General features: G+C 35.8%; 3 protein-coding genes across 10 annotated transcripts; 1 reads left to right on the top strand and 2 right to left on the bottom strand.

Moving 5' to 3' along the window:
* Positions 1–203,410: 203,410 nt before the first annotated feature.
* LOC149566689 (uncharacterized) lies at positions 203,411–211,126 on the bottom strand. 2 transcript variants are annotated; one of them, XR_016362288.1, is made up of 4 exons: positions 211,013–211,126; positions 204,750–204,810; positions 203,836–203,924; positions 203,411–203,696 (listed from the first exon to the last, which is right to left on the bottom strand). XR_016362288.1 is itself a non-coding variant. In XM_089820001.1 (2 exons), the coding sequence occupies exon 2, from the start codon at positions 210,779–210,781 to the stop codon at positions 209,153–209,155; it is 1,629 nt and encodes a 542-aa protein (XP_089676127.1). In that variant the 5' UTR covers positions 210,782–210,806; positions 211,013–211,114; the 3' UTR covers positions 208,572–209,152. The 2 variants fall into 2 exon arrangements, 1 of the variants encoding a protein (XP_089676127.1); XM_089820001.1 differs by lacking the exons at positions 203,411–203,696; positions 203,836–203,924; positions 204,750–204,810 and adding an exon at positions 208,572–210,806 and having other exon boundaries at positions 211,013–211,114.
* Positions 211,127–281,797: 70,671 nt separating this feature from the next.
* LOC149566687 (uncharacterized) lies at positions 281,798–571,168 on the top strand. Of its 6 annotated transcripts, XM_089819995.1 has the most exons (11): positions 281,798–281,899; positions 281,986–282,044; positions 282,111–282,151; positions 299,291–299,322; positions 356,756–356,784; positions 408,600–408,636; positions 456,951–457,007; positions 500,834–500,910; positions 502,204–502,251; positions 570,633–570,706; positions 570,819–571,168. In XM_089819995.1, the coding sequence occupies exons 1-11, from the start codon at positions 281,813–281,815 to the stop codon at positions 570,836–570,838; spliced, it is 561 nt and encodes a 186-aa protein (XP_089676121.1). In that variant the 5' UTR covers positions 281,798–281,812; the 3' UTR covers positions 570,839–571,168. The 6 variants fall into 6 exon arrangements, with proteins under 6 accessions (XP_089676121.1, XP_089676123.1, XP_089676124.1 ...); XM_089819997.1 differs by lacking the exon at positions 502,204–502,251; XM_089819998.1 differs by lacking the exon at positions 456,951–457,007 and having other exon boundaries at positions 570,819–571,050.
* LOC149566688 (uncharacterized) lies at positions 368,953–371,443 on the bottom strand. 2 transcript variants are annotated; one of them, XM_089817424.1, is made up of 2 exons: positions 369,288–371,443; positions 368,953–369,169 (listed from the first exon to the last, which is right to left on the bottom strand). In XM_089817424.1, the coding sequence occupies exon 1, from the start codon at positions 370,999–371,001 to the stop codon at positions 370,258–370,260; it is 744 nt and encodes a 247-aa protein (XP_089673550.1). In that variant the 5' UTR covers positions 371,002–371,443; the 3' UTR covers positions 368,953–369,169; positions 369,288–370,257. The 2 variants fall into 2 exon arrangements, with proteins under 2 accessions (XP_089673550.1, XP_089673552.1); XM_089817426.1 differs by having other exon boundaries at positions 369,463–371,443.
* Positions 571,169–576,716: the final 5,548 nt, after the last annotated feature.

The raw sequence follows: 576,716 nt of genomic DNA, 5'->3' as shown, positions 1-576,716 counted from the left end.
AAAGGAAATGAATATGGGTAATATGGAAGAGAATTCAATAATAGAGGCTCTTAACTTTAGTTACAGTCATGATATGGGTGATGCACAACTGCCTCCTAGATTCACATTCCATCCCACTGATGAAGAGCTCATAACACATTATCTCATTAGAAAGGTTTTAGACTAAAATTTCACCAAAAGGGCCATTGCTGAAGTGGACCTCAACAAGTGTGAGCCTCAAAAAAATTTTGACAAAATTTTGACCAATTATTCTACAACTTTGGCCAAAATTTTGACCAAAGCTGTAGAAGCATTGGTCAAAACTTTGACCAAAGCTATAGAAGCATTGGTCAAAAATTTGACCAATTCTTGGCACAAATTGTGCCATCAACTGTCAAAGTTTTCAATAAATGCTTCCACAAGAGATGGTTAAAATTTTGACCAATGCAGGTAGAAACGTTAGTCAAAATTTTGACCAACGCTTCTTCCTGAATTGGTCAAAATTTTGACCATTTCTTGGCAAAAATTACACCATTAGTTGTGAAATATTTTGACTAACATATTGGTCAAAATTTTGACCAACCAAAAGGTTGGTCAAAATTTTGACGAGGAAAATTGCGACTAATGGTTTGGTCAAATTTGGTCAAAATATGGGTCAAATTTTTGACCAATATTGGTCAAAAAATGACCTCAAATGTACTAGTGTTTATTTTTTAAGGCACAAAAAACTATGTAAACTATTTTTTTAGCTAACTTAAAGATGAATGAAGACATTTTTTGAGGTAAGGAAAAATCTTAAGTTGGATTCCCAATGCAATTACATGCAACCAATCAGAAAAAGGTAAGGTTTAAGTAGAAAAATAGATGAACCATAGCCGTGGATTCATACCTAACCCTAAGTCACCAAAATATTTATTTAGGAGGACAAACCCTAAACTATCTATGTTGTGAAGAGAGTAGTTTGCATGCGCAAATAGAGCATTCATGGTGCCTAAGGAATTATGAAGTGAGATTGCATTGTTGAATTGGTTAGAGCATAATAGAGGAAAGGGAAAGAATACAAAAAAGAGACATTTGATCAAGGATGGTTGAGAATACAACAGTTAAAGGTGATCTATCATCAAGAAACAAAGTGTTGACTGTAGGATCAATGTTAAGACATTATAACAAGTGAGTTCAGTCAAAATCTCTTAATAGAGTAGTCCTAACAGGCTGTATTGAAATCCTTTAATAGGGTACTTAATTGTGAGTTAAAGTCCTTTAACCAGGCACACTTCTAACAAGGTATTGAAATGCTCTAACAAGGTAAGATCTAACAATCTTTGTAAGCCTCTAACAAGGCAGACCTTTCATAGGGTAGATCATGTGTAATGGTCAAAACATTGTAACCTTCATTGGATACACTTTATTACTATAGTAGTGAAGATTTGTGGGTGTCATCCCCACCCTAGTTTTACCTTCTCATTGGAGGGTTTTTGGGTGATCATATATGGTGTCATATGTGTGTGAATGCTTATATGTTTACATGTTATAGATGTGCATTCTTTACATGTTATTTTAGTTTACTCATTGAATGCATGAGATGGATGTGTGTTGAAAGTTTTATGGGTCCAAGTTTAAACTACTAATTCACCCCTGCACCCCCCTCCCCCTCTTAGAAGTTTACCTTTCCTATTGTAATTTCAACAATTGGTATCAGAGCCTTGTCCTCTAAAAGAGAAGCTTTGTAGCTTTGAGGAAATATTTGAAATGGAAGTCTACAAGTTGGGAAAGATTAGTGAGAATCATGGAATTGAAATACAACTCATTCTACATCAATTGGATGAAGCAAGAGAAGAACTAAATAAATCTTTGAAGAGAAGGAAAGAAATTGCTATTGCAGAGAATGATACACAATACAAAGAGATATACACTATTAAGATATTTGCTAATGAAGACTCCAATGAATTTGATGTAGTAGTTGTAGATCTACTGGAAAAGAATAGAGTCCAAGCTAAGGAAATCACAAGCCATACTACTATGTGAGGTGACTAAACAGAAGAAGAAAGCTATGTAAGATAAAGCCATGATTGAGGAAGACAAAAGAGTTTTGAGCAATAGACTAGAAGAGAAGTCAACAGAGCTAACCAAGATTTTCAACATGAAATTGGATACTCTAAGTCAAATGATGAATGCCGACTATGAATTGAATGTCAAGGACATTGAGATAACAACATTGAAACTATAGAATAAGCAATTGCAAAATAATATAAAAAGGGAAAAGGAATCTGCTGAAATTTCAACAAACCAAATGAAGCCATCAAATACTTTGAGCAATTATTGAGATCTCCTAGATCCAATAATGATACATCTGGACTGGGATACACAAGTACTGAAGAAGGAGAGTCATCCAAAAATGCTGAAGAAAGGAACAAAAAAGGTAAGAACTCTAAACCTACTTGTCATAATAGTGGTAAGAAAGGGCATACTGCTAATGTGTGTAGGAGCAAGACTATAAATTAGAATGTCAAATAAAAAAACATGGTTCAGTGCCAAAAGTGCAACAAACAAGGTCATTAGGCACATGAATGTAGAACCAGGACCATGTAGACACATAAATTTGAAGGATATTGCTATAACTATCAAAATTATGGACATAGAGCTTTTGAATCCAGATCCAAACTCATGTGGTCATGAATTAGCTAAGAAAAGGTAAGGAACAATGACAACTCTTATAGCTAGGATTATAATACAAGATATAACTGTCATTATTGTCAAGAATATGGACATGTTCCTGAGAATTGTATTAGGAAATACTTCAGAGGTGACTACAAAAGGTGGTTGAGTTAAACCACATGTTTTAACCACTTGGAGACTAGTCACATCAATTGATATTGTCCAATAAGGTCAAAGGCACCAAGTTGTGAGTTTGATAAAGGCAAAGGCAAGGCAGATGTTGAACACATTAGAGATGAGATGAACAAGACATAGAAGAAAAATGATGGTTGAAACACATCAAATGGAGAAGAGATAACTTCACCCAATGGGTCAGGTGATCACACCTCATCAAACTAAGCAATCAAGAGGTATGTGGGACTGATATTTAGAAGTTATATTATACATCAATTTCAAATGAATTTAGTACTAAAAAGACCATATAAACATGAACAAAGATGCAAAATTTTCAAGAAAATTCTTTAACTTTTCATGTCTTTGTCGAGTTTGAAACACTTCCTGTGTGTGCCGAGTAAAGTACTAGAAGATGAAAAGCTAACAGACTGGCTAGTTAATGTCAAGCTCATAGTGGTTGCCAAGCAAATAAAATGTTAATGGATGTTGGGTAATCCTAAAACTAGTTTATGTTGAGCTTACACTTGTGTAAGCACTAAAGATTTATTGCAGGTTTTCAAAGGGTATTCAATCAAATTTTTATTTATTTTTCATCATTTTGAAATCAAGAAAGAGCAAGGAGAGTAGAAGGAGACCTAGAAATCCATTCAAAGAAGTTGCAGAAGGTTTCAGCAGTGATTCTACATCATTTTGATAAATCTTACAAGGTATTTATCAAGAGCCAAGCTTCGTAGTTTAAATTTTTGTAAACCCTAGTTTCACAAAATGACATCTAGTTCAAAGAATTTAGAGGGTAAAGAGGTTTTAAATGTTCAACTGGTTAGTAATGAAGTTAAGCAACCCATTTTCAAGGCTATTCCTGACATCTCTTATAAGAAAGACCCCTCTGGTGCGTTATCCATGATACCACCAAATGTTTTAATGGTACAATATGTTAGAAAATGCTATAATTGCAAAATTGGTAGCATTGGTGATATGAAGATCAAGGAAGCATACAAGAAACTCTATGATAATAGTGTTTTGAAAGAAAAATTCAAAATTATCAAGAAGAAAGGGTTAACATGAGCCCTAGATTTTCCAAATATGTTCAAAATTGAATGGATTAGGATAGTCCTGAGCAGAATACATGATAGTTCATTATGGCTAGATAATGGACCTATAAAAATAACCAAGAGGATAATTCATAAGGTTACTAGTTATCTAAGCCTTGATCAGCCTAAGAAATTGAGAAGTGATTTGAAGGAGTTGATTGAGAAGAACATTGGAGCTGTATGGAACAAGAGAGGCATCACTATTGATATAATTACCGATCCATTGATAAGAGTTTGTTGTCATAGTCATTTCACACAAGGCTTACCAATATAGTAGATTAAATAATGTGCCCTGTATAGCAGTAGATGTAGGATATAAAATTGTCAAGAAAGATCATACATATGATCTAGTAGAGCTACAACTACAACAACTAGTTAAAAACCTCAGAGCAATCAAAAAGACAAAGAGTGCACAATGTAAATTTGGTTCTATATTGATATGCATATTCTTTTATGTGCAAAACATTTTTCCTACTTTTGGAACAGTTGCATGGAAAACAAATAGATCACTAGTAGTACAAATTGGTGAATACAGTGAGTAATTAGGAGAGAATTTTGAATCTATGATGACAAGCTATTTTGAGGATTTCAAACAATCAATGAAGAAGAGAATGAGAATACTAGTATCTCTAGTAGAAAAGCATTATGATAATGCCTATTTTCTAGTAGATGTTGACTATACATATGTCCAAGCTACTACACCAAGGGTGAGATGGTTGAGACCCTTAGGATATGAAATCAATGTTGATGAAGCTTCTATAGCTATAACAACTTTAATGGTAGAACAATTTGACAAAAATGCAAAGGCATTTGGAAACTATGAGATGGAAAAGTCTAAAATCTCAATGGAACTAAAAACTACTTCTATAATTAAGAAGAAAGATAAATTGGTGAAGAAGTTGAAAGAAAAATTTGGAGAGGGTGTTGAGTAGGAAGAAGAAGAAGAAGAAGAAGAAGATTCTCAAACCCAAGCAAAACTTGTACTTACACAAGGTATGGGAGAAGACCAAGAAGAAGAAGAGATTGAAGTTACTCAAGGTGCCGAGGAAGAAGAAGCCAAATAAGCACCTACACCCACTGAACAAAAGAAGAGGAAGGTCAAGGCCCAACCTATGGCAAGAGCTATGAAAACTGTCAAACCAAGCCAAGCCAAGCCTACTGCACCTACTACAAGAGCTACTACATGTGCAACTACACAAAAGGCTAAGGAAAAGACCAAACTAGCAGAACAAGGAGGTCAAGTGCAAAAAAAAGGCTAAGAAGGAAATATGTGGCACAAGCAGATCCTAATGAGGAGAAAATAGAGTCAGATGAAAAAAATGAATTCAAAGTGGTGAGTCACAATCCTCTATCAAATTTGGAGAATCTTGGTGAAAATGTTAAGAATAGTGTAGATCTATCAAGATTTTCTCATTTCGATTTTGACAATCTTGGTAAAGTGGAGAAGAATCAAGTAGAGGAGGCTATATATGCCATGATGGAAAAATTTAAAACTACCCCACTAGAGATTGCCAACTCAATGCCTAAGAGTCTGTATGATAGAGTTGAGTAGAAATGGCACTATTGTTTGAATATGGAGAGACAAATTAGAGAGACATCTCTTGCACACAGGATTCCTAAACTAAGTAAGGGTCAAATTGATAAGGCTATGAAGAAATATGCAATTAGGTTTGTACCTAAATACAAAGCCTTTAGCATTTTGCAAAATAACATTGAGGATGTAAGGAAACTCAGGTGCTAAAATAGCTTCCTACACTAATCTCTTAAGAGAAGTATGGTGCAAATCCTATTAAAATCTTTTGCACTTACAAATTCAATATCATGTAAACAACAATATTGCAGCCAACCATGCATAAAGAAAATAGACAGAGAAAAGAACACATAACACAAGGATTTTTCGGTGGGGAAAAACCTTTCGGTAAAACAACCCCACCCCTTCAGAACCTGCACAATGTATTATCTTCAACACAAGGTTACAATACACTTTCAATGCAAGTTCAACATCAACAACCGAAGACACCAGTAGCTACTCGCAGTACCAACAATACACCTTTTTTGCATCATCTCTCTTTGCAACCCTAAAAACTCTTATAACATGCGCTTCACTTTAGGGCTACTCCCAAAGGTAAACCATATTAGGTTTTTACCATTCTCCGAGAAATAGGAACCCCAAAAAAAATTTCGGGCCGGTGCCCCGAACCCCACTATTGGGGTAGAGTGTATAGTACTCAAATATCTTAGTTGCCACATGTCTTCACCTGTCATTAAATCTTCCTAACATAGCTCTTACATTTCATAGGAATCTGTCATAGCTGTTTTAGCCATGATCTCCTTACACGCAATTCAAGATGTCGACACATCAACATTATTTGCAAGAAATACATTTTACAAAACAAATAATAAGAATAGGAATTATACAAGGTTGAGACACCTTATTCCTAACAGAGGATGTAGTTAAGAAGACCGCTTAGATGTGGAAGCTTACATACGGGTTAACTACAATAAAGGAAGGTGAGGAAGAGCCCATAAAGGTAAAGGATGATGATGAAGAAGATGATCATGATGACACTGTTAAGGGAGGAACTAAAATACATATAGATGACAAGACAACAGCTGAGCCAGAGCAGCAAGAAGAACAAAATGTGCAATACACACAATTTCCTAGTGTCAGCCCCCAACATAAAAAAAAATGAGAATAATGAAACAATTAAGGATTTTTTTGATGTCATGGCTCAAAACATCAATCCCCTTTTAGAGGAAGATCTCAAAAAGATACTAGATCAATCCACACTATAGGCAAAACTATGTGATAATCCTGTATTGGTGAGTGTAGAAGAATTGTAGAAGATAGTGATTGATACAACAAGGGAAAAGGTGAATACACAAGAACCACCTACAATGCCCCCTCAAGTTGCTCATGTATAACCTTTGGACAAAGTACCTAAAGCTACATCAGAGAAGGTTGATACACTTGAAAAAAATACAATGGAAACACAACTCACTACTGAAGAACAACAAGAAATAGGTCAAATAGACTTATCTTCACCTACAACACAAGATCAAGGTGCATCACAAGTCATTACAAAAGTTAAGGCAAAGCCTAAAGATATAGAGTAGCCACCTAGAATGAAGGAGTAAGAAGCTATACAAGCCCTAGTAACGTTACCAACATCTAGCACTCCTTCTACTCAAACTCTTCAAAAGCTGAGTGTAGATGCAACTCCATTGCAGATCTTAGTGCCAAACCTGAGTACATCAAAGGAAGAGGAAGTAATCCAATATGGAGATGAGAGCTTTGATGAAGAAATTGTACTACCAAAGTATGATTATGATACAATGACTATAAAACAAATGACATACTCAAACAAGCCCTAGCAAGGAAAAAGCATCAAGAAATGCTTAGAATGGAGCACAGATAGAAGTAGGCACTATAGGATATTAAAGACATTTTTTTAGATGCATTTAGTCTGTAGACTCTAGATGAGACCAAGCCACTCATTGAACAACTGAAAAACATAGTGGAAAAGATTAGTGATGTTGATCTAGATACAAATGCAAAATTGTCAAAATGGTCATAAAAGAAATTTCAAAGCAAAGTGAATGAAAAGATATCAGGTGACATAGCACTAACACAAGTTAAATTGGAAACTAAGGTTGATGATGTAAATAAGGTACATGAGAACATTTTCTCATTATAAACTAAATTGTGCAATCAACACTCTTCACCCAAGAAACTAGAAGTCACATTTTGAGCTTGGAAAGTCAAATTACTTCATCAGGTGCAAAACTACCAATGACACTAGCTCAGAGAGAAAAGCATTTTAGAACACTGCTACAAATCCAAAGTCAATTAGCTACATTGAAAAATAGATGAGGCCAACATAAGGGCCAAATTTATTAGCATTAAGACAACTTTGACCCCCCATATGAATATTTTGCACAAGGAACTAGGTTATGCTGAAAATCTATTGAAGAAAGATCCCAATCTTTGAGCATTAGATGGCCTAGGCCACCTTGCTACCAAGCTTTCTATCCAAATCAAGTCTTTGGATTTAGCATGTGAAAACATTGATGCAACTCTCAAGGTAATCTTAGATGTCCATAAATCTTTTATGGAAAAACACACTATAAGTGTATAGCCCATTGACATAAGTGTCAAAAAGGGGGAGAGATAGAATAAAGGGGGAGAACAAGAAAAAAGGGGGAGAGAAAAATGAGAGAATTTTGGCAGAGATATAAGGAGAGTAAGAAATAAAGGAGCAAGAAAATGGCCAAAGAAAAGATAGAATAAGCTAAGCAAGCATTAGAGGCATCCAAATACAAGAAGTATCAGATGAAAGACTATTAGTTAAGACACATTTACTCAATAGGAGTACAAAATTTTGGATACAGAACAGACCTATCAACTGAAGGGGAATTATCAAATTTTTGAGGTATCTAAGTTGTTACAAAATTTTAAAATTTTGAATTTTTCTACATAAGCCAAGTTAGAAATATGTTATGCTCATGAGATTAAGGATATTAATGTAAACTCAAGTGTTTTTGACACTCATGTCAAAGGGGGAGATCGTTGATCTTAGATTGGTTTTGACAAGTGAATGTCAACACACTTAAGTTATTTACTTAGTTCATGTTGAACAAGTAGTACATGCCAAGCACAACATGTATATCTTATAGAGCATGTCGAGTCAACAGTGAGTGCCAAGCCTTTTATGTGTTGAGTCACTCAAAGTGCTGAGTAGACATTGTATGCCGAGTAACATAGGAGCCGAGTAAATAGTGGATGTTGAGTGATATAGATGCTAAGTCATAGCATAGAGAAAAATATATGTTGAGCATCAAAGAGTTCAGATGCTAAGTGACAAAGTTTTGACATATTTGTTTATTAAGGCACAAACAACTAGGAAAACCATTTTTGAGATGACTTAAAGATGAATTATGACATTTTTGAAGATAAGGGTGAATCCTAAGTTGGATTCCCAATGCAATCACATGCAGCCAATCAGAAAAAGGAAAGGTTTAAGGGGAAAATGAATAAATCATAGCCATGGATTCATACCTAACCCTAAGTCACCAAAGTCTTTTTAAGGAGGAAAAATCCTAAACTATCTATGTTGCAAAGAGAGTAGTTTGCATGCACAAATAGAGCACTCATGTTGGCTAAGGAATTATGAAGTGAGATTGCATTATTGAATTAGTTGACATCTAATCAAGGAGGATCAAGAATACAATAGTTTAGAGGTGATCTGTCATCAAGAGACCAAGTGTTGACTGCAAGATCAATGCTGAGACATTCTAACAGGTGATTTTGGTCAAAATCTCTTAATAGAGTAGTCCTAACAGGCTGTATTGAAATCCTTTAACAAGGTACTTCCTTAATTTTGAGTTATAAGTCCTTTAACCAAGCACACTTTTAATAGGGTGTTGAAATCCTCTAACAAGGTAAGACCTAACAGTCTTTGTAAGCCTCTAACAGGGCAAACCTTTCACAGAGTAGATCATGTTTAATGGTTAAACCATTGTAACCTTCATTGGATACACTTTATTACTATAGTAGTGAAGATTTGTGGGTGTCATCCCCACCCCATTTTTACCTTCTCATTGGAGGGTTTCTGGGTAATCATATCTGGTGTCATATGTGTGTGAATGCTTATATGTTTACATGTTATAGATGTACATACTTTACATTTTATTTCAATTTACTCATTAAATGCATGTGATGGATGTGTGGTGAAAGTTTTATGGGTCCAAGTTTAAACTACTGATTCAGCCCCCCCCAAAAGTTTACCTTTCCTATTGTAATTCCAACACACAAAGGGTGGATCAATGTTATAGGGAACACACAAACCTAGCACATAGTAGATTATGAAGGCTTGATAACTCCTTTAAAAATAACATGAAGGATTACACTTTTCCAATGGCCATGAATATGATATGTCATGATTGAATTGACCTTTACTCGATAAAGGGTACTCAAAACATCAATCTGCATCTTCTGAAGTGCAAAAGAGTGCCTATGGTTCCCTCAGAAACATTCTATATTAGCACACTCTCATGTGAGGTTTCTCACAAAACTAGGAAAAATAATACAATGAACCAGGCAAGTAAATACATGACCACCAGTTTCTCGCACAAAAATTCAAAATAGTACAAAAATTGCCCTTACTTTAGAGGCCATAAATTTCACGTCCATACTCTGATTGATTCCATTCAAAAAGCATAAAAAAGATATCGATGAGGACTACATAATGATAGAGCTTAGAGAGTCCTAAGACCTAAGAGTTTGAATTGCCACTTAGGATAAAACATCATAGGCAAACTCAAACTGTCTTGATTACCAAGACAAGCAACAAATAGAACGTCCAAAACAACTCAAGAGCACACATGCCCAAAATGACATAAGACATGAAATGAAAGGTAATTCGCACACTGAAACGATAGTTACTTCTCTTTCATAATTTCATTACTTAAACATAACACAAGAATTAATGCACAATGAAACTAAAAGGTTTTCAAAGCAAGGGTTTAAGAGTCACTTACCAAAAAAAACAAGTACATATCTTTTCAAATCTCTTTCCAAAATAACATTACATTTAAGCATCATTTAAAAAATCCAAACATACTAAAAAACTTACATATATTACAAGAACACTAGTATGTTCTCTATGATATTATCCCTTGTAAATACTACTAGAGGTTCAAGATGAACGTGATAAAGTCACAACACACAACCGGGTAGTAGTAAAACAAATTTAGAATAGTCATCATGAACCAAAATACAAAAACCCCAAATAGGGGACTTGTCAAATCCAACAGTAAATCACAAAAGATATCATTTTAATAATAAGTCAAGTGTGACAAAAACCACAAAGAGCACAATAGGGAAATTTTATGACTAGTCCAAGAAAGGAAAATATTGATAACCAATGCTAGCCCAACAAAATTAGGAAAGTACCTCCAGCCAAATAAAATAAGGCATCAATAAAATCACATTACATGTGATGACTGAGAACAGTCACACAAGAGGGATAAATCACCACAATGCTTAGGACTACATCATCCCAACAATGTTAGAGAACACACTCACACACATCAAGCAATATACCATCAATAACCTCATGCATATGCAAATTACAATTATTTTCTAGGCAATGAAACATTTAGATAACCATCAATTTTAATACAATTTCTATAAGCTCAAGAAGAAATCATTTTGGGAACTTAATTCATTTACCCAAAAGATATAAAGCAAAACCTACTTGTAATGATTCACAATAAACACTCATTTCTCAATGAAAGAAACTATTTCATTAGTATATTAACATAACATAGAATCACAAATAAGATTCATTTATTTACTTACAAATAGGGAAAATTAGGGAAACATTGCACCTTACTTCACAAGAAGAAACAAAAAGAGCCACTCAAAGCCAACACACAAACACCAATCAATGGTTCCATCCAAAAGGGCCACACAAGTAACCAATCATACTAAGGCACATTGATTCTATTAACAACAACTAGGAAGACTCACTTCCTTTTCCTCGCACTACTCTAGTCTCATCCACTAGACAAGCAAGTTCATCACAAGTAGAACCAAAGCAACAAAACTCATGAGCTCTCATCAAGATACTTGCACTCACACAAATGCAACATTAACCATAAGGGCAACATATACACAAAGATCCCAATGTTTGAATATGGGCCCTGATACTAGATGTAATGCCTTGCCTGGAGATCTATTGAACAAGGATAAATATAAGCCAAGCTATATATATATATATATATATATATATATATATATATATATATATATATATATATATATATATATAAGTATGGATGTACATGAAAATCAACATACGAGGATCACAAAGATCACAATGAAAGACTAACCAAACATCCAAACACCAATGGATCTCCAATCACCACTACTAAACTAACCCAACCAAACCGAAAGATGAAAACCAAAGACGACATTAGAAAATGAAAACTCTAATCTATCAAAGCAAGGAAATACCAACATTCCTAAAGCGTACTCAAAATTCTAAATTACATTCTCTGAAAAACAATGTAGATGCCCCCTATTTTTTACACAAGAGAATTTGCAACTCACAGTCTCGCGCAAGGAAGTACCACTTTGCACAAGAAAGTACACCAAGACACATGAGGAAATGCCCATTCACATGAGGAAGTAGAAGTTCTAGTAGCTAAAAGGCATTGTACTAGTGTTGAGGTTCGTGAGAGGAAGTGCAATAGGCCATGTGAGGAAATGCAAAGAGTCACACAAAACTTTCACATTCTCACATGAGGAAGTAAAATCTTGCACGAGAAACCATAACAACATACCAAAGGAAATAAGAAATAAAAATAAAGAATAGACTGTTCCTCCACACCATGGAATGTTGGATTGACAAATCAAGGCATAGACACTTGAACATAATAAAAGAAAGAAAGAAACTACATCTAACCATCTAAACATAGCAGAGAAGGGAATGAACTGAAAGCAACATTGTAACGTATTGAAATAAAAAACTAAGTGCACAGTTCCTCCCAACCATAATAACATCATGAGACCTCGAAGGCCCTAGCAATCCCCCATGCCTAACATCCCAAAATTCCAACTAGATAGTCAGAGCTATCTTATAAGGATGTCACTACTAAAGTTTAATAACATCATAAGAATAGGAAATCTAACATGCTAATTTAGAAGCAATAGATACTCCAACTAAGAAAATCACATCAACTAATCATATGCTAAACATCATAATAAGGGAATCCATTGAATAAACTAGCATCATCTAAACATGATATCCAAGCATTCCAATGAAAGCATAAATCACAAGAAAGCATACTCCAAAACCCAAAGTATCAACTGAAAAAATCCAACAACAATCACACTAGGACAATAGACAATCTTAGTACACTGGTCCCTAGTAGTGGTATAGGCAGCTATGTCTCTCAACCACATAAAATCCATAGGTCCACTCCCACTGTGCTGATGGAGATAATGATTGAACCACAAACACACATAAAGAAAACATCCATGGCTAACACTCACGCCAAATAGTAATGATGATTGGAACCAAGATCATGAGATAATGCAAGTACAATAGGTCTTGGTCAGAGACTCAATTGGAAACTATGCAAGGACTAACAACATGGAGAGATTCTTGGCATCAAATAGCCCAATCTTGGATCATATGGACTCAACTTCCCAATAGAAGGCTCACACATTGTGCCCTCAAACTTAATTGGGTGCTCACACATTTTATTATCTTAAGTTTTATTACCACTCAACACATTTTATTTAGTTATCACTTATTTAAAAACTTCTTCTGCCAATCCACTGGCTAATGGTCACTAGGCTGTAAGATAGAAGCCCCCTCCATGTGCTACCCTACCCTACCCATGCTCATCCAATGATGAGTGCCCATATGAATGCATATTTCCAACCCAATCCCAAATGATCATAGCTCCATTGAAATACAAATGGGAGATCGGGCCTCGCAAGTCACCCAATAATGTATGAGCACATACTCATGTGTTGTGCACCACCATCATGAAGATCATAACATAAGGACCGGATGAGAACACAAGTAAAATATCACTCAACCAAAAACAAGCTCAGGAGGATGGATTCTACATGAATCCCAATAAACAACAAAACCATACATCATGAACTCATTCAACGGCCTCAATCTAGGATTATCGATTCTACACAAATCCTAGTGTCCATGAAATACCAACAAGGGTTTGATAAGAACCAAAAACACCATATATAAAATCGCTCAACCGAACACAAAGTTGGGAGTAAGGATGTGACACACATCCCAATGAAAACATAAAACTACAATAATGGCCTGACTGACATCCTACAAATAATCCAAGTCCATGACCAACATCATGCCAAGAAAATCAAAAAAATTGGGCAATAAGCAAATTGAGGTAAAAACCTTAAAACTCAAAACTTCAAAATTAAAACCCATTTGGTCATAGGGAAAAATAGCCACAAAAATCCAATAAAAATTGGGTTTGGAGTCCGTATGAAAAAATGACAAGCATAATAGTGCAGAATCCCAAACCCTCATCTCAGAAAATAGGAAAATGCTCATACTTGCCCAACTGGGTAGAGCTAGCATATAGAAATAGAGGGGAACTCTAGTTCTTAGCCTCCTAAAAAATGGTTACCAAACACAAAAGTAGAAACAAAGCTGAAATAATAAAATAGGAGAGCCCTACCTTGCAGCCAAAAGGGCAAAAATTGGAATCTGAACCATAAAATAAAAAATCTTGCTTAAGTTGTAAAAACTCATGGCAACTCAAGGTCTCCCCAAGTAGGATCCAACAAGACTGATCTCATGATGATCCCACGCCCGTAGCTCCCACAATGAATAAAATACTAATTCCTCATGAAAAGGATTTTGGGTTTTACTCTCAATCTTTCTGATTCAAAAGTGAGAAGTGAGGAATTATATTCCTCTTTGGACACTTATTCTCTTTTTGAGTGAATAATCAATTAGGGTAAATAACCAACCATCATAGTTAAATCTCGAATCAACCTAAATGAAAATAGGCTATTCCAAGTAATTGGAATTCATCTATGGAAAAGCTTCCAAAAATTTAAAATCAATTCAATAAAGCTCGAAAACCCTTAAACCAAAATCATAAAAAGCCTTAACAACTTCATGACAATGCAAAACTCTAAATATACAGACACTCTCAATGGTCTAATCATATAATGCAAATGAGTTTGGATTTATCAAATCACTGGAAGGTTTGATTTAAATATTTAAATGAGATATGTTGACAATATCAGGATGACATTGGTAAATATGAATAACTAAATTAGTAACTCCATGTGTCACTGATAGGGATATAAATCATGCACACTAAAACACATGATCAAGTGAAATTGCATATAATAACTTAGCCAAAGCAATAAATGCATTAAATCACCTAATTTAACCATTTTTAAAATTATACTGAAATAATCTATTTACATCACTCATAATCACATATAGCATAATGAAGCAAGAATGAATTTAATAACCATAGCATTAAATCCATCACATAACATAATCAGAGATATGTCTAATATTGGATAATCAAATATCATCATAAAACATATTGTTATCTCAAAATGGCATCATCATGCAAATATGATCAATTGAAAAACATAGTATTCTAACATCTATGATACTAGAATCAAAGTATAATATCTGACCCTTAGGTCATCTCAAATGTAAGACATAACATGAGTAAGAAGTATCTCTCAGATCAAAATTTAACAAGGTAAATATCTGCAACACATCTCTAGGTTATCACGAAACATCATAATAACATATCAATCCTAGTAACCACTAGCACAAACCTCAATGAACCATCTAACACATCATAATCTCATAAATCAATCATAAGCATAATCAAAGCATTTGATATAGTAACATAAATCCAATCACCTCAAGGGTATAAACCACTCATGGTCCCAATCATGATCCCTTCTCAAGGAGTGGTCAACAAGGTTTCATCCATCAGGATGACTTATAGAAGTCAAATGGGAGAGGCACTATAGATTTTCATGTGTTAACCAAGTGAACTCGGTTAATAGTGCATATCCACAAAGTTCCTTTGGTAACCAAGTGAATTTGGTTAACACTATTTCCATCCAATATTTCCTTCCTTAACTAAGTGAGCTCACTTAACACTCAACTTCTACGATCTTTTCTTTATCACCTGAGTGAACTTGGTAGACATTGTCTTTTGAACTAGGAAAACTCTGGAATGCTCGACAGACATAGGAAACTGCCTTCATTACCCGAGTGAGCTAATATACACTAATTGACAATGATATGACACTTTGTGTAACATCAAATTCAATACACAATTAACCAATTGTTTTCAATAGATATCATATTTGGAGGTAATGATGACACTAGTGAGAAATTTTCTAAAGAAATAGAGAAAGATTTTGAAATGTATATGATTGGTGAAATAAAATATTTCTTGGGATTAAAAATAACTCAAAATAAGGATGGAGTTTTCATATCATAAACCTAGTATCTTAAAGATCATTTGAGAAGAAATTGGAGAACTATGAGCCACTTGGAACCCCTATGGTTATAGGATGTATATTATCAAGTAAGGAAAATTCTTCTAGTACTTGCAAATAAGGTACATATTAATGATAGGAGGATTGAAAAATCTAACTCACACTAGGCTAGACATATAAAATGTAGTTTGTATTGTTACAAAATTTCAAGAAAACTCTAAAGAGACACATTTAGCAGTAGTTAAAAAGATATTCAAATATTTAAAATGAATATCATATTTTGGGTTATGCTATGAAAGATCATGTGATTTTAATCTATGTGCATACACTAATGTTGATTGTGAAAGCAATGTTGATGATAGGAAGAGCACAAGTGGTGGTGCACTCTTTCCAAGAGGAAGTTTGGTTTCTTGGCTAAGCAAGAAACAAGATTACATCTCATAATCTACAATAGAAGAATAGTATGTAGCAGAAACAAATAATTATAATTAGATAATATGGATGAAGAAATTGCTAAATGATATAGGTATTAATTTTTTCATAACCTATTATTGTTCATTTTGATAACACAAGTACAGTAAGCATGTTAAAGAATCTAGTTTTACACTCAAAGACAAAACACATTGTTATAAAATATCATTTTCTAAAAGAGAAGGTAGTAAAAAAGGGAATCAAATTTGAATATGTCTATACAAAGAATCAAATAGAAGTCAGCTAAGGATACATTTGAGTACCTTAGAGGTATTCTTGGGCTAATGTCCCCACCTGATTCAGAGTAATTAATGTATAATTATATCGATCCAGTATAATTAGAGCACTATTTATACATTAGAACTAGATGCTTGATGCTTCTCCTATGGAGGAGTAGTTACTTTAGGCAGAGTTAATTCGAGAAATCTTGAGTAATATTTTTACTTTAACAACATTTTTTGGCACTTGGTTTGATTGGCTTTATCTAATGCAAGGAAAATAATGAGAGCACTTGATATTCTTAGATTGGCATATTGACACATTTTTTATTTATGTTAGTGGGGGAGAGTAACACATGAAAAAATCATGTTTATAAGAGAGAGAGAAATTCTTATGGGGGAGAGCATCTATATGTTTTATATATTAGGTATATTTAGAAAATTGTATTCAGATGATGATTAACTCTTAAGGAGATTGTTAGCAGTTGACATTCATGGTTTTTTATCATATGTTGCCATCAATGCCAAAGCAGTAGATTATTAGGATTATAGAAGTCATTGGCACTTGGATATTTTGTTTACATGCTATAGTAATGACATGTTTTTCATTGATGTCAACTTGTGTGTGTGTCTGTGTGTGTGTGTTAATGACAGATAGAGATTTTGTACATTTCAAAGGTTAGATTGGTTAGAAACATTAGGATATGATAGGTTAAGATATATGAGATTAGAATCATGTTCAATAATGTGCTCAAATCTACATCTATATTTTTGTATGTTTATATGAAGAATTGGTTAATTTACAAATTGTTTGGTGAAGACTAATAGCAAGCTAATATACAGGAAATAGGTTGTTGATATTTTGATCACATCTAAAAAGAGAGATGGAATTAAGGTAAGAGATCTTAGATTGTGGTTAAAGGAATGTGTGTGAGGATATGTTCATGTTAGCACATCTTGAAGATCATTTTGGTGTCATTTTGTGGTGACTAATTAGGGAAGTACTATACATACTCCATAATTCTATGAGAAATTTTTTTTAGGCTGACATGTTGTACCTAATTTTAACCCTAAAGTGGAAAAATACTTGTATAAAAGGGATTAGGGTTAGGGATTTTCATAATGTGTGATGCAAAAATTGCTTCTTGTTGTGGTATTGAGTTTAAGGGATTATAGATTATAATTAGGTTGTAATCACTAGATCATAATAATATTGGACTTGTTGTTTGGTGGATGTAGCCTAGGGATTGGGTGAACCATGTTAAATCTTGGTGTCTTATGTTCTCTTCTGTGTGCTTTATTACTTTATGATATTGTTTATATTTGCATCAAATTGTTATTTTTGTCCGTGGTTAATCCTAACAAGCGGTATCAGAGCAAGGTTTCAACGTAGTAGCAAAAGCTGTGAAAGTAGGCACCTTATATCTTTGTATAGGTTATAGTATTCCTTCTACTTTGATTGTTTTAGAGAAAAATGAATGTTCAAGAAAAGTTGTTACAGTTGAGTAGTGGAAGAACAAACAGTTGTTGTAGATTCAGATAAAACACTATGGAACAATAGACTTGGGAACATGAGTGAGAAAGGTATGAAATTACTTCATTCAAATAAAGTTTTAGTAGGTCTAAAATGTGTCAATATGTATTTCTATAAAAGTTGTGTATGGAAAACAAAAGAGAGTGATTTTTGTGAAGAGTGAGAAGGAAACGAAAAGTGAGAGATTAGAGCTTGTACATATAGATGTATGGGGACTAGCTCAGGTATCTTCCCTTGGTGGATCTCATTATTATGCTACATTTATTGTTGATGCAACTAGAAAAGTATGGGTTTATTTCTTTAGATAGAAATCTGATGTATTTCAAATTTTTAAGAAATGGAAATGCTTGGTTGAGAATGAGACTAGTAAAAAGCTAAAATGTCTCAAATCTAATAATGGTGGTGAGCATTGCAGTCATGAATTTGAAGATTATTACTCCACTAATGGTATTCATATATAGAAAACTATTCCAAGGACTCCATGGGAAAATGAAGTGGCTGAATGCATGAACAAGGCAATAATGGAGCATGCAAGGAGCATGTGTTTGCATGTTGGGCTGCCCTTAAACATGTGGGTGAATGCTATTTATACTATTGTATATTTGGTTAATAGAGGCCACTCTACTCCTTTGAGTCATGGTATTCTAGAGGAAACATGGACTAGTAAGAAGGTGAGTTAATCTTTTCTCAAAACCTTTGGTTGTGAAGCATTTGCACATATAGATTCTAAAAATAGAACCAAGATGGAAGTTAAGTCAAAGAAATATGTATTTTTTGGATATGAGATTGATGAATTTGGTTATAGGCTTTGGGATTTTGAAATTTTTAAAATTATAAGAAGCAAGGATGTCATATTCAATGAGAAAGTGTTGTACAAAGATTTGTTGCAGCAACATGTTAGTTTGTGGTGACTAATCAGGGAAGTACTATACATACTTCATAATTCTTTGGGGTTCAAGAATTTTGGGCCCTATTTTATAAAGAATTTTGAGCTTACATGTTATAATTAATTATAACACTAAAGTGGAAAAAATATTGTATAAGAAGGGCTTAGGGCTAGGGATTTCATAATGTGTGATGCAAAAATTGCTTCTTGTGGAGGTATTGAGCTATAAGGGATTATAGACTATAATCAAGTTGTAATCACTAGACCGTAATAATATTGGACTTGCTATTTGGTAGACGTAGCCTAGGGATTGGGTGAACCACGTTAAATCTTGGTGTCTTGTGTTCTCTTCTATGTGATTCAATATTTTTTGATATTATTTATATTTGCATGTAATTATTATTTCTATCTATGATTTAATCCTAACACAACAGGAGAAGAAAGAAGATTATTATGTAATGCTAGATGATACTCCAAAGATTATATTTCAATAATTCATCATAATTTGCAACAACCAAAACAATAAATACCACACACCCTAGTGAATGTTAGACGATCAACAAGTCTAAGTAGACTTCCAGAAATATTTTCTCCTTCTTTGTATTCTATTTTACTTATCCTTCTTTGTATTCTATTTTACTTACTGATTCTAGTGAACCTAAATGTTATGATGAATCTATGTAGGTGGAAACTAAGATTCATTGAGAATCTACAATTGTAGACAAAATGGACTCCTTGCTGAAAAATAAGACTTGGGATTTATGCAAGTTGCTTGCAGGTAAACAAGATTTATAGAATAAATAGGTTTATAGGTTAAAATAAGAGGATGAAGATAAGAAATGATTTAAATCTAGACTAGTTGTAAAAGGATTTTCACAGAAAAAGGGCATCAATTTTGATGAGATATTCTCTCCTATTGTTAAATTGACTTATATTTGCATTGTTTTAAGTATTGTGGCTACTGAAGATTTTCATTTAGAGTAGCTTGATGTTAAAACAAAATTTCTCCATGGTGATTTGGATGAAGAGATATTTATGGCACAACCACAAGGATTTGAGGTCAACAGTAAGGAGAACTTAGTGTGCAAATTGCAGAAAAGTTTATATGGCTTCAAGCAAGCACCTCGACAATGGTATCTAAGATTTGATAGTTTTACACATGAGCATGGATACAATAGGTGTCATTCAAATAATTTTGTTTATTTTAAGGGGTTTGATGATGACAACTACATTATTCTATTTTTATATTTTGATGATATGCTTGTAGCTGGGTCTAACATAGATCACATTAAGGGGTTAAAGGAATAGTTAGCACATTCATTTGCTATGAAGGATTTTGACGCAGGAGTATTGAGCTTGGATTTTGGTGAAGTTATGGTTTGTGTTATTGGGGATGTGTTCAAGGAATGTTTATAAACCTTATCCTATGTGGGCATAGAGATTGGAGTTATCATGTTGAAGTTAGAGTTGTTTTACCTTGCGGCTAGAGCTATATTTTTTGGTTTCTGTAAGCTTATTGTGGGTGGTATAACTAATTATCCTTAATGAAAGATAGGATTCATCTTTCAAAAATTTAAGAGGGTCTAAATTAATACCTTTACATAAATTCACAAGTCCTAATTCATCATGAGTTGGGAGATATGACCATTCTCCTGGGGTATCAATTTTATGTCAGTTTACACGTCTAATTTTTGCACATGACTTTCAGGATGTGTAGAAAATCATCCTTAAGGAATTAAATTTTTTTAACTTGGGGTCTTAAAGAGGACATAAAACACTATATTTGGTTAATATCATAGGTCTTAATTCAATCAAAGTTAGGAGATATCATAACTTTTCTTGGGTATCAGTTTTCGGCCAGTTTTTGCTGAAATGGGTGGAGTTTTTCATCCTGCGTGGTTTTGTAGGATGAAATGGGATCTTTTTCATATAGGGACATGTTATAGATCATGTCTAAATATAAATATAAGGTTTCATTGAGTTTTTTTCAAATTTTTTATAGTTTTGGTAGTTTTTGGTTTACTCTTCCAAGGTGAACCTATAATGTAATTAAATGCTTGACTACCCAACTTGTGGCTTAGCTAGCTATTTAAGGAGGGCTTGAATAGTGTCTTAAGAATAAGGAGAAAGAAATTAAATTAAATTTGGGAGCTGGAGAAAAAATATTTGAGTTGAAATTTTTAATGGGAGTTTGTGAGAAGAGCTAGTGGCTACGGTTTAGAAATAAGGAGGTTGCTTGGTAGCTTGCAAGCACAAGTTGAGATCTTCGAGGTTTCTAGCAGATTTTTGTTGTGTTACAGATCTAGGTTAGCTAGGAATTGAGTTGGATCTTGAGGGATCTTTTAGAACTATTGTAATTTCTTTGTATTTGGCCATAACCAAAAAGGCCTTATAGCCTGACACATTGACTATAATAAGTTGTTTTATTAATAAAGAGTTGTGAATTGGTATAAGATCTTGTGTAATTATTTATATTCCATTATGTGGTTAATTTTTGGGAGCTAGGAAATCTCCTTTGGGGATTCTCCTACCTTTCCCTTCATTAGGTGGTATCAAAGTGAGATTGATCTGGTTGGTTGAACTTTTTAGAGTATAGTTGTTCCTGATTGTGTAGACTAATCTTCAAAGTTGAGGCAATTTGCACTAGGACCTTGGGTTAAGAGGAGTTGATCAGAGAAGATATTGATCTTGTAGTGGATTATTATTTCTAGAGTCCTAGGTTGTGATGTGGCATATTGTAGTTCTGACTTACAATTGTAGAGGACTTGTAGATGGATTGATGGATGCAAAAATGGAAGGTTGATCTTATTGGAGCATGATCACAGAGAGTTTGTGGATTGCATATTCGTGTTCCTAGACTTGTGATTTGTTCTTGGTTATTTGTGCAATGTGGAAGGTTGTGATCTAACTTTCAAAAAATTTGAGGTTGTCAAAAGGTATGTGGGAAAGATTTGTAGCATAGGGTTTGCGAAAATCTTGGAAGATGGCTCTAAGACGATTGGACCCTGGGATGATTGCAAATCTTTGTGATATAGTAGAAAGGAGGGTTAATGAGACAATAGCTCAGTTGGATGTTATTGTGGATGCTAATTTTTCTAAAAGAGTCAAGATATAGAAGGAAGTTGTATTCTACTAGAGCTAGAGTCTACTGATCTAGAAGAGAGTTGTCTGGTTAGTTAGAAGATTTGTTTGAGAGAGAAGATGACATAGCAATATCGAGGTGGAAGTTGGTTTTGTTGATCGGTTTGTGGAGTCTAATATAGGACTTGTAGAGAAAATGGATGTTATTGCCAAGGATATTCCTATCCTTGTTGATGCTAGGATGGAGATTTTTTTTCATGATTAGTTGGTTGAGTCTGACGTGGATATTGTAGAGCACTCGGTTGTGGATGATCTGGTTGCTGTTGGTGGTGACCAATATGTTGCAAAGCATCTTGTTATGAGTATTGAGTTTGTTGATTATAAGGATTTTATTATGGTTTTTGATATGGATCTAAATTTATATGTTGTTTATAAGAAGATTGAGGGTATGTATGTTAATTCTAATGTGGAGTTTGATGTTGTAAATGTGGATTCACTAGTTGTCGATTTTGTTTTGGATGCACATGATACTGTGGATCTGTATGTTCATGATTTTCCTATGGTTGATATCGCTTAGGGTTTATACATTGTTCTCATTGGGGATTTGAGCTTACATATCTCTAAATTTTTTTTTGGAGTTACATGATGTTGCTAACATGGAGTACGTGTTTGAGGATATTATTGTTGCTACTTATGATCACTTGCAGAGATTCTTGGTGAAGCATTATGTTTAGTTTGTTCGTAGGAGTGAGCATGTTGATTGGGTTGCTAATATTTATTTGATTCTAATGTTTTAGTGGATGAATAATATATGGTTGATTTTTATATTTTTTCTATTGATTTTGATGCAGTGGAAGCCTTTGGTAAAGATGAAGTTGGTTGCAGATCTTTCTTTGGGAATCAAAATATGGGACACAATTTTCTATTTACCTAGGGAGTTTGATGCAAGAGTATCGAGCTTGGATTTTGGTGGAGTTATGGATTTTTTTATTTGGGATGTGTTCAAGGCATATTGGGGAACATTTTCCTATGTGTTTATAGAGATTGGAGTTATCATGTTGAAGTTAGAGTTGTTTTGCCTCATGGTTCGAGTTGTAATTTCTAGTTTTTGTAGGCTTCTTGTAGGTAGTGTAACTAATTATTAATAATTAATGAGAGGATTTCTATTTTAGGGATTGAAGAGGACTTAGAGTACTATCTTCAACTAAAGGTTAAAGTTCTAATTCATCATGAGTTGGGAGATATGACCATTCTCCTGGGGTATCAATTTTATGTTAGTCTATACATCTAATTTTTGCACATGACTTTCGAGATGTGTACAAAATTATCCTTAAGGGATCAGAATTTTCTCACTTGGGGTATTAAAAGAGGACCTAAAATAATATTTAAGGAGGTATTGGGTAGTGTCTTAAGCATAAGGAGAAGGAAATTTAGTTTAGTGTGGGAGATAGAGAGAAAATATCTAAGTAGGAATTTGGAATGGGAGTTTGTGAGAAAAGATAGTGGTTGTGGTTTAGAAACAAGGAGGCTTCTTGGTGGCTTGTGAGCACAAGTTGAGATTTTGGAGGTTTCTACCATATTTTTGTTGTGTTACAAATATGGGATAGCTAGGAATTGAGTAGGATCTTGAGGGATCTTGGTATGAACCATTGCACCAAAACCTCAAGGTGTTAGTGAAGGTTTCCCACCAGGATCATAACATCCCACTACGCTGTACAGTGCAGACTTTGGGCTAGATGTGTGCCAATACAGTGGACCCTCCCTTAGCCGTATGAGCCCTAAATGAACACTACAATGCCAACATTGCCACCTGCTCTGAGACTTGAACTTGGGTGGAGGCTCTGATACCATATGATAAGAACCATTACACCAAAACCTCGAGGTGTTAGTGAAGGCCTCCCACCAAGATCATAACAGATCTTGTACAACTATTATAATTACTTTGTATTTGGCCATAACTGGGAAGGCCTTACAACCTGATATGTTCACTGTAATCAATTGTTTTATGAATAAAGAGTTGTGAATTGGTATCAAATCTTATCTTATTTTTATATTCTGTTGTGTGGTTAATTTTTGGGGGCTAAGACATCTCCTTTTGGGATTCTCCTACCTTGCACTGCATCAAATTTGGGGGTAGCAAAACAAATCCTTGGTATGAAGATTTGGTGAGATAGGAAAAATAAAAAATTGACATTATCTTAGGTTTATTATATTGTGGAGGTGTTGTAGTGTTTCTCTATAAAGAATGCTAAAGCTGTCAACAAACCTTTACCTGGTCATTTGAAGTTGAATAAGGAGATATGTCCAAAGACACAAGAAGAGGAGGATAAGATGTCCAAGGTACCTTATGCTTCAGCTGTAGGAAGATTGATGTATGTTATGGTATGTACAAAGTTAGATATTTCACATGTAGTGGGAGTCATTAGCAGGTATATGATTCATCCAGGGCTTGAGCATTGGCATACAGTTAAATGGATTCTCAAATATTTGAGAGGAACATATAATAAGTGTTTACATTTTGGGGTCTCTACTACTAATTTATAGGGCTATTTTGAATTAGATTTGGCGGGGGATATTGATATTGGGTGGAGTACCACAGGTTATGTATTTATTGTTGGTGGGGCAACAGTGAGCTAGGTTTCTAGGTTACCAAAGTTGAATGCTTATTCTACTATAGAGGCAAAGTATATTTTTTCTGTAGAGGCAACCAAGGAGATGATATGGCTTTAGTTCTTCTTGGAAGAATTGAGATACCCTCAGAAGGATAATTATTTGTTTATACATAGTCAGAGTTCCATTCATCTTGTGAAGATTTTTGTTCTGCATTCAAAGACAAAACACATACAGTTGCAGTACATTTCATTCTATTAGTTTTGGATGATGGATAGTTAAAGTTGGACAAGACACATACGTATGATAATCCAATGGATATGTTTACAAAGGTCGTGACAAGGGAGAATTTGAACCCATCTTCAAATTTGTCTAGTCTTCTAGATTGAACATAATAAAAGAATAGTAGAGTCTAGGGTGATTTCATCCAGTGGGAGCCTCATGGAGTAGCGACATCGCTACATGATTAGTCTCTAAGTGGGAGATTGTTAGTTAATGGTGACTGATCGGGGAAGTGCTATATATATGCCATAAAAACATTTTGGGGCTATTTTTTCATCATTTTTAGGTTGACATGTTGTAACTAATTTTAACTTGAAAGATGAAAATACTTGTATAAAAGGGTTTAGGGTTAGGGATTTTCATAATGAGTGATGCAAAATTGCTTCTTGCAGTGGTATTAAGTTGCAAGGGATTACAGATTGTAGTCACTTGATCGTAATAATATTGGACTTTATATTTGGTGGACATAGTCCAGGGATTGGGTGAACTACGTTAAATCTTGGGTGTCTTGTGTTCTCTTCTATGTGATTTATTATTTTCTAAATATTGTTTTATTTGCATGTAATTTTTATTTCTATTTGTGGTTAATCCTAACATATGGGAAGATCGTTAAAGTGTAATGTGTGATATGTTCATTGGCAGATGATTCTTGTATTGGGAATTATTTTGGAAGTTGTAATTGTAATGTAACATATAAAACTTAATATCTGAATGAGGTCCTATATAATTGATTATACACTAGGGAAGCTCAAAAAACTAACCAAATTGCTTGTTAGAACAAGGTATAAAGGAAATATGTTTTTCCTTGTTGTATGTATCACATTGTATTGTATTGATGTAGGTGTGGTTAGAGAATGCAAATTTGAAAAAAATAGAGAAAATAGTTGAGTTGATGTTGGTTGGGAACTTCAAAGAAATTGTATTAGCAATTGAGTTGCAAATTTGGTCAATTCACTACTTGGATTTATTATCCTAAAGATCTATTGTATAGAAATTGCTGAAGAAATTTGGACAATGGGTTTAGTTTTCTTCCTTCGTGATAGTAACAAAGCTAGAACCTTCTAACAAAGGTTCAAAGTCTCCTAATAAGGACTAATGTATTGATTATATTGTAACTATCTCCCAATAGGGTTACATCCTTTCACAATGAACTTTAATATCAGACATACATCATATTGTGGGTTCCATCCCCACCAAGATTTTCTCTATGATCAATGGTTTCCCTAGTTAGAAAATTATTGTGTTATGGTGTATGTCTTATCTCTTAGCATTGACCATTATTTAGGTATTTAAATTTGGATTACATTTATATTTGACACACAACTGATTCATTGTTGAAGTTGATGAAAGATCAACCCCACAACTCCAAGAATCATCTCCATTAAAACACCTATCACAGAAAGAGAGAAGCAAAAGCTATGGAGGACAGAATTCCTAGATCCATAGAGGAGACATTCTTGATGAGAAAAAAAGATAAATTACTATTAATCAAAAGTCAAATGAATTTAGAAAGAGAGATCAATCCTTATAAAAGGAGATCAAAACCCTAAAAGGTAAACCTAGGTTATATTATAATAATTAATAAAAGAATTAATTATTACATGCCTAAAGTTTAGCTTACATAAAATAGAAGATTTGGGTAATTCCTAAAGTTTCATCTAGTTAAAAATTAGCATCTAATTAACTCTAGGAAATTTTTTACATAAGCTAAAGTTTAAAAATTGCCTAAAGTTTAGCTTATCTAGAAACTACTACTGAAAGTAGATTTAGGTCCCGACTGACGAGGTACCCAAGCACAACCAAACCTATATAAAGATGAGAAATAGAGAAAACCACATGGGAAAAACTCTACTACAAAATGACATTGAAAGAATGTTGAAAAAACTAGCGAAGGTTGACTAAAGAAGCCTCCAAACTAGAGAATGTTCTAGAAGATAAGAACAAAAGAATGATCATGAAAAACACCATTGAAGCATGTACAAATTTCAAATCTCTATCAAAAAGTAACTATTGATCTGAATAACCTCCACTAAAATAGAACCCGACTAGGTAGAGAAGACTACAATATGCATGAGTTCTCTCAAAAGATACTACAAAAATAAAGAGGCAAACAAGGAAAACAATTGACCAAAGACTAAAGAGTTGATCAATCAAACATTGAAGGATATAAGCAAAGTAGGAACAAAAAGAAGAATGTCTAGATAATAAAAGATCCATCTCATTGAAATGCATAGGTACCCAACCACTACATCCACCTACTACATAGGAAAAAATGTTGAATACATAGTTTACTCTATCAAACCAAGGAAGTATAAGAAACAAAAAAAGAAGCCCCCCTCATGCAAACAAGGGTAAGGTGACAGGCAACTAGAAAAGTGGACCGAAATAATTGCATGTCAAGGAATCATGATCAAGATGCACAAAAGAATACATGTGTGTACTGAGGTGATCAATCTTAGACATGTCGTGATGCTAATGTCACAGAAGGAAAATTTACTGGACAAAGGAAGATGTAAAAAAAGCAAAAATATCAACCACTCATTGAACTTTAATCAAAGTAGTTCATGTAAAATAAGGCACAAGATATGTTGAATCCCAAATATACAATAAGCTACATGAGTGCCCTCAGATGATAGTGCTTGAATCAAAAAGAAAAATAAGGTAAAATAATAGAAATAAAAGAATGGATGTAATATGACACTTTATCTTAGTGCATTTGAAAAAAATGCATACAAATGATGTCTTCAAAGACCATAAGAGGCATAAGGATAATAAAATAGATAGTACAAACCATGATGAATCAATTTGAAGAAACAAAATTGATTCCTAGGCCTAAAATAACCAAGATATCCACCAGAATGCAAAAATGCAAAAACTAAATAGATTGTGCCTAGAGAACAATCTAGGAAAATAACCAAAATCAAATGAAAGAGCTTTGAAAGAACTTTCCAATGATAAAAATAATTCCCAAGTCAAAGATCAGATACTCAAGATATGTCTCTTAGAGTGTAAATTAGAACTCCTGACTTTGATAGAAAAAACCATAAAAAATAATCAAACTAGAAAATAACTTGCACCAATATAATGGGCTTGGAACTAGCTTTCTAATGATAACTTTTTTTTGGAAAATAGAGTCCATATGCCCAAGATATGAACAAAAAACCATCAGTAGGTTCAAATAGAGCTAGGAGGGCTTACAGGGCACACTGATGCAGTGCTAATGTCAAAAAGTGACGAGTCCAAATTTGATGGTCAAATGGTCGTCAAGGTAAAAAAATAAAAGAAAAATGACTTGGTAGCTAGAAAAAATATCCAATTTGCTGAAAAATCATTGTCATCAGAAAAAAAACAAACTACCAAAAAAGATATGATCATTGAAAAAGGGTACCAAAAAAATGTGCTAATATCCAAGAAAAATAAGTTGGTGCTAATAAAAATAACTAGTGGCCAATAAAAAAATGTATGCTTAGGGTAAGTTGACATAGGAATGCATGGAAAAAGTACTTTCCAAATGCAAGTGGTAGGAGATTAGCATGGGCCCAAAACCAAAATGGGAATCCAAAAAATGTTGCCCCAAAAAATCATCCATTTTTCTCCAAACAAGGCAAAGTTACAAGAAATTGTGTTGATAACCAAGCCACATGTAGTGACATTGTCAAAAGAAAGAGGGATCTAAATTGCCACGTGTTGGGAGGAGCTACACCCAAAATGCTAAAATCTCCTTGCACCCAAAAAACCTGTGATCTTTAAAAAATAGGTATCCCATATATCCTCATAGAACCCAAGGTGAAATGAGCACACAAAGAAGGACAATGTAGAAAACATAACTTATAGGGGCTAATTAAAAATTGTGCCAAGATAATCACAAAAATGCAAGTCATCAAAAAAGGTCCATGCATAGGGGTTGGATAGGCCCAAAAAATGGCATGGATTGGGTCTCCAGGCACAAGTACTTGTAGTACCATCCAATCACAACCTAAAAGTTACCTCCTCAAACTTCTCTTCAAAAAAAAAAGCTCCTCCAAATATATTTTAAATTATTCATGCACTCTTGGCTTTATATTTTTTTGAACAAAATTTTTTTTTTGATAAAGAAAATATTTTTATATCACTGCCTTAATATCTATGCTTTGGTCATATGGCCTAGGTGCAAAAAATAGTTTCCTCAAAAGCAAACAATATCAAAACTAGACGTATTTTATATGGAAAAAGGGGTTTTCTAATGCTTTAAGATCAACGGCGATCCCCCCCCCCCCCCCACAAATCCAATACAAAATACTTCTAAAAATTGGAACCCTCTGATAGAGAAAAAATATATATCTAAAAACTAAGCCAAACTTCTCATAAATAGAAGAAGGGCATGAAGATCTGGAGCTCTGATACTATGTTGAAGTTGATGAAAGATCAACCTCACAACTCCCAAGAATAACTTGCATGCAAACACTTGTCACAAAAAGAGATAATTTAAAGCTATGGAGACTAGAATTCTCAGATCCATAGAGGATTGATTCTTGATGAGAAAAAAGATAAATTGTTATTAATCAAAAATAAAAATGAATTTACAAAGAGAGATCAATCCTTATAAAATGAGATAAAAATGCTAGAAGGTAAAACTTAGGTTGCATGATATAATAATTAATAAACTTTTAATTATTAGATGCCTAAAGTTAAGCTTTAGTAAAATAGAGTTAATTATAAAATATCTCTTACTCTAACATTCATCATCCCCTCTCTTAAATGTATTGGTGGACTTTACTTTATAACACTATTTAGGTCGAAGTAGAGGGTTCAGTGTTAGGCACTATATATGCTTTATTCTTTGTGCATACCTATCCCTTTTCTTTCCAAACTCTTGTGTTTGCAATACTTCCTTCTCTCACAAATGTCTTTTCAATGCTTTCATATTGTGTCCTATTAATATTTGTATTTATTTTTCCATAATAATTGTTTCTTCCAACATTAGGTGTTCTCATTGTGTTCACAAATATAGTGAATCTAGAAAATCTAGTTGTGTGTCCTAAATTATTGCAAATATGACATCTAGTAATTGAATTTCCATACCTTTGGTCCAAACTGATATACTTGCAATCTAAAAACATTTGGAGATATGTCTAAAATTGTTTCATTTGAAGTACATGACATTGTTTTGGATAACATTGTATGTTTCCAAAGGTCTTCTAACAATCATATTAGGTCTTTGATTTGTTCTCACAATAGTTCTTTGACTAAGTTTCTCATATTCATTTATGTTATGTCTATAAATAAGGAAATTAATTTTTTTTATCCATGTTACTGTTGTACTCTTCTTTATGTATCTATACTTTATGCATGCATAACATCTTCCTTTAAATAATTTCTTCTATTCTTTAGGTTGCACAATATAAAATCATGTCTAATTAGGTTCTTGTTCAGGTCCATTCTCAATCAATTTCTTTGATTCTTTAGAAGTGTTGGTGTAAATATTTATTTACTATTTACACTTACTTAAGTTTACTTAGGTTAATGCATTATTTTATTATTTATTTTGTCAGACACTTAGGAGTTTTCATACTTTCATGAGTTGTCATGTTGACAACATAGAAGTAAGCAACTCTAATTCATCACATGGTCTCTACAACACTGGAGTTTGCATTATTCACTGAGTTGTCTTCTAGACAACACAATTATTCACACTCCTAATTTAGCACATGGTCTCTACAACATAAATTTGCATGCTACACCATTTTAGGCTTATCCTCTCATCATCGAACTTACTTCAATGCTTAATGGAGGATAACCCATATCTGGTGGACATGTGCCTAGTTGTATGACTTATCATGATGTTGATTCCTAAGCATTCTAGAAGCATCTCAGAGGCCTTTATATACAAGCACTCCTAGTGTACTTTCATGATATTGAATCAAATACATATCAAAGATATTTTGATCATACTCTTTCTGGTCTACTGTTGTGCTTGTGTTTGAGTTCTTTGATCTTGGGTGAATTTTCCCTAAGACAAATTCTTACATGGTATCAGAGCTCTTGGAGAATTTCTCTTCACATAGCCATTCGAGACCATTGTTGCTTCAGCACCTCAACCCAAATCTAGAGAATCACAAAAATTGGGAGCGTCTAGAGCTAGAATGAATCTCACCATTGTGTCTGGAATGTTGATTCAGTGCAAATCAACTATAAATTTTCCTACCTTAGGCCAAAGTCGATTGTGAGGCAAAAAAAATTTGCAAATCGGCACTCGAAGGCCTCAATTTGCAAGTTTGGGTATGATCTTTTAGATTTGAAATTTTAATTTTTAGATCTATTATTTTATTTCCTCTTTGCATTTTCAGAGTATTTTTTCAAAAAAAAATTAGCCCAATTGGGCGTGTAGAGAAAATATTTTTACACAGGCACCAGGTAGTCACACCCCAGCCTTGTGCAGAATATTCTACAAAAATATTCCATCTATATTTGGTGGGCACACTATACAATTTTGGTGGGCACATTATACAAATTCCAACGAATATTTTGCAAATCCCAACAATCACTTCCGCAGATTGGCCTACACACAAAGTCTGACCACCTACCAAACTGCAATCTGGTGAGTACACAACACTCCCACCAATAGTCACCATGGTTTTATTTTACAAACCATGGCTTGGTGTTTAAAAACACCATGGCCTTCCTTCATAGGGTGCATGTGGGATTAAATCCCACTACCCCCGCTGGCATTTGTAACTCTAGCCCACAAAAGAAATTTTTGGCACCCATGGTTGATTCTATGGCACTGAACATAGGATCTCACCCACCATGAAATGTCTCTAAAAATATGAAAGGAATTTCTCATTTTCAACAGTTATCCCTCCTGCCCGACCATATTTTTTGGCAACTGTAGGTTTTTTCAATGATACAAAGGGTTTTTGGTGACTAACTCTGACTACCTCCCACACCACGCAACAAACACTACCCTCAAACACGTGGTGCTAGTACATGATCTGCAATGTCCATGCAAAGTCCTTTCCCACCATGTGAGCCATGGTCCACATCACCCTGCAAGCCACATGGCAAGTGAATCACCTTCGCCATGTCAGCACTAGAAGTCATTGACTCAATGACACATGGATTGTCCTACTCATTGACTCAATAGCCATAATTCTGCCACCTCACCCACCCATACATTGACACATAGGATACATGTCAGCACTATACAGTGCCACATGTCATTTGTACAACTATGATGTCAGCAATCCAGTCACCCGCCACATCAGCAAGGGAGGCTAATTTTTTTCCTACGTCAACATTTTACTATATTAAATATGATGTTTGTGAGGCCTTGCCCTGACCCATCATAGCATAGTTGACACATTATTTAACTAAAAATTATTATGTTATTTTATGTTGTGTGATGTTTTACTTTCAGATGTTTAAATATGCTATTTAATGTTTTATGAACATGTATACATATGAAGTAGTGTAGAAAGTGAATGCAGAATTAACACTTTGATTATGCAATTTTAATGATTTTTTTGAGCTACTAATGTGTGCAATGAGTGTGCAGGATATTTTAGCAAGGAAATCTAATGGAGAATCAAAATTGAACCCTATGTACCATTTGTGGAAACCAGGGTTGAGTCTAACAAAAGATACAAACCTCATTTTTCATATTTTATTTGTATCTTGAGTTGAATGAATGGATCATTTTGTAATCAATAAGTGCTAATGTTTGTAACAGTGATTTTATAGTGTCGCTTGACACTTGTGAGTTGTATATGCATTCTAGCATGATAGTTAGGGTTAATCGAGTAGATCTAAGTTAGACTAGGTTAGTGACCTTTTTATTAATCAATTAGTAATCAAGATTAATTACACTAATCAAGATTAGTGAGTAATCTACATTTTTGAAGGTTGTTAGAAAGTCCAAAAATTTCCAAGCTTTTTGTTAGCTCTCTTATTAGTCATAAAACTCACAAATCATGAAAACTAAGTACCTAAGGGGTATGGGTATTGGTTGGTGAAATTTTCCACCCCCTAGCCCCTTTTTTTGCCTTTATGGTCCCCCAAATATTCTATTTTTTCTTTATTGCGAAAATCGAATGCTTTCACTATGAGTCAGATAAGTTAAACTCCACCTTGAGGTTAGCCTTATGACAAGCTAAGTTAGAAGTATCTAGAACCTTAGGCAAGTGGGGGAGTTATTACATTTTTGAAGGTGGTTGAGTTAGTATCTTATTTAGAAGAAAATTTGAGAGAAAATGAGTGTTCACCCAACCTCTAGTTTTAGAGAGCAATTTAGGATTGAAGGAGAAGGAGAAGGAAGGGAAACTCATCTCAAATTTTCCAATTGTCATAACCTTATTATGAAGGTAGGAACCTCTCAAGCTCTTTTGGGTCATGTTGTGTTTCATGCTTAAGTCATTTTGTTTGCATATTTATGTTCGTTTGTTTGTTGAATATGTTTGGGAGGGATTGAAATGGGTTTTTCTTAAATGTTTTTCCTTTGTATTTTGTTTTAATTTTTAAATGGATTGCATGGGTTGTATTGGCATTACTCACTCTTAGATAGGGCAGAAGTGGCCATGTATAGGAGGAGGTCTTTAGTTGGACTCTGATAGTGTAGAGTCTCTTCTTAGGATTAGGAGAGGGAGAGAGAGTAGGGTGTTATGGGCCCCTACTCATCAGCACAAACCATGTTTTGAATTTTGGAATTTAAAAAATGGAAGAACAAAAGTTGTTAAGTTTATAGCTCCAAAAGGAAACCTATTATGGCGTTGTGTCTGATATCTCCTGTTGGGAAAATCCACCTTCTCCCTAGTTTGGTTCAATATCGAACCTGTTGTGCAAACCTAGATGGGAGTGAATGTTTGAATTTGGCTTCATGTTAAGTTTGGTTGTCTCCTAGTTAGTCATAGGGTGAGAGGCGATAGAATAGAACAGGAGGATGGGCCACCACCTCCACCACCACCACCACGAAACTCGAAATAGGATATTTTGGATGCCCTTCAAAAATTTATTGGAGTAGTTCAGAAAAGGCTACCACCTATAGTACAACCAAGGTAGCAAATTCTTGAAGAGGAACTGGTGGTAGAGAGAGGAGTAGGAGTCCCCCACTGAGGCAGGTAGAGGGATAGGGTGAGCATGAGGGTTAGTCAATACACCAGAGAGGACCACCACTTGATAGACCTCCTAGACATGTAGGAGATGATATCAAGGAGTTGATACAACTCCAACCACCATACTATACCAGTTCCACTGACAGAATAGTAGCAGAGGCCTAGTTACAGAGTCTATAGTGGTACTTTAGATTATGTCCTTATGGGAGTAATCTAAAGACACGTCTAGCAATCCATCAGCTAAGGGGAGATGCCTCCATTAGTGGCATTAGGAGAAGATTATAGGAGTGAGGATGGATACTCTTACATGGGATTCATTCTTGGTGAGATTTCAAGAGAGGTACTTGTCTGAGCACTTCAAATAGAAACAAATAGAGGAATTTCATTCTTTATATTAGAGGGGTCTCATAGTAGCTTAGTATGAGTTCTCGAGCTCCTTCCATATGTTGAATACATGAAGGATGAGAAACTATGAGTACATCGCTTCATCATGGGACTAAATTTCTCACTCCAGGGTGCAGTCCATTTGGCCTTCCCTACCACCTTCAGACAGGTAGTTGAGATAGCACTAGTTGCTGAGGATACTTGGGCTAGATAAGAGTCATGGGATTAGTCTTAGAACCAAAACTCTACCCAGCAAAAATTGCCTTGGAAAGGGAATCAGAACTATACAACAGGGTCCTCTAAGGGCCAACAGTCTTAGCAGTAGAAACCATAGTAGTAGTAGTAGCAAAAACCCTCACAGGGTTATCAAGGCTCCAAGCCCAAGTAGTGGCAGTCACAGGGTCCCAAACAGGATTAGAAGGTACAGGCCCCATAGTCACAGTCAGTGAAGACTTAACAATCTTTCAAAGGTGGAGATAGTGGATCTAGCAGGTCAAGAGGCCCACAATAGTTTGGATCACAGGGTGTTCAGTCTTATACCCGAGGACCATACTACACTTGTGGTGGCATGGGTTATATAGCTAGAGAGTATCCATAGGGACAGTCATCCAATGGTCAGAGAGGGGCTATTTCAAAGTTGATAGCTGGTGATATGGGTAGATCCCATCGAGTTTTTACAGTGGTTGACAACTGTTAGGCTAAGCATCAGGCCACAATTATCGAGGCCACAAGTATAATATAGGGTTGTATGGTTGTTGTTTAATTTGATTCTAGAACTACTAACTCTTTTATATCTCCATATGTAGTGAAGCATTGTGGGCTAGTGGTAGTTAGACAGGATGTTAGTTGGGAAGTAGAGTTAGCCTATGGATCTAGAGTGTTAGTTCCATGGTGCATAATTGCCAAATTTAGATTGGAGACATGACCACAATATCTAATCTATGCATTACCCCTCTAGGTTCTTATGATTTTTTCCTTAGCATGGATTGACTTTATTCCCATAGCACCAAGATGGATTGTCAACAGAAGAGGGTGGAATGTGTGGACGAGTATGGGATCTCTAGAGTGATCTTCAAGGTAAAGAGACTAGTGTCCCTTCATATGATTTTTGCTATACAGCTTAGATGGTGCATGCAAAATAAATTTTAGTTGTTCGCAATCCCATGATGATTTTCCAATCTTGCAGGAGTTTGCAGATGTGTTTCCTTCAGAGCTCCCTAGTATGCCTCCACCTAGAGCAATGGACTTTCATATAGATCTTGTGCCAAGAGTCAAACTAGTATTGAGAGCACCATATAGGATGACTACTCATGAGCTCAGTGAGCTAAAGAATTAGTTGGAGGAACTCTTAAACAAAGGGAATATTCAACCTAGTGTGTCACCTTGGGGTGCACCAATGATCTTCATAAAGAAGGACGAATCACTTAGGTTGTGTATTGATTATCGACAGTTGAAAAAAGTAACCATCAAGAACTAATACCCACTTCCTAGGATTGATGACCTCTTCGATTAGTTATAGGGTGCTTGAGTATTTTCAAAAATTGATCTAAAGTCAGGTTATCATTAGTTGAGGATTGTGGATAGTGATATCCCCAAGACTGCATTCTGTACAATGTATGGTCACTACAAGTTCACCGTGGTACCATTTGGCCTCATGAATGCTCTAGCTGTATTCATGAGCCTCATGAATGGAGTATTTTGTATCTTTTTGGATAAGTTTGTGGTCATTTTCCTTGATGACATTTTGATATATTATCATGATGAAAAGGAGCATGAAGAGCACCTGAGACAAGTATTGCAGAAGTTGAGAGAGAATCAATTGTATGGTAGCTTGTCAAAGTGTGCATTCTATAGACCTGAGATACATTATTTGGCTCATGTCATATTAGGTGATGAAGTCTTAGTAGACCCATCAAAGATTAGGGCCATCATGGATTGGCCAACACCCACCATTGTCAATGAAGTGAGGAGCTTTATGGGACTAGCAAGATATTACTGACACTTCATTGCGGGATTCTCTAGATTGGCACACCCAATCACCTCTCTTTAGAAGAAGGGAAAGAAATATGAGTGGACAAAAAATTGTGATAGAGCTTTTCAAGAGCTCAAGAGAGCCCTAATGAGTGCACCAATCCTAATAGTACCAAATCCTTCTGCAGATTTTGTGGTGTGCATCGATGCATCTTTAGATGGTATAGAGGTAGTCCTTATGTAGGATGGATGACCCATTTCCTTCAAGTCTAGGAAGTTGAAGACTCATGAACTCAATTACCCTACTCATGACCTAGAGCTTGCAGCAGTTGTTCATGCCTTGGTAAGGTGGTGACACTTCCATCTAAGTCATAGATTTGAGTTTCATTTCGACCACCAAAGCTTGCAGTACATATTTACTCAACAAAACCTTAATGCTAGTCAAAGAAGGTGGATGGAGTTCCTTTGTGAGTATGATTTTGATGTTCATTACATCAAGGGAAAGGAGAATATGGTTGCAGATGCCTTAAGTAGAAGGCACCATGAGCTTTCATCTATGACTACTTGCACTAACTTGAGAGAGCAGATCCTACAACACTTGCCAGTAGATGAGCTTTATGCAGAAGTTAGTCAGATGGTGCATTCTTAAAGACCCTTAGAAGGGAAGTATTCAGAGTATTCCTTGGAGTTCAATGGACTTTTGCATCATAGAGGACATATGTATGTACCTTTCATTGGGGGTTTGCACAAGCTCATTGTACTTGAGGCTCACAGAGCACCATATGCAGTGCACTTTGATCTTAAGAAGTTACATGCAGATCTAAGATAGTTATTTCACTGCCCAAGCATGAGAGTGTAGATTTCTAGCATTTTTGTGAGATTCCTCGAGTGTTAGAGGGTGAAGTCAGAGCACTGTCATCCCGGTGGGCTTCTTCAGCCTCATGAGATTGCAGAGTAGAAGTGGGATGCTATATCTATGGATTTTATTGTTGGTCTCCCCATGTCATCTCACCGCCATGATGCCATTTTGGTGATAGTTGACACATTGACCAAGGTTTCCCACTTCTCACCCATGCATACTACATACACAACATGAGACATAGCTCAGGTGTTTTTTGTGGGACATTGTCAGACTTTACGACATTCCCTATAAGATCATCTCTAATAGAGACTCACTGTTCAATTCATCCTTTTGGAGACAGTTGCAGGAAACATTAGGCACTAGGCTCAATTTTAGTACAATGTACCATCCTTAGATCGACGATCAGATCGAGTGAGTAAATCAGGTTTTGGAGGACATGTTATGTATGTACGTGATGGACCATCAGGTCAAATGGGAGGAATACTTGCATTCTATCAAATTTTTCTATAACAATGGGCACCATTCCTCCATAGGTATGCCACCTTATGAAGCCTTGTATGGAAGACCTTGCAAAATGCCCTTGAGTTGGGATAGGATCAAGGATTGAGTATCCATTGGCCCTTAGTTAGTCAAGGAGATAGAATAATAGGTGACCCTCATTAGACAACGCCTGAGAGAGGCACAAGATAGGCAAAAGAAGTATGCTAATGTAAAGAGGATAGATCGAGAGTATAAGGTTGGAGATAGAGTCTTCTTGAGGGTGCGACTGCACAAGAGTTTAATTCGATTCAGAAAGGGCTCTAAGTTGGCATCTCTATTTGTTGGACCGTTCAAGATCCTAGAGAGGATAAGACCAATTGCATATCATCTAGCATTTCCACCTAGCCTGTCACACATCCACGATGTGTTTCACATTTTAGTACTTAGAGGATACATTTATGATGAGTCTCATATTATAGATTGGAATGCCTTGTAGGTGGAGTCAGATGGGCAGCTAGTGCTGGAGCCTATTCGCATTATTGCCCAACAGACCCTAGCTCTTTGAGGTTGAGAGCTAGACCAGGTTAGGGTCCAGTGGAATTGTTATGATGAGGTCACAGCTTCATGGGAGGATGCAACATGGATGTGATCTTAGTACCCATATATTTTTTATGAAATCTAGGAGAAAGTTCATGCCTAGTGGGCGAGGATGTGAGGCCTCGCCCCAACCCATCATAGCATAGTTGATACATTGCTATTTTGATACTTATGACTCGAGATGTCGAGACACTATCGGATACACTAAACGTTATTATGTTATTTTATATTGTGTGATGTTTTGCTTTCATATGTTTAAATATGCTATTTAATGTTTTATGAACATGTATATTGATGAAGTAGTATAGAAAGTGAATGCAGAATTAACACTTTGATTATGCAATTTTAATGGTTAAGAATATGAGTAGAAACAAGATAAACAACTAGTTATTTGAAAGGTAATGTTCCAATTTATGTGAATATCCTGATGAGTTATGTGTGTGTGTGTGTGTGTGTGTGTGTGTGTGTGTGTGTGATTTTCTTGAGTTACTGATGTGTGCAATGAGAAATCTAATGGAGAATCAAAATTGAATCTTACGTATTGTTTGTGAAAACCAGGGTTGAATCTAACAAAAGATGCAAACCCTATTATTCGTATTTTATTTGTATCATGAGTTGAATGAATGTATCATTCTATAATCAATAAGTTTTAATATTTTTAATAGTGATTTTATAGTGTCACTTGACACTTGTGAGTTGTATATGCATTCCAGCATGATAGTTAGGGTTAACCGAGTAACCTAAAGATCTAAGTTGGACTAGGCTAGTGACATTTTTACTAATCAATTAATAATTGAGATTAATTACCCTAATCAGGATTAGTGAGTAATCTTCATTTTTTAAGGTTGTTAGAAAGTACAAAAATTTCCAAGCTTTTTGTTAGGTCCCTTATTAGTCTTAGAAGCCACAAATCATGAAAACTAAGTACCTAAGGGGTATGGGTATGGGTTGGGGGTATTTTCCACCCCCCTAGCCCCTTTTGTTGACTTTTATGGTCCCCCAAATATCCCATTTTTTCTTTATTACAAAATTGAATGCTTTCACCATGAGTTGGATAAGTTAAACTCCACCTTGAGGTTAGTCTTATGACAAGTTGAGTTAGAAGTCTCTAGAACCTTAGGCAAGTGGGGGACTTATTACATTTTTTAGGGTGGTTGAGTTAGTATCTTATTTAGAGGCAAATTTGAGAGAGAGTGAGTGTTCACCCAACCTCTAGTATTAGAAAGCAACTCAAGATTGAAAGAGAAGGAGAAGGAAGAGAAGATCATCTTAAATTTTTTAATTGCCATAACCTTATTGTGAAGGCAGGAACCCATCAAGATCTTTTGATTTAAGTTGTGTTTCATTCTCAAGTCATTTTGTTTGCATATGTATGTTCATGTGTTTGTTGAATATGTTTGGGAGGGATTGAAATGGGTTTTTCTTAAATATTTTTCCTTTGTATTTTGCTTTGATTTTCAAAGGGATTGTATGGGTTGTATTGGCATTACTCACCCTTAGATAGGGTAGAAGTGGCCATGTACGAGAGGAGATCTTTAGTTGGACTTTGACAGTGCAGAGTCTCTTCTCAAGACAAGGAGAGGGAGAGAGAGTAGGGTGTTTTGGACCCCTGCTCATCAGCACAAACCATGTTTTGAGTTTTAAAATTTAATAAATGAAAGAACAAAATTTCTTGAGTTTATAGCCCTGAAAGGGCACCTATTATGGTGTTGTGTCTGACATCTCTTGTTGGAAAAATCAACATTCTCCATAGTCTGCTTCAATGTCAAACCTGTTGTGCAAACCTAGATGGGAGTGAATGTTTGAATTTGTCTGCATGTTAAGTTTTGTTGTCTCTTGGTTAGTTAAAGTTCTCTCCATGATCACCTTGATGTGTTTCAAACTTCATAATGGTTTCCCTATTGTGGAGCCAAGAAGGAAATTTAGAATTGTTATTGAACTCCAAATATGTTGGGAGATTTCTGCTCGGGATAGTAATCCTGTGTAAAAATGTTATTTTTAACTTATTGTTGAAATGGCTACGATGTCATGTTTTCTTCTTGGTTCTTTCCCAGTGGATCCTTTGAATCAAGTGGTTCAATAGAAAAAAATTGAGTAATATTCTTGCATATGAGATTCTCGTATTTCAGTTTTGCATATGTTTACTTGAACTTTGACGTAATGATATTTTATCTTACTATGGCATTTATATACTTTGACATTGCATTCATTTGATTAATGTTCATTGCACACTTTGGTGAAATATATAAATTTATGAAATTTCAAAACCAAACCATGCTAAAGAAATTCGTATTTGATTGGTACTTCAATTTCGTAATTATTCATGAGTATGAGAAAGTTAAAATATTTCTATTCAAATTCTAAGACATTACATGTAACACTATGATATAAATCCAATTACAAAAAAATAATATACCTGCCTTGTCAAAAAAATAATTTGCATTCAAAATCAACACTTAGAAAAAAATATAAGACTTGAAAAAAATTTGGTCATCCTTGGGACAAATTAGTTCTGTCTTTTGTATGAGAAAGAAAATAAATCACCATTTTGGAACAGAGCATAATATAAAAGATTCCTTTAATATTCTTTTTGTACTTATTTAATATTATATATTAAAAATGAAAATAAAATAAAATTTATTAATGTATATAGTAAATATCCTAAGCCTATCCTAAGTTTCTACCTAACAAACTTTAAACACTTACTACCCCCTTCTCCTATGTCTGCACCTACCCGCTTCCACTTGCAAACATGTCTTCATGCACATGGGAAATCCCCACATATCCTTGTTCATAAATACACCTCCCTGGATGCCAAGTTGTACTTTGGAGGGAAGGGGAGTAATGGCTTCAAAAAGTTAATGATGTCAAAAAGAAAATGTTTTTAAATTTTAAACTTTGGCCACCCTTGATTTGACCAACACCCCTACCTTTATTATCTCCTTGGTAGACAGCCATGACAAAAGGTAGGTCAGTGCTTGGGCTGTTTAGGTCAACGAGCCTCATCCTTGGAAAAGCACTTGGGTAGTATGGGGTTAGGTAGATAGGTTAGTAATGTTAGATGTTAGTAATTTTTATTATTATTTTATTTAGTTAGTATTGTTTGGAATATGTTTTGTTTAATTAGTTTGATTTTAAATATTTTTATATTAGTATAGTTAAGTGTTATATTTAATTTATCAGATTTAATAAGTTAAGTTAGTAGATAATGTTAGGTTAGTGGATGTTAGGGGTAAATGGTGATGTGGTTAGTATTTTTTATTTTAGATTTTTGTTAATTAAGTGTAGTTAGATTTATTTTTCTTAAGTAATGAAAATTAGTATATTTTAAAGTTAGATAGTTAGTGTACTTTATTTTAAGCAATTTTAAATTATTAATAGAATATGATAGTAATAAGTGTAAAGTTTGATATTAAGTTGTTGTGAAAGGTTATAAAGTTGTGTTAGATTTACTCTTGTATAAATATGTAGGTTTAAGTTGTGTTAGTCAGTTTATTTAATTTTAAAGTAATTATATTATTAGATTACACTTTAGGTGTACGAATAAATAACTAGATTTAATTAGTATGTTTAATGTAGACAATGTTGTGTTAAAATATGATAGACGTTAGATAATGTAATTGGTTTAAATAGTTGTTTAGTATTATGTGTTTGGGTCTGGTATACTATTATTTTGTGAGTGTAATATTTTAAAAGTATATAAAAGTAATAATGTGTTAGATCTTTTAATTAATTGAATTTGGATTGTTTAAATTAATCAATCAATTTAACAATGAAAGTTTAAATTTAACGATCTATCCTACATGTTGTTTTTAAACTGAGTTGTAGTCTCAAGGTACTGATAGGAGAACCTATTCTGTCATACAATGTACCTATGCTTTAACTTGTGAAACAAACATATGAAACTTAGTGATGTTGTTAATCTTTTAAAAAAATAACAAATTATGTGTGTTTTTTCTCTTGTATTTTGGGCATGACAATGGCCATTTGACCGTCATTCCAAGGCATTTTCTAACTGCAGCAATGGTCGTTTGACCATCAAATGCTCCGTACGGGCTCATCTAGACACATTTTTAGGTATTATTTTTTTTGAAAGTGCATTATTTTTTGTCTACTTTCCATATCTGTAGTCAAATTCTAGGATTGTGTAGACAGAAATCTCACGTTCAAAATTAGGGCCTTTTCTACATTGTATTGCCTTGATTACTTTGCAGAATTGTTGTACATCTGAGTTGCAGTGCTTAGTGACATATTTGGGCCTCAAAAGGTAGTTTTAAACAACAAAAATTAGAAGTCCACTTTGTACTTTTTGATAAGTGGCCTATTCTACACACACTACATATAAAGTTCCAAAAACATCTTTTTGGGGGGGGGTCTTTTGATTGAGTGAAAATGGCAGGGTGTGTATTGTGTTTTTGTGTCTCTCTTGTGTGCTCTTTTACCTTTCTACATCATGGGTTCACCTAAAGCTCCACTTCTAACTACACACAATTATTCTACATGGAAAGATATTGTGTGGAGTAGATTAATGGAAAAAGGTCTAAATATTTATGTTGATGGTACAATTCCAAAACCCAGTAATGCTAAAGAACTTATTGATTGAAAAATTATAGATAATTAGGCTTTAGGAATTATCAAGAGTTGTGTACATAGGGATCTCTTCTTCCACATTTCTAGTTTCATGCAAGCCAAACCAAACTTGAATCATTGAATGGTAAGTTGGATGAGGAAAAGGGTTTTTAGATTAAGGATGATCTACTTCTATTGGATCCAAAGAACTTTGACACAATTCAAGATTACATCAACAAAGCCAACAAGTATAGGGCACTACTTAAAGATTGTGGAAATCCCATGAAGGATGAAAAGTTGATTTATCACATCCTGAAGAGGCTACCTTCAAAGTATGCTTTCTTTTTTTTGAGTTATAATACTCACAAGTTGACCATGGGAAGTGCTTTCCAAAAGCCTACTTTTGATGCATTTGTAGAGATGTTGATTCTTGAAAAATCTCACTTGATAGATTTGGGAATTCTCACATCATCAAAGACCAAAGCATTAGTGGCTAGTGATGAGCACCAATCAAGTCAAGGAGGAAGAAGTTCTAACAACAACAAGAAGAAGAAGTGGAAGAAAAAATCACAATCTAAGAAACAACAATCCTCCTCACAACAAGGCAATTCTTCTTCCAACAAGAAGGGAAACAATGAAAAGAAGGACAAACCTTTTTGTGCATATTGCAAGAATCAGAATCATGATGAGCATCATTGCAAGACTAAGAGAATTGATGAGTTGGAAAACTTACTCAAGAAGAAAAAAATTCAAGTGCTAGGTACTTCTAGGGATTCAAATCCAACCTCTTCAAAGGGAAAAGGGCAAGTACTTATGGAAAATACAAATTCTTCTATGGAATAGATTCTTGACTTAGGTGCCTCCTATCATATGGGTTCTTCAAAGGGAGACTTTTCTTCATTGAAGCAGTCACAGGTATCGTACATCTTTATGGGAGATGATACAAAAATGGAAGTTGAAGGGAAAGGACACATGGAGATGGAAAATGGAGAATTCAAAGACATTCTCTATGTTCCAAACCTAAGTTCTAATCACCTCCCAGTTTACCAAATCACTCACTTTGGAGATGGCAACAAAGTTGAGTTCCTTCTAGATTTAGTGATGGTGCGCAGTCTTAGAGATGATTCATTGGTTGTAGTGGGGAAAGTCAATCATGAGAAGAGGCTTTATTCCTTATCCCACTTTGTACCAAAGTATCCTTCACATACCTTGTTAATTCAATCTAATTCACAAATCAAACTATGGCATGAGTGGTTTGGTTATCTTGCCTTCCGCTATCTTAAGCAACTTTGCTCCAAAAACATGGTCAAAGGTCTACCTAACATCAAATTTTCTAAGGGTGAGTGTTCATCATGTTTAGTGGATATGAATATTGAGGAGAAGTATGATAAAGGGAAGTCTTCAAGAGCTCTAGTTGTTCTTTAGTTGGTTTACATGGTTTTAGTAGAACCTTTTGTAGTGACATTAGTTAGTCAAGGCTACTACATCCTTACTTTTGTTGATGACTTTTCCCACTTCACATGGATCTACTTCCTTCATCACAAGAATGAAGTGTTGGACAAGCTTCAAGCCTTCAAGAGTCATGTTGAACAGAAACCAAGGAAAGCCATCAAGGTTCTTCAGATGGATAATGAAAGCGGATATGTGGACAAAATACTTAAATACTATTGCAAACTTGAGGGAATTGGTCTTCAAAACTCACCAACATTCAGTTTGCACAAGATAGATGTTGAACCTATGAGGATTAGAACTCTTAAGTCCATGGCAAGTTGCATGATTAAAGCCAAGTCTCTTGATCCTACACTTGAAGTCAAAGTTATAAGTAGTGCCACTAACGTACTTAATAGGTCTCCTCATAATGCGGTAGAAAACTAGTTGTGTGTCACTTCAGAATCTTTGGTTGTCCAACATGGGAGAACATATCTTCTAGGGGATGCAAGGCACCAACACCTAGGCCTTGTACTTTCATTGGATATGAAGATACTGTAAAGGCATATAGACTTATGGGTCTTGAGACTCATGAGATTTGTTTGGAAAAGGATGTTCACTTTGAGAAAAGCTCACCTAGCTTATCCTCTAATCCTCTCTGCACTTCATACATTGTGGAAACTGATAGTGACACCAGTGATAGTGCTTTAACAAATTCAAATACATGGGGTTCTATTGATAGTTGCAGTGAGAGGTCACGACATCAATATAGTCCACATGCATATATTGCCACAGTGATAGGTCTAGCACAGTAGGGTACACCTTGTCTTCCAGCTTCAACAATAGGTGATGACTACATAGTAGACATTTTAGGTTTGTTCGTGGAGTCACACATAGAAAACTTGGGAGACATCCTTTATGATTTACATCTTCTCTTTGATGAAGATGATCCTTCTACAGTTGTTGCAAGGGATCACTTTGACCAACATGTCCATTCTCTACATGATCAATCTTTACAGGTTGATGTGATTGTGGATCCTTATGAATAGCAATTGTTGGAGGTCTCTTTATTAGTTGAGGAGATAGATGGTTCCTTGGAACAGGTTCTTCCTACATCCTTGCCATATCTGTATTCATTATTTTCATCAACGTTGGAAGGGGTGACCATCAGCATCGAAACAGGGACACTTGAGTAGGTTTTAGGGCCACCATAAATCTTCAAGATTGTACATTTTCCATTGTTTCTTCCAAAGGGGAGGAACATCATTCTACACTCATGGACTAGCTTCTTCCTTGGAGCAGTAATCACTAGTTGGCATTCTTCATTTTCGGGGGGGAACTACCTTGTCTCTCTTCCTCTTCTTTCTTATGGGAGGGACTTTTTCCTCTTATGAGGTCTTGCTCTTCTCATTATTCACTTTTGTATATACTTGATTTATGTCATAATGGGGGGGTCTTGATTACTCCATCCATCCATGCATCTTGTCTTTTCATCTCTTTTTTGGGGGGAGGGTTTTTCCCATGAGGTTTTGCCTCTTTCTCTACTTTATGAGAGATTGCATTTCATTATGTACATGGGTACCTAACATGGCTAGTAGCCAGGACCCATTATGGATTTCATCCTAGTTTTTGTAAGCTTAAGGGCATTCCCCTAAGTTGCACTTAAGGGGGGGTGTTGGTGTAAATACATATTTACTATTTATACTTACTTAAGTTTACTTAGGTCAATGCATTGTTTTATTGGTTATTTTATCAGACACTTAGGAGTTTGCATCATTCACTGAGTTATCATGTAGACAACATAGTTATTCACACTCTTAATTTAGCACATGGTGTCTACAACATAAATTTGTATGCTACACCATTGTAGGCTTATCCCCTCATCATCACACTTACATCTATGCTTAATGGAGGAAATAACCCATATTTGGTGGACATGTGCCTAGTTGTATGACTTATCATGATGTTGATTCCTAGGAATTCTAGATGCATCTCAAAAGCCTTTATATATAGGCACTCCTAGTGTACTTTTATGATATTGAATCAAATACAAATCGATATTCTGATCATACTCTTTATGGTCTACTATTGTGCTTGTGTTTGAGTTCTTTGATCTTGGGTGAATTTTTCCCTAAGACAAATTATTACAAGAAGATTCATTTTCCATGTATCCAATTCTTTTCATATCCCCTTTTGGGATTTTGTATCATTAACTTCTCATCAAGATTATCAGTACTTGAATATAACTTATCAAGATGTATCTTTGTTTGAACACTTCTCAAGTTTCTTGTATTTAATCTTTGAATCATCAAGTTCTGATTTCACCTTGGTAAGATGAGTGTTTAATTCAATAATCTTATCTTTTATATATGCTTCTAGTTTTTTCTCATTTTTCATCTTCATTAATTTCAGTGATGTGACTACAAGTTCATTCTTAAGAGTTTGATTATCCTTCTTCAATTTGGTAACCAAGTCTGATTCCTTGAACTGATCAACTAGCTCTTTCCTTATATCCCTTGATGTATCAATATGTTCTTTCAAATTTTTGATATAATTTTGTGCATCCTTAAGTTTTATTTTCAATCTTTCCTTATCATCATTCATTTGATCTAATTTTGCAATTATAGCTTCATAGTTTCTTTATAAATTTGATGAATCAATAGTGATCTCCCTCAAGTTGTTAGACTTCTTTTGAGTAACTAAACTCTGATATTAATTGTTATAAATAGGAAATACTGAGAGGGGGGAGGAGTGAATCAATATTCCAACACTTTTTACCCAAATTTGGATTTAATCTACTAGCCATAAACATGCATAACAAGTAAATTGAATAAAAATCAAGAGCATGCCACAAAGAAACTCACAACACCATATTTTTCTAATTAGGGAAACCCTGGCCAAGGGAAAACCCTAGTGGGGATGGTACCCACAAAATGATGCACTAATAAAAAATACCTTGTAAGGAGTTTTGACTCTATTAGGAGTCTATTATATACATTTAGTTCATATGTCCTTGTTAGAGAAATTTTCCTTGTTAGAGGCCTCAACCCTATTAGAATTTGTATTGCAAAAGGATCTCACTACTTGTACAGTAATATACAACCTAGACAACATATATAGACATGGTATCAAAATTAACTATACTAATATCTTCAATATCTAAATTGTCCTTATGTGTTCCTCGCATCTAATCATACCCATATAATCTCTAATCTTCTCTAGCCATCAAAACATAAAAAGTCTCACATAACATAATCATATCATAGCATAATCATGCATATCTTTGCATAACAAAAAGTTCTTCTTTTTTATACCCCTTTCCTTATCTATGTCCAGTCAAGATGAATAGAAAAATGTTTTACAAATTTAAAAATATTTTTATCATAATCTGTCGAAGATAAACATCTAGGATGTCATCCTTATATTACTAAGTTCTTGAATTGTCGAGACAATTCAATTCCTTAGTCTAATTATCTATTCTTTGCCATTAATTCAGGTTATACAATAGCATATTGGCTTCATGTTATACAATTGAAACTCACTCCAACTAATACATTAACATTATCAAACATAAACATATCATGTACACTCACTCTTGTATCCTTTATCAAAATTGTGGCCTCCTATCTACTTCAAGTGAAGCTTGTTGAATAAACTGTGTGACTGCTTACAATTTTTCCTAGTGATACTTAGATAATTTCTTCATCAAAACATACCAAAATTTTATTCGTATTATAAGAAACCTTAACTAATTATAATGTTTCCATAAATGGAAAAATATAATCATTTACATTAGCTAACTTTTGAATATCCTTCTCTTCAAACTTTAGGATAACCTCCTATGTCTAAATGGAATTTTCTACAATATACTTGACAAGAATCTCAAACAAATTGCTAAAAATCATCCCAATAGAGGAGGTAATAAACCTTTGAAAAATCATAACATACAATATTAGTAGCATCCAAAACTAAAAGGATCCCCCATCCATCCCTTCCTTATGCCTAATAGTACTAATCCACCATATATTCCAACAAATCTTCTCAACTTATAGATCAACTTACACGTAAACCTAATAATTAACCTAGTTAGTAGGCATATTTTTCTAACATAACACAATTTCTTACTTGTAATCAAGATATCAATAATGTGAACCTAAGGTCTAGAAAGAAATTACCTACCCCAACATATCCTCTTATAGAAGAGATTCAAGATGAATATGTTTCAATAGTTGTTTGTTCTCTACCGAATTGAAAAAATTATTCTTGATAGGCAATAGCATACTAAGAAAACAACATTACCTAAAGAGAAACATGATCCCCCATTTCCTACAACTAAATGAGAAGAAATATGGTCTTGCACCTTAATATAATTTTTTGTAACAATTGGAGATTGTGAGCATCCGAATTCATTTATTCCAAGCAATTGAATTGGTTATGCTTTAAAACAAAACCATGAAGGACCTATGCATTAAAAGTACAAGATGGAAAATGAAGGCTCATATAACAATTCATGTTGTATAAAATTAACATCTATATGTTAGGAAAGATAGTCATTCCAAAAATAATGATCCAAGTAGTCTGATAGTTCATTTTACTATAAATGGTATATTAATTCCTAATACTCTAGTTGACTTAGGAGTTTCCCTCAATATTATGACAATAGAAATAATAAAGACTCTACAGATTAAAAAAACTAAGACCAACACCCTCAATCCTATAGATGGTTGACAACTCTATAATCGAGTAAAAAGGAATAGATGAGGATCTTATTATAACACTTGACTTAAGATAATATCCAATTAACTTTATTATACTCTTTCCTAAAGATAATCTAGGTTGTTATCCACTCATTCATGGAAAATTAAGGCTTGCAATAATAGATAACTTTATATGTTTCACTTAGGGGAAATGATAATTTAAAATGAGAATGTCACAAACAAGTGAGTTTAATATCCTCTAATCTAGTTTTATATCTATTGCATCAACCTAATTAAGAGGCTAATCAATCAATTAGGCCTAATATAGGATATAGAGAGGAATATTTTCTACAAACACTAATGATGATAGACAAAATTCATATCCTTAATTTTCAAGATGATATAAAATTCTTGATTGTATAATTTGAAGTTATTATCATGAAGTCCTAGATGTTTTCATGTTTGGCATGATTTCCTATCCATTACATACTCTACTTTTTATAGCAACAACTAATTGATATCACTCCCCTTTTGCATTGCTTCATACACTCATTCCTCATATAGTAGAAGAAAAGGTCACATGCATGAATATCTCATCCATGAATCTTCTGACTATACAAGTAGATATAACACAAGGAAATTACATAAATATTAACAACAAATTTACTGAAGAACAACAACAATAATTGACTTCTTTACTACGAGAACATCATTCAACATTTACATGGTATTACTAGAACAAGAAATTCTTTGATTTAATTCTTCATACACATATAATATATTAAAAAGTATATTGCTAACAAATTAATATCCTTAAAGGAGGATATACCCAATAGTGATAGTAGAATTTTTTTTAATGCAACATTCATATATCCAATCTCATATAGTTGATGAGTTTATCCACTAGTCATTTCTTTAAGAAATGGAAGAAAAATGGGAAAGTCTACATGGATTATAAGAAAATTATATACAAACCAATAACTATCACTTTCGCCTAGAATTTCATTAATCAAGTATTGGACTCTTTGGATGATAAAAAATATGTTTCTTTCTTAGAGGGTTTAGTAGTTATAATTAAATCAATATAAGTCCAAAAGATAAAATATTGATAATATTTAATATCCCATAAGGGACATACACCTATTTAATACTTCATTTTGGTCTTTGAAATGCTCCTGCAATGTTTCAAAGAGAAATGATCAACACCATTTTCAATCTTATACATGACTTTATGAATGTAAATATGCATGATTTCATTCCTTATAATGACACTCATGAGGAAGCATTAGAAAATTTGAAGAAGATCCTCCAAATATGTCAAGGGATAATTTATTTATGCAATGAAAGATTCTAGATGATGATGAAAGGAATGACTTTGAGGAAACTACATGTCTAAGTATGGTCTATAGTCATATACAATGAAAATTGAAGTGATAAGAACCTATCTCTTCCATTAAATTTATAAGTTGTGAGAAGTATCATAGGTCATATTAATTATTATGAATTATTTATCAAGGACTTCAATAAACTTATGTAACTTTGTATACATTCTTAAAAATTTTAGTGTAGTTTTTTATTTTTCCTATTTTGATAAGTTTTTCCTACACTTTTAATAATCTCGCTTAGGTTAATAAAGCATGTCTTATTAGGTGAATGGTTGTGAGGTGTCACCTTCCTACATGTGAGCATCCATTAGCTATCTTGGGAAGATACTTTGCTATCTTTAGTCTAATAGATGGTTGCTCCTCATTGGTTGGTGTTGCCACCTCCTCTCTCTTCCTAGCCTATATAAGCATGCTACCTGGCTTGTATTTGCATCTCTTGTTTTTGCATCCTCTTAATGCTAGTTTGCTTCCAGCATTTGCATTACTCTCTTGGAGACTAACTCTATGATGCTATTTTGATTTTGTATCATTTGCATTCATAGTTTAGATATGTACTCTTTGCACTAGTTTTCTGAGTTATTAATCTTTTCAGATTCTAACATGGTATCAGAGCTTTTCTATGTGCAAGAGTAGATTTTAGTTTCCTTATTTGAGAGATTCGAGGGGGGGGGGGGGGGGGGGGGGGCAAATAAACTTTATTGTAGTTTTTTGAAAAACGAAGTATGCTCTTCTCTTGCATCTTTGGATGATCCTGAGAATCAGAAAAGTTTTGTCAAAAACAATTTTTCTGTGGGGTTTCAATCTCAAATCTGACAACCAACTTGCATATTTGGAGTTTTCAATCAGTTTTGCAGGTTCCAGCATGCCATTGATGGACTTAAGAAGCTGATCTAGCATTTGCATGTCATATTTTGGTTGCTGGGGTCGTTTTTTTATTTTTGGAGCCATTTTTTACTATTAAAGGTGTCTGATTTACACTACAACAACATCTTTTGTACATCAGCAAGAAAAATGCTTTCTGGGTTTTGTTTGCAGCCCCAAAAAACCATCTGGGTATCTTTTAGATTTTGAATGTAAGCTGTATATTTTTTAGAATCGAGCATACAAAGCTACAGCGATACCCCTCTCCATTGGCAGTCGCAGATTTCAATGCAGTTTTCAAATGTCTCGTTCTTGCTCATACGGACTCCAATTTTGATGATTCTTGTTATGAACTTGTCTATTTTTTTGTGCTCTATCCACTAGTGGAGTTGTTTTTTTTATTTTCATGCATGAATTCTTCAGAAATTGCAGATTCTCAGTCGTGACTGTGCACAGTTCTCATTTTGGAAACTTCGGAGGATCATAACTTTCTCATACGACCTCGTATCGAGGCGATTCTTTTTTTGAAAGTGCATAATTTTTTGAGTAGATCGCAGTGGTGCTATTTGTTTCCTTGATTATTGTGCCCAAGTTTCACTTTTAGCATATGCTCTTCATGAGGGTTTGTAATGCATTGAAATCAAGACCACTAAGTATCTCTTTCTAGTGGTAGTTGTAAATGCACTAAAATAAAGTTCCAAATCATATTTCTTTGGGGGGGGGTTCTTTGATTGAGTAAAAAGGGGGGGGGGGCATTGTCGTGGCTGGGTTCTCTTCTTTTTAGCATTTCTTTGCATTCCTTCATCATGGAACAAACAACTATGCCCATCCTAACTCCATACAATTACTTTGAGTGGAAATCATGCATGATAATTCACTTAAGGAAAGCTGGATTAAACAAGATAACTATGGGACTTGAAACTGAACCTGCTAAAGATGAAGATAAGCCTAAGTGGTTTAACAAATGTGATGAGGCATTTGGAACATTGTGTTTTTCTGTTTCTCCTGACTTGCTATTTCACATTGAGTCTTTGGATACACCAAATGAAGTATGGACAAAGCTAGAAACACTATTTGGCACACAAGATTCAATGAGGGGTCATATGTTGGAAAATGAATTAATTAGTTTGAGTCCAAGCAATTTCAACACAATCCAAGATTTTTTCACCAAATTGAAATCACTAAGGCTGTAGTTAAAACAATGTGGAATTGAAAAGAAAGATGAACAACTGATTCTTAGTATTCTCTCTAAGCTAAGTTCAGAATATTCTGTGTTTGTCTCTACCTTCTATGCTACTAAGGGTGCACTTGGTACTCAATTCACCATGCCATCTTTAGATGATTTTGTTGTCAATATCACTCGAGAATAGGACAAGCTAATCTAGATGGGCACTCTTACGTCCTCTAAGTCACATGCCTTGGCTGCCAACCAAGGCACAAAAGAACAACAAGGAAAAAGTAGTAACAATAATAGTAAGGATAAGAAACAAAAGAATAGCGAGGAGAAGAAGGATCAGATATCAATTTCTTCAAAAGAAACTATTGATACACCATCTTCCAAGGGCGATAAGCCTAAGAAAGAAAAGGTCAAATGTGCCTATTGTGAAAGACCTAGTCATGATGAACATAAATGTTTGCAGAAACAACTTGATCACTTGAAATACATTCTTGAGAAGAATAATATCAGTGTTCCTGAGTCTATCAAACAAAGTTCTACTGAAGGGTCTAACAAAGAAAAAGAAAATAGCAAGGGGAAAGGAAAGGGCAAGGCTCTTTTTGCAGTTGCTTCCTCACCATCCACTTGGGTTCTTGATTTGGGTACTTGACACCACATGGCTTCATCTAAGGAAGAACTTGCATCCTTGGAGCCGTGTACTATGCCTTCTATTTTGATGGGTGATAACACTCTTGTTGAGCTGTGTGGGAGAGGGTCTATTGATGTGGAGGATGGTACATTCCATGATGTTCCTTATGTACCCTCATTGTCAACTAATCTCCAATCGGTACACCAGATCACTCACACAGGTTTAGGCAAGCGAGTTGAGTTCACTCCTAGTTCAGTGGAGATATGTGAGTTGCACAATGATTCTACAGTTGCAGTTGGGAGAGCAGATCATCAGTCACAACTCTATATGTTTTCTAACTTTGTTCTTGATCCTCCTTTGACTGTTTCACTCACTCACTTTAATGATGTGAGTAGATTATGGCATGAGCGGTTTGGCCATCTTAAATTCCACTACTTGCATCAGCTTAACCAGCAGAGCATGGTCACAGGGGTGCCTTCTACTTTGACATTGGAGTCACTTGGAATACATGATAGATCTTTGAATGGGTCAGATTCACTTGACCAGTCTTCTACCTCCACTTCTGATGCAGAGAGTGATTCAGAGGACTCACCTCCTTCCTCTCCTAGTCATCATTTACAGGTTGATGATTCTCCTCTAGATTTTCCATCTTCTGGTCCACTTTGGGCTAGACAGACCTTGTAGTTTGCAGGTGATTGGGTTGGGGATCCATCAGACACCAAGCAGACTCGTTCACAATTCCAGGATGCTCTACATATCTTCATTGCTACTGCCTCAAATCCACAGTCCTTTCATGAGGCTTCTCGTATTTCTAAGTGGGATATAGCTATGTAGGAAGAGTATAGTTCCTTGATGAGGAACCACACTTGGGATCTTGTCCCTTTTCCTAAGGGAAGAAAACTTGTTCGATGTAAGTGGATCAACTGGACAAAATTTGCAAGCTTTGCTGGAGGTGCGGGATGCTTCATCTTTTGGGGGGGCCTCTTCCTCTCACTTGGAGTCCTAATTTTCTTTGGGGAGTCTCTTTTCTCTCTCTTTTGGGGGAATTTTATGTACATGGGTACCTCATCAGGCTTGACTTGTCGGGATCCATTTCTACATCCACCTAAGCTTCGCTTATGGGGGGGTGTTAGTGTAGTTTTTTATTTTTCCTATTTTGATAGGTTTTTCCTACACTTTTAATAATCTCGCTTAGGTTAATAAAGCATGTCTTATTAGGTGAATGGTTGTGAGGTGTCACCTTCCTACATGTGAGCATCCATTAGCTATCTTGGGAAGATACTTTGCTATCTTTAGTCTAATAGATGGTTGCTCCTCATTGGTTGGTGTTGCCACCTCCTCTCTCTTCCTAGCCTATATAAGCATGCTACCTGGCTTGTATGTGCATCTCTTGTTTTTGCATCCTCTTAATGCTATTTTGCTTCCAGCATTTGCATTACTCTCTTGGAGACTAACTCTATGATGCTATTTTGATTTTGTATCATTTGCATTCATAGTTTAGATATTTACTCTTTGCACTAGTTTTCTAGGTTATTAATCGTTTCAGATTCTAACAAAAAAAAAATGTAAAATTTGACTGCATTTTTTTATTGTCAAACAACATTTTAGTTTACTCAAGGATCTGCTAACTAATGCAACTGCCTTTAGGGGATTAAACTAGACACTGCTTTTCACATCCACACTGATGTCTTTTATTGGTATTTGATGAAGATGATGGAATATTATTATGGTTGGTGTTTTTATTTCTAGCCACAAGGTTATGAAACTAGGATACACAATATATGTTAACAATGTCAAAGAGAAGGATGATGATCAAGCTAACTTGTACTCTTAATTGACTCAGTCCTTAGGACACTAAGTCATGAAAGAACAAGATATTTACATGCTCTATTGTAAATTATGGTACACACTCATAATAAATATGATTATATGTTTCTTGTATCCTAACTTTATGATCGTACAACCTACTTATAACAAAAGTACATTGTAGGGCCCATTTGTCGTTGCACCAAAAGCCATGACTGTTAGTGAACATGGAACACCACATATTTAACCACCTGTGGGTAGGGGAGCACATTGCATCACCCAAAAATCTCCCCCTTGATGTGCATACCAAGTGCTTACACGGGTCGGGAAGGCACCAGGGAGATTTGAACCCATGACCAGGCCAAAATTAGGCTCTAATACCAATTGTAGGGCCCATTTGTCGTTGTGCCAAAAGCCATGACTGTTAGTGAACATGGAACACCACATAATTAACCACCTATGGGTAGGGGAGCGTGTCGTATCACCCAACATACATGTTATGAGTAATTTGATAAACATATATAGGTAGAAGGTTCATAGTGTAGGAATAAGAGCATGAATAAAGAATTGAATTGAATTTGTGTACTCTACTTGGATATGATCAAGTTGTGTGATTATAGATGTGGAATCCAAAGGATGATTTTGAGTAAATATTGCAACCACACACTTCTAGGAAATTGATAAAGATGTTAATGGATCCTGATGATTACAGAGGAAGCAATGAAGACCAATGGAAAACAATCAGTAAGATTTTTTATCGATTATATGAAACTTATTTGTGTAATTGACTAGTATTGAAATGATACACTATGATGTCTCAATAATGATGAGGAATGTTAGGAATCAATTGTATTGGTCAAGTTGATCAAAGATTTACAAAGGCATGCATGTACCCAAGGAAGTGTAATATATTTTGAATTTCTTGTCAAAGAATTGTATAATCAAACTATATTATCAATGCAATATGGAGATCATTTCCAACATGTTTAGAGGACTTGTAAGGATGGAAAATTGAATTTTTAAGGTGATGGAAAACCCTAATTAAGGGGAATATATCAACAAGAGTTTATGCATGAAAATGTGAGTTGAGAGAGGAAGAAGAACACAAAGAAATCTTGTGTGTGGTAGTGATAGATTGTGAATCAAGAAGTGTGATTTAGGATAAGAGCTAGTTTTAATGAGAAGAGGAATTATGATCCTAATTGGATCTATTCAATCAAAGTATTAGTATTATTTTTTAGGTCAATCTATTTGGTGTACCCTAAAAGTTTCAAAAGATCAAATCCCTTAATAGGGTCATACTTAACAGTATGAGAAGGATCTTTTACATGAGCTAAAGGTCAAATCCTTTAATAGGGTGGACTTCTTACTTGTGTTATAAATCTCTTAGTAGATTAGTCTTTAATAGGATTATCTAGCTCCTAACATGGTAAGATACTCCTAGCAAGTATGTCTTTAATGAGGTAATTTTAATCGGTCCTGAGAAGTCATATTTCATAGATCTCTATAAAATATTGTGGTTTTCATCCCCACCATGGATTCTTCCTCTAACAGTGGTTTCCATAATATCAAAATATTGGTATCTTGTGTGGATGTTGGATGTTGTAGTGTTCTACATTAGTTTCATTTTTGTATGTTGGTTATTTTGGAAGATCTTAAGTTTGGTTATAAGTTTTGTTGTTGCACTGATTCATAACCCCATCACCAATTTGTGTTCAACCTAACAATTGGTATTAGAGCCAAGTTTCCTTAAAGAGTCCTAACAACTTGGGTAAGATCCTTTGGATAGGCATGAAATTTTACATGTACAATTTTTTTTGTGTGAAAGTAGATGGGGTGATTAATGAACTAAAGAATCAATCGAAGATCTCCATTGTCAAAAGAAAAAATTTGTGTGAATAATTAGATGATAATTAAGATTAGATAGAAAAAATATCAAATAGAGTGGATCAAGAGGATATAAGGAGGCAATTGCAAATTTGATAGGGGAGAATGAGAAATTGATCAAATGACAAAGAGAACCTAAAGAAAAATTTGGATGCCCTAGATATCAGATTAGGTGAAGATTCTAAACCTGGGAGATCTATAAAATCTACACACAAAAGGACAAATGCATACTGCTAAAAGAAAAAGAGAAAGAACTACTTATCATGCAAAAGATTCTACATGAAAAGATTAAAGAAGTTGAAATGTTGAAAAGATAAAATGGGAAATTGAAGAGTGATCTAAAAACAACTAGTAAATCAAACACTTTATTGAAGAACAATAGTGAAAACTCTACAAATATCAATGAACAAATCAAAGGCCAAAGGATGAATAGGGAGACATAAGGACCGGGGTTTGTTGAAAAACTTGAAGTTGGTGAATCATCCAAGAATACTAAAAATGAGGAAGCCTCATTGATAGGAAAACAAAGAAGTAAGAAATCTTACAAACCTATATTCTTTAATTGTCATAAAGTGGGTTAGACTAAAAATGTATGTAGAAGCATGTTGGTTAGTAGGAAAAATACTTTCAATGGGTGTTGTTTCAACTGAAATAAGTTTGGACATGTTGCAAAGGAATGTAGATCTAAAAATTTTAAGGGACATTTTTTTATTGCACCAAGTATGGTCATAAGCTTGAAGAATGTAAATCAAGGACTACTAATCCAAGGTTACCTATAAACCAATCAAAGTCTTATCATATGCTAAGATGATAAGAAGTTACATACTTTGTTTGTGGGAAATACTATCACTTGGCTAATAACTGCAAATTAAGGATTACATGGGACATGTGATGTTCTTGGAAAGATACTGATACAACATGCTACCATTTCCATAAACTAGGGCACCTGGAAAAAATTATAGGATAAGGAACCATTTAGTGAGCCAACCAAAAAATGAATAATGAAAGAAGATGAAGGAGGAAATAAAGAAGGAAAGACATCATATGGTAGCACATCAATAAGTGATTTGTGTTCTTTTTTATCAAACTAAACAAATATTTGACTTTGAGGAATCAAAATGAGAAATCCATTGTGCAAAAACCCCTATGAATGAAAGGAAATATTAATTTATGTAACTAGATGCAAGATGAAGCTAAAATCTATTTGTAATAGTCTAGTTGAATTGGAACCTTGTACTAACATATTGAGTGATTAGTTGAAGCTCTATCAGTGATGAATTTATAAATTTTGAAAAAGTTGGCACAAAAGTACAATTTTATAGCTTTTCCTATAGCTTTCTTAATAAGAAACCACTTCTAAAAACTAAAATAGAAAGGTGTGAATATTTTCTTCGATCATGATGAGAGAACCAACTGGAATTTGAGCCAAACAAGAGGTTAAATTTTTTTTGGGGTATCCAAGCTACAAAAGGTAAAGGTATTTATCATAAAAAATTCTATTATGTTTACAAATTCTTGAAAATTAGTGAATTTAGAATGAAGGTGCCTAGGTCATCTAAATCTTCTAAAAAACATAGTCAAAGGTCTAGGAAACATGTTATAAAATTAGATGTGAAAGATTCTATGGGAGCCCTAACTTATTTACCTTCTAGTGTGTTGCACATAAGATATATATAAGTGCATCCATACATTGGAAATATTAGCTCAACTGTGATTCATGAACAATTAAGAGATGCATACATAAAAAATTAAGAGATGCATTGGTGATTTAGGAAGTAATTTTTAAGGTATTCTATGGGGCCACTTAAATAATTTCTAGAAGAACATACAAAAACCATGGAGACTTCAGTTGATGTAGTGACCAGATCTCTGGACAAAACATGTTTCATGGTGGATACAAACAATTGTATAGTAGGAGTAGAACCAAGGATCACATAGTCATAACCAATTAGTTATGATGTTGGGAATGAGGAATTAGATCTTTACATTAAAAAAAATTTGTTTGTGCCAAAAGAAACCATGTAACCTAGATTTGGGATATCCACCAAATGGAGAGTCATGAAATAAATGCAAGATAGAAAGGGGAAGGAGAGAGAGAAACTATAAGTATCTTCAACCTGTTGGTGTTTCAAACTACTGAACAACAAAATATTCAATACCAGAATGATAACACTCATATAACCTAAGGATCAGCAATTCATATTATCAATTACATAAGTAAACCATTTGGACCCAACTTCAACAAAACCAAAGGATGGCTTCCTACTCTTTCGGCTCTGCTAAACCAAGGCGGGTATACCTAGGGATGATTCTAATGCAAACTGTTGTGTAGAGATTCTTTTAGTTTCATTATGATTCTCATCTATTACCCATTAACACATGAGCAGTTTACTTCAATTCTTTTAATGTTCTCAAACTTGTATGCATCCCTTATCAGTAGATATGGTCATCATTCTCCTTGAATTTATAAATATTCCTGATAATAGCATCTACCTAAGACTCATAGAGTAGATATAAATGAGTATTGACCAGCATTTATAACTTTGAACAAAATTGAACGAAAAATGATTTTGATTTTATAATTGGTTTGATATGTAGCAGCAGAATTTATCCATGTTCACTTTTGACTTATATGACCAGTGCCTTATCCATTGGGAAAAAAATTGACTATTGGTGGGAGATCTAATTCAATTAACTTGTAAATGAATTAATCAATTGTAATCACCCATTTCCATTCTTATGAAGTATCCTTTCTATAAACTCATAAACCCTACTTATTCATTGAAGCATTTCTATAATTCCTTGAATTAAAAGCAACAATGATATCAGCATACAACCCATCCAAATTGCATTAAGCCAAGTTAAACCTTATTTAAAATGACTTCAAAGTAGACAAACCCATAAAAAGGAGACAGAAATTGATGACACAAATATAGTGTAAATACCCCTTTGTATTATCCTTTCAAATGACTGATACAATGACCAATAGAATTCAAAGGAAAGCCCAGAACAACTTGTTGGTTCTGTCATTTCAATATATCACTAGAAAGTACAACTAGAAAATAAACTTAGAATAGCTACACACTATTGGACTGACTGTATTCTCTCAAAGACTTAAAATTGTACAAAATTCAGACCCTCACATTGCCTTGAAAACTCATTTATATAGGCATGAGTTGCAACAAGTAAAGGGTAGAAGTGAATGACAGGTGTCCTTCAAAAAGATTTTTTACACACACCTGTAACAAAAGACAAAATGCAAATAACAAAAAGGCTAATACATCGAACATTCCTTTGTGGGCCCACTTCTATTAATTCCTTTGGAAAGGCAAGAATAATTTGATTGGATTCCTTTAGTGCTCAGGTTCCTCAGGATAGGTGGCCATCAAATGTGACAATGATGAGTCATCTCATGCTACCTGAGGATCCTCTTTGTTTTTATCATCAGTAGCAGAGGTGGCTTCTACTTTTGTACTCTCTTCTTCATCATCATCCTCCACCTCATCACCTTCTTCTATTTGTTCTGTAGACATAAACTCTTCCTTCCACTTATTGTAGATAGTGTCCTCCAACCAGTTTTAGAACTTCTCTTTGTACAGTTACTAAAGAATTTGCATTTGCCTCTATATCAACAAAATATTTTCTAATGGAGTTATAGAATATTTGTACTTTTACCAACTCCTCATTTGTCATTGCCCACAATAAATGGCCCTTTTCATTTATAACCTTATTTATTCTCTCACAGAAGGCTTCATCTAGCTCCCTCTTCCATTCTTCCTTTTCTTTTATTTTATCAACTGTCTTTAGAGCACAAGGGAATAAATCAAGTTTTTTTGCAAAATACTTGGAAAAAAAATTAGTTAGTCTTCTATAGAAAGAATCTTTCTTATCATCAAAACCTTGCAGCTTATTTAGTAAATCAAAAATTCCTTCTATCCGATGGTATGTTAGCTGAATAATAGATATACACATAGCAGTGATATCTGAACTTCTCTCTGTCCACTTTTGTACAATGGGTTTGAATATAGCTTCATTTTGCTTCAATTCATCATTGATTGTTGAGATCCTTTCTAATTGATCAAAAAATGTGGGCCATTCTAATTTATCTATTAAATACATGATACCTTGCCTCAATTTTTCCTCATATTGATTATTAAGTTCTACATGCATTACATATAACTTATTCTTCTCCTCTTCAAAATCATCTGCAGTATAGAACTGAGGCCTTTTTGGAGTATCAAGTATCTCAATAATTGGTGTTGATTTAAAAGGCTCAACAAGTGGCCTTGGGGGGTATGCAATCCTGGGTTTACTAGTCTCTCCTAATTTTCTTTTCCCAAGAATCTTTTCCATTTGAGTTACTTTATTTTCTAATGATTGTATTTGCATACCCCTCTCTTCATATGCTTTATAAACTTCCTCAAACCTAGTATTGAGTTGGGAAAATTTATCTTCCTCTTGGCCAAACACCATGCTACCAAATTTTAGCATTTCTAATGCCATCCCAATTATCTATTTACTACCTATTTCACCAGCCCTAAACACTGTCAATGCACCAGTATGCTCTATAGTAGGAATCTCATGCATTATGGTATTTTCTCTTTTTTCCATGGATCATATAACAAGGGCTTGGTGGTCATCACTAAATTTGACTCCTCTATGAGCCTGTATTATTTCTTTAGCAATCCTCAATTGAACATCCCTCTATTTTCTTACTGAATCAAAAACAATGGCATTTTCTATATCCCATTCCCGTAGAAGGAGGACTCCTGACTATCTAACTATTTTCCTCCCAACTTTAGGATTAAACTGGGCAAAATCATTCAAAAATTTAGATTTCACCTCTTCCTTAATATCTGAATCAGGTTTGTTTGGTTTTTCTACTTTTATCTTCTCACAAGTTCTCTCAAAATTGCCCATGTTTAACCTCCACAAAAACTGAGCAAAATCCCTAGACTTTACAAAATTCTCATCATTAATAAACCTTTCAAAAGCTTGGACAACTATTGGATCAATTTCCTTACCTTGGTAATCAGCAATGAGTAGGTCCAAGGAAGGTGTAGGAGGTTCTTGTGGCTCTCCAACATCCAAATCTGTAGAAGCAACAATCACATTCCTTTCTCTACCCATTTTTCTAAGTTGCTCCCTTAGAGATGCTTAATCATCTATCTAGATTGGGGACTGGCTTGGGGAGTATTGCTCTTTTTGAGAAGAAGAAGACCCCTGCTCTAATTTTTTCCTTTTTGGAGAGCTGGCTACAGATGGACTTCTTGACCTTGGCTTCTGATGAAGGGGTGCCTATTGCACATTTTGAATCATGACATAACTTGCCCTTCTCTGCAATGTATACTGACCAGGAGCCACTATATTTTTACTGCTTATTTTCCTTTGTACTTCTGTAGCCTTGTCTGGATAGGTCTATATATACATGGCTTTCTTTTCATTCATAGTTTGGATTATCACAGCAAAATTATTCATCAACGCTTGCATTTTGGATCCCCAATATTTCTTGTCTTTCAATGGGTCATACTGGGGGTCAAAAGCATTAATAAATTCTAGGGTCTTGCTAAATACTATCAATTCCTATTCTTGCAAAGTGAAAATATTTCTGATTATATCCTCTAGATAGTAAACTTGTTGTACCATGTGAGAAGCTTTCACCCTCTCTCTTAAGAAGTCATAGAATCCCTCAGGATCAATAAATCTAGCATGAGATTTTTCCATATTATATTTATCTAGAAACAAATTAAGGTGCTTCCACCCTTTCCTGACAAAGACAAAATCATGTACCACAGTAACAATTGGAAAAAAGGTACCCTTCTTAGACAATTCCCTCTCATCTATTGTGCCTATCTACCATAAGAGCTCAGCTATCCCTATCTTCAAAGGCACATGAAAGGGCAACACATGTGGCTTTCCCACAAAACCATATACTCTTATTACACTTGAAACACTATAAGGGATTATATCCCCCCAATTATGACTAACCAATAGTCCTTGTGCATGGTCCTTAGGTCTAACCAATTCCAATAATGCTTGTGGAATTCTGGGGCTATCACCTTTCAAGAGAAACCTAAGCTTTGAAGAAAAGTATCTATCAAATCTCACATAGCTGGCATCTATAGCTTCTAAAGTCATATCTACACTCCACAGTTGCACTGGATTCCTCTTTCCATCCCTAGTTTTTTCTAGCTCCATACCCTTGGAGAAAAAGGTGAATCCCTTATACAAGCATACATGCATAAGCAATGAATACCAACAAAATGGTTTGTCCACTTTTCCCCTTGCTATCCCTATTAGACCATTGTGAATTTCTTTTGCAAGAAAAGTAGAAAAATCCAGAATAGTGCTCATCCCAAATTGAAGAGTTTGAGCCATGATAAGGACAATAGAGCCTGGGATTTGATTAGCTTCATCCATCCCAAAAATCTTGCAAAGAGAAAAATATAATGCTTGAGCTCTAAGGTTGAAATGACTACTTAGCAATGGCTCTGGGGTACTAGCTATAATCACAGGTAAAGTGCCAATTTTAGCAGCATGCTCTTGCACTGGCCCTATTCTCATGTAAATTCTTTGTGCATTATACCTTGCTTGAAGGTCATCTATGTCAATAGTTTAATGTATAGCATGGTTAGGATTGAGGTTGAAAACCTCACTAATTGATTCAGGGCAAACCCTAAAGAGAATCACTCTAGCATGGTTTTTTACCCACCCTGTAATTGGATCATATTTCTTTGCTAGATCCATCAATAAATCACTATCAAATAAAACTGTGGGGACTATTAATTTACCAATATCAAACTCCCATATATTGCTCAAAGGAGTATCCAATTTTCACTCTGAAAACCACTTCTTAAACAACTCCAGACCCCCCATGGAAACCTAGGCATCTCTTACCCAATTTGCTTTGTCATAAAAACCTTCTGCTACAACCACTCTCAAGTTTTTTGGAATGAGTTCCCTCCCCTTAGTTATTTCATTTACCCGCTAGAATTTGCACTTCTGCACTATGTGATTTCTTCTAAAAATTTATTGGATTGCTAGCTAAAATTTTTGTGCCCTAGCTCTGAGAATTTTGTATGCCTTGATATTCTTTCTGTGCCTTGGTAATTCATTAATGGTGAGATCATGAGTTCTTTTCATACAATGAAATCGCACAAACAAAATTTGCACCATATTTACTCTCAGTAATCATTACCTCCAAATTGCAACTAAATTTGAATCCTATCTATAGATTTTCACCAGATCAGATGGCTTTGATTTAAAAGGCAACAAGCTTTATGGCTTTGAAAATAAGGCTACGTTTCGCAATACTGCTTGCCCACATTTCTTAAATTTCTTACACCTTAGAATTGTGGGGAAGCATTGCTCATTGATCAAGACAAGATGAACGATAAGATCAATTCACATTTGAACAAAATCCAGTCAGCTATACTGACCAATAGGAAACCTTCATATGATTTTGCACCTTTAGATAACTTCCATGCCAGTGGGTCCCATATCTTCTTCTGAGCGAGCAGGTACTTGACATCATTTATTCCACGTGTCATGCTGGCATATTCCCACTTTTCTTAACTGACAAGCATCTTCAAATTATGGGCTTGCACTAGTCGTCGATCTCCAAAAGATCAACTATGGTAGTGCTTATACCCTACAGAACTTCTAAGTTAAAATTTTAGATGTCACCATGGACATGTGTCCACATGGTGCATTCCCACTTTGTTTAAACTTCACTCAAGTTCTTCATGTGGGCAAGCGCCTCTCATTGATTAGGATAGGATCAACGGTGCAAAACAATTATGCATTTTATGCTCACATCATCCACTTGGGCCAATGAAGTGACTGCTTTCAATCCACGTATTATGACTCATCTGACCATTGTATTAATTTCTGAAACTTTTCGCGCCCACATCATAAGTGTTTCCAGCTAAGCACAAGTGGTAGACCAGATGGCATGACTCAGTGCTTTTCTATAATTTGGCCCCATTGTGACACATGTCACAAAGGCACATACCCGCATTCCTTAAATCTCTAGCACCTTCATAATGCGGGACTGTGCTAACCCTCAATCTTTGAAAGCTCTATGACTGATGAGTCTTCACTTCCATTTTTCAAACAAACTTCTTCAATGGCACATCTGGCAATACATGTCAGCAATCATTTTACAGTGTGGCACACCACAGCATACAGTTAAAATTTCTCAACCCCACCTTGCCACACGTCCAAAAATTGCTTGCTCACATTATTATCTCTCATGTAGCTTCAAAATGCGGGCATGCATTGGCCCTTGATCCTTGATAGATCAACAGTTATAAAATCATGTGTTTCAAATACCACACTAGCTAAAGTGATGAATAAAATATCTCCATTCATTCCAACTCGTCTGACACTTGCCACGGAAGACATCTCAACATCATTCTTGAGAACGGCAAGCCCATCTTGTTAGACTGTGCCACTTGTCCAATTTTTGCTTCCTCGCATTAGTTATCTGACGAGCATCTCCTTCTTGCAGGAAAGCACTAGAGCTTGATTCAAATGAAATCAATGGTTGATGCTCCTTGGTGATAAAGGCATATCTCTGTTAGTAACTCAACCAATGACATCGCAAGAAATCTAGAACGTGCATGAAAAGAACTAAAAAACCTACAAAAGTTTCTGACAACTTATGACTCCTTTTACGGTTCACTAGAAATTTAGAGAGGCAAGGGCTACATGTCACCAAGTCACATGCCCGCATTATTTAAAAACCTTGTATCTCGAAATTGTGAGCATGCAATACTCGTTGATCTGAACAAGATCAATGATTATAAAAACTTTTTGTCATTAGAGGTATTTCTTATTAGAATGATTAAGCAATTTGCAATCCAAGCATGGCCACGTAAGTTTTAAACAAGATTATAATGAATTCATGCTTGCGCAAGCCCTTTCTTAGGTGAAAAGATATACCATTAAAAACATTTTTCTGAAAATACGTTGAGGGTTTTAAAAACTAGGGCAATCTAAGAATTTGAAAAATACAAGGAACAAAACCCTAATTTGCAAGACTTAAAGACTCAAATGATTTTTCACTAAATTTTCCCATAATTTTTGCAAATGTGAAAAATCAGACCAACACAAGCATTATAGTAAATTAAAAGTGAAGGAAAAGGTGAAAGTAGAGTCTTAGATGAAAGAAATAGGATTAGCAAAAAAAGGTAAGAGGAGTAAGATATTATGCTCTTACTTAGTAGAGTTTGGTGTCAGTTAGCTTGTTCAAGAGAAAATAGAATTTTTTCAAAAAGAAGAAAGTTGGAAAATTGATGATGTGGTCATACTTGAAAGATTGATAACTATTCACCAACAAAGACAATGACTAGGAACTATATGTGAGAAAGATAAGAAATGTTAGAAATAGGGAATATCAGAGAGGGGGGTGAATTATTGTTCCACAAACTCTTTTCCAACTATGGATATCATTAACAAACATTAAACTTTCATATATGATCAAATTAACAATAAAACATAACCATAAAACTATGCAACTCATGACACTTTTATTTGTTAACTAAAAAACCCTAGCCAAGAAGAATCCCCAATGGTGATGGTACACACAAAATGATCCACTAATGAAAAGTATCTTGTGAAAGATATTAACCATGTTACAAGTCTATTACACATGTATAGTGTATAGGTCCTTGTTAGAGGACTAAGCCTTGTTAGAATCCTCAACCATGTTAGGATTTTTTCCAACCCTATTAGGATTTGTAGTTACAATACAAATAGAAAGCTAAGCCCACTATTCAAATATACATAGACAACAACACCATATTTATACAAAAGGTATAGATACAAAAACCATTGTGACAATGTTGATATCTTCAATATTTGATTTTTCTTTGAGTCCTTTGCAAAAATGTACATATAATGCCTCTACTCTTCTCTATTAGTAAATTCACATCATACACATAAGTATAGAGTGCCAATACAAACATTATTACAATGCTACTACATTGACAAATGAATTCCAATTCAAAACCTTGTCTTTATACCAAAATGCTTGTCCAAACAACCTTCAAATGCTCACATGTATCAAAAAATACAAAATAACCTTTTTCTTATTTAGGGTTAACATATAGGATGTCATCCCATTATTTCCAAGTAATTATTTTGGTCAACCAAAATAATTCCTTAACCTAGATTACATTTTTCTTGCATTTCCTATATTATGTCTAAATAGCCATATACTTGGTAATTCTACCATAACTCTATTGGTACATCTCATAACCTTATTCTCTCTTGTAGACATGTTTTTGACTAACCATTTGTTAGAAATAGATAATACTAAGAGGGGGGGTGTGAATTAGTATTTTCAATTTTTTCTCCCACAACTGGGTATTATTAATTACTTTACCACATCAATAAGAAAGTAAATGAATAATGTTGAACAATATAAACAACCATACACAAAGAGAGATCATAACACCACATTTATTAACTAGGGAAACCCTAGCCAAGGGAAAACCCTGGTGGGGATGAAACCCACTAGATGATTCACTATATAAAGAATCTGGTTAAGGATATTGACCCTATTAGGAGTCTTATGAAGAATGTATAGTGTCTTGAGTCCCTGTTAGGAGACTAGGCTTTGTTAGAAGCCTCAATCCTATTATGAGTTCGTGGATCATATACAAATTTGTGCAAGAAGATCCCACTACCCTAACATGCAACTATACAATAAAATCTTTAGGAATAAGTATACATGCAATTCTAAGATACTTGTTGTACTTCGCAAATCTTCTAATTGAAAATTCTTCATACAAGAGTTACTATGCACAACTTAATCTACATCATATCTAGCATAACAATGCTTCACATCATATATCACAAAGTCCCATTCACTTGTTGCTCACATTTCACAAGATCATATCAACTTTGCAATCACTGATCACACATCATTATCATCATGTTCTTTTTCTATACTAACTTCACAAATGAATTTCTTTACTTGTACCAATAATATTGGTAAATTATTCCTTAGTCAGCCCATATAACATCATTATATTTGGATTATTAAGAAATAGTAATTAAAACAATAAATCAAGTTGTTTAACACAATTTTCTGGCACGCTCTGTTCTACGCTAAATCATCACTACATTACTAATTCCTTCATAACTTGAACTCAATTTATTGTATAGACATGCACATTGGTATACATCATCATTATGATGTCCTACATCTTTGGTTAATTTTGCAAGAGAATATTCCAACGAAATACTATGTTATCATCAAAACTATTATGTTGTTGTAACATTGTCTGACACTTGGACAATTTTCTTTACATATGAGCAAGACTAATCTGCAAAACAAATATGTTACCATAAATGACAACCATAACTTACCTTATCTGATTGATTGGACATATTTCCAACACCATGTACATTCTGAAATGCTTCTAGGGAACTACACCAAATAAAATACTCTCTACTCACAGTTTGCCTTTGTGACACTTAGACACTTTTCTAAGTCTAAATATGCAAAACTTGTCTTCTTAATTTTCTCACTTAATATATCAAAATTCAAAAATGTGGATCATTTATATATTCATTATCATCTTCTAAATATTTTACTCCCACTTAGATCATATTATAACTTATATCTCCTTTTACATCAATACATTACTTTCCACACAATTATTCTTTGCCTCATTTGACATCAATGATAAAGGTGAGTCAAAAACTATATACGAGTCAAAATTTTGGGTCTACCTTTAATTATGCATGCCAATAAGATGGGTAGGAGTGAAATGTGATAAAAAAAATTGGTTTTCAAGTTGGAAAATCATTTATTCTATGCATCCTTGACTGAATCAAATACACTTATCAATGCACATAGTCCATATGATGCATATTGTACCACTCAAATATTTGAGTATGAAAATTTAGCATGTGATTCTTTTTCCTTTAAGAATTCCTCAATTTTTTGTTACACTAGATCAATCTTTAGTGATAAATTCTCTCTAAGTAGTGAGAACCTCTTAGGACCCTTTCTCTATTTTTCTCACGCAATCTCATCTCATCATGAAGCCTTGGTGATTCTCTACTCCAAGTCTATGACTAGTCTGTCGGGATTATGCAATTCATTTACCATGTTGGCCAACTCATTTTCTTTGCTCTTAATCTCAGTAAATATGGCTTGGATGAAGTTGTGTGACAATGCACACTTCCCCTAAAATTCCTTTCCTTCACTCACACATCTCCTTAACTCTAAAATGCAAATATCCAAGTTTGATAAGCTATGCTTGATATCATTGTAAATAGTTCTAAATATCTTAGCATCATGTGTAGTTTGTGCCTTTGTTGTTGCAACCTCTACAAGTGTGTTGAATTAATTATCAAATGCTTCTATTACCTCCATTGCCTTCTTTTCTAGATTGGCCTTTGAGGTTTTCACTTGCATAGTGCTTTGCAACTTGTTTGTTACCTTTTCAAGAGTATTTTGTGTACTCTTGATCACGTTTTTATTCTCAATGATCTTTTTTATAACAAATGAGAAAATATGAACAAGTTTCTCAATATTAGTGTCCTCTAATGTTGTTGTAGGTGTGCTTCCAATCATGCCGGACAAGAATGCATCCAATGGTGATCTAGAAGAACTTGAGATGTCCTTGCTACATTCCTTCAATTATAGCTACAAATTTTGGCTTACTTCTTTATCTTCTAGCTACTCTAATTGTGTTGGCACACTTGCCTCTTCAATGAAATGTGGTGCTCCTCCTCCTTATTCTTTGGCCTCTTGATCATCATGTTGGGGTCCTTCAACCTCCTCTATTTTCTCCTCTTTATTCTCCTCTAACTTTTCTTCTTCCTTGTCTCCTTCCTCTGCTTTAGGGCTTGAACTTGAGTAATCCAAAATGTTCTCTACAACCACATTGCTAAGGCTAAAGTTTTGCTAACTTCCAAAGGGATCTATTGTAGCACTAGAAAAGGGATCCTCATTGGTATCAAAATTGATAGTTCCCCCCTCTATCATCATATTTTCATATCCTTTTTTCTCAAGTGCATCCAAAATGGTATCAAATATTTGAGCCTCAATTGTCATTTCAATGGTATCTTGTGGCTTTTACAATCTTGTTAATTTAGTGTGATCTCCGATTTTGCCTCGACCTTTAATGTGAGTGTTGCTACTTATGTAGATGTAACCATTTCAAATTTTTCCTCATCAACATAAGATTTATTTATTGGTTCATTAAGCATCTAATTAACTAGTTCATGTGTTCCTCTCCTTACTTCTTCATTCAATACTACCATAAGCCTTATGGCTCTCATTTTTTTTTCTACAAAAGGATACAACCTCTTCATTAATTGTGTAAGCACACATGCTCCAAAATAGTTTTTCCTTTACCAATGACCTTGTTTTCATTTGTGTTCTCACATATGACCTCAAAATTATATGTGCTCTTAACTATAGCTTGTTCACATCCTCCAAATGCTACCTTCAACTGTGAAAACTCTAATTCAATAATTATGAGGTTTGATGATTATATTATGCAATATTCCCCTTAATTCTTGATAGGTTTGATGATTTAGATTGATAAGTGAGTTTCAACTACTACAAATGATTTCAACCTTTTATTAGATATGTCATTTGTCTTCTCAACCCATATTTGAGTGTTTGCAAGTGTTCTTTCTCTGACAAAGATTTTGTCAAGACTTTCAAATTTCTTTTCTTTAGCATTCTCATTTATTCTTACATTGTTGTTCACATTCCTTCTTAAGTTCATATTATGTGATCTCATATTAGGATTTTTATGTTGTTTATTCTAAAAAAAACTTGTTGAATATCGCAAATTGTTGCAAATATGACATGATATAACATTGCTTCCATATCTAGGTTCAAATTAATTAGCCTATAATCTATAATCTATAATCTCTAGCAATATGTCTAAAATTGTTGCACTTATAAAGCATTATTCCATTTCTTATGATATTTGTTTCTCCCATTGGTTGACCAGCTACAAGGTTAGTATTTCCACACATTTCATTATAACTATTGTATCTAGGCTTTCTAAATTCATTATATTTATGTCCATAAGAAAATAAATTATAACAATAACTAGAAAAGGGTTTAATGTAGTTCCTTGCATAGTTTGTCTTCATGTGTCCAAGTTTATCACATGTAAATCATCTTCCATTAGATTATTTCTTTACTTCTTTAGATTTCTTGGGTTGGTTAGACACATCTTTGTTCAAATATTATTGCTAGTTAGGTTGTTGGTTCATTAGATTTTTTTCCTCGGTAACTTCAAATCCTTTAGATGATTCTCCTTTAGCATATCCAATTCTTTTTTTGTCTCCAAGAGGTCATTGTACCATAATCTACTCATCGAGCTTCTCAGTGCTTGGATATAACTTCTAAAGACATTGCTTTTTTTGTGTAAGTTCACCTTTCACAATAGTTTTGTGCTTCTCAAGTTCTATATAATATAAATTTATATTCTTGAGCTCAGATGTCACATTGATAAGTTTATATTTCAAATCTGCATTATCAAATCTCAAATTTGATTGACTTTTCTTTTCATCTTCCATTATGCCCATCTTCAAGTTTTTAATCTCAATATCATCCTTCCAAATTTCATTCTCCTTCTTAGTTTAGAAACTACTTCACACTCATTGATCTGATTATGTGGCTCTTTCTTCTTACATTTAGATGATTCAATAAGCTCTTCTGATTTCTAAATGAAGTCTTGTGTATCTCTAAGTTTGATCTCCATTTTGTTTCTTTCCTTTTTAATTGTATCAATTTCCTCAAGAGTTTCCTCAAGATTATTTTGTAATTGATCCATATCTATAGAGATATTACTCAAGATATTAGGCCTCCTCTAAGGAATTGGGCTCTAATGCCAATTGTTAGAAATAGGGAATACTGAGAGGGGTGGGGGGTTGAATAAATGTTAAAAAAAAAAAATTCCAAACTATTAATATCATTAAAAAACTTTAAACTTGCATATATGATCAAATTGAAAAGTAAACATAACCATAACACAATGCAACTCATACCATTGTTGTTTGTTAACTAGGGAAACCCTAGCCAAGGGAAAACCTTGGTGGGGATGGTACCTAAAAATTATCCACTAATCAAATGTATCTTGTAAAAGATATTAAGCCTGTTAGGAATCTATTACATCTCTATAGTGTATATTTCCTTGTTAGAGGACTAGACCTTGATAAAAGCCTCAACCATGTTAGCATTTTTTCCAACCCTATTAGGAGTTGTAGTTACAATACAAATAGCTATTGAAGTTGATGAAAGATCAACCCCACAGCTCCCAAGAATCACCTACATGCAAATACTTGTCACAAAAAGAGAGAAGAAAAAGCTATGGAGGCTAGAATTTCTAGATTGATAGAGGAGACATTCTTGATGAGAAAAAAGATAAATTGATATTATCAAAAGTGAATTAATAAATTAAAAAGAGATCAATCCTTATAAAAGGAGATCAAAAAACTAACAGGTAAAACCTAGGTTGCATGATAATATTTAATAAAAGAATTATTTATTATATGCCCAAAGTTTAGCTTAAGTAAACTAGAGATAATAAGTGACTTAATAATTAAATCAATATGATTTAATTAATAAGAAAATACTTTATTAATCTAATACCCCCCTTAAAATAAACTTAGGGAGTAGCTAAAAATATGGAAACTACTGCTAAAATGGAATTTGGGTCCCGACAATGAAGCCTGATGAGGTACCCAAGCACAACCAACTCTCTAAAAAGGGAGAAATGGAGAAAACCACATGGGAAAACCTTACTCCAAAAAGATATGGAAATAATGGTGAAAGAACTAATGAAGGACTAAAGAATCCTCCAAACTAAGGAATTTCCTAGAAGATAGGAACAAAAAATGATCATGAAGAACACCATTGAAGCATGAAGATGCAAACACTTCCAAATTGATTTGAATGAACCTCCACTATATAGAACGTGACCAGGTAGAGAATACAAAGTTTGAAGAGATGATCAATCAAAGATGGAAGGTATCTTCATGGCTTCCAAAAATAGGAATGAAAGAATGTCTATATGGTAAATGATCCATCCCATGAAAATGCATAGGTACCCAACCACTACAATCATCTAGATACTAAATGCACAGCTCACTCCATCAAGCCAAGAAAGTAATAGAACCAACATAACCCCCCACCCCATAATGCTGAGAGGTAAGACATGAAAAGTAAAATTGAATGCAATATCTCTTGTAGAAAGGAGAACCATGAACATCGAGAGTACAAAAGAAGTACAAATACTTATAATGGCACATGTCATAGACACATCATGAGGCTAATTTCATGGAAGGAACAATTACTTGACAATGGAAGATAGAAAATATGGGCAACTTGAACACACCCCCCCCCCCCAAAGCAGTTTATAATATAGTGTGAATACAACAAAACACAATGATATGCAAGATCCCAAAATGCAATGAAGTGACACTTTATCTTAGTGTATTTGCAAAAATACTACAAAAGGATGTCAACGAAGATCAAAAGAGACATAAGACTGATACAAGAGATAGCACAACCCATGAAAACTCATCTGAAGAAAAAAAATTGATCCCTGGACCTAAAATAACCAAGATATCCACCAGAATGCAAAAAAGCCAAAAACTAAATGGGATGTGCCTGGAGTAGAATCTAGAAAATAAAATGTCTCAAGATATGTCTCCTGGAGTGAAAAATAGAACCTATGACTTTGACTACATAAATTGAAAATCAAACAACATCAAAAGTCCAAATAAATTGCACCATCATGACAAGCTCGAATTAGCTTTTTGATGATATCTTATTTGCGAAAAATGGAGTCCAAATGAGCAAGTTACGACAAAAAAAAAATGTAGGTCAAAAAAAAGTTGGAAGGTCAAAATAAACATATATACCACCTTAGGATCCATGCCAAATGCCTTGGGAAATTGCGCCCACTAGTACAAAATTACCTCATGAAGCGTGTCAATTCTGTACCAAAATTGTCTTGATTTGCATGCCAAAAAGCTTGGTTTTTGTGCAAAAAATCTCAATTTTTGTGCCAAAAATTCTGGATTTGCTTGCCAAAAATATTGATTTGCATTCAAAAAATCTTGATGTGCATACCAAAAAATATCAATTTGTGTGCTGAAAATTCTCATTTTTTAAGTCAAAATATCATCAAATCCCTGCCTTGGGAAACATGCCAAATCTGGGAGCAATTTTTCTTTCTCGTAGATTCCAACTTCTCTAAATTGGATAAATTTTATATGAAAATATGGGTTTTTGGGTGCTCTGAGATCAACGGTGATGTCCATTTTGGCTCAAAGAGCACCAAAAATTAGTGACCCCCCATATCCAATACAAAAATCCTTTGAAAAATGACATTCTCTAATAGAAAAAGCATAGATCTAAAAGTAAAAAAAAAAATTGGGGCATGAATATTTGGAGCTCTAATACCATGTTGAAGTTGATGAAATATCAACCCCAAAACTCCCAAGAATCACCTGCATGCAAAAACTTGTCACAAAAAGAGAGAAGGAAAAGTTGTGGAGGCTAGAATTTCCAAATCTAGAGAGGAGACATTCTTGATGAGAAAAAAGATAGATTTCTATTATCAAAAGTGGATTAATAAATTACAAAGAGATTAATCCTTATAAAAGGGGATCAAAACCCTAAGTGCCCAAAGTTTAGCTTAAGTAAACTAGAGATAATAAGTGACTTAATAATTAAATCAATATGATTTAATTAATAAGAAAATACTGTATTAATCTAACAATAGCAAACTAAGCCCACTACCCAAACATGCATATACAATAGTACAATATGTATTCAAAGGCTATAGATACAAAAACAAGTGTGACAATGTTGATATCTTCAATACTTGATTTGTCGTAAGTCCTTCTTCACAAAACTATACATATAGTACCTCTTCTCTACTCTATCAATAAATTATCACCATACATATCATTATAGATTGCCAATACAAACATTATTACAATATCACTATATTGACAAACAAATTCCAATTCAAAACCTTGTCTTTATAATAAACTTCATATCCAATTGGCCTTCAAATGTTCACACATGTCACAAAATACAAAATAACCTTTTTTCTCAACTAGGGTTAACACCTAGGATATCATCCCCTAAGTGTAAATTAATTATTTTGATCAACCAAAATAATTCCTTAACCCAAATTACATTTTTCTTGTCTTTCCTCTATTCTATCTAAACAGACCTATACTTGGTAATTCTTCCATAACTCTATTGGTATAACTCGTAAGTTATCTGCTCTTGTAAACATGTTCTTGTCCATTCTACCTTCAGTTAACTATGCACACACTGAAATACTTCCAAGAAACCATGCCAAACAAAATACTATCTTTATTCATAGTGTACCTTTGTGACACTTAGATAAATTTCTAAGGCCACCCATGAAAACTTTTCTTCATACTTTTCTCACTCAATATGGAGTATATGTTTCTATAAAAGAAAAACCCAAGTCATCCCCTTAGCCAAATTTCTAGCAAGGAACACATGACAATACAAGAAGGACAACCATGGATAGAAGGTAAACAATAGGTGAATGATGAAGATGATATCTAATTAAAAGGTTAAAGGAAAAAACATTCATGAGTCCAAGTGAGATTATTCAAATTATAAAAGATTTGAAGAGAAAGGCCAATGAGGGGATGATAAAATAAGATAATATAGTCATCTTGCAAGGAAGGGACATGTTTGTCAAGTTACTACCTGAAGTAAAAAATGATAATATTTCTAGACCAATTGATCAATTGGATGTACTAGTTAAAGAAACAAATTCTAAGCTAGAAGATTTATCAATGTTCTTCTCCTCTACTTTAAAATAATTGTAATCTAGACATGATATCAATAAATTACACTCTTTTTGTCATGCCTTTTTCATTATTGTCAAAGGGGGATTAGTTGTAAATTTATTTACTTTACATGATGAAGTGGTTAAGGGAGTAATATCCTAGGGGGTCATGTATTTTCATGCATTATACATTATACTTGGAATTTATCATTTTTAAATTTAATGTACAATTTTTTATTTGAGTATTATCATTAGTGCCAAATAGGGAGATTGTTGGAATTTGATGAAGATGATGGAACACTGGTATGGATCTGGTGTTGTCATTGTTGGAAAGAAGGTTCTAAAACTAGGATACATAACATGTGTTAGATTATAAGAAGGCCAAAGGGAAGGATGATGATCAAGGTAACTTCTACTCTTAATTGACTTAGTCCTTAGGAGATCAAGTTATGGTAGAACAAGATCTTTACATACTCTATTGTGAATTATGGTACACAGTCATAGTAATGATGATTAAAAGTGTTATATATTCCAACTTTATGATCACACATCCTACTTATAACAATGTTATGTGTTATGTGTAATTTGGTAAAAATATGTAGAAGGTTCATAGCGCAAGAATATGAGCACAAATTTGTTAGATTGTTGGCCAGTGGTATTAATGCAAGAGCATCTTGGGTTTTCTTAGTGGCTAGTTTGGAGTTGATTGGAGGATACTTGGTAGTTGCTTTAGAGGGTGCTTAGACTAATACTTGGTTGAAGAAGAGGTGTATGGTAGAGTTTACTCAATAATCTCTTGGAAATTCTTGGTTGAGAACTTAGTGGATGGATGGACTTGGTGATCTTGGAGGTGCTCGGTTGTCAAAGGAGCTCAACATAGCTCGGGGGTACTCAATCATCGAAGGCACTTGGAATTTCCTATGGGAACTTAGCACACATTGGGATCTCGATGAAGCTTGGTTGTAGTGTTTCCCAAGTTGCCCAATGAAGGGACTTAGTTAATGAAGGCATTTGACAATGATTGGCATACTTAGTGTATATTGTGGCTTAGTTTATACTGGGAACTCGGCAGCAGTGTTTCCCAAGTTAGCTCGTTTAATGGAGGAAGCTCAATTATTCTTGGTTAATTATTGATACTCGATGGAGGTTTCTGACACTCGATCATGTTTTGCTGTCTGTGTTTCCTAAGTTGTCTGTGAATTGACCTTTTGGCATTTAAGTTGGGTTGTAGGTATTTAATGAGTGTTCTTGTCGACTTGTGGCTTATGCATATATTTAATATAAGGGTTTATTTTAATTTTTAATGGGATATGATGACCTATGGCTTAGTTTATAAGTAGGGATTTCTTGTGGATTCTTGGGGAGATTCATCTAGCTTGAGAAGAGGATGTGGTAGAAGAGTGAATTTTGAGAAGGGCTAGTAGCTGAGACTTGGGAAACAAGAAGATTTCTTGGTCGGATTGCGAGTAGAAGTTTAGATCTTCCTTGGAATTTTCTACCAAAGCATGGATCTAGACTATCTAGTGTTGGGATTGAATCTTGATGGATCTTGCAGTACCATTTTTGTAATTGCTATTGTATTTGGTCAAAACCTAGAAGGCCTTACAGTTGGGCACATTGCATGTAAATAGTTATTTTATGAATAAAGAGTTGCATTTGGTATTAGATTGTGTATCCTATTATTGTGTTTCTATTGTGTGGTTATTTTTAGGGATCCAAATTACCTCCAATAGGGGTACCCTCAGATTCTCACTACATCAGATGGTATTAGAGCCTAGGTTTTCCTGAGTGTGTAGACTAAGCACCAAACTAGAGGTAGTTTGCACCAAGACCTTGGCTTGAGAGAAGTTGATCTAGTGGTGGATTTTTCTTTCTAGAGTCTTATATATCTTGGTTTTGAGGTGGAAGATCATGGTTCTAACTTGAAATTGTAGAGGGCTTGCAAATGGATTGATGAATGCGAAGATGGAACGTTGATCTTGTTGGGGGAGATTAATTCATTAGTGATATGTTTTAGAGGGTTTGCAAAGATCTTGGAAGATGCCTCCCAGAAGATTAGACCCTTGGATGATTGTGAATCTCTTTAATATAGTGGAGAGGATGATTAATGAGATGATTTCTCAAGTGGACAATGTTGTAGATGTTTCTTTTTCTAAAAGAATTGAGAAACAAAAGAATGAAATCATATGCTATGGGGGTTGGAGTATACCAATCCATAAGAGAGTTGTCTAGATGGTTAGAAGACTTCTCCATGAGAGAAGATGGCATAACAAGGTTGTAGAGGAGGCAACAAAGGTATGTGAGGTTGGTTTTGTTGATTTGTTTGTAGAGTCTAATATGAAACCTGTAGAATAATTGGTGCTTGTTTCTAAAATACCTGAGCTTAACTGGAGATTCCTAACCTTGTTGATGTTGAGGTTGAGGTTGGTTTTCATGATTAGTTGGTTGTGTTTGACATGGAGATTACAGAGCACTTGTTCATGGATGATTTGGTTGTTGTTGGTGATGAGTTATGTGTTGCAGAGCATCCTATTGTGAGAAATGAGATTATTGGTGTTGAGATTTTGGCATATGTTGCTGAGGGGTTACATATGGTTGTTAATATGGAGTTAGTTACTGCTAGTGTGGATTCACTAGTTGTTGATGTAAATGAGGTTTTACTAATGAAACATTATGTTCAGTTTGTTCCTAGGAGTGAGCATGTTGATTGGATGGTTGAGATTCTAGTTTTTGATAGATTGATATAGATGTGGGTGATTTTTATGTTGATTTTTTGTCTTTGATGGAGTGGAATTCTTTGGTGAGGATGAAGATTGGATCAAGACTTTCTTTGGGCACCAAATTTTGGAACACACTTTTCTATTTACCTAGGGAGAATGATGTGGGATCATCTTGGGTTTTCTCGATGGCTACTTTGGAGTTCATGGGAGGAGACTCAATTGTTTCTTTGGAGGGTGCTTGGACTAATACTCAGTTGAAGAAGAGGTGCTTGGTAGAGGTTACTCAATCATCTCTTGGTAGTTCTTGGTTGAGAACTCAGTGGATGGATGGACTCGGTAACCTCGGAGGTACTCGATTGTCAAAGAAGCTCAGCATAGCTTGGAGACACTCAGTTGTTGAAGGCACTTAGCATTTCTTGTGGGAACTTGACACATTTTGGGATCTAGTGAAGCTTGGTTATAGTGTTTCCCAATTTGCGTAGTCAGTGAAGGGGCTTTGCTAATGAAGGCATTTGGTGATGCTTAGGGTACTCAATGTATATTGTGGCTTAGTTTATACTGGGAACTAGATATTAATGGTGCCCGAGTTAGCTTAGTTAATGAAGGGAGCTCAGTTATGCTTGATGAGCTACTGATACTCGATGGAGGTTTTTGACACTTGGTCATGTCTTGGCATGTATGTTTCTTGAGTTGTCTATGAGCCAACCTTTTGGAATTTAATTTGGTTTGTAGATATTTAATGAGTGTTGTAGCTAACTTGTGTCTTATGCATATATTTAATGTAAGGGTTTATTTTAATTTGTAATGGGTTAGAAAGACATTTATCTTAGTTGGATATAGGTAGGGGTGTCTTATGGAGTCTTAGGGAGATTCATTCAGCTTGGCAAAGAGGATGTGGCAGAAGAGTGAATTTTAAGAAGGGCTAGTAGTTGAGGCTTGGGAAACAAGGAGATTGCTTGGTGGGCTTATGAGCACAAGTTTAGATCTTCCTTGGAGGTTTTTACTAGATCATGGATCTAGACTAGCTAGTGTTGGATTAGATATTAAGGGATCTTGCAAAACTATTTTTGTAATTGCTATTGTATTTTGCTAAAACCCAAAAGGCCTTATAGTTGGGCACATTGCATGTAAACAATTATTTTATGAATAAAGAGTTGCATTTGGTATCAGGTTATGTATCTTGTTTTTGTGTTTTCATTGTGTGGCTACTTGCAGGGATCTAGATTACCTCTAGTAGGGGTACCCTCAGATTCTCACTACATCAGATATACAACTTATTTTTGGAATTTATTTTTATTGAAAGAGTAAATGATGATGTGGAAATTTAGGTATCACTTGTATTTTTCAATTTGATGGAACCTTCACAAAAGTGTGCATGTACCAAGGAAAGTATAATATATTTTGACTTTCTTGTCAAATAATTATATGATCAAATTATATTGTATGTGCAAATTGGAGACCATCCCCAACATGTTTGGAGGACTTGTAAGGAAGAAAATTTCAATTGTTAAGGTGGTGGAAAACTCTAACTAAGGGGAATATATGAATGATAGTTTGCACATGAAAAGTATTGGTTTTATTTTTCAAATCATTCTACTTACTATATCTTAACAATTGCAATAGATCAAATCCCTTGACATGGTAATACTTAACAATATGAGAAAGATATTTAACATGATATATAGGTAAAATCCTTTAACATGGTGATATATTTATTTGTGTTATAAATCTCTTAGAAGAGTAATTTTCAATAGGAATTTATAGATCCTAACATGGATAAAATACTCCTAATAGTGTATGCCTTTAATGAGGTGAATGAAATTGGTTATAATAGGTCATATTTCATAGAGATCTATGAAATATTGTGGGTTCCATCCCCATCATGCTTTTCCCCTTTAACCAAGGTTTCCACGATACAAAAATCTTGGTGTCTTCTATCAAAATTATGTGGATATTGGATGTTGTAGTGGTCTACATTACTTTCATCTTTTTATGTTGGTTATTTTTGAAGAGCTTAAGTTTGGTTACAAGATTTTTTGTTTCATTCATCTCCCACCCTCCCCTCCCCTCCCCCCCCCCCCCCCCCCCCCCCCATGCTTATTTATCTTAGCATATTTGACCAGATGGTGCAATTTTAGGCTAGAAAGAAAGTAAAATTCAATATACAATTTATTACATTACTAAAAATCTTCAAGAACAAGAACTCAACTATACAATTAGTAATAAATAAATTTTAGTAGTCATCTATGCTATCAAAAATTTCATCCACAAATACTTGATTAATAATAAGGTTGTTACTAGTAAACTAGTTAGATCATTATAACTTTTACAATTTGATATACCAATAAAATGCTTGATAAATAAGGTATCATAGATACCTTTAATAAGATACATGACAAAAAATATACAATGGTTAATACTATTTATAGCATAAATTATTGCTGGCAAATTTTTTGATGTGTATGTGAAAAGGAAGTATTGAATTCAGTACCCTAAGTGTAGGTGCTTCAGTTAGAAAATCCTTGAGTACCTAAATGTCATTTGGAAATCACTATTTGAGTCAAAATTTTCATCTTTTGTTAAGAATGCATGCAATGGTACAATAATTTTATGAACTCCTTGATGAAAAATTTATAATAAACAACATGACCTAACAAATTTTACACATATTTTGGCTTTAGTGGAAGAGCTAGGTGCTTTATCACTTTAGTTTTCATTAGATCCTCTTGTAGACCATGTTTATATATGCAGTGTCCCAAAATAATTGCGTACATCATCATGTAGCATTTTTCACTACATAAAGATAAATTATTCTCTTGACATCTTTGAAGGGCCTTCTTCAAATTTTCTAATGCTTCCTCATAAGTATCACTATAAGTAGTGAAATCATCCATATATACTTTTATTAAATCATATGTAAGATGTGTACAGATGTTAAGTATTACTCTTTGAAATATTGCAAAATCATTTCAAAGACCAAAAAGATTCATTGAATAGGAATATTCCCCCATGGGAAATTAAAATTTATCTTTCCTTTATCTTTTGGGGCTATCTTGATTTGATTATAACCACTAAACCCATCTAAGAAAGAAAATTATTGTTTGCCAAATACAATTTCCAATACATGATTAATGAATTTGTGGAGGAAATTAGTCTTTCTTGGTTGCTAAATTGAGATCTATATAAACCATGTAGGCTCACAAATTGTCTCGCTTTTCAAGAAAAATGACCAATGAGGAAATCTATTGACTATCTATGATAGGATATATGTATCCTACATTCAAAATTTTCTACAATTTTTCTTTAAGAATTCCTCTCATTGTTGTGTTTATTCTCCTTTGAGGCTAGTAGATTGGTTATAAATATGCTTTTAATTGTATTACATGGATACAAAGAATTTTATCAAAACCTTTCATGTTTTGATAATCCTCTGCAAAGGTTAAATAGTATTCTTGAAGTAAAGAAGTTAATTGTTTTTGTTGTTGTTGTTCTTCTTCTTCTTGAGTAAGATTTTTGTTAATGTGCATGTATTTAAACAATTTGATCTCTAGTAGTATAGTCATTAGGCTCATTGATGAAACATTTATGAATGTGACCCTTTCTTTTATTGCATAATAAAGTAGTATATGTAGCAATGCAAAAGGGAAAATATACTACTCAATTATTGTTGTAGAAAGTAATGTATGTAAAAGACATGACAAACATGTCAAACAAAAAGAGACCATCTAGACCTCAACGATAATCAATTTTTATTATGTAGGTGAGAATCTTATACTGGCCTTACAAGTTGACCATAGGACTTATGTCTATCATTAGTAAAATTTATAGAAAATATTCCTCTCCATCTCCTAGATTAGGCCAAATTAATTGATTAGCCCCTTCATTAGGTTGAATTGGGGGACATAAATTATTTTTTTAATGATATTCTCATTTAAAATTTACATTTTCCCTAAGAGACACCGTATAAAGGCATTTATGGTTACAATCCTTGGTCTTTCATGAATGAGTGAATAACTACCTAGATTAGTTTTAAGCTAGAGTATCATAAACTTTGTTGGTTATTCCCACAAGTCACATTCTATTATAGGATCCTCAACTATTTCTTTTAGATTGACTATGGATTTCTCCACTATCTATAGGACTATGGATGTTGGCCTTGGGTTAGTTAGCTATAGAATTATTCACTATCTTGTGAAGATTTACTCACAAAGAAATTCAATCACCTTGTATTCTATAGAATGTTTCATTTGGATTGGACTTTAACCCACTTGGTTAGATAATCAGTACATACTCAGATGTAATCATTTTAATATAATGATGTATCTATGGGTCTAATAAATTTTATTTACCATTTTTCAAGAGGTAAAAGTACTAATTATGGTTGCAGTGACATCTTATCTAATTAATTTGGTGATTAATTTATTAGCATCTATTTCACTACCTTGTATATTTTGCAAAAAAAAAAATTGCAAGGAAGACTAATATTAACCCATACCATGAACTTCCATAGTTTTCCAATTCACTAAAGATTGTCCCCAATAAGGCTCTCCATGCTAGGCATGAAAAATATCATAAATACCATCCTCCTTCATGAGTCTTCTCACTGTAGGACCAAAAAATGGGCTAATGTCTAACATACTATGAGAAAATCACAAACCCAATAAACATATGTTAACACCCTCTAGTCTACCATGAAAGCCAAATGAATAAAGAAAGCAAAACAATGTTAAAACTCCCTCTTTCACTTGTAGCTCCCATGTCTTTCTTTATTCTCCATGTGATGTAGCTCCAAATTGCCTATAATGCACACAATTATGAAGCAAAAGCCTATAGTGATGATAATGCTATGACAATACTTGAAGTTGTAATTTTTAGTGTGAGAGATGGAGTGAAAATACTAAAGAGCCAAGGACCGAAAATGAGAGAAATAATTCTCATTTTATAATCAACACACAAGGTGAAAGTAATGGATTTTTCACCTTGGATATGCAACATGGCAAGAGATTCCTTTGAGAATCTATGACACATATGACACAAGATGCCAAGTGTAGGATTCTATGAAGTTTAGAAGTCAAACAAGGCTAAATATGGTTGAGAATCTATGATGCATCATATGACACCTCAAGCCCACTTAAAGCCAAGAATATATGACAAAGGAAGCTAAATAATACATGTCTAAGAGAATAAGAATATTGGATTATGACATATCTTAGCCAAGTGTCAAAGGCGAATCCACGAGGTGTCACACCCATGTGTCATGATGATGTTAATATATTATGGAATATTTGAATTAAAAATCCTTTATTCCACAAAATAGAAATTAGTGAAAATGGAATTAATGATGGAAAATATGACTTAAGAAATTGTGAATTTCCATGGTTTGTGAATGATAAATCAATTAATTAATAAAATATCAATTAATTAAGAAGGTTAGTTAAGAAGAATAATTAGTAATTACATAGGATTAAATTATGGGTTATTTAATCCTATAGAGAAAATTAGTAGGTGACTGGCCAATTTGGTTAAATAAGTTCGACAGTATCCTCTGATGAAGTGCAATGATAACATGGATTGAATAGGATGATGATAGGTAGACCAAAGCCATGGTCAAATTGATTTATGGATTGAAATTGATAACATGCCAAGGACACATGACATGAATTAAAGATACGTAACATTTAACTGATATCATAAATGCTACAAGATCAAGATTGATTGATAAGGTTGATCATAATAACATTAACGGACACTGTCAATGTTATTAAAATGGTTGATAATGCCATGATCTGACATTGAAAGACTCAACAATGTTAAATATTGGATGACGCAAATGATAGTTTGACCTAGCACTAAGAGCCATGATAGTACTAAGGTCAGATTGATAATATTTGATAGATTGATAGGTTTCCAAGGCACTGAAAGCCACAAAAATGCCTAGGATTGGATAGATGATGATTGATTTTGGATTTTTAATATGTTTTTTGATGATTATTGTTGATTTTGGGTGATTCTGAGTTGATTTGAAATGGTTTTGAGTTGATATGAAATGATTTTGAAATTATATGAAATTGATGTGAAAGAGGCTGCGAATGATGACGGACACTACTGAGATATGATCAAGTTGGTCAAAAGATCAAAATTAGTGGATTGAGAAAATGGGATGAATTAGTATGAAGAAGTGATGAAACCATAGATGCGAACCATTTTGGAGCATCTACATTTTGCCCCTCTTTGATACAATGTGATTTGGAGTGTTGTGTCAAAGAATGCTAACGAAAAAGCCATAAAAGCATGCCCCAATAATGCTGGTATATATTTATGCCCCCTTGATAAATTGACCAACATAGGCATATGATAGGTCAATTTCATCAATAATGAGAAAACAAAACCATAGCAACTGACAGATCAAAAATTAAAGCTAAAACATGAAAGTTGTGGGCTTTGGAGTGTAAAATGGCATCGCGACCAACATAGAAAAGGCCTCTTGCACATCCATCTAGGAAAAAAAACACTATAAAAGGGCTTGGAGAGGGTTTTTTAATTCATTTTCACTCTCTCATTTGGAAGAAAAGAGCTTTGGAGCAAGGAGAATGGACCGGCTACCTAGGGAGCAACACCGCGGTGAATGAATGTGTACCTTTCAATGGCAGGCAGATGTTGGACCTCTGGTGAGTACATTGAGGCCATCCTTGTAATTTTTATGAATTTTTATGTTTTTCCATGTTTTTTCCTACTTTTCCTTTCTTTTTAGGCACCTAGGAGTCTATCAAGGTCAAATGGGGTCAAATGAGGGTCTCGAGGCCAAGTTAGGGCATCCAAACGCCCCAACTACACTCAAAATGCATCCAACTACACCATGGGTTCACTTGGCATGCCCAAGTGCACACTGAGTGCACTTGGTATTACCAAGTGTGCCCTAGCCATAGTTGGGAACCCCAACTGCCCCCTAGGATGCTCCGAGAGTCTGAACGGGGTCTAGATGGTCCCAAATCAACCCAAAACTTGGGATTGACTAGCATAACCCTAGAGGGATGTCAGAAACATGTTAAGATGTAGTCAAATCTGGTAAAAGTGGTCAAATTTTGGTCAAGCTTAGGAAAAATATAGGTCAAACTTGGGTAAATGCTGACAGAGAACAGGGCAAAGGGCCCAAAAGGGTGCAAACAAACTCAGAATGACCCAAAACTTGGACACATGTTCAAAACTCTAGGAAGAGTTGAAAACATAGACTAAGTAAGGATAGGATGGTTAGATAAAATTCAAACCTAGTCAACCTTAGCTTAGATGGAGGAAAAAGGTTGATAGATAGATAGGGATAAGGTCAAAATGATGCGAATGAGCTCAAAATGACTCGAAACTTGGTAAACATGTTCAAAACCCTCAAAAGAGTTCAAAACATAAGTAAACTTAGTCAAACATGCTTATAAAAAGTCAAAATTAGTTAAACTAGAGTCAAAATAAGTCAAACTTGGGTTAAAATTAGGGTAAACTAGATGAAAAACCATAGGAGGTTGGCATAGGCCATATGATTATGCAAGAGGAGTTGCCCCTATTATGGATGAGGGGACATAGGCCGCAGAGTCTTGTGTTATGTCACCAGATGATAGTTGGTGAGTGGGGGATCTTGGTTGGTCTTGGCTTATATCATGTTACATTCATGCTAGAGGTGAGGGGAAACAAGGCTTTACTGATAGCTTTGATAGAGAGATGGAACTCAGAGACTGGTTCATTCCATCTATCGATAAGGGAGGTGACTATGACTTTAGAGGATGTATGGAACATCCTTAGGATCCTTATTCATGGAGAGTTAGTGGTGTATGACCTAGCTATAGGATGAGTAGAACTACATCACTTATTTGGATGTGAAGATGAGGAGCTACGGATCCAAGATTATGAGATTGGATGGGGCCTATTAGTGGCACGCAACAAGCGACTGATAGCTATGATATGTTGGGTGATTGGTAGATTATTGATACTTGATAGGTGAGGACATGGATTCCCTGTTGGATGGGGCTAAGTTCTAGAGTGAATGATCATGGAGGGCACTATGTTTGCATGGGGCCCATGCATGTTGGTGATGTTGTATTACTATTTGCATCAGGTGGCATACAGAGGTGGGCTATCATTTAGCACTGGTAGTACATTGTTACAGATCTGGGCCTATGAGCACATTGTAGTATTTAGGCCTCTTGTAGAGAAAAAGTTGGTAGAGGACATGCAATACGCATATAGCTATAGAGCCATACTAGCATGGGGACCACTAGGATATGTGAGGTACTTCTGACATTAGATAGACACTATGACACAGTCTATCTAGAGACCTTATAGAGATTTCCCTAGATGGTATGATGATGATATTCACCTACCATACTATAGGCAAGAGTGTTATGTCATAGGGTGCATAGTGATTGGGCATTTGGTGATAGAGATGTACTTGCTAGAGTGGGTACGGAGATAGTTTGGGGAGATATAGGATGTACCGATAGGTCTAGCATGATTTTCCTAATCTACAGTAGAGGACTGAGAGTGGGGAGCACCTATTAGGGCATAGGTGGCATATGCATAGTTAGAGGAGTTATAGCCGAGGATATGGGGAGTAGCCACAGATGTAGTGGATGTAGGTACAATGGCAACATATGATAAATGGTTTGCACAGTATCATCCTAGGCCTTTGATAGATCTAGCAATACCAGTACCATGAGGGAGGTCTCAGGTAGAGCAAGATGAGGAGGAGGATGGGGAAGAGGATGAGGAGGGAGGAGAGGAGGAGGAGGAGGGTGGGGTAAAGGATGATACTAAGGAGGAGGATGGGGATGATGATGATGAGGAGGAGGACAATGGGGGTGATGATGATGAGGATGAGGATGAGGATGCTAAGGAGGAGGGTAAGGATGATGATGATGATTATGATGAGGATGAGGAGGAAGATGAGGATGCAAAGGATGATGTAGGGGTGATGATGAGGATGGTGAGGGGGAGGATGAGGGAGATGATGATGAGGAGGGTAGAGATAGTGGGGTTGGGGACAGTGTTGGAGGTGGTGATGAGGGAGAGGATGAGGATGAATATTGGGAGGCTAGGGATGTATCTATGATGGATGTGGAGGGGGATCTAGTGGACTATGCTGACAAGGCACTAGTACTAGCATAGGTAGGGCCTAGTTAGTTAGAGCTGATGGAGGTGATTAGAGGTCTACAAAATTAGTTGGATCAGGTTGTGGCAGAGAGGGATGTCATGATAGGAGAGAGGGATGTAGTTGTAGTAGAGAGAGATTAGGCTAACACTATGAGAGCTATCATGGTGCACCAGGCAAAAAAAGCAGTGTAGGAGTCTTAGGAGTTTATCAGCAGCATTCTGGGAGATGGCAACAATGATGAGCAGGGCACACATGGAAGCATAGTACTAGAGAGATAAATATGAGAGAGTGGTGCCACTAGGGTAGAGAGTAGAGAGTTTCTATGCATTGATATCTCACTCCCATCGAACACATAGGACCCAGAGTAGTGCAAGGGAGATGGAGCCTATGAGGCCACCATAGAGAGCAGAGGGGTCATCCTTGAGGCTGGATAGAGGTTACAAAGTGAGGGATAGCATAGGGTGACACTAACATACTCATGTATAGAGGGGCTTCTCTATTTTTCTTTTTTGGTTTCTATTATGCTCTTTCATGGTTCATGCCTACGAATAGTTAGTATTGATGTAAACCATGGTCATGTACTCTGATACTTTTGTGAGACATTTATAAGATGTACTTGTGTTATGTTGACTATATGAGATGGATTATGCATATGCTTTAGATGTTTTATATGGATGCATTTATGCTTTTTTATGTGGACTTTTATATGATGACATCATGTGTTGATTTATCACATATTATGCATAGGAAATGCCATGTTTTATTTTTGCCACATGTTTTTCTCATGAATGAATGCCTAAAGCAATGTAAGGGATATGGAATGAAATGTAAAATAATATGGAATGAATACTAATGAAACGTAAAATGATATGCAAATGACATGTAAAATGAATGCAAATGAAATGTGAAGATAATATAAGTGCCATGTTTATGCAAAGATGTATTGCTTTGGATCATTTTGGACTTTTGATATATGCAAGAATGCAGGACAACAATGTTTTTGATGTATTAGAGTATGAGACCAAGGTAGCAGATAAAGAAGACACAAAAGATGGAGGAGATGAGATGAGGACTTGTTAATATGATGAGAAGACTTTTTCTTTTGTAAAGTGCACTATATGTCAAATGGAGGTTTATTTTGATATGGAAAATGGAATGCAACGCATCATGGCATAAAGGGCCAAAGTGCAAAATGCAAACCTTTTGGGTAAACAAGCATGATGCAAATAAAAAATGACCTTGTCCTTCCTAAGGCATATATACATACCTTAGACTCTCAAAGGTACATTTTAAAAGACAAAAAATAAAAGATGACCATGAACTATCTCGACCACTCTCATAGATCAGTTTATATCATCAAGTGGCATAGGAACATGATCGAAGAAAAACAAAGCCAAAAATAAATCACTCACTAAACAGCATGAGCCAAAAACTATTCTTATCCATTATTACTTTCTTTTAGTGTTTGAGGTCTTCAAATAGTGTTTGATAGGTTGATCATGTGATGGTTGTGATTGTGGATTTAGTTGATAGGTTCATAGTGACATGTTGGATTGATTGTTGGTTCATGTTGCTCATATAGGTGTGATTGTCATGGAAGTGTAGTGCTTTGGGTTTCAATCTAAAAAAAGTGCAAGTGTTTATGCAAAAGGAGTGATTATCCATAGTGACTATTGACAAGGTTTAGTAAAAATTTTTGATGGGTTTTGTGGTTTTTAGGGTTTTTGAGGTTATTTGATGTTTTTGGTGTGAATAGTTTCTTTAGGACATTTTATGATTTTTAGGATTTACTTCAAGACATTTTATTATTTTTAGTGATTTTTTCAAGACATTTTACGATTTTTAATGATTATTTTAGGACATGTTATGATTTTTAGTGATTTGTTCAGGACATTTTATGATTTTTAGTGATTTTGTTAGGATTGTATTTGAATTTTTAGGATTCTTTCAGGATCATTTTTTAATTTTTAGGATTTTTTTAGGATAGTATTTGAATTTTTAGGATTTTTTTAAGATTGTATAAGCATATACAAGTGTTAGCTCCAATTCATTATGCGATAAGTCCAATGGATAAAAAGTGCCTAGGGCTATGCCCCCAGTTCAAATTCAAACTCATGCAACATGTAGGTAATATACCCTGGGACAAGACACAAATTATGTACAAAGGCCAATGATAGAGTATGTACAGACTAGTGATGTGTTCGGTAAGATAACAATGGATATTAACTAGTTCATAAGCCATGATAAGGGACTAGGGATGTCTTGCAATACAAAGGATATGATCAAGGAATGATAAAAGGGGGAAAAAATAGATGGGATCCTGATAGATGGAGGAGCAACAACTGATTACACATGGCACCTATTTGCCAGGTTTTCACCATGGTACTTGCCCAAAGTGCCTATTTGACAGGTTTTCACTTTTGGACAAAAAATTTGTATTGGCAACTGATTACACATGGCACCTATTTGCTAGGTTTTCACCATGGTACTTTCCCAAAGCACCTATTTGACAGGTTTTCACTTTTGGACAAAAAATTTTCATGCCAAGACACTTTTTTTCTATGTTTTCATCAAGGCATCCATTTTTTATGACTTTTTTCACTTTTTTCTTTTCTTTTTTCATGACTTTTTGCTATTTTTTGATATTTATTGAGGACCTTTTTCTTTTTTTTAAATTTTTTTTTAGGACTTTTAGATAGAATCAAGTGTAGTACTTACGAAGATGCATGTTGTTGATCGACATGGGTAGTGGTTCCTCCTTTGGAGTCACAAGAAAATATACTCCAGACCCAAATGGTGCAGTAACTACATAAGGTCCTTCCCAATTTGGTTCAAATTTGCCTTGTTTTTTTCTATGCTCTTGAGTCTTGTAATTCATCTTTAGTACTAGATCATCGATCTCTAAATGATGACCTCAAACTTTCTTGTTATAGCTCTATTTGAGTTAATTTTGGTAAGCTTGCAAATGTGTTAAGGCAGCTTATCTCTGTTCATCGAGAATTTCTAGCTCATGGAGTCTAGATATTTGGTAGTTTTCATCATCAACAACATCTTGTAGGGACACTCTTAATGATGGAATTTCAACTTCAATGTGAAGTATGGCCTTAGTGCCATAGACAAGAGAGTATGGTGTTATGCTAGTAGGAGCACACAAGCTTATTTGGTAGGCCCAAAGAGCCAGATTTAGTTGTAGGTGCCAGTCTTGACCAGAATCATTGACAGTCTTTTGGAGAATCTTAACAATGGTGTTGTTAGATGCTTCTACTTGGCCATTGCCCTATGGATGGTAAATACTAGAATATCCATGGTATATGTTGTACTTCTCATAGAGCTTGTCTACATCTTTTTTTTGAAATGAACTACCATGATCAGTAATAATAGCCAAGGGGACTCCATACTGACATATGATGTAGCTTAGAATAAACCTTGAAATCTGCTTTCCAGTAGTGAAGTTCAAAGGGACAACTTCAACCCACTTGGTAAAATATTCTGTTGCTATGATAATGAACTTATGACCATCATAGGATGGAGGAGAAATAGCTCCAATAAGATCAAATGCCCATTGTGAAAAGGGCCATGGCCTATGACTGGCTGTAATTTTTATGCTGGTGCATGGATCATATTGCTATGTATTTGACACTTATGACATTTTTTGGCAAAATCATGGGCATCGTGTTCCATGGTTGGCCAATAGTATCTAACTCTGACAAGTTTCTTACCTAGACTTAGACCATTGAAATGACCTCCACATATACCTTCATGAACCTCATGTAAGGCAATTTCAACTTCTTGTGAGTCAAGGCATCTAAGAAGGGTTTGGTCAAAGGATCTCTTGTAAAAGGTGTCACCGATCATGACATATCTAGTAGCTTGATAGATAAAGGATCAATGGTCATTTTTGGATAAGTTGGGTGGTAGGATTTGGGCATGTAGGTAATTGTAAATGTCTTGATACCGAGGAGAATTGGGACCAACAAGTTTGCAGACAAACTCGGATTGAGGGAGCTTGAATGTTGGAATCAAAAGTTTCTCCATAAGGAATTCACAGCATTCCACATTTTGAGGCATATCAATCATAGAAGTGATGGTAGCCATAGCATCAGCTTGCTTGTTGTGTATTCTTGCTAGCTAACGGAAAGAGATAGTGACAAATTTAGACTTAAGGAAGTCTACCATCTATGTGTAAGGCATTAGCTTATCATCTTTGGTTTCATAGTCATCATTGACTTGGTGGATGACCAATAGAGAATCACCAAAGACTTGTAAATGTTGAATGTTCCACCATTGGATAGCTATCTTGAGTCATGTGATTAGTGCTTCATATTCTGCTATGTTGTTTGTACAATGGAATGCTATCCTATATGACTTGGGGATTATGTCTCCCTAGGGAGTGATAAACATAATGCCAACTCTTGAACCATTTCATGTATGTGATCCATCAAAGTAAAGCTTCCATTCAGTAGCTATATCCATGATAAATATGGCTTCATCTGGGAAGTCTATCAACATAGGATGATCATCTATCATAGATGCATTTGCTAATTGATGTACTATCACTTGCCCTTTGATTGACTTTCTGTCTACATATTCTATGTCAAATTCCCAGGATCATGACCCATTTGGCTAACCATCCTATGAGAGCAGCCCTACATAGGAGATACTTCAGTGGGTCAATCTTAGAGACGAGCATTGTTTTTTGACGGAGTATGTAATTTCTCAATTTTTGGACTGCAAAGACAATAGCAAGACAAGCTCGTTCAATGAGTGAATAATTTAGTTCATAGCCCACAAGCATTCTACTGATGTAATATATGGCTCGCTCTCATCGTTGTTGATCATTTTGTGCTGAGAGAGCTCCTAATGTTGTATCAGTAGTGGATATGTATAGAATGAATGATTTTCTTGGAATAGGAGCCATTAAAACTAGTGGATGTAGAAGATAATCCTTGAGCTATTGGAAAGATTCTTGGCACTTCTTGTTCCATTTAAAGGATACTCCTTTATGTAAGAGGTTTTGAAAGGAGTGACACTTATCTTCCAATTGTGCAATGAATTTGTGGATAGACTATAATCTTCCTTGTAGTCCTCTTAAGCTTTTTAGATTTGTTAAAGGAGGCATGTCAAGTATTGCTTTTACTTTATTGGGATCCACCTCAATGTCTTAGTGAGAAATAATATATCCTACGAGCTTTCTAGAAACAACCCCAAATACACACTTTTTTGGAATTATACAAAGCTTATAGCTTTCCATTCTATTGAATATCTAATCTAGGATGCCCAAATGATCTTTTCTTTTATAGGAGTTTCAAAGTAAGTCATCAACATAGTATTCCATTAGGATATGCATGAAATCATGGAAGATTGTATTCATTGCTCTTTGATATGTTGCTCCATCATTTTTAAGATCAAATGGCATAACATTTCAGCAGTATGTTCCCCAAGAGCATGTAAAAGCTATCTTATGTTGATCTTCAGGGGCTAAATTCTTATTTAATTGTAGCCATAAAAGTCATCCATCAGTGATAACATCTCATACCCAGTTGTCATGTCTATAATGATATCTATATTTGGTAAAGGAAAATCATCCTTGGGACATGCCTTGTTAAGATCATAGAAGTCAGTGCATACCTGGATGCCCCTAGAGTGTTTTCTTACTGGTACTAGATTGGATATCCACTCTACATAATCAATCGGTCTTATGAAGCCATCATCCAATAATTTCTTCAATTAAACTTTGACAAGGAGGGCAACTTGAGGATGCATTCTTCTCAACTTTTGCTTTACTAATTTCACTCTTGGCTTTAGTGGTAAGTGATGAAGGACTAGTTTAGGATCTAATCCAGGCATGACTGTATAAGACCGGGAAAAGTTGATCTACCTCTCTAGAAAGAATCTAACAAATTCATCCTTTTCCTCTGGTGATAATGAGGCTACAAAATGTATGACCTTGGGGTTGTTAGGAGTTCCCATATTAATCTCTTCTATCATTTCCACAAGCAATGTTGATCTTTCCTTCAATGGGGGTGTGTCCAATCTTCCATCCTTAGGTGCCTCAAAAGGGTTTTCACCCTTGGATACGTCCTTTATTTTTACTTTTTCATGGTCTAATGGAACCTTTTGGTTTTCACCAAGATACCTAATCGTGTATTTTTTTGTTATTTTCTCAATTTTGTGACTGGAAGATGGACTTGACTCCCCGAAATATGCCATGATGTTTAGATTAATGTAAAATCCAGACTTGTGATTGCCTTGTGGTAAATCTTCATGAAGCTCAAAAAATTTTGCGATGGCATCATCATTTTCAAATTGGTCAAATGTTGGTGGTCCTTTTTGGTCCCAATCAATAAGTTCAAGGAAAACTAGGGAAATGCCATCATTGATGTTGAATAAGCTTAGGTCAAAGGCATATATATGGATATCCTCTTCAATGATATCATCGAGATCATGTTCAGAAGCAGGAGGGCTTGGGTCCCAAAATTTTTTGATCCAAGGTAAAGAATTGGTGTGAGAGCTAGGTGGATTTACATGTTTATCTTCCATAGGTAGGCTATTGGGGTTAGCAAACATATGATCAAGACCAAGGGAGGTATCAGGATCATCAATGTTGGATACAGATTAGGTGGGTTTGGGTTGGGTGTTCTTAGATGCCTTGTTATTTTTTGAAGCATTCACATCCTTAGATGAGGATGACTTAGTATTAGGAAGACCCAAAATAGATGGTTTAAATCTAAGTGCCAAGCTTCGAGGTCATCCTAATGCAATGATGGGTTGAACAATGCCTTGCTCTTGAAGTCTCAAGCCACTACATCTATCATATCCCTTTTTTTGCATGATACTGAATCCAGGTCCATACTTGTCGGGGGATATAGGTGTATATGAGCAATGTTAGTATGCTAATAGAAACTAAATTTAAATAAAGCTTCTACAAACTAAACAAAATTCATAAACTTCAAGATAGACTAAGATGAGCTCTCAATTAAGAATATGAGCCATTAATGGGCTCTCTCAATAAGAAGCTCTCTTGTTGAGTGGCTTTGTCTAAATAGATAGGATGTATGCTCAAGCTTATGCTTCAAAAAGGGCTTCAAATGGAGTTGGAATTTGGGTGTGAGTGTATGGTTTTGATGTAAAATGGCTTCTTAAAATGGCATTATGAATTTACTTCATGGATTGTGTTGTTTTACAAAGGGAAAGGATCCAATTTATAGGCAAGAGGCTTGAGGGTTTGAGGGCTAAGATTCGAGGATGGGGAAAAGCTCATGGAGGGCTCAGATTGCATGAGAGGAGAGCACATGGATTGTGCTTTCTTACAACCAATCAAGGAGTGACACATTTCATAGGGTGAGAGGATGGAGGAAAGGGGAAGGATGAGTCAACAAAGGAGGCTCAAGGGATAAAATCTTCATAAAGACCCTCATAATGGCTTGTAAGAGCAATAAAAGGGCTTGGAAGAGTCATTTATGGCCTAGTGGGCTTCATAAAGTTTTATGGTTGAGATATTTTGAGGGAGATGAGAGAAATTTCGACTTGGGCTTGATTAGGAGGGTTTTAAGCTTGCTTAGGATTGTGCAAATGATTAGAGGATGGATTAGGATGGTTTAGGATTAGCTTAGGGATAGGCAAGTGGATGGCATTTAATGAGGGTGGGTGAAGGAGGAGATATTTGTTAACTTTGGCTTGGGTTAGTAAGTCTTAACCCATTTTTAGGGAATGTGACAAGGTTAGGAGGGGATTAGGATTAGGTTTAAAGACATCTTCTAGAAGAGTCTAGACTTTGGATGAGGATAAAGACTTTCTAGAATAGTCTAGAATTTCCTAGGATGAGGATGAAGACTTTCTAGAAGAGTCTAGAACTTCTTAGGATGAGGATAAATTAGATTTTTAGGAAATAAATAAAGTTTTATTTATTTCAATGGTTTGGGTTGAGGAGATATTTATTAAAACTTTTTTAATAAACATGAGGATTAATATTTAATCTTAATTAAATATTTTGAGTTGGGATTAGGGGTAGGAAATGATGGGATTAGCCTTTAATCAAAATTAAAGAAGGATTAGAAGATTTTGGAAGAGGTTAGTGGTCTTAAGGAAATTGGCCAATTTTTGGGCAAAAAATAAAAAAATTTATTTATTTTGGAATTTTTGGTCAATTTATTAATTAAATAATTAATAAATAAGGAAATAATGTTTAAATAAGATTTAAACATTTTTGGGAGGGATTCCTTAATTAAATATTTTTAATTAAGATAAAGGGATTTAATGGCATAAAAATAAATTAATTAATTAAATAATTAATTAATTAATAAATGATGATGTCATCAGGAATTTTTCAAAAAATAAAAATACTTTATTTTCTAAAGATTTTTAGGTGTCTACAATAGGAGTAAGTTCTTGTTCTTCTTTAGCCTTTTCAATCCATGTATAGGTATTTTCATAGACATGTTCTTCATGTAGTCTACCTCCACTAGTGAAAGCCACTGAAGGTTTCTTTTGAAATACAAACTTAGGCTTGTTCTGTATAAGCTGTGGTTTACCATATGACTTGAGGGATAAAGGAAGTTTCCCAATGTGAAAGGCATGTGACATGGAGTACTCACTACAACCTTGGTCTTGGATTTTAAGCTTTCCTTTGAATGTGGGTGTGGGTGTGGAAGGATCAACATATTTGGAGGACTCAAGTGGATTTTCTACATGGTTTGTCAAAACCTGGTATGCAGTGGTTCCTCTAAGATTGGCATAGAATTGGAAGGCATCAAGATCACTTGGAATGGTGACTTCTACATTATTATAAGAGAAATTTAAGCACTGGTGCTATGTAGAAGGCATTGCTTTCATAGCATGGATCCATGGGTGGCCTAGTATCATGTTGCAGTTCATTTCTATATCTAGGACCTGGAATAAAGTGTTCTTAGTAGCTGGACCAACTCTGATAGACAAGATGATGACTCCCATAGAGACGTGTTCACCATCATCATAGGCTTTGATTGTGATCCTTCAAGAGGGATCCACATCATTTTTAGAATAACCCAAACCTTTGACTACTTTAAGTGTATAGATATTCAGCCTTGCTCCCCCATCTATCAAGACACATCTAACTTTAACATTGTGGACAAAGACTTCAAGGTGAAGGGGATCGTTGTGGTTTGGTCTATCTTTAGGAATATCCTAAGGGGAAAAGGTGATATGTTGTGATGCAGATAGGTTCCCAACCATGGCTTGGAACTAAGAAACATCAATATTATCTAGCACTACTGACTCTTTAAGGGCTTGATCCAAGATCTTCTGATGTTGGGGAGATGCATGTAGTAGGTTGAAGATGGATATTTATATGAGGGTCTTATCAAGTTGTTCAACAAGGCTATAATTATATGAAGTAGGAGCAATAGGTCTACTAGGGGGTGTAGGTCTAGTAGAGGTAGTAGGTCTAGATGGGGCTCCAAGCATAATGATCTTGGTACGACATGTAGTGATAGTGTAATGAGGGTCTTTAGCCTTTAAGGTGAATGTGGATATGTGAGAATCTGACTCATTGAAATAGTTGATAGTGTCATCATATCCAGTGTGCATGTAATTCACATTACCTTTTGAGTTTGAGTTTGAACTGGAGAGTTTCTCTTTGTCATGACTACCCAAAGGATCTTTGAAGATAGTATGATCAGAGTTGGATGCTAGTAGTGACGAATCAACTATGATTACACCATCATCAATAAGGTCTTGTATTGCATGCTTTAGTTAGAAACATGATGAGGTTTTATGTCCTTTGGTGCGTTGGTAATCAAAAAACTTTTTGTCATCCTACATATATACTTTAGTTAATGGTTCATCTTTGATTGGGGGTAACTATAGGAAGTTATTATTGAGTAACTTTTGTAGTGCAATCTCAAGAGGTATCCCCAATGGTGTGAATTTTATGTCCTTGGTTCTAGGGTTTCTTTGGGGTTTGTCCTACGTGGAAGTCTCGATCTTATATTGTGGGGTTAATGTTTGATTGGGAGTTTGTGAATTCATAGGGTTTGCACCTTTCAAAGTCAGTTCAATTTCTACTATGCTAATCATGTGAGCATCCACAATGCCATCGTTAGTCACATTCTTGTTTTTGGAGAAAAATTTCACCTTTTCATTAGATGAATTGGTGTTTGTGTTTTCCTTGTTTGTCTTAAGGGTACCTTTATGGATAAGAGCATCATCAATACTAGCCCCTTTTTTCATTAGTTTAGAGATGGTGCTTAGACTCTTGATTTTGAGTTCATACATTAAATCTGGGACTAACTTTTCAATGCACAAGTTAACTTGTTATTCTTTAGGAATGTCTAGTGAGCATTGACTAACTAAGCTTCTCCAGCAAAGTAAGAATGTGATGAATGGTTCTCCCATATTTTGTTTAGTTGAGCACAAATTGGAAACTGTCACCTCATTTTTAATGTTAAAGGAAAAGTGGGAGATGAACTTGTCTACTAGCTCTGACCAAGATTTGATAGTACAAGAAAGTTTGGAGTACCATTCGAGTGTGGGCCCACCTAGAGAACGAGGGAATAATCTCATGAGGTAAGTGGGCTCATCACTAACTTTGGTACAAGAGGCACAAAATTCTTGGATGTGATCAATGGGGTTTCCTTTTCCTCAATATTTTTCAAACCTTGGAGCCTCAAAGTGTTTTGGGAATGGAGGCATATATAGACTTTTGTCAAATGGATTAGCATGTAGGTCCATTTCTATAAATAAGGCCTATTTCTTTTGGACTCCCAATGCCTCCACTTTTTTGGAAAGTTGTTTGAATTGTTGCAATAGTTCTTCATTAGGGTTTTACATGAAAACTTTCCCTTCAAGTCTTTTGTGCCTATGAGTTGACCATTTGTTGAGGCGGGAACTATGTCTACTCGGTTCTGACATTTTTGTGTCTTATGAGTCTGATGATGTTTCACTAGGTGGTGGAGGTATGTTAGTACCTCAAAGAAAAAGGGGTCCCTATTGTGACACATGTTGGGGTACCTGTTTTGGTATTTGATGTAGCACTTGTTGTGGTATCGACTGTGACTGATGTACCATGTGTTGTTGTTGTGCCATTTGTTGTGGTTGTTTTTGGGATACCTCTATTGGTTGCATGTGAGACCATGTATGTGATTTTTGTTGTAGAGGTATCTGTTGGGGTTGTTGTGTTACATGTTGTTGTTGTAATAGATGTTGCATCTTTGGTATTCTAACTATTTTTTGAGTTTCTCTTGTTTTTTGGAAAACATGGCTTGTTGTTGTTGGAATTTTTGTTGATACATTTGATGTAATTCAAGTGGGTTTACATTGGATTGTGTGTTAGGGATGTTGGGTGCTTGCACCACTTGAGGTTGTTGTTGTTGTGGTTGATGTTGTTGTTGATATGTTGAATGTGTGTTAGAACCATTAAGTCCTTGGATTATTGTAGGTTGATGTTGTTGGGGTGGTTGGTTATGTCCTTGAGAATTGATCACCATGTTTGTATTGTTGCTTTGGCACCTTTGTGTGTTGGAGGTTTCTCCTTGGGACATCATATTGACTTGACAATGAGGTGCATTCCTTTTGGGAATAGGTGTAATGTAAATAAGAATTTTCCTTTGTGCATCAATAGGGATTGTTGTAGTTGATATTTCACATGGTGTACTTGTAGGAGGCTCCATAACAATTGATGTCATAACACTTGGTAGAGTTAGGAGAAAAGGTGTGCTTTGTTGATTTTCCTCCAAAGGAGGTATGTTTGGCATCCCTAGAGCACAAGTCCCTTTAGACATTTCTTTTTGTTGCATCATGTGATTGAGGTCAAGCCTTAACATCCTCTTGGGGTACTTAGGAAGAGTCTTATTTCCCTTCACTAGTTGTTGTTCATCAAACAAGGGATTAATGTTGATGTGTTCAAATGTACTTTGAAGGATTTATATGGTTGATTCTTGATGGGACCTTATAGGTGCCATTATTGTATTTGAAAACTTGAAATGTTTTTTTCCCTTATCTAAGTCCAAATTGATCATGGTTTGTATGTTTTCAATTTTTGTGTTGGTTTGATGTTTGGACTTAGGTCCCTCCAAGTTTGGGTTGAGTTTGACAATTTCTTGAGCTGCCAAAATTTTGAAGTTCTTGCAAAAAAATTTGTCTTGACATTCCCTAGCCATTTCTTCATTAGTGATTCCATAGTCAGTTTCAGATTCATCACTTAGGTGCATGATACCTTTTTGTGTGTTTGACATATTATAGTTGAAGGTATTTCCATTGGGTTTGCTAAATTCAAAGGAGTGTGTTTGTTCATCCTCAAGTGTGGTTGGTACACTTCCACCTCTAGTTGGTATTAGCACAAATATAGGTTCAAATTTAGGACTCCATTAAACCATCCCATGTGTAGGGGAAGTTTTTGAAGCAAACCTCATGGTAAGTGCATTGTTTAGGGTTTGTTACATCATCTCCTTGTTATGGTGATCCTGTGGATACATGTTCAAGGGGTTTGCAAGTAACGGTTTTCATGCCTCAATTTGGTCTTCGTCAAAGTTTTTTTGGGTTTTCCTAATCTTCTTCTATCTTGGATGAGCTTTTGGTTGTGTTAGCACCTTAGAAAACAAAGGTTGATAAAGTTCTTTAGGTCTTTGAGCTGATTGTGTCCTAGTGAGTGTTGGCATGATACCTAAGGATGCAGATGAAGTGGAGGAAAACTTGAATGGACCCCCTACATCCCAAGTGTGCACCTAAACTACCAACTACACTCAGATAGTGCCAAGTGCACCCTTGGTTCACTTGGGGCCCTAAAGGTAAGTAGTTGGTAAGTAGGAGGTATGCAATGGGTAAACAGAGGTGTTAGGGTGCCTAAAATGCAAAATGTGAATGATTTAAGTGTTTTAGAGTGTTTTGCAAGGTTTTGGGATGCAATGAAGCCTATAGAAATGTATATTAGGGCTATAGAAGCTAGAATGAAACCCATAATTTCCAAGTGTGCTCTAAAACTACCAAGTGCACTCTGAAACTACGGGTGCAGTTGGTAAAACAGGTCAAAACTTGATAATTAGGATGTGGGTATGCAACATGTGAGTGTTTTTTGGATTTTTAGGTGTTTAAGGATGTTATGAAACCTAAGAAATTTCCAAATGAAGTAGGGTTTTGATATGAAAGGTGCAAATGTGCTAGGGAAACTATGCAAATGCAAAGTGACATTTTGGAGGTTGATTAAAGGAGATGAAAATGACCCTATATTATGAAAAATGAAGGTTAGGGTTAGATTTTGGACTTGATAATGATGCTAGGGGTTGATGTATGCAAGGTAGACTATGAAAGAGATTGTGTTCTAGGGTTGATAATGACATTTGGGATATGTAAAATGAGGATTAGTGATCAAGAAGGAAATTTGGTTAATAGACAAGTTGATATGGTCTGATAGTGGAAATGATGCTAAGGTTTTGAACAATGCAAGATGAGGGGGATGTACCACTAGGGTAAGTCAAAATGATGTTTAGGGACACTAGGAATATGATTATGCTAATGAAAAAGGTATATGCAAGGTTTTGAACTTAGGTGAAATCTTTAGAAAGCATTTTGTCTAGGAGTTTAACCTTGTGATAATGGACTTTGGATCTTGACCAAAAAGTGATAAAAGACAAAATTGATCAAATTTATAAAGATTATAGGGTCAAATCTATCAAGACATAGATAGATTTTGACAAAATAAAATGATAAGAAAATACAAAAAGACTAGTCAACATGCATCATCCATCAACACTAGGAGATACTCTAGGACTCATACTTTGTTTAGATTTTTGACTAAATTCAAAGGTTTTGGGGTTCAAAATGACATTTAGGGGGCTCAAAATGATGCTAATGCTGAGTAGATATGAAATAAGGAAAGTTCCTAAGATGCAAAATGAAATTTTTGGAGCTAGATGTCATTTTGGGTCAAATACAGAATGAGGATGTATACATGCTTCTGAATGCAGTTTTAGGGTCCTAAAATGCAGTTTGGAGGCCCAAATTAGTCATACAGGTGCCCAACTATGTTCTGATAGCACCAAGTGTATTCCAATAGTACCAAATATGCCTATGGTGTAGTTGGAGCTTAGAAGGGCACAGTTAGTAGTTTTAGAGCGCAGTTGTGAGGCTGGGTTCAAAGGTTGTTGATTCTAAGGGGGGTGGTTGTCAAGTTGTTATGCCAGGAAGATAGGATGTTGGGGTTGATGTTATGATGGGTTAGGAGATGTATAATGAAGGTTACACTATACAAAATGGTGTTCTAAGTGAAGACAATGAAGGTCAGGAGATGTAGAATGCAAATAAGGGCATGTTGAGACTGGGGGGCCTATCCAGGTACCTAAGGACACTGTTGAAGCCTCAAAATGTTGTTTGGAAGCCCAAAATGGGTTCTTAGACTACCAAGTGCACTGATATAGCACCAACTATTCCTATGGTGTATTTGGGGCTAGGTTGGGTGCGGTTGGTAGTTTTTGGGCACAGTTGGGATGCTGGGCTGAAACTAAGGCAATTTCAAGTGCTATAGTTTCCAGATTGATGTCACAATGAGTTAGATAGCAGAGGAAAATGCTAAGACTAGAATGAAGGTTCAAAATGATGTGTATGAAACTCATAATGATGGTTAAAGTGTGCTAGATTATGGTTGGGTATGTAAGGATGCAAAATGCAAGTTTTGAGGTTGAAATGCAAAGACTAAAGGATGCAAACTAAACCCTAATGAATGCAATGTGAAGGATGAGGGATGCACAATGAGGACTAGAAGATGTAAGATGAATCCTATATGATGCAAATATGAGGCCTAAACTAGGGTGAATTCAAGTGGGTTCTATGCAAGGATGAAACCTATGTTATGCCAAGCACATTTAAGATCACAAGTTGCCATGTTTTCTAAGCCTTGAATGTATTGGACAAAGTTCACAAAGGCTTGACAATAGTTGCAATGTTTTGATAGTGTTTTATGTTATCCAAGTTGTAAATTTGAATATTGCCTTTATCACATAAGACACATTAAGACAAGAATAGTTGTTGTTAAAAGTGATCAAACACACCACACTAAATTCCTACTTGAACTGAAGTTTAGCCACACTTATCTAGAGTGGAAAACCTAGGATCCTAGCACTACAGGCTTCCCCTTATAGCGCACTCACTTCTTAGGGCTACCAAGATCCACTTCCCAAGGGACATGTAATGCCCCGCCCAGAGATCCTTGGAAACAAGGATGAAAAATAAGTCAGAACAATTTTTTTTTTTTTTTTTTTTTTAAAGTGTAAGTGCACAAGATACAACCTACACAAACCAAAAGATCGCAACGGAAGACTGAAAGACAACGAAGCACCAACGGATCTCCAAATGCCACTACCAACTAGAACACAACCATGGAAACCACAAAGACCTACCAAGCTGAAAGACATAAGCTGACTCTTGGAAACTGGCTAAGTCTGAAATCCTGAAGTCCTGAAATTTCCTAGAATCTACACCTTAGCTCGTAGAGGTTTGAAACCCATCTCAAATGAATCGTCGCATATATTAAAATATATCTTAAGTATAATTTGATGTAAATATACATCAACTTATACTTAAACGATATATTTTAAACCCTGAAGGACAACAACAGAAACCCATAAACTAAATTTCAAAAGAAACCTCTTGAATTCAAAATGCAACAGCATAGGCTTGAAGAACACCCAAAAGGGTATCTAGATCAACTCTCAAAATGATTGGAACACTACAAAAAGTGCCCGCTATTGGCACACGCAGGTTTTAACCAAAAGGCATGCGACACTTTTTACCAAGGGAGGGCGACACTTCTCCCTTACTGCGTGCAACACTTCTCAAGAAGGCGTGCGATACTGGAAAAGTATCACGCGACATTTCTCATGAAGCCGTGTGACACTCTTCCAGTGTCGTACGACACTTCTCCAGTAATGCATGTGAAAATTTATAGTATCATATGACATTATTTCTATGGGCGTGCAATACTTTATCAATGTCACACAATGCTGAAAAAATGTCGCCCATAGAAAATAAAAACACTTAAGGAAACTCAAAAATGGGAAAAAAATGACAAAAGAACCTCCACACTGGGGAGTACTGGATCCACATCTTGAGGCCAGAACACTTGAACCAGAATTGAGTAAATGAAATACAGAAAACAAAATCTAACCATCTATCAAAACAAGGAAGGGAAAGAATAGAAAGGGAACATCACAGTCAACTGAAATAAACATCGCAATAACATAGATAACATTGCAATGAGCAAAAATAACCAACTAAGTACGTGGTTCCTCCCAACCGTCAATGGCATCATAGGACCATTGTGGGCCCTAGCCATCCCCTGTGCATAACATCCCAAGCCACCGATCAAATCATTGGTGTTGTCGTAATAGGGACGTCGCTACTAAACATGCTACAATGTAAGTAAATAAAATCTAACATGCTAGTAGTAGGCATAAGATAAAACTGTAATCAGATAACATCATCTACTACATGTTAATCATCATAATGAGGAATGCGTTAAAACTAACATCATCTAAACATGATAACATCATAATGAGAGCATAAATCACAAGAAGCATACTCTGTATACCGAAGTACCAAGTGACACATCCAGCTACAGTCATACTAGGACAATAGATCGTATCTGTACACCGATCCCTAGCAATGTTGAGTGTAGCTATGCCTCCCAACCATGTGGCACCCATAGGTCCACACCCACCATGCTGATGGAGATAGTGATCCAACCGCAACCACACAAAAACACAACAACCATGGCTAACACTCACGCCAAGCAGTATGATGACTGAAACCAAGACATAGACAATGCATAAACTACAGGTCCTGGTCAGACACCTCAATGGGCTTACTATGTAGGGGCTAACATCATGGAGAGTTGCTTGGCATCGACAAGCCTAAGCTCAGATCGTGTGTCCTCAAACTTAATTGGGTTCTCACACATTGTGTCCTCGAACTTAATGGGTGCTCACACATTTTATTATCTTAAAATTTATTACCTCCTAGTGTTTTCTTTAATTATCACTTATATAAAACTTCCTTTGCCAACCCATGATGTCATGATCATCAGGCTGCAAAATAGAAGCCCCCTCCATATGCTACCCTACCCTACCCATGCTCATCCAATGATGAGTGCCCGTAGGCATGCAAATTCCCAACCCAACCCCAATGATCATAACTTTCAAAAGTGCTACGAAAGGTCAAGGCTCGCAAGACATTCGACTATGTACGCGCACGTACTCGTGTGTGGCACACCACCATCACGAAGATCAAATAAAAGGACTGGAAGAGAACACAAAGCAACAAGTCCCTCAATTGTAAACAAAATTGAGAGGATGAATGCAACACGCATACCAATGCAACAAAAGATGCAAAAGTGGTCTAACTGGTATCCAAACAGATCACCCAGGTCCACGAACCACAATGTGCCAAGAAAACTTGATAAAACAGGTCGACACGCAAAATAAGGGCAAAACCCCAAATTTTGGAAAAATTCCAAAATTAAAATCCATTTGGCCCTTGGGTTCAAAAACCCCAAAAATCCAAAAATAAATAAAAATGAACACTGTATGCAAAAACGGCCAGCATAACGGCCCAAAAACCCAAAACCCCATTTCAAAAATAGGGATAAACGTTCATACCCGACCAACCAGGCAGAACTAGCAACCAAAAACGGAGGGGAACACTAGTTCTCAGCGTCTTAACATATTTCTACAAGAAACAGAAGCTGAGATGGAGCAAAAACTATAAAACAGGAAGGCCCTACCTGAAGGAAAAAGAGGCAAAAATTGAAACCTGCACAATAAAATAAACCACCTGCCAAAATAATTGAAAACAACGGCAAGGCATAAACTCCTCGAGCTGAATCCAATGAGACCAACCTCGCACAGATCCCATGCTCATAGCTCCCAGAATGAGCAAAACAAGAATCCTTCAGAAGAGGATTTCCAAATTTGTTCTACCATTCTATTTTCAAATTGTGAAAAGTGATTTATGAAATCACTTTTCCAATACTTATTCACTTTTTGGGTGAATAGTCAATTCTGGAAAATAGCTAGCTGGAGTAGTTAAACTCCGAATTGACCCAAACAAAAATAGGTTATTATCCACAATGGGATTTCACCTAAGGTAAAGCTACCAGAAATTAAATTTGAAAAGATTAAAATTTGAAAACCCCAAAAACATAGAAAAACACTTAACACTTTCGCGACAAATGCGAACTTCTAAATGCACAGACATGCTCACTAGTCTAATCACATAATACAAATGAGTTCGGATTTACTAATCATCGAAAGGTTTTGATCTAAATAATAACAATAAGGGTATGTCGACCATATAGGAATGACATGGGTAAATATGAATAGCTGAATCACTAACTCCATGTGCCACTGCCAAGGATATAATTCCTGTACACTAAAACACATGATCAAGTGTAATGGAAAATAATATCATAGCTGAAGCAACATGTATTAAAATACCTATTTAATCCATTTACATCACTCACATTCGCAGAAAGCGTGAAGATACAAGAATGAAGTAAATAACCAAAGCATAGAATCCATCTCATAACATAATCAACAAATAGGTCCAATACATCATATAACTAAATATCATCATAGATCTACTGTCATCTCAAAATGGCATCCACATGCAAATGTGAGAAACTGAATAGTATAGCAGTAAAGCATCTATGGTACTGAATCCAAGCATAACATTTGACCCTTGGGTCATCATAAGGTACAAAATAATAAGAGTATCAAGTATCTCTCGAATCAAAATAGATAAGACATAGACTTCCCAAGGGATTGTTGTCTCTACTAAGGATTGTGAGAATGTAGGATGTCTTCTCGAGCATGGGTGACCCCTTGAGCTAGTGGATAGAAAGGATTTTGGCCACTAAAACATAGTTTTTAGTAAGGGCATTATGTTCGACAAGTGAATGATAAACTTCCACAGAAGATCTCACAGCCTCGAGAACTGGGGTTTAACACACCACAAGGGTACTGGAGGAGAGCTATCAAGTAGCAATGCCACCGACATGGATTTCACCGTAATCAAGTTTTATATAGCGGTTGCAATTTTGACCTAGATTTGGCCTATTACTACTCTAAAGTTGTCCTTTGTCATACCCAATATTGGATATCTTGGTCCAAGGTAGCCTTCACTATAGAAGTTACACAGATTTCTCTTACACCCAAGATCCACAAATGGTGAGGGGAGAGGATACATCCATGCAACTCCTAGCAATTTAAACACTGAAGACATGCCAAGAAAAAAAGAAAAAGTTCATTTTAAGCACCAAACAAAGTGTTATCTAACCTGAGAAATCCACACACATGGTTTTGACAAACACATAAGGTCTTCAACAACGTCTTGCAAACAAGCATTAGTAGTTTGTTATGATCATATCTTCATCCAACGATTACCACATGCTACAAATAGACCATAATTAACACAAAATCATCTAACCTATGTCCTGGAAGCAAATGGAAACCTTAGATGAAAATTCTGATTGAAACAGGTGCTTTCTGTGAACCAAGTGTGCTCTAACAGAGCGAACTAAGCCCTAGAAGGCCAAAATGGCTCAAAATGCCCCCAAGTGTGCTTAGACAGTGTTAAATACACCCATGGTGTAGTTGGGGCTAGTTTGGGTGTGGTTGGTAGTTTTTTGGCATAATTGGGAGGTTAGTGGCAAGTTGTGGGGAAGTGGTGCATAAGCAAGACCAAGAAACTGGAAAATTTGAAGCCTATACACCCAAGGGCATCTAGATAGTGAAGACTACACCCATGGTGTAGTTGGGGCTTAGAAGGGTGCAGTTGGTAGTTTCTAGGCATAGTTGGTAAGTTAGGAACAGAAAACAGGGGTTATGGTGTCTCCTAGGCCCCTAAAATTGCCTCCTAGGGGTCCCAAGTGTGCCCTCACAGAGTAGAGTGCACCCAAGGATAGAAAGCTAAAAAAATCTATAGAATGAAAGCATATAACCATATTACTGGACCCCCTAATTAATCTAGGTGTGATAAGGAAGTGCAAATAGTTGTTATACCCTTCCAAGTGAGCTCCTTCGTTGCACCTACAAGCACAAAACAAGAAAACCCAAGTTAGATAAGCATGTTCAAGTTGGGTTCACAAAATGTAGGACTAGAAAATGGGCTAATGTCTAACATGCTATGAGAAAATAACAAACCCAATAAACATATGTTAACAGCCTCTAGTCTACCATGAAAGCCAAATGAATAAAGAAAGAAAAAAAATGTTAAAACTCCCTCTTTCACTTGTAGCTCCCATGTCCTTCTTTCTTCTCCATGTGATGTAGCTCCAAATTGCCTATAATGCACACAATTATGAAGCAAAATCCTATAGTGATGATAATGCTATGAGAATACTTGAAGTTGTGATTTTTAGTGTGAGAGATGGAGTGAAAATACTAAAGAGCCAAGGACCAAAAATGAGAGAAAGAATGCTCATTTTATAATCAACACACAAGGTGAGAGCATCAGATTTGTCACCTTGGATATGCAACATGGAAAGAGATTCCTTTGAGAATCTATGACACATATGAGACAAGATTCTAAGTGTAGGATTCTATAATGCTTGTAAGTCAAACAAGGCTAAATATGGTTGAGAATGTGTGACGCGTCATATGACACCTCAAGCCCACTTAAAGCCAAGTATCTATGATGAAGGAAACTAAAGGTAGACATGTGTAAGAGAATAGGAATATTGGATTATGATATATCTTAGCCAAGTGTCCTAGGAGAATCCACAAGGTGTCACACCCATGTGTCATGATGATGTTAATATTTTATGGAACATTTGAATTAAAAATCCTTTATTCCACAAAATAGAAATTAGTGAAAATGGAATTAATGATGAAAAATATGACTTAAGAAATTGTGAATTTCCATGGTTTTTGAATGATAAATCAATTAATTGAGAAGGTTAGTTAAGAATAATAATTAGTAATGACATAGGATTAAATTATGGGTTATCTAATCCTATAGAGAAAATTAGTAGATGACTAGCCAATTTGGTTAAATAAGTGTGATAGTATCCTTTGATGAAGTGTGATGATAACATGGATTGAATAGGATTATGATAGGTAGACCAAAGCCATGGTCAAATTGATTGAAATTGATAACATGCCAAGGACACATAACATGAATTAAAGATACGTAACATTTAACCAATATCATAAATGCTACAAGATCGGGATTGATTGATAAGGTTGATCATAATAACATCAACGGACACTGTCAACATTATTAAAATGGTTGATAATGCCATGATTTGACATTGAAAGACTCAATGATGTCAAAGATCGGATGACGTGAATGATAGTTTGACCTAGCACTAAGAGCCATGATAGTACTAAGGTCAGATTGATAAGATTTGATAGATTGATAGGTTTCCAAGGCACTGAAAGCCACAACAATGCCTAGGATAGGATAGAAGATGATTGATTTTGGATGTTTGATATGTTTTGTGATGATTATGGTTGATTTTGGGTGATTCTGAGTTGATTTGAAATGGTTTTGAGTTGATATGAAATGATTTTGAAATGATATGAAATTAATGTGAAAGAGGATGTGAATGATGACGAACACTACTGAGATATGATCAAGTTGGCCAAAAGATCAAAATTAGTGGATTGATAAAATGGGATGAATTAGTATGAAGAAGTGATGAAACTGTAGATGTAAACCATTTTTGAGCATCTACACTCACAATATTATTAGACCCTATATACAACAAATATCCTAATGTTCATGAGTATGGAAGAATCTTCTTTGCTAATTTTTTTTCTAGAGACAATTATGTTGGAGTCTTCCCTAAAACTAAGTAGTTGATAATGTCTGCATACATAGGGCACAAAAAGGTAGTTTAAATAAGAATTAATCTTATTAATAAACCACTAAAAATATGCTTATTAATTAGATTTCTTATTGGCTTTCTCTATGAATAAATCTTCACAAGCTAGGGTGTTCTTAACGAAATATTATTAAATTTGGGACTCCAATTCACATATACCCTAATTTAAGAACTCGTGAATTAATACAATTTCATGAATACAAAGTATACACCTTATTATCCTTAGGTTAATGGTTACATAGAGGTAAATAATGAGGACTTAAAGACAATCCTTATAAATATGTTAGCCTTACATAAAAAGAATCAGACATCATAGTTGTTAGAAGAAATGTGGGTATATAGTACAACTTGGAAAATAATAACCATATTCACACCTTTTGAGTTAGTATATGGATAAGACTATTTTATGCCTATTTAATTTGAATATAAAATATTGAAGACTTCTCTAGATATTGGTATACATATGATTGAGGCACAAAATTAGCAAATATTGTAGTTGAATGAATTAAATTATCTTTAAAAAGAAACACCTCACCACACTAAAGTTATTCACTAAAAAAGGATGAAATTTTATGATAGATATATAAAAATAAAGTAGTTTAAAATTGGATATTAGACTCCTATATGATTCAAGATTCTAAATCCATAAAGGTAAATTCTAAACACATTGGTTAGGACCCTAAGAGATTGCATAAGTCCTCTCCAATGGATTTATGCATCTAAAAGCAATTGATTAATTAATATATTGATTCAAGGTGGGATGAAGACTAGATCCAAAGGCACACCTAGTAATCAACCAACCCTATAGAGCAAATACAATAGAATAAAATCATGAAGAGACAATGCTAGAAAGGAGAGAGAATAAAAAATATTTCATTGATTCATCAAATTTTCATCATACATGCTAGACTATGAGGCCTTTTGGGTTACAACCAATATAATGATTCAAATACATAGGAAAATATCCTCCATCATGTGAGATCTATGATCTCCTTTTATAGATTCTAACTCTCTTAATTGATTAATTGATCCCCCAAAGACCTAGACATCAAAACTCTATTTATACTATCCAAAATGGATTATAAAAGATTCTAGATACTCATATGGAGAAGGCTGACCACATAACAATTTACACACATCCTAAAAATCAATCCAAAATAATTATAGGCTCAAATTAAATACACAACTCATCTCACATATGAGAACCAAATAGACAACACAGTGAAATACATCACCAAACAATAGCAACAAAGGTCATCTAGGCACACAGTAAATACAAAAATAGAAGATTCTAGATACTCATATGGAGAAGGCCAACCACATAAAAATTTACATGTATCCTAATGATCAATCCAATACATTAAGTTATAGCCTCAAATTAAATACATAAGTCATCTCACAAATGAGAACCAAACAGACAACATAGTGAAATACATCACCAAACAATAGCAACAAAGGTCATCAACGTACATCGTAAATACAAAATAAAAACACTCGATGCAAGAAGAACCTGAGCCACTCAATAAATGAAGGCATAACCACCTCCATCAAGTCAATCAAAAATAAAGCCATTGAATAGGTCCACAAGTATAACCAAGCACACATCTACCATGAAAGTTAGCAATGCGACCTAGGATGCTCCTGCATCAGACAGCTACGGTTGAAAATAAATGGTTCTCCTAAATCATGTGTGTCACAATCTAAGATGAATCTAACAAATATTGAGAAATCCACACAACATTTTCAACTGAGTTGTCCTTCCACTTTACAAAAAACTCAAAGTAATCATTTCCCCTTGTACTCTTACCAACTCTCTGATCCAAAATCTATTCTACCTCATTAGTCTCCTTCTTAGTATAATCTCTCAACATAGTCATCTCATCATTAGATTCATGATACTTGTACAAATCAAAAACATTGAATATAGGAGATACATCTGTGTCATTAGGTAACTCAACTTCATGAAATTTATCCTAATTCAAATGAGCTGTCACTTCAAGAAATATATCCTTATTCAAATGACCCATCACCTCATCACCAACTTCAAAAGTCAAATGTTTCCTTGACTTATCTACATTCTCCTTGTATTTCCAAAGAACTTTGTTCCAACTTATGTTTCACTTCCTCAATTAAAGACTTCATGAACTCAGAAAATTCATTGCCTTCAACATTTCTCTTCTCTTCTCCATCAATATCCCTCAAATATGACATACCTCTCATCTAGATTTGAATAAAAATGTCAAATGGTGTCTTTCTAGTACTCATGTTCATAGAAATATTGTATGCAAACTCTTATGTCAACACTAAATCCTAGTTACTCGGTTTATCCCCAACTAAGCATCTCAACAAATTACCCAAGCTTCTGTTCACAACCTCTATTTGTCCATCAGTCTATGGATGAAATGTAGAATTTAACTTCAAATTGCTATCCAACTTCTTCCACAAAGTCTTCTATAAATAACCAACAAACTTATTGTCTCTATCAAATACAATGATCCTCAATAATGCATGCAATCTAACAAGCTCTTTAAAGAAAGGATCAATAACATGCACTACATCAGATGTCTTCTTAAATGGTATTAAATGTTCCATCTTATAAAATCTATCAAAAACAAAAAATATAAAATTATTTCCTCTTGTAGTCCTCAGTAAGCCAAGCAAAATATCCATACTTATATCATTCTAAGGTTTCTCAGGTATTGAAATAGGTGTATAATATCCAGTATTGTGACTTCTTTTCAACTAGACAAATTCCACAACTCCTTACAAAATTTTGAACATTTTTATAAATTATGACCAGTAACACTTCTCCTTTAGAAAACTCAATGTCTTATCAATACCAAAATGTCTAGCTAATCCACAACTATGTTTCTCCATAATAAAATTAAATCTTATAGATCCTCTTGGTATACATAACTAAACTCATTTTTTAAAAATATCTTCCTAAATAAAATAATCTTCATACTTACTCAATTAATCTAATAGATTTTGTGCTCTACACTCTCTCCATACCTCATAAAAATTAGGGTTAGTGTCATAAAAATAATTCATCTTATCAAAGCTAATAACTTCAACCTTCATCTCAGTTAATAATGATCTTCTTTTTCTCAATGCATCCACAACTCAATTAGATACTCCACTCTTATGGTTAATCACAATGTTGAATTCCACAAGTACTTAACTCACTTCATATGTCTCTGATTCAACTTATGATGACTTCCCAAATACTATAAAGTCATAGTATACAACACATACTCCTTAGGAATCAAATAATATCTCCACTTATTCAAAGCTTAAAAAATAACATAGAACTCTTGATCATACACATAATACTTCCTTTTAGCATCATTCAATTTCTCACTAAAGAAAGCAATAGGTTTATCATCCTAACTCAACACAGATCCAATCACACTACCACTTGCATTACATTCAACTTGAAATACTTTATTAAAATTAGGTAAAGTCAACACACACAATTCAACAAACTTTTGTTTCAAAGTCTCAAAAATCTTATCAGCACCATGTGTCCACCTAAAATCATTTTTATCTCCTCTCATTTTTTTAAACATAGCATTACAAACCATAATAAAATTCTTGATGAACTTTATGTAGAAACTAGATAAACAATGAAATGATGTTAGATCACTCACATTCTCAGGTGTAGGCCATTCAAGAATTGCTTGAACCTTCTCAGGATCCATCCTCAAACCATTAGCTGAAATTACAAATCCCAAATATGCAATCTCCTCCTTCATGAATGCACACTTTTTCAAGTTAATCAACAACTTCTCCTCTTTCAATCTCTATAACACTTGCAAAATATGCTCAAGATTATCTCCCTTAGTCTTATTGAATATCAATATATCATTCAAATAAACAATCATAAACTTACCCAAGAATTTCTTCAAGAATTCATTCATCAACCTCATTAAAGTACTCAATTCATTAGAAATAACCAAAAGACATAAGCAATCATTCACACAAACCTTCTTTTTTCTTGAAAGAATTCTTCCACTCATCACCTTCTTTGATTCTAATATGATGATACCTGTATGCATGAATTTGTGGGCCTCTGAACCTCACACACACTTCAATGTAGTCATTACATGCAGAATCATCTTGGAATAAACATGGAGTCATTTATCCAAGACACCTGACAGTGCAACCCGTTGCCTTCTATCTAGAAGAATTTTGCCTATGAACTCTTAAAACAAGATGCAGGCAACTAGACCTTTCTAGAATGAAGGATTTATGCAAAATATGAGCGTGCAAGTAATCTATATGAAATGTAATCTATTCTATTGAACAATAAAATAAACTAAACTAGATGTATGCATTCTTTAATCTAAATGACAATTTAAAGTGATAGCAATGTAAAAGCCTAGAAAGTGAGTACTCAATTCGACAACAATTCAATAGCATAAAAATCCAACCTCTGTAATGAGGAATTGGGAGTCTCTTAAATAGAATTCCTAGAATCCATCAATAGTTGAGATCAACTCAGATCGATGGTCAAGATTGAAGCCAAGATTAAGTCAAAGTGGAAGATTCCCAATATAAATGTAGTTAACTGACTCAAATCCTGAGTGCATGAAACAGTTAACTCATATTCACTTTAGTGTGAGAGTAAGTGAATTAAGTCACTTCTAATTCGAGAAGTAGTTAACTAAGAATTTCCATTTTGAACTAAGAAATAGAATTTGGGAAAGATATTCAATTTAATAAAATGAGATATGACCTCATAAATTCCTTTTCTATTTAATTGAATAATTACATTCAATTAATTAAAATAAGCATAGTTATTAAATTAAATATATTTAATTCCTTAGTACATTAGCCTTAGGAGATAATTTAATTTAATTAAAGTATAAATACTTTAAATTAAATTAAATCTTAATCAATAAGTTTAAAGTGACTAATATGAGTCAATACTTTAGGAATTAAATAAATAGCATGATTAATGCAGATTAGGGTTCTTTTGTATTTGACAATTAAGCCAAGTAGCGAATATCAGAGTAAGAATTGCCTAATAAAATAGGACTTTAAAATTGATCAAAATAGACCAGAATTGGTAATCATGGAAATGAGCCAATTTTGGGGTATTACAATACCCACTCTTCAAATCATTCTTGCTAAAATATTTTACTCCTCTCAAACAATCCACTATATCATCTATCCTCGACATAGTAAATCTATACTTCACTTTTATTTTGTTAATAGCTCTGGAATCATAACACATTATCCACTCACCATTCTTCTTAGGTTCTAATAAAATAGTTACAACACATGGACTCAAATTTATCTCATCAAACATTTCTACATCAATTCTTGTACTTTCTTGTTATGTTCTTCATTCTCTATAGGTGTCAATCTAAAAGGTTCTTTATTTGGAAATCTGGCTCCAAGGATCATAACCATACAATGAATCATACACCTTACTAGTGGTAAACCATCATGTACATTCTCTAAAATAATATCTAGATACTTTGTGAGAAACCTTTCAACTTCTACTCAAGCTCGGTCAATACTAGCATTACTAGATGTACGAGGAATCATAACAAAACAAACCTTCTCTTTTCTCATATTCTTCATCAACTAATTTCCATTAACCATATAGACTTGCATTATGGTATATCATTTTCATCAGGTTCCTCTATCAATGGTAACAAGAATTATATCTTTCCATTTTCCCAAATAGTATATTGATTCAACCTTCCATCATGCAATGCTTGTCTACCATAGTACTAGGGTCTACCCAAAAGTATATGAAAACAACCCATATGTATAATATCACACTAAATTTCATCGTAGTAGTTCCTGCTCTTGAATTTCACAAGGCATTATTCACATACCAATAATTTTCACTCATCCTTGATCCAATCAACTAGATAGGGTTTAGGGTGTCTCATCCTTTGTGACTGCAACTTATTAACCATCTCCTTTGATGCCAATTTTTCTGAACTACTACTGTCAATGATCACCTTACAAAATGTTCTTACACTATTGCATCTAGTCTTGAAAAGAATTATCCTTAGGAGGGATTCTTCATCAATTCTCTCATTCACTTTAAGTTATTATCACCATAAAAATTTCTCGCTTTTCAGGTCCATTTGATGGACTCATAGATTCTCCTTGGATTACAATGTTTCTACTACTACATTTAGTTTTCTTACACTCAAAGGCTCTATGTCCTTCTTCACCACATTTGAAATAGGTTCCATGAAATCATCCTCTTCCATAATTACCTTGGTAAGAACCACCTCTATCTCACTAAGAACTGCCACCTTTCCACTTGGTCTTTCCTTTCTCATCACTTTACCGCTCGGTTTTTCCTTTCTCATGTGCAATATTCTTAGATATTTTATTTTCTCCATAATATCCAACTCTACCTCTTTTAAATATTCCTCCTCTACATCACTGACTTTGTTCATGCTTCTTTGTTAAGATATCCTTAGCTTTCAAGGCATATTGATCTGCTTCTTCCACACTATCCAATTTCACAAAACTGATCTCATCTTGAACTAGAGTTCTCAAACCATTCAAATATCTAGCCACTTTCTCTATCACTCATCAACATGTCCAATCTTTAGAATTCCTCTATATACTCTTTCACACTCATATCCTTTTGCCTCAATTTTTTTATCTTCCTCGATAAATTGACTTGATAATCAATAGGAAGGAACTTGTTCTTCAATTTATTCACAATCTTCAGTCACTTTTTAATCCTCTCTTTTCCATTCCTTTGTCTATCAATTTGCAAATGCTTCCACCAAAGTGAAGTGTTGACCTTCAACTTGGTGACTGCTATATTTACCTTTCTATTATCAGGGGTGCCCTTAAATTTTAAAAAACTTATACATATCATAGATCTAATTGAGCAAAGTGTTGGTGTCCAACCATCCATCATAGCTTGTAAACTCAACAATAGGCTTAGAATGTGCCCTGGAAAAAATTCTCAATAGTATTTCCTCATCAGATTCCACCTTAGGTTTAGGGTTTGGGTTTGGTGCTCTAGTTGCTCCTTCATCATCACTCATATCATCAAGATGTACTCCTCTCCTTTACTCTATCTAAAGAACATCAAGTATGGCTACAATTTGTCTCCAAAATGTCCATAATGAAATTATCACCATTTCCTCTTCCATGAACCATATTGACAATAGGTTCCTCCATGATAGTAATCCTCTACAAGTTATAGGTTAAATCTTAGATCTATCACCCTATTACCAAATCCACTTAGGATTCTACATGATCCAATCTCCACAAGGATGAAACTAAGATTTGATACCACCCAACATAAGGTGATATGAAGAATAGGGCCAAAGGCATGCCTAACAATCAATGAACCCTACAAAGTTAACACAATGAAAAAAATCACAAAGAGACAACACTAGAAAGAAGAGAGAACCAAAAATATTTCATTATTTCATCAAATTTTCATCATACATGCCCAGTTGTAAGGCCTTATGGGTTACAACCAATACAAATATTTAAATACACAAAAAAATATCCTCTAGCATGCAAGATCTATGATCTCCTTTTACAAATTCCAACTCTCCTAACTGGTTGATTGACCACCCAAGACCTAGACCATGACCCTCTATTTATACTTTCCAAAATAATTTATATAGTATCCTACATACTCATATGGAGAAGGTAAACCACATAACAATCTACACACATCCTAATGATTAATCCAATACATTAAATTATGGCCTAAAAATAAATACATAAGTTCGCTCACAAATGAGAACCAAACTAACAACTTGGTGAAAGACATCATTTAACAAAAAAAAAAAAGGTCACCAAGGCACTTGGTGAATACAAAATAGAAACACTCAAAAAAATAAGAACCCAATCCAGTTGATAAATGAAGGCAAAATCACGTCCACTGAACCAATCAACAATGAAGTCACCGAGCAATTCCACAAGTATAGCCAAAAATACATCTATCAAGAAAGTTAGTAATGAAATACATGATGCTCCCACATCATAATTTTTTTACTTTAAAATAGTCATGATCTATGGTTGTTAAAACAGCCAAAGGTTTTTTTAGACTTCATTCAAAAAGTCAAATAAAAAATCAAAGAAGACAAGTTTCCATATTTCCCTATAGGAATCTATCTAACGTGTTGATGTAGGTAGATATAGATGAATATGTTATAATATATATAATCTAAAAAAGTCTCATCTTATTGGGAATGATAGTTACTCTAAATAAAACCCAATTCTACTTTAGATTTTAAATTGTAAAGGTAGCAGGCCTTGTTGCTCTAGAAAAAAATGACATTTTCTAAAAATGAAAGAAGCAGTCAACTATATTCAAAATGTTGCACCATGGTAACTAATGGGACCACAAAATCTAATTGCTTCATCAAACTCACTTCATAAGGATTTGTTAATGTCAAAGTGCCACTTTTTGTCAACTTCTCATCACATAAGATCGCCAATTTTGATCCACATGGTCACTCACGTCACACATGCCTATCATCATTCTTATTCAAATTCATTAATGGAAAATATGCAAGGTGGACAATATTCACATTCTAACATCTCTTTTTTTTTTTTTTTTTATCTTAATAATAACCATAATTATTTTTAAATTTGGGTTACCATTAAAACAATAAGCATTGACAATTTATTTAATTACTTTTATGATTTTTAAACCAATTCTCAAGTGAGGACACTTGTCCAAATGATTTTGGGGAATATAAGTTTTTGTTGTCATCAAAATTTCTATTTATGATGCTTGTGCATGTAAAAAATTTGAATTTGTTTTAGTATGATTTTTTGTTAATATAGTCTTTCCAAAATTTAAGGCATTTTTTGCATGTAATGTTGTGACATGACCAATTAATAAGTGATCATACTTTTCAATTGTCTATTAGTGTCAAACACTTAGTCATTCACCCAAAAAGATTATTCAGTCATCGTTACAATTGAGTCATCCTATATAGGCCAAGAAAAGGAATGAAGACTTGTAAATATTCTAAGAGAAGTGCCAAGAAGGAGCATGATAATGATCATTGAGTACTCACATGATTACCAAGATAATCAAAGATCACAATGGAAGTCAAGTTAGTTAGAGTTTAGTATAAGTTGAGTGATACATAGAATGAGTTATTCAGTATATGCTAAGCATAATGGAGGCTGAGGGATAGCATGAAGAAACAATTTATGTCAAGCACTAGTATGTTGTAAGTGTCAAGTAACACATTTTATGTCTTTGTTTGGAATGGCACTAAAATATTTGAATATCAAGGAGTTAATCAAGGAGGTGATTATGTTTTTTTTTGAAGATCATTGATCCCTAGGAAAGGGACTCCATCAATCATAAAATTAGAAGGTCTAAGTGGAAAATTTATTGATTGTAGATCATTTAGATATAGAAGGTTCACCCAATCATCTAATTAAGGAGGGTCTATAACCTAACTCATAAGATTGTTGTGTTTGTGTGAAGTGTGAAGGATTGGATGCATGCAGGGTGAAGGTGGATCAGGTAGAGTGTGAGATCAAGCAAAGTGGTAAAGTACAAAGTTAAAGACATATCATATCAAAGAGGTGATTAGTTAATGTATAGAGGAGATCTTTTATCCACATATTAGTGCAAACCAAAGGATCAGGTACTGATATATTTTAATAGGTGTAATAAGGGTTTAAATCTCTTAATAGAGTGGTCCTAAAAAACTTTTGTAAATATCTTAATAGAGTACTTATTTGTAAGGTTAAATCCTTTAATCAAGGTAGACTCTATAAGTCTTGTAAGCTCTTAATAGGGCAGACCCCATATAAGGTAGATCATTAGAAGTGATCAAACTTTTATCCCTAACAAGAAAACTTTATTGCTAGAGTAGTGAAGAGTTATGGGTGTCATCCCCACCATAGTTTTACCTTTACATTAGAAGGTTTTTGTGTATCCAAATATTTGTGTTTATGTTCTATGAGTTACTTTACATGTTTTTGAGTTATTCCTACTATTAGATACTAGATGTGATTATGCATTATAGTATATGTTCATCTAATTTATTATATTTTTAAGATAAGGGTTTATGGTGAAGCTATCAGATTTGATACTTGTTTGAAGTGCTAAAGTTTTAAAGATCTTGATTCACCCCCCACCCACCCACCCCACCCCCCCCCCCCCCCCCCCCCCCCCCCCCCTAATATCTCACTTTCCATATTAGATTTGCAACAATTTCTATCAAAGCATTAGTTCTCTTATCAAATGTTTAACCACTTGGAGACAAGATCTTAGAGAAGGAAGCCTATGAGCTAGGAAAGAATATTAAGAACAAAAAGATTGATTTACAGATTACCTTGGAACAAGTCAAGGTTTCTAAAGAGGAATTGATGAAGTTCTTGAACCAAAGGAAGGAGATTACTCGAGTAGAATGACATACAATACAAGGAAGAAAGCATTGAGGACATATGAAATGAAGGTAGATGTAGTGATATTGATGGAACAATAGCAAATTTATTGGAGAGAAACAACCATCTAAATTAAGAAGTAAAAGAATTGAAGAGTGAACATGAAGATATATCAATAAGGCTATGTGAAGTCTTGGAGCATATGGAAAAGGTTGAGGCTGAAAAAGTTTTGGTAGAAGAAAATAACACAGAGTTGACTACAAGATTGGACAAAAATATCATTGAGGTATAAACCCTAACACATAATCAATTTGATATGGTAAATTAGTTATTGAGTGTTAACCATGAGTTGGCTAGAAAGGATCTTGAGAATATAAGTATCAAATATAAAATGAAAGATTGAAGAATGAACTGAAAGCCAAAAAATATTTCATGGATAGGATAAAAAAACCTAAGGAGGCTTTGAAATTACTAAATGAACTAATGACTACACCTAGGAGACCTAATGACACCTTCAAACTAGGCTATGTTAACTTCCTATCAGGTGTCGACAAATGAGAATCATCAAAGAAAATAGAACAAAGGAATATGAATACAAAGCCAAAGAACAAGAAGCCCACATGTTATCAATGTGGAAAACTAGGCCATGAAAAAAACATATGTAGGAGCAAGATTGGTAAGTCAAATCCTAAACCAAAATTCAATGTTTATTACTTTAAGTGCAACAAACAAGGTCATAAAGAACATGAATGTAGATCAAAGGCTAATAAAGTACCAACCACTTCTATATTTAAAGGTTTACGTTATACATGTCAAAAGTATGATCATAAGTCACAAGATTGTAGATCTAAGGAAAAGAACAATTGGACACCTAAAGGACAAGGAAAAGCACCTAAGAAAGCTAATACAATCAATTGGGATTAAAATACATGGTACAACTATCAACTATGTGGTAGGTATGGACATATTGAAGCTAATTGTGTTAGAACACATTTCAAAGGTAAATCCTAAAGTTGGATCAATGGTAGTATAGTATGTTATCAATGTCATATGATTGGTCATTTGAGTAGAAACTATAGGAACCGAGTAATAGAGTCCAACATTAAGAAGAAAAAAGATAGGACAACACTTAGAATTGAACAAATGAGAAACCAAATGAACCAAACTTGGAGAAAGAAGGAAGAAGGAAGCAACAATGCAACCAATGATGTTGAGGTTTCCCAATCCAATTATGGATTAGGTGATTAGAATACCACAAACTAAGCAAGAAGGATATGTATGGAATTGAGTTTCAATTTGTTAAATCCTACACCAATTCCTAGCACAAGAAGTATTGAAGTCCATATCAAAATAAGTGGAGATGCATAAGGATAGATGTTAATGTTTGAATTGAAGATGAATTAAAGTACTGAATTGAAAATGTGGTAATGATCGAGTGTTAGTTTTTGTATATCAGTATGAGCTGAGTCATGATACAAACTAGGTGTAGTTGTAGGTGTGTAGACCAAATTTTATAGGAGTAAGTCAATACAATTATCATACACTTTGTGTTCAGTTACTAAAAGTATAGAGCATTAAATGAAAGATCAATTTGACGATTTTAAGGTATATAGTCAATTTTGATGTTCATTTCAACTTACCAGGCTATCAAATTTACAAAGTGAAGAAATAAGGTGATTTGAAGGAGAAATTTGTACAAAGCTTAAGAGAGATTCCAATGCGTGCCATTGGAAAAAAGTGTAATTTTGCAAAGTTGTTTGAATAGAGTTGTGAATTTGTGAAGTTGTTTAAGTTTTAAACCGCAGTTTACAAGAATGAAATCATCTGTGCCTACAAGTGAGAAGAGGGAAGTATTAAAGAATAGCAATGTGCAAATTGTTCACAATGATGCATGCCCTCCACAAAAATTCAAGGCATATGAAAAAATTGCATTTAAATGAGACTCATTAGGAGCATTATCCATAATTTCTCTCATGTGATCATGGTTCATGATGCAAGATCATTCTATATGTGAAAGATTGGTGAGATAGGCAATTTTAAGATGAGGAATGCCTATGACAAGATATGTAGAAATGGGATACAAAAGGATGAGAACAAGGTCATGGTTGAGAAAGTGTTAACTTGTGCCCTAGCATTCCCCAAAGTGTTTAAAGTTGAATGGATCAAGATTCTGTTGAGCATGATACATGATATGAAGTTATGGTTGGATAACAAGCTAGTTAAAATCACAAAATCTATTACACATCATGTGGTTGGTTACCTTGTTCTAGAGTGAGTACAAAATTTTCATTGTGAGACACATGATGTGATAAATGACCTCACAAAGGAAAAGTGGAATGGATGAGATATGTCAATAAATTTGATTGAGGACTTTGTGATTTAGTTTGTAGTTCATGTGATTGCACACAATCTCTATCAAGACTGAATAGTGTGACACATGTAGCTATTGACATGGGTTATAAATTGGTCTATAAGGACCATATCTATGACTTTATTGAGATACAATTGATACAACCTGCAGAGAACCTTGGAGAAATAAGGAAGGCCAAGAATGCATCTTAGAAGTTTAGTTCTATTATCATTTGTATATTTTTCTATGTGCATAATTCTTTTCCCATAGTTGGAGATGTAGTTTGGGATAAGACCAGGCTTGTGACCAAGATGATAAATGAGTATATTGAACATATAGGTGAGCATTTTGAAACCATTGTGGATGGTTATTTTGAATATGTAAAGAGGAATGTGAAGAACATGTAAGGAATACCTAATTTAGTTGTTGATCATTATTATGATCACTTATGTTCTATAGTTGATACAGATTACACATATGTACATGTAATAATATCAAGAGTGGCATGGATAAGGCTTATGCACTATGAATTTAATGTTGGTGAAGTATCAACTACTATTACAATGTTGTTAGAAGAAGAGATTGATAAGAATGTGTAGCCATTAGACACATATAAAAATATTAATATAAAGATGATGATGCATACTAAAGTTCCTAAGTTTCACAAAAAGAGAAAGAAAATGATCCAAGACTTGGAAGGTAAGCATGGAGATAAACCACTGAAAATTACCAAGGGTAAAGGTGAAGATCTTAGCAATGATGAAGATGATGGTGAAGATGAAGAAGGAAAAGGAAAATGACCTTTTTTTGTTGATCCCAAGGCACCTTAAGGAAAATAAGTTGTAGTAGTTGAGCCTAAGGTGAAGAAGATCTTAAAGAAAGTGGAAACCCTAGCCACTACCACATCATAGGGAGTCACTAGGAAAAGATCTAAGGCAACAAGTCCTACAACTATCAATCTTGTAAGGAAACAAATAGTGAAGATTATAAGTCAAGTTATGGGTGAAAGTCCTCAGAAGAGGACACCAGAAGATAAAGATGTTGACCAAGACCAATAAAAGAAGTCTAGAAGAAAGCTATATGTCAAACCAAATGATAAAGATGATGAGGCTGAAAGGACCAAGTCAGATGACTTGAGTCAGTTTCAAATTATACCAAGGAGAGTGCCTCAAGACATTGGTAAGGTATGTGAAAATATAAGGAGTTCAACAAGATTAGCTAGTTTTAAGAATATTAAGTATGAAACATTAGAGAAAGTTGATAAAGAGAAAGTTGAACAAGTTGTTATAGATATGATAGTAAATTTTCAATATACACCAATTGAGGTAGGTAAAGAATTACCTGAAGAATTGTATAATATAATATATAGAAAATAGAAATAGGCATTGACCACAAAAAGAAAAATGAGAGAAACTAAATTATCAAAAGTTATGCCTGGTTTAGGCACCCATCATATGATAATAACTATGAGAGACTATACAAATAAATTTGTGTTAAAGACAAGGGGATACAAAATTTTGAGAAAAAAAATTGAGGATGTTATACAAGAGAGTAAAATAGTTTGGAAGAAAGTTTTTGGATTAATGCCTACAACTATAGAGGAAGGAGAAAAAGATGAAGAAAGAGATAGATATAGTCGCTATTGAGGATGAAACCCATGATACTACATTGCTTAATGTGACTACAATTGTACAAGAGCCAGAGAAGATAGTGTCTACCAAGCCAAAGAAAGAGGAACAAGTTCCTAGATCTATCTAAATAGAAGAAAATATGTGTAATAAATGAAATGATATGTGTAGGGGAAAATATGATATGAGGGGAGATATAGGATCTATCCTTAACCCAAATTCTTAAAAGGAATGATCTAAATTGATTAATCATAAAGAAGTGATCAACACACAAATCAATCAAACAATGGAGAATATGAAGAAAGGAGGAAATCCTATAATCTACTATAGAAAGTATGTACATTAAACCTTGAATAAATGAGAGACAAATACTAACCTCAAAGTAGGGTGAATCTAGAAAATGCTAATTATCTGCCAAAAGTGCCCTCATACCAAGGATTGAATTCAAAATATTTAAACCCACGCAATGGTCACAGGATTCAATTTAATATTATATTTCAAGTCCCAAAGCCATTAAAGAATGATATGGTCCTAATCTTACAATAGCTCATGTATTAGAAGATTTTGGGGTGAATCAAGCAATGATAAGATGCTATGAGGTTCTTGTTAGTTGAGAGATCATAAGCCAAAGAAGGGTCTTGCCCAATGTTATGAATGTAAGCAATCATGAGATTGTAGGTGCTGCAAGGATGTCTTCTAAGGACATAAAGTAGAGGATTAGCATAGCATCAGGTTGTCATGATATCAAAGACTTCATAGGATCATGAGCCAAAAGGATATGTGTTTTGATGCTGTGAAAGTCAATGATCATAGGATCATGGGGTTGACTTCCCAGGTAGTTGATGCTATGAAGGGGAAGGTTGATCATATAATCTTAGAGTTTTAAGGTTGCAAGCACGAGCAAGGATGCCTCTCAAGGTCACGATAAGATATAGTTAAACTACAATCGTAGGATCACAAGGGTCATTGCCATGACTACCAATATTATGATGGATTGCAATTGTAAGATCATAAAGGTCAAATCAACCATGTTCATGACATTTCAAGGGGAGAATAATGGCACTGCCACCTTACACCAGGAGTGTTATCATGTCATCATTCTATTGTAAGATCATAGGACTTGTTGCTATCAAAGGATCATAAAGAGAATGAAGGATGGGCTCGATGCTATGACGTATAGGTGGTCATATGATCATAGAAGTTAGGGTTATGAACAAAAGGTGACATGAAGGGTTTTCAAAATAGTTGATACTCATATGACTGTGAGTTCTAGTGTTGACCAAAAACATATAAAGAGCTCCACTCGCCAAGTTGGACAAAGAGGAACTCCTGACCAATTAGGTAGCAAGAAAGGTACAAAGTGATAATTGAATACGGTTGACCTATGATTTTCTATTTGATTTGGAAAGTTGATGACAGAGGAAGCATCTCTTTGATGATAGATCTCATCTTTTCAATCTCCTACAACCACTTTCATTATTCCCCAAGCCTGATAAATGAAAAAGAATACTCCATCACCACCTGTTGATCCATCTACTTAGTCAAAAGATTAATGGCAACCATTCCTATCCTCTCATAGATTTTTTTGTGGATAAGTGATCTTCTCACATCTAGATTTGCACTATGATTAGATCTTTTCTAGTTTTATGTAGTAATTATTCTCTACAAATTTGAATGTAGTTGTTGATTTTATCTTAGGGTGGAAGCTATCTAAGTTATGCTTACACTATAAAAGTAGATTTTGTAATATTTCTTAGGCTTGGATCTTCTTTGTTTCTTTGGTATTGCCTTGGAATACTATTATAAATTCCCTCTTTACCTCTGAGTTATATGACATCCTGTCTTATCTCCTTTAGCCACTGATGTACTATGCAATCTTTTTCTACCTCTCTTTGATGTATTGTGGATATCTATAACCTACATTTATGTATCTCTTTTTGCCTATGAATGATAAGATCTGAAGCTCTTTTTCCTCATGTCACTTAATTGGTTGTTTGATATATATATGGCTAGTAGATTAAAACAAGTTTGAATTTGTATATCTTAGGATTGTCATGATAATTTTACTATGCATGTATTGCAAGAGATTAGTATGAACACCCTATTTTGGTGCATCACCTCCTTAGAATAGATTAGATAGTTATTTTCATGAATTCCTTCTCCCTTTTCTCTTCAAGAGTAGTTTAAGTGCATCTTGATAGTAGAAGAAGCCGGCCTTCTCCAAAAACTCAACCTCATAGTTCAAGTCCCACAACTTGGAGGTTGTTTCCATATTTCACAAGGTTGTCCTTAAGTAAAAAAATTGTACAAGGGTGCAAGCTTTTGTAACCAAAATTTTTGGCACGCCCAGTGGGACCATATATTAAATATTTAACATTTACTAGTGTCAAGGAGAGATTTCATGTTCATGCTGAGGAGATAGTACTACCTTCAATATTAAAGCCTTCAAGAGGCTCATTTGTTCAAAGTACTTGGTGACTCCAAGCTTCAAGCATAATCTAGTTCCTTGACTAAAGTTTTTGTGATTCATGCCCAAGACACACACAAGGGCATCTTCTAGAGGTAATTTCCAATACCAAGAGCTTTATTTTTCTAATCCAAGAAGAAAGACTAGGGTATCTCTATCACCAATTAGGAGTGCAGCAATAACACACACCCCTGTAAGATCCATGTCCACTCCTCTCTTTTTTAGATCTCGGCCTAGAATACCATTTTCTCATATTAATAGATCACTTGCTTACATGGCTAGAGCTCATGCTTTCACCACCTTTAATGGTGGAAGTCCCCTCTGATTATCCCAAAGACATGACATACCAGTATCAGCTCTTAAAAGTATACATGGGCTTACTAGTAAAACCTCCATTTCCTATGTTGAGCATATTCAAGAGGTGTCTAACATCTGCAATATTCATAGAATCACCAAAGATGATGTTGTTGTTAGACTACTAGCCTCATCCTTGAAAGGGAAAGTGCTACAATGGTATATAGGTTTACCTCATAACTCTATTGCTGATTGGGATGGGTTAGGAGCATCCCTATGCAAGCATTTTGAGGACAAAAGTGATCACCTATTACTTTTAGAATAGCTAACAAATATCAAGAGGATACCCCATGAATGTATGGCTAATTTTAATTATAGATTTCATAAGACATGGGACAGAATATCTACTACTATGAAGCCTTCTCCTAGTAATGAATTCTTGTATTACCTCAGAGCCTTAAACAAAAATATTGCTACCAATCTACAATCTATGGGAGGGGACACTCTACCAAATTCTTGTGAGGTTTCCATAAGAGTGGAAAATATTTTGATATAGGGAGGGAAGTTAGCTCCAAGGCCCCCAATGTTGTTCTTGCCTAACATGCCCAATCATCTGCCTGTTGTAGCCCCTATTCATATTTCCTCTGTAAGTGAGCCTCTTGTTGTGGTCCCAATAACCTCCACATTATCTAATGGAGTTGATAGGATTGAGTCCATGATGTAGACACTAATGCAAAATGTGGATAGGAGGATGCAAGATCAAGAAAAGAAGACGGAGGACAATAGTGCAGTAGTGCAAAAAATGGGCAATAAGTTGCTGACTATGAAGAGGTAGCAAGCTCAAAATAATAGGCCTCTCCAAGTCTAGAGTCAAGGTCTCATCAATGGTAGATCCCCAAACTAGAGTCATGTCCCCTACAATCATAATAGACCTATCGACCACCCCTAGAATACAAACACCAACCTAAATAGGGCTTTAGTCCTTGAGAACAATCTTGCCCAATATCAAGATTTATGCCCTTCTTGTAACTACTCCTATTGATATTGCATGTGTTAGAAGGTAGAATCTTACTTTGCATTAACTATACTAGAGTGATTAGTTGCCTAGTAACACAATGCTAATCAACCTACTGATACTTTTTAGTAGGATGATTATTCTTTCATGAATCGTCTGGTGAAAGAGCATTGTAATGTAAACTAGGATTCATATTCTTACAATACAAAGAGAAAGAAAAGAGTTGTGGAAGAGGTTACTCCTCCTCCTCCTAATCAGGCTTCAACATCAAGTGCAATGCCTCATGTACAAATAGTTTCCTAGTAACACAATTCTATTCAACCTGCTAATGTCCCTCGAAAACAAGGCAAAATGAAAGCATAAGAGATGTGAATGACCCTCAAGTTGTTCCATCTCAACCTTCTAAATCTAGGGTTTCTACTAAGGCATCTAATGCATATTTTAGTGCAATAGATAAAATGAGGAAGACCAATGTAAACATTTCTATGTAGGATGTTGTGCCTACTATACCATCACAAAAGAGGTTGTTGTAGCAGGAGTTGAAAAGCATTGAACTCAGCGATCCGCTACCTAGCATGGAGAATGTTGTGAGTTTGGTACAACCATCAAAAGAGGTAGAAACAAGTAAAAAGGTTAGACCTCCTCCATTTTATGTTTCTCTAATTATAGGAGATAAACTAGTCTACAATTGCATGATCAATTTAGGAGCTAGTAGTTCAGTAATGCCCAAATGTGTTGTTGATATCTTAGAAATGAAATATGAGCCCATTTTTTAAGGATGTATTGTACTTAGATGTTAGTACTATAAAAACTATAGGAATTCTTAGGAATTTTGAAATGGCCCTATATGCCCTAGTTATACTATAGTTCTAGATATATCAATTGTTGAGGTTAAACTGCAATTTTCTATTTGTCTTTCAAGAGATTTCACTTCCCAAATAGGCAGTAACATATCCTCTGATTGGTCATATATGTTTTTTAGAACAAGATATGGAACCAAAGCTTCAATTAGAGTGGAACCATTAGCCCTCCATCATATTGAGCCCTACACTCCTAATCTCATCAATATAAACTGCACCATCCTAGAGATAGATGAGGATGACATAGAAAATGAGCCTACAACTTCTCTGGTAGAGATACCTAATTTCCTCTTAGATGAATGGGATAATGCATATCAGTTTGATCCTATGTCAAAAACCTTAGAGATAAGCCTTGGCACTTAATGCATATCAGAAAAGGATGCTCTTGTTCCCAACTTAATGAAAATCAAAGAAGACACAAGTGGGATATGGATTATGTATTTTGATGGATCAACAAATAAAAATGGATCAGGGGATGGTGTGATTTTTGTTTCTCCTATGCTAGAAAGGTATTATTTCTCATTTAGGCTTCAATTTAGTTGTACCAATAATGTGGTTGAGTATGAGGCATTGATTCAGGGTCTCCTACTTGCTCAAAAAAGAGGAATTCATGCATTATGTGTATATAGATATAGCAAGCTAGTGGTTAGTAAAGAAAGAAATCAAAATATGACCAAAATGGTTTTCTCAAGTCTTATAAACATAGAGTATGGGATTTTCTTGAAAGTTTCAATGCATTTAATATTCAAAGCATCCCTTGAAGAGGAAATAGATATGTTGATAGAGTTGTAGCAATGGGTGCATCTTATAATGTCCCAAGGAGCCTTGAAGATGACAAGAAGTAGAAGATTAAAGTGGTGGTTAGACCTATTGTCCCTGATAATAGTATCAATTGGAAGATCTTTGAATTTGATGCACAAAATGTGAGTTTCTTGCAGAATGAATTAGAGTTCTCAGATAGAAATCAGTCAAGATTGCATGACCAATATGGTGATCAAATCATCAACCTCAGCTCCAATAAGTTTCCTAAGGGTCTTAATACTTTAGAGAGTGTCTTCAATCCTGATGACCAAGTGAGGGATAGAGGCATGAACCTTTCTATGAAAAAATATGATCATATGCCAGTAGTAGTTGCTGATGGAAGGACACTAAACATGGGGAAGGTATGTTCTGAAACTGAGAAAGAAAGCTTTTTTCATCTATGTCAATAATTTAATGATGTATTTTCTTGGACATATGATGATTTAAAGGGTTTTAACCCCAGTCTGTTTCCAAATACTATAGATTTAGTTGATAATGTCAAGCCTTATCCCATGGGGTTGCAAGCTTTGGGTTTAACCATGGAGGAAACTCTGTAGTTTAAGTGCACTCAAGCTGGAATAGTACTAGGATGGGTGAACTCGTGAGAAGTCCTAGTGCTTCACCGCTATGAGCATCACCTAGATTCAATGAGTGCTAAGTGTTCCATTTATTCTCATGAGAGATGGATTCATTTTGAATCACTACTCATGAAACATGGGTCAATGAGTTTGACTCAAAATCACATAGTTAAATCTTGATAGCAATATCACAATGTCAAGCCTATTAGGCAAAAGCAGAGACCAGTAAATCCCAAGATTAATCCATTAATGAGAAAATAACTATCCAAATTAATTGAGGCCAATATCATTTTCCCTGTTAAGCATTCCTCTTGGGTGGCAAACCTTGTCCCTCTTAGGAAAAAGAATGGAGAAATTAGACTATGTGTAGATTTTAGGGATCTTAACCAAGCCTCCCTTAAAGATCATCATCCTCTCCCTTCCATTGAACAAATATTTTCTTAGGTTAGTGGTTCAAAGAGATTCTCTTTCTTGGATGGATTCTTGGGTTATAACCAAGTGTTGGTCAAAGAGGCTGATAGATATAAGACTGCTTTCACCACCAAATGGGGCACCTATGCCTATAGTAAAATGTCTTTTGGACTAACAAATTTGGGTGCCACATTTCAAAAGGTGATGGATATGGCATTCAAAAATATGATTGAAAGGTTTGTGTTAGTCTACCTTGATGATATCATAGTGTATTCAAAGAATGTAGCAGATCATTTTGGTCATCTCAAGAAAGTGTTTATAAGATGTAGAGAGTATGGAGTATCTTTGAATCCAAGCAAGTGTGTCTTTGTCACTAATAAAGGGAAATTATTAGCACACATTGTATCTAAGAATGGTCTGACCATTGATCTAGAAAGAACAAAAGTAGTACTTGCTCCTTCCCTTCCTAGTCACAAGAAAGGTCTGCAAAGTTTTCTTGGTAGAAAAAATTTTGTGAGGAGATTTATTCCTAACTTAGCTACTATGGTGAAACCTCTTATATCTATGCTTAAAAATAATATGGACTTTTCATGGACCAAGGAAGGGAAAGCAATTTTTGAAGAGATCAAAGCAGCCATAGCCTCAGCCCCTACTCTCATTAATCTAAATTTTGATAAGGATTTCATTCTTTAAACCTTAGGAGGCGAGTCAAATATTTTTTTTTTTTGACTGAACTAAATGATAAGAATTAAGAACAACCTATTGCTTTCTTTAGTGAAGGGCTAAAGGAGTATGAAAATGAATATAGCTATGTAGAGAAGAAAGCTCTTGCAATCATAAGATCTTTGTAGAAATTCAGGCACCTTCTATCACACAACAAGATACATTTGCTAGTGGCCCATGCCAGTGTGGAATATTTCATGTTGACTAGAGATATTAGTGAGAAAAGAGTAGGTTGGATCACTAAGGTGATGGAGTATGATGTGGACATCTAGATCACCAAGCTAGTAAGAGGGAAAGGGTTGTGCAAGTAGACAATCTCATCTCAAGAAGCAACAAATGAAGAAGTTGCATTGGTGTTGATAGAACAGTAGCAAGTGAGAGATGACAATCCAAGGAGTTGGAGATGATATGATGACCTTCATATTAAAAAATGGATATCTTAAAGGATTGGATAGGGCAAAAAAAAATATAGTTCAGATTGCAGTCCATCCCCTATGCTATAGTTGATGGTATTCTATTTTGGAAGGACTTCAATGGAGCCTTGTTAAGATGTATTGGAGCAAATCAAGTGGAGAGAATGATTGAAGAGCTTCATGATGGTCTTGATGGTGACCACTTTTCAATAAGAACCACTATAATGAAGATCATGAGAGCTAGTTACTACTAGCCATCATTGTTCCATGATTACCAAAGACATGTAAGGAAGTGTGAAAAGTGTGCTTTCTTCTCAGATAAATAGATACTTGTAGCTCTTCCACTTCATCACATCTAGGTCGATCATCCCTTTTCTCAATGGGGATTAAATTTTAGTGGTCCTATTAAACTACCTTCTAGCTCTGGTCACAAGTGGATTTTTGCTACAACAAATTATTTTACAAGTTGGATAGAGGTAGTAGCCTTGAAATATTTACAAAGGCTTCAATAGTGGAATTCCTTAATGGAATTGCTACCAGATTTGGTGCTCCTTCCACCATAATATCAGATAATGCCAAGTCCTTTATAGGAGCTTAGATTTGTGCATGGGTAATTGATCATGGTATTTACTTGAGCACATCTTCCAATTACTACCCTCAAGGTAATGGTTTGGCTAAGTCCTCCAAAAAAAAATTTATCAAAATCATTAAGAGAACTATTGAGGATAATCAAAAGTGTTGGCAGCAAAAATTGAGAACTACCCTGTGGGCTAACAGAATAATGCCAAAGAGGGCTATTGGAAACTCTCCTTTTGTGTTGGTATATGGTAGAGAAGAAAGGCTTCCTATCTCACTAGAGTTTCCTACTCTTGAGCTACCTCATCAGTCAGAACTAATTGAAAATGATGATATGTCTATAAGAATGGAAAAGTTGATAGAGCTAGAGGAGAAAATAAATCAGGTCGTGTAGACCTTGGAGACACATCAACAATAGATAAAGAATAACTTTGATAACAAAGCTAAGGTCAAAAATTTCAAAGAGGGTGATCTTGTTCTCAAAAGGGATGCATATAGAGTGAAGGTAGAAAGACATTCAAAATTTGATGCCTTAAAGAGTGGTCCCTATGTAATTATCAGTTGTAAACAGGCCAATGCTTTCTAGTTAAGTAGACTTGATGGTGAAATTCTACCTATTCCAGTAAATGGAATATATCTTAAACCATGTTTCTGAGAAAAGATGATGTTTCCTATACATAGTTAGAATAATTGCTTTATGTCTTTTCCTATTTTCCAAGAAGTGTCAGGCATATGTTTTGTTCCAGTTTTTTAGAGTTTTAGAGGTAGAAGAGAAATTTTTATGGCTCAAAATGTGAAAGAAGTGATGAATTTGATGATTCTTTTATGATTTCAAAGACTCCATAGCCCAATAGATCTTTTAATGGTCACTGGTCATATGCCAAGCAGGCTAGCATCCCCCTCAAATCACTAGAAATGTTGGCTAAAAGTGCTCTCCCACCAAGGATTGAATTTAAAATATTTAAACCCACCCAATGGTCAGAGGATTCAATTTCATATAATATTTCAAGTCCCAGAGCCACAACATAATGGTATGGTCCCCATCTTATTATAGCTCATGTATCAGAAGATCATTGAGTGAATCAAGCAGTGATAAGATTCTATGAGGCTCCTATTAGTCAAGGGATCATAAGACGAAGAAGGGTCTTGCCTAATGTTATGACAATAAAAAATCATAAGATCATAGGTTCCACAAGGATGTCTTCCAAGGACATGAAGAAGAGGATTGGTGTAGTGTCGAATTGTCATGATATCACAAACCTCATAGGATTGCAAGCCAAAAGGATATGTGTTCAAATGCCATGAAAGTTAATGATCATAGGATTGTGGGGTTCACTTCCTAGGTTTCTGATGCTACGAAGAGGAAGTTGGGTCATATAATCTTAGAGTAATAAGGTCACAAGAACAAGCAAGGATATCTCTCAAGGTCATGACAAAAGATAGTTAAACTACGATTTTAGGATCAAAGGGGTCATTTCCATAGCTATCGATATCATGATGGATTGTAATTGTATGATCGTAAAGTTCAAATCAACTGTGTCTGTAAGATCATAAGGGGAGAATAATGGCACCACAACCTTACGCTAGGGGTTTTATCATGCCATCATTCTGTCATAAGATCATAGGACTTTTTTTTGTTGAAGGATTGTAAAGAGAATGAAGGATGGGCTTGATGCTACAAGGTATAGGAAAACATAAGATCATAAAAGTCAAGGTTATGAACAAAAGGTGACATGAAGAGTTTTCAAAATAGTTGACACTTGTACAGCTATGAGTTCTAGTGTTGACCAAAAACATATAAAGAGTTCCACCCACCAAGTTGGACAAAGAGGAACTCCCAACCAATTAGGTAGCAAGATAGGCACAGAGGGATAGTTGAATACGGTTGACCTATGATTTTCTATTTGATATGGAAAGTTGATGACAGAGGAAGCATCTCTTTGATGATAGATCCAACCTTTTCGATCTCCTGTGACCACTTTCATTGTTCCCCAAGCTTGATAACTATAAAAGAATACTCCATCACTTCCTATTGATCCATCTACTTAGTAAGAAGATTAATGGCCACCATTCCTATCCTCTCAGAGATTTTTTGGTTGATAAGTGATCTTCTCACATCTAGATTTGCACTATGATTAGATATTTTCTAATTTTTTGTAGTAATTATTCTCTACAAATTTGAATGTAGATGTTGAGTTTATCTTAGGGTGGAAGCTATCTAAGTTATGCTTACACTATAAAAGTAGATTTTTTAATCTTTCTTAGGGTCAGATCTTCTCTGTTTCTCTAGTATTACCTTGGCATACTACTATAAATTCCCTCTTTGCCTCTGAGTTATATGACATTCTATCTTATCCCCTTCAACCACTGATGTAGTGTACAAGATTTGTTTGCCTCTCTTCAATTTACTATGGATATCTATAACCTACATTTATGTATCTCTTTTGGCCTATGAATGATAAGAATTGAAACTCTTTTTCCTCATGTCACTCATTTGGTTGTCTGATATGTATGTGGCTAATAGATTAAAGCAAGTTTCAATCCATATATCTTTAGATTGTCATGATAATTGTACTATGCATTTATGGGAAGAGATTGGTCTAAACACCCTATTTTGGTCCATCACCTCCTTAGAATAGATTATTTTTAGTTATTTTCATATATTCCTTCTTCATTTTCTCTTCAAGAGTAGTTTAAGTGCATCCTGATAGTAGAGGAAGTTAGCCTTCTCTAGAGACTCAACCTCGTAGTTCAAGTCCCACAATTTGGAGGTTGTTTCCATGTTTCACAAGGTTTTCCTTAGGTAAAAAATTTGGACAAGGGTGCAAGACTTTGTGACAACACTAATTTCTAATGTCAGTGCACAATTTTGGGGAATTCTGTAACTTGCTCCAAACTAGAAATGTCAAGATGGAGAAACTCAGAAAAAATGTGTCCTTCAGAGGGTAGGTCAATCTTGACCTAGATAGAAGGGGCACAATTTTACCCTAGGGGACAATTGTACCCCAATAGATTGACCTTGACCTATACTACTCTGATGAAAATTTTGTTCACAAATCGTGCAAGTTTAGCAAAAAGAGTATCCAAATCTGCACTTCAATTCATTGTCCTATACCTGTACCTTCAAGAAAAATGGTTTTTTTGTTTGGATGGGAGATTTTCCTTGGTCAAACCCTAGTTTGAAAACAACCTTGAAATGTAATTGAAATTGAAATATGTATAAACAAAGTAAATGGAACTATTCACCTTTCTTATGTTGAAATCCTTGTGGAGGATTCAAATCCTTGAATCCAAAGTATGGATGCTCCAAATGAATTTAAGAATATATGTAGGATGTCTCAAATCAATGGCATTAGATCTTCAACACCAATCTTGAATGGATCTTTGCATAGGAAGAGGCTTGGATGAAAGTGGATGTGGATGGAGAAATCTTCAACAAGAGGGCTCCACAGAGATTAAATCCTTCAATGGCTAACAATGGATCTCCTTGATGAATTGGATGCTTGAATGCTTGAATTATTGGATCACCCAATGTAAATTCTTGTCTCCTTCAAGTTTCATGGTTAGATAAAATGAGAGGAGGAGGCTTCCTTATATACAGATCTAGGGCACAAACTTCTAGAGAAGGCTGACATGGGAGCATTAAATTCTAATTAACCTTGACCCCTAGAAATGGACCTAGTTTAAATGCAATTTAAAATTTTACCATTTTGAAACCTAAAATAGATGACTTGGAAGTGGAAAAATGAAACTTTTCAAAGCCTGATATCTCAAAACTCCTAGAGCTTGAAAATTGGACCTAGGGTCAGGGACAAGGTCGACCCTTTCCTAGGTTAGGGTCAAGGTCATCATTGACCTAGGTCAAGGTTGAGGTTGTCCTTGACCCTTTAGGTCATCCTTGACCCAGAAAGTAAAAGTCTTCATTTTCATAGAGAAATTTATCAAAAAGAGGCTAGAAATAGGGAGAGAGAAGCAGAATTGGGGGGAAACAGCCAGATCCATGCAAATACCTATTCAAGGCACTTGACATGACCCCAGACCACTTACTTAGAGGGCTAAACACTCTTAACATGGAATTGCTTCTACTTTTAGATGACATATTAAGCCCCCACTGTAGTAAGAGTATGGACACAATGCAAAATCTTGGTAAATTTGATCATAATGAAAAGATAATCTTATTAAAATCTAAGGGACTAAGAGATCCTTAAGCCCTTAGAGACTCCAGTCTTCATAAATTCCAAGATCAAAATAAGAGAGACATCTCCAGAAAAAGAGAAAAAGAGAAAGAGTGCGATTATCTCACCCAATGAGAACTTATGTCCCATTGTGAACCACACAAGGAAACAACGCAACTAGAAAGATGGAATTGAACTGCCTAGTGAATTTGGCTACTCACTAGTTAACCCATCAAGGATTCACCCTCAAGAATATTCTATTCCATAAGAGTAAAACCAAAAAGAAATCCAATCTTAAGGGAACCTTTGATCTTAAGGGATCGATAATTTTGAAACTAGAGAAATCAAGAGATCCTAAAATATAAATCCATGCTTTAAGGATTAGTCACTAATCCAAAAAGGGAGAAAACGTATCTTGAAAAATAATATATATGTATCAAAATGTGTGTGTGTGCAATAGGTGAGCAGAGTGTATGCCCCCACATTAAATTCATTTCTAACACTTTAACAGGAGCAATGGCTTTAATGAAAACATAAACAACTCCACTAATTATGGTTCCACTACGAGATACCCCTAGATGAAGACAAAACAAGGGAAATGCCGCATAAACATAAAGAGAACATGGAAGGGATCTACCTATTGTGGGGTCAGTATGATCATAAGATTATATATATATGATAGTATTGCAAATGAATTGACATCATTCCCTAAAGAAAGTGGAACAACAATCACAAAAGAGGAAAGATCACATAAGAGATATGAAGAAGAAACTTTTTGGACCAGGACTTGGAGACCAAAAAGAATCAGTGCTACCAAGTCACAGATCCAAGAAGATTACACAAGGAAACATGTACGAGCAATAGCATAGGTAAAACATAACATGAAACAATATATGGAAGAATAATGATACATATAGAGGAATAGTACAATAGGTTTGATTCCTTTGTCACCTTGCACCAATAGAGAAACAAATACCATATAAAAAAATCTAAAAACATATAGTAAACACATCATAGGAGAAACACAATAGAATAGGCAAACACACACAAAAAGGCTACCATGAAGGACTGGCAAATCAAGCACACCATCTACTCTCCCTGTCTCATTCTATATCATTTAGGGAAGGAGGGTAACTCACAAGAGGTACTATATCCAACATACTAGGAATGATAGCCAGTTCCAAACAAGGATCCTCTTGACAATCACAATTTTTGATACTAGGTGTAATTGTCAATTGTGAGGAAAGCATATTAGGTAAATTAATGTCAATGTCAATAGTCTTATATTCATCTTTAACATCATTAGTATCATCAACGGTATCTTCTTCATCTAGATTAATCAAAATAGGTTCTAAGATATGAATGGAATCATCATAATCATACATCTTCACATCATTATTAGCAAAAACTTCTTCTAACACATCATGCATAGGTTTATCTAAAGAAGTTAAAGATTTTTGAAGAAAAGAATTAAGAGCTTTATCTTGAGCATAATGTTTCTTATGACATTCATCAGCAAATCAATTATGTTTTGTCTTGCTTGAAATTTGTTGAGAACTAGGAGGAGAGATTATTGGATCCTTCATATATTCTATAGGAGGATTAATAGGATTATTAGCATACTGACAAGCAATAGAAGGAGCTTGATTAATAGATGTAGAAGCCATAGATAAAATAGATATGGAAGGTGTAGGAAAAATACCATGATTAAGATCGATAGGAGGTAAATTTAACTCGAGAATCTTATGATGCTTATAAGCTTGATATGAACATAAAAGATGATTAGATCGAGAAGGACATGAATTAGGTAATGAATGTCAAAAGAATTCAAGTGTAGCACAATCCTTGGGCCTAGAAGTGTGATATAAAGTATGATTAACTATTTTCACTTCTTCATCATGAAAAAATTTAAGACATTTATGGATAGGTGAAGCAACAACATGCATGGTGTTTAACCATAGCAAACTAATCTTAACTTGAAACTTATCAGAAGTAGGAACAACAGCAAAGATAGTGTTCACAATTTTTCCACAAAGTCCAACTAATAAATCAATAGAACCAAATGATGGATAAAGAAAACCATTACAAGTTTGAATCCACACATCATATGTATCATAAGAATCACATTGCAATCTTTTCATAAAAAAAATTTTCTTCAATAATAATGTTGACTAAGGATGTAGGATCAATAAGACAACCACGAGTAGGTATGTGAGAAATCCAATCATAAATATAAAGGGTACCATCATGAGCTTTAATAGTCTCAAAATCATCAAAGGTAATCAAAAATTCTTGAGGTCTTTTATTCTTAGGTTGTTGTTGAGATTTAGGTTGAGGATTCAATTTAGGCTTAGGTTTTAGTTGAGATTGAAGATGAGGTTGAGGTTGAGGTGGAGATACAAATTGAACAACATGCTCAATTGATTAACAATGTGATTAAGATCATCCATCTTTGAATCATACACAATATCCATAGAAGATGGTTGAGCAATGGTATTAGTATCATGTATAGGTAAAGGATAGATATATATTTGAAGATTTTAATTTAGAAGATAAACAAATTTATTCCCACTACCATCAAAATTATCAATAGATAAAGCATTAGAGTTAATTAAATCCTGAATCTTATGTTTTAAAGAATAACATTTCTTAGTATCATGACCATTCTGACGATGATATTGACTAAAATCCTTAGGATCAAAACACTTAGATGTAATCATAGTAGGTAAAAGATGTCAAATAGTAGGTAAATTAATCATATTATCAGTTAACAACATATTCATAATAGAATGTAAAGATTCAAAAAGATGAGTAAATGTATGATTTAATCGAAAAGAAGTGGATGCAGAAGTGGCATGGTGAGATGCAACAACAACTTGATCAACAACTTCACTTTGTTGTTTATTTATCTTGACATAGTTGATAAATTTTGGAAATTTATTTGGATTAAGAGAACCATCACTTTTATCAACGAGAATAAGAGTCATTGGAGTGTTGCACTCAAATTGACTCACTTGTAATTGATAATGATGAAGCATTGCACAAAGTTATTGAAAAGAAGTAAATTAAATAAGAAAAATCTTATCAATATTATCCTTTTGAAAATTTGAAAGAAACATACGTTTAATATCAATATCAGGAATAGGATAGGAAATCTGAACATGTAAATGCTTAAATCCACCAATAAAGTTAGTCATTTTTTCCTTATACTTTTGTTTACAATGCATCAAATCAATCAAAGACACTTGTGTGCTAATGTTGTTTTGAAATTTTTGAATAAAATCATTGTCAATTTGTGGAAAGGAATCAATAGAATAAGGAGGCAAAAAACAAAACCATCATAAAGCCTTGTCATGAAAGGTTCTAACAAACAAATTACCTAAAATCTTATGGTCATGAGTATAATCACTACAAAGGATTTGAAATGTTTTAACATGATGAACAAGGTCTCCCTTACCATTGTAATTTTCAAGATGAGGCATATTGGCTTGTTGAGGAATGAGAGTAGGAATGATATCTCAAGACAAAGGACTTCCCATGTCACAAGTAGGAATACTAAATGTGTTTTGAGTCAAGGATGCACGTTTTTGTTGTAAAGATGACATAGTTTGAACCAAATTAATAATTGTTGAATCATGAGAAGAAATAAGAGGAATAAAAACATTAGAAACAGTAGGTAAAGTGTAGGAAGCTACATGAATGGAAGACATGACTAGAGAAACACTTGGAACCACAATTGGTAGAGGATTAGAAAAAGTAAAAGAAACATTATGATAAGAAGGTTGGGATGTAGGAAGGGACATAGGAGGAACACTCATAGGAATAGAGGGAACTGTCATAGTCACCAAAGAAGGAGTATAGGTAGGAACAATACATTAATGAATAGAGGAAAGTTCTACACTAGTGATAGGAGGAATCAACCCTAAATCTTGATCTTCTTGAGCTAAAGGTTTAACATTTGAATTCACAAGGTGAGTAATACCACACAAGAGGTTAACATCTTGATCACTAACATGAAGAACTTTCTTAAGAGCCTCTATATCTTGAATAGAATATTGATTATGGTTTTCTTGAATAAGCCAATTACCCATTTTATTAAGTTTAGTTGAAAGTTTTTGGACTTGTTTAGGAGGAACTCTTAAAGCATCATCCTCATCATGAGATGAGTGAGAAGAGTTTTGCTCCATAATAGGATTGAAATCATGATTAATCAAATTATCATCTAGAATCCTAAGGAAAGGAGAAGAAGATTAGGGATCAAAGGAACCCATAAGTCTACGACTTCGTCTAACCAAAATACCAAAAGTATGACTAGAAGTAATAAAGCTCATAAACCAATACAATGCAAATGAACTAAAGTAAGAGATCATAAAGCATGAATATTTTTGTATTTTGAAAGAATTTTTGCAATTTTTTTGTATTATTGAAATATAGATACAAGAAATCTAATTAGCATGTAAGTTTTAACATAAAAGAAAAATCTAATACCAAAAAGATAATATATAAAAGGAAATCTAACACCACAAAACACAATAGGGTATCTAATTCCAAAAAAGAAAAGAGAGCAAGCATTTTAGGTTCACCTAAATGAATAGAAGAAAATATGTACAATGAATTAAATGATGTGTGTTGAGGGGGAAATATGATATGAGGGGGAATATAGGATCTATCCTTAACAAAAATTCCCAAAAGGAATTATCCAAATTGATTAATCAAAAAGAAGTGATCAATGCACAAATGAATCAAACAATGGAGAATATGAAGAAAGGAGAAAATCCTATAATCTATTATAGAAAGTATGTACTTGAAACCTTGAATAAATGAAAGACAAATACTAACCTCAAAGTAGGGTGAATCTAGAAAATGTTGATTTTTGATGTCTATGTACAATTTTGCAGAATTCTATAACCTGTTTTGGAACTAGAAATGTCAAGATGGAGAAAACCCAAAAAAAATTTGTCCTTCCAAGGGTAGGTCGACCTTGACCTAGATAGCAGGGCACAATCTTACCCTAGGGCACAATTGTACCCCAAAAAGTTGACCTTAACCTGTATTGCTCCAAAAAAAATTATGTTCATAGATCCCACAAGTTTTGCAAAAATGGTATCCAAATCTATACTTCAATTCATTGTCTTGTACCTATACCTGCAAGAAAATTCATTTTTTGTTTGGATGGGGGGTTTGCCTTGGTCAAAACCCAGTTTGGAATCAACCTTGAAATGTACTAAAATTGAAATATGTATAAACAAAGTAAATAGAACTGTTTACCTTGCTTATGTTGAAATCCTTGTGGAGGATTCAAATCCTTGAATCCATAAGTACGGATGCTCCAAATGAATGTAAGAATACATGTAGGATGTCTCAAATCAATGGCATTAGATCTTCAACACCAATCTTGAATGGATCTTTGCATACAAAGAGGCTTGGATGAAAGTGGATTTGGATGGAGAAATCTTCAACAAGAGGGGTCCATAGAGATTTAATCCTTCAATGGCTAACAATGGATCTCCTTGATGAATTGGATGCTTGAATGCTTGAATTCTTGGATCATGTGGTATAAAGCGTTGTCTCCTTTAAGTTTTGTGCTATCTTTTGTTCATGGTTAGAGAAAATGAGAGGAGGAGGCTTCCTTATATAGAGATCTAGGGCACAAACTTCTAGAGAAGGTCGGCATGGGAGCATTAAATCCCAATTAACCTTAACCCCTAGAAATGGACTAACATTAAATACAATTTAAGAGTTTACCATTCTGAAACCCGAAACAGTTGACCTAGAAGTGGGAAAATGAAAGTTTTTGAAGCCTGATATCCCAAAACTCCCAGAACTTGAAAATTGGACTTGGGGTCAGACACAAGGTCAACCCTACCCTAGGTCAAGGTCAATTTTTTCCTTGACCTAGGTTAGTATTAAGCACAACCTTGACCTAGGTCAAGTTCAAGCTCATCCTTGACCCTTCAAGTTGTCCTTGACCCAGAAAGTCAAAATCTTCAGTTTTGCATAGAAATTTGTCAGAAAGAGGCTAAAAATAGGGAGTGAGAAGCAGAATAGGGGGAAACAGCTAGATCCATGCAAAGACCTATTCAAGGTGCTTGACATGACCCTAGACCACTTACTCAAAGGGCTAAACACTCTTAACATGGAAGTTCTTCCATTTTAAGACAATACACTATAAAAGACATATTAATGGATACCAATCCAGTAATTGTACAAATAAAGTAATATCCAAAGATTGGTGATCAAAAACCATCTCAATAGGTAACAATAATTTTAATTGATAAATCTAATGTAACTATTGAAACAAATGTGTGAATTTCATATGAGGCATAGGTTGTAGTTGCAGAGAAATAGAGTAGGCTGGCACAAGAAGAGAACACAGTCAGAAAGCCAGAATGCACAAGTAAAGAAATCTACTATGGGTAATGAAAGGCCAATCATCTCAAGACCTCTAAACAAGAAAGATAAGGAGATAGTACAACAAAGTTCCACTAGTGAACTTGTAGGGACCAAAGAATAGAGACAAGTTAAGGAACCAAAAGGTGGTGAATGAAGAACGGATTTTGTTCAAAGACTAAGTCTAGAACTACAAACTCAAAGTGTGCAATTGTTATTGTCGAGCTCTAGCACTCCAAAATCTAAAGAAAAGAGGATCAAGAAGAAGAAGAGTCAGTCACCTGGGAAGTCAGTGACATTGGATGAAGTTATTGTGATTCTAAATTGGGACACTAATAACTTGACTTACGAGAAGATGAAAACCTTGCAAGACCTATTAACAAGGAAAATGAGACAAGAAGAGTTGAGAAGGGAGCAACCACATAAGCTAGTGTTGCATGAGATCAAGGAGATTTTCATACAAGTGTTTGATGTAAAAAACCTTAATGAGAATGCCCCTATTATTGCTTAGCTAGTTCAAATTATGGAGAAGGTAAATGATACAGATGTTGAATTGAATGATAAGTTGATGTAGTGGAAAACCAAGAAATTTGAGTAGAAATTTATAGAAAAAGTCTCCACTAAAATTGCAATTAGGCAAGTTCATTATCAACCCTTCTAAATAATGTGGAAGAATTTTTCAAGAATATTCATTCTTTGTGCAAGAGGTTATGTGATGTTACATTATTTACTAAGTAAAATCAAGAGCTCATAGATAGACATCAAGTAGATTTAATGTTCATGGGACATTCTTTGAACATGGATGCAAGTTGAAGTTCATTTCATTTTAACAAATTGACATTTGCCCAAGCTAGATTGGCTAATTTGATGGCTAATGATGGAAGAATAAGGGCTAAGATTATCTCTATTCAAACAATGTTGATACCTTACTTGGAAGTTATGTAGAAAGAGCTTTAATCAGTAAAGGAGGTAGTACAAAGAGATCCAAATCTCTCTACTATTGATAGTTTGGTGGATCTAGCTACTATGCTAGAAATAAAGAAGGACAAGTTAGGATCATGCTCTAGCCATGATATTATAGGTCCACAAACCATTTTTAGTCAAGTATGGAATTACTATTACTCCACCCTAGCAACCATGAGTGACAAAAATAAAGGGGATAATGGTGCAGATGAATAAGATATAAAAAGTGATTAGATTAATAAAGGGAATTTTGTAGAGAAAGAGAAAATAGTCCTAAAATTTTGAAGTTTTGCATGTATATACCAAGTGGTAGAGTTAGTGCATGTACAGTGTATATTAAGCAAGGTATGGATTATATTCTAAGGCGGAGTACTTGTATTTCAAATTTTGATCGTGACAAAGTTTTTTTTCCACTAATGTCAAAGAGGGAGATTGTTAATCCCTAAGTCATGTTGTCTATTAGTGTCAAATACTTAGTTATTCACCAAGCATGATTATTCAGTCATCACTATGACCAAGTCATCCTATATAGGTTGAGAAAATGAATGAAGAGTTTTAAATATTCTAAGACAAGTGTCGAGTAGTAGTTACTACCGAGTGTGCTAATGGTTGTCGAGTACTCACATGATTGACAAGCTAATTAGAGATCATAATGGATACCAAGTTAGTTATATTTTACTATAAGTTGGGTGATATATAAACCAAGTTATTCAGTATATGCTGAGAAAACTAAAGGCCAAGGAACAACATGAAGAAACAATTTATGTCAAGCGCCAATATGTTGTAAGTGTCAAGTAACACAATTTTACATCCTTGTTTAGAATGGCACTAAAATATATGATTACTATTTTTATCAACCTGGAAGCATTTTTTGAAGATCGAGGAGTTAATCAAGGAGATGATTACACATTTTGTTGAAGATCATTGACCCCAAGGCAAGGGATTCCACCAATCAAAAAAATAGAATGTCTAAGTGGTAAAATGAATGATTGTAGATCATTAATATGGATCTAGAAGGTCCACTCAATCATCTATTTAAGGAGGATATATGACCTAATTCATAAGGTTTTTGTGTGTGTGAAGTGTGAAGTGTGAAGGATTGGGTGCATGTATGGGTAAAGGTAGATCAAACAGAGTGTAGAGACCGAGAAAAGCAGTGAAGTGTAAAGATAAAAACATATCAGATCAAAACTTTGGAGATCAAAGAGGAAGAAGTAGAGGACATGGACAAGGTTCAGGAAGAGGAGGTTTTTGTGGTACTTTTTTCCATTGCAATAAAAAAGGTCATCATGCCTTTGAATGCCCTCAACAACAAGAAAGAATAGATAGGAGAGCTAAGGGCCAAGCTAGGGTTGCTCATGTGGATGAGGATGCATAGTCATCACATTTAGAGGATGCAAAAAGAGGAGAGACTTTAGTAAATGAAAGGGTTCTACTAAGTGGGGAGATTGAACCAGGACAAAGAAGGAGTCTATTTCATACCAAGTGCAAATGTGAGAATTAATGTTGTGATGTGATCATTGATGCTGGTAGAACTGACAACTTGGTGTCAGAAGAGATGGTCTCTAAGCTAAAGCTCAAGAGGGAGAAACACCCCTAGCCCTATCAGATCACTTGGTGAAGGATGATCATAAGGTCCTAGTAAGTGAACAATGTTTAGTGAAGTTCAAAATTGGGAGTTACCATGATGAAGTTCTCTGTGATATTATTCCAATGGATGTCAGCCATCTATTTTTGGGAAGACCGTGGCAGTTTGACAAGAATGCAGTACATGATGGTCATGCAAACACATACTCTCTAACAAAGGATGGAGTTCACCACAAACTGAAGCCCATGGTAAAGGAAGGTGAAAAGGCATGCAACAATGCTAGGATTTGTCTTGTTGATGGAAGAAAATTTTTAGATGGCATGAAACATCAGCGTATGTGCTATGTTTTGATTCCTAGAAAAGATAAGGAAGGTAGTAGTGAAATACCACTTGAAGTTTCAGATTTATTAAGTGAGTTTGGAGGTATCATTTGTAAAAATGTTCCAGAAGGATTGCCACTAGTAAGGCAAATCAGTCATCAGATAGATTTAATCCCTAGAGCTAGTTTGCCTAATAAGGCAGCTCATAGGATGACTCCTACTAAAACTGAGGAGCTAAATAGACAAGTTCAGGGGCTATTGAAGAAAGGTTTAATTTGAGAGAGCCTGAGTCCATGTGCAATACCTACAGTACTAGCACCAAAGAAGGATGGAGAGTGGACAATGTGTACGGACTCTCGAGCTATAAATAGGATAACCATCAAGTATCAGTTTCCTTTGCCAAGAATGGATCATCTTATGGACTACTTGAGTGGAGCTCAATACTTCACAAAGATAGATCTCAAGAGTGGCTATCACCAGATATGGATTCGAGAAGGAGATGAGTGGAAAATTTCCTTCAAGACTAAGGAAGGTCTTTATTAGTGGCTAGTCATGCCCTTCGGATTGACGAATGCCCCAAGCACCTTCATGCAGCTTATGAATGAGGTACTTAAGAAGTTCTTGGAAAAAAATTTATTGTCTATTTGGATGATATTTTAATTTTTAGAAAGACTTTGGAAGAACATTTAATGCATATTCATAGTGTCCTTGAAAGGTTAAGGGAAGAGAAACTGTTAATTAAATTGAAGAAGTGTAGCTTTTCCAAAAAAGAGTTAGTCTACCTGGGGTTTCTTGTATCACCTAAAGGTCTCAAAATAGATCCAGAGAAGGTAAAAGCCATCTTGGAATAGCCTACTCCAAGGTCTACTACTGAGGTGAGATCATTCCATGGTCTAGTTAGTTTTTACAGGAACTTCATTAAGAATTTCAGTGGCATATGTGCACCCCTAACTAACAGAATAAGAGGGGATAGAAAAGAGTTCAAACAGACTGTGGTAGCTGCGAGAACTTTTGAATTGCTGAAGAAGAAGGTGATAGAACAACCTATGTTGGCACTTCTAGATTTTAGAAAGGTGTTCTAGGTGGATTGTGATCCTAGTGGCAGCACTATTGGGTTGTATTAAGCCAAGAAGGTAAGCCTATTGCATATTTTAGTGAAAAATTGAATGATGCGAAAAAGAAGTATTTTGTTTATGATCAAGAGTTCTATGCTCAGGCCTTAAAGAAATGGAGGCATTATTTATTGTCAAAGGAATTTGTTTTATATACTGATCACCAAGCATTACAGTATCTAAATAGCCAAGGTAAATTGAATCAAAGGCATATGAAGTGGGTAGAGTTCTTGCAGAGCTATACATTTGTGTTGAAGCATAGAAGTGGAAAATCTAACAGGGTTGCAGATGCATTAAGTAGGAGACAATTGTTGCTTATAGTAATGCAGGTTGAAGTAGTTGGGTTTGTGGAACTCAAGAATCTATACCCTGAGGATCCTAATTTTGCTAAAGCATGGAAAGCTTGTAAAGAACCTATTGCTGTAGATAGAACTAAGTGGTTAGACTATCTGATTCAAGATGGTATGTTGTTCAAGGGTAGTCAATTGTGTATTCCAAGGAGTTCCATGAGGGAAAATCTAATTATGGAGAAACACAGTAGAGGCATGGCAGGACATTTTGGTCGAGATAGGACCATTGCCATTCTTAGAGAACATTATTTTTGGCCTTAGATTTCACAAGATGTGAAGAAGTTTGTATAGAGTTGTTAGATTTGTCAAGTGGCCAAGGGATTTAGTCACAATACTAGACTTTATCAGCCATTCCCTATTCCATCAAAGCTATGGGAGGACATAAGTATGGATTTTGTTCTTGGATTGCCAAGGACACAAAGGGGTAATAACTCAATATTTTTGGTGGTTGATAGGTTCTCCAAAATGGCACATTTTAATTCCATGCCATAAAATTCATGATGTTGTCCATATTGCAGACTTGTTTTTCAGAGAGGTGGTAAGACTACATGGCCTCCAAAAGAGTATAGTTTCTAATAGACACACTAAATTTGTGGGGTATTTCTGGAGAACATTGTGGAAGAAGTTGAGAATGGACTTGAAATTTAGTTCCACACATCATCCACAGACTGACAGCCAGACAGAAGTGGTAAACAGAAATATGGGCAATTTGCTAAGATTTTTAGTTGGAGATAAGCCCAAAGGATGGGATTTGATTCTACCACAAGCGAAATTTGCTTACAATAACTCTATAAATAGGAGTACTGGTAAATCACCATTCCAAATTGTATATGGAAGTAGCCCAAGGATTGTACTAGAATTGAGGAAGATGGAGCAAGGGGAGAGGACAAGTGCTAAAGAAGAAGAGTTTTTTGAACATATCAAGCGCCAACATGAGGAGGTCCAGGCACACATTATCAAGATGAATCAACAGTATAAAACTAGGGCTGGTCAAAGGAGAAGACATAAGGAGTTCCAAGTAGGGGATCTAGTCATGGTACACTTAAGAAAGGAGAGATTTCTAGTAGATACTTACAACAAACTGAAGATGAAGAAATTCGGCCCCTACAAAATTTTGAAGAAACATGACTCAGGAAATGCATATGAGGTGGAGTTGCCAAATGGAATTCACATTTCTCCTATCTTCAACATTGCAGACTTGACAGAGTATCATGATGATGGTGCAGATGAGGAGCTGATGTTAGAGCCATGTCCAATTCCTGCATCTAAGAAGGAGGAGATAGAAAACATTCTGGATCATCGTGTGGGCAGGAGTACCAAAAATAGGCAGTATGAAGAGTATCTGGTTAAGTAGAAAGATCGACCGATCGAGGACTCAACTTGCCTATCAGCAGCTAAGGTTTCCCATTTGGGATTTCCTCTACCATCCATAAAGTGAGAGGGTCACTTTTCAATCTACCCTAGTTGTCTGATGTAGGAGCATCCAAAGGTATAAGGGCAATCCTGTGTCAGCCAAAAAAATGTACTTAGACTTAGTTTTTGTTTCATGTGTTTTCATTTTTGGATATTCATTTGGGTCAAATAAAGGTTCCAACTCTCACAATTCCACTATCAGTGTTCTAAGTTAGAGTATTTGAGCAACTTGGGATACGTGTAAATGTCAGAAAAATAGGACTATGTAATTGAGCCATAATTATGGTGGATTAGAAGGTGTAAATTGGAGGGAGCATTAAAATTGTAATTTAGAATATTCCAAAAAAAGAATTAGGTCAAAAAGCTACACGGTTTGAAAGTTATCACAATTTTTCTATTTCTGGAGACCTCCTAAGAATGCTTCAAAGTTAGGTTCAGGCATTAAATGACCTTGTATACGGTCAAAAATGGAGGACAAGCTAATCTTGTCTGTAGGGCTATAGAGCACTTTGAGAGCTTTCTGAAAATGTAAACGGTTCGTCAATCAGAGCTACGGTTCAAAAGTTATGCCTCTCGAAAGTTTGATTACCATTTCTAGATTCTTCTAGTTTTATGCCAACTTCCGACGCGACTTTTGGAGCCTTCTATTTGGTTGGTGGATGCCAGCTAGCACTTTCTAGAATGTATTCCTAATCCTTAACCCTTTGGGGATCTATTTAAGGACATTTATGGCATTGTAAAAGGCAGTTCGGGGTGGAGTTTGAGAGAAGGTACTGGGAGAAGAAATTATCTCCAGATTTATGCTATATTAAGCCCATAGGGCATGTTTTGGAGTCTGTTTCTCTGCACTAAGTGTACTAGCTTATTTTCATAGTTAATAAATTTTTCCTTTTCCTATTGTGTCCATTCTATGCTTAGGTCTTGTCCCCATCAAGACTTAAAGTACATATGAATTTAGTTCAAAATAGAAAACATGGATATGTTGTGTTCACACATTTTGTGAGGGAAACTAGAATAAGTGTGATAGTTCACATAACACAATGTTGACAAGAGCTTACAAATTAACTAAAATTCAAGAAACCACATTCATGTGTAAAAGTCTATTGGCAACCTAGACTGGACAAATTGATGTAATGGCTTGATCAAGAATTGCATGTACAAGACTTAGGTGAGTTTTTAATTTCAACACATTTTTTTATCATTTTAGTGTTTAGAGGGACCTATGTCACCTAATAGTATCTAACACTCATATTAACATTCTTAAAGTACACATTAATCTAAATTTTCATTAACACCTCCTAGATGTGCTAATGTGTGACTAATTAATTATTATCCTTTAGAAAATTAAATTAGAAAAATATTAAAATATAGTGTAGTAGGGAAACAATATTTTACTCTAGGGCCCACTTAAAAAGTGAAGCTAATCTAGAGATATGATGCTTCAATTGTTGCAAAGTTGTATCAAGGTTGTTACATATGATAGGATCACACTACTATGTTGAGTGGACAACTATCTTTCATATAGGATTTATGGTTTCATGCTCATAACATTGAAAGAGAGATGGCATTTAGAGAGCGTAGCTTTTTATCTTTTCATAGAGGAGATGCCAATAAATAGAGAATTTATATCAAATCCTCAAATCTAGATAATATCAATCATCAAGAAATAATTTTAGGCCCATGTAGGAGGGTCAATAGTATATGACCAAACAAATAATTTTTAAATACATGACATGTTTTTGAGATGGCTTGAGAAATTAGTAGCACCTGTCTTATTTGTTATCTAGGTGATGATAATCACCATCGCTATGTGTAGTAAATAGGGTGGGTGAGGTAGTTATTGCAAGGTAGATACTCTATTAAATCAATGAATAATGATTAAACTACATTTGCATGGGGATAAAGTATTCTTTCTCATTTATATGATTGGGCCACTACATTTACCAAAAGAGTTAGAGTTTGAGGACATGCACATTGATATAAGGATACAATTTTTCAAGCATTATCTACATGACAAATTTATTTCCCAATGGTGATAAAGATTCAAGGGCATGTGTTTTCTTGTTGAGATGGAAATAATGATTTAGAGAGATTGATTCATAACAACAAAACTTTGATAGGATGTTGTATCATTGTAAAATGTATACCTTGGCTTTGGTGTCTAATTCCATTTAGTTCTCATTTTAGCACTTGTTTGTTCTTCCATGCATCATAGGACTTCATCATGTATTTAACTAATAATTATGAGTTCTCACTTAATATATTTGATATGTAAGCCCTTAATTATAGGTGTGACCCTTTGATTATTTAATCCATTTAATCACCAATTATCATAAGTCCATTTTTATCATGTGTATCTTTTTGTTTTTTTTTGATATCACACCTTGATTTTGCACATATTTTGGGCATCCCCATATTCAATTAGATGTCAAAACCAATTTTGAGCTCATATTGGATGGTATAAGATGTTGGGGTAGGTATGGGATGATTCCACTTCCCCAACTTAGGAATCGTCCCATACCCCAATAATTTTGAGTTTAGTAGGATCTCAAGATCCAAATTGGCCTCCTCAACAATTTCATCCCTAAATGGATATGTGAGGTATATAAGAAATGATACCTACCTCATTTTGGCCTATCATATCAATTACAAGATATCCATATACACACCTTTATTTCAAGTTCAATAATTTAAGGAGCAATCAAGCATTCAAATATATCATGCATTCAAGGAACTTTATTTCACCATATCATTCATCGTGTAAAGACTCAACTACCTTCATGAAAGCATGTCTTTTTTTATCCCCTTTTAGGTCTTTGTGGAGTCATGTTATTGCATCAACACTTGTGATCTCATTTCAAGAAGCATTTCATCATCAAAGTATAAGTGATGCAGAGAACCCTAAAACTAAACCAATCAATGGGATTAGGGTGTTTTTTAGTGGTGAATATTCGTAATTTTGTGAATTTTACAATTTTTTTGCTAGTAATTTGGAAAATAATTTAAGATTGAGTGCAACCTAAATTGCCACATTTTCATTAAATTTAGTTCTAAAATATTTAAAATCACTCAATAATTTATTTTAGTAAAAAAATTAAACTCAAAGATTTGCCACAATATTCTATACATGATTAGATTTGATTCACCTAAATATTATATATTATTGAAATGAAATTAATTCACTAGTATTTATCATAATTATTATCTCTTTTAGGGAAATATTACCAATATTTAGTTTTCACAATTGATTTAAAATATAATGTAATTATTCTCATAATTTCCATGAGATAAAACATGTTCAATTTTGATTTGTAATATTCCATAACGATTAGTGAACTTCCTATTATTATTGAGATTCACCAATATTTTCTACTCAAAAATTATGATTCCAAAATAATCACCAACGTAAATAATATTTAAAATAAAAAAATTGAGATTCGCCAATAAAAATAATATGGTTTTTCAAAATAATGAAAGATTCGCCAATAATTTATATCTTTTTTTGCATGGGGGTTTCTTAAAGTTTACCCTGAATGAGATACATGTTTATCCCTTCAAAATCCATTAATAAACTCCATAATTATAGGCATCTCATGAGGCAAAACTAAATATATTTCAGCCCAAGTTAATCAATACTTCACCATTCACATGGTCTAACTTCTATTCGAGGGTATATTATTCATAACTTTTGTTCCTAATAGTTTCTTGCCAAACCCTTTGGACTTCTTGTTCAACACTAGTCTTTCTAAATCATATCCAAATCAGATACCAATCCAATAAATCTATTACAGGTCATAGCTTCTGTACCGATACACAATTTCATTGTCATAAACCAGAAATAATACCTGTAATCCTGCATAGGGCATCTAATAACTTTCTCAAGACAAATCCAAATGATTCCAAACCAATTTCATAGCAACAATATATTAATATGCTTTTGTCATATGTAATTTATTTATTTTTTATAATGCATAAATCATATGTGAGAACAAATCATTTCCTGCAACTCCATTGAAGGTATTTAAAAACCAATTTTCACTAAGAGATGTATAACTTTCACATATCTGAATGAAAATGACTCAAACAAAAAGAGAATGAAGGATGATTAACCTATATTTCCAATGAATCTATTTATAGATATGACTATTGCCAATGATTCGCAAATCTACAAACAACCATTTTCACCAAAATGCTCATAACTTCTTCAAAATTTAATGAAATTACTCCAAAACAAAAAGAGAAGGAATCTATTCATATTTATATCCAAATATGTAGATTATACATGGTTTTTAGGACATAAATGGTTGTACAAGGCCTAGAAACAACACAAAAACTAAGAAAGCCAACCAAAACAACAATATAGAAAATCTCCAAAATATATCCAAATGTTTCCTTCTTCTCCTATTGATTTTGAGCGACCAATAAAATTATTTTATAGTGGTTTGGGTGGTTTATAACTTACCAACCACCCTATTACATGCTTTTAACCCCTTTTTCACTTTTTGCAATATTACAACTTTATAGTTTTGCACTTTCTTAACAACTTTACATTTATTGCCTTTAGGCATTACCATTAATTTCATTGCATGGACTATCACATACAAACATATGGAATTACATTAAATAACTAAAATATTTCTTGATATCATCTACAATATCTTTATGACTAGTTTCTTATGCACCATACTTCTGACCTTGAAATATTTCCATGTCCCATGGAAATGCTCTAGTGAGAATCTGTAAACAAAGTTGTTGTCTTATTGTCTTCATCACTTGATTTATGCCTCTATTGCTTCCTCTTTATCCTTTAAACTATGACTCCTATCTATGGACTTTATGTTAGTTGCCATGCATCTCTTATTTGAAATCCTCTCCTTCGTGTTGCTACAAACACCAACTTTTGTCCCTCACCTGGGAGTCCTCTCTTTCCTCTCTCCCTAGTCTCTTGGAAACACACATGTTGAAATCTGATTGAAAAGATCATTAACTAGAAAGATTGTTAAGAAGGAGATTGTTGAAGAATATTATGTGTTTCAATCATTGTTTTGTCACTGATGTCAAACCTACTATTTGTTGGTAAGACAAATACTTATAAGATTCAAGTACTATCACTTAGTTGATTGATGGAGAGGATTTGATCAATAAGATGTAACAATAGCATCTAGAGGAAAGGTTGAGTTAAGATTATGTAATTTTTTTGGTGTCCCCAACACACGCCCCATTTTTCACTAGGAATGGGGACCCCCTACCTTTTTTTTTACTCCCGAACTCACAATTCAAGAGTCAGGAGAAGAAAATTTGTTTAGGAGTTTGCGTCATAGAGTCAAAAAAACACAAAACAAAAAATGAGAAAATAAAAATAAATAAATAAATAAAAGTCAAAAACCAAAAAATATTAGAAAACTCAAAAATGGAGATGAAAGTTTCAAAAAAAAATTCCCTCCACTTACCCGTGCACGTGCATTAAGGCACGACGCATATGGTTTTTCATGCGCAAGGGGAGAAGGGTTATAAAACCCTCCCTCCCCTCCTTCTTCTTCATTTTTTTTGAAGTGTTTGAGGAGGGAGAGGTAAGCCTCCCTACCCCCCCCCCCCTCTCTCTTTTTCTACAGCACCCTCATGGGCGCAAGCGCGCAGCGTGCTTTTGGGCATGTGTGCGGTGCTTGTGTGGCATCGGTACAGCGTGCATGCCCACACCCTCACAGAGCTAGGTGCAGTGCCTGTGTTGTGCCCTTTGGGGTGCCGATGCGACAACCATGCCTGTGCCCTAGCAATGCCTACTACAGTGCCCAGGGCCACACCTCGGCACTTGCACCCATGCCTTGGCACCCGCAGCCTCCTTTTTTTTTTATTTTTTTTAAATTTATTGCGAAAGGTGTTAGTTTTAAATTTAAAAAATTATAAATTTATTATAAATTTTTTTTTTTTAAATGTAAAAAATAAAATTAAGAATTAAAAATTAAAAATTAAAAATAATAATAATAAATTTTCAAACACAAAAAGAATAAATAAGCCCCAAGGGGGACTTTTTTTTTCCTTCTTACAGTGCTTTTTCTTGTCCGTTATCTGGTGATTGATGATATTTTCTTCTCTCGTAATGCACAAGTAACATGATCAAATGGTATCTACATCTAGAGCAGTAGTGAAACTAGTTGTTTTCAAGTTTCAAGGCATACCCCCAAAGTTGAGATTACATGATGAGTACGTTGAGATCAAAGTTACTAACCTCAAAAACACAGACTTGGGAGAATTCTTGAGAGTTTGCAACAATCTGACACAAAGGTCAACATTGGTGTCCACATTGATTCGATCCAAATTAATGAATGTAACGTCACATCCTGTGTCGGTACAATTAGCTAAATTGGTCATGACCTTTTCTCGACACTTCATTCCTGATGAAAGGGTAGTTAGCAATGTCACCAAAGAAGTGGTCTTAGATCTACGTCCTGACAACATTGAGAGGGTCTTCCATCTTCCCAAAGTCGATCAATTCATCTGACTCTCCTATGAAGTAGCTAAAAGATGATATAAAGATCATCACCAAGAAGCCATCGATATTATACATTCCTTATACTTCATTGAGAAGCCACCTCGGGGAAAGACAATCAACAAAGTGGATATGACTCAGGGATACATGAAGGATGACATCGGATACTCTATCATTCTCTTGAGCAGAGTCATGGGCTTACCTGCAGCGTGTCATCTTGCTCCATTCATGGTCAACTTCATTGAGACCATCAACATGCAAAGATACCACTAGATTGGGCCACCACACTTAGTGAAAACTTGTGTGAGTAGCTAAGGATGGTAAAGGACAAGAAGAAGTTCTATATGACTTCTTATGTGGTGTACCTACTTATAGCAAGGGCAACAAACTATCTCAGGTTATACAAGAAAGGCAGTATGTAGGACCCCAATGCTTGGCCATACATAGTCTATCCTCAGTTGGTGAAGAAGAAGCTCTCACCACAGAGCAAAGATATAGAATCGTAAATGATGCTTTCATCTTCACGATCATTCAATTCATTGAAGGGGACTATGGGAAGAGATTTTCCAAGGAAGCCAAGGCATAGATCACAACTCTCGAAGCATATTTCATCCAGTTTAGGACATTTACATATATTCAAGTAGGTGGTGCATCTATCAATTCTAAGAAACTCCTGAGGTACCCAAGTGACAAGTTGGTCCTAATGGAAATATCCTGGCAGATTGAGTTAGCTTATGAGAGGATCAAAAGACAACGAAGACCTTGTTGGGATTGGCCTTTTTTTGTAGGAGAATATCATGTGAAAAGAAAATAGGATATTCTAACATTTGAGTGGAAATGCGAGAACTATCCACTTGAAGAGTACAACTCTCCTCGACCATATTTTGACAATGTGGGCAAAGTGGAAAACTTGGCTAGGAAGGATTTCTATCACGAGGATGCCATTGAAGATCATTGGATGAACGCCACACATGACTACGATGTCCAAATTAGAGACTATTGTAGGATGACTTCTTATCTAGCAAAAAAGGCTCTCCATTTGACCATCCCTGACGAGATAAGGCTACAGGACTCCAAGCAACTACTAGATCCCCTATTCAATACAGATAAAGATGGTGAGAGACCTATTCTGAATGCAGAAGTTGATAGAGAGGAAGGAGATGATATTAATCATCGAGCAAGAAATGTCATTCAAATGACAAAGAGTTGGATTAAGAAACCCTTTCCACTTGATCCAATTCTTGATACTGTAAGGAAACTTGGCAAGAAAGAATATAATCACCGTTTCCACATAACCCATCATAGATCTAAAATAAACACGGAATTAAAATCCACATGCAAGAGAATAGACAACATACCCAGAAAAATTGTGACACAAGATATACCCTGGGAAACCCTCATTGAGGGAAAAAACCCAGCCTCCAGAAGCATCCATCATCATGTATTATTCAGCAAAAATACCATTGCCATACAACCATGGAAGCCTTCATGGCCATAGCCACAACTGAGCAAACTATGTGAACAAGCATGAATCCACACATCCCATGCCATGCTTCCAACTTCACAAATGCTCCCTTGGCTAACCTGTCAAGCCTTGTCCCGCTCGACTCTTGCCTTTTGTCTTCTCCTTGTCACTCTTTCTCTATACAACAACTACCCTTGTGGCTGCTTATATAGTAGCAAGTCCCACAAAACCACCAAGTGGTATTACATAAACCATGTGCTAAAACCATGTGCTACCTAACCCACTGACCCCACATTTAATATTGGGCATTTAATTCTTTTCCCCCAATATTAAATAATTACATAAAATATTATCACAATGTTACAATACAACTCATCAAGAATATTCCATGGGAATCTTTACATGTTGCACGTCCATCTAGGTACAACATTACATAATAAAAATAAAATAATAAAATAACAATATTATGCAATGTCTGCAACACCCATTATCTCAACAATCTCCCACTTGTTGTATACATTGCATAGGGTCAATCCGTAGCCACATAAATGAACAAGGGAACAATCCCTCCTAGCACATCCACCATTATGGATCAAAATACACCAAGTGCTCCATCCTGGTACCCGCAACAAAATCAAAGTATCCAGCATCTCAAACATGAATGATCTCACCTCTTATTATGCCACTCCCACTCGCCATACATAGAAGCCATCCAAAGAGAAAGCCACCCAACCTGTCGCATTAGAAGATCATAAAATCCTGTACCAACTGAAATTCCAAGCACAAATAACCTGATCCAAAGGTAATCACATGTATCCGTAGTTGTCAAAATATCCATAGCTGAAATAGCACCCACAGCAAAGTGCCAAACCCATCCAACTATCCATACCTCAAAGGTATAACAAGTGAATCTCATATCACCGACATATCCAATCTATAACCTGCAATCACAAGCCTCAAGAGCAATACCTGCCACATATATACCAAGAAGCTCCCACTGCAAAAGATAATGTCAAATCTATAACCAATCCACTCAACACATCTCAAAGAAGTGAATCCATGTAGTATCAAGGACATCCACAATACATAAACTGATATCCTGCAAGAAAAAATCTCATAACAAGTCTCCAATGCTCTCCCAAGTTCACCACAACCAACAGAGGAAAGAGAAAGAAATAACCATGTCATCTCTCACATGACATACATGAACACAAACTAGTGATCACAATATCCAACCAATCTCAAATCCAATGTAGGCAAAACTAAACATCCAGGAAGATAACCAAGACCAGAGAAACCATGCAAATCATAACCCGTATCATGTCCTTCTACACACACCTCTAGATGTAAACTGTGCAAGTATGATCTCCTCCATAAAACCCCAACAAGAAGCCTCAACAAAACCCAAACCATACCATATAACTCATCATGGATGTAAGCCTCTCACAAGAAGATCAAACTCAATAAAACCATTCCTAAATCAAGGAATAACCATTCCTAATCCAAGGAAAATGCCCAATATAAAACCATCTCCCAAACTCAACCAGCATAACAATATATGCACATGGAGATAACCAATGCTAAACCATCTCTCAAATGAACCCTCCAGAACTAACTCATGTACCATAGCTCTAGATCCATATCCATGAAAGACAAGCATAAATATAATGTACTTGAGAAAAACAATGGGCTATACCTCTCAAGTAGCAAACCGCCGAGTAGACCAAGAGTGGGGAATGAGAATGCTCATCAAGATACCCAAGTCTCCAACCAAGACTCATCTAAGAACAATCTCCTCTCAAGTCCATATCAGGTGACTGCCCCTCGGACTTCCTGCTGAAACCATCAACTGTCCCAACAAATACTTCTCTAATCCAAGAGAAATCAGCGTCACCACCATCTCTAAGTATCTGTGAGCACCTGTAACCAATCAATCCATGCCAACTCCAAATGCAACATAGCAATATCATGAAGTATCCAGCTTATGATTAGTGTACTCAATACCAAGAAACTAAACCAAGATCAATGTCAAAGTTCCAACCATGGCCTCAGGAACATAAACATGACAACATGATCTAACCATCTCAACTAAAGAGATAACATGCTCCATATTGAACACACCATAACATATCACAACTCTAAACGCGTATCAAGAGTATACCATGACATAATAATGAAACCATCCTCACACCAAGGATAACATGTCAAATAAAAGCATAAACCACACCTTTGCCAAGAACCCTGTGAGTCCTCAAGATGCAACCTTCTCCACACACCATGAAGAAAACCATCTCCATACACCATGAAGATAAACAAGAACTCCATGAGTCCTCAAGATCTAACCATCTTCACACACCATGAAGATAACAAGTGCACCATGCAAATGTCAAAGACGCTTCTGCAGCAACAGGATCTAAGACAAACCTCCAACATCTGCAAACACTCAATAAATATATCAATGCCAACAACTCCCACTCAACCGTGGTACCAAGTCACCTATGGCATCATAAAATCCATCCTCTCCAAACCAAGAAGATATAAACCAAACCAGGAACTAATCCTGCACTGTCACCCCATCATTGTCACAAGCTCCCACTAAACTATGTATCCAAGCTATCCATGACATCATGATGAAAAACCATCCTCTAACCATGAGAATCAACCAAGGCATCAAACCATCAAAGAACTCAAAGTGCACATCATGAGCTCCTCAAAAGAAACTAAATAACCATGATCCTCAACCAAGAAGATATACCACCATAACTGAATCAGAAAATCCAAGCTAATGAACATCAAGGATGCACCTGTATATCCAATCATGTCATGCCAAAATCCATGACACCATGATCACATCCATGAACCGAGCATCTGGCTCTCAATATGTCCAACCTGTCAGCATAGTCAACCACAATCCTCTGCCATGACTGTACCTGGTAACAAAATCTCATCCCTTCTACATGAAGATAAAATCAGCAAATCATGTGACTTAGGGCATAGACAACCCAAATCCAAGCCACCAATCTGAATATGCATCAATAATGAAAGATCAATGGGCAAAGACAACCCATAACCAAGCTATAAATGCAACCTGTAAGTATAGACCGCTTACAACACTGCACAACTTGTAGATCCAACAAGTCATCATGCATATCCAAACCAAACACTGATAACCATATCATCATGAGACCAAACTTGAGTATACAATGACATCAAAACTTAAATCTCCAATGCCATAAACTCACAATGTTACCATAGTCAAAATATACCATAAACAGTTCAGATAAATATATCAACAAATAAATCATGCCAAACCTGCACCAAATCTGAACCAATGTGTAGAGCTCTCCAAGAGCTTTCCGTTGACTACTCGAAGTCCAAAATCTGACTCCGTATGCCCAAGTTATGCCCTAATCCGTGCTCAAAATAAATAACATCTGACTTTAGGGCTCTTAAAACCTGACAAAATTTTAAAATCATAGAACCAAACCTACACCATCTTGTAGTGCTCTGAATTAGCTTTCCAACGCCTGTAAGAACTCTGAAATCCGATATTCTGAGAGAAAGTTATGGCCATTTTACTAAGACAGTCTTTTTACCATTTTCAGTACGATTTTTTCATTTTTTATTTTTTCAGTGACGAAAATTCCGACGGGATTAAATTTGACGGCCATCATGGGCTGAAACCAAAAAACTCTTTCATTTCCTCTAAACATGGCCAAACTAGGGCATATTATATATCAAAATTTATGGAAATGTCGACCCGGATCCAATGGTGAGGTCTATTTTTACCTAGGAGGTCATTTTTGCAAGCTACCCCCCAAAACCCTCATTTAAATGAAACATCCGAAAAAATCTTTTTGTCCAACAATTTCCCATGCCCAAATCTTTTAACATCCCATCATAACAGCAAATCCAAAACCCTCAGATCTGCAATAAATATTCATATATCTTGCCCTTTCTTTTATCCTCTCATGCATTCCCATGGATTCAATCTAGGGTTACAAATAATAAAACCATAGCTCTGATACCACTTGTAAGGAAACTTGGCAAGAAAGAATATAATCACCGTTTCCACATAACCCATCATAGATCTAAAATAAACACGGAATTAAAATCCACATGCAAGAGAATAGACAACATACCCAGAAAAATTGTGACACAAGATATACCCTGGGAAACCCTCATTGAGGGAAAAAACCCAGCCTCCAGAAGCATCCATCATCATGTATTATTCAGCAAAAATACCATTGCCATACAACCATGGAAGCCTTCATGGCCATAGCCACAACTGAGCAAACTATGTGAACAAGCATGAATGCACACATCCCATGCCATGCTTCCAACTTCACAAATGCTCCCTTGGCTAACCTGTCAAGCCTTGTCCCGCTCGACTCTTGCCTTTTGTCTTCTCCTTGTCACTCTTTCTCTATACAACAACTACCCTTGTGGCTGCTTATATAGTAGCAAGTCCCACAAAACCACCAAGTGGTATTACATAAACCATGTGCTAAAACCATGTGCTACCTAACCCACTGACCCCACATTTAATATTGGGCATTTAATTCTTTTCCCCCAATATTAAATAATTACATAAAATATTATCACAATGTTACAATACAACTCATCAAGAATATTCCATGGGAATCTTTACATGTTGCACGTCCATCTAGGTACAACATTACATAATAAAAATAAAATAATAAAATAACAATATTATGCAATGTCTGCAACACCCATTATCTCAACAGATATTGTAATCTTTCATGCACATGCTCACCCAGAAAGGGGTAAGGGAAGAAAAGTCATAGTTCTTATCTTTGTGCTCCAATCTCCTATTAGGCCATAGATAGTCTACCAACTTGATCACCCAATGGGATATTATCACCCTCCTAAAAGGAAGGGAAAGAGGAAGAGAACCTCTCCTTAGAGGATTCAGATAGAATAGGTTATAGAACATGTGTCTTCTTGGTAACGTGAATAGAGCTCACGAGAATCCCAAGGTATTGGAGCCTCTCAAATCCAGGATGAACCTTAGTTGCCTCCTATTTTTCCAAGCCAACCTAAAGAGGGAGAAATTCCAAAGACCTTTATTCCTCTTGTGCAAGAAGAGTTTGCTTCTCCTACAGTTTCGAAGAGACAAAAGAAGATCAAGGTTAGGATGAACAAGAGGCAAAGAGTCAGTAAAAGATTAGTGCCTAATCCATTAGCTCCTGAAACCATTCCAGAGAAAGAAATAGAATCAGATGAGGAGGAGGAACAAGTGCCTGTACAAAGGAGAACCCAGTTAGCAAAAGCCACAGAGTTGGAAAGAAGAAAGAGTGCCATGAGTACTCCACCACCCAACCAAGTAGAACCTATAGAATTCTCTTCTTCAAAAGATTAAGTGTAGCAGTGGGTGAATGAGCAAAGGGAGAAAAGTGAAGATGTTCTCTCCATCCTAGATTTTGATTTCATTCCTGTGGGTATAGATTTGGTTGGAGATAAGATCATGGACACCCCTACAGGTGAACTCCAACAAAAAGACTAGACGTAGATGCCACCAGAGACACAAGGTCTTGATCTCACTCCTCCATCTCCACCATAGGTCACGGTGGTAGATAAGGGTTCAGTAACTCCTCCACCTCCAAGTTTAGAAGAGGAACACGTTCAAAAGGAACCATCATCACAAGAGCAACAAGAACTTGTAGACACTTAAATTTTTCCAAAACCCATTTCGTGACCAATTAAATAAATATTTATTATTTATTTAATTCCCCTACCTTAATTAAATAAATTTTACATTTATTTAATTATGTTTGCCTTACCTTAATTTAAATAAACTAAGGTTTATTTAAATCCTAACCTATTCCCACTTGCATCTAACCCCTTTCACTTTAATTAAGTATGTCATTTACTTAATTAATTCCTTTCCTAATCCCACTAGGAATTAAATATTGCATTTAATCCTATTTGAGCACATGGCTCCTACATTTAACCCTCACCTAACCTCACTAGCCTACCTAACCCATCTTGCTAAACCTACCCACTTCCTTAATCATGCTTTCTTTTCCTAATCATCCTTGCTAATCACCTCTTGATCCTAAGTGTGTTCTCACACATGTGTGAGGAATCCTCACACATGTGTGAGAGATGTTCACACTTTCCTCATCCCTCATATCTTGCATGCCTCTTGCGCACTTGTCCTCTTGCATGAAAATCAAGTTGTCTCACACATGTGTGAGAAGCCATGCTTCTCACACCTCATTGATCATGTCACTTTCTAAGGTGTCTCACACATGTGTGAGGAAACATGATCTTACACACCTCTTACACCTGTCATGGAAATGTCACCATCAAAGGTTGCTCACACATGTGTGAGCATATTGCCCCCTTTGAATGGTCAAAACCCTAATCCATGTGGAGTCTACTTGTGCTCCACCTCATTGACACCTCATTGATCCTGAGAGATCCTAGCCATCCATCTTGCATTCAATCTCAACCATCCATTTTCCTATAAATTGAGAGCCCTCTCCTCATTTTCATGAAGCACTATCTACCTTATTGTTATGCTGCTGGACTTGTGAGCAACCACATCCCACAACAATGTGAAATCATCAATCACTTGATGGTTTCATGAGGTTTGCATAGTGCTATTTTGTTGTTCATTTACATGTCTTCTTTCATATTTTGAGGTTTTGCATGATAATGTAGGAATGTGCATTAGTTGCTTAATGTGTTTTCCTTAGTTACATTTTTATGCAACACAGAACTAAGGGTTACTTATGAGGCATCAAAAGAGGCATAGATAGTAGAATATGTGCAACAACCTTCTTGGGATGTTCAGGATCAAACTACAAGATCTACAAAGATTGAGACTATAGAAGAAGAGTACTCCGAGCAAGAGCAATAAAGGGAAGGAGGTAGTTGAACACACCCTTTCATCATCAAGAGCTAGATCCGCAGGAAAACATATCCCAAGATGGTTCTGAAAGGAGATAATGAGGAGTGCTAAGCCTTAGTTCCATGCTTCAAAGGATGACATTTGTGATATTGCAGAGATCTTGAATAAGCCTTAGCCTCCATTACATGATGCAACACCATTTGCATTCATCATTACCATACAGAACCAAGACTTATTTGCAAAAGTAGCTCACCCTCCTGAAGGTACAGATGCAAAATTTGTTAGTCTTGAGGACTATGAAGTGAAAGATATTATGTTGGGAAAGCCTACACAGGATACATCTTGAAAGATTATGACTATGAGAGTCAAAGAGGTTCTCAGGCATATGGAATAGGATGAGATTGAAATCAGAACACTTCGAAGGCAAGTTGAGATCCTAAAGGGATATCTAGCCAAAGTTGTTGGTCCTCTTGATCCTAAATGCCCTGAGGAAACTCTAAATACCATTCTTAGAGAAGAGGAAAGTGCACGGCTTAATCCATTTTCGAAACCTTGTCAGGAATGGCGAGATAGCCTTGAGGATAAAGGTGTCACTATAATCACAGGAAGTTTGAAGTTTTTGCATGCTATGCAAGAGAACATTGATAAGATCATGGCAATTTTGAGGCAAGAATTTAGTATCATGGATGAGGTACAGGCATGGGGCAAAGATTTGCAAACTCTACAAGACATAAAAGGGCAAAGGTACCGCATTCTGATTGATGTATATACAAAAGAAGAGTTAGACATGATAGATAATTGGATAGAGAAGATTGAAAATGGGAATAAAGTGATGGAAACATTGCATGATGAGATACATAGGCTCAAGGACCAAGCCCGAGAGAAAATTTTGAAAGTAGAAAAGTTGTATAGTGATGCATGCTTAGACATCTTTGAAGATGAAGAACAAGAGAAGTTTGTTTCAGTTGATGTAGTAGTGGATAATTTCAAGAAGACTTTAGAGGAAGCTTCTAGTGATGAACACATCAGACAAGCCTTCAGGATAGAGGAAGCATGGTTAGAGTTTCTTTGTGGATATTTTAACTTTCCTCTGAATTGGTAAGTATGGCTCCCTAAAATAAATTTGCAATGAATTTTGTTTTCTTCCTAAACTACTTTGGGGTATGTTCTTAACTTGAGAATAGTAGAGGGATAACCAAGCTAGACCTAAATAAAATCCAACTCAGGCAGATAAAAACTTCTCAACACTAGAATAGATTCATGTATCCACACATCTTATGAAGGTCAGAAAATTTTTGGTGTGGAGTACTTTTTGTTGCAGAGACAATTGAATGGTATTTTATGTCAATAATTTTCTTTTCCAGAAGGATTGTATTTAGTTCATGTTTTCTTTTCATTTTACTGGGAATCAAGGAAGAACAAAAGTTCACCTCCCCTGTTTCAAGGCCACGGATGAATGTGATAAGTATTGTTATAGTTCGTTAGACGAAAAGATTTTGTTAGTATTTTTAATTTATCAATTATAGTTTAGATTTGAATTTACTTGATTTAACATCAATTGATCATGCGGATCGAATTTATGGATTCATAAGATGTGTGGATACATGAATATATTCCAGTGTTGAGAAGTTTTTATCTGCCTGAGTTGGATTTTATTTAGGTCTAGCTTGGTTATCCCTCTACTGTTCTTGGGTTAAGAACATAACCCAAAGTAGTTTAGGAAGAAAACAAAATTCATTGCAAATTTATTTTAGGGAGCTGTACCTACCAATTCAGAGGAAAGCTAAAATATCAACAAAGAGCTTTCCAACTTTTTGTGATTAGATATTTTTTTGAATTGGGCATTAAAGAGTAATAATTAGAAAGGACAATCTATTTACCAACAGATTTGGACACCAAACTCAGAGATTTTGTAGAAACTTGAATTGAGGTGGACAACTCCAGACAGAAGGTCAAAGACAAGTATGAGGCTTTAAATCTTCTAGATGCTGCTAAAATTATTGCGATGATAGAGAAATTCAAGGGCAAACATCCAAACATAGCTTTAGGATGACGGAGAACAAAACCCAGATGCCAAAATTTCAATTTTGACACAGTAAATTTTTGAGATTTTGACCCTGTCGAGGTCCGCAGCTCTGCATTTCCATGCAGCTCCACAAGTCTGTAGCTCCACAATTTAGAGGTGTGCCAAAAGTTGACTGCCAATTCTAAAAATAGCACATTCCATGCATTAGGAGTGTGTTTTGAGGGCAAGTTAACTCCGACACACACCTAGTGAAGGGCCAACTTCTATTTTTGGTGTCTCCATGCACTTCCACTTTGACTGATGGCTTCCTCCTACTTTCTTTCTTATGCTTTCTTTGTTTTTGACATGTAAAAGGCTCATGCATCCAATTAATGAATAAAATATGGATGGAATCCCTCTAAGCACCAGTTAGATTATTAGTGTGTATATGTTTAGTTTATTTTTATTGTTAAAAGCATTTTATTGCATGAAAGATATCTCTCACTCTCAGCTCAAATTGATGAGACAATTTCTTATAAATACCCCATTATAAAATGTAACAAAGGCTGCTATTATTATGCAATAAAATTATACTTTTGGTGCTTGCATTTGGAGTGTAGTGATTCTTGCCTAAATGTGTCATTATTTTGTAAATTTTATTCATGAGATTGTGATTGAGCCAAAGGTTTATTGCGTTGTTTCTAGTTGTGCGATCTTTTAGTTCTGGTGTTTTCTATAGATATATCAATTCCACTGATGTAACAAGCTTGAGAAGAGATCACCTGATTGTATCTACATAGCTTTTCGTCTCGCATGAGTGCACTTTCTGTGGCCTTGCAATTTGATGAAGAGTGAAATAAGTGCACTCATGCGAGATGAAAAGATATGTAGATACAATCTGGTGATCTCTTCTCGAGCTCATTACATCAATAAAATTTTTATATCTATAGCAAACACCAAAACTAAAAGATCACACAACCAAAAATAATGCAATAAACCTTTGGCTCAATCACAATCTCATGAATAAAATCCACAAAATAATAAAACATTCAGGCAAGAATCACTACACTCCAAATGCAAGCACCAAAAGTATAATTTTATTGCATAATAACAATAACCTTTGTTACATTTTACAATGGGGTATTTATAAGAAATTGTCCCCTCAATTTGTGTTGAGAGTGAGAGATATCTTTCATGCAATAAAATACTTTTAACAATAAAAATAAACTAAACATATACACACTAACAATCTAACTAGTGCTTAGAGGGACTTCATCCATATTTTATTCATTAATTGGATGCATTTGTTAAAGTTTCTTACCGACGATTGCATCAGTGGATTCTAGGAAGTGTTGCTCCTATTTTCATTGGTTTCCTATCAATTTCTTCGAAGGTTTAACTCACAGTGTGTTGTGTTCTGTAGCTTATGTCCATTTAGGATTTCAACTTCATGGTATTTGCTTTCAGTTTTGTTATTTTCTTTACTAACCCCTTGATAGAATAGGACCTCAGAGTAGCTGCATTGTTAGAGTTGCATTCATTGAAAAATAGAAAATACAAAAATATTGTTCTTTTAGTGTGATGTTTTGAGATAGCAAACAGATTTACTTCGATTCAAAGATTTAAGATTTTTTTGAAACTAGAAAAGGCCTCCTTGTGAACACTCACATTTATCTTCTACTAAGTTGATTTTGGTATGTCGCAAGACAAACACTGAACCTTGGAGTGGATCCTTAAAAAGATTTTCTTTTCAAGAGAAGAATTACGCAATTGATTCTTGTTGTTGACCTTGTGCAAAATAAACGCCCAACAGTAATGAAGTACAAAGATTAGTTAAGACAGTAATGACATGATGTATTGATAATCTACTTAAGGTTACAAAGGTTGGCTACACTTAGAAACTTTAGAAGAACAAGTTACACAAAGACTATCTACCAAGCTTGATCAAGTGAATAGTAGGTGCCGAGCAAAGTTAGTGCAAGCTTAGCGGAAAATTAGTTGGAGCTAAGTAAAAGAAAATTCTAGTGTATCCTGAGTAAAATAGTTGAAGATGAGTGAAGTCATAGTTGATGTTGAGCAACACAGTATGTGTCGAGCATCAGTAAACTTTAGTTGATGCCAAGTGATTTCACAGTTGATGTCAAGCAACGCAGTATGTGTTGAGCATCAGAAGGTTGATAATGTCAAGTTGTTGCATTATGATAAAGATCAAAGATTCACCAAATCTAAGCTAACAAGTTTGTTTTCTTGAAACTTGTGAACTGGGAGGAGGATAAGGATGATGAGCTGGTGGCATAGAGATTGATATAAACCATTTCTAGGTGAATTCAAATGGATTTTAGAAGTTTCTAGAAGAGAAAGATACAAGATATGTGATAAATACATTGTATCCTACCTAATCCATCGAAACCTTAAAATGGACAATGGAAAATAGAAAAGTATCTTGGTTTCCTATTTATAGGAATGTTTGGTCATGAAGCAAAGAGTTAGAGGTCAGAAAGTAGAGATTTGGATGCAAGAACCTAAGAGAGAAAAGGTTTTGCTTCATCAAGTGACCTAAAAGGGAACTACATTGGCATACTGAGCAAGAAGGCTTAAGAAGATATATGCTTGAAGGGTTAACAAGCTATCAAAACTGCAAAGTACAAAGTTGTAAATTGTATCAGATCAAATCTCTACTGTTACTCTCTAACAATTGTATTAATCTAGGGTAAATCCTTTGGATTAAGGTTGACCTAACAGTCATTAGTAAATCCTTTAACAAGGTGGAATTCCAAGTGAATGGCCTAAAGTCCTCTAACAAAGCACACTTTTAACAGGGTAATTGAAATCTCTTAACCACGTCACATTTAAAAATGTGTATTGTAACTTTTAACAGGGTTGGCCTTTCATAGGGCATCACTTCAGAAGAGTGAAAAAGGAGTAGCATGTTACTGGTGGTTTTTCCCAAACTGATTTTCCATGTTAAATCATTTTGTTAAGTGCGTTGATGGATTTTTTATGTTTCATATTTTACATTTATGCAAGTTGATTTGACAGTAACCTACAAGTTTTGAGAAATTGCATATTCATATGGATGCATGCATGAATATGAATGTTTTATGGGTTCACTAATCTGAAAAAAGTTTTATTTGTACATTTGGACCTTGAATAACTAATTCACCCTCTCCCCCCCCCCCCCAATTATTCTAAATAATTCCAACAATTGGTATCAGAGCCATTTCTTAAGAGGACTATTTTGAAGTTACTAGAAGCACAAAGATCAAGATGTCAAAAAGAGATGTACCCAAGCTTAACAGAGATAAATTTCCTGCATGACAAAGTTTGATGAAGCTACACCTTGGAGGACTTGGAGACCATGCAAAATCTACCATTACAATGGAACATGTTGATCCAACAAGAGCCCTAACTGATTAAGATATGAAGAAAAAGAAAGAACATAATTAGGCAATGTTGGAGATTGCCTCTACCCTAAGCTATGCTGAATTTTATGATATCAAAGGATGTGACACTGCAAAGAAAATGTGGGATGCCCTAAACACCATCTATGGAGGAGATAAAAATGTTCAAAGAGCCAAATCTAAGAGTCTCAGAGGTAAGTTTAATGATATAAGAATGGAAGAAGGTGATAATATTGCTCAATATGTTGCTAGGATAAAAGAAGAAGTTAGTGCAATAAAAGGTGCTACTAGTCATATAGATGATGATACTGTGTTAAGAAAAGTCTTAAGAACACTACTACCTATTTATGCTATAGAGTATCTGCAATCCAAGAATTGAGATGTATTCCAAGAAATAATCTAACTCTTGAAGGTTTGGTAGGTAGACTCACTGCTTTTGAGCTATCTAATTTTGACAATTACAAACCAAAGAGTCTCGAATCTGCTTTCAAAGCTAAGTTGTTATTGAACGATTTTGATGAGGTAAAGCAGAAGAAGAAGAAGAAAAGAAAGATAAAATATGCATCTAGTGATAGTGGTACAGATGAAGAAGATGTTGAATAATTGGAAGCACTACTGGAAAGAAGATATCGCAAAGGTAAAAGCAAGTTTAAAGGTATGTTACCCATCATTTGTTTCAATTGCAATGAAGTTGGTCATATTGTTGCAAGATGTACACAAAAGAAGAACTATAGAGAAGGAAACAAGTACAAAAATGTAAGAGAAGATGACAAAAGAGATTACAAAAACAAAGACAAGAAATCATGCTACATTGCTGATGAACATGATTCTAATAAACATGATGATGAAGTGGTATATGTTGCATTGAAGGATGAATCTGATGAAGATGAGGCAATTGCACTTGTGACTTGTTTGAACAAGAATGACAGATGGATCATTGACAGTCGATGTTCACATCACATAACTGGAGACAAAAGTAAGTTCATTACCTTGACCTATTATGATAGAAATAGTGTAAGATTTGGTAATGATGCACCATGTTTGATAAAAGGAAAAGGTTCTATCAAACTTACAGACAAGATTTCATGTGACAATGCTTACTATGTTGAAGGACTGAATTACAACTTGTTAAGTGTGTCACAATTGAATAATTTGGGATGCAAGATTGAATTCGAAAACAAGCTTGCTAAGATATATGATATTGATGGAAAGCTAATTGGAAAAGGTAATCAAACTAGAAGTAATCTATTTTATCTAGATATAGAGGATGCTACTTGTCTTATTGTAAAATTTGATGATGTATGGCTTTGGCACAAAAGGTTATGTCATGTTAACTTTGATAACTTGGTTAGTATTAGTAACATGAAGAAAGTTAGAGGATTGCCTAAGTTGAAGAAGCTTGATAATGTAGTATGCAAACAATGTCAGCTAGGAAAAAGGACAAAGTCATGTTTTAAGAGAAAAACTTATACCTCTAAAGAAATACTAGAGATTGTTCATACTAACTTGTGTGGACCAATTGATGTGCAAAGTTACAAAGGAGATAAGTACATAATGCTATTTTTTGATGATTATTCTAGAATGATGGCAGTTGTGTTTCTAAAACAGAAATCTGATGCTTTTCAAATGTTTAAGTGGTACTCAGCAAGAGTTAAGAAAGAAACAGGTAAAAGTCTGAAATGCTTGAGATCAGATAGAGGAAGAGAATTCACATCAAATGATTTTGAGATGTTCTATAATGACAGAGGAATCAAAAGATAGACATCTGCACCTAGAACCCCTCCAAAAAATGGAATTGTTGAAAGGAGAAATAGGTATATAATAGATTGTGTTAGAACACTCATGATGGAAAAGAATGTTACTCTAAAATACTGGAGAGAAGTTGTAAGTACAGCTGTCTATACCTTGAACCATGTGCAAGTCAATAAAGGTACTCATTCAACACCTTTTGAGCTATGGTATGGATATCCACCTAATGTAAAATACTTTACAGTATTTGGAAGTAAATTTTACATTCTTAAAGATGTTAGGAATGGAAAGCTCAATGCAAAAAGTGAAGAAGGTATATTTCTTGTATATTCCACAAGAAGCAAAGCTTATAAGTGTTTAAATACTAACATTGACAAAATTGTGGAAAGTGCAAATGTGAATTTTGATGAATATACAGAAGTACATGAGGCTGAACCTATGAAAGAACCAAAAGAGCACAAATCATTTGTATACTTCTATGAAAGAATGTTTGCTAAAGAAGATGTTGCGAATCAAGTTGGAAATCAACAACAAGTTTCAGTGACTGTCAAGTCACACCCTGTGAATGTCGAGTTGCATTCAGAAACTAAGCTACATTCAGATGCCAAGTTGAAAAATGAAGAAAATGCACATTATGATTCTAAGGTCATTGTACATGAAAGAAATGTTGAAATAGCTAACATAAATTAACATAGAAATTCTAAAGCTAAAGGACAAAATGAAGAAACAAAACCTGAGCCAAGATTGTTTTGATCAAATTATTGGAAACAAAGATGCTAGGCCAATGAAAAGAAATAGATTGAGAAGTGAATCATGTTTTTTAAGCATGAAGGAGGCAAAATCAGTAAAAGAATCAATAGAATATGATGACTAGTACAAGGCCATGGAAGAAGAGATTGAACAAATAGATAAGAGCAATACATGGAGTCTAGTTCCTAGACTAGAAGACAAGAATGTGATTGGTACTAAGTTGACGCAATGCAAGGTAGGAGAATCCCCAAAGGATATTTCCTAGCCCCCATCTATACAACAACACAGTGGAAACACAACACCAAGAAACAACAATGCAAGATCTAATACCAAATTACAATTCTTGATTCATAGATATATAATTGATTACATGCAATATGCCTATCTATAAGGCCTTTTGGGTTAGGGCCAAATACAAATAGAAAATTACAAAATAATTTCTTCAAGATCCAACATGATCCAAATTACAACCAATCTCAGTTAGTCTAGATACACAACTAGATAAGAACACCAAGAAGAATCCACACTTGTACCTGTAGGTCCACCAAGAGATCCTCTAGTTCCTAAGTTGCAGCTCTAGCTCTGCTCCAAATTTTCATCTATCCTTCCTTCCATCCCAACTCCTTAATGACTAAAAGACTCCCCAAGACCCCTAATTATACTAATATAAGCTACAAGTCAGCCCAGAACACAAATTAAATACAAATACATAAATTAAATGCCACAAGTTGTCCTCCAACAGCAATTAAATGTCTAGAAATTGATATCTAAGTAAAATTGAGATATATCCTAGCTCCAACTAAATTATAACTAGTTCTTTAAACCATAGGTAGAAATCTAGGTCCTCTAAAACCCCTTAAATTTTTAAGGGCTGATTCCCTAAGAAAAAGTGCACATCCACTCCAAAAGTCAGGTACAGAAAACTATTGTGCAGTCTTCCAGAAATTGATACTGTAAGAGAATTGTCATATCTCCCAACCTATAAAGAGTTAGAATTTTTGCACTTGAAAAAAGGAATTAATCTAGGCTCTCTTCAATCCTTGAAATTTTCAGCCTCTCATTCATTAAGGATAATTAGTTACACTCTCTGCAATAGGAACCTAGAAACTAGAAAAATGTAGTTCTAGCAGCAAGGTTCAAATAGTTCAAACTTCAACTCAATCCATCCAATCTCTATGAAATCATGAGGAAAAGTTTCCCAATGTGTCTCAAACACATCCCTAACCATTAAAACATAGATCCACCAAAACCCTAGCTCAATTCTCCTCAACATTCAACCAAAATTCCTCTAAACATGCAGGATTGCAGGGAAAGCCTAGGATGCTCATGCATCACAAGTGGGTATTTAGAAACAAACTAGATGAGAATAGTGAAGTCACAAGGAACAAAGAAAGATTAGTTTGCAACGGATATGCATAGGAAGAAGAAATTGACTATGGAGATACATTTTCCCTTATTGCAAGATTAGGAGTAAGAACTTTGCTTGATTATGTTGCATACACAGGATTCAAAATTTATCAGATGGATGTTAAATTTGCATTCCTGAATGGCATACTAGAAGAGGAAGTTTACATTGAATAGCTAGAAGGATTTTTTGATAAATACAATAAGAATATGGTATGTAGACTACACAAAGTACTATATGGATTGAAGCAAGCACCAAGAGCTTGGTATGAATGACTTCATACTTATCTTGTGAAGATTGGATTTGAAAGGACTGATGATAACAGAAATCTGTAAATGAAGATAGAGAAAGGCAAAGATATTTTGTTATTTGAAATATTTGTTGATGATATCATATTTGGAGGACAAGATGCTTTATGTAAAAATTTTGCAAATCAGATGAAGCAAGAATTTGAAATGTCTATGTTTGGGGAGATCAAATTTTTTGTAGGATTGCAAGTATATTAGATGAAGTATGGTATATACATTACTCAGTCAAAGTATGTCAAGGAGATATTGAAGACATTTGGACTAGAGGATTCCAAACCAGTAAGTACACCTATGGTGACAAGACACAAGCTGTCAAAGAATGATGATTTAGTTGAGGTAAATCAAATATTATACAGATCCATGATTGGCAAATTGCAATATGTAGTACATGTGTTGAAGTTGATAAATGATCAACCCCACAACTCCCAAGAATCACCTACATGCAAAAAACTATTATAGAAGAGAGAAGCAAAAGGCTATGGAGGCTTGAATAGCCAGATCCATAGATGAGACATTCTTGATGAGCAAAAAAGAAGATTGCTATGTAAAATAAATTATCTCAAGTTCATGTTACAATGAGAGATAGTCCTTATAAAGGAGATCAGTACCCAAAAAGGTAAGATAAAACTCTTTAGGGAATTTAATAATTACAAGATAATTATTAAATACAGGAAGAGTATTTGATCTAGGTATTTAATAATTACAAGATAATTATTAAATACAGGAAGAGAATTTGATCTAGGTATTTAATAATTACAAGATAATTATTAAATATAGGAAGAGTAAATAATCTAGGTATTTAATAATTACAAGATAATTATTAAATGTAGGAAAAGTATTTAATCTAAGTTGTATCATAATAATTAATAAAAGATATTAATTATTAGATACCTAAAGTTTAGCTTAAGTGAACTAGAGTTAATTAGAAAATATCTAATTACTCTAATACCCCTCCTTAAGATAAACTTAGGGAGTAGCTAAAAACCTAAAAACTACTACTAAAAGTAGATTTGGATCCCAGAAAATAAGGCCTAATGAGGTACCCAAGCACAACCAAATCTTTGAAAAGAGGAGAGATAGAGAAAACCACATGGGAGAAACCCTACTCCAAAAAGAGATAGTTGAAAACCTAGTGAAGGACTGTAGAAGCCTCCAACTAGAGGAGTGTTCTAGAAAAAGGAACAAAGAGCGATCATGAAAAAAACCACTGAAGCATGAAGAAGCTGCAAACTCTGTCAAAAGAAAATTGCTGATCTGTAGAACCTCTTCTAAAATAGAAGGCTGCAACCAAAGTAGGAATGAACAGAAGAGTGTCCATATGGTAGATGATCCATCTCACTGAAATGATTAAAGTATTTAACCACTATAATCACCGAGTACAAAGGATCAAATACTAAATACATAGCTTACTCCAATGAACCAAGGAAGCATCATAAACAATAGAAGAACCCCACTAATGTAGACAAGGTGAGGTGACAGGCAACTGATCAATTGGGCCAAAATTCTTCTGCAAAAAGAACCAAGAACATCGAGTGTGAGGAAGAGGTACAAACACCTATAAAGGAATGTTTTATTGACACATCATGGGGCTAATTTCATGAAAGGTACACTCACTTCACAAAGAAAGAGGGCACTAAAATGCAAACAACTATCCCATGGCACTTTACAATGTAGTGTGAGTACAATAAGTCACAATGATGAAAAAGATCCTGAAAAGCAAGGAGTGGCACTTTATCTTAGTGTGTTTGCATTAAAAATACTTACAAAGGATATCAACAATGATCAAAAAGAGAAAAGAGCTGATACAACAGATAGTACAGCCCAAAAAAAGAGATCCCATGCCATGAAAATGATCCCCAGACCTGAAACACCCAAGATATCCACCATAGTGCAAAAAAGCAAAAAATATGATAGAAAGAGTATGGAGTAGAATCTAGAAGAAATTATAGCATTTCTCAGAAGTAGATGGAACCATCTTTCCAAAAACATAACGTTTTTGAAAAATAAAAATGCAACACTCAAGATATGCCCTCCAAAGTGAAAAATAGAACATCCAGCTTTGACTACCAAAATAGGCAACCAAACTGCATCAAAACCAAAAAGCTCCTACACCAATGTCTCCATCTCGAAACTAACTTTCTGACGCTTCTTTCATATCGAAAAAATACGTCTATATGCTCAACTTACTGCCAAAAACCAATAGTAGGTCAAAAAAGGACCTAAAGGCTTGCAGGAGGGTTGATGCAACACTGAAAGCTTAGATCTAAAAACCAGTGTCAGATCCAATGCCAAATCTCTCACGAACAAAATAGGAGCATGAAGATTTGAAGCTCTGATACCATGTTGAAGTTGATAAACGATCAACCCACAGCTCCCAAGAATCACCTACATGCAAACACCTGTTACAGAAGAGAGAAGCAAAAGGCTATGGAGGCTTGAATAGCCAGATCCATAGATAAGACATTCTTGATGAGCAAAAAAGAAGATTGCTATGTAAAATAAATTATCTCAAGTTCATGTTACAATGAGAGATTGTCCTTATAAAGGGGATCAATACCCAAAATGGTAATGTAAAACTCTTTAGGGTATTTAATAATTACAAGATAATTATTAAATACATGAAGAGTATTTAATCTAGGTATTTAATAATTACAAGATAATTATTAAATGCAGGAAGAGAATTTAATCTAGGTGTTTAATAATTACAAGATAATTATTAAATGCAGGAAGAGTAAATAATCTAGGTATTTAATAATTACAAGATAATTATTAAATACATGAAAAGTATTTAATCTAGGTTGTATCATAATAATTAATAAAAGATATTAATTATTAGATACTTAAAGTTTAGCTTAATTAATTAGAAAATATCTAATTACTCTAACACATAGTAGACCTAATATTGCATTATCTATAGGGATATTTGGAAGACTCTCTACAAATCCCAAGGAGAATCACTTAATGGCAGTGAAAAGGATAGTGAGAAATCTGAAAGGAACAAAAGAGTTTGGTATATACTACAAGAAGAATGAGAAGTTTGACTTGAGAGCCTACATTGATGTTGACTGGGCTGGAAACATTGATGACAGAAAGAGCACTAGTGGAGGAGCATTCTTCCTAGGCAAAAGACTAGTTACATGGACTAGTAAGAAACAAAGTTGTACCTCACAATCTACTGCTGAAGTTGAATATGTTGTTGTTGCTATAAATTGCACAAACATTGTATGGATCAAATAGCTACTCAAAGGGATGAAGGAAGAAATCACAAAACTAGTGATACTTTATTGTGATAATACAAGTGTTGTCAATATATCAAGGAATCTAGTGATGCACACAAAGACAAAGCACATTGCAATCAAGTATCATTATGTAAGAGAATTAGTTCAAGACAAAGAGGTGAAGATGGAATATGTTAACACAAAGGAGAAAATTGTTGATATCTTCACAAAAGTATTACCTAAGGATTTTTATGAGTATCTAAGAGGTAAATTAGGGGTGATACCCCTATCAAAGGCTATCTAAGAAATAAGAGGATTACCCTGCATCAAACAAGCTGATTGCCAAATGTTACAAATTGATGCAAAAGGTTTTACTTTTGAAACTACCTAAAGTAATCACACAATTGAAACTATAAATTAGTCACAAGCTAGGTGACAGAGGTAGAAATTGAAAAACCTGCAAAAACCTATATCTACATGTATCAAACATGCCAAGTGTTTGGTATATGTCTTTGGCATTGTTGTCAAAGAGGGAGAAATAGCAGAAACTAATCAAAAGCTAAGAGGGAGAAATGTGCATGATGGAGAGAAAGCATTAGACTGATCATCATCAGAGGAAGATTCCAAAGAAAATAAGGGAGAAAGTATATCAGAGAAAGATATCAAGAATCGAGGCAGAACATAGAGGGAGACATTAATCAGAGAGCCAAGTTGATCATGTTGATCAATCCAATATGAAAGGAAAGAGGGAGAAATCTTAATCTACCTAGTAAGAGGGAGTAACAAGAAACAAACTTAGAGGGACTTTTAAGAAGATGTTTTCTAACCTAATCAGAATATGGAAGTTGTTGATAGGGGGAGAAGAAATTTTACTAACAAGTTTTCTTTTTGGTATTGTCTTACTATTTTAATCTAGTCAGTTTGGTTAAACGAAGTGTTTACCGTTTAGGTAACTTTGTTGATTAGTTTGGTTTGCCATTAATGCCAAAGAGGGAGATTGTTGAAATCTAATTGAAAAGATCATTAACTAGAAAGATTATTAAGAAGTAGATTGTTGAAAAAGATTATGTGTTTCAATCATTGTTTTGTCACTGATGTCATACCTATTTTTTGGTAAGATAATTGCTTATAAGATTCAAGTACTATCACTTAGTTGATTGATGGAGAGGATTTGATCAATAAGATGTAAGGATAGCACCTAGAGGAAAGGTTGAGTTATGATTATGTAATGAAGTACAAGAATTAGTTAAGATAGTGATGACATGGTGTATTGATAATCTACTTAAGGTTACAAAGGTTGGCTACATTAGAAAATTTAGAAGAACAAGTTACACAAAGACTATCTACCAAGCTTGACCGAGTAAATAGTAGGTGTCGAGCAAAGTTAGTGCAAGCCGAGAAGAAAATCAATTGGAGCTGAGTAAAATAAAATTCTAGTGTATGCCAAGTAAAATAGTTGAAGCCCAGTGAAGTCATAGTTGATGTTGAGCATCAGTAAACTTTAGTTGATGCCGAGTGATTTCACAGTTGATGTCGAGCAACACAGTATGTGTCTAGCACCAGAAGGTTGATAATGTTGAGCTGCTACATTATGATAAAGATCAAAGATTCTCTGAATCTAAGCTAACAAGTTCATTTTCTTGAAATTTGTGAACCAGGAGGAAGATAAGGATAATGAGCTGGTGGCACAGAAATTGATATAAACCATTTCTAGGAAAATTCAAATGGATTCTAGGAGAAATTTCTAGAAGAAAAAGATACAAGATATGGGGTAGATACATTGTATCCTACCTAATCCGTCTAAACCCTAAAATGGATGATGGAAAATGGAAAAGTATCTTAATTTCCTATTTATAGGAATGTTTGGTCGTGAAGCAAAGAGCTAGAGGTCAAAAAGTAGAGATTTGGATGTGAGAACCTAAGAGAGAAAAGGTTTTGCTTCATCAAGTGACCTAAAAGGGAACTACATTGGCATATTGAGCAAGAAGCTTAAGAAGATATATGCTTGAAGGGTGAACAAGCTATCAAAACTACAATGTGCAAAGGCCAAGCAAATTGAGGACTCATCAAAGATCTATAATATGTAAGAAAATTTGTAATTTGTATCAGATCAAAGCTCTACTATTACTCTCTAACAATTGTATCAGTCTAGGGTAAATCCTTTGGATTAAGGTTGACCTAACAATCATTAGTAAATCCTTGTATAGGGTGGCATTCTAAGTGAATGGCCTAAAGCCCTCCAATAGGGCTCACTTTTACCAAGGTGATTGAAATCCCTTAACCAGATCACATTTAACAGTGTGTATTGTAATCTTTAACAGGGTTGGCCTTTCACGGGGCATCACTTCAAAAGAGTGAAAAAGGAGTAACATGTTACTAGTGGTTTTCCCAAATTGGGTTTCCACGTTAAATCATTGTGTCAAGTGTGTTGATGAATCTGTTATGTTTAATACTTTACATTTCTGCAAGTTGATTTGACAGTAACCTACAAGTTTTGAGAAATTTCATATTCATATGCATGCATTCATTAATATGAATGTTTTATGGGTTCACTAATATGAGAAAAGTTTTATTTGTACATCTAGACCTTGAATAACTATTTCACCCCCCCTCTCAGTTATTCTAAAGAATTCCAACAACATAATGGACCATCTTTTCTGGCCCTAGACCATCTCCTATGGCCCTTTCGTAGACCTCCATGTCCACCTATCTATAATGAGTGAACCTACATCTACAACCAAGTAACTTCACAACAAGAATCAAAATACCCAACACTTCTTGGCGTAGATTATCTTATATCTACACACTCAGAATCTTCTGAAATCTAATACCAATCTGATGTAGAGAATCCTAAAACTAAACCAATCAATGGGATACATGTTGATCCCTTCAAAATCCATTAATAAATTCATAGATAGATGCATCTCATGAGGTAAAACTAAATATATTTCAACCCAAGTTAATCAATACTTCACCATTCACATGGTCTAACTTCTATTTGAGAGTAGATTACTCATAAATTTTGGTCCTGATAGTTTCTTGCCAAACCCTTTGGATTTATTGTTCAGCACTAATCTTACTAAATCATATCCAAATCAGAGATCGATTCAATAAATTTATTACAAGTTATGGTCTTTGTACTGATATACATTTTCACTATCATAAACCAGAAACAATACTTGTAACCTTACCTAGGGCATCCAATAACTTTCTCAAGACAAATCCAAATGATTCCAAAAAAAATTCATAGTAACCATATATTAATATAGTTTCTTCATATATAATTAATTAATTATTTTAATGCAAATTTCATTATGTGAGAACAAATCATTGCCTGCAACTCCATTGAAGGTATTTAATAACCAGTTTTCACTAAGAGATGTATAAATTTCACAAATCTGAATGAAGATGACTCAAACCAAAAGAGAATGGAGGATGATTCACCTATATTTCCAATGAATCTATTTATAAGTTGTGATTATTCAAAATTTGTTTGTACCAAACCCTACAATATGACTATTGCCAAGGATTCTCAAATCTGCAAACAACCACTTTCACCAAAATGCTCATAGCTTCTTCAAAACTTAATGAAATTACTCCAAACAAAAAAGAGAAGGAATCTCATTCATATTTATATCCAAATATATATATTATACATGGTTTTTAGGACATACATGACTGTGCAAGGCCTATAAATAACATAGAAACTAAAAAACCCAATCAAAACAGCAATATAGAAAATCTCCAAAATAGATCCAAAATGTTTCCTTCTTCTCCTATTGATTTGGAATGACCAATACAATAAATTTATCATTTTTTTGGTGGTTTATAACTTCCCAACCACCCGATTACATGTTTTTAACCCTTTTTGCACTTTTTGCAATATTCAACTTTATAGTTTTGGACTTTCTTGACAACTTCACATTTATTGCCTTTAGACATTACCATTTATTCCATTACATGGAATATCACATACAAACATATGGAATTATATTAAATAATTGCAATATTTCTTGAGAACATCTACAATATATTTATGACTAGGTGCTCTTGCACCAATAAGACATATTTTTCTCTAGTATAGTGTGTTCTTTATATTAGTATTCTTTCACTTAAAGTATTTTTTACATAAATTTCATAGTTGATTCTAAAATTGAGGTTTCGTCTAGTAAAACCCCTTTTCTACAATCAATTTCCCATTTTGTTTCTCTAGGTGATAAGTGGCACAACTACAGAAGATATTAAAGGTCTAATAGAGAGTTATAGTTTGAGAGTATTCTCATTATATTTTTCTAGCTTAAAGGTGATTCAACTCACCCTTGACCTCTTGGTTTCTCCTAACCCTCATTTTCAATATGAAACTTAAATAATAAGTCAATCATTATCTTAGCTTCCTAGTTTTGGTCTTAGAATTGGATTTATAGTTTGATACTACCTGCATACTTATTATGTCATCTCTACTTCCATTCTTTCTCTAGATCTTACATTTCCATTTCCATTTTGCACACTCATCTTTCATAACAGTGAAGGAATCCCTACATCCACTCGGGGTTAAAGTCTTGTTGACTCTAGTGGATAATCTTCATTTCAACGAGTGAGAGAACATAAGGATGAGATTTATAGTTTTTTCATTCATCCTAGCAAAAATATCATCTATATTTTTCTTCGATTACATTTTCATAAACCCAACTCCTTCTCACATACTTTTTATTTTCATTCCTAGGTTTGATCGAATTCTCTAAAGTAAATTGGTTTTCTATTTCCGATGTGATTAAATTACTTCTTACTTCCATTCATCAAAATCATGTGGTAGATAATAAATCCTTTCATTTGATGTTTCTTATTTTCCTTTATAATACTCTTGAATATTAAATCATGAGAATTTCAAATGCTTTTCCTTCTTGCAAATGATTTATTGTAATGTCCCCATCTTTTTAGCAACTAAGTGGAGTTCTTAGCCTTCACATTCTCCAAAGGCTAAGTGGAGCATAAGAGGAAGTTAAATTAATTTCCTATAAAGTCATTAAATAAATTAAAACTAAAAGGTGACTTTATATTTAATTAATTTAATTAATTATTGTATTACAAGGAAGAAGCTTCTAGAGTGTGTATTAATTATTGGAAAGGGGGAAGCCTCTAGTAATTTAATTTTCTAGAAGCACAATTAATTATTGTATTGCAAGGGAGGAATTTCTAGAGAGTGCATTAATTATTGGAAAGGGGAAGCTTCTAGTGCTTGCAATTAATTAATATTTGATTTCCTTCTAGAAGGGTGTAGGGAAAGTATAAATAGAGGTGGAAGCCTCATTATTTATCATCAGATGATTGTGAATTGCATTTGATAAAAGCTTGGAGGTGTGAGTTAGAGATTTGGTCTTAGCATTAGAGGACGTTCATCCTCTCTTATAACATTCTAGATGTCATTCCCTTGGGGTTTGGCCTTTGGAATACATTACTGTGTATTTGATTTTATCATTTTGAGAACTAATATTATTACAACAATGGTTCAATCTTCAATTTGCATAAATTCCTTCTCGCTCATGTTATGTGGATTGAAACCTACGCAAAGACATTAAAATCACTTTCAGAAATTGGTTTAGTTCTTGGGCATTTCCAGGGTGCCCATTACAGTGGTATCAGAGCTATAAGTCCTGCCATCCTACGGAGATCTTAAGCATTTATGTTTGAGCATGTGACAAGGGCTTTATAATTTTTGCAATACCAGAGCAAGACAAAGTAGGAGTTCAAATTTGTAGAACGAACAAGGTAGTTCATCAATGTAGAGGGACATATAATCCAGTCATACAAACATAGAGGAGATATTCTTTAAATAAGACAATAGTATGGGTGACCGAGATGATAGGAGTACCGGTCTAGATGAGGAAAATGTAATGTTCAGGTTACTCGGTACATTAGAGGATGGGTAGTAGATGCAAAAGAAGTAGAATAGGCGAATAGATATGATGCAACAAGAGTAGAATAGGAAAATGGCTATGATGCAATAGGAGCAGAATAGGTGAATGGATATGATGTTGTAGCTAATGGCTAGACAAATGGGCATTGATATTAATCCAAGTGATGCCAATAATGGAAACAACAATAATAGGGGCAATGATAATGAAGGTCAAAGCAATATTAATGGTAATAATGGACATGAAAAAAATGGGAATGAGGCTGATAACTTTAGACATGTTGCACACCTAGCTTGAATAGCTAGCTCGAGACCTCTTCTACCCACCTTCCCACCCAGAGATCTAGTTCAACCAATTAATGAACCACAGATTACGAAGTTACAGGATCAATTCAGGAGGGACTGGGAGGCTAGTGGACCAGAGTTTCAGGTGGATATTTCTCTCAAAGATTACTTGGACTTGAGGATGAGACACATGCCCAGATCAGGAGGATGAAGTCAAAACCTTGAGCTAATAAAGAAAGTTGGGAAACTTTCTTTACCTTATTATGATGCTCCAGGAAAGATGACCGCACGAGCTTGGGTGCAGAAGATGGATACATACTTGCAGTTGAATCCTATGCTTGAAGAGGAGGCTATAAAGTATGTGGCTATTCACTTGGATGGATCGGAACATGAGTGGTGGTACCATGGTATGGTAACCTTGGGACATAATCAGATCACATCTTATGAGGAGATTACTGAGAAGCTCATAGTGAGATTTGATACCAGGGATCTCAAATTATAGTTTAAGGAGTTGGCACAACTCAAGCAGTGGGGATCAGTTGAGATGTATATCAGTGAGTTTCAAAGCTTAGTTGTGTTGGTCATAGATATTTTAGAGAGGAGGTTAGTACTATTGTTTATGGATGGACTCTTAGAACCCTTGCGAGGTTGGGTCAAGGGGCATGACCCAACTATGTTGTAGGAGGCCACTAAAAAGGCTCCTGACTTAATGCCTTCTTCATTTAGGAAAAGATTTCAGCACAAGGATTCTTATATGAAAAAGGACAAGGAGAAGGACAAAAAAACTTTTCACAAGGATGCTCAGCCAAAAAGAGATAAGTTGGATAATGAAACCTTGAATGATTTAAGAAAGAAGAAGTTATGTTTTCATTGCGGAGAGCCTTGGGATTTATCTCATAAGTGTCCTCTCAAGGATAAGGCAAATCAAATGGAGTATTTCTTAGTAGAGGAGTCACAGTTAGAGAGGGAGGATCAGAACTCTGATTCAAATGAGGATAGCACTACGAAGGAGAGCAGCATTCCTAAGGATGAGAAGTCATTAGCATGATTAACGAGGCCTCAGAAGGCAATCACATTTAAGGTCAGGGGTACTATCGAAGGGTAGAAAGTGATCTCACTCATTGACACTGGGGCTACACATAATTTTATAGATGCACAATTGGTAGCCAAGAGAGGTCTACAGACCAAGGAGAATGCCAGGTTTAGAGTCATGGTAGCTAATTGTGTCAAACTATTATGCACTCAAAAGATATCTAATCTTTAAATTAGGTTTGGAGATGGCTATGAGTTGGAAGATGAGTTCTATGTGGTAGACATGGGAGACTATGATGTCATCCTCAGCATGACATGGATAGCCTCACTAGTAGAGTTCACACTTAACCTAGCAAAATTGGAGATGAGGTTTTAGCATGAGGGAAGAACTATTGTACTTAGAGGACTTTCAGATGGGATTTGCAAAATAGTTTCCCTGAGGAGAATACAGAGACTTTTTTAGCATAATAACATAGAGTGGGCAGCAGAATGTTTCACTATGCCAACTTCACAAGAGCTATAGGTGAAGAGTCATCCACCAGATATCCAAGAGATACTTGATAGGCACACTAAGATATTTGGCAAGATTCTGCATGGGGTTCCTCTTGACAGAGGGATAGAGCATGTTATTGAGCTTGAGGAGGGAGCCAAACTAGTTATGATTACTCCTTATCATCATCCTAAGAAACACAAGGATGAGATAGAGAGGGAAATTAAGGAGTTATTGGAGATGGGGCATATCAAGCCTAGTAAGAGCCCCTTTTCTTTAGTAGTAGTGTTGGTAAAGAAGAAGGATGGGAAGATGTGGATGTGCATCAATTATAAGGCATTAAATAAGAAGACCATTAAGAACAGATATCTCATCCCACGAATAGATGAGTTGATTGATGAAGTTACATGGTGAATGCTTTTTTACAAAAATTGATCTATGATCAGGGTATCATCAGATCAAGATGAGGGAGGAGGAAATTGAGAAGATAGCTTTTTGGTGTCACTATGGCCACTTTGAGTTTTTGGTTATGCCATTTGGGCTAACCAATGCCCCTACTATGTTTCAAAGTTGCATGAATAAGGTATTCAGGGAGCAGCTTAGGAGATTTGTCTTGATTTTCTTTGACGACATTTTAGTCTTCAGTAAGACTTGGGAGGAGCATTTACAACATCTTGAGATGGTGTTGTCCACTTTGGAGAAAGAGTCACTGTATGCAAAGGAATTTAAGTGCGAGTTTGGGATGATTGAGCTACTATGCCTTGGGCATATCATCAACACAGATGGAGTTTGGGTAGATCTTGAAAAGATTAGGGTTATTGTTGACTGGACTACTCCTACGAATCTTACACAGCTTAAAGGATTTCTTGGTCTCTGGGGGTTTTACAGGAGATTTGATAAGAGATTTTCAAAGATCGTTGCACCCTTGACAGACCTTACCAAGAAAGGGGCCTTCACATGGATAGAGGCAGCTCAGAGAAGCTTTGATCATTTCAAGAATGTGATGTCATCATGTCTAGTACTAGCTCTACCAGATTTCACAAAGTCATTTGAGCTTCATTGTGATGCATTAGGAGATGGCATTGGGGCAATCTTGATGTAGGAGAAGCATCCCATAGTTTTTGAGAGTAGGAAGCTCCATGGAGTGGAGAGGAGCTATTCCATCTATGATCAAGAGATGTTGGCTATTATGCATGTATTGGCTAAGTTTTAGCCCTACCTAGTTGGTGGGAAGTTTGTTATCAAAATTGATCACAACAGCATCAAATACTTCATGAGCCAATGTGATTTGAATGATAGACAACAGAAGTGGATTACGAAGTTACAGGCATATGACTTTGACATTGATTTTGTCAAAGGTAAGAAGAATGTGGTGGTAGATGCTTTATCCAGGAGACCTCATATTTGTGCTCTAGCTGAGATTACAGGAGATTGGGGAAATAAGATCATAGAAGAGTATGCGAGGGACACTTGGGCTTTTGGAGTAATTGCAAGCACCATACATGGTGATCGTTACATGGTGATGGAAGGATTGATTAAGTTCCAAGGTAGGATATATTTGATTCCTTCATCATAGTTTAGGGAAGTAATACTAAAGGCATTTCATGATGCACCTACAGCTAGACATCCAGGGGTATTTAAGACCTATGGGCAGATTCGTGAGCGGTTCACATGGAAAGGGCTCAAGGATGATGTTTAGAAGCATGTTAGGAAGTGTGTAGTTTGTTAGCAGAATAAGGGAGAACACACATATCCTGCAGGGTTATTACAACCTTTTCCCATTCTGGATAGGAAATGGAAAATTCTTTCTATGGACTTCATCACTGGATTACCACGAGTACATGGGAAAGATTACATCTATGTGATTGTTGATCGGTTGACAAAATATGCTCACTTCTTTGCTATTCCATCCACTTACATAGCAAAACAGGTGATTGATCTTTTCTTCAAAGAGATATTTAGGTTACATGGGCTACCTAGTTTTATTGTTAGTGATCAAGATAGTAAATTTGGAGTACTTTTTGGCAAGAATTGTTTAGGTTGTGTGGTACAGATCTTACACCTAGCACTAGTTATCATCCACAGACAGATGGGTAGACAAAGATTGTGAATAAATGGGTGGAAGGATATCTAAGCAGCTATGTGATCGCACAACAGAGGGCTTGGGTCAAATGGATACATATGGGAGAGTATTGTTATAACACCACTTATCATATGTCCATCAAGATGACTCCATTCATGGCACTGTACGATTATGAAGCACCTAGTTTCATGGATCTGGTTTTGGGGGATAGTAGAGTGCCCAAAGAAAAACACTTCTTGTAGGATAGTTAGGATATTTTGAAGGTGCTCAAGGAGAATATACAGCAAGCCCAAAATCAGAAAAAATTATATTTTGTCCAGCACCAGATAGAGCGCAGCTTCAAGGTTGGGGATATGGTTTGCCTAAGGCTACAACCATACAGACAGTCATCACTCAAGAAGAGCGAAGCAGAGAAGTTGAAGCCTAGGTTTTATGGCCCCTATAGAGTGATTTGCAAGGTGGGCGAGGTTGCTTACAAGATTGAGCTTCCAGAGGGCAGTCGAGTGCATAATGTGTTTCATGTGTCAAGGCTTAAGAAAGCCATCAGTCAGAGAGTTGTGCCTTCTACAGAATTGCCACCATTAGATGAGGAGGGAAAGCTTGTATTGATTCTTGAGGCTATTCTGGATACTAGGGAAAGGACTCTGCGAAACAGGTTGATTAAAAAATATTTAGTCAAATGGAGATATCTGCCAGAGGAAGATGCTACTTGGGAGAGTGAGCAAGTGCTACAGCAAACAGGATTGAGATTGCTTGAGGACAACCAATTTCAAGGAGGATGAACTAAATGTCTCCATCTTTTTAGCAACTAAGTGGAGTTCTTAGCCTTCACGTTCTCCAAAGGCTAAGTGGAGCATAAGAGGAAATTAAATTAATTTCCTATTAAGTCATTAAATAAATTTAAATTAAAAGGTGACTTTATATTTAATTTATTTAATTAATTATATTATTACAAGGGAGAAGCTTCTAGAGTGTGTATTATATATTGGAAAGGGGGAAGCCTCTAGTAATTTAATTTTCTAGAAGCACAATTAATTATTGTATTGCAAGGGAGGAGTTTCTAAAGAGTGCATTAATTATTGGAAAGGGGAAGCTTCTAGTACTTGCAATTAATTAATATTTGATTTCCTTCTAGAAGGGTGTAGGGAAAGTATAAATAGAGGTGGAAGCCTCATTGTTTATCATCAGATGATTGTGAATTGCATTTGATAAAAGCTTGGAGGTGTGAGTTAGAGATTTGGTCTTGGCATTAGAGGGCATTCGTCCTCTCTTGTAACATTCTAGACATCATTGGTTTGGCCTTTGGAATACATTACTATGTATTTGATTTTATCATTTTAAGAACTAATATTATTACAACAGCGGTTCAATCTTCAATTTGCATAAATTCCTTCTTGCTCATGTTATGTGGATTGAAACCTATGCAAAGACATTAAAATCACTTTCAACAATTGGTTTAGTTCTTGGGCATTTCCAGGGTGCCCATTACATTTATCAAGACTTGTACTCATGTTGCATATGATTATATGATAATTTTCTTAATGAAATGTGTGGACCATTTAGATTTTATAAGAATATTTGTAGAAACTGATAAATTTAAAGATGACATTAATATGAACAACATTAGTACCTCTCCTAAGTTATATTTTTATAATGAGAATAGAGTTCATACTCCTAATAAAATCACATTAGAGACTCATAGATCATATCCTCCTTAAGTTACCTCAGTGCAAGAGGCTAGGAATGCTAGTTTATACACTTCTTTAAATCCTCTTCATTCTCTTAGATCTTCTTATTTTTACTTAGTTATTTTCAATAATGATCATGCATGGATTTCCTTTGTAATTTATCTCCTAAAATAACATTAGGGATGAAGATCTTGATAAGCCTTCTTCTTCTTCCCAAATTCAATATGATGGGACTAATGATGATAGGATTAAATATTTATCTAAAGATGGAAAACCTCCCACTACCCACCCTTATACAACATTTTTTTAACCCTCAAGAAGAAATTATTCTCCTCTTGCAACTAAAGACTTATTATAACGTAGGCTATGACATTACTTTTCAACAAGGCTATAATGGACAAGGTCTTGGAATTCACAACTAAGGTGTAAAGGTTCCTATAGATCCCCTTAAATAGTGCACTAGAAAAAGTATAAGATGTATACCTCAAGCCAAAACTGCTTCTTCCTCAAATCCTATTGATGTATCTTTATTAAGACCAAAACCTACTTCTATATAAACTATTTAGCCAACTATCAAAACCAAAACCTCCTATATAAACTATTTATCCAACTCTATCAAAGCACAACATGCCTTTAGATTATTGTTTGGCCTTGGTTAAAATAGTCTTTTTGAGACTTAATTATGATACAAAAATTAGGTTTATTTTATCTTATTTTCCAAAAAAATAAATGATTATATAATGATAAATTGATTGCCTTTTTCATCATAGAAATGCACATTCTCTTGTTGATTCTATTGAATCTTCATAATTTGTTCAAGATTTAGTAGATAAAATTTTGAGTTATTTAACAATAGACCTTGATTTTTTCTTGATATTAAAAATATGCACTAGAATTCATTTTGTCTATTAAGTCTCTTTGTATCATGTGATCTTAGTGGCCTACCTTATTGATGACTCTTTCATTTATGTGGTGTTTTTCTTTCATGTTCAATCTTTCTTTTTGGGCAACATCATAGGTCCCTTTTCCTTTTTTTCATAATTGAACAAGGGTTATCTCATCAATTCCCTATTTTTCCAATGGATTCATTATTTCTTTGTTGACATGTATTTTTATATCAAAATGTCATTCCTTGCATGGACCTATTTATTCTACATGAAGATCTTTCTCTTTTTTAGGGATTTGCATCTTCTTTCCAACCTCTTCAATTCTTGGAAGTGTATATCTTTTTATAAATGATCTCTCATGTAGGGTACATAATATCTTATCATTTGTCTTCCCCTTATTCTTTGGAGGCAAGGTTTCCTTTTCTCAATATCTTATCCTTTCTAAGGATCCATTTTCTATGGTGCAGTGATGTTTATTTATTATGTGACATCATTTCTTACATGTACTTGTTTGTTAAATTAGAGATTTTCTCTTATGCAAGAGATATGTATCCTTGATCACAACCTTTTGCTTATTTAAAATTGCATGTTCATTATAAAAAATCTCTTACTTGGAGGCTTCAAGTGTATCATCCTCACTAGGGGAAAATGGAAAATTATTGTTTTCCTTCCCCTCTTTTAGTCAAAGGCAATATGCTTTAAATGTTTTTGGATTTGACTGTCTTACTATTTTCTGCATCAACGTTTTGGATCACACTCTATGATCCATCCATCATTCATGTTCTATTTCTTCATCCTAATGATGGATCACAAAGTGTGATCTGAAACATTGATGCAAAAAATAGTAACACAATCAAATCCAAAAACATTGAAAGCATTCTATGGATTGTGGAAATCTTCTCTCTACTACAATGACAATAATTTTGTTCAGGAACTCCTCTTAGAGGTAGATGTGTTGGAGAAAATATATCTTCCTCCTAAGAATCACTTTACACTTGTTGCAAGATATCCTTTTACAACTATCTCTCTCTTGGCTTGTAAAGAGTTATGCCTCTTTGGCTAAGTTTGAATGGACATTGTTGGTTCAAGAAAATCTTGTAGGCACTGAAAGTTGGTATCCTCATTCTTATTTTCCTTAAGATGGCATCATAGCTTCAGGTTTCAAACTTGGGGGAGGGGGGGAGAGAGATAAATGTGGCCTCCTTGCATATTATATAATGTATTCCTTTGAAAATGGTGGTTTCCTTGGGATAGTCCTTTTGCGTCATCTTATAAAAGATTCCTTTAAAAATAATGTCTTTCTTGGTTCAATCCTTTTGCACTATTTTTTAGTTGATTACTTTGAAAATTATGCTTTCCTTGGGGTAGTCCTTTTGCACTATTTTTAATAGATTTCTTTATTAACAATGTTTTCCTTGGGGCAATCCTTGTGTATTATATAGTGGATTCCTTTGGAAATACCAACTTCCTTGGGGATATACTTATGATGAATTTCCTTCGATAATCCTTTTTGGTAGATTTCATTGCATAATTGTTTTTCTCAGTTATCATTGGCATGGGTTGACTAGAATAGCATAGCTTGCTAGACCAATAACTTCATCTTTATATTGATCCCCCTATCTCTTAGAAACTAGAATAACAAAACTTAATTAGTATGTGTCTTCCCACTCTTCCTTGTATTTTTACTTCATGAATCAAATAGCATAATACAAATTATTGTCCAATAGAATATTTCATCTCTCTTGAATCACCTAGCATGACCCACTTTTATAGCTTGTGTAGTTCATGATTTATTTTGTCTCTTACCGTTTTTATTGTTTAAGCATAATTCACTTGCTAGTTGGTTGGATCATTGAGTCTTGTCTTATCTTTGTTGTGTTGTCTTTATCTTCATATGGGATCACTTGTGCTCTTGCAATAACTTTTGAAGAATGATGCTAGCAGTTAAGACATCTTGTTCATCAAGATCTCTTCAACTAGTTGGTTTAAAACCTTTATTTTTAGAAATAACCGATTTTTTGTGTGTCTTTTATTTTGTATATATTTGTCTTTCCCTTTATCTTTTTCTTTTTGGTTTTGTGCTCCCTTGTACATGGTTATATGAGTTAAGATACTTAGTTTGGGGCATGATCCCTTGAACTTATTAATTTCTTACCTAGTAGATTACTAAAGTGGGGAATAAACGTAGCATTGTAGATTATATACCTTGGGTAAGGTGTTCAATTCTATTATTACTTAACACACATTTTAGTGTGTGTTCATTCTTTTATGCATCATAGGACTTCATTATGTATTTGAGTATTAAATTAGTAAATATGAGTCCTCTCTTAATTTAATTTTTATGTGGGCCCTTGATTACAGGTGTACCCCTTTGATTATTTCATTCATTAAATGATCACTTGCATACATAGGCACAATTTTATCACCTTTTTTTCTTTAGTATTTATCTCAATATCACACCTTGATTTTTCACAAAGTTTGGGCATCCTCATATCCATGTTAACATCCTTTGAATTTTAAGCCCCAAAATAGATAGGTAAAGTATGTAAGAAAGGTCACCTCCCCTATTTTGGCATATCATCTCAATTACAAGCTATCCACACACACACACACATTTTCAAGTTCAAGCATTCAAATATCTCAAATATTCAAGGCATTTCATCCCATCATATCCTTCAAGTATGATGGGGACACAACCCAAGCACAGAATGGACACAACAGGAAAGGGAAAATTTTATTAACTGTGAGAAAATGCTAATACATTCAGTACAGAGAAAATAGACTTCAAAACATGCCCTAAGGGCTTACAATATCATAAATCTGGGGATAAATTCTTCTCCCAGTACCTTCTCTCAAACTCCACTTCGAACTGCCTTTTACAATGCCAAAAATGTTCTTAAATAGACCCTAGCGGGTTAAGGATTAGGAATACATTCTAGAAAGTGCTAGTTGGCATCCACCGACCAAATAGAAGGCTCTAGAAGTCACATTAGAAGTGGGCGCAAAATTAGAAGAATTCAAAAACGATAACCAAACTTCTGAGCAGCATAACTTTTGAACCATAGCTCTGATTGACGAACCGTTTACATTTTCGGAAAGCTCTTGAAGCGCTCTATAGCCCTATGGATGAGCTTTTCTCCTCCCCCATTTTTCGGCCCTGTTCGAGGTCATTTAATGCCCCTAACCTGACTTTGAAGCATTCTTAGGAGGTCTCCAAAAATTGAAAAATTGCAATAACTTTCAAACCATGGGGCCTTTTGACCTTATTCTTTTTTTGGAATGCTCTAAATTACAATTACAATCTTCTAGCCAATTTACACCTTCTAGTTCACCAAAATGATGGCTCAATTACATACTCCTATTTTTTCGGCATTTACATGTATCCCAAGGTGTTCAAATACTCTATCCTAGAACACTGATAGTGGAACTGTGAGAGTTGGAACCTTTATTTGACCCAAATGGGTATCTAAAAATGAAAACACATGAAACTGAAACTAAGTCTAAGTACATTTTTTTGGTTGACACAGGATTGCCCTTATACCTTTGGATGCTCCTGCATCAAACACCCAGGGTAAATTGAAAAGTGACCCTATCACTTTATGAATGGTAGAGGAAATCCCAAATGGGAAACCTCAGCTGCTGAAATCCAAGTTGAGTCCTCTATCGGCCGTCCTTTCCACTTGACCAAATACTCTTCATACTACCTATTTCTGGTACTCCTACCCACACGACTATCCAAAATCTCCTCTATCTCCTCCTTCTTAGAAGTAGGAAATGGACATGGCTCTAACATCAGCTCCTCATCTGCACCATCATCATGATACTCTGTTAAGTCTGCAATGTTGAAAATAGGAGAAATGTGAATTCCATCTGGCAAATCCACCTCATATGCATTTCCTGAGTCATGTTTCTTCATAATTTTGCAGGGACCAAATTTCTTCATTTTCAGCTTGTTGTAAGTACTGGATGGAAATCTTTCTTTTCGTAAGTGTACCATGACTAGATCCCCTACTTGGAATTCCTTATGTCTTCTCCTTTGATCAGCCCTAGCTTTATACTCTTGATTCATCTTGGTAATGTGTGCCTGAACCTCCTCATGTAGACGCTTGATATGTTCAGCAAATTCTTCAGCTTTAGCACTTGTCCTCTCCCCTTGCTCTATCTACCTCAACTCTGGTGCAGTCCTTGGGCTACTTCCATATACAATTTGGAATGGTGATCTACCAGTACTCCTATTTATAGAGTTATTGTAAGAAAACTCTGCTTGTGGTAGAATCAAATCCCACCCCTTGGGTTTATCCCCAACTAAACATCTCAGCAAATTGCTCAGACTTCTATTTACCACTTCTGTTTGGCTGTCAGTCTACGGGTGATGTGTGGAACTGAATTTCAAGTCTGTTCTCAACTTCTTCCACAATGTTCTCCAGAAATACCCTACAAATTTAGTATTTCTGTCAGAAACTATACTCCTTGGAAGACCATGTAGTCTTACCACCTCTTTGAAAAATAAGTCTGCAATATGGACAGCATCATGAGTTTTGTGGCATAGAATGAAATGTGCCATTTTGGAGAACATATCAACCACCACAAATACTGAGTCATTACCCCTTTGTGTCGTTGGTAATCCAAGAACAAAATCCATACTTAAGTCCTCCCATGGCTTTGATGGAACAGGCAATGGCTGATATAGTCCAATATTGTGACTAAATCCCTTGGCAACTTGACAAATCTGACAACTCTGTACAAACTTCTTCACATCCTGTGAAATTTGAGGCCAAAAATAATGTTCTCTAAGAATGGCAATTGTCTTATCTTGACCAAAATGTCCTGCCATCCCTCCACTGTGTTTCTCCTTAATCAGATTTTCTCTCATTGAACTCCTTGGAATGCATAATTGACTGCCCTTGAATAACATACCATCCTGAATCAGATAGTCTAACCACTTAGTTCTATCTACAGCAACAAGCTCCTTACAAGCTTTCCACACTTCAGCAAAACCAGGATCCTCGGGGCACATATTCTTGAGTTCATCAAACCCAACTACTTCAACCTGCATTATTGTAAGCAACAACTGTCTCCTACTTAGTGCATCTACAACCCTGTTAGATTTTCCACTTCTATGCTTCAACACAAATGTATAGCTCTGCAAGAACTCTACCCACTTCATATGCCTCTGATTCAATTTACGTTGGCTATTTAAGTACTGTAATGCCTGATGATCAGTATACAAAACAAATTCCTTTGGCAATAAATAATGTCTCCATTTTTTTAAGGCCTGAACTATTGCATAGAACTCTTGATCATAAACAGAATACTTCCTTTTCGCATTATTCAATTTTTCACTAAAATATGCAATAGGCTTACCTTCTTGGCTTAATACAGCCCCAATAGCACTCCCACTAGCATCACAATCCACCTGGAACACCTTTCTAAAATCTGGAAGTACCAATACAGGTTGTTTTGTCACCTTCTTCTTCAGCAATTCAAAACTTCTCATAGCTGTCGCAGTCCATTTGAACTCTTTTCTATCCCCTCTTATTGCGTCAGTCAGGGGTGCACATATGCCACTGAAATTCTTAATGAACTTCCTGTAAAAACTAACCAGACCATGAAATGATCTTACCTCAGTAGCAAACCTTAGAGTAGGCCATTCCAAGATGGCTTTTACCTTCTCTGGATCCATTTTGAGACCTTTAAGTGATATAACAAACCCCAAGTAGACTAATTCCCTTTTTGCAAAGATACACTTCTTCAGATTAATTAAAAGTTTCTCTTCCCTTAACCTTTCAAGGACACTACGAATATGCAATAAATGTTCTTCCAAAGTCTTGCTGAAAATTAGAATATCATCCAAATAGACAATAACAAATTTTCCCAAGAACTTCTTAAGTACCTCATTCATAAGCCGCATGAAGGTGCTTGGGGCGTTCGTCAATCCAAAGGGCATGACTAACCACTCATAAAGACCCTCCTTGGTCTTGAAGGCTATTTTCCACTCATCTCCTTCTCGAATCCGTATCTGATGATAGCCACTCTTGAGATCTATCTTTGTGAAGTACTGGGCTCCACTCAAGCAGTCCATAAGATCATCCATTCTTGGCAAAAGAAACCGATACTTGATGGTTATCCTATTTATAGCTCGAGAATCTGTACACATCCTCCACTCTCCATCCTTCTTTGGTGCGAGTAAATCTGAAACTTCAAGTGGGGCCTTTCGACCTGATTCTTTTTCTGGAATGCTCTAAATTACAATTACAATCTTCTGACCAATTTACACCTTCTAGTTCACCAAATAGATGGCTCAATTACATACTCCTATTTTTCCAGCATTTATACGTATCCCAAGGTGTTCAAATATTCTATCCTAGAACACTGATAGTGGAACTGCGAGAGTTGGAACCTTTATTTGACCAAAATGGGTATCCAAAAATGAAAACACATGAAACTGAAACTAAGTCTAAGTACATTTTTTTGGTTGACACAGGATTGCCCTTATACCTCTGGATGCTCCTGCATCAAAGTACCATCATGCAAACATAAATTTTTGATGTATTGCATCAACTCTTGTGATCTCATTTCAAGCAGAAATTGCACCATTAAGGTACAAGACATCATGTTCTTAAATCTAGCCTTTTCTTGATATCAACACACTTTCTAATTTTTTTCTCAATTCAATTTCATGGTTAGTTCTAAAATCAATGTTTCATAGGAAAATGCATTTCCACATCCATTTTCTTATTTTCTATGTGGTGGTGATAGGTGGCATAGTTACTGAAGAGGTTATAGACATGTATGAAAAAGTGTTATAGTTCGTTAATACTTTTGTTAGAATTTGTTGAATCAAAGGTGACTAGACTCTCCCTTGACCTTCTGGTCACCTCTGACCCTCTTGGTCACCCCTCACCTACCTTTTCAAATTGAAATTCAGATCATAGGTCAATCACTATTTTGGCTTCCCATATCTAGTTTTAGAAATTGCATTTACAATTTTCCATCTACCTAGCAACTTATCATTTCATCTTTCCTTACATTATCATCTAAGACCTTGCATTTATATTTCAATTTGCATAGTTAATATCCATAATAAAAAGGAATCCTTGTACTTATTATTCTTGAGTCCCCTTCACTTGAGCCTAATGGATGGTCTTTGTTCCAATGTATGAGAAGACATAGGGGTAACATTTCTAGTTTTTTCAGTAATCCTAGCGAACACACTACAATACATATTTCCTTAGTTACATACGCACAACATAGATATTATTTTGGGACCTTATAAACATACAACAATGTAGGATGAGACAAGCCTTTAACTAGTTCGGATGAAATAGGATTAATGATTAGTTAGTGCCCTTGACTACATTATTATGCCAATATATGTCATGTCAGTATTGAGGCATTTCAAGCATGTGTAATGGAGTCCATACGTAAATTCCTATAATGGATGGGAAATAAGGATTACTTACTAGTCTAAACATGCCAACTCAGAACCACTACAAATATCATACAATCATGTTGTGGAATTAATCAATTAAGTCAAGCTTTAATCTTTATAAGAGCTAGGCACTTTGATTGGTTATCCTCTTATGATGGTTTTATATGATTTATTATGATATTGACTAAAAAATATGTAAGAAGGAAGAATGCTAGGAAATTGACCAAAATTAGCATAAATATTAGCTATGAATATATGTATAAATTTTTTGAAGATTGATCTTGGGATTCAAGAAGGAATTGTCTTTGCAATGTGAACCTGAAAAATGTTTGTATGTGTGAATAAGTGTCAATGACATGAAGGTGTCTAATGAAAAATTCATGAGAACATTTTGAAATAACATACTCAATAGTTCATCCTCTTAAATTGTTTTTTTGAAATAACATCAATCAAATAAGAAAATTGATAGTAACGAGGGGGCTTTGCTTGTTCAAAGTTTGGAACTATTCATCTCAACCTTCTCTTGGTGCTTCTAAAATCCTTTTTTTTTGGATATAGAAACTACACAAAACAAAGATAAAATGGTTTGATTGTATAGGGGCTTACCTAAGTCAAAACCTAATTAGGATTTATCCTCGAGTACAACAATGATATTTAGAAAGAGAATGTGTCCTTGATAAGCCAGAGGATAAAAAAATTAAGGAAATGTTTAATTAACAAATTATACCTTTTATATGATTTTCTTGCCTTGAAGGTTCATGAAAAGTCAAGGTTGTTAGTAGGAGTTCATGCATGTCTTCACTCATAGAGGAAACAAATAAAGTTGATCATGGATGTTAACTTGAACTCTGGAATGCTTCGTCTCTTCTTCACTTCCTTTAAGATGCTTGATTTCTTGACAGGTTAGAATTAAATGATAAGAGTTCTCACTTGTAGAAGAGATATACAAATGAGGGAGTGAGGCTTGTCTCTATACTCAAACCTCATGAAACATGCTAAAAATTTTAAGCTAACATTATGAGAACTTTCCCTCTGAAAAAACTTATAACTCTGACATTGTTATTAGGATTCAAATGTGTAGTTTTGGAATCAAACTCATTGACTTGTATTTCATGAGTAGTGTTTCACAAGAACCCATCTCCCATAAGAATGAATAGAGCACCTAACATGCATTGCATCTAGGTGATGCTCATGGAGGTGAAGTGCCATGACTTCCTAGGAGGTCACCTATCCCAACACTATTACAACTCAAACACTCTTACTATAGATTTTCCTCCATGGTTAAGTCCACTTTGATTGCAACCTCATTTTGGACCTAAAATGACCAAATGCTAGTGCCAAAATCCTATTATTTTATCTTGAATTTTCATTAGTATTCTTGGGATTGCTCTAGGCTTCCAAATTTGGCCATGGAATAAGTACAATCAAACATCTAGTAGATGCATGGAGAAAAAAACCCCAAAGAGAGCCCAAATGAGTGTAAAATTATATATGGATAAAATATATGACATTACGTTTAACCCCCACTTTAACAAGAGCATCCTTACACTCATACTATCAATAAAGTATTGGATAACATTTTTTTAAAAATCATTAAGACATTAAAGAGACAAGATAACACCATTATAAGCATTGGTTACACACACGAAGTAAGCGAGAACAAAGAAGAGAATATGACATTTAGGTCTAGTAAGGGCTTCTTACTACAAGTCATATGAGAAGAGTCATGACTTCTAAGTATAGTAAGCACTTCTTACATGGAGTCGTATTGGAGAAAGGAGAGTCAAATAGGTCTAACAAGGTGTGTCATGCTAGTCCACCTGCAAAAGATTACAAATAAAACCTTAGTTTGCTAGATAATATGGAAACAATAATTACAAATTAGGCATTGTAGTGTGCATCAAACACAAAGTATATATATATATATATATATATATATATATATATATATATATATATATATATATATATATATATTTATTTATTTATTTATTTATTTATTTATTTATTTATTTATTTAATTTTTTTTTTTTTTTTTTTTTTTTTTTTTTTTTTTTTTTTTTAGGTGACCTTAAAATGTGACTATAAACTGGGTGTTGTTGTGTGCACCAATTTCATATGAGACTACAAAGTGGTGTAACAATGGTAACAGACACATCATAGTGTATAAACCATACTCATGGTGTATGCACGGATTGCAACATATAGTGAATTATACATCCCCACGTAAAAATGATTGTTTCCACCTTACTAGGAGAATTTGCTATTAGGTAGGATACATGTACCCAAAAGAAAGCATGCCATCATGGTCAAATGCCCCCACACGTTCAACAAATCAAGGTGATTATCACAAGACATGAAAAAAACACAAGGGATCTGGGATTAGCATGCACACTACATAAATCATATATATCATATATGACTATTTTGAATTGGTCTCCTCGCCCAAGTGGAACTACAAGCACATTAGAAGAATGAGTCTATAAGATAAACACAATAGTATTTTGGGGTCAACATGGAAGAGACCAAAAATAGATCTCAACCCTGTGTGTGTGTGTGTGCGCGCGCGTGTGTGTGCACGTGCGTGTGCACGCATGTGCGTGTGTGTATTTTGGTGTCAACATGGAAGAGACCAAAAATATATCTCAACCCTGTGTGTGTGTGTGTGCGCATACAAACCACCCATATAACAACACATTTGTGTGTTATAAATAACTCATAAAAATCTTGACTATAATAAATTATATTATTTTTAAAAATTATATTAAAAAGAAATTATATTTTAATGTATTAAATTTTATCTATATGGTTTGTTATTTATCCCAAATAATATTGATATAATAAGTGTGAATTGCAAGAGTTTTAATATTTTGGTTTTCTATTAAGGAATGCATCTTTAAAAATCTCTGAGTTTTTTTCAAACAATGGATATATTATTTTTAGAACCACATGAAATTAACATTAATTTTTTAGATTGAAATGAATAATAGATTATCTAAACAAAATATTTTTTTTTTCTTTGTTTTATATTGGTAATCAAGGATTCTTAATATTGTTGGAGTTTATTCATCAACACTACAAATTTCAAGGGTCATATATAATTGGACAATTGTCACAAAAAGAGAGGAAACAAAGCTACATAGGTCAAGAGTTATTTATCCCAAACACAGATTGTCATTATTGTACAAACCTCGCTAAATAGTGAATGATACAAAGAATCCTTGAAGAGAAAAAGAGATCATGATAAATGTCCTCTCATTATGTGACTTGAGACACAAAAATGAATGAATTGAATAAGCTTAGGTAATAGGGGTGAAAAGGGACATAGATAATTAAAAGATTTAATTAAATATATTCTTTTATGCAAACAAATATGGCTTCAATGTGTAGAGATATTATGACTCTTAAAGAATTCATTCTTAATAAAAGAAACCCCCCATATTCAAAACAAAAAATATCTCCCTTATTTTATTTTAAAAAGGATTTGATATATATTTGACATTCTTCGTAAAGTAACATACATGGAATATTAACCTTAATAAATATCCATCCATAACTCAATGAAACCCACTCATGGAAAGAAAAAACAAAAGTATCTTCTACTATTAGAAGGATGCCTCCCTCATGATACAACTATTATTATTAAGAATTTAAACAGTAGGCAACACAACTCTCAAACCTTCAATATTGCCACCTTTAAAGTTATACTAATACATTCAAATTCATACATATTTTTAAGAAACCCTATAGGAGTGGTGTATTACAATTAGTAGAGTTGATTGTCTTCAATGCCACTAAGTCCAATATCAACATTGGTTTGATTCCTTTTCACAAAGTTGTAGTGGCCAATAGCAAAACTAATGTTAGTCAAGAATGGTGTCTCTACATGCCATTTTATAAGAAGTGACTCTAATTTACCAAAAAGGATATTACACCCAATTCAAACATCTAGATGGTACTTATATTAGAAAATGGAATCTATATTCTAATAGTCAAGACTAGCCAACGTTTAAACTGAAATTGAGACCGCCATTGTCTAAAAATTTTAACACAACTTCTATGAGATAGACCTCCTCTAGAGGATCTTCTATCTTCTTCTCCTGTGTTACTACTAACACATTGCACATTGAAAGGAAAAGTATTAGTAACATTACTCTAATATAGGGTTTTGTGCATCCACCGCCTCGATAGTAAAAGTGCTTATACCCCATTCATAGACAATTTGAAAATCACTCTGCTAATTTGTAGGAAATATTGGTAGGAATATAATGTTATTTAGAAATCAATTATTTAATAAAAGGAAGCTTTATTAATCTATTTACGATGGAAAGCTAACACACTGATAGCATTTTGATTCCTTAGAATTGCAATTTATCTCATGAAGAGGTAAAGAAACTTTGGTGCCCAAATTTGACAAGAACATAGCAACTAGTAAGGATAATTTTGTATAGAATGCATTTTGCTTCAACAACCCTACAAATCTTGGCCTTATTATCAAACATGGCTTGTTAGGTTCAATTCCATGGACCTTATCAATGTCATTTTCAAAATAAAACAACAAAAGTTTCTATAAGTATAAAAAGGATCATTTAGAAACATTGAAACACGTTAGAGTGTAAGAATCTTGGGAAACTATTGCATCCCTTGATGGTTCCAACCTTCTTGTATTGCCTCAAAAATGTTCACTGAAATCATTTTAAAACGTCTCAATGATTACATTAATAATGTAACTTCGAAATTTGGGATTAGGCTACAATTGCTAGTTTGTTTTTTCTAAAGCTCTAATATATTGTATAATGTATAATATACTGATTCTTGTTATGTAATAGTTTATTGATCGCTGTTTCCTTATTAACAGTCATGTTTGAGAAGCATTGCACAGAACATTGGTCATGAGAATGTAGTTGGAATTATCGCTTTTGATTTAAAGGTGGCACATTTTATGTTCAAAAAAAAGGTTTAGTCTGCCCCATGGAAAGTCTTACCAAACAAGAGTCAAAGTTGAAATCATTACACCTAATGATCAGCCATTTATATCTATGTCACACTGTCAAAATTTAACTGCAGCCATCACTGCTCATGAAAATTTATTAACAGTGTGCAACTTAGTTTCTTTGAAAAACCTTTACTTACCATCATATTTAAGTGGAAATGGCAGCTGCATCATATTGTTCTTCAATTGCAATTATATATTCAATACCACGGTTTATATTACCTATATGCAATTTGCTCTTGTATAAATTCCAAAAAATTGAAGGAAAGTACTTAGCATCACACGGTAAGCAAAGTCCATGCAAATTTATAGCAGACAAAATAACGAAAAGACAAAGCAATATTCATTCCAGCACCAACGTACCAGAGACTGAATATGAGAAACAGCAAACAGGGACGAATTGTTTAGAAAATCATTTATTATTTGTTGACAACCTCTAAATGTTGCAACCAAGACATTGGCAAGGAACTCTAAACAATGTGATAGATCCAAAAAACATTTCCTAACAAATTTTAGATGGGTGTCAAAAAAGTGACCAGAATTTTATTTACCATTAATTTAATCCCAGAAAGTGCATACCTCATGTCTTAATAACGTAATCAGAGAATGGAGAAATGCATCCCTAACAAGTTAAAACATATTGGTACTGAGCAAGACGATGGACATTACTTCAATTCTTCATATTGCTATCACAAGTTCTAATAGTTGTCCTAAAATCATCCTGATTAACTCCAAAGCATCTCAAGAACCAAAAGGGAAAAGAGTTTGCATTTTGTAAGATCTGTTAGACAAAGAAGCGTACTTCATGTCTGAACTTCTCTAAAGATAAAAATCTCACAAATTTATTCTATTAAAGAAGAAGATAATCTACACCCTCAAAATCATCCAGCTACTGCAGTCAAGAACTAGGATACGGAAAGATTTTCTAGTTAAATAAAGTATAGCTCTCAGATATATCCAATATTAAGTGCACACTGCAGATAGTGAGAATCGTTTGCTTAACTCCACACAAACAGTGAAGAAGAGGTGCAGTACTACTTTCTAGGAACCTATTAACATTTAAAATCCCTTACCATCTCACAAAAATTGGCGATTCAAAAACACCACCAAATCTTTGCATTACTCCACCAGTATATTTTCACTAATAATCATTAATTCTCCTTCTAAACCAGCTTCTGAGACCCCCAGCATTTTCCTATAGTTGCCCTACTTTTTAACTCAAATTTACTCACAGGTCACTTTCTGCTCTTAATGCCTTGGATTGACTCTTATACTAAATGTTTGCAGACCAGAATGTCCTCAAGATCCCTACTACCAATCACAAAGTATGGAAGAAAGATAGGTGACCAGTACAGATAACATGACCCAGGTAGTTTTGATCAACGCAAAAAAGGCTCCAATCATAAGATGCCATGGAAGTTTCCTTTCCTGTCATCAGTGACATGATATCAATAATCTAAAATATAGATATCATTTACTTGGAAGGCATATCAATTAGTCCTACAACAACAAATAAATGATTAAACAGTATCTCAATCATTCCCGTGACAAGAAGTTGTTAATTTTGGGAAATAACCCAAACATTGATTGATAATTCAATTGCAATTTCCTTCAAAATCCCAATATAGGCACAGCTAGCATGCCAAAGATTGTGACTAGCTCCTTGTTTTCACATCCAGAGTAGGTCATCTCGCTCAGAGATGACATGATTGCCTTGGGCATGGGGAACCACTTTGTCACCCAAAATGCAAATCTAAAGAAATGATGCAACAACTTCATATAGGCTTTTTTCCATGTGAATGCTTTGATAGGTTCAGAGTACTCCTCCAATACATTTTGTACTTTCTCAGGTTAGACATTAATAATCTCTTGAGGTACACCAGACTCTCCTCTTGAGACATTTAATATGCATGTGATTAATTACTTAAGGTCTTTGATATGCAGCAGTAGGTGTTTGCTTTCGTGGCAACAAAAGCTCTTGGAATTGAAAAAAGAACTCCTCAGAGGGACAATAAAACGATTGAAGCTTGAATCAAAATTAAAATCTATAGAAGTAAAATAGCAGAAAAATAGAACTGGAGAGACTTAATGAAATCAGTTTCCTCAGCAAGGGAGTTCTCAAATGCAAATTTTTTCTCTGCCGGTGAAAGAACTTTAATTATATAAAAAAAATGACCTGCGTTACTGGATTTGTGGACTGGATTTGGGTCCGTCCCAGGTTTGGATTTGTGGCCCTGATTGTCCCAAGTCCACGCAGGGTCCGTATATGACCCTGTGGATCTGTCCGGATTCTGCAGGGTCATATACGGACTCTGTGCGGATCCGGCACGGACCAGCCGTGAATAGCAGTGGACCCGGAAGAATATGGCGTGGATCCGTCCAGAACCCTGCAGACCCATTGGCCAAAAAAGTAATGTGGGGCCAAAACAAGTTTAAAAATGTTTTTTTATAATTATATTTTTGCTGGAAACCCTTGATCAATGGTCAAACATCATAGATTCATAGTATTGAATGACTTAGTTTTACAATTATGCATATTCTTATTTTTTTGAATGCATAGTGCATGTATATACACACACACACACACACACACGAATCCTCACGAATCATATTGGGAATTGTTTTTCCACGAATCCATGGATCCGATTCTCAAACCCAAGTCTGTCCCCAAGCCCAAATGGCAATTTAGAAATGACTCCAATGAATACAAGCTTACAAACAATCTATCAAGCAGGCTGCAGATATTAACGAAATTAAAAATCATAAACATTTTTTTTCCAATAACTTAAGCATGTTTAAATTAGAATAAATGATTTGCATGAATTTGAGCTTCTTTACCAATAATCTAAAAAGAGGATGAATAAGACAAGGAGGGCTACATCTTGTGGAGAACCCAAAACATGTTTAATTAACTAATACAATATCTAGTATAGAAATAGGCAGGGCACATGTTGCAGGAAAAACAAAGTCATTGCAACTCGTTTGCCCAATGTGACTTCAAGACAAGGCTCATCTCTTCAATCAGTACACCCTTGGTCTCTGGCAGGAATGTGTAGATGAAAATGCTTATGATCAGAACTTACCAGAAAATAAAAAATGAGAGATCAAAACTTCAAATGGAAGAGCATGGCAATAAAGGCTTGGGCAATGATGAAGGTAAGGAGGAGTTGACACATACATTATTGCTCTACCCTTTCAGTCATAATTGCAGGGGAAAATTTTCACTTGGAAACAACCATCCAAGGGGCCCCCATGGCCATGCAAAAGCTGCAAAATAAATGCATGTAAAGATCAGAGGTGCCATCTCTTGGAGATCAAAAGGTTAAAATGTTTGGTAGAGCATGCCTAAAATTAACAGAGGGAAAAATGAAAAGAAATGCCAAAAATAATAATAATCAGAAATCTGGCATCAAAACAGATTATATTTTACCTGCATAGATTCTATAAATGTGCCACTAATCCCCATTTCATAACCCAAAAAAGCAGTGACAAACAACAAAAAGAAAGAAATCAATCAAGCACATGCTCCACATAGAAATTTCATTTATAATTTGAAAATTCACTTTTGCCCAACACATACAGAAATTATGATGCAGGAATTAAACATGTTGAATTTTACGTTTTATTTGCTCTTCTAGCTGCCAAAATTTTATCATCTTTCCCTATGCTTGATAAACAAAAAATGATCATCAAATTCTCATAAAAAAGTGGCTCAAGAAAAAGAAATTAATGATTCTGCAAGATATATGTTGAAAATTTTCCTGCACCACATTTGCTCTAAACAAATATTGAGTAATTAGCTAGACAAAATCCCATACAATCTTATGAGTTAAGATAAAATTGCACAAGGGCTTTAGGGGCATAATTTTTCCCTATGGGCAGATTGACGGATACAAGTAGGTCTTATCATGTCTGTGCATGGAAATAGTTTCTTTCCTTCATCTACTTCAGTACTTTTTAAAACAAATTGAGAGATAAACTAAGAAATCTGGATCTTGTTATTTTAGATATTTTTGTAGGGGATTTTAGATAACAAAGTAACTCTTAACTGCAAATAGATGAGAGAACTTCAATACAAGGATTTTCTCTAACCTGACTTCTACTAATAGAGCCACTTTTATGATCTCGGTTGATCCTTTAATGCAACAAACTCCTGCAATTTTCATGAAAAATTAAGCCAATATAGATGAAAACCTTTGAATCAAAATCTTAAGCTAAACAACATGGACAACATTTGTTGAAGAGAAAATACAACATAAGCTTCACAAGCGAGATTTTATAAGACTTAATATTTATGAAAGAGGTAATCCTACATCAACTCACCTGGTTGGCTTCTCTCAGTGCAAATATAATCTTGTCACTTTTGTTAGTGTTTCATAATCAATATAAGGCATTCCGACATTAACGAGCACAAAAGAGAAAGAAACAAAGGAAATAAAAGAGCACTCAGATACAGAAACGCTTCATATTTTGCATGCATACAATAATTAAAACATGTTACATTATATGATAAAAAACTGTTTAGTTTGTTCTGGTGAAACTTGCATCCATTGCAATGAAATTTAGAGCCCTTCACCCAAATTGTTTTTCTAATCATCAATTCAATGTTTATAAACCATAGTTTATTGACTCGGACTCAAAGAGTCCTCAGTAAACCCAAATTTTTCAACTCGGAAACTTAGCAAGTACTATAAAATTAAAATCTCTTAACAAGACATTTTTATTTGGAAAGATTCAATTAAAAAATGTATCAAATTCAAAGTTGACAACTCAAAAGAGAAAATGCATGATTTTATACTAAAAACATGTGTGATGCCCCCTTCTTAATTTGCTCTGCAATCACAAGTGCAACAAATAAGGGTTAGGGTTACATCTTACAAAGTCAATAATCCTTTTAGTATTGTGATCTTGGATTTGAATCCGACAATCATAACTTGAAAGACATGCAAAGTAAACACACACACATGCACACCAACATGCACGTGTGTGCACACACACATATAAGGTATTGGTTCGAATCGAGATGCGGACATGGCTACGAGAACCCGGTACGTGGATACATGAAAAATGCATATATACAAAAGCAATTAAAGAAATATATAGAATAAATCATTTGATAGTACAATACCTCATCATTGATCAATGCCAAATGCCAACGATAAATATTAAATGTCAATTAATAGTTCACAAATATTGAAATAACCCATATCATATATGTTTATGTTCACAACTCCAATGAGATTCAAAAAATCATTACAATAACAAAATGTAGTTCACGAGTCATCAATCATCAAAAGGATTATAAAAAAATCATCTACTGGATGTTGTTCAGATGTGCTCAGGTGCGCCCAAGAAGTACATCCACCATGTTGATGCACACAGATGTGCTTGATTGTGCATCCGGATGCATCAATAGGGTGCGGATGCACGTCTAAAGAGCATCAAAGTGCATCCCCCCTCCAAATCCGTCCTTGAACAAAACTGAATTTAGATGTATAAGCAAGAGGTATGAATCCAATAACTGAGACTATATATAGTTAATCATTAGTATTAGTCAAGACATATCATATTCATTCAATATTAACACATTAGGAAAAGAGACATGATGGATCTGCTCAAAAACATTTCTACACCAAGTGTAAGAGTGGATGTCTACCACACCCCTCTCGCTTGAAAGCTTTTACCTACTTTCACCAACCACGTCTGATCTCCCTATAGTCAGTTGCCATCGTTTGAGGTGGGCGAAGGTTGTAAGGGGTCACTTGACTCTGTAACGAGGGGGTTTCATGGACTACAGGTCTATGTTTTAGGTCTAGGAGGTCCCATAGGATTTTTTTTGGAGAGCTACAGGATTAATTAGAATCTTTTCCTTCAAAATAGGAGCTCCAATTTTTTTAGGCCTCTAAGTTTGAACAGATGAAAATGGGGTGGGGCTGTAAATTGTTCTACTAGCTTAGGAAAACTTTCAGCCACACGTCAAAAATTGCACACTTCATTCTCACCAAAACCATTTAATTTAGGAGCTGAAATTTTTAAGCTGAAGCACACTACAAAATTCATAGCAATGCTCACCTTAAAATTTTCCTAAAAAATCTTAGCAGGGACAACTCTATTTTTAAGGAAGTTGGCATCTAACCCCAGCCTAAGTGCCTTCTTTGTCCTAGCAATGGTCCTTCTAGGATGGCCTACTTACGAGCTCTCTCACCACCATTCACTTACACCTCAGGCCCTCTCTCTCTAAAGGTGGATTTTAGATAGTATGTATATCTATTCTCTATCATAGAGGTATACATTCAAGCGCTAATCTTGCATAAAGATGCACATATGTGTTTATAGAATTGACAAATATGATGTAAGTGTAATTTATACCAAGACGCTGAGTGTATGGTTAGATTGCAATTCCTCAATTGCTATCTATTGATGGACTATATGCTCTTGTCCGATCTGATCTGCTGGTACTCGATGCTATGCTGATAGTTCGATCTGCCTTGGCAGTGATAAATGTTTAAAGGTTGCTATCTCCTGATCCAACATGTATATTTCTGCAGATTCTGTATGATGGTTATATCTTCGAAGATGTGTCTGCTAATTGCTTCTGATGATACAAATATCTGAAAATATATTGGATTCATTCCTGATGATCGAGACTGATATCTGGAAATGTGTTTTTATGGATTGATTCTCTGAATGCTTCTACATTATGATCAGTGAGCTTTTTGTCTTAGTGCTACTAACACTTCCTGTTCTTGCCTGTAGATAATATTAAATAGTGCTTATTTCTGATTACATTTCCCCCATGTTATAGATATGGATTGTTGCCTTATCTTTTTCTGTTCAAAACTTCTTTCTTGATCAATGTATGCAATAGCTAATGTTTTTCCTGGTTCCTTCTTCTTGATGTGATTGTCTTGCCTGATGTTCAATCTTCTGATCATTATTTTTTCCTTTTCTTCGATGCCCTCTTTTTCAATGCATTGGTTTCCTTTCTTATATCTTTCAATGCTAAGGACACGCCGTTCACTTTGCAAGGGGTGCCTTTCGTTAAGTCAACCACTATTCGTTACTAATTGCTAATTAGATGAGATGCTACTTTTGCAGATTATTCCTTCTAATGATGCTTTCTGTATTATTAGCATAGGTAATCACATCTCTGCTAGATTCCATTCACTGTCTTTTATTACATGAATTGATTTGCACCAATTAGTAATGATAAGCACTGTTCTTATAATTTTTGTTTCCTTCCTAGTTGTTATCTGCTCGCTGTATTAGACTTCTTTATCAGATATCAATTTGTTATTGTTGTTTATATTCAATGCCCTTATATATGGTGTGATTCAGAAGGGGTCATGAGAACATGTGAAAAATGAATTTTTACCAATATTTTACCTGCATCGACATTTTACCTCATTTTTTGGTGTCTATAAAAATGTGAGGGTATATGTCTAAAAACTTGCCCAGCAAAAAAATAAAGTACTTGGCAACTCAGAGCATACTTGCAGAGTTTGCAAGCTACGATATAAAAATTTGCAAATACGTAAATGCTTTACTTTTGCTTTATAAAACAATGATATCCTGTTATGCAGGTCTTGATAGAAGAATATTTTTTACTGTGAGGGCTAGGAATTAATCAAATATGTTCTGGTAAATTACAAATTTTTAAACTGTTGTACGATATTATTTCTTTGGCTATATTAGAAAAACGTAAGGATTGGTACCTCCACTCTCTTGGATACTTCTTATATGTATCAGATCCATGTAAAACTAAATACTAAATACAGATCTATGCAATGTGTACGTAGGCCACCTCCCTTTGCTATGATGTCATATAGTGTACCTAGCCAGTTGCTTACATTCTAGATTGTAGTAATGTGGGATCACGTATATCTAGTATTTTGTTGTAATGACTACTAAATATCTAGATCAACTAACATGCATTACATTTAAACCTCCAAAATAATCACATGTCACAACTATCTTCATAATGGTTCTGATGCAGCGTGCATGGTGGAATAAAAAGGAATTAAGAGCTTGAATCTCCACAGAAGGCACCTTCACCCAGGTCACAATTAGTACATGAGACATATATAAGAGAAGAAAATTGAAAAGCCTTTGCAAGTCCTCTAGAATTAATGAACGTTTGAATGTGTTACCTCTATTCTGAACAGGCTATGTTTAGCATCTAAAACACCAGGGAAAAGAGACAGATTAAGACCATTAGTTAGCTTCATTTCATTTTTTATTGCTTGAGGTGCACTGGAAAAAAGTATAAAAACTTGATTCAAATTAGCATTTCTTGCATTCAAGCATTGACTCTGCAGTAGCTAATTCTGAACTGTTAAATTACTGAGTTATGTCTTTGCTGGTACATGACAACCATATCTCACTGGATTCCTCAAACCTCCAATCTGAACTCCTCTTCAGTGGCACACATATAACAAACTAGGACCTTATCATCCGGAACCTCAGACCCAATTTTTATTGCTTTTGTCACACATTTATAAAATCCCCCTTTCCATCAGTTCCTTCTGCAGATTGAGTGCCTCCTTTTTGCTACTGTTTCCATGGTTTTCATCATTCAGCCAGCTGTAAGTTGAGATACGAAGCCCTGAATCATTATCTGGCATCCTCTCTAAAGGTTTCTTAATCTCCTGAGCAGAGTTGTTTTTCACACAAGAATTGGGTATATGACCAGTCATAGTATACTGCATTCCTTCTTTGCTTATCCATTTATCATAAAGCTTAAAAGCTTCTTGTAAATTTCCTTCCTTGGTATACATGTCAAGAAGTGACCTGACTGTTCTATCATCGGGGACAAGATTTATTTCTAGCATAGTATTTAATAGCTTGGTTGCTTCTCTCAAGGAATGATTTATACACAGTTCTATGATGAGAATATTAAGAGTATCTTTGCAAGGCAAAATCCCTTTTTCTAACATATGGTCATTCCATTTTAAAGCTTCCTGCAAGTTACATACCTTGCAATTCTCTAGAATCATTAAGTTATAAATGACATCATCAGGATGAAAACCTTTTTCAACCATTAAATTCAACAAGTGGTTGGCGTCATCCATTTTGCATCTCTTGCATAGTCCACAAAACAATGCAGTAGCCAGAAGAAGGTTAGGAATATATCCCAAGCCAAGCATTGCAGAGCTCAACTTAAATACCTGTTCCATGCTCCCTACCTTTAAGTATCCAGCAATAAGCATCTCATAGGAACTGGCGCTTGGGTATTGGCCTGTTTCAAGTACCTTGTTTAGAAGAATGTTTGCATCAAGCAGCAACCCTTTCTTACAAAAACTTCCAATAAGTACATCATCTGGAGCTGTATCAACTGTGAGATTTTTTTCATTCATATCTGTACAAGATTTACACACCTCTTGTAGTTTAACTTCCTTATAATAGTCGTCAATCAATTTTGGGCAACAATTTAGATACCTCTCACGTGTAATCAAACCATTTTTCCACATTTGACAAAGAATCTTCTTGGTTTTCTTCATCTCCCTGTTTTTACAAAATCCAAGTATCAGTGCATTACAAGTCAGTATATCAGATGCAAGACCATTTTCAATCATTTTATTGCACATATTAAGAGCATCTTCGATTTTACCTTCTCTGCAATATCCATCAATCAAAGTACTGTAAACAGAAACAGGTGGTCTGATACCTTGCTTCACCATCTCACAGAACAATAGAAATGCATCACCCAGTTCCCCTAACTTGACATATCTAATTATCATTGTTGAGTAGATATTGGAATTCGGAAACGTGTCTCTTGTTTTCATTTCATCCACGACATGCCCTACCTCCATTTTCTTTTGCTTGTAAAGCTCATTAACTTTTGTATCGTAAGTTGAGAGATCTGGCCAAGGTTCACAGAGTCTATTTTTCAATTTATCTGTACCACAATCTCCCTCCTCCATCGCATTTTCCCTACTTCCTACCACTGGTAAATCTGTGTTATTATAACTAACCACGTCATATTGCGTACTGTAGTGTTCAGTTCTTTGAAATATCATCAAACCCACCTTGTAAAACCCATGACCATTCCTCAAACTCAACAAAAAGGCGTAGAAGTGGAGTAGACCATTAGCATTCGTTTCTTTGAATACTTGCCAAGCCATAGCCTGTTTGATTTGTGATAAATTCCTACATTCAAAGAGAATGTAAGATGATTGGACACAACGCATATGAATCTTCAAGCCGTAGCCATTTTCACAAAGTATTCACGGTTTCTGAAACTGGGAGAAGTTTGGTGCAGGCATAATTGTTTTTAAATGATATCAAAGATCAAGCTAAAACTTATGCAGCTCACGGTGTTTCTTACAAAATCGAAAACATTGAATATGGCGCACCTGTAAACACAGTAGAACCTGCTTGCCCATCCATTCCTCTGCCTTTGCCTCTCCCACTCCTTCTCAGACCATTACCTACAGTCAATCTTTTGGACACCACCTCCAATTTGATTTTGATGCACGCAAAAAATAAATTAAATTAAATTAAATTCTAGAGGAGAGAGAAAGTGACGAAAATTAGAGGACAAATAATTTTTAAAAAAAAGAAAATGAGAAATTTTTATTTTCGAGGTGCATAGGTGGCATAATAAAAAAATTAAAAAAAAATGATTGTCATTCCATTTATCAAGGTGTGGGTAGAATTCTAAAAAATTATGAATATTGTAGAAAATTTTGGAAGTTGTAGAAGGTTGTGGAAAATGTAGAAGATTGTGGAGGAATTCTAGAAGGTTGTGGATAAGTCATGCATGGGGTGGTAAGTGCCTATTTAAGCAAGGCATATGAGCATTTCTAATCAAGTTCAAGCTCAAAGGTGAAAGCTTGAGGAGTAGAAGCTCAAGGAGTAGCTTGAGAAGTGGAAGCTCAAAGAGAAGCTTGAGAAGTGGAAGCTTGAGAAGGAGAAGCCTTGGAAGGAAAGTTTGGAAAGGTGAAAGTTGAGTAGTGGAAGCTTGGAAAGTTTGGAAGGCTTCAAGGTGTGAAAGAGAAGGAGGAAGTGAAGAGTGAGTTTTCCTGAGTCTGTGAACAGAGCGTCGAATGTGAGGCAGTTTACAGAAGGATTGTGATGGACTTGTGAGTGTGTAGACAGAGTGCCGAATGTGAGGCAGTTTATGCTTGGATCTTGGATTAAGTTTGTGAGAAGAGCTAGTGATTGCGGTTTAGAAACAAGGAGGTTGTTTGGTGGCTTGCGAGCACAAGTTGAGATCTCAGAGGTTTCTACCAGAGTGTGGATCTGGACTAGCTTGGGTTTTGATTGGATCTTGAGAGATCTTGTTGCATTCTTTGTCATGAGTTGGTAAGGGTGGTGTGGCCCTTTGTCAGTGGTATCAGAGCGTACCTTCATCAAGTGGTATCAGAGCATACCTTCGTCAAGTGGTATCAGAGTGGTCCTATATTAGTGGTATCAGAGTCGTACTTCATCAAGTGGTATCAGAGCGTACCTCTATCAAATTTCACCAGATGCCCAAGATCCAATTTAGATGGTCGCCAACGTACTAATCTCCAGAAGTCCTAAAACTTACTAGCTATTGGAAGAGGTTTCCTCTCAAAAGTAGAAAGCTAGAGCGTTCTCGATTGAGATTACTAGATTAGTGATTAAAGGATTTATTTTTCTTTCAAAAAAATTTAAACAATTTTAATTGTTACCTTTCGGGGAAGCAATTTTTATGTATTTGTATTCATTAATTTTTACATCATTTTACATTTTTAAGAAGTTCAATATTTGTATTAATTATTAAGTTTTATTTTTATTAATGTATATATTCATTTGGTTTATCTTTTGAGACTATTATATAAAACTAGCAGTTGCATGTTTATGTGCATTTTAACAATGCACGGATTGAAAAATAACTCATAAAATGTGTCAGATCTTAAAATTATAAGAGACCATTAGTATATTTATTACTAATACATTATTGTTGTAGACTATGCTAATTTTTGAAGAATAGTTTTGGTAATGGTTGTTGTCCTAATAGATTACTTTAACGCTTTAACAATAAATATATATTATTTTTTTATAACTAATTAAATAAAATTTAACATGTAGTAAATAAACAAAATCTAAGTAATTATGTTTGTATAAATAATTACATCTAAATACTATAATATTAATGTTATAAGTAGAATAATTTTTAATCTTAAGAAAAATAAATTAATTTATATCAAATCAATTCTGAATTTAGCTTGTTTACATTTATTCTACATAGTAACAATCTAGCTTTGCTAAATTTAATGTAAATCTAAATTAATTTGTATAATAATAAAAACACTTTACAAATCTTATTTCAACTCACATAATCTATTTATGATTAGTTTTCCTAACATCCATATTCAAGTTTCATTGAAAAATTCTATTGAAATTGGTTATGAAAATGCAAAGTGCAAAGTCAATTAAACCCATGAGAAAACCATGTGTATTTGCAAGAAACACAATCTTCATACAATTTTTTTTCTCTAATTGCTCAACCTAACCAATTTCATTAACTATGCAATTTATTGAAAAAAAAAATTTTAATGCTTGCTTAAATATTGTTAAAATCTACATAGTCTTTTCATGTTAATTATGATCCAATGTTTAAGTGGGTAAGAAAAATCAGTTTATAGAAATAATTTTATATTTTGTAAAGAGATTTTGAAAAAGTCTTAACTTTACAAACCCACAAAAACTTTCACTTCAATTTTTAAAAAAAAAAATGTTAGTCATTCTAATTTATGAAACATAAATAAAATAGCAAGAATCTATTATACAAGATATTTAAAATATGTAAAGGCAATCATCAAAATAGAAATAATCTAACATAAGATCTTTTCAAGAAAGACTAATAGAAGTAGTCTAACTTTGATTTTTTTCATGCAATTTTTTTTTTATCGGTAAAAAGCCAAAGCCTTGTATTTATATTATATGAAATAAGAAATTACAGATTGCTCCATTCAAACGGGCACTAGTATGAAAGAATGGAGAAAGAAAACCTTTGGTCTAGCCCAGGACCATAGTCCTATAAAATACATATTTAAAAGGGGCGTTCCCCACTGAATATAAAAACTTAAATCATCAAATTATACAAAGTGTTGAATATGTTTATAACAAAGAAAGATCCATTGAGAACTTGCAAGGGCCATGTTCCACCCATATGTGCTTAAAGCCCAGTCAAGGAAAATTACTCTTCCAAGAATCTGCATCAAAAGAAACCGCTAACTTCCAACAAGGGGTTAGTAATTAGGATCATGTGAAAGGGACAAGTTTATACCAGCGATTATCCATAAAACCCTTAATAACACACCTTATAGTAAAAGATTATAATTCAGGCCTAGTTTAATTTTAATAACTCTTTTGTACGTGGGATTCTTACAATCCTTTAATCCCATACTCATTATTAAGCGTTAGTTTGTTGAACATTAATAAGTAAGTTTTCTAATCACTACTACGAATTAACAAGGGGGCATTAAATACTGTATTACCATAACTCTGGTCCTCAATCTACACAGAATGCTAATTACCCTTTGGGATGTAATAAAAATGCAAATTCTCTACTATGTGTAATAAAAGTTAATTAGATTAAAAGGTTGAAAAGCTCATACCTCATTTGTTATTGAACAATTAAAGTGATAGTGGAAGGAAAATACGAAACAGTCACCTTACTATTTACCGGTTGGATTACCAGTTTGACAATTGCTCTACCAAAGTACACTAAGAACTACGAAGCCAGATGGATGAAGGGGAAAGGATGACTCAAAAGCCACAACTCTAAACTCAAAACACATTCATACAAGTTTTGATGAAAAAGGATTCTTTTAGGATAGCTAGGAAAAGGCCATATACCTAACATACATTGTTATTCAATTTGGATTAACCATTTGTGCCTTAATACTATATTTGTGAAATGAGCCATATATTAATTATATCATCTATATTTACACAGCTACCAAACAACTAGATTATACTCAAAAATTCTTAAAATAGGGTTCTATCCCTGTCGTTTACAGGCCACCATAAAACTCACTCTAAGTCCTAGAAGGGATATGATAACCAACAGACTAGACTTTACATCTAAGGAGTATCTTGTAGATTATATTAGATGTATTATTAATTAGGACTAAGGTTTATGTTTACACCAGTTATTTTTGCTTATTAATTTATAATTAACTTTTGTCATTATTAATTAGTACCTATTTGATATCAATTCTTAGAGTGAGTTCCTCCAAGACCATTCATTAACCAATAAGCAGCAAAAAATTATAGAGTTGTTTCAATGTTTATAGGGATGCCAATATATCACTCAATATGAAGCCTAATACTTTTTATTTGACCTATGCTAGTGAATCGAGATGTATTACAAAATGTAGTTGCAATCAGAAATGAGATTAGTCTAGACGAGAATAGGAGGATCCCCATTGATAGGATCCATTATCTACACCAATAATGAATTATTTAAGTATCTAAGTGCTAAACAACTTAAAACATGGATGAGAAAAAAGGTAGTATCATAAAAGCTAATATATTTGCATTATGTCCTTAATACCTACATTATAAAACTAGCTCAAAGATTGAAGAGTGCTCCATTATATAAATGGCCACAGAGATAAAAAGTAGGGAGACGAAGACAAAAAAGGACTGAGCTAGTAGAAAAAGGGGCAGAAAGACAACAAAGGGAACAAAAAGGAGCAAGAAGCAAAGACCTAAATACAAACAAGCTATAGTAATGCAGAACCAGGAGTAAACCAAAATATATGCTGAGACAAAGAGAATAGGGGAAAGAAAGGTGGAAAAACTACTCAGGAGTATCCTCCACTTGATCAATCTAGTCTACCAATCTACTTATTATTATAGATTAATATATTTTCACCAACAACTCCCTTATTTGCTAACTAATTTGTTATTCTGTTACCTTCCTGGAAAATATGTTGAATCTGAATTTCTTCGAAGAGGTCTAGAAGTTTTAGAACTTCTTCCAATTTAGAATTTAAAACCCAGTTTGGGGTCTCCATTTTTCTAATGGCATTTAGGACAATTTGTGAATCTCCTTCAATAATAAGTTTTGTAATTATTAGGTTTAGGAAAATTTGGAGACCTTCTTGGAGGGCTTCTAATTCTGCTAGGTTGTTTGTGGTGGAGACTACAGATTTGGCCTTTTCAGAGATCCAATTGCCAGAATCATTATTAATGTTGCATCCTATTCCTGCAACCCCAAGGTTGCCTCTCAAAGCTCTATCAAATTTAATTTTGTCCAACCACTTGGGGTGGGGTGTATCCATCTACACTTGTCCCTAGCATCTTGGTTTCTTTTTTCATACAAAAGCAGGGGATTAATTAGATTTTTCCAACTCTTTTTCATTAGACCATCCCAATCTGAGAAGGATCCTTGTTCTTTTGGGGTTTTCCTAAGGTAAGAATTTGAGGTTTCAACAATACAAGCCTCAATTTTGTTAGTAAGCTCAAATACAAACATGTCTTGATCGTGAAATATTCTTCTATTTCTTTCTTTCCATATTTCCCATATAAGGATAGATGGATAGATATTCCAAAGTTTACCATAGATACTACTAATACTATCAGATGGTCAACCTCCCAAAAGATCATTCAAATATTCTGGCAAAGGAGCGATCCAACTCGACATTTGTCGGAGCCATTCCCAGCAATATTTTGTATATGAGCAATTATGTAAGAGATGATCAATATCTTCACTATCATGCTTACATAACACACATCTTAATGGGCCCTCAATGCCTATCTTTATGAGTTTGTTAGCCGTTAAAATCCTTTTTTGGGAGGCAGTCCACAAAAAGAAGTCTACTTTTGGTAGGCAAGAGGAGTCCCAACAAAGTTTAAGGGGAAGAATAACTTCTTCCTAGCTTTATGATTAAGTGATTATTCTATATCCATTTTTAATAATATATCTATCATCTTTTAATGTTGCCCATATAAGTTTGTCTTTTCTCACTAATTGCTTTATTTTTCTCTTATGAATGATATTTTCATAAACCCCTTTTACTGTTGGTTCCAGGTCAATATTATCCGCAGTTTTTTGTTCCCAACTTATGCTGCCATGAATATCTTTCTTAATTTTATAATTGTTGACCTTAAGCCCCCAAAGTTTGACTAATTGATCTTTAAGGATTATTGGGATACCTTAGCTATCTACTGGGGATGGCCATCCTAGGAGTCCTCCCAAAAGAGAGCTTTGTCACCATTACCAACGTCCCAAGTGAGATATTTACTAATCAAAGATCTTATTTTTGCTATAAAATTTCTAGTTTTTGGATCCTTTAGGTAGGTTCCTCATTCTAAATGAGGAGTAAGGGTCAGTTGCATTTAGGTATTTATTATATAAAAATTTTGGCCATTTTTTATCTCTTTTTAGGAATAGCCGCCAAGTCAATTTGGCCCCTAAAGCTTCATTTTGCCAACTTAAGTTTTTGATACCTAGACCCCCTAGTTCCTTTGGTTTACATATGTTTTCTCATTTTATCAGTGCCAAATTTTTTTTTTCATCTATGTCATTCCATAAGAAACTTCTAATTTTTTGCTTCTAGCTTCTTATTAATAGTTTTACTTAGAGGTAATCAAGAAAAAGGATAGCTTGGGAGGGCAGATAAGACTGCTTTGATCTTTGTGACTTTACCAGCTTTTGTGAGCCATTTATCTTTCCAACCTCCTATCTTTTTATCCATTCTTTCAAGGATGCTATGCCATCCCTTGTTTGTTTTACTACCTTTTTCTATCTCTATTCCTAAGTATTTACATGGGAATGTGCCTCTTTTATATCCTATAATATTATAAATTTGTTTTTCTACTTGAGGTTTAGGACCTCTTCTATCGTACTTGCTCTTGGCAAAATGGTAGCATCTACATATTGTTGGAGAGTAATATTAGGGACATTTTTTGTTACAGTAATTCCTTTGATTATGCCTTCAGTCTGAGCTTTGGTTATTGCTCTACCAAAGGCTTTTGCCATGATAATGTATAGGAAAAGTGATAGAGGATCACCTTGTCTTATACCTCTTGATGTGTTAAAGAAGCCTTTGGGAGTACCATTAATAAGAACTAATATTTTAGTTGTTGAGATGCATTGATAGATAAGATTAATCTATTGGTGCGAGAATCTGAAGGCTTCTAAGGTTTTGCATAGAAACCTCCAATCAACCATATCATATGCTTTCTAAATATCCAGTTTCATGAATATGCTTTCCATTTTATTCTCATTGGTTGAATGCAACATTTCTTGAATAATAATAATCCCATCTAGAATCGGTCTTCTTGGTACAAAACCCATTTGTTCTTTTGAGATGAGCTTAGGGAGAATCGATTTCAGTCGGTTAGCTAAAATTTTGGATATGATTTTATAAATGGTGTTGCAAAGAGCTATAGGTCTAAAATCCCCTGGATTTTCAAGGTCATCTTTTTTGTGTATCAAGGTAAGAAAGGTATTATTGATTTTTGATAGTAATGATCCACCATTTCTTTATGCTTCAATGGCTTTCCAAAGATCAATTCCAATAATATCCCAACATTTTTGGTAGAAGAAAGTCTGGAATCCATTTCGACTTGGAGATTTGTCTGGGTTCATGTTGAATATCACAAATCTGACTTCTTCCAAAGATATGGGTGTATTTAATACTTTATTATCTTCTATAGTAACCACTTTTGGGATACCTTCTAACATTTTTGATTGAGCTATCATATTCGAACTACCAAAATTATTTAATAAATTATTGAAATGACCTACAAAAATATTTGCTATGTTGTCTGGATTTTCAATGTCAGTACCTGTTGAGTCTTTGATTTTTATAATTTTTATTTTAGCTCTGTTATACAAAGTGTTGTTCTGAAAAGAGTTTGTATTTTGATCTCCTTCTAGCCATTTTCTCTTGAATTTTGTCTCCAGAAGACCTCTTCCTTTGCTAGAATGTTTTCCTATTTGGTGAGTAGTTCTTTTTCCATAAAAAATTTCTCATTATTTGTTCCTTCTTTAATTACTTCTATGTTTATTTTTTTTAAGCTTTCTTTGATCTATAAACTCCTTGTTATGAATCACTTAGAATTTCAAGATTCACTAGGATATAGATATAATAGAAAGATCATAAGTGACGTAAGCAAATAATACTTAGAAATGCAAAAAATAACTATGTAGACAAAACATGCATCAGAAAGAACAAGAGACAAAAGATTTGATTTCGAAGTTCACTAGACTTTGACTATGTCTTCGGATCTGCAAACTCGCAAGATCAATGCCATTAATTATGATGCAAAACTCATACATCACCATGGTCTTCCATGGAGTTACAATTTGCTTCTCACTTCCACACTGTGATGACAAGAACTTGCTAGCAAAATATTCATGCATAGCTCCTTTGCCACTTTTTACAATGCTAAGCAATAAAATTGCAACTCTCTCTCAATGGGCATTAAGCCTTTACAAAAATGATACAATGTCATCAAAAATACTCTCAAGAAAATTCTAAGTTTTTATCTCATATTATGAGACCACTTAAATTCTCTAGAGCATTCTCTCCCAAGTTCTCCTTTCAAGAATTACAAGACTTATCAAAATCCTCCTCTAGGATTAATTGTCTTCTCAAGAAAATAAATACCCTTTTATACAAATTATTTTCCTTATTTGGTGTAAAACCAAATAACAAATTTGATAACTATCTCCCCCTTAAATAACAAATAAATATTCCATATACCTCTCGTGTAAATCCTTAATATTAATAGCCCTTATATTCTAACCGATTCAATTTTTGGCTCTTATAATTCAAGCCTTACATAGAAATCTCGGTTAGATTATGGCCTCTTATTAAATTTTTAAATAAGAAAGTGAATCCTTATTAATAGGAAGGTTATATGTTCATTTTATATTTTAAACAACATTAGTCATTTTAAAACAAAAAGACCTTCTAAAAAATATTTTTAAAATCATGGAAATTCATGACACCCTATCATGATGACATCATGCTGATGTCATCATACTTGGCTTTAGCATCCAACTTTAAACGATCATAACTTTCACATATGAACTCTGTTTTCGATGAAACGAACGCCATTAGAAAGCTCTTGACAAGCTCTTTAATGTAAGACCCATTGTTGACCACTTTTGAGATGGTCCAATTTCACCTTTTTGGTCAACCCCTAGTTCACTAGTTTGACCAGAACTTTGACCAAGCAAATCTTGAGCAAATAGACTCCTTTTGACACACTTCAAATTGTGTTAGGATTGTTTCATCGTGCTCTATGCATTGATGTCAATTTTGGGAGATTTTGAGTGGACTAAATTTTTGAGGTCTTCGCGATCCACCTGGATCATTCTTCGTTGTCTATTTTTTCTTTAAATATATTGTTGAATTGTTCTTTATTCCACTTAAGTATTTTTTTTTAATCATTTTCATCTTAGAGAGAAATATGTACATTTTGGAACCTTTAAAATTGCCTCGAGTCCACCATACTTTAATAAGGTCCATAAACATTTTGCCTAAGAACCACATTTTTTCACATTTAAAAGGATTTCTAAAAGGTTTTGTAGGTTCAATAAATTCAATTCTAACAGGGTAGTGGTCCAATCCTACTATAGGTAGAATTGAGGATTGTATATCTAAAGTTAATTATCTTAGTTCTCCTTTGAGAAAGAATCTATCCAATTTTTCAGCGATAAATGAAAAATATTTCCTTTTATTGTTCCATGTGTACTTACCATTATTAATAAGAATATATAATAGGTTGTTAAGGTCTATCCATTTTTTAAAATCCATAGATGCTTGGGAGATTTGTTGGATGCCTCCGAATTTTTCATCTATGTTCGTGATAGTAGTAGAATCTCCACCTATTAGAATGTGTTCATTGCTATGATTTTTAATAAATAGACTTAATTCTTCCCATGATTTTTTTTTTATCTATGTTATGAGTAGGTCCATAAATGTTTATTAAAATTAATTTTAAGTTAGTCTTTATGCTTTTAATTTTGTTGCTCATCCGTGAATTATTTGATTTTAATACATTTAGAGTTACTTTCCTAGGATTCCAAATCATGCCTAATCCCCCTAAAGCTCCTCTAGATTCTTGTAGGTTAATGTTCCAACTACCTTTTTTTTCTAGTTTAATTCCTTCTTCCTTATTTATTTTTGTTTCTTGTAATATAATAATTTCAAATTCAAATTATTTTAAATTTTGCTTTAGTAAGTGTTTCTTGCTAGGAGCATTTAAACCCCTAGCATTCCAGGTAGTAATCTTCATGTCGCCTCGGGAAGGTTCTTCCCCTTCCCTAGTTTGAGTAACTAACTAAAATTTTGTTGTTCTTTTGCCTACTTGTCTACTTCTATGAGTTCTTTAAGAGACTTCCTTCCTCTTTTAGCTTTCAGTCTGCCATATTTAGGGATATTTATCCCTTATTGATTCATCAAAATACCCAATTCCTTTATGTTATCTTGTACATTTATCGCACTATCAAATTGTTTTGCTTCTTTCTCAACTTTTTCTTCATTTTATAATTCTTTCATTATCTGTTCTACAAGGATTTTTTGAGCTTCTATTTGTATATTATCTGCTAAATCTAATATTCTCCATACTCTATCCATATATGTACCATCTTCTTGTCTTGTCACTGTTCTTGATTTGGTTGTATGTAGAGCTTTACTTATCTTATCTTCTTCCTCAATGATTAACATATCTCTTCTTAAATCATAAAAGGTGTATTATCTCCACCTAGCTTCAGAACTCGCTACATTAATTCCTCTTTATGTAAGTCATTGCTTTTATTGATACTATCAAAGTTAAATACTTAGATCAATTCATCAGTTAGTAGTTTCAAGTTCTCTTTCTCTACTTCATCTGAATTGAACATTTCCAAATCTCCATTCTTTGTTGGGTCGTTATTCAGAAAATCATGAAAATATTGTGTTAAATTACCTTTCACCTTACTCTGATCCTTCTCACTTGCATTGTACTCACTAAGATTATTAATAGGAGAGTCTTGTATTGTGGTTGGTGTTTGCCAAAATTTGGTGAACATATTTATTGCCTCTCTTTTGTATTCTATGGTCTCCTTCATAGACTCTTCTTTCTTTTGCAATGGATTTTCCATCATTTCCTTTATACACTTAGCATTTCTTCACTCTGGAGATTCATCAGAGAAAGGAAGTTTATTTTCTATTTCTTCAAGAGTACTATTGTTATTTACCAAGAGCTTTTTTGTAATGTCCCATTTAGGACATTTTCTTACTTACCTTCTTATTTTATAAATCTTCATAATAATCCCTATATAATATCCCCTAGTCTATCATTTGATCTCCTATATATATATATATATATATATATATATATATATATATATATATATATTGATTTATTTAATAATATACATTAATATATAGTATATATGTATAACATTTACTAAATATTTAAATGTCCATATGTGTAGTGTATCTTTGAGCTTTTGGATAATATAAGCCATTTAGATAACATAATAATGTTGTCACCATTCATTTAGTACCATCCTTATTTATTATGATAAGATTCTTATATTGGTAAATATATATTGTAATATTATTACATTAGTAAATAATGATATATTATCATTAGTAAATGCTAATATATTATCATTATATTTAAATATATAAATAATATATTAGATGATTTTATATCATATATTTATCTATATAAATATATTAAATTAATAGAATATTATTATTTAACTCTTATTAAAACCTAGTTTAAAACTGGGGACATCACAATCCTCCCCTCTCAAAATTTGCTTGTCCTCAAGCAAAGACAGCTTATACAAATATTTCCATGTAAAGTTAATATTCACAAAAGTGTGAAATAACAAAACATAAGAAAAAATTGAGTATACATATTGATGCATAAATACACAAAGTAGACATGAAGTAAACACATAACTGCATGGACATGAAGCATACATGATGTAGACAGATGAAGACACGAAGCATACATGACGTAGATACATCATACATTCTCTATAATTTATTTTTTACAATAAAGTAGAGTTAAAGGGAACGATTTATAAAATATACTTCCCCAGTACGCTTTTTTGATCATGGATCTTGCAAGCACAAATAATTATTGGCATGTACATGTATATAATAGCTCCAAAGAAAAGATGAGTCATGATAAATTGGTTCTAAACCAATATCCCACCAAGCCCAAGAGCAAAACTTTGGCCCCCTTTGCCTTAATGGAAGACATCAATCATCCCATGAGGTGGTCTACTTGGTAGATTCTTAACTGAATTAAGTTGACATGATGTAAAAATTTTCTTAACTTGACCAATCTAAGCCTAAGAGCCAAACTTTGGCCCTCTTGGCCTTGATGAAAATATTTTACCATTCCATCAAGGTGGCCTACTTAGATGTCCATCTTAACATTCTTTTCCCAATCTAAGCCCAGGAGAAAGTTAGACATCAATTTGGTCTTTCATACAGAATTAAGTGATATCTTTGTTTCACAGTGGGATTTATCTTTCTGTTTACATAACTAGATCTAATCTAAATTAACAATGCAATTAACATGTTCAAATAGTAGTTTTTGAAGGTCTTTTGGCATTTTAATTAAGTAATTGATTACACAAGCTGCGCAATTTGAAATTTCAGATGTGATCACTCGATCATTATTTGATTTCATAGAGATGAATAACCATTGATGTTCAAAGTCGATTATATGCAGATATATCTCCATTTGCATTCACAGGCTAGCAGAACATTGTGCTCTAATACCACTTGTAATTTCCCATTTAGGACATTTTCTTACATGCCTTCTTATTTTATAAATCTTCATAATAATCCCTATATCATATCCCCTAGTCTATCCTTTGATCTCCTATATATATTATTACTAGTGAATGGTCATGGATGGTTGCATCCCTCCAATTAACCTAGTTGTTATGGTTAAGGTTTAATAGTGATTTATTTAATAATATACATTAATATATATTATATATGTATAATATTTACTAAATATTTAAATTTCCATATTTGTAGGGTATCTTTGGGCTTTTGGATAATATAAGCCATTTAGATAACATAATAATGTTGTCACCATTCATTTAGTACCATCCTTATTTATTATTAGTATTATCATAAGATTCTTATATTGGTAAATATATATTCTAATATTATTACTGTTACTAAAATTTTGCACGTGTGTAAAATTTAAGTATTCATATAAGGAAAGTACGTAAATTCCATTCATTTCATTTAAAAAATAGAAATGTCCTTGTATTATTCATTTTCAAATATACAATTGATGTTTTCAAAAAGTGAAATGAATTGATATGCTGAAAGGAAAAGATCTCACACAAGTCGTGAGTATAGCTAGCTAACCTTCTTTCATAGAGGAACACACAAACAGATAACATATGTTTAAAAGAAAGAAGTGAGGATAGAGATAACTAGTCATTGCATTTTGCTTTGACTGGTTATGAATTCCTTGGTGTGCTCATCATCCGTCTCCAAGCTTTGCATTCTTCAACAACTACAATAAATGAAGGAGAATGATATTAGATCCCGAAGGATCTAAGCAATGACTGAATATCTATACTTCTACACATATTCTATCTAGTTAATGCATTTCATTACAAAAGAGAATAAGTAATATTAAAAGCAATGCTGAAATATATATTGCAATAAGCTTTTCAAAGAAATAAAAGTCATTTGTGGATGTCACGAACCCATGCTTGAACTCCACAGGATACATATGCTACAAGATGCAAAATATTACAGCAAAGAGCATTAGTGATGCACGAAAGATTATTCATGAGGCATATTTACCTTTATTGGGTTCACTGGATACCAATAAATGCATACCATACAACATCAGCGTGTAGACCATACAATATCAATCACTTTTGGCAATAGGAGCACCTGCAGATCATGTTCATTTGATTACAAGTTTTGGAGGATTGGAATTGTACATGGACAAGACATTTATAGATGCAAAAGACTTCATGTTAATTTTACCTAAATTCAAAGAGAATATAGCATAGGAAGTTGAAATAAGTAAAATCTACAGGGTAAACTATCTTGACAAACTTGGGAGAATTGTTCTTGTTATGAGGCCATGGTTCCAGAACACTGCATCATGGAAGGAACAAATAAAATATCTTTTCTATTGTATGAAAAATGCCAAAAGTAAATCTGCCAAAGGAACAAGAATAGATGGCTTGGGTAACTGATTTCAAAGGTTGGATAGCGACTAGTATATCTGTGAAGATAACTCTAGAAACAACTAATACTGTACATAACCATTATCCAGCAAGAAGTCATAACAAAGTTGAACATAATAACATGAATCTAAATGAAGAAAATGTGAACTATGGTTTCTAATTCCTTGACAGGCTACCTTGAATGTAAAGAGGTAAAGTAGATGATAGTAGCTCTTTTGAATCAATTAGACATGATATTGACAAATGATATCCTTGAAGCTATATTGGATAAGACATTTTTAGATGCAAATTTTTGTCATGATGATAACATTGATAGAGAGGAATGGAAGCAGTTTGTTGTACAAAGCCCTTATCTGTTAAAGATTATGACTCTTTCATATTTAAGGAATATTACTACAGCATTTCTAAGTTTTATGTTCAACACTGAAGTGGATGATATAGCAAACTGAGTCTCCACTGACTGCTAATGAAACCTTTTGGAACAAAAGAATTCTTTTGAACATGTCTACCCATTGATTTATTTATACAATTTTCTTGCTATTCGAAGAAAGGAAATGCTTGAATATTTGAAAGATAATAATAATAATAAAAGATAATCTGCTTGTTTGAGGCTGGAACCAATCCAAATGTTGGAGATGATGTTTCAATAGATAATCAAAGAGCTACAGTGTTCAAAGTGCAGGAGGTGTGGGAATGATCACAGCCAATAACACTAACAAATTATTTCCTTCTATTTATGCATTTCTTGCCATTCAAGTATCAAAGAAATCAAACAACTCCATTGAAGGGTGACAAAAGGCGTCATCTATAGAGACCTCAAATGTTTCATATTTACAAAACCGACACCTACATATTAGAAAGGAAAAGCAAATTGTACTTGTTGTTTCAATTTTTTGTTAAGTGACAAATAAAGACATAGATGCATCCTTTAGAAACAACAATGATATATAATAGCTACCAGTAAAGGAAGAAGACCATTTCAAAGCAATGGAGTTTCGGTTTCCAAGATAAATTTATCAAAGTTGCTGTTAGTTTCAACAGCGTTATAAGTTTCATATCAAATTCTTCCTTCAAATAAACACTTCCAGCAATATGAATTCATGGCGGCATTACATGAGTACTAAGAAAAATGGAAAAGTATTGTAAGATTCAGCAAAACAAATGCTTTACAATAACTTTCTTACCTCCACAGTAAAGAGACAAAGAATAACAGCAATATGAATTCATGGTGGCTTCAAATTAATAAGATTCAGCACAACCAAAAAAAATGCTTCAACATAAATTTCTTACCATGTTTCCAGCGAGCTCAACAATGGGGCAGCAAAGAACCAGTAAAACCATTCGAAGACCAGCAAAATATCTCACCAAAAAACTCCAAGAAACCCTCCTAGCTGCAACTCCAAAGAAAACTTCCAGAATGTGAAAATGCGAAAATGAGAAGTGTTTAGGGTATTCAAGCCTTTGTATGCCCTATTTTCTTTTTTATAATTCTTGAAGTCCATGGGTGATATTATGGGATTTTTATCCCTTTTTGTTATTTTGCATCGAGCATAATGTGGGAGGGCTTATGTTTGTAGTATATACCGTAGGGTTTTTCTTTGTGATTGAAGTTGTCTTATGTTTTGCATAAATGTTGTATTGTAAAGGAAATAATATTAAAATGATATATAATCATTTAATATTATTTCTCATTGTAAAATGCAAAAAATAAGGGGGATATATGAGTTATATGCTTTTGCATAAATATTGCATTGTAAAAGGAAAATATTTAAATGACATCCTTATAAGTCATTTAATGTTTTTTATATTTTCTCATGTAAAAGGAGAAATAAGCCATTATATCCCTATGTTATGGTCTTTAAGTCATAAATTAGTTGGGAACATCTACAGGGAATATAGGATTGGTGGGTCGAATTTGGCTTTACCATGACAGTTGAGAGACATTTGTTGGCTGTTAGAGCATTTTTAGAGATGTTTTGAGTGAGTCATGAGGTTCTTTATGACTTGATGGAACTTTTTAAGGAAAAAATCATCATTTCAGGAGTTTCTAAGTCCTCTTTTTCGTGCTTTTATTCTGCATTCGACCCAAGGAGTTGGATTTTTTGGTACTTAATGAGTTTTGAAACTCATTTAGGAGAGTTCTGATTTTATGAGAGAATTTTGTGACTTCTTTTCTGAGTCCTAAACTTTGTTGCAGAATCTGTAATTCATTTTCTAGAGATACAATACAAGTGACAGTAGTGTGATTATGCTATTTTGTGTTCACTGTTAAGCCTTTTTTCTTTCTGCAAGTTCTGTGTGTGTATTTGAATGATTTGATAGAATAACTTGAGAATTTTCATTACTCCTTGTCATTCTGTCTCATTCCAGCACCTGTTTATAGGAAAGTAAGTTTATTTGTAGGTTATAATATGTCTATTTAAAAGTGAAATTGATTAAAGTGAGGTGTCTATTTTCCTCCTTTTATTGTTTCATTCTTAAAACCTTATTATAAATTATTTGTGCAAATCTTTACAGGAAGATGTGCTTTGCTTGCATTTCAAATAGTTGTGTAATCCTCTCCATCAAGTGTATTTGAGTTTCCATAATCACTTTTGGGGTATCACCTCTTTCTTAATTTAGGCTATAGATCTTAGGTTTACTTTCAGCAGTTTCTCTCCTTTTCCCTGCAAGTTTAAATTAAGTATTTTAGGGATTTCACTGAAATATCAAATAGGAGCCAGCCTAGAACCTGGAGGTCTCATTTCATTTGCACATCCCATGTGGTGAAGTGATTCCCATGTTAAGTCAGGATTGCTGAACTTTTTTAGTTTAGTACTGGGTGCAAATTCTGAAACTTAACAATTTTGGCACACCCGGTGGGACCTGAGCACATATTTCAGTTGTGCTGATATAGAAAATAATTATGTTGTAATTAGTTAGCAAGGTGTTGTGAATTGATGAAAAAAAATCAGACAAGAAGTTCTACTTCTTTTGAATATATGCAGTTGGAAACTCCAAAAAGACGTGGAAGGAGTCTTGTTAGAACAAAGCCAGTATCAAGGAGGTAGCTTTTAGCCCCTAGTCTTTATGTGTATAGTAGAAGACATCAAAGGAAAGTTAGGCATTCAGCAAGTCTGATAGTAAGGACTGAATCATTTGAAATTTCTATTGATTCAACTGCAACTTCAACAAGTACTAGTTTTATACCAGCAAGTACAAAAAATATAGGCTTCCAGCAGAGTGTTCTTATACAATTTTCAGTACCACAGCCACCTATACAATAGAAAGTACAACAACCTATACAAAAATCTCCTCCAATGGCAAGAGCATATGCTTTTGTGCCATTTAATCAAGGGAGTCCCTTAAATTTTGCTCAACATCATGATATACCACTTGCTGCATTAAAGAGTTTACCAGACTTCACTGAAGAAAATTGGACTATAGCATATGAGCATATAAGGGATGTTGCTACTTTATGCAATGTTCATCATATTATAGAGGAAGATGTTGCTACTAAACTATTTGCAGCATCTTTTAAGGGGAAAGCACTTCAATGGTTCAAAAGTTTGGTTGTTGGTTCAATAGGTTCATGGGACGCTTTGGGTGATGCTTTGACAAGACATTTTGAAGATAAGTCAGATTTCTTAGCTCTTGTAGAGTAGCTCACAACCATAAAATGTGCTCCTCAAGAACAAATGATGGATTTTAACAACCGATTTCAAAGAACCTAGACCAAAATACCTGTCACAGTAAGGCCTTCAGCAAACCATTCTTTTCTTTATTATTTGAAAAGCTTAAATAGATATATTTCTATGATGATTCAGTCAATGGGAGGTGTTTCACTACCTCAAGCTTATGCCATTGCTATTAGAGCTGAAAATAACCTTGTCCAAGCCGATAAAATAGCTCCTAGGCCTCCAATGCCTATTTTTCCAGACATACAGCCAAATATGCCTTTGACAATCCCACCTTTTAACCCTTTACCTACTATTTCTAGTCAAGAAACTGCTATAGCAGGCCCTTCAGGCCCTCCACAAGAGTTGCAGGAGATTAAAAAAAAGTAGTCATCTCAAGATTGAAAATATGATGCAAACCTTTAGTAATGAGTTGGTTAATCTTTAAAAAGCAGCAATTTCAGCCTAGGCCACCTTACCAATAGCAGAATCTAGTTGTAAATCTACCTTATCAGTAGAAAAATCAAAGCCAACCCCAAGCTAATAGACAACCATATCAGGGTAATGCAATGGGTTATAGGAAAAATATCAACCAAAGACCTTTCCGGCCTTATAACCCAACACCTCTTAACTTTGCTAATCCAGTAAGGGATATTGTGCCTATGCAAAACAATCTTGCAGCAGATTTTGAGTGGTGTTATCCCTGTAATGAACCACATAATCAGGTTACTTGTACCAATGAGGTGATTAATTAGGTGTTAATTGTACAAAATACAGTGGCGGGATAGCAAAATGCAACAACTAATGCACCTGAATAGCAGCCTGATGCACATGCTCCTGAAACAACTTTCCTTAACTGGCAGAAAGATGATTTTTGTGTAGTAAATAATGATGGTTCACCAATATCAGCTAATACTCGAGCCAAGAAGAGAGCTCTTGAAGCAGAGAAGATAAAAAATAAAGGTAAATCTCCTGATATTGTTGAACCATCAAATGCCACAAATATTGTGGGAGATACTCATGTCCTTGTCACTAAAGAAAATGTTCACAAGCAAGCGGAACATGGTGTTGTTAAAGCACATCAGAAATCACATCTTGCTACACCTTTTAATATTGTGGAGAATATGAAAAAGATGAACGTGTCTATGTCAATGTGGGAGATGTTGGCTATTCTTGGCCAAATCGATATTTTGAAGAAAGCTTTACTTGATGAAGCAAATCCTATGAAAGCGGTTGATGAACCAACAAAGGTTGTATTGACAAATACTGATGAAAAGAAAGAGGACAACGATAAGATTGCCAAGGAATCAAGTAAGATAGTTAAACCTCCTTTCTATCTTTCATTTATTATTGGTGATAAATTAGTTCACAACTATATGGTTGATAGTGGAGCTACAAGCTCAGTCATGCCCAAAAAGATAGCTGACCAGTTAGGATTAAAATATTAGCCCATTGAAAGAGGTGTTGTTCAGCTTGATGGGATGTCTGTTGGTACTATAGGCATGATTAAAGATGCAAGTGTTACTCTTCATGCTTGTCCTAACTTTTCCATTCAACAGGATATCTATGTCATAGATTTACCTCTGTACTTTTCCATTTGCTTGTCTAGGGATTTTACTACAAAGATTGGCGGTTATTTATCATCTGATTGGTCTCACATGCTTTTTAGGACTAGATATAGTACTAAGGTAATGATTAAATCTGAATTACTTGCAATAAATCATATAGAACCTTATGTACCTAGTGTTGTCAATGCAAATTTACTTACATTTGATGAGGAAGAGCATCCTATAGCTGTTGAAACTAGAACCCAGGTAGATAATGTCCCAGATATTCTTCTTGATGAATGGGCATCAACTCAAACTTATGAAAATCAGTTTTATGATATGAAGAATGCTAATTTAGGGACTTATATCATACATGAGCAAGATGCAGTTATTCCCAACTTGGTCAAACCAGAAAATCAATTAGAAGAATCCCAAGACTAGCTGTGGAGCATGTTTTTTGATGGCTCAAGGGGTAAACAAGGTGTTGATGGGGGTGTCATGTTAGTTTCACCTAAGAATGTAAAGTACTATGCCGCTTTTAGATTCAATTTTTCTTGCACTAATAATACAATAGAATATGAAGGGTTGATTCATGGATTATAATGGGCAAGAAAATGTGGTATTAAGTGTTTGAAAGTATATGGTGATAGTGAACTGGTAGTGAATCAAGTTAGAGGTTTGAATGATGTTAAAAATGACATTCTTAAGCCTTATAGACGTCATGTATGGGATCTACTTGAAAATTTTGATGCTTTTAGTATACTGGTTGTTCCTAGAAATAAAAACTAGCATGCTAATAGACTAGCAGCTGTAGGAGCTCAGTATGATATTGTTAACAACATTTCAACACAAATTGATCAATAGCATATAAAGATTATTACCAGGCCTTCAATACCTGATAATAATACTAATTGGAAATTTTTTGAGAGTGATGAGCAAACTTTACAATTTTTGTTTGAAGAAGACATTTTTGCCAATTCTAACCAGCAAAGGTATAAAGATCAGTATGGTGATCAGGTGTTACAGCTAAAAAATGACAAGTTGCTTAAAGGGTTAGTAATGTTGGAAATTGTTTTTAATTCTAACGACCAGCTAAAACCTAGCAAGGCCAACTTGCTAGTCAAAGAAAACCAGTATGAAAATCTGGAATTTGCTCTCGATAAATGCCTTAAGTTTGGCAAAGTGATTTTTGTTGAAGAAAAATAATCTTTTCTTCATTTATTCCAAGACTTCAGTGATGTTTTTGCATGGTAATACAGTGATCTAAAAGGTTTTAATCCAAAGCTTGCACAACATACAATAGAGCTGGAACCAACAGCTAAACCAGTTCGACAAAGACAAAGGCCAATTAATCCTAAGCTAGAGCTTTTGATGCAAAAGGAAGTTCTTAGGTTGATTGAGAGAAAAATCATTTTTCCTATTAAACACACAAGTTGGGTTGCTAATTTGGTCCCAATAAGAAAGAAAAATGGAGAGCTATGATTGTGTGTGGATTTTAGAGACTTGAATAGAGTCTCGTTGAAGGATAGACACCCACTTCCATCCATGGAGCAGATATTACAGAGTGTGTCAGGGGCTGAACAGTTCTCTTTGTTGGATGGATATTCAGGTTACAATCAAATTCTAGTAAAGGAAGAGGATCAATTCAAGACAGCCTTTACAACAAAGTGGAGAACAATGGCATACAAAAGAATGCCATTTGGGCTGTCAAATGCAGGAGCTACTTTTCAGAAAGCTATGGAAATGGCTTTCAGCAATCTGATGTACAAATTTGTTCTAGTATATTTGGATGATGTCACTATTTATTCTCAGAAAACAACATACCCTATTGATCATTTAAGATAGATTTTTGAACGTTGCAGAGAATTTGGCATCTCATTAAACCTAAAAAAGTGTATTTTTTCTATGCATGAAGGAAAATTACTTGGGTATATAGTATCTAAAGAAGGTATCACTGTGGACCCAGAACAAGTTGTAGCAATTCTAGAGCTACCTTTACCATAGCACAAAAAAGGCCTTCAAAGCTTCATTGGCTGCATTAATTTTGTGCGGAGATTTTTGCCTGATATTGTAGCTTTACTTAAGCCATTAACAACCATGCTGAAGAAAAATACAGTTTTTGCATGGACAAAAGAAGCAAAAGACAATTTCCAAGACATCAAAGATGCATTAGCAGTAGCCCCAATACTAATAAATCCTAATTTTGGTAAGGATTTTATTCTTTATGCATATGGTGGTTATGATGTGATTTCAGCCATGCTGGTATAGAAAAATTCAGAAGGATTGGAACAGCCAATCACATTTTTCAGCAAAGGACTTGAAGAATATGAGAAAAGGTACAATTTTGTTGAAAAACATGTCATTTTAGTTGTCAAAAGCCTTAAGAAGTTTAGACACTTGTTGACACATAACAAAGTAACTTTGCATGTGGCGCATCCAAGTGTCAAAGAGTTCCTCTTGAGTAAAGATTTAAATGAAAAGCGAGTTGGCTAGATAACACGTGTCATGGAGTATGATGAAGAAATCCACATAACCAAGTTGGTTAGGGGAAAGGGCTTGTGTGAGCAAATTGCAAACAAAGAAATTTCAAAGCTTGAGGGGCAAGCAAATGTTGTTTTACTAATTGGTGTTGCTAGAAAAAATGATGGAACAACAAGCTAGTTACAAGATATGATTCACTTCTTGAGGACTAGTAAATCTCCAGCCACTTTGGATCAAGCAAAATGAAGATATTATATCTTGCAATCAGTTCCTTTTGTTTTGACTAATGATATTTTATATCGGAAAGACTACAATGGAGTACTTCTTAGGTGCATTGATTCAGATCAAGTTGCTAATATATTGCATGAATTTCATGATGGACATTCAAGAGGACATTTTTCTCTTAGGACAACAGCATATAAAATTCTCTGAGCTGGCTATTATTGGCCTGATATTTTTAAGGATAGTCATGCATATGTTAGGAAATGTGCCAAATGTGTTATGTTTGTGGGAAAGGAGAGGCTATCAGCTTTTCCTTTGCAACCAATTAAGATAGAACAACCCTTTCAAAAATGGGGTTTTTATTTTATAGGGCCTATTAACCCTCCATCAAGTGCGGGTCACAAGTGGATAATCACAACCACTGATTATTTCACGCGTTGGACTGAGGCAGCATCATTAAAGGACGCAAATGAAACAACAATCCTCAACTTTTATGATGACATTGTGAACAGGTTTGGAGTGTTTGATTCAATTATTTTTTATAATGCACTTGCTTTCATTGGAATGAAAGTGACTGACTGGACATTCAAACATGGTATATATCTCAGCACTAGTTCTAATTATTACTCGCAGGGTAATGGATTAGCAGAATCTTCCAACAAGAATCTGATAAGAATCATCAAGTGAATTTTGCAAGAGAATCAGAGAGATTGGCATTCAAAATTAAAGGTTGCCTTATGGGTTGATAGAATCACCCCAAAGCAAGTTATTGGAAACTCACCTTACCAACTTGTCTATGGGATGAAGCCAAATTATCAATTGAAACAAAATTACCGGCTCTTGATTTTACTACACAACTAGTTCTATTCGAGGAAGGTGATCCTATTCTAGTATGGTGTTCCCAAATGATGGAGTTGGAGGAAAGCAAAAAAAAGGCCATGCAAACCATGGAATATCAGCAAATGCAGATAAAGAAGAGCTTTGACAGAAAAGCTCAAGCTAGAGAATTTCATGTTGGTGACATGGTGCTTAAGTGGGATGTTCTCAAGAGCAAGCCAGGCTAGCACAATAAATTCGATCATATGTGGGCTAGGCCTTTTCAGATTGTTGAGTGCAAATAGCATAATGCTTACCAGCTGGCCACCATGGAAGGAGATGTACTACCGATCCCTGGGAATGGGATCCACCTCAAACCTTGTTTTGCGGTATGAATTTCAATCCTACTTGTATATACTAGGTTTGTTTCCTTGCTTTTAATAAGTGCGTCTACATTTTAGTTTTGTTTTATTTTCTATTCTAAGTTAGTTTCATGTTTTGTTTCATAGTCTAGGTTAGTCAAGTTGGTGGTTTATGTTATTAAGCAGTCATTTTCGCTCATATCATTCACGCATGCATAAATATATGTGATTGAACACATACACATATCCAACACACACATACATACACACATACTTATCACTGCAGATACATATGTCTGGCTACCAGCCATACATATATGCATATCCATGCATCCACTGCATACATGCATCCATTCAAGATCGTACATTCACCCATACACAAACCAAATGGTCAACTATGATGGTTTTGACTCCTAAAGTTGATACTTGAGTTATGACCCTACATACCTGTCAATCTAATAAGAGTTTCAAGTCTTACTAAACTCACGTGCATGCATCCAAAACTGAACTAGCAACTTTAGAATCACTTTTGTCAGGTCTAGGTGCTAAGAATGCATAATTCAAACTCTATGCCCAATGAATAAGAGGAAATTGGTCAAGTGTCAAGTAGGCAGACAAACAGCAGAGGTCACCAAAAAATGTTACTAAAATTTTGCACATGTGTAAAATTTAAGTGTTCATATAAGGAAAGTACATAAATTCCATTCATTTCATTTAAAAAATAGAAATGTCCTTGTATTATTCATTTTCAAATATACAATTGATGTTTTCAAAAAGTGAAATGAATTGATATGCTGAAAGCAAAATATCTCACACAAGCCGTGAGTATAGCTAGCTAACCTTCTTTCATAGAGGAACACACAAATAGATAACATATGTTCAAAAGAAAGAAGCGAGGATAGAGATAACCAGTCATTGCATTTTGCTTTGACTGGTTATGAATTCCCTGGCATGCTCATCATCCGGCTCCAAGCTTTGCATTCTTCAACAGCTATAATAAATGAAGGAGAATGATATTAGATCCTAAAGGATCTAAGCAATGATTGAATATCTATACTTCTACACATATTCTATCCGGTTAATGCATTTCATTACAAAAGAGAATAAGTAATATTAAATGCAATGCTGAAAGATATTTTGCAGTAAGCTTTTCAAAGAAATAAAAGTCATTTGTGGATGTCACGAGCCCATGCTTGAACTCCATAGGATACATGTGCTACAAGATGCAAAAGATTATAGAAAAGAGCATTAGTGATGCACGAAAGATTATTCACAAGGCATATTTACCTTTATTGGGTTCGCTGGATACCAATAAATGCATACCATACAAAATCAATGTGTAGACCATACAATATCAGTCACTTTTGGCAGCAGGAGCACCTGCAGATCGGGTTCATTTGATTACAAGTTTTGGAGGATTGGAATTTTACATGGATAAGACATTTTAAGATGCAAAAGACTTCATGTTAATTTTACCTAAATTCAAAGAGAATATAGCACACGAAGCTAAAACAGGTAAAATCTACAAGGTAAACTATCTTGACAAACTTGGGAGAATTATTCTTGTTATGGGGCCATGGTTCCAGAACACTGCATCATGGAAGGAACAAATAAAATATCTTTTCTATTGTATGAAAAATGCCAAAAGTAAATCTGCCAAAGGAACAAGAATAGATGGCTTGGTTGATTGATTTCAAAGGTTGGACATCGACTAGTATATCTGTGAAGATAACTCTTGAAACAACTAATACTGTACAAAACCATTATCAAGCAAGACGTCATAACAGAGTTGAACATAATAACATGAATCTAAATGAAGAAAATGTGAACTGTGGTTTCTAATTCCTTGACAGGCTACCTTGAATGTAAAGAAGTAAAGCAAATGATAGTAGCTCTTTTGAATGAATCAAACATGATATTGACATATGATATCCTTGAAGCTATATTGGATAAGACATTTTCATATGCAAATTTTTGTCATGATGATAACATTTATAGAGAGGAATGGAAAGAGTTTGTTGTACTGAGACCTTATCTATTAAAGATTATGACTCTTCCATATTTAAGGAATATTACTATAGCATTTTAAGTTTTATCTTCAACACTGAAGTGGATGATATAGCAAACTGAGTCTCCACTGACTACTGATGAAACCTTTTGAAGATGTCTGCCCATTGATTTATTTATACAATTTTCTTGCTACTCAAAGAAAGGAAATGTTTGAATATTTGAAAGATAATTAAAAAAAGAAAGAAAGAAAATCTGCTTGTTTGAGGTTGGAGCCAATCCAAATGCTGGAGATGATGTTTCAGCAAACAATCAAAGAGCTACAATGTTCAAAGTGCGGGAGGTGTGGGAAATATCATAGCCGATGACACTAACAAATTCTTTCCTTATATTTATGCATTTCTTGCCATTCAAGTATCAAATAAATCAAACAATTCCATTGAAGGGTGACAGAAGGCGTCATCTATAGGGACCTCAAATGTTTCATATTTACAAAACTGACACCTACATATTAGAAAGGAAAAGAAAATTGTACTTGTTATTTCAATTTTTTGTTAAAAGTGACGAATAAAGACATCAGATGCATTGTTTAGAAACAACAATGATATATATAATAGCCACCAGTAAAGGAAGAAGACCATTTCAAAGCTATGGAGCTTCGGTTTCCAAGAGAAATTTGTCAAAGTTGTTGTGAGTTTCAACAGTGTTATAAGTTTCATATCAAATTCTTCCTTCAAATAAAAACTTCCAGCAATATGAATTCATGGTGGCATCACATGAGTACTAACAAAAATAGAAAAGTATTGTAAGATTCAGCAAAAAAAATGCTTTACAATAACTTTCTTACCTCCACAGTAAAGAGACAAAGAATAACAGCAATATGAATTCATGGTGGCTTCAAATCAATAAGATTCAACACAACCAAAAAAAATACTTCAACATAAATTTCTTACCATGTTTCCAGCAAGCTCAACAATGGGGCAGCAAAGAACTAGTAAAACCATTTGAAGACCAGCAAAATATCTCACCAAAAAACCACATGAAACCCTCCTAGCCGCGGCTCCAAAGAAAACTTCCAGAATGTGAAAATGTGAAAATGAGAAGTGTTTAGGGTATTCAAGCCTTTGTATGCCCTATTTTCTTTTTTATAATTCTTGAACTTCGCAGGTGATATTATGGGATTTTTGTCCCTTTTTGTTATTTCACATTGAGCATAATGTGGGAGGGCTTATGTTTGTAGTGTATACCATAGGGGTTTTCTTTCTGATTGAAGTTGTCTTATGTTTTGCATAAATGTTGTATTGTAAAGGAAATAATATTAGAATGATATATAATCACTTAATATTATTTTCTCATTGTAAAATGCAAAAAATAATGGGGATATATGAGTTATATGCTTTTGCATAAATGTTGCATTGTAAAAGGAAAATATTTAAATGATATCCTTATAAGTCATTTAATGTTTTTTCTATTTTCTCATGTAAAAGGAGAAATAAGCCATTATATCCCTATGTTATAGTCTTTAAGTCAAAAATCTGTTGGGAACATCTAGAGGGAATATAGGACTGGTGGGTCGAATTTGGCCTTACCATGACAGTTGAGAGACATTTGTTGGCTGTTAGAGCATTTTTAGAGATGTTTTGAGTGAGTCATGAGATTATTTATGACTTGATGGAACTTTTTTAGGAAAAAATCATCATTTTAGAAGTTTCTGAGTCCTCTTTTTGGAGCTTTTATTCTGCATTCAACCCAAGGAGTTGGGTTTTTTGGTACTTAATGAGTTTTGCAATTCATTTAGGAGAGTTCTGATTTTATGAGAGAATTTTGTGACTTCTTTTTTGAGTTCTAAACTTTGTTGTAGAATCTGTAATTCATTTTTTGGAGATATAATACAAGTGACAGCAGTGTGATTATGTTATTTTGTGTTCACTTTTAAGCCTTTTTTCTTTTCGCAAGTTATGTGTGTGTATTTGAGTGATTTGATAGAATAACTTGAGAATTTTCATTACTCCTTTTCATTCTATCTCATTCCAGCTCCTTTTTTTAGGAAAGTAAGTTTATTTGCAGGTTATAATATGTGTATTTAAAAGTGAAATTGATTAAAGTGAGGTGTCTATTTTCCTCCTTTTATTGTTTCATTCTTAAAACCTTATTATAAATTATTTGTGCAAATCTTTACAGGAAGATGTGCTTTGCTTGCATTTCAAATAGTTATGTAATCCTCTCCATCAAGTGTATTTGAGTTTCCATAATCACTTTTGGTGTATCACCTCTTTCTTAATTTAGGCTATAGGTCTTAGGTTTACTTTCAATAGTTTCTCTCCTTTTCCCTGCAAGTTTAAATTAAGTATTTTAGGGATTTCACTGAAATATCAAATAGGAGACAACCTAGAACTTGGAGGTCTCATTTCATTTGAACGTCCCACGTGGTGAAGTGATTCCCATGTTAAGTCAGGATTGCTGAACTTTTTCAGTTTAGTACTAGGTGCAAATTTTGAAACTTAAGAATTACATTAGTAAATAATGATATATTATCATTAGTAAATGCTAATATATTATCATTATATTTAAATATATAAATAATACATTAGATGATTTTTTATCATATATTTATCTATATAAATATATTAAATTAATAGAATATTATTATTTAACTGTTATTAAAACCTAGTCTAAAATTGGGGACATCACATTTTTGTCCTGAGACCTAAATTCCTTCTCTGACAGTTTTTTTTCCCACTTAGTTCTTTTATTTTCTTTTCTTTCTGTGCTTTCTTTTGTTTCTTGTTTAGCCTTCTATTGTTGTTGATTGCACTCTGCATCCTTATGCTAGGAATATTATGTTATATTTTCTCTTCTTCTCTTCTTGTGATTTCTTTGGAACTTTGATCTTCACCAGTAAGACCAATTTTCATCTATGAACTAGTGCTTTACATTCTTTCATTTCTGACAACTGGGTAATTTCTTGTTATCTGATAGTGGAAACTTTTTCTTTTCTTTTCTTTAGGTTTCTTTTTTCCTTCCAACTTGTAGTATCTCTTTTTTTTCTTCTGATCTTTCTTTGAGATTGGTGCGATAATGTTTTTACTCTTTATAGTTAAAGTTAGAAATGTTGTTTTTTTTCTTTTCTTATTTCACCATCCTCCAATTTTGAATTTTTTTTTCCTATTGTATCTTGAAAAGGCTCCAAAAGCTCTTTCTCATTTAAGAACTTCTCCTAATATTCCTTTTTGTTTCTTATATTCATCATAGGGAAGGTATCTTTAAGATCTGATGTTGGTTGATAAGTTTTAAATGTAATCTTTCTCTCATTATTTAATCTGATCATTTCAAAGATTTTACCTTCAAATTTGCAGTAGTTTAAGCTATATATTGATTTGTTTGTTATTAACTGTTGTGGTTTCACAACGCACGCCCCATTCCCTAGTAGGAATAGGTACCCCCTACTAAGTTCTTTTGGATAAGAGGTTCCTAATTCGAAATCTGGGAAGATTAATGGGGTCTTACCTAGTCCCCAGAATTGCGTCCCAGGATCTTACTAAGGAATCAAATATTTGAAAGGATGTCTTTTTGAAAAGTTGTGAAAATCAAAAAATTGAAAGGATGTCTTTTTGAAAAGTTGTGAAAATCAAAAAATTAAAAAAGTGAAAAAAGTAAAAAATCAAAAAAATCAAAATTGGAAATTTTCAAAACAAATTATTAAAAATTGCGCATCCACACACCCGACATTGTGCATGGGGGCACACCACCCTTGGTGATGCATCGATGCGTAGTTGCACCGTTGCGCAGGTGTGGATCACTGCACCACCAAGGGTGGACGTGGGTATATAAACCCTGACCCCTTTCGTATTCCTCACCATATTTTCTTATTTCCACGATGCACAAACCTTCTTTCACCCTCCGTAGCTCCCTCGCCAAGCTCACCAACTTCGGACTCTGCAAGCGCTCTCCGCACCCAGACTTAGGTGCGCAACACAAACAAAAAAGGGGGGGTGCGCAATAGTGCACCCGACCTGGTGCGATCCTGCGCACCCCCAAAAAACCCTCTCCTCTGCACAAATTTAAAACACAAACCCCCCAACATGCACAAAGAGAAGGGGTGCAAGGTGTGCACCTGGCTTGTATGTTCCTACGCACCCCACTCCACAAGAACCCCTAAAGTGAGGTGCACACTTGGGCACCTAGACAAGTACGCTAGTACACACCTCCACTCATTAAAAATGTTAAAAACTTAAAAATGTTAAAACTTGCAAAATGAATCACACCATCAAATTTGGTGCACAAGTGCACACCAAATTTCAAACACATGCAAATTAAAATGGTGCATTGCAAAACACAAAAAATGAGGGGTGCACCTGCACACCTGGTCTAGTGCACAGGCACGCACCTTATTTTTTTAATTTTTCTTTGATAAATAACAAGGGGTAATTGGATTTTTTTGTGTGTTTTAGGATATTAATAAGCCTTATTAGAATTATCTGAACTAACAGACATCTTTCTTGTGTCGTGCAGATATAATGGCATTCTCATTTGGCAAGAAAATGACACCCAAGCCCATGGTTTTCAAGTTCCAAGGGGTCCCATCAAAACCAAGGTTTCATGATGACTATGTAGAAATAAAGGACATTGATTTAGGACACACTAACTTGGGGGAATTTTTGAGAATCTACAACAAACCCACAGAGAGATTGGCTTTGGTATTTGCTTCGATCCAATCAGGGTTAGTCAACATAGCTTCACACCCAACATCCATGCAATCATTAGAATTAATCATGTCATTGGCACAACACTTTTTTCCTAAGGAAATGGTGGTGAAGAGCGTGATAGGAGAAGTTGTTCTTAACCTCTGACCTGACAACATTGAGACGGTCTTTCATCTCCCTAGAGTCGATCAATTCATCAGACTTACCTATGAGGCAAAAGAAAGGTGGTATAGGGAGCACCTGAAAGAGGTAACAAATATCATTCAATCGTCTTATCTCATTGAGAAGACTCCTCTAGGCAAGGTGATAGGAAAAGTGGATATGACAAGGGGGTACATGAAGGAGGATATTGGCTACTCTACCATTCTTTTGAGCAAGGTCATGGATCTACCGGCAGCTAGGCACCTGAATGTTTTCATGGTGAATTTTATTGAGACAATCAAGATGGAAAGGATGCCACTTGACTGGGCCACCACATTAAGTGAAAACTTGTGTGAGCAATTGGGGGCAGTCAAGGACAAGAAGTTATGTATGGCTTCATACATGGTATATCTGCTAGTAGTAAGGGCAACAAATTATCCTGGACTGTACAAGAGGGGCAACATCTAGGATCCCAATACCTAGTTGTACATTGTCTACCCTCAATACCCTCAACTAGTGAGGAAGAAGCTCTCGGGACGAAGAAAAGAGTACATAATTGTGAATGATGCATTCATATTCGCAATCATCTGATTCATAAAGGGAGACTATGCAAAGAGGTTATCTAATGATGTAATAGCATAGATAACAACTCTCAGGACCTACTACATCTAGTTCAAAACATTCACGTATCTTAGGGTAGCTGGTGCCACTGTTAACCTAAAAAGCTCCCTAGATATTCTTGTGATAGACTGATGTTGTTGGAGATTGCACGTCAGATTGAATTTGCATATGATATGCAATGAAGACCATGTTGGACATGGCGCCTGGTCATAGAACCATACTAGGTTAAGTGGAAGCAAGATATTTTGTCTTTTGAATGGGAGTGGGAACATTATCCCCTTGAGGAGTACAATTCTCCCAGGCCATATTTTGATAGTATTGGGAAAGTTGAGAGTTTGGCAAGCAGAGAATTCCACCATGAAGAGGCCATTGAGGACCATTGGATAAATGCAACAAACGACTACGATGTCTGTATAAGGGACTATTGTAGGATGACTTTGTATTTGGCTGAAAAGGCTCTTAGAATAAGCATTCCTGAAGAGATACTGTAGTGAGATTCCAGGGAGCTGTTGGATCCTCTATTCAACTCGGACAAAATTGAGGAAAGGCCCATAATGAACATTGAGGTTGACAGGGAGAAGAGTAATGACATAAATCATCGGGTGAGGCATGTCATCAGGATGACAAAGGATTGGATCAAGAAACCCTTTCAATTTGATCCAATACTTGATACCATGATATTTTACACACAAGCCTGCCTAGAGAAAGGTAGAGGAAAGAAAGTTACCATTCTTACCTTTGTGGCCCAGTCTCCTATCAGGCCAGAAATAGTATACCAACTTGACCACCTAGTTGGATACTATCACCCTGCAAAGAGAAAAGGAAAGGGCAAAAGGAAGAGGAGATCTCCTCAAAGGGCTGAAACAAAAGAGGGTGGAGTGCAAGCACCTCCCCAGTAGTAGGAAACAAATGTGTAAGGGTCACAGGAGATTGGGACTTCTCAAGATGAACCTAACCCTTAATTGCCTCTATTTGTGCCCATCCAGTCTGAAGAAGGTGAAATCCAATAGGTCTCTATTCCTCCTCCACAAGCAAAACCAAGATCCCCTTCTGCCTCCAAGAAATAGAAGAAGATCAAGATCCCGATGAAGAAGAGGCAAAGGGTGATTAGAAGGATGGTTCCTTTTCCATCTGTCTAGGAACCTATTCCTGAGGGAGAAGATGAAGAAGAAGAAGAGGAAGGTGAGGAGGAGGAAGTGCCCATACAGAGAAGAACCTGGCTTTCTAGAGCCACGGAACTAGAGAAGAGAAGAAGTTCCATAGTGACATTGCTATCTACCCTAGAAAAACCATTGGAAGTAACTTCTTTAGAAGATAAAGTACAACAATGTGTGGATGAGTAGAGTGAAGAGGGCGATGACATATTCAAAATGTTAGATTTTGATTTTATGCCCATGGGAACAAAATTGGTTGGGGATAAGATCAAGGATACCCCTATAGGTGAACCCCAACAAGAAGATTGGACACACATGCTGCCAGAGTCACAAGGTCTTGAACTTGCTCCCCCATCTCCATCACAAGTCATGGTGGTAGACCAAGGCTCGGTCACTCCTCCACCTCCAAATTCTAAAGAATAATAGGTTCAGAAGGAACCTTCACAAGAGGAGGAGCCATAACAAATGGAAACCAATGAAGTGTCGAAGGAGGGAAAAATGGTAGAATCTTCTCAACCAGCCTCCCAAGACATTGAGGTGCAAACTACAGGGTCTACGGAGATAGAGGCTACAGAAGAAGAGCCCTCACAAAGGGAAAGTACTCCGAGGAGTGATAAGGGAAAGGAGGTAGCTGAGCATACCCCTTTATCATCTCAAGGAAGGTCTTCAGTTGAATTGTCCCAAGGTGGCTAAGGAAAGAAATAATGAGGAGCACAAAACCACAATTTCGTGCTAACAAGGAGGATATTTTTGAGTTGGTTGAGATCTTGAACAAACCTGAATCCCCATCACATGAAGTGAGACCATTGACATTTGTCAACTGTACCCATGATCAAGATTTTTTTGCACAAGTGGTTGTCCCTCCTGCTAATACAAATATAGAAAGCCTCATTTAGCAAGATTACTAAATCAAATAGTTCATGCTTGGGAGGCCTACACTAGATATAGCCAGATTAATGGTGACTATGGGGATTAAGGAAGTTTTTAGGAACATGGAATAGGAAGAGGTCAAACTCCGAACACTTTGAAGGCAAAACAAGATCCTAAGAGGATATTTAGCTAAAGTTGTTGGTCCTCTAGACCCCAAGCACCCCGAGGAGACATTGAATACTATACTCAAAGAAGGGGGAGGTGTGCATTTAGATCCATTTTTGAAAGCCTGTCAGTAGTGGTGGAAAAGTTTTGAAGAGAAGGGTATTTTGATCATCCAGGGGAACATGAAGTTACTGCATGCTACACAAAAGAATGTGAATAAAATGGTGGCAATTTTGAAGCAGGATTTTAGCATACTGGATGAAGTAAGGGCCTGGAGTAAGGACTTACAAGTTTTGCAAGCCTTAAAGGGGAAAAGGTACAAGATTTTGGTAGATGTATATACAGTGGAGGAATTAGATTTGATTGATGATTGGATAAAAATATTGCAGACGGTAATAAAGTAATGGAACCATTACACACGGAGATCCACTGGCTCAAGGCCAAAGAGCGAATTTTGGAAGCAAAGAGGCATTATAGCAATGCATGCTTAGAGATTTTTGAAGATGAGGAACAAGAGAAGTTATTGCCTATAGAAGTAGTAGTGGAGAGTTTTAAGAACATTTTTTAGGAAGCTTCCAATGATGAGGACATCCGGCAAGCTTTCAGAATAGAAGAAGCCTTATTAGAATTGGATACCAAACTCGGGGATTTTGCTAAGATTCAAATTAAGGTAGACAATTATAGACAAAAGGTCAAAGATAAATATGAGGCTCTAGATTTACCAGATGCAGCTAAAATTACTGAGATTATAGAGAAATTCAAGGGCAAACATCCAAACGTAACTTTTGGATGAAGGGGAACAAAACCCAAAAGCCAGAATTTCAATTTTGACACTTAGTAAAATTTTGAGATTTTGGACCATTTTGAGGTGTGCAACTCCATAGGTGCACAATTTTGCAAGCGCTTAGGTTCGCTTTTTCAAAGGTGCACTGATAGTTAACTGCTAGTTCTAAAAATAGAGCTTTCCATGCATCAAAAATGCATTTTGACAACATTTTAACTCCAATAGACACCCAATGAAGGACCGACTTCCATTTTTAGCACTTCCAGACACTTCCACTTTGACTAAAAGTTTTCTTATTCTTTCTCCTCTCACAAATTCTTTGTTTTTTAAAATGTAAAGGACCATGCATCCAATTAATGAATAAAAAATGGATGGAGTCCTACTTAGCACCAGTTAGATTGTTAGTTTGTATGTAATTAGTTTGTTTTATTAAATTAAAAGCAGTTTATTGCATCAAGATATCTCTCACTCTCAACACAAATTGAGGAGATGATTTCTTATAAATACTCCATTGTAATATGTAATTGGGGTCGTCGTTATTTTGCAATAAAATTATGCTTTTGGTGCTCGCATTTGGAGTGTAGTCATTCTTGCCTAAATGTGTCATATTTTTATGAATTTTGTTCATGGAATTGTGATTGAGCCAATAGTTTATTTCTTTTTTTCTGGTTGTGTGATTCATTAATTATGGTGTTTGCTACGATTTGACAAATTCTGTTGACATATCTAGCTCGAGAAGAATTCACCAAATTGTGCCTGCATAACTCTTTGTCTCACATGAGTGCACTTTTTGTGGCCTTGTGATCTGATGAAGAGTGAAACATCATACAATTACTAAGTTTCTCATCGATGATCGCATCAGTGGAATTGAGGAAGCGCTGCTCCTACTTTCATTGGTTACCCATCGATTTCTTTAAGAGCGTAACTCACAAACGTGTTGTTTTCTATAGCTTATGTTTGTTAGGATTTCAATTTCATGTTATTTTCTTTAAAGTTCTTTTTATTTTCTTTATTAACCCCCTTGTTAGAATAGGAATTCATACTAGCCGCATTGTTAGATTGCATTCATAAAAAACATAAAAATACAAAAACATAGTTCTTTTTTTTTGCGTGTTTTATTTTGAAGCAATGTGCAGATTCTTCATCTCATCCGAGTTCAAAATGAACCAGTAAAGACTTCCTTGCGAACAATCACATTTATCTTCAACTGAGCAGATTCCAGTAGGTTGCAAGATCACCCGAAACCTTGGAGTTGATCCTCAGATTAGCTTTTCAAGAGAGGAGTTCATGAGAATTCTAGTCGTTAAGCATCGTGCAAAATGACAGCTCAACATTAACTTAATAGGATTGAATTCTGGATTTTAAATTTTAAATTTGATCAATAATTTAATATTATTGCAGTACTTATAAGAACTATCTATTCCTATCAAATTTCCAATTGAAAAACCTATTCTCCTGAGAATCTCTACATGCATAAGTTTAGGAGGTAGAGATTGAATGGAAATCCAAGTTGGTATGGGGAAGTTTAACTGTTGTTCCTTACAATCTGGAGTTCATTCAAAGAATTTAATAGCATAACCTTTAAAATAACAATCAAAGACAAAGAGGAAATCTTTTTTAACATATTCATCACTGCAATGTATATATTCTAATCTATCAGAATGATGAGATATACTTACCTATTTTTTACAAAATTCCTTTAGCCAATTAATGAAATTGATCATCTCTTGTTTTGGCACATTCCAATATGCAAAAACATTGACATTCTAACATTCCTGCCATCAGTCTTCATTGTCCTGATTGCTGATAATCAAGATCTATTCCTTAGTATTTTAAAGTTTAATATTGGGGTGAGTAGTTGTGGGGGGTTGAAGGGAGGAATGTAAAGGAAGCTTGGGGATAATATTCTTGTGTTAAGAGGGGATATATGTGTTAGGAAGGTTATGTGGTGGTTTGCAGTTTGAATTTTCCTTCTTCCAAAGATGTGCTTAATGGGTATTGAGGGAAATTACATGGGGCTCATATAGGAATTCTATCTACTAAGAGTATAGAGGTAACCTATCTCAGTCTACATATTTAGTATGGTTAAAAAAGAGAATTTGTTTATCTAAACTTGAAGTGGAGCAAATGATATTAGGTCGAAAGCCTTTTCGAGTAGAAGTGTAGACGAATTTGGGGAAATCATCTATTTTAATGGTTTGAGGAATTGATAAAAGCTTGCTTGCCTTTTTATGAGCTAGGGAGACTTGGAGAAAAGTGACTTGATTCATTTCCAATTTAGCTCTGTCTCTGTTATTCACATTGTATTTTACCTCTAGCTAAAACCCTAACCTCTCTGTTGATTTCATTGATACCTCTTGAATGGTAGCATTGGATTTTTATTAACGATCTGTTGTTTGTAATTTTCCCACAGTATATTAGGATGCTCCAGTTCATTATGCTAAATTAGGTCCAAAAAGGGGTTTGTTGTCTTCACTGCATACCGTATTTTGCAAAAAGTGTAAGTTTGAGGTATGGAGGATCAATGCATTGTTTCCCATACTTGTTTGCTTCCCTACTAGGGCATCATGAAGATGATAGAGGATGAGACTCTAGTTGTTTGCATAACAACTGAGAGCTAGGGTTTGATCTATTCGCCAAATATGTCAGTTTCTTGGAAGACCAGAAGTATCTGCCTTATTGCTTGTTCAATGAATAAACTACTCTATTCACATTTTTCATATGTTTCACATTTTTTAAGTCTACTCTAACTGCCATTTTCACTTTTTTCATGCAAATTATTTTATATTATAGATAAATAGATAGAAACATTCATGTAAATTTTTACTTATACTTTAATAAAAATAAACAGATAAAAATATTCATGCAAATTATTTTATATTATAGATGTTTCTATCTATTTATTTTTATTAAAGTATAAGTAAAATATTTGAAAATATAATTTATTTTATTTTTATTTACTCAATTATTAATTTTCATAGTGTAGTTTCCTAATTATAATTGAATCATAAGTTTGAATCTTCATTAAACTAAATTCAAACTTTTGAAAAATATAATATATTTATTATGTGATATTAACTAATTATTTTAATTATAATAGTTATCTAATAGAAATAAATTAGATTAAATTTACAAAGCAAGATAAGTGTATTTAGTAATTACAATTTAAAATTAATAAGTAACTAATATCTAGATATGAACAATATCAACAATCTTTTTTCTTAGTTTCTCTAATCTAATAGGTTGTAGTAACCATAACTTTGACCCACTGACGTGCACTTTTAGGACATAGTTCATTCTTTTTACCCCTAATGATGTGTGTGTATCTCAAGCTAAAATGTCAAGTGACCCATATCATTTCTCATGTGTAGATGTTTACCATTCACCAAAGGGTTGTTGTTATACATAAAAAGATCAATCTCACAAAGACTATTCGAGTCCTAATAACTCTGCTCATTTTCGAGGAATTATTTTCCTCTTATGGCTTCTCCCAATTTAGGGTCCTTCTCCTCTGATTTTGCTAAAAAATTACATTATTTTTTACCCATCTTTTCTCTAAATGGAATACTCATCTAGATAAGTATATAAGTCTAGATCAGTCTCTTTTCACATTATTGACATCTTCTAAACTTGCAATTACATATCCAGTTGACAATGAAGTAGATGTTATTTATCCCTCTCACATGGATGTTGTTGTTAATGAGCTCAATTTTAATGATCAACCTCTTTCTTTCTTGTCTAGATTAGAAGTTACATCAATTTCCCAAGGACATTAATTGTCCTCTAAATATGCCCAAATTTTAGCAGTAGAGTGTAGTGTACCAATTCCTCCCAAATTCTTTGATGAAGATAGCATGCTCCATGACTCACATGAGGATAATGTACACTTTAAATTGGATCCCCCTTCACCTAATATGGAGGACTTTATGAATGTTTTAGATCTTGGCTTTGCAGTCAAAAAGTCTCCTACTCAAATAGATAGTTATTGTCAGACTAGGTCCCTCTTTGTTGATCCAATTCTTACTAATGTTAGTTTTGATTTCTCCTAGAAATTGTCTGTCCTACAATCCCCCCTCTCACCATCACCTATAACTAAGAAATCTTCTAAGCCTAGGGGTAGACCATCGAAAGCATCAAAATCTAAAATAGAAGTTGATGTAGGGATCCAGTCAACTTTGGATGGTAATTCTCCTACCTTTAAACGATCTTCAAGGAGCGCCAAGAGTGCTCCTTGTCAGTTATAAAGATCCTCTCATGGAATTTTAGTGGCATTAATGCCCCTGACAAATGTAATAGGATCAATCAGTGTCTTGATTCTATCTAATGTGATCTAGTCTTGCTCAGGAGACTAAGCTATCAACAAATAACTTTCAAAAATCTGTTGGATGTTGGTCAACATTGAATTCCTCACATGTTCCTAGCTTAGGTGCTTTTGGGGGCCTTGTTGTATTATGGAATCTAAGGACTATTAAGGCTTAACATCTTCATCAAGGAACCAATTGGCAAATGTTATCCATTCAACACTATGAACTTTCATTCCATTTGATTAATGTTTATGGCCCTACCCCTATGTCTGATAAACAAAGTTCATGGCTTACTCTTACAAGTTTTATCTAGCAATCAATAGGTGCCAAATTTATTATTGCCAGTGACTTTAATGCCATTCTTAATCCTAGGGATAAGTATAGATGTATTGGTCCCTCACCCAGAGCTACCTAGGAATTTAATGACTTTGTTAACAATAATGCTCTATTTGATGTTCCCCCACAAGCTGGATCTTTCACTTGGACTAATAGAAGAGTTGGGTTCCACTAGATTGCAATTAGATTGGATAGATTTTTGTGTTCACAATGTTGGAAATTGGAAAAATATATTATCCAATTGGATATACTACCATATTCAGAATATAACCATTTCCCTATTCAATTGTCCATTCTTCCATTAGATTCTCCTCTTACTAGTTTTTCTAGACCATCTTTTAAGTTTGAAAGTGTATGGTATCGTCATCCCTATTTTGATGGCCTCTTAAAAAAATGGCGGAAGGATGCTCCACTAGAGCTAGGAACCAAAATGTTTCAGTTTCACAAGAAAATGCAGTATGTCAAAAGGCTTATCAAGATTGGGAATAAACATGTTTTTTAAAATTATTTTTGAGGAGAAAAAGGTGGTAGAAGAAAAAATAGCTAAGATTAATGAACATATTTTACTCCATGGTTTAAATTCTTATATACATTCAAGACATAAGAATTTGCAAGAGGAGTGGTTTGAATTATGTAAGTGAGAAGAAGAGTATTGAAGACAAAAGTCTAGAGAATTGTGGCTTCAACAAGGGGACTAGAATACTAAGTTTTTTCATGCATCTGCCAAACAAAAGAAGGCAAATAACACAATCTTTAAAATTCATGACCATCTAAAAGATTTTATTTCTAACACTAAGGGCATTCAAACTAAGAGTGTAAGGTTCTTCTCTAATCTTCTTTCCCCTCTACAACAGGATCCCCCCTCTTCCCACCTTGTGGATGAGATCTTGTATTCCATTCCTTCTTTGATTAAGTAGCAAGACAATTTGATTCTTATGGCCCCTTTTACTCTTTTTGAGATTCATGGTGTAGTATTTTCTATGCCTGCTGATAAGGTTAAAGGCCCTGATGGGTTCACTGCATTATTTTTTCCAAAAATGTTGGGATGTAATTTGTTTTGAATTGCTTGAGGCTCTTGAAGAATCTAGGAAAAATGTTTCCATTTTGAAGAACTTTAATACCACCGATATTTCTCTCATCCCAAAAGTTAATGATCCCTATTCTTTTGTTGATTTTCATCCTATTTCTATATGCAACACTATCTATAAGATTATCACAAAGGCTATTTATTTGTGACTTAAGCCCATCATTCCAAAAATTATATCAACATAACAAGTGGGTTTTGTTCTTGGTCGATAAATAATTGAGGGAGCTATAATAGCCCACAAGACCCTTCATTCCATCAAAGAACATAATATTTCAACCTTTGTTTTCAAATTAGATACGATGAAGGCTTACAATAAATTGAATTGGTCTTTTCTTCTTCTAGTCCTTTGTCATATTGGTTTTTCTTCTAGGTTGTGTAAATGGGTTAAAGCTTTCATTTTAGGTGCACATTTTTCTATTCTCATTAATGGTGCACCAGCAAGTTTCGTTGCCTCTTCCCAAGGAGTTTGTCAAGGTGACCCTCTTTCTCCATTCTTTTTTATCATTATGGTAGTGGCCCTCAGCAGACTTATTAACTCTTTTAATCAAAAAGGGTTGTGGAAAGGTTTCAATATTATAGGTACATCTTTGTCCATAACCCATTCTCTTTTTGTTGATGATACTTTACTTTTTGGATCATTTACCTATCAAGAAGCACAAAGTATGAAGAAAGCCATTGACCTATATACACAAGTTTCAAGTCAACGTGTCAATGCAACTAAATCTAAAATTTATGTTTTTAATGCATCCCAATTGGTTTCTCAAATATTAATCTGCCTTCTTGGTTTTCCCTGTGATCATTTACCTTCTACTTATCTTGGTGTTCCCTTTTTTATGGGATTAAACAAACCCTCTTATTGGAAGATTGATCGTATCAATAGTAGAATTAGTGCTTGGAAGGTTCGCTAGTTATCCCTCTCAGGTAGAATTTTACTTATCAAAATTGTTCTTTCTGTTATTCCTAACTATTACTGCTCCATTCTCCAAGCCCCCAAAGGTAGTATCTCTCGAATTGAAACTTTAATCTGCACATTTCTTTGGTCAGATAATATGAATGTTCAAAAGAAAATATCACTAATTTCTATTCATGCCATGTCAACCTCTTATAAAATAGGAGGTGTCAGACTTCCCAACAATACCAATAGGAATAGGGCTTTTTGTGCTAAACTTGTTTGAAAAATGTATGAAAAATCCTCTGTCAAATGGTGTCACCTTTTGCAAGAGAAATATTTAGATAACTTGGAACCTTCTAGAGTTCTTATTGTGCTAGACTCACCAAAGGGGTATGCCATTTGGGATTTCATGATGGCTTCTCGAGAAGTTATTACTTCATTCATATCATGACAAGTGAACAATAGGGATAGTGTCAATTTTTGGTTTGATTCATGGAATAGGTTCCCCACCTTGCCACTATTGATTCTCTAAAGGATTTTTCAAACATAGTGATTCAAGCTTGGGGGACATGCTTTTCTATTTATGTCTTAGCTATTCATAGGTTTACAGGGCTAGTCATTTGGCAAGACCCCTCATCTCTTCCTATATCCCATAATCAGGTTGCTTCTTTCAAACAAGTACAAGCTGAAGGAATGTTTTTATGTCTAATCATCTAGATTGCCTCTTTTGGGTTCTAGCTAAATATGGTAAATACTCTATTAAACTAGGATACTTGGCTCTCGAACACAACTAGTATAATTAGACTTCATATCGTGCTTTTGAATTCTGCTGGAATAACTCAGTTTTGCCAAAAGTAGGATGCTTTGCATGGCTTGCACTAAAGAACATAATTTTAACTAGTGATTGTCTTCATAGATTGAACATTTTTAATCCCTTTAACTATGTGCTCTATCTAAAAGTTATAGAAACAACATATCACCTCCTCTTAAACTACCCTTTTGCCCAAGATTGTTGGCATTTTGTCCTTGATAAGCTTAATTTCCATATGTCCTTACCTAATTCTCTTTTGGATTTATTCCAAGCATGGCCAATATTATACTCTAAATCAATGTTTTCATGTCTTTGGAAGTGCATCCCTGTATCTGTAGTATTGTCAATTTGGCGGGAAAGAAACAAAAGAATTTTTAGACAAATGTCATCTCCAATACTTCAATTTTTTCGAAGGATTAGAGAGATCAATTGTTGAGCTTGTTAATGCTTCAGTAAGTAAATATAAAGGTAAACAATTTTTTTCTCCTTGGGATGGCTATGTTATTCAACGGTGGAAGGGTTTACTTTTTCCTCATCTTCCTACTCCATCGTGTCCTTCCAAGATTCCTCTTATCCGAGCACAAACCAAGTAGATTCCTCCAAGTGAAGGTTATTTCAAACTCAATTTTGATGGGGCCTCTAGAGGAAATCCAGACAACTTTGGCTATGGCATAGTCATTAGAGATTTTAAAGGTCATGTGATTGCAGTAAAATCATCTTATCTCCCTTAGTGTACTAGTAACAAAGCTGAGGCCTTGGCCTTGCTTTTTGGTTTGGAACTTGCAAAATCACTTTCTATATCTAAGTTACATGTTGAAGGGGATTCATCCATTATTATTAATGCATGTATTAAACATCATGTATATAATTGGTCCATACAATAAATATTACATCAAGTATGGTCTCTTCTTGATTTAATCTTTGAATATTACATCATGCATACTTATAGAGAAGGCAATCTTTTAGCTAATTGTCTGGCTAATTTGGGTACTGATGGGGTTTTTATTAACTCTTTACTTTACCCACTTAACCTCCTTTTTCTCCCCAACTTGGTAAATATTATGAAAAAAGAATATGTTTAGAATAAGGTTGAGTCATCCTCATATTTTATTTGATTGTAAATCATGACTTCTCTATGATTTAGCATATTTGTTTCTTTTATGGATCTCATTTGTTCTTTTGAGATATTATATGCAAATTAGGGTCTTGGATTACACTTGCATAAGATGGCTTTCTAATATCATGGTCTTAATTGAAGTTTTGGATGTAGATTAGTGATGGTAATCTTTGTGACAGTTTTTGGGTGGGCTCTTGGTCTTGTCTCTGGCACCAATCAATGAATTGTATTCATATGAGTTTTGGGCTCTTTGTAATTACTATATTCTCGATTTGGGAATCTCTAGAACAAGATTCATTTGTGTTGATAGATACTCTCTCTTGATGCAGTATTTCTTCTTCTGCATCCCTTTTTTGTATCAGGCAATGACTGGAGTTTTTCTTTTCTGGTTATTTTCTTCAGGAGCTTTTTTGAACTAGTTATTATTAATATAAATATAATGTTTCGCCAAAAAAAATAAAAATTCTTTTTATTTAATTTGTATTTCTTACTTTAAATCACTTCATATTAGAAAGTTAATCTAAATTAAATTGTTTTGCCACAAATCTTTTATTCAAATAATTGTATATTCTAAATTAAATTAAATTTTAATTTTAAAAAATACTATAGTAAAATCTAGATAACAAATACTTTCTAGTTTTTTCTATTTTGGTCAAAATCATTCAATATTTAAAAATATATATATTTCTCCTTTTCTATATTAATCATTTAGCTTTTCAACTTTTCTTTTTTCGTAAGATGCATAGCTAATTTTAGTTATTATTATTTCAATTAGAATTTAATAATAAAAAATAGTTAATAAAAATAGATTCTTACCGTAGTTGAATCAAACGATTGTATCAAAATAGGATAGAGTTTAGAAACATAGTTGTTTTTATTTAAATAATTAACATATAAAAAAATCTTCCGTAATTCAAAATGAATAATTTGTCACTAAAATAATATATAGCACTCAAGCTTTCTTTTAACTTCTTTCCAACACCTATCATTCACTAAGAGCTTTGATGATTTGTGAACATTATTTCGCCTATGAATCCATTGCTTGAGAATATCGAGGGAAAATGGACATAGTCTAAGGGAAGATTATAAAACCCTCCTCACAACATGGAAAATATATCAACCAATCCCCTCATAAACAAAATTCTACTATTTCAATTTGATTGAAGAGTTTTCTTTTATACACAAATGTAAAACAAAATCTTTTAAATGAAGAATTGACTTGAAAATATAAATTAGAGATTAAATTAGAAATAAAATTGATTGTTTTAAGGAGAAGAAAATAGAAATTACTAAAGGAAAGATTTATTGTCAAAAAATATGAAATCTAATAAAGGCTAACAATTTTCCAGCAAAAAAATTTAAAATCTGAGAGCACAGCTCCCACATATAAGCCTATCGGCTTAATAAAAGGTGGATTAAGATATTTTCTTGTAAATAATATTTTGTGATACATGATATGTATGACATGAGTTTAGTAGATTGTAAAATTGATTGTATTTTATTATGGACTAATCTTACAATTATTGACTTGGTCTTTGCATCTATAGGTCATTTTTTTTTTTAAAAGAAAAAAGCTTTTTATGTGATTGTGAATCTTGTGTATGAAAACCTCAAAATATATTGTCCTATGATATTTGAACATGGTGGTGCTAATGAACATGATTATAGTTTTTAAAGTCAAATCTAAGAAGTAATGAACTTCATCTTGCCTTGATCAAATCCTTGTATCAACTTCATAACTCTACAAAAAATAGAAGATACACAAAATAGAAGGTAATGGTTACTATGCCCTTAAAAATGTTAATTTGTTGCTATTATGTAATTGTAAGGATTATGTAATATTAGATCATGAAAACATTTGACGATGCTTATATATTTCAAATGAATCAAGGTTTTTCATTTTACGAAGATGAGGAAATTCATCAACCTTGATATTGGTTAAAGTATCAAGGGATGAACTACTTCTTGCACCACCTAACCTTAACTAGTGCTCTAGTGAACTAGGAGATCAAGACAACTAAAAAGCTAAAGATGTATTAAAACATAGAATAACTATAAAGAGAATGGAAATTATTCAAATAACTACCATGCACTAACAAGTAAATATATTTTGATCACAAAACATGAAAGAGAAAACTATAGAGTTCAAATGCTAAAATTTGTAGGCTTGCTATCTCAAACACCAATATGGGTCAAGGAAATCAACATGTTGTGCATTCGTTCTATATGGACATGACACAAAATTATATGCAAATGTCCCAAAAGAATAACTAAAATGTAGAAAGTAAAATATGCTAGTGACGAAGATGCTAAAAACAACTAAAAATGGTAAAAAGAGACAAAGCGAAATAACAAGGTGGTAGGAAAACTTACAACCCAAAAGAGGTTGAATATATGTTGATGAAGCCAACTAGTCGCTTTAATTCTTCTCACCCCAACAAACTTGCACACACAAGAATAAGGAAAATGGTTGTGGGGTGTATAGGAGCTTGTTGGAATCAAAACCCCCTTTTGGTTTTTCCACCTCCACAGACAACTAAATGGATAGATGTTAATTTATAACTAAAATGGACAATGATAGTAAGTAATAATTGTCAATAAATAAATACATCACAATATGTTTAGTAAAATGAAGGATAGGATAGTGAAAAACTCCCCTTCAAGACACAAAGTTGGAGCTCAATGAAGTAAAGGCAAGTTGACAATAGTGGTGATATCGGTAAACTAAAAAAAAAATTAATACCACACACAAGGTTATTGGTGGGAAGAACAATGCATAATATACATATTCAATTGGCAAGGGGGCAAGGGGGTTGGCGGGGGGGGGGGGGGGGGGGGGAGAATTGGTTGTATGAATATCAAAATCTTAAACCATTCACCATACCATAAATCTAAACAATTAAATGCAATGAAAAAGAAATAATACATAACCCCATATTTTTTGTCATGGAAACCTTGTTAGAGAAAACACCACGGTGGAGATCAAACCCACTAAATGATGTACAAGCACATTCAAAACCTATTAAAGGTTGAAGGGGAATGCATGTGAATTCAAGCACTCACCAATAGCTCACTACTCAAAAACAACAAAATAAGTTGATATATGTTAGCAAAGCCAACTAGTTGCTATACTTCTTCTCAACCCAACGAACTTGCATACACAAAACTAAGGAAAATGATTGTGGGTTGTATAGGATCTTGTTGGAATCAAACCCCCCCCCCCCCCTCCCCCCCCCCCCGTTTTGGTGTTTTCACCTCCATAGACAACTAAATAGCTAGATGTTAATAGATGACCAAAATGGACGATGGTAGTAAGTAATAATTGACAAGAAATAAAGACAACACAACATGCCCATTAAAATGAAAGATAGGATAGTGAAAAAATCCTCTTCAAGATACAAAGTTAGAGCTCAATGAAGTAAAAGAAAGTTGACAATAGAGGTGATGTCAGTGAACTATGAAAAATTGTAGTACCATGCACATAGTTATTATTGGGAATAACAATGCACAATATACATATACAATTGGGGAAGAGGGGTGAATTAGTTGTATGCACATTAGAAATTTAAACCATTCACCATAGCACATATCTGAATAATTAAATGCAATGAATAATACATTTAACACATAACCACAATTTATTTTGTCATGGAAACCATGTTAGGGAAAACACAACGGTGGGGATCAAATCCACTAGATGATGTGCTAATAAATTAAAAATATTATTAAAGGTTTAAGGGGAATGCACATGCATTTAGGCACTCATTGATAACTCACTACTCAAATATAATAAGGGTGAGAAACCTTGACTCAACTACAGTCCAATTACAACAAGAACAACAACTTTGATAAAATAAAGAGCAACAACCCAAATGGGGGACTACAATCCACTATGGACAAGAATCCATTGAAAAATTGAATTTATTGATAGCATCAACTATGCCAATACAATTCCAATGAAGTGCATCAACTCTATTATATTTCACTCATACCTCTTTTCAAAGATCTCCAAACTTTGGTCACTAACTTTCCTTTGTATCACAACCTTTCATCAGATTTGCATTCACAATGTCAACTTGACATCATAACCATCACAAACATAACCATCCATCGCATACATAATTCACCAAATAATATCCTTCTTAAGTACAAGTCCTTAACTCTCCATTATTTCAAACTAATAAGAGCTAATTATAAAACAAGTATCTTCAACCAAAGGAATAATCATGAATAGGTCCACATTAATTATCTCCACATGCTATCATAATGATAATCACACTCATTAATTGAATCAACACATTTCCTGATTGGGTTAGCCAAGAAACACTTCACTGACATTTGTCAGAAGAAAAATTTGTCTTCCTTGTCTTTAATCCATGAAAAAATCTAGTAGAGTGTGCATATACTTATTTCAATGCAATCTATACATTCACATACCAATATTTGACTCCACTGAATTTTTTCTAAGAAAATACTCTCCATTATCCAAAATTGTCAATAATAAAGTTATTTGAAACCAATCTCTAATAAATTAACTGTAACTTCCACAAATAAAAACATGGATACCTATTGATGTATAACATATCATTGCAACACATCCAAGAACATAATCCTAGATGCACATGATCTAATTATCAAAATTGTGTCTTCATTGAAACAATAAAGTGTAAATAACAACATAAGAATATTTATTTTCTAACACATATGTTGACATCAGTGACAAATTATTAATGCTAAACATAAATAACAACAATTCCATCAAGAATCTCATCCAACATCCAATAATCTCCCCTTTCGGCATTGATGGCAACATATGGTGTAAAAAAATGATCAATGCGTAAAGTAACAACATTATCTTTCAAGGCTTCTCCTATAGGATAAATCTTTATTTTTTTCACAGACATCTCTCCTCATTTGACATCAATGAAAAAGGTGTATGACTTCAACTTCTTAACATCATGATATCTCTCCCTCTATCATCCATAACATCTCTCCCTCATGGATTACAACTACTCCCCCTTAGGAGAAACTCCTAAAACATCAAGTCCAATTGTAAGATAATTCTATTAAGGCCATTTTACTGATGCATTCATGCATCATCTACCTTTGAATAGGAGGGATCATCACTCCAAACATACCTTTGAGATATTCAAAGACATCTTTAGGTAAGGGTTTTGTGAAGATGTATGTAATTTATTCCTTAGTAGCCACATATTTCAGCTTCACATCCTTCTCATTCGCCTTCTTCCTTACAAAATGACATTTGATTGATATATGCTTTGTCTTAGAATGTAACACTAGATTATTTAAAATATTTATAACACTAGAATTATCACAGTTAATTGTGATAGCCTCATTAATGATAACTCTAATATCCTTCAACATTTCCTTCATCCAAACAACTTGAATACAATTAATAGAAACGACATACTCAATTTCATCAATAGATTGTGAAATGCAATCTTTCTTCTTACTCAACCATGAAACTAATCTTATTTCCAAAAGGTATGCTCCTCCACTAGTGTTATTTTTGTCATCAACATTTCTTGCCTAGTCTGCATTAGTATATATATGAAATGTAAATTATTATCTCTTTCTTACCTCAAACCAAATTCTATTGTACCCTTTAGGTATTTGAATATCTTCTTAACAACTATAATATGTAATTATTTTGGATCAACTTGATTTATTGCAACAATTCCAAAAATATTTGATATGCCAAGTCTTGTATGAGTTATATATTGCAATTCTCTAATCATAGATATATATCTTATTCGACTGACATCCTTTGAATCATCATCTTTAGTCAGTTTACATATTGTAACCATAGGTGTTCCAACTGGCTTTGAGTTTTTCATGTCAAATTTTTTTAGAAGTCCCTTAACATACTTGGATTGTGCTATAAAAATCCTTGTGTTAATCAATATAGTTTGAAAACCAAGAAATAATTTATCTCTCATGTCATAGACATCTCAAATTCCTTCAACATCTCATTAGAAATATCTAAACTCATTTTGTCATCTCCAAATCCAATAATATCATCCACACATGCTTCAACAATTAAAATGATTTCAAAATTAATCTTAAATTATAAACTACACTTAGTAGTGCCTTTATTGAAATCAAATTTGAATAGTACTCATGTGACCTTGCATTTAGGCTCTGTGGGCTTTCTTCAATCCATATAAGGCTTTCTTTAATTAGCAAATCATGTCCTTTTGACCAGTCAATGAAATCCCATGAGGTTTCTCTATTGGACTAAGCTACACTAACTAGGTAAATTATGAGTAAAGATCTCAAGTATTGAGTAAGGATGAAGTTTTATCATTGATTGTTAATCGATTAACAAGAAGTGATGAAGTGTTGTAAGAAAAAGAACTGATAGACTAAGATATTGATCATAATAGAAGAATGAAGGAAGATTTGGAAGTCTAATGGTAGAGGCCCAATCATGATTGATGTGAAAGAACAAGAGAATCTATGAATGTGATATGACATGCATGTAGAGAGAAGCAGTGAAATGTGGGTGAAGCATGTAAGGTTGTAGGTCTAGATGTAGACTTGTAGATGAGAAGGCTAGCCTATGATTACATGCATCTATGGATAGGTAGACACATGTATCTTGTAACTATGTTACTGTGTGATTCAAATTTAAAATTTATAGTTTGAGAAGGATAACTTTTAGGGTTTCTAAATGTAAGCATCAAATATGATTTAAAGATCACTTTGAATTCATTCTAAAGTTGGATGAAAAAGAAAGAAAGAAGTCTATTTTTTTAGAGAGAAGAAAAAGTAGTTTTTGTTGTTGCAACTGTATGAAGCAAAAATCTATGAAGGTAGACCAAAACAGTTGCAAAGAGAGTGTACTAGTAGACAGGTGCAAAAAACATGTGAAGGTGGAAGAGGAAGTGAACAGAGGAGGTTCACCAAGCCATAACAAAGGAAGGGGGTTAGAGAATCTTTGAGGATTTTTTAACAAAGGATCTACTAGGAAATGTGTGCCAAGTATTTTGATCTAGACTTTAGTTTGCCTTCTAACCATTGCAACTATTCTAAGCCTTTAACATGATAAACTTGTAATGGGTCTTTAAATCCTCTAACAAGATATCTCTCAAAAAGAGATTGAAATCCTCTAACAAGGTATCTTTGATAAGATTTTGTAATCCTAATAGGTTATAATAATTCCTAATGTGATTCTTTCTCAAAAGGAATAGATGTAAGCCTTTAACAGGGCACCATTTTACTTACAAGGAAAGGCTAGTGGGTATATTACTCCCATAGTGGTTTTCACCCTCACACTGCGTATTTCCACGTAAAAATATTTGTCTTAGTAATTTATGGAAGTTTTTAACCACATGCATATTCTTAAGTTCTCTTAACCACATGCATATAGATTTTGACAAAAAAAAAACCACCTTTTGCTAGAGTATAGGCAGTTTGAATGTTTATTGTATATGCTACTTATAAAAAAATCAAGGTATATTAGATAAGTGTGAAGTCAACATTCTTGAATGGAGATTTGAAAAAGGAATTCTATTTTGAGCATGTTGGTCTCAACTAGCATTGAGATAGGGGTGGATTAGTATCTTCACTTCTACATAATCTACTAGTTAACACAACTAGTTTTAACACACACTTTGTTACTACCACTTTAACTATTAAGGAAATGATAAAAGGTATGTAGTAAAACCACATAATATCATGTCCAAGAATATCAAAACACTTGAGCTTACTTACTTCACTCAATTGCACATAAGCTCAAGTACTTCAAGTAAACTGTGCTAAAGAAATGTTCACTATTTTCTTGAATTATACTTGGACAATTTTATACGTCCAAGTATCCAAAACTTAGTATTATGATTTTCCTTCTTCATAGCAGGTATATGTTGCCATAAATGACAACCCTATATCATCCTTACAATCCTCCTAGCCAAATTGCCAACAAATATATCATGCAAGAAAATAACATCCTACTTGAGCATGACCATGACAAAACAAAATAGTTGAATGCTCTGACTAAGGAAGAATGATAGATGGAGCAACAAGTTTTCCAATTGATGGACGAACTCAAGATAGTGAAGGATGAATGTGATAGGCTGAAAAAGCCAAACAAAAATATCTAAAAGGTAAAGGAACAATTAAACCTTCAAAGGGAGATGATAGACTCAACTAGTATAGGATTTGAAGGAATCAACACAATTGAGAAAGGAGAGTCTTTAAAGGAAAAATACTCGAAGTCTATAAAGAACAATGAGACAAAAAAGAAAGGTATGTCATCAAAAAAACCTACTTGTTTTTGTTTTGTTAAAATAGGGCACAAGTCAAATGTGTGTTGGCATAGGCAAGCTACAACTGGTAGACATGGTGCCTATAGAGTTTATTGTCATATTTGCCACTAGTACAGACATAGTGGACATGAGTGCAGGGATCTTGCAAATGAAGAAAGAGTATATGATTACTTCTATCATTGGGACATGTATGCTCATAGTAAAAAAGATTGTGGATTGAGTATTGGATCACATCAGTCCTCTCCTAAGAGTACAAGATAGGTTTGCTTTGCCTATGAAAATGATGGTCACATTGCATCATCATGCAAGTGGAGGAAATTTCATTGGAATCATACAAGATCATGGAACAACACAAGAAGAACATGTTACAAATGTCATAAGATATGTCATGTAGCTAGTTATTATTGGGTCAGGCATAAATCTAAAAAACACCATAGTGGAAAAAAGGAGAAGACAAGGCCATTAATGTTGAGTGAGTCAGTAAGGATTCTACAAAAATATGGACGAAGAAAAGGTTGGAGGATAATGGAGTAAATATTCAAGAAGTGGCGAGTCTTCCCAATAAAATTAAGCTAAGAAAATCTCAAGAGGTATTAGGAAAGAGAAGTAAGCCTTGCACTAGTCCCCATATTCAAATTGGTAAGTCATGGTAGGTGACTCGGTGAAAAGTGAATATGTAACCACTAAAAGGTGAAGATGGGTTGTCTCCAAAATCTAACCATTGGAAGAATCGTCAAAAAGCATTTATTGCATAAAGGTAGAGGTAGATATAAGAAATGAGGTTACCTTTAGGACCTTAATGTTGCTTTTGTGACTGAATTTATGTCATTCAACAAAAGTAACTTTTGCAATCTTGATATATGAAGAGCTTTTGTTTTCCAAACCCTGGCTATCAAAAGAGCATACTTTGTGAATCGGAGATGTTATATACTTTTCAACCCTAGAATCAATCCAGTGAAACAAATCATGTCCAAATAGACCATTTTAAAATCATATTTCACAGTGGCACAATAAATGGTCTATTTGAGGTTGAATTGTTCAATGGAAAGGAACTAGAGCCACCTATCTAAGAGTCGATCTTGCAGAGCGTCGATGAGAAGGACATGATTGGAGACCTATCCTCTCTCCAAAGAAGTGTGCTACCAATTAAATATGTCAGTGACTACCTCAAAGAAAATATCATGGAGGTAGGAGATGCAAATATTTAATCAATGTATTAGAAGTTTCGTAAAGATGACAAGTCAAAAACTATCTATGAGGAATTAGAGAAAATAACCCTAGCCTGTGCGATGGGCATCCCTAACTTCTTTAGGGATTAATGGGTAAGATTTGTACTCACTAGGGTACATGGAGAGTTTATGTGGCTACATAATCCATACAAGGTGACAAAGGAAGTGGTCAAAAGGCTAATAGGGTTCAACAGAGCTAGAGAAGAGCTAACCACCTAGAAGTACAAACCAACAGAAGTAGATAAGCTAACTAGATGCCACCACGATGATAGAATGTGCTTTTTAAAGGAAATCACAAACTAGAAATCTAATTTTTTGCAAGAGTGATCACACACACGTTCTATCAGTTGAGTTGATTGAACATAATGCCCAATGGAGTGGTGTATATATGGAGCACACCAAATAATAACAAAGAAAACCCTGCTTGACCTAGGTGGGTAGTTGTGCAAATAGTTGTTAAACAATGTGAAAAAGATCAAGAAGTAATAGTACACATATGTTTAAGTTTGATACAATATTTGTAATCATATTCTTCTATTTCAGAGAAGAATCACTTGGGTACAAGAAATTCCAGTGGAGATCCAAGGGATGCATTACAACTTAGATAATGAGCATCCACAATAAGATAGACAGCAATGCCCTGGAGAAGCTTGATAGGTATTTCATACAATTTTAAGAAGACATGCAAAGAAGGAAGAGCATACCTATTAATCTAGAAAATGACTATAGAAGAAGCATTTTCTTCTTATTAAGCACAGATAGGTACATATCTTAGGTGGTCAAACCACAAACACATTGGTTGACTGAATTACCATACGAGGTTGAGAAATACTCAACTAGAAAGGAAATTGACTGGTTATTAGCAATGTTTGTTGATAAGGATCAAAAGAGGTTTAGAGTGACTGAAGAGAAGAGAAAAGAACTAATGAACTAGCAAGAAGAATTCTCTAAGGAGACGAAGCAAAAGAAGAAGAAAGGTACAACAAAAGTTGTACAATAGGCCGAAGAGGAAACAACCCATGAGAGTGAAGAGAGTCCTCAATCAGACACCTAAGATGGCTTTTCACCAAAATTAGAGTCAAAGGAGAAGAAGAAGCCTGCAACAACTAAGCCTCCAACAATGGAGACCTATAAGAGGAAGGTAACAAAGAAAAGAAAGAGGAAACCTCCAACCCAGTTGGAGGAATAAGAATTTGAAGAAGAAGAGTCTGATATAGAAAGTCTCAAGTCCCCCAAGGAAGATAAGAAGCTTTTGCTCAAAAATATAGAAAATAATGAAAAATATAGTACATTAGAGAATAGATTTGTAAAATATACTAAGAAAAATAGAAATAAAATTATGAATGTTGTATTTGTAAGTTTGAGAGTGTTCAATAAAAAATTGATAGATATTGAGTCACAAGTTCTAAGTGAACTCTTTGTGACAGTCAAAGAGATATGGTCAAAGGCCATACTTGACTAGAGAAACATGCTAGAGGATGCCCTAGCAAAACTTAGACACAATCTAAGAAAGAAGATATAACAAACTCATGGAATCATGCAGAAGGAATACAAGTCTAGGAGAAACACAACTTTGATAACTACAAGTTTGAAAAGAGAAGCCTTTTCAAATACCAAGAAATTTTGGAATCAATTGTATGGGGAAGAAAAGGAAAGTTTTGACAAGTGGTAAAGGAAAGGAAAAGAGGCAAATGAAAATACCAAAAAGATCAAGATAATAGGTCTGAGGAACTGCAAGAAGAAAACCACAAAGAAACCGGCTTTAAACAAGTTAATAAAAGAACACAGACCAATCAAGATAGCCCTAGTAAAGTGGAGAAATTGAACAAGCCTCCACAAAACCACTACAAGTAGAGAAGCCATAGAAGGATGCCACTTAGTTGAGTGTAGGTCATTCAAGTATCATTAATGTGACCACAATGGACTCAAGTCCAAAGAATGGAAAAGGTGAAAGTCATGATGCAACCAATCAAGCTAAAGCTACTAGACAAAAAGAGAAGGAAGAAATAATAGAATAACAAGAGATAGATGATGGGATGGGTGATACCTAAATGCCCCAAATGGATATGCCTGAAGAAAGAGGAGATGAGCATGTAGATGGTACTAAAGAAACGCAGAGGCAAGAGGAATTTCCATCCACTTAGCAAGAGAAAAGACCTATAGAGTCCAAATCATCAATGACACCATCAAAAGGACAAAGAAGTGTAAAGAAGCTAGAGAAGGCAAAAGATAAAAGGATAAGAGATTCAAAGGAATTTAGAAGTAAGAAGAAGAACAGAGGAAAAAAAGAATCCCCAAAACTCATAAAGTCATTAACATCAGAAGATAAAGGTGAACTCTATGATCAGGATGCAATAAACGACATCAGAATCTAGAAGTTTGGAGAGAAACTTGAAGGGATTGAAAATCAAGTTCATAAGATGGAATTCAAAGAGTTGAACAAATATGCTTGATTTATGGAGAAGTATAAGATAATGAAGCAAAATAGAAATAGATATGAATGAGCTAGTGCTCTAGTAAATGCTCATGGCATACTGAAGGGACTTGTTGAAGGTACATTCTACAAGGAGGAGGATGATCTGATCAATCAAATTAAGGATGTCATAGGACATCTAAGTGAGAAGGCATGTAAGCTTCCAATGCTAGCAGAACAATAGGTTCTAGGAAGAAGAAAATAAGTTGATTAAAGAAAGGAAAGAAGAGATAACAACACTCAAAGGAGAGTTGTTTGAAGCTCCAAAAGACATAACTCAAATCTTTCTGAAACCAAGAGCTTCATGCTCCTTGAAAAATTCTTTAGAGCAAAGGAGAATGAAGACTCGGCAGGAGTATGATGAAGTAGCTCAGACCTATGATCCAATCTTGGGATCATCCTGTAGTTTCTCTCATGTTTACAGTCTGCACCTTGTCTATTTTGATTTGAGAGATACTTGATACTCTTTTTATATGTACTTTGAGGATGACTTGAGGGTCATATGTTATACTTTGTTTCAATATCATAGATGCTTTATTGCTATAATGTTTAGTTTATCATATTTGCATGTTGATGCCATTTTGAGATGACAGTAGATCTATGATGATATCTGATTATCTGGTATTTGGACATACCTTTTGATTATGTTATGTGATGGATTTTATGCTATGGTTATTTACTTCATTCTTGTATCCTTACACTTTTTGCGAACGTCAGTGATGTGAATGGATTAATTAGATATTTAATACATTTTGCTTCGGTTATGATATTATATGCAATTGCATTTGATCATGTGTTTTAGTGTACAAGAATTATATCACTGGCAGTGGCACATGGAGTTAGTGGTTTAGCTATTCATATTTTACCAATTTCATCCTTGTATGGTCGATGTATCCTTATTTTTATTGTTTAAATTAAAACCTTTCGGTGATTATTAAATCTTAACTCATCTACATTGTGTGATTAGACCAATGAGTGTGTCTATGCATTTATAGGTTCGCATTGTTGCAAAAGTTGTTTAATGATTTTTGTGATTTTGGGTTTTCGAGCTTTAAATCTTCTCAAATTTAATTTTTGGCAGCCTTTCCTTATGTGAATTCTCATTATGAGCAATAATCTATTTTTGTTTGGATTGATTCCGAGTCTAGCTAGTCTAACTAGCTATTTGCCCTAATCGACTATTCACTCAAAAAATGAATAAGTATTGAAAAAGGGATTTTATTATTCACTTCTCGCTTTTTGAAAATAGAAATTTAGAGAGCTTTTCAAGAATCCTCTTTTGAAGGATTTGATTTTTGTTTGTTTTGGAAGCTGTGAGCGTGGGATCTTCACGAGGTTGGTCTCGTTGGATTTGGCTTGGGTAGACCCTGCTTTGTCGTGATTTTTGGTAGATCTAGCGAACATTTTATTTTATTATGCGGGTTTCAGTTTCTATCCCTTTTGTTGTCAAGTAGGGCTTTTCTGTTTTAGCATTTTTGCTCCGTTTCAGCTTCTATTTTTGATAGTTGTTTGTTAGAAGGCTGAGAACTAGTGTTTCCCTCTGTTTCTGTTTGCTAGTTCTGCCCGGTTGGTCGAGTATGATCATTTTTCCAATTTTTGGGATGGGGTTTTGCACCGTTATGTTGGCCATTTTTGCATACAATGTTTGAACTCAATTATTTTTTTATTTTTAGGGTTTTTGTACCCAAAGGCCAAATGGGTTTTAATTTCAAAGTTTTCCAAAATTTTGGGGGTTTTTACCTGGTTTTGCATGCCACCTTGTTTTCTCGAGTTTTCTTGGCACATTGTTGGTTGTGGACTTGGATCATCTGTTTGGATGTTAGTTGAACCATTATTTCACTTTTATGTTGTATTGGGATGCTTGTCAGATACATCCTCCTGAGTCTATTTTCAGTTGAGTGACTTTTTGCTTTGTGTTCTCATCTAGTCCTTGTGTTATGATCTTCGTGATGGTGGTGCGCCACACATGAGTACATGCGTGTACATTTGTTAGGTGATTTGTGAGTCCTAATCTTGGTACTTCTGGAAGTTATGATCATTGGGGTTGGGTTGGGGATTTGCATGCCTATAGGCACTCATCGTTGGATGAGCATGGGTAAGGTACGGTAGCATATGGAGGGTGTTTCTATCTCTGCAAGCCAGTGTCTATTTCCCAAGGGTTGGTGTGAAGAAGTTTTAATTAAGTGATAACTAAACAAAACATTGGGTGGTAATAAAACCTAAGTTAATAAAATGCATGTGTGGGGCCCTTCGTTGAGGAGTTGAAACACATGATCTGAGCTTGGGCTTATCGATGTCGAGCGACTCTCTATGATGTCAACCCCTACTTAGTAGCCCATTGAGTGTCTGACTAGGACCTGTAGTTTATGCATTGTCTATGTCTTGGTTTCAGTCATCATATTGTTTGGCGTATGTGTTAGCCATGGACATTTTCTTTGTGCATGTTTGTGGTTGGATCATTATCTCCATCAACACAATGGGAGTGGGCCTACGGATTCCACACGGTTAGGAGGCATAGCTACCCATACCACTACTAGGGACTAGTGTATAGAGATGATCTTTTGTCCTAGTGTGACCGTTGCTAGATGTTGTCACTTGGTGCTTCAGGTTCTGGAGTATGCTTTCTTGTGATTTATGCTTTCATTGGGATGCTTGTATATCATGTTTAGATGATGTTATTTATTGATGAATTTCCTTATTATGATGAGTAGCATATGATAGATGATGTTATCTAGTTTTGTAGGATTATCTTATGCTTTACTTGTAGCATGTTAGATTTCCTTATACTTATGTTGTTGCATGTTTTAGTAGTGACATCCTTCTTATGATAGTATCGATGATCTTTTTGGTAGCTTGGGATGTTATGTGCGGGGGATGGCTAGGGCCCACGATGGTCTTATGATGTCATTATGGTGGGGAGGAACCACGTACTTAGTTTGGTTGTATCGTTCATTGCGATGTTATTTCTGTTATTGTGATGTTGCTTTAGTACACTGTGATGTTACTTTCTATACTTTCACTTTTTACTTGTTAGATGATCAGTCATTATTTTTGTCTTTTAGTAGTGTGTTCGAGTGTTTACACCTCAAAATGTGAATCTAGTACTCCCCAGTGTGGAGAAAATTCATCCCTTAGCTTTTTACCTTGGTTTGGGCATGTTGTTTTGGGATTTCACGTGAAATCCTGCATCCTCGTGCAAGGATGCAAGATCTCGTGTGGTGTGTTGGGTTTCTTCATGCAGCTTTGCACTTCCTCGTGCGAAACCCAACACCAATTTATGCTGTTGCACAGGTACTTTCTTGCGCCATTTAGTACACTTTCTGGCACGGATGGCAGTTTCTTGTGAAGTGTGTTGCACATCTTCGCACGAGAATCTGACACTTTGTTGGTCTTGCATAGAGAACAAGGGGTATCTAGGATTGTCTGAGAAAAGTTTGGAAGTTGGTTTTGGACACCCTTTTAGGTTTTACACCTTCCTAGTTCAAAACAAATTTTCTAAGGGGTTTAAAATATATTGTTTAAGTACAAGTTGACATGTTCCTTATACTTAAGATATATTTTAATATATTCAACGAATCTTTTGAGATAGGTTCCAAACCTCTACGAGCTAAGATAAAGATTCTAGGAAATTTTCAGGCTTCAAAAACTCAGACTTAGCCAAATTTTAGGGCGTCAAGATTTCAGACTTAGCCAATTTTCAGGAGTCAGCTTTTGTCGTCATCTTGATTGATCTCTTATGTTTTCTTGGTTATGTTTTAGTTAGTGGTGATGCTTGGAGATCTTTGGTGGTTGGTTGTTGGTTAGTCTTCCATTGCAATCTTTATGATCCACATATGATGGTTGTCTTGTGCTTTCATACTTGTTTAAATTTTTTTATCTTAGCTTATATTTAACTTTGTTCCAAGGATCTCCGGGTGGGGCATTACATCTGATATCAAAGCACATGTTGCAACATTGGGATCTCTATGTTATGCTTTCACTATGGTTTTGTTCCATTATGTATTATTATTTTATGGTTGTTATTTTGATATCTTGATAGTTCATGGTTTTGACTCTTATGCTTGTTATCCGATTGTTTTGACATTATCTTGTTGTTCCCATAGTGATGACTCCTGCACGTAGACCTAGTGACCATAGTGGTACTCATAGGTGTAATCACCTAAAAATGGTCATCTAGACTATTAGCCCCCTTTTCAACATTTTGGCTAAATTAATTTAATCATTTACATAGACCAAATTCCTAATAATCAATTTATTTGATTATAACCTATAGTTTGACTATGCTATCCTAAGTTCATTATTTGATTAAAAGAACATGTCCCCTTTTAATTAAATAAAAGACCCCATTCTTATAACCCACTTAAAGTGCACAGATAAAGTCCTTTTTCTATTTTGCAATTAAAAGAAAAGGCTTTGTGACTTTTGTCTTATATGACAAGTCAACTTATATTCTATTGGTTGATTTGTGTGTGCACATGGATCACTCCTATTTTCGAATTCCACCATTGATTATCCACCATCTTCATCTTGATCTCCATCGTCCATACATCTTTAAAAGGGAGAGAGCTTTCCCCATCCATAATCCTCATTTAGAATATTGTTATGCTGCAGGTTTTCTAACAGGTTTCTTTGGAGCTTTGTGGAGAACTTCTATTTCTTGTCTACATTCTCTCATACCATAGCATCTTAGCTTAGCTTTCATTTTTACATGTAGCTTAATCTCACATAGCTTAATAATGGTATTGTAACACTCTCATCCATGCTTAAAATAGTTGCACTTTGCATATTCATTCTAGTGTAGTCTTCATATTTGCATTTGCATCCTTGAGGAACTCCTTGGGACATTTGCATTCTTGCATCTTGTCTTTGGAACCTCCCATTGCATGGTTTACTAGCAAAAAGAGTATCTCTAAGGCTCATCTGAGAGCCTTTTTATTCTTGAAATATACTCTCTTGCACTCCATGGATAGGGAGCTCTAATCCGGCATCCAAGCATTCCAAACTTATGGAATCGTTTGGATAGAAGGGTTTAGAGTGGGACACTTTCGAGTGTACATTTTTGGCGCCCACCGTGGGGCTTGAATCAAGTTCTAGCTCCATTTGCTTTCATTTTTTATCTCTGGTTTTTTTACAGCAGCATATTGGATCTAATCAAATGCTTTTGTAGAATTATCACTTTGGTTTTAAGGCCAACCCATAAGTAAATTGGTTTGAAGGCCAAAAACTTAGTTGGTTTAAAGATTTGATCATATCTTTTAAACCGCTTAGAGTTTGGTTCTGAAACTTTTTTTGCAAGTTAGGTATATGCTCAAAATGTCACAGTCCGATTTTTAGAGAATTTTGATGTGATTTTCGGAAGTTATGATTTTTTCTTTATTTTTCATAAAAAGCCATTTTTGATCGCAAATCAGTGCATTTTTTAGAAAAACTTACATTTTCAAAAAGCTTTTTGAATTCTAATGGGGGTTCTTTCTTTGTGTTTTGAATTTTGAGATTGTATTAAGGATCAAAAACTCGATTTGATAAATTTGGCCTGTTTTGACAAAATCAATCTCTAGGGAGCAAATGAAGAGATTTTTTAAAATTTCTTGAATTTTTGGAAAGCTCTCTGATTTTTAATAGGGGTCTCTTCTTTTTATTTTCATTTTTGGATACGAAATCATAGCAAAAAAGTCCAATCTTGTTGACTAGGTCAAAACCAAAGAGTAAAAATGAAAGCATTTGTGATTAACTTGCACTTTCTTTGCATGTACTTGGTTGGAAGATAAATTAGATTTTTGAAGCAACTCACCACTTTTTTATTGCAGATTTTTATGTTATTTTACACTAACTTTTGTTGCTAACAAGTTGTGATTTCAGGTTGCCATCCTTGTGAAAAAAATTGAAACATTGCATAAAAAGAACGCATGTCAAAGCTTCAAATGCACAAGGGCTACTAACGATTGTTTGCAGTGCTGCCCAAAGCATAAAAACCCAAAATTTCTTGCTTTTTTGTTTTCATGTGTGGCATTGAATAATTTTTCATTTTTCATAGGCACATAAAACTTGTGATTGGAGTCTTTTGGTAATAGGAGAGTATGCTCTTCACCCTTGTGGTGAATCAGAAATCTTGACTTGCCATTTGGTTTCAAAAGCAAGGGGTAACTGAATCTTCTTGGCATGTTTGGGAGAAAATGATTGGAATAGGAGAGTATGCTCTTCACCCTTGTGGTGAACCAGAAATCTTGACTTCCAAAATTTGATCCACTTTGTGTAGTTAGAATCCTTTAGAGGGCCTGCTCTCGGACAACCTGAGAGGAACGACCCAAGTGGGGACAAGCCGATTACCTGGCTCTTCCAACCCACTATAAACTCAAGGCTATCAAGGACACAAAACCTTGGTATACATAGTGATTGTCTTTGCCTAGTGTGATCGCTTATGGGATTTCGACCATAGGGAGATCACTAGGCAAGAATGCTTAAGGTACTCTTGTGGTCGTGAGATCGGTTACTCATCGCAAGGTGAGGTGTCCTGTAATTGGGAGCAAGAGGAACACTATGAACAGAAGCCCTATCTAAACACCTTAAGTTAGTAACTACCCTTTTTTAGCCGCTCAACTTCTTGGTGCAAGGATTGATCCTAGTGGACTACCCGGATCACCCCAAGATTTTACACTCACCATATGTGTTCCCTTGGTTGTGCTTATGGCACTTCCATGACAAAGCCAATATCTCTTGTGGGAAACCACTTGGTGTGAGGCAAAGGAGCATCAAGCGTGGGCCAAGTTGTTGAGTAATGAACCATGTCCTTTAGGTAGATATTGCTTGATGTGTTCTCGAATGTGGTATACTTGTGAAAATATTTTGAACATATACATGATGATAATTCTAGGGAATTCTTTTGAGACGTCACCTATGCTTGTATCATGCAAGGTTGCTTTGTCCCTTGCTTGATTGTTTGACGACTACTCCATGTGTCACTATCTTGCTTGGAAAGAAATTGCTTTTGAACATCAAACTTGCTATGCTATCAACTATTGTCAAACTTTATCAACCAAGTCAAAACATCAAATGTAAACATTTTCTTGTGTTGCTTGCTAAGAGGAGTCTCATCATTTGACTTTTCTTTTATATGTCTCTAGTGCTTGAACATGCTTAAAGTGAATCTTTGGTCTTAGTGCTCTTGGTCTTTTTGTCTTCATGGTCTATGTTTGCTTGCTAGTTATCCTTTTGCTGAAATGGTTTCCTTGATTTCTTGACTACACTCTTGGGTTGGAGAGTTGTTCACTTGTCACCCTGCTTGCTCTATCTATTTGGCTATTTGGGCATCTTGCCTAGCTATTGACTTGAGTCATTCATGTCGTAAGTTTCTTGGACATATTGTTTGACAAGTCACTTTAATCTCCCTCTACTATCTTGGCAAGTGAACACTCTACCTCCTATAGTTTCAACATCAAGTTATCTTCTAGGCTCTTTTATGCTTGGCTCTGCATTTAAAACTATGGGATCTAAACCTTGTGCTACCAAAATTCAACAAAATCTAGATGATCATGATATCCTCCATGTCACTAAAGAGTTTCAAGATCTATATGCACAATACAAAGAACTAGAAGAGACAAATGATCTTTCTTACCTTCATCTCTCTAAGCGCATGACAGAAATGAAGTCTAAAGTTGAGAAAAGGTTAGAGGAAAAGATTGCATCACTACATGAATCTTCCTTAATGTCTTTACATGCATGTGAGTCACCTTCTTTGAGGTCATCCTCTTCTTCTAGGTCTACATGCTCTACTTCAAGACATCAAACGTCTTCATCTTCTAGATCTAAAGACCTCTTTAGAGAACAAGCAAGTGATACCTCCTTTGAGCCTATGCTAAAATTTCACGATGGACCTATCTTTGAACAAGATAATGATGAATACATGGATACATACCATTCACTTGAGAAAGAAAAAAAGGACTCTAGACATACTTCTAATAGAACTTTTTCTCCCTTGGAAGATTCTTATGATGACACTTTGCAAAAACTTCTTAGCAATAAGATCATCATGTTACCAAATTCTAGCTCCTATGGAAATCCATTCTTGGATACCTATTGTGCCTATCATCAATCTAATGACCATGCTACTTCTGATTGTATAGAGCTGAAACATAAAATTCAAGATCTCATTGATGATGAGATTGTTGATCTTGGAACCTCTAGTGACTCATGTGGTGAAGATACTTCTCTCGAGCAAGATTACATTGATGAACCTATGTCTAGTAGTGGCTCCATTACATCTTCCACTTCTTCCAACACTCGTGCATCTCCCAAAACCTTAAAGCTTTCCAACATGCCTCCATCAAATAAAGAACCTAATGCTTTCCACATTGACTACATGTATCCTAAAGGACTACCTCTAAAAGAAACTCAAGCTAACCTTCACTTGGCTGCAAACCTTTTCCATGCTACTAATCCTAAACATCCTCAACCTTCATGCACTACTATGCCTAATCCATGCACTACTCCATTCACTCTTCATTCTCCCTTGTCCTTCGAAGTGGCTCCATGTCAAGAGGACTCTCAAAAAGAAAAATCTATAAATGTTAAGAAAGATCAAGATCAAGCACCCTTTCATCTCTTTCAAGATTTTTCCCCTCCATATCCTATAACTTGTCCACCTCCTAAGTATGATGAAGATAGCACTTCCATTACCTCCCTTGAGCTTACTGAAAATTATGAGAAAAGTTCTCTTCCTATGCTATCGAAAGCTACTTGTCAAGATCAAAGCATCCCCTCATGTTCTACTTCTCCACATCCACTTCAAAACTGTGCTCAAGCTTCAAGTGCTTCTATTAGAAATTTTGTTCCTATCAAAGGTACTCATGAATCTATTGATGGCTTTGACCACGTTGCTCACTCTAAAGATGTTGATATCCCTTCCCACTATCCCTTTGCATCTTCTAAATCTATCCTTGGTCCTCATCCATCTAAGCTAAAGAATTCAAACCTTCCATCTATATTGGGACCTTATGTTCCGTCATCTCCTACATTTTCCACTCCTAGCTCATTCCCTAGCTCTCCCATCATACCTCAAGATCAACAAAGACACTCATCCTTGATGACTTTTCACCCATCTATACATCTAAACCAGTCATATCATCCTTATTCATCCACAAATCCCAAGTCCTTTGGAAGTGAGAATAAACATAAGAATCCATTGAAAAAGAAAGATCACTATGTCCCATCTAATCGACATGTGAATGTTAAGAAGGAAAATGCACAAAAGAGACCACAAAGGTCCACTATTAAGAGAGCTAAATCAAAGAAAATGTGGGTTCCTAAATCCATCATTGAAGAAATGCACTCTCAAGCACCCAAAGAACGAGGAAAATCTAAAGCTATGTGGATTCCCAAGTCTCTTTTAGAAGACTTGAATATTGGAAATACTTCAAAGTTGACATTCAAGCTTCCAAAGGCTTCCATTCCATCTTCTTCCAAAAATCTTTCTAAAAATATTCCAAAGCCTTTCACTCCACTTTTTTCCAAATCTTTTCTACCACCTCATACATCTAAATCTCAAGCTATTTCATCCATGATTCCTCCATCATTCCAATACCCTTCAAGGTGTGTGTCAATGTTGATCTTGTCCAATATTTTAGCTACCCACATGAAATCCTCTAAAGCTTACACCTCCTTTCTATACATGAACTCTTATCCTCCATATATTCTTCCTACTACCATTTCCCTTTCATCACCCTATCAACATCTTTGAGCATACCTTTCTATGGTCTTGTCTTATCATGACTTATCTTTCCTATAGGAGCACTATCTAAATTCAAAAAGCTTGAGCTCTTTCTAAAAATTCAGAAAAGAAAAAAAAAAAAAAAAAAAAAAAAAAAATGAAAAAAAAAAAAAATGAAAAAAATTGAAAATGTGCCTTGGTGAAAACCACTTCTTGTGGCACCTTGGTAGCAAAAGTAAAGAGAAATAAATCCATCCTATGGTGAAAACTACTTCTTGTGGCACCTTGGATAAGTACCATGATGAAAACCTGGCAAACAGGCATCATGCGTAATTCTTCCATCATCCATCTATCCCCTCTTCTCTCTTTGATCTTGACAATGTTGAGCTATCTTTTCATATTGGCTATCTTATCCATGAGATTTTCTATTGTGCTCTCCCATTCACTCATAGCCTCTATCTTGAGCTTTATTCTTATTGCTCTATCCCATTGCTATACTATCTAGTTGACCCCTTGGTCTTGATCATGATAAATAAAAATGGTTCTTAGGTCTCTTGACATGTCTACTCTTTTGGACTACATGCTTCATGCTATCTCACTTGTTGGCTTCGTCGCTTATCCTACATGCTATCTTTCTCATTACTTCCATTGCTTATCCAAAACATGCTTTATATGACTATTTCACTTATTTCCCTAGCTTGGGTACTCTTAAGGAGTCAATTCTTGAGGATCACTTTCACTTGCTTCATACTTTTTTTTTCATCCATCTTTGCTTATCCACTGGCTTGTTGCTCCATCATGTCCTACACCTTGCTAGACATTGGGAGAAAATGATGTGATCTTGCTTGAGAACTAGTGATCTCTAAATTATTCTAAAAAATCCAAAAAATCATATACGATGCTGAAAAAATCCTAAAAATAAAAAAATTCAAAAATACAAAAAAAAAATTGAAAAAAAGTCTTGAAAAAATCTGTCAAAGTGGTGAAAACCTGGAAACAGGCGCTACTTGAAACCCTTGCACCTATGTCTATCAATCTCAATCATCCACTTCGCTACACATTTCCTAGCTTGGAATTGTTTCTTGTCCTCATCTTGGGAGCATAGCTACTTCACCTATTGAGGTATTCTTGTGTATTAGGGTTTCTTTGACAACTAACAAAATAGTGTTTCTCAACACTTCCCCCACCTTGACATCAAGTGTTTTTCAACACTTTTCAGATAGTTTACCTACGGTCTCCGATGTTGCGATATTTCTCACTATCAGAATCAAGTCTTGAAGAAATGGCCAAGTGACTTACACACACGCACTTTAACACTTAAACGACTAAGCTATGCTAATATCTAGTTTGTGTGTTGTCTATGACGATTTATTTATTATATGTTCCATCCCTAATAGTCTTTCAAGGATGTCATTGACTAGAAGACTGGGGGCATGGGGCATGTTTTCTTGATTTCTGCTTGTGGGTATACTTTGTTTGTCTATAGTGTTGTAAGCATTTGTGCTTGTCCTATTCAACACTTTGACTTATAAATGTATCATCCTTGACTGTTTCGCAAGACCACACTTGGGGCTTATCCTAACGCTTATGCCTTGATACATGTGTAATCTTGCTAAATTAAACTTAGGGAATCTAATCGTGTAGTTATCTTGACTTACATGTCTCTGATGCTTAGATTGGATTTCCACATACCTATCTGATATTGATCATATTCATATCCTCATAGTTATACTAGTGATGGTTGTATGATCTCATGATGTCCCTAATAAATGCTCAATGATGAAATTAAGAGTCTAAATGTTATGCGCTTCTTGCTGGTAAACCACTTTGCATATTAGCTTGCATTTTAGGTTCATTTTATAGCTTAGTCTTGCATTCTTGCATATGGGGAGAGCTCTCTCTTCATCTTTTTGTGGACGTATCAGCTAACTCCTTTCATATATTTCTTTATTTTCTTCTTGTTCATGTCTTTTCACCTTCTTAATCTTTCACTTCATCTCTTTTCTATCTTATCATCACATTATATAAAGTTTTGACCTCTTAAATAATTTCAACATCCTGGATTCATTTTCGGGATCGAAATCCAAATTCGAGTTCATCTTGATGGTCAAAATTGTCTTTTAAAAAATCTACTTTCTTCTGAGCAGTTAGCTGACCTTTTGAGGTCTAATCTCTGAATCATCACTGGGGCATCTTCACATATTCATGTCTTCATCATTTCCATACTTTATATCTACTTAAATTCACTATTTCATGTCTAAAATCACCTTTCTGCTCATTTTGACCTAATTTTTATGCTATATCCTTCAAGGTCAACTCTAGTCAAACTGGGGCATTTTATTAATTTCTTATAGTCATTCTTGGGTTCTAATCATTTACCTGTCATCTTGGACATTGCTATATTCTAATTTTTTCATTTCTAGCCAGTTTTTGCATCCCCTTACCTCATTTCAATTTCGATCCCGAGGGGGCAGAAATACTCTATCACTGCTTAGGAGCATTTGTTTGATCTTCTCACTTGCTCTCACTCTATCTGCTTTTCTAAGTGTTAGTATTCTTCTTGAATTCTGACATCATCTCTTCCTAGTGTTCAGTACCATTGCTATCAGGCTGTGCATTTAGGACTTGCTATCTATTTCTGCATTTCACTCTTCGGAATTAGACATCTATATCTATCATCGCCTACTTGGCTTCGATTTTCTTTGACATAATGTGTTCCCAGATCGATCACGCATTAGTCAAAGAGGGGCAAATGTAATCACCTAAAAATGGTCATCTAGACTATTAGCCCCCTTTTCAACATTTTGGCTAAATTAATTTAATCATTTACATAGACCAAATTCCTAATAATCAATTTATTTGATTATAACCTATAGTTTGACTATGCTATCCTAAGTTCATTATTTGATTAAAAGAACATGTCCCCTTTTAATTAAATAAAAGACCCCATTCTTATAACCCACTTAAAGTGCACACATAAAGTCCTTTTTCTATTTTGCAATTAAAAGAAAAGGCTTTGTGACTTTTGTCTTATATGACAAGTCAACTTATATTCTATTGGTTGATTTGTGTGTGCACATGGATCACTCCTATTTTCGAATTCCACCATTGATCATCCACCATCTTCATCTTGATCTCCATCGTCCATACATCTTTAAAAGGGAGAGAGCTTTCCCCATCCATAATCCTCATTTTGAATATTGTTATGCTGCAGGTTTTCTAACAGGTTTCTTTGGAGCTTTGTGGAGAACTTCTATTTCTTGTCTACATTCTCTCATACCATAGCATCTTAGCTTAGCTTTCATTTTTACATGTAGCTTAATCTCACATAGCTTAATAATGGTATTGTAACACTCTCATCCATGCTTAAAATAGTTGCACTTTGCATATTCATTCTAGTGTAGTCTTCATATTTGCATTTGCATCCTTGAGGAACTCTTTGGGACATTTGCATTCTTGCATCTTGTCTTTGGAACCTCCCATTGCATGGTTTACTAGCAAGAAGAGTATCTCTAAGGCTCATCTGAGAGCCTTTTTATTCTTGAAATATACTCTCTTGCACTCCATGGATAGGGAGCTCTAAGCCGGCATCCAAGCATTCCAAACTTATGGAATCGTTTGGATAGAAGGGTTTAGAGTGGGACACTTTTGAGTGTACAATAGGAGGATAAATAAGGTTTTTGACTAATAGTTTTGAGAAATCACATTTCTGGTATGATAAGTGTTTTTGTCACTAATGCCAAAGGGAGAGATTGTTGACATTAAGGTCAATTTGTCTATTAGTGAATTAACACTTATTCAGTTGGTTTCATTACTACCGAGCTCTACAGTTGCTACTGAGCTTATCATTCATCTAGCAATGTCAACCAAGTGTTTTAGTTGTTACTGAGCTAAATAGTCACAATGTAGTTCACATTGAGCATCTAAGACAATTTACTCTATCACTCGAGCATAGTAAAGTCTACCGAACTATCCAATAGAAGTCATGAAAATCTTAGTGTTAACTAAGCTCTGTAGTGTTAACCAAGTGATTCAATATCTATTGAGTTTCTCAGTGTTCACCGAGTCACACAATGCTAACTGAGTTTGTGCTACTCGAAGTGATTAGTATGGACCGAGCTTGAAATTCAATTGGGTGCCAGAGTTTGTTGAGTGCTAGAACATTACTAAGTTGACTTCAGAACTTGAGTTACAATAATGAGCCAACTTTGTGATTTATGATGAATTTGGTATTGTAGCTGGCTCCAAGAGGTAATTAATTGGATTGATGTATATATATGTATGTATGTATGTATGTATGTATGTGTAATGCATTGTATCATATCCAAGATGTAATTAAGAAGAGAGTATGTGAAGAAGTAAGAAACAGATAAGTGCGAATTAAAGAAGGCTACAAGCAATGTATGGTACAACAGAGACTTATCTATCACAATCAGGTGATCATTGAAATTCAAGGAATCTCACACAACAAATCATAGTTGCAGATCAGAGATCAAACACTGATTCATTCTAATAGGTGCATTAGTTAAATCCTTTAATTGGGTGGACTTAATAGTCTTTTGCTAAATCTCCCAATAGAGTGCATACTTCAATGTATACTTGTAAATCCCCACCCCGGTTTTACTTTCTATTTTGAAGGTTTTTGGGTCACAATATCTTGTCTCATAGTGTTATAAATGTTTTATTGCTTTCATTCTTTCATGCATACAATCAGATTAGAATAATATATGAAGGATTAATTGGTGAAGCGAGTTATGATTTGATTGGTTCCTGATTCACCCCTCCCCTCTCAGTAACCTAGCCTATCTTATATTTCCAATAGAGATATGAGTCCCTACCTAGGAATGTAATCAAAGAACTTAACGAATTACATTTCTACTTTTGTTTTAGGGGAGTAATTAGTAAGGTCTAACTTCAGTCTTGGAGAGAATTGGAAAATTTCACATATGATAATTTCCTCTTTTTTTTGTTTGATGCATTTTAATATGAAGATGTGAGAACTAAGGATAATAAAAAATCTATAGTGTTAAACATAAATAGAAACAATAAACTAAAAAGGCTAACACAAGAATACAAATTTGGAAATAGGATACAAAGAGGAACCTGACACTAAAATTTTATGCTAAATTATCATTCAAGTATATCATTCATCATAGACACGAAGGTTTTTCGTTGATCCAATATAGCCACGAAGGAGGAATTAGGCCACATGAATAAACATTGATGAAACAAAATAACAAATGGTTCAACAAGTGGGACATTAATTTGCACGAGTCTCTTAAAAACAATGAGAAACATTCATGGCCAAATTTTTTAGGACTACCAGAGAGACAAAGGAAATTAGATAGAATAAACTTACTACATTAAAGAGTCTAACCCAACTCTGGAACATGGTGACAAAACATATTTAGGAACAACTATTAAGCTAAAAGCAATGTTACTAAACTATCTTAAGAAGTTTGAAAACAATAATATTCATTACTCAAAATAGCTGTGAAGGAGTAATAAGGTCGTGGAGAGAAAACATGAACACAATAAAACAAGAAATTGTTGAGTAAGTAGAACATCAATTTGCACGAGTGTCATAACACCAACGAGGAAATAAAATGATATGTGGCAACAAAGTTCAAGATTGCCATGTAGACATATCAAAGTCCACGATTGCCTTGCATATATATCAATATTTAGGGTTGTCTTGTAGATGAAATTAATTGGATAGAAGAATGCTCACTACGTTGAAATGTTTAATCCAACATTGGAATATAAGTAGAAGAAATATTTATGAGCAAATAACAAGGAAAAAGAAAAAATGTTCATGATATTGTTGAAGATTAGATCACATCGTCTTAGGTGTGAGATTGGGAGCTAGAGAATTGTACATAAGAAAGTTAGAGAAGGGATAACATATAAGGAGGTCATGGAGATAGGTGGTGTGTAGCTTATAAGAGTATTTATATTCAATATAAAAATAATTTGAAAGTTAACGGTCTTCATAAGTTATTTAGAGGAAACTAAAATCAACAAGACAACTAAATCGATAATAAAATATATTATATTGAAAATAATTCAAAACTAATTCAAACAAGAACACAAAGTGTCTAGTTCCTGCCATAGAAAATAATAATATGAATTTTATACAATAATAAAATGTATGAAGTCTCGAAAATAATACGTTGCATTTTGTGTATAAATAATTAAAAGCCCTACAAAACAACAAGTCAATTTGTCAATAAATATATTTTTATGAATTATTTCAAATATAATATATATGAAAACTTTATAGTTATAAAAAATAATTAAATAATAAATTGTTTTGATTGGACAAATAAATAAAGACAAATATATCTTTATGAATTATTAGTTCTTTCAAATATAATATAAATAAAAACTTTATAATTGCAAAAAGTAATTGAATAATACATTGTTTTGATTAGACAAACAAATAAAAGAAAAAGTTGCACTCCCTATTGTAGCACAAAACAACCACTCAAATTGTCAACAAATATATTAACATTATCAGATTTCCACAATCCATTTGTAAATAATTTGTCTTTTAGATTTGATTGTGTGCATTTATTTACCATAAAAAAAACGCACACAATCAAATCTAGAAGACAAATTATTAACAAATATATTGTTTTAAATTATTTTAAATATAATAAATATGAAAACTTTATAGTTCAAAAAAGTAATTGAATAATAAAGTGTTCTATTAAACAAATAAATTAAAAATAAAAATGCAATATATTTTTAAATTATTTTAAAATATAATAAATATGAAAACTTTATAGTTCAAAAAGTAATTGAATAATAAAGTGTTCTAATTAAACAAACAAATAAAAAACGTGTAAAAATGCATTGCATTGAATGCTATGATTTCCTGAAAAGTAAAAATATGATTCTATAAGATATTTAAAAAATAATTTAAAGATGGATCATTAAAATCTTCCATTCATTCACCGAAGACGTCTTTTAAAAAAATAAAAATAAAATAAAATAATACGCAACAAACATTTGAAGCAACGAGTTGTTTTGACATTGTTAGAAAATTTACAACCGCGAAGAGGCAATGACAACTTTACAACCGTCAACAATTTTTGTCTGACGGGTATGATTCCAATGAAATTTCAGGCCATGTTGTCGAGGGTCTTGAAAATAAGAATTTAAAAGCGTCATCAGAATCTGTTGTTGGTACCGTAGCAAGAATAATGGCAGCGAGCGAGGAGAGGCTGAGGAGATGGTTCGAATCCGTGGATGTTAATAAAACGGGCAATATTAACGCTGCACACCTCAAAGTACTTTCTAACCTTTATTCCTTTTCTCGTTGTTCCAAATGCTAGACGTGGGAGGGAACTATGAAGGGCAATTATTTGTGTTGCAGGAAGCTCTGGCCGCCGGAAATCTTCATTTCTCAGACTCTGTGGTACAGCAGATGATAAGGTACAACTGATTTGATTTGCCATTCATATCTCGCTCGCTTCCTCACTTACACTTCACTGTGATCAGGATGCACGATGCTGACAGAAATGGGATCATGAGTTTTGAAGGTATTTGCCCATATAGTAAACTCCCCAAACCCCATATGAACTATGTATCCCTCTTCATTTCTGCATAATCGTTATTCCCTAATAGTAATTTAGATCATCCTCAGTTGAATGAAATGTTAGAAACATATTTTAATTGATTGGAAGCGTCTCCTGAGAACAAAAACAAAAAAAATTCACAAGCATCATAAAGCCCAGCCTGCCACAGCTTCAGTTAACATGCCTATTTACTTGCAATCAGCTCTAGCATCCGCATTATTTCTTCAATTTAGTGTTGTTAAATCCGTCTATTTACTACCACTGCCAGTAATTTAGATTATGATTATATTTTAGTTTAATTAGCTGCGGGGCTACTTAGGTCTAATACGGAAACTCATGTTCTTGTATCACTCGTTGAGAGTTTCTTATACAATGGTACTGCGTAATATTAAACCATTTTTATTCTATAATTGCATAATATGAAACCATATTTTTTGTATTTTTATTTGACCCATAGGAGGCGAGCCTAATAGAGCACTGTTAGTTTCAATGCGACACAAAATTTAACAAGAGATGCAAAGCGTCAAAGTTCCTAGTGAGGATAGTTGAGAGTAGGTAAAAATAGAGACGGAGGTAGTGTGGGGAGGGAAGGAGAGAAATAGATTCAGATAAGGAGAGGTAGTAAGTAGCATGATGAGGTGTAATGTACATGTTTGTATGTATGTTACAATTATTTATCACAAAGTTTGGTTGTATTTGAAATTATTGTTACTTCAAATTTGTTTGTTTGTGTTCAAATAGATGCTTTAAAATTAAGAAGGTGAAAGTGGAATGAAATCTATTTGTTGAATTATAATATATTATTTTAATAATAGTTATAAAAAATGATTTAGCTTCGACATATTAAAAACATGCTCACATTTATAACAGTTAATAGCTATTAATATTTATTTGAAATGTATATATGTATATTTTAATTATTTTTAAAATATTATTCTCATAATATGTAAGTTTTGAGGAACACAAAAAAATGTTCCGAAAAATTAATCCTGATAAATTTCATGGATGTCTAAAGTTTCGTCCCATGTTGGGGCAGGTTTTCAGTATTTTCTTAAAAATTGTCAATAATGTTTTAATGGCTTTGCGTATCTTGTGATGTAAAAGATTACAGTTGTCTGGTCAGAAAGTCCACGTGCCAGTCTATGTTTCCAATGTTCCACAGATGTATACAAACATGCAAAAGAAGAAACCACCTGTAAGCAAAAGAAAGGTTTGTACAAAATCAATGCTGTACATGTAGAAATAGGAAGCCCCTGTGAACGCTCGAAGAGTGAACTATTCTTTCTGATGAACTGCCAGTACAAAAAGCTCTAAAAGTAGTCCCATTTTGCTGCTCATTGATGAAACAGGATTTGTAAAACAACTCCTTTGTAATCAAGAATTCTAAAAATCTAGATATAACAACATAATTAAATAAATGACACTGTGTACTTGATGGCGGTTTGTTGAGCTTCATTTCTTTTATTGATATTGTGTGTAGAAAATGTGGACACACTTCTACAAACCCTTATTCTCAAGAATATCCATGAAAGAGAGCATCTCAAGAGGTGGCTTATAGCTCTCTATCTATGACATGCAAAGGTGCAAAAACTGAAATGGTGGCTCTCAAATGAACCAAAGATATGTAACCCTTGCAAGGTGCACCATAGAACGAGAGATTCAAAGAGTAGAGGCAATGAGTGCCAATATCCAAGAATCCTCAAATGGGTATGCAATGCAAATGCAAAGTAAACTAAATGAGATGCAAAATGCAAGCTAACAAATATGAAAGATTACAAAACCCCTATTTAGACTAGGTGAGCTAATCTAAAGCATAGAGGAAAAACTAAACTAAAGATGCCATGATGCAAGAATGAGAAAGAAAATATGAGGTGTAAATGGAAGAGTGCTTCAAGTCCTTCAAAGCTCCAAAAGTCACCAAGAAAACCTGCAACATAACGTTAGCATGAGAGTCTAAGATTGGAGAATGAGGAGAGAGCCCTCCTTTTTAAAGGAAAATAGACGATAGGGATTAAGAGACAAAAGAGGCATAGTCAAGGGAGGAGAATGCATTTTGAGTGATCCATGTCCACAAGCATCTCCACTAATCACAATCAATAGTTGACTTTTCAGAGGGAAAGAAATGTGTGGAGGAAAATTAAAGTTATTTCAAAAATAAAAGATTCCTCTCACATAGAAAGTTGTGCATTCATGTGTAGACAAAAATGCCCTTTCCTTTTATTTTTAAAATAGGACTAATGCTTTATGTTTGCACGCTTAGGATAAGTGGGAAGTGGGGGTTTTTATTTAATTAAAAGAGTACATGTTTTTTTAATTAAATAAAAGACTTAAGATAAAGTGGTCAAACCATAGGTTATAATCGAATAAATAGATTTTTGATAATCTGATCAAGAATAAGCGATGGATAAATTATACAAAATTGCTAGAAAGGGGGCTCATAGTGTAGATGAACATTTTTGGGTGATTACATTTGCCCCTCTTTGACTAATGTGTGATCAATCCGAGAACACATTACATCAAAGAATGAAGAAGCCAAGCAAGCAGTAGAGAAATCTGACTTCGAAGATTGAAGTATAGAGAGAGATAGAAAATCCTGAATTTACAGCTTTGTAGCGGCAATAATGAACATTAGGAGGGTGATACACAACATCAACACTTGAGATGAGCTCTAATATGGCAAACCAGGTAGCCAAAGCAGGTAGATTGATCAAGAGAAAATGGTAAGGTCAAGCATGTTCTCCTGAGAAAAAGATAGCCATAGAAAAGCAATTTGCAACAATGATAAAATATTCTCACGCCTTCATGATCGAAATCAAAATGAGATAGAGGATATGCAGAGAAATAAGCTAGATTTGATCAAATTGAGATAAGATATAGTCCAAGATTATAGATAAGTGATTAAGACCAAAGAGTGACCACTAAGCAATAAAGAGATGCCCCTGTTTGACTAAGTTTGACCAAAGAAGATAAAGCACGACCATTAGGTCAAAGCAAGAAGAAGGGTTGAATGAAATGAATGAGAAAAGAGGTAAAGAGAGTAGAAATGATGAAGGAATGAAGAAATGATGAACGACCCAACAAGATTCAAAGATTAAGCTTCAAAAAGTCAGCAAACTGCATAGAAGAAGGAAGAAATTTTAAAATGCAAATTTGACCAATAAGATGAATTTCAATTTCAATCCCGAAAATGAATCCAGGACACCAAAATTAGGTAAGGCGTAATTTTTGTGCAAATTCGAGGAGTTAAAAAATTAGGTCAAAAATAGTTCAAAAGGGTAGATAGATGTAATGAAAAGATTAACCCTTTGTGATGACAGGATAGCAAAGAGGTGAGTGAAAGCCAAAAGAAGATGACAAGATATGATGAAGGAAAAACAAGAGAAGATGAACGCAGTTAGCCAACACGTCCATAAAATATGAAGAAGACTCTCTCAACATTCAAATGCAAAGCTAAGCTAAAATGAAACTCTAAATGCAAAATAGTATGCAAAGGTGCAAGGGTTATATAAGTAGGTCCTAGTCTTTACCATCAAGGCTTATTAGAGACATTGGAAGATCATACAATCATTAGTGTGAACTATGAGGATACGAATATGATCTATATCAAATAGAATGTGAGAATCCAACCTATGCATTAAAGACATATGGGTCAAGATGAGTAGTACAATTAAATTCCCTAAGTTTAGTGTAGCAAGATTATGCTTGTACCCTCGAGTGCGGTCTTGCGAAAAACAGACAAGGATGATACGTCGTAGATAGTAAATGTCAAGTAGGACAAGCATGAATGCTCACGACACTTAAGCTCAACAAAGTATATCCACAAGCGGAAAACAAGAGAAAACATGCGCCATGCCCTCAGTCCTCTAGTCCATGACATCCTCAAGAGACTATTAGGAACGAAACACTCATCAAAGAAATCAACATAGACAACACACAAAGAAAATAAAGTCATCAAGTCTCAACTAATGTTTTGTGTTTAAATGCGTGTGTGAAAGTCACATGATTGCCTCTTTTAAGACTTAAGTTTGCCAATAAGAAGTATTACGACATCCTAGATTGTAGCTAAAGTATCTGGTAAGTGTTGAAAACAATCGATGTCAAGGGAAAGTGTTAGAAAACACTGTTTAGCGAGCTGCCAAAAAAAAGCACCAACGCAACAAGGAGATCTTAATAAGCTATGCAGTTCATGCCTCCTAGACCTAGATGAGAGTTAGTTCCAAGCTAGGAAAGGCAAAGTATTGGGAGATGAATAGATCATGAGCGCAAGGCGAAATGTTGATAGACATAGTTGCAAGAGTCTCAAGTAGTGCTCGTTTCTAGGTTTTCACCACTTGGTAGGATTTACTAGCTCTTAAGCAAGATCACATCATTTTGTTCCAGTGTCAAGCAAGGTGAAGGGTATGATGGATTAGCAAGGTAGATAAGATAGATAAGCAATAATGGATGGAGCAAGATAAATGCAATCCTCAAGGATTGACTCCTCAAGAGTACCCAAGCTAGGGAAAGATAGCCATATGAAGCAGTTTTTGGACAAGCCAAGAAAAGGAAGAAAGGAGATAGCATGTAGGATAAGCATTTAAAGCCAATAAATGAGATAGCATGTGGAATAAGCAGTGGAAGCCAGTAAGCAAGATAACATATGGGATAAGCAATGGAAGCCAATAGCATGAAAGCGTGTAGTCCAAAAGAGTAGGCATTTCAAGAGGCCAATGAGAGCCATGTTTTGCTTCGTGTGATCAAGACCAAGGGGTCAACTAGATAGGATAGCAATAGCATAGAGCAATAAGGGTGGAGCTCAAGATGGAGGCTATGAGTGAATGAGCAAGCACAATAGGGAAGCTGATGAATAGCATAGCCAATACTCAAGGATAGCTCAACATTGTCAAGATCAAAGAAGAAAGATAGAATGGATGTATTATGGAAGAATTACGCATGACGCCTAATTGTGAGGTTTTCATCATGGTCCTTATCCAAGGTACCACAAGAAGTGGTTTTCACCATAGGATGAATTTATTTCTCTTTAATTTTGCGACCAAGGCGCCTGTTTACTAGGTTTTCACCAAGGCACATTTTCATTTTTTGAGATTTTTAAATATTTTTTTAAGAAATAGGTCAAGCTTTTTCAGTTTGGATAGTGCTCCTATAGGAAAGATAAGTCATGATAATCCAAGACCATAGAAAATAATGCTCAAAAGATGCTGATAGGGTGAAAGAAGAGAGATGGTAGTAGGATAAGTATATGGAGGATAAGAGTTCATGCCTTGAAAGGATTCAAGGAGTATGGATAGTAGGCAATTGTAGCATTGAAAAGATTGCATACGGGTAGGTGACAAAGTGGGGAAGATCAATATCGATGCACACCTTAAAGGGTGATGGAATGACGAAGGAATCGTGGAGGAAATAGCTTTAGGTTTAGATGTATGAAGTGGTAGAGTAATCTTGGAGGAAGATGGAGTGGAAGGCTTTGAAATAGTTTTAGGAAGATGTTTGGAAGAAGATGGAGTGGAAGCCTTTGGAAGCTTGAATGTCAACTTTGATTTGTTTTCAATGTTCAAGTCTTTCAAAAGAGACTTGGGAATCCATATAGCTTTAGAGTGTTCTTTTCCTTTGGATGTTTTAGAATGCATTTCTTCAATGATGGATTTAGGAACCCATATTTGCTTTGATTTCACTTTTTGAATAGTGGACCTTTGTGGTCTCTTGAATATTTGTTCTTTTTGTCCATTCACATGTCGATTAGATGAGACATAGTGATCTTTATTTGTAAATGGATTCTTGTTTTTATTCTTAAGTTGATCATCCAAATTGCTTCCAAAAGACTTCGGACTTGTCGATGAATAAGGCTGACATGACTGGTTTAGATGAAAAGGTGAATGTGAAGGGTTCAAGGATGAGTATTTTTGTTGATCTTGAGGTATAATAGGAGAGCTAGGTGATAAGCTAGGAGTGTAGGTAGGAGATAAAGGAAAATAGGGTCCCAATATGGAAGGAAGGTTTGAAGGCTTTAGCTTTGATGGTAAGGACCAAGGATGGATTTAGAAGATGCAAAGGGATAATGAGTAGGAATACAAGATCTTTAGAGTGAGCAACATGGCCAAGGTCATCAATGGACTCATGAGCAACTTTAATAAGATCAACATTTTTATAGGAGCATTTGAATCTTGAGTATAGTTTGGAAGTAGATATGAAGAAGTAGAACAAGAGGGTATACTTTGATCTTGACAAGTTTCTTTGGATAACATAGGCATAGAACTTTTCTGATGATTTTCAGTAAGCTCAAGTGAAATAGTGGAAGTGGTATCTTCATCATTCTTAGGAGGTGGGTAAGACAGGATATGGAAGAGTAACCTCTTGAGGAGATGAAAGGGCGCTTGGTCTTGATCTTTCTTGACATTTGCATCTTTATCTTTTTGAGAGTCCTCTTGACATGGAGCCACTTCTAAGGACAAGGGAGAATGTGAGGTTTGCACGATAGGATCTTGAATATGAGTCCTCAGATGACACCTATGATTCCTGTAGCATAACGTTAGTACAAAACATATGGATGGAAAATGAGGAGAGAGCTTTCCCTTTTAAAGACTAACGGACCATGTGTTGTTTTTCTAGGATCATTTCTGCAAATGTAGTAACATTGCCAATGTGATTGATGATTTCCAAATGCAGATTTGGATGTCATATAAATATGAGGAGGAGACATGTCTCTTCAAGAGACATGTCTCTATAGTTAATCAAGAGACATGTCTCTATAGTTAATCACCATTTAGTTAATAAATAACTACATGTATAACTCACCTTTAAACATATATATAATATTAATATATTAATCATATGTGTAATATAATATAATATTATTATATTATTATATAATAATATATTATGCATAATATATATAATATATATTGTATTACATATATTATATATATAAGATATATAATGCATTATATATATATTACATACATAATATATATTAAAATCAATCTGAGAGAGGCTACAACAAAGTCTTGTCGCGTAGAGACACATGGTGGTGAAAATAATTACATTCAAGAACATAACACAATAGTCTCTCCTAATCATAAGAGCCCAATTAGTTAAGTAATTTATGAATACATAGACATCTTTATATATACACACACACATCAATAATATGAGACGTAAAACAATGTTCATATAACCATGAATACAAATACTCAATGTAATGAGTATATCACTTTGATGGATGCTATACTTCAACACGATGGAGATCATGAGGCAAGATGGATCTAATCAAGGGTGGAGGGTGAAAGTGGATCTAATCAAGGGTGGAGGGTGAAAGTGGAGTGATCCATGTACACAAACGTTTCCACCAATCACAATGAAGAGTTGACTTGTGTGCCCCATGTGAGACAAAAAATGTGCGGTTGCACGATAGGATCTTGAATAGATGTCCACAGTGGGTGCCGAAAATGTGGACACACTTCTATAAACCCTTATTCTCAAGAATACCCATGAAAGAGAGCATCTCAAGAGGCGGCTTATAGCTCTCTATCTATGATGTGCAAAGGTGCAAAATGTGAAATGGTGGCTCTCAAATGAACCAAAGATATGCAACCCTTGAAAGGTGCACCATAGAACGAGAGATTCAAAGAGTAGAGGCAATGAGTGCCAATATCCAAGAATCCTGAAATGGGTTTGCAATGCAAATGCAAAGTAAACTAAATGAGATATAAAATGCAAGCTAACAAGTATGAAAGATGACAAAACCCCTATTTAGACTATGTGAGCTAATCTAAAGCATAAATGAAAAACTAAACTAAAGATGCCATGATGCAAGAATGAGAAAGAAAATATGAGATGCAAATGCAAGAGTGCTTGAAGTCCTTCAAAGCTCCAAAAATCACCAAGAAAACCTGCAGCATGACATTAGCATGAGAGTCTAAGATTGGAGAATGAGGAGAGAGCCGTCATTTTTAAAGAAAAATGGACGGTAGGGATTAAGAGGCAAAAAAGGCATAATCAAGGGAGGAGAATGCATCTTGAGTGATCCATGTGCACAAGCATCTCCACCGATCACAATCAATAGTTGACTTTTGAGAGGGAAAGAAATGCATGGAGGAGAATTAAAGTTATTTTAAAAATAAAAGATTCCTCTCACATAGAAAGTTGTGCATTCATGTGTAGACAAAAATGCATTTTCCTCTTATTTTTAAAATAGGAATAATGCTTTATGTGTGCACACTTAGGATAAGTGGGAAGTGGGGGTATTTATTTAATTAAAAGGGAACATGTTCTTTTAATTAAATAAAAGACTTAGAATAAAGTGGTCAAACCATAGGTTATAATCGAATAAATAGATTTTTAATGATTTGATCAAGAATAAGCGATGGATAAATTATGCAAAATTACTAGAAAGGGGGCTCATAATCTAGATGACCATTTTTGGGTGATTACAAATATTACTCAGTATTGGTTTATTATTTTATTTTGTTGATGATCCTTGTTCCCTTGTAAGTTACATGAACCCAAAACAAATGCTAAAGTCTTTGTATTCTCCAATTGTAGAAGTTTTTGTCTCCTTGAACTAAAATAATGGAAGGACAACTAATGATTAGAGGATCTGGAACTAGAGAATAGACTTCCATCTCTGATGGCTTTGCTTCTCTTGCTTCTGGAACTAGATCTCTGATAGGGATAATTGAAAATGGACAAATCACGCAATTCTACGTATAACAATACAGTTGAAAGAGTTTTTAAGTATGGTTCTATAACATGTTATATCTTGCTATGTGTGAGTTCTCCAAGCTTCCATGCTTCCTGCCAATTTTAGATGTTGAAGTACAATTGTGCTTTGACGACCAGGCGGCAGAATCAATATTCTGAGAAATAGCGAGTTTTCCGAGGCTGTAGATGTTATTTGCTTTTGTTACTATTCATGTTTATCTTCTGTAGGAGCAGAATTATAAATATTTAGCTGCTAATGTACTTTATTTTCCAATTTGGTAGAAAAATCAGGTTTTATAGATAATATATTCTACAGTTTTTCCCAACATGTTCATTGACAACACATTAACAGAGAAAACCATTATGGGGGCAGAGAACTTCAGGGCACTCTGTACCCGAACACTGTGCATTTCAGCATCAATACATGGAAAAAGGTTGATTTTGAACCATTTTAAACCTTCAAAGCCAAAGTGGAGATATGCTGACAAAGTTTGTGGAATCAGGCTTTAAGGCGGCTAAATGTATTTTCTTAAAAGTTTCTAAAGCCTTTTCATCAAGCCCATTCTGGGAAGACACTAGCAAAGGTTGTGTAGTTTGGCTTTGCAGCTGCTATTGCATTTGTTTTTAAACATCCAAGATTCCAAAGCCTTTTTAGCAAATCCATTTTGTAGATATACTGCAACTATTACATTTGATTCTAAGGCATTTTGACAAACAGTTCCCACGAAAGCATATTTGTGAGGTATTTACTTATGCTCAATACTTTGATGCTGCTGGAGGAATTGAAAAGATTGAACATTTGCAGTTTTACAATAATCATGAGAACTATGTGAAGACATAACTTCTTAAAACGGCCTTATAGTATGGAGGATCTCTATTTTCAGTTTTACCGTTCAACTGTCATGCTTATGGGTATTCGATAGTTTGAGCTTACCTTCTTATAGGCTTGATAAAGAGAGGAGTTAACCAAATCATGTTTATTATGTGGTGAATGCAGGTCAAAAGAAAAATTTGCAAAATGAAACTACCGAAACATCCCAATATTGTTCAGGTTTATGGTCAGTTCCTAATGTTGGTTGAATGAGGAGCTGGGACATTCAAGGATAGGCAACTACTAATTGAGCTTCAAATGTTGTGAACTGGAGGTTGTAGCCAGTAAAAAGAAGATTTACCTTTTTTGGGAATATGTGAATGGGGGTGAGCTATGTGACATAATTGTAAGCGCTTGTTATGCCTAATGGGCAATATTAGCTTTGTGTGTATTTGGGCTTGATATTAAATCATTCCCCTGAAGACCCAGGGAAGAGTTCCATGAATGGAAAAACAAAGTAATTGCATATTTTGTCTGATGGAGTGCTTGTCCTCAACTCTGTGTTTCCAATAGAGGTCATTCAACACTAGAAAGTGAAGAATTTCATGGAAGTCTGATGGAACATTTGTGGGTTTCCCTGCTGCCTTATCTTACTGAAGCAGAATCCAGGAAGTATTTTCATCAGCTTACGGATGCCATAGAATATTGTCACACCAGAAATGTGTGCCTCAGTGCAAATCAATCAATCACAAAATTAGGAGCTTGGTTAAGGACGAATCTGTAGAATTCGTTGATGTCACTGGCCTCAATGGAGTGTATATTCGGGGCAGCAATGATATCCCCGCTGGTGGAGGCGGCAGCTATGACAATGGTGGCTATTGCGGCAGCAATGTATATGTTTGGGGTTATGGTTGCATCAGTTGTGATGCACTCAGCAACATCTAAAATACGATTTAGAAGTTTCTTGATGTTTCTTTGTCATTTTTAACTTTTTTCCCTAATTTAAATTTTTGCCTTGCCCTTTTTTACAATAGCCAATGCCATGACAGATAATTAGTTTTTATAAAAACTGAAAATATCTATAAATTTGTAAACTATAGAAACAATAAAAAATTTACAAAAATTCTTAAATTCTATTGGTTAAACTAATTGGCCCTATGGATTGAACGGTTTGAACTAATAATGTAGATGGTAAATTGTTCTCCAAAATGTAAGGGAAAGCTCCCCTTTTCATAGAATCTTAGAATTTTAGAGATTGTGCTTCATAAAAGCTTTTCATTTTGTTTTTCAATTTAAAGTACAAACCAATTTTAACACATTTGCATTAGGTAAGAAGTTTTTTGTGAAAAAGTTATCTATAGCATAAATTAATCTAACATAACTAAAGAATGTTTATACTTAACAATTAAATTTAGAGATTGAATATTATAAATAGAACAAGATAGGATTGATATATACATACACAAACTCCGAGTAAAATATGAAGTATTATATAGGTCACAACACTCCCTCTAACAATCTCAACATCGAAAGTTTGTTAAGTTATAAAAAACATGCAACTCAACACAAATAATTTCAAAAATGATAAATTTGTGAACAATTTTAACAAAAGGTAGACTTGAAAATCCCATCTAGCTATCTAAATGTAAATGCCACTTATTTATATTGTTTACAAAGCTTTGCATGGAATTTAGTTGAAAAACGTAGGAATTAATTGAACTTCTACCCTTTTGCATTAGATAAGAAGTTTTTCATGGAAAAGTTATTTATTGCATAAATTAATCTAACATAACTATAGAATGTTTATACTTTCCAAGGCTGTTTATACTTTCCAATTAAATTGAGAATCTGAAAATTATAAATAGAACAAGATAGGATTGAATATAAGCTAAAAGATACGGGACTTGAACTTGGCTTGGACTTGCTAGGGGTGACACAATTTGAGACTTGAGACTTAGCAAAAAGACTTGGCAAAGACGAAAAACCCAAGAAGTTTAGAGATTTTTTAGGATTTAAACTTGTTTCATACACCCTTTATTAAGAAAACCTTAAAGACACAAAAAACCATCAAATAGAAGTAATTTGATCACATGCACATGTATACATTGATTAGAAAGTATACATGCAACTTGTAGCCGAAGGAAATAACAAAATTAGATATATAAAATCTTAAATATTGTCAAATGTATACAAATCTCATGGAAATGAAATCCACGACATCAAATGTTCCAAAGTCAAACATATATTAGAGGAGCTTGCATCCCTCCTATGTAGGTGTCTATGGTAGTTCCTAGATGAATCAACAACCATAGTCTCTGCCTTGTGCTTGTTTCTTCTTGTGGTCTATCCTCCTCTTCTACCATGGCTACAACCTCAACCCATCTATCCGCTTGGTCTATCCACTCAGGGTCCTCATCACTAGAGATAGGACCATAGCCTTAGAGATCTACTCAGATTTTGAGTTGACCTCCTCTAGCATGGTTTGGGTGGTGTCACTGTCTAAAATTTGTCTTTGTCCAAGCCAGAGGTTGTAATGAGCAATCTCATGGTCAATCTATTGTGCCTTTTGGAGTGCATGTGCTCAAACATACTCCAATGGTGGTAAAGAATTTCATGGATGGCTCAATATGCGGGTGACAATCCTTTTTAGGGTTGATGTTTTAGGATCAATTATTTGCCACTATCTATTTGTGATAAGAAAAAGAAAAAACTAGTCTCATTTCCAACTTTAATACTTTAAGTTATAAAATCAAACTAAACTCTTAAAATATATTTTTACTTGGCTGTTATTCTGTTCAATTGATTTTGCATATTTGATGAGAGAAGATCTCCCCTTGTGCATTATCGAAAGCCTCTATCTCATGGATGATAGTGCTCGCCTCAGTATCGCCAGTAGACATCTGTTTTGCAACTAAATAGAGCCCATCAAGCACCTCCTTGTCCACCTTGAAACTAAGGCGAAAATGAAATGTCGGATTGAGGTAATAAGCAACCGCATGGATGGCCTTGTGGTTCTAGATGTGCCATCTCCTATCAATTATCACCTAAAGCGGATGATACTTACTCTCATTTCTTCCATAGAGAGATCTAATGGCCGTATATGTAACCCTAACGACTTGTTGGAGAATTACTAGGGTTTCTATGTACAATAAATATTGGGAAACATTAAAGTTAACTTAATTGTGACTGAAAATAAACAAAATCGCAAACAAAAGAAAAATATGAATATAAATTAAAACTAAAATATAATGTAGATTTAAAAAAGAAAATTATATGCACAATCTCTACACAAGAGGCCAAAAAGCATGGCTCATCAAACATGCAATGGGCCACATCAATCCTTGCAATGGTCACAACATAGGATGAGGTATTCCTCTCATCACCAACAAGCATGTGCCTCAAAGCTACTTTGATCGATGCTATGTGATGAAATTTGTGGCAAATCTTGTGATTCCAGTATGAGCAAATTCCTTCTGCCTCGTTTATTGTCTCATTACATTAAGGACCCCATGTGTGATTGTTTATTAATTTGTAAATGTTTTGTCTTTATCTATACATGACGACCCATGGAAGCTTCCAATGTCCTCCAACATGAGGTTATCGCAATGGGAAACGCATGAAGACCAAAATATGCTCAGGTGTCTTTCCATCAAAAGATAAATGCAACAACATAATTTGCAATTTGCTGCATTGTCGGTCACCACTTGAGCTACATTGTTGTCACCCACCTCACCTTTGATGTCCTCTATGGCCTCATACACCTCACCTATGACTTCCCCTATGGTGTCACATAGGTATTTGGCATTTTTTCTATTTGCGGAAACATCAATGGACTTGAGGATCATGGTGGGACTTGAAAATAAAGAAAAATTAATGATCAATCAATAAATCATAAATTAAATTATTGATTTTGAATCAAATTCAAATTATTCGACGTATTGAGGGAAGCATAACGATCAATCACCTTCGCAAGAAATGGCTAAGTTTAGGAGTGTCTTATTCCTCCTATTGGTCTAGCCATTGGTCATGATGATGCAACCCTTTTTTCTCCAAAACACATGCTTGTCCTATAATTCGGCTTCTACATCATTAAATGTTTTTAACAAACATGGGCTAGTTAACTTAGCATCATTAGAGGCTTTGAAGCTCGACCAACAGATGACTACAACATCTATCATGCCTTACCAATGCAGAGGCTTGTTGCAAATAGATTGAATAAATAGTGTGATAAAAATTTATTAGCAAAAGCAAACTATATTTTAAATATAATAAAAAAGAACAATGGAATGTTGCAGTAGTATCAAGAATTGCCAATTGCTTTTTTAGTAGCATCATGTATCACCATGTTCCAAGGCATGCTCTCAAGCAAGTGTTGTGAGTCTGGAGTAGTGCGTGGCTCTAAATATGAATCCATCCTAAGTTTCTGAACTCGAGGACCAATGCTAATAGTGCTACTAGCACTAGAAGAGCTAGGAATGGTAGCAGAAGCACAAACTATTGCAAAAGTACTAGGACGGTATGGAGGCCTAGACGAAGCCTCTCCAACCCAATCTCCGACTGAATGGGAACCAACACTCGCCAACTCCTCTCATTGCCTCTTCTTCATTTTCTTTTGTTACTTAAAAGTTTCTAATTGCGCTTAGCATTCATGAATAGACTTTGGAGGTGCTTCCTTACATGGATCAGCATCATGGCCGCATATTCCGGTAATATGGTATTTCAATCTATTGATGAGACCATGATAAATGTCATTATAATATTTACTTTTAGTGTGTCCTTTTGTTCTGGTGGGAAAATCTTTGGTATGTTTCCTGCTTCATCCTTTTGAGCTTTTTGAATGGTCTAGGCTGAGGTCTCGGAGGAGACATTATGAAAATATATGGTTTTGAAAAGCTCAAGGCTGCTGCAACAAGACAATATTGCAAAACAAAATCAACATTTGTAGGGTTTGTACTTCTAATTTGGTAACTTTGTTCTAAAAATATTTAGGGTTTGCTGTTTGAAGTGTGAATTTGAAAGGAAAAGAATTGAAATGTTTGAAAACATAAACAACGAAGATTTTTGTTTAGAAAATACCAAAAAACAACAGATGGGAGAAAAGGCAAAAGATTCGATCTTACTTCTTAGAAGAACGTTGAAATGAGATGAACTTCTTTTCAATTGTTGGTATGAAGCTTTTGAAGCACCAAATGTGAGAATGAAGCTGCCCCATTCCCCATTGTAATTTGTTGATGATTTTTTGCTCTTCCTTCCTTGCTGGTTGCCCTTCTATGCACTCTTCTTTTTTCTCACAACTCACTCTTCTTCTCCCTTTTCCAATAGAATAAAATGAGGTCACTCTTAAGGTTGGGAAGACCAACTAGAAGAGAAAAAAACAAGTCAAAAGTTTTTTATATTTTGTTTTTTTATTGCACATTTCCTCTTAGACGCCAGCTGAGTCCCATCATTGGGACTCCTGGGTCCTGTTAGTCTTGCTGACTCTGTGAGTCATGGTGAATTACTTGCCAGATTTGGTCGAGCTTGAGATCATGCCCCTCGGACTTAGCCAGGGTTGTTCGGCCTCGGACTCACCCAGATCGCTGGTTTGGAGTGACTGAATGGCAATTCTTTATATTATTAATCCTACTCTAGCAACAACCTAACACACCTAACATTGACAATATTGCTTATTTGGAGATTCTCCACTCTTCTTGATTTCATCATTTCCAATAAGCTTGATCTTAGGTTTTTATGGTGGTTGTAGTAGATCATGCTTCTCTATACCTCATTGGTAGGAGTCACAGCTTGTGAATTTCTACTCTGTCCTTTCTACACACTTTGATATTACACATTTTCAGAGAAAAAAATGGATATTACTTCTGTCCTTTGCACTTGGGTTTGACTGTGTCAAGTAGCTTGGCCTTGACTATTTATCCATCTACTTCATTATTTAACTAGTCAATCTAGCCCCAAGTCTTGCCACCACATTGTTATTGGTCTGAGTTATAGGGATTGATGATGGAGGGTCTTGTTATGGTCATTACTTGTGCTATCCTAATTATCAAGTAAGTTTGCAACTCAGCCACAAGCTTCTCCAAGTCTAGCGTTTCAGTATCTTTCCTTGCTTCTTCCTTTAGATCATGGTCAAGCTATTGAATTTCCTAGTGTTCCTTTGTTTGTTTCCTTCTCTGACTTCTTGATGGCTGCCTCAGCAAACTTAAAAGCCTCAACAATAGCTTCTCTGAACTCAATCTTGAAAAAATGATCATAACATTAGCTGATTGAGATGCTAAGCTATATGTATTAATTCATTTTGCTAAAAAGACATTAAGATATTTTTATGACCTCTATAAGATGGAATTGGGATAGGTATAGATGCCAAAGGTTATGAAAAATAAGGGAAACGGGCATATTGGGCTTTAGAAATATTTAGACATCATGAATCCACATGGTTTGAAGAACAAATCAGTAGTGACAATTTTGGTTCTACAGGAAGCTATATAGACTAATATATATATTTTTACATTATGGAGCAGGTTACCACGATGAGTTTGACTTGTCACACATCTATTCCAGGCAATAGTCTCTGTGTCCAAAGGGAAGTTGAATTGGGTCATTTTTTCTCTTTTCATGTGAAGGGCATTTGAAGTCCTCTGTATGAGTTCTGTGTGAATCCTATAGCATAAATATATCCCCAAGGGGTAAAGGGGAGGCAATTAAGAAGACTTGAGCATTCCATAGACCGATATAAGGGAGTTATTTAGGTAATAGATGACCACAAAATCAGGAGGAGAGGTCAAGCATGTTGAAGAGCAAGTAATCCACAACGATGCCCACAAGAAGGCATTATGGATGTGTTAGCAAAGGCTACAGTGCATGTATAGGCTGAATTTGGGTAATCAGCTTGTAAGAAAATAAAATAGAATAGCAGATATGAGGAAGCATAACTCGACTCTAGAGTTTTCCCACATTAGTTTTCTCTAGGATTCATCCTTGTGTGTATCTCTCTTTCACGTGTGTTTGGACTGCTTGCTTACTTTTGTCTCATGCAGCTACTACACTATCTCCAGCTCCAAATTTTTAGTCCTTATTCTTAAGCTTCTCTTTGAGTTTGTTATGTGCAGCACGCTTTGTTCTCATCTTCAGCATTGTAAGGCTTCTCCAAGGCCACTGCCACACAGAAGAGGTCACACTCTCTTCCGAGCTATTGAGTGCCGAATTCTCTTGTTCTTTCTTTTGAGGCCCATAGAAATTCAATGTGAGGGGGTCTTGATGACGATTTATTCAATCTGTGTCTGGTCATAATCACCATTTCCTGATTCTGTTTGAACTTTGAAGGGCAATGGTGTAGGATTTTGAAACTTAATATACTCTCTCTTGATCAACCAAATTCTGCCTATAACTTCTAATTTTCACATGTTCATTCATTTTTGCTACATCAATATTGTCTTTCTATTAAGATATGGACATGCAAAGTCATAAATATCAGTCAGAAGAGAGAAAAAACGAGGGATTTTTTAAGTGGATATTTTAGAAAGTTCTATGCATATATGTGTCTGTGGTATGATCTGTATGCCTATAATATTTTTTTACTGACGTTAAATCTGTTTCTGCAGAATTTGTGGTTCTAAACAGGTTTCTTTCAAATGTATGTATCACTTCCATATATGAAAAATAGAGCGAACGCAGCCAAGTATGTGCTCAAAACTATTGCTTAAATTTTTTGAAATGAAAATTCGACAGAAAAAAGGTATTGGAGGTTTCAACTTTTTTTAGAGGATGCAACAGACACATTTTGAGGATTTGTCATTCGTCATTGAATCAAGAGTCAGTTGTGGTCTGTTTTACTTGATGAATATTGTGATAGATGTGTATGAGAAAGGTAACTAGATTCGGATGGAAAACATTAAATATAATTTATCGTGTTTTGGGAGCAAGCATCAAGAAATACAAAAACTTAATGTAGAACTTCCTGGGATATCAGTTGTTTAAATGAATCCTTGATCAAATAGCTTTATGAAAAATAAAATACTGCATTACATTGAAAAGATCAATTGTTACATGGTAGAAAGCAAGAAATTATGTCTCTAGATGGAGAAAAATCAAAGAATATTGATAATGTATTTAACCAATTGGCTTTGAGTTATTTTAGCAAATACAATTCTTAGTCTAGAAGATGTTTTAAATCTCTTAAAGATAGGATTCAGGCTAAAGAAAACTTTTGTTGAATGAGTCATTTTGTAGCAGTTCACAAACTTTGTATAGCATTTGTCAATTCTAGTTAATCTACCATGCGAAGTTTCTTCATTGCTGTAATAACCCTCAGCTGGTTATAGTTCAACAATTAAGCCTTGACACATCAACTACCTTAGCTAATCAGAAGTTTGACATCTCGTCAAACAGTTGGCAGACAAACTGTTAACACTATAAATAATGTTATAAATCTTAGCCACCATAACAGAAGATGCACAACCACTTACAACTTTAAATTGATTTTGGCCTTACGTATCAGCAACTTTAAGAAATTTGAAATGCCAATATGAGAAATCAGACTGTAGCTGGAAATCAAAACCACATTGCACTTTATTTAGTATTATTAGAATTACATATTATTAAATGGAATCTGAATTGCAATATATATTTGACAGGCCATCTCACTGAATTTGCCCTCCTGCTGTCAACATTAGCTCCTCTATATCAACTCCCAACTGTAGGCAATGATTGCTTCCTCACCATGAATCGCACTACACCAAAATCACAGCTTGATAGCCAAATGGAGAAATGCAGGCTGGCCATGTGTACAAGTATTGAGTGCAGATGCTTGAGTCCTTGAATTTGCTGCTTTATGTGCCAATACGCAGGTCTTGAAGTAAGACGTCTGCTGTTCCCCAGTGCAAGGCTGGCTTCAGCACACAATGCCAAAACTTCCAAACGCTGCCAGTGAATATGCAGCCTCAGACATTAATGGCGTCCTCGAACATTCAGATTTCGCAGATCACAAGGAAAATTTGATCATCACAATTGTAGACGCCCACAACCAGTCTCTCCTCAGTCAGAGGATTACAGTAAGAGACCAAGCAAATTGCAATACACCAGCAACAATTTGCTACAATACTTAGAGATGAATCCCAGAATTATAACGCCAATCTCCCAGACACAGATAATGACTGTTAGGAGATTTGACCAGTGAAGCCACTATACCTTAGCAGAGACTTCAAATATCAGAAACTCAGAGACCCATATACTTCAGCAAGGACTCACAGTTCAGACTTCAGGAAAAAGCCACAAAGACAATAAATGCAATTATATTTTCAAGTGTGATTTTCCCCATGAAATGAGCTCTCATTTATAATCTTTCGTTGGCCCAAAGTTTCCCAAAAAACTCCACTTCAGAAATTGTAGAAGTTTCCCAAAAGAACTCAACACTAGAAACTTACCAACACACTTTTTAGAAATATCACTTAATGTCATTATTATAATAATATAAACATTATTATATTAGTGCAACTTAATAATTAATGAATAAATAAGAGCTCATGCAATTATTAATTTAATGTACTGTAGGTGATGACCAATTGCCGAAGCCACCCACTGCACTGCCAAAAAATAGACTTACTAAAGATAGTAAATCTACAGTTGGGACCCCCAAAACACCTTGTCAGCTCACGAGGGTTGCTATGATGAGCTAAGTCCATCAACTGCATAGATTTTCCAAAAACAGGGACATTACAATTGCCTTGGAATGTTCACATTTGTGATCCCTACAAGATGACCCATGCGAATATTAGCTACTCAAGTTGAGTTTTATATGCAACATATCAGTGCTTCATTTGAATAGGGTAGGTTATTTTAATAGGTAAATCGAAATCGGATGGCAATATATGGGCTATAGATAGGAAGCATCAAATGACAACCTCTTGTGTTGTGTAACCACTACCAAACCAAGAACAAAATGTGACATCCAAGCCTCATTACCAATATTTTATGAGTGTGATGTCGCTGTGTAAAATAGGAATTAATAATAAATAATAACAACAAAGGATAAATAAATAGATAAATAAATAAATAAGATAACATAATATAACTTCATTATAATGAATCAATAATCAGTATGATTATAATTAATAATTAAATATATTGAACAGATATAATATTTTATTCTATCAATGCTTATAGTATTATCATGTAATATAATATTATACTATTGATATTCACATCATATATATAAAATTATACACTCATATATCTATCACAATACACTTATAATTACTAAACAATATAAAACATATGTAAATGATACACATTATTACAGCATCGACCATGTAGTAATCAAGTGGGGAAACTTCAAGACTATTAAACACATATTTAAGAGTTGGCAAAGAATACCGAATCAGATATACTGAAATACCATGGATTATAGAATGAGTAACTGACGCTTGATAAAAGAAGCAATAATGGAATATTTATTGTTAGGCAATCATTTTTCCTTTTTACATATGAGACATTTTAACAATGAGAAAAACCATCACATTACAAATGAGTTCTCCATGAATAACTCTTTGTGTTCTGAGGTACAACTCCCTCCCAAAATAATTGATAGTAATTCCTTTATTTTTAAAGAATAAAATGAAATGTGATCTTTTAACTTGAAAGAACTAAAGACATTCGTGATACTTTCCCATAAACATGTTAAAGCATCTTCCAATAAAATTAATTGATAGATAAACCTTAAAACTTACAGAATAGAAATCATACATCCTGATCAAATCAATTGAACATAACGATTCAGATGCTATTTGTGGGCTAAAATATATCAGCTATCACAATGAAGATTCAATTTTAAATGAAATTAACCCAGATTACCAAAGAAACTATAAGATTTCAGGCATATAATAGCACAATATGAAGAACCAACCGATCCATCATCATTTCTATTAACCATATGCAAAAATGTCACATTCAAAAGAAGTAACAAAATAACTATCTTGCAAATATGTTCAAAGAGTCGACCCCCAAAAAGTCCATCAAAGTAGCATATATAGCCACACAGGGCTATATATCAGACTGAAATAATACCTTTTTAGTTGCTTGCTGAAGATGATCTTCTATATCAGACTTATATGAAGTGTCTTCAATGGTATAATCTCAATCCTCGAAATGTTCTTACTCTGCAATAATTTGTATAAGGCAATAATGTAGAGAAGCAGAATTTATTTTGTATTTTGTGTTCTCTAACCTCATTCTAACCTTATATTTATAATGCACCCAAGAGGCATGTCCTTAGAAAGGACATGTCTCTTCCTAGGTCGGCCCTTATATATAACCTGGTTATTATACTCCAAGATCAGCGTCTCCTAGTTAACATAATTTGTTAGTAAATATACTAAAACAATCATGCAAAGAAACATTAATAAATGCTCCTAGGAAGGTTGTCTATAAGGTTAACAATTTAAGACATATTAAAGAGGCAAATCCAAATGAGCATATACATGCAGTATGATTTGTAAAATCAGATCAGTATGAGATCGAAATTACAGAATTAACACTCCCTCTTAACTTGATATTCATACTGAGAGATAACATATCTAGCATCATCAATTAAGATGAATAAGCATAGATTGATACTCTATATCTATTTGAATCTTCTAAGCATGTGGTATCATTCAACACATGATACTATGTCATATTACTATACCTGTGATATGACTTATCACTTATACTTGTGATAATAGTATTGCACAGAATGCAATATACAGGATAAAATCTGGAGAATGTTTGAATTCTTCTTTTATCCAAGTTGGTGACTCATAGGTACTGGCAGTCCTATATCACAATATGATCTTGAGTTAAGATCTACCAGAACACATGATAAAATTTGGAGAATGATTAAATTCTTCCTTTATCCAAGTTGTGACTCATAGACATAGAAATGTCTACATCACAACATGATCTTGAACTCATCTAGATCTGACATTAGTTCTCTACTGTTCAACACATTATCTAAGAGATCGTCATCTCTCATAATGTTTTTTATACAAGTGTTCATTATCTTAGAGATCTTCACCTCTTAAATAATGAATACAAATGGTGAAGCACATAACGGTCAATAGCTTGACAATAATAATTTTAATTCAAAATTAATAATAATTAAAGAATACAAATGTATTACAATTCAACCATACCAAGTCTTTTCCTAAAGTGATCTATCTTTACTCGAGAGAGAGCTTTGGTAAGAATATCTGTTGTCTGATCTGTAGTGCAAATGTATTCTAATTTTATAGTATTCCTATCTACCATATCTTTTACATAATGGTAAGGAATTTCAATATGCTTCGACCTGTAATGAAAAATTGGATTCACAAAAAGCTTGATGGAACTCTGATTATCACAGTGAATAATAGTAGGATTCATGGGTTGACCAAATAATCCCACAAGTAGCTTTCTGAGTGAAACTGCTTCCCAAGAGGCCATTGCTGTGGCAATGTATGCAACTTTTGTGGAACTTTGTGCTACTGATGCCTGCTTTCTGCATATTCAAGATATCATCGCTGAGCCTAAATTGAAACAACATCCTAAAGTGCTTTTTCTATTAGTAGCACTTCTAGTCCAATCCGAGTCTGTGTACCCATGTAAGTCCAAGTCAACTTTCTCATACTTGAGCCCAAGATTAAGAGTGCCTTGTAAGTATCTCATGATGTGTTTGACTGCAACTAGGTGAATCTCCTTTGGTTCACACATAAATTGACTTAAAGCATTAACAACATAGCAAATATAAGGTCTTGTATTTACCAAGTACATAAGGGACCCAATCATCTGTTTGTAGAGAGTAGAATCTATGGAGGGTGATTTTGTTGCTGCTTCCTTCGTGTAGATTAGTTTCCATAGGAGAAGACATAGGTCTGCAGTTCCACATTTCAAATCTCTTCAAGATGTCTAGTGTATACTTTCCTTGATTAAGTATGATGCTGTCAGAGTTCTGCCATACTTCTAGTCCTAGGAAGTAATGAAGGAGTATGTAATGTCCCCATTTTTAGTAGGTTCTTGTAGTTGGTCAGGTCAGTTCACCATCGTGACCCGCGTGAGCTGACAGTAGGATTTGAGGGTCTTAGTTGTGTGGTTATAAGCTTTCCAGTAGCCTATGGTGTGTTTTGGCTCTATTTGAGGGACTTACTATTTATAGTAAGTCAATCTGTTGGTTCCAATGAGCTTAGTTGAGTTAGAGGAGTTGGAGGATGCTCTCAGTTTTTATTTCGGGCTTCCGATTTGGGCTCCAAGAATCTTGGAGGGAGCGTCTATTTATCATTCATCGTCTTTCATCATCAGGATCACTTTGGTGTTGTCAGATTTCGATTCTGATGCTTCTTGAGTTGTTTTTGCAAGACGGGTGAATTATTATTATTTATCTAAATACGATGAGGTTGCTATTTTTGTTAGTGTTGTTGGTTGGTCACCTCAGTATCATAGCTCGTTGGAACTAGGACAAAAAAATCACGGGAACAATAAACAATGGCTTTACATGTCAAAATTTGAAGTTATGGTGGAAAAGGTCATTTTCGGGGCCAAAAGCAATTAATAAATTAGTTTATAATGACACTTTATTATGTTTTAATGTTGTGTCTGGGAAGCTTCTTAAGTGAAGTTCATTTGGGAAACTTTGTGCCATTTGGAGATTATAAATATGAGCCCCATTTGATGAGTAAAGCATCCGATTGATTTTTTTTTTTGTTGCCTGCGAAGAGTTTCTGAGTTTGCCGATTTCTTTGCCCTGGCTGAAGTATAAGGGTTTGGAATTAATAAGTGCTTGGTAATTCACAGTTGAGGTATTGTGAATTAATTCTGAGAATTGTCTTAATTAAATTATAATATTTCTCGACTGTTATGTACTGTACCTAGGAATTTCATTGTGGCTGGAGAATTTGTGATTTGGAACGCAATTATTGTCTACTGTTTTGCGTGGTTAAAGAGCAATGTACTGTGGCTGTCGTCCCTATATTTGGCAGTGATTTCAGACTTTGTGGAAGTCTGCAATCAATTATTGGGGGGCAACAATCAGGTTTTAGAGCACCTGCGATTATAAGTGAGGAGCATGTGTTTCTCAACCTATGAGTAAATTGGATTATTTCTTGAGAGCCGCAATCCATATTTTATTTGTTAGAAGTCAATTTCTAGGTTCATTATTGCATTCTTCTAAATTTTCAAAAGTCAATTTTTAAATTGGATATTAGTAGCATTGCCATCAATTATAGAATTACTTCTGAATTGTTTAGTGGTGTTTATTTGTCCAAATTTAATAAGACTTAATCAATTAAAATTGTGAGTAGCTGGCTGTGAATTTAAAAAATTATTTATTGAGTGATAATAGTTTGCCTGCCAAATGTTTGACAAAATATCAAACTGTTGATTAGCAAAAGCAAATTGATGTTTGTTAAGGATATAGCATGTTGAGGGTTTTTACAGAGTCCTAAATTTTTCATTTCAAATTCTCCAATTAGATCCTTCTTGCATTGATCTATAAGATGATCATCACCTATTATTAGTATATCATCAACATATAATATCAAAATTATCATATCATATTTATTCTTTTTGTAATAGAGATTTGGATCAGCTTCCTTCTTTGAGAATCCTAAATTGGTGAGATACTTATAAATTCTTTCATACCATGCCCTTGGAGCCTTTTAAGCCCATTGAGAGCTTTCTTGAGCCTACAAACAAAAACTTTAGAGTTCCGAGTTTCAAATCCTTCTGGTTGTTCTAAATATACCTTTTCTGTAATCTTTCCATTTAGAAATGTTGTTTTTACATCCATCTAATGTAGTTTCCATCCCTTCGATGCTGCTATAGCTAGGACTGCTCTTACAGAGGTGTATCTAGCAACAAGAGCAAAGGTTTTTTCATAATCAGTTCCCTCTTTTTGAGAGAATCCCCTGGCTACAAATTTGGCTTTATATTTTTCAATGCTATTGTTAGCAGCATGCTTGATTTTAAATATCCTCTTAGAAGAAACAATAGATTTTCCTTTAGGTCTTGGAACAATTTCCCAAACATCATTCTTAATAATGGATTGGTATTCTTTCATCATATTATCCCTCCAAACTGTATGTTTAATAGCATTTGAAACATTGGTTGGTTCTGATTTAGATAAATCACTCATGTTTGTTGGATAACTATAAAATCTTTTGGGTCTTTTGCTTTCTCTGAAGGTTCTAGATGGTGCAGCGAAGTCTTGTGCTTTCTCTACTGTCTTAATAGCCCGAAGTGGTCTTTTCTTTGGATTTTGAGTATCCTCAAGATTAAGATTTTGAATTTCATCTTCAATTTCTTCAACGTTCTCCCTTTGAAACTTAGATTCAGAATTTTGTTCAGAATTAGGTAAGGGAGAGGGATCTCTAGAACTTAGGGCTCTTTTGAATGCTAAATCTTCTTCAATATTACATCCCTACTAAGTTCAATGTTTTTTTGACCAGGTATGAAAATCCTACATGCTTAAGATGTTTCACTATACTCGACAAAAATACCTTTCCTCCCGGAGGGTTCTTAGTTTTTTTTTTTTTTTGGAACATGTTTATATACCGGGCACCCAAATATCCTAAGATGACTTATATTAGGTTTAACCTTAGTAAAGACTTCTTTAGGAGTTTTATCTCTAAGGTAGGAGTGAGGACTTATATTTTGAATATAGTTAGCAGTACAAGAGGCTTCTACCCAAAGATAATATTCTAAATTTTGATCAAATTTCATAGCTCTTGCGGCTTCTATAATTGTTCTATTCTTCTTTTCTGCTACCCCGTTTTGTTGTGGGTTATAAGGAACAATATACTCCCTCTTAATTCCTGCTTCTTTACAAAACTCTTTAAACAAATCTAAAGTATATTCCCTTCCATTATCAGTCCCGAGAGTTTTAATTTTGTGTCCTAATAAGTTTTCAGTTAAGATTTTGAATTCTTTAAATCTCTTAAGGATTTCTTCTGATTCTTTACATTTTAAGAAGTAAATCCAAGTTTTCATAGATAAGTCATCTATAAATAGTATATAGTACCAGAATCCTCCAAGAGAAGGAACAGACATAGGTCCACATAAATTTGAGTGGATTAATTCTAAAACATTGTTAATTTTTCTAGTGCTATCATGAAATAGACTTTTGGTATTCTTATGCAGGGCACATCCTTTGCATATACTTGAATGATCTTTATTCAACTTAGGTAAACTAGTAACCATCTTCTTCATAGTTGATAAGGCTTTGAAATTTAGATGTCCGAACCTTCTGGTGCCATATTTTGTTTATATTAGTAGCTTCACGAATTAAGGCTTGAATGGATTGACTACGTTCTGTATTTAATTCATACAAGAATCCCTTTCTATGACCAATCAACTTTGATTTCTTAAATGAAGTGTTCTTAGACTAGGTCATTACTTTACCGTCCATGAATGCAACATTATATTTATCATCTTCAAGTGCTATAACAAAGATTAGATTCTTTTTTATTCTTGGTACGTAGAGTACCCTTTTGAGATGTAGAGAAATACTTGACTTCAATTTCAAGGTGCAATTCCCAATCCCTTTGACTGAATGAAAAGAATTATCACCAATGGTAACTTCGCCATCAACTTCCTCTGATATAGAATCTAGTACTTCTTTGTATCCTGTAATGTGTCGAGATGATGCACTATCAATTACCCATGCTTTGCTTTGATACTTATTTGATAGTGCCGAATACAATACATGATTCTCAAGATCATAGATTTCTTCTTTCTTGGTAACGTTTGTACAATTTACTTGCTGCTTTGTATTCTTAGGGCAATTAGATCTATAGTGTCTAAACTTTTCACATTTGAAGCATTTTATTTTGGATAAATCTTTCTTAAGTTTGTCATTTCTTTGATTACCCTTCTTCTTCTTGAAGTGCTTCTTCTTACTTTTATAGGAATTTGTGTTGAGAACATGAAGTTCTTCATTTTTAGTTTTCAATTTTCCTCCTTTCTTAAGTTTCCTAGATTCTTCTTGAAAGCAATCTCTTTTAAGTCTATTGAAGTTTGGAAGATTGTCTCTAGCACTTACTCCTTGTGAGAATGTTTCCCACGAATCCGGTAACCCATCTATGGCTGTAAGTGTTAACTCTTTGTTTTCAATTATGGTCCCTATGCTTGCAAGTTCATCTCTTAGACTAGCCACCCTTAGGAAGTATGAATTCATAGATTCTCCCTTCTTTATCTGTATATGCTTCAGTTTCCTTTTTAGTGCAAGGGTTCTAGTCGCATTGTTAACCTCATATGCATTTAGTAACACATTCATCATATGAGATGTTGTTTGATGTTTCATGAGCATAGGTACTATATCATTTTTGACTCCATCTAATATGATTTGCATGGCTTTCCTGTTTCTTTTACTCAAGACAGTTTTATAGGGATCAACATTAGGTTGCTTGGATTCTTTATCAACAAATTGTTTCACATCATTGTCTTCAAGAATCATCATAATTCTAAACTTCCAAGCAACGAAGTGTTCTTTTCCATCAAACCTATCTTCGGGTCTGATTGTGCTAGACGTTGAATGTAGAAGGATGTTGCTAGATATTTAAATCTGATTGTCAATTTGCAAGGCCTAGGTTTGACTACCAGAGCTCTGATACCATGTAAAGTTTCTGCAAATTCTGCTATAAATTAGACGGAAATAATACCTTCTTAGTTGCTTGCTGAAGATGATCTTCTATATGAGACTTATATGAAGTGTCTTCAATGGTATAATCTCAATTTTGGAAATGTTCTTGTTCTTACTCTGCAATAATTCTTATAAGGCAGTAATGTAGAGAAGCAAACTTTATTTTGTATTGTGTATTCTCTAACCTCACTCTAACCTTATATTTATAACGCACCCAAGAGGCATGTCCTTAGAAAGGACATGTCTCTTCCTAGGTCAGCCCTTATATATAACTTAGTTATTATACTCCAAGATCAGCGTCTTCAAGTTAACATAATTTGTTAGTAAATATACTAGCAACAATCATGCAAAGAAACATTAATAAATGCTCCTAGGAAGGTTGCTGATAAGGTTAACAATCTAAGACATATTAAAGAGGCAAATCCAAATGAGGATATACATGCATTACATGATCAGTACGATCTGTAAAATCAGATCAGTATGAGATCGAAGTTACAGAATTAACAGGAGTAACTGGAAAAACCAACTAATAGAGTTTATATCTAGAATAGGCCAAAAATAGAATTATCACAATAAAACTATTGGTCGAGGCCCCGTATAGCTAATCTAAGTGCCAGCTACACTAGCTGGATCAGCTTGATGCTCCTGATTCATGGAACTATTTGCACCAGCTTCCTTCCATTCTTTGTTTGCCACTTGGAATACAATGATTTCCTTTTGTTGAGGAACGCCTAGTTGTTCAGGCTGTAATTGCTAGATAGTGATTACCCTACGAGCGTGCTTTAGCTTTTTGACCTACACCATCAAGTGGTCATCGCAGATGGCCATCATGGCATCCGCTCGGGTTGTGATAGCGAACTTCGCAACTAAGACCTCTTTTATCTCTTTCATAGCCTTTAATTTGTTTTGGCAAGCATCCCCTATATCTCTTAAGTCTTTGTTAGGTAGGTCCTCGTTGCCCATAATTTTGACATTGATGTCGTTAGCAAGGATCTATTTCAGGCATTCTAATTTCTTTACCAGTTCTGAACACTCATCTAGGCATTGCTCAATCACCATGTTTCTCCATTCTAGATTGGTCTTGGATACATAGAGAAAATCAGCAATTATGTTGGTGTTTGGCTTCTCTGACAAAAACTTTTCAACCTAATAGTCTTGAACCTCGGTGATATGGGTAATGATTTCATCCCATTTTTCTTTTTCTTCTTCCCAGGTGCTCAATTTAGACTTCCTGTCAACCATCCTCCGATCAATTTTGACCTGTCTCAGAAAGACAAGTGATGTAATTGGACTCGCGAGAAACAATAGGCTCTATCCATTCATTGAATGCTTTGGCAACTGACCTATCTCTTTTACTTGATCAAGGAAGTGCTGGTTTGTTGGGGAAGTAACATCGATTATGGAGAGTGCATTCGGTGTTTTGAATTACCTGAATATATTCTGCCATCAATCAAATGGACTGCTTCAGCTCCTTTTTCTCCTTCCACTCATTCCAGATTCTACCGGTGACTATCTTGTGCCCTATATCCAAGATTTTCATGTCTAGCTTTGCTCGTAGGTCCGATGATAGTCTTTTCTAAGGTATAATCTTGTGGCATGATGTCATCTAGGCTCTTATCTGCGGCAGGTTTATACACATCAGCCACCTAATTTTCTATTTTCTCATCAATCTCAAGCAAAGTCTCTATTTTGGGCTTCTTGCTCTTAGGGGTTTTGCCCAAACATTTCCCCACCATATCTTCGACTGAGACATTCATAGGAACTATGCTCCTTTTCTTACTGATAGACGTATCAAACCAGTTTGGTGTGGAAGGATTACTTTTGGATAGAGGTGTTTGAAAAATAGGGGAGGTTGTAGCTGACATTGAACCTGGAGTGTTAGCTCCATCTAAGGCTTGTTGTTTACTTTGATCCATAACTTCAATTAAGTTTTCGACAGCAAAATCAGCCTCGGCTTTAATATCTATAGGTTCTTTAGCAACACCTATTGTAGCGGCTTGTTGAACCTTTCTCCTTCGAGTACACAAACGGGTCCACCTTGCCGTAGGCGTCTCTTGAATTGTACCTTGAACCAAAGGTTCAGCTTCAACTTCTGAGATGGCAGGAAAAAGATAAAACTCACGAGAAGGGATGCGTTAAAAATCTCCTGCTAGACAAGACAAGTTGCAGACCTTTGAATGTCCAAGAAGCCAAAATGCTTATCACATACAATTATAGCAAGATAACCAGAAAGGAAACTTTTGACAATTTAAAAGAGAAGAATAATTGTGAACAGGTAGGGAAGGTACTAATTTGACATAAAACTTAATCATTACTAAGTGCTGCCGAGCTTCACAGATACTAAATTTAACTTCACCAGCTTTTGCACTAATTAGCATTCAATGTGTGTCCTTTCTGCTTTTTCGGGAAAGACTAGTGGTCTTGTACTACCACGTGTCATCTGTTCAGAAAGCTTTTAAACTCATGAAGCTTGAACTCTTGAACTATGGATATTCGTTCAAGGTTCAAGTTTGGCCGTCTTAAAATGTTGGGATATAGTGCCTATGTACCAACTTGACTTCTATCTTAAAACTGAACTTTGAACTTGAACCTTAACAATTCAATGTTCAAGTTCGAAAAGAGCACCAAAATCCACTTGGTACTGTGAGCAATATTTGGACTTTACCTATACCGACGCAAACCGAACTCCTGAACCTTGAACCTTGAACCAACAGTTTCAAGAGTTCAAATTCAAGGTCTAGACTCGGGAAGGCGTGTTATGAAACCAAATACTAGGACTTTTCCAATATGCTTTGGTGACTTTGAACCTCTGAACCTTGAACCTATTGGTTCAAGTTCAAGGTTCATACTCAAACTTGGTTTTCATGAAAGACTCAAAGATGTCTACAAGGCTAAGATTAAAATGTGGGTAACATGTATCATCATGAAAATAAGGAGATGTGGATAAATTAACACCATTGTGTAAGATTCACGGCCCTTTCTAATGGGTATGTGAAATATATATATATAATGTGACATGATTTTACCTTAGTTACCGATTCGGGATACGAATCTGATTCGGGCACGTGAATCGGATCCGTGGATTCGTGATTTTTTTTTTCCCCCGATTAGGATTCGTGAATATATATATATATATATTACTGATCTTGCCCAAGCCCCAACTAGTAACTGATATATATATATATATATATATATATATTTTATTTGTTTCTCTCATTTATTAGTATATATAATGGATAAAAAAGTCATTTTAGCACTAGAAAGCAAAAAAATATATTTAAAAAAGTCATATTAAATAACTTAGACTCACTTAAACCTGTCGATCCTTGAGGATTCACACTGGACCCTTGAGGATTCGTGCCTGGATTCATGCAGATCCGGGCAGGATCCTTGTTTTACACAGTGGATTCGTCAGGATTCGTGGGCCATGAATCCGGACGAATCCACTGTGTAAAACAAGGATCCTGCTCAAATCTGCACGAATCCAGGCACGAATCTGGATCCGGATCAGACCCGAATCCCGATCCGGCCTCTAGGGCACGAATCCGGTAACTAAGGATTTTACTCATAATGTCATTGAGGATTTATTCCATAAAAAAAATCATCAGATTTGGGAAGATATTAAAGCATATACAACATCATTGAGTAGAGGATCAAGGACTATACAAGGGATTCGTGGGGGAAAGAACTGCAAGAAGAATCACATTAAAAGACATGCTTGCAACTTGCAACTAAAGAATAAGGATGGAGATTTGACGAAGACATCAAACAAGACAAATGAGCATTTATTCAGTCAGCTGTATGAGAGAGAAGATAGCTAGCAAATAAATCACACGTGCTAAGCTCCATGATATCAATCTCTAACTCCCTTCAAAGAAAGAAAATGGCTTCACTTGGAAAACGCTATGGCCATTTCACCAACATAAGGGAGCATGGGGAGTTTATTCATGAATAAATAGATACAAAAACTCAGCATCACATAAATAACAACATGAATGAGCAGATATAACCAGCTGGAATTACTCATCGAATTGTAAGAACGATGGTATCAATTATGAAGGCATCAACTAGAAGATTATTCACTTCACCATGCTAATCAATATCTTTATCATCAATTCATTATCGTCAATGATAGAATAAGTATATCAGAAATCTCTATATCAGATATCAATCTGTTGTTGACAAATACATATTTGAATAGGGTATAGATTAAGCAATATCGACATAGAACATGGAAGGTGAGGGACGATTCAAATCTATTAACTTAAAGAGTTGATCATTGTCATCTCGCGACTGGAATAAGGAAGCTGCCACCAATCATATATGGAAACTCCACTGTTAAGAAGAATGAGATATCGATATACAAATCAAATAGCTTCAATCACTACACTTAGATATATATTGACTAAATGAAGAGACCAATTATGAATAGTCAAGTTGAGCAGCGATTAGGACAAATACATATACGATCATAAATTACTTATGAGGGGAATATTTGTGCAGATCAATAGAAGAGGATATTAATAAGAGAATATAAAATACTTTGACAATCTTCATAAGGAAGAGATCAGAAAGGAGTTGCACCATATATAGTATTAATATTGATTATAATAGTGGGATATATATATGTATGTATGTATGAATGAAGCAAATCATGTTGCATATATACTGATTGAATTGGACATAGCAAGACAATATTGGGCATAAACTTTACCACCTAATTCAATTGCAAATATGAGGTAGATCAAATAGAAGATATTGAACATTTTGAGATATTCCTAACTAGGGACACTACATGAGATTGATATTGGAAATACAGGTTATAACTATATTTAATGTGCTTTTTCACCACTATAAAATGTTTTCAGTGCTTTTATTAGCAATTGCAAACTACACATGCCCCAACTATCAACAGAAACTAATCGATCATAATTAGTCTATCAGACCTCTAAAATAAATACACAAGCTAAATTCATCCATTCTCCTATATCATAAGGAAACATAAAACTTTATGAGTAAAGTGAAACTTGTTGCAAATTACATTACTAGTCCAGCAAAATTCTATTATCCCGGGGGTTTTATATTTCCATTATGAGGGCACGTAGCACATCCGTAGTTACTTCTCATCCTCTTCCTCTTCTTTGCCAATGTTCTCAATATGCATAAATTTATGTTATGCCAGCATTAGGCACAAGTTCTTGCTTCCTCTACTTTCCGAAGCACGAATAATTAAGTCACGTAATGTCATGTTGATGGTCAATTTAGCACATGCAACATAGGCAGGATGGAACTCACCTTACTTGTCCTGAAAAAGGTAATTGATCTCACAATCGATCACCTTCCAAGGTCTTGGGGATCTTGTTACAATCTTGCTATATGTTTGGGTGGTCAATATGCTTGTTTTTTCAAGAGGCTTGCTGGTGTTTCTTGATCAAATGTAGATCAAACTCTAAAACTGTAATCCAACTGTAATGTCCTGAATGGGAACTCGGCCCAAAAGCAGTCTCGGCCCAAAGGGGATCTTTATCCGGAGGCAATTTTGATCCAAAGGGAATCTGACCAGAAGGCAATGACTTCCCGAAGGGGATCTTGATCCAAAGGCAATTGCTTTGATACCACTGTAATGTCCCAAAGGCAACCTCGACCTAAAGGGGATCTTGGCTCGAAGGCAATCTCGATACGAAGACAATCTTGGCTTGAAGCGGATCTCGACCCGAAGGCAATGACTTCTCGAAGGGGATCTCGATGGGATCTATGTTCGGATGCAATCTTGATCCGAAGGCAATTTTGGCCCGAAAGGGATCTTGACTCAAAGGCAATCTTGACCCGAAGGGGATCTTGACCCGAAGGCAATGACTTTCCGAAGGGGATCTCTGTCCGGATGCAATCTTGATCTGAAGGCAATCTCGGCCCAAAGGGGATCTTGATCTGAAGGGGATGTCGGCCTGAAGGCAATTGCTCTAATACCACTATAATGTTCATATGCCTGTTGACCTCAGATTTTTGGTTAAAGAATGTATATAATTCCTTGCATGCGGCCAATCACTGGAATTTTCCTTGTTCGTACGATAGCCAAGGTGTACGGTGATAGCAAGTTGTTTGTACAGTGAAGTTGGAATGGTATGTTTGTACGACAAAAAGATTCAGACTGTGCGGGTGAAGTGTAAGTCCGTACAGTGGAGGTAATGTGATCGTATGGTGATGTTGGCTAGGTGTCGTATGGTAATGTGGAAGGATGACCGTATGACTAGGGAATGTGAGATGTTGGCGTACGGTGGGGTGATCATTGTTGGTGGGTCATACGGTTGCCAGTCCGTACGAATGGAGATAGATCTGCACCAAGGAATAATGGAGTGTGTGTGTGCCTTCCACGATGCCAAATCCAATACAAGTTAAGACAATCGCCAATAACAAACATAAATCAACACAAAGATGGGCAATCTAAATCATGTAAATATATATAAGTAGACAATGATGGTGCTCCGTGCTAGATCCGAAGCAAAGTAATACAAAGAATCAGAATAGGGTGAGGGTTGAGTTCCACTGAAACCGAACTAGCCAAGTAAGGAAGATCTTTCACATCGGAAATGGCGAACAATAGAGAACTCCAACAGGAATTTGCAGTACAAAGAAAAAATCCAAATCGCATACTAAACAACTACTTATAGCCGATCATAAATACCCCTACGGAGAAACTTCCCGAGGGTTTACAAGTAACGCTGACACGACAACACCTACAAATAAAATAAAAGATGCGTTCGAGATATACATAAATCAATCGGAACCACAAATACAAAAATTTAATCAACTTGGGCCCTATATTTATTAATTAAAGTAACTAATTAGAGGTCCTTTTTATTATGAGGTAATTGGTAAATATTTGCTTGTTAATAATAGAGACCGAAAGGTCAATTTATACAGAAGAATGAGACGATGTTTCCTTAGGAAACGATCGTAAAGAATAGAAACATTCTATTCCAGAGAAAGCAAAAAACGAAAGCAAACTAAAGCTAAAGATATTTACAAGATAACCATTAACTAATAATAGACGTCTTATCTATTATTGTAATACCCTCCCTTAATGGTTAATCTATCTAACACACCAAGCTGTCCTCTGAATTTGACAAACTTATCAGGACCAAGAGGCTTGGTGAGAATGTTTGCAGTCTGATCTATGGTAGGAACATACTGCAGAACTATAGTCCCGTCTTCAACCAGCTGTCGTATGTAATGACAATGAACATCCACATGCTTGGTTCGTTCATGGAAGACAAGATTCCGTGTTAACTTGATAACGCCTTCGTTATCAACAAACAAAGTAGTCGGTCCTGCTGGTGACATCTGCATATCCCCAAGCATCCGACGAAGCCAAACAGCTTCACATCCTGCCTTAACAGTCCCTCTGTATTCAGCCTCTATAGAAGAGAGAGAAACTGCCTGCTGCTTCTTGCCGGTCCATGTGACTGCACCGGATCCCAAATTGAACACATATCCAGATGTTGACTTTTTATCATCAACAGAGCCTGCCCAATCTGAATCTGTGAACCCACTGAGTTTAGGATTAGAACTCCTAGAATACAGAAGTCCATAATCAGAAATGCCCTTCACATAACGAAGCACACGCTTTGCTGCCATCCAATGATCAGCCTTAGGAGCTGTCATAAAGCGTGAAATATAGCTAACTGCGAAGCTGATATCAGGCCTAGTAGCAGATAGGTAGATGAGGCTGCCTACTAGTTGCCTATATGTAGTATCATCAACGGAAGGAGAATCAGACTTGGCTGATAACTTGAGACCTTTCTCCATAGGTGTAGATGTAGGTTTGCAATCCTGCATTCAGAATTTGTCTAACAAGGCTCTGGCATATTTGGACTGAGAGATGAATATACCAGAAGACTGTTGCCAAACTTCAACACCTAAGCAATAATGCATGAGCCCAAGGTCAGTCATATCAAAAGACTGGCATAAGTGTTGTTTGAATCCCTAAATCAAAAATGCCAAACTGCCAGTGATGATCAGATCATCCACATAGATAACCAGAACGATGATGTCACTGTCAGTAGTCTTGATGTATAGATTTGAGTCTGAAGAACTCCTCTTGAAGCCTTGATCACTGAGGTACGTATCAATCTTGATGTACCATGCCCGAGGGGCCTGCTTCAAACCATAGAGAGCTTTTACCAATTTGAGAACCTGATGGTCTTTACCAGCAACCTTGAAACCAGGAGGCTGCGTCATGTAGACCTCTTCATGGAGATCGCCATTCAGGAAAGCACTCTTTACGTCCATCTGATGGACCTTCCAGCCAAACTGTGCTGCCATGGCTAGGACTAATCTGATGGTGCTCATCTTTGCAGTAGGAGCAAAGGTCTCCTCATAATCAATGCCCTGACGCTGAGAAAGGCCCTTTGCCACTAAACGAGCTTTGTACTTATCTAAAGTACAATCTGATTTGTATTTGATTTTGTAGACCCATTTGCAGCTAATGGGTTTCTTCCCTGGGGGAAGATCAGAAAGGACCCAAGTGTTGTTCTTCAGCAGGCTCTGGTGTTCAGATTGCATGGCCTGTTCCCACTCTAGAATTCCTTTAGCCTCGGAATATGTTTGAGGTTCAAACACATTGTGAATGTTGGCCATAAGAGCAAAGTTAACAGAATCTGTAGTTTTGCTCTTTTTCCGAGCAGTTCTCCCATCAATGAGCTTATCATAATGAAGATCAACAAGTGTCTTAGCCCACCACTTAGGCCGGAGAGGAGAATGACCAATAGTAGTACTAGGAGATGCTTGATCAGCAGGATCCTCATCAGAAGAATCTGGATCAAACTCAGGTGAAGCATCTTCAAAACGAGGTGATTCTGCAGGAGAAGCCGGAGGTGTCTGTACAGGTATCACTGGCAGGACTGGAGCTGTAGGAGCTACTGGAGCCCTCCCATCAGGTGGACCTAATGGAAGTCGAACTCCCAAATCATGAACCTGCATGGGCTGGTCTGCTGGATCAGGAACAGGAGAAACAGACATGAATGGTCCTCGCTGCTCATCAAAGACTACATCGCGGCTGTATATGAGACGAGATGTCTCAACATCAATAAGGCGGTAGGCTTTGTGAAGACTGCTATATCCAGCAAGCATCAGTTTCTGACTCTTGGCATCCAACTTGGTGCGTGAAGCATCAGGGATCCAAACAAAAGCAAGAGAGCCAAAAACCTTCAGGTGACTGATTCTGGGCTTGCGACCTGACCAGGCCTCTTTCGGAGTTTTACCTTTGACCGCCACTGTGGGTGACCGGTTCAACAGATAAACTGCAATGTTAACTGCTTCTGCCCAAAAACGCTTCGGAACATGTCTGTGTTCGAGCATGGAACGAGCCATCTCGGTGATTGTCCTGTTCCGACGTTCAACTACACTGTTCAGTTGTGGTGTGTGGGGTGTGGTGAATTTCCGTTGGATGCCATGTGTACCGAAGAAGCTGGAGAAAACATTAGAACAAAATTCCCCCCCATTGTCTGATCTGAGAGTAATAATAGATTTCCCAGACTCTTTTTCAACTAAGGGTTTAAACTTCTGAAATACAGTAAATGCATCGGATTTCTTTTTAAGGAAATACACCCACATTTTTCTACTGAAATCATCTACAAACAACAGAAAATACCTGTACCCAAGAACAGAAGGAGTGGCCCTAGGGCCGCAGATATCAGCATGAACAAGCTGAAGTACTTGAGAAGCTCGCCAAGAATCGCCACTGGGGAAAGGTGTGCGATGTTTCTTCCCAGCCTGACATGCGTCACAAACTCCAAGGTGTTGGGTTTGAATCTCTGACAAAACAAGAACAAGCTCATCCCGAGCAAGTTGTGAGAGATAATGCACATTTAAGTGCCCATATCGCTGATGCCAAAGTGTGCTGATGGAAGATTGCCGAGCAGCCATAGCTAAGTCCTGAGAATCACCAGAATCAGTAAGTCTGAAAAGACCATGATCCTCAAGACCAACTGCAACAGTAGACTTAGTCGCCCGATCAGTGATGGTGCACTGATGTGAACTGAAGGTGACTGCCAAGTGTGGAGAATGTCGCAGCAATTGACTGACCGAGAGTAGATTTAGTTCCATCCCTGGAACGTAGTACACATCGAGGAATATGAGCTTCCTCCCAACAGACTGAATTTGAATGTTGCCTTTACCAACAACCGTGTACTCTTCTCCACCACCAAAGATAACAGAATCTGAATAAGGCTGGTAGTCAGTAAACCAGTCTCTGCAGTGAGTGAAATGTCAAGAGGCACCTGAATCAATGTACCGAGCAGATGATTGCACATGATTTGCGGGTCTTTTAGCCATGAAGGCGAAAAGGCAGATTCCGCCTACTCAGTGTGCTCTGCACTGTTCGCTTTGGGTTGCGAACCTGATTGCTTAGACTGGGCAGCTAAGCGTTTCCGACATGCAACCTTCATGTGACCATACTTGTGGCAATAGTTGCATTGAATGTTCTTCTTTTTGGTACCATCGGATGCTAGAGCAGAAGACTTCTGCTGAGATGGTTGCTGAAACTTGCCGTTATCCTTCTGAAAGGATTTCACAACAAAGGCTTGCTCAGTGGAGGTGGAACTGGAGCTGCTACCGAACTGTTGTTTCCATCAATCTTGTTGAAGTAGCAGGGTGCAGAGATCAGCGAACTTTAGATCAACACCAGTAGATGTGATGTTGAGAGTCTCGATAAAATGCTCATAGGAATTTGGTAAACTCCGAAGAGTGATTACCACAATATCCTCTTCCTCCATCTTGCGACCGATGGCAAGTAACTGATCACGGATTTCCTGAATCCGATTCAGGTGTGCCTGGAGCGAGGTGCGCTCATCCATGACAATAGAAAACAGAGTGTTTTTCAGAAAGAAGGCTCTGCTCTTGTCGGAAGTCTCATGAAGACCTTTGAGATGTGTCCAGATTTCGGCCGCTGTCTTGCCGGATGGAATCTGAGAAAGCTAGTCATTAGCTACGGAGAGTTTGAGAAGCATTACCGCCTTTCGATTGTTCAGATCCCATGTATCTTGATCAGGACTTGGAGAAGTCGGACGCTGCTTAACACCCAGAACAAGTTGATCGGTGTTTCGATATTCGAAGATTGCGATGATGCGTTGCTTCCAAGTTCCATAATTGCGACCATTGAATTTGGAATTATGCTCGAGCAGAATATTTGTCAGAGATGCCATGGCACATTTTTCAATGAAAAATTGTGAAAATTTTTGAAGGCATGTTGTTCGAGGCAAAAATACGGAAGACCCAGAAGAATCAGAGAATGACCCAGAAGAGAGCTCGAAAAACCTAGAAGGAATTTGCTGTCGTTTTTTGAATCGGCTGGCTCAAAAATTGAGGCACAAAAATCGAGGCACCCAAAGAAAAGGACAACAACCTAGTTGAGCTCTCGAAAAACCCACCAAGAATTTGCAAACAAAATATTTTTTCGACCCCAAAAATTAGGGTTTCGAAAAAAAAGGCCCTAGCTGAAAAAAGCTTGAAAAAACTTCAGATTTCTTGATAAAATATGGTCGAAGCTGCTTCCCAGAGCACGATGACAGACTGAGAAGGCTAAGAGCATGAAGATTTGATACAGAAACATGCAGATTTTCACCCCAAAAACGCGAGTCTGCTAGTCGCGCGGCAGTTAGAAACGATCTCAAAAAAAAAGTCTTAGATAAAGCTCTGAACCAAAACTGTCGATTCCGCGTCTTTGGTAGGAAGTACAAACCCCTGCAACTACAACGTGAGCCTCCAAATCGCGCGGGTGCAAGCTGACGACGCGAAAATGGAGTGTAAAAAAAAAAAAAAGCGCGATTTGCAGAGGATGTTAGGCAAAAGAAATCGTGATTTTCAGATACCAGCTGAGAATGGTACGAAACGACCACGATTTTCATGCAATTTGTAGACCCGAGTTCAGAATTTCTCTAGACAGAAAAACCTAGGCGGGTTTTTGGAGAAAATAGCTGAAATAATTTTGGAAAAATTTAAACAAATAATTTCAAGAAGAAATTATAAATTTTAACAAAAAAATTTAAGCATTTAGCTCTGATACCATATTACGAGGTAATTGGTAAATACTTGCTTGTTAATAACAGAGACCGAAAGGTCAATTTATACAAAAGAATGAGACGATGTTTCCTTAGGAAACGATCGTAAAGAATAGAAACATTCTATTCCAGAGAAAGCAAAAAACGAAAGCAAACTAAAGCTAAAGATATTTACAAGATAACCATTAACTAATAATAGACGTCTTATCTATTATTGTAATACTTTTATTATATTATTTAAATTCTGGGACCAATTAATTAATTAATTAAATTAAATTAGTACATTAAAATTTGGGGACATGACACCAACCAAAGGATAATGAAAGATCAAAAGTTTAAAGGAATGCAAGAGAATGATGTGAATACTTTACTTGAACCTTCATTCAACTAAGAATCTAAGAGATTAATTAATTGAAACATTAGGACCATATTAAACTGTAATGTCCCCATTTCCTAGATTAATTTTAATAATAATAGAGTTAATTTATGATTAAACAAATGGATAAATATATATTTAGATATAATTATTTATTATATGTTAAATAAAAGAGAATCTAATAATAATATATAATTATTTAGTAAATAAAATATTAATAAACTATAATATAATTTATTAACTATATAATGGAAAAAGTATAATTGAACTAATATATATAAAAGAATACTATTATTAATTTAATATTATTATATAATATTAAATTAAAATATAATAATAATGTTAAAATATAAAGACAAGTTATTGTATTTCACACATTATTATTAATAAATACTTCAATATTATATAGAATAGATAATATTTGTATATGAAATATTAATATAATGTTAATTATATTTAAATCTAATATTATATAATCGTTAAATATATGATTTATACAATATATAAAAATAATAAAAAATTATAATAATGCGACTATAGAGAATAGTCACAACTATTGACAAATCATTATGTATCTAGATATTTATAAGGCAAAGATATCATAGAGAAAGGGGCGAGAATAGATAGAGACAATGAGGAATAGATCGAAAATGAATGAAATGTCAAACTACCCCAATCGGACAAGATGACTCCATTGGAAGTAATAGACAAGACTGGATAAGCAGCGAATATGAATGATTCATCTATAGATAGTCAAAGCAGTCTTAAGGGCTTAGCATTGAATAGTGGAGCCATTGATATATCATACGAAGGACATCTTAGACAGGGCAGATCAATATATACCATAGATGAAAAAAATATTTATGCACTAGTAATCATTTGGCATCAGATTTATCTGCATATTACTATCAAAGAACATATGAATCTTTTAATTACTATCAGACAACAATCAAAGTATGATGAAACCCCATATCTGAGAAGCAACGTCCCTGCAAAGGCAATCGATAACTCATATTCATCATAATCAATTCACAGCAGATCGAAATAGATAAGCATAGGTGGCAAAACCCGAACAAATCATCCAGAAGCTTATAAACATTAAAAACTTGCAAATGATGTCAGTTTGAGGAAATAATGGAATATATATAAGATAAAAATCATGAAGGAGATTATCATAATACAATAGAGGACACTGACTAAAATGCACCATCATGGAGAATATCGTCAGTAGTCTAGCTTGTTCAGTGGCCAATGATGAGGTGTGTTCTTTGTTATCTTGACCGGGAAGGAAGATAAATAGACAAGCACACCCAATAATATTATCACATCTTCACAGATTGCATCTATTCAATAGGAGAAAAACAAATTAAAGTCTAAAACGTCATCAAATTTCTGAAAGCAAGGAAGGAGAGTGTATTAGAATATTTCTAATAATGCTCTATCTATCATATGTAGATAGTTTCTATTTTCTGATAGTTTCTAATTTCTGTATATCCATTTTGTATCTATCAGCTTGTAAGCTCATTGTAATTATTCATTGATTATTCAATACACAAAATAATCTTTTGTTTATTTTATGGTATCAGAGCAAATCGTGTAGGGTTTGAAGACAAATCTGTGGTATTTGCCTTTTTTTTTCATCATAGAACCCGCGTTTTTGCTCCACAAAATCGCATCTGTATGTTGGAAAGTGCTCGTTTTGTGCTGGAGATCTGCCCTTGCGTGCCTTGTTTAGAGCCATTTTTCCAATTCTTGGACACTATTTTTTTCAAACTTGCATGCCCTCAATTGACCCTGTTTTCTCCAAAATGGGAGCCGTTTCTGCAAACTCCAGCCATAGCCGCCTCTCTGCTTCAAAACCGACAATTTTTGCCTTCAAATCTGCCATTTTTTTGCTGTTTTTGATCTCCATTTGCCGTAGACTGAGTTTTGGCTTCGTAACCCTAATTTTCGAGGTCCAAATTTTTTTGATTACATATTTGTGGTGGGTTTTTCGAGACCTCATCTTTGTCTTTGGCAGAAATTTTTTGGGTACCTCATTTTCCGTGCCTTAATTTTCGGGCCGACAGATTTGCATTGTAACTGGAGATTCCTTTTGGGTTGTCCGTCCACTCTTCTGGGTACTTGTCAGTTTTTTCTAGGTCAGCCTAAACATTGCCTCGAACTTTGTGCAAATGGCATCCTTGACCAACTTGATGCTGGGAAATAGTCAACGGTTTAATGGCAGCAATTACAACCATTGGAAGTAGTGCATGTTAACCATCTTTGAGTATTGTCGTTTGGATACACTTGTTCAAGGCACAGAAACTCGTCTTGTCCCCACTGGTACGCCCGGTGGGACCTCCGTTACAACAGATTAGGATAAGTTTGATGATCGGAATTGCAAAGTTATTATGCTTCTCAAGCTCTCTGTCATAGATGATCAACTACCTCAAATTCCCTTTGGCAAGTCGATTGTAGACATCTAGAAATATTTAAAGGAGCTGCATGAAACATTTGACAAGAGTCAAGCATTCTTTCTGAAGAATCAGTTGTTTTCAATTATGATGGATGAACGTATGTCCTTACAGGAACATCTCACGAAGATTAAGAACATTCGTGATCAGCTTGAAGCCATTGATCGAACAATGGAGGAAGAAGATATGGTAGTTATTACCCTGAAAAGCTTGCCAACATCTTATGAGCATTTCATAGAGACTCTCAACATTACCTCAACTAATGTTGATTTGAAATTCCCAGAGTTATGCACCAAACTCGTACAGTAGGATCGTTGGAAGCAGCAGTTTGGCAGCCGTGCTTCCTCACCCTCGTTAGAACAAGCCTTTACAGCTAAGTTTCAGCCATCTCAATCATCTCCATAGGGTAGATCCCATCAATCCTCAGGTAGTTTTCAGCAAAAGAGTGTTCAGTGTCATTGCCGTAAGTACGGCCACATGAAGAAAGATTGTCGTTAGCGAATCGTTTCCAAATAGAAGAAGCTGGGAGGGTCCAATTAGCAGGCCAATGTTGTTGAACATTCTGAGGCAAAGGAGTTTGTGTTCTACGCTTTTATAGTTAAAAGCCCTTTCGATTCAGCCCGATCCTCTACTTGGTATATTGACTCTGGTGCTTCACGTCATTTCTCTCATCGGTGTGACTGGTTTATAGATTTTTATCCATACAGTGATTCAGTCGTGTTTGGCGGAGGAGGGGAGTTCAAAATTATTGGCAGAGGAAATGTTCAGATACAGTTTGGTGGGTGTCAACTCATCTTTCTCAATGTCTGCTATGTTCCTGGTATGACACTCAATCTTCTCTCTGTGAGTTAGATCATGAGAAATTCTCCTCAGTTGGATGTGGTGTTTAGTGCCCACAAATGCTCTGTTATTGATCGAGAGACTCGTCTTACTGTTGCTACTGGTCTAGAGGATCATGGCCTATATCGGCTTACTGACACTAGTGATTCTCCTGAAATAGCTATGGCAGCTCGTGATTTATCTTTCAACACTTTGTGGCATCAAAGATATGGACATCTCAACATCTAGTATTTCTCTTAGCTATCTCGGGAGGAACTTGTTTTTGGACTACCTCCGATTCAGCCACAACATCTTGGATTATGTGACGCCTGTCAAGCTGGCAAACAACATCAGACTCCCTTCAAAGATGGAGATTCTTGGCATGCATCTCAGGTACTTCAATTACTTCATGTTGATATTTGTGGTCCTATAAATACATCTTCAGTTACTGGTTGCAAATATTTTTTGCTTATTGTTGATGATTTTAATAGAAAAATGTGGGTGTACTTTCTTAAACAAAAATCAGATGCACTTAGTACATTTTAGAATTTTAAGTTGTTGGTTGAAAATGAATCTGGCTGCAGTATCGTTTCTCTTAGAACAGATAATGGGGGGGGATTTTGTTTTCATGCATTCTTCAGTTTTTGTGCTGAACATGGCATCAAGTGTCAATTCATCGCACCTTACACTCCTCAACAAAACAGTGTTGTTGAGCGTCACAATCGTGTGATTGTTGAGATGGCTCGTTCTATGTTACAACACAGGAGTGTTCCTTATAAGTATTGGGCAGAAGTAGTGTTTATTGTTGTTTACCTTTTGAATCGTTCCCTTAGTCAGGCTGTCAAGAACAAAACTCCCGAAGAATTGTGGTCTGGTTGTAAGCCCAAGATTAGCCTCCTGAAGATTTTTGGCTCTCTTGCCTATGTCTGGATTCTTGATGCTAAACGTTCCAAATTAGATTCCAAGACTCAGAGACTCATGAAGACAGGGTATAGTGACAACCATAAGGCCTATAGATCGATAGATATTGACATTGATCATCTTATCTTTAGTCGTGATGTTGTTTTTGATGAAACTCCAGGACCGTTTCTGTCCTCTTCTGAGCAATGTTTTGAGGAACAACCTCATAGTGTTCCTCTTCCTTTAACACCATTTGATGGGCAAAATGATACAAATAATGCTTGCCCTCAGATACCTAATGTTGATCCTATTGAGGCTCTTGAGAATGATCCTCCTCTCATTGTTGCTCCTGGACCTCTTCCAGCCCCTCCAACTCCTCCAGAGGTAAGCTCTTCTACTCTCTGACCCAAATGGTGGGTTAAAACAATTAGTGATCTAAGGGATGATGAGCTCATCGGAGGTAGAGTTTCTTGAAGTAAGTGCAAACAAATAGTTAATTTTGCTCTTATTGCTAACATTCATAGTGTTTATGAGCCCCAAACTTATTCTGAGGGTAAAGGTATTTCTGAATGGGAACAGGCTATGGAAGCTGAACTTCAGACCATTCAGAAAAATTAAACTTGGGTTCTTTCTAATCTTCCTACAAGGAAGAAGCCCGTTAGCTACAAATGGGTATACAAGGTCAAATATAAAGCTGATGGCACCTTAGACAACTATAAGGCTCGTCTTGTTGCTTGAGGTTTCTCACAAAGGGAAGGTATTGACTATGAGGAGACTTTTGCTCCTATAGCTAAAATTAGTACCATATGGCTTGTTCTTGCTCTAGCAGTTCAATTTGGTTGGAAAGTTCATCAAATGGATGTCAAGAGTGCTTTTTTGAATGGTGACTTACAGGAAGAGGTCTACATGACGCAACCTTCTGGATTTAAGGTTGTTGGTTAGGAACACAAAGTTTGTAAACTTGGCAAAGCTTTCTATGGTCTGAAACAAGCTCCTTGGGCTTGGTACATGAAAATTGATAAATATTTAACCGACCATGGTTTTCAGAGGAGTCCATCAGATTCAAACCTATATATCAAACATGTAGGTGATGATGTCTTGTTTATCGTTGTTTATGTGGATAATTTGATCATCACTGGAAGTTCAACACATTTGATCGCGAAAATCAAACAGGATTTGTGCAGCACTTTTGATATAACAGATTTGGGACTCTTGCACTATTGTCTTGGAATTGAGGTTTGGCACACTGAACACAGTATCTTTCTTTCTCAGTCCAAGTATGCTAGAAGTCTCCTGGACAGGTGTAGAATGCAAGATTGCAAACCTGCTCTCACTCCTATGGAACCCGGGCTCAAATTATCCGCTCAGTCTGATTCACCTGTTATAGATGAATCCTTGTTTAGACAACTAGTGGATTGTCTCATTTTTCTTATTGCCACCAGACTTGACATTAGTTTTGCTGTAAGCTATGTCTCTTGCTTCATGACAACACCCAAGACTGATCATTGGACAACTGCAAAGCGTGTCTTGCGCTACGTGAGTGGTACTCTTGATTATGGTCTTCTATACACTTAGAAGTCTGACTCTACACTATGTGGCTACATAGATTCAAATTGGGCCGGCTTTGTTGATGATCATAAGTCTACCGCCAGATATGTGTTTAATTTAGGATCTGTTGCTGTGTCATGGACTAGTAAGAAGCAATAGGCGGTGGCCCTGTCTTCAACTGAAGCAGAGTATCAGGGAGTAGTTAAGGCAGCTTGTGAGGCAGCTTGGCTTCGGCGAATGCTTGGAGATATGTGTGTTCCTCAATCAGGACCGACTTCTATATTCTATGATAATCAGGGAGTACTCAAACTGGCAAAGAATCTGGTCTTTCATGAACAAACCAAGCATGTCGAAACACATTGTCATTGCATTCGTCAGCTGGTTGAAGACAAATCTATTCAGTTGCTGTATGTTCCCACCTTAGAGTATTTTGCTGATATCTTCACCAAGTCTCTCGGTTCTGATCAATTTGTAAAATTCAGGGAGGCTATTGGTGTTATTGATAGATTAAGCATTATGGGAGGGTATTAGAATATTTCTAATAATGCTCTATCTATCGTATGTAGGTTTCTATTTTCTGATAGTTTCTAATTTTTGTATATCCGTTTTGTATATATGAGCTTGTAAGCTTGTTGTAATTATTCATTGATTATTCAATACACAAAATAATCTTTTGATTATTTTAGAGTGACTCTTTATCTATTATAGATTTACCTAGTTATCGAATAGTGGTATTTGACTTGTGGATGATAATTCAGGTGCACAAACATAAATGCACACCATCAGATTTAAGAGATATTGGCAGAATATAACTTTAGAATATAAAAACTTCAGAATTTAACTTGATAGAATTTGTAAGATATCGAATCACTAGTCACAACCGCATACATTGATTAAATCTTGACAATTTCTGACCTGATTCTAAATTATTCCATAGTAGTTGGTAAAGTTGAAGACTTCCGTTATTGATATCCAGCATATGAACATAAATATAACAAGAAACTATAAGAATAGTTCACCCTGCATATCATTTCTATCATATCTAATACAGAAGTGGTGATTATGACGGAAGTAATTGGTAAATACTTGCTTGTTATTAACAGAGACCGAGAGGTCTATATAGACAAAAGAATAAAGCGATGTTTCCTTAGGAAACTATCAGAAAGAACATAAATATTCTATTATAATAGATAAAGCTAAAAAACCGAAAGCTAACTAAAGCTAACTAGATATTAACAATAGATTGCCATTAACTGGTAATAGACAATTATCTATTATTGTAATAACCTCCCTTAATGGTTAATCTATCTAGAACACCAAGCTGTCCTCTGAATTTGACAAACTTATTACGACCAAGAGGCTTGGTGAGAATGTTTGTAATCTGATATGTGGTAGGAACATATTGCAAATCTATAGTCATGTCTTCAACCAACTGTCATATGTAATGACAATGAACATCCACATGCTTGGTTCATTCATGGAAGATTGGATTTCGTGCTAACTTGATAACACTTTCGTTATCAACAAATAGAGTAGTTGGTCTTGCTGGTGACATCGGCATATCCCCAAGCATCCGACGAAGCCAAACAACTTCACAACCTGCCTTAACAGTCCCTCTGTATTCGACCTCTGTTGAGGAGAGAGAAACTGCTTGCTACTTCTTACTAGTCCATGTGGTTGCACCGGATCCCAAACTGAACACATATCCAAAAGTTGACATTTTATCATCAATAGAGCCTACCCAATCTGAATTTGTGAACCCACTGAGTTTAGGATTAGAACTTAGGGAGTACAAAAGTCCATAATCTGAAGTGCCCTTCACATAATGGAGCACACGCTTTGCTGCCATCCATTGATCAGCCTTAGGAGCTGTCATAAAGCGTGAAATATAGTTGACTGCGAAGTTGTTATTAGGCCTAGTAGCAGAGAAGTAGATGAGGCTGCCTACTAGTTGCCTATATGTAGTATCATCAACGGAAGGAGAATCAAATTTTGCTGATAACTTGAGACCTTTCTCCATAGTTGTAGATTGAGGCTTTTAATCCTGCATACGGAATTTCTCTAACAGGGCCCTGACTTATTTAGACCGAGAGATGAATATACCAGAAGACTGTTGCCAAACTTCAACACCTAGGCAATAATGCATGAGCCCAAGGTCAGTCATATCAAAAGACTGGCATAAATTCTGTTTAATTCCCTGAATCAAAGATGCCGAACTGCTAGTGATGATCAGATTATCTACATAAATAACTAGAAGGATGATGTCACTGTCAGTAGTCTTGATGTATAGATTTGAGTTTGAAGAACTCCTCTTGAAACCTTGATCACTGAGGTACTTATCAATTTTTATGTACCATGCCTGAGGGGCTTGCTTCAAGCCATGGAGGGCTTTTACCAATCTGAGAACCTGATGGTCTTTACCAGCAACCTTGAAACCAAGAGGTTGCGTCATGTAGATCTCTTCATGGAGATCACTATTCAAGAAAGCATTCTTGACGTCCATTTGATGAACCTTCTAGCCAAACTATGCTGCCATGGCTAGGACTAATCTGATGGTGTTCATCTTTGTAGTAGGAGCAAAGGTCTCATAATCAATGCCCTGACGCTGAGAAAAGCCCTTCGCCGCTAAACAAGCTTTGTACTTGTCCAAAGTACCATCCGATTTGTATTTGATTTTGTAAACTCATTTGCAGCCAATGGGTTTCTTCCCTGGTGGAGGATCAGAAAGGACCTAGGTGTTGTTCTTCAGCAGGCTCTGGTGTTCAGATTGCATGGCCTGTTCCCACTCTGGAATTCCTTTAGCCTCGAAATATGTTTGAGCCTCAAACACATTGTGAATGTTGGACATGAGAGCAAAGTTAATAGAATCTGTAGTTTTGCTCTTTTTCCGAGTAGTTCTCCCATCAATGAGTTCATCATCATGAAGATCAGCAAGTGCCTTAGCCCACCACCTAGGCCAGATAAGAGAATGACCAACATGAGTATCAGGAGATGCATGATGATTAGGTTCCTCATCAGAAGAATTTGGATCAAACTCAGGTGAAGCATCTACAAAGCGAGGTGATCCTACAAAAGAAGTCGGAGGTGTCTGTACAGGTATCACTGGTATAACTGGACCTGCAGGAGCTACTGGAGCCCTCCCATTAGGTGGACAAAATGGAAGCTGAACTCCCAAATCCTGAGCCTGCATATGCTGGTCTGCTGGATCAGGAATAGTAGAAACAGGCTTGAAAGGTCCTCGCTGGTCATCAAAGACTACATCACGACTGTAGATGAGACGAGATGTCTCAACATTGATTAGGCAGTAGGCTTTGTGAAAATTGTTATATCTAGAAAGCATAAATTTCTGACTCTTGGCATCCAACTTGGTGCGTGATGCATCAAGGATCCAAACAAAAGCAAGGGAGCCAAAAACCTTCAGGTGACTTATTTCGGGCTTGCGACTTGACCAGGCCTCTTTCGGAGTTTTACCTTTGACCGCTACTGTGGGTGATCGGTTCAACAAATAAACTACAGTGTTAACTGCTTCTACTCAAAATTGCTTCGGAACATGTTTGTGTTCGAGCATGGATCAAGCCATCTTGGTGATTGTCCTGTTTTGATGTTCAACTACACTGTTCAGTTGTGGTGTTTGGGGTGTGGTTAATTGGTGTTTGATGCCATGTGTATCCAAGAAGCTGGAGAAAACATTAGAGCAAAATTTCCCCCAATTGTCTGATCTAAGAGTAATAATAGATTTCTTGGACTGTTTTTCAACTAAAGGTTTAAACTTTCGAAATACAAGAAATGCATTTGAGTTCTTTTTAAGGAAATACACTCACATTTTTCTACTGAAAGCATCAACAAACAACAGAAAATACTTGGACCCAAGAACAAGAGTGGCCATAGGGTTGAAGATATCGGCATGTACAAGCTGAAGCACCTGAGAAGCTCGCCATGAGTCGCCAATGGTGAAAGGTGTGCGATGTTGCTTCCTAGCTTGGTATGTGTCACAAACTCCAAGTTGTTTCTGAATCTCTGGCAATCCAAGAACAAGCTCATCCCGAGCAAGTTGGGAGAGATAATGCACATTTAAGTGCCCATATTGTTGATGCCAAAGTGTGCGGACAGAAGACCGTCGAGCAGCCATAGCTAAGTCCTGAGAATCACGAGAATCGAAAAGACTATGATCCTCAAGACCTAGTGCAATAGTAGACTTTGTCGCCCGATCAGTGATAGTGCACTGATGTGAATTGAAGGTGACTGCCAAGTGTGGAGAATGTCGCAGCAATTGATTGACTGAGAGTAGATTTAGTTCCATCCTTGGAATGTAGTACACATAAAGGAATATGAGATTCCTCCCAGCAGACTGAATCTGAATGTTGCCTTTACTGACAAACGTGTACTCTTCTTCGCCACCAAAAATAACAGTCTGAATAAGGATGGTAGTTAGTAAACCAGTCTCAGCGGTGAGTGAAATGACGAGAGGCACCTGAATCAATGTACCAGGCATACGACTTCACATGAAGGTCTTTTAGCCATGAAGGCATAAAAGGCAGATTCTGTGTGCTCAGTGTGTTCCGCATTGTTCGCTTTGGGCTGCGAACTTGATTGCTTAGACTGTGCAGCTAAGTGTTTCTGACATTCAACCTTCATGTGTCCAAACTTGTGGCAGTAGTTGTATTGAATTTTCTTCTTTTGAGAACCATCTGATGTTGGAGCAGAAGATTTCTGCTGAAACTTGTGTTTATCCTTCTGAAAGGATTTCGTAGTAAAGGCTTGCCCTGTGGAGGTGGAATTGAAGCTGCTACTGAACTGTTTTTTCCACCAATCTTGTTGAAGCAGCAAGGTGCAGAGATCAGTAAACTTCAAATCAACACCAGAAGATGTGATGTTGAGAGTCTCGATAAAATGCTAATAGGATTTTGGTAAACTCCGAAGAGTGATAACCATAATATCCTCTTCCTCCATCTTGCGACCGATGGCAAGTAACTGATTACGGAGTTCTTGATTCCGATTCAGGTGTACTTGGAGCAAGGTGCACTCATCCATGACAATAGAAAACAGAGTGTTTTTAAGAAAGAAAGCTCCGCTTTTGTCAGAAGTCTCATGAAGACCTTTGAGATGTGTCCAGCTCTCGGCTGCTGTCTTGCCGGATGGAATCTGAGAAAGTTGATCATCAGCTACGGATAATTTGAGATGCATCACTACCTCTCGATTATTTAGATCCCATGTATCTTGATTAGGACTAGGAGAAGTCGGACGCTTCGTAACACCCAGAACAAGTTGATTGGTGTTTCGATATTCAAATATTGCGATAATTGGTTGCTTCCAAGTGCCATAATTTTGACCATTGAATTTGGAGTTGCGCTCGAGAAGAATGTTTGTTAGAGATTCCATGACACTTTTTTCAATGAAAAATTGTGAAACTCTGTGAAGACACGTTCTTCGAGAGAAAAAATGGAAGACCCAGAAAATTCAGAGAGTGACCCAGAAGAGAGCTCAAAAAACCTAAAAGGAATATGTTGTCGTTTTTTGGATCCGTTGGCTCGAAAATTGAGGCACAAAAAATGAGGCATTCAGAAAAATCGGACAACTCAGTTGAGCTCTCGAAAAACCCACCAAGAATCTGTGATCAAAATTTTCTCAAGCCCAAAAATTAGGGTTTTGAAGAAAACCCTAGCTGGTGGCCATTAATGGTCAAAATTGTAGAAAAAAGGTGTTTTGCAGGCAGAAAAATGGCTGATTTTATTCAGAACAGAGGTGTTTTGGCTAAGACAACAGAGAGGATGAGGAAACAGCGCTAAAAGTGCCCCAAGAAATCACTGATTTGCAAATTTTCGATTTTTAGAAAAAATGACCAAGAAAAATATGCCTCTTCTTCAGACGAATTTGCAAATCTTTGTCTTTGAAACCCTTGCCGTGACTAGATATTACGAAGCACATAAAAGACTTTAGAAAGAATTTCAAATTTTTTTTTGGAGCAGATAATTTCAAAAGAAATTATAAAAAAATTGAAAAAATTTGAATCTAGGCTTTGATACCATATTATAGAAGTAATTGGTAAATACTTGCTTGTTATTAATGGAGACCGAGAGGTCTATATATACAAAAGAATAAAGTGATGTTTCCTTAGGAAACTATCAAAAAGAATAAAAATATTCTATTCTAACAGATAAAGCTAAAAAAACGAAAGCTAACTAAAGCTAACTAGATATTTACAATAGATTACCATTCACTAATAATAGACAATTAGCGATTATTGTAATAGTGATAATTATAGAATTATATATAAAAGCCAACTCATTAATGTTGCACCTGATTGATTACATGTGAGATATTAAGAAGCATGAGCATTAGTCAATGACATATCATTGACATTATATTATCAACTCAAAAGTCAATAGTGAGACCAAGATTACAATTCATAATAAGAACAAGGAATTCTCGATAATTGTCCTTTAATCTTAAGGTACATCTAGTTAGGGACTTTACATAAACACAACCCTATATATCGACAATGCAAGGTCCAAAGGATTTTGGTAATATTAAATTGCAATTCATTTGTATCTGCTGTATTTCAAACGCAAATCAGAAATAAATTGACCAATTTCATTTAGAACATATATCTTCTAAGAAATCAATGAACAAAGAATCAATTACTTTTCATACGCAAGGAAACCAGTTCTGAAGCAACAAAATCTACATTTGTGTCAGACATCTTTGTTCTCTGTCTAATTTAAATGCAATCCAGCAAATCGCTACCCCATAAATTTCGGCTTTGTTTGTGCACGGTGTTCTCCCCTAATCTGAAATGCAGAATGCAAACTAACTAGAAAACTACAAAAATGGCCAGAGGCCAAAACTATCCAATTTTTCCACTGTCTAAGCTTTTAACCCATCAAAATGAACTCAACTTTTCACTTTATAGAACAAATCGAAACAAAACTCCCACCAAGAAATGATATGCTGAGCTGAAGTTTTTCCTCATGCAAGCAATTTATAAAAAATATTTTATTTTTAGCACTTGCACACGTGGCTTTGCAAACTCAACTCTCAGTTAACTGTTTAAAATGATTCATTTTAACTTTTTAAAATGATTCATTTTAACTTTTTAAAATTAAACTGAAACGCTTCAGTTTGTACTCAGTTTTGAACTTTGACAATAAGTTCAAATGATCTTGTAAGTTTTCTCTGAATGAAAGAATTTTAAATGAAAATTCTTTGTTCTATTTGTATACTGTCTTTGGAGATATTGAACTCCACGACCAAATAGCCTTTGTATATGCCTTTTTGCACTAGGTTTACAAGTATTTATTACTTAGCTACTTTAATCCGTTTGACACCATCACCTTTACAGCAATTCACAAATATACAATAATTAATTCATTGACCTAATGAATTTGTTTAAATTTGCAAAAAAATCAGATTATAATTATTTCAAATGTTTTAACATTTAAGAAAATAAAAACCCAAAGGACAATCTACCTTTTTTTAAGAATGCAGGAATCAGGTAGCTGCACTATAAATTGCAATGCATAAGTTAAACTTTTTAATGTGACTACTGACCTTGGTGCAACACGTCCTCTAGCACCACATGGGCTGGGGGAGGCTGGTGTGATGAACCATAATTGACACATATTTCCATATAAATTGATTATAATATTGCTAAATCTTTGCTTGTTTAATTGACATAAATAATATTACTCATAGTTGGAAAAATCAGACTTGGCAACAACTTCCCAAGCCCCCTAAAAGTTTATTTGGGAAAAATTCGGCCATTTAAAAAAAAACACTCCGGAAAACTCGGGAACCTAAAAAAGCCGCTAAGTTTTAATTCAAAATACATTTTTTTTGCAAATTTCAATGAGAAGATGCATCTAATGAGTTAATTAAAGACAACACAAAAGAAACAAGCAAAGTTTAGATATATATAAATGCATACTGGGTACAAAATCACATTCTCATGAGGAATGCTGATGGCGAGAAGCAAAATAGTGAATAGTTTATGTTAGACTAGAAGTAAATACTAAATAGTAAATACATCAATACAATTACATCTTCCTCTTTCCAGCTCTACTAGCAAAAGAGAGAGGGGGTCCAGTCCTCGAAGAGGTGCCCTGCACTGGGATTGGGCATGAGCTGTGTGAATGTGAAGTCCGTGGCTGTGTCTCCTCGCTCGGCATCCCTATTGAATGGCTCTGCATCTTGGAAGTGGATGTATCTCCTCCTATATGTGGCACTGGTAATGCCTCCTCCTCTGAGTCAAAATCCTCATCATCCTCGTCCTTAATGTCATCCATTGTGAAATGAAATTCTGTTCCAGCACTCGCTTCCATGGCCTGCCTCTTGAAATCAGCAAACTCCTCTACTAAAAACAATGGATGTGGCTCTTGTGCTGTCCAATCAGAATAAGTATCTATCTCATCCAAATCAAGTGGACTAGGTACTCTTGAACTCTATGCCCTTTTTATGCGCAACTTAAGATTATAGTGCACATAAACAAGGTCACCAAGCCTTTTTTGAGTCATTTTTCTTTTCTTCATGTGGATGGACTCAAATAAGCTCCAATTGCGCTCACAATGGGATGCACTACAAGGTTGGCACAAGACTCCAAGAGCAAATTTTTTTATATTGGGGGTATTTCCACCCCAACTTGACCACCAACCATCTGCAGGACAAAATATAACAAGTTATAAATCAATGAAAAAAGATAATCAAAAAACATAACTCTTCAATTTACAAAAGTTTTAAGTTCAAACTTTGGCGGTTTACTTGGGGCTTGAGTGCCTCTTGCTCTCTTTGCTAGCGTAGAAGAGAATAAATTACCCCTTGATTCCACATAGACTTGTTGTTCGGTCACAAAAAGATCTCTCATTGCTTCATCGGATATCATGCTCTCAATGCATCAAGAGAGACCTTCCATGACCTCTCCATTAGGATCTGAATAGGAGTCATCAGCCTAAAACAAATAGAAAATGAAATAAGGTCTTAATACACAACCTTAAAAAATAAAGTAAAATGAAGTCATAGTAAAATCTCAAGAAGAATCATTGTCCCAGAATTTGGGGTTGAGGAAGTAGCCTCTGCATGAATGGGTTGGTGGAGCATATTGTTCCACCTCCTATCAATTATTTCCCAAATGGGGTCAAACTTGAGTCTATCCACGTGGTAGTAATTTCTAACAGCCTCTTTGGCCTTATCCATGGCCTGATAAAGACATCCCATTGGGGATTGTTGCCCATCGCATATGCACAAGACTCTAACTAGGGGCATAAACATCTACGTTTGGAATTTGAAAAATACAAATTAGTTACTAACATAGTAAGTTACAAATTAATAATGAAACTTGAATCAACTTAAAAAATACTGTTTTGATTCTTGAAGTTACCTCCACAATCTCAGTAGCCTTTTCAAAAAACCTATCATCAAAGACTATCTGTGCCACAACCTTTCCTCAAGGCTTCTTTGAGTACGGTGAAGCAACCCAATCAGCACACACAAACATTTGTTTTAGGGGCAATATTGTGTTGATAATACTTTGCAACATCAAGAACCTCGTTGCAAACTTTGTCATAGCGGGTCTCGCCAAATCTGTCTTTAGTGATCCTTCTCATCAAACTAAGAACCCATGGGTGATTATAGATATATTTGGTGACCCGCCTTGCATCTTCCACAATTGGACTCATCCATTCAAGTTTCCCTATGTCCTCCAGAAGAAGGTCAAGGACATTTTCTGCACAAAGTGACCAAAAAAGTGTGGAATGCCTCTCTTGGAGGATTCTACCTTAAAGATTAGTTAAAAAACAATAATTAGTTACAAACTTTCCATATTAACATCAAGTATAAATTTAATAATACCATAGCATTACATTCATTATTCATTTTGAACATAAAAACTAAATTTACCTGTTGCCACATATGCTGTTGCATTATCTATGATGATTTGCACCACATTCTCTACTCCCACTAACATGACAACATTGTCCAACTTTAAAGCCAATGTGTGTGCATTTTTCACTTTATTGGAGGCATCAACAAATTTCCAAAACACCACATGATCTTTGCAAGCAACCAAGAAATTAATAATGGTTCTACTTCCATCTGTCCATCCATTAGATAAAATGGTGTAGCCATATTTCTTCCAGGCTTTCTTTTGGTCTTCTATCAATACTCTTGCCCTATCAACCACATTGTCAAGCAACCTACAAAATTTAGGTGTAACAAAGTGTTAGTAAGAAATACAAAATACCAATTAAGATTTAAAATATAACAATGAACTCACGTGGATTTTAATTATTTACAGTTATTAAATAGTAAAATACTAACCTTCCACTCAAATCCTTGTGAAAAGGGGGCTTGTATTCTTTGCCGGATATTGAAATTGTGTTCACCAAATTCAAACAATCAGTCACATAAATTGAAATGTTGATGAAAAACCAAAAATCAGCTGCTGCAATATCAGTTTGCTCATGCACCTCCTTGTTCCATCCATTGCCCTCTAGTGATGGTTGTGGTCCAGCTGTGGTCCTGGACACAAAATAACTCCCTATCCTTGATGCGGACAGCGGTGAAGGACTAGGTAATGTAGAAGGAGTGTAACTGGCAAAAGAGGCACTTTGTTTGCGGATCCATGGGCCACGAAAAGGTCCCACTATGTTCTCAAGTGCTTCCTCTTCTTGAATATCAATAGGAGCTCCTTGAGATTCAGCTATGACTGCCCTCATAGTTAATTTCCCCCTCACCTTATTCAATTTTTTCTCTTCAGCAATTGCAAGTAGGGTATTGATGAATCTTTTTTCTTCATTAGCAGTTGAATCATGTTTCTGTATACTTGCAAGGTGGTACTTGAAGTGGTTTATGCCTCTAGAAATAAGTTTTTCACATGGAATGCATATAACCTTCCCAACATCATTTGGAGCTTCATAGGCATACCACCATGCTTGATCTCTTGCATTTCTAGGTCGAGTGCCTATATATCCAGATGGGCATGGAGTTTGTGGCCACTCTTCCTATGAACTTGTCATGCTTTTAAATGCTTAACCACTGCCCTACACATAAATTTATAGAAAAATGAATAAACAAAGTTAGAAGTTAGAACTTAGATCTATGAGTATGAACTAAACAAACAAAATGAACAACTAGAGTTTGTTTTTAAAAAATCTTACATATTCCAAAAATATTTGTCAAACATAGTGTTGAATGGCTTTCAAATGATTCAAACATAGAGTTGAAATGCTTTCAAATGATTTGAATTCATTTACAATTAATAAGAAAACAATAGAACATTTTTCAAAATTATAAAAACAATTTCAGCAAACCTATCTGGGAAAGAGATTTGTCTTCTAAAACCGGTTGGAATCTTCGACAAATCCACTCAAATTCACCTTGAATCACTTGCAATCATCTAAGAATGCCTCAAAACCCTTCTCTCCACAACTCAAGCCTCTAGAATGCACAAATGAAACTGTTGTTGCAAAAAACATTTTTTTGCCTTGTATTGCTAGGCCAAGTACTCAGACATTTTTTTACTGCATACCACAAGTTTTAATCAAGTACTTGCCGATTACTCTGCGAGTAGTCGGCAATTTTTTCTGCTCGACTGAGTACTTAGCTAAGTGATTAGTTTGGCGAAAAACTCGCCCAACTCAATAACTCAGTGATTATTAGAAAATTGCTGAGTAAACTACGATTCTGCTAACTATGATATTATTACTTATCAATTTATGATCAATAATACTAATGAAATTAATTAATCATTATATAATGCTAATTGTTAATTAATATATTATTACTAATCAAACAATATTAATATGATTAATCAATATCAATACTATTATCATAAGTTCAATAATCAGTGAATATTAATAATAATCAAATCATATTAAATAAGTCTATCAAAAGTTCATCAAAGGAATTCATAATGATTGATGATACTTTGAACTGTCGACCCAACTCATTGTGACCCATTGGAAGCAATGGGACTTCCTTTCCCACACATGGGGAGGATACAGTCAATGGAAGGTATAAAGTAGACATTGAGAAAAGTCAAGCGGGAGAGGAGAATAATAGGAGTTTAAGGTGATTATAGAGAAAATTATGGAAGAAGAATAACACCATAGTGATTTCGGTAGAGCGAGTAATGTTTACAAGTTTGCCAGCAGAGTGGAAGATTGAAGAAAGAATAAGTGTTTGGGTGATTATTGTGGAAGAAATAACATTTATAAATCTGCCAATGGGAGGAGAAGAACAATAAATGGAAGATAATGAATGGAAGAAAAGTGGATAGAACAATAATTAGGAAATGAGTATGTAATGTGCATAATACCTAGCCTATCAATTAAAGACAATGATATCACTCATCAACAATTCAGATATTAAGCATAACGTGCATATATAAGTCCTAATGAATTTATTGAATGACGATTTCAAAAAAGAAAGAAAGCAAAGAGATGTATAAAAAGATTAATCGACTACAAGATATGTCTTCATATGGCCAATGTGCTCTCTGAATTAAAAAAAGTATCATGTAGGAAACCAATGAACTAACAATTAATATGACAAGTGACATCGCTTAAGAATGAGTTATATGGAGCAGGGGTATAAGAATTGACAGCAAATAGACATTGTAACGAGCCAACATAGAAAAGGAATAGTTAGTGTTAAATGAAAAAGTCATATTAAAGCAACACTCAAGGTATAGGTTTTCAATTATCTTTAAATGTTGATAATAGCTCAGACCTATTTATATATGTATGTCTAAATGAATACATGATGAGTAACTTATATATATATATATATATATATATATATATATATATATATATATATATATATATATGTTTAGTGTATATGTCAGAAGTATATATTTGAATGATCTAATGGAGCATTATGTAGTTATATTTGTGATAATATTTAAGTAGACTACCTGTTTGGTTACTCTTTAGGGAATAGTTCTATAAGGAAAAGGGCTTAGTTATTGGCAATCCTCCCCGGAAATCCCATAGCTGGATTCTCTCTACAATGAGTAGATAATCCTATCTCATTCATTAGAGAGAAGAGGGATATTGTATTATATCCAGGGTAAGGCAATGAGAGGATTGTATCAAAACTTTGCAAGCCTTAAATATGGGTAGGTACTATTCTTCCGCCGGATTCAAAGAGATATACCACCCATATACCTATAGGTACCTCCATATACCCTTGCATATTGTGTTACTCTTTAGGGTATTCCCTCTTGTGTGACTCTGAGGTTATAGCTATAATTCTACATGCAATTGCCATACATGGATTCCTCAGTCAGGCTTCAGTAATGCTCAAGGCAAGGTCCAGCTGTTCCAACAAGTCATGGTGTTCCTGGGTTGGCCGTCGTCTCAGGAATGAAATTGACTATGCTTGTATGCGACCCACTCATGCAGCTGCTATATTGAGATAATTTCAGAAATGATCGCCTAAGGCAACAGGTGCGAAAAATAGTACGTCACACCTTTAAAAGGGGCGTCACCACCCCTAGCCAAGAGAAATACTCGTAGGTACCGAATTCTGAGAAATACTCATAGGCACCTCCATATACCTCCATATACCCGTAGGTACCTTTTTAATCACACACACACACACACACACACACACACATATCGACATGGGCACAAGATTAGCTAAGAAATATTATTGGCTTGAATATATCACAAATATAACTACATAATGCTCCATTAGATCATTCAAATATATACTTTTGACATATACACTAACCACACACACACACACACACACACACACAAGCTACTCATAATATATTCATTTAGACATACATGTATAAATAGGTGTGAGCTATTATCTCTCTCTCTCTCTCTATATATATATATATAAGTCACTCATCATATATTCATTTAGATATACATATATAAATAGATGTGAGCTATTATCAACATTTAAAGATAATTTATAACCTATACCGAGTGTTGCTTTAATATGACTTTTCATTTAACACCGACTATTCCTTTTCTATGTTGGCTCGTTACAATGTCTATTTTCTGTCAATTCTTATATCCTTGCTTCATATAACTCATTCTTAAGCAATGTCGCTTGTCATATTAATTGTTAGTTCATTGGTTTCTTACATGATAACTTTTATTATTCAAAGAGCACGTTGGCCATATGAAGACATATCTTGTAGTTGATCAATCTTTTTATACATCTCTTTGCTTTCAATTTTTTTAGGAAACTGTCATTCGATAAATTCATTAGGATTCATATGCACGTTATGCTTAATATCTGAATTGTTGATGAGTGATATCCTTGTCTTTAATTGATAGACTAGGTATATATATATGTTTAGTGTATATGTCAGAAGTATATATTTGAATGATTTAATGGAGCATTCTATAGTTATATTTGTGATATATTCAAGGCAATAATATATTCTTAGCTAATCTTTTAATCATTCATTGATACAACCAAGTAAATAGGGAGTTTGTCAAGGGGAGAATAATTCGGTCATAGTGAGGAGAAGATCCCAAAATGGGCTTTGTTCATGAGGGAGGCTCTTGGAGACTGTTCCTACCCGAGCACAATAATTCTAGCATCCATATTAGGGTTAGTGATTAGGAGAGAATTAAGGTATTGAGGCTTAAGTAGGTATTGCCATTAAATATGATTTTGATACATAAAGACATATGGTAATTATGGGAAACTAACATGCTCTTGGCTTGAAAAATTTCAAATTACAATTTGTAAGTATGATTCAAACCCTAAAAGGAGAATTTTAGAAAAAAATCAAGAAATTGTCGGAAAGAGATCATTACAAGTCGTAATCAGAACATGATCTTGCCATTTTGTAGGCAAGGTTTATACTAAAGGAAGGAAATAAAAACAATATGAGTTAATTAGCCAATAAAATAAGGGAGTTAATGGATTAATAAATAATCCGGATTAAACTTACTTGGATAAATAAATAAAGTTGAGGTTTAAATTTCAGCCACTAAGCCCTTTAAGCGTGAGCATCTCGACCTACCTCTAAGCCTTATAGTGAATAAGGAATTTGTGGAGGGAGGGGGGAGTAATTCGGTCACGTTGAGGTAGAAATTTCCGAAACTGGCTTAGTTCATGAGGGAGCCTCAAGTAGACTGTGTCCATGTGTGAGAACAGTAATCCCACTATTCACTATAGGAACTAGCCAGTGTAGATTGATAATCATATCGAAAGGACAAATTGTAAATATGAGGTATGTTTTGTTTTCTTGCTCTTCATATTGAACGATAATATCAATGTGTATACATCGCGTCTATAATCATATCGAAAGGATCAATTGTAAATATTAAGTATGTTTTGTTTTCTTGCTCTTCATATTGAACCATAATATCAATGTGTATGCATCACGTCTTCATGCATTGATGTGTATGCTTTGTGCCTTCATGCATCAATGTGTATGCTTTGTGTCTTCATGCATCAATATTAATGCTTTGAGTCTTCATGCACTAATGTGTATGTTTCATCCCTTCATATATATATATATATATTTCTTAGATGTATGTCCTTAATTTTGATATAGAATAACTTAGAGCAACAATGCTTATTGTCATATAAATGATGTTGTTAGATAGGATCATGCAAATTTGGGAGGGGCGGATTGTGAGGAACCATAATTGATGCATGTTTGCATATAAATTGATTCAAATATTGCTAAATCTTTACTTGTTTAATTGACATAAATAATATTACTTATCAATTTATGATCAATAATACTAATCAAATTAATTAATCATAATATACTGCTAATAATTAATTAATATATTATTACTAATCAAACAATATTAATACGATTAATCAATATCAATAATATTATCAAATAAGTTCAATAATGAGTGAATATTAATAATAATCAAAACATATTAAATAAATCTCGCAGAAGTTCATCACAGGAAGTCATAATGATCGACGACACTATGGACTGTCAACCCAAGTCATCGTGACCCATTGGAAACGGTTGGACTTCCTTTCTACACACAGGGAGGATATCATAGACACTAAGAAAAATCAAGCAAGGGAGGAGACTAATAGAAGTTTATGGTGATTACAAAGAAAATTATGGAAGAAGAATAATGCCATAGTGATTTTGGTGGAGTGAGTAATGTTTACAAGTTCGCCAATAGAGTGGGAGATTTATTGAAGAAAGAAAAAGTGTTTGGGCGATTATGGTGGAAGAAATAGCATTCATAAGCCCACTAATGGGAAGGAGAGAACAATAAACGAAAGATTTTGAATGGAAGAGGAGTGGATAGAACAATAATTAGGAGATGAGTATGTGATGTGCATAACACCTAGCTTGTCAAATAAAGACAAGGATATCACTTATCAACAATTCAGATATTAAGTAGAGCATCCATATATGAGTCCTAATGAATTTATTGAATGATGGTTTCTTGAAACAATTAAAAGAAGAGAGATCTATAAAATGTTTGACCGATTATAAGATATGTCTCTCATATGGCCAACGTGCTCTTTGAATTAAGAAATTATCATGTTGGAAACCAATGAACAAATAGTTAATATGATGAGAGACATCGTTTAAGAATGAGGTATATGGAGTAGTGATATAAGAATTGATAGCAAATAGTGTCATGTCCCCTTTCTAGAGTGGACATTAGAGATGATAGAGTTAGCTTATCAGGGAGTCTCGTAGGTTGGCAGTGGTGTTTAGAGACTTAGTCAGGGTATACATTGTTCGGATTTGGAGTTTCAAACAGTAGGAGGGCAGTTGAGAGCAGTTCCTTAATTGTAGGAGGAGTTTCCTACATTTTAGGAGGTGGAGATGGGTTATAGTCTTGAGTCTCTACGAGATAATTCTATGGTTTCAGTTTTGGGAGATTCAGAGATGTTCCTATTTGTTAGGAGTATCCCTAATTTTGAGGGATGAGACTGTCAGTTATTTCAGATTATCCGACATCAGTCACAGGAGTTGATGAGTTCAGTGTCACCTTGTAGAGGTGTTTTGGCTATCAGTTCGCTATTTGGGAAATATTTTAATAAATTTAAATATTCTCCTAAGTTAGCATTTTAATAATTTAAATAAGGCTAAGTTATAGCCATTTTGGGGTAATAAGGGGTTTTTTGGCCTCATCTAGGTGAATATCCCTTGGTGTAATAGCTTGTTGGAAAGGTCTTGAACTTTTCTAAATATTTCTTTTTTGACTTAGAGCATTTCGGTGAACGGATTTCTTTCTATTGGGATAAAGGTCATTTTCCGAATACTTGACCACTTTAAAAATGAGAAATATATTATTTTATAACCCAACGCCACATGAAGACACTTTAGGGTTCGAGCTAAGTTTGGTGGGTTATAAGGAGGTAAAGAAAAAGTTTGAAGGATTATTGACATATTACATCTTGGATTTGTGTTTTGGGCTCTGATTGAGCTTTCAGCATTTGGGACGCCAAACCCACTTGGTTTGCCTGTTTGGGACGTAGCCCCCAAAACAGTGATCTGGATTCTTGCAGTCAGAGGCATCTTGGAGATTGTGCATTGTTTCTTTTGGGGAATGTAGTACTGAGTCACAATTTTAGCTGGGGTTTGGGTATTTTACCCATGTGTGGGCACTTTGCAGTTGTATGGCCGCGCCTGGCAGCCATCTACTTTTCCATGTACAACATTTGAGAGCTGGATTCTGGCCGTAGCTTCCTTTTGGGCTCATATTTCACCTTCACGCCGTTAGGTTGGCTTTATTCTTGGTTGTAATCATCTGGATATTATTGTAAATCTTCATCTGGTTACATATTAGGCGTATATTCAAAAAAATTTGCTTGAAATGACTTTGCTTTAAATGTATTTGGAATACATTCTCAGAACTGGTTTATGTTATTGTACTTCTGTTATTACTTATTGAAAAATCATAAAAAATATAAAAAAATCAAACCCTTCTACAACGTCTAGCTTTGCAAGAAAATTTTAATAAATAGGGAAAACAAATTTAAAAATATAAAATTACAGCAGATCAGCGGAAGAGATCCATCAGGGATCTTTCAAATAGACATTGTAACAAACCAACATAGACAAGGAACACTCAGTGTTAAATGAAAAATTCATATGAAAACAACAATCAAGGTATGGGTTTTCAATTATATTGAAATGTTGATAATAACTCACACCTATTTATATATGTATGTTTAAATGAATATATAATGAGTAACTTATATATATATATAAAATTTAGGAATCTTATATCCATGTATATATATATGTTTGGTGTATGTGTCAGAAGTATATATTTGAATGATGTAATGGAGTATTTATTGTTATATTTGTAATATATTCAAGACAATAGTATATTCTTAGCTAATCTTTTAATCACTTACTGAAACAACAAAGTGGATAGGGAGCTTGTGAAGGTGAGAGTGATTTAGTCATAGAGAGGAGAAGATTCCCAAAATGGGCTTTGTTTATGAGGGAGCCTCTTGGAAACCATTCCTTCCCAAGCGCAATGATTCTAGCATCCGTATTAGGGTTAGTGATTAGGAGAGGATTAAGGTTGTTGTCCGTCATTTTGTCACCACAAAATGGAGGCAACACTACGAAAATTTTTCAATTGACTTTCACATTTCTCTAAGATAATTCACTATTTGATTGGCCAAGATTTAACAATCAATCGTTTCCAGTTCATATAATGAAACCTTTTATTGAAGACTCTTGTCAAGTCTTTTTTGTTTTTTTTAGTTTGTTAGCCTATAGTTGATTTTTGAGGCCTTCAAAGTCCTTTTTGCATTGTCGAGTGTTTGTTGAGATTGTATCTTTTTGTTTCCTTCAGTCTCTTGCTTTCACTCATACCATCAATTCGAGATATTTTGGGGCTTAAACGAAGTTGTTAGCAAAAGATATTAAGGGTTAAGTGCCCAAAAAGTGGGGTTTGCAGTTTCAATTGCATTTATAAAATATTGGCCTTATATTTTAATGTTGAGTTCCCCTTTTTGAAAAATATAACTTAAAATCACTTTATGTAATGCTTTTAAGTTACTTTATCACTTAAGTGATTAAAGTCATTATGGTGCACTTTATGTTATAATTTGATGTTGAGTTGCTTTATAATTTGATGTTGGTGGAGTGAGTAATGTTTACAAGTTCGCCAACAGAGTAGGAGATTTACTGAAGAAAGAATAAGTGTTTGGGTGATCATGGTGGAAGAAATAACATTCACAAACCCGCCAATGGGAAGGAAAGAACAATAAACAAATGATTTTGAATGGAAGAAAAGTAGATAGAACAATAATTAGGAGATGAGTATGTGATGTGCATAATACCTAGCTTGTCAATTAAAGACAAGGATATTACTCATCAATAATTCAGATATTAAGCTGAGCGTCCATATATGAGTCCTAATGAACTTATTGAATGATGGTTTCTAGAAACAATTGAAAGTAGAGAGATGTATAAAAAGTTTGACCGACTAGAAGAGATGTCTCTGATATGGCCAGTATGCTCTCTGAATTAAGAAATTATAGTTAATATGTTGAGAGACATCATTTAAGAATAAGGTATATGGAGCAGCGATAAAAGAATTGATAGCAAATAGACATTGTAACGAGCCAACATAGATAAGGAACACTCAGTGTTGAATGAAAAATTCATATCAAAACAACAATCAAGGTATGGGTTTTCAATTATATTGAAATGTTGATAATAACTCACACCTATTTATATATGCATGTTTAAATGAATATACAATGAGTAACTTATATATATAATTTAGGAATCTTATATCCATGTATATATATATGTTTGGTGTATATGTCAAAAGTATATATTTGAATGATGTAATGGAGTATTTATCGTTATATTTGTAATATATTCAAGACAATAGTATATTCTTAGCTAATCTTTTAATCACTTACTGAAACAACCAAGTGGATAGGGAGCTTGTGAAGGGGAGATTTTTAACTAATCTTTTAATCACTTATTGATACAACCAAGTGGATAGGGAGCTTGTGAAGGGGAGAGTGATTCAGTCATAGAGAGGAGAAGATTCCCAAAATGGGCTTTGTTTATGAGGGAGCCTCTTGGAAACCGTTCCTTCCCAAGCACAACAATTCTAGCATTCGTATTAGGGTTAGTGATTGGGAGATGATTAAGGTTGTTGTCCATCATTTTGTCACCACAAAATGGAGGCAACACTATGAAAATTTTCCAATTGAGTTTCACATTTCTCTAAGATAATTCACTATTTGATTGGCCAAGATTTATCAATCAATCGTTTCCAGTTCATGTAATGAAACCTTTTATTGAAGACTCTTGTCAAGTCTTTTTTGTTTTTTTCAGTTTGTTAGCCTATACTTGATTTTTGAGGCCTTCAAAGTCCTTTTTGCATTGTTGAGTGTTTGTTGAGATTGTATCTTTTTGTTTCCTTCAATCTCTTGCTTTCACTCATACCATCAATTGGAGATATTTTTGGGCTTAAACGAAGTTGTTAGTCGAAAGATATTAAGGATTAAGTGCCCAAAAAATGGGGTTTGCAACTTCAATTGCATTTATAAAATATAGGGCTTATATTTTAATGTCGAGTTGCACTTTTTGAAAAATATAACTTCAAATCACTTTATGTTATGTTTTTAAGTTACTTTATCACTTAAGTGATTTAAGTCATTATGGTGCATTTTATGATATAATTTGATGTTGAGTTGCTTTTTCAATTTATCACTTAAGTGACTTTATCAATTTATAGACTATTTTGATGTTGAGATTTACTTTAATGTTTTAATTTAAAACATTTAACTGAAATATCACTTTTTGAACATATTTACACATAATATGTAAAAAATATCGTGTAAATATGTATTTGACCACTTTAAGTGAGATTTGCTTAAGAAAATCAAATAGACATGTGCTAAATAGAAAATTTAAGTGATGCACGTCCATTACATGCTATTTTTGAAATGAAATACATGCAATGCATCTTCTCAAAGCCTGATTTTGGTCTCTCAATTAAAAAACGTTAATGGACATTGAGAAGCCCAATTTGGGTTTTAATGCAAAAATGTGCATTAAAAAGACATTTCGAATTGCATTTTTGGGCAAAAGATGTTGAAGTTGATGAAAGGTCAACCCCACAGCTCCCAAGAATCACCTGCATGCAAACACCTGTCACAAAAAGAGAGAAGAATAAACTATGGAGGCTAGAATTCTCAGATCCATAGATGAAACATTCTTGATGAGCAAAAAGAGAAATTGCTATTATCAAAAGTGAATGAATAAATTACAAAAAGATCAATCCTTATAAAACGAGATTAAAACCCTAACAGGGTAAAACCTAGGTTGCATGATAATAATTAACAAAAGAATTAATTATTTTATGCCTAAAGTTTAGCTTAAGTAAACTAGAGATAATAAGTGACTTAATAATTAAATCAAAATGATTTAATTAATAAGGCAATAACTTATTATGTTAACACCCTCCCTTAAGATAAACTTAGGGAGTAGCTAAAAACTTAGAAACTACTGCTGAAAGCAAATTGGGTCTCAACAACAAGGCTTGATGTGGTACCCAAGCAAAACCAAATCTCTGAAAAGAGGAGAAATAGAAAAAACCACATGGGAAAAACCCTACTCCAAAAAGAGATGGAAAGAATGTTATAGAAGATAGGAACAAAAGGTGATCATGAAGAACACCACTGAAGCATGAAACTGCAAACACTGCCAAAGTGTTGATTTGAAGAACCTCCATTGTATAGAACATAACCAGGTAGAGAAGACTAAGTCTGAAGAGCTGATCAATCAAAGATGGAAAGTATCTTTATGGCTTCCAAAAATATGAATGAAAGAATGTCTATATGGTAAATAATCCATCCGACCGAAATGCATAGGTATCCAACCACTGCAATTACCTAGTACATAGGATCAAATACTAAATACACAACTCACTCTATCAAACCAAGAAAGGAATAGAACCAACATAACCCTCCTATAATGCTGAGAGGTAAGACATGAACACTGAAATTGAATGCAATATCTCCTGTAGAAAGAAGAACCAGGAACATCGAGAGTGCAAAAGAAGTACAAACACTTATACTAGCACATGTCATCGACACATCATGAGGCTAATGTCGTGGAAGGAACACTTACTTGACAAAGGAAGATGGTGAATATGGCCAACATAAAACCCCCCAAGGCACTTTATAATGTAGTGCGAGTACAACAAAAATGCAATAGAGTGGCACTTTATCTCAGTGTGTTTGCAAAAATACTACAAAAGGATGTCAACAAAAATCAAAAGAGACATAACGCTGATACAACAAATAGTACAACCCATGACGAATCATCTGAAGCAACGAAATCGATCCTCAGCCCTAAAACAATCAAGATATCCACCATAATGCAAAAATGCAAAAGACTGAATAGAATGTGCCTGTAGCATAATCTAGATAAAAACCAATGTTTATTGGAAAGAGATATCAAAGACCTTTCCAACAATATAAAGAATTCCCAAATCGGAGATCGTATGCTCAAGATATGTCTCCCGGAGTGCAAAATAGAACTTATGGCTTTGACTGTATAAACAGGAAACCAAATAGCATCAAAAGTCCGAAATAACTTGCACCATCATGACAATCTCGGAAAGAGCTTTCCGACAATATAAGATTTGTCAAAAAATACTTTCGTATGACCAAGATATGGCCAAACAACTACAGACAACTTTTTAGGACAAAACAAATCAAAGAAGAGACAGTTTGAAGGCCGTCAAATTTTGGCTCCAAGATTGATGACGTCACACCTGCGGCTGTCAAATCTCTGCGTCAGTACCTTGTTAACATATGCATGTCCTTCAACGATGCAAGCATCACATGCTTTTAAAGAAAAATAAAAATAAAAGTAAGTGTTTTTTGAAACTTTTATTTTTTTTGGAAAAACATCCGTTTCTTCTTTTTTAAAAGTGCTTGCTTCCTTTTTTTCTGATTTATTTTTTAATTTAAAAAAACCGTTGCCTCATGAAGCGTGCTTAAATATGGGAGCAATTTTTTGCTTCAAATTTCAGCTGTGTCCAAATTGGACAAATTTTATATGGAAGTAGGGGTTTTTGGGTGCTACGAATCCAACGGTGAGGTCCATTTGGGCTCAAAATACACCGAAAAAATGACCCCCCATATCCAATACAAAATAACTCTAAAAATTGAAACCCTCTGAAATAGAAAAAAGCACAGATCTGAAAGCCAAGAAAAATCTCTCATAAATTGAATAGGGGCATGAAGATCTAGAGCTCTAATACCATGTTGAAGTTGATGAAAGGTCAACCCCACAACTCCTAAGAATCACTTGCATGCAAACACCTGTCATAGAAAGAGATAAGAAAAAACTATGGAGGCTAGAATTCCCAGATCCACAGATGAGACATTCTTGATGAGCAAAAAGAGAAATTGTTATTATCAAAAGTGAATGAATAAATTACAAAGAGATCAATACTTATAAAAGGAGATCAAAACCCTAACAGGGTAATACCTAGGTTGCATGATAATAATTAATAAAAGAATTAATTATTATATGCCTAAAGTTTAGTTTAAGTAAACTAGAGATAATAAGTGACTTAATAATTAAATCAAAATTATTTAATTAATAAGGCAATATCTTATTACTCTAACAAAAGAGGCATATGCGTCCAAGTGAATGTGTTTCCATTACATGCAAAGGCTCCCAAGAAGCCCGATTTTGGCTTATGAGCAAAAAATATCCCATGCATCACATCTTGCAAAGCCCAATTTTGGCTTGCATGCATGTGTTGCACATTTTGAACATGCACTTGGCCTTCCAAAGCCCGATTTAGGTCTTCCAAGGCAAAGCGCTACATGTAGAGGGGCTCTTCTATTATTTCAAGACAAAATGTTACATGCAATAGGGCCTCCAAACCCTGATTTGCCAAAGAACTTGAAAAGAACATCGTTTGCAGCAAGTTTTTGCATCATTAGATGCACATGTAATGTAGGTTCTAAACCACAATTTGCTGTTGGGAAGGCATTTTCAAACAAAAGGTCACTTGGAGAAATGCAAGCTGCGCTTTGAAGTGCATTTGCAACATCATTTGCATTGTTTTGCACATGCTTTTCTTCGCTCCATGGAGTTTCTAGGATGGGGACATTTTAGGGGATGTAGACGTGTTTCCGTTATAGGGATGGGGCAAAGCCAAAATTTAGAGGACGGTACCTTAGGGGACGACAATTGAAAACGTAGGGGATTTTTTATATGTAGAGGTAGAATTCAAATATGCATATCATAACATTGATAGACCATTCACCATAGACATTTTAGAAGATTAATACATGGAAAATTAATTAAATGAGAAATACTAGGTACTTGTAATGTCCCCATTTTTGTTAATATTAAAGTTTCAATGATTAGCCTATTATTGTGATCCTCATAGGCTAATTATTGTGGATAGAGGGTCTTCTGAGGTAGTGACTTGGGTTGGGAAGGTCTTGTCTTCTTCACAATTCAGTAAACTACAGGTTAGTCTTCATTTGGCTTAGATTGGACTTTGTTTGGGCTTAGTTTTGTGTACTTACTATTTGTGGTAAGTTGAGTGTTGATTGAGATGGACCTTTTCTATTTTTGGAAAGTGCATTTGGTCACATGGAGAAATAATAGGTATGGCTCCTATTCAAATGGTATATTTAAATGATGAGTATTTTGGGAGTTATTAGATTTTTGGTGGCCAAATTATTATTAAATAATTAAATGACTTTTTATAAAGTTATAATTTAACTTTATAATTTCGCTAAAGTTGAGGGTTGAGTTATCATTGGAAAGAGCCATTTGTTAATTAGTTAAGCCAAGTCAACTGAAAGAATCTAATGGAAGCTTCTAATTAATGTTGTGTGGTGAAGCTTCTTGAGTGAAGTTACATTTTGGCAACAAAAGGGAATCTGGAGGTTATAAATACAAGCCCATTTGTTGAGAAAAGTATGCTTAGATATTTTATTTTCTTTTGATGCTTTTGTGGCTTTTTTTGAGTTCTGATTTTTGTGCCCTTGGTGAAGTATAAGGGTCTAAATTATGAGTTGTTCCATTGGATCTAAAACTGAAGTATTGTAAATTGGAATGTGAGATTTTAGTTTGGGTTTGCTTTGTAAATAGTTGCTATGGTGAAACTATTTGCTAATTCTCTTACTGTTTAATCTGTGTCTAAGGAGATTGTTTGCTGGAGGTAGCCTTTGGATCTATGGAAGAGGGATTTTTGCCAACTGCTATAGAAATTGATAGAGTTCAAAATTGGATCTGTGAGACCAGTGTTGGAATTATTGTTGCAAGTTGACCATAGCAAGGAATTTCAGGGGTTATTATAGTGGTATCAGAGCTTGCTTGCAAAGTGTTTGATGAAATGTCAAACAACTAAACTCCAAAAGAATCTAGTGTTTGACGAAGTTATAACTGGTTGGGGTTATTACAGTACTTCCATTATAACAATATAACATACATATATAGAAAAAATCAAAATGTCTAAAGGCTCGAAGTATCATGCATGAAATCAGAATGAAATAAAGAGAAGTCCGACTAAAATATTAAGTAGTAAATACTAAATGCAATCTTTCTTCATTGTCTCTGCTGCTCTATGTTTTTTTCTTCCTCTTAGCAAGTATGTCAAATCTAAAAATTAGTAGAAGAGTTAATGGACCAAAAATGGTTTGAAGACCTGCGCAAACAACAAAAACTAAACAATTTTTTCGGGGTGTTCTAATGTTTTCCTGTAGCCAACTAGCCGGAAAAAAGGCAATGGCTAGCAGCTTCGGGGATGATTAGGGGATGGCTTGGTATTGCTGGCAGTTCCCAAGTTTCCTACTTTTTTTTTCCGTTTCGGGTATGTTTCCAAATTTGGCAAAAAGGGGATGGCTCTAGGGACAACAAAAATCCGTTCCTGCGTCCTCGATTCATTCCCGGGACATGTATGGCCCCAAAATCATAGGGGACCTGTCCCTGTGGAACACTGATGCATTTGCATCTCCAAACCACGATTCGAAGCCAAGGGTTGAATCTTTCAAAGGCATTTGATTCTGACATCCAAGCACACTCCCAAAACCCAATTTTGAAGAGAACAAGTTCATTCCACCTTCTTCTTCCTCCAAATTTCACTCTTTTCTCTCCAAGTAAGTGTAAGATTCCGGTTTTGATTGCATTTCTTGATCAAGTTGCTTATTTGTTGCATTCTTTTGCTCTTTAGCATCCATTTGTTTAAATGCAGCCATAGATTTTTGTTCCAAGTTATCAATTTGTGTCAAAGCAAGGGATTTAAACATAAAATAAAATACTTCTTACTGTTTTTGGTTTATTTTTGGAGAAAATTTGGAGATCTTCCCTCAAGAATGCAAGTACATTTACATGCTTTCATCTTCCATGTTCAACCCATCATCCAAATACATCCAAACTCCATATTTTTAAACATGTAATCTCATCTCTAAAACCTAATTACATATTTTCACCAAGTAAAAGAGGTTTTACCACATAATTGCATCTCCAAAACCCAATTTTGGTCAAAAATCATATTCTTTAACATAAAAACTCTCATCCCACAAATCCATATGCTCCCAACTTGCATTCATGGCCATATAAAGCAAAAGCCCTACTTTGCCCACATGCAATCCACCATCTAAACCACAATTTTGGCCATTTTTGCCCAAAATACAAGCTGTTCCAACCATTTCCAGCCTTTTCAAATGTTAAAACAAGTATCTAAATCATACTTAAAACACTTATCCTCCATGGCTCTACCATTATTGTCCAAATCTTGAAACTCTCATGGTTTCAATCCCATTGAAATTTTCATGTTGCACCAAACTCTTCAAGTTAAGATATGTGACATCCTGTCAAGAAGATATTCTTCGAATCAAAAGAAGCAATAATTCATTTGGTCTCCACTTTTGTAGTGATAGTCTTGGAACTTAAGTTCGTGTGGGAATCAGTTGTGCAATTTTTATTTATTTAAAAGATTCAATTAAAGATGCTGATGGAAAAGTTGTTCCAGGTTTACATCTAGACATCGTTCAGAAGGTGTTCAAAGTGTTGGAATCTGACAAAAAAGAATTCACAATTGTGGAATGAGGAAAAGCTTGATTACATCAAAAGAGAATAGAGTGACGTGGAGTTCAGAAATCACCGATTCAATGATCATTCATGATTGCATCACCAAGTACAAGGCCTTTGTCAATAATCTACAGGATTGATTCATTTAGAATCAATAATTTCAACATTTCTTCAAGCGTATTTTCGGTTTTGTAGTTGTAGAAGATAGATTACGTGTAATTTGATTGCATGTAATCCGATTACACGAATCTTAAGTCATGTAATCTAGTAAATCGTCTTTCTTAGTTTGAATTAGTCAAGGTGGTTGAGCTTTTCCCACCTTTTTCTCCTTTTTCTCCGTTTCTCACTTCTTTTTCCTATATAAAGGAGTGTCCCTCATTGTAAAAATCATCTTTTATATATGCAAGAGAGCTCTGCCAAACTTGTGCAAGCGTATCTTTGATTGTGTAGTGCAAAGTTGAAAGAAAAGTGAATCAAAAGAAGCAGTTGTATTCAAGGCTTTGACTGGAAGCATTTGTGATAGATCAAATTGGAAGCTTTGTTTGTGATTGTTTCTATAATCTTTATTTCATGTTATTATTATATATTTACTAGAGTATAGTGAGTACAAGTAACAATTGGAGCCCAAGCTTTGTCTGGGAGCATCTGTGGTAATATAGACTAGAAGCTTTGACTGTAGTTTATGTTACTGTCTCATATTCACGCATATTGTTAGAACTAAGTTATAGCTTAGAAATCCTCTACTTTTGGAAGTCTGTGCGCCCCAATGGTACAGGTTATTCTTATAAACTAGGAAAACTAGACATAGATCTAAGGCAATACACTCTCAATCAGCCTTTGAGTTGGTGTTTGGTATTGGTATAACTGTTTCCAATTGTTAGATAGAAGTGTAGTTAAAGAGATCAAGCTTACCCATTACCGGCTCTGCGAGTAAGTGGAGTTCTTTTCCGAAGCAAGAGGAAAGAATATTGGTAACACCCTTATAAATATCTCTTAACTTGTTGCTTACCTTGAGTTGATCCAAGGAATGGTGAGAAGGGGGAGCCTTCCCTTTAAATTAGGAGAGACTTTGTCTCACATGCTGTGGCTGGTCAACCTATTTTGTGACTGAATTTGCATAAACTGTTGGTTGCAAAATATCCACCCAACAAAGGTACTGAGGCTTAATTAGGTATTGTTGTTAAATTTGATTTTTTGATACATAAAGACACATGATAATTATGGGAAACTGTCATGCTCTTAGCTTGAAACAACCCATTGAACAATTTCTTCTATTAGTATATCCTAGCTAAGGTCAAACTTGAACATAAATATTTATCTTTTTACTTAATGGTTCTTCTTTGCTAGTGAGCTTTACAACAAAATATATAGTCTTGAAGGCTTCAAGTAAAAAATAATAATAAATACCTTGCTTGAATATATGCACCAGTCATTGGAACACAAGAAAATATCATAGCTACATCATCATCCAAGACCTATCTCAAATGCTAGCACATGAATTGTAATGTTGGAATGAAGTAATGCAGGCTTAATATTTTTTGTTTTTATATTCGTGTTGATATAAGGGATTTATCTTTGTTGATATGTATGGCTTATTTAGTATTTATGCACTGCAGAATATCAGCTCTTTTGGGAACAATGAATATAACATACCAGATATTAGGTTCCATTTAAATTTATGCTCAATAGATATTGAAATGCCAATAAATCATGCTTTCCCAAGGTACAAACTGACCCCTGATATAATTGTAGTATTCGAGGACATCTCTTGATATCTGCAATATTTGATGTATAATCTACTAGTTTGAAGACCAGAAACATTAGTACCCTTGGGACTTGAGTTCAAGGGCACTCATTAATACAGCACGATTAAGTAAAACCCATTTCTAGTAGAGTTCTTTATATTTATATATTCATGATATTCTACAATGGCTCTTTTCTTGGATTGCAATGGATGCAAATTGGAGCAAGGTCATGAAGAAGAAGAAACCACCTTTTAATCAGTTTTGTCATGATTAATGTCTAGTGAGCAGGCAAAAAACAATTCCATGGAAATAAAGCCTTATGTGTCCTACATTGTGACTTTGCAATCTTATCATGGAACTTTGAACTCTTATTATTGATTGGGTATTATAATGTTGACTGAAAATATTATCATCAGTTGCCCTTGCTAACTAGAATTAGAGATGCCATAATTTTAAGCTTTCATATATGTTGGAAGCGTAATTCATAATTTTTAATGCAGGTACAAAATGCTTATGCCGTCTTGGAAAGGTAACTAGCATTTTTATTTATATTGTCTTTAACTTCATAATAAGTTGTAAGAGATTATCCTTGGTTTGTTGTTTTTGATAAAATCCTTGGTTTGTTGTTATCTGAATAATATGGTTTGTTATAGTTGCCTAGAAAACTATTGTATCACACTTCTAATACTCCTGTATATAAAAATATAAAAAATTATGAGAATTTGTGATATTATTTTTAATAAATAGATAAAGCCTTTGCACTATGTATACTAGTTGTGTTTTGGCTGGTTTTCTTACTAAAATGTGGTAGTAACAAAATCAGTATAGTCAGCCTTTTACATTAAAACTTCCCTAGTTTATTTCATTTCTTTCCTGTTTATGTTCATGCCCAGTCATATGTCAAAAGTTAAAACAACTAGCAAAAATGTTCAATGCTGGTTTGCATTCTTGGTCTCTTAAATAGAAACAGGGTTATAATCCAAGATATTTCTCATCACAATGCCAATCTTGCAGAGTTAACCCGAAAAGAAAAAAAATAGTTAAACCATGTTTTGGTCCACAGGCGTAATTTATGGGCATTTTGCAGGACCTTCCTTCAGAAATGAACATATAAAACTGGAGGTTTTGGGCACAGTGGGATGGAATTCTTTATGACTTACAACCAAAGAAATAATTGAGATACCTAGTCAATGCATTTGATCCATTCTTAGAATAGTTGATAGCAATAAATGTATTTGAACTTTGTTGAAGATAATACTTTTGAAATTCTCAGATAGCTCATAGTGATACATTGTCACCGCTTTCTGAAATTTTCTTTTTCTGGGTAAATAGGACTTTTTAAAGGATCCATTGCGAAAAACAACTACGAAGACTACATTGGAAATTGTGATGTGTTCTTTATTATCATCAAATGAGGACAGACAAGTATACGAAGTTTTCTTTAAAATATTAGTATAAAAAACAACTTCATCTACTGTTACTTCTACAGTCTCGTACAAACAGGCAAAAAACTCCAAGGACTTCAGAAATCGTTGGATCTGGTTACTTGGTGCTGGTTTTCCGAAGAGCCCAATATGCCTTCTTTATTACCACCAATTATGACTAAATCTAGAAAGCTATCTAAAAAATATTAACATTAAAAATTTAAAAGCAACTTGATTTACTGTTCTTAGTGCAATCCTTCAAATACAGTTCTAAAACCCCAAGGACAGTAAGAACCATTGTATTTGGTTCTTTGTGCTGCTTCTCCAAAAACACCAATGTGCCCAGTTGCATCAGAACATACTGTGAATTAGTCACCATCTAATCATTTCTCATCTTGTGTTCTGCAGTCTTTGGTTCGCATATTTTGATAAAAAGGTATTTGGCAATAGTATAATCTTCTGTCCGGCATGCAACTTCAGCTTTGAAGATATGACTATGTTTATATTTCAGTTTCACATCTGCAAACTTGGCTATGGTTAGAGGGGTTTGGTTATGTGGCATGGTGGGAGGGATTGCAAGGTTTACTTTTTTGGTCACATGGGTGACAAAATCATGATATTCAAGTGTAATGACCCCTTGATTTGACCTTATTATATGATTAATCCTTTTCCCTCATCGTCCCCCTCCTCCGCACTCCATCCTTGACTTCCACTCTTTGACTTTCCACACCATTTCCCTGTATGATATATTGGGTCAGCCTTCACTTCATTCCATTCCACCTCCTTATTGTCATCCATTCACTTCCTCTAGAATCTTTGAGGCCACTAGATCCATGAGATGCAGTAGAGCTGCGGATGAGGATGGTTTCCAGGTAGAACTTTTCAAACTTGGTGCTTCAGTCCTTGGCTCATATCTTCCTACACTCTTCAATAGAGTGGTTTGTACTGGGTTTCTTGAGACCTGGTTGTGACATGTGATTTATCCTATTCATAACTCTGGGCCTGCTTCGGACCCCAGTAACTACAGGACTATCATGATCGAACATACATTTGCCAAACTTTACGCCACTGCTCTAAACACCATTTTATCTAGAGAACTGGACAAGAAAGGTTGTAGGGCTAAAGGGTAGGCTGGTTTTTGGGCTGACTATCAGAATATGGATCACGTCTTCACGATGAGGGCTATTATTGAGGAGGCTAGGCATCGCTCTGAGAAAGTCTATTGTTGTTTTGTAGATTTTCGTAAGGCTTTTGATTTTGTTCCTAGGATGGCCTTATTTCAGAGACTTAGTGAGATTGGGATTTCAAATATGTTATTGACTGCTGTTATGAGACTGTATGAGAAGGTGGCTAGTAGGCTCAGGACTCCGGAGGGTTTTTCAAATCCGATTCAGAGCACCATTGGGGTGAAGCAAGGCTGTCCCCTTTCTTGTACTTTGTTGGGATTGTATATTGATGAGCTTGAGGATTTTCTTGTGAACTTTTCACAGCCTGGTGGTGGGTGTTATTTGCATCAGGTTTTGATTTCCATTCTCCTTTTTGTTGATGATGTTGTTCTCTTGTCCTCTTCTCCTGATAACTTACAAAGACTCATTAATGGTCTAGCCTCTTTTTGTGATCAGCGTCAGCTTGTGGTTATTCTGGCCAAGACTCGTGTTATGATCTTTAATTGCTTAAAGACCTTTCATCTTCATTTCTTTTTCTAGGGGCAGGAGGTTGAGATCACTTCTTCATACATATATTTCGGAGTTAAATTTTCGGGACCCCACTTTAGTTTGAGACTTGCCATTCAATCCATAATTAGTAGGGGCATGGGTTCTCTGGCCATGATTGAGAGACAACGTTTCAGACATTTCGTCCAAGTTGCCCCTCTTGGACTTCTTGGTTAGACCAATCGTTCTTTATGGCTCGATGGTTTGGGGGCCTTCTCTTCTTGCTTTAGATTGGGCTTCTATTGAGTGTGTTTAGACGTTGTTCTTATGGTGCATCATTAGATGTCACAAACTCACCCCCCACAACATTGTCCTAGCCGAGTTTGGAGCTCATCCTTTCAGACTTTCGACCATTTTTGGCTTGATCTGTTTTCTCCATCGGCTTTGTGGTTTCATGGATTCTGATGTTGATTGTCACAGATACTCTCATCTGGCATATTGTTCTTCTGTTCAGATTATGAGATCCGACACTAGCACTAGATCTCGCTACTGGTACACCTTGACCACCTCTTTGCTAGGTTCGATCGAGATTGACATTGATTATCTCCCTCAATACCAATTCTTGCTAGATGCTCCTACTCATCTCCTCCCCTCTTGTCAGGAGTTGAATGAGTATGTTAGATAGGATATCTATAGGCAGTATATTATCACTACTTGGTGTAATCTTCCCGGTGGATTACGCCTTAAGATGGTATTTTATGCAGAGAATTTTCTTGAGATTCAGAATGGTATTATTGTTTGTCCTGCTTAAATCTATCGGTGTTGGTGTCACACCCTTTGATTCTCTTTGGGCTCCTTTAGAGTTGGTTCTCATCGTCTTCGAGTTCGGATTGATCACCATTTGGATAGAGAGGATCAGGTTTGTTGATTATGTACTTTGGAGGAGGTTGAGACTGAGACCCATTTCTTATTTCGTTGCCCTATCTACTATGAGATCAGAGGGAGATTTTATTGTCTTTTCAGAGATTGTTTTTCTCTTTCTGAGTTCTTCAATTGTGTTGATCAATGGTGTCTTGCACTTTATCTTTGGAAGGCCACCTAGCTTCATGAGCATACCCTTTAGTCAACCACATCTCAAGACCACACCTTAGACCAACTCATCACCGCTTTTTTCTCCCCCTTGTCTCAGTTATGGGGCGTGAAAAGGCCTTCCAACATCACTCTCTCTAGATCAATCAGACATTGTACCAGTCTTTCCAGGCAACGACACTCCTCTAGTGGATCTCGGTAGCGTTTTATCACTTTGTATCATCCACTGTTATATCCTTCTGTGACTAACTACTTTGTACGAAGGGAGGATTCTTAGTCCTTACCTTGTGTTTCTTGGTCTTGTATCTTGTTTTGTTTTGTTCCTCTTCTGTCACCGTTTGGTGATCATGCTGCTGCTGGCTCTTCTGTTTGTATGCTCAGTCCCATAAACCTTTGTGGTTTTTTGTTGGACATTAATATTATTATCTTATTTTATCTATGATGGTTGACATTTCAACAACACCATATTATTCCACTTGATGGGTCTTCCACAACCGGTGATGTTTGTTTGTTTGGAATTCATATGCCAATGTTACTATTTATGTGCTCCTTGCGTGCAATAGAATCTGTTGTTGCTTAATTTTGTGAAGTTCTCATCTTTCATCATTGATGTATTCTTGCACGTGTGGATGCATATCAGATAGAGAAAAAGTGGGCTCATCTTATTACAAACATTTTAGCTGATTCTGTTGTGCTCAACCATTCAGTTGCATTTAATAGGATTCACTTGCAATAATAGTCATCACTCCATACCCAATTCTGCCATCGAACTTGCATGCTATTGTTAATTCATTTCCTTTTTTAAAATACTAGATGTCATTTTTTATTTCCCGAGTATAAACGATAGTCAAACTTCTTCAAACAGACATGATAATTGTGTTTTCCTTAACTCAATATTTACTGTAGTGTTTGACACGCATAAACCTTTTGTCACTTCCAACAATTGCTTCAATTGACCAAATGAAATTGCTCGGTCCGTTACATGTGAATGTAATGACTTCACCAACATCTGGTTGGTCTGCTTCTTACCTATTTCCGTGTCAGCCCGATAACACCCAGGATTATTAATTAGGACATTTCCTTTGGAGTATCACCTCCCAATGTTTAATTACCCAATGTATTGAATCTTACTAGCATCAAAACATTGAAAATTTCTAGTCACGACAAATGAAAAGTCTCCATCCCATGTCAAATACCTTTAATGTTCGTTCCTCATTGCCTTAACATACAATTACCTAGCTGCCATAAAAATCCACCAAGGAAGAATGTGAAACTTCTATGAAACCAAAATAGCAACAATAGCTCGACACAACTTCTTGAGCAATTCTTTCCTCATGGCAATGACTCCCAAGAAAACAAGCTCAATGTATAGGTTACAGAGTTCACTCCCTACAAATGCGTAGATGACGTTTCAAAGACAGAGATAAATATTTGTATGTTCTCACACAATTCACAAGTCCAATGACATGACATCAATGTAGTTGTTGTTGGTTATATAGTTCAAACTATCATTCTCCCATGTATTCATTTGTATAGTTTATTCGCTATTTCCAATCAGAAATGGAGATTAAAATCAAAATTCCATCACGCCCAACCTATCCTCTTCATACGTGCCTTCCTCCTCATACTCGACCAACTTGCTCTCTTTCTCCTACACCTACTAGTCTTTCACCACGTACACGTATGCAATGTGCTTGACTTTCACCTCGCACGTAGCCTGCTTGCCTCCCTTGTATGTGAGCCTCTTGTTGTCTACTTCATATGCGGGCTACTTTTCTTCCTCGTATGTGTACGAGAGCTTCTTCTTTTCCTCCTTGTACGCGGGCTTCTTCCCGTACGTGACCTTTTTCTCTTCTTTCCCATGCTACAAATCTTTCTTCCCATACGCGACATGTTTCTTTTCTTTCTTGTGCTAGAAGTCTTTCTTCCCAAACATGGCCTATTTCTCTTCTTACTCGTGCTATAAGTCTTCCTACTGGATACCGCTATTGCGGGCTCCACTTGCGAGTACCAAGGATGTCTTTTGTACCGTGGTTCTTTCAAGTCTTCCTACACCAATTCTCTTGCGTACCGCACATCCTCCTACTTGAAGGCTAGTCCTCCATCTTGTATATAAAGGGACAATGTTCATGTTGCTTTTTCTTTTTGATTTTATTATTTGCACTTTAGTCCTCCTCTTCCTTATTTTTTGTGTCTTCCTTTATTTTCTCTCTATGGCTCTCTTCTTTGTCTATAGAGTAAATAGAAAAATCTCCCTTCCTATCTTTATAGGGTTTCAATTTAGACCCATTGACTAAGTGTTTGAGGGGATTATTATCTAAGGTTGACAATTTTATTGCTCTATTATCCTTGACTTCCATTATCATGTATGGTCCCAACCATCGTATTTTGAACTTACCCAACTTTATTTCATTCTTTCCATTATACTTAAATCCTAATTGCCTCAGTTTAAATTTCATTTTCTTCAAATTTCTATCATGCCAAAAATCTCGTCTCCCTTGAGCCACTTCAGTAGCCCACTGAGCCATAGTCCTCCTTTCATCCAATTTGATTAAGGCATTTAGGTGTTCTCTTAAACTCTCCATATCCCCTAACCTGTGTTCAATAGCTACTCTTAGACTGGGTGCTGCATATTCTAGTGGCATCGTAGCCTCCTGCCCATACATTAAGTGAAAAGGGGTCTGGCTAGTGGTGGCCTTGTAAGTACTCCTGTAAGCCCATAAGACTGCTCTAAGCCTTTCCTCCCCATCTCCTTTTTCCCCTTCACAATTTTTATACAAAATGGTTACCAAAACTTTGTTTGTGGTCTGCACTTGATCGTTGGCCCTGGGGTAGTACAAGCTGGAAAATTTTGTACTCACTTATCACTATTTGGATTGCCTGGTTGACAAAGTGCACTCCTCTGTCACTTGTTAACTGTAGGGGTATGCCAAACCGAGTCACTATCTATTCATAGAGGAATTTGGCTGTACTTATCACCGTGTTGTCTAGAAGTGCTCTTGCCTCCACCCATTTTGTAAGATGCTTTGTTGCAACCACTATATATCTGCATCTATGAGTGTTGCTAGTAGGCATATAGCCCACAAATTCTAAACCCCAACGCTCAAATAGGTCCTGTGGCTGCGAGGGAAATAGTGGTATGAAGTCTCTTTTGAGGGGTTTCTCTACACTTTGACATGCATCACAATTGGGGATCCATTCTCGGGCATCTACATGAAGCGTAGGTCACCAAAGTCTTGCCAAGAGTACCTTCTGGGCTGTAGCATCTGATCCCATATGCCCTCCTTAAAGGCATTCATGGGATTACCTGAAGACCCCAAGGATCTCTTCCTCCATTACACATCTCCTTAACACCTCATCCGTTACCATTTTATACAATAACCCATTAATCAGCTGGAATGTTTTTTTTTCCAATATGATCTTTCTCCTTTCAGCCACTAGCATTTCTCTTGGAAAGGTAGCAGTAGATAGGTACTGGCCAATACCTTTGTATGATTGTGGGAGTACGACAATTCTAAACAAGTAGGCTTCTGGAGAGTCTTCGTTTACTCCATTTTTTGTAGGTTCTCTAGGCTTTATTCTGGACAATTGATTTGTAATCACATGACTTTTTCTTGGCCGAACTATGATTTTAAAGGTAGACTCTTATAGGGTTTTGTTGAAAATTTCATGGAGGATCGCTGCAATTGTTTAAGCACTGCTATTGTCTTTGGTATGTGTTTTCCAAAGGCATCTCTTCTTGTATTAATAACCATGAGCCTACATGTCTATTTGTTAATTTATAATTAATATTATAACATATTTATAATATTATTATTATATAATTATAATAAATATAACCATAATTATATATATTATTATAATATTAATTTATCTCATATAATAGACACACATAATTATACCTCATGATATACATACATATATATAAGATAAAGACATCCGAATTGAGTAAAACTTTAGCACTCCCTCTTAGTCAAGAAAGATAAATACAATTTGATAATCAAGGATAATGGTCTATAACTATTTTACTCAACCCATAGACATTCAATTTAATGATTATCTAAACTCTTAGTTGGTAAAACACTTAGTATGCATTTATACAAATAACTCAATGACTTTATAATTAATGTCTAAGCTCTTAGTCATAAGTCTCACAAAATGCATACTTACCAATATCTCTAATATGTATTTATACCAACAACTCAAAGATAGTCAATTTAACGACATCTAAGCACATAGTTGTAGATCTCGCAAAATACATATTCACATGATTTAAGTACAATACTTACTCAAAATGTATAGCACAAAATTTAGTCAACTGAAGCTACCACACAACAACGCTCCCTCTTAGTTAGGGAGGATAAACACAAGATCATATATCACCTCAATATAAGAATATCTTTGATCAAAAGATATTGATATCACATTTGATATCACGAGTATTGGTCTTCCAGAATATCAACATATGATATTCACCAATTACTCAAATAGGGTTTTGATATCACATTTGATATCAAGAGTATTGGTCTCCCAGAATATCAACATCCGATATTCACTAAGTACTCAACTAAGGTGTGATTTCACATCTGATATCGCGAGTATTGGTCTCCAAGAATATCAATGATAGTCACCAAATATTCTGAGTAATGGTCTTCCAGAATGTTGAGATGCAAGACATTCACCATTTACTCATTTTATTTGATCTCATAATACAAGTTATTGTAAGATCGTCACCTTACAACAACTTCTCCAAATACAAGTGATGATCATTTGGAGTTGTCACTTCCTCATGATGTACACAAGGGGTAGGCCCATTAAAATCGCATGGTCATGATGTATGAATCACGATCCTCGTGACTGTCACAATTTATTGATCACTAGAGAATCCATCTCATCATGGTTTACTCCCTTTGAATCAATATGATCAAGATCACCAAAGGTTGACTAAATCATATCCTCTATCTTGCTCCCTGTCTTTCAAGGTTGCCCATAATGAAATGTCAAGCTCCCTCTAAATCTCAATCTCCCTCTGCGTGCAATAATATTCTCAGAGGAAAAGATCAAGGCATGTGGCTCTTATAGTGCATATACAAATAAGAATATGTTAACATTGATTAGAATGTCAGTAATTTGACTAACATTGATTAGAATGTCAGTAATTTGACTAATGCCTGTTACTAACAATCATAAATGATTATAACATGGCTCTTTGTTTTATATTTTCAATAATAATCCTTTAAATAAGATATAATAACAAATATTAATTAAAATATAATTATACCTTCACTTTATCATTTTAAATTCCATGATGGATCACCTCATATTAGGCTTGCTACACATGATCACATGACTTTATGCGTGGGCCCAATGCTCTAGACTCTACTAACAAACTTTTCACTTATATTGTCACCGATCCTTAAGACAAGTTTACCTTTGCCCAAAGGTTATGTGGACCCTATCTAATAGCGAGTGACACCTTTTTTTAAAATTTCCTCTCCTTGTATAGTCTTATCAAGAAGGGGTCAACTACTAATGCATCGCCCTTGTCCTTCGATAACCCCTTATTTGTTGATCAAATGACCTGAATGTATTCCATAGTAGTCATCCTTGCAAACTGTCGAGTTTGTGTCTTACGGGCCAATAATTAATTAGTGAGTACTGTCAATTTATACCAATTCTAAATATATTTCTGCAGCAATGTCTTAGTCTTTCAATCCTTATATCTCCCTGCTCCGTGTCATACTTTCCCTTATCTCTTCGGCAACTTGTCCATGCGGCAATTTGACTTTGTATGCTTTTGCGTCTGCCCTATTCTATTATGGTGATCATGTTGTTGATGCAGTGCAGGTGTATAAGCACCAAGTAACGAAGATATGTTTGAATGTAATGGTGATGGCGATGGTGCACAAAGCGAACAACTCTCAATAACTATTATTTTGAGCTTTTGACTGCTTTCGCAATGCTCCCCTACTTTGTAGAGGAACCACATATCCCCAACGGCTTTGTAAAGTGTTACATTTTATGAAGTTTTTTCCTCCATTTCTTTCTGTTCATTCATGCAAGCACATTTGAATGATTGTGTAAATATTTACCTATGTGAATGACAGTCGAGCCTAAACACTAGATTAGTTAGTAGAGGACACTCAAAGGAAAAACAAGAAAAAAGATTCTCTCTCTTATACTTCTGGATAGTAGAAACTGAATGACACTTAGTTATTTATTGCTCTGCATATACTTGCAACCACCCCTGTTTACCAGCACCTTAAAGGTGAACTCTATGTCTGCACTCTTTAAGAGGTGAGACTTGGAAAAGCAGAGCAGAGTTGAAGCTCAAAATTAACAATAGAAGGCCCTCCAAAACAAGGTCACAAATATTGAGCGCTGTATTTGATCTTGATGTTAATGATTCACTCTTAAAGCACTTAAAGATTGCAGTAAAGCTCAGGTTTAGCTCTGTGGTCCCAAGCATTATTTTTGCTCCAGCGGGTGCTGCTGAAATCATTTCATTCTATTCATTTTTGTATAATAACCTGAAGAACAAGAGTCACTGTATTGCCTACATTTTAGTAGATGGCAAATCCAACCAGTTGTTAAGATTTTAATTTTCATTAACACCCCATCCACTTATAGTCTGTGGTGTCAAAAACTAAGCAAGTTTCTCTGGCCACAATGTCAAAAATATAGTCAGGGTCGTTAGGACTTCCATAACTAGGCTGGATAGTGTTGGTCAGTCCTAATCGCCTCGTGATAGAAACCTCTCCAAAACCCATATAACCATATCGGTGTCCATATCCATTTGCTGTTTATACCTGGACTTGTTTGGCTGCCACCCTGTAACTGAGAATAGCTTCTTGTGGAGAGTCTCTGATCTTGTGATTGGAAATATGGAGCGAACACACGATTTTTTATTGTTGATCTTATATGCTGTGCACAGATATATTGCACTCATCGTTTGTGAATTTTGGTTTTCATTTCTAGTACATTTGCAGTTTAGCTCTGATACCATGTTGAAAATTTCATGGAGGATCATTGGAATTGTACTAAGCACTGCCATTGTCTTTGGTATGTGTGTTTCAAAGACATTTCTTCTCATATTAATAACCATTGATGTAAAAATTGCCTGAGGAGATTAATCGCCTAGGCCTGAAAAAGTTTAATCGGGAAAAATGGGGAAAAAATCAAGGAAAAAATCGGGAACTAAAAAACCACTAAACTTTAATAAAAATATGCCAACTTTTTCCAGAATTCAATGTTTTTTTGCATCTAATGACTTAATTACTAACAATACATAAGAAAGAATCATGTTTAGATATATATCAATGCAAAAAGAGTTATTAATCGGTAAATTACTAACAAGTAAGTAGTGACAAGTTGTAAATTACTAACAACTAACAAGTTCACAACACATGAGAAGTATTCTCATAAATAAAGTGTCAAATGTAAAGAGTTCAAATAAGCACATCAACATGACTACAAATAAGTACAAATGTCAAATACAGGACTACATCTTCCTCTTCCTAGTCGCTTTACTAGCGAGTGTGGGAGAGGGTAAAGCTCTAGAACTAGAACCCTGCAGGGTTTGTGCCCGTGTTTGTGTCTGTGCCAATGCAGGAGATGGTGTAGCTATAGAGCTAGATGTCGGTAGCTCCACATTCATTGCGCGCAAGATGTCAAGGTCCTCTGCAATAAGCTCAATGTCATCATCCTCATCATCGCCCTCCTCGATGTCATCCAAATCGATGTCATATCCAGTTCCACCCCCTTCCTCCTCCGCAGCCTCGCTCTCCAAATTGGATATGTCCTCCTGTGTAAATAAGGGACCCTGCTCTTGTGCCGTCCAATCATAATAAGGATCTATCTCATCCAAATCGATTGGCCCAGGAGGATCTTGTTGTGCCTTTTTCATGCGCAATTTAAGATTATATTGCACATAGAGCATGTCATTCATCCTCTTTTGGGACAACCTGTTTCTCTTTTTTGTGTGGATGGCCTCAAACAAACTCCAATTGCGCTCACAATGTGATGCGCTGCAAGGCTGTGATAGGATTCAGAGAGCAAATTTTGCAAGATTTGGAGTGCTTGCACCCCAAGTGGTCCACCAAGCCACTGCATCACAAAAATTGTACAAGTTAGAAAATACTAATAGACAACAAAAAGTGAAACATAAATGTTAATTTAGCATTTGAGATTCAGAAGTTTGCAAATGTATTACCTGGGGTTTGTGTAAGCCTTTCTCTCTTGCAGAGAGAAGTGGAGAACACCTTGCCCCCTGCTGAAGTGAAGATCTCCTGCTCAGCGATGATTTTATCTCTTGTTTCCTCGCTGGTTACCATCTTTTCGACGCACTCACTTAGGCCTCTGATGACCTCTCCATCAGGATCTGCATATGTACTATCAGCCCTAAAACCAAAAACCAAAAACAAATAAGTCTTGCAATTTTAGTACACACCCAACACCTTACGAAAGCAAAATGAACTCAATTCTTCATTAACTTAAATTTGAGTAAGAATGAGCTTACGATATACCTAAAACGTGGGTTGAGGAAATATCTTGCTGCATGAATGGGTTGGTGGAGCTGATTATTCCACCTTCTATCAATGATCTACCAAATGGGTTCATATTTGATGCTTTCCCCCTTGTAGTAATTTTTGACAGATTCTTTGGCCTTGTCCATGGCCTCATATAGTTCACCCATTGGCGTTTGGTCTCCATCAACCAAACGCAGAACTCTGACTAAAGGCTCAGACACCTGCAATATAAATTTGAAATTAGTTGACAAGTTACAAAATTATTATTTACTTGAGTTACAAACTTAGTATGTTATAAAGTTGTAAAGTGTAAACTAAAACTTAAAGTTTTGTAGTTACCTTTACTATTTCATCAGCCTTATCTTCAAAATTATCAAACACAATCCGCACAACATTCTCTCCTTCACTCTTCTTTGAAAATGTGGAAGCAAGCCATTTTTTGGAAACAAACATTTGCTTCAAAGAAGCCAAATTATCGAGAATGCTTTGCAATGTCAAAAAAATCGTTGCAAACCTTGTGACGGCAGGCCTGACAATTTCTTTGCCATCAGTGTGCTCTCTCATCAGGCTAAGGACCCATGGGTGATTGTATATGTATTTTGTCACCCGCCTTGCATCCTCCACAATTGGAGTGACCCACTCAAGTTTGCCCATGTCCTCCAAAAGAAGGTCAAGGACCTGTGCTGCACACGGGGTCCAAGAGAGAGTGGGGTGCCTCTGCTGTAGGAGTTTTCTTGCCAATTGTAAAAGCAAATACTAATTAGTTTCCAACTTTTCAAAAATATCAAACTATTAAAAATTCTTGTTGTGAAATTCACAATGTACATGCAACATAGAATTACGGTTTACATGCTAATACATATGCAGCAGCATTGTCTGTGATGATTTGCACCACATTTTCAATGCCAATCTCTAAGACCATGTTCTCCAACATCAATGCCAATGTCTGAGCATTTTTTACCTTGTTGGAGGCATCGATTGATTTCAGGAACACCACATTATCATTACAGCAAGCCAAAAAATTAATTATGGTCCTGCTCTTCCCATCCGTCCACCCGTCAGAAAGAATGGTGCAACCAAATTTTGTCCATTCTTGTTTTTGTTCCTCAACAAATGCTTTGGTCCTCTCAACAACATTTCCAATAAGCCTACAAAAACAAAATTTAGTTATGTCTTAGATTCTTAGTAATTTAAAATTGATTTAGACTTTTGTAATCAGCATTCTAATTTCTAGATAAATTAATTAAAATTTAGAACTAAGTAAAAAGTTAAAAATTAAAAAGAAATCGAGTGTAATAAATTTATTCGCTTACCTGCAACCCAACACAAAACGAGAAGGGGACTTGTACCCCTTTCCTGCAACTGTCAACCCTGTGGCCAAAGCCTCCCAATAGGGACTATCAACAACACTAATAGGAAGGTTGTTGAAAACCCAGAAATCTGCTAGTGCATTGTCCAACTGGTCATGGACCTCCTTATTCCATCTAGTGGCCTCTAATGAAGGTTGTGCATCAGGTGTGTGCCTCGGCATAAAATAGCTCCCTATCCCAAAAGCACCTGCTGATCCTGATGGTGCGGAAGTGCTAGGAGGTGTAGGAGTGGGAGTGGGAGCGAAACTCGTGAAAGAAAAAACACCCTGTTTGCAGACACGTGGCCCACCGTAAGAGCCGGCCATGCTCTCAATGGCTGCCTCCTCCTCCTGAACATCAACGAAACTGCCCTGGGTCTCTGTTATGGCTGCCCTGACATGCAATTTATTCCGCTCTCTTTGCAATTTTTTTTGGTCTCCAGCTGCGAGCAAGGCATTTGTAAACCTTTTTATTTCTTCTGTTGTACTCTCACAAGGATTCGTATCATGTTTTGAGATCCCTGCGATGTGATATTTGAACCGGTAAATGCCCCTGGATATTACTTTTTCACATCGAATGCAAATCACTTTGGTTGGTTCATCGGGTGCTTCATAGGCATATTTCCATGCCTGATCTCTCGCATTCTTTGGCCTGGTGCCAATGTAGCCTGAGGGGCATGCAGTTAATGGCCATTTGTCTGCCATTTAAAACTGCTACAGGCTGCCTACACATACAAATTTAAAAAAAAAAAACTATAAATAAATTATAACAAGATCAAAGTTAACAGTTAAACAAAGAATTCAAGCAAAATTCCAATAACAGCGCCAATAAATTGAAATCTAAATAACATTCAAACAAATTAGCTGCTAGGGTTTCAAATTTTTCAAAAAAGTGCAAATTTCTAGCATAAATTCGATCTAGAATGGAAAAAAATGCAAATGAATGCATTTAATCTTGCTTACATTCATCAAATGCATTCCTAACTAATTAGGAATGTATTTTATCCATTTACATGTAAGAAAAAAAAATACAATCTCTTGCAAAAATAAAAACCAAAGATTCAAATCACTTACCTAGTAACAAAGAAATAGAATCAAAAGGCCTCCAAATGCACTCGATTCCGCCTGTTTCTTGCCAAGAACTCCTCCTCTATCCTCTCCTCTCCAAAATGCCCTAAGCAATGTAAAAACATAATGAAAAAAATGTGTTTTTTCGTCACTTTATGTGACTGCCGGGCGCGGGCGATTTTCTTGCAACAAATCATGATTTTTAGGCAATTTTTTAGGTTATTAATCTGCGATTTTTTGGAAAAAATCTGCAAAAAAAAATCGCGATTTTTGGGGCGACTGAATCGCTGGCCCCAAAAAATCACGATTTTATCTCGTATCGCCGATTAATCGGTGATACTCACATCTATGTAATAATAACCATGAGCCATAAATAGACATGTCCCTTATAGGGACATGTCTATTTGTTAATTTATAATTAATATTATAATGTATTTATAATATTATTATTATATAATTATAATAAATATAACCATAGTTTTAAATATTTTATAATAATAATCTATCTCATATAATAAAGACCCATAATTATACCTCATGATATATATATATATATAAAGACACCCGAATTGACTAAAACTTTAACAAGTTCAACCACCTACTTAGTCTTCCTTGGATAATAGGTTTGTTAACCAGATACATAAGAGCTTGATGATCTACAAAAAATGTCAAAGGAGTGGCTAATAAGTAATGTCTAAACTTTTGAAGTGCATAGACCATACCTAGTGCTTCTCTCTCCATAGTACTATAATTCTGTTCCGCTTTTGAAAGTAGTCTAATAAACACACATAATTATACCTCATGATATATATATATATATAAGATAAAGACATCCGAATTGACTAAAAGTTTAACAAGTTCAACCACTTACTTAGTCTTCCTTGGATAATAGGTTTGTTAATCAGATACATAAGCGCTTGATGATATACAAAAAATGTAAAAGGAGTGGCTAATAAGTAATGTCTAAAATTTTGAACTGCATAGACCATACGTAGTGCTTCTCTCTCCGTAGTACTATAATTCTATTCCTCTTTTGAAAGTAGTCTACTAGCAAAGTATACAAGATGGTTCAGTGCCTCCTTTCTAGTTTGTGCTAGAGTGGTGTCTATTGCATGGCTAGAGCTGTTCACATGGACACAAAACTCCTTATTTTAGTTAGGATATATGAGGATTGGGGCTCCCACCAACCTCTTCAATTCTTGGAATGCTTCCTCTTGATCCCTTCCCCATGCAAATTTCTCCCCTTTTCTGGTTAATTTCTTTAAGGATAGGGATACTTTTGCAAATCCCTTTATAAACCTCCTATAGTATCCCATATGCCCTAAAAATGATTTGACACCAATCACATTCTTGGGAGCCTCCATGTCAACAATGACTGATTTTGTCAGGATCCATTTTCAACCCTTCTTTGCACACTATGTCGTAGGAGCATGTCTTGGGGGACCATGAATCGACATTTCTTTGAGTTTAATGGCATTCTAGCCCTTTGACATCATTCCATGCATTCTCCTGTAACTTTTAGGTGATGCTCATTCCCATTGTAGATAGACCAACCATCCAAAAAAGACTTTGAAATTCCCTATTGATATCCCATCAAATATGTGAAGAATAATTTTTTGAAATGTGACCAGCGCATTACACAATCCAAATGGCATCCTGTTGCAAGCATCTACTCCATCCTCCACTATGAATGTTGTTTTCAGTTTGTTCTCCTTGGTAATGCTGATTTGGTTGTACCTTGAAAGCCCGTCCATGAAGGAGTACGACTCCTGTCCGACCACTTCCTCCAAGATACTATTTGTAAAGGGGATTGGAAAGGTGTCTTTTATAGTTACAACATTTAGACACCTGAAGTCTACACAGATCTGGATTTGATTTCCATATTTTTTCAAGGATATAACTATTGGCGAAACCCAATCGGTTGTTTGTACTTTGAATATTATGCTCGCATCTAGTATCTTAGTGATCCCCTCTCGAACCTTAGCCGCATAGTTCTTATTCATTCGATAAGGCCTCCTACGTGTTGGTCCTTCTCCCGATACTAAAGGTATCCGATGGACGTACAGTTCTGGTGGCACTTCTTTTTAAATCCTTGTACGTCCAAGCAAACACATCCTTTATTACAATAATAGATAAGACGTCTATTATTAGTTAATGGTTATCTTGTAAATATCTTTAGCTTTAGTTTGCTTTCGTTTTTTTCTTTCTCTGGAATAGAATGTTTTGATTCTTTACGATCGTTTCCTAAGGAAACATCGTCTCATTCTTTTGTATAAATTGACCTTTCGGTCTCTGTTATTAACAAGCAAGTATTTACCAATTACCTCATAATATGGTATCAAAGCCAATTTTCGAAATTATTTTGTGATCCTTGCTTTCTAAAAATTTTGAGCTTTCAACTAGGGTTTTTTTCTGAGGTTTTTGTGTCTGAGATTTCGACCAGTCTGCCCTAAAAATCGTGACTTCCAAACACGCTTTTCTGCAACTCCCGTCATCTGCAAAACGTGTGGAAGTCGTGGACAATTATCTGCAACAACCTGCAATCTCGACCATTTGTGGAGTTAAAACTCCAATCTTCAGTGCGGCCTCTGCCTCTAATAGAACTCTGTAACAAAAAATGACCATTTTTATCAAGAAATCTGAAGTTTTTTCAAGCGTTTTTCAGCCAGGGCCGTTTTTTTTCGAAACCCTAATTTTTGGTGTCGAAAAAATATTTTGTTTGCAGATTCTTGGTGGGTTTTTCGAGAGCTCAACTAGGTTGTCGTCCGTTTTTTCTGGGTGCCTCGATTTTCGAGCCAGCGGATTTAGAAAACGACAGCAGATTCCTTCTGGGTCTTCCGTATTTTTGCCTCGAAGAACGTGCCTTCACAGATTTTCATAGTTTTTCATTGAAAAACGTGCCATGGCATCTCTGACAAATATTCTGCTCGAGCATAATTCCAAATTCAATGGTCGCAATTATGGAACCTGGAAGCAGCTCATCATCGCAATCTCCGAATATCGAAACACCGATCAACTTGTTCTGGGTGTTAAGCAGCGTTCGACTTCTCCGGGCCCTGATCAAGATACATGGGATCTGAACAATCGAGAGGCAGTAAGGCTTCTCAAACTCTCTGTAGCTGATGATCAGCTTTCTCAGATTCCATCCGACAAGACAGCGGCCGAAATCTGGACACATCTCAAAGGTCTTCATGAGACTTCCGACATGAGCATCACCTAGATCCAATGAGTGCTAAGTGTTCCATTTATTCTCATGAGAGATGAATTCATGTTGAATCACTACTCATGAAACATGGGTCATCGAGTTTGACTCAAAAATCACACCGTTAAATCCTGATATTCATATCACAATTTGACTAGATGTGGAAGTTATCTCCTACTTATCAAGAGCAAAGCCTTCTTTCTGAAAAACACTCTGTTTTCTATTGTCATGGATGAGTGCACCTCGCTCCATGCACACCGGAATCGGATTCAGGAAATCCGTGATCAGTTACTTGCCATCGGTTGCAAGATGGAGGAAGAGGATATTGTGGTAATCACTCTTCGGAGTTTACCAAATTCCTATGAGCATTTTATCGAGACTCTCAACATCACATCTACTGGTGTTGATCTAAAGTTCACTGATCTCTGGACCCTGCTGCTTCAGCAAGATCGGTGGAAACAACAGTTCGGTAGCAACTCCAGTTCCACCTCCACTGAGCAAGCCTTTGTTGGGAAATCCTTTCAGAAGGATAAGGGCAAGTTTCAACAACCATCTCAGCAGAAGTCTTCTGCTCCAACATCCGATGGTACCAAAAAGAAGAACATTCAATGCAATTACTGGCACAAGTATGGTCACATGAAGGTTGCATGTCGGAAACGCTTAGCTGCCCAGTCTAAGCAATCAGGTTCGCAACCCAAAGCGAATAGTGCAGAGCACAGTGAGCAGGTGGAATCTGCCTTTTACGCCTTCATGGCTAAAAGACCCGCAGATCATGTGCAGTCATCTGCCTGGTACATTGATTCAGGTGCCTCTCGACATTTCACTCATCGCAGAGACTGGTTTACTGACTATCAGCCTTATTCAGATTCTGTTATCTTTGGTGGTGGAGAAGAGTACACGGTTGTTGGTAAAGGCAACATTCAAATTCAGTCTGTTGGGAGGAAGCTCATATTCCTCGATGTGTACTACGTTCCAGGGATGGAACTAAATCTACTCTCGGTCAGTCAGTTGCTGCGACATTCTCCACACTTGGCAGTCACCTTCAGTTCACATCAGTGCACCATCACTGATCGGGCGACTAAGTCTACTGTTGCAGTTGGTCTTGAGGATCATGGTCTTTTCAAACTTACTGATTCTGGTAATTCTCAAGACTTAGCTATGGCTGCTCGACGATCTTCCATCAGCACACTTTGGCATCAGCGATATGGGCACTTAAATGTGCATTATCTCTCACAACTTGCTCGGGATAAGCTTGTTCTTGGTTTGTCAGAGATTGAACCCCAATACCTTGGAGTTTGTGACGCATGTCAGGCTGGGAAGCAACATCGCACACCTTTCCCCAGTGGCGATTCTTGGCGAGCTTCTCAAGTACTTGAGCTTGTTCATGCTGATATCTGCGGCCCTATGACCACTCCTTCTGTTCTTGGGTACAGGTATTTTCTGTTGTTTGTAGATGATTTTAGTAGAAAAATGTGGGTGTATTTCCTTAAAAAGAAATCCGATGCATTTACTGTATTTCAGAAGTTTAAACCCTTAGTTGAAAAAGAGTCTGGGAAATCTATTATTACTCTTAGATCAGACAATGGGGGGGAATTTTGTTCTAATGTTTTCTCCAGCTTCTTTGATACACATGGCATCCAACGCCAGTTCACCACACCCCACACGCCACAACAGAACAGTGTAGTTGAACGTCGGAACAGGACAATCACCGAGATGGCTCGTTCCATGCTCGAACACAGACTTGTTTCGAAGCGCTTTTGAGCAGAAGCAGTTAACATTGCAGTTTATCTGTTGAACCGGTCACCCACAGTGGCGGTCAAAGGTAAAACTTCGGAAGAGGCCTGGTCAGGTCGCAAGCCCAGAATCAGTCACCTGAAGGTTTTTGGCTCTCTTGCTTTTGTTTGGATGCCTAATGCTTTACCCACCAAGTTGGATGCCAAGAGTCAGAAACTGATGCTTGCTGGATATAGCAGTCTTCACAAAGCCTACCGCCTTATTGATGTTGAGACATCTTGTCTCATATACAGCCGTGATGTAGTCTTTGATGAGCAGCGAGGACCATTCATGCCTGTTTCTTCTGTTCCTGATCCAGCAGACCAGCCTATGCAGGTTCATGATTTGGGAGTTCGGCTTCCATTAGGTCCACCTGATGGGAGGGCTCCAGTAGCTCCTACAGCTCCAGTCCTGCCAGTGATACCTGTACAGACACCTCCGGCTTCTCCTGCAGGATCACCTCGTTTTGAAGATACTTCACCTGAGTTTGATCCAGCTTCTTCTGATGAGAATCCTGCTGATCAAGCATCTCCTAGTACTACTGTTGGTCATTCTCCTCTCCGGCCTAAGTGGTGGGCTAAGACACTTGCTGATCTTCATGATGATGAGCTCATTGATGGGAGAACTGCTCGAAAAAAGAGCAAAACTATAGATTCTGTTAACTTTTCTCTTATGGCCAACATTCACAGTGTGTTTGAACCTCAAATATATTCCGAGGCTAAAGGAATTCCACAGTGGGAACAGGCCATGCAATCTGAACACCAAAGCCTACTGAAGAACAACACTTGGGTCCTTTCTGATCTTCCCCTAGGGAAGAAACCCATTAGCTGCAAATGGGTCTACAAAATCAAATACAAATCAGATGGTACTTTGGATAAGTACAAAGCTCGTTTAGTGGCAAAGGGCTTTTCTCAGCGTCAGGGCATTGATTATGAGGAGACCTTTGCTCCTACTGCAAAGATGAGCACCATCAGATTAGTCCTAGCCATGGCAGCACAGTTTTGCCGGAAGGTCCATCAGATGGACGTAAAGAGTGCTTTCTTGAATGACGATCTCCATGAAGAGGTCTACATGACGCAGCCTCTTGGTTTCAAGGTTGCTGGTAAAGACCATCAGGTTCTCAGATTGGTAAAAGCTCTCTATGGTTTGAAGCAGGCCCCTCGGGCATGGTACATCAAGATTGATACGTACCTCAGTGATCAAGGCTTCAAGCGGAGTTCTTCAGACTCAAATTTGTACATCAAGACTACTGACAGTGACATCATCCTTCTGGTTATCTATGTGGATGATCTGATCATGACTGGCAGTTCGGCATCTTTGATTCAAGGAATCAAACAACACTTATGCCAGTCCTTTGATATGACTGACCTTGGGCTCATGCATTATTGCTTAGGTGTTGAAGTTTGGCAACAGTCTTCTGGTATATTCATCTCTTAGTCCAAATATGCCAGGGCCTTGTTAGACAAATTCCGAATGCAGGATTGCAAACTTGCATCTACACCTATGGAGAAAGGTCTCAAGTTATCAGCCAAGTCTGATTCTTCTTCCAGGCAGCCTCATCTACCTATCTGCTACTAGGCCTGATATCAGCTTCGCAGTTAGCTATATTTCATGCTTTATGACAGCTCCTAAGGCTGATCATTGGATGGCAGCAAAGCGTGTGCTTCGTTATGTGAAGGGCACTTCTGATTATGGACTTCTGTATTCTCGGCGTTCTAATCCTAAACTTAGTGGGTTCACAGATTCAGATTGGGCAGGCTCTGTTGATGATAAAAAGTCAACATCTAGATATGTGTTCAGTTTGGGATCCGGTGCAGTCACATGGACCGGCAAGAAGCAGCAGGCAGTTTTTCTCTCTTCTACATAGGTTGAATACAGAGGGACTGTTAAGGCAGGATGTGAAGCTATCTGGTTTCGTCGGATGCTTGGTGATATGCAGATGTCACCAGCAGGACGGACTACTCTGTTTGTTGATAATGAATGCGTTATCAAGTTAGCACGGAATCCAGTCTTCCATGAACGAACCAAGCATGTGGATGTTCATTGTCATTACATACGACAGCTGGTTGAAGACGGGACTATAGATCTGCAGTATGTTCCTACCACAGATCAGACTGCAGACATTCTCACCAAGCCTCTTGGTCCTGATAAGTTTGTCAAATTCCGAGGACAGCTTGGTGTGTTAGATAGATTAACCATTAAGGGAGGGTATTACAATAATAGATAAGACGTCTATTATTAGTTAATGGTTATCTTGTAAATATCTTTAGCTTTAGTTTGCTTTCGTTTTTTGCTTTCTCTGGAATAGAATGTTTCTATTCTTTACGATCGTTTCCTAAGGAAATATCGTCTCATTCTTTTGTATAAATTGACCTTTCGGTCTCTGTTATTAACAAGCAAGTATTTACCAATTACCTCGTAATATCCTTAACATCACGAAATATTCTAAATGGTGCCACTATCAATACAAGATCCCAGTCATCTCCTATAAAAATCTCCCTGGATTGGTCCCCTTTGCCTAGATTCAATTTCTCCAGCTTAGCCTCCTCATACTCTATTCTTTTATCCTTACAGAATTTGTGTGCTGGGGTATCATCAATTGAGGGCATACCTGTCATGTACTCCTTGTAACCCCTTAGAAAGCCTTCCTTTTCTTCTATCTCATGACGCTGCAACATATTACATTTTAGTTGAAATACTTCATATTCCTCCATTCGCCAATCAAACAAGCCGTTGAGGAATTTGTTTCATCTTTTGAACATTCTCCCAATTGTAGAATGCCTTCTTCTTTTGGCTCGATTCCATTGCCATACTCTCCCTTGACTTTTGAATCAAAAGCAAGCTTCTGATTTATAGATTGGCTCCTTAAGTCAATTGTGTATTTCCGATCGTCTACTTCGATGGACAAGGTATTTTTCTTCCAATTGTGTTTTTTTTTTTGGTGAGATTAACCATCTTCTTCCTAATAATGCCTCGTGCCCCTTATTTTCCAAGGTAATGACTACAAAAATCTAGGAAGAACCATTGAGTCCCAATCACCACTTTTTGTCCCATTAAGGTTCTAATGGGCTTGATCTCATGTTGATCCACTCCTACTAACTTGAAAGTGGGTGGCCCCAAGGGTTGGTTTCCCCAAAGGCTCCCAAGTTTCTTCAGGGAGGACATTAACACCCAAGCCTCCATTGACATTAGTATTGGTCAATTTGCACCCCATCATCTCCATCTCCACCACCGCAAGTGTCCTTCCCATCCTTATGGTAAATACAAAGTTATTGTCTTTGCCCACTTTTACTTCCTCCTTCAATGGTTCCTTAGTACTGTTTATTGAAGGGTTAACCACCTTTTCTTTAGCCACTCTACAAGGTATGGCTTTCGTGCCTCCTTCCTTTAGAAATTTTGCTCTTACACCCTATCCATTGTGCGCATACATGCCTTAGCAAATGATGATGGCGGGACAATTTTCATTTTCTATCGTAGGGACTAGGTTAACCCTTCAATAAACCACCTTTTCTTTAGCCATTCATTGGTGTCATTTTCTCCATTCGCCTACCATATAGTAATGCAGGTTTTTTAGTGTCTTGCAGGGTCTTTCATTCTATCCCTTGTAAACCTTGAGAGTTTTTGGTTTTCTTTAGCCATTCTTTTGACTGTTCCCTCCTATTGGGAGGGTTTCTTGGGTGCTTGGTCTGGAGACTTGTCCTTCTCCCCTAGCTCCTCCTTTCCATGACTAGAGCTCTGTTCCTGGGCATAAAGGTGTTCTACATGTCGAGGTCTCATTATCTGTCCACCCCTCCTTCCGTATTGCCCTGAGATTCCCAAATTGGCAATGCCCTTATTGTATTTTCAATTAAATTCTCTTCAAGTTGATTTGGATCCAGGGATTGATTAACAATTTGTCTTAAGTGGCATCGTCTTTCTTCTTGTTCCCTATTCCGTAGGAGTTATTGCAAGGTAGTTTCTCCCTCGATTTCTTCTTCTCGTACTCGCCTTGGGTCCTTGTTTAAAAGTAGGGGCATGAATTATTTTATTGCCTTTTTGTCTTCCTTGAATTTTCTCTCCTGAAGTTCCCATGTACTTTCAGTGAATTGGTGGAGCAGTTGTTGCCTTCTCTCTCTTTGTACTTCAAATCTTTCTTCCTCCATGTGCACCAAGTTTCTTGCCAACAACCGAGGAATTTGTCCAAGAAGGTCGTACATTGTTGGTGGCACCAAAAGTTCGTCGCATACTATGTTTTCATGAACCAGTCTCTCTTGGCCTTCCATTTGCATGTATTGGTCAATAGAAACTTCCTAGGCTGCCACCAAATCTCGTGTTACCTGATCCTCCCTCGTGATTTCCTCCTCTTCTCCATCATTGTTTGTTTTCTTGTATCCGTGGATGGAGTGGTCTACCCATTACTCCATTCTATCTAATATCTAACCTCCAAGATCGAACTTAGGCAACGACGCCAAAATTTAGAATGGTTACTAGCCAGAATAATAAAGCATACATTGAAATGTACTAGAATCAACAAAACATTTAATACCAATATTATAAGCACCAAAGTTGGCGAGTGTAGAATGGTTATCAATGCACAATATAAAAAATAATATAACATGGATTCGATAGTACCAACAGAACATTCATTATCAAAATACCAAATGGCGAGGAAATATTATTACTTTGTTGATTGCCAAAACCATGAGTACATCTTGCATATTTCAAAGTTCTTATATAATGGTTGGTTGGTTGGGAAAACCAATAGACGCATCCCCTCCCTTCCTAACTACCCAACCCAACAAAGCTTAACTAGTTACAACATTACTTCTTGTACTACATATATCCCCTCCAAAAACGAAGTCGTCTTCTAGATGACTACCCAACGAAACACAAAGAAAATCAGATTTCAAGAAGAAGCTTTTGAAGACATCCCGGGGCTCGGGGCTCTACGGAGGCGCAAAAGATCTCATTCAGCCACCTTATGTTTGGCACGGACTCCCTGCAGAACACACAATGCATCTATCTTTTTTGCCTCGGCTGTTGTGAATTTCTCTCCCAGGGCAGCTTTCTCTATCCTCCATTTCTGTTCCAGGGCAGCTTTTTCTAACTTCGACTTTTCTTCTAGAGCAACATTTTCGAATTCCCATTCCCTTGCCTATCGTCCTGCCAATTCCCATTCTTGCTGAAGTTCCAAGTATGTTTTTCTGGAGGCTACTTTCATTTCTGCAAGTGCATGCAGGAGAGGTGGTGTTTCCTTGGCTAGACGTATGGTGTATTGGGTTCTCCACTCTCGAGCTATTTCCTCCTGTCTATACTTGCCTTTCTAAAGTAACCTCCAACATGTATCGCAATCCTTCTTCATGAATGCTACCAAGGATTCAGCTGCTCCCACTATGGCCCCCAGATTCTGATTTCTAGCCTTCTTAATAATTTCTTTGGTGCTATGTTCCATATTTTGTAATTCTTTGAGAAACCTTTTTGCTTTGTCCTCTAACAAGAGCATCCACAGGCCCTCCACTCTCACTTTGTATTTTTCATTTTGTCTTCTTCTTCTACCTCTAAGGGGGTCGGTGAAGGTGGAACTACCATCCCCTCTTCTTCAAGTAGTTTATCGGCCTCCATTAATACTGTGTCCTCAATCGATATGTCCTCTCAAATTCTGGTTTATTCCACCTGCTTATCATTTCGTGCATCCATTTTTCCTATAGGTTGCACCACCAAAGCAATAGGGTGGACCACTTCCATACCTTGTGTTTTTTGCAGCTTCACCTTGTGCCTTCACTTTTTTCTGACACTTGAGATCTATCACTTTAGTACGAGTTTGCTGATCTGTTGGAACCCAATTCGCCACTCTTGGTAATGAAATTCTTGTTGCTCCCCATTGAGGAATCTCTTGTTGTTGTTTGCTCTGGTTCTCCGCCATGGTATGACCCTCTGCACGTTCCTTCGTACTAGGCCTAGTACAAACGCCTTTATTTGTACTAATGGTGGTACATCCCTTCAGTGCACTAGGTAAAGTACAGACGTCGTCCACTGTACTCTGAACTTCAACATTCCTGATTTGTGATTGATGAATTTGGGCGTACTTAGGTACCCCCTTTGGCAATGGTCCTTCTATTGTTGTTAGAAATGTGATATGTCTTGGTGTGCCCTTCAAGTGCCTCAGATTAATTTCTGCCTCTTGAGAGTTTGAAGATGTGTTTGTGCTAGTCTCATCCTCTTCTGAATGGTCCTTTCCAATCTCCTCATGAATTTACTTCTTGTACTAGTGCGGCTGCTTGTTTTGGTTTCTTTTTGCATGACTCTCCTCCGCTTGTCCCTGCTTCAAAGGTGTCCATGTGAACCCAATATGTCATTGTTGGTTTGTAGGGTTCTACTCTATTTGCTAGAACCAATGCTCCTCTATGCTTAACAGCCACCTAAGTACAAATTGCTTCCAGAAATAAGGCTATGGCATGTTATGGCATGTAGAATGCCTTATGCTTCAGCTCCATGGATTCTTGTAATCTCTCTGAGAGAAATTGCGCCCAGATATACACCTGTCCCTAATGCAACCCATCAACCATAGGTAACATCCATAGAGTAATATCTGATGTGCGGCTTCCAGCTGTAAGTTTTCTTTTAACCAAGTCTTCAATGCAGTGCCATTCTTCATTAGCTATGAAGATTTTCTTTAATCCTCAACTATTCTTTTTGCGGAGAATGCTCTCCTGCTCCTATGTCGTGAGATCTTTTTTGCACATTAACCCTAGCCACTTCTTTTTTTCCTCCATTGTCATCAGGATTTTTGTCAGTTCTTGTCATCGGTTGGGAAAGCCGAAAACCTTGTTTATCTCCTTGGCCGAGTAAGAGATTGTTAGAGTTTATCAGGATTACTACACTACGGATTTATGAGCTTTTGTATCATAGCCTGCCACCATGGTTCATAATATAGATTCAACTCCTTCAAATAAAAAATGGGCATAAATACTATTTTGTCTACCTTCGCTCTGTGCAGGACCTCCTTTAGAGAGTGATTGTCTTCCATATTCTCCCACTAGGTGCGACACTCGCTTCCCATTTCACCTTCGAAAGTGACATTAGCCACAAGTTTTCCTTTGTTCTTTATAGTGGGCATCTTCTTTACCACCTCCCTCACCTGCAGGATTGATTTTTTCTTGGAGTCAATAATCTTCCCTCTGCTTGGATTTCCAACGCTTATCTTCACCATATTATGGCCGTATACCACACACCTTATGGCTTTATTTGTCTGTATGTTTCAACCATTTTCCCCCATGTGTCTCTCTGTGATCCCCTTTCCAAACCGTTTCTGTATGATGCCCTCCTTGTCCTAGTCCAACCTGTGTTGAACTACTATTCTTAGGTTGGGTATTGCATATTCCATTGGCATTACTGCCTCCTGTCCGTACATTAAATGAAAGGGAGTTTTCCCAGTGGTGGCTTTGTAGGCAGTCGGGTATGCCCACAAAACTGCTGGAAGTCTTTCCTCCCAATCACCTATTTCAACTCCAGAAGTTTTGTACAAAATTGTGACGAATATTTTATTTGTAGATTCTGCTTGACCATTTTCCCTTGGATAGTACGGATTGGAAAAAGAACGAAAAAGTTTGTACTCACTCGTCATTTCTTGATTGAAAAAATGTATCCCTCTGTCACTTGTCAATTGCAGTGGTATATTGAATCTTGTTACTAACTGCTCATAAAGAAATATTGCCATACTGAGAGTTGTGTTGTCCAAGAGTGCTCATACCTCTGCCCATTTAGTAAGATATTCCATTGTTGCTACTAGGCAAAGGCCCTACAAAATCTAATCCCCAACGTTCAAATAATTTTTGGGGCTATGATGGAAAGACATGAAATCTCTTTTTAGGGGTTTGCCTGCCTCTGGCACATATCATAGCTTAAGACCCATTCTTGAGCATCTACATACAATGTGGGGCACCATAGTCTAGTCAATAATACTTTTCAAGCTGTAGCATCTGGTCCCATATGGCCTTCTGCCAACCCTTTGTGGGATTCTCTCAAAACTCTCGGAATTTCTTCTTCCATGACGCATCTCCTTAATATCCCATCTGGCCTTATCTATACAACCCCTCGATCAACTGAAATGTGTTTCTTTTGAGTGCAGTTTTTCTCCTCTCCGCTGCTGGCATTTCCCTAAAAAAGGTAGTAGTTGACAGGTATTTCCCGATCCCTTTGTGCTACCAAGGTAGTATGACAATTTGAAATAGATGGGCATCTGGGAAATCCTCGTTCACTCCACTTCCTGGGGCTTCCCCTGACTTGATTACTGATAACTAATCTGCAATTACATGACTTTTCCTTGGCCAAACTATAATTTTTAAAGTAAATTCTTGCAGCAGAATTAGCCAGCTACTCACTCTTCCTTGAATCACACGCTTGTTCACTAGATACATAGGTGCTTAATAATCAACAAAAAATTTAAAAGGAGTAACTAATGAGTAATGTATAAATTTCTGAATTGCATAAACCATACCCAATTCTTCTCTTTCAGTGCTACTGTAATTTGGATCTGCTTTTGATAGTAGCTTGCTCACAAAGTACACTGGATGGTCTAGTCCTTCCTTACGAGTTTGTGCTAGAGTTTTTGCTATTGTATAGTTAGAGGCATCCACATGTACATGGAATTCTTTGCTCCAAGCAAGGTATGTGAGAATTGGAGCACCTGCTAGTCTCTTCTTTAGCTCTTGGAAAGCCTATTTCTATTCTTCCTCATAACAACACCGTTCTTGTTTTTTGGTTAGTTTTTCTAAAGGTAAAGATACTTTAGCAAATCCTTCTATAAAACTCCTACAGTATCCCACATGCCCCAAGAAGGACTTGACACTAGTTACATCCGATGGGGCTTCCATGTCTAGAATGACCTTGATCTTGTCCGGATTTGTTTTCAACCCTTTCTTGCATAATATATGGCCAAGAAGTGTACCTTGTGGAACCATGAATCTGTATTTCTTGGGATTCGAAGCCAACCTTGCCCTTCTACATCGATCCATGCATTCACCAATGTCCTTGAGGTGTTATTCCTTCCCACTATAGATTGACCAATCACCAAGGAAGGCCTTGAAGTTCTCTACAAACATTCCGTGGAAGATATGCAATATGATTCTTTGGAAGGTGGCTGGTGCATTGCACAACCCAAACAACATCCTATTGTCGGCATACACCCCATCTTCAACTACAAATGTAGTTTTCAACTTATCCTCCTTAGCAATGCTGATTGGTTATATCCTGAAAATCCATCTATGAAGGTGTAAATTTCATGGCCGGCAACCTCTTCTAGGATGCTAGTAGTAAAAGGGATTGAGAAAGGATATTTTATAGTTACCGCATTCAAGCATTTGAAGTCGACACATCTGAATTTGATTCCCGTCCTTCAATGATATGACTATAGGGGATACCCACTCACTGGTTTTTACTTTGAATATTATTCTAACCTCAAGCATTTTTGTGATTTCTTCTTGAACCTTGGCTGCATAGTTCTTATTCATTTGGTACGGCCATTTGCGCACCGCTCTCTCTCTTGGTATCTGTTGTATCCGATTGACACAATTCTTGGGGCACTTCTTTCAAATCCTTGTATATCCATGCAAAGACATCCTTATATTCTAGGAAAATTTTAAAAGCTGCCACCTTCAATAGCGGATCTCAATCATCCCCTTTGATAATCTCCTTTAGTTGGTCCTTCTCACCTAGGTTTATTGTCTGCAACTTAGCCTCCTTGTATTCTACTTTCTTCTCAAATATATGTGCTTGTTTATTATTGGGAGTTGCCATACCCTCCCTGTATTCCTTATAGCCTTCCAGGTACATTTCTTTTGATTCGGCTTGTTGAATTTGCAACATATTACATTCTGGTTGGAATGCTTCATAGTCTCCCATTTGTTAGTGAAATAGGCCATTGACGGAGCTTGTTTCATCTTCTGAGCACTCCCCAAGATAGAGAACTCCTCCTTCATCTGGTTCCATTCCCAAGCCCTCTCCCTCTACCTCTAAATCAGATGTCAAGTCCTCACTTACAGACTGGTTCCTTAGATCTATTGTGTATTTTCTGCTGTCTACCTCTATGGATAGGGTATTTCTCTTCCAATTATGGGTGGCCTTTGTTATAACTAGCCATCCTCTCCCCAACAACGCATCATACCCTTTCTTCCCCAGAGTAGTCAGCACAAAGTCCAAGAGGAACTGTTGTGTTCCAGTTACTACCTTTTGCCCCATCAAAGTTCCTATTGGCTTAATTCTATGCTAGTCTGCACCCACTAGTTGGAATGTGGATGGCCACAGTGTAGTTTTCCCTGTTGCCTTCCAAGTCTCCTCAAGTAGGACATTTACATCGAAACCTCCATCGACGATAGTATTTGATAGTTTACATCCCATTATTTCCATTTCGACCATTATGAATGTCCTCCCCATTCCTATGGTGAACATGGTGTTGGCTTCTATTCTCGCTTGCACCTCATCTTTCTTCTCCTCCTTTGGGGGTACTCCTTTGATACTTACTCCTTGTGTTATTGCTACTCGCAATTGAGGTAGCGTTTCTAATAGATCCGCGATTTTCACAGGGATGGTAGTCCCTAGTACTTGTTTCATGATGTGTGGTACCGGTCGGGTGTTTGGGAATTTAGCCATACTTGTTTTCCCTTCCTTTGTCATGTTATCCCTAATGTCCATTTTGGCTTCCTAAAATCTTTCTCTCTCTGTAGCTGCATTTGGATATTCAATTTTCCTCGCTTGGATTATTGTGATAGGTAATACTTATCTTTCTCGTTTTGCAAGATCAAGCATGTTCACCCCTTTTTGTCAAGGGCAATTGGCATCCTCGTGATTACTCAGTCCGTACCATTTACACAACATTCCTTCATTCTGTCCTCCAACGTTCTGGTAGTCCCATGCAAAATACCCACATTTGTTGCATCACCTACATTGAATCATGGGTTTTCCTTTAGAATCATACTGGATTGCTCTCTTGGGTGTTTTTGTTATTGCTTCCCCCCGTATTGTTTCTATACCCTCCATGTGAGGCTTCTATGTTTGTGTTTCGTTGAGGGGTGGAAGGCAGTGTGAATTATTATCCTTGGGTGAAGAATACTTGTGCATTCTGTGCCTTTAGAATGTAGGGATAGTCCTTGATTGTGTGGCCTAACACATGATAGATGTCACATAAGGCTTTACGTAGGCATGTTCCTTTTGTGTGTCCCTCTTTTTCGCAATTAGTGCACCATAGTTCCCTCCCTTCTCTTTTCACCTCGTTGCTTCCTACTACTTCATTAGCCTCATCATATCTTTCCGCAGGGCTTGGATAGTATTAGATTCATTCCCACTTTCCTTTGACTTTCACTCTCGCTTCCATGTCTCTCGGCTTTGGAAGTTTTTTTCTCACTTTCTCTATCCATTGTGTGGATACACACGTTGGCAAAGGATGATGGTGGTACAATTTTCATTTTCCTTCTCAAGGACGGGGTTAATCCTTCGATGAATCACCTCTTCTTCAATCCATCGACTGGTTTATTGTCTAGCATCCCTATCAATTCCTTGAGTCTCCTTCTATATGCTCTCGCAGATTCATTTTTCCCTTGCCATGTATTAAAGATCTCTGTAACTATCTCATCTTCGTCACGTAAAAGTCTAAACTTCTCAAATGCAATATAAAGTTTTTTTCATGTGGTCTTCTTTGTAGCCTCCAAGTCTGTATACTAGTCAATGGCTATTTCTCTTAGCATGGCTGGAAATGCTTTCAGTTATTCATCAGCATCATTTTCTCCATTGGCCTGCCATATAGTTATACATGTTTTACAATGATGTGTGGGATCCTTCAATCCTTCCCCACTAAATCTAGGGAGTTTTTGTTTGTCTAACGCTATTTTCCTACCACCCTTCCCTCTTGGCGGGGCGTTCCCTCCTGCCGTAACGCTCCCTCTTGCTAGGACGTTCCCTCCTATTGGGATTGCCCCTCTTGCAGGGATGCCCTTTCTTGATTCCTGGGTTCTTCGTCCAATGATATCTCCTTGTGCTTCTCCTTCCCCTTCTATGTGGCTTAAGCTTTGTTCCTGTCGATACTCTCTTTGTGCGGGGGTTTCACAATTTTGCCACCCTCCCTTCCTTCGCAAGTTGGCTATACCTTCTATTGTGTTTTCAATCAACCTTTCTTTGATTTGTTTTGTACTCCAGGAGTGGTTCACCGGTTCCCTCAAGTTGCAACGTCTTTCTTCCTATTGGTGGAGGCGGATATTTTGTAGGGCGGCTTACTCCTCAGTTTCTTCGTCTAGCACTCGCTTGGGATATTTATTCGTCGGGGCATGAATTGTTTGAGTGTCTGGTTATCTTCCTTGGATTGTCAGGTTCCTCCAATTCTTGTATCCTTCTCTTGGCGAACTGTTGGAGTACTTATTGTCCTCTTCATTCTCTTTTCGTTTCTGCTCTTTCTTCCTCCATGCATACCAAATTTTTCGCCAATAGTCGAGGGATTTGTCCAAGTAGATCATACACTGTTGGTGGTACCGAAAGCTCATCCTATATCGTGCTCTCTGGAATTGCTCTCTCTCAGGATTCCCTTTGCATGTATTGGTCGACTAAAACTTCTTAGGCTACAACCAGATCTTGTGTCACCTGATCTTCTTTGGTTATTTCCTCCTTTTCTTTGTCACTGTTTGTTACTTGTATACTTGGTAGGAAGGGCTTTTCCATTACTTGATCTCGCCTAGCTGACAACCTCCATATTCAGAATTAGGCAACGACACCAAAATGTAAAATAGTTATCAATGCACAATATACAAAATAATATAACATATATTTAGTAGTACTAGCAGAACATTCATTACCAGAATACCAAATGGTAAGGAAATATTATTACTTTATTTATTAACAAAAACATGAGTATATCCTGCATATTCCAAAGTTCTTATATAATGGTTGGTTGGTTGGGAAAACCAACATACGCATCCCCTCACTTCCTAACTACCCAACCCAACAAAGCTTAACTAGCTCTAATTACAACATTACTTTATTACGTACTACAACGAGGGAAACCAATATATTTTATTGATTACCAAAAAACACAAGTACATCATTCAAGTTCCAATGTTCTTAAATAGAGGTCTGTTGGTTAGGAAGACTAACCAATGGATTTCCTTGCTAGCGACTACCCAACCCCAAACTATCTTTAATTACATAATTGTATTATTATGCTCTACACGCTAAGCATAAAAGGCCATACAAGGGCTGAGGGCTCTTGGCGGGTCAACCCAAGTCACCTGATTGAACCTCGTGTAGATGTCTATCCTGGTAATCTCATTCAACTTCTCATGTGGGAGAGGAGATTAGCGGGAGCGTTTAGAGAGTACTGAAAGGGAGGAAGGCGGTTAATATCAGTACCCACAAAATTGAGGAGACTGGAGACCTAAGCTTACCAACATCTAGCACGACTAGTGGGGTCTGAGGTTGCAATCAAAGTTGAGGAACAATAAGTTAAGTAGGAATAATGGTGTTTCCCATTAGTAGAGTTTGCAAAGCCCCTAAGTCTGTGAAGTAACCAAACCAAATCAAAGATCGTGCAAAGTCTGAAGGGATGAGTCCTAAACTCGGCCAAGATAATATTGGTAGGAGTGGTCGGTTGACATGAGATGAAGCACCAAAGAAGAATAGTCTGCACCCTCTCTATTGAGGCCCAATTTGTGGTCAACAAGGAAGGCCCCTAGATGGTCAAGCCATAAAGGACAGTGGGTCGAAGCAAGGAGTCTAAGATAGACATCTTAGACGTGGTATCCTAAAAATGATGTTTGAAATAGTGTCTCTCAAGCAAAGCAAGTGAACCAAGCCCCTTTTTGACTTGCGGCGTCATGGCCAGTCCTAGACTGAAATGCGTCCCAAAAAACTCGATGCCCAAACACGTGTAGTTGGAGGTCATCTCAATCTGACCCCGGTCCCTCTGAAGAAGTGGAGATATGAGGTTTTCAAACAGTTGAAAACCATAACCCAAGTCTTGCCCAAGTTAACCACCAATTGCTAGGAACAACAAGAGGAAGCCAGATTGTCAAAAAGCCGTTGTAACCCCTTAGGGGAGGAGGACAATAACACTACGTTGTTAGCGAAAAGAAGGATGGATATCAAGACCCGTTGAAGCAAATCACCATCCTCGGGAAGTGAGAATCTCCTTGAATAAGTCTCAAGCTCATCAATGTAAATACCAAACACCATAGGAGAAAGTGGGTAGCATTGGTTGACCCCAATAGAACTCTGAATGAAATTAGAGAAGCCTAGAGGAGTCATGAGATGACCCACAACCCTCTCACAAAGTCTCATGATAGCCATGAGTAGAACCTTGAAAATCCAAGTATCGCTAAGCCGCTAAAATAACGCCAAGCGGGGGATAGAGTCAAAGGCCTTGCAGAAGTCCACAAAGCAGTATTAGACTTTCGCCGAGCAGTGCCTAGCCTCCTTAATAATGGCCTTGAGGGTGAGCATATGGTTTGTAGTCTAGAAGTCCGCCCTGAACCCAACTTGGCTCTGAACCCAACTTGGTGTCTAGCCTTGCAACCCAGTTTGTCCAACTGTCTTGTGACAATAATGTGCAGAACTGTAGAATAAAGTTTGGCAAAGGTATGCCCGATCCTAATGGTCCTGTAGTTGCAGGGATTAGAGGCCGACCTAGCCTTGTGGATTAGGTGAATAATAGGGTGAGAGCAAGATGACATAAAACTAGTACACCACTTTATTGAAGAGAGCAGCAAGAGATGAACCAAAAGCAAAAATCCCCAGCTTGTAGAGCTCTGCCTAAAACCCTTCCTCATCAGCAATGTTGCTACAACTCGTGGCTCTAACGGCCTGAAAAATGGTGGAAATGGAAAAGAGGTGGCAAAAGGGGGGTTGATACAAAGGGAAGTTGACCAAGAATGTTGTAGAGAGTGATGATGTGAGAGAAAAGGGAGCTTAAACAGGGAAAGTAAGGTGGCAGGAGAAGAGCGTGCGCTAGAAGTGGTTCAATGAGACCTAAAGGGAATAGCTAAGAGTCTTGCATTGCTCAAGGTAAAAGAGATGCTTCTTTCGACGAAGGAAGCTACAATAGGAGAGCCTGACATGGGAAAGGAGGGATCGTGATCGATGAAGGCGGAGCGAACAAGGCGGTGGAAGGACTTGCAATTGCCATCAAACTAATGATTCTAAGGACTGGAGCTGGGGTGGGGTGGACAGGCAGCGAGAGCGGCGGTAAAGTGCAGAAAAGAGAGGATTGCGGCCTCCCTGATCGTGGTGGAGAAGAGGTTGAACATGGTGGAAGCACAGGGCAGGTTCGTGAAGGGAGTGACCATGAGAGAGCGCTTGAGGTGGGTGATGAAGAGGTCACAGTCGGCATCTGCAAAAGAAAAGGTGGTACGGGTAGGCGAGGGTAGTACAGAGGGGCAGGGGAGGGCGTGGACAGGGGTGGAAGGGGGAGTAAGGAGAGGGCTATAGAAGGCAAGACTGGGTAAGGAATGATTAGCTAACAGAAGGTGGGACATAGAGAAACGGCTAACGAAGGGGATGAAGGACGTGCAGGCAAGGGCATATTCAACGACATTAGCACCACCTCAATGGGGCCAACAAGTAAACAACCTAGAACCAAGAAAGAAAGGGAACCCGTTAAGAACCACGAGAGTAGAAGACTCACGTAGATGAAGAAGGTGTTTACGATACCGCGTCAGTGGGCTATCAATGTCATCTGAGGAACGCTATAAACCAATCGAATCACTGTTGGACTTAGAGGTACATAAGGAATCAATCCATCTATCATGAAAAGGGGCCTGGAGATCTCTGGTACGGGCGTTGAAGTCCCTCGAAATAATCAAGTTTTGCAACGTAGAGATCTTTTAGTCCAATTGCTGAGGTTACCAAATGGGTATTGTGAATTGCATACGGAGAAGTAGCCAGAGGGAAATAACAAACCACAATGAAAAGATCTCTGTCAAATCTCCCCCTGATATAAACCCACATGAATCTAGCAAGGTTGTCTGAATGCATAATAGTCATCATGCTAACAAGGCAATCGTAGATGAGGCATGCAACCCCAACAGAACCCCTGACACCCCTAGAAAACCAGACGTCATCCTAATGACTAGAAAGCCATTGATACTCAGGAATCCTTGGAAGAGGACGTATCAGACTCTCATGCGTCTTTGTAACAAGAATAACATCCACTATGCCAATGACATCCATAAGAAGACCAGGCAATGACCAAAGAGTGCCATTACCGTTCCAACAATGTACAATCAATGAGTTACTGGACCCCCCCCTCCAACTACACTCCGTGAGCGTCATGTGGCTTGGGGGCCGGCCTGGGTTTCCAACAGGTGGAGGACTATCTATGATAACCACTTTAAGATTGTGGATAATTGCCCATTTACCCTCAAGGCGGGCAGCAACGATCGAAGTTCAGGCATGTTTAAGCTCAATCACTTGTGATTTGGTAAGATCCTCATCATGATAGATTTTAGATGGTAGAGGAAAGAGTTTTCTATGAGCTAATTAGAACTTGCAGCCTGTTTGATGCATTAAGAAATGTGATCAAAAGTGTGGAGTCATACTATATCCATGCTCTATCAACAAGAATCGTAGATAGCTCTAGTTGGTTGCGAAGGAAGGTATATGCCTTATCAACTGGGTCAGCGGTGGAAGATGGGAAAGCACGAACTTTCAAATTAAGGTCCCTAGCTCTACGCGTCTGTTCATCTGAAAATTTGGACTGAACGAGCTCCTCAACACCAGCCAAAGGAATTTTCTGTTGCAGTCTCTTCTTGTTGTTGCAAACCTCTACCCATAAGTTTATCTCTGTCTCTGTCTTGTTTTTCAGCTCATTATGGCAGCTAAGGAGTTCTCATTATGGTTGCTAAGGAGTTCATCTTGCATCTCCTTAATGTTCTCAATCTCTACATGGAAAAAACTCTCATCAAGGTGTTGTTTGATGCCAGATTCATCAACATTGATGGTGGAGACTTCACGTTCAAGTGTTGTGTACTTTTGCATGAGAGGAGAGTTTCCTTGAGGCGTTTGTTTTCCTCATCCAAAGCTGATAACCTGTCAGCAACATCCATTAATGTGCAGCTATGATCTATGTATGAAATCACCAAGATATTCCCTAGATCGTGTCATTCAACAATTTAGACAACATTTCTTGCAAGGGATTTCGTGCTTGCGAACTCTGAGAAGAGCAATGTCCTCTAAGTTAAGAAGCGATATCAAAATATCAAACTAACATAAGAGAAATGGGCTCCCAAGGAGCCTCCTAAAATATTAAAATAAAATCATAGACTTCATAAAATTGTATTTAAGTCTCGAAAAGGTGCTTTTGTAATGTCCCCTTTTTTTGGGACATTATAATTCAGTGTTGCCGACTCACTTCGCCTAGGTTTTGGGGGCAAGAAGGTTTTTTACAGGGTTTCGTTCGAGATTTGACCTAGACATTTCTAGTTTCAGACCCATCAGAGCAGTTTTGGTAGGTTGTCCGGATGCTTACTATTTTTAGTAAGTAATCAGAGCTGAGTATTCTTGATATCTCAGTGTTGGTTTTGGAAGTGTCTCGCCGAGAGCTTTCCACCAAGCTATTGCACATGCTTATCTGAGTTCGTTTGGTCAATTATTTTAATGCTTGACGATTATATGGTTTACTGGCTAAACGACTTTTAAAGTTCATTTAACTTGTCACTTTATTTTAAAAAGGTACTATGTTCACTTAAGTGACTAAAGGACAAAAAGGTGCTTTATCCCACATTGCTTAAAAGAGCGTGCATCACATTGGGAAAAGTGATAAAGTTACATCAAACTTCACATGGGGAGCCATGAAGATTATAATATTCAAAACAAATATTAATTTGGGAGTTGGAAACAGTTGTTTATTCTTCGAGGACGCAAACCCTTGAAGAAGCTTTGGAGGTTGGACACAAACCTAGCCTTCTTACAGGTTTTAGCTACATTTGCCAGTCTGACTGTTTTTACTGTTTGTAAGATTGGATCATTTGGATTTTTGCATGTTTATTGTATTGCTGTTGTAAAACACAGTAATGCATTTGATGGTTATCTAAGTTAACTCCTAGTTTATATATGCACTTTTTTAACATTGGAGGAATAAACAAAGCTTTTCTGAGTTTTATTGTATGTAAATCTGCTGAATAGAAATCGATTTAAATTCTGGAATTTTATATTGGATATTTGGTTTACTGTTCAGATTTAAATCTGCAAGCATATATCTCGGGTTTTTGGTAAAATATTTGGAAAGGGATATTACAGCTCTTTAGGAAAAATTTACATTGTAGTTTAATCTTGGGGCCAAGATAGACTTTATCTCCAGTTATAGTAAAAAATGATGAAGTTAAATATTTAATTTATCTTTATAAATTATTAACTTATTATTATTTAAAATAAAATCTTTGACCATACTAAATATTGGGCCAATGGTATCCCACTACTTTCATCGACATGTCTAAAAATAGAAATGTTGACAATTGGCTCAATTAATAAACATGTTAGGAAGGGAACATACAATGACAGTGATTTCATACACCATCCTTTCATGTGCTATTGGATACGTTTCTTGGGCCTCTATGCTTGAACATCCTATAAGGGTTTGAGTCAACATTATGATGTTATGTGATGTCCCCTTCTAGCTAGAGACATCACTCTAGCTTGTGATTAGCCTATCAGAGACCCTCATAGGCTAGTAGGATTGGGTAGAGGGTCACCTTGGCATGGATATTAAAGTTTAAGTGACTTATTATTTAAATATTCTTACATTATTATAAAATTATAAAATAACTTACAATAATAAAGTCACTTTAATATTAAAGTGCAAATATAAGAATTTCTTTTATCCCACATTGGGGAAAAGTAAGGGGGTGCTTGCACAAGGAAAGTATAAATGAACATGAGAGGTTCTCTTATCAGCATCCAATTATTGTCAATTACATTTTGATGAGTTCTTGTGGCGCCAAAGGTTTTTGCATATTGTCTACTTGGTCTTTGGGAACAGAAACTCCCATTGGTCGGCATAATTGAGGTGGTGAAATATCCTTCAAAGGGCTGCAAATTGGAAGGGATTTAGTGCTTAAACAGATTTGAAATTGCTGAGGACAGATTTGAAATTGCTGATGACATGAACAGTGCCGTGAACAGTGTCGCGCTACAGTACCCGTGCTATAGTGCTCGTGCTACAATATTTTTGTTTGGTTTCAATCGTAATTCTTCATCCCCATCATTGGGCATCACTATTCAGGTTCCTCTTGCAAATATTAGTAATTAGCATTGTCATCTTAGGCATATAATTTTCTGTTGTAAGTGAAAAAAATCGGAATTATTTTGGTATTGCTGTAGCCATCCTTGTAAGCCAAGAGTCTTGGCGTATCTTCATTGTCATATACTTGGGATTGCATTTATTTGATGGAGTTATAAGTTGTATACCTCATGCTGTTGTAACGCTCATAATGATAAGTATTTAGGTTGCATGCTAAGTGTTTGTGAAAATGACAATTGGCTGTAGGTGCACATTTTACATGTAGAATTTCTTATATATGCATTTGAAAAGACCAAAAAGTTGCATTTTCATCTAGTTCTTTCTTAGACATTGTATAGTTAATTTGCAAGCATTTGAACATCATTTGAAACCATTTCAAGAAAAAAAAACAATCAATCTGAAACAAATGACAACAAATTAGAGGATTTTTGACAAGTGTTTGAGAATATTCCTTGAGCCTTAAATCAACAAGGGCATATTAGCAAGGGATATTACATTGGTGTCAGAGCTAAATCCTGCCATCCTGAGGGTTTAGCAATCACATGTAGCCACTTGGGGTTGGCTCTCACAGATTTTATACTCGCAGGCGAGCTTTGTGTAACAGGGAACAAGATTTTTACAAGCAGCCAAACACCATGGGTGACAGGCAAGAGCGTAGCCCACCAAGAGACAATAGGAATGAGAATCAAGAAATAAGGGAATTTTTTAGAGCGATGATTACAGGACAAGAGCGGATGGCTCAGGCTTTGCAGGCACTCATCACCATGGTTGAACACTTGAACCCACAGGATAGACGGAATCGGGAGCAAGGGGATAACAGGAGTGTAGTGGGATCACCTAGAGTTCATAGAACTCTTTCCAGAACAGCAGATAGGCCCACATGTCCTACCTTTGTTAGAGAAGAACTAGTACAGGAACCAATAGAGGAAGTTGAGGATGAGACATTTGCAGATATCCTTATGGCTGCAAATGATGAATGGGAATTATTAGTTCCTCAGGTTCGGGAGAGAATGACCTTTGAATGCTTTCTAAATCAGAGGAGAGAACATTACAGGTCACTCAGAGAGGATAGGAGGCCTAGGGGTCAAAATAGTGAGTTGAAGAAGGCTACAAGCAAGCTTACTATGGCTACATTTGATGGAAGTGGTAAGATGACAGCTCAAACTTGGATTCATAAGCTAGACACATTCTTAGCATTGAGGCCAATGACAGAGATTGAAGCTATCAAATACGCCACTTTGCTTTTGGAGGGAGTAGCACATGATTGGTGGTACCATGGAATGGTAACACTTCTGCATAATCAGGTGATAGAGTACTAGGACTTCGTGGATAGGCTGGTTGAAAGATTTGACAAGAAAGATCCAAAGGTTTACTTTCGGGAGTTGGCACAGCTGAAACAAACAGGCAACTTGGAGTCTTTCATTGGTGAATTTTAGCGGTTGGCAGTCATGGTGCCAAACATTTTAGAGCATAGATTGATAGTTCTTTTCATTGAGGGCCTATCCGAACCACTGAGAGGTTGGATAAAGGCATTTGATCCTATTTCTTTACACGAAGGTATGAAAAAAGCAAGAAATATGGAACATGCAGTCCCAACAAATAAATTTCAGTCAAAGGGTGCATCATCTAGTAAAGACAAACCATTCTTCAAGAAACTTGAGAGGAATGAAATAAAGGCTGAAAATAAAGACAAATCATTTGCTCCTTTGGATAAAGAGACATTGAATGATTTAAGGAAGAAAAAACTCTACTTCTATTGTAAAGGACCTTATGACATGAACCATGACTGTCCTTTAAGGCTAAAGGGGAACGCAAATAGAGTTATGTGGGCATACTATGAGGAATCAAAATCTGATAATTCAGATCAGCAGTCTGATATAGAGGAAATAGCTGGTGAAAAAGAGGAAGACAATGCTGAAAACTTGTCTAAAACGGAGTCCCAGGATGGGGAAGGAGATGGGCAACTTAGGGAAGCTCGTCTCACTAGTATTAAGTAGGAAGGGTCATTCTGGATGAGAGGAGTACTTGCTGGACAACGAGTTATAACTTTGGTTGATACAGGTGCCACTCATAATTTCATTGATGCTAGGATGGTGGAGAAGCGTGGCATACAAACAGAGGAGTTTAGGGGAATTAGAGTAAGGGTAGCTGATGGCTATGTCCTCAAATGTGATCATAAGATCACTGGACTCCCATTGAAAGTTAATAATTATGACTTTAAGGCAGATTTCTATGTTGTGCCCATGGGAGATACAGATATAGTCCTTGGGATGAGTTGGTTGCACAATATTGGTGAATTCACTCTTAACCTCAAGGAGATGGAGATGAGGTTTAAAGTGAATGGGAAAACACATATTCTTAAGGCAATCAAGGACAATGATCTCAGGATGGTCTCTTTCCGGAGGATGGCTAGATTGATTCGACATGATTAGGTGGAGTGGGCAGTAGAGTGCATGTTGATGCCATCACAGGAGGGACAACAGAAGATTGAATATCCCCATGATATTTAGGAGCTTATAGTTAAACACTATTCCACCGGGTAGACCACCAGACAGGGGTATTGAGCACATCATTGAGTTAGAGGAGGGGGCTAAACCCATCATGATTACCCCTTACAGGCATCCGAAGAGGTTGAAGGATGAAATTGAGAAAACCATAAAGGAGTTACTTGCTATGGGCCACACTAGACCAAGTAAGTCTCCTTTCGCTTCTTCAGTGGTGTTAGTAAAGAAGAAGGATGGGACATTGAGGATGTATATTGATTACAGGGTGCTTAATAAGAAGACAATTAAAAATAGGTACCCCATTCCCAGGATCGATGAGCTTCATGGAGCTTGCTTCTTCTCAAAGATAGATTTGAGATCGGGTTATCACCAGATCAAAGTTAGAGAGCAGGACATCGAGAAGACAACCTTTAGATGTCATTATGGCCATTTTGAGTTTGTAGTTATGCCATTTGGGCTAATTAACGCACTCGCTACTTTTTAGGCAAACAATGAATAGGGTTTTCCATTCTTAGTTGAGGAAATTTGTACTTGTCTTCTTTGATGAAATCTTGGTGTACAGTAGATCTTGGGAGGAGCACTTGGTTCACCTTGACACGGTGTTGGGTATATTGGGCAGAGAGACCTTGTATACAAAGGAGTCGAAGTGTGATTTGGGCATGACAGAGTTGTTGTACTTGGGTCACATCATCAGTGTAGAGGGCGTACTCATGGATCCTGAAAAGATTCGTGCCATTGTGGAGTGGCCTTCACCTGTGAACCTTACACAGTTGAGGGGCTTTTTGGGATTATGTGGTTTCTATAGGAGGTTTGTGGATGGATATTCTAGGCATGTAGGACCCTTGACAGATTTGATGAGAAAGGGAGCTTTCTTGTGAACTCCTGAGGCATAGGAGTGTTTTGAGAAATTTAAGGAGTTGATGACTTCTTGTCTTGTGTTAGCATTACTAGATTTTAGCAGACCTTTTGAGCTACACTGTGATGCTTCCGGAGAGGGCATTGCAGCAGTGCTTATGCAGGAGAAGCACCCTATTGCTTATGAGAGTAGGAAATTGAGAGGGTTAGAGCGGAGCTTCAACATATATGATAAGGAGATGTTAGCCATTATGCATGCTTTGGCTAAATTCAGGCAATATTTGGTAGGTAGCAAATTTTGTATCAAAACCGACCATAATAGCCTAAAGTACTTTTTGGGGCAGCGAGATCTCAATGATAGGCAGCAGAAGTGGGTGAGCAAGTTACAATCCTATGACTTTGATATTACATATTTTAAGGGGACACAAAATGTAGTTGCTGATGCCTTATCACGTATGCCCCACCTGAGCTTATTGACAGACATATCGGAGGATTGGAGACACTTGATCCTTGCAGAGTATGCAAAGGATACTTGGGCAGCTGGATTCATAGATGGGACTATTCAGGACAGCAGATGCATCCTTGTGAATGAGCTCATCATTTACAAAGGGCGAATATTTTTGGTCCCAGGATCAGTAGTGAGGAGGATGGTTTTGAAATCTTTTGATGATTCACCTATGGCAGGACATCCTGGTTTCTACAAGACATACCGGTAGATTAGAGAGCACTTCACATGGAAAGGGCTCAAAGAAGAGGTACTCCAGTATGTTAGGGAGTGTCCTACCTACCAGTAGAATAAGAAGGAACATTCCTCTCCAGCTGGTTTACTTCAGCCACTTCCAATTCCTGATAGGAAGTGGGAGTGTTTGTCTATGGACTTCATCATAGGACTGCCTAGAGCCCAAGGTAGAGACTGCATATATGTGGTTGTGGATTGCCTTACGAAGTTTGCACACTTCTTTCGGATCATTGCTACACAGGTGGCATAATTGTTCTTCAAGGAGATATTTAGATTACATGGCTTACCTCGGAGCATTGTGAGTGACAGAGACAACAGGTTTATGAGTCACTTTTGGCAAGAGCTATTCAAGTTGTGTGCGACAGAGCTCACTCCGAGTACTAGCTACCATCCTCAGATAGATGGTCAGATGGAGATAGTGAAAAAATGGATGGAGGGATATCTCAGAAATTATATAGCAGGGCAACAGAAGGCATGCGTAAAGTGGATTTATCTCTGAGTATTGCTACAATACCACTTATCACATGTCTATTCAGATGACACCCTTTATGGCCCTGTATGGATATGAGGCACCCAATTTTATGGATCTGCTTTTGAGTGACATTAGAGTGCCCAGTGCAGGTGATTTGTTACAGGAGAGTCAAGACATTCTTAAGACTCTCAAGGATAATATAACGAAGGCACAAAATCAGCAGAAGCAGTATGTAGATCAAAAGAGAACTGAGCAGACATTTGAGGTTGGAGATATGGTGTATCTTATGTTGCAGCCTTACCGTCAATCCACTCTCAAGAAGAGTGGTGCCGAGAAACTTAAGCTACGATACTATGGTCCATTTAGGATTATCAGGAAAGTGGGAGAGGTGGCTTATGAGTTAGATTTGCCGGCGGAGAGCAAGGTGCACAATGTTTTTCATGTGTCATGCCTCAAGAAGGCGTTAGGATATCATATTTTACCTTCTACAGTACTACCACCCCTGGATGATGAGGGAAAACTTGTTTTGATACCGGAGGCTATCATTGATTTTAGGGAGAGGAACTTGAGGAGACATACCATCCGGGAATATTTGGTGAAGTGGAAGGATATGGTGGTAGAGGATGCTACTTGGGAGAGCGAGGAGATTTTATAGCATCCAGAGTTGAGATTGCTTGAGGACAAGCAATTTTAGGGAGGGCGGACTGTGATGTCCCCTTCTAGCTAGAGACATCACTCTAGCTTGTGATTAGCCTATCAGAGACCCTCGTAGGCTAGTAGGATTGGATAGAGGGTCACCTTGGCATGGATATTAAAGTTTAAGTGACTTATTATTTAAATATTGTTATAGTATTATAAAGTTATAAAATAACTTATAATAATAAAGTCACTTTAATATTAAGGTGCAAATATAAGAATTTCTTTTATCCCACATTGGGGAAAAGTAAAGGGGTGCTTGCACAAGGAAAGTATAAATGAACATGAGAGGTTCTCTTATCAGCATCCAATTATTGTCAATTACATTTTGATGAGTTCTTGTGGTGCCAAAGGTTCCTGCATATTGTCTACTTGGTCTTTGGGAACGGAAACTCCCATTGGTCGGCATAACTGAAGTGGTGAAATATCCTCCGAAGGGCTGCAAATTGGAAGGGATTTAGTGCTTAAACAGATTTGAAATTGCTGATGATATGAACAGTGCTGTGAACAGTGACATGGACAGTGTCGCTCTACAGTACCTGCGCTAACAGTGCTCGTGCTACAGTATTTTTGCTTGGTTTCAATCATAATTCTTCATCCCCATCATTGGGCATCACTATTCAGGTTCCTCTTGCAACTATTAGTAATTAGCATTGTCATCTTAGGCATATAATTTGCTGTTGTAAGTGAAAAAAATCAGAATTAGTTTGGTATTGCTGTCGCCATCCTTGTAAGCCAAGAGTCTTGGCATATCTTCATTGTCATATCCTTGGGATTGCATTCATTTGATGGAGTTATAAGTTGCATACCTCATGTTGTAATAATGCTCATAATGATAAGTATTTAGCTTGCATGCTAAGTATTTGTGAAAATGACAGTTGGCTGTAGGTGCACATTTTACATGTAGAATTTCTTATATATGCATTTGAAAAGACCAAAAAGTTGCATTTTGATCTAGTTCTTTCTTAGACATTGTATAGTTAATTTGCAAGCATTTGAACATCATTTGAAACCATTTCAAGAAAAGAAAACAATCAATCTGAAACAAATGACAGCAAATTAGAGGATTCTCAACAAGTGTTTGAGAATATTCCTTGAGCCTTAAATCAACAAGTTAAGGGCATATTAGCAAGCGATATTACATGGTAATGTGGAGAACATAGAAAACTATTTTTTGGGCTTCTAGATTTATGGTCAATTCTTAGTAGCGGTTCTCAACAATGCCACAAGTTCTAGGGTTGATGATTACTAGCCTTTCACAATTAGGACTGTCAATATTAATGGCCAAAGTGCAGATCAACACATCCAAGGCTCAAACACTTCTTAAACTTGACATGAGGGACCTACCCAAGGTATGTGATCCATCCTTTAAGCATCCACCACCCAAACCTTCCACCAAGAATCTATTTTTTGGGCAATGGCACTGGTTACAGTCAACCATACACTTGTTATCAGTTAGCAAAATGGCCTACAATCAATTTAGTTTGACTCATATTGTCCCTGCACATTCTTCTACCACAACACACAAGGTGGACCAGTCTTATGTTTTATAGGATGTTTCTCCATTCTGCTGCCCTCCACAGTCTGATGCATAAAGATATCAGGCTCTCCTAATGCATCAACAAAGGTGCAGACCTTCTCAACAAGCCCTGCAAATTTGACATATGAAACATGCCATGATTACAAGTGTCTCCACCCATTTCTAAAGTTTGCCACTAGTGGAGGAACATTTATTTATCCCACTAGTTACCCTAGGTAGGGTTTCTACCAGTTTGGGAAGAAATTTCAATATCATGATTGATACTCAATAGATTTGAATGAAATAAAAACCAAATTAAAGTAGATTTGAGGCACTTTCATCTCCAAGTGACAAGTACAATCCTTAGCAATAGAATTCGAAGACTGATATGTTAGAAAAATGCGCAAAAATTGGTATGTATATCAAACCAAACTCAATTACAATGCTTCCCAACCATTGGCGTCATGTGAACAAGTTTTATTTGTGCCCGCACAACCAGTTTTGAACTCCCAACCAACCCCAAACTAAAATTTAACAACTTTTCAAAAGTTGTCATGGCAACATTGACAATATTTGAACAAAAATTTTATCTTTTGCTCTGGTGATCCTAGAACTTCACGAAAGGTCCTAGATGATTCTACTGATCCAAAATGACCTTATTTACATTAAACATCACAAAACAACACAAAAACTAAAAAATGGATCCCATAGGCATGAGGGTGCCCTTGCACTTGCTTGTCATGCTCTTGGTCGATTGTTTCATCACAAATTACATTAGTAATGGCCATCTCTAGTTATGGCAGGGTTTGTAGGTGGTCGGGTACTTGTACGGGTACGGTGTCGTCCAACATATGTCTCATGATAGCTTTTAGTCTCTGACTCCACTATGATACTTGCAGTATCATTTGTGACCCTTCTCTCCACCATTGCTTGTTCAATGTGATCATTTGATTCTCAAAGTCTTTTCTTCTCTATTTGGGGTTCAAGATACATTGCCTTCTTGGTTTAAAGACGATGATTGCTTTTACTTCCTCCTCTCTCTTTGATATGTAACATATTTACTCCTTTTTGTTTTGGATATTTGATGTCCTCATGGTTCCCCAAACCACACCGCTTGCACAATAAAGTTATAAACTCCTGTTGTTATGATTTCTTTGGCAGTCCCATGCAACTAACCCCACTCGCTACATTGTTGACATTGTATTGATAGGATGTCCTCTTGAGTTGCACTGTACTTGATTTCATCACTGATTTTTATAACCGCCTAGGATCCATTTTGTTGTTTCATCATAGTAGGATCTCATTGTGTGAAGATTACATGCATTCTTCTTGTCTTCAAATTATCTTGACACTCCTTTATTAAATGACCCATCACCTGACAAATGTCACAAAACATCATTTTAGGACAATTACCTCTCATGTGCCCTTCAATTTTGTGCTTGGTACAACATAGCTCATTACTTTCTTTATTGGTTCCTTTCTCGGCCTTCAGTTATTTCATCTTTCTCATCACGTCTCATAGGGCCTAGACTATTGTTGATTCATCATTGCTACTACCCTTGATATTGTTGTCATCCTGCATCTTCCTCTTCCCTTGGGAGGATGTCTTATTCTCACTCTCAACGTCCATTGCTTGATTGTAGGCATTGGTGTATGAGGGTGGAGGCACAACTTTCATCTTCTTGTGCAAGGAGGGAATCAAGTTTCAACTCCTCAATGAACCATCTCTTCTTCAACTTGTTGATTGGTTTATTCTCCAACTAGCCCAACAATTCCTTGAGCCTATAATTGTAAGCTCGCACACTCGCATTCTTCCCTTGTTTGGTATTATAAATTTTGGCAACAACCTCATTATTGTCTTATAGCAATTTAAACTTAGCCTCAAACGCCCTCTTGAGTGTGTCCTAAGAGGCTATGGATGAAGCATTCAGTTCTGTGAACCAATCAATGGTTGTACCTTCTAGTGTTGCTAGAAATGCTCTCAACAAAGAGTCCTTGTCAATTTTACCATTTTCTACCGATATAGTCTCACACGTCTTCTAGTGCCTCGTAGGAATTTTTGACTTGTTCCCCATGAACTTCGACAATTTATGCTGATCCACATTTGGATTTGTTAGAGGAGGTAATATCTTTCTCACCTAATTTGTTTCTTTTTGTGTGGGACTTGGGTGTACATATTCAACCATTGCATTCTGATGCTTTCCTTGCACTATTAGCCACATGTGCGTCCTCTACACGTCCACATCTAGTGTCTCCAACACCTTGGCTATTTTTCGGCTTTGACTTTGTACTCCTTCTGTTTGATGGTCTTCAGTTCAAATCCTCTAATTCTAGGTTCCCTCAAGATGGAAAGATTCTCAATGCGATAGAGTATGTCTGTTAGTTCAAGATTTCCTTCTTTGCACTCATCGTCTGACGTTTGTATAGATGGCTATGTTGCTTGGTTGGCGTCATTCCTTTCATTAGGTAATGGTAAATCTCTGGTAATTTTTTGTTATCTTCTCTGTTTTCTTTGTTCTACAATTCTTGAAGATCATCCGGTCACTTAGTCCTGAGCACCCTGTGGCCTCTTCTTGCCTTTACTGGGACCCAAGGGCATTAATCACACAATGTTGACCTGATTCCTTTTAAGGCAACAACATGAAAGCTTTACTACTAAAATTGGTTAATTAGATACGTTAAATAATGATACAGATGCTAGCAAGTACTAGAGATAGGAGTAAAATATATCTTTATTCGCTCATGAATTCATTATAGGAAAGAAGACTAGGGATGGTTAACCAAGAGTTACAATTCATTTGCTTATACCCTACTCCCTTCCTTGGCAGCACACAACATATTTAAAGGACCGAACATTGCCAAGAGAAATACAATTGTCAAACAAGCAACACAAGTACCCAAGAGTGACAAACAATGGATAATTAATGCATTGATGAATCACAAATATTATCAAACACAACAAAAGACATTTTACACCGACTAGATATTGCTATTGGCTGTTTGGTGGTGTCGGACCTGCTATTGCTATTTGTATTCCCTATGTGGTTATTGTTGTATTTGAAGAGCGACAACCTTTTTACTCTCCAACTTGTAGTCTTCTTTACCAAATAAGTCTATACATTTCCTGCTCTTCTGGGTACATTGAAAATACAATGTAATTTCATTCAATGTTTTGGGTCACTCAAACTTTTGAGTATATCATCTATTCTAATCAGAAATAAAATGTGGAATTTTCAGCTTAGTTAAATGTTGAAGTTTTGTTGAAATTCCATGTTATAAGTTTGTTATGAGTTTCTTTTATCTGCACCCCATTTGTCATTCCAAAACCATTGCATATACATTCCAAAATAAAAATATAACAGCTAAGACAAAATAGGGCAACATCTTACAGTAGTATTAAAGCCAGGATAGTAGCCCCAAGCATTTACAATATGACTCAAGGGGGGTGTTGTAAATAAGTCACATGCGAACTGATGGCAGGCTTGCTAAGAAGAGCTTTTAGCTTAGTTGATAGAGAACTCCATCGACAAATGGAATGATCAAGTTTGAGTCCTAGCTAGTCCAATTGAGCAACAACTCAACAATGGTATTAGAGCTGTGTAGCGTGCCATCGTTGAGGATACTATATGGCATAGCAGTGATAGGTTGTTAACAATCACCTTTTCCACTACGTTATTACAAAAAATCTACTCCAAATTTATTTGTAGAGAGATCTACCACAGATAATATGCTTGAAAGGAATGCATGAGATCCATTAAAAGGGATATTTCTAAAGTTGTTGGATGCTTTGCTTAGAGGTGATAGGAGGTAGAACAAAGAGCACAACAACAAAATCAGCATTTGGATCTCTTAACAAAATTAATGGTTCATCAAATGGGAGTAAACATTGGAGCAAATAATACTATTAATGTAAATGATTAGTAGAGGCAATAATGGAGGTGATAGTGGAGGCAACAATGAAGAGAACTTAGTTCATGGTGGAAATCAAAATCAACATGCAAGGACCATCAGCTTGAGGCCATGCCTACCTTTATGCGTAGGGCACCAACACAAGGTCACAATGAGCCATAATTAACCTATTTGTAGAAGCATTACTGACATGATTGTGAGAGCAGAGGCTCCAAGTTCTAGGTTGCTATCTTGTTGAGGGACTATGTTTGTGGCCGGATGAAGCATAGACCTCGTACTGGTGGAAGGACACAAGTTGCTATCTCATTGAGGGACTACATTGATGTCAAGATGAAGTATAAACTTCGCACTGGTGGAAGAAAACACAATTATGACTTGTAGAAGAAGGTAGAAGTTGATTGGACGTTATAATGATGGTTCAAGGAGGACTTCAGCTCAAGCTTGGGTTCAGATGCTAGATATTTATTTTCAGCTCAACCCTATGCCAAAGGAAGAGGCCTTTTAGTATGCAACAATACATTTCAATGGCATTGCACATGAGTGGTGGCATCATGGGATAATCTACACGGGATATGATTACATTACTTCTTATTCAAATTTTATAGAGAGGTTGATTAAGAGATTTGATAAAAATATCTAGAGCGAAATTTGAAGGAGTTGACACAATTGAAGCACTGGTGGGTAATAAACAATATCAAGCCCTAATTCCTTACCTCCCTCCTAAACACAATTCTAAGGAGAGCGTGGATTTACTTGTCATAAGGCCCTTGAGACCAACTTATAATAGGTTCCATCAAGGCTTTGGGACCTTGTCCCTATCATGTCTTGAAATTCACCTACTCTCTCATGGATTTCCCCTGCCTTTCCCTATATAACACCAACCTATCACCTCCCGGGGCTATAGCAAGAGATTAAGGAGTAGGCTACAAACATTTTAATTTCTTTGTATTAAAAATATATATTCATATAATGTATAGCCATATGATTCTCATTATTATTATGAGATATATATTTCTATATTAACTTAGTCACTAACATATTTTTCCACACATACACTCACACATATTTACAGTTATGTTTCAGGTTCGCATTGTCTCTATCTTAATTAAACATAAATAGAGATTTCATACCATCTAGTATGATCCTTGAAATCAATTGATCTACTGGTTCAATCAATATTAGTTCTTTTATTATGTATTCCATTCTTTTGTTTCCTTTTTCCTATTATCTATAATTTGAATATGAGATTTACATATACATATTAATTATATACATATTTCTTTCCTCATAATCCTGTCTTAGTGTATCTCATTATCTTTCATGGATTTTATTATCTATTATTAATTGTGTGTGTATATATCTATATACATACATATACATATTTCTTTCCTCATGTTAGTCTGATTGTTCTCATAATCAAGGAATGAAATATTTAAGGAATGAAATATCTTGATTGATTCAGCAGATTCTTCCTATAAGAACAGATAAACATGAAAATCTCTTTTAATTGAACATTCTCTATGTTTACCAGTTGACTCGGTCTCTGTAACCTAGACTAAAGAATGATAAATTTTGGTCACTTAAAGTGCAGTCGTTATAATTATTGGCAGTGGAAAAATTATGTCTTACGATCATATGATTATAATTTATGATTGAAAAGTTTTCTGTATATTGCCTAAGAAATGTCCCCCTTGGAATAACAAATAAAATTAAAAAAAATTATCATTAGCATGCTAATCTTCTATTAGTCACATGACAATCTCCTCAAACATGTTTTAGGCCTTTTGGCATGATTTAATTATACAAGTTGAAGCAATTTTCTTTTAATGATTTCAATTGTTTGAGGAAATGTACTTAATATTGGTATTTATTCATGGCCAATTTGCATTCATGAGTCGATCTATCTCATGTAGTTGAATTTCTTGTTAAAGATTGTCTATTTATGGACTGTCATAATCAACTTTTTCTTAAATAAAATTTTAGATGATTAATTCAAATCACATTTTTTAAAGCATATTTAATTATCCAAGACAATATTAATAAATGGTAATATAATCATAGGAATTGGTTATTTTAGGTTTCTTTGTATCTAAGATTGCATTCAAGGAAAATATGTCAACCTTTAGGATTGCAACTTAGGTTCAGAAAGGTGTTAATGTTCAGTATATTAAAAAGTTAATTGGTGCTTTATTTTACTTATTTTGCTTTTCAGAAAGATGTATCATTTTTCAATAATTTTGGAAGACATGTATTTGGTGATGCTTATGATATAAGAAGTGTCTCTTCATTAACAATTGATGAATTCTTTTTAACACAGGGGATCTGGGTTTTTGACATTGAGTGATGTTTATGAGGTATGGATATAATCTACTTGTTACTTATTTTGATCACTTTATTTCATTTTAATTGAGATTTTTTTGAATTAAGTAGTGAGGGTTCTATTGGGGCCCTCTCTAATATTTTGTCATATTTTTTATTTTTATCAACTGAAATCAAACACATTCCAATTTATAAACTTACAAAAGATTCTAGCAAGAAAACATGGTCAAGGCTCAAGATAATATCACACAATTTTATGGTCGGTAGAAAAAAAAAAAAAACATTAGCAGCCAATGATTACATATATCTATAAACTCCCCATCATGAAGTTCCTCCTAGCCCCCACCCAACTTGCAGCAGCAGCACACTTATTCTAGCTCATGCAGTGCTACCTACTTCACTACTCCTGATTGCTGACCCCAGTTCAATGCCTAGCTAGAACACGAGCTCACAGTGCTGGAAATTTAATGTCATATACAACCTCACAAAATGTGTTCAAACTACTGTTTTCCTAGAAATCAGCTTTGTGTGTGTGCGTGTTGGAAGCTTCAGGGACACCATGGTCATTAGTGATCATTAAGTTTTCTAGGAAATTCCCAAGTTCTTGAGAGTTGAAAATTTTATTTAACCTCCTAGAGAACCTAATGAATTATTATTGTAGGCTTACGTGCCAAGCACAAGTTTGACATGCGTGTTCCCTTTGAAATCACCAAAGTTGTCTTTGTTTACCGTATTGGTAAAGAAATCAACGCATACAGACAATGGAACAGAATAGCAGAATTATATTCGCATATGCCAGACATTGCATTATGCTTCATCAGATGAAAATAATAGAAGATGCTTTACAATGATCCCAGACGGGATATAAATACTATCCACCGAACCTTCCCGAAGGAGTCCGTCGGCCACAATCATTATGTCCGCTACAAACTATTTACCCGTTGGCTACAAAATACAAAACACCGACGACAATCATTCCGTCAGCTACAGAAACACCGCCGGGACCATCCAGTCGGCTGACACCATCCCCCCCAAAAAGAAAAGTCGTCTCCGGACGACAATTACAAAATATCTGAAACAAATTAACAAACAAAATACATTAATAGAGTGACTACAACAAAAAATCTGCTTCTGTCACATCACTTCCACATTCATCCCGTTACATCTGTAGCCTCTGCTAACACAATACTGTCTCCTTAAGCTGACCTTGATAGCCACCCGTGCTGCTTTCTCGGCTTTCAACATTGGGTCCACCGAGCTAAGTGTCGCTGCACTGCCTCCAACTGGATGATTAGCTCCTCCCGAGCTCTCTACGCATCCACCAAGACAGCCTCCCGGCCAACACCTACTCCCAGTGCCTCTGGTACACAGAAAGTCCATGCTTGCAGCAACTTCAACTCTTCTCAACTGGTCAGACTCCCACGACTGATATCCGCAATGACCTCTCGCGGGGTCGAGGGGTAGTGCCCCTCGCCGCCAAGACCAAATTAGCACTTCGCAACCCATACAGAAATGCACAAAACACACCATTTCTGCCATTTTCTGCCGATTCCAAACTCTTTCTGGTAACCACTGCTACGTCCCCTTCCGTGTGGCATCATCTGCTACTCATTTCGAACAACTTGAATCTATCGTCATCTTTTTTTTCTTTTTTCTTTTTAGAGTTTCCTCCGCCCGTTACCCTGCCGAAGAGGCCAACAAAATTATGCCGTAACCAAGCACACCTTTCCCATCGACCTCCGACTTCTGACAAGCAGATAACCACAGGAGGAATCTTGAATCCGACTTCCGCAAATAAGGCAAAAAATTATTCCACGGCAGATCAAACAAGGAGAGACAACCCGCATGGAACTCAGAGTGCGGCAATGAGTTAAAGGAGGGAATCGAACACGAGATTCCGAGCCTGAAAAGCGTGAATAACCCGTGGAAAGAGGACCTTCGGATAGGCTGCCGTGGACAGGTGCTCGCGGAGCACCTCCTGTGGAAGAGGTCTGCGGAACACCTCCCACGGGGCACCTCCCGCGAAAGAGGTCTGCGGAACACCTCTCGCCGACAGGTGCTCGCAGGGCACCTCCTGTAGAGGAGGTCCGCGGAACACCTCCCACGGGGCACCTCTCGCAGAAGAGGTCCGCGGAACACCTCCCGCGGATAGGTGCTTGCGAGGCACCTCCTGCGGAGGAGGTCCGCGGAACACCTCCCGCGGCCAGGTGCCCGAGGAGGCTTTTTTTTTTTTTTTTTCAAAAATTATTATTATTATTTTTTTTTTCTCAATTTATTTTATTTTATTTTATTCAATTATTTTTATTTTTATTTTTTTGACAAAAATAAAATAAAATAGAAAGACAGCACCTCAATTTTGCCTCCAGGCATCGCCATTCTGCAACGACGATGGAGTCAGCTGGCCATTTAGTGACAGCGACGGAGTCTTCCTTGCACCATATATTTGCAATTTAAATCCATTGACTACTGGAGGCACCTCTTGCTCGTCCAATGTCTCCAATTTTATCACCCGATTGTCGCCGACCTCTCGGGTACTGGTAAAGAAATCAATGCATATAGACAATGAAACAGAATAGCAGAATTATATTCGCATATGCCAGACATTGCATTATGCTTCATCAGATGAATAATAGAAGATGCTTTACAAGGATCCCAGACGAGATATAAATACTATCCACCGAACCTTCCCGAAGGAGTCTGTTGGCCACAATCATTATGTCCGCTACAAACTATTTACCCGTCAGCTACAAAATACAAAACATCGACGACAATCATTCCATCGAGTACAGAAACACCACTGGGACCATCTAGTCGGCTGACAATTCTTAAGTATAGAGTTATATTCTTCTGTCATGGCATCTTTCCAGTGTTGATGTTTTATGGCTTCTTTTACATCAGATGGTTCAGATTTGGAAATTTCACTCATTAATGCAATGTAACTTGAGTATATATTAGGACATTTCCTCTCCCTAATGAAATATGAAGGAATGGAATTATTTTCTTCAATTAGCTTTCTGGCCCATAAAGGTCTTTTCCTTTCCTCAGAGGTGTGAGTAATGTCCATAGGTTCAAGTTGTTTATCTTCCTTCATTGGAGACTCCCTCTCATTATCAGGGGTTTGTTCTTCTAGAGTTTCTTCTGAATTTGATTCATCTTTAGATCTTTTGTAAGCCAAATCTTCATCAAATATTACATCTCGACTTAGTTCAATATTCCTTTGTCCAGGGATATAGATGCAATATGCTTTTGAGGTTTCACTATAACCTACAAAGATTCCTTTCTTTCCTGAGGGCTCTAATTTGGTTCTCTTTTCTTTAGGAATATGTACATAGACAGGACAACCAAAAATTCTTAGGTGATTAAGATCAGGTTTCTTCACGGTAAATACTTCTTCAGGGGTCTTAAATTCAAGATAAGAGTGGGGACATCTATTTTGAAGGTAAACAACAGTATTTGAAGCTTCACCCAAAGAAAATTTTCAAGACTTTGATCATGAAGCATTGCTTTGGCAGAATGAACTATAGATTTATTTTTTCTCTCAGCTATTCCATTCTGTTGCGGATTTTAAGGAACATAACACTCCCTCTTGATCCCAACAGTTCTACAATAGTCTATAAACATATCAGAAATGTACTCTTTACCATTGTTTGTTCTTAATACTTTTATTTTCTTTTCAGAAAGGTTTTCCACAATGGCCTTAAACTCTTTAAATTTAGAAAGAATTTTCTCAGATTCTTTACTTTTAAGAAAATAGATCCATGTCTTCCTAGAGAAATCATCCACAAATATGATGTAGTATAGAGACCCTCCTAGAGATGGAACTGACATATGACCACATAAGTCTGAATGAATAAGTTCTAGAATTTCTTTAATTTTTGGTTTGACTATTATGGAATGTAGTTTTGATATTCTTCCCTAGAGCACAACCTTTACAAGTTCCTTCATGATATGGATTAAGCTTAGATATACCTGTTACCATTTTTCCTATAGAAGATAGTCCTCGAAAATGAAGATGACCTAATCTCCTGTGCTAGATTTCATTTTCTTTGAAGGAATCATGAATTAGAGCTGAATGAGAGACAAAGTTAACTTGATAAAGACATCCATGTCTTGAGCCAATTTTGTATGCATTTTTGATGTTAGAGTTCTTAGGCCAAGCTAAGACCTTTCCTTCCATAAATGTAATCCTGAGTCCTTCATCTTCAAGAGCAGAGATAGAAAGGAAGTTTCTTTTTATGCTAGGTACATATAGTACCTTAGTAAGTTCAACCGTTTTCCCTGATTTCAGATGAATGGTACATGTTCCTATTCCCATTACGGGGTAGCTTGTATCATCTCCAATGGTTACTTCATCAAAATAGTCTTCTTGAAGAGAGTCTAACTGCCCTTTAAAACCTGTGATATGTCGAGAGGCTCCACTATCAATTACCCAAGTGCTTGATCTGGTTGATGCTTCACTGGAGAGTGCTAAATAGAAGGCATTATGTTCAGAATTCCCATTAGAGTTTTGAGTGGTTGCAAATGAAGCTTGAGTCTTAACTCTATTAGGACATCTAGATGCTGGATGTCCAAATTTATCACACCTATAACATTGCATTTTGGAGAAGTTAGTGTGCTTTTTCCTTCCTTTGAATTTTCTTTTCTTCTTATTTACTTGAGTAGATAAAGCATGTACTTCTTCTTTTGAGGAGGAAATATTTTGACCTCGGGCTACTTGCATACAGTCAACTTTTAATCGTTCAAATTTAGGTAACTTAGATCGAGAGCATACCCCTTGTCTGAAGGTATCCCATGATGATGGAAGACCTTTTAGAGCCATTATTGTTAACTCCTTTCCATCACAGATGTGTCCTATGGAAGAATGTTGATTTCGAAGATCGGTTATTCTGATGAAGTAATAGGAAATTTTCTCTCCTTTATTCATTTTAATATTTGACATTCTATCTTTTAATGTAATGATCCAAACAATATTGTTTATCTCAAACATATTTTCAAGCGCATTTTACATCTCATGAGCAGTGTCTAGTTCTGAGATTACAGGAAGTAGATGAGTTTTGACACCGTCCACAATAATTTTCATAGCTTTATTGTTATCACTTTCCCATTTTTCTATTTCATCATTTCCTTTAGGTGACGGGTTAGATTTTTCAATAAACTTATTTAAACCATGTTCTTTAAGTATAAGTTTCAGTTGTAGCTTCCAGCCTGCAAAATCTAAATCAACTTCTAGCCTATCCTCAAGTCTCATGCTGTTCACCATTTTATTAACAATATTTGATGCTTCTATAACTTAGAAAATTATAGTCTGATATCAGGATACTTCTTTTAAACCTGCTCCGATACCATGTTAGTGTAACGGATTTAATTCTTATGTTATACTGAATCACTGTTCAAGATCAGAATATGATGATGGACAGAAGATGGTATGAATTATTTCCTCAACTACAAAATACTGGAAGTCGATAACAGAATTCTCCTGCTTTAAGATAACTTGAAGACTTGTTTATATCTGTGTTCACTGTGTATCTTAAAGTAGAGGAGATCGGCAGATATATATGCGGGCAGAATATAGAGGAGTCATGACTAATAGCTGTGACTCATATTTGAGTCACGTCTATTAGACGTGACTATTATTAAGACAAAATTAAACGCAGATTATATTATTGCATTGATGTAATACTCGCGCCCGATAACAAGTATGAACCTAATGCAAGCGCTCAATAACATTTATCGAGATTAATATAAACTGACATCCGAAATAATAAGTCAGTTCTATATTTAATACGATGAACCTCTAAATTAATGTGTATAGATATAAAATCTTTAATTTATATTTAGAATAATAGTATATATATATATATATATATATATATATATATATATATATATATATATATATATATATATATTTATCAAATATCTCATTTATAATATAACATAAGTATAATTATAATAGTTATGAATAACTCTCCAACTAATCTATACATTAACAGTTGATTCTAGCGCCTCCGATAACATTATGCCTGCTACAGTGGCTAAAGCCCTAGACTTTCCTTTGACCAAAACATTTGGTAAATGCTACGCTATGGATTCCAAACAAGTTCCTCTTATAGGACAGATAAAAGATGCTCAAGTGTTTCTGGTTGAATTTCCTGACAAAAGGCTCAAGTTAATCATCCTAGTTGCAGATATTCCTGCTAGCTATGGAATGCTTTTGAGTAGAACTTTTTGTAAAGACTTGGGTGGGGAAGTGAAATTAGATTGGTCTCAATCTACTATTCCTATTGGGGATAAAAACATTGTGCTAAAACCTGAAAACAAAGCCAAATACACAGTCTTGGCATATGAAGACCCTAGATCCCATATCTTGTATAGTGAAACTGATTTTGGTAACTATTTTGTTTCCTCTGAAGAAGTAGCAGGTTGAAAGGAGGTGTTTGAGGAAGGCCTGTGGACTCTGGAGTTTGATTGCAGTTGTGCTTCGATTGGTTTGGGCGCTGGAGTTGTTCTTATCACACCCTTGGGTCAAATCATACCTAAGGCTTTCAAACTTGACTTTGACAACACAAACAATACCGTAGAATACAAAGCTTTACTCTTGGGTATTGAAGAAGCTAAAAGAAAGGGGGTCAAATTCGTAAAAGCTAAAGGAGATGCTAAACTTGTTGTTAAACAAGTACAAAATATCTTTGCTATGAAGAATTCCAGATTGAAACATTACCGAAATAGGGTTTGGGATGAACTTGAGGGTTTTGAGGCATTCTCCATAGAATCTATGACCAGAGAATACAATACTAGAGCAGATTCTTTGGTCGGTTAAGTATCCCTCGTGATTCCTCATTCAAATTTTCAAGATGATGTGTATACAATTGAATTAGTTCATTGCCCTAGTGTGCCTGACAATGCAAACTCTTGGCAAATTTTCGATAATGATGTCAACATAAATGCATTCCTCCAAGGTTTTGCACCTTTTCAATCTCTTCACTTTGATGGTTCACATTCTGGAAAGTCTGAACTTCCTCCAAAACATGTTGATGACCCTGAAGGTAGTCTTGTTTAATTGAAGAGCAACCTCATTCCTTAGGGCCTAGTAACATCGGAGTCACTTTTTGATAGGAGAGATTGTTGTTTCAGTAGGTATGTAAAAGAAACAGAGGAGCTTTCTGGTGAATGTGAAAAGGTGAACAGTTCAGAGGGTAATCCTAAGTTGGTTAACTTAGGTAAATGTTGTAATGAATCAGAAAGAAACAGATTCTTGAAGTTGTTGAAAGAGTTCGGCGATGTCTTCGCCTCGTCCTCTGAAGACTTGAAAGACTTCCGCCAAGGGAAATTCAAACATCAGATTCCCTTAAAACCAGATGATGCCAAAAGCTTAGAAACTATAATCCAAGGATAGCAGACGCAACATTTTAAAGAGGTGGATAAGATGGTGAAGGCACGCATAATTTATCCCATTCATCACTCCACCTGGGTGATGAATATAATCCTTGTCCGGAAGAAAAGTGGTGAGATTAGGATCTGCGTTGACTTCAGAAATTGAATCAAGCTAGTTTGAAGGATAACTTTTCTCTTCCCCACATGGATCATGTTTTGTAGATGGTAGTTGGCTCAGAAATAATATCCATGCTCAATGGTTTTTTTGGATATAACCAAATTAGTGTAGCTTTAGAAGACCAACATGAAACCACCTTTACCACGTCGTGGGGAACCTTCACATACAATAGGATGCCTTTTGGACTCATTAATGTAGGAGCCACTTTTCAAAGGGCGATGAATTCATCTTTCAGACATATGTTGAACAAAATTATCATCATTTACTTGGATGATATGACGGTTTTCTCAAGGAGAAGGAAGAAACATCTGTGTGATCTAAAACTAGTACTTCCAAGGTGCACAGAACATTGTGTCTCCCTGAATCCCAAGAAGTCTACCTTTTGTGTTATTGAAGGAAAGCTCTTGGGTTATCTTGTGTCAAGAGATGGGATTAGGATAGATCCAGAATGGGTTGAAGCTATCCAACAGTTGTGCATCCCATCTAATCGTAATGACATTCCTTCCTTCTTCAATCAGATTAATTTCTTGAGAAAATTTGCGCCTGATTTTGCTGAAACAACCAGGCCCATCACAAATTTTCTTAGTGAGAAGCTGGTTTTCAAGTGGAGCGATGAAGCCATAAAGACATTTGAAGAAGTAGAGGTCACCACAGCCAATGCATCGGTCCTTACATAGATTACAAGAAAGATTTTGTTATCCATTGCCATGCTAGTGAACATATAGTATTTGCAGTACTGTTACAAGAAGATGCAACAGGCTTTGAAGTCCCCATATCCTTTATGAGTGTGCCATTGAAGAATTATGAGTTGAGATACTCACTGGCATAAAAGTAGGCCTTCTTAGTTGTGAAAGCGGTGAAACACTTTAGGTATTATATCTTACATTCACACTCAATAGTGTTTGTTTTGTGTTCAGTCGTAAAAAGTATCCTCACACAACAGGAAGTGTCTGTTAATAACAGAGCTACCTGGGTGTCAAAGGTCCAGCAGTTTGACCTTGAAATGAAACCTACCAAGCTTGTGAGAGGCTAAGGTTTGTGCAAATTAATGGCAAAAAGTAAGGAGAAAGGTACTAAGTTTAACTCGTGTGCATTACTGGTGGGTCTTAAGGATATTTGGTTTTGTGAAATTGCTTATTTTTTTACCTATGGTGAATGTTCTGAGTACCTCTCCAGTAAAGCAAAAAGAAATCGAAGATTGAAAGCTGCCAAATATGTGATTGTCGATGATGTGCTTTATAAGAAAGGTCTAGATGGTTTGTTTCTGAGATGTGTGGATAAAGATCAACAAGTGAAATTACTTCATTCTTTTCATAATGAAGCTTGTGGTGGACATTTCTCATCTACAGTGACATCTTTCAAGATACTGAGGAATGGATTTTATTGGCCCGGGATGTTTGTGGATGCCTGCAGGTGGGTTGGAAAGTGTGAGAAGTGTAAGTTGTTTGATGGTAAACCTAGATTGGCTGCCCTCCCTTTAAAACTAGTAGTTATTGAGGAGCCTTTTAAACAATGGGGTTTAGATTTCATAGGACCTCTCAATCCAACTTCAAGTGTGGGACACACTCATATTTTAACAACTACCGATTACTTCACCAAGTGGGTTGAAGCAATACTTGATAAAAAGACTACTTCTGAAGTGGTGAGTAAATTCTTAATGGAAAACATTCTAGTTAGATTTGGGGTACTAGAGAAACTAATAACTAATAATGGCCAAAAATTCTCAAGAGAGCTTCAGCTGTTCTGCTATGCTAATTGAATTCGTCTTTCTCATTCTTCTGACTATTTTCCTTAGGGAAATGGTCAAGCAGAGTCTTATATAAAAACCTGATTTTAATTATGAAATAGTTAGTGAGTGACAATGCAAGAGATAATTTGGCATAAAAAGTTGTTTGAGGCACTATGGGGAGATTGGACCACTCCTAAGGGGGCAATTGAGATGATACCTTTTGAACTTGCATATGGTGTCAAGGCACAACTACCTCTACCCCTTGAACTAGCCACAACTAGATTACAAAAGGTTATCGAGAATGAAGTTTTCCAAAATTCCTTAGATAAAAGAATTTGTTATCTCACAAAGATTGAAGAAGAGAGAGAAAGGGCGGTTGATCATATAATTATCCATCAGGCGTGGATTAAGAAGATTTTTGACAAAAAGTCCAGACCCAGGAATTTCATGGAGGATAAGGAGTTGGTATGGGATAAAAGGAGAGAACCCAAGGGTGCACATGGAAAATTCGAATCGCTTTGGAATGTTTCTTTCGAAAGTAGTAAAGTCCTTGGAGCAAACTCTTTCAAGCTCAGGTACGTGGATGGCACTGACTTACCCCTGTCTTATAACAAACAAGATTTGAAGCTTTTTTAGCTTTAGTCCTTTTGTTTGTGCTTTGCAATTTTGTTGTGTCTTAGGTCAAGTTCTTTTCTGTTTTGTTAGTAGTTGTGTGAAACCAGAGATGTCTGAATTCCTTTTTAGTACCTTTTTGTTCGAATCCCCAGTTAGAGCCAATTGTTACCCGTGTATGGTCCACCTTTGTTTATTCATGATTATGGTGTTTTAAAGCTTGTTTCTAAGGAAAAGGCCTCCCTTTGAACTCTTCATTTTAAACTCTTGCCAGTTCAACGCTCTTTAATTTTATGTTTCTTGTCGAATAAAACCTTGAACATGAACATTGAACACTTTGTTCAATGTTCAATGTTCAATGTTCAAGAGTTCACGAGTCTTCCTTTGTTGGGTCAGTTTGAGTTGGAGGGTCGTTTGTTCTCACGGATACTTGTGCTCGTTGTTGAAGTTGAACGATGAACTTTCCTGTTGGGAGTTCATGGGTTCACCCGCATTTCTAAATGTTGTCTTGAGAGCATAGTTTCCAACGTATCTTGACTTTTGAACTTGAACATTGGACTATTCTTGTAGTTCAATGGTTCATGTTCGCTTGGTCAAAAAAGCTTATACCATCGGTGCCACGTGTCCAAGTGAGCGGTGGGATGAAAAGTAACTCTTCTTTACCGAGATCTACGAGAAAGATACATATTAATTGGGAATTAATGGTAATGATGGCAAGGCATGTTGCGGTATGTGCGGAGTCTGAATGAGCTTTTAATGATGGAAAGTACTAGTCCTGTGACCAGTCTTGTTAGCTGTTCGCATGCTTTTGATCCAGCTCTTATGTTTTAAAAGAAGTACCTTACTTTCATTCCTTTTTCCATTTCTGTTTTAAGAAAGATTTGTCTAGTCTTGTCTGGAGATACACAAAGGTAGCTTAAGCATTTCTTTTAGCAAAGCTCGCATGCACTTGGAACGGTGAGTCTCTTGCCCTTTGTTATTAGGTGTTATTCCTTTTCCTACATTATTTTAAGGGTTGTGAATTCTTTCCATCTTGTTTTGTTCTGTTTAACTTTCCTGCCATGGCTGCATTTCGTCATAAGTTACCCAATAAGGTTAAAGAGTTTGTCATACGTAGCATCTTGCCTGATATTGAAGACACATTCCTTGCAAAAGAAAACATGGGTAAATTGTTGGCTAGATTTGCAAACCCAAAGCCCGGATCTATAATCCAGAAGGTCTCAGATAGTGGGTTGTTGCAAGCGTCTACTTTCCCTGAAGCTTTCCCGTGCCCTGAATTGGTCTTAACATGCAAAGATAGGTATGGCGTTGTTGAAAAGTGTATCTGTGCCTTTAATGGTGAAGTTCTGGTATATGTTAACCGAATTACTATAATGGGTGCATTGAGGATTCCTGTGCACGAGGTCTATGAGGATTGGACTATCAACTCTTCCTACATGCAATTTTGTATGGATATCACTGAATTTAATAATACAATTGCTAAATGTTGGCTTTTCAAAACCGAGAGAGGAGGTTCCCGTCTTCCACGTCCATTAACCAGATAACATATGATTTCTGAGATTAAAGTTGTCATTACACTACTGAATAGAGTGAAAGGGAACTCACACGGCTTTCATTGGGAGAATTGGATGTACTTTTTCATTCAAACAATCTTGGGAGAAGATAGATTTATCGATTGGACAAAAATCATAACTATTAGGTTTCAAGAAGAACTTTCTCAAGTTTCTGGAATTTCTGGATTTTATGTCTTCCTATTTGTTTTATATCTTGGTTTGTGGCAGAGAATGTAAGGGTTTACCACACTTAGACTGGAATCAAAGCATGCCCATTTATGAATACTATACTCTCTTGCAAAAGAGTAAGAACCCAAAAGGCTTGAAAATAGTTCAAGATACCTTCCTGGCCAAACTGGTGTTTGAACTTCAGGGAAAAGAGAACACAAGAATAATAGAGGAAGTCGTTCAATTGATTGACATTTACGGAAGCTTCTTTACTTAGTTTCAAAAGTTCACCTACCTGAGAGTCGGGGGATATGAGGGAAAACCCCTAAGACTGCCTTGACACCGTGTGGATCGCTTTGTGTTGATTGAAATATGTAGGCAACTAGCTGCGGTAGAAAAGAGTTGTAAAACTTGGAAAGGCTTTGGCTACACATTCCCTGTTGAACTTGGGCATTACAAATGCAAGATAATCCATGATGCCCTAAAGCTTAAGGTTGAAGTTAAATCCATGAACCTATTGACCTATTCTGCTAAACCTAACTTTGACAGCGAAGAATTTTCCCTAAGATATTTTGAACTAGGTTCATCTGCTCTCCATTTTCCCCATCTAGAAGATTTCTGGGCTAACTGTCAAGATGATTTTGAGGTTAGGAATAGGTTATGGTCTAGATTGTCACTAGCTCAAATGAAAGATTTTGATCACTCGCTAGATACCTCCGGGGTAGTCGAAGAAGAGAATGAGGAAACTGTTGACCCGACTTATGTTGAACAAGTGGAACCTTACCCATTGTTGGAAATTGACTAGGCCATACCAGAAGAAGATGACTTGCATGCAAGAACCTTGCTTATCTTAACCAGAATAGAACCATGGCTCATAAAAAAAAGGTAGTCAATATCAGTGGCTCATAGTGTTCAAAGAATTCATGCTAGCCCCAATTTGCCTATAATTGTTCTTTATACTAATGAGGTTATTCCTTCTCCCACTATAGGAAAGTAAAAGTCAAGAGTTGAACTTGAACTCTTTGTTCAAGGTTCAGTTCAACTCTCTCCTGTCAAGTGGACTCGCTCTCGTAGCAGAAAGAAACAGAAACAATCAAGCAATTTGAAAGAAACTTGGGGTAAGTTAGTGACAATTGATCTCGATTTAAGAGAGGAAATTCCTGTTGGAATCCTAAGTGGTGAGATGGAGCAAGGTAACCAGCAAGTGATAGAGGGAGCCAATACTATAAGTTCAATGACGCTTAGTTCATCAGCTGTTCTGCAAACTCCTAAAGATAATCCTTCTGTTCCTAATTGCTTTGAGTTGTCTGTGAGTAAGAAAAGGAGCATAGTGCCAGCAACTCTTCCAGTAGGCGATATGGTAAGCAAATGTCTTGGGAAAACTCCCAAAGCTAAGAAAGCAAAGATTGAGACTACATTGAATGTTGATGAGAATACAGGTCAGTGGATAGCTGAAGTGATGAAACCAATGGCTGATAAAAGTATAGACGAGGTGCTTCCCCAAGATTATATAGCGGAGAAAACGGTCCTTGGTCTTGCTTCCAGGGTAGTAGATATGAAGATATGGACTGCTGGAAACTCTAGGATTTCTCATCGCATATGCAAAGATCAGAGGGATAAATAGGAGCTGAAGTAGTCGTTGCAAAAGATGGCATAATATATTCATGAAATCCAAAACCCAAATAAAAAAGCTCTGCTTACTATCATTTCTGTCATTGATGTTACATCTCCCCTTAATAAGAGTTTTTTGAACAAGTCAAGAGAGATCGTTCTATTTCCTAAGACTATGGTGAGTGGTTGAACACAGTTCATCCCCAGACAACTAGTTATTTCTCTCACTTTACTAATACTAATGCAAGAGCTGATAAATTGATGACCGCACTAGAATCAGAGATGAATTTTTGGGAAGCTGAAAAGATTAAGTGGGATGAATATGTCATTGATATTTTAGAGGTTCAAGAATACGACATAGACAAGTTCTTGGCTGAAAATTCAGAGGCTAAATTCGATGCTGATTTTCTGTTCATCGCTAGAGCCAACTTGGAATGGAGGAATATAGTGATTGAACAGGGATTAGAAGAATGCTCGAATTGCTGAAAGAAGTGGGGTGTTTGAAGTAAATCCTAGCGGCTGACATTAAGTGCATTGATGTTAAAAATATGGAAAATGAGGATCGGAATGAGAAACTCCTGAAAGAGGTGGAAACGACCTTTTTCTCCAAGGTGAAATTGTTGAAAGAAACAAATGAGGTCTCTATCAAGGACTTAACCACCGTTGCCATAGCAGATTCTATGATGATCATTTGCATAGACCATTTGGATGTATAGGATAAAAAGCTTGATCATATTTACAGGATTATGAAGATGTGGAAGCTTCGCCTGGAGTAGCTCGACATCCCACAACAACATGAACTGATTAACTTCCTCGCAACGCACAAGGCTTGGAAAGAAAATGGTGGCAGTTGCTCTAACTCCCTAGATCCGCGTGCCAATGATAGTGATACAGTGGGAGCTTAGGAAGTGATCGAGGGGCCACATGTCCTATTTTCTTATTTTAGTCAGCTTTGCTTTAAGACTTGGTTCCATTTAAGCAGTTGGCAACTTCTTAGGGAGATAGTTTTAAAAACTAATTCCAAAAGCCCTGTGTGGTTGTATATGTTTTGTTTTAATCGACCTAAAGGGTCGGCTCTTTGGACTTAGATACTTATGTTATTCTAGTTAAGTTAGGGGTCATTTCCTTTTTGTTGAAGACAAAAAGTTGATGATAACAAAATTAATTGTATGGTTATTTCCTTATTTCCTAGGCATCTCTTTGATAATCATGTGGTTATCTTGCTTGATGATAGTTTCGTATGAAATTCCCTCTTTCATTGATGTTGTTTCATTAACTATGTTGGAGTTACAGTTTTCTTTTATTTAGTTTGGTGAGCCTGATCATAAAAGTGCAATCTTGGAATGTGTCGTGTGGCATGTATCAAATATCAATGTTAAATTTGTAACATACTTTTGTGGTTATGGGAGAATATTTTTACTTTCCTTAAGTTCATTCAGGTTAAAAGAGAAAATGTTATAATCCATTTGTAATAAGAGTATTTTGATAAATCATTCTAGAAGGGAGCTGTGCCTTTAAAACATAGAGAGCCTTTGTGAATTTTCAAGACTCGTTTGTGGTGAAAACTGTTTTTTCTATTAATCTAAACATAAATATCTGGGAGAGAAAAACTGTTTACTAATAGGTATCACTGTTTCCAGCTATTAGATAGAAGTGTAGTTAGAGATTTCATCTTGCCCATTGTTTGCTCCACGAGTAATTGGATTCTTTCCTGAAAGTTAAGAGGAAAGAATTTTGGTAACACATCTTTACAAAATCTCCCAATTTCTTGCTTACCTTGAGTTGATCCAAGGAATGGTGAGAAGGGGTAGCCTTCCCTTTAAGGTAGGAGAGACTCTGTCTCACGTTGTGGTTGGTCATCCTATTTCGCAATTGGATTTTACCCAAGACTATCGGTTCCAAAATATCCACCCATCAAACTATATCTACATAATACAAACTTTATTGATTATTAATAATATTAGTTATTAATATAATATTCGTTACAGCGAATAAATAATTACTAATAAACATAAAACATATTAAAATCAGTATACCCATCATCGGCAATTAAGGAATGAATAGAGATTTATAAGTCACATCCCTTCTGGGGGAATTCAGGTTACGAAGAAGATATTAATTCTGACACTATAAAATATCAGTCATTGTAGAGGATAAAAAGAGAAAACAGGAGAATAAGAAATGTACTCCCAGCGCTGAAAGTGGCAGCGGACAAGGATGTGGATGTATATAGTCCGTGTGGGAAGTGAATACTCACTGCTGATAGATACAAGAACAACGAATAAGCAATCCCGTCTCAAAGAGAAGTACGGTATGAAGTTGTACTATAGGGATTCAATGATATTTTTGCATAAATGTGTATGTATATATATATATATATATATATATATATATATATATATATATATATATATAAATATAAAATAAGATATCATTAAGATAAATTTATTAATGTCCAACAAAATGCCAACAATGGGTCCAAGGGACCACAACAGCCGGCGAAAGAAAAACCAACAGTGGGACCACCAAATGGTGTCCAGGGAAAGGAACCAAAGCAACAACAAAGAGAACGCCAAAATGAGAAACCAAGACAAGAAATAGAGCTGCCCCTCTAGTCGGTCCAAGAGATTGGGAAGAAGTCTAGAATTAAAGGATATGTTGTCGGGAGGGGAGGCACGCTAATACACCATCGGAAACCTTTGGTAAGGGTGAGGAGGATGGCTGCAATCGTAAAGAGGCTATGTGAGGACAAACAACTCGGGGGGGTCCTAGTAGAGGGATCAATAGGCCACTTGGTTGTCTTCAGTGGGGAAACCACTGTAAAGAATGAGGTGATGAGCTGATCCTAGAGTGGCCCTGTGTGGAAGCGCTGCTAGCTATTTCCCATCTTCTATAGGTTGAAAGAGAACTCCATGAGTGACAACATCCATGACATACTAGGAATAACATCATTTTTCCCCATATCAATAACATAGAATTCATCTTTCAGCTCATAATCACCCAATTGCATACTCAAATTTGAGATCTTACAAGGCAGCTTATTCACATTAGCTACCATCATCTTAAATCCACCATATTCATTTGGAAGCCTCTCTTTTCCACAAAGCCTTCATCAATGAGATTGTTTGTGGCTCTTGTGTCAATCAATGCAGCTATTCATTTAACACCTCTCACCTTGAAGGTTATTGTATTTTGGGTGCCAGTGACCTGTGCAATGAACCTATCATCCTTTGATTCTTCTTCAAATGGATTTACCTCTTCACTGCTATCTAAATCAAACAATTATTCTGATTTTTCTAATGTCGATTCTTTAGCAAAGGAACACTTATTTAATATGTCCAAGGTTCTCTATAGCATCAATACAATTTCTTCCTCTAGAGCTCATTTGGCTGCTTCACCACTCAATATGTTCGAGTCATTATGAGGCTGATGTGATTCTCTTTTAAACTATTTCTTGTCTTTGTCCTTCTTATGTAGGAATCCTTTGCATAGAAATTTGCTTCTATAAGTAGATAAGATAAGATAAATTTGTAAATGTTCAACAAGAGGCCAACAAAAGGGTCTAAGAGATTGCTAGAATCACAGCAGCAACCCAACAAACAACGGGAGCACCAATAGTGTTCGGAAAAAGACAAAACAACAAAGAATTGAAGAACCAAAACAAGAGGAAGCCACCAATCCAAGTCCAACAACCTAGCGAACTAGTTGCTCTGATCAACTGGGAAAAAGTCTAGAATTGACAAATAGGTGGTAGGATAGGAAATCCTAAGATGTCTCTGAGAATCCCTAGAGTTTCTAAAAGAAGAAAGTTGTATTTGAGTGAAGGATGTACGTGATCTCAAAGCCCTGGAAGATCTCGAAGGAGGGTCGAGTATTTTCTTGTGCCCCGCGCGGGGAGAACCACGGTAAAGGAGTTGATGAGCTGATTAGATTGTGATCTTGGGGGGGAGAATTCTTTGAAGGGTGTGGTCTTGGAACCTCTGTGTCTCTTGAAGATATAGGAAAAGGCACCTTTGTTCTGTATATGTGAAGAAGGGTGGGAGAGACTAGACCTCTCTAAATAAGTAGTAGATTCTCCCTGTGATCTCATAGTAAATGGTGCAGTGAAAAATGAAGTGTTTCTCCATCTCAGCCTCCTCCAAATCACAAAGTTGGCAGATCCTATCCTCCCTAGTCAAACGATGGTTGATCTAGATATAGAGTAGATGGGAGCCCACTCTAAAAGAACCAAGAGAGATATGGACAACATGGGACCAACTACGAGAAAGCTATGACTGCTACGTCATCCTACCTTGCCACATCATGTTGACATCATCACTGGTTGACCTGGTCAACCTTTGATCGCATAACTTTGGGTAACTATAACTTCCACATATGGGTCCATTTTCAAAACTTAATATAGTTCCAAAATCGGTGTGACAAGTGCTACGACATGGCGTTGTTTTTGCTTGGATTTGAGGTAATAATTTTTTCATATTTTTGAACACCTCATTCATCTATTTGACCAAACCTTTGACTATACATAACTTCTGCTTACAAGCTCTTTTGAGCCATTTCAAACTGCATCAGGATTGTGTCAATGAACTCTTTCCAATAATGCTGATTTGGCTGATTTCTAAGATTATGAATTTTTATCAGGTTCTTTGGATCCACGTGGATCAATAACACATGGTAAGAACTATTAAATTGCGAAGGGTTTGTAGAAACTAATTTAAGACAATGAGATTGGATGAAATGAAGACAAGAGTTATGACGACACATACTAACCACATGATGACAAAAAAGCACAAGACTATGGAATACATATTGACATGACTAATTCAAGTTGAATCCATCTATTGTATTGCATTCTTGGTGGGAATACAGTTTATTCTTATCATATTATTTCTCTCTTTTTATTTTGCTTCTCATTGCCTCTAATTCTTGGGTGGCTAGCTTCATATAGCCAAATCTTATATGGTCTCAGAGTCCATAGAGTGCAGTTGGTTTGCCACATAGTAACACAAGGACGCACACCCTCCATCCCCCGTCGTCATTCCCAAATTGAGGCCCCTCTGCCCACCCCCCCATCCAAAAACCTGTGCCCTCGTCACCCAGGGCGGTGTAACTATGGTTTTCCATTGGAGCATGTTGGGGTTGGTGTTTTCATGGTTTTGTGTTGTAGAGAAACATAGGGTCTTGCTGGTGCAAATAAGAAGTTAATGTCACATTGAAGAGGTCCAAAAATCCCAAGATTGTTTTTTCGTTTCCTCCAAATCAGACACTAGAGGCCACATCTAAAACAATTGGAGGTTTGGAGGTACAATGGTCGTTCAGGCATCATAATTACACTAACGATTATCAAACAACGATATCACAGTCATATAAACTCTTTTTTTCAAGTAGTTTTTTGAATTTGGGGTAGAATTCAATACTCTATGCAGTAATGCAAGTGGTTTCTGATCCTTGTCTGAATTTTTTAGTAAATGATATAATCCCATTTTCGAACTTCCAAGGCCTCAGTAGTGTTTACACAGACTTCTTTTCAAGTGCATTTTTCGAAAGTGCATGATTTTTTTGGTAATTTACAGTGGTGCTATCAGTATATATTTTATAGTGACTGTGATTAAAATTTGACTTATGTTTACAATTATAATACAGGGGCCTTAGTTTTGTTTTTTACATGGCAATTTATTTCCATTATAGCATAATTGTGGCAATTATAGTCACTAAATGGAAAGTTCAAGAAAGAAAAAAATAAAAAGATTACATTTTTGATTTATTATTTAATAAAGCTTTTTACTAATGATTGTTGTTTCATTTTTTTAGTTCTTAAACTGAAATAAATATGCAGACATTTCTTTTTGTTTACATAATACATGTTGTAATGATCTATCCTCCTACTGGATGTCAAGGAGGTTAGTTACTCATATGTTTTCTTGACACATTAATCCAATTGGAGGTTAGCATCAACAATTATTTGCAAAACATTCTTGGTGGCATGATTATTAGTATCCATCTTTGTATTTATGTTGTATTCTCTTGCATGAGCTATGCTTTATACGCACTAATATAAAGGACCATCCTTTGTACTTTGTCATTGATGACATATTTGATGTAATCCTTTTGTACGCAATATATTAGGAAATATCTTTTAAGACTTGGTGCATTGCTCCATTTAAGACTTCAAATGTACTAATGTGCCATTGATGAGTATAAAATTGATGCTCAAGGATGTGTCTCCATGCTTGATCTCTATCATATTGCAGTGAGTGATTCAGTATTAGTTTTTCATTGACATTGATACTTGCTGTTGTTACACTTTGATATTCTTGGTGCAACATTGGCTCCATTTTCTTCCTATGGAGGAGTATTTGGTCATCATCTTGGACCATCTTTGCAGGAGATTTGGCATTGAGGGGGGCTTCAAGGTTTCTCTCTTATTGGAGGGACTTTTTCCTCATACAATTTTTCTCTTCTGATTCTTTCTTGAGAGCATTTTGTTTTCATCTTTTTTTTGAGGCAAATTTTCTCCCTTTCTCCATTTGTGAGAGATTGCATTTGCATTTATATATGGGTACAAAAATGGCTGAGTAGTCAAGATCCATTTTTTATTATTAGCTTTTGTAAATACTCCCTAAGTTGCACTTAAGTGGGGGTTTTGGTGTAATTAAGGTATAAACCTTGGTTATTCCTCATCTAGGTACTAATTATGCTTTATTTAAGCTTATTTAGGGACCACATAAGAGCTTTTAGGAGTATTTCCACTTTAGGTGGTGTAATTATGTCATCACATTCCACTTTATGTGTTGACTCTGCTTTTAGTGCACTTATCACTTTATCAATTTCCACCTTTGTTGCACACATTTTAGTACACATTGGTGGACATGTTTTCATCTTGGGTGGGTGATAAGTTGTCTCTTGATTATCATTCTATAAGATGTTACTTGTCATTGTCTCCTTCACTACTTTGTGCTCACCTTGGCTATATAAGCAAGAGGTCTCTTATGCAAGAATAATCCAATCTAATACAAGTTGATTCCAATTGGATTTATTCATTGTATTGCATTCTTGTTGAGAACACAATTTGATTGTATCATATTATCTCTCTCCGATTATACTACTTTTCATTGCCTCTAGATCTTGTATGGCTATCTTCATAGCCAAATTTTACACAAAGCCTAATAGTTGAAATTGAAACAAAAAAAATGTAATGGCCCTTCCTTAGATAGTTTGGACTACAAGAGAGGTTGACCTATATTTAGGGGTTCCCATAGGTCATTAGAGTGGTTAAGTGACCCAACCAAGGGCTGTGGAGCTTAGTAAAGAGCTTTGTGAGCCATTCCGGATAATTTGAGGTAGTCATATTTTTTAGGAGAATCCTTACTTTTTTAGGAGATTGAGAGATGGTCTAGGAAGCATTTTGAACCATTTTGAATGGCTTGAGATAGATTCTTACATTTTAAGAAAGGGTTCTATTTTTCAAGAAGGGATGGACAGTGGCCATGCGATATTTAGACACCACCCCTGGACTAGCACTAGCGCTTAGTTTTTAGTTTGGAGTCCACATGATGATTTTAGAAATAAAATGGGATATTGAAGTTATGACTTTAATGTTTTAAATAAATTAATAAAATAAACATTTAATAAAGTTACTTTATATTATTTTAATAAAGTAACTAATAAGTGGACCACCATGGGACATGATGCCCAGGAAGGCTTAAATTAACTCCTTAAAAAAAAAATTGTTGTGGAAGGTCAATTAAATATTTGCCCCTTGTCTAGCTCTTCCTCTTATCCTCTCTATATCACTTTATATCTCTATCAATCTATCTAGACATCTATATCTCTTTCTATATTTATCTTTCAATCTAGCTCTATCTCTCTATCTATTTTTATCCTATTCTTTCACTCTATATTTGCTTCTATCTTTATTGTCCTCTCACCACTACATATCTAGACACAACTCCCACTCTCTATACATGCCTCTGCATCACTCCCATCCTATTCCTTTAAATCCACATATCTCCATATTTCTTCCCTTACCCCTCCCTCTCTGTCTCTCTCTATCTTGTTGTCTCTCTATCCATCTCTATCCCTATATATCTCTCCCTCTACCAATCTCTATATATCACATTCTTCCTCTATCTTTATCATTATATCTCTTCCTTTCTCATCCCATCTCTTCTATATATATTTATATCTTCCATTCCCATTCCCTCTCTCTCTCTCTCTACACATACAAACATACATTATCTCTCTATCTTTCTCTATCTCTATAGCCCTCCCTCTCTTTGTTTCTCTTTATATATCACTTGCTGTCTCTATCTTCATCTTTCTATCTTTCCCTCTCTCATTCCTCTCTTATGTGTCCTCTATATATTTATCTCTACCATTTTACCTACCCCTCTCTTTATCTATCTGTTTTCTTCTCTACAAATTCCTCTCCTCCATCTCCATCTTCATCTCCATCTTTGTCTTCCTCTCAATCACTATCTACAAACATCTCTTTTCTCTCTCACTAATTCCCCTTCTATCTCTACCTCCTTTTATTGCTATATCTTCTTTTATATTTCTCCCTCTTTACATATTTAAAACATAACATGACCTTGTTCAAGTGGATTTAAGATGGATTTCAACTATTTTTTTCAAGAAAATTTCCATTCCCAGGTAGGTTTGTTGAGTTTGTCTTTTTATTTTATTTTTAAACATTCAATTTATTTTTTGTTACATAGAAATGAATTCAAAATCATTCGTAATTTAACATCTCCTTTTTCCGGGTTGTGGTTAATAACTAGCATAACTTCGAAATACAGATTTTACTTCACATTCATAAGAAGGCAATTATAACAATTATATTCATGCCAAAGAGATTTAACGGTTGCAAACAATTTAATTGAAATATCAACAATTGCAGGCATCATCAATAAATCTAAAAGAGGATTTAAGGTTCCCATCCCCTAAACCTCGAAACCAGAATCCTCCTAGGGCAACATCTGCAAAACCCAAGTTAGTCCACATATACCACTTAGGCACAAATAGTTATACCATTGTATCGTAATGACAATACCATTTAGGGCATCAAATACCATTTTATTATCCCTTTTCTTTCCTATTGCTAACTATGGCAATAACATATAGTTAAAAGATACGTTCATAATCAATATTCACACAAATGAAAGATAGATATAACAATCATTAGGTAAGCCTATCTCATACAAGCAGTTACATTTCATGACCAATTTCAAAATCATCTGATTTTAGCAATTTCCTAATACATTTAAAATGAAACTAATAATCTAGGGATTGAAGGGAATAATTGATTAAACTATATTAATCATCTACCATTTCTTCAACATGAGACTACAATTATAAAGTAAAATACTCGTTGACATAACATATTTGAATGTAGATCTTATCTTTGTCTTGTGCAAGCCTTGGGATCTGGGGGAGAGGAGAAGCATTGTCAGGGGCTTAACCTCCCAACCACGGACCTTTAAATATCCCCACACAATCTCATCCAAGAAAGGCCCTCCTTATCCAAAAAAATAGACAGCAGACACCTTGTCCAACCACTGAGCATTCAAGTATCTCGAGTATCAACCCATCACTCGACTTGACAACAAGGGTTACTTACTGGACAACCATGAGATGATTTCGTATAATACATTTGGTTTTTTACCATTTAATCACTTTTTTTTTTTGACTTTCTTTTTGTTCTTACAGGGATATCTCTCCTCCCACCCTTTAATACTTGACCCTTCCAGTCTTGGGTGTATCTTGGGAGATTCCAAGTCATGTACAATGCAAGAATCAATTTTAGCAATTCAGATTTATTTCCATCCGATCTTATCTTATCTCATTGGTATGTGGTCAATACCACCGTATAAGCCAGATTGGTGTTCATTTACTGCTATATATCAATGCTTGCTTAAAACTTTCACGCACCATTATGCCTTTTGAAAAATAAATTTTCTTGAACTATTCATAGTGATGATAAGTTATTTCATTATAATCGTGGGTCTGTATTACCAAAAATACCTGATAAACATGGTATCAAAGGTGATTCAAAATTTCATAATAATTCCATAGACAACATTCTATAGCTTTTATTTGCTACCATTGTTGCTTCAAACATTATCGAGGATGATCATTGTCAAAACAGTGTAATGTCCCCAATTTTAATTTAATAATTTAATTTGATTAATTAATTAACAGGTCCCAAAATTTAAATAATATAATAAAAGGACATTTAAGTAGTTACTTTAATTAATTAATATGGGGCCCAAGTTAATATTTGTATTTGTGGTTCCGATTGATTTAATACATCTCAAACCTATTTTTATTTTAGTTTTCGTTGGTAAGTGTTGCCGTTAGCTATCTTTGTACACACTAGGAAAGGTTTTCCTCGATGAGTATTTAAGCACGGCTTGTAGGTAGTCGTAGGTATGCGATTTGGATTATTTCTTTTGTATTGCAAATTTCCATTGGGATTCTCTATGGTTCCCTACTTGGCTTGTCTGATTTCGGTGGGATTCAACCCTCACCCTATTCCGTTGCATGTAATACCTCGCTTGGATCTGGCAAATCAAAGCACCATCTTATTGAAAATATAAATTGAAGGATATTCACATTCAATCTCCATTCTTGTTTGGCTTTGATCTGATGTATTTGGGACTATAAGTTTGTTTACGATTTCAAGATTGAATCCACCTTCTATCCTTACACCACCTGCTACCCTTGGTTTGGCGCAACACACAGTGCATATGTCTGTCCTGCAACATTACCATTCCGTATGGCCATCTCTGCCTGTGTTACAACAATACAATACCGTATGACCATCTCTGTCCGTACTGCAACATCACCATACCGTATGACTCTCTAGGCTACCATACTACCAATCAACACCACTGTTCGTACTCTATTCCAAGCTACGATATGACCCACCCCAAACAGTTCATACATCACTGTTCACTCCATTCAGCTATATTGTACGACCATTAGGTAACTACCTATGAGGCACATGGAACCAACGAGTAACTAGCTATTAGGCACATGAGACCAATGGGTAACTAACCATCAGGCACACATGACCAACGGGTAACTAGCCATTAGGCACACGGGACCAATGGGTAACTGGCTATTAGGCACACGGGACCAACGGGTAGCTAGCCATCAGGCACACGAGATCAACAGGTAGGTGGTCATTAGGCACACGGGACCAACGGGTAACAGGTCATCAGGCATATGGGACTAATAGGTAACTGGCCATCAGGCACATGGGACCAACGAAACATTATAAACAACAAACTATTTTACACCATGATTTGCAACATTCGAATCAAATATGAACATAGAATATATGGCAATTAAACATGAGCAATGGTTGCATGACCTCTAGTTGGTTTGATGCACTGCCTAGTGTGGCTCGAGAGCAATGAGCTTCAATGTGATGAAGCGCTAACTAGAAGATGTTGGCAACAGAGTTGGTAGGATTCGCAGCCTTTGATAATCACTCAATGATGCAAGAATTCACAATATGCTATAGATTGGAGTTGCAAATCGGCTTCAGGAAGTGAGAGAGAATTCTTGAAAAGAAATACAAGCTCAAAACAAATGTGAGCAAAGAAAAGAACACTTCTCAGGTAGCGGGAAGAGTACTAAATGAAACACCCGCATGCTAGCTCAAGTACAAGAAAGAAAGGCGGTGCATGACCAACCATCGGTCATAAGTAACTCCACCAAGTTAAATTTTTAAAAAAGAATATAAGCCGATATGAAAGTGGAAATTGCTTATCAATATGGAGCCAATATTAAAGATATAAAGATTATTCTTCCTCGTGATTTTTATATTAATATATATTGGCATTATGCTATTGGTGTCACCTCTAGTTGTATGTACATATATACATATATGTATGTGCGTAAATTGAATCATGTAACTTCTTTTATCAATATGTTGATTTTTGTGCGCCCACACACACACACACACACACACATATATATATGTATGTATAGATATACACACACATGTAGGTGCAAGTATAGATGTTAATTATAACATGGTGTCAGTATATAGAATTGCATGCCGATGAGTACTCAACAGTCTCAATTATAAAAAAGTAACAATTTTATGTAATTCAATGTTTAACGTTTTTCTCGCTTTAAGAACTGATTGGGTAGCTCATGGTCATCCAATGTACACTGTTGCTTGCCTAACTGTTTACGCTTAGCCATGGTGGTTCAAGACTCATAGCTATTTGCCCAGAGATAGGTGGTGCCCTCGTGCCCAATTCCTTACTGGCAAAGCTTCTCCCCCTTCCACATGCTTCTACAAGGGAAGAAATTTTCCATGATAATATTACGAAGCATCATAACGGCTAACTACCATTCCACTTACTAGGAATGAGTAACCAACTTACCAAGATTTCAAGATAATAATATAATAATATCATAACGATTAGCTAACATGTCATCTTCATATGAAATTATAATGATTAACCATCTTACCGTTTCACATGATCATAACAAATTTCACCTGTCAAGAGACTTCATGTGAAACCTCAATGACTATATTAACATTTTTAAATTGAACTAAAAATTGGGATGTAACATGTAACAACCACTTTTCCTGGGTCTTAACTAACAACTAACATATCAAAGAAATACAATTATTACTTTATATTCATAGGAAAACGGTTATATCAGTTATGTTCATGTGAATGAGATTAATGGTTACAATCACGAGAATCTCATAACTAACAATTGAAGATATCATCAGTGAATTTACCAAAGAATTTAAAATCTACATACCATAGAATTCAAAATCGAAAAAAACCAGTTAGGGATGCTTCTGCAAAACCCAAGTTAGTCCATAAAATACCTCTTAAGGAACAAATAGCTATACTACTTTATCATAATGACAAATACGAATATATCATCTAGGACATCAAATACCATTGTATCAATTAGGGTATCAATTACCATTGGTTCATTTAGGGCATCACATACCACTGTATCAATTAGGGCATCTGTTACCATTGGATCATTTAGGGCATCACATACCGTTGTATCAATTAGGGCATCTATTACCATTGGATCATTTAGGGCATCACATACCACTATATCAATTATGGCATCTATTATCATTGCATCATTTAGGGCAATACATACGACTGTATCAATTAGGGCAATAACATTCAGTTAGGAAAATACGCTCATTCATTATTCAAATTAATGAAGACAGAGATAACAATCTATCTCTTGCATATAGTAATATTTCATGTTCAGTTGGAAGATCAACTAATCTAACTGGTTACCAATTATATTGACGAGAAAAGTTGCTTTCAATAAAGGAAAATAATTGAAACGATGATATAAATCAAATCCATCTTATCTTCTTACTCGAATCAACGTCATAAAAATAAATTACTTGTTACCAAGAAATGTTTGAATGCTTAAGTTGTCTTTGTATGATGCATATCCTGACATCTTGTGGAGAGGAGAAACATTGTGAGGGGCTTAACCTCCCAACCACGGACCTTAAACTTATCCTCACACTTTCTCTAATTAGAAAGGCCCTCCCTACTCGGAATAGATATGGAACACCTTGTCAGCCACTGAGCATCTTCATACTTAATCACACCACTCGTCTTGACAACAGAGAATGAATTGGTCATGCATAGGCTATTAAATGATTCTTTTAAAATAATATATTTGTTGTACCACATCTGATTCTATTTCACGTTCTTGCAGATTTTTCTCTCCCCTGTTCACCCTCTTCCTTTGCCATACAACCGGGTGAGTCCTAGGTGTTCAAATCCTAGAGTAATCCAACTCTTTTTGTTGAACCTCAACTAGTGTAAAGAATATTATATATTTTCAGTATGTCATAACTGTAACATCCCCTATCTAAAATGATAATATATAATTAAATAATAAATGAACCCATAAAGTTGATAAATATTATATTATTACTATAATAATCTATTATTTCCTATTAATATAATAAAATATATATAATAACGCATTATTATCATTAAATATATTATTAGTAATTAATAAAAATAATAATAATAAGTTGTTAATTATAATACCAAATACCATAATCAATTATTAAATATAACATAATAAGATATGCTAATCAGTATCTAGTACAAAGAATATATAATTATAAATTAGTATAAATCTAATATAAAAATAATAAAATAATTATGACTACTAGATTGCATATCAGAGAAGGATTTGACAGAGACCATTGTGTCTCTTAATCATCGTACAATATTATTTGCATCATAAACTAGTCGTAATATCCATGTGGATGGCAATTTAGGCATTTTCTGAGCACTAGACATGCGTCCACGGGGAAGTTTTCCATCAACGATAACATCCCACATGGAGGCTACATATGACTGAAGTACAAAGAGGAATGCTTAGGGTGGAATGCATGCTGGTTAGGGATAAACATGGATAGCATCCAATCGATAACATTGTAATGTCCCCGTTATAAAATAAATAATAATTTATTTTTTGTAACGGGCTGATTGATTTATTTTATCTCAGACCCATTTTTATTTTGTTTTTGTAGTTTGTGTCGTTGTCGGTTAACTTTGTACACCCTCGAAAAGTTTTTTCCGATGGGTATTTAAGCACAGCTCGTAGGTAGTCTATAGGCATGCTTTGGATTATGTTTTTTTTTGTATTGCAGATTCCTGTTGGAGTTCACGATTGTTCGCCATTTCGGAAGTGAAAGATCTTCCCTATTTGGCTCGCGCGGTTTCGGTGGGATTCAACCCTCACCCTATTTCGTTTGTATACTTTTCTGTCAGTTTTGGCAAATTGAAGCTCTATCATTGTAGGTTGATTCTCTTGTGATTGAATGAATAAGGTATTTGTAAGAATTTGGCTTAGGCTAGAATTCACCCAAGAACTAAAGAACTCAACACAAGCACACAGTAGACCAAAATAAACAGAGTATGATCAGAATGACGATATTCATTCAATAACTGGTTGAGAGTACACTAGGAGTGCCTGAATATAAAGGCCTCAGGAGGGCTTCTAGAATGCATAGAAGTTAGCATCATGATATGTCATACAACTAGGCACATGTCCACTAGATATGGGTTATCCTCCATTAAGCACGGGATTAAGTGCGATGATGTGAGGATAGGCCTACAATGGTGTAGCACGCAAATCAGTGGTGTAGACAACATGTGCTAAATGAGGAGTGCGAATAACTGTGTTGTCATCATGACAACTCAGTGAATGATGCATACTCCTATGTTGTAGACACCATGTGCATAATTAGAGTTGCGTAACTCAATGAGAGTACACAAACTCCTAAGTGTCTCACCTAAAATAATAATAAAATATTTAAATAATGCATTAGCCTAAGTAAAACTTAAGTAAGTGTAATAAGTAAATACTTATTTACACCAATAGTATTTCATCATACATTCTGTATTTTCCTTGCACTCCTCTTCCCATTCTCTTGTTTGCAAATCTCGTCTTCATTCCGTACTCACTTTCTGTGCTACGTTCATTAACTATATTGCTCTCTTTTTCCATCGTACAATATTGTTGCATGACACCCCATCTCCATTGTGTCACCGTATGGCCATATGGCCTTTAGGACATCACCCTACGAACGTTCCTCTTCTAAGCATCTCTGTACGACATTCCCAGAAAGTCTATCATACGAACTTCAGTTGTCACCGTACGGACTCAAAATTGTCCTCGTACGAACTCCCTATTGTCATCGTATGGACTCCTGTTCGACGTGGTGAAACACCTCATCTTCCACCGTATTGTCTCTTCCATTTCCATATGGGCTTTGCTGAGGATTGCATTGTACGACTAGTCCTCCATACGACTTGCAAAACACATACGTATGCCATCTGCAATAAGCTGTACTAACTGTCTTCTGCCCTTTTGTGCACCTAACATCCATATTCAGGTGATCTCTTATGGTATTCCAACGTTTTTGAATCCGAGAGACATAGGAACATTACAAACATTACCAACAAACTCCCTTAACCAATAATTACGGAAGAAATAATAAGTAGGCATAGTGGCGATTAATGAAGAGACACGAACCCTTGCAAAGGGACACTCATGGAAGCATCCCATTCCTTTGGGGAAAATAAGATATTTGACGACATCAAAAGAAAAGAGAACAAGGTAGAGCCAACAACCAAATAAAAAAAGACTCCTAGCGAAGATAGGAGAGGTTCATAGACACAGACAGATAGTGAAAGACAAGCATCAACAGTATAGATAGACGTTTCTATGCAGAACGGCCAAACCACAGTCCAACGTGGATAAGGAACGAACTATTCTATTGGAAAATACATATGACATATAGACAAACATAGGAAAGACAAAATACGAAGCAGGGATTGATCATCAGATCAAGTGGTTTCGAGATGTATTTTTATTGATCATCTTCCACCCACCATTAACCGGTTGTGTAAATACAAAGGAGATCAGAGACAAATAGTATCTTACTCTGAATTCCTGAAGTATATTGACCCATCAGACACAAAGAATTAATAGAAGATTTAAGTGGAAGTTGTTGCCCAATTGAAAGAAAGGTACAAAATTCAAGGAAATTGTCTCAAATTCTTGAGAAATCCTATAGGGGACATTACAGGATTAGAATTCATAATCATCAAGATAGAGGCACACTAACCCACACTGATTTATGCTTTCACAAATATTACATTCCCTTATACATTTGAGAAACGTTATAGGTGCATCCATTGGAGCGAACTTGAATATCTCAACGACGTTTTCATATAATGATAATCATAAGTGATCCCAATACATTTGGGAAGAGAAGAACAACTTAGTCAGTAATAAGTGACAGTTATTATGGAATTCAGGAAGGATCAAGAGAATATAGAAGAAAGAATTATGTAAGAGTGCATGCAAGTTAAATGAATATTATTAAATTTGGAAAAATATTAAAAATTTAAGGAAGGAGTTTGATATTTATTTCAACTATTTTAAATTAAACTTAAAGAAATCAGTCCTGAACTTTAGGGGTTTGGAAGGGGACATTATAGTGGTATTAGAGCATAATCTTGCCATCCTGTGAGTGAAGGCTTATGGAAACTTACGAGAGAAGGATAAATAAAACAACAATGAATGACTTAGCAAATGAGGGGAAATCCTATATGGAGCAAAATAACCAAACCAACCAAACCATATTGAATCAAATGGAAAAATCGAATAGCAGTTCTCCAAGCATTACAAGATATGGGAAATTCTATCAACAATTTTAGAGGTCAACCCAACCAGGCAAGAGAAACTAGCTCCACTCACTTAGAAAATAATAATGTGTTTTCTGCAACTGGAATACCACAATCATCATTCTTATGCAGAGCAGAACTATCGAGAGAAGAAGATGGAATAGAATAACCAATGACTAGGACTAAAGAAATTGCGAGGGCATATGCAACTCTAGCACCTAACATTAGAGAAGTAATATCTTTCAAAGAATTTGGTGATGATAAACGAAGGGAGACATCTAGAAGGACTATAAATGAAGAACTCAAACATAAAATCAATAAAATTAAGCGTCCACATTTTGATGGTTCAGAAAAGATTATGCCGTGCCAATGGTTAGAAAAATCAAACACATTTTTAATTCTAAATCCCATGACAGAAGAAGATGCATTACAATTTTCTATATAGCATCTAGAGGGAGCAACACATGATTGGTGGACCCATGGGCATATCTCATTGGGACATAAAGATGCAAAATACTATGAAGAATTCTCCCAAAAGCTCATGAATAGGTTTGATGATATGGACATCGAATGGTATTTCCAAGAACTAACTCAACTCAGACAAACTGGAATAGTGGAAGACTATGCTCACAAATTTCAAGAGTTGTCAGCTATGGTTCTAGACCTTTCCCAAAAGAGACTCACTAATATATTTATAGAAGGATTAAAAGAATCCACCAGGCACTTTGTCAAACCACATGAACCACAAAACTTGGAAGAAGCCATTAGAAAAGCAAAAATGGTAGAATCAAAATCATCAAAAGAAAGATCTAAGAATTTCTCGGCAAAGACAGAGCATAGAAATGAAGACTCGCCCAAAGACCAGAGAGAGAAAGAATGTTATTTCTGCAAAGCGAAATGGAGTAGAGGACACCAATGCCTGAGTAAGGAAGCCCAAAAACAAAAAGAGGACACATTGAAGAAAGGCATATGTTTCAAATGTAGAGGTCCTTGGGAACCTGGACATAAATGTGACAAGAAGAGTCAACTCCATAAAGTAGAAGGAACGCCTGAAATAAATAATGAAGAAACTCCAAACAAAAGTGCAAACAATGATCAAGAGAGGATATGGGAATATGAAATCATTCAAGCTTTGAGGAGGTTCAACTTTAGTCATACCCTAATCAGGAAGTGTACATATCAAACAATACATATATGTACATATTTTTATAATTATTAATAGAAATTTAATATTTGGTTTAAACATGGGAAAGAGCGGCAATTAAGGGAGAACTGCTAATAACACCCTATTGTTAGCACCTTCCTAAGAGTGCAATTAGGGATAATAGCTAGGGCACCCTATTGCAATAGTATGTTAGGGAGAATCGTGGTTAGGACACCCTATTGCTCTGTAATTAAGAGAGAACGCTAGAGCACCCTATTGCAAAATTAGTTGAGGGAGAACCGTTGAGGACACCCTATCATAGTGATAGTAAAGGGAGAATTGCTAGCAGGGCACCTACTACGCTTTGATTATGGGAGAACTGCTAGGACACCCCACTATAGAGAAAATATTTAAGTGATCTAGGACGAGATAAAGTCTCTCGTAGGGACAATAAGGACTGCTCATCCAATAAACCATGAGGCGAGATAATAAATAGCCAGGAGCAGAGAAGTGCATCGAGATAAGTTTCAAATTTTTTCTCTTAGTAATTTGAATTGAAATTTATCATCTTGAGATCTAATTAAATTTATAGTTCTAATTATAATACAATTTTAATCTCAGTTTCAAACTTTCTTTTCAGGATCACGGGATTGCATGTTGACATTGCAGATTACCACTCACATTGGAGGATATCTAATTGCTTGAGGACAAACAATTTTGGGAAGGGCAGACTGTAACATCCCCTATCTAAAATGATAATATATAATTAAATAATAAATAAACCCATAAAGTTGATAAATAATATATTATTACTATAAAATCTATTATTTCCTATTAATATAATAAAATAAATAAAATAACGCATTATTATCATTAAATATATTATTAGTAATTAATAAAAATAAAAATAATAAGTTATTAATTATAATACCAAATACCATAATCAATTATTAAATATAACATAATAAGATATGCTAATCAGTATCTAATACGAAGAATATATAATTATAAATTAGTATAAATGTAATACAAAAATAATAAAATAATTTTGACTATTAGATTGCATATTAGAGAAGGATTTGTCAAAGACCATCGTGTCTCTTAATCATCGTACAATATTATATGCATCATAAACTAGTCGTAACATCCATGTGGACGATAGTTTAGGCATTTTTTGAGCAGTAGGCATGCATCCACGGGGAAGTTTTCCATCAACAATGACATCCCACATGGAGGCTACATATGATTGAAGTTCAAAGAGGAATGCTCAGGGTGGAATGCACGGTGGTTAGGGATAAACATGGATAACATCCAATCAATAACATTACCAACAAACTCCCTTAACCAGTAACTACGGAATAAATAGTAAGTAGGCACAGTGGTGATTAATAAAGAGACACAAACCCCTGCGAAGGGGCACTCTCATGGACGCATCCCATTCCTTTGGGGAAAATAAGATATTTTACGGCATCAAAAGGAGAGAGAACAAGGTAGAGCCAACAACCAAATAAAAAAAAGACACCTAGCGAAGATAGAAGTCCATAGACACAGACAAATAGTGAAAGATAAGCATGGACAGACGTTTCTATGCAGAACAACCAAACGACAGTCCAATGTGGATAAGGAATGAACTATTCTCATTGGAAAAATACATATAACATATAGACAAACATAGGAAAGACAAAATACGAAGTAGTGATTGATCATCAGATCAAGTGGTTCCGAGATTTATTTTTATTGATCATCTTCCATCCACCATTAACCGGTTGTGTATATACAAAGGAGATCAGAGACAAATAGTATCTTACTCTAAATTCTTGAAGTATATCGACCCATTAGACACAAAGAATTAATAGAAGATTTAAGTGGAAGTTGTTGCTCAATTGAAAGAAAGGTACAAAATTCAAGGAAATTGTCTTAAATTCTTGAGAAATTCTATAGGGGACATTATAGGATTAAAATTCATAATCATCAAAGATAGAGGCACACTAACCCGCATTGATTTATGCTTTCACAAATATTACATTCCGTTATACATTTGAGAAACGTTATAGGTGCATCTATTGGAGTGAACTTGAATATCTCAGCCACATTTTCATATAATAATAATCATAAGTGATCCCAATACATTTGTGAAGAGTAGAACAACTTAGTTAGTAATAAGTGACAGTTATTAGGGAATTCCGGAAGGATCAAGAGAATATAGAAAAAAGAATTATGTAAGAGTGCATGCAAGTTAAAAGAATATTATTAAATTTGGAAAGATATTAAAAATATAAGGAAGGAGTTCGATATTTATTTAAACTAGTCTAAATTAAACTTAAAGAAATCAGTCCTAAACTTCAGAGGTTTTGAAGGGGACATTACAGTAACGTAGTCTTTATGGCCGAAGAACTTCTCTTAATAGACTTACAAGGAATATAGCTTGATTCTAAAATCCATCAGTAACCGAGACATCTAAGCATATCATATACATTTGATCTCGACTCAACATGGGAAGAATGGACTTATCGAATGTCTATTCGATATTGCAATTCAATATTAATGTATGAAATTCATAGGCACATTTCTTACTGCTGTAAATTTTAATGCAAATATATACATAATAATTTATGATTAGTAAAACTGACCACATAACTTGGTCTAGAAGACGTGGGGCTTGGCTTGACTCTAAGCAACCGACTATTCATGACGTTAGCTATCCAAAGTTCAGAGCTCAGAGTAACAATGAATACGACTTGTCCTCAATTATTCTCAGCAAAATAAAAATAAGAGAAACGTAGGAGAGCAGAGGTATAAAATGTAGAATATGTGTTTTTGGTTCTCCCAACTTGTATAAATAAAGGAGGCATTCGAAAATAATAAAAGCTTCCAAGAAGCCGTGACTCTTGAGCAGTTATAAAAAGAAGAATCGTCTTCTTGAGTCACCGATAAAAATGCCAAGTCTATATTCTCGCCTCTTATAAGGAAGTAAATAAATATGGAAAAGAACTTGAAGGTCACTTATTCAAAAGGATAATTTATATATATATATATATATTATTATGATTACATCATATTAAATATTTATCCAAGGTTGTACCTACTAAAGTATGCATATCTAAATACATATATCACCTAGAAGATTAATTATCTCCATATCTTTTCCAGGTGTACGCATATTTAGATATACATATTTTTATAGATATAGGCTTGTATAAATTAATACTATGGTGTCACCTTATTTTTATATCTATGTGCACTTATATATATATATATATATATATATATATATATATATATATATATATATATATATATATATATATATATATATATATGTATATATATGTATGTATTATATTGAAGTGATGAGAATATTAATCATAAACCATTAAAGGTATGTACTTTAATTAAGTTAAAATGATAAAATATTTAAAAAATTATCCAATAGCTCATGCGTGTCCTATGATTGTATTCTGTTATACAAGTCGTTAGGTCCTCAACCATGGTGATTCAAAATTCATACCCATTTGTCCAGTGATGGTGATGCCCCTGTGCCCAATTCTTTTCTGACAATGCTTCCACCCCTTGCTCTCTACAAGGAAATTCTCCACAGTTAAATCCTCTCGGTGCTTCACCCCTGTGAGCATCACCTAGATCCAATGAGTGCTAAGTGTTCCATTTATTCTCATTAGAGATGGATTCATGTTGAATCACTACTCATGAAACATGGGTCATTGAGTTTGACTCAAAAATCACACAGTTAAATCCTGATAGCACTATCACAAGTTATTATTCATAAATGATCGTAACAGCTAACCGCCTTCTCAATTCCCATTATTTTCATGATAAATAACCATCCCCAATAGCTTTAAAATATCATCATAACGGTTAATTAGCATGTCATCTTCATATGAAATTATAACGATTAACCATCTTACCATTTCACGTGATTATAACAAATTTCGACTGTCAACTGACTTCACATGAAACCTCAATAGCTATATGAACATTTTAGATTGAGTCAAAAATTGGGATGTAACATAACATACCCTTCCCCTTTTAGTTAGAAATGATTTTGAAATTGGGACAAAATTTGGGATGTAACACCTAAATAGTCAGAAATGATTTTGAATCATAAGAACAAGATTCAACACTTATTTTTACAAGTTTTAATGAATCTTTTACTATTTTTTTGAAGAATATCTAGTTATTTTAAAAATTTCAAGCCCTAGTAGTTTGTTTAGTTTTTTTAAAACTTTGAATGATATCTAAAAATATTGAAACTAATTTAGATTGTTTGATTGTTTAACTAAAACATTTGTTTTGTGTTATTAATTTCTCTATGTAGGGCAATAGTTAACCTCAAATTCAGCATGGCTAATTTAGAGGAAGAGTGACTACTAACACCATGCCCTTTGGGATATATAGGCACCTGACCTTAAACTGCTAGAGATAAGGCATAAAGGTATGCCTATGAACAACCAGATGAGCCTAGGCAGATAAGGCATAAAGGTATGCCTATGAACAACCAAATGATTCTAGGAAGGTGATTTGCATAAAATGTGAGAGTAATTTTTGGAGGCATAAACCACCTCAAATACCACCTTGCAGACATTAGGAAGCATGAAACAATTTCATGTGACGAAATGACATAAGAGATAAAAAGATAAGTTAATGCGCTAATTGCAGTAGGGGAATAGAAAAAATTGCAAATGGAGAGGGGAAGATTAGTTGTAAGAGAAAACATAGCTGAAATTGAAAGTGTTCCAATTGAAATTGAAGAAGCAACATTTGAGAGCATTTGTCTTTATGGTCCGTACGTCCGCAAACAAAGTGCCTCCTCTTTTACCACTTTTGCTTCCTCTAGTAGAGTGCATGGTTCTTCACCACCATCAACATTAGGGATAGGGAATTATTTTGTGCCTAGGAACGCACCCAGGGCACAACCATCATTAGAGGTCATTGGATGGATAAAAAAGGCATATGAGAAAACAGACATTGCATATGCTGATTTTTGGTATTTCAACATTCTCCCATTGCATGTGGTTGAGAGTCCCTATTGGCTAAATTTGGTAACCGCAATTACAGTTTCAAGAAAAGAGTGCAAGACCCCTTGTCGCAAGGATTTGGGAGGGAGGTTAGTAAATAATCAAGATCCACTTGATCTCATATTAAAATTTTACTTTTTCCTTTTTTATTCAATCAAAATTGTGTACTATGACTTGATTTCCTTTTGTTTTTGTAGGTTGCTTGTAAATACAGTGGATAGGGCAAGAGCAGTAGTATAGGACCAAAAAAGAGTGGACTAAAAATGGCTGCACCCTTCTTTCTGATGGATGGACAGATGGAAAAAACAAACCATTATTAGTTTTTTTGTTGCTTGCAAGGATAATGTGGTGTTTTGGAAATCGGTTGATGTCTCCAACAAGGTGCAAATGCATAGCCATTGACATTAATGTTAAAGAATATTGTCATGGAGGTGGGAGTAGAGGATATAGTGCAAATAATCATGGATGATGCATCAACATATGTGACAATAGGTAAATTTATGTTACATAATGCATATGATTAAATATTAATAAGTGATATATAATTTAGTTTTGAGGTTAAACATGGAAACTAATTTTTGATTAGTTTTACTAATATGCCAGGTAGAATCCTCCAAGAGCGCCACCCCACTCTTTTTTTGGACATGTTGTGCAACACATGTCCTTGACTTTCTTTTGGAGGACAGGATTTTACAATTTACAGCTAGTTTTACGACATCAAAATTGGACATCCAACCTTGCCACCCAAACAAAACCTATACACTCGAACAAACCATCATTTTTATATATGTTTAACCACCATTACTAAAAAGAAAATAACCCTACACATGAAGAACCGAGCAGCATTGCAGAAATTGCAGTCTTCTTTATTGATGTAAGATGCATTCTTGGGCTCACTTCTTCCACCAATGCGCTCTTAGAGCCATTCGTTCAGCTTGGCCTCTGTGATATCAGATTTACCATCACCACCCATCTCTTTACACTTTTGAAGCTGCTCCATCAACTTTACCTTGTCCTCCACAATCCAACTTCAAGCGCACTTCATTTCATCCATGTCCTTGTCCAAAAAGTGGGTCATTACCACCATTTTTAAAGCCACTCATCCCTTGCAGGCTTCCCTAAACTTGCGATTTCTGTTTCTTTCGTCAATTCTCCACATGAAGGGGGTGTACTTGGTCCCTTCAATTTTATCTAGACCACTTTTCTTATCCCCCAAATTAATCTCCAGGTCTGGAATAGATTTCTTTAGGATTTCCTCCACTCCTCAAAGTGCTTGTCTTGGCACAATGGTTTTCATTATTAGTTTGATCGTGTTCTTATCTTCTCCAAGTTGTAGAGCCCCATGCCATTATCATTGAGAAAATGTTTATGTTAGTTCGATGACAATTCTCCACCTAGTGAAACATGTCACCTAGAAGTATCATAACACTCTTTGAAAGTTTTTTTGTCTTCAAAATTGAACATTTTGTTAATCCTCTTCTTTGTCATGTATTCATGGTAGGGATTCTATTGCTTGGGGCAAGTGAGAGTAATTACAATCTCCATCTTTCACAATTGCTCCAGAGTACACCTTCCAAATAATTAAAAAAGACGTGAAGGAAATGTTCCATTGTCACTTTTACAAGCTTAAAATTCGGCCTCTCCACAATAAATGCCATGTTCATCAGTGGTTACTAGCCACTTGCTCCAACTATAACATGAAATTTAAACCGTATGCCGACGCCAAAGCCATGCCACCTTTAATGTTTTTCTTGTTGCATACAGACTAAGGGAGAGAAATAAATATTGTATTTGATTGTCCTCATCCATTCGTAAGTGTTGGAAATCTTCAAGGATGATCTCATGCCACTTGAAGGTTAATGCGCAATTTGATAGCTTATCAGACTCTTTGTTACCTTGTTTGCAGACATGTGTAATTATGAAATCATCTAGGGGTGTCATTTCTTGAGTTATTTGCTCTATGTAGTTTTTCAACTACCAAGCATGCAGGTCGCCTTTCATTATTGAATGTAAAATGATTTGTGAATCCCCTTCTACATGAAACTTTCTGACTCCTAACCTTTTGGCTGCCCTTATTGCTTGCAGAGTCACCTTCACTTTGGCAACATTATTTGTTGCATCTAGCAACTATTTTTCCCCTCGTGCTCTTAGATTACCATTCCAGTCTTGGATGACGAATCTTGCTCTTGAAGGCTCAGGGTTGCCTTTTCGAAGCACCATCAAAATTACATTTCCACTAACCCTCACTAGGTATTTCCTTTTCAACTTCAAAAACATTCACACCTAGTGGATTAACCCATATAATCTCATCTACAAGCAATAACATTAACATAATTAAATAAAATAATAATATTATTAATGAATTATATAATGTATTATCAGTTAGCTAAGTTATTGGTTCGAGTTTAGGTTCAAAGAACCGATTCACTGGTGCGACAAAATTTTGAAATGGGGTTTGGATTCGTTAGTACAAAAACATGTAAAAACTATATATATACACATGTATGTGGCCTAGAAGAATAAAGTAAGATATTAGAATGCCACAGAATATCATAAAAACAACAAAAAAACTATAAACTTGTAATCATGGCATCATATATGTTATACACACCAAAATATTAAAATAATATCGAGCTCAGGTATCATTATTTTAACTTTCAACAATTATAACTTTACACTAAGTTTCAATCATCTAATGGAATATCTAAATCTACATCTTCTTCTTCATCCAAGGCATTAGTTGATTCACAAACAGTGTCAGTTTCAATGTGATCAGCTGCACTAACATTCTTGCTTTCTATGTTGTCAAACGTTTATCAGTTTTCATTGTACAGAGAGCTTGTTTCTTTTAAATTAATATTCACTTGAATAATGTTGTATAATAAGCTTGCAACTCCCTTCACCTATTGAAGATATTGTTTAATATTTAAAATATGATTTATTACTATACAAAGCTTCCAATTAATCAGACAAGGGTCATTATCAGCTATTGGATATAAAAATTTCCTGGGAGAAATCTTGAGGGCTAGTTCAATTTGATGTAATAAATAGTTGAACTCCAACAAATTTTGTTTTGTAATGTTAAAGATCTTTATTCAATTTCTATAATAATCATTTTATGCACTAAATTATAGAATGTTTTTCAGTGAAACTGTACTTGGTTCTGCTTGGGTTTGCCTTGGTTTGACCAAGGTTCAGCCTGGAGGAACCACCCTGTCTGGGTTCAAACCCAGGTGGAACCCAAAAGTGAACCTGCACGGAGACCAAGGACAAGGTTGAAATTTGGCTTGTTCCAAGGGTCGGGGGGAGAACTAGGCAACTTAGTTAAATACAAATATATGATAATAATCTATTATTAACAATGTACATAAATAATATATAATAATATTAATATTAATATGATAGTAATCAACAATATATAATATTAATATGATAGTATTTAACAATATATAATAATAAAATGATAGTATTTAACAATATATAATAATAATAATATATTATTTGTTGATATAATCCTAGTTAACTATATATATATATATGTAATAACCCCAATAGGTTATAACTTCTTCAAACACCAAAAATCTTTATACTTCAGTTGTTTGACATTTCGTCAAACACTTTGCAAGCAAGCTCTGATACCACTGTAATAACCCTCCTCAAATCTGCCCTCAAAAAATGCTGCTGAAAGCTCAAGGAATTTCATCAAACAATTCACATGCAAGGGGCGTATGACTGATATAGTTTTTCAGCTGGCTTTAAATGACTCTTTTTACAATTTGCATCAATGAGAATCTTGTGCTAGAAGATTACAATGGACTACACAATGACCTAACATGAGTGTGCTACTAATTTTGACAATATTCAGTGCATATATATGATCTAAGCATGAGAAATGAACACCTACAGCCAACTGGCATTTTTACAAACAGTTGGTATGCAAACTAACTAGCTGATAAATAATGAGATTGAATTGCTTAAATGACACCAGCAACTATTATCTTTTTGATTGCAATCAAATTTCTAATACAATGCTCATGAAATATGGCCAAGACTTTGGCATTTACATGGATTACCAAAATGACAATGCTGGTATAATGCACACTTACAGCTGAAACTTAGAATACCCTTAAAAAAACAATACTAACAAGGGAACCTGGTTGTAGATGGCTGTAATAATTTTCCTTCAATGCTGCCCCTTCTGCTCTACTTTTTCGAACTGCTTTTTCGGCCTGCTTTTTTAGTTCCGCTTTTTCCGCTTGCTTTTTCGATTCCGCTTTTTCTGCCCGCTTTTTCCGCTTGCTTTTTCCGCCTGCTTTTTTGGTTCCGCTTTTTCGGACTGCTTTTTTGTTTTTGCTTTTTCGGATTGCTACCCTGTTGAATCTCAAGACTATATCTTTCAATGGCGTCAAGATTTTCAGCTTGAAGGGATTTCGTCCTTCAAACTATTGAGACATAACCTCCAGAGAATTCTCCAATTTCTTTGATATTCTCAACCATGCCTAAAAGAAGCTCTTCCATTTCTTTTATGGTGTTCTCACAAGGGCTCAATCCTTCGTTTTCTCAATGTGGGATAAAACATAACTCTCTTTATGTAACTTATGTCTCCAATGTGTTATAAAATAAAGGGGACTCTTTTAATTTAAATATTTTCCACAAACTATAGTCTATGCATTGATAAAGTTAAATATTTAAATTTAACTTTATAAAATAGCTTTATCAATGCAAAACAAATCTTATCAATGATAAACAAGTCTTCTTGCTGATTTTAAACAATTACCATTGACATACCGCTGCCACTGGATGTCCACCCATGCCCTAGATGACTTACTATAAATAGTAAGTATGCCCAAAGTTGCTTCAAAACCGCTCAGAAAGACCTCCAACTGAAACTATGTAGGCCAAATGGCCTCTAAGCCCCTTTAATGTCCTGGTTAGCCTACGGGACCGTGGGGAAATAGGCTAACGACAACATCATGCTATGAATGCTAAAAAGGGGACATTACAGTCCGCCCTTCCCAAAATTGCTTGTCCCCAAGCAATGGCCGAACAACAACCCAATCAATCCACCTGGATCCCAAATGTAGTCATGAACTATACTGCTGTCAGTCAACATAGGATTCTGCAACAACCTCTGAATATTAACCAAGAGGAATCCACAATCAAATTGGCGAATACAACTCACCCAAACTCCAAAGTCAGGAACCCATGAGAAACAAGCTCTCGAAATATCAGAACCCAAGTAGAGTACATAACCCAAACTGCCAACACAGTAAATACCATCAACGCATCCCACTGGTCTATATGGAATGTACAATCCAACTCTGCAACAATGGTGACCACTCCCACATGAAACTGCACCAAATACAAAGAATCCACACTGTACATCTACTGCAGTTAACACAACTCTGTAGATTACGGGCCACTGTCTCATAACCATAACTCCCATGCACCGTTGATGGTGAAAAGACATCACAAGATAAACAGCAAGAAATGGAACCCAAACCAAATCTGCCTGCCACCAAATCCTCAACGCAAGGATCAAATGCTAACTGATGTACATACCCTGCAGTATAATGCTGATAAAAAGAACCAACCCCAGTCAACAGCTCACCATGAACAAGTGATACAACCCACTGTGACTGATCACCAGCTAAGTCAGGAGATGTCATAGCCAAAGGAGTAGAATCAATAACAACAACTGCTGAAGCATCACTCCCAAACTCCTGCTCTAAGTCATGTATTATCAAGCTATCAACCGCAGAACCTATTGCCATGTCATGCCCATCACAACTCTCATCCTGTGGCATCAAACCATCCCATAACTGATGACAAGCACTAGGAATCAAAGTATATCTCCATATCATCATCTCATCAACATGGTCATCACAGTGTAATGCCAATAGAATGCGCCAATCTTAGTCAGTGGCTCAGACTGCAACCCAGATGAAACTAACTGCAATCGATCACTAACCAAGCTGGAACTGACTACTACCTCCGAAGACATCGCCAAGGGAGTAGTATCACTAGCAGGAACCATGCCAACTACCGGCTCACCAACATCACACATGATCTTTGATACAACATCTCTAGTCTCCGAGCCATCATTACTAGAGGCCACCACCATGTTAGGCATACCACAACAATCTGCTATAGCACCCAACTCAACTGAACCTGACTCTAGTAGGAATGGAACCGATATGCCAATGTTAGTATCAAGGGTGGATGCATTCCCATCTCCACTGTCTCTGACAATCTCGACCATGGACATCCTCGGATCACTAGACACCACAGCTTGTGACTGTACAGAATCTGGTAAAGACTGCAGTCGCTCTAACTCCATGGTCACCTTAGCCAAATGAAACTGTGACTCCTCGAAAGCCAATTGTGTACTCTCAAGAATCTCAAAAGTCACCTCGAGCTGCTGAGTAAGCTCACTCACCTCATCTTCCTTGGCCAATAATGCATCGTATGCTGTACTCCCCCACTCCATAAGATAATCTCTGTCGGCTACCAACTGCATATAATCCTGTCTTAGAATCCGAATAGCCTCCCATAAAGAGTGGATCTTTGTCAAGGAAAGATAACTACCTCCCTGCTCATCACTAGTAGGACAACCCCATCCATAAACTGCTAACAACTGACGAGCAGCGTTGAAATGCTGGCAAGCGATAGAAATGTCTCGTTCACTAACTCTCAACTGACTAGACACATGATGGCACTGGCTAGACTGTCTCCTACAAACCTCCTCTGACGCACTGTCTAAAGGAGCATCCTCAAAGTTACTGGTCTCTAGACTATTACCATCCATATCCTGCGAATCAACTCCAAAGCTCATATCAACATACGTAGTATCAAAAACTGTAGCATCGCTGTCCAACCCCTCCGTACCATAAGAAACTGCTGAGGAAACTAAGTCCTCAAAACTATCCACAACATCCCCCTAGGTGTCGTCTGTAATAATTAGATCCTGGGACTCTTCTGTAAACTCTGTCATCTTTGAGAAATCATCATGTGACCTGACTGTAAAAGAAAACTGAGTCCCTGCTATAAGCGCTAACTCCCGAACTGAGCTCACCTCAAGACAAAGCTCGTCCACATGTCTCTCAGAATCCTGGAGAGCCAACTGAATACACACCAAGGAATTCCGAGTATCCTCTAGCTCATGAGAAAGCTAGGCAACCTCCTCCTCCTTCTTCTTCAATGCATCTAAATAGATCCCTGCAAGATTAAGGAGATGATCGCGATCTGAAAGTCGGTGTATGTAACTTACCTTCATTGCCTCCATGCCTTCATTGATTTGCTGTAAGTCGTCACAAGAACCTGTTGTGACTCCTTTTTGTCTCTCCTACAGTTGAATCATCCAAATGTGATTCTCAATCAATCCATACATCCTGTCATGATGAGATAAAGCCACGACAATATCCTTGTCCCTTGTCTTCAGCTGGCTTGCCAAACCAAGTGAAGAGCTACTAGCCTCTATCTCATGTGAAGAAGCATCCAATTGTGCTTGATACTCATTTTCTGCAAAGTCCTGAATGCTCACTTTCTGATCAACTGTACTATCCTCAAACATGACAGTATCCTCAACTGCTGTAACTTCATCCAGCCCAACTATACTGGAATCACTATCTGTGTCAATCACACAATCCGATGTGCCTGTGATATCACCTTCTGATGCAACTGGCTCAACCTGCACAACATTTGTAACCCTTTCTGCCTGTGAAGATGATGCAGATAAACCATTACCTGAAGATGTGCTAATGTCTCCCTGTATCGAATCAGCATGTCTGTTAAACTCCTCATACAAGTTTCTGTCTGTCATAGGGAAGGTACAATCCTTAGGCCTATCAAAACATTCAATCAGTCTCTCCTTAAACTCCACATATGAGGTAATGTGTGCATGACCCATAGTGACCATACCATGATGCCACCACTCGTGTGCTAACCCATCTAGGTGAATTGCTGCATACTTAATAGCTTCTTCCTCAGGCATAGGGTTCATTTGAAAGTATGTGTCAAGCCTTTGAACCCAAGCTCTTGCTGTAGACTTCCTCGAGCCATCATAATATGGTAACTGAAGTTTCGCTACTTTCTTCTGTAGCTCATAGCTCTGGTTCCTGTCATGTCCACGTGGCATATGCTTCATCCGCACATCTATATACTCCCTAAAGGTAATTGCAGCAATAAAATCGGGACGTCCGGCTTCCCAAACTCTCCTCAACTGGTCCTGTATATCAATGATCTAGGGCTCTGGTACGGGCTGCTCTGCGGCTCTAGGAGGAAATGTGGGAATCATGGGCCTTGAACTCACTGTCCTAGCTTGCTGGGGTGCATGACCGAAATTGTTCCCAACTTGTTCACCTCCATTATGTGTCCCATCTTGATTATTACCACTCTGGTTATTAACATTTTGATTATTTCCTCCACCCACAATAGCATTCAACCCCATTTGACAAGCCATCATCTGAATCATAAGCTCAAATCTCTGACTCTGTTCCTGTGCTCTTTACTCTACTGATCGCTGTCCCTGTGCTAAGGTGTCTAATAATTGTAAGAATCTTTCCTTTCCCTGATTTGAACCGGCATTCATTTTGTCAAACATTTTTCTCTCTAGCTGGCTATTTCAAATTCCCTATAAGATCTCCACAGGATGGCAGGACTTATAGCTTTGATACCACTGTAATAACCCTCCTCAAATCTGCCCTCAAAAATGCTGATGAAAGCTCAAGGAATTTCATCAAACAATTCACATGCAAGGGACGTATGACTGATATAGTATTTCAGCTAGCTTCAAATGACCTTTTAACAATTTGCATCAATGAAAATCTTGTGCTAGAAGACTACAATGGACTACACAAATGACCTAACATGAGTGTGCTAGTAAATTTGACAATATTCAGTGCATATATATGATCTAAGCATGAGAAATGAACACCTACAGCCAACTGGCATTTTTACAAACAGTTGGTATGCAAACTAACTAGCTGATAAATAATGATATTAAATTGCTTAAATGACACCAGCAACTATTATCTTCTTAATTGCAATGAAAATTACAATGGTCATGAAATATGGCCAAGACTTTGCCATTTACATGGATTACAAAATGATAATGCTGGTATAATGCACACTTACAGCTGAAAGCTTATAACACCCTAAAAACAATACTAACAAAGAACCTGGTTGTAGATGGCTGAAATAATTTCCTTCTATGCTACCCCTTCTGCTTTGCTTTTTTCGAATTGCTTTTTCAGCCTGCTTTTTCGTACCCGCTTTTTCAGTCTGCTTTTTCGGTTCCGCTTTTTGAACTGCTTTTACGGATTCCTTTTTCCGCCTGCTTTTTCGGTTCCGCTTTTTTCGGGCTGCTTTTTCGTATCTGCTTTTTTCAGTCTGCTACAATGTTGAATCTTAAGACCATATCTTTCAATGGCATCAAGATTTCTAGCTTGAAGGGATTTCGTCCTTCAAACTATTGAGATATAATCTCCAGAAAATTCTCCAATTTCTTTGATATTTCCAAGCTTGCCTAAAAGAAGCTCTTCCATTTCTTTTATAGTGTTCTCACAAGGGCTCAATCCTTCGTTTTCTCAATGTGGGATAAAACATAACTCCCTTTATGTAACTTATGTCTCCAATGTGTTATAAAATAAAGGGGACTCTTTTAATTTAAATATTTCCCACAAACTATAGTCTATGCATTGATAAAGTTAAATATTTAAATTTAACTTTATAAAATAGCTTTATCAATGCAAAACAAATCTTATCAATGATAAACAAGTCTTCTTACCAATTTTAAACAATTACCATCGACATACCGCTGCCGCTGGATGTCCACCCATGCCCAAGATGACTTACTATAAATAGTAAGTATGCCCAAAGTTGCCTAAAAACCCCTCAGAAAGACCGGCAACTGAAACTATGTAGGCCAAATGGCCTCTAAGCCCCTTTAATGTCCTGGTTAGCCTACGGGACCGTGGGGAAATAGGCTAACGACAACATCATGCTATGAATGCTAAAAAGGGGACATTACAATGTAGTTATATAAAGTTGTGAAATTGCTATCAGGATTCAACTACGTAGTTTTTTGAGTTAAACTCATTGCTCCATGTTTCATGAGTAGTGGTTCACATGAACCCATCTCTCATGAGAATGAATTGAACACTTAGCACTCATCGCATCTAGGTGATGCTCACAAAGGTGAAGCGCTGAGACTTCTTGGGAGGTCACCTATCACAATACTACTCTAGCTTGAGTGTGCTTAACTATGGAGTTTCCTCCATAATTAGACCTACTCTGCTAACAACCCCATTTGCAAAACCTTCAACAAGTGTTGTGTGCCTTATGAACCATTCATTAGAAAGCCCCTTAAGCTCATCAGTTGATAAGTAGGATATAAATGCATATTATAATTATTTCATATGTTATATATGTTAATCATATATCATAATATTAGTATCTTCAATCTGAAACATAATGTAATTTGAAATATATATATATATATATATATATATATATATATATATATATATATATATATATATATATATATATATATATATATATATATATATAATACTACTCACAATAATAAATAAACTACTAACAAATATGAAAAAAATGCCATATGTAACACATTAATGTAAAACAATAACTAAAGGTCGCAGCCCAATATGAGAGTTAGTGATGAGGGAAGTTGGGAGGAACCAACCATAAAAGGACAAAGGCAATGTTATCGAAGGGGGATATAGAGAAGACATACAGTAAGCTTTGAATAATCATTCCATTGAGGGTTCTAGAACACAGTCAGCAATTTCATAATAGGGATAAGAAGATTACTTCTATAACCAGAGCAGGGATACGAAGAAGCTAAAGAGGAAGTAATGAGCATTCAAACACAACATAAAGTGCCACGTAACTAGGATTTTTTAATGAAACATTGCAATAAGAAGAGGTGTAATTAAGTTCAAGTTTGAATAATAACGATATTGCCTAGCAAACAGTTGTTTAGTAAGTACCAATTAATAAGTATAATTTATCACAAATGCATAATAAATAAAAAGGTACAATTCAGTTTGGTAAGTTAAAAGCAAGCAATAATAAAAAGGTATGATCAATTATTCCAAAGGGAATGCATTGACTAAGTGATAGAAGGAAACATCATTCTAAGGAATCCATCTATCAGGTGTTTTAGCCAGCAATCAAGCAAGCTCATACATCATCAATAAAATACATTAACATATCCTTCTACTGCATATTTGTTGGAGACTGTTCAAGTGAAACAGAAGACTCTTTGCCTCAAATGCATAGATTACAACTACTACAAAATCAAAGCGACACCATTTTTTAAATTACGACAATCATCAAACATATAAGCCAGTATTCAGAACAGTATAAACCACAGTGTTCACATACAATATATAGATGCATTGATATTGACCTTGCATAGTCTTAGATTTCTAGAGGAAAGATAAGGCATAATCAGAAGACTTTAGATTATACTACGCTCATTGAACAAGGAGACCATCATTATTATGCAAGTCTATTCCCAATAAAATTCTTGCATAAAATCAAGGTAAATATATTGTGTTTGCAAATCTTTTAGAAAGAAGTCCCTTGCAATTGAAGTTTTCGTGAACATTGTCTTGATATTCCTAGCTAGTTGGTCAGGGGATATTACAGGCTACAAGGAATTTAACAATGATTTTTGGTGTTTTAGGCCTTGCTGAAAGCAGGATATGCTCTTGATCAGCCTGCTTTTTATACTGTTTGTCAGGTATGGAATCTATTTTTGTTCCAGAAAATTGCAATAAGATGTCAAATATCTGAAATCTAAATACTTTTAAGAAGGGGACATTCAGTAGATCCATTATATAGTGTAGAACTGTGTGGTTTGCTAGTAGTTAGTATCTAAAACAATGAATGATTTGGTTTTGTCGATGCTGAGAATTGGTGAAATAATCTTTTCTCTTCTCTTTTGAAATTTAAGCAACACACGATTATCTATCTCAGTAAAATTGTTTCACAGCAACAAGAGTTTGATTCACAACTCCAAACATATAAGACTACAGCAATGATGAGCAGTAATTATTGAATTTTCTTTAGAATTCATGAAGCTAATTGCACAGTATAAATTTGTGGATAATCAATACTAAAGTTGAACATACCAGGATTTTGTCCTAATTGCCATCTACAGAGATTGTCTAAGGCACGCAGCAGATATCAGACCTGTTGATTCTTGGTATCTAGAATGTCTTACATGCCACGTATTTCATTATCAAGATCTGTGATAGCTATACTGGCTGCTGGGGTACAAGATATACCACAGAGGTTTCTTGGATTAATTCAGATTGCCGATAATACCCTTAAGTTGCTTCTTTTCTTTCAAATGCCTGTAATTTACTCCTAGAGTATGCTGCGCTAGATGTAAATTAATGTCATTATTCACTGCGATGAGATGATCCTACCGAGTCTCCTGGGTATGCGTCCCTTACTAGAATTGAGCCAATATTATACCACAAATTTCAAGTTCATAGCATAGACATTCTGTCAAACATTTGTATGAGTAGCATTCTGAAATATTCACTTATCTTTGAAATTTATTTTACCAAACACTTTGCATCCTGTCTTCAGGCAACAAGAAAATCTCTGTTCTAAACTTGAAATTGAATATTTGTCTGTTACAGAACAGCAGAAGAAACAATAGCAACAAGTGCTACAAGTCTACAAAATACCTCCTCATTCTGCAAACTTCTGTTTCTGACTTCTTATGGTTTATATGTTTAGATTTCTTTTCATAACACATCACGGTATATAGTGCACAATTGTAGTATCCCATCCCTTATATTTGCAAAAGAATTCAGAATTTGTCTATGGCATTTTTACGAACAGTTGGTGTGCATTCCCAAAGATGAAAGTACTGATATTCTTGCTGTGACTGTTATTACCATTTATGGCGTGACTGTTCAAAACAAATGATATATGGACATCCAAAAGTAGTTTGTACCAATGGCAGTTCAAGAAGAACAGTAATATTGTAGTTTGTACCAATGGCAGCTCAAGAAGAACAGTACTATTGCATTAATACATATAACCTGTGTTACAAGCACTAATAGAAATTACTAACTGGAAAGCAAGATTAAATGAAGTAACTCCTAGTTCACGTAGGATGACATCTTAATATGCAGAAGAAAACATGATGGAAGAAACCTGGGAAAGATGTGCAGATCATGATTTCTATGATGGGCATGTGTTGTGGTTGGAGCACAACCTACACTACCTGTTATTTGCCCACACCTGTCGTCTATCAAGCTGATATCTTCAAGCTGCCATCCAACCTATTGCCTCATGAGCTCCATACCAGTGATCTGATATTCAAAGCCTTCCCTTCGGCTGACTGTACATTTCTCTCTACTTGCCGCAGTCTCAGGAAGAATGCATATAATCTTTAGCGTACTGCCTCTAATTCTAACCTGAATCAGTAATGGTGAGATACCGGGCCTGTGTCCAGCCTCACTATTTTCCTTAAGGTGTTTCGTCCTTAGGAAATATCCAGTCACATTAAGCAACCTTTAGGATTTGACAAATTAACATATTTCATAATTTTCATGGTGATAATCTCAATGCAAATGCTTTCCTTTATAACTTTGAAATGAGGAGAGGTATGAACAACTTAGCAACGTGGGATAAAAGACTATTTCGTCTTTTCGTCACTTAAGTTACTTTTGTCTTAAAGTGACTTTAAATCATAAAGTAACTTTATATTTGCACTTTATAATATTAGAGTGACTTTATTATTACAAGTTACTTTATAACTTTATAATAACATTAAAATATTTAAATAAATCACTTAAGGCATTTGAACTTTAATATCTCTTGAAATACTTGTCTGATTGCCATGCTATTTGAAATAGGAATTTCTCCTCGTAATTCCCCATGTGACCAAATACACTTTCTAAAAATAGAAAAGGTCCATCTCTATTACTCCCGACTTACTATACATAGTAAGTATGGAAAATGAAGTCCAAATGATATCGAACGAAGGCCAAATCCATAAATCCCTGAATGTTGGAGATGAATCAATCCTTAGAAGACCCTCTAACCATCCTTATTAGCCTATGAGGATCCAATATTAGGCTAATCCCTGAAAATTTGATGCTGGCAACAAATGGGGACATTACATTGAGATCTTGAGAAGTTTCCTTGGAAAGCTTGTAGAGAGGAAATCTGATCATAATAAAATGCATGATAGAATGATACTCAAAACCCCTATCGAACCTTTTATGATAAGACAAGATTTTCAATGAAAAAGCTATTGATATCCTACTTTTGATTGTTTTATTAAGCAACTTAGGCAAATAGTAATATTCACCTCACATTTAATTATTCACCCCATGGCCTAGGAAAGACTTAAAGTCATAGCTTAAGTTTGCTCCATTTTAATAATTGCCAACGAATAATTAAATTCATATTAGCAATAACTATAGCTTTTTCTTCCATGTGTTTAATTAAATACTTAACCCCCTTTTCTAACTTAATGCTTTAGTGTATGGAGAAAATGGATAAATGCCTAGTATTAGTATTTATTTATTCATGTACATGCTATGCAAAAAGGGGACATTACAGTCTTCCCTTTCTAGAGATTGCTTTCCCTCAAACAAACCGCACCTACATGTTGAAACCAAATGCCTACATCCCATATCAACATTAGGAACACTACTCCATGAGTCTGCTAATACCAACATTATACCTAAAGTTGTGAAGCAAATCATCACACATGCTTTGAATCCTCTTTACATCTTCTATGTGATGTTGCACAAAATCTGAACTCTTACTAGTTGCATCATCAACCCATGTCTCATGACTATCTACCCAAACTTGAATGTCAACATTAGAAGACTCATCACATTCTCTTCTCCTTGATTCTGGGGTGCAAACTCAAGAGACAGTAGACTATTGCTGTCCCGAATTAGAATTTTGGCCTCCTCATCAAACACCACCAAATTTTGAATTGACTTATTTTCTTCCCAAGTAATTAAAGGTGATAATATCTCAAATAAATCATCTTCCCATACCAAGGGCTTGTGTGCCAAGTTTCTCAAGTGTCCTTGAAAACCATGTTTTGATTTTTCTTCATGTAGGAATTGTGTCATCATACGAATTAACTAACACACTAAAATATGTAAGAACCCCATGTTCTCCTTCACATACTTTATACAAATCTTGCATGATATCATAAATTAAAATAGAAAACATATAAATCAAAAGTTCTTATTTTTCACCATGCAACGAGTCTGAAAATTCCAGATTTTATTCTTGCTTATATAATCACTTTTTCAATGAACAAAAGACAACCCATTTCATAAAAAAATGATTACATATGTAATTCCAATATACCCATTATCTGATTTTTACTTTCCCAAGGCTGATACTGAAAAACAGCATTAAATAGCTCCCGGAAAAAGCAACTCAAAAATGATTTCTCCACCTCAAAATCCATGCCAAGCTGAAAATTGCAATCACATTTATTGAGTTTACTAAACACTCTAAATCTGCTCCAATTTGGCACAAATATGGCTCCAGAATGAAGCCATCACTGCTATGCAAAATCCAATGGGTATTTCACCATTTCAAATTGCTGAAAACACTGAAGAATTGTTGTCCAGGAATGGTGATGATGTGCAGAAATCTCAAGGTGTTACAATCAACCTTGTTGAAGAAGCATTACTTGAGGGTTTATTGGGATCTCTTCATGGCCCATGTATCAACAAAACCACCACCCCCTCGACCACGACTTTTTTTACTTATAGTAGATTACCACCATCAGAGCCGTAGGTGCACTCTACAGGTTATTATGTGCTCATGATCACATTTGGAGCACAACTATTGTCAGAGGGAACTGGGTGGAATAGGTAGGTGCATCAACAAATAGACATTGCTTGTACTGATTCCTGGTACATCAGCAACATCCTTTTTAATGTGGCTAATAATCCATACTAACTTAAATTGGTTATTGCAATGACTGTGTCGAGAAAAGGCTTACAAGGCGCCTTCTCTTGTAAATTTCAGTGGGAGCATAGTCCTCTTGTTTTAAAGTGTAGACTAAATTATGTTCCTTTATAAAAATTTATAGTAATTAGTAATCAGTAATTTTTTTGAATTTAAGGTTTTTAATTCTTTTTAATTAAAAATTGTTTATGTAACATTAATCTCACTTCATACTTGTAGGTTACTCACAAATGTAGTTGAGAGGGCAAAAGAAGTGTTGGAAGAGCAAGGAATAGAATGGAAAAGTCTTGGCTGTACCATTCTTTGTGATTCGTGGATGAATAGCAACAATTGCACCATAATTTTTTGATTTCTTGCAAGAATAATGTGGTGTTCTTGAAATTCGTCTGTGCTTCTAACAAGGTGAAGATTGTTGAAACTTTGGCTCTAATGTTAGAGTAAGTTGTCATGGAAGTGAAAATTGAAAATGTGGTGAAAATAGTGATTGGTATTGCAACAACATATGTGGAAGCTGGTAGAATATAAGAGAAACATGGTACACGTTTTTGGACACCTTGTGCAAAACATGTCCTTGACCTTCTTTTGGAAGACATAGGAAAATTAGACTGTATGAAACCACATTGTAGAAGATACAAGGAAGATCACAAAATATATCTACAATGGCTTTGGGCTTTTTGCTTCATGAAAGAACACACCCGTGAGAAGGAGTTGGTAAGAGCGGGTGTCGCAAGGTTTGCAATGATTTTCCTAATGTTATGACTTTGAAGAAAATGTTTGTGGTTTTAGCATGGCTAGATTAAAGTTATTCAACGAAGCTTGAAGAAGAAGGTTGGATACATTGTCTTTAACAACCTATTTGCACAAAGATTGTGAAGGTATCTTGAAAACTTCTATATTTTCTTTTTTTTTTCATACTTATGCCACCTTGGGGGACAGTGGAACGGGGGGACAAGTTTCCGAGACGAGGTGATAGAGGGGCCTTAATTTGGGGATGGTGTGGGGACGGCAAGGGGGCAAGAGGGGTTTTATATACTATACATATAGTACTTAAAATGCTAGTTTTGAAAAGATGTATTGCAATATAAGATATATAGATGTAAAAGAATAAATACTTGAACATTGCATTGAATTGGAACATTGTACATTAAACACAAATAGTCGAAATAGCAAATAGTCAAACTAGTTTTGTGAATTGAGAAGGCAATGCAAGCTACAGTAAAAGCTTCTAGTCTATGTATCACCACAATCGCTCCCAGTCAAAGCTTTGGCTATGATTGTTTCTTAACTCGTTATGGTCAATTATTTAAAACATACAACAACAACAACAACAACATGAATCAAAGATAATAGACGCAAATTGCAGTCAAAGCTTCTACACTATCACAATGGCTCTCAATCAAAGTTTCAACTCCAATTGCTTCTTTGTATTCACTTTTTTTCAAAACATTATTATGCAATCAAAGTTATGCTTGCACAATGCTTTAGAGCTTTCTAGCATACAATAAAATATCATTTTTACAATGAGGGGAACTTTTAATATAGGAAAAGAAGTGAGAAAAATGAGGAAAAAGTGGGAGCAACTCAACCACTTTGACTTGGTGAAACTAGGTGAGAAGAATTATAGGATTACATGTTATGAGGACATGCAATCAAATTACATGCACTTGCATCACATGCAATTCATCTTTTCCAACTACAAAGATGCAATACTAAAAGCAAAAGAAGAACAAGAAAATTTAATCAATCCTTAAGATTGTTCAGGAAGGCCTTATATTTGGTAGTACAATCATGAACCACAGGAAGATCTGCGATCTGCATTGTCTTTGAGATGGATTCAAATCTGACTGCATTGACATGTGAGGATTATACAACTTTGTAGTTTTCTACAAGAGAATCCCACAAGTGTTTTGCTACAGATATGTATGTAGTGAAATTGTTCATCGTGTGTGATCCGAATTCTTCAGAATCAAAATCAGCATTGACTTTGTCGATATCATAGTAACGTGACTCGGATCCGGCTCGGACTCAGGAAGGGTAACTTGACTCGTGACCTGGCTCGGACTCGGCAATGACTCATGGTGACTCAACAAATTGAAAATACCTTGAAATTTTGATTTTTTTTAGGATTTAAAGAACATTCCATGCACCCATTATTGAATAAAGCTTAAAGACACAATAACATCATGAAATAGAAGGTAATTTGATCACATACTTCAACATATATTGATTTTATCGTTTGAGGAGTCAACTAGACAACAAACTTTTATTGAGTACAAATGACACTTATTTCTTCAAATCTACCTACATCTTATGTTGATGTTAACAATGAAGATCGCTATAAAGGGTCAAGACCCATATGAAGTTCAATGCTGCTATTCTTAATTCAGCATTGAACTATGAATATCTATCATGACAATCAAGTTTGAAAAATTTACAATAAAGTGCAATTTTGACTTTTAAGTTGATTTAGGATTTTATATGCATCCTAGGTGGTTGTCTGAACCTAATTCTTGTTTTCTGGCTACAAATATGTATGTGTTTAAGATTTTTATAAATTTTTCTATGGATGTTCATTTAGTCTCATCTAGAGTTGAGACTTAAAAGTTAAATCTGATGGAGATAATTGTTCAAAAATAGTCAATGGTTGAGGAAAGGATCAAAAACATCTTAGGAACTAGTTAATTAAGAACCAAAACCAAAAACACAAGATTTGGGCCTTTAAATTCAACACTCTTCACAAATTGGATTTAAATTAATCTAGTCAAGGAAAGGAAATTGAAAACATTATTACAAAAATTGCAAGAAATTTAAAAAACTGGACTAATCTTGATTCCCATCATTCTAGGCAATTGAATAAGCAACGGATAAGAATCCAAATCCCAAACTTTGAAGAGACCATTTTAGTGTTATCAACATTTAAAATATTATTTTTAGCCTTAGATAATAGGCTAAATTGAAAAATTGAGTCAATTTTTTATAAGTTATTCATTGAACATTCTCAATCAGTACGAAATTATGAATAGACACAATAAAAGAGCAAACTTTTGTAATCTTGAGACTAGTCATACCAACCTCTACAAACTTATTAAAAAAAAAAAAATTTTGCCCGGGTGATGTCAGTCTTGACCCGTGAGTCATGCCTTGACTCGCGAGTCAGGGGAGTCACCTCACCTGACTCGCTGAGCCCGGGTCATAGGTCATTTTGACTTGGCAAGCCATGTGAGACTTATCGACTTGGGAGACTTGCTCGACTCGTGGCAAGTCTCGTTACTCTAGTTGATATATCTTGAGGTCGTTTCTTCTAGAGTGAATAGGTTGTCATGTTCAATAAGGACATTGCATCCCATTTGCTCCAAATCGCACATGATATCCGTTTCCACCATTTGACAGCCTTCTAAGGCCCCTTGTAACTTTTTTAGAAACTTTTCAAGTATCTCCTCATTATGACCCACGAGTCCCTAATATTTGTATAACATATCAAGAAATGAAATGACATCACATGAAACTAAGATATCCATATCAACATCTGCCATTTGATCCCAAATACCCAAAATTTCTTTCAAGGTATTGTTTTCTTGGTTAAAAGAAGTAATCATAACGTGTAGTATCTCCTCAACACCTCTGATACATTCAAAAACTTTGACCGCATCCTGTATAGATTGAACTCCTTCTTAGATAACTTCTTCGAACCAAGCCTTTACTACTTCGGCTTTCCGATTCACTTGAGCTATCTGAGATGTGATGATTGCAGGTTGGGAAGACTCTTGACAGATGACTCAAGAAGTAGATATCGCAAGGATCCATTGGTTTAGAAACTAGCAATTGAACTTCTTGCCCTTAGGAAGCAGATATCTCAAGGATCGTTTGCTGCTCCATACAAGGATATACCAAGGAGGCAATATCCTAATGCTGCAAAAAACTATGCAGCTAAGAACTAGAACAAGCTTCCTCCTTCTCTGGAGAGGCTTGCACTTGAAGCATCACCAAGTAATTCAGCTACTAGTTACTATGAAGCCGATCCTACTAGTGATAATCAAGAAGACTATCCTTCCGAGGATATTGCTGCCCAATATCATGAAGAACATGAAGCAGCTGGCCACACTACTCTTAGGTTCGTCCAATACAATGATGAGGACCATGAGCTTGATTTTGCACAAGCCTACACGGTAATGACGCATTTGCAAACAAAGTTGGCTCAACAACAAGAAGATGCTGAAAAGAAACTGGATGCTCCTCAAATGCCTTCCACCATTTCAAAGAGGGGAACAACTCTGCCAACCCTACCTAATGACCTAGCTAAAAATCAAGTGCTGTTCAATCTACTCCATCTAGTATTTCAAAGCCTAGTGTATCTAATGCTAATGCTAAGCTCCAGGCTAAAATTTTTAATTCCTCTCTAGCCAACTCTTTCCAAGCTTTCAATGTTATAGACCATGCTAAGAGGACTAAAATATAGATGTCTGAGGTAGAATACCTACAAGCATATCTAGATCAGCTGGATGGGCTTACCAAATTTGTCAAGGAATCACTACCTGTTCAACCTCATTTGATTTCCCCTGAATCTAAGAGTAGGCCCAATAACCTAATGCCTATTCTAGCTTCAATCCCAGGAAATATTGAGCCTTTCTACGTTTGCCTGCTGATAAATGGTTTAAAGCTAAGCAATTGCGTCATAGATTCTAGCGCCTCTGACAATGTCATGCCAGCTAAGGTTGATAGCATGTTACTTGGATGTAGTTTCTTTAAGAACATAGGGGGATGTTATATCCCAATTTTTGCCCTAAAAATTTTTAGGTTGAATATAGCCGTTGAACCAAAATGATTTTTCATGTTCAAGTGAAATTAGCCGTTGTTTGATTATGGTAGTTATAGCCGTTATTTTATTTATTCATGTTCATGTGAAATTGAAGCAGTTATCTTAAGCCGTTGCATCGATCTAATTACCATATGAAATTGAGTCAATTAAATTTAGTCGTGTTCATGTGAAGTGAAAACAATTATAGCCGTTGTACATTTATGATGAATCAGTTAGTATTTTATGATGAAATTTGCTAATGTTATAATCTAACAAATTATGGATCATGAAATTGATGTTTTTGGCGAGAATGTTTTTTTAAAAGGTTGTAGGATGAAGACCAGAGCAAGAGGGGAAGCATTATGAAACAAGGTCATCAGAATGGGACATTCAACAAGATCCAGTCATTAGGAATGACAGGTTTGCCCTAAAAAAAAAATTGCCTTGGCAAGTTTATTTGGACTTGACAACAAATATCTTGGTGGAATTGCATGAGCTAAAAATTTAAAAACTAAAAATAACATAAACAATAAATTTAAAAATAAAAATAAATCCTTACCTTAATTAAATTTATTAAATATAATATCATTTAATATCATCTTATTCTCTTAATTAAAATCACAAACATATAAATACAAAATGGCACTTTCTACATTAAGAATTATAATATCAATAATGCCACCTTGTACGTACATATTTGTAATCGTAACAAAGACAATAAAGCAATATTAAATAATATTATTTAAATGACCCTTCATTTTTCCTCAATTCTTTTTCTTTTCCTATTCCCATAATCTCCTTTCTTTTTAGAAGTCGAAATAAGTCTTGTAACGGCAAGAAGCTGTAAAGACATTTGAAACATTATATATGTTGGCTCTATCCTCTATCGGGGATATAGGAATTCCAATACCATTTAACTTGTATCCCGTCTAATACTCTGCAATATATGTTCAACACCCTGCAATACGTTTTACCTCTCTGAAAAATGTAATCATCCTTTGCTCAACCACGATGCAGTATTACCTGATTCCCCACGTTCTCGTATATCACTAGTCTTTGTACCAGCGGAAGTCTGAAGAGGCAACTGTGCAAGGGAATCCAGAACCGATTGAGAAAAAGCATTAAGTCATGTAAGGATGTGACTTACCTTGTATTTTGAGTTCTTTTTGTTTTATCTTCCAATAGTCATTGCATGTAATGTCTTAATTGAGTCGGGTTGGTCCAACTTTTATATAAATCCATTGCGTAAGTTATGAAGATCATTTATAGTTCTGAATGAATGTGACACCTTAGAAAGCTGTAAGCATGACCACTGATGAAGCAGTAGGGAAAATTTGCAAAAATGAAAACTGATTGTGGAAGTATCAAAGATTCATATGTCTTCTTTTCTTTGCCCAGAATTCCAAATGCCTTGTCATGAAATTAATTAAATATAGACTATGTCTTTAAGCAAACCATGAATGATTTAGACTGCAATTATTATTTAGAAGTGCTCTGTTTTCTTTTCAGATAAATAAAAATGATCAATTCTGAATACCAAGGAAATATCTCAGGATGTAAAAGCCATAATCATATAAATAGTTACATGATGTAATGGTTCAAGCACCCAGGAAACACTGGTCTGATGACGTGTTGATTGTGTGAGGTGTAGATGAACCTGGTAAAACAAAAAAAACAAGAATGATATCAGAAGTTTATCAAAACATAAATATAATCAATACAATTAGCTCATGCAATCCCACTTTGATAATTAATTGTCAAGCCGAGTGATGGAGATCAGGTTGTAAAACCCACCTTTGAAAAATCCCTGGCTAGGGCGGTAAAAGGCAGATTTTCCACAACAAATGATCGCGTTGTTGTCTTGATGCTTTAGTTATTCAACCGAATAGCTGTTGGGACCTCAACCCACCTGAATACTCCGATGGCTGGACCAATGAACGCCCCAAGCTCGACCTCGAGGTAGGGAGGGCCGTTCTATTAATTTAGAACCTATGGGGATAAGTAAAAAGGTCTGTGGTTGGGAGGTTAAGCCTATGATAATACTTCTCTCACCAAAGTCAGAGCTTGGGCAATTAATTGAAAAAGTCTCTCAAGTAAATCAGTATGTATCTTTTACTTTTTAAAGCTAGTATCTTTATTTTTCAATTGAAAGATTTAGATGTTATCAAAGATAATTAATTAAATTCCAGTATCTTCTCATTTTTCAATATATATAGATTAGTTTAAAAATTTCAGAACTTAGATAGATTTAAATTAGTAATTAAAATAGATTCAAATTCAATTAACTTCAGTATTTACTTTGTTTTGATCACATCAATTAGTCAAGATTCAAATTCAGCTGATTATGAAACAATGTAAACTAGATGAATGGTTTCTTATTTATAATGTAATATAAAATTGAACTAGATTAATGAGAAAGTAGATGTAGGATAATCTAGCTGTTACATATGGTATTAGAGCGCTGGGCTCAACACTGAACCTAGGCCACATCACGTTCATGAAATCTAATAAGGGTGAATATGAATACAATATGCTAGTACGTAGAACGCCCCGCAAGAAAACACAACATCCTATATTTCCCTACCTCATAAAAAATATGACAAAGTATGATTATTCTTGCTGCTCTGAGCCTCAAGATGATGAAACATTGTATCAAGCCATACAACGAATGAAGAAGGAAAGGATTTGATGGACCCCTACCAAGAAGGCAACGTACAAGAACAAACTGATTCAAATTTGGAACTTACAACAGAGCAATCCCCTCCATTTTTCTAGATTGTGGATGGTGCGAGACATGTACCAAACAGAGCCAGAAGTTGTAAAACAAAAATTAACATATTCTATGAATGTAGGTAACCTCATTAGAGGAATTTTGTAAATAAAGGATTGCTTTGTCGAGCAATAAATTTTGTAATTAAATTTTTTTGCTTTGTTGAGCAATGAATACAAATTTTGTAACGAAAACTTTTTGTTTTGTTGAGCAATAAATATAAATTCTGCTTTGTCGAGCAATGGATGTGTTTTTTTTTGCTTTGCCGAGCAATAATTTTGCAAATTTGCTTTGTCGAGCAAGGAATATGATTTATATTTTCTTTTTGAAGATAAGGAATTGCTTAGTTGAGCAATATATATATAAAATATAATAATATATTGATGTTGACAAACTAAGGGGATTAAACTTTTCTTTTTGAGCAACCAAAAACTAAATTATAAACTTAACTGTGTAAACTAACAGGTGCAATTCCTGAAATACAACATGAGTAACAACGAGAATGTGGAAAACCGAGAGATAGTTCGAGAGAACCATCAAACCTCTAACGAGCTATTACTTCAAATTCTTCAAGAAACACAATTAAAATTAGAAGCAATGGATAGAAGAATGAATGAGATGGCAGCCTAGATGGGGTAGCATCACGAGGAAATGCAAGAAACACCCAGAGCTGAGACTGAAGTCTCAAAACATAATAGGACTCCATCCCCAAGGTAAACTGATAAACAGAAAAAAAAAATTGTGGCTGACTTATCAGGTGATATTAAGAAAATTAAACCTCCTAAGTTCTCTGGAACTGATTCTAGAGAGGAACCTGAAGCATGGCTGACAGAGATGGAACAATATTTTGAGATCCAGAACTTTTCAAAGACCTCTAAGGTAGTTTGGGGTATATATCAATTCACTGGGGAAGCAGCAACTTGGTGGGGAAACACCAAGGTGGAATTGAACATCAGATCTACTGATACGACTTGGGAAAAATTTGTTAACATATTTAGAACACGGTGGCTACCTCAAACCTTCTATGACTAGAAACTCATGGAGTTTCAAAATTCGAAACAGGGAGAATTATCAGTTTATAAATACTAGGAGAAATTTACTAGGTTACTTAAGTACGTACCACCCTACCGACAGGATACCAATCTAAAAGTAAGAAAGTTTATCATGGGATTAAATAACAGAATAGGGGGAGTAGTAGATGTCCTAGCTCCACGAACTATGGAAGAAGCTTTGGAAAAAGTTGTTCGCCAAGAGCATAAGGTCAAAAAAGATGATTCTATTAGGGACAGCAAGAGAAAGACCTATTGGAATTCAGAAGGTGTTGAATTTGGACAACCAAGGAAACAACTTAGGGACTTTAAGAATAACAAACCTGAAAACAAAAGCAGTGGAACCAAAGATAATCAAGGAAATTATCATATAAACAAAAATGATAGAAGTAATGAGAAAAGAGGACCATCGGGAGGTTGTTTCATTTGCAAAGGAAACCACTTTAAAAGACAGTGTCCCACCCTCAATCAGCAACAACGCCCATCCTTGCCGCAGCAACAACAGGTTTTTCAACAAAGAATTCATGCAGCCTTGGATAATAGACAGGCAGAACAGTAGTTGGGTCGAACTGAAACACCGGGTAAGATTTATGGTAACCCCGTAACTATTCTTATTGATATTGGAGCAACAAAATGTTTTATCTCACCTAAATTATTAAGTAAATTTCCAAAAAGCTCTGGGTTTATGGCAAAACCGTGGATAGTCGAATATGCAAACCAGACAAGGGCCAGGGTAGAGCAATGCCTGTTCGAAGCCCAAATTGATTTTCCAAACTTCTCCACAGAACTGAATTTATATGTAGCACCATTAGGATCTTATGAAATTATTATAGGAATAAATTGGCTCAGCGAACACAAAGCTAAGGTAGATTGTCTTGTCAAAACAGTAAGTTGCAAGGATGACCGAGGAAGGCCTACAAGTATTACAAGGGTCAAACATGATATAAGAATCTAGCAAATTTCAGCTATGCAGCTTAAGAGGTATGGAAGAAAAGGTTGTGAAATATTCATAGTAAAAGTAGAAGATTCGAGGGAAACCACATACGAAGATGATTATATTTATGAAGATGGGGAAAATAAGCAAAATTTAAAAGAATCATTTGAAGAAAAATATCCCTATCTGAAGAACTACCAACATGTATTCCCTGAGGAACTTCTTGGATTACCTCCTTCCCGGGTATTTGATTTTTCCATAGATTTAGTACCAGGAGCGGAACCTATATCTAGAGCCCCATATAGGATGACCACCATGGATGGAATTGCAGATTCAATTACAAGATATGTTGGATAAGAAAATGATTCGACCCAGTGTCTCTCTATGGGGAGCCCCTGTATTATTCGTAAGAAAAAAAGACGGAACTATGAGGTTATGTATAGACTACCGGATGCTTAACAAGGTCACCATCAAAAATCGATATCTGTTACCCAGGATAGATGATCTTTTTGATCAAATGAAAGGTGCGACTGTGTTCTCAAAAATTGACATACACAAAACTGCTTTCAGGACTAGATATGGACACTGAGTTTATGGTACTACCATTCGGATTAACTAATGCCCCTGCAGCCTTCATGAATTTAATGAACAGTATATTTCACGATTGCCTGGACAAATTTGTGTTGGTATTTATAGATGATATTCTTATTTATTCTAGAAATGAGGAAGAACATCAAAGACATTTAGAGATAGTATTACAGAGACTTAGAGAACATAAATTATATGAGAAATTATCAAAGTGTGCTTTCTACCAGAAAGAAATTCAGTACCTAGGGCATATTATCTCAGCACAAGGCATAGTAGTAGATCCATCTAAGATTAAAGCGATCAAGAAATGGGCCATAACTAGAAACGTATCTAAAGAATTAGTTACTACAAGAACGAATCCACAGATCCCTTAAATATCAAATAAATCACTTACTGCTATTACTCGGTAAACATTCATAAAGATGTTGTAACTCGGTTAATGCGGTGAATGTTAACTTTAACAGATCTTAACATGCATAAAATAACTTGCAATCATAAAATTAATAGCATGAACACAAGAGACACCAAATTTAATGTGGAAACCCAATATGGAAAAAACCACCAATATAATTAGCTATAGATTTTCACTCTTCTGAAGTGAGCCTTGTTAGGAGCCAACCCTATTAAAGGTTACAAAACACACTGTTAGGTGTGACCCTGTTAGAGGATTTAATCACCCTGTTAGGAGTGGCCATGTTAGAGGTCTTTTAGAACAATTCAATAGAATTGTCACTTTGTTAGAGGATTTACAAAATGGTTGTTAGACCAACTTTGTTAAGAGATTTTGGAATCACTACTACAATGATTAGAAAGTAACAATGAAATTACTTGAATGAGATGCAACTAAAATTGCTGATTATAGATCAATGTTTTGCACCATTAGATCCTCCTTGATTGAATATAGCTTTGCTGCTCCTCAAGAATATCTGACCATCCTTCAAAATTCACTCTCACAAATAATCAATTCACTTTCACATTCATATCATATTAATTCCACTTTCTCACTTAGAATTTGCAATATGATCTCTTATAGATACAATTCAAATTATCAAAGGAATCCAAAACTTACATGTCAAAGGAGATGTCGAATTGGTGGTATGTCAAGTTAAGGATAAATATCAAGCCAGAAATGATCGACTTAGACATTATCGTGATTTAGCTTGGGACTTTATCAAGATATTTGATGCTTTCAATATCTCAATGATTCCTTGGGAACTAAATGATAGGGCTGATTCACTTGTCATTTTGGCCACTTTGCTCATTCCCCATCAAGATTTTGAAGATGGCATGTATGAGATACAATTGGTTTATTGACCAAATGTCCCTGATAATTGTGAACATTGGCGAGTGTTCAACAATGATACTCAAATCATCAATTTCCTTGAAACCAAGGAAGGATTTGATGATATGTACTTTGAAGGAGGTGAGAATTCGCCAAATAAAACCATCCATTTTTGATGAAGATCTTGATACTTGTTAGGAATATATTCAATTGAAAGGAAATAAGATCCCCAAGGGTCTGATTTCTTTGGAAAAGTTGTTTGACAAGCATGATAGGTATGTCAAAGAGCAGCAAAAGAGCAGTTAATGATAAGAATGAAGGGAAGTAAATAAATACTCTGCCGAATCGGATGAAACCTTCGGCATAGTAGAGCAATCCTAATACAAATCCAACAAGACCAATCTTGTGAAGATGAGTTGTCTGCCAAATCGAATGAAACCTTCGGCATAGCTGAGCAATCCTAATACAAATCCAACAAGACCAATCTTGAGAAGATGCGTTGAGCCAAAGTTCTGCAACGAGCAAAACAATGAAACAACCCAAAGAGGGTTTAGAGAAATTTCTTCAAAACCATGAAATTACAAAGTGAGAAGTGAGTAATAAAACTCACTTTTGCCTAATATAAGCACTTTTACTAAAGTGACTTATAAATTAGAATAATCAATTACTTAATTGACTAAAGGGCCCCTTTCCAAAGTAAATCAAGCAATTCCAATTACATTGGAATTCAACTGCAACAAATTAGTCAGCAAATAAAATAAATAAAATCCCTCAAAACTATTAAATCAATATTTTAAATAATATTTTCCATGACAACTATGGAACCCTAAATGCATAGACACACTCATGGGTCTAATCACATAATGCATTATGAATCCAAATTTACCAATTACCAGAGGATTAAATTTAGGTAATTTCTGCTTGTTTGCCGCCATGACGGTCAGTTGTGATACTTGTACCACCGATTGAACAATTGGTTGTGCTGGTTATGCCCTGTGCAGGGTCTGTGTCTGCACCTGCGCGTGGGCTCCAACGTTGCATTATAGTGTGGTAGGTTATGAAAATAGGGTTCGGTGACCAAACTGTACTTGCTTGTTTGGTGTGTGAGAAAAAAATTGAGTGTCTCGGTTACCCCGTGCTCGTGTTGCTTCAGCACCTCTAGCTGCATTGGTTCCCTCTTCACTTTTGTATTGGTTCTCTACCTATAGTGTACGATACAAATTTATGAATTCCTCTCTAGTTTCCTCAATCCAACTTAGCCTTTGTTGTGTTTCTTCAAGTAATTCCACACTACTTTTCACTCGTCGGTGTTTCGGTGAACCGCTTTCCCCTTCCGTCCTTGTCCCTATCCCTCCAGTGGTACCACAGTGGTTACCCTCTGTGGCACTTGATGGAGCCTGAATTTCTTGCCAAATGTAGAAGTCCCATTTGGTCATACCCTCTCAAGCAATTATATTAGAGGCATACCTGCAAACCAAGGAGGAGAATGATTCAGGAACACATCACTCTAGTTGTGAGGCTCATCATTCGCAATACAGGATTTTTGTTCTTTTTGTGATGAATGGATAGTGTTTTGGTTATCTCCTTTGTCGAGTATCAGATAAAAGAAAAAGATCTAAGTATGTTGTTAATAGAAGATTTGATATATCCCTATCACAAAATAATAGAATCATGTGCAGAGTTTGCCCAACTAATGAACAAAGTGAAGTTTTCGTGTGCAACAACAAGATAAGTACAAAAGCTAAAATGATAAAATGATGATAACAAGCAAGAGTATTATTTTTTTGAGGATACTATTAGAAGTTATAGACCTGTATTGTTGCTCAGTCGCTAAGATTTAGGAATCACGAAAGCAAATGGACTATTGAGTTTGCCAATTTCCAAGACATGTTTGCTTTTCAAAAAAAATGCAAAGTCAAGCATTAAAACTAGTTAGATGGATAACATATTGATCATCAAATCTTTTTTTTATGCCTTGGAGATGTTACGGAAGCATTGTATATACACAAAGATGTTGGTTGTTGGGTGAACACTATGTACTTATGCGTTGAAGGTGTGCACGACCAATATGCGCATGTTTTTGAGAAATATTCATCAAAACATGGATTTATTGTAATGAACATGAATAGCTTCCATGAGAAGTCTGTGTGATTGCAGTACCTTGGAGACGACAGCATGTGGAGTGCTCTTAAGGACTTTTATTGCCATGCTCGACAAAATTTGTTTAGCTTTCATAGCCACTTGATCTTAGAATTTATCTTTCTGTTGCTTCTCATTCTTTAATAATGTATATCTAATACTTCTTCAAACCCATTGCAGGCATGCACATGGAGTAAGGAGAGTTTGTGAATTATGGACTGAATGATGATCGTGATTGCGTTTTGGCAGACTTGAGAGTAAAAGCGGACAAAAGGAAATATTATCAATAGTTAGGTGTCTCAAGTGCGTATGGAGATGAACTGAATCATCATACTGGTCTCCTGTTATCGGGTGTTGAATTTGAAGGGCTTGTTAACAAAGACATCATAATGAAGTCATCTCAGATGGAGAATCACCATGGAAGCCCATAGGATATGGCGGATATGCCATGATGACAAGGATCTTGATGTCTAGTTTGTTTTATCCAAATATAAAAGCTTCGAGTGCCCTCGGTGGTTTCAAATATACAAAACAACGCATAGTCAGTGCATTAAAACATTGACTAAAAAGGACCTTACAAATTATATATTGGAACTACCCGATTAGTTATTTGTTGTGAAAAGGTGTGGTGATAAGGTGTAGTGCTTGGGAAAGCAACTGATGCCCCTTGCTAATTTATAAATATATGATAGAAAATCAAAACATGAGGAGAGACGATTCCATATACATTTTAAATTTGAGGCATCTCAAATTTCAAACACTTGTGATATTTGAATTTCTTATTGGCAAAGGTTGGATGATTGATCTAAGCTGGTGGATTTAGAGCTACTCGCAAATATTTTTGTGTTATTTGGAACTGAATTGCAACGAATAAAGAATTATTTTCGAGTGTCTTCATTGCATTCAATTTCAGGCATATCAGTAAGGAGTTTTTATTTTTATTTAGAAAATTTTCGAAGTTAAATATTACATGATTCTGTCCTTTATAGTTTTATCTTTTGTGAATAATTGAATATCAGGATAAGTAGATTGAGATCAATTATAGCCTTTTAGACTTGATAATCACAAATATCATGGAATATTCAATTGTTTCCGTATTTGTTTTTGTTTTGTCTCTCTATGAGTTAAAACTAAATAGACTAGTTTGAGTGTGCAGTTTCTTGATGATTAGTCGCTTCTTGATGATTGAGTTGTTTGCAATTTAGTAAACCAAATTTCATAAAGTCGTACATTGAAGTTTGTAATATTGACTCTATTATCCCCCTTTTTTAAAATTTTGGAATTGGTCATTAAGTTGCTTATAACTCCTAATTCATATGGTGGCAAACATTCCTTATCTATCAGTTGAGAATTAGTATATTCACTTGTCTTCTCCATTATATTATTTCATTTAAAACAATCTCACATTTTAATTAAACATTAACTTTATTCATTTTTTAGTGTTTACAAGTTTAAAGTAATCACATATTGAAGTTATCACTCAAGATTATACTTATTTGAGCAATTTAGAAGTTTCCTAATCCTCTTGCCATTTTGGGAGACTCTTGTTGCATTTGATCTATCTGCTTTATATAATCTTGGATTCAAGTTATTCAGGATCAGGTTCACCCGCCTTGGCCTTGCAAAGCTAGAGGCACAGGGAACTTGGATTACACTGTTCAGTTCCGTCATGTTGGCCATAACCAGTTGGTTATCCCAGCATCGACTTGGCAAGAGTCGTAGGATTCCAATATACAGTTTTGGGAACCAACAACACCTTCGTGGTTCCTTTTTGTGAGTTACCTAAACCTCTGTCTTCGCTCGGCTTGCTCTGTGAAAATTAGGGCTTCGTGTGTGGCGTATACAACATCATTTGGATCATTCTTATTTCTATCTTTATTCAATAGATTGGGCACTTATTCCAAGAAAACATCATAAATAACACAAAAACAAGACAATTTTTATTTATTTATATCTACGTACAAGACAAGTTTATTGACTATGTGATCTTTGTCATTACAGATTTACAAGTGTTATCTGCCACCCCCAAGGCTTAAAGCTCATGGGCTGGTCTTGCAGTGGGATGCATTGCAGTCCTCTCCGTCCTGACTGTTGCTTTCGACAAAGTTCCAAAGGCTTTATTGTCATTGTTGTTCGCGCTCAACTTCTTCCCATCTATTTCTCTATTCAATGAATGCTTGCACCATTAGATGAGGTAGTTGGTACAAAAGCCTATCTGTTGTAGGTCTGACATTCAATACATCCCACACCGAGTCCTCTGTAACTTCTGCTTGTGCGGCCTTCCGTTGTATGAATGTCTCAATGGCAATCTGCAAGAAAATACTAAGATCAATTGTCAAATCGTGCTCCCTTTCAAAATGTTCTATGATGTCCTCTTCATTGATTCTCTTGTTGTCGTTCACAGGTAGTCCAATCTATTCCATTACCATGTTTCCCATATTCAATTTGGCAACGATGCCAAATTTTTACCCTCCAGGGTAATAGGAGCTAATGCATAAAAACAAAATAAGATATTGAATACAAGAATTGTAACAAACTCAGAAATAACTTATGTATTCATTAACCATCGAATGCAAGATTACATTTCCAATGCACAACATTTCCTTTCACATTAAAGACAATGCATACATATAGCACCTGAGGGGGTGCGAGGCGAATCGTCACACCCGTATAACTTTCCTCGGTTATGCCAAAGTGTCTAACTACCCATTTCCCGATAACAAAAATTTGTTCATTTCAACTTCTCTTTCCTCCATTTTTGGCTCATTGAGCTCCAAATAAGTAGAGGATTTCAACTTTGCTTATGTTTCTTACTTATTTTGCTACATTGTTGCATTATTTGGCTCATATTTGTCCATTTGTTCAAAGGCAGCTCATATTGTTTGCAATTCTTCTTTAAATAAAGGGGATATCTTGAAGTTTGTCATGTCCGAGTAAATAGTAAGAGGTTTTTTTTTGGTTTTGTACTTAGTTTTTCTTGTTTGTTTGATTGCTTGTTTTGTTTTCTTTTTTGGAAGAAAGTTGTGGATTCCTATCGAAGAATGCAAATGCATCCACATCCTTTCACCTTTCATATTTTCATGTCAATCCATACTTCATCCATTTTCCAACACATGCAATTACATCCTCCGAACCCAATTACATGTTTACCTCAAGTAAAAGTGATTCATTTTTACTACATGTAATTACCTCTAGAGAACCCTATTTTGGTTAAATGTCACTGTTTTAAATACCAGTGTCGTCATTTTGCACACATTCCTATAAATCCAGCTTGCATTCTTGGCCATACAAACAAAAGCCCATCCTTGCCCACATGCAATCCATACTTCTAAGTTCCATTTTGGTCCTTTTTGTTCAAATACATATGCTTTCCGGATCATTTTCAGCCATCACATGTGTTCCATGAGTATCTAATCAATACTTCGAACACCTTGTTTTCATACATCTGCCTTTGTTAATTAAAGATTAACGTCTTCATGGAGCCAATCCCTTCAGAGGATGTATTTAATCTTTGGAATTTCCTTGTTGCAGCTCAAGACATGTTCATGCCATCAAAATCCAAAGGAAAGATGAAATACTAGTATGACAAAGAGCTAGCTCATGCGGTTGCATCGCTTGTTTCATCATCTTTTGGATCAAGTAGTAGATTCGGAGATTGGACATATAGACATGGCTGATATCTTACAAAAACTCGAAGCTCCTTCCAATAGGGAGATGAAACTCATCAAAAAGAGTCATATTCATCTAGTGTCTACTTTTACCACGGCAGCCCTGGAACTTGAGTTCATCTTGGGATGTGCTTGATGTTTCAACCCTAAGAAAGAAACAATTAAGAATGCAAATGGAAAGGTCATCATTAGTTTGGATCCCGATGTTATTGAGCAAATCTTCAGAGTTCCTTAGAATTTAGAATGTGTAGATTTGTCTAAAGAGATGTCTCAACAACAGTGGAATCAAAACAAATTTGATTATCAGAGCCACAAATGTATATTTGTTGGATAATAAGAGATCCAATTTTTTTAGGTGGCCCAAAACAATGCACAGATTTGACTTCAAACCAGAAGTTAAGGATTTGATAACCCTCCTTAGCAAAATCTGCAGCCTCAAGGAATCTAGTGATTTTGAACCGTGAATGAATAAGTTTATCCTTCAGATCTTTGATAACAAGGAACCCATCTACTATGGAGAACTTATAAGTATCGCCTATGTGAACAGTTGGTTCATGTGGGAACATCAACACCATTTTACATGAATTTATATTTGGTCTATATTGCTGTGACCATAAGAACCTTCTCAAGACTTTCCACCAAGGGGGATTAGACTCTAGTTCTCATCTAGAACTATTATGACCACATTATATTGACACGGAGCAAGTATCATTACATGAGGGTTTAAGATGCATTCTTTGGACATTTCAGGTGTTAGTTTGACAAAGAGTTCGTAATCAAAAGAGTTCTAAGTGAAGCCTAGGAGAGGGTAAATCAGTTTGGCTGCATCTTCTTGCAATTTCTAACTTTCACCTATTTGAGAGTTGGTTATTTTCAAGGGGAATTGTATACCTTATCAAGATATTCTACTAATAGAATTATTTTGATGGAGTTGGCTAGACAATTCATGGAGGTGTAGTTGTACCAACATAGTCAGCATAGGCCAAGATTCGGCATTACCATTGCCAAAGCCCTTGTGATTGATCAGTATACGCTTAATTCAGTGTATAAAGCAAAAGCTATGGAAGCAAAACTTCAGCTGATCACCTTGAAGAAATTCAAAGCTAGGTTTGACTTCGATTATCAAGGGAGGCATTCATAGATTAAAAGAGCATTCACACATGTCATCACATGGAGGTTGTATTGATTGACTTGCGCACAGAGGTGGACATCATGAAAATGGACTCCTACAGGCTCACATTGCAGCAAATCGTTGACCTGAACATGGCTGAGATTCCACCAGGTTTTTAGGTTGAAGATGATGGCATCATCCTAGATCCAAAATATCACGAGGTCCAGTTTGACAAGTATTGTCCTTTCCCTATTTAGTGGCAATAGAAAGAAGGCATTTCTATCTTTGATAGATTCCAATCTATCTTAGTGAATACTAACAAGTGATTGAAAATCAAGGGCCTCAGGAGAGTACATTTGAAACTCAGGGTTGATTGCAATCATTTTTGACCTATTGGAAGGATGTCTTAGGTGGATATTACAAGCAAGGACGGTTCATCCTCTTCAGCGCCAGCTAAAACTCTCAAGTTTAAGCTCAAAGGTGGAAAATGATCAAAACCCCCTTTAGATTCTTCTCAAGAGCCCATACAAACTCAAGAATCAGAGGAAGACTATAATGCAGAAGATGAAGAGGAAGATGGTTGGATAATTATCATATCTCTCCCAGCACCAAAAAATAACCAAGAACATCCACTCCAGAAAGACCCTTTTGGATGCTGTAGACAACAATGTCGATTCATTCTTCACTATTTTCATGCCTACCATTTCCATCTCAGAAGTGAACTTGGGAAATGTATTTGATGATTTTCCAACTCTCATAGAAGGTCAAGTTTCCCAACTTGATACCTCGGTTGTAGGGTTTGAAATGTTCATGACAGAGTCATCTTAGAGGACACCTATGGTTTCGTCCATGAAAACTGAAGCATACAAGGTGACAACAGAAATACAATCAGGATTAATGTTTGTTGTAGCCACTATTCCAGTTTCAGCAAATGAAGGTTTCAGTTTGCGTGCATGGTTGGGTAAAATCACCACAAAAAGAAGAAAGCTTGTAGTACCCCAATACAATTTCCTTGTTAAGAGGAATAAGTCTAAATCTTTGAAAGCCATGGTCATTTCAAGAATCGTTATTGACTTTGAAAAGACCAAGTATGCTGAGATTGCAGAGCCTTTATAGACAAACTAGCTTAGGAGCTCAACCACTCAGATTACAAGTTCACCAGAATTAAACTTGGTAAACAAACGTAGTTGGGGTGTTTGTAGGATGCCCAAGATGCACTTGCCAATTTGTCAAAAACAATCACAAGCTTTGGGAAAAGAAGAATCAGCTGAAGCAGGAGGTTGCTTGTCTTCATGAGGTCATTTGTCAAGAGTCTTTGCAACTTGCAGTCATCACATCTGAGACAACTCAAGTGAATCGAAGTGCTAAAGCAACAAAGGCTTGGTTCAAAGAAGTTATGTTAGAAGGAGCTCAATCCATCAAGGATGTGGTCAAAGTTCTTGAATGTATCAGAGTTGTTGAGGAGGTACTACATGACATGATTGTTTGTTTTAACCAAGAAACCAATACCTTGAAAGAAATTTTGGGTGTTTGGGATCGAATGACAAATGTTGATATGGATGTCTTAGTTTCATGTGACGCCATTCCATCTCTTGATATGTTCTACAAATATCAAGGATTCATGGGTCATAAAGAGGAGATACTTGGAAAGCTTTTGACAAAGTTACAAGGGGCCTTAGAAAGCTATCAAACGATGGAAATAAAGATCATGTGCGATCTGGAGCAAATGGGATGCAATGTCCTGATTGAACATGACAACCTGTTCACTTAAAAAGAAATGACCTCAGGATATATCGACAGAGCCAATGCTGATTTTGATTTTGAAGAATTCAGATCACACACGATGAATAGGTTCGCTACATACAAATCTGTAGCAAAACACTTGTGGGATTCTCTTGCAAAAAGATATGAAGTTGTAAAATCAACACATGCATCAATTAAGATGATGTCCCTGTATAAACATTTGTTAAACAATGGAATGAAATATTGGTTATTATTCCCACTCATTCCATCAACATTGTTGGGTGATAATATCTATCTATTGATACTTAGTTCTCATGAGCGATAATTATGTTTTATGCAATTCGTATCTTGAGGAATGAAATGAAGTTTTGCTTCCATGAATGATCCATCATTGCTATTATTCATTGTATCATCATCTCCTTGGTGTGAAAAGTTCCCTCTATATAGTTGCTTCGATTCTATCTGATTTCCCAATTTCAAGAGGGTCCTTGTAGTTTCCTTGTAGAATATTTCTCACCTTTCACTTTGATATGTAGTAGGCTTTGCCTTGGTTTTAAGGAGATTGTATATGTTTTACTCTTCAAAATATTTGTTTCCTCTATTTGCTCCCTCTTTTTCAAGGTCGCCTCTTAATAAAATGTCACTCTCCCTTATTTTTCTGCGAGAACATGCTCGGAGGAAAAGATCAAGGCACGTAGCCTTAAACAACATATAGAAATAAGAGAGAGACCAACACAATACTTAAGGATAATTTTGCATAATGATATAAGATCATCCTAATGTAACATGGATAAATAAATAATTGAATATATACTTTGAAGTTTGAACATATATGTATATATACATTCAATCTTTTAAATATATATCTTTAATCTATATTTTCACATATTATTACTTTATATACATATATCTAATTATATTCTATTAAATGTCAAAGAGAATAGTCCTTAACATAATCATACTTTTTCTTTAATGTGAAACTCACCTTGTTACCTACGTAGGAGAAGTTGATATTTAATCTCACTAGTCGCTACTATTGAGAAACCAAGAATCAATAGCATTGGTGGGTTTTATTAGTTGCACTCCACACAAACCCACCAAACCTCTCTTAATGTGTGAACGTCTCCAAACCAATACCAAATAACGTATGGAGTATTTCATTTTATATATCTTTTTGTTTGTACCCTCTGTCTCATATTAGATATTAGATCCTACTCTTTTGATGGGACCACATTGCCCACATCGCAGCCACAGCTAGGGAGGAGGCATTTTGATCTTCTTAAATTCTTCCATTTTTTAAACTTTGGAAACCGTGATGTCTTATATTACTTGGAGGTGCTACTAAGTTAGACTTCATACATGAAAGTTTTTCTCCTCCACATGATGATAACAACCTAATTATGTGTCAGCATATAATAAAATTCAAACCGTATGAAGTTTGTTTGACACTTCCAAACCTTCATGAAAAGCATTCAAATTCTGAAGACGATTAGTGCTTGTGCATATACAAAAGCCAACTTCTAGTACTCAGTTATTTGAGGTCTGTGGCCACAAAGGCTTTCTACCAGCCGTGAATCCTCTATTTCATCTCTCACACGCACAATTCAGTCCATGGGAGGAAACTCTGCACGACCTCCCCAAGTTGCTTGCTGCCTTCAACCATGGCCAAAAGCTCTGCCAAACCATAGAGAAATTACCTCCATTTTCTTACCAGCAATTTTTACTAGAAGGGGACTTAGAGATTTGGAGAGGATTGTAGGTTTTGGCATTCATCACACATGCTTATTTATGGGGCGTTCCATCTCTGGTAAGTGTGCTTCCTAGTAAATTCACAATTCCACCCTACAAGGTTTCTTCAAGCTTGGCCGTGCCTCCTGTTCTCAAATTTGACACTTCCAAACCAATATCATATGAATATTGTTGAAGCCAGAGTCTCCTTTACGCTATTCAATAAGACTAACACAATACTCACAAACTTAATAATTAATTTGCAAACATCGGTAGTATACATAAGTTGCTTTAGTGTCATGTCATAATACAATGTTCTAGGCTTATCCGTTATCGACGTGCCCCTTTAAGGTATTGTGTGGCACGACCATTTAATAATACCTTCATAAGTTGTTGTTTAAGAATGATGGTTTTTCATCTTCATTGGTTGTAGTCTATCAATGTATGCAATGGATTAATTTTTATCTTTCCTTTTCCTTGATCGCAGAGTATGAGACCAGTTCTCCTTTCCCACTCAATTGTCTCTAGGCCCGTTGATCAATGGGTCCTTCCGACCAATGATTGGCAGGGAACTATGAGATCAGTGAATATTACTTTTTTTTCATCTAGTAAGGAGTTCCATTTTAAATTTTGATTTATGTGTTGACCTGTCATAATCTCCCTTGTATTGATATGGAGTAAAACAAAATGTCATAGTTCTTCCATTTTTCTTATGGTGAACACCAAAAAATTCTTCATGCAGTATTCCACTATTTTACACTTTGCGATACACATTAAATATTTTATATCTACTATTTAATATTTTCAATGTTCTATTATTCGTTTATACAATTATAGTTTGGCTTTGATACCACATTGTTTTCCAAGGATTACTGCATATGTACTAATAATGCCATTGTATTGATTGTGTTCCAAATGCAGATGTAGGCTTATAAATAAGAGAGGAGGAAACATGTCTCATGAAGAGACATGTGTCTATGGTTAATCATGACTTAATAATATATTAATATATTAGTAATATAAATAACCATATATATATATATATATATAATATATATATTATTAACATGGATAAGTATATATAGGAAATGATGATTACCAATAACAATAGTGTATATCAGATTGAATCAATCCAATTGAAGCTACAACTATAATAGGGTGCACTCTTGGTTATAATTTAATAATATTTACTAAGGTTGCTATTTTATTGAAATTGTGTAATGGGCACTTTTGTGTTATAGCTCATTGGAATTGGGGTGAAATTTTTTAAATCATGGGCACATAAAACAATGATTTTGTGTGTCTAAATATCATTATATTAATGAAAAGGTCATTTTTGGAGCAATGGGGGAGTTAAAATTAATAAAGTGACTATCATTTGTCAATTTGAAATTATAACATTAAGTTGCTTTATGAGAAATGAAACCTTATAAGTGAAAAGTGTAAACATGAAGCCTCTAGCCATTTGGTGTGAAGGAGAAGCCATTTGAATTGAAATATTATAAAAGCAAGCTCTTGGAGATGGATATTCATTCTTGAGCATTTTATTTTTCGGTGTTGAGAAGTTTGAGGGTTTGAACTAAAGAAATTGGGAATTTTTTTCAAACTTTGCTTGCACTTTGAATTGGTTTCAATTGCCAATGAATTGTGCCTTTTTTGTTGTTGATTGGTACTGAATTTGATGAATTGATCCATACTGGGATGATAATGTGACTGTTGGAGTTTGGCCTGAGGAAGAACGACTGCAAATATAGTGAATTCTAAGGTATCAGGAAGGTTTTTTGGTTGTTGTCTCTGCAAGTGCAGAGAATGTAGGCCTAGGGAAAGGCTGCGATCATTAATCAAAGGACCAACATTGATATTTTCAAGGGCTGCATTAGCAAATACAGAGCCCGTGTTGTTCCTGGAAGGGTGGCATCAATACTAGAGGAGGTTTTATATGTTCTATTTTCAGCAGGAGGCCAACATTACCTTCTGTTAAATCAGGTTCAATACATTTCAACAATCAAGTGTTTTCATTGTATATACTTGCATACATTGCATTTGTTGCAGAATAAAAGATGAGGAAATTTCAATTTCAATTCCCCATGCATTGTCATATATTTATATTCTGGAAAATATCATATATTTGAAAAAACACAACTAAAATATATAAAACTTTCAAAACAAAAATTATTGTTCTTCAACATAGTTGAGTGTAAGCCTACAGGGCTCATTATAGTGGTGTCAAAGTGATTTCCTGCCATCTTGTGGGGTAGGAAAAAAATTATTATTTGGTCCTGCTGTTGTTAATTTAGTGACCAACACTCTAGGAGTTGTTCAGTTATAAATAAAATAGGAAAACTAGTAAACAAGGAAACTAGTTGAATAGTATGGCTAATCTCCGGAAGCAAACAAATGCCATGATGGAAATAATGAAAAGGATTAGACAAAATCTGGGAAGGATGGATGAATTGCTTTCCAATCCAAAAACCATAGATAGTTGTGCATGGTATATGACATCCTTTTTAAAAGGGTTTGCAACACAAAATAAAAACAGAGAGAAACAAGAGGTCTCTATAGATGGGACATCCAGGATTCTTTACAATGAACTTTCAGCAGTTAGTGACTAGTAGGTAGCTGATCCCCTGGAAATTAAATATCAGACTTACGTTAAGGAAAAAGTGGGCACTCGTAGTTCTGATTTTTATGACAACAGTTCTATGTTTGAGCAAATTGAGGGCATTGATGACATGGAAAGCATGGAGGATGTTATAAGTATCACTATGAGTTGTGATTCACACGGTGAGTGTTATATTTGAGGACTGCGTGGAAAATGTGAGTTCTACTACTTCTGATTTGTATGACAACAGTGAGGCATGTTTACAACAGCATATGATATCAGAGAGTGTCCAGCTTGAAGATGTTGGTACTTCTGATTGGGTACCACTGATGTTATCTATAACAATGACTCATGTTGCAGTGAGTCTGGTTTGTCATATCGAACTTCAGTAAATTGTTTGGGGATGTCATTGGTTGATGATAGGTCCTAGGATCATGACTCACAAGGACTTGCAGTTACATGGGGAGTGGAAGCACTAGGAGATTGATATAGCAATAGCTTCTACTTATTCAAATCATCCATTCTTCAAGGTACCCAGCAGCAGTGCCTTGGTTGTTGATGTGTGCGAGGATAATAGCACACATGATTTTATGTGTCATGAGGTGAGCGATGCAAATACAACCCAAAGAGATTACATGAGAGTCAAGGAATTCAAAGACACCCTATGGTTGGGAAATTGAGGGTGGGTGATAGTCAGTTTGCTACAGCTATAGAGCATTATGATGTTTTCCTTCAGATGTTAGCTACGTATGGATGGGGTGCTCCTGTGACAAATGAGCATTGTGATAATAGTCTTTCCCTTGTGGAGTTTTATACTCTTGTAGAGGCCATCAGGGTAATGAAACACAACTATTTGCAACTATTGGCCGACATAGACTACCTTCTTGAGTGGGGTTGCACTTGTTATGATGCCTTGTTAGGAAAGGAATAGGAGGTAGTTGAGCACACTCATGAGCTTGAGGCGACTTAAGGGATATTAGAGAGCACCTAGTTGGCTCTTCAGGAGTTGCTGTGTCAATTGGATGAGGTTATTGTGGAGTTGAGTTGAGTGTAGTGTTCACCACTTGTAGATTCAATTTAGACTCCTACAGTGACAGTTGGTGATGACCATTTGTCCTCGGATTGTGGTGATGGATGTGTTGGGGATGTGACAACATCTATCCCAGATACTAGTGCATTAGAGGCACTTGGGATTCAGACAATGGATGACTGCATCGGAGAGCCTCTTCTTGCACCACATTCTCCTGAGATTAGGCCATTGACATGTGATGCAGGGTAGATTTCTAATAGCCATTGTGATGAAGAGGTGGATTTGGCAGTGAGTTATGCGACAATTCACAACACCACTCCCTCTTTTTCACTAGACTCATGTTGAGTATCATATAGTTCAGAGGTTGACTCTCATGTTGATTTCTTTCCCTCACCTAGAAGCAAATCAGTTGTTCCATCACATGCAATTGATTATGTTCAACAATTTGTTGAGACTTGGAGATGGAGGGACCAGTTGAGGGTTTTGGAAGAGAAGGTTGATTCAACCTTGTCTCACTTTGACTGCACACAAAATATGTTGAGTACCTACTTTGGAGAGCCAAACTTGAGGAGAGACGGTTTGGGGTTGAGGCTATTACCCATATTTGTGACTTTAGGTTCATCCTAAGGGCTTTGGAGGCACTTAAGTCAAATTCACTTGTTTCATGATAGAGAGTATGCTATTGGGTATGTAGAGAGGCTTGGTAGGGCATCTACCCAATCAACTGGTCGAGGTCAGAGATTAGAGTCATCTTTTGATTTTTGAGTTGTCAGTTATGAGCCACTGATGAAGATCGAAGCCTTTTACCTTAAGTACACAACAAGGAGTACATATCATGTCTTTTTTGATCCACAAGTAGAGGATTTGGTTATACGACTACGTGGATTGGCTCTTGGATTATACTACTCTTTTTGGGATGGGCATATACTATCTTTAGTGGCTAGAGTTAGTTGCTGCAAGTTGGCAAACGACTTCTTGTAGAGTCAGTGCATTCATTTCAGTTGAGTAGGAAGATGGATATCTTGGGTATGGTATGGACACTCGTGGTAGTTCTTGTCCCTATTGTACTGTTGGACTTCACACTCATAGTGGATTGGTAGAGTGTAAAGGGAGAATTGGTCCATTAGATGTTGCCAGATATTTTTTCTTCCTTGTGATGGATAGATGTGACCCTCGTTTATATTGGGATATAGGTGGAGGCAGGTTTAGCAGTGCAGGTTGGATGGGTCCTAGTGGATTGATTCACCTTTTGCAACATGATGATGTTGGGATCTTGTTAGCATAGTTGATCGCTTGGACTATTTTCCTTGGTTGGTATTGGTTTAGGATTTGGGATCCTAACATACTTTATTGGACACTCTTCAGGGTGTTGTGGGATCCTTTATGTGCATCAAGATTCCAACTTGGAATTGGTAAGGAGTTTTTGCAGTATATAGATTATTTGTAGTTTGATTTATGATTCTCATATATAAGGTATGGTTAGATGCAGAATTTCAGAGCGTTAAATTTGGATGGATGGATTGTTGTTACTTCTGCGCAGTGCTGGTTATTCTAGTGCTTAAATAGTTTTTTTTTTTTGCCGGGGACATTTCATGTAATGAGCCCTGCTAGCTCACACTCAACTATGTTGAAGAAGCAATTTTTTTGTTTTGAAAGTTATATATATATATATTTATTTTGTGGTTTTTCGAATATATGATTTTTTTCAAATATAAAATATATGTCAATGCATAGGGAATTCAAATTGCAATTTATCTTTTATCATGTAACAAATTCAATGTATGTAAATATATACAATGAGTACACTTGATTATTAAAATGTATTGAACCTGATTTAGCAGATGGTAACAATGGTCTCCAAATGAAAATAAAACACATAAAACCTCTAGTGTTGACACCACTCTTCCAATAACAACACGAGCTTTGTATTTGCTAACAGAACCCTTGAAAATATCAATGTTGGCCCTTTGATTACTGATCACAGCCTTCCCTAGGCTTGCATTCTTTGTACTAGAACATATGGCAACCAAAACATCCTCCAAATACCGCAAGAGTCATTGTAATTGTAGTCGTTCTACCTCAGATCAAACTCCGACAGTCACGTTATTTTCCCAGTATGGAATCATGGATTGACTCATTAAATTCAGTACCAATCAACAAAAAAAAAAGACACAATTGATTGGCAATTGTAACCAATTCAAAGTGCAAGCAAAGTCTAAAAGAAATTCACAATTTCTTCAGCTCAAATCCTCAAACATCTCAACATCAAATAATAAAATGCTCAAGAATGAATATCCATCTCCAAGAGCTTGCTTATATAATATTTCAATTCAGATGACTTCTCCTTCACACCAAATAGCTAGTGGCTTCATGTTTACACTTTTCACATAAAAGGCTTCATTTCTCATAAAGCAACTTTATGTTGTAATTTAAAGTTGACAAATAATAGTCATTTTATTAATTTAAACTTTCCCTTTGCTCCAAAAATGACATTTTCATTAATATAATGATATTTTGACACACAAAGTCCTTGTTTCATTTGTCCATGATTCAAAACTTCTAATCTCGATTCTAACGAGCTATAACACTAAGGTGTCCATTAAACAATTTCAATTAAACTAGCAACCTTAGTAAATATAATTAAATTATAACCTATAGTGCACGCAACTTGCGAAAATGGCCTAATAACACTGGAATAAAAAATCTGATAGCACAGAAGTAATCCCCATGATAAAAGATGATGAATGATACTAGGTGACTTACTAAAAATAGATGCTCCCTCCAAGAATTTTGGAGCCCAAACCAAAAGTCAGAAGTAACATCTGAAAGCATCATATAATTGCTCTCAATTGTCTGATCTCATTGGGATCATCTTTTGACTTACTTTAAATAGTAAGTCCCTCAAAACAGAGCCAAAACTCACAATTGGCTACTAGAGAGCCAAATAACTCCACAAGAAGATCCTCTAATCACCAATATCATCCTACAAGGACCCAATTATAGGCTAAAACCATCAACTTTGATGCAACTTTAAAATGGGGACATTATAGTTCATCCTCCCTGGACTTGCTTGTCCCTAGGCAATCGACTACAAGGAAACCGCATTGTATTGGAAATCCAAAGGGAAATACTACTTGATTAAATAACTTCCATTATGCTCTTATTGTCAAGCTCTATTAGAATACTTGAAGTTGTGAGACCGAAGGCATCACCATGGTGCACTGCTCAAAATAGAAACCAACTATGCTGGCTTACTACAAATAGCAAGTTGGCAAATTATCGTGATCTTCGTGAGCTAAACCTTGGATTTGAGGGTCTCTAATTGGTTGACTTACTATTTGTAGTAAGCAAGGAGAGCTGGTTTCTACTTTTAGTAGTGCATTGTGGTGATGCCTTGGGTCTTGCGACTTCAATATTCGCATAGAGTTTGAGAATAAGAGCATAATAGAAGTTAAAAGTCTATACTCTGCAAATCTATAGCTATTCATGACTGATAACAGCAGTTCAAAGTCTGAAACCATAAAATCAGCAATGTAAAGATGGAATGGCAGTGACAATACTGAAAGTCTTTTGTAAAAATCATCAACATCAGCACTAAGAAGGCTGGAAATAGCAAAAAATGACCTTAAATCCTTCAACAACAGTAACAAGTAGCACATCTCACTTGAAACCCTTATACATGAGCAATTTATTGATTGAAAATACTTGTACTGCTGCAAATGGTGTTTTGTAGCAGTTGGAAATGGTGATGACAATAGTCCTAAAGCTAAAAAATCTGATAACATAAATCCCTGATATGTGTTTTTGCAACATAGCTATGCTAAAATATCACTACTCTTCCTCATTATGTCTTGTTTGTACTCTTTTGCAACCATATCCAAGTTTGAAGTCATCCCCCTAAGCTTATGTCGCACTATAAAAATATTACCATGAACAACTTATTGAGACCTTGTTTGGTGCCAATAATACATTCAACAGAAAAGATATCTTTAATGTCTCTTCACTATCTTTTGATGAAACTGTCTACTCAGTGACAACCTTAGAGGTATATCGTCAAACACTATGCTGATCCAAAATAGACTAAATATTATCATGACAAGCGTCTCACCAATGGATGAAGTCGTGGATGAAACAAATAGATGTGGTCCAAACTACTGCTTTCATCCACTTGGCTATGATGACTTTTGACACTCCATCATCAATGGCAAATGCCTCTAACTGCTACCATTTTTTTCTTTGAATTTCAACCTATAATAGAATCTAACCATTGTGTGCCATACAATAAGTTGTTATATTCTAGATCCATGACATAGAAGTCATGGCACACCTTATATCTGCCAAATGCGATGATAAGCTATTGTGTCTTCATGGTGCATGAAACAATGAAGCTATCTTGTAGTATCTTATCTTCTATGAATTCTCCATTGTACATCCAAGGGTCACAAACTTTTTTGTAGCTTCATTCCCAAAACATTTCACCGTGCTTAGCTAGAAAAACTTAAATATAAAAATAACATCTATTTTGCTTACCACATTCCAATATCAATTATGTCTGTCCCTGCAACTATGACTATCTCCCTTTGACCATAGTCCATAGTAGACATCAGATTTTCTTTTTCAAGTGTAGAAGGAAGCTCCAATTAGGGACCCATGAATTGAAAGTATCAAACCTTTATAACTTTGTTAGAATCAATTACATATTCCACATGATTTTCCAAATGTGTGGGATGAAGAACTCATAGAAAAAATGAAATTGATCTCATCACATCCTTTAACCTTTAGGTGCCTTAAAGTATCAGTCGAACCCTATATTCATAAACAATTTTGATTGTGGGTCAAAGTATGTATATGCCTTATGCTACAAATTGTATCCTTCGTCCTTTCACCATTTTAAAGATGCTTCTCATGATAAATAAAATCTCATATTATAGTATGGAGCAATAGATATAATTTAATGACTAGATTCTCATAATTATAGTACGGATCAATAAATATAAAATATAACAATTTTGCCAAGATAGATATCATTGAGATATTCTCAACACAACAATCTTTGTGAATTAAATTCTTGAGTTAGGATCAACCAAAATATTCTCCTCAACTATATGTTAATGTCCCCCTCTTTTTAGTATCCCAGTGGAGTTCTTAGCCTTTACGTTCTCCGAAGGCTAAGTGGAGAAATAAGGAGAAATTGATTAAATTAATTTCTTATAAAGTCATTAAATAAATTAAAATTAAAAAAGTGACTTTATATTAAATTAATTTAATTTTCTAGAAGCACAACTAATTATTGTATTGAAAAGGGGGGAAGCTTCTAGAGAGTGCATTTTTTAGAAGTACAACTAGTTATTGCCTTGGAAAGGGGGAAGCTTCTAGAGAGTGCAATTAAATAATATTTTTTATTTCCTTCTAGAAGGGTGAAGGAAAAGAATAAATAGGGAGGGCAGCCTCATTGTTTAGCATCGAATGTGTTGCCATCTACTCTTCTAGATAGCTTGTGGAGCGAAGGGTTTCTGCAGTTGTCATATTGATCATTGGGAACGAACACTCCCATTGATTTGCATAACTGTGGTGGTGAAATATCTTCCGAAGAGTTGTGACTGTTGGAGAAGACAAATTGGTCTTTCCATTGTGCCAAGTTTGTAACCTAGGGCCAGCTTTGTGGAGTAAGGAATAAGTTGGAATCTGCTACAGGAAAATTCATGTTTTTGGAGCAATTCCAGGTTTTTATCTATTGCATTTTGCATTGTTTGAGAGTAGATATTTAGGGCATTGGTAGGGTTTGTAAAATCTGTTGTAATTTGATTTATATTAGAGTTTTATCAGAACTTGTTGCTCTAATGTCTTATTGATGTAGATGCATATTTTCCTATTTGTGATCAGTGTTATTTAAAAACAATTGCATCTTCATTGTTAGATGTTTGGTGTGTTCTTTGCAAGCATATTTATTAAAGTTTGGTATTTAGAAAGCAATCAGAATTTAGATATGCAATATATCTCTTGCTTGCAAAGTGTTTGATGAAATGTCAAACAAGTGAATTAGAAAGGACTTTGTGTTTGACGGAATTATAACCTGTTGGGGGTTATTACATTGGTATCAGAGCTAAATCCTGCCATCCTAAGGGTTTAGCAATCACATGCAGCCACCTGGGGTTGGCTCTCACAAATTTTACACTTATAGGCAAGCTTTGTTTGATAGGGAACAAGATTTTGACAGGTAGCTAGACACCATGGGTGACACGCAAGAGCATAGCCCACCAAGAGACAATAGGCATGAGGATCAGGAAACAAGGGAATTTTTCAGAGCAATGGTTATAGGACAAGAGCGAATGGCTCAAGCTTTACAGGCATTCACTACCATGGTTAAGCGCATGAACCCACACATCCTACCTTTGTTAGAGAGGAACTGGTACAGGAGCCAGCAGAGGAAGCTGAGGATAGGACATTTGCAGATATCCTTATGGCTGTTAATGATGAATGGGAATTATTGGCACCGCAGGTACAGGAGAGAATGACTTTTGAGAGGTTTGTGTACCAAAGAAGAGAACACTACCATGCAGTCAGACAAAATAGGAGACCTCATGGCGAGGATAATGAATTAAAGCGGGCTATAGGGAAGCTTTCCTTGATTACGTCTGATGGGAGTAGCAGAATGACAGTGGAAGCTTGGATTCACAAGCTTGATACCTTATTAGCACTGAGACCTATGACAAAAGTGGAGGCAATAAAATATGCCACACTACATTTAGAGGGAGCTGCACATGATTGGTGGTACCATGTGATGGTTACTCTTCAGCATAACCAAGTGACTTCATATCAGGACTTCGTAGATAGGTTGGTAGAGAGGTTTGATAAGAAGGATCCAAAAGTCTACTTCAGGGAGTTGGCCCAGTTGAAACAGACAGGCGAATTGGAGTATTTTGTTAGTGACTTTTAGAGGCTATCCGTTATGGTGCTAGATATATCAGATCAAAGATTAGTTGTTTTGTACACTGAGGGGTTATCCGAACCACTGAAGGGTTGGGTAAAAGCCTTTGATCCATTCAATTTGCAAGAAGCGATTAAGAAGGCTAGAAGTATGGAACAAGCAACCCTAGTAAATAAATTTCAGTCAAAGGGGGCATCATCCAGCAAAGACAAACCATTTTTCAAGAAACCTGAGAGGAATGAGACAAAGGCTGAAAACAAAGATAAATCATTTGCTCCTTTGGATAGAGAGACATTGAACGAGTTAAGGAAGAAAAAACTCTGTTTTTATTGTAAAGGACCCTACGACATGAACCATGACTATCCTTTGAGGCCAAAGGGGAAAGTAGACAGGGTTATGTGGGCTTATTATGAGGATTCTGATTCTGAAAATTTAGACCAGCAATTTGAAAATATTGGTGATGAGAAGATTGAGGGTAGACTTAAGGAGGCTTGTCTCACTAGTGTACACAAGAGGGATCATTCCAGATGAGAGGGGTATTGGCTGGTCAGCGAGTTATTACCTTGCTTGATACAGGTGCTACTCACAATTTTATTGAATCTTGATTGATTGAGAGGCGTGGGATACAGACAGAGCAATTTGAGGGTCTGAGAGTGAGGGTAGCTGATGGCTACATCCTCAAATGTGACAGGAAAATTACAGGTTTGCCCCTAAAGATCAACAATTTTGATTTCAAAGTAGATTTTTATGTTGTTAACATGGGTGATACATATTTGGTCTTGGGTATGACTTGGTTACATGATATAGGGGAGTTTACTCTCAGTTTGAGAGATATGGAGATGAAGTTTCAGTCAGAGGGGAAGACCCATATACTTAAGGCCATTTGTGACAGTTGGTTTAGGATGATGTCTTGCAGGCGCATGGAAAGCTTGTTGAGACATGACCAGGTTGAGTGGGTAGCCCATTGCACTTTAATGCCATTACAAGGGCAGCAAAAATTAGAATATCACCCAGACATACAGGAACCGAGAATCAAACACTACAAGGTTGTTAGTGAAATACCACCAAGTAGACCTCCAGAGAGAAGTATTGAGCATATTATTGAGTTAGAGGAGGGTGCTAAACCCATCATGATCACACCCTACAGGCATCCAAAGAGATTGAATGATGAGATCGAGAAAACCATCAAAGAACTACTTGCTGTGAGGCACATTAGACCAAGTAAGTCGCCTTTCACTTCTTCTGTGGTTTTGGTGAAAAAGGATGGAACTCTTAGGATGTGCATAGATTACAGGGTCTTGAACAAGAAGACTATAAAAAATAGGTACCCCATCCCATGGATTGATGAGTTATTAGATGAGCTACATGGAGCATATTTCTTCTCCAAAATTGATTTGAGATTAGGCTATCATCAGATCCGAGTCAGAGAGTAGGATATAGAGAAGACGACATTTAGATGTCATTGTGGCCATTTTGAGTTTGTAGTTATGCCATTTGGGCTAACTAATGCTCCAACTACTTTTCAGTCTACAATGAATAGGGTTTTTCAGCATCAGTTGAGGAAATTTGTGTTAGTCTTCTTTGATGACATCCTGGTGTATAGTAGGACATGGGATGAGCATGTGCGGCACTTAGACATTGTGTTGAGCATTCTAAGTAGGGAGTCCTTGTATGCAAAGGAGTTCAAATGTGTTAGTGGACTACTCCAGTGAACTTGACATAGTTGAGAGGATTTTTGGGGTTGTGTAGGTTCTATAGGAGGTTTGTTAGTGGATATTCCAGGCATGCAACACCCTTGACGGACTTGATGAGAAAAGGGGCTTTCTTATGGAGTCTTGAGGCACATGAGTGTTTTGATAAATTCAAGGAGTTGATGACTTCTTGTCTAGTGCTAGCATTACTAGATTTTAGCAAACCTTTTGAGTTGCACTGTGATGCATCTAGCGAAGGTGTTGGAGCGGTGCTTATGCAGGACAAGCACCCGATTGTTTATGAGAGTAGGAAGCTTAGGGGGCCTGAGAACAACTTCGGCATTGATGATAAGGAAATGTTGGCCATAATGCATACTTTGGCCAAATTCAGACAATATTTAGTGGGTAGCAAATTCAGCATAAAATCGACCACAATATCCTGAAACATTTCTTGGGGCAGCGAGATCTTAACGAGAGGCAACAGAAATGAGTAAGTAAATTACAGGCATATGATTTTGATATTACCTATTTCAAGGGGACACAAAATGTAGTAGTAGATGCCTTGTCACGAAGATCCCACTTAAGCTTGATGACAGATATATCAGAGGATTGGAGACATTGATCCCTGACGAGTATGCAAAGGATACATGGGCATTGGGATTCATAGATAGATTGATGCAGAATAGTGATTTCACCCTTGCGAATGAGATCATCATTTACAAAGGGCGTATTTATTTGGTGTCAGGGTCAAAGGTGAAGAGGATGGTGTTGAGAGTTTATCATGACTCAGCTATGGTAGGACATCCAGGTTTTTACAAAACCTACTGGCAAATTCATGAGTGTTTTTCATGGAAAGGGCTCAAAGATGAGGTGTTGCAATATGTTAGAGAGTGTCCTACTTGCTAGCAGAATAAGCAGGAGCACTTTTACCCAACTGGCTTACTTAAGCCACTTCCGATTCCTGACAGGAAGTGGGAGTGTTTATCCATGGACTTCATCACAAGATTGCCGAGAGTCCAGGGTAGAGACTGTATATATGTTGTTGATTGGCTTACAAAGTTTGCCAACTTCTTCCCAATCAACACTACATACGCTACTACACAGGTGGCAGATTTATTCTTTAGAGAGTTATTTAGGTTGCATGGTTTACCTTGGAGCATTGTCAGCGATAGGGATAGCAGGTTTATGAGTCACTTTTGACAGGAGTTGTTTAGATTGTGCAGGATAGAGCTCACTTCGAGTACTAGCTACCACCCCCAAACAGATTGTCAGACAAAGATAGTGAAGAAATGGGTGGAGGGATACCTCAAGAATTACATAGTAGGGCAACAAAAGGCTTGGGTTAAGTGGATATATCTATGTGAATATTGTTATAATTCCACTTATCACATGTCTATCCAGATGTCACCAGTCATGGCATCATATGGATATAAGGCACCAAGTTTCATGGATTTGTTGCTATCAGATAGTAGAGTGCCCAGTGCTAGAGACTTATTACAGGAGAGCCAGGACATTGTGAAAGCTCTTAAGGATAATATCACCACGGCACATAATCAATAGAAGTAGTATGTTGATCAGAAGAGGACTGAACAGACTTTTGAGGTAGGTGATATGGTATATTTGATGCTACAGCCTTACCATCAGTTCACTCTCAAGAAGAGTGGTGCCGAAAAACTTGAGCCACGTTATTATGGGCCTTTCAGGGTGATTAGGAAAGTTGAAGAGGTGGCTTACGAGTTCGATTTACTGGCAGGGAACAGAGTCCATAATATTTTTCATGTTTCATGTCTCAAAAAGCATTAGGACACTAGATTGTTCCTTCTACAGTGCTTCCACCCTTGGACGATGAGGAGAAATTGGTTTTAGTACCAAAGGCTATCATTGAGTTCAGGGAGAGGAATTTGAGAAGACGTACTATTAGGGAGTACTCGGTGAAGTGGAAGGACCTGCTAGTAGAGGATGCCACTTCGGAGAATAAAGAAATTTTGCAGCATCCAGAGTTGAGATTGCTCGGGGACAAGCAATTTCAAGAGGGGTGGATTGTAATGTCCCCATCTTTTAGCATCCCAATAGAGTTCTTATAAGGAGAAATCGATTAAATTAATTTCTTATAAAGTCATTAAGTAAATTAAAATTAAAAGGTGACTTTATATTAAATTAATTTAATTTTCTAGAAACACAACTAATTATTGTATTGGAAAGGGGGAATCTTTTAGAGAGTGCATTTTCTAGAAGTACAACTAATTATTGCCTTGGAAAGGGGGAAGCTTCTAGAGAGTGTAATTAAATAATATTTTTTATTTCCTTCTAGAAGGGTGAAGGAAAAGAATAAATAGGGAGGGCAACCCCATTGTTGAGCATCGAATGTGTTGCTATCGACTCTTCTGGATAGCTTGTGAAGCCAAGGGTTTCTGCAGTTGTTATATTGATCGTTAGGAATGAACACTCCCATTGATTTGCATAACTAAGGTGTTGAAATATCTTCTGAAGAGTTGTGACTGTTGGAGAAGACAAATCAGTTTTTTCATTGTGCCAAGTTTGTGGCCTATGGCTAGCTTTGTGGAGTAAGGAATAAGTTGGAATCTGCTACAGTGATTTGGTATAGAAAAATTCATGTTTTTGGAGCAATTCTAGGTTTTTATCTACTACATTTTGCATTGTTTGAGAGTACATATTAAGGGCATTGGTAGGGTTTGTAAAATCTGTTGTAATCTAATTTATATTAGAGTTTTATCAGAATTTGTTGCCCTAATGTCTTATTGATGTAGATGCATATTTTCCTATTTGTAATCAATGTTATTAAAAAACAATTGCATCTTCATTGTTAGATGTTTGGTGTGTTCTTTGCAAGTATATTTATTAAAGTTTGGCATTTAGAAAGCAATCAAAATTTAGATATGCAATATAGCTCTTGCTTGCAAAGTGTTTGACGAAATGTCAAACAAGTGAATTAGAGAGTACTTTGTGTTTAATGAAGTTATAACTTGTTGGGGGTTATTACATCAACATAGCTAGTCTAAAGCTCAACCACATATGGCAATGACACACCCTTTGGAAGATTGATTTTTAGTGTATACTTTATGGATTGACACATTTTCTTTCATATTGGGCTTTTCACATTCAACAAGAAGATATTTTTCCTCCTTTAATATTATCAATATTTTTCTAGCATATACAATCATTAAAGTCAACTTTATGCAAATTTTTTGTCCCTACTCAATGTTTTGACTATTCATCTCGATTCATTATTTCTTCTTTCTGAATCTCTCATGTCTTTGGTTTTGGATTTTCTCCTTTCTTTTTCAACCATTTGTGTCTATTTTCTTTGCACTCCTCCAATTATTCTTAAAGGTAATAAAGATTTGTAAATGTTGGTTGTTTTTATCATATTCATCAAATGATAGAAGTTTGAACTCATTTCAGTCATATTGCTCTATTACACTTGCCATTTGAAAGGATCTTTCATTCATGCTCTTTTAAATGAAGCTAGATTGTCAGAGCTAATAATAATTTGCCTAATTGACTGGTTCTTTAAATCTTGACTCTTCATTCTGGTTTCTTGTTGTGCCAAGATGAACCCTAGACCTTTTGGTGGTCTTTTGTTGCACATTAATATTATTATCTTATCTTATCTTGAGTAGGATATATATCTTCTTCCCTCGGAAAGAACCTTGCTGGAAGAAATATAGATGACTTATTTGGATTCATATTCATTCTTCATTGATAGTACCTAAGTTCTCCTCCACTTGTGTCCATTTTAGATTTGCAGTCAAGTTGGTGAGGTCTAAGTTTTAAGACTATATTAATGTCTCCTACTGGACAAGCCTAGGAAATATATTAAACCTCAAACAATGTGCAGGCCAAAATAATAAACAAATACCAGTGCCCAATTGTAGATGCCAAAATATGACTAAAATTAATGATGATTAGCAAAATACAATCAACTCAGACCCTTGTCAACTAAATGTATAATTAGGCCACCATATCCCTTTTTGGTATTTATCATCTTTTTCAGGGTCTGGAGTGTTTTTGTGGGTGCCGGGCCCTAGTCTTGTAGACCCTGAAGGTGCCTTTCAGTCTTTTTCAAGGCTTTTCAACAAAGTTTCTGTGCAAGAGTTTTTTTTTTCACTTTGTCAGTAAATACTAAAAGTCAAGGTTTTCAGTTGTAGTTCATAACTGATCAAAAGCCAAGTGTTTCAAAAGTGCGAGTTTAGATTTATGACAGGTTTTGTGAAAGCTTTTCAGCCTATGCTCTTACTGATTAACAGATTTTATTTCCTGATTTTTTCCAGTTGCCTAGATTCCTTAGGAATTTGATGTTGATTTGTTAGGAACTCTATAGCCCTTTCCTCCAATTAGAGATGCCTAATCATACAGCATGAAGTCATAAAGACCCTAAACAGGAAATTAGTTCACCTGACAGCATCCATATTTTTCACATGAAACACATTGTAGTGAAGGCACAGTGCTACTTATCTGTGTTCACCTAACGAAACATATAGTTAGCTGCAGTATTGTTTGTTCTTTTTAATATTCTCTATAATATTTTTAGTTTAGGAAAATAATAGCTTCTCTTGGTTATTGCTTCTTTGTTAAAATATTCTGCTCATCATTTTTACATTGTTCATTAAATTGTAAGTCTATTGTTTTCCTATGTGATATTTCTAATAACTTTAGATACCAATTCTCTCCCAAAAACACTGGGTGCTGATGTTGGTGCGTTAGGATGCGCTGGTGCTTTTGGATGCTTCATTGGTGCATCCAGGAAGCATGCCAAGCCATTGTGGATGCAGTCGGGATGCTTTCAAGAGCACCCAGATAGCACCCGGGCGCATCTGGAGAGCACCCGTGACTTTTTCAATGCCCAATCACTAAAGTGACTTTAAATTGCATGCGTTAATTGTTTTTTTATTATTCTGTTTTTGCTCCTCCACCTTGAAACAACCCTAAAAGAGGCCATTCATTGCTCATTCTTCTCATTTTGTTTGCAGCTAGGCTCTCTTCTTATTTCAAATTGAACTATCATCTTGCATTTCTTTGCATAATTAAGCTATATATATATATATATGGCGCTCCCAAACGCATCCAAAATCCTCCCCCCCAAAAAAAATCGTGTATCAACACGGTGCACATTCATCAGCTTCAGAACCAGCATCGGTAACTTAGACTAATTGCTTTGCTTCAGCTTATCCCACATATAAGTTCCAACCTTGTAAAGTGCTAACCACAATTTTACCCTAGGTCTGGTTCTAGCACTATTTGATTCTTTCCTAGCAATATGTAAATCCATTTCATTTGTAATTTATTCACCAAGATAGTTTGCGAGATTAGTATTTCATGTGCACTACAAGTCATGACTGGCATGCCTTGCAATAAGACACCATTTAGAATAGAAGGTGTAATGAGGAATGTTGATAAACATGTGCTGTCTTTTTTTCTTAATGTAAGATCCATTGATGAAAAGCATCGGGTCTTGTTTAGTAGGTAATGTAATTTTGCCTTTTACAAGCAGATATTGTTTTGATCTATTTTACAGAGCTTTGATCGGACTAAACAGGGGAGATTCCGTCTTGATGACTTCATTTCACTTTGTATTTTTATACAATCTGCCAAGTAAGTTTTTCTCCTAAGCAGTTCCTTCAATTTTAAAGCAATCTTTAAAGTAAAATAAATTTATTGCAATGAGATGGGATATATAATGTTTCAGATTACCTCTTTTGATGAATTGTTTCATTGACGTGTTTTAATTTGACTGCAATACATCTCATTTCACTGAATGTGCTTTACTGAGCCTTAAATATATTAAAAAATTGCATTTTCATTTAGCTGTTTACTAATGTATAACTTATATAGAAATTAGTATCTAATAAACATGTTATGTGTTAGAAACAATTTAACAAGTCAGATTTGGAATGTTATGAGAGGTTTTCAACAATAGGATACATAATATTCCATGACTGTTCATGGATTCTTGTAACACCTTGAGATGGTCAATGGTCTTGTTAAGTTGGCAAGTGTATGTCACAAATTTACTAGTACCTCATCCTGCCATTTATTGTGCTTGTGAGCAGGTTTATGTTCTCGATGTAGTTACCAAGTAAAAAGGACCAAAGCCATTTCTTCCCGAGCTAAGTTTACTACCATGAAAGATCCGTGAAATATCTCCAAGTCTGAACCTCCAACTTGTTTGTGCTTTCACCGTTCTCAAAGTAAGCCTTGAAAAAGAAGAGCTACATTCTGAAATAAAGCAGTTAGGAATGCAATACTTATAACCATATTACCAAAGTGAACATCTTAAATCCATTTCATGTGAAAATAACTGAATTAATGATCAACTAAATAACTGATTTCTATAGCACTACAAAAGAAACTAAATCATTAACATCAATTCTATGATATTTAATAATTACAAGAAATGAAATGCATGATAAAGATTTGAAGAGGAACATACATAATTTGATTGAGGTGTCTTATAATGTTGTGCAAGCCTCGGCTTTCAGGTAAGAGGAGAAGCATTAGCTTAGGCTTAACCTTCCAACCATAGACCTTATCATTTCCCCACACAATCTTTTAACAAGAATGGCCCTCCCTACCCCAAGGTTAGGCTTGGGGCACTATCAGTCCAGCCATCCGAGCAATACCGGTGTTTAGAATGTCCACTTAGTAATAGGTGGGCATGCTTGATTAACTGGCGTCACCGACATCATGTGATCTATAGAAGGCAAGCATGCCTTTAACGACCTTGGCCAAGGATTTAGATGGTTTTTATGATACCTGATCACCACCGCTCGACTTGACAGCAAGGTATGTGAATTGGACAACATGAGCTTACTTGGGAGTTTTAGAGTTTAGTTATATATATTTAATCATGTATGATGGTTCTGATTTCTGTTCTTCCTTTTGCAGGGATCTCCTCGAGCTCTTCACCCTTCTTCAATGGTCTTTCCAACTAGGGTTAGTCATTGGTGATTGATCATTTTGCTAAGCATGGAATTCCTCCATTAGCAGTACATTGCTGACTCTCAGTTGAAAACAAAAGATAAAACAACTTTGGCATTAAGTCGTTCTTATGATTCAAAATTTGCAAAAAGATGTTTCACAGATGTCAATAGAATTGTTCATTATGAGAGTCACGTTTTGTGCATTCCGACTCATCTGCTTCTAAACAATTGGCATTTGATCACGAAGAAAAAACAAAGAAGTTCGGCAGTCATGAGCTGAGTATCTATACTTCACTTGTAACATTGAAACATATTTGATAGAGAAACAATGGCAAGTTTAGATCTATCATGATAATTATTGGCATCGATTTCTAATAAGAAAAGAGAAGGTAAGTGATATCCACATAACCTGATCGATGATTAGTGAGACTCATGAAGTCTTGACCGAGCATCTCAAGCCGTTTGAACTGTAGAGGCAAATGCTAGAAATCTGATACGTAGAATCCTGTGAGGTAAATGAAGCTCAATCTTTTTTAGTGTAACAAAGAGAGCTGAGAGGAAAGAAAAGGGGTGCATCTGTCCTCGACAATGTGAGACGTTTAATATAATGAGCTGCGGCCCAAGGTGGTAGTTTTAAAACAAGATCCTCGGTTTCTTGTGTTCACCGATTTAAAAAGAAAGGGGTGCCAAATGTACGTGATGTCTCTCATAGAGATTTATAAGTTTGAAAAATATCAAAGAGCTCCTTTGAAGAGTTATTAAAACAATTATCTATAATTTTATATATATATATATAATTTTTAAAATGATGTCATCACACTATTATTATGTCCAAGGTAGTACCTATTAAAATACGTATATCTATATATGTGTGTAATTAAGAGAATTATGATTTATCTTAAACTCATTTCCTCTGGATATATATATATATATATATATATATATATATATATATATATATATATATATATATATATATATATATATATATATATGTTAAAAGAGACGAGCTTGGAGATTTAATATCATGGTGGCATCATACCTTTATACATGTCCACATACATACATACATACATACATATATAATGATGAAGAAAAAGAAGATGCCAATATAGAACAACAAAGGTAATGGTTTTGATCACAAATTTGATTAAGATTAAATATATAAGTGTTTTATATGTTGCCCAAGTAGCTCATGCGTGTCCAATGTATGTACCCTGTTATGAAGTCGCTAGATTCTTGCCAAGGTAGTTAGAGGCCATACCTGACGATCAGACTAATGGACTAAAGTAGTGCCCCATTCCTTAAATCCCATTTAGCATTGCTTTCTCCCCTTCTTTTGCTTTTGCAACCACCCATGCAACATTTCCACAATAATAACAATTTCTTCCCATTTTAAATCAATACTAAAATGTAACATAGATAATTATAACAATGGCTAACTACCATCATCAAATATATGACAAGCAATGGTTAACTACCATTTTCATTAAGCAATTATACATAATAACTGTAATAATCAAGTTCATATGAAATAAACGGTTAACTATAACTTCCCTTTTCACATGATCAGAGGAAATGATGATTTTAGACTAATCATCTCAACGGCTATAAATTAAATTTAAGTAGATCAAAAAATTTGGATGTAAACCTTACCTTCCTCTTTAATCAACAAAATTTTCAACAAGGCAGGTGAAGACTGATTGGAAGTTTGAGAAGTGGATTTTCTTGAATGGACGAGATGGAACCTTTACCTTTTGTCTAAGAAGTCAGATACGTCCCCGGTTGCTTGGATTCCGGTCCTGGTCCGCATGGGTCCAGATTCGCCCCCGGGTTCGCTGCAGCTTTGACTAGGGTCCTTGTTGGAGCGAACTCGGACGAATCCACAACAAACCTGGGGCTAAAACAACTTTAAAGAGTGTTTTAAAATTGTTTTCTTATGTAACTCTAAAAAGAACTTAATAAAAAACATTTCACTCATCTAATCTCTTATGTTGAGGAGGAGGAGGATGATATAGCAGCATATGGGACTAATAGAACCAGTTTGGGTTCAAATGATGAGGATCTAGATATAGTTGTAGTTGGGGATGAAGCCATTGATCCCTCATTTTATGATGATCCATTTGACCCTTGAAGGGCATTTGATATTATGATTATTGATAAACTACTAAACACTTGTCATCTAATCATCATGTTTCAAACTTTATTATTTGATCAACTAATCTTTGTTTTGCAATTTAGTAATTCAATGTATTATACTAGTCTATGTTTTACAATTTTATTTTGCAATTTAGTAATTCAATGCATAATTTTATTTGCAATCATGAAGATAGATTAATGAGCGAGTATTTAATGTTTATTGTTGACATTTGGCATTGATCAATGATCAAGCAACAATTGTTCATATTGTGAAATGACTTTGTTTTGCAACTATGCATGTTTCTCTCTCTCTCTTGTGTGTGAGTGTGTGTACTCACAAACCCAAATGGGGAAAAAAAAAATTACCCGAACCCATGAACCCAAACTTAGAACCCAAATCCGTCCCTGAACTCGAATCGGCAACTTAGCCTTTTGTAGGTATGTCTTTTGGAATTTGATCTTCTAGCATTTTTTCTTGATCATTTTCAAATAGAATGTGGAACATTGGTGGCATGAAGCACAGAGTATCAATGGACATCATCTCAAACTCTGACTCAAAATATTGTACATTTGAATCTGAGAAAATGCACAAGAGGCAATAGTCATGTATCAGCTTGCCATGGTTCATGTTGATATTCAAAATTACCTTCCTGCAAGACTGCATTACACATGGGAAGCTTGTATACCTATGAAACAAATTATAGGATGACCTTCGGGATTTTATAAGCCAGATCTTTGCGAGATCAGTGAGCTCATTTAGACTGATTTGTGGGGAAAAAGAAGAAAGAAAATGAAGGAACTAAAACTAGAATAAATGAGCAGTTGGAAACTATCCATTGGATGGAGACATTCTGATTTGACGTTCATTAATCACAGGCATTGCAAAATAATAATTGAGAGGAACTATAATTTAAGAATCCAGAAAACAAATAAAAGGCTACCAAATGAATACATAGAAGATGGATGAAATGTTGAGAACTTTAAATATAAATCATTTGGCAATGCAGAGTTACAAATCTATAGGTTACTGAAATAAGTCTTAATATATGAAGGCCTTTGTAATTAACAAATATTTGAGAAAATATTAAATGTGCAAAGCTTCTAGGGCATGAGAATTCCTAGTACATTCTACTAACAACTATGTAATGTTCCTAATTTAGCAGGTTCTAGTAGCTTGGCTATGTCAGTTCATCGCCGCAACCCTTGTTAGCTAACACTATGTTTTTAGGGTCTCAGTGGAGTGACTTGCTATTTATAGGAAGTCAGATATGCGGAGTTTCTATTTATAGCACTGCAGTGATGGCGCCCTGAGGTCCTGGCTTCACTAGTGCTAGATTGATGTTTTGTTAATGGATTATATATTGATAATTGTTTATTAAGTCTAACTCAATAAATAGCTTATGGATCTTTATTCTATTATGATGCTGTATGGTTGAGGTTTCATTAGTGAAAAGTGTGAAGATGAAGCAAGTGGGTGCTTGTGTAATGGAGAAGTTTGGAGTTTTCAAATGTTATAGAAAGAGCCTTCTCGATCGATTCATCTCTTGTATTTGCATTTTCATTGAAATTGAAGAAGGTTCAAGGGTTTGTAATTGGAATTGGGGAAAGTCTGATTTCTCCTTTGTAATCGAACTTTGAGCTGGTCATTATACCAGTGAATTGTGTTCATTTTTCTGAGTATATGTCCTGTGATTCTCTGAGGCTCGTTGCTGCTGTTGTATACCAAACAATCATATAGTCTGCTGCAATTTTTATGGAGGAGGAATACTGAGTTTTGGGCACCTCATTCTCCTTTAAACCTCCATTATTAATACTGTCATTGGGAGGCATTAAAAATGTGCTGTGAGTTATGCATTCAAATCAGTGTTTGAGTTTATACTGGTGCAATCTGAATTGAGAGGGCTGCGTGAAGGGTTTTGTGAGCAGCATTTTTCTTCTAGGAGCTGTGTTCAAACTGCTGTAGCAGTGTATGACATGATGGTGGCTGCATTTAGAGTTATTGGGCATTAGCATGTGGATTGGTGCCTGCTGCAAATAGCTCCAACAGCAAAATACATCCTTAGAAATTAATTTGCTTATTTATTTATGCTTGTAATAATTGCAAACTTCATAATTGCAATTGATATCATTATAATAGCAATTCATAGTAGTTTCAGTAATTGTATTTGTTTTTCCCAAGCATTCTTATATATCTGAAAACACACCAAAAAAACATATATCTCAAAACAAAAAATTGCAAAAACTCCAATAAAACAAAAATCAAAAAATAATTTCTTCAGCAGAGTCCTTGAGTGAGCCGGCTGGCCTCCTTACAAACTGACTATAAACCTCTTATTTATACAAAAGAATTGCCCTGAAAAGAGGAGAAACAAGCAAGACCACTGTGCAAGAAAATAGGAGTTCTCATCATGCTGCATGCACAGCTGCCACATGACTTTACTTAAATTAGATTAAAAAAAGCTTACATAGAGACATGTCTCGGTGCCCCCTAGGATGTGTCCCCAAGACTAGGACCCGTCTCATATACCTGAGACTTGACACAAGACGTCTCTACATGCCGGGGATGCTCCATCAACATCTCGTGGAGTCTCTTGCCATCCCTTGCATACACAATAAGAAAAAACCCTAAAAACATTCAAAAAGCCAAAAATGTGACATAACACAAAGGAAGAAGGACAAACCACCAACAAATGGCAAAACAACAAGTAGTAAGGAGTTAGGACAATAAAGCATTGTGGGAGGAAGTAATTAAGAAGAATTCGACTTTTGAACACTAGCAGTTCAGTTGCAATCAAGGTTAGTATGCTACAAGAGTTTTCAGTTTAGTTTTATCATTTTTTTGTTTTTAAAATTATTTTCTTCGGTATATGATGTAATGTTCCCGTCATAAAATAAATATTTAATCAAATCTTTGTTAATGAGGCAATTGATTTAGTATATCTTGGACCCATTTTTATTTAATTGTTTCCGTAGGTTGATGTGGTCGTCGGCTATCTTTGTAAGCCCTCAGAAAGTTTCTCCGACGGGTAATTAAACACGGCATGTAGGTAGTAGTTGGTATGGGATTTGGTTTATGATTCTTTGTACTGCGAATTCTTGTTGGGATTCCATGTTGTTCGCCATTTCGGAAAGAAAGATCTTCCCTACTTGGCTTTCCGGTTTTGGTGGGATTTAACCCTCACCCTATTCCATCACTTTATTTCCTAGCTTGGATTTGGCAAATCGGAGCATCTTTATTGTTTACAAGTTATACAATTTTTGAAATATATTGTGTTTAGGCTACTTTAATAGCTAACATTGTCTGTGTTCGGGCAAGAGTGCATTTGTCTATTTTTGGCTTCAAATTCATCACCGTACATCCTCTCCTCAGCCATTGTACAGTCTCCAGCTTACTGTGTAGCCCCTCCATAATTACTGTACGACCTTGAATATACCGTACGACCTTTTGCACTAACTGTGTGACCTTGTGCACTAATTGTACAACCTCCCAAGGCCCTATCGTACGATCTCTTTGCAAGCAACGTATGGCCATTCTTCAACCACTGTACGGTCAACCCTCCACTGCTCAACTAGTGTGTACCTCTCCTGTGCCTATCGTATGGCCTATCCCAGGCACTCATACGACTATCGAGAAACAATATACACATTATTTTAAGTTTGTTTTTGGTGTTCACCAGACTCACACATGAGCAACCTAATCCTTGAAGGTGGATTAGACTTCGGAACATTACAGTAGTATCAGAGCTAGTAATTTTGCCAGCCTGTGGAAGTGAATGCAAGTTTATAACTGAAGGAGAAGGCGAAATAACCTTGTTGGTAGAATGGCAGATCCTCAGGATCCTATGACAGAATTCATGAATCTTTTAAGAGAGCTAAGTAGAAACCAAGTACAAATCAACGATAACCAAAGGCTTATGCAAGAAACGCTACAAAAATTGGTTGAGGGAAAGACAACAGGAGAACAAAATGGGCATAGTGACGACTCTGTTTCGGAAAGGACAAACTCTCAACCCTCTTGCTCACGACCCTCGATACCCATCTTCCTTCCAAGGACGAAAGCACCACACAAAGGAGAGCTCACTTTTTAGGAAATACAAGAAAATCTTTGGGAAGATTGAAGGAATGCGAATATGGAAGGTGATATATCTTACAGAGACTATGTTGATATAAGAACGAGATATTTAGGTGGGGGAAATTGTAGTTATTTTAATGATGATCTTTGGAGAAACATCGAAAAAGTAAACTTATCACTATTTGATGGATCTGGAGCCATCACTGTACAGGCATGGGTTTTGAAGACAGACACCTATTTGCAACTCAACTCGATGTCCGAAAAAGGAAGCAATCAAGTTTTCAACACTCCATTTGGAAGGAGTGGCGCAAGAATGGTGGCACCATGGATTGGTTACTCTCAGCCATGACCAAGTAACCTCTTAGGTCGGTTTCACTAAGAGACTCATTGACCGTTTCAATGGGAAGGACACTAAACTAAACTTCAAAGATCTAGCTTAGCTAAAGGAAATAGGCACAGTAGACAATTACATCATCGAGTTCCAAAGGTTGTCAGTATTAGTCATAGACATCTTTGAAAGACGTCGAATCGTGTTATTCATGGATGGGCTGAAAGAGCCTTTGAGAGATTGGATCAAAGGGTTCAACCCGTGCGCACTCAACGAGGCTATTAAGAAGGTGCATGACATGGCCGCATCTCTCTCCAAAACTCACATAGCTACTCCAACATTGTCCCCACAAGAAGACAAAGACAAGTATCCAATTCAAAAAAAACTTCCGTTGGATGAAGACTCTCGGCAAGAGCTCCAGAGGAAAAAGCTTTGTTTCACGTGCAAGGAACCGTGGGGATCAGGTCATTGTTGCCTTGGGAAGGGAAAGATTTATTACATTGAGGTGTTTCTTGATGACGACGAAGGACAAGTACCTATAGTGGTTGGTGAAGATAGTAACCAACAGGAGAGAATAAATGCCCTGATACAAAAAGGGGGTTCCATTGCTACCCTCACTACAATGGTTGGAAGTAGCATCTTCAAAGTTCATGGCACACTTCACAAGAAATGAGTCACAGTCATGATTGATAGTGGCGCCACACTCAATTTCATCAATTCATCTTTGGTCACTAGCAAGGGCTTGCGTGCAGTAGAACATGGAGGATCTTAGGTTAAGGTTGTTGGAGGAACCTTGTTACCCTGCACTTATGTGATCCCACGGCTAAAAATTTCCATGGAAAACTATACTTTGACTGATGATTTCTTTGTCATAGATTTGGTTGATACAGATATCATATTTGGGCATCCGGTGAATGGAGACCCTTGACTAGTACATCCAAAGTTTGAAGAGGATGGACTTCTCATTCGAGATGGATGGCAAGAAGGTACTGCTAAGGGGAATGTTATATAAAGGATCAAGGGAAGTAACAATCAAGAAGATGGAGGCCATTTTTAAACATGAAATGATCCCATACGCTACAGGTAAAAACATGACAAGCAACACTTTACCCCATTCCTTGGATAATTGGCAGGCCCATCTTTTGGTCAAGTGCTTCAAGAACACTTTTGCAAGCCATTTATTGTAAACTTGCCAAGGTGGAACTTCTCATACCTGTTGGTACAAGTTTTGTTTCTTAATTTATTATTCTTGACCACCTTTTAGAAGTCAAAGGAGCTTTGTGTTCCACAGTTGTAGTGATGCATTGGCAACTTGGAGACAATGTATGTCAGATTTTGCAAATGAGGTGAGAGGTATTGTCCTTGATGACCATTTTTGGGATATTAAATTTATTTTGGACTTTGTTTAGCTAATATGCAAAGTGATCAGATTTGGAGATTTAGACAAGGTATGTTTGGGAGAATTTTATAAAGCAATAGATTCCATTTGTAAAGAGGAAAAGTTACATGGAAGATGGAAGAAACTTAACAAACCTCGTCTTTGTGACACGTGTGCCCTTAATCCTAAGTGGTCTGATATAAATTGACTAATATGAGGGATCCACATCAGGATGGAGAGGTAACAATAGGATTTTAGATTCCAATAAAAAGCTTATGGTTGAGGTGAGGATGCTTCAATTTTGAGGAGTCAATAGAATAAATTTTCATGTGGAGAAAATGATTTTGCTTCTATGGAAGCTTTATATGATATGAAAGTAAAACACCCATAGAGTGGTGGTGAACTGTGGAGGCGAAACCCTTAAATTGCAATCATTTGCAATAAGGCAGCTCTCACTAGTAGCTATCTCTTCATTTAATGATCATGCTGATCCCAGAAGATGATAAAAAAAAGGCCAGACAACATGATAAGAAAGAACAATTATTATAACTGCTGCAACATCCTCATCATTGCCACTTACTAAATAATATTAGTTAGACTAAGTAATCACTAAGTATTAATCACTCATTAATTACAGGGTTTGATTTACTTAAAACTATAGGGAGTTGCAACTCAAACTCATATCCCTTAATAGCATAGTAAAGGGAGCTCAAATAATGAAATCAAGGAGGAATATAGAACATTTTATTACTTCAAATCTAGAATCAGATTGCTTATACTAAGCAAATAGCAGCCAAGTAAGGATGGCCGCCCACCTCCTGTAACAAGGCCAAATACACATATTATCAGCAACTTAAATCAGGAACAACACCAAGGGAATCAACATTACAAGCATTCACATCATACAAGTAATCATATCAATTTGTGATGTCTTATCATATTGAACAAAAGTGCAATCTTTGCATATTTGTAAGGCAACATCAGAATCAACAGTTCATTTACACTATCAATCACATTCATGCATATCATAGTTGAAAACCTCATACTCAACAAAGACTTGGCATGGCCCAAAAAATTTAAAACTCGGGACTTGCTAAAAGTTTAGGGTAAAACTCGGCAATAACTTGTCAAATTTAATGAAACATTTGCAAATATATAAAGTTTTAAAAATAGTCTTTAAAAAAATACATATTAGTGGATTTGTAGAACATATGATGGATTTTTTTCATATATATATATATATCAAAGCTAGATCGATGGGAACTATAATCTTGAAAAGCTATTAATTAACAATTAGTTTCATTTTTTCAAACATAACATATGTATTTGATAGTAAACAGAAAGATATAATATTTCAAACAATAAGTTTAAAGATATTCAAACTGTACTCTTATCTATTTGTCTAAGAAGGTTCATAAATTAAATATATACAAAAAGTAAATATATAATAGAATTATGACAATAGCCATACATAGTGTCAAATACTTGTCTTTATGTATTTAATAAATTATAATTATAATTGTATGTATATAAATTTTATTTCACTTATAAATATTAAATGTATGTCGATTATATAGTAATTCTTACATTATTATAAATTTTTATAATTATAATAGCATCAATAATTTTTTTAAATTTGAAAAACTAAACAACCATAATTTTTAAATCTCAATTCTTAATTTTATTTTAATGATAATTGTAATTAATGCTGATAGGCATTCTACAATGGCAGAATGGGGGAGTGGGATGGTGTGAGCATGTTAATGTTAACTTTTACTCTTCTAGGTTAAATTTGACAACCATCTACATGTAAAAAGGTTAAATCTTATTATAAATAGAATATACTTTTAAAAATAATTTAATAAAGACTACATAAAATATCCATCTAAATTATAATATTTGGAGATATAAATCATCCATTTTTTAAGAAATTAAAATAAAAAGCTTAGTTAGTAAAAAACTAAATAAATGGAGATAAAGGAAATACAAATATATTTAGATGTTGTAAATTAAATTATAATTATTTTGTAGTGGATATCTATCAGCATTTCTTTAGATAGATTAATTTAAGATATCTATACTAGTTGTAATATTAATATAAAACTTTATTTAACCGTAGTGGTAACCTATTATTCTAAACTTAAATTAGAAAATTAATTAATAAAAAATAAGGTGATAATATAATTGATTATAACAATAAATTATAATAATTTGAAATTGGAAAGTTAAAAATTATATCTTATATAAAAATTGTTTGTATACAAAATATAATGTTAACTTTTAATTATTATTTTGAAATTTAAAAATTATAATTATATAATTATATATATTTGAAATAATATTTTCTTATATTGGAGTTATCTGAAATTTTAACTAATAGTTAAGATTATCATAATTAAATGATTAAATTATTATATGTACATAGTTTTAGTGTAGTAGAATGAATTAGAAACTGTTGAAACAAAGGCAAAGGCAAGAGCCTAGAACACAACGCTAAATTGTGAGCCTCTTTTCTAGGAGGTCTTGGGTTCGAGTCTACTTGAGCTTCATAAATAATAACTAATAACAACACATAATAATTAATCTTGGCTTTGGCCTCTTACCGATCAAACAAAAAAAAAGAAGAAACTATTGAAACAACATTTTATTATTAAAAAATGAAAAGACCTTTTCTAAGAATGAAGAAATAAAATCAAAATTATGTTTGTTATAAAGCTCAATATCATCCTGTATTAAAACTGAGTGAACATTAGAAACTGACATAAAAGAAAGAAAGTGGGAGTAATGCATACAAAATTTTGGAGTTCTACTTGAAAGTTAAAAACTAAGGAAAGGCTACACATTTGTATAATGTGGATAAAAAGAAAAAAGAGAGGTTTAGCTCCTCTCCCATGGCTACACAGACAAAGGCTTGTGAAGGCAGCTTAAAGCTTGATTTGAGGGTGGAGACTGAACAAGATCAACAAGGTTTGGCCACCAAAACCCCGGAAAAAATCAGCAACCCATCTGATATTTCAAGTCATTAGGGTATTTTCCTATGACAGATGCCTCTCAAGAGCCAGGTGATATTGGGATTTAGAAGAAAGATTGCGATATTGTTGAGTCTAGTGACACTACTAATGACTGTGAAAGGCCAACAAATATCCCTGTGTAATGGATGAGGTAGGTAGATAAGCCAGAAGAGGGATGACAAGTGTTAAAAGGGAAGAAGGTAAAGAAAATGGAGAGGGGAAAAACCTTTGAAATGACTCTCCATTCACACTCAAAATGTGGGATTAGTTAGAAATTTTAAGTTTTGACCTATTAATGGGTTTGTGCTGTGTTATGTTTATCTTGTGGGAGGTGGGCCCCTAGTTGTGTCCATCCCTAGTTCGGACCAGGCCAAACCCAATATCTTTAATTGAATTAATAGTTTACCAGCCAAAACAAAAAATAAGGGTTCTACCATTAATGTTTTGTTTAGCACTTACAATAAGTGTGAGCCCTCTCCTTTTCTTCAGTGCATTGAAGCTAGACGTGTTGATAGTTGTTACCTTTTCATTTGATGCTTAGCTATGAAGAATGCAAATAACAATAATGCTGCAGGGAAGGGTGGGGAAGCTGAACGTGCAAGCAGAAAGATCCTCATAGAACATTAAAACAATCGAGACTGCAAATCACCAAAAAGAAGAGTAGTGTCATGAAAAGATAATTTCCCGTTGCTATGTTGATTTCCCATTATACTGACTAATATTCTTAGTCCACTTTCAGCGAGACACATTTTTTAAAAGTGTCATTGTGAACCCTGAAACCTTGCTAAGAATGGTGCATTATGGGATAAATAGTTCCAATAAAATCAGTCAGATTTTAAATGCCGAAAATTTCGTATGTAAGATCCAAACTAATTTAGCCAATCATATCATCAAAAAATATTTTCAACAGTTTATAAACTTTAAAAAACTACATTTACATTATAGAAAATTCGGTCTTTTTTACAAAATAAAAAATATAAGAAATTTAATTGCCTACATAGTTTAATTTAATCACTAGTTAATGCAGTAAACTCAAAAAATGATGCAATAGTACTAGCCTACTGACAAGTACTAATAAAGCACACTGTGATAGTTCATAGTATTATCATTTTATATGAAACCAAATCAAACCCATCCTCTTTAGATCACGTCCTGTAATTGTGTTGCATGTACGTTATGGTCACATGCCCTAAACAGCCATCATGTGGTGTGAAAAGATCGGAATGGGAAAACTCAACACTTTTACATGTTTTATCTTCAATAATTTATGGACTGATTTTTTACAAGCTTATGCGATTTTACCAGGAAAAAATTGCGAGTTTAAGGAAAATTATGGTCCTCAATTAAATTGTGAGAAATTCCCAACCATCAATGAGGCATGATTACTTGCGATTCTTGCAAGTTTACTGCATTTTTTCAACTATGACAATTCCTTATACTAATCGATAGTTGGCAAGATAAGGTCCGCAGGTCAGATAGTAGATTTATACTTAAGATTGGATTAGTGGTTATCAGATTCTTGGTAAGAAATCAGAAATAGCAAACCATATATAAACATAATTGATATACTTATACTCTTTTTCTTACATATTGGAATTCATTTACATCAATCTCCACGATAATCAGATGTCCTAGCATATATTTTGACCAATTTCATTTGTTACAATTGCATTAATGGCAAGGGAGTAGATATTTTAATATTGTTGCTGTTCAAATCCATCTAGATTATAAAGTTTTAATACAAAGACGTCTCTTGCAATTGAAATATATAAGTAATTAGCCCCAATCCTTAAAGTTTCATATAAGGGGACATTACACTTTATCTTAAAGAAATTGGAATACTTACGGGCTCATACATTTACTAAAGAGAAACTGGTTAGGGTCAAAGAAAGCAGAGAACTTAGTGTACAGTCTGAGCTATCTTTCTCTTCTCTGCATGGTGAAGTTGCAGCCATTGTGTACAAAATGGTTGAAGCAGATGGTCTTACTGATTTATGCCCTATTATTCTACCAACAGAGGAACTTGAGTATGACAGTGATGACTATTTGGAGAGCATCATTGCTTAGGACCATGATATGTATGATCGCGGCATGGAAGAGTAGATGATAGATATAAGGTTTCTGATTTTTTCTGTACAGTCTTAGCTAACTTCATCTTCCGTACATGGAGAAGTTGCAGCCATTGTGGACATAGTGGCTGAAGCAGATGGTCTTACTGATTTACCCCCTATTATTCTACCAATAGAGGATCCTGAGTTTCCCAATGATGACGATCATGATATGTATGATCATGGCATAGAAGAGTAGATGATAGATATAAGATTTATGGTTTTTGTTTGCTTATCAGATTGCTGCTTATCAAGATTTGTTTCAGTACGTATTCTGTTTGAAACTTAGTTTTAAAGATAATGTCTAACAGTAGACTTTGACACTATTCTTGTTTTGGAAATCCAATATTAGTATATTATCAGATTTTCTATAAATTATTAAAGTATAATGAAAAATGATTGTCTTCTCCGAGTCCCTTGTCTCTTATTTTCAAGAAATAGTTGTATCGGCATTGCTACTTGTCTCTGAAGTCTCCAAGTACCCTTGTCTCTTCACAACCTAAGATTAAAATGATGAACCCCTAAAATCAAGTTGGAAATGATGACCATGATGTTGGAAATCTGGCTTGATGTTACTCATATTTTTCATTTGATTTTCGAACCTTTGGATGCAGAGTCTACTTCTATGAGAAGATTTGTTGGATCAATAGTGCATCATTATCCTCTGATAGGATTGGCATTGCTTTCAGAATATGGCTACCATTAGATGCAAATCCTCAGTAGAAGATTCAGTGGCTTGGATGGTTGTTGACAGGGACATCTTTTGTACTTCTCCGGCTAATAGCACAATAACATTGTGTTTTAGTTGTGCAAGAATTCAAATAATTGAAATCTTGCAATAATTTGAATAATTCATTGGCTTGTAGACTTTGTGGAAGATAGAAGGGGGTCACCAAAAGTGTTAACTTGGATTACTCTATCCAATTCCATGTCAATATAGAATTTTTAGATTAACAATGTTTTGAAAATGTGTGGGCTTGCTATGTGGTCCAGTTATGTGCCTATACTACTTTTTAGTTCTATATACACTGAAGAAACGGAGGCACTTGCCAACATTGTTTATATGGTTGGATGAACAAATGGCATATTAATATTAAATTGTTAGATTGTCAAACTCAATATGATGCACAAACCATTGGAGATAGAACATTTTTTAAATGCTCTTTGTTGTGTGCCTTTTATCATATGTAGCCAGATAGTGGAGTGTTACAAATGACATCATGTGTATGTTGGTCAATGACCCAAAAATGTTTAAATTTTTAAATGATAATGGTATAGAGGCACAAAATCTTACCATCAAAGATAATTTCGCCATTTTCTTTACTTTAGTCTTGTATAATTTTATTTGTGCATGCAAAAAGGCTCACCTTGTTGATGTGTTGATGTTAGCCAATTATGCACCAATATTGAGTTGTTAGATTGAGGATGTAGGATGGTTATCAATGCACAATGTAGAGAACAACATAGCATGGATTCAATTGTACAACATGTGATTCATTACTAGTACCAAAATACCAAAATGGTGGGGAAATGTTATTACTTTACTGATTGCCAAAAAGCATGAGTACATCATCCATATTCAAAAGATCTTATATAATGGTTGGTTGGAAGGGAAAACCAACAGATGCATCCCCTCGCTTCCTAACTACCATATCCTAACAAAAATTAACCAGTTCTAATTATAATATTAATTTATTACGGACTACATCTATCCCCCCCAAAAAAGAAATCGTCTTCTAGATGACTACCCAACAAACTAAAAGGAAAATCAGACTTCAAGAAGTAGGTTGTGAAGACAACCCTGGACTCGGGGCTTGTTCAGGGAGGCGTAGGAGATCCCGTTCAGCAGCCTTCTACTTGGCACAAACTCCTTGGAGTACACGCAACGCATCCATCTTCTTCTCTTATGTTGTTGCCAATTTCTCTTCTCGGTCAGCTTTTTCCATCTTCCATTTTTCTTCCAGAACAACTTTTTCTTCTTTCTATTCCCTTTCCATTTGGGTTGTCAATTCCTTTCCCTACTGAAGTTCCAAGTATGCCTTTCTAAATGGTACCTCCATTCCTGCAAATGTGTGTATGAGAGGTGGTTGCTCAAGTGTCGATGGTACTGTATGTCCAACCTTACATATCTCTGTTGCCTACTCATGTACAACCCCACCATGCATAAGTAAACTCCAATCTATATAAAAGTCGGTCCTCATAATTGCTTCTACTGACTCTGCTACTCTGATGGTGGCATTCACGTTCTGCCCCAAAGCCTGTTTTATGATCTTCTTAGTATCCCGTTCCATTCCCTGTACCTCTTTGAGGAATTTTTCAGCTTTTTCCTCAGATGAGAATGTTTCTATTGTTGCTTCTAATGGTTCCAAGTTCTCCTCCTGAGTTTCCACTCAGTGTTTTGTCTCCATCTCCAAGGGAGCTGGTGAAGGGGGAAGGTATCGTTTCAAAATTTCCCAACAATTTATCTGCTTCTGCCAAAACTGTGTCCTCAACTTGTGCTACATTCATCTCTCTACTTGTTCCCTCTGATGGAGCCCAAATTTTGAACATTCATTTTTGACATAGACAAAGAGGAAATTGTACATGTTAAATGCTTACAATCAATTAAAGCTTGGAATGTCCTGAGATTGGCACAAGTTTACTTAATCAAATATTCAGAATGGGCTATGGCCTGTGAACTAAGGCTCCCCACAAGATGTCACCGTAACAAGAAAGTGCCCAAGAAGATGAGAAAGCAATATCTTCGAACAACTCATCAGATTAATGGAACCAATTTCCTTGAAAAGGAAAATAAAAGCCTTGCATCTGGATGTCTGGTCAGTGACCACAATACAGGAAGAGTCACAAAATGATTATCACTAATACTCACTTCAATCTCAATTTGAAATTCATATCTACCAAAGGAGTCAGTTTTATCAAAATCAGCATATATATCCATCACATCTGAAGTTTCTGAATTCATCGTTCTCCTCATTTTGGTAAAGCCATTTAAGCAAATGTAGATTCAGATTCTGACTTCCAGCTGCATATTCAATATGATTTGATGAATCAGTCAGGCCTGCTTTAATTGGACCTTAAGAAATGTTGCATGAAACGGTAGTGTTGAACATTATATAGTCAAATTTGAAACATATACCAATGGGGGACCATGCCATAAGCAAGAGAATACACAGGAGGGATGTAAGACAAAGCTCTGATATTCTGGAGATGCCATTGACATACAACAGAACTGATAATACTGCATATTTAGGGACTGTACAGTGTTAGAATTCCATGTGATGTGCACAATAGTTCATAAAGACACCCAACAACTCGAGGAATTCATGTTGAAGCATATTGACCCATAGACATGTAATGGTGAGAACTCATATGTCAGGTTTCAAGCAGGGACAGCGCTATGCGATGAAGCAAATAATCCCTGAGATATCGAATATTAATGAATGATATGAGTTTGTGTCAATGACACCTTCAGGAAGACAACAGTGAATGTTCAGTGGTAAACTTGTGATGAATCGGCATGAATCGATGAAAGAAAGCTACAAAATAAACAATTACCAAATATTCTTTCATGGAAATATGTCTCAACGTGTGGAGAGTGGTTTCGGCTCTTGCAAATTCTAATACTGAGCAACAATATTTAAGATGCTTATGACAATGAGCAATGATCTTTAAATATACCTAGGCATGGATAATAAACAAATATCGCATATGAAGACTTGCACATTTCCAAGATGTATTTGATGACCAAGGGCCTGATATGATATAAACGACAAGTTTAAGGATGAAATAAAATGCACATTATGCCTCAGATACAACAATTACCCAAAACGACACATTCAAACATATGATAAATTTATAAATAGTGGAATGGGAGGAGTATTAAAGACCTAGTGATTTATCACGCTTAATTTTTGATAAATCGTTCCCAGCACTTATAATACCTTTGGTAGAGAGTTTCTATTATGATCGGGTATTATTATAAAATGAATGACACGGCTCAATATTATGTTTATGCTAAGTAATTTAGTAGTGAGTAATTTACATGTTGCAAAACGTTGTGACGGTTCAAATGGTGCTTTTTGTTTCCTCATATGCTTATAAATAGGAGATGAATAATTTTATCAATAAGACATATTCAAACAATAATATTCAGATTTATATTCTTGAGAAAGTATTTTATATTTTGTACAGAGGGATAAGGAGCAGTAATATGACTTTGTAACATAAATTCAATTATTTTATTTTAATAATAAAATAAGAAGTCTTTTGTTTATTATTAAAGGCATGGAGATTTAATCTATAGGCGAATTGTCCTTTGTAATTATTTTTTGGAATTTGTTATACAATTTAAATATCGGATAAGTGGACAAGGTCATTTAGCATTTAAATTCGATCATCACAGATAGTGTGAAATATTAAATTGCTTCCGTACCTGTGTCTAGTTTGTCTCCCTGCCAAAGAAGTTAAAATTTAATCTGGACTAATTTAAGATTGCATAATATTTGGTCTGCCGCATCTCAATTATTTAAATGTTGGCAGTAAAGTGTGTAAAACATTATAAAGTTGTACTTGATAATTCACTGAAGTTGACTTTATTGCTCGGATGAGTAGAGGCACTAGTCTTTTTATTATTGAAGTCAGAAAATCTATATATTCCTTCTACAAGTATCAGATTTATTATTATTCAATTATACAAAACATTCAACCATTATCCAGCATCCAATTTTCATTTTAATTGAGTTCGAGGACCTTGCTAGCCAAAGAACTCCAAAAGTTTAAATTCGCTATAGAAAAGCTTTGAACCAGACAGTTAGTGTTTGAGGCAAAGGTTTACCCACCTGGGTGTAGCGGAGCCTGAAGTGTAGGGGAATTGAGAAGTATTCCCGTTTGTTGGCTAGAACTGATTGAGAAGTCCTATAAGAGAAGTGGCAAGCTCTTAGATTTCCAATCTGCGGTTTTGGGAACCAACAAATTTGCAACTCTGCTGGGGAGAGTTGCTCGCAATACATATTGTGAAGTTACCCAGAATTTCTAAGTTTGTAGATTAGTATCAAAAGTTGTATCAGTTTGTTTGGAAGTGTACTCTGCTAGAAGTAAGAACTTGGATGATCAATACATTCCTCGAAAGAGGTGGTGACTCTATTTAATAAAGGATTTCAATTGGTAGCTCTGTTGAGGGAGAGGACTCAAAAGGAAGTGATTTGACTATCTAAGATGGACAATATGTGCTATGATCAGGAGGCGGATCTATGTTACACCATGGAGGAAGAATACATACACCCCTTAGATGCATTTTTTAATCTAGAAAGATATGAAGGCGAGACATCGACACATTTCTTTATAAGGATGGTGAATATTTTTCGAGAGGTACCTTCAGACATCATGCCTTCATGCAAGGAATTGATAAGAAAGTTTGTGAGTTGGGAATCTTGCCAAAAGATCCCGATTTGATGCTTCTCTTCAAAATATTGGATGACAGTTCAAGCTATATATTTCGTTTGGATGCATTTTGGAACTTAGAAAAGCAAGAAGATGAATCTGCAACACAATTCTTTATGAGGATGTTTAATGCCTATCAAGAAATACCTTCAGAATACAGACCTCCATCATCTAATCTTCTCCATAGGATGCGGGAATTTGGCCTCTTATATGATCATCAGTTTCTTGACTTTCTCAAACTTATGGATACTGAACTAGTTGCAAAGGAAAATGAATGCGAGACTGAAGTAACATATGAGTCAAATGAAGTTTCATATTCAAATGGAGATGAAAATTTTGAACATTCTGAAGGAGAATCAGCCCATGATGATATTCATATGCCTACAGATGATAGTGAATGTGAAAATGAGGAAGAGGATTCTCTAAGTGTGGAAGAAATTTCAGCCTTGTTAGATGTGGAATATTAGAAACATATTGAAAGAAATGGTCCATTTTTTTTCTCAAATCACCATGGTGAGCAAGTTGATGGAACAGTGCATTCTCAAGAGGTATTGGAAGAAAGAGATGATCATTCCGAGGAATCATATAGTGAGGTTGAAGTAGAACATCATATGGTGTATGAACAAGACGAAATTTTAGAAGATGATGTTGATGAAGACATTAGTCTTGTTGATGACACATTTGTTGATCCGGATGAAAGCTTTCATGATGGTATGGCTGAATTCTCTATATTCTTGAATCCATTATTCGAAAAAGAAATGATAGAAGATACATCTGAACTCACTATATTCTCAAATCAATTGTTTGAGGAGGATTTTCTTCGCAATCAAGTCCATCAGCATCATGATGAAGATAGCAGGTCTGATTTTGAAGTTGATGAAACTCATAAAGTGTATTCAGACGATGAGCCTTCTTTCAATTCATCCTATGAGCAAGAGTTGCGGCAAACACGTGAAGAAGCGATAGAATCAGAAAGGTATAGTGAGGAGAGTACATTTGAGCATGATTCTGAAAAATATCAAAGTATCCCATCTGATCTTGATATAAAAGCAGTTACTGTTGATGAAGATGACCCATTCTCCAAGCCTTTTTGTGAGGACAAACAATATCCGGAAGTGGGAACAAAGCATATTGTGTGCAAGGAGATGTTCAAAACTCTGATCTAAATGTTGGTATGACCGATCAAACACATGATTATGAGAATCTTCCATTCAGAAAAGGGTACAAGGCACCTAATGACTTCTTGGAGGCTAAACATAAATCAGATCCCAAAGACTACATTGAAGAAGTAGAGCCAATAACCATCATCTATGAGGACGGTGCATCTAATACAGGTTTGATGTATGGGCAGCAGATTGAAATAAAGAAGGGAAAGATTACCATAATCAGCAACTTCAAAATGTTACATGATCAAAACTATGTGTTTGATAAAGGAAAGGATGGGAATTCATTTTTTGGGGGCCTTGGGGCCACCCAATTTCACCTTGCATCATGTTATGCATGGATGCTCGGTCTGCTCCTCCAGAGACAACTAGAATTCTCATTATACCCACTAGGGGCCCAATTTCACCTTGCATCATGTTATGCATGGATACTTGGTCTGCTCCTCCAGAGACAACTGGAATTCTCATTATGCCCACTAGGGGCATATGTCCCCAACAAGAGCCATTGATGGAGCCCAAATTTTGAACATCCATTTTTGACATAGACAGAGAGGAAATTGTACATGTTAAATGCTTACACTCAATTCAAGCTTGGAATATCTTGACATTGGCACAAGTTTACTTAATCAAATATTCAGAATGGGCTATGGTCTGTGAACTAAGGCTCCCCACAAGATGCCACTGTAACAAGAAAATGCCCAAGAAGATGAGAAAGCAATATCTTTGAACAACTCATCAGATTAATGAAACCAGTTTCCTTGAAAAGGAAAATAAAAGCCTTGCATTTGGATGTCTAGACAGTGACCACAATATAGGAAGAGTCACAAAATGATTATCACTAATACTTACTTCAATCTCAATTTGAAAGTCATATCTACCACAGGAGTCAGTTTTATCAAAATCAGCATATATATCCATCACATCTGAAGTTTTTGAATTCACCGTTCTCCTCATTTTGTTGAAGCCATGTAAGCAAATGTAGATTCAGACTCTGACTTCCAGCTGCATATTTAATATGATTTGATGAATCGGTCAGGCCTGCTTTAATTGGACCTTAAAAAATGCTGCATGAAATGGTAACGTTGAACATTATATAGTCAACTTTCAAACATATACCAATGGGGGACCATGCCATAAGCAAGAGAATACACAACAGGGATGTAAGATAAAGCTCTGATATTCTGGAGATGCCACTGACATACAACAAAACTAATAATACAACATATTTAGGGACTGTAAAGTGTTAGAATTCCATATGATGTGCACAATAGTTCATAAAGACACCCAACAACTCGAGGAATTCATGTTGAAGCATATTGACCCATAGACATGTAACGGCGAGAACTCATATGTCAGGTTTCAAATAGGGATAGACAACGCTATGCGATGAAGCAAATAATTCCTGAGATATCGAATATTAATGAACGATATGAGTTTGTGGCAATGACACCTTCAGGAAGACAACGGTGAATGTTCAGTGGTAAAATTGTGATGAATCGGCATGAATCGATGAAAGAAAGCTACAGAATAAATAATTACCAAATATTCTTTCATGGAAATATGTCTCAATGTGTGGAGAGTGGTTTTGGCTCTTGCAAATTCTAATATTGAGCAACAATATTTAAGATGCCGATGACAGTGAGCAATGATCTTTAAATATACCTAGGCATGGATAATAAACAAATATCGCATATGAAGACTTGCACATTTCCAAGACATATTTGATGACCAAGGGCCGGATATGATATAAACGACAAGTTTAAGGATGAAAAAAAATGCAGATTATGCCTAGGATACAACAATTACCCAAAACGACACACATTCAAACATATGATAAATTTATAAATAGTGGAATGGGAGGAGTATTAAAGACCTAGTGATTTATCACGCCTAATTTTTGATAAATCGTTTCTAGCACTTATAATACCTTTGGTAGAGAGTTCCTATTATGATCGGGTATTATTATAAAATGAATGACACGGCTCAATATTATGTTTATGCTAAGTAATTTAGCAATGAGTAATTACATGTTTCAAAAGGTCGTGACGGTTCAAATGGTGCTTTTTGTTTCCTCATATGCTTATAAATAGGAGATGAATTATTTTATCAACGAGACATTCAGAAAGACATATTCAAACAATTATATTTAGATTTATATTCTGGAGAAAGTATATTATATTTTGTACGGAGGGATAAGGAGCAGTAATATGACTTTGTAACATGAAGTCAATTATTTTATTTTAATAATAAAATAAGAAGTCTTTTGTTTATTATTAAAGGCATGGAGATTTAAACTACAGGCGAATCATCCTTTGTAATTATTTTTTGGAATTCTATATACAATTTAAATATCGGATAAGTGGGCAAGGTCATTTAGCATTTAAATTCGATCATCATAGATAATGTGAAATATTAAATTGTTTTCGTATCTGTGTCCAATTTGTCTCCTTGCCAGAGGAGTTAAAATTTAATCTGGACTAATTTAAGATTGCATAATATTTGGTCTGTTGCATCTCGATTATTTAATTGTTGGCAGTAAAGTGTGTAAAACATTATAAAGTTGTATGTGATAATTCACTGAAGTTGACTCTATTGCCTGGATGAGCAGAGGTATTGGTCTTTTTATTATTGAAGTCAGAAAATCTATATATTCCTTCTACAAGTATCAGATTTATTATTATTCAATTATACAAAACATTCAACCATTATCCAGCATCCAGTTTTCATTTTAATTGAGTTAGAGGACCTTGCAAACCAAAGAACTCTAGAACTTTAAATTCGCTATAGAAAAGCTTTGAATCAGACAGTCAGTGTTTCAGGCGAAGGTTTACCCGCTTGGTTGTAGTGGAGCCTGAAGTGCAGAGGAATTGTGAAGTATTCCCATTTGTTGGCCAGAACCGATTGAGAAGTCCTATCATAGAAGTGGCAGGCTCTTGGATTTCCAATCTGCGGTTTTAGGAACCAGCACCCTCCATGGTCTTCCGCGGTTGTACTTCCTTCTTGCCTATAGCTTGAAATCATTCATCAACAATGTACTTGCTTCTTGCCTATACAGAATCTGTTTGCGGCATCCATAATACCTTTCGTAGCAGCATTCTCTGCACCAATATTCTTTGTACCATCCTTCGTACTAGCATTCTCGATATCAACATCCCTCATACCAACATCCTCCATACCCACATCCTTTGTACCAACATCCTTCGTACTAACATCCTCTGTACCATCATTCCTTCGTACTGGCATTCCTCAGTACCACAATCCTCTATACCAACATCCTCCGTACTAGCATCCTCCATACTAACTTCTCCAGTACGATGAACTATATATGGCTGCTCTATCATCCATATGTGTACGCAAACTGTCCTTTGTGCCGTCTTCCCTTTGTCGTACGAGAATTATCCCTCTGATACTCATACACTAATTTTCCCTCCTATTGTTGGTCATACGATAGTCCTTCGTACTCCAACGTGCCTCTATACTTCAATCATGTGTATGAGGAATGTCCTTCGTACTACGATTCCCTTCCATACTCATAATCTTCGTACTCATACTCCAAAGCTTGTACAGTGTTTCTTGGTGCGTGATTTTCTTTTGCCTGTACCATTATTTTATTTCTCCATCTTCTATATTTAGGGTTGTATTTTCATTTTATTATTTTCCCTTTAGTTCTTCTCTTTATCTTCCCCTCATTTACCTTCTCTTTTATTTCCACCTGTTGGCTTTTTCTTTTATGTCTGTGGAATAAATAGTAGAAGACTCCTCCCTTTTCGGTTCCTCCAACTTAGCCTCCTCATGCTCTATTCTTGTATCATCAATTGAGGTTGTGCCTTCTATGTGATCCTTGTAACACCTTCGATAACCTTCGTTGGGTTCCATCTCTTGGATCTACAACATATTGCACTCTGGTTGCAACACTTCTAAATCCCTAATTTACCAATGAAACGAGCTATTAAGGTAACTCATTTCGTCTTCTGAACATTCTCCTAGCCGTAGAATTCCTTCTTTTTCTGGCTCAATTCCATTACCATCCTCTCCCTTGGCTTCTGAATCAAAGGCAAGTTCTTTACTTATTGACTGGTTCCTTAGGTCAGTTGTGTACTTCTTGTTACCTAAATTTTCACTCCCCGACTCATTTCAGGTAGTCATAGTTATGTCAATCATTGGTGCATTTTTGTTTGAGCCAAATACAAGAGTCAGATTTGCAACAAGTTGAAGGGTTACAAAGCAACAAATATACATATGCAATACATCATTTTTGTCATAAAGGGGAATAAAAATGAAGCAGCAGCTACAAACTCTACCATCAATAGCAGTGAAGTAAACGAAGCGTTCAGAAGTTTCAAATTGCATCAGCAAAATTACATCTGCAACAACTGTAAGAGGAAGTGGAGTTTTTCCTGTATAAAACTTTACCCCAAGGTTTCAGATCCAAAGAGAAATCAACAAAGAGCTTCCAGATTTCTGGAAACGATAACAAGCTTCAAATTTTTTTTATTTCTATAAGTTTTAGATTAAGGTAAAAACAAGTTTTGAGGGGACCCTGAAACCCCTTTACAACAAAGACTTAAAAGATATTCAAAGAAAGCCCAAACATCCCATAGGGATCTAAACCACAAGCATGCTGCAACAGGAAAACATTATGGCTAGTAGCATAAAAAGATTAGAAAAGAAACCAACAAGAAGTACTTAACTAGCCAAGGGGACTAAGAATTCAATTTCACTCCCTTTTTGTGAGGGTGCAAATTCATATCAAATTGAGGTAGGGTCTTTTTAGACCTTTTCATAGTCACAGTTATCCACCCCTCCTCTACCATCGCAGCTTTTGACTGCCAATTTTGAGAATCCAAAATAGAGGGAAACTCATCCAAATTTCGACAAGGACCATCTAACATCACTGCATCCAGCGTACTGGAACTGATACCATTATGTTTACCAGTTCCAGCAGCAACAGCAAAAGGAAGCCCATCCTTTTGACCAGGACTATTTGCCTTCACTTCTTCCATCAAATTGGAACAATTACCAACAATCTGAAACCCATCTTTATAACAAGGACTAGCAAACATCCCTTCTTACATCAGAATGGAACTTCTACCAGTAGAATTATTACCAATTCCAACAACAGACATACAATGACCAACTCCAATAGATGTAGCGCCATGCAACTTACCTTGTCTAGAATCAACAGCCTCAACACCATTATCTTGGCCAGATTCTGTTCAAAGAGTACCAGATTTAACACCTTGATCAGAAATAGTCGTAGCACAATGGAACGTGCCATGTCCAAAATCAGCAGTCTCAACACCATTATGTCGACTAGATTTTGCACCAAGACCCACAACACCATTATCTTGGCCAAAATCTGCACCAAGAGTACCAGATTTTACACCTTGGGCATCCACCTTGGAAATAGAAGCATTCACCATCTTAGATCCAGAAATCTCTTCCACCGGAAAAGAGGATTTGTCTACTGTATAATGCTGGTCCAATACACCCTTCCACAAGGAGGAGGGTCATTTGTTTGTAGTTTTTCCATACACACACTTAGCAGCCATATGCCTAGTACTGAAACATTTTTTACACCTAAAAGGGAGGCCCTCATAATCAAGCAACTGAGTCCAAGAGCCCATTGAATGATTTAAAATAATCTCAGCTGGGAGACCCTTAGAAACATCAATATCCACTAGAATCCTAGCATAAGTAGAATGGAAATGCTCAAAAGATTGGGAATCAACCATACAGAAATCCCCTAAAGCCTCACTGATTTCCCTAAAAACAAAATTCACCCAAAAATGAAGAGGAAGATTAGGAAGCCTTACCCAAGTAGGGATTTTGAAAGACTCCGTTTGAGGATTAAAATCTGGATGCCATGGTTTAACCATTAAAGGAAAGCGGTTCTCCCAAAAAAAGACCTGATCACATAGAATAGCTTTCCTGTCCTTTGGATTAACAAATTGTAACAATGAAGAAACCCTTGACCGAAGGGAAAATCTCGACATAATCTGTAATATATGGATCCCAATGCTTCGAAATCCAAGCATGGAGCTTCGAGAGAGTGGGCCAAAAACCTTTAAAGCGACAAATAATAGAATCCTTGGATAGATCCCTTGAACGTTCTTCAATTTCTAAAAGTGACTCATCCCCTAGAGTAAGAGAAATTGGCTTACAGGTAGGGATCAAAGGGGATACAAAAGATCTGCTTCCACAACCAACATCCTTGCTAGATTTAGAAGCCATCACACCACCATTGCCATATTTCCCGCTTCTACAACTTGCATCCTTGCCAGAATCAGAAGCCATCAGACCACCATTGCCAGAAACCCTAGCACCATTTTTCCCACTTCCACAGTCAGCGTCCTTGCCAGATATAGAAGCCATCACACCACCATTGCCAAAAACCCTAACACCAATTTTCCTGCTTTTGCAGCTAGCATCCTTGCCAGATTCAGAAGCCATTAAACCACCATTGCTAGAAACCCTAGCACCATTTTTCCCGCTTCCGTAGCCAGCGTCCTTGCCAGATACAGAAGCCATCACACCACCATTGCCAGATTTCCCGCTTCCGCAGCTAGCATCCTTGCCAGATTCTTTTATTTCTATAAGTTTGTATTGTGTTTTTTTATAATATTTATGAATGATATTTTATAAATCATTTATTTAATATTATTTAAAAAATACAAATATATAGAAATTGGCTTTTAAAATAAAAATAAATATTTCATTTTGTATCATTTAATAAAAAATTATTAAATAATTTATATCTATTATTTTAAATGAATATTATTATATTAATAATAGTGTTAAGTGATTTGATTATCATTCAATAATAAATAATAAATAATCTAATAATTATTAAATAAACAAATGAAATACTTTATAGTGCATTACTTAATTGATATTTATTAAGTAAATGGATTATAAGTTATTTTATAATTATTACTTAAAGTGCAAGATTAGATATTTATTTTTATCTCTAAAAGTCAAACAAAGATATTTTGTAGAGTTATGGCAAGGTGTCTAGGGTCATATTGATGGGATTTGAAGGTCAGAAAGTTATTAATTTTCAGAGACGTTTTTGTGGGATATTTTGAGAGATAAGAGCGCATTAATGAGGGGTTTTTATGTTGATATTGTTGAGGCATGAATTTTGAGGCCACTTGTACACTTTTTGAAGGCATTTTAGGGGCTCAAAATTGGCCTTGAAGGCTGAATTCGACCATGGAGTGGTTGTTTGCATTTATGATGTAGTTGGATGGAAAAAGGCATAAGTATGAGCTGAAGGCTCATTTGTAAGGAGTTATGGTTTTATGCAGATTTGGGGCTCATGATTTTTTCAGTCATTTTCCTCATCTTGGCATACTTCTTGTAACTCATTGTGAGACTTGCAGATTTGTAACACCTATGAGCAGTAATACATAGTGTGTCCCTTCTCATTTTCTCTATTATTGTGTACTTAGTGGTGATGCAAATTCATTTGATGTTCTTTGTCCTCGAAGTTGTGTTGCATGTTGGTGCCTTTATGCAGGAGAATCGTTCTTTGTAGGTTATGAGTTGTGTTGGTCCTAAGAATCAGTCTTAGTTTGTGAGAGTTTTCACCTCCTAAGGGTCGAGCTTATTCAACCTTCTTATAAATTATTTATGCAAAGATCATGTTATTGAAACTGTGGACTAAGTTTCATGAATTCCAGCTTCTATTGTGTGTGGGTTATCTGTTAAGGCTCAACGATATGTTTTGGTGCAGCACCATAGTTTAGATTTTGTTTTTGTTATCCTTCTATCCCTTATCTTAAAAAAAACTTAGTTTTAGGACTTTAGGTGAAGTATCATAAGGAACCGGCCTAGAATACGGAGATTTACTCCAATTTAGGGTAACCCATAGACCCAGGAGTATTTCCATGTTTCTCAAAGTGACTAGATTTTAGAACTCAATCAAGGGTGCAACTTTTAGAGATAACAATTTTGGCACACTTGGTGGGACAGTTTGGGCTTTTTTAGTGCAGATATTTTCATTATATTGTTGTTGTTAGATGTGTACAACCGTAATTTCTGCCTTGGGAGGCAACAAAGAGACACATTTGGCGACTCTGGAAGGATATCGACCGGTTTCCACCAGATAAAGTGCTGGTATTTGGAAAATCAAATCTGTTTTGTCTGGTTTTCAATGATTTTAGTGATTTTCCTACTTATATGAATGTTTCAGCATGTCTTCTTTTCATACAAGCATGCCTTTATCACCCTCATTTCCATGAAAGCTCTCCCTGTATCACATGCTACCAACCATGTCAAGAGGTATATTCTGCTGGTTATACCCAACAAAATATAAAAAATCTTGTAAAAGCAAATACTCAACAATTTCCATATGTCAAAGTAAAGTGACTTGGACCCGGTTCGGACTTGGGAAGGGTAACTTGACTTGTGACCCGGCTTGAACTCACCAGTGACTCGGCAAAGTGAAAAACCTTCAAAATTTTGAGATATTTTAGGATTTAAAGAACATTCCATGCACCCATTATTGAATAAAGCTTAAAGACACAATAACATCATTAAGTAGAAGGTAATTTGATTATAATGCACATACTTAAAAGTTAAACATACATCGATTACATAAGTATAATACTACAAAGGTAAATTGCTAAATACTAAACAGTAACTGAAGGAATATTAGAAAACTAAAACATAGATGTATAAAATGATAAATCCATGAAACCCATCAAATTGTATATGAAATCCAACACATCAATAGTCAACATCAAATGTTCCAAATTCCGATCATATGTTAAACAAAAATCAAAACAAGACTATAGCTATGGCTCCTAGTCCTAATCCTCATCCTCATCCTCATCCCCAACCTCAACCTTAGGCTTAGTATAATCTATAAAATGCCTCTTAGTAAGGCATCTAAGGTAGGTCCTTGATAACCTGATTAGCCATAACATCAACCTGTGAGGTGCCTCTAGGATCAACTGTAGTCTTTGGCTTTGCCAATGCCTGTGAGGTGCCACTAGGAACAATTGGAGCTCTCTGGTATTCTGCTACCATAGCCACAACCTCAACCTCTCTGTTTGCCTCGTCAACCCACTCTAGGTCCTCATCATCAAAGACAAGATCAGTAGCCTCAATAATCCACTCAGACTCTGGATCAACTTCCTTTAGAGTAATCAGAGAGATGTCACTATCCAAAATCTCCCTAGTCCTAATGCGCAGGTTGTAATGCACAAATACTAGCTTATTCATTTTCTCCACAGACAACCTATTATGTCTCTTCGTGTCGATGTGCTCAAACATGCTCCAGTTGCGCTCACATCTAGAACTGCGACTTGGCTGGCTCTTTATGCGGATGGTGATTTGTTGAAGGTTTTTGGTTGAAGGCCCAAACATTTGCCACCATCTATCTGAATTTTGAAAAAATGAAAAGAAAAAAATATTAGTCTCATTTCAAAATTTGAACTTTAAAGCTAGAAATTTAGAAACTAGATTGTATAAGGCTTAAGCTGCAATTTTGTATGACTTTTGCAAATTTGACTTGAAGAAATGGGCTTTGATGCATTATTATAGGCATCCATCTCAAGCAATATATCTGTGGCATTAGTGGCCATCTTCGATATCATAGTGTATAGGCCACTAAGAACCTCTTCATCTGCCTTGAAATCTTCACGCAAATGATATGCCGGATTGTAGTAATAGGTTGCTGCATGGATGGGCTTATGAAGCTGATTTTGCCATCTCCTATCAATTATGTCGCAAATAGGGCCATACTTGTCCTCAACTCTTACATATTTGGCATTAATAGCCTCCTTGGCCCTATCCATGCCCTCATATATGTAGCCCCATAGCGAACTTCTCCCCATCAGCAACTCGTAGGAGGGCTACAAGGGGCTTAGTGATCTACAAAACAATTAAACTAAAAAGCAATTTAGTGAATGATGAAACTTTGCAAAGTTGCACAATGGAAATAAAACAAAAATATGTATGAGATAAATCAATTTATAAAACTTTAAGGCTTAATCTTTTAAAATTTAAATTACCTCCACAATCTCTGTACATGGCTCCCATAACCTTCATCATAAATGCATTTTGTTGCATCTATCCCTGTAAGGGTGGTGGCAAAGGAGGAGGAACTCCATTGTGGAGCAACAAACATGCACCTCAAAGCTAACCTTGAACTCAACAAGGATTTCAGTGTGATAAAATTAGAGGCAAATCTTGTGATACCGAGACGAGCCAACTCCTTTCCCTTTGTGTATTCCTTCATAATGCTGAGGACCAAGGCATGATTATAGATGAACTTGCAAAGATTTTTGGGCAAAGCAACACATGATTTCACCCATTCAAGCTTGCCAATATCCTCTAACATGAGGTCGAGGCAATAGGCTGCACATGGAGTCCAAAAGATTCTTGGGTGTCTCTCCATCAAAAGTTTTCCTGCAAGAATTTTAAATTAGTTAGTAAACAATGAAAAAAATTTATGTATTAAAAAACTTTTAATTTTCAAAATTTAATGAAAAACTAAAATAAAGGTTTTAGAACTTAGAAGTTAAAATTTTACCTGCAGCAACATAATTAATTGCATTATCAGTCACCACTTGGACAACATTCTCTTGCCCCACCTCCCTTATGACCTCCTCAATAGCCTAACATAAGAATTTTGCTTTTTTGACATGTGAGGAAGCATCTATAGACTTCAAAAAATGGTGGATCCTGAAAGTGAAAATTAAACAAATAACTATCATTCAATAGTCAATAAAACAAAGTTTTAGTTATTCAATAATACATTAAATTTTAGACTTCAAGAAGTAGAGGATGATGAATTACCTCCAATAGAAATAAGAAAATTTAGGAGGGTCCTATTCCTCCTATCTGTCCATCCATCTGTCATAATGGTACACCCCCTTTGGCTCCAAATCTTTCTATGGTCCTCCAACTCAAGTTTCATCTCCTCAATCATTTCTAGTAAGAGGGGGCTACTCAACTCATCTTCACTAGGGGCTTTAAACCCCACACCACAGATGGAAACCGCATCAATCATCCCTTGCCAATAAGGAGTGCTGTTACATTTATAAAAACATTTTAATTAGCATATTTCAAATTTTCAACATCAATTTAAAATTATAAAATTGAATTTAAAACTTAAAAGCTTAAAACGTAAAACAATCAAATATAAATGAAATTGAAGTACCTGGCTGCTATAAATGGAATGTTGCAGAAAAACTAAAACTTGCAAATTGCTCTAATTCTAGCTTCATGGATCGCCCTATTCCAGCCCAAGCTCTCAAGTGAGGGTTGTGCACCAATAGTGGAATGTGGTACAAAATAATTGTCCAACCTAGATTTTGTGACTCTAGGATGAAAGGTAAAACCAGTACTTTTAGTAGGGGCATCACCACTAGCAGTGCAAGGAATAGATGTAGAAGAAGTACAACTAGCAGAAGCACTAGGATGATAGAGGGGAAGGGAAGAACCTTTTCCAACAACCTTTTGAACCTAGCCCAGGTGTAAAACTAGATACAAAAACATTCCAGATGAGCGTGGAAGGGAATTGGAACTAATTTGAGCTAACTCTACTAATTGTTTTTCTCTTAATTCCTTTTTTTGTTTATATTTTTCTAAGGCAACATAACAAAAACGTTGAGCCTCAACAGTTGCAACTTTACAAGGCTCAGCATCATGACCACATATGCCAGCAATATGGTATTTCAATCTATTTGTCCCCCCACTATTAACGACCTTACAAAATAGGCATTTTGTTTGAGTTCTACCTCTACTTGGAAAGTCTATAGTGTACTTCCAGCACTCATCTTTTTTATTGCCTTTAGAAAAGTTGGGTTTTTTACCTTTGGGAGCCATTATGAGTAAGGAAATTTGTAAAGGTTGCTACAATGAGACATTTTAGACCAAATATTACCATTTAAGCATTGTATTTTATGAAGATCTGAAGTAAAACAAAACCCATAAACATACCAAAAAAATTGATCCAAAAAACCCGTAAGCATAGAGAAAAAAATCATCAAAATCAACTCTCACCTCTTTGAAATGCATTAAGAAGTGTTGAGAAGAGCTCCTATAAACTCCTTGATGATCTGAATGCAAGCGTATAGTTGCTCCAATATCACAAATGCAAGCTTTTCTCCTCTTTCTTTTAGCTGGTTGCAAAACAATGACACTCTATTTCTCTTCTTCCTCTCTCTGTCTTTTTTTCACAATAGAGTGTTATGAATGCCCTTTTAGGGTTATAATAATAACAAAGAACAAAAATATATATTAAAAAAACATTGTTTTTGTGTTATTTTTCCCTAACCGGAAACTAGCTACCACAGCCGGGTCAAGTGAGTCGTGACCCACGGCTCACGCCGTGACTTGCGAGTTAGGCGAGTCACCTCACCCGACCCGCCGAGCCCGAGTCATGGGTCATTTTGACCTGGCATGCCATTGGTGACTCGCCAACTTGGGAGACTCACCCGACTCGCAGCAAGTCTCGTTACTCTACCATATGTTTACCGCCCACCCATCCTTGCTGAAGCTTTTTGGCAACCTGCCAATATATATCATAACCCTCATAAGAACCAATTTGTTTCCAACTGTCATGCTGATTTTCAGAATCATCCTCAGCATATTGTTAACATGAGCCTAGATGATTATATTTTACAGTTTCAAGAGGAGATGAGAAGTATTGACAAGCAACAAGAGTATCATATACAACAGAATGAATAGGTTTACCGATTCTGCCAAAATCAGCAAGAGATGGATATGCAAGAAAGGCAACGTGACGAATATCTTGCAGCAAAGATAGCTGTAAAAGAAGAGCAGATGAGATTTCTATTTGCTCAACTTCAAGAGATAAAGAACCTATCTCCTTCTGTTTCTAGTTTTAGCTCAGCATCTCTTGAATCAATAAACCGGCCTATGAAGGTGGAGATTCCAAGCTCTAGGCAGGCTAACCCTCTACAATATCCAAGCGGGTCTCCCAAAATAGAACAGACCCAACATAAGCCTCTAAATGAGCAAAGCCATCCAAATCACCTCATTAATTCTCATGTACAGTCACCTCATGAGCCTGAACCAAATAATCAAAGTATTGAGCAAACATGGCAGCCTTCTTGGACCAACTATCCCGATTTTCAAATGCCAAACCTTATTAAGGTTGTCCCACCTAAGCTGGTTCAAGATCAAAGGGATGAAGGACATGATGATATTGCTGATTGTACATTGATACAACCAATTCAGGAAGCTCAGGAGCAGAGACATGATGATGAACAAGATGATGTTACTAGTTTTAATTTATTTGTCGAGCTGCCTACATATTTTGAGCAAGATGGTGAAAGGGGGACAGTTTTTGGAAATAAATACTCCCCATCAGCTAGGACAACAAAGGATCAAAGAGACAATGTCAAAGCTTGGGTTGATGAACTACCACCCTTTGTTGAGCAAGGTGAAGAAGCTGTAGTTGAATAGGTATCTTCAAAATATAAAGAGGCTGACCAAAGTATGGAGGACCCTTTTGATAACATTATTGAGGATTTCTGTGAGTGTATTGATGTTAATATGTCAAATGCCTGCTTGGTGGAAGAAAATGTCTCAATATTTGAACATTTTCCTATTAAAGAGGAAGGTATTGTTTTGGAGTGTGCTTCCTTGACCAATGACGAGGCACTCAAACTGGAACTATTTGCTATTAGGAGCTTTTTACAAGTTTATATCTTTTAGTTACTCCTGCAGAAGTGTATGGTCCTTTGACCATAGAGGAGGAGATGACATGGCAAGTGATTTTACAGGACAGCCATGATAAGGAGCTAGAAAGAGAAATAACCAGCACAAAGAATTCCGAGTTCACCTTCTTAAGAGGCTGCCCAGTCAGATATTTGTCTCACTTTGAGACAAGTGAGAGAGCATTAGTTATATCTGCACCTGAGTATGAAGATGCTGATGAAAAAGAGCAAATACAACATGCTAACTCATTCCAAGATGCCAATTTGTCCAATCAGCTTGATGAAGTATGGTTGCTTTTGTACTTCAAGAAGTATTGCACCAACCAGTCAAATATTGCCTATTTTTCATCTTTTCGTATTTGCCTATATGCATATTTATCATTGCAAACTAAGAAGGAAGGGAAAATACTTCAGCCAACTAGTAAATGGTTTTGCTTAGCGCATCTTGTTGGTTAGGATAGGACAAGTTAGTTATCAATTTTCCCAAAGTATTGTCCAAGTGCAGTAGAGTAGTTTTAGTCGTAGTTTGCCTATTTTCAATAAGTATTCCAAGTCCAAGATCTGTTCAAGTTACAAAGGGAGTTGCTCTGCTATGAAAAAAGGAAGGCCATGTTCCAAATGTTGTTTTAAGTATCTACAAAAGCAAAATAACCTTGCCTAATGATCAAACATACATCTATGATTTATGATAATGAAGTTGAATACTTCAGTGTCACAAATCATAAGCATACATTCAATCAGCAAGGAAGGGCTATCTTGCATCCATAGTCTAAGTTTCAGGTTCAATCATGTTTTTGGCTGACTCCATACCCAATGGACTGTTTTATGCTACTGGTCTTGATGTTTAGCAGCTAGACATATAGCTAATGTCACCAAAAATGTTACCTAAATTTTCACCCCCTGGCTCACTTTAGGTAGTCATAGTTATGTCAATCAATGGTGCATTTTCGTTTGAGCCAAATACAAGAGTCGGATTTGCAGCAAGTTGAAGGGTTACAAAGCAACAAGGAAACATATGCAATACATAATTTTGGTCATAAAGGGGAATAGAAATGAAGCAGCAACTACAGACTCTACCATCAATAGCAGCGAAGTAAAGGAAGTATTTAGAAGTTTCAAATACCATCAGCAAAAGCACATCTGCAACAGATGTAAGAGGAGGTTGAGTTTATCCTGTATAAAACTTTACACCAAGGTTTTAGATCTGAAGAGAAATCAACAAAGAGCTTCCAGATTTTTGGAAATTAGAAGAAGCTTCAGACTTTTTTTATTTCTATAAGTTTGTATTGTATTTTTTAAATAATATTTATGAATGATATTTTATAAATCATTTATTTAATATTATTTAAAAAAAAAAAATATATATATATATATATATATATATATATATATATATATATATATATATATATATATATATATATATATATATATATATATATATATATATATATATATATATGGAATTTTTTTATTTTTTTGATCGGTAAATGGCCAGAGCCTTGGATCATTTTATTAAAAGGAAAAGTAAAGATACATAGCGTTTCTCCATTCAAACGGGCACTGGTAGGAAAGAACGGAGAAGAAAACCTCCAATCTTGCCCGGGACTTGCGTCCTATATTATTACATTTCCATAGGGGCAATACCCCAGATCTAATAAATTACATAAAATTCCACATGGGCATTCCCATAGACGAGTTTGTCTAGCTAAAAAACTCCTTCCCTCTTATCAGCAAAGAGGTCAAACCTTATTTTATCAAAATACCTGTCTGAAAACATCTAGTGCAAAACATCATGAATCATTAGTAGACTTAGTTGATCCAATTCACAAAATAAGATGAGGAAAATCGATACTAAAGTGTAATTACATTAGCTAATCTGATGAGGGGGCTAAATTAAAAAATAATCTCCTAGTAAGATAATCCTGCTGTCTTGATACTGAGACAAAATGGAAACTTAGAGTAACACAACTCTAAGAGTAATCGAAAGCCTCCAAAGTATCTTAGTCAAGAGACCACTAGTCCCTGTAAAGACTGGAGCGCGGGAATCAATTCCCTACCTTACAGGACTTCAACAAATCAAAATCATTCTACATTCAGAGTTTAAAGAAGACAACATAGGATATGTCAATCTTTCAAGTCTAAAGAAAACTACTGTGCTAAAATGCACTTACTATGAATGCTTACAAACTTAAAAACAAAGACCATCATCGATTGAGTGTGAGACTGCCTACTGCAATGTCCCCTACTCCAAGATAAAAAATGAAGATCACGGATGAGGAGAAAAGTATGGAACCCTTTATCATACTGATCAAAGGACCGAAAGTACAAACTATGTATCAAAGGGAAATAGCCAAGGACTAGCAAAAAATACTAACTACAAACCAAGATTATGGATGAACAAACTTCCTAATTAAAAATCTACAGAGCAATAAAGTGAACACTCTGCATATCCTAATTAGATTTACTGTAAATAATGAGCAGGATCTAATTAGTTAGTAAATATCAATCATGTTCTCCTCTTGAATCCCGGGATAAAAGCCTCTCCACGAAACCAGATCTTTCGAACGTTAGCAGGGTTCAGAAAAACCTCTGTCTACCTATCAGCTACCCAAATGTGGTTTGCAAATGTGAGAAAGAGGTACTACACCGACAGACCATCATACTGAAATCTACGCTAAAACAGAGCAGTAGAAAGAGTTAAATCTGTAGATCATCCGTCAAAATAGATAATGCTCAGGAACATAGAAAACCTGGTGTATAATTCATGGGTGCATTGGATCTAAATGATAATTTTGATAACAATACAAAAGCAGAGAGAACCTAAATCCAAAATTAAACACAGAAAATAACAAAATGCGTAATGGAAAAACACTAGATGAAAAACATCACTGAGGACAGAGGAATGATAGCGCCAAAAACCATCGAATAATCTAAGAGAAGATTGCAATTACTAATCACAACAAGACACTGCAATGCCGAGTTAGAAGGAGCGAACAAGCAGTAACAAATTGGACCATACTCAACAGTGAACACCCCAGCACCTACAGACAGAGTTGAAACTGAAAGGATCTCTCGAGCATCCTATTTTCGTTCTAAGCAATCTCAGATTAGCAACGAAAATATAATTGGTAATAAGACTAGACATAACTATAGTCAGCAAATAAAACCAATGATTCCAACATCATCACCTGCTCTGAGAGACACATCTATTCTAGTAATAAACACACCCATCAATGATAAGGAGAGATGAGAGGTATCCAGATCAGCATACAGATATATACGGTAATCATTAAAGTAATACTAAATCGACAACAGATAATACAGAGATAAAGACCAGTCCAGAAAAAGGAAGAAAGAAATTTGAATCAGCAAGCATATGAAAGAAATTTGAATCAGCAAGCATATAAATTCTCCATACATCTGCAAAGTCTCTTTCAAGTCAAGAACCTTCAAGACAGGAATAGGAAGACCAATGACATGACTTGCTATTTGAATTGAAGAACTCAGTTATAATAAGTGCAGGCGATAACACACAGTTAGTACAGACCTTATTAACCAATGCCAGCATGGATCATATATTCATTAAAAGAAATAAGACTACTATGTTAAGACATACCCGTATCAAATTTATTGAGCTCAGTGCATAACCAATATTTATGGTCAATACTACTTGATAGAAGATCCTCCAAAATACCCGCGTTGCCATATGAAAATACATAGATTGAAAGATACAATAATTTATACAACAGAGGCATACAATAAAAAGTGAGAAGAAATATATAAACGTATAGAGGATATTGAAAGAGGCAATAACATATCGAAGTAGGAGTAACATAAGAACATAATCCATAGATATCTGAGGGGCTCTTTCCATAAATCCTTATTAAGAGTCTAAAACGTCAGAAAGACTAGAAGGAGATACTTAAAGGTTAAAGGAGATTCTAAACACGATTTAGAGGGATGATTCAGAGATCAAACTATAAGACAGTGACTACAACAAGTCCTTATCAAAGCTAGTAACCATCAGTAAATGATTTAGTTACATCTCAGAGGGAAGCAACTATACTTGAAGAAATATCAAGGCCTACATGCTCAATCCTACAGTAGCAAGGCCTGAATCCTATAACCAAAAAACAAACTTAAGAAAGAAAAGCACGATAATGTTGAATGGTTAAGATTCAAACAATTATCCAGTCTAAGATCCATCACAACGCAAAGCTAGAATGAAGCATATGATATTTTAACCATAAAAGATACTTGATCTAAATAGACCTCCGAGATTGATCATAAATAGATTGTATATTCTTGGTCTAGCAGGATCAATGAGTAAGGGAGACACCTTTATTAACGTATATGGTGTCCACCCCATCTGCTCCCAAATTGGCTAAATGATCCGCAAGATAATTACCTTCTCTGTAGATATGCTTGATCCTATAATCTTCTAGCTTCTCTAACAGAGAAAGGGCTACTTCTAGTTGTGAATTTAGAGCCCAATTAGGCGTCGATCTATTTCTAATAGCATTTAGAATAATTTGGGAATCACCTTCGATAACAACATTCAAAAGGGTGAGCTTCAGGCGTAACTTGATCCCTTGGCAGAGGGCCTCAAGTTCTGCTAAGTTGTTGGAAGTAGGGAGAATAGATTTAGCTTTTTTGGCAATCCAAAGCCCTTCTGCGTTGTGAATGATGCATCCAATGCCGGCTATACCCGGGTTGCCCTTTGCTGCCCCATCGAAGTTCAATTTTACCCAACCTGAGGGAGGAGGCTCCCATTTACAATTTTTTCTTGCTACAAAATTGCATTTGGAGTAAAGCAAAGGAGGATTGATCAAGTTAGGCCATAGCTTCTTCATGAGACCATCCCAATTAGAGAATGAGCCTTCTTCAAATCTTGACCTCCTCAAATGAGAGTTCATAGTTTCTACAATACTAGCTTCTATTTTGAAGATTAGAGCTTCAGGTTTGAGCTCCAGATTACGAAAGATATGCCAATTTCTTTCTTTCCAAATTTCCCAAATCAGAATAGAAGGAGAAATATTCCAGAGCTTATTATAAACACCTTTAGCATTGAATGAAGGCCATCCCTTGAGCAATTCGGATAGAGATTTAGGGAAGGGTGTGGACCATCCCAGCTTCTGTCTGAGCCACTCCCAACAAGTGAGGGAAAAGGGGCATTAATACAAAAGGTGATCTGAATTCTCAGAGTTTTGAAGACAAAGAACACATCTAGAGGGTCCCTGAATACCAAGAATATACAATCTATCCATCGTAGTAATCCTATTTTGAATTGCAAGCCAAAGAAAGAATCCAGCTTTCGGAAGGCAGGAGGGGTCCCAACAAAGCTTGACTGGAATATCCACTGCTTCTGGCCTGTGAGCATCCAGAATAGCCAAGTATCCATTTTTAACATTATATTTCCCGTCGTTAGAAGCTGCCCAAATTAAGGAAACCTGCTTGATGGAATATTTAAGATCCCTATCTATCAGAATTTTCTCAAAATAGTGGACAGACTCAACATCCAAGCCAAGTTCTTGTGGAGATTTCCATTTCCAAACCAGAGAACCATCCGAGTTAACCAGGGTCCTATAGTCCTTGACTTTATTACCCCATAACTCAGTTAATTTGTCCTTGAGAGTCGGAGAGATCTTGAGGGAGGAGAGGGGAGGCTTGCCTTCCCAAGAATCATCCCAAAAAAGGGCCTCATCACCTGACCCGACATTCCATGTAAGGTATTTATTGATTAGCGGACGACACTTGAGCATAAAATTCCAGCATTCTGAACCTCTAGGTGGAGATATGATTCTGAAGATTGAGAGAGGGTCATCTGCCTTTAGATATTTGTGATATAAGATCTTTGCCCATTTACGATTACTTTCGTGGTAAAGTCTCCAAATTAGCTTTGCCCCTAAGGCTTTGTTCTGCCATTGTAGGTTTTTAATACCAAGTCCTCCTAATGACTTCGGTTTACAAATGTTATCCCATTTAACAAGGGCCAGTTTGTTGTCATTATCTCGGTCGTTCCAGAGAAAGTTTCTCATCTTGGTTTCAAATTTTCTAAGATTCTGCTGCGAGAGAGGAAGGCACGAAAGGGGATAGGTTGGAATAGCCGAAAGGACAGCATGAATCTTAGTGCATTTATCGGCCTTTGTGAGCCATTTGTCCTTCCAGGAGCATAACTTTGAGTCCATTTTCTCCATCGTGTTATCCCAAACCTTGCCTGACTTTGAACCTTTCTCAAGAGCTATACCTAGGTATTTGCACGGGAATGTTCCTTTCTTAAATCCCATAATCCTGCATATATGTTGTTCAGTTTCAGGTTTGGTATTCAAGAAGAAAATTTTCGACTTGAGATCATTAACCTTTTGACCAGAGGCTTCTATATATTCGTTTAAAATGCTTTTAAAGGCACGGGCTTCTGTGGTCGAGCTCTTCCCAGGAAGGATCGTGTCATCAGCAAATTGTTGGTGAGTTATATTGGGTAAATCTTTAGTAACAGTAATTCCCGAGATCCTCTGATTGTAATAGGCATCTGTCACAGCCCTCCCAAACGCTTCAGCCATGATAATAAAGAGCGAGGGGGAAAGGGGATCCCCCTGTCGGAGGCATCTTGTAATGTCAGAAAAACCCTTAGGGGTACCATTGACTAGTATGGAAATCTTGGGCGTTGAAATAAATTTGAAGATTAAATTAATCCATTGGTGAGAAAAGCCGAAGGCTTCTAACATTTTGCAGAGGAACCTCCAATCGACCATATCATATGCTTTTTGGATGTCCAGTTTCATAAGCATGTAAGCTTCTTTATTATAACCGGCAGAGTGGATAGTCTCTTGAATGGTGATAATACCGTCTAGAATAGATTTGCCCGGCATGAAGCCAGTTTGTTCCTCAGAGATAATCTTAGGGAGGATTCCTTTCAATCGATTAGCTAAAACTTTGGAAAAAAATTTATAAGCCGTGATGCATAATGCTATCGGCCTATAGTCTCCTGGCGATTCAAGATCATCTTTTTTTGGAATCAAAGTGATAAAGGAATAGTTAATTTCGGATAGGAGAGAACCCCCATTTCTGGAAGCTTCAATTGCTTTCCAGAGGTCTACTCCTATTATATCCCAACAATTTTGAAAAAAGAAGGCTTGGAATCCGTCTGGTCTTGGCGATTTGTCCGGATTCATGTCAAAGACCACTTTCCTTACTTCTTGTAGAGAGATGGGTCTGTTCAGCAATTTATTATCTTCTTGGGTAACAACTTTCGGAATTACTCTCAGAAGATGAGATTGCGCAGCAAGGTTGGAGCCTTTCTCATTATTCAAGATATTTTGGAAAAAATCTACAAAAATATTTGCTATTTCGCCTGGATTTTCTGTAAAAGTACCTTGATGATTCTTTATGCACGTGATTTTACTCTTAGCTCTATTATAGAGAGTGGAATTATGAAAGAATTTGGTGTTACGATCACCTTCTGCCAACCATTTTTCTCTGGATTTTTGTCTCCAGAAGAGTTCTTCTTTGGAAAGTATCGATTCTTGCTTGGCTAATAATTCCTTTTCCAACAGATAGCTATGGTTATCCATTCCTTTGCAAATAATTTCCGAATTAAGATTTGTAAGTTGATTTTCGATGTCCAACTTTTCTTTGAATATGTTGTGGAATTGTTCTCTATTCCACCTCTGGATTCTTTTCTTAAACATTTTTAATTTGTTAACGAATACAAACATTTTGGACCCTTCACAACTGTCTAAAGCCCACCAGTATTTAACATTATTGAGAAAATTGGGATCAAGAAACCACATCTTCTCACATTTGAAAGGGTTACGAGCTGGTTTTTTGGGCTCACTGAACTCAAAGCTGACCGGAAAATGATCAGAGCCTGCAATAGGTAGAATTGAAGACTGAAAATTTAAGTTTTGGGTGTCCAGTTCACCTTTAATCAGAAATCTATCTAATTTTTCTGCGATGAAAGCCTGATCCTTCCTCCTATTGTTCCATGTAAAGTTGCCATTATTAGAGGGTATATCAATTAAATTGTGCATAGCGCACCATTCTTTAAAATCTTTAGCTGCTTGAGATAACACTAGAGATCCTCCTGTCTTCTCATTAATGTTTAGAATCGTATTAAAGTCACCTAATATAACGAGCTCATTGACTTGACTGTCTAAAAAGAAACCAATTTCATTCCATACTAACTGTTTGTTAGAATTGTTGGTAGGACCATACACATTAATAACAGTAAAGTTTAGATCTGACTTTAGACTTCGGACCTTACCACTAATTCAGTTTCTAGAGCAGTTAAGAATTTTAATATTTACCTTCCTAGGGTCCCAAAGGATACCTAGACCCCCTGAGGCCCCAAGAGATTCCTGAAAAGCAGAGCACCAGACTCCAAGCGTCCTATTAAATTTTTCTATTTCTAATGAATTTAGTTTAGATTTTTGAACAAGAATAACATCAGAATCAAAAGTTTTGAGGTTATGTTTTAATAACCTCTTTTTGCTAGGGGCGTTGAGGCCCCTAGCATTCCACGTGGTGAGTTTCATACCTGCACGGAAAGGCACTTCCCCTTCCCATTATAAAAGAGATGATCTAACTTCTACTGGTCCTTGCTGCGACCCTCTAATTCTCTGAGTTCCTTTAGAGACTTTCTTCCTCTTTTGCCTTTTGTTTGCCCGCAACATGGGACTTTGGACCCTTCTTGAGACATGTGAATACCAAGCTGATCCAAATTGTCTTCTGCTTTTTGAACTATGTCTAACTTGCTTGCTGTCAGTTGTTCCTGAGTCTCTGAGCTGCTTTCTGAAATAATTTGATTGGCTAGATCCAATTGTTTTGGAAAAGCTGACTCTGCATCTTCCAATTGAATTTTGATTATGTCACTTCTTAGGTCTTCACATGTGTAGTCTTCACCTCCCAATTGAATGATTTTCTGAATGAGTTCCTCCTTCTGTGAGGTTGATGATTGATCTATATTTTCTGGACAGAAAACTTGGATCAATTCTTCAGAAAACAGTTCAGTCTTTTTAATATCAATCTCTGTCAAATCAATATTGGCAATGAAACGATCTGAGATACATTCCTTGTTCAGAAATTCTTGAAACTCTATAATTGGTAGATCATCTGTTTGTATCTTTCCTTTATGTGTCTTCTGGAGCCTACTGTTCGAGGTGAAAGGAGAGATATTAGAGGCTTTAGGAGTCTGCCAGAATTTGCTCGACATTCCTGGTGGCTTCATCAAACTATCTTTCTCTGGAAGCTGCAATGGATGTGAGCTGTTGCTGTCCTCTTGCTGTGATTTTTCAAAATATCCCTTGTTTGAGTTAACCAACTTATGGTTCTCCAATTCCTCAAGATGTCTTGCTTGATGACCTTCCAAAGATCCTGCTCGTTGTGGAGTAAATATTATTTCCAAGTGGATGTCTTCGATTCTTGGATCTGCATTATTTTCGAGCCTTTGTTCATGGAGAATCTTTATTGCTTCCATGCTAAATTCTTCCACGTTTTTAACCATATCTCCTTTATGCGCTGTATTTGGGAACTCATCTGTTGTAGCTTCCTTGTCGTCACTTTCTGTCTCAACTTGCTGACTCAGAGGAGGGGGATCTTCTGAATCAGATAGTGTATGGATCTCCAACACCTCATTGTCTTTTTCTTTATTCTCAATCTCAGTTTTAGACTGTGCCTCTTTGGACATGTTCCTTTGTTCTGTACCCTTGGTGGCATGCTTAACTATTGAACTGGAAAGCTTTGTTTTGCCTCCTACAACTTTATCTTTATCTGACTGTTGTTGTTGTAAAGTGGTGCCCTCTCCACCTCTGTTTCTATTTTTGCTGATTTTATTGGCTTCCTTTCCGATCTTGCTTTTATGTTTTTTGTCAATCTTACCTTTCCCATCTGCTGTGGATTTGCCTTTGGAATCCACTACTATTACTGATTTCAACCTTCCTTCATTGTTTCGACAAACTTCTGATCTTCTATTCGCTGAATCAACAACGTTGAAAGAGTCTTCCTTGATCCTTTTGTTAATCATATTCCTCAACCACGGGAATTTACTTCTGAAATCAGAATTGAGAGGAAGTATTTGGGAAATCAGAATTAATATCATATGATGTCTTGTTAGTGATTAATTTCTTTTGAAATACCTTTGAATGATTAAAACTAGTGTTAATAAGAACTTTAATACTGTTGCAGCAATAGAAAGAGGCATCGATCCCTCTGAATTCACCTATAGCAGATCCTATGGAGCTAATGATATCAACCTGACATAACTCTGGAGGTAGGGAGGGTATGATGAACCAGGTTGGGATCAAGCATTCTACCTTCTCTATATGAAAATTAGGTGACCATTCTAAGAATTTAACACAATGACCATTGAAAAAGCATTCAGATATTGAAATAAACTCTCTTTTGAGAGATTCTTCTTCGCACTTTAGAAATAAAATTCTGTTTGAGTACCGAGAAATACTTACCTGATCATCACAGTTATCCTCCAACCAATTAGACAGAAGTGGAACATCATTCTCAGGACCATTCCATATGGCAAATACTCCTTTTTTGAGGCAAACATCCCAGCTTTCTTCAACCACTTTGTCACAGACCTAAATAGGTTTATCTAGGTTTTTGCTCGGGGATACTCTCAGGGATGTTATGGGGGTCGAAGGCGGAGATTTGTTAGTTCTCCGGCGATGGGGGGGAATATAGGATGATGGATAAGCTAGCTTAGATTCGGATCTGACTGGTGGCGGTGTTGGAGGGGAGCTGCTGAACGACTGATGGAAATTAGGGTTTGCATATTTAGTGAGATTAAAGATCCGTAATTGTTTGCCTAAGAGCTCAATCGTAAAAATTGGATTCAGCGATGTGATAGCGGATGAGCCTGTGGAGATAGGAGGAGCGTTTGGAATGAATACCTTGCTGAAACTCTCATTGTGGTGCGATTGATGCCTGTCCATCCAAAGCTGGTTGAAAGATTCACCTGGAGTACCTTCGAATGGTGCAAATCTATTAGCCGTCGCCACAGAATATTTGGCTTCGCAACTTTTGGAGGGTTCCCAGTGACGCTGCCATATATATATGGAAATTGGCTTTTAAAATAAAAATAATTTTTTAATTTTGTATCATTTAATAAAAAACTATTAAATAATGTATAATCTATTATTTTTAATGGACATTATTATATTAATAATATTCTTAAGTGATTTAATTATCACTCAATAAATATTATTAATATAATTAATTTTGTTTAAATAATAAATAATAAATTATCCAATAATTGTTAAATAAATGTATTAAATACTTTATAGTCCATTACTTAATTGATATTTATTAAGTAAATGGATTATAAGTTATTCAATAATTATTACTTAAAGTGCAAGATAAGATATTTGATTTTATCTCTAAAAGTCAAACAAAGATATTTTGGAGAGTTATGGCAATGTGTACAAGGTCATATTGATGGGATTTGAAGGTCAGAAAGTTATTACTTTTCAGAGACTTTTTTGTGGGATATTTTGAGAGATAAGAGTGCATCAATGAGGGGTCTTTATGTTGATATTGTTGAGGCATGACTTTTGAATCCACTTGTACACTTTTTGAAGACATTTTAAGGGCTCAAAATTGGCCTTGAAGGCTGAAATCGACCGAGGAGTGGTTGTTTGCATTTATGATGTAGTTCGATGGAAAAAGGCATAAGTATGAGCTGAAGGCTGATTTGTAAAGAGTTCTGGTTTTATGCAGATTTGGGGCTCGTGATTTTTACAGTCATTTTCCTCATCTTGGCATACTTCTTGTAACTCATTGTGAGACATGCAGATTTGTAACACCTTTGAGCAGTAATACATAGTGTGTCCCTTCTCATTTTCTCTATTATTGTGTACTTAGTGTTGATGCAAATTCATTTGATGTTCTTCCTTGAAGTTGTGTTTCATGTTGGTGTCTTTATGCAGGAGAATCATTCTTTGTAGGTTATAAGTTGTATTGGTCCTAAGAATCAGTCTTAGTTTGTGAGAGTTTTCTCCTCCTAAGGATCGAGCTTATTCAACCTTCTTATAAATTATTTATGCAAAGATCATGTTATTGAAACTGTGGACTAAGTTTTATGTATTCCGACTTCTATTGTCTGTGGGTTATCTGTTAAGGCTCAAGGATACGTTTTGGTGCATCACCATAGTTTAGATTTCATTTCTATTATCCTTCTATCCCTTTTCTTTAAAAAAGCTTAGTTTTAGGACTTTAGGTGAAGTATCATAAGGAACCGGCCTAGAATTCGGAGATTTACCCCAATTTTGGGTAACCTACAGACCCAAGAGTATTTCCATGTTTCTAAAAGTGACTGGATTTTAGAACTCAGTCAAGGGTGGAACTTTTAGAGATAACACTACCTACCATCCACTTCAATGGAAAGCGTCTTTACTACTTTTCTTCCAGTTGTGATTATCTTTTGCTGAGGTTAGCCATCCTCTCCCTAATAATGCATCATACCCCTTCTTCTCCAGGGAAATCACCACAAAGTCCAAGAAGAACTATTGTTTTCCAATTACTACCTTTTGTCCCATTGGAGTTCCTATTGGCTTGATTCTGTGCTGGTCTACACCCACTAGATGGAATGTGGGTGGTGAGAATGTAAGTTTCCCTAGTGCCCTCCAAGTCTCCTTAGGTAGGATGTTCATGCTTGAACCTTCGTCGATGGTAGTATTTGATAGTTTACTTCCCATTATCTTCATTTCTACCACTACAAGTGTCCTCCCCTTTCCTGTGGTGAATAGGGTGTTAGTCTCTTTTCCCGCTTGTGCTTCCTCTTTCTTCTCCTCCTTGGAGGGCACTCCTTTGATACTCGCTCCTTGTGTTACTGCTACCCGCAACTATAGCGCTTCTAATAGATCTGCAATTTTCATGAGAACGGTGGTCTCTGGTACTTTTTAAATGATGTTTGATACAGGTTGGGCGGGTGGAAGTTTGGTCATACTTTCTTTCCCTTCCTTTGCCATGTTACCTCAAATGTCTTGTATGGCTTCTTCAAATCTTTCTTTCTTCGTAGCTACATCCCGATGTGTAAGTTTTTATGCTTGCATTCTCGTGATGGTTAATATTTCACTTCTTGGTTTTGCAATGCCCAACATGTTCACGCTTTTTTGTCTAGGGCAATTGGCATCGTCATTATTACCCGGTCTGCACCATTGACAACATTCCTCCGTTCAGTCCTCCACCATTCTGGCAGTCCTGAGAAAAATGCCCCCATTCATTGCATCGCCTACATTGAATCATGGGTCCTCCTTTGGAATCGTACTTGATTGCTCTCTTGGGTGTGTCTATTATTGTTGTTATTGCTTCCCCACCTATTGTTTCTATACCCTCCAGGTAAGGCTTTTGTAAATGTGTTTCGTAGAGGGGTGGAAGGCAGTGTGGATTGTTCTCCTTGGGTAAAGAATACTTGTGTCATGACTTAAAATTGTAGGGACAATCCTTAATTGTGTGACCCAACACTTGACAGATGTCACAGAACACTTTGCACAGGCATGTCCCTTTTGCGTGGGCAGATCTCACTCTATATCCATTGCGCGGATGCAAGAATCGACAAAGGATGATAGTGGTACTATCTTCATTTTTCTTCTTAAGGACGGAGTTAACCCTTTGATAAACCACTTCTTTTTTACTCCATTGGCAAGTTTGTTGTCTTGCTTCCCTATCAATTCCTTGAGTTTTGCTGCTATATGCTTTGACAGATTCATTTTTCCCTTGGTGTGTATTATAAATTTTTGTGACTATCTTGTCATCATGCCGTAGAAGTCTAACTTCCTCCTCAAAGGTGGTACAAAGGTCCTTCCATGTGGTCTTCTTCACAGCCTTCAAGTCTGTATACCAATCAATAGCTATACCTCTTAGCGTGTTAGGGAACGCTTTTAACCATTCATCTGCATCATTTTCTCCATTGGCCTACCATATGGTTATACACGTTTTACAATGACGTACAGGGTCCTGGATCCTTCCTCAATAAATTTAGGGTGTTTTTGTTTGTCTAACACCATTCTCCTTCCACTCTTCCCTACTGCCAGGACGCTCCCTCCTGTCGGGCTAGATTATTGGGTTCTTGGTCCAATAAAATATCCTTCCCTTTGTGATTCTCCTTCTGTCTAGTTGGAGCTTAGTTCTTGCCAATGCTCTCTTCATGTAGGGGTTTTTGAATTCTTCCCCCTTTCCTTCCTAGTGCGTCTGAAATAGTCAAGTTGGCTATATTCCTATTGTGTTTTCAATCAACCTTTCTTCGATTTGATTTGCACTTTGAGAGTTGTTCACTAGTCCCCTTAAGTGGCGACGTCTTTCCTCCTATTGGTGGCGACGCAAAGTCCACATGGAAGCTTCCCCCTCAGTTTCTTCTTTTGGCACTCGCCTGGGATATTTATTTGGAAGCAGAGGCATGAATTGTTTTAGTGTCTTCTTATCTTCCTTGGATTGTCATGCTCCTCCAGTTCCCGTGAACTTCTTTTGGTGAAGTGTTGGAGCATTTGTTGTCTTCTTTGCTCTCTTTTTGTTTCGGCTCTTTCTTCCTCCACGCATACCAAATCTCTTTCCAATAGTCAAGGAATTTGTCCAAGTAGATTGTACACCATTGGTGGTACCGAAAGCTCATCCTGTACCGTGCTTTTTGGAACCGCTCTCTCTCAGCTTCCCTTTGCATGTATTGGTTGAATGAAGCTTCCTAGGCAACCTCCAGATCTTGTGTCACCTAATCATTTATTATTTCCTCTTCTTCTCCGTCACTGTTTGTTACTTGTATTCGTGGTCGGATGGTCTTCCCCTAACTCCATCTTGTCTAGTCAATGACCTCTAGGTCTAGACGGAGGCGCTACCGCCAAAATGTAGAATGGTTATCAATGCACAATGTAGAGAACAATATAGCATGGATTCAATTGTACCAACATGACATTCATTACAAGTACCAAAATATCAAAATGGCGAGGAAATGTTATTACTTTATTGATTACCAAAAAACATGAGTACATCATCCAAATTCAAAAAATCTTATATAATGGTCAATTGGTTGGGAAAACTAACAGACACAGCCCCTCACTTCCTAACTACCCTATCCTAACAAAGCTTAACCAGTTCTAATTATAATATTAATTTATTACGTACTATAGAGACGTTAATATCATGTAGACATTTCTTATGAAAGATTGAACAATTCCAAATGTCCCATATCATGTCTTTTTCCATGAAATAATAAAACATTGGAATGCTCAAAATCTTTGTATTGAAAACCTAAATTTCCAATAGGGAGACTCAAGACACTAATGATTTCTAAGATCATGTGAAAACAATGATGCAGGAGCATCCTAGGCTTGCCTCCAATTCTGCATGTTTGGAGGGATTTTGGTTAAGTATTGAGGAGCATCAAATTTGGATTTTGGTGGAGTTATGCTTTCATGGTTAGGGATGTGTTGGAGACACATTGGGGAACCTTTCCTCATGATTGCATAAAGATTGGATGGATTGAGTTGAAGTTTGAGCTGTTTGTACCTTGCTGCTGGAATTGTGTTTTCTGGTTTCTAGGTGCCTGTTGCAGGACATGTAACTAATTTTGCGCAATGAATGAGAGGATGCACACTTCAGGGATTAAAGAGGGCCTAGAGTACTTCCTTGTGTCAAAGGCACAAGTTCTAATTCATCATAAATTGGGAGATATGGCAATTCTCCCGGAGTATCGATTTCTGGCAGTTTTCCACAACAGTTTTCTATGGTTGACTTTTGGGATGGATGCACACTTATCCTTGGTAAATTAGCCTTTGCGCCTTTAAGGGGTTGTAGAGGACCTAAAGTTCTATGTTCGGTTTGAAGCACGAGTTCTAATTCAATTGGAGTTAGGAGATATCGCGATTTTGCTCGGATATCGATTTCTAGACATTTAATTGCTGTTGCAAGCCAACTTGTGGCTCTTCAAGAATTTAATGTTAAGTTTTATTTAATTTGTAATTGCTAGGCCGACTTGTGGCTTAGATTGGTATAAGTAAGGGTCTTGTGGAGTCTTTTAGTCATTGAGTTGGGGATGGAATGAAGGATAGATGCGAATTTGAAGAGCTAGAGCTGAACTAGAGGATCTCTTAGTGGACCTGAGGGTACAAGTGTGGATTCCTCTTGGTGTTCTTATCCAGTTGTGTATTTGGACTTGTTGAGATTGGTTTTTTAAAGTTGGATCTTGCAAAACTGATTTTGTAATTTGTTGGTGAATAGATTGTCTTTTCCGATTAAACAATAATCCACTCTATGCCCAAAACTTGGAAAATCCAATAATATTCACAATAGTTGGGAAAACATAATACTTATTTGTTTCCCTCTGCATTTATAGGTATAGCTCCCTTTACAAAGATTTATCAATAAGCTCAAAAGAAACCAACAATAACTAAATACACACTTTTACTAGAAAGTGCATAAGGATCACTCACGTACTTTTAGGTACTGAGGTAACAATTTAGATACTTATTTACATAAAATAAATGAAAAGCTCATAGTCCTGTCACCAACAATAATCGAATTGGAATCTAAACACCACCATAGTTCAAATTAATCATGCAAGAAAATAAATGAGAATAGACCACAAAGAAATAGCAGTAGATATTACATGTGACTGATTATCATAAGTCACAAAGTAACCATGATCAAATTGCTTCAAACACCAAGTTTTAAAGCACAATAGAAAGTGACAGATATATATATTCAAAAACTTCCTTCAGCACAAAGTCTTTTGAAAAGCATTCATATATATATTATATCTATCTATCACTATTTCTATCTAATTAACTTGAAACAGTACTAACTTTGTCAAAGTGTAAGTTTGCCTTCTAATAATCTAACCCCTAACTAGTTAAATGCCCCAACATTTATAATTCTTACATATCTGAAAAGGCCTCTATTAAAGCCCAGCCTTTCGATTAAAAACAGTTACGAGCAGCAAAGATAGCTTTTGAAACAGTTGTAAAAGAATAAACAGAAAGTAACTGATTTAACTAAACTTCATTGCCAATTTTCTCTTTGTCAGCTATGGTTTGCTTTACCACCTTCCAGCTCCTGAAGGCATTTGCGAATTCCTGCAGTGCATAGGAATATGGGTTTTTCAGGCTCAACAATTTGGACTTGCAAGCATCCTTCTGCCATTTCAGCTCTTTAATTCTTCAGCTTTACCATGGCATGAGATTCTTATTCAGATACAACATCGATTCGATATTTGCCAGTGTAGTGAAGTTGTGAGGAGTAGGTGTATCATTGTCTTTGATTTTTGTCATAGTGTCATTGAAACTTCTTGTTAAGACCTCAGAGTCCATATTTCCTTCTTCGAATTGTGGAATCCCTCTCTGATTTTTGTCATAGCGTCATTGAAACTTCTTGTTAAGACCTCGGAGTCCATATTGCCATCTTTGAATTGTGGAATCCCTATGGGATTAACAACATGCATATCCTTTAGGAGCTCTTTGTGCATCCTAGCGATCTCAATCTCCACTGATCGCATTTCCTCAATGGCTTCTTTTGTAAATAGATTCTTTCCAACCCATATTACTCTTCAAGATGAATAGCATGCATGAGTCCACAGTTTTTATGGGATTTTTACTAGGAAATTTCAGTACTCCGTATTTTTCAACCTCATTAACCTGAAACACAATGGCTTGGCATCAATTCTAATTGGCTTCCCATATTGGCACGAGGGTTTGAATCTCACCCAATAGTGTCTCTCCCTCTACACATGTGGTAGTGAAGTCCAGGATGAATTTACTACCTTCCTTTATTATGGAGGCCTCCCAGTCATGTACTGCATCCGAGAGTAGTTTTCCCCTTTGCATCTATTTGACTAACTACTGGCTATTTGAGTTGGGATAAAAAGACTGTGGGGTATGAACGAGTGGGAGAGCACCTAAATTCATCAACGAATCTATATAGGCGGCCATGGTAATTACCAGTGCCTTGAGCTCTTTCTTTTCTTTGCTATCTTTCTCTGATTGGGTCAGCATGTGATCTACAGAGAATTTGGAAAAATGATTACTTGTGTCTCTGTTAATGGCTCCTAACTCCATAGTACTGACCTTAAAGCCTTCAACTCAATTTCTCTAGATTCATTCTTCTGTTTGTATGTGGCCACTTCCATCATTACTTTTTCCGTTATTGGATTTTTGATCAGATGTGCACTACTTTTTAATTTCTTCCTCTTTGAGCCACGTGCTGCATATTTGGTAATGATATCCTTAATAGGTGTAGACATAGGCTGTAGATTCCTCTTCTTGTTGACCGAATTAGACAACCAAGACGGGATAGCAGGAGTAGTGGAAATTCCTTGAGCTTCCTTGGTGGGAGTCATGAACTTGGGTTGATCCGGTTTAGGAGCTTCAATTAGCTATACATCACCATCAGGATTTTCCAAAAAATTGAGTTATTCACCTAAACCCTGTCCCTAAGCCATCATTTTCTCTTTTTGAATTTACTGCTGCATGAGTGCCTTGGATTTGGTCTTGGATCTGGTTCTAGGGGTTGTGGTTTCTATAGGAGATGGCGTCCTTTTCTGCTTATTAGGGGTCTACGAACTACTTGCAACATGAGATGAAACCAGAATGTCAGAAGCTAGTGGTTTAGAGAAAGAAACCATGTTTGGAGATTTTCCAATTTGCTTTTCATTGACAATCCTCATGTTTCTTCTCCTTAGCCAGTTATCTGTGTAAGTGAGGATAGATCTGGTCCTCAAGTTTATATCATCCTCTTCTCCTTGGCTCCAATCTACTTCCAATTGTTTCAACTCACTTGTCTCTTCCCATCCTAATTCCACAATGTCTAAACCATCTTCAACCACCTCTTCTAGTTGGAATTTCAGCTTTAGAGAACCAATTTGTGGAAGTCTTAACCTCGAGTGATCTCTTCTTAACACTTCTTCTTCATCATTGCAATCTTGCCATAAATCTTCTAAATGTGGAACTGTAGGTGATTGGCCTTTTAAACAAAGAACTTGGGCTGCAAAACTTCTACTATCAAAATCCCTCCTCCCCTGATAGGATCCAAAATTGAAACTAAGTAAATTGCTTCCGATGACTGAGTCATTAATCATGTTGCTGCAAGTTAAATGGCCAAGCTTAATAGGAAAAATTGATTCCCAGTTTTCTTGAGGTAAGTTGTCCTTAATCACTAAAAACAACTGTCTACAGACTTTGGCTAAGACAAAATAATCTAGTGCATAACGAGGCAGTTTCACTAGTTCTTCAAATCTACCTACTCTCAAATAGGTGAATTTAGGAAACTGAATAAAATAGCACCCATAATTTTGAATCAACTTTTGGGCTTGTAAGGAAAACCTTGGCATTGGTGCCTTTTTTAAGCTCAAATGTACACTCTCTATTAGCACGTCATGCACTTTCTTAAAATCTTCTAATTCTCTATCTCTTTGGAGCAGAGGGCAGTATTAGTAGACAGTAACATCTTCACTCCAAGTTTCATGTGGAATAGAGGTAATATTACTAATGCAGGCAATGCAATAGGTCAAATAGGAAGCCATATAAAAAATTTCTCTAGATTCCCTAGCATGCTTAAGTTGGCTTCTCAATGAACTCGCAATTACCTCAGCCCAATCCAACAGCTGTTCTCCTTTCAGAATGATTTCTACATAGCGATATATCTAGTCTTCAAAAAGAAAAACATCTGCTGAACCTTTAACCCGGTGTAACAAGACCATGAGGTTTCATATGGTCTTTAGTGACTATTTTGGGCAACCTTGAACCACCTCTATAGTTTATCTCTATCCACTTTCTAGCCATGGTGTTATTGTACTTGTTTGGACTTTCTTGATACTCCACTAAAGACTGGGTAGGACTAAAGGCAACAAAGGTACATTCAGGCAGACATAAAATTGGGGAAATGGTTTCCCTGGAAATAGTTAACGTGGATTCCCCATCTTTGTTCAAAATGCTTTTGGTTCTTACAACGTAGTGGTCAATGCATAGCTGCAGTAACTCAAGACTCAAAAGGGTAGGGAGAAAAGCAAGAGCTTCAACCAGACCAGTTGTCAAAATTTCCATACAACCATTAACTTCATCTGTTTGTTCAAGGAAATTTGCTTGTAATTTCTCAACCTTGACACCCTCTAAGTTAGTATCAGTAATAATAGGTTTACTATACTCAAAACTGGAAACATTTTGGAAGAAATGTAGAACAAACTTCATTTTAAATAGGGAAATAAAAGCGCAACACTGATTCTTTCTTCGAAATGTAGAGGGTAGAGAAAAGGGGGAGGGGTTTCTTGTATTCTCACTTGTAGTTTGTTGAGAAAAACCAGACTTTTTTGCTTCGCTTTCTGTCGCTTCTCCTTTAATTCATCCTTTCGCACGATAAACAATAAAATGGGAAACTTGTGTTCCTTTAAAGGGAAAGGAGAACATACAGGCAGAAGTATAGCCTCATAATGAGGCATTCATGGTGAATTAGTTGTGGCCTGATTTGCATGATTGAAACCCATGACAAGACCTCTTTATTTAATAATTCCCCTTTGCAGCTGTCTTTGCAATGATCGCCTATTTCTAACAAACAATCTATGTTTCAGGTGAGAGATTTCCCCCTTCCAAGTCATGATGACAACCATTCTCATGTTTGAAATGAAATTAATTAAATACAACCTCCAATCATTGCTTCCTGACACCTCAATTAATGCCTCGAGAATCGGGAATCCTTAGGGAATCGCGAGCACTTTTCGCCAAAAAACTTTCAGTAGTAGAACCACTTCGAATTGCTTCGAACTAAGGTTCAAAGGGGTTCAAAGCGGTTCAAAAGAATATCCTCATAACGCTTAGCGGGTCACTTGCAAGAAAAATGTTTAGTATCAAATCCTTTGGTTGAACTTCTTTGAACTACTTTGAACTGAGGTTCAAAGGGGTTCGAAGAGGTTCAAGGCATAAGAGATGTGACGGATAACACAAGGTAAATCTCCATATGCAAGGCTTGATGATATTCAGAAAATATGAAATTGAGGAAGGCTGGTTCAATAGCTAACTTGGGCATTCCAAATGAAAACAGAGAAAAACCAAACAATGGCGACTCAAAATAAGGCTAACAGGGGCTCCGACTGGGACTGTGCACTCAGAGTACATAGAGAACTCAAAATAATGGAAATACAACTAGTACAAGGAAAAACCTAAGTAGAAAATGAGCAAACCTGTGCCATCTAGGTAACTCAAGCGTAAAGCATTTGGACCAACAGTTTCTGTAATGATAAATGGTCCCTTCCACAAAGAATCAAATTTTCCATGTATTCCTTTAGGCTCTCTCCTTTTGTCCCATAAAAGAACTTCATCCCCTTTCAAGAAGTTGCGAGGTTTGGCTCTCATGTCAAAAATCTGTTTTACCTTCATTTGATGCTCAGTAATATGATCAACAAGTTTATTTCTTTCTTCTTCCAACTTGTTCAAATACATCACCCTTTTCTCTAAAGAGTCTTGGAAGAAGCCGTCTTCGATTACAGACTGCAAATTTGCGGCGTACAATTCCAGAGGCAAAGACACTTGGGCACCTACCTCTTACATCAATTCAAATGGGGCCATGCCAATGGCTCTTTTAGGAGTGATCCGATCAGCCCATAAGTCTTCCTACAACTTTTTGTGCCAATTGTGGGCATTATCAGCTACCAATTTCTTCATTATGGTAATCAAGACCTTGTTACTAGATTCTGCCTGCTTGTTTCCCTGAGGAAAATAATCAGAGTGAGCTAATGATATGCCATGTTCATAACAGAAAAGGGAGATCTCTTCAGATGAAAAAAAGGTTGCATTGTCAGCCACTATCTTTTGAGGAAGCCCAAACCTGACAAATATATATTCAACTAAGAATTCACACACCACCAGTGAGTTGGCCCTCTTAATTGGTATGGCCTCCACCCATTTGGTGAAGTAAGCTATTGCTGTCAATAAGTATAGATGGCCAGCACTAGATGGAGGATTTAATGGCCCTATGAAGTCAATATCCTATTGATGGAAAGGTTCATCAATTACTACCGGCCTTAGCGGTAAAGCTGCTAATTGAGGGCGATCAATAAAAAGTTGGCATTTTTCATAGTTTTTCACAAAAGAATACGCATCCTTAAACATACTCGACCAGTAGAAGCAGTTTCTAAGGATTTTGAAAGCAGTTACATTAGATGAAAAGTGTCCCCCACAAACATCTAAATGATATAATTTCAACAATATTTTTTGTTGTTCACTGTCTACACATCTCAAAAAGGTTCCATTCATTCCTCTTTTATACAACACACCGTTAGAAATTACATATTTTGCTGCCTTCAGTCTGAGATTTTGTTTCTCTTTATAACTCATATTCACGGGGCATTCACCATATGTCAAAAAGTACACTACATTAGAGAACCAACGATCTGTTGAACTTACCAACAAAACGGAAGGTGTTACTTCGGTGCTCTCAGGCGATGATTCTTTATTTTCAGCTATTAATTTACATAAACCTCTTCCTCCTATCAAAGAGGTAGGTTCGATGGTTAAATCATAATCTTGAACCTTTGTTACCCACACTGCTCTTTTATTTACCCCGATCTCATGTTGACTTAGTATGCTTTTCACTATTGTTTCAAGTACATAGACAGTTGAATGAGAATGCAAGATGTAATACCTGAACTGTTTTACAGCCTTCACCACAGCGAACGCATGCTTCTCCATTTGAATGTATTTCAATTCATGTTTCTTTATGGGAATGCTCATGAAAGCAATCGGGGCTTCATTTTCTTTATCATCTCTCTGAGTTAAGATGCTTGACAGAGTGTGTTCTGAACATAGCAGTAAATAATAAAATCCTTGTTAAAATCAGGGCTTACCAACATGGGGGCGTTTGAAATAGCTGTTTTAATATCTTCAAAAGCTTTCTTACCTTCCTCTTGCCATCTGAAAGGATGTTTCTCGCTCATCATGCTCAGCATCTGTCTCACCTTTTCAAAGAATTCGGAGACAAAACTTCTTTAGAAATTAATTTGACCAAAGAAGGATTTCAAATCGCTTCTATTGGTGGGCAAGGCTAACTGCTGTATTGCTTTCACTCTGTCTGGGTCAATTCCTATGCCTCTCTTTGAAACAACGTGCCCGAGCAATTTGCCTTCTTCCACAAAGAATACAGACTTTTTAGGATTGAGAGATAAATTGTGTTGTCTGCATCGGCTCAACACCACCTCTAAATCTCTCAAGTGATGTTTCCTCCTTTTGAAATATACAGTCAAATCATCAAGGTATATTACAATTATTTTATCTCTCAAATCTTTTAAGGAAGAATTCTTTGCCCTTTGAAAAGTTGCCCCTGCGTTGATTAGGCTGAATGACATTCGATTATAAGCAAAGCTGCCCTAGGGAGTTATGAAGGTTGTTTTGTGTTGATCTTCAGGCGCAATGCTGATCTGATTATATGTGGAGTATCCATCGAGCATTGACATGAATTCAAACCCAACAACTATTTGCAAAACATGATCCATAGTGGGGAGTGCGTAATTGTCCTTGAGGCTGGCTTGATTCAAATTCCTAAAGTCTACACAAATTCTTATTTGGCCATTTTTCTTTCTCATAGGGACGATATTCGCTATCCAAGTTGAGTGATGAATTGGATATATTATATGGGCCTTTAACATTTTCTCCACTTCTTTGTAAACCACCTCAAACACCTTCGGGTTATAATTTCTAAGCTTTTGCCTGAAAGTGGCTGCCCGGGTTTTAGAGGTATGTGACGTCTGAACTCACCATTTCTGAAGTTCTTCAAATCTTCGTATCCCCATGCGAAGACATCTTGGTACTTGGCAAGAAGTTTAAGCAAACCATCCTTTTCCTTTTCCAAGCATGTCTGGCCAATGGAAATCCATTTGGGATTTTCTTCATTCCCAATGTTTACCTTGTCATGTTCCTTCAGATTCTTATTGAGATCATTCTCTCTTGAGATGCCACTATCATCTTTCCTTCCGAACAAATGTTCCAAAGAAACTAACCCCTTTGAAATTTTATTTTCCTTTAGCTGAATAACTTCTCCTAATTTAGCCAACTCCTCTTCGACTAACTTACCACTCTTTTCCGAACCTTCAAAAAAAATGTTAGCGAAGTTCCCAGCACATTCAATGAAATCTCTTAATTGTGCATCATTATAAAATACCTACCAATGATTTACATTATCTGGGACTCTAGGTCTGTAAATCATTTCAATTCTATAAGTGTCACTTTTGAACTCTGGGTGTGGTAATAACAAAGAGGCCGAAACAGCTAAGGATTCAGCTTTTGTATTTTGAGAGCGGGTTACAAATTCTATTAAGAAAGCATCTAAAGATTCAATCTCATCCCACACTAAATTTCTATAGTTTCTCAACTTATCTTTTTTCACAGAAAATTGTTTTCTTACTTGTTTTACAATAAGTTCAGCATTGCCTCTTGCTCTCAGTTGCTTTATCTTCCTTGCTTTGGCTTCCTATAGTACTAGGAGCAGGACTTCATATTCTGCGGTGTTATTTTTATTGTGGAAATCCAATTTAAACGAGAAAGGAAACACTTCTCTCGAGGGGGAAATCAAAATAGCTTCTGCCCCTGATCCCAAATTAGAGCAGCTGCCATCAAATTCCAAAATCCACAAGGTGTCCTTACAGTCTTCTATATTATCCTCCTTGGATTTATCATTAGGCAAAATGACATAATTTCCAAACTAACATTCTTGATATTATATTTGGGCGTTTGGATTGTCCGAGGACACCACTGTGTATTTGTTCTTAGGTTCTGGTTCTAGTTTTATCTTCTTTTTTCCTACCGGGATATAAGCCTCAGACCAATCCATCTTGATCTCTCCACCCATATCATTGCGGAAGGTTCTACTGAGCAACATCCCATAACTAGCTGGTATGTCAGCTCCTAAGATGGTCAGTTTCAGCCTCTTATTTGGGCACGCATAAAGAACTGCTTGTACATTTTTCACCTAGCCAACAAGGGGGACTTGCTTTCCATCCATGGAATAGCAATGTACATAAGTTTTGGTGAGGTCCAAGCCAAGGGCCTTAGCAACAAGGGTTGGCATAATGTTGTCAAAGGCTCCCGAGTCTATAATACAATTAATGAGCTTTTGTCCATTTGGCAACAAAGACTCATAGAAAGGATTAGGTTTCCTTTCTTCTACTTCTCCTTCTACAACATTAACAACTGGCTCTGTATTGGGGGAACACTCTGTTAGGATTAAAACACAGACAAAAATAACAATTACATACAAATATAACCAATAACAGAAAATAATAAATCACACAGAAAAGAACACAAGGCACCAAGATTTAACGTGGTTCACCCAATCCCTGGGCTACGTCCACCAAATAGCAAGTCCGATATTATTACGATCCAGTGAATACAACCTGATTACAATCCGTAATCCCTTAAAGCTCAATACCACCGCAAGAACTAATTTCGCATCACAACTTAATGAAAATACCTAACCCTAAGCCCTTTTATGCAAGTATCTTATGTCATTTTAGGGTTACAACATGTCGGCCATATGTCGGCCATGGCCCCAAAGAATTTATGAAGTATGTACAATATGTTCCTGATTAGTCACCACAATCTAACAATCTCCCACTTGGGGAATGATTAGGCTTCACACTCAATAACACACTGTATGTCTATCAGATACAAAAATTGGTTTCTCCAGAGATATTTGATTTTCAATCATGTGGTCAGCAAATTCGGCATTAGTAACAGGTCCTCCTTTCACATACTGGACTAACTTATCCAACTCTTTAGGATTCATTCTTAAATATTCAGTCGAGGAGATGGATATGGAAGAAGATTTACAAAAATCTACAATGTCAAAGGCAGATGTACCAGTGGGTGATTCTGTCTTGGATAATATCTTGAAATCTGCATTGTTCGTTGGATCATCGTGCATGTGTTCCTTTCCTTTAGAACTGGAAGCGGTCATGTTAGTCCCTGGATAAGACTTCTGATTTCTTTGGTTCTTGGTCATGACAGTGCAAGCAGGATCTTGGAGCGTCACAAAAGCATCGCCTCCTCTTTCTATGTCAGATTCATATTCAAGAAAATAAGTGTTTGCATCCTCACTTTCTCCCTTTTCATTTACAACTAGTGATTCAGCGCTAAGAGCATCTTTTGCCAACTGAACACATCTTAACTAGTCCGTGCAAATTTTCCCATCACGATCCATAGTCAAATGGAAGGAACACATAGTCTCCTTAGGTACTCCTTTGATTTGCAACCTTGGTTGAGGAGCTGTCAAGGACGGGGCTTTACCATGGCCTTGGTGTTGTTGATGTCTATTAACATCTTGATAGGGGGATTGGTAAGGGCCATGAGGTCTATTCTGTTGTCTTTTCAACATAGCTATGTCATTCATTAACCTCTGCATCAAAGGGTTTGTGGGGGCAGAGGTAGAAGTAGGCCAAGAAGATTGAACATCCCTTCTCCATTTACTACCAATAATGAATGCATTTTCTAACTGGATAGCCAGTCTTTGAGCGGCTGCTAAGTCAGCAACTGCATCTTTATTGAGGTGAAAACTCACATCTGGGGAAACTGCGTTAACAAAGAATATTTTTTTATTTTCTCCATTAGGTCTGGAGGCAGTTGGGATTCTCTCAACCAACCTATTGAATTTTTCTACGAATTCCCTCATGGGTTTGTGCATTTCCTTCCTCAATTGACTTAGCTGAAGTAACAAGGAACATTCATTGTCAGGGGTTTTGAATCTGGTTTCAAACGCTGTTTTCATGTCATCCCAACTAGTTATGGAATGTTAGGGTAGATGGTTGAAGCAATCAGCGGCAACATTGGTTAATGTTCAAACAAACAACCTGATAGCAATTTCTTGGGTAGGAACACTTATAACTCCATAGGCTGTATGAAAGGCACTCAGGGGATCGTCTATAGAAATTTTTCCATCCCCACTGAACTTGGGCAAAATTTCGGTTGCACCTTTGGGCAACGCAGTGGGATTGACCCCAAGATTCAACAGGCCTATATTCTGCCCCCATGGTTGGTTGATAGCCATGTTTGGTAGTACAAATTGCAAAGGCCAGATGTTCAGATGAGAAGGGACTAGAGCTTTTAGTGGAAGCAAAGATTGTACCAAAGGTGAGAGAGGGGAAGGTTTGGGGGGAGAATTGGGTCTGCTACAGGATTTAGTTTTCTTCTTCTTTGGGTCGTTACAATCAAACAGAAAACTCAAGTTCTTTAAAGGTTCTAAATTTTCATCTAAAATGCCCCATTCTCTTTCTCCTCTTGTGTACCTCCTTTTAGCCAGGTCTACTTCTTGTTTAAGGTCTTACAGGGGGTCAAGGGAGTCTATTTACTACTGCTTCTTCTTGAACTTTTGGCACACCTCTCAAAAGTTCAGCACGCTCTTCCTCTCTTTCAAGCACATTCAATGCTTGTTGAAATTGCTAATTATTCTGGCGTAATGTCCATGCGGCAGAGGTTAAATTAGAAAATTATATCTTCTTGTGTCTTCAAATCTGAGGTCAAGCTGCAACATAGGAAATACATTATCACTCGGTAGGACCATTGTATTTCATTACTGCTTTAAGAAGCTTAGCCTTCTTCTCTTCAAGGACTCTTCCCCAGTATAGTCGCCAAAAAAATCTTTTGGTGAACAGATTGTCTTTTCTGATTAAACAATAATCCACTCTATGCCCAAAACTTGGAAAATCCAATAATATTCACAACAGTTGGGAAAACATAATACTTATTTGTTTCCCTCTGCATTTATAGCTACAGCTCCCTTTACAAAGATTTATCAATAAACTCAAAAGAAACCAACAATAACTAAATACGCACTTTTACCAGAAAGTGCATAAGGATCACTCATGTACTCTTAGGTACTGAGGTAACAATTTACATACTTATTTACAGAAAATAAATGAAAAGCTCATAGTCCTTTCACCAGCAATTATTTAACTGGAATCTAAACACCACCATAGTTTGAATTAATCATGCAGGAAAATAAATGAGAATGGACCACAAAGAAATAGTAGTAGATATTACATGTGACTGATTATCATAGCTCGCAAAGTAACCACGATCAAATTGCTTCAAACACCAAGTTTTAAAACACAGTAAAAAGTGACAGATATATATATTCAAAAACTTCCTCCAGCACAAAGTCTTTTGAAAAACATTCATATATATATATATATATATATATATATATATATATATATATATATATATATATATATATATATATATATATATATATATATATATATATTCTATCTATCTATAGCTATTTCTATCTAATTAACTTGAAATGGTACAAACTTTGTCAAAGTGTATGTTTGTCATCTAATAATCTAACCCCTAACTAGTTAAATGCCCCAGCATTTATAGTTCTTACATGTTCGAATAAGCCTCCATTAAAGCCCAACCTTTCGGTTAAAAACAGTTACGAGCAGCAAAGACAGTTTTTGAAACAGTTGTAAAAAAATAAACAGAAAGTAACTGATTTAACTAAACTTCATTGCCAGTTTTCTCTCTGTCAGCTATGGTTTGCTTTACCAGCTTCCAGCTCTTGAAGGCATTCGCGAATTCCTGCATTGCATGGGAGTATGGGTTTTTCAAGCTCAGCAATTTGGACCTACAAGCATCCTTTTGCCATTTGACCTCTTTAATTCTTCGGCTTTTCCGCGGCATGAGATTCTTATTCAGATACAACATTTATTCGATGTTTTCCAGTGTAGTGAAGTCGCTATGAGTAGGTGTATCATTGTCTTTGATTTTTGTCATAGTGTCATTGAAACTTCTTGTTAAGACCTCGGAGTCCATATTGCCATCTTCGAATTGTGGAATACTTGTGGGATTAACAACATGCATATCCTTAGGGGCTCTTTGTGCATCCCAGCGATCTCAGTCTCCACTGATCGTATTTCCTCAATGGCTTCTCTGTAAATAGCTTCCTTCCAACCCATATTACTCTTCAAGATGAATAACATGCATGAGTCCATAGTTTTCCTAGGATTTTCACTAAGAAATTTCAGTACTCTGTAATTTTCAACCTCATTAACCTGAAACACGATGGCTTGGAATCGATTCTAATCGACTTCCCATACTGGCACGAGGGTTTGAATCTTGCTAGATAGTGTCTCTCCCTCTGTACATGTGATAGTGAAATCCAAGATGAATTTAGTACCTTCCTTTATTATGGAGGTCACCCAGTCCTATACTGAGTCCAAGAGCAGTTTTCCCCTTTGCATCTATTTGACTAACTGCTAGCTATCTGAGGATTTGGGCTCAAAAGACTGTGGGATCTGAACCAGTGGGAGAGCACCTAAATTCATCAATGAATCTATATAGGCGGCCATGGTAATTACTAGTGCCTTGAGCTCTTTCTTTTCTTTGCTATCTTTCTCTGATTGGGTCAGCATGTTGTCTGCAAAGAATTTGAAAAAACGATTACCTGTGTCTCTGTTAATGGCTCTTAACTCCACAATAGTGACCTTAAAGCCTTCAACATCAATTTCTCCATATTCATTCTTCTATTCGTATGTCACTTTTCCTGTTACTGGATCTTTGATCAGATGTGCATCACTTTTTAAATTTCTTGCTCTTAGAGCCACAGGCTGCATATTTGCTAATAATATCCTTAACAGGTGTAGACACAGGCTGTAGACTCCTCTTCTTGCTAACCGAATTGGACAACCAAGACGGGATAGCAGGAGTAGTGGAAATTCCTTGAGCTTCCTTGGTGAGAGTCATGAACTTGCTTTGATCCAGTTTAGGAGCTTCGATTAGTTGTACATCACCATCAGGATTATCCGAAAAACTGAGTTCTTCGCTTAAACCCTGTTCCTGAGCCATCATCTTCTCTTTTTGAATTTCCTGCTGCATGAGTGCCTCGGATTTGGTCTTGGACCTAGTTGTAGGCATCGTGGTTTCTGTAGAATTCGACGAACTACCTGCAACATGAGATGAAACCGAAATGTCAAAAGCTAGTGGTTCAAAGAAAGAAACCATCTTTGGAGATTTTCCAATTTTCTTTTCATTGACAGTCCTTATGTTTCTTCTCCTTAGCCAGTTATCTGTGTGAGGATAGATCTGGTCCTCAAGTTTATATCATCCTCTTCCCTTGGCTCCAATCTACTTCCAATTGTTTCAACTCACTTGCCTCTTCCCATCCTGGTTCGTCAATGTCTGAACCATCTTGAACCACCCCTTCCAGTTGGAATTTCAGCTTGAGAGAACCAATTTGTGGAAGTGTTAACCTCGAGTGATCTCTTCTTAACACTTCTTCTTCATCATTGCAATCCTACCATAAATCTTCTAAATGTGGAATTGTAGGTGATTGACCTTTTAAACCAAGAACTTGGGCTGGGAAACCTCTTCTGTCAAAATCCCTCCTCCCTTCATAGGATCCAAAATTGAAACTAAGTAAATTGCTTCCGATGACCCAAGCATTAATCATGTTGCTGTAGGTTAATTGGCCAAGCTTAGTAGGAAAACTGATTCCCAGTTTTCTTGAGGTAAGTTGTCCTTAATCACTGAAAACAAGTATCTACAGACTTCGGCTAAGACAAAACAATCTAGTGCATAGTGAGGCAGTTTCACTGATTCTTCAAATCTACCTAATTTCAAATAGGTGAATTTAAGAAATTGAATAAAATAGCTCCCATAATTTTGAATCAACTTCTGGGCTTCTAAGGATAACCTTGGCATTGGTGTCTTTTTTAAGCTCAAATGTACACTCTCTATTAGCACGTCATGCACTTTCCTAAAATCTTCTAATACCCTGTCTCTTTGGAGCAGAGGGCAGTACTAGTAGATAGTTACATCTTCACTCCAAGTTTCATGTGGAAGAGAGGTAATATTATTAACGCAGGCAATGCAATAGGTCAAATAGGAAGCTATATAAAAAAATTCTCTAGATTCCTTAGCATGCTTAAGTTGGCTTCTCAATGAACTGGCAATTACCTCAGCCGAATCCAACAACTGTTCTCCTTTTAGAATGATTTCTACATAGCGATACATCTAGTCTTCAAAAAGAAAAACATTCGTTGAACCTTTAACCCGGTGTAACAAGACCATGAGGTCGTGAACATGAGGTTGCATATGGTCTTTGGTGACTATTTTGGGCAACCTTGAACCACCTCTATAGTTTGTCGCTGTCCACTTTCTAGCCATGGTGTTACAATACTTGTCTGGACTTTCCTAATACTCCACTAAAGACTGGGTAGGACTAACGGTGGCAAAGGTACATTCAAACAGACGTAAAACTGAGGAAATGGTTTTCCTAGAAATAGATAACACGGATTCCCCATCTTTGTTCAAAATGCTTTTGGTTGTTACATCATAGTGGTCAATGCATAGCTGAAGTAACTCAAGACTCAATAGGGCAGGGGGAAAAGTTGCAGCTTCAACCAAAGCATTTGTCAAAATTTCCATACAACCATTAACTTCATCTACTCATTCAAGGAAATTTGCTTGTAATTTCTCAACCTTGACACCCTCTAAGTTAGTATCAGTAATAACAGGCTTCCTACACTCCAAACTGGAAATATTTCTGAAGAAATGTAGAACAGACTTCATTTTAAACAAGGAAATAAAAGCCCAACACTGATTCTTTCTTCCAAATGCAGAGGATAGAGCAAAGGTGGAGGGGTTTCTTGTATTCTCACCTATAGTTTGTTGAGAAAAACCAGACATTTTTCCTTCACTTTCTGCCACTTCTCTTTCAATTCATCCTTTCGCACGATAAACAACAAAATGAGAAACTTGTGTTCTTTTAAAGGGAAATTAGAACATATAGGCGGAAGTACAGCCTCATAATGAGGCATTCATAGTGAATTAGTTGTGGCCTAATTCATACATTGAAATCCATGACAAGACCTCTTTATTTAATAATTCCCCTTTGCGATTGTCTTTGCAATGATCACCTATTTATGACAAACAATCTATCTTTCGAGTGAGAGATTTCCCCCTTACGAGTCATGATGACAACCATGCTCGTGTTTGAAATGAAATTTATCAAAACACAACCTCCAATCATTGCTTCCTGACACCTCAATTAATGTCTCGAGGACTAGGAATCCTTAGGAAATTGCGAGCACTTTTCGCCCAAAAAATTTCAGTAGTAGAACAACTTCGAACTGTTTCAAACTAAGGTTCAAAGTGGTTCGAAGTAGTTCAAAAGAATATCCTCATAATGCTTGGCGGGTCCCACCTGCAGGAAAAATAGTCAATATCAAATCCTTTGGTTGAACTTCTTTGAACTACTTCGAACTGAGGTTCAAAGGGGTTCGAAGAGGTTCAAGGCATAAGAGATGCGACTAATAACACAGGGTAAACCTCCATATGCAAGGTTTGATGATATTCGGGAAATATGAAACTGAGGAAGGCTAGTTCAATAGCTAACTTGGGCATTTGAAAAGAAAACAGAGAAAAACCAAACAATGGCGACTCAAAATAAGGCTAACATAATTGCTATTTGTAATTGGCCCTAACCCGGATGGCCTTACAGCCAGGCATATTGCATGTAATCAGTTATATTTTATGAACAAATTATTGTAATTTGGTATCAGATCTTGCATTGTTGCTTCTTGTTGTTGTGTTTCCACTATGTGGTTATATAGCTGGAGGCTAGGACATCTCCTTTGGGGATTCTTCTGCCTTGAGCTGCATCAAACAACCAACTCCAACGAATCTAGTGTGAGAAATTCAAAGCATGAACCCCACTACATGAAAATTTGGAGGTACATGAGTACATAAAAAGTCATACTTGTGAAGTAGAAGTCAATGGGCTTGATCCAAACATGCAGACTGATTGCTCTACAAATCTAGTGACCTCTTATGGAGTACATGGTTTCAAGGATGACCACAGAATCCAAAATTTAAGGCACATGGAATCTAATTTTGAAAATCAGTGCAAAGAAAATAGATCCTTGAGGGAGGTGGAAGATTGATGTAGAGTTCAAAATTCATGTATCGCTAACTTTTTAAAAAGCTTAGATACTTTTAGCTGTCTTTCCATCCTTCTGCCACAGTCCACAAGCTGCAGGACTTCCAAAAAAGGTGGCAGTTACTTCAAAGATTTTGCAAACAACACTAAGCCTGGATGCAACAGTTAGGCCTATAATAGGCTCTAAGACTCCAAACAAACCTGCAATTTCATTTTAACTTCCAACATTTCCCTCAACATGATACAGCAAAGACCATAAACTAGTACGGTTACTAATTTACCCTTATAAATAATACATTTTATGCTTATTTGCAATGAAATATTATTGCAAATTTCACTCTTGTCAACTATTTATATGTGGGAGTCTAATATGGGAATACCCTCTATGTCACTTGTCATACAAATTCTGTAGCATTCTATGCAACTCGGGGTGCTACTTGGTCTTCATTTGTGTAAATTTTTCCAGCAGACATGGACAATTTAAAAAGGTAATGATCTGAATTAACTACACATTTAACAGAAGTTCCAAAATAGTCTTCTCTTTATAGAAATTTCAAATTTATACTGGTTTGATCCCCCCTTCAAGTGACAATTTCAAACGCTCAAAGGGTGCAATCCTATGGAAGGTGGGATCCTAGAGCATTGCAGCAGCACTAAAAATATTCAGCAGGTGCTGCTGAGATTTTCTAGGATTATTTCAAAGTGGAAGTTCCCATTAATTTTGTAGTGGAGTTCATGTTTAAAGGCTCAAGCTCCACAATTGTGGAAGTTGGTAGTCTCACAAAAAAATTTATTTAGTATATTCTATTTACATGTCTAAATAACAAAAAAAGTTTAAAAAAATTATTGATGTGAATTGGGATTTTTTATATGATTGGCATGTGGCAGAAAAAAATCTTAATTTGGTGGGGCAATTTCGAGACCCCCATCTTTGCCACCGGCCAGAATTTGCACTCTAAAAAATCTCCTTGGAATCATCTATTTGGTCTTCACTTGTATAATCTTTTGTCCAGCAGTTGTATCAGACACATGGACAATTTAAAAAGGTATGGATTCAAATTATCTAACAGAAGTTCCAAAATAGTCTTCTCTTTATACAATTTCAACCTTTACACTGCTTCAATCCCCTCTTCAAGTGACAATTTCAAACATTGTAAGGATGTGGTCCTATGGAGTGTAGCTTCCTAAAAAGAATCTGCAGGTGCTGCTGAGATTTTTTAGGATTATTTTAAAGTGAGAGGACGCATGAATTTTTTAGAGGAGTTCATGCTTAGAAGTTTAAGCTTCACAATTTATGGAATCTGGTGGTCTCGTGTATTTTTTTATTTAGCATATTCAATTTACATGACTAAATAACCCAAAAAAAAAAGATAAGAATTGGAGTTTTAAATATGATTGACAGGAAAATAGCTTAAGATGGTGGGGCAATTTCTAGCTCCTCCACCTTTTCCACCCACTTGAATTTGCACCCAAAAGTATGGGCTGCTACTTTTGAGGAAGAGATTCCAATTAGTTCTGTAGAAAAAAAAAATATTCACCTCATGGAACTTTCCACTCCATAAAAATACATCCCAAAGCTCCCCTCATGGGTCTGCACCCTAAACCATAGTGCATTTTACTTAGCACTTCTCTGCCTTTCCCTTATATCGGACGGAACTCTGAGTTGGCTTTGACACTTGAAAAGTGTGTTTATCTTTAGCTTTTCTTTGGATCTTGACTCTTGCTGATTTTGCTAAATAGGTTGCATGCTGGAGGAGTGTGCTTAGATGTTTTCCAATCTTGTTTACAGACCATGCTTTGCCAACTCCTTTTGTATCCACAACTGGAACTACTATGAATCAGGAAACTTTCATTCTTCATTTTGCATGATCCATCCTCAAGTAATCTGTAAGCACGTTGATCGAAAGACTGGACCATGATCAGATAGCTTTGCAACTTGGCAAAAGGAAAAACTTAGTTGACATTGATATCATGGTGATAATGACCTGATATATGAATACAAAATTGACTGAATGCAAAGTATCATAGAGATACCGACATGAATGAACCAATTACCAAATAGCAGTTTGGATTCATATTGATATTCAGTTATTGTTTTCACTCTTAATGTAAATTTTAATTATACTTTCTTATGTTGCAGAAACTTGTTCACAACTTTTGACACCACAAAACAGGGTCGAATTACACTAGATTTCAACCAGTTCGTCTATTGTGGTAAGGGAGATTTTCTTCACTCAGGCAAAAGTTTCCCTTTAAAACCTGTATGCTAACTCTGATTAGCTGGCTAGAGTCTTTCTAACACATGTTGTCTTCCACTGTGTTTCAGCTGCAAATTGTAGAATTTGAGTTTCCATGGGGATGTATTCAAAATTTAGCAACCAGGATAAGGTTGCCCTTTGAGTTGGGAGAAATGCTATTAGTTTTGTTAAACTTTGTTTGACTCTGCGTCAGTTTTTCCAGTTCATTGAGATTTATACTGAGATGCTTCTTGAAGGAGCACATTTGCCTGTCTAATTTCAGTGATGTATTATATATAGTCCTCTATTGGTTCTTTGGCACTTTGATCTGTTCAACATCAAACCAAAAACCAAAACAACACAATGTAGAATAGCATGGGAAGGAAATATTTCAATCATACATTAGGAGTCAATAAAATAAATGACAATTAGCCTTGCATGATGCTGAGCATTTGTATACAAAACATGAGCAGTTCTTAGGATCTATTTTCTCTTCATTAGATAGAGTTTAGAGTGGAGAATTTTATACCGTTCAATTTCAAAATGCATTTATATTGATTGAAATTTTTAAAATATAAATTGGAAGACTAATGAGGCCAATATGCTTATATGAGTTAACAAGTATAGTCAGTCAATACATGTGCCCCAAGCCAATAAAGAACATGGATATGCAAGGATCTTGATGGAGATGGAGGTGCCCTAGCTTGGTTGCAGGTTTGCATGCGGGGGTTCTGTGGAAGCATTTCAGCAGCAGGGTAGTTTTTTGTTTATTACAGTGGGTTTTGTTTTTGTTTGGCGTCTGCGGGGACTTTTTCAGTTTGCTGGCAGCTGTTCTAGTTTTTGTTTGTTTCCCTGGCTTCAATCTTTGCATGGCAAAGATTTCTATGGCATCAATTGTGGATCTTTCTTGCATGCACAAGGCTCATAATGGGTCCTCTTCAAGCATGCATGCACAGCAAGCAGATACATTTTATACGAGTGCTAGCCCTAATATGAAGAAGGTCAATGGGTGTCTTCCTAGAACTCAGGATCACCCAGTTTTGGTCATTCCTCTTGATTTGGTGGAAGAAGATGTCTCATATTAGAGTAGACATGCTCTAAGTTGTCAGTTTCTTGGTATTCATATTCCTTTGTCCACTCTTGAGGCTTGGATCCAGCGTTCCTGGCAGATTGAAGGAGATATGGACATTATGCTTGCAACAAATAGCTATTTTATGGTTATTTTCTCGAATATTGTAGATCACAATAGAGTATTTGAAGGTGGCCCATATTTTTATAATCAAGTTATATTATTTATTAAACCATGGTATGCAGGTTTTAATTCAGCTGAAAAGATGCCTTCTCGAGTTCCTATTTGGGTTCGTCTACCTAGCCTCCCCCTAGAGTTTTGGCAAGAAGACATTTTACATAAAATTGCTAGTCTCTTGGGAAAGCTTGTGTCAGTTGCTACACAAACCGTTAATAAAAAGGTGATTTCTTTTGCCCAGATTTGTGTTGCGATAGATCTAAATAATTCCCTACCGAATTTGATGGAAATTTGTTTGGGATCTTCATCATGGATTCAGCTGTTAGATTATGAATCTCTACCTTTTCGATGTTGGTTTTGTCATGAGTATGGCCATCTCCTACGACATTGTCCTAAAGTTCGTAAGGAAGCTCATTCCCCCTCTTCAGCACCTCCTCCTCTGGGTAAAGAGGACAAAAGGAAAGCTCCCATGATGGTTGAACCTCAAGGAAAGGACAAGAAAGGATTTGTGCGTGTTAAAATTAAGGCTAAAGGATGAGGTCAGAAGAGGCCATTCAAGGATAGACAGACAGATGGAAGCTTTAACAATTTGAGGTGCTGGAGAATTTAGCTTTGGAAGAAGGGGTTCCGCATGTGGTCAGTTCTAATAGTGTTGGGGTCAGTATGGAGGTTGTACCAGCTCTTGAACTAGAACCAGTTCAAGCTATTCAGGGACAAGAAGTGGCTTGGGTGACTTTAAATAATTCCATAGAGGATGACATTGTTTTGGCAGATTTAGCTAGAGAAGTTTTAGTTTCATCTCAAAATAAGGGTTCATCCCATAAATTGGGAGTGCAACAATGACCCCTTAAGAAAAGTCTTGCTAATAGCTCCTCAAAAGGGTGGAAGATAGACCTTGAAAAGATAAAAATGATTGGAGATCTATTGGTGGAATCTGGGTTTGTTAAACCTATTGATGCTCACTTTTCTCAAACCCCTCAATGATCATTCTCTCTTGGAATGTGAGGGGTTTGAATAGCACCTGTCGTCAAAAAGCTATTCATGATTTGATTGCAATTGATTCTCTAGATGTCTTTTGTGTTCAAGAGACTAAGGTTTATGTTGAGGTTATGCATCAGCATGCTCCACGCATTTGGTATGTTGGTCACTGTCAAAGTATTGGTTCACAAGGGAATTCTGGAGGTTTGGCTCTATTCTGGGACCCTTGAAAGATTTCTCCCCTTTGGTGGATTTATAGTCATTACTCAATCTCTATGGTGGCTACTGTCTTGGACTCTGGTGAGACTATTCTTGTGACAAATGTTTATGCCCCCATTGACATTCGTGGGAAGATTCATCTCTGGGATCACATTAGGTATGTGCGTTCTTGTGCTCCTTATTTTCCTTGGATTTTAGGAGGCAATTTTAATTCTATTTTAAGTCCTAAGGAGAAAAGAGGAGGTTGGCCTAGGCTTGGCCCTGCTTCTGATATTTTTCAAGCCCAAGTGGATGTTCTTTTTGTTGTTGATGTTAAGCCTTTAAATGGGGTTTTCACTTGGAACAATAGACGGAGTGGTCAAGAAGCTATCTCAAAATGTTTGGATAGGTTTTTGGTTTCATGTTATTGGGTTGGCGGTGGCCTAATTACAAGTTTTGAAATTCTTGATTGGAGGTTTTGATCATTGGTCGATTAAGTTCTCTTCTTCTCCTGTTGCACTCCCTAAGAACCCTTCTTTTAGATTCTAGCTTATGTAGCTCTGAGACTCGTCCCTTTATGATTTGGTGGCTAAGTGGTGGAGAGAGGGTGGCCCAGCTTATGGCACGGTTATGTTTGTCTTTGAGCAGAAACTTAAATATGTCAAATATTGTCTTAAGAGATGGAATACTTCAAGCTTTGGGAACCTTCAATCTAGAAAGAGGAATGCTCTAGATCATCTTGCAGTGATTACTTGCCAAATCAAGGACTTTGGGCTTATAGAGGCTCTTGCCAAGGCTGAATCCCAGGCTATGCGAGATGTGGAAGAATGGGAACTTCGGGAAGAGATTTACTAGAAACAAAAGGCTCGCATTGATTGGCTGCAGGAAGGAAATAGAAATACTGCCATTTTTCATCATTCTGTTCAGACTTGTCATAATAAAGGGTATATTTCTTCTCTTGTTACTATTGAAGGACTTAAGATTTCTTCTCAATATGTTATGACCAAGGAAGCCCTTCAATTTTATCCTAACCTTTTTATTGAGGATTCTCAACCTATAGCTGAGGAGGAGAACTTAATTCTTTCATGCATTCCTTCTCTTATCACTAATGCTATGAATGATTCTCTTCTTCGTCCAATTTTGATATCTAAACTTGAAGAGGTTGTGCTTGGGATGAATAAAGGTAAAGCTCCAGGCCCAGATGGCTTCCCTATGGAATTCTTTCAGGAATTTTGAGAAATTATTAATATGGATCTCTTGGAGGTGGTTAAGGAATCCCTTCAGAATAAGAAAATGCTTCATGCATTGAATTGTACTTTACTAACTCTTATCCCTAAGAAAGAAGGTGTTGACAATCTTGACTCCTTTCGTCCCATTGCTCTTTGTAATGTTGTTTACAAAATTATCACCAAATTGATTGCTGACAGACTCCAAGATATGCCTTCCGGTTGTGATTTCAGAGGAACAAGGTGGTTTTGTGGTTGCTAAGCAAATTTTTGATGGAATTGTTATTACTTCTGAAGTTATTCATTCTATGCATACATCAAAAGAGCAAGCTATGTTCATTAAGTTGGATATGGCTAAGGCTTATGATAGAGTCAAATGGAGTTTTTTCCAAAAGATCCTCTTGGCCTTTGGTTTCTTTCAACAATGGGTGAACTGGATTATGAGTTGTGTTACTTCAGCTTCTTTTTCTGTTCTGGTGAATGGTGTTCCTTCAAAGCCCTTTGGTGCCTCTAGAGGACTTTGCCAATGGGATCCTATTTCACCTTATCTCTTTATCATTCTAGTTGAGGGTTTGGGTCGCTTTCTTAAGCTTCATGCTCACCAGGGTTTGATTCATGGGTGGAAATGGGGTGCTGGCTTGCCTCCTATTTTGCATCTTCAATTTGTGGATGATACTTCATTTATGGGACAGGCCCGTCTTTAGGAAGCTACTTCTTTTATTCATGATTTGGATGTGTATCTTGCAGCTTTGGGATAGAAAGTTGATGAGAACAAATCTTCCATTTTTTTCTTCAATACTCCCCAGGCTATTCAAAGGCGTATTGCTCCTATTTTGAGGTTTCAAATTGGGTCTCTTCCTTTTATTTATTTGGGTATCCCTCTTACTATTGGTAGACATCCTAGATCTTCCTGGCAAGTTTTTCTTGATAAACTACAGCAAAAGGTTAATCATTGGACTCATCGATGGCTATCAACTGTTGCTCGCCTGACTCTATTAAAATCGGTTATTCAAGCCCTTCCTATTTACATGTGTTTTGTTCAGGTGCTCCTATGTATTTTCTTCAGGAATTGGATGCTCTATCTTGTCAATTCCTTTGGAGTGGGAACCTTTCAACTTCTAAATGGAGTTTGGATAAATGGGAAACAGTGTGTAGACCTCAAAAGGAGGGTGGCCTTGGCTTACGATCAACTATTTTAAATGGACAGGTTCTCACTACAAAACTTTATTAGCATTAGTGTACTAACCAACATCAACTTTGGGCTCATATTCTCACCCATAAATATTTTCCAAATATTGTTGTGGTTGAAGTTCACCGCTTTCCTCTGGAAGGGAGAGGATCCATGATTTGGAATAAACTAAAGTTTGGAGCTCAGTTGGTTAAAGATGATCTCTTGTGGATTTGTCATTCGAGATCACAAGCTTTATTTTGGCTTGACTCTTGGGATGGGCACCCTCCTATTCTTACCACTCATCCTCAGTTGCATGCCCTCTATCAAAATTTTAGTGTTGTTGGTTGGGACACAATTGATTTTTATAAGATAGGGTGTGTTAGAGGTTTGGTTCCTTCCTTTCATTGAAAACACCCTTCTGAATGGCCTCCGGGAGGATCTGACGATAGGAAGGAGTTGTTTCAGATTTTGCAATCTCGTGAGTGTACTACTTTGGTGGGTAATGATGTTCTTTCTTGGGACAACAAAGATTTGTCTGGAAAATTTTCAGCTCTGCAAGATATGTTGAGCTTCTTTGGCAGACGTTGGGGGACATTCAAATGCCTTGGTGGAAGCAAGTCTAGTACAAGTTTTCATGGGCCAAATGTAATTTTTTTATGTGGTTGGTGGTCCATAGCCGATGTCTTATGTGGGATAATTTATGCAAGCGTGGCCTCCAAGGACCCTCAATGTGTGTTCTATGCTAGACTGGTGAAGAAAATATCTCTCATCTCTTTTTCCAATGCTCTTTCACTAGACATGTTTGGCACTCTTGGTGGAATTTGTGGAACCATTCCTGTTGGCATGTTTCCTCACTGGCAGAATTCCTTGCTCACTAGGGTAAGGCTCCTATCAAGACTTCATTTCTTCAAGTTGTCTGGACTCTTGGACCCTCTATTATTTGGCATATCTGGTTGGAAAGGAATCGTTGTATCTTCAAGGATGAGTTTTTAGAGGTTCCTCACTTATAGTGGAAAATTTTCCATTCTTTGGGGGAAATTGTTTCTACAAAATGTGACACTTTTGAGGCCATGGAACCATGGGAGGATATTTCCAATAATCATCTGAATATTCCCCCCTCACATGGAAACTACTAAGAAAGATGTGTAGACATCCCTTGCGAATGATA

This window comes from Cupressus sempervirens, chromosome 3 (assembly GCF_028749045.1).
Source record: "Cupressus sempervirens isolate cs-2001-9-10 chromosome 3, ASM2874904v1, whole genome shotgun sequence".
NCBI lineage: Eukaryota > Viridiplantae > Streptophyta > Pinopsida > Cupressales > Cupressaceae > Cupressus > Cupressus sempervirens.
Note: the sequence above shows the minus strand (reverse complement) of the source record. Positions and strands in the feature narration are given on the sequence as shown.

What these genes read in the sequence shown, in the direction of transcription:
- LOC149566689 (XM_089820001.1), bottom strand. Translation starts at nt 210,781, where the DNA reads ATGGCTTGGCAAGTATTCAAAGAAACGAATGCTAATGGTCTACTCCAC.
- LOC149566687 (XM_089819995.1), top strand. Translation starts at nt 281,813, where the DNA reads ATGGCAGCGAGCGAGGAGAGGCTGAGGAGATGGTTCGAATCCGTGGAT. An exon ending in TAAACAGGTTTCTTTCAAAT is followed by an intron (nt 299,323 to 356,755) that starts GTATGTATCACT and finishes TTTTTAATGCAG; the next exon opens with GTACAAAATGCTTATGCCGT. An exon ending in ATTTTTATACAATCTGCCAA is followed by an intron (nt 500,911 to 502,203) that starts GTAAGTTTTTCT and finishes TTCCTTTTGCAG; the next exon opens with GGATCTCCTCGAGCTCTTCA.
- LOC149566688 (XM_089817424.1), bottom strand. Translation starts at nt 371,001, where the DNA reads ATGGCAGACAAATGGCCATTAACTGCATGCCCCTCAGGCTACATTGGC.